This window comes from Mesoplodon bidens, assembly GCF_964165515.1.
Source record: "Mesoplodon bidens genome assembly, chromosome: 3".
In the NCBI taxonomy this organism is placed as follows: Eukaryota; Metazoa; Chordata; class Mammalia; order Artiodactyla; family Ziphiidae; genus Mesoplodon; species Mesoplodon bidens.
The window spans coordinates 137,750,965-138,327,680 of NC_138178.1; the positions used below are offsets into that span (position 1 = coordinate 137,750,965).

The 576,716-nt window shown below is 39.3% G+C and overlaps 6 protein-coding genes, 2 long non-coding RNA genes and 1 pseudogene across 13 annotated transcripts; 3 read left to right on the forward strand and 6 right to left on the reverse strand.

Annotated features, from left to right (window-relative positions):
* Positions 1-3,293: 3,293 nt before the first annotated feature.
* On the reverse strand, positions 3,294-7,554 carry SIX1 (SIX homeobox 1). Its single transcript, XM_081229285.1, has 2 exons — positions 6,692-7,554; positions 3,294-4,620 (listed from the first exon to the last, which is right to left on the reverse strand). The coding sequence occupies exons 1-2, from the start codon at positions 7,249-7,251 to the stop codon at positions 4,326-4,328; spliced, it is 855 nt and encodes a 284-aa protein (XP_081085411.1). The 5' UTR covers positions 7,252-7,554; the 3' UTR covers positions 3,294-4,325.
* Positions 7,555-15,205: 7,651 nt separating this feature from the next.
* LOC308614484 lies at positions 15,206-21,738 on the forward strand. Its single transcript, XR_014015400.1, has 3 exons — positions 15,206-15,307; positions 15,902-16,007; positions 21,336-21,738. It is a non-coding gene; the product is annotated as an uncharacterized lncRNA (long non-coding RNA).
* A 34,164-nt stretch (positions 21,739-55,902) lies between these two features.
* SIX4 (SIX homeobox 4) lies at positions 55,903-68,373 on the reverse strand. 2 transcript variants are annotated; one of them, XM_081228870.1, is made up of 4 exons: positions 68,298-68,373; positions 67,223-68,088; positions 63,834-64,522; positions 55,903-60,245 (listed from the first exon to the last, which is right to left on the reverse strand). In XM_081228870.1, exons 1-4 carry the CDS (start codon positions 68,298-68,300, stop codon positions 59,449-59,451), a joined length of 2,355 nt encoding a protein of 784 aa, XP_081084996.1. In that variant the 5' UTR covers positions 68,301-68,373; the 3' UTR covers positions 55,903-59,448. The 2 variants fall into 2 exon arrangements, with proteins under 2 accessions (XP_081084996.1, XP_081084995.1); XM_081228869.1 differs by lacking the exon at positions 68,298-68,373 and having other exon boundaries at positions 67,223-68,187.
* A 6,986-nt stretch (positions 68,374-75,359) lies between these two features.
* Positions 75,360-295,605, forward strand: MNAT1 (MNAT1 component of CDK activating kinase). Of its 4 annotated transcripts, none has more exons than XM_081230286.1 (8): positions 75,360-75,570; positions 122,013-122,165; positions 124,486-124,559; positions 134,561-134,664; positions 143,928-144,068; positions 149,337-149,462; positions 196,822-196,943; positions 292,271-295,605. In XM_081230286.1, exons 1-8 carry the CDS (start codon positions 75,482-75,484, stop codon positions 292,281-292,283), a joined length of 822 nt encoding a protein of 273 aa, XP_081086412.1. In that variant the 5' UTR covers positions 75,360-75,481; the 3' UTR covers positions 292,284-295,605. The 4 variants fall into 4 exon arrangements, with proteins under 4 accessions (XP_081086412.1, XP_081086409.1, XP_081086410.1 ...); XM_081230283.1 differs by lacking the exon at positions 292,271-295,605 and adding an exon at positions 290,160-290,620; XM_081230284.1 differs by lacking the exon at positions 292,271-295,605 and adding an exon at positions 206,350-206,464.
* Positions 295,606-295,736: 131 nt separating this feature from the next.
* TRMT5 (tRNA methyltransferase 5) lies at positions 295,737-310,649 on the reverse strand. Its single transcript, XM_081230281.1, has 5 exons — positions 310,571-310,649; positions 308,757-309,412; positions 300,627-300,751; positions 296,789-297,443; positions 295,737-296,418 (listed from the first exon to the last, which is right to left on the reverse strand). The coding sequence occupies exons 1-5, from the start codon at positions 310,573-310,575 to the stop codon at positions 296,366-296,368; spliced, it is 1,494 nt and encodes a 497-aa protein (XP_081086407.1). The 5' UTR covers positions 310,576-310,649; the 3' UTR covers positions 295,737-296,365.
* Positions 310,650-310,717: 68 nt separating this feature from the next.
* SLC38A6 (solute carrier family 38 member 6) lies at positions 310,718-387,597 on the forward strand. The gene is given in 17 exon segments (XM_081230282.1): positions 310,718-310,922; positions 312,027-312,157; positions 313,940-314,013; positions 336,838-336,890; positions 340,269-340,308; positions 351,187-351,265; positions 364,817-364,899; positions 365,371-365,429; positions 373,356-373,421; positions 373,681-373,734; positions 375,716-375,795; positions 376,145-376,245; positions 382,012-382,136; positions 383,289-383,433; positions 383,540-383,634; positions 383,823-383,897; positions 383,899-387,597. Coding segments are annotated over 17 exon segments (1,452 nt in total). The 5' UTR covers positions 310,718-310,817; the 3' UTR covers positions 383,986-387,597.
* A 67,959-nt stretch (positions 387,598-455,556) lies between these two features.
* On the reverse strand, positions 455,557-464,821 carry LOC308614485. Its single transcript, XR_014015401.1, has 3 exons — positions 464,535-464,821; positions 463,728-463,978; positions 455,557-458,037 (listed from the first exon to the last, which is right to left on the reverse strand). It is a non-coding gene; the product is annotated as an uncharacterized lncRNA (long non-coding RNA).
* Positions 464,822-528,193: 63,372 nt separating this feature from the next.
* LOC308614093 (putative E3 ubiquitin-protein ligase TRIML2) lies at positions 528,194-529,512 on the reverse strand (annotated as a pseudogene). The gene has a single exon. The product of its transcript is annotated as a putative E3 ubiquitin-protein ligase TRIML2 (transcript).
* Positions 529,513-555,652: 26,140 nt separating this feature from the next.
* Positions 555,653-557,058, reverse strand: TMEM30B (transmembrane protein 30B). The gene has a single exon (XM_081228947.1). The coding sequence runs from the start codon at positions 556,849-556,851 to the stop codon at positions 555,790-555,792; it is 1,062 nt and encodes a 353-aa protein (XP_081085073.1). The 5' UTR covers positions 556,852-557,058; the 3' UTR covers positions 555,653-555,789.
* Between the last annotated feature and the right edge of the window lie 19,658 nt (positions 557,059-576,716).

Genomic DNA, 576,716 nt, shown 5'->3' on the forward strand with positions numbered 1-576,716 from the left:
GCTGCTCGCCCCAGGGCCACGGGCTAGGGGGAAACGCCGGGCCAGGCCCAGCCAAGGAAGCCGAGCTGCCGCCCGGTCCTGCCCGAGACTCTAGAAACCCGGGCCGCTCTCCTCGGCCGCCGTTGAAGTTCTAACGACAAGCCAGGGAAGGGGCGCCCACTGTGGCTGGCACCCCTCCGCCGAGCGCGCGGGTGATGAGCCCAGGTCCGAGGGCCAAGACCCAGGCCGCAGGAAGCAAAGGAAACGGGCCATACCTGAAGTAGGAAGGGCGGCCGGGCCTAGGCCGCCTCCTGACCAGGCTCTTGGGCCTGAGCCGGCTGCCTCGCGTCTGAGAACCAGGGAGCGCTCCCACCTGCCGCCCGGCCCGGGAGCCGCGAGTGGCCAAGATCGCTTCATCCCTCCGCCACTGGGCTTGGTCCAACCCCGCGGTAGCGCTTCCCGCGTGGCTCACGTGCCTCGCCCGGAACTTAGCTCCTTAATTCAAAGAGCGAGACGCGACTTGAGCTTGGGAGGTGGCTCCGGGGTGCCCAAGGCCACGGCAGCTGCGTTGTCCCCCGAAGCTCAGGCCTTTGCCTCCTCCACTGTCTGGACCTTAGAGGTTAGCCTCAGGGACTCCGCAGGCCCGGCCACCAGGCCCCGCGCCTGAAGCTGCGCAGTGATGCGGCTCCCGGGACGCGCGCGATTCTCCGTGAAAAGGTGAAGGGGCCCCACCCGGGTCCGGGGGCGGAGAGCAGCGGCGCCCCGATTTCCCGCGCCTTGGGAGGGCAGAGTGGCAGGAGCAGCCTCGGGAGTCTGCGGGTGGCAGGAGAAGCTCCTCCAGTTTTCTGCAGCCGGAGACGCGCGGAACGGAAGCCTCTGGCTCCCTAACCTGGAGTTCTGCTTGCAGACTTGACCAAAGACCTCCAGGCGGGGGAGGCGGTAGGAGTGAAGCCCCTTTCAGCCCGCAGCCGCCGCTCCAGGCGCGGCGGCTGCGGCGGAGCAGAGGAACAGCCGTTCCGTGCGGGGTCAGTGCCTGGTGCCCGACTCGCCCTCAGGGTGCGGGGGAGAGCGGCGTGACAAGGGTCACTGCTCAGCAAACTCAGAGTTCGCCCACAAGCACCAATGCCACTGCCTCTTCCTGGAAGCTTCCGCTTCATCTCGGGGTCAAGCCCAACCTGTCCTGCCTGGAGAATAGTTCAAGACCGGCGGTGCCCGGCCTCAGCGGCCTCTTTCTCCCTGCCCGCAGCTCGTGGTGCTTTGGGGACTATTGAGTCCCTACCTGCTAAGCCAAATTCAGGAACCGTCGGCCAAGCCCCTTGGCCTCCCGAGCATTTAAGGAAGCTTCGTTCTCAGCCAAGAGGTCAAGGCAGGCAGGCAGTGGGGACCCGAACAATCCTGTGTTCAGATCTAAAACGTAAAAAATTTAAAAATCGCCCTAGTATGTTATTGTTTTCATTTTACTTGATAAAATTCTGTAAGGTTTCATCCTAAAAACTATTTATAAGCCGTCGTTCATTACTTTGGGCTCTCCTTATGAAATCTGTAAAGGAGAAATCGAAAAGTGGCTTTTGATTCAGTTAAACTGTGAAGCCGAGAAGGTAAATTGGAGGTCCCTTAACAGCAGGTCCTTGAAGATTTCCTCGAGGGAAAAAAAAATATGGTTAGTTCCCCCTAATGATTGCTCTAAAATGATTGCCAAGAAAACTCAAAGCAATATTCAGCTTTCTTGCTTCCTCCTGCTTGTCCCTGGTTTAGCCAGACTGAGAGGAGGATGGTGAGGGAGGCACATTGTGCAATTTCTTATTAAACACATCTGGAATTTGCGCACTCTGGATCGAATGCCAGGGATTTTACAAAGAGTTTATGACTGTGACAGAAAATTGTCCTTTTAACGAGTTTACAAGCAGTAATCACAGGGGCTTTTACAGGACCGGCCCACTCTGCTCCTTGCCAGATTTGCAGACATTTCCAAGATTCACCAACCAAGGGAGCAGGAAGTGGGGCCGGGGTGCCCAGGGAGACAGAACTTCCACGAGTCTAAAATTATACTAAACAGAGCTGGAAGAGTGGGGGGTAGTCATCTGGGTAGGAAGAGAGGGCATGTAAGAAATTAAAGTAATTGGCCCTTCCTATTTTTCAGGGAGATTTCCGCGGTGTCCTTTGAAGCCTGTCAGGGTCATTGAAAGCTATCTTTGTGCAGGGTGTTTGTTTTGGGGAGTGAATGTGAAGAATGCGAGGAGATCCCCTGTGAGAGCCCCTCCTGCAGAGGGTGGCATTTCTCCGTGGCCCAAGACGTGGAGAATAAACACCCTAGTGACTTAAATAAACACCAACTTAATGATCCAAAACACTAACAAGGGAGATTGGGACCCTGAGCTCCCAATCCAAAGGATGGTCTCTGAGCGGCTGTGTGAACATCTGTCCATCACTGAGGGAAAAAATGACTTTATAAGTAAAAGTGACTACAGTTAAGTACAGTGACCCTTTCTCCCTGGAACTCAGTCACAGCCATTTAGCATTAAAAAAAAAAAAACTCATAATAAGAAGGCCTTAATCTCCCCACCTCCCACCCCCACTTCTAGATCAGGACAGGAAAGATAGGAAAGAGTAAGAAAGAAATGAATATATTAATGGTGACACAGATGGAGAAAAATCAAAATTATGAAACTGTCATGTCAGAAAATAGACTTCCTCTGGGGAGTAATATTTTACAAAGCACAAGCAAGCCAATCCTGTTATCCTGAGTAGAATTTTAATAAATAATGCCATTTGTTTCACTAATTTTAAAAGCTAAATACAAAGATACATCATTTTTGCCCCAGGCAAAAATAATTTGGAGCCTACATGATTACTGGGATTTTTCTGGACACTATCAGGCAGCACCGCAAAGAACTCCTGTCCTGTTGGTCTGCTTTCTATTTGTACAGAGTAATTCACAATGTTGCTATCCTTGTACAAGTTCCCTTTTTTTCTCCCCCAAGCAGATAAATTATTTTACTTTCACAGTCTTGTCATAAATTTGTTAATAATACAAAAGAGCTAACATACGAATGATGTGGAGAAGAGCTAGTGGTAAACAAAACTGCATCTCTAAATAATAAAAAAATAAATAAATACCCCAAAGCTAAATTCACTCTTTTTCTGTCATATAATTAACTCAGTCACCACTCCTGGTTCAGGGGATGGCCTTCAAAGTACCCTGCAATTCATAACCACCATTAAGTAAGAACGCAAGAAAACTATTCGTTTAAAAAAAATGGGGAGGGCCCAATGACAGCAATACACAACTCACCTTTCAGAAACAGAATCAGTACTCCTGGTGTTCTACTAAGTTTTAATTTAGACTGGTTTAGGTACAATAGAAAAGAAACCTGAAAACACATGCTGTTTTAGTAACAAATACCAGGTTGCTAGATTTGTTACCTATTTTTGCAAGCTAGAAACTAGGAACAGGAGAAACCCTTAACAGGAGTAGGCTACAGATAAGAAAGCTTCAAGGGCTTGAGAAGTAATGGCATTCAGGAAAGTGTTTTTTCACACTGGTACATTTTTAAAGTTTGCCATAAAAAAAACCCAGGAAAACAAACAACAACCAAAATCCCCCACTAAATTTGACAGAAGCATTTGTATTACTAATGGTCACTTATATTTCTAACTGCCTCACATAGAGAGCATTAAGACATTTAGGCACTTGTTTTTTCCCCTAATACTGTTCTTTCATTTTAATCTACATAAAATTGTTTAACACTAAATATGAAAATGTAAACTTAATTTTCCCCATCAAAAAAAAGTTATAAGATCGTATTTTTCCTATTCACCTTAAGAATGCAACCAGCTCCTCCCAGGCTGGAGGATCTTTTCACTATTTTGATCTCCTCTCTCTCTCTCTGTCTCTCTCTCTCGTTTTCATTTCCTTTTCCTCTTCTCAAAACATTTTTCCATAAATAAATTAAAATGAAATAATTAAAATCCAGTTGATTTGTAATTCCCATTCACTGAAAAAAAAAAGAAAAGAAAAAGAAAAAAGAAAGGCTACTGAAGCAGGAACACAGGTTGCCCAGAACCAAGACTGGGTGACTGGATATTTTTGTTTGTTTGGGTTTTTTTTTTTTTTCTTTTCCCTGATCTCCACACTGGGAGGGGAAATAATGCAAAAGTGGAAAGAGTTGGAGAGAAGAGGGCACTAAGCTTGAGATCGCTGTTGGGTTTGAATTTTAAAAAAGATATTTGTGAAAGTCCACCATTCCTTTATGCGCAAAGAACCCCAGAAACAAGCTGCAAAAATGTTCCTGATTTCTATTTACAAATGTCCCTAGTCGCTGCTTCGAGGCCCCAATCCCTCCCCCTTAGGACCCCAAGTCCACCAGACTGGAGGTGAGGGGGCCCAGCAGAGAGTCCTGGAGCTGATGCTGGTGGGCTTGCAGGCCGTGGGTGGGCTGAGAGGCGGTTAAACCTGGGAGAGAATAGTTTGAGCTCCTGGCGTGGCTCATATTGCCCTGCAGCAGAAGGACGGAGTTCTGGTCTGGACTTTGGGGAGGTGAGAATTCTTCTTCTGAGCTGGACATGAGCGGCTTGCCCCCTTCCAGAGGAGAGAGTTGATTCTGCTTGTTGGAGGAGGAGTTATTGTTTTCAGTGTTCTCCCTAAGAAATAGAGGACAACACCATATGGTTAAAAAAAAAAAAAAAGTAAGTTAAAAAAAGTGTGAGATGGAGGGAGGGGAGCTGGAAGGAGGAAAGGGCCATTGTGCAATCAGTCATTGACCCAAATGGAGAAGCTCTGCCCTCTCACCCATCCCCAAGGGTCCTAGGGGAAATGAAGAGGCAGCAGAGACTTGAGAAATGGGGAGCTACGGACAGAGCTCCTGGGAAGCCAGCTCCTTTCCTCTTCCAGATTTTAGAAAGCCAGATCAGCAGGGCTTATTTGAAACACAAAAATTATTTTTAAATTTTTGTTCAAGCAGTTATTTTTAAATACCTATCAACACGTACCACATTTAGAAGTAACGAAATTTGAAAATCTTCCAACAAATGATTGTTGGTGATGAAGAAAATGATCGGGGGACGAACAGCACCCAATGAACAGATGTTTGGTGGTGAATCAAGTCAATTGTCCTGTTCCCATCTGAGGAAACGATTAACCGTCGAGTTTCCCTGCCCCTGCCCGGAGGTTGTGGTCTCAGAGACACAGGACAGGTCATGGGAAGTGGTGTCCAGAGCGGCCCAGTGACCTGAGTAAACACAGGGAGCGCAGCCAGTCTCTCCGATTTCATCAGGGAGTGGGCCCTCGGGCCTGGCTTAAAGGACGGCCTTTTTGAAACTAACGTCTACCTGGAACTGTACTGTCCCTGTCTCCGTGTTACTCGCTCAGCCCGCAGTCCCTCACGGCCCTCTCTCAGACTCCCTGCGGGCATCCACACCAGCGCACCCATTCCCCACAGGGGAACTTCGCGACCCCGCACAGCCGGAGCCTGTGCGACGAACCGGGGTCTCAGTCTGGGCGCTCGGTGCTGGTGAACTGCAGGGTCTTGTAGCCCTCGGCGCTTCTGCCTTCAGAGGGCTCGGCCGTCCTCCTCACCGCGGGGCCCGCCTGTCTCCACAACTCCCTCCCCATCTCTCGCAGTCTCTCTCTCCCATAGAGTTCATTTCAGCTGAATTTATCCAGACTCTGCTTTTCCACCCAGAAGGGAACAAGGCGGCGACATCTTCGGCCCCCAGGCTCCGAAGCGAACAAAAGAAACCTAGCCGACTCGGGAGCTTAGGTTTCCCCCAAACTGCCCGGCTCCCCGAAGCGCTCTCCCCACCGCCGCCGCCGCTGCCTCCCACACGTTCTTCCGAATCTCGGTCGGAAACTCTACAGCAAACGAGTGGAGCCGGGCCAGGTGGCCGGGTGTGTTGGCGTGAGGAGGGCGGGGGCAGAGACAGGTTAAAAAAATATTGCCTTCTGAGCGCTGGGGCGAGAGAAGTCCGCGACTGGAGACCCCTTCCTTACCCGGGGAGGGGGGCGGGGGGCGGCGCGGACAGCAGGACTGACCAGCCTCGGCTCCCGGCCAGGCGCGAGGGAGCCGACGAGAAGCAATCTTTTCTGGGCTCGGGGCGCCAGGGAGTAAATGCAGCGCCAACTCTCCCAAAGCTCTCTTTTCTGTGGATTTCTTTTGAAAGACTCCTCCCTTGGTACAGCTAGTGCGGAATGAAGCGACCTCTCACCCAGAAGACTACCAGGACAGAGCGACTGAAGGACGGGGCGGGAGTGGAGGCTGAGAAGAAGTTTCAGGCCAGCTCCACCCTCACCGGGAGCAAGAGGAGAGAGGTTCTAGACCCTCAGCCCCCACCGAACCCCTCTCCTCGCGATACTAATCAACACTGCCCTTCTAAGCTGATCTAGAAACTGACTCTCCACCCCGCCACTCCTCGCCCCAGCCAGCCAAGGAGGCATGAAAAACAAACCTAGCGCCAACATTTCCCGACACTCACATCCAAGGAAACCCACGCGCGGACGCTCAAATCAGATGAGCCCCCCCCGCCCCACCCCTAGCAAGCGATCTCAGAGTTCACGAACTTTCGCCGCAGTGCCGCGGAAGCCTGGGCGCCGCCCGGCGGAGGGCTCCGGCCGGCTGGGTGGACACGGTGGCTGGTGCCTGCGGGGGCGGTAAGGGGCGGCGGGGACAGGAAGGCTTCCCGGGGTCGCCCGATCAGTGGGAATCACTCCGCGTACCTTTCCTTGGCCTCGGCGGCCCGGTCTCTTTGCCTCCGGTTCTTAAACCAGTTGCTGACTTGGGTGGTGGTGAGGCCGGTGGCCTCGGCCAGCTCCCGCTTCTCACGCGGCGAGGGGTAGGGGTTATGCGCGTACCACTCCCGCAGCACGCCCCGCGACTTCTCCTTGAAGCAGTAGCTGGTCTCTTCGCCGTCCCAGATGGTGCGCGGCAACGGGAATTTTCGGCGCACCCGATATTTGCCCACCGCACCCAGGGGCCGGCCGCGCAACTTCTCGGCCTCCACGTAGTGCGCCTTCAGCCACAGTTGTTGCAGCTTGGGGTGGTTGTGAGGCGAGAACTGGTGGCTCTCCAGGATCTTGTAGAGCTCGCGGAAGTTGCCGCGGTGGAAGGCGACCACGGCCTTGGCCTTGAGCACGCTTTCGTTCTTGTGCAGGTGGTCGCAGGCGGGCAGCGACCACAGGAACCTGCCCAGGCGCTCCAGGTTCCCGCCTTGCTGCAAAACCTCGCATACGCACGCCACTTGCTCCTGCGTGAAGCCGAACGATGGCAGCATCGACATGGCTGGGGCCTGCCGGGGCGCACTGCCCTGGCGCACGCGGCAGGGAGCAAAGCCGAAAAAGCAGGAGGAGGCAGCCGCAGAGAGGGGGGCGCGGCTGCTCCTAACCCCCTCCCTAGGCTTTGCGAAGGCTAAAAAGCGAGTCGAGACTTGGGGACGAGCGGCCGAGTTAGTGGAGGAGGAGTAGGACGCGCGCTGGACAAGGAGCGTCCGGCTCACTCTGCAGCTTTTCGGGCCTCGCTGGCTCCGGCCTCCCGCCGGGTGGATGCTGCTTGTTGCCGGGGAACTTGGTTTCTGTTCTCCCCGCAGCTGCCTTAAAGCGCGCAGCGTCCCCGGCGCGCTGATTGGCTGCGGGCGGCGCCTATCCGGGGCTGGCCAGCCCGCGCGCCGCCAGGCTGGGCCGTGAGGCCGCGCCGCCCCGCGCGGGGAGGGCGAGGCTGTGCAGCGAGGGATAGGGAGTGGTGGGAGGAGGGGACCGCGAGCGGTGGGAAGCGAGCGGGGGGGAGGGAGCGGTGCTTCCCCGGGACGGGGGTGGTGGGAGTGGGTGAGCGCGTCAGGACCTTGAAAAGTGAGCCCCCTCTGCAGTGTCACCTAAGGGCAGCCGCGCACATCTCTGCACAAATCAATGACTCCAGACCTTCTGATTCGCCTCCTCTCCCTCCATACCCTGTCTCTGTCCCTTGCAGACTTGCCCTTTCCCGGTGAGCTCATATTTAATTACCTTAATGTTGGCATGAATAAGTAATGGATTGATGAATAGCTTATGGAACGCGATAAATAATACAAGAGCAGACCAGTGCTCCGGGCTGCAATCGCTGGAAGAATGGCTTCTCTCCCGGCTGGCTTCAGCTCCAGGAGCCAAACCTAATTTCCTCCTCTCTTCCCTCCTGCCCCCACCGCCCTCCAAAAGGCACAGATACTCCCGGCTGTATAGCGCTTCCCTCATTCTCAAAAGGCCGCGACTATTTAGGACCACGCAAAGAGTTGTGTAGAACATAGTTGCTGAGCAGATAGAGATGCCGAGGGTTCATTTGTGATTTGGTATCTTAATGTTCTATGGTTTAAGTGGACAGGCTTCTGGACTCGGTTTCCCCATTAGCTCGGTTGCATTTTCCAAGGCCACCTCTGCTACCGAGGAATGCCGAGAAGATTTACTTGCTATTAGCAAAAATGCTTTGGGAACCTCGCGGGAAAGGTGCTGGATGGGGTGTAAATTAAATAAAACTGTGTCCGGCTCCAATAGCCCTCTGGTTGTAACATAATCCTTGCCCTGTTCTGAGAGGGACACTGCCCTCAAAGCGAGAACGACAGCGGCTCCAAGAAGATTAAATAAAGAGGTGTGTGTGTGTGTGTGTGTGTGTGTGTGTGTGTGTGTGTAGATTGCAATGCTGGCCTATTTTACTGCCAGGGAATGAGAGATGTCTTGCAGTTTCAGTCCTATCATCTGTTATTTTGTGTATGTGTGGAGAATGCTTATTAAAACTACACAAACAAATGAAGCTGTAATTATCTTAAGCCTCATTTGCACACCTTGTTCCAAAGCAATTATTAAAAAGATTTTGAAAACAATTAGCGTCTCTAAACAAAGATAATCTATTGTCAGAGCTGAGACTGGCAGGAGATAAGAACAATGCGTGGAGATAAGGGGAGCCAAACGGTGGAAGGAGAGTGACTTTATGACTATACTTATCTCTGATTAGATAAGTTCAAAACAGAATTTTAAGTACACTTCAAAAATGCTTTTGATTTAAATGTCTCCTCTTAGTGAATGCAAGGAGCAAACTCTAGGTTCTTTAAACTTGCTTGTCTTCTTTAAATATGTTCTGATACCATCAGCAAGAGCCCAGCATCGCAGAACCATTTACATATTGAGACATACTGGGAGTGGAAGAAGAAGCACTGTGTCTGTTTCCCCTTGTATTATTTATATGGTTTTAAAATAATGCACCCAGTCCAATGCACACTGCAATGTACATCTTAAACTCATGAAGGGTTTCCACTCCCTAGCCGTCTCTCAGGAGGCTCCGAGTAGACATGAAGCTGCTTCTCCACTGAACTCCCAAACAATGCTTTTTGCATCTTTGAAACCCTGCAGTATCCCATGAAATTAGACCTTGGAAATAGATGCTGATGTTTCAATATGTTTGGGATTATTTTTAAATGCATTTAATGGGTGCATATTATTTCAAAAGAGCCCCTACCACACTGTGTGCCCAATGACTTACTTTCTAAACTGGAAACCTGGCAAAGCTGAGCCCAAGCCCATGTGTCTGGTAATTTTCCCTGGCGGTCTTATTTTAGTGCTCATGATGTTTCAGATGAAGTCTTGAGGAGCTGCAGTGTCCTGCCAGAAGGAACGTCTCTGCTTGGAACAGTCCTTATTGACATGGCAGCTGTGTGAGGACTGGAACGGAGGCTTAAACTCAGCTCTAAAAAATCAGTTAATGCCCTAAAGTCTGGAGCCGAGTGCGCAGAATTACAATGTGTGTGTGTGTTAAAGGAATGGGGGGGGGCGGGAGTCTGTAAGTACAACCAAGTCTCTTAAAAGACAAACGGTAAATTGAGTATGGGGTGTACTTTATAATTAACAATTTTGTATAAGGAAATGAGGCACAGCTTGGACAAATAAGGGCAGGTATTGATTTACAGGGAGCAGAGAGATGACAATTAGACACCAATATGACCACCTTTTTTCCGGCTTCCTCCAGACCTCCCTGCCCACTTCTTTTCATCTCTCTTCAAAAGGAATCAAGATGCACTAGACGTTGGCGACAACTGGGAAGACGACCGTGTGGATGCCGCGATTGCGGGCACCGGGGTTGATGTGATATGGTGCTCGTCCTTGGAGGCCGTGCCCGGGCCCGCCAGCCTTTCTCCTAGCGTTCAATCCAGTAGATCGCGTGACTAGAAAGGAAAAGTGCCTTTCGCTTTTTACCAACGAGCCTACCTGCTATTTCAATCCCTCGGTTAGGGGAACCAATCGTTATAAATGTTAATTATTGGCTCAGATATATAAGGTTTCCCAAAATGGAACCTTTCACTGAAAACCACTAAAAGAGGTAAAATGACATGAATTTACAAACCACATAAACCAAATGATCCATTTTAAATCGCACACAGAAAGGTTTGAGTTGTTCTAGTAACTTAAAACCTTTTGCTGTCAATGCAAATCACAAGAAAACAGAGATGCGGCGGAGATTTAAAGGCAACGAGCAACTCTAGCTGCTGCCCTCGCCGCTTCGCGGCTCCCGAGGGTAACGCGGCTGGAAAGGAGCTCCCAACACCAGGTTTCTGCTCTCCTGTGCCTCCCTCCGTGCAGGTAACGGCCGGGTGCGCACAACTGGTTTATGGAAAGGTCAATGCAGAGGCACCAGTTGGTGCTGGGGTTTCTCGGTCGGGTTGACATAAGGCCTTGGTTCAAAAACCTCTGGCTGGGACCCACTTGTTTCCCTTCTGGCTTAGAGCGAGATGCTTTGAGGCTCCCAGCCGGCTTTCTCGGAAATCCTTTGCCATTAAGAACGACAGCGGGGATTCTACTCTACCTAAAGATATTTGGAAGGGAAAGGCTTCGGGAGGTGTCTCTTCAATAAATTAGCGTCGTCGCTCTGGGGCAGTGAGAAGACTCCCCAAATCCTGGCTGAAGTGACAACGTCCATCTTTTTCCTCTACTTGGTCGGAAACTCCAGGTGCCCTCGACCCTCGGGATCCCGGGCTCCGATGGCGGCGCGGCACCCGAGCAGCCGCCCACCTGCCTCCTGGGGGACGCTGCTCCCCACGAGCTCTGAATAGGCCGAGGGCTCAGGCAGGGCGATGTGCGGACCCAAAGGAGAGAAACCCAAAACCAGTCCATTAGTAAATGAGTTTTGTGTTGTCAAGGTTCTTTCCCATCCACTTGCTGTTCTGAAAAATAGATCACGTTTCGTTATCTTTAGTGGGAATCTGCAACGTGACACCGGATCCGCGCGGCCCCCGCCTCTCTCTCCCTCCCTTCCTTCCAGCCTCGCTTGGCCGGGCCAAGGGGAGCCGGCCGGCCTCCTTGGCTTATTTCTGAACAATGAAGATTTGTCTGTTCCCCTAATATATTTATGTATGGAGGTAGGGAGGGAGTTTTCTCCTGGAAGCGGGAAGCATGCGAGCAGAGCCTCCCGCTTCCTTGGTGCGAAAACGCAGCGGCAGCCCAAGACGCCGGGAGGCTGCCGCCCCCTGCCCACACCTGGACAAACAGAGCGGGCTGCGAGCCCAGCTTGCTGCTAAAAACCGTGCCGCCCCGCGCGGCTCCTGAAAATACAGTCTCCACATTGTTCCGGGGTCGGGGAAGGAAGAGAGAGGAGAGAGAAAGGCTGAGACACACCGCCGCGAGGGAACTCAGATTGGACGGCGACAGTGCTGGAGTGTGTGTGTTTGGAGAGGTTATCCTCTCCTTCTGTGTGTGTCCCCAGGTCTGGTCTCTCTCCGTGTCTCTTTCTACCTCATCCTCTCTTTTCAGTCTGAAAGAGGAAGCTCATTCATTCTGTGTGTGTGAACCTCTGATTCCTTCATTCTCTCTTTTATTCTCTCTTATCTCCATCTCACCCTCTGTCCCTCGCTGCCTCATTCTCATTCTTCTCCGCGTTTCTCTCTCTCTCTGTCTCTCTCTGTCTCTCTCTCTCTCTCACACACCACACCCTCTCCTCTCTATCTGGATCCCTCTATTCTCTTTTTCTTTTTTCCTTCTCTCTCGTTCCTCTCCCTTCCTCACGACTCTTGGCTCCTGTGCCTGTTTCCCCAGGACCAGGAGCTGTGAGGTCTCACAGAGCGTGCTGTGCTGATATCGGGCACCCAGGCAGCGCAGGGCGAGTAGACTCTGAAGTCCGGGCAGGGGCGTCTGGCTCAGCTGCTGGGGACCCGCCACACTGAGTGGTGGTGTGGTTAAAAAGGTGAGGGCACCCATGGAGGACTGAGGAAGGTGGGTTGGCCACCTGGGGGGAAAAGGGCAGATTTAAGCTGCGTTCTGCGAAGGCTCAGGCCCAGAGACTTGCCAACCGCCAGATTTGAGTCAGAAGACACCACTCAACATTAGATAGATGCCAAGCACCTTTCTGGAAAGTGAAGGAGAGTGTTGTAAGAATGTGTTCTTAAGAACCTAAGACACTCTTGCCTCCTTTGCTTTATTAATATTACCTCAGGGCAAGAGTTCTTATCTTCCACTGAATTTCCAATCAACTTTTTTGTCAGCTAATGTACATCCTGTATACTGCATCTGTCTAAGCTAAGAAGAATTTCCTTTTGGGAGGTGAAAGCCTGCAGCTCCTCCTGTTCAGAGGAAAGTGCTAGTGATGGTAATGCAGGGTGACACTAAATAAACAGTTAGGGTGGACTGGAAAGATGGAGTTAATTATCCAGTGAGCTGCGTTTCAGCCCAGACCATCAGGGGCTGATTTGTTTTGGCTCATAGTCCGAGGAAGGAGACAAACCACTCTCTTCTCTACATCTCTTAGGGATCCTGATCGTTCCTGTCTCAAACAAAACAAAAAACAAAAATCACTACACAGTTATCACTGTTTCAATTAAAATTTGGTTTATTATTCCTTTGCAGACTCTGTGAAAATGTCCACTCCATTGCCCCATAGCCCTTGAGAGAAGATCCAAAATGATTCAAAAATGCCCTCCCTAAGTCTTTTTGTAGGGACCCATTGGTAAGGAAAGTGAACATCCAGCACTCCTCCCCATCTCTTCACTTAGATTCTTAAAATAAGTTTATAACACGTATTTATAAAAACTAGATGTTGGCCTGATTTTCACATTGATTTCCTTCCCCCCCCCCAAATAATCAGGCTTCGTGAAATTTTAGATGGAATTAGATTTATTGTTTGCGTGATTCACTGACTATCTGGTTTCCTCAGGTAAGCCGGAACTTATATATAAATCCTAGTAACTTAAAACTTCTCCCTCCTCACTTTGCTCTTCCCTCCTTCCCTTCACCCACCTCCCCTCTCCGCCACATTCTGATATTAATAATCCCCGGCTGCCCCTCTTTCCGGGTCATTACGGTACTGCTGGTCTCTAATCAATCCTAATGCGATGGCAATTGGAGTCCCTGATGACTGCGGCTCGGGTTTCTTGTAATGGCTCTACCACATTTTCCTGGACCTCCTTCTTTAACCTGAGATGCCAGGGGGACGAGTCCCTTCTCGGCTGCTGATTACTTCAAGATGTGGGGGCTGGTTTGAGCAGAAGGGGAAAGAGACACGCGCACAGCGTGGCTACCACTACAGGCTGGGCGGCTGCGGCGAGCAAGGCGTCTGCCCGCCGGGAGCCGGCACCCCAACGCCTTTTGCTACTCTCTCTTTTCTTTTCTCCCCATTTTCCAGGCCCAAACTCATCCTGGTGGACCGAGATGAAGATTCTTAGAGGTTTTCTGTGTTTGTTTGTTTTTTCCCTTGGTGCGGAGACGCCTCGTGGTCTCTGGGCCTCTCCAGTTCTTCAGGGTTCCCACCTTACAGCGTCCGCCAGGGCTCCCGGGCCAGGCCTGCCCCTCGCTCAGGAGTGAACGCCTCTCCCCAGTCATCAGGGCCGGCTCCTCTTTCCTCATGGCAGTTTTCTCCCAGTGCCATTCTCCCTCTCCAATTTTAGTGTAGTTGTCCCGAAACTGGATTCTTCCTCATCTCTCCCTCTGACCCTTGACCTCTCTTAACTTCCTTATCCCAGCAATGCCTGAAGCTCCCAACCTGTTCCTGACCCAAAGCCAAGGCCAGAAGCTTGGCCCTGTCTTGTCGGGATATGACCCCTTCTCTCCAGATCTCTGAAGGAGATCGTCGCTCTGAATCCTTAACCTCTAGGGATAAAGGCCCAACAGTTTTTTCTGGTTGGTGCCATTGGGAAAGAGAACCAAGAGTGGGAACTTGCGCCGCACCTCCCTCTCCCTGGCCGAAATCTTCTCGCTCGCCTCCCTACCCCCGTACAGGCCCGGCAGAAAACCGATCACCACCTTCGCGGCATTTATATTCTTCCATTTCTCAGCCTAAAGCCATTTAGCGTAACCTGAGCCCAGGATAATTGCCACGTTTCTGCCGAGATACTTTTAAAAACAAGATAATGCTTCTGAATTGCGGAAGAAAGTGCTGCGGACAAATTGGGCGCTGAGCTGCCGAGACGGTTCGCTTTGTTAGGGGCAGCCGGTGGTTTGTGACTCAATTAGTGCATTTCTGGGAGCCGCCTGCGCTCTGCAGCCGGGTGAGCTTGAGGCGAACTCCCCCTTTGGCTCCCGGGCGCCGGGAACGGTTAGGAGGGGAAGGGGAGCATTTCAGGCCTCTATCTATGTCGGTGCAAATCCACGCCATGGAACATGTTTCTGCATTCCCATACGAGAACATTGTTTGGGTTCTAAAGAATCCAGGTTTTCGCGGACAGAAGCTTGACTGCCTCTGCTCCCGAATGGGCCACGCGGCATTTGTCTGAAGTAGCAGTCCTCTGGGCTGTGGAGAATTAAATACGGGGTGGAGGGTGCCCACTCACGCATGCCCCTCCGCGCGTCTCGCCCACCCGTCTGGACTTGGATTTTGCAACCATTTCCAACATCGTTGCTGTACTTGGAGCAGCCCTGATGGAAGCCGGCAGGGTGAGGCTTCCAGGCAGCCGGCGGGCCGCGAGGGGCGCCTTTAGGGCTTGGAGCAAGGCTGTAGGAGTTTTCCTTACCTCTACTCAAGTTCACCCGCCACCCCCACCCGTCACCCTGCTTGCAGGCCCGCGTCAACCTCTCGCTGGCGCATTCTGGGGTCCCCGGTAAGCTGCTCTGCCAGGTGTGCGCCGGCGCGGGCGAGAGCTCGCCGCGCAGCGTAATCGGGGCCCCGCCCGCCGGCCCGCTGTGCCCAGCCTGCGAGAGCCGGGCGAACCCACGCCCCGCCGCCCGCGCCAAGAACCCCTCCCCGGGGCCGCGCTCGAGCTCTCGGGTGCCGCGTCTGCGCCGGGGACGGCTCCGCCCAGTTCTACAGCCAGAGGTTGGGCGCTCGGGCCGAGCCGGCCCAATGGCCCAGACTTGAGAAGGCTTCGGAGCCCGCCATTCTCTCGGGTTGTTCCCCTGGTTGGTTCTGGGGGCCGAGAGGCGTAGGGGCGTAAGGAAGGAAGGGACAGGGCCGAGGAGGGCGGGGGCGAGAAGGAGGCGAGGGGAGGTCAGCGAAGCTGGGAGGGGGTGCAGGCCGGCGGCGGGCACGGTGGGAGGAGAGAGAGGGCGCTGTCTTCCTGGCAAAGGATGCCTGGCCGGCAGGAACCGAAACAAACAAAAAAAAAAAAAAAAAAGAAAGAAAGGAAAAGAAAATCTGCCCGGCCGAGCCCCGGGTGTGAGGGACGCGCGGCGGGGAGGGGCAAGGGTGGCATAGCGGATTCTCAGCCCACAGCCTGGCAACTGCTTCTCCAGCTGCGGCCTTAGTAGCGCCGCGTTGCCCCAAGCGGAACTCGCAGGAAGGGAGTCTTCTTTGGCCCTACAGGGCCCCCCACAGTTGCCTTCCTTTAGAGCCATCCCTCCCTCGCTTTCTCCTTTGGAAAACTGGAGGCGTCGGGATAAGGTCTGCGACGCTTCTCTGGCGATTGAGGTGCCCCAATGTGCCCAAGGAGAGCAAGGGATAGAGGAGAATCCGGATCTTCTTTGCCCGAGCGGAGCCCACTTTTCGTTTTCCAGAGTCCTGCGGAAGGAAACCGCAACGGCAACCAATCCTTCCCATCGAAGGGCCGCAGCAAGTGGCCTCACCTGGTTTGGCTGCGCCTTGTCCAGGAACAAGGAAGAGGTAGAAGACCCTCTTATTTACTGTCATCGATTGGCCCGGGTGCGCACTCGGAGACCAAAGGGTCCCGAGGACAATTACTATCAACCGTTCCCCACCCAAACCCACAAATCTAAAAACTGAATTTATATTAATTCAGGAGAAACTCTTCTATCATTTGCAAAGAATAATGTGTTCTTGTCTCACCATGCTCATTATAAACAAGTCAAAGCAAAACAAAAGGATCTCATGTTTTGAAAAGTCCCTCTGTATTAATGAACGTAATTAAAGGCCCTCCAGGTTTGCTCATAGATACTAGAACCGATCATCCGCCGGAGAGTCCCAAGTTCCAGTCCCCATGTGAATTTCCTGGGGAGTCGTGACTCTTTCATACCCCTTCCAGTAGAATCCAGGTGTCCCTGTAGTTCTGCCTTTAGCAAGAGAGCTATTTCCTAGGAGTAACTGGGTGGGCTGCAATCCGCCTGCCTCTCTTCACATTGAGAAACGCTTCTCTTGTGGGAACGTCTGTTTCTATTCATCCGATTTTCTAATTTCTTTGATCAGCCTAAATATTTTCTTGGCAAACGGAAATTGACCATGCCATGAATATAACAACCTGCTTGGAAAGAAGCTATTTTGTTTCGAAGCAGCAAGGGGGAAAAAGGCGGGGGTGGAGGGCTGGGTGGGGGGAGCAGAGAGCTGGCTGGTAGGAATGCCTGTAACAGATTCCTGTAAGTACGTCTTTTTCAGTCTCTGAAGCAGCTTTGTGAAAGCTGCCTTTCCCCCCAGTATAGTTTCTTCCCTTTCTCTCCTCCCCTCAGATAAACACACACCTGGTCTCCTAAAAGTCTTTGATACTCTTTATAAAAAAAAAATAGAACTTCAGTTGACGCCTCTGGAGAATTTCCCTTTAAAACATAGATGAAAGGCAAGGTTAATACAATGTTCTCTTAATCCCTTTGCCTTGTGAGTCAAAATAAATATTTTCTTCTGCATGTGATTGTACATCCTGCCATTTGGCTGTGGCTATAAGGAAATCGACCGGTAATAAAAGTGTTTTGAGGCTGTGTATTAAATGCAGTTCTCCTCAAATCAGGGGGTAGGGGGAGGGAGGAGCCTTACTTCACAGGCAAGAGTTGGTGGGTTTCTGAAAAAGCTGCAAGAAAAGGACCTTTCACCTCTCATTAGTGATGCCATCAGTGCTCGGGCAGAGTGGGGCTGAGGTCATGTTACATATGGCACACAGTCTGCTCAGCACTTGAAACGTCAGCTTTGAAATTTTAGAGAGGGGAAAGGTCATCTTTAATAAGCTAAAGTCTGGGCCTCCCATTGCCCTCTTTGCAAACTGGGTGGGTGTCCATATGCTTCAAACCTGCATAAGTTTTTTTTTTTTTTAATTTGCAGTTTTAAGCTGAGTTTTTTTCACATCTTCATTTAAGCTGTAATGTTTTCAGCTGTTAATACACCAAAAGGCCTTTCATTTTTATAGCAACTTTGTCATCTTTCCTTTTCTTTTCATGCAATCATAAAACCGTCTGTTCTGAGTGATAGCTTTTTAGAACTCAACTTCCCAGGAGAAATGAAGTGTATCTGTCCATCTGCATACATGGATCCAGACATGTGGGCTCTAGGGTTACCCTTCTGAGTGGGTAATTTAGACTTCACTTTTGTACACTACATAATTTACTGAACCTTCAAAACATTAAAACTTCCATATTATGTAAAAGCTCTAGTTTCTGAAAACTTCCTGGTACTACACAAATTTTTCATGCCATTTACTGAAATTTCACATTTTATTTTTACCATGTGGGGGAAGCTCTCAAATCAGAATATGTTGATTCTTCTGTAAGGTTTAAAGTTAAGGCTGACAGGTGCTATAATGGTAGATACAGCACTGAAAAAAAAGTGCTAATATCTCACTTCCTTGTTCAAAAAATACTAGGAACATTTATGAATGTTTAATCCTCAAATTTGTTCAAGAAGTGATGTCAATCAAACCCAAGCCACTGAACTATCCCCAGATCTCTTTGTCACTGTCAATATGGATATAAATATTTTTCTTTCATGTCACTCGAAGGAACTTCTCAATAGTAATTTGTCATTTATTCAGTTCCGGAAACTTTTTTACCTTCTGGACCTACTATCCAAGAAGAGCAGCCTCGGCACACCATTTCATGTATTCCTCACTTTTTAAAAAATTTTTATTTTATTTATTTATTTTTGGCTGCATTGGGTCTTCATTGCTGTGTGCAGGCTTTCTCTAGTTGTGGTGAGCAGGGGCTACTGTTTGTTGTGGTGTGCGTGCTTCTCATTGCAGTGTCTTCTCTTTGCAGAGCACAGGCTCTAGGTGCATAGGCTTCAGTAGTTGTGGCACACGGGCTCAGTAGTTGTGGCTCGCAGGCTGAAGAGTGCAGGCTCAGTAGTTGCGGCACACGGGCCCAGTTGCTCCACGGCATGGGGGATCTTCCCAGACCAGGGATCAAACCCGGGTCCCCTGCATTGACAGGCGGATTCTTAACCACTGCGCCACCAGGGAAGTCCCTCACTTTTCTTCATGTCTGCCAACCCATTTTATCTGTTTATACTTCCCAGATTTTGGTGGTGTTTTTTTTTTTTCAGCTTTTTTCTTCTACATAAAAGTGACATATTTTGTACTTATAAGATAAGCTTTATTAAATAAGACAACTAAGTGTGATCAGCTTCAACCAGTAGACTCAATGATCTTTTAAAATTCCTTCTCCTACTTTGCAAACTGAAAACGCTGAAACAATCTTCAAATACCCTCTTGAGCCAACTAGGCGTTCCTCATTACTAAGGAATTTAATGATTGTGATATGCAGATATGTGTTGCTTTTGCTTTGTCTCTAGTTAGATTTTCAAAAATCCTTAATTTTGGATGAGCAAAATTTAAAAGAGCAGTTTGCATGATAACAGCTGAAACTATAGGTGGGTAGAATAATTTCACAACCAAGAGTGACATCAAGTAAATAATTTATTTCTAATCACTTTCCTACATTAGCGTTTACTGCTAATAAGCTAGTAGACCTTGTGATACTTTAGCTAACCCAAAGCATTTGAGGCTTTGAGGACCCAAATTGTTTAAGTTCAATCGATCTAGTCATTAGTAAGTCAAGATAAAGATGCACACTGTAGTCTCAGGGAGTGCATATGTGTTTGGGAGAGAGGTATTGTTGCTTTTTTTGTTTTTGACTAAATTTTAAAGCTCCCAAAAATACTCCAGGAAAATTTAAGGGCAGATTGTGTTACTCCAGTAAGCCTAAAAAACAAGAAGTGAAATATTTCAAGAGGCAGATTCATCATTGACAGATCAATAACTCATTAAAGGCCCATAAAAGGAATACTAATAATTTACACTTTTTATAGGATCCTTCACTCAGAAACCTTTAACATTTTACAAGCCTGATCTCATTCATCTTCTCAGAACTTTCTCAACTTCTCAGTATAATTCTTATTGCAAAGAGAGATTATTCCTATTACAAAAATATGGCAAAGAGGTTGTACAATTTGCACAAGGAATTATAATTCAGAGGCAGTTTGGGGATAAGAACTTTGACTCCCAATAAAATAAATAAGCAATAAGGATATATTGTACAGCACAGAGAAATATAGTCATTATTTTGTAATAACTTTAAATGGAGTATAATTTATAAAAATATTGAATCACTATATTTTACACCTGAAACTAATATAATATTGTAAATCAACTACACTTAAATTTAAAAAAGAGCTTTGAATCCCAGGTCCTTTCCAATTTATCTAAAAAGCAATTTTCCATAAAGAGATCAGATTCAAATGATTCTGATTTAGTGAGTCCTTGTAAAATTTTATCCTCCTTAAGTTAGACTCTATAATTCAGGTTCAAGATTTGTGAGAAATTTCATAAATGTCTTTAAATCACTAAGAAAAAGAAAATGTAACATGAAGTGGCACAGTCCACACAGGTCTGGTAGTTCTTCCATCCTGTCTAGAAATAAGCCATAGTCTTGGTGCAAATGTCATGTGGGAGGAGACATACAGATTACAGAACTGTGAGGTAATTACTACAGCTTAACTGTTCCACAGAGAAGCTATTAAGTGTTCATAAACAGGGTTACAATAGAATACATATTCTATGACAAGATTTGGCCTGTATTTTCAATGCTTACAGTTCTTTCTTTGGCTTAGTTAGGAGAAGAAATACTAGAAATTCCAGAAAATTAAGGATTTGGCTTGTCTTAAAGGCAGTGTTATCACGAAGTTTAGTGGGCATGCAAATGACCTGAGGCACTTGTAAAAATACCGTGGCCCAACCCCCAGAATTTTTGATTCCCTAGGTTTAAAGTGGAATCCTGGAATCTGCATTTTAACACGCACCTCAAGTAATTTTAATGCAACTGGTTAGTGGGCTATTCTTTGAGAGTAAACAATCACTATGCCTGGTGTAGGAACATAAAAAAGGGATGTCCTATCAGCAGGAAGAAAATTTAAACTCCAAATTTTGACCTAACCAGAAATTTATTTTGTATGATTTTTAAAAAAATATTTATTTATTTGGCTGCGCCGGGTCTTGTTGCAGCATGTGGAATCTTTAGTTGCAGTATGCAGGACCTTTTAGTTGTGGCATGTGGGATCTAGTTCCCTGACCAGGGATCGAACCCAGGCCCCCTGCATTGGGAGCACGGAGTCTTAACCACTGGACCACCAGGGAGGTCTCTACTTTTATGATTTTGAAAGAGAATTTTTAGATTAGGTTTTTTACTTGTGGGGGTGGGATCTTCAGGTTTCTGAAGGATTTTGTAGGATTAAAATGTTTCTAACTAATAACTAGGTAAGAAATAGGAAATAGTTTGTCCTCTTCCAGTGATTGCTTCTGCTGAATGCATTAGCAGGGAAGTGACACCAGATAAGGAGAATGAGACAAGAAAGAAAAATCTCTGAAGACAATCCAAGCACCAGCCACAAAAATTAAACAAATCTCATTAGCCAAAGAACAGTATTGCCTCCTGAGTACCACCTTAGAAGCCAAAAGGTTTTTTAAACATTTCTCAATGTGCATGACCCCTTTAGAATAGTGTAACCCAATTGAGCCCCTCTCCCCGAAGATTTGCAAGAAATGGAGATGTTCTGGAGCATTGCCACAATATGATAAAAAGAATGGAAAATAAAATCTAAGAGGAAGTTAAAAGTGTTGTCTACACTGCAAATAATGGTCATTTGTTGCTTTAAAAGGTATACAAAGGGTTTTTACAATAAAGAACACAATCACATAAATCACAGCTTCTTGCTTATGAGAGGGAGATTAAATACCCAAGATGGTTAATAATCACAGTTTATTATTTTCTCCCTTTAAAGATATGGAAACATAGTCACCAGACTCTTTGCTGTTGGGAAAGGCCAAGAAGTCACTGGATAAACCTGCCACACTAAGCAGAATCCCTCCAGAAACATTCTTGATGGACAACCCTCACCTCTGCTTAAACACTTGAGTATTGGAGAGCTCACTACATCACATCTGTTTTGCATGTTTCAAGACTCAACAAAACAAGAAAGATATGCATGGTGGTAACAAAGTCACATGGAATCCATGATCCATATGAGAGAAACATGGAGAGGATCTTCTAATTACTTGTTGGTAAAGTAGAAAGTTAGAGTAAACTATACTAGCTAAACTGTTTTCTCAAGTTTCCATTTTAGGCATTTCTACTGTTTGCCCACTGCCTAGTAAGCTGCTGGAGTTCACTATAGGAAAAGTAAATATTGTCATTTCAAATAAAGAACTGTTTATTATATAACAGAACAGAGGCTGCCTTCTATTTTTGAGACTCTGCTAAGTTAATTGGGGACAGTAGCCAAAGCAGCTGCCCAGGAGATGGTGTTTTCCAACAGCTACAGTCCTTAAAGCTAAGCTGGGTTCATGTTTGTCTACAAAGTGGCAATCACATTGTTCTTTTCATTGAATGTTCTTTGGCTTCTATTGGGGTTGAGTAAATGGGGGCACCATTTGTACTACTTTACCAGCCCATTTGACTCCTGCAGTGAGGGCAAACCATAAGGCAAGACAGATCAAAGCCAGACCTGATGGCTTGCTACCATTAATGAGATTCAGCCCAGACTCTTCTCAATGAAAGGGCAACTGTTGACTTAATCCCTGTTTCCATCAAATCAGGGGTTCCAAAATTTTGGTAGGCTTGGGACTGGACTCAGTATTTTTAATAACTTCTCCACATCCATTTTGATGGAGATTTTTCTGCTGCCCACATTTTGAAACACTGGTTTAAATATATGATAGAGAAAAGAAATCTGGACTGAGTAGTGATTTAAGAAAAACAAAGTTTTGGTTAATAAAAGAATGTTTTTCAGGAATAATACTTTGCACTTCTACAATGCTTTCTACTTTTCAAAGGGCTTCTTATGTTTGCCCCTTACTTGTAAGATGGATAAGAAGCAGCAATATTAACTCCATTTTATAAATAAACTGAGATAAAGAATGTAGAAGTGACTGGATGTGTGGTAGAATGGAGGCTAGGAGCCTGGTCTTTCCCATCTTTGTTTACCCAGTTCATAGTCTCATTTCTATTAGGTCAAAACATATAGTTGTACCTCAAGCTTTTTCATAGCTATAAGATATTTCATGGATTTTTAAAAACTTATTTAACTATTCCCTTATTGATGGACATATCTTTTTCCCAACTTTTTTCTAAGTAATGGTTCTGTGAATCTTTACACATATATCCTTGAGTACTTGTGTGAATATTTCATTAGGGTATACTGCAAAAGTGAAATTGCTGAGTCAAAGGGTATATATATTAAATTTTTCATGTATATTGCCAAATTGTCCTTCAAAATGTGTACCATTTTACACTCCCCTTGACAGTATACAATAGGCTAACTTTCCCCAAGTGTCTAATCTATACTCTTCAGTCTTTGCCAATCTGATTGCAAAAGTGTGGCTAATTAAAATTTTTTCATTTTATTTTTTTTACTGTTACTTTGTTTTATTTTTAATAAATTTATTTATTTTTGGCTGTGTTGGGTCTTAATTGCTGCATGTGGGCTTTCTGTAGTTGCAGTGAGCGGGGGTTACTCTTTGTTGCGGTGCGCAGGCTTCTCATTGCAGTGGCTTCTCTTGCTGCGGAGCACTGGCTGTAGGCACATGGGCTTCAGTAGTTGTGGCTCACGGGCTCTAGAGCACAGGCTCAGTAGTTGTGGTGCATGGGCTTAGTTGCTCTGCAGCATGTGGGATCTTCCTGGACCAGGGCTCGAACCTGTGTCCCCTGCATTGGCAGACAGATTCTTAACCACTGTGCCACCAGGGAAGCCCTTCCTTTTATAATTATTAAAGTTTAGCATCTTTTAAATTATGTCTGGAAAAGATATAATGAAATAGGAAAGTGTACAAATTACAGCCCAATAACTTTTTACATTTGTATACATCTGATTAGCTATCATCCAGATCAAGATTTAAAACATTTCCATCACCTCAGAAAGTTCTCTCTTGCCACTTCACCCGCCCACCCCAGGGGTAACCACTCTTCTGACTTCTATCAAAATCAATTCATTTGACCTGTTCTTGAATTTAACATAAATGAAATCAAACAATTTTATGATATCTTCCTTTGCTCAATGTATCTGTGGGATTCATCCATGTTGTTGTGTGGGCTAGTAGTCCATTTTTCAAATTATTGTTTTGTATTCCATTATATGAGTACACAATAGATTAGTAATCCATCCTCCTGTTGATGGACATTTAAGTTGTTTCTAGTTTTTGACTATAATGAATAAAGCTGCTATGAACATTCCTACACGTGTCCTTTATTGGGCATATATTCTCATTTCTCTTGGTCGTATACCTGAAGTACAATTGCTGAGTCAGGGACTAGAAGTAAATTTAGCTTTAAAAGATACTGCTTAATTGTGTTCTAAAATTAAACTCCCACCAGCAATTGTAGGAGAGTTCCAACTGCTCCATATCTTTCCCAATACTTGGTTTTTTTAGTCTTTCAAATTTTAGACTTTCTGGTGGATGTATAATAGTATCTTGTGGTTTTAATTTGCATCCCTCTCATGAATAATCATATTGACCATCTTCTCATATACTTATTGGCTATTGGATATTCTCTTTTGTGTGATACTTGTTCAAGCCTTTTGCCCATTCTTTAAATTGTTTGTGCTTTTTTGTCTTATTTGTATGAGTTCTTTATACCTTCTGGATATAACCCCTTTGTCAGATAGATAGATAGATAGATAGATAGATAGACAGATAGATAATGAAAATATTATCTTAGTATGTGACCTGCCTCTTCATTCTCATACTAAAGTTCTTATACTGAACAAAAGTTATTAATTTCAATTAAGTCCAATTATGTTTTTATTCTTTTATGGTTACTGTTTTTTGTAACCTATTTAAGAAATCTTTGTCTATCCAAGGTGATGAAGATGTTCTATGTTTTCTTCTAGAAATTTGATATTTTAATTAGACATTTATACTTATGAGCTATCTTTAGTTAATTTTTATATGTGGTATAAGGTAGGAGTCAAATTTGAGGTTTTTTTCCCATATGGATATACAACAGTTCTAGCCTCATATGTTGAAAAAGCCATGCTTTCTTTCACAGAATTGCATTTGTACCTCAGAGGGAAAGTACTCAATATTGCACCATCAAATATGTAAGCTGTGATGTTTTGGTTTGGGTTTTTTTGTAGATAGTTTTTGTCATATTAATAAAATTCCATTCTATTTTAATATCCTGAGCATCTTTTTCCTGAGTGGGTCTTCTTTTTTTTTTATCAAATGCATTTTCGGTATTTATTGAGATAATTATATGTTTTTTTCTTTTTTTCTGTCAATGTGAAGAATTATATTGATTATTTTAGAATGTTAAATGAACCTTGCATACCTGGGATAAACCATAATTGGTCATTATGAGTTTTTTTTTTACATCTCTATTGAAGTTACTAATGTTTTATTTAGAATTTTTTACTCCACATTCAGAAAGGATTTTGGTTTTGGCATCAGATTTATGTTAGCCTCGTGAAACAAGTTTTTGTGTTCCCCTTTTCTCTAATCCCCGAAAGGGTTTGAGAGAGATTATTATTATTTCTCCTTAAATATTTGGAAAATTTTACCTTGAAAGTCACGTGGGCCTGGATGATCTTTATGGAATTTTATCCATGAATTCCATTTCTTTAACATATGTCAGAGTATTAGTATTTTTATATTTTTATATCAGTTTTGGTAAATTGTGTTTTTTCAAAGAATTTGTCTATGTTGTCAAGTTTATTGGCAAAAAGTTGTCATCATGTTCTCTTAATATCAGTAGAATGTGTAGTGACATCATATTTTGAAACTCCTGATATTGGTCATTTGTGTCTTCTCTCTCTTCTATTGATTATTTTTTCCAGGAGATTATAGATTTTATTACTCTATTTAAAGAACAGATTTTCATCTGTGATGATTTCTTTATTGTATATATACTTTTTATTTCACTGATTGCAGTACATTCTTTATTATTTCCTTCCTTCTGCTCTATTTGTGTTTCAGTTGCTTTACATTTTCTATATTCATAAAATGAAAGCTTAGAGTATTGATTTTGAACTATTCCTTTTTTCTAATGTATTCATTAGAAGCCATTGATTTCATTCTAGGCACTGCTTTAGCTGCACTCCACAAATTTTGATATGTTTTATTTTCATTATTCTTCAGTTCAAATATTTTTGAATTTCCTTTGTGATTTCTTCTTTGGCCCACAGGTCATTTAGAAGTATGTTTCTTAATTTTAACACAGTCTGGGATTTCCTACTTGTATTTCTGTGTTGATTTCTTTTTTTTTTTTTTTTTTTGCTCTATGAGGGCCTCACACTGTTGTGGCCTCTCCCATTGCAGAGCACAGGCTCCAGACATCCAGGCTCAGCAGCCATGGCTCACGGGCCCAGCCGCTCCACAGCATGTGGGATCTTGGGGCACGAACCCATGTCCCCTGCATTGGCAGGTGGACTCTCAACCACTGCGCCACCAGGGAAGCCCTCTGTGTTGATTTCTAATGGCCAGATAATATACTCTATATGACTTCAGTCCTTTGAAATTTGTTGAGTCTTGCTTTATGACCCAGCATATGGTCTATCTTTGGTATGCATTTGAAAAGAATGTGTATTCGGCAGTTGTTGGGTATAGTGTTCTATAAATATCAATTAGGTCAAGTTGCTTAATAGTGTTGTTTAAATATATCCTTGGGCTTCCCTGGTGGTGCAGTGGTTAAGAATCTGCCTGCCAATGAAGGGGACATGGGTTCGAGCCCTGGTCCGGGAAGATCCCACATGCCTTGGAGCAACTAAGCCCGTGTGCCACAACTACTGAGACTGTGCTCTAGAGCCCGCGAGCCACAACTACTGAGCCCACATGCCACAACTACTGAAGCCTGTGTGCCTAGAGCCTGTGTCCTGCACACAACAAGAGAAGCCACTGCAATGAGAAGCCTGTGCAACGCAACAAAGAGTAGCCCCCGCTCACCACAACTAGAGAAAGCCCCACACGCAGCAACAAAGACCCAATGTAGCCTAAATAAATAAATAAATAAATACATTTTTAAAATAAATAAATAAATATATCCTTATTGACTTTTTGGAGTTTTTGTTTTTAGTTACTGGGAGATGTGTGTTAAAACTTCCAGTATGACTGTGACTTCGTCTATGTCTCCTTTTATTTCACTTACTTTTTGCTTAAATATGTTAAAGCTATGTTATGATGTCTATGCAAATTTAGATTTGTTGGGTCTTCCTATTGAACTGATCCTTTTATTATTTTGAAATGTTCTTCCTTATCTCTAGTAACACTTCTTGCCTGAAAGAACATTTTTTCTCATAAATATAGTTATACCAGCTTTCTTTTGATTGGTGTTTCCATGCTATATCTTTTTTCCATTATTATACTTTCAAGTTATCTGTGTCTTTATGTTTCAAGTGTGCTTAATGAACATAATATAATTTATTCTTTTCTAAAAACTGTCTGACATCTACTTATTTTTAGTGAGTTTGTTGATATAATTGGGATTAAATTTATCATATTTCTATTGGTTTCATCTTGTCTTTATTCCTCCTTCCTGTATCCTTTTATAGTAATTAATATTGTATTGTATTGTATTGTATCTCCATTTAATTTTTGTTGCTCTCTTAGTATTTTTTTTTTGTAATTACAAAATGATATATTTAAAATGTTAAGTCCTCCTATTCAGGAACATAGTATATTTCTTCAGGTCATGTTAAGCCTGTAGTGGGTTGAATAGTGTCCTCCCAAAATTCATGTCTATTCAGAACCCCAAAATGTACCTTATTTGGAAATAGGATTTTTGCAGATGTAATTAAGGTAAGTATTGAGATGAGATCATATTGAATTAGGGTGGTCCTAAATCAAATGAGAGTCCCTCCAAGAGACAGAGAGGACATACAGATAGAGGATTTTGTGAAGATCTAGAAGACTATGTGAAGATAGAGCTAGAGATCGAAATGATGCATCTTCAGGCCAAGGGGTGATAAAAAGTGCCAGCAATGACCAGAAGCTAGGAGAGAGGGATGGGACAGTATCTCCCTCAGAGACTCTGTAAAGGAACCAAACTGGCCAATTAGTGGCGGTGTACTACAGCAGCCACAGGAAACTAATGCAAAGACCTTCAGGTAAATTTTAGAGTTTATTAGCAAAAATCTTGCAAAATTCTTGTTAAATTTATTCCAAGGCATTACATAGTTTTTATTGCTATTATAGATTCTATATGTTTTTACATTTAAAGTTTTAAAGTTTATAATATTATTTATGAAAATATTGATTTTATATTTAAAATATTTATGTATATTTTATATTTAAAAATTTAAAATCTTCTATCTGATTACTACCAGGAATCTAGGAAAGCTATTATCTTTTATCTGGTCTCTTTATAGAACTCTCATATTTGTTTGTAACTATTTTTTATTATTCCCATGGATTTTCTAGGCTGACCTCAAATCATCTGCAAATAATGATAAATGTCTCTTCCTTTCCAATTTGTCTTATGTTGAACCATATGAAATTGCTATTTGACCTTTTTGTCCTATAAAAATGACAGTTTCTTATGGTTCAAGCTAGTATGTCTCTTCTGTCCTGTATTTGTTAGCTGAGCTTGAAACTCTGTAATAATGTTGGCTAAATCAGCAATAGAAGCATCCTTGTCTTCTTCCTAATATTAATCAGATTGCCTTTAATAACTCATTTTTTAAGAAAAATATGATGTTTAATACTGCGTTTTATTACATTAAGCAAGTGTTCTATTTCTGGTTTCTATAATTCTTAGATATGTCTGTTAAAATTTATTGAATACCTTTTTGCTCTCCATAAACATGTACTTGTGGATTTTCTCCTTTATTAATAGAGAACATTATATATACATATATATATGGCTTTTTAAAAATGTTCTCAATAATAGTTTTTAAAATGTGTTACCAGATTTTTTTATAACCTTTTATTATTATACAAGTAATGCACATTCACTATAGTAAAATTAGAAAATATAGAAAAAGCAAAAATAAAATTTTATATTCCTGCTACCCAGAGATTATCACTATTAAAATACATAGATTTCTTTGTGGTGACTATCTCAAATCCTTGTGTAAAACCTCCTAGGTCATATAATAGTTTTTAAATACATTGCTGGTTTCATTTCATTGATATTTTATTTACAACATATTTATTCTCATTGATGAAACTGCTCTATTGTCGTAGTTCTTTTTGTAGGTCATATACATGTTTGAAAATCTGATGGAAGCCTTGTACTCTCTCTTCAGAATAATATATATGTATATATATATAATATGTATATCATATACTCCCAAACATCCATACTATTTCAAGAATTTGGGGATCCTCTTAAAGTTCCATCATCAATATCCCAGTGTCTAGAGACTCCAGGTTAAGAACCATGGTCTGATTTTCTTTTTCAATGCCTCCCTTGCCAGGTTCTGGTATCAAGATGATGCTAAAATTGGAAGCTCTCATTTCTCAATCTCTCTCTCTCTTTTTTTAGTTTGCCTTTCCTTTCGTTGCAGATTTGGAAGAACTTGTGTCTGAAGTTGTCTGGGCGTTTGACAACATTTTTTTAATTGTTACTACTCTATTCAGGCTATTTCTTTTATTTTATTTTTTTTTTATTTTTTTTTTTTTAAATTTATTTATTTTTATTTTTGGCTGTGTTGGGTCTTCGTTTCTGTGCAAGGACTTTCTCTAGTTGTGGCAAGTGGGGGCCACTCTTCATCATGGTGCGCGGGCCTCTCACTGTCGTGGCCTCTCTTGTTGCGGAGCACAGGCTCCAGACGCGCAGGCTCAGTAGTTGTGGCTCACGGGCCCAGTTGCTCCGTGGCATGTGGGATCTTCCCAGACCAGGGCTCGAACCCGTGCCCCCTGCATTGGCAGGCAGATTCTCAACCACTGCGCCACCAGGGAAGCCCCAGGCTATTTCTTTTAAAATCAATTTTAGTAATTTATGTTTTCCTAGCAAATGTTTATTTTACATAGAATATTAATTTTTATGTATTATATTTTTACATTATTAAATCTATATTAGGACAATTTTCTTTTGGAATCTGGGCCTTTAAATCAATGTGCTCTATAATAAGATTTTTTAAAAGTAATCTCACTGTCTTCTAAATTAGTAGAAGCTTGTTGAACTTAAAAGACTGTTGACTGAATAAACTTGATTATAAGGCAGCAGTTTTAATTTAGGTCAAAATTAATGCTGAAATAAAGCAGTGTTGTTGCTATCTATCTACGTATCTATCTATCTACCTATGATCTATCATGGTAGCATGGCCCTAAATGCCTGGATGACCTATAGAGCGTTAAACCTTGCTTTTGTTTTACTTGTACTCTTAAGTATGTGTAAAGGCTCACACATTCAGAAGGAAAGGAATGCACTTTTCTTTCACCATTGAAATGAAACATCTTGTCTTTGATTAAAGTTACAAATATCTCTCTTGATATTTCTAATGTCTCAAAAAACAGCTATTGCTTTTATCATTTCTATTGTTATTCCCTTACTAGTTTTCACTTTCATCTTTATTAATTCTTTCTACTTTCTTTGGGCTTATTTGTTTTTCTTTTTCTGGTTTCTTGAGTTGAAATCTTGACCACCTATTTTCAGTCTTTCTTGCAAAATAATAATATAATTATTGCCATGGATTTTCCTCTGAAATTTTATCCTATAGGTTTCCTATGTAGAATTCTACTTTTTGTTAATATTTAAATAACAGACATGGTCATGCAAATAAAAATTCAACCTCCAATTTAGAAGCGTACAAATTGACAAGAAAAAGTCTCTGCTTTCTACTCTCCAGCTCACAACTGTGAGCCCATGCCTTGGAGTTAACCACTTTGGACCATTTCTGGTTTTGGTCCTCCTTATGGACATATCTAGAACTCTAAATAGTATTCTATGTCTCTATTATTTGGTTTATCAACTGTCGGGTATACTCTTGACTGCCTTCCATGAAAGATATGGAGTTTAGCCCACTAACACTTCTCAGTTCCCTACCCTTTCATGCAATTTTGATTATTTTATAAGTTACTATTTAGCTTAAAAAATATACTTAAACTTCTTTTTTTCTCGATCCATCAATGATCTGATTCTCTTCTAGGTAAGATGAGGAAATTAGTGCCCCTACACTTCTCTTAACTTCCTTCTGTCTCTGCCTCCCAGTTTCTTTTCATTTTGCTAAAATCATAGGATACATTGTTGCTTTTATTATTTTGAACAAACTTTTATCTGTTAGATCAACTAAGATTTAGCAAAAAAAGTTTTATCTTACCTTTGCTTATTCTTCCTCTAATGTTCTTTTCCTTATGTAAATCTGAGTTTCTGACCTATATCATTTTCCTTCTCTCTGAAGAACTTCCTTTAACATTTCTGACAAGGCAGGCCTATTGGCAACAAATTCTCTCAGTTTTTGTTTGTCTGAGAAAGTCTTTATTTCTCCTTCACTTTTGAATGATAATTTCTCAGGATGCAGAATTCTAGGTTAATGTTTCTTTCTCTTCAACACTTTAAATATTTCACTCTACTCTCTTCTTCTTTTTTTAAAAATTAATTTATTTATTTTTGGCTGCGTTGGGTCTTAGTTGCTGTGCATGGGCTTTCTCTAGTTGCAGCAAGCGGGAGCTACTCTTTGTTGCAGTGCACGGACTTCTCATTGTGGTGGCTTCTCTTGTTGCAGAGCACAAGCTCTAGGCACACGGGCTTCAGTAGTTGTGGCACGCGGGCTCAGTAGTTGTGCTCGCAGGCTCTAGAGCGCAGACTCAGTAGTTGTGGCACACGGGCTTAGTTACTCCATGGCATGTGGGATCTTCCTGGACCAGGGATCAAACCTGTGTACCCTGCATTGGCAGGCAGATTCTTAACCACTGCGCCACCAGGGAAGTCCCTCCACTCTCTGCTTACTTGCACAGTTTTTGAGAAGAAGTCAGATGTTAGTTCTTATCTTTGTTCCTCTACAGGTGAGATATTTTCCCCCCTCTGGCCTCATTCAAAATTTTTTTATCTTTGATTTTTTGCAGTTTGAATATCATATGCCTGTGTGTAATTTGGGGGGCATTTATCCTGCTTATTGTTCTTTGAGCTTCCTGGATGTGTGGTTTGGTGTCTAATATTCATTTGAGGAAATTGTCTTTCTGACATTCCCAGAAGGAATACCTATGTTATGCCTTCTGTAGTTGTCCCGTGGATCTTGAATATTCTGTTCCATTTTTTCAGTCTTTTTTCTCTTTGCTTTTCAGTTTTGGAAGTTTTTATTGGCATATCCTCATGCTTCTTTCTCAGCCATGTCCAGCCTACTAATGAGCCCACCAAAGCCTATCAGAAGCTATCACATCCTTCATTTCTGTTTTTGATCTCTAGAGTTCTTTTCAATTACTTTTTAGAATTTCCATCTTTCTTCTTACCCATCTATTCTTGCATGTTGCCTACTTTATCCATTAGGGGTCTTAGCATATTAATCATAGCTGTTTTAAATACTTGGTCTGATAATTCCAACATGCCTGACATATCTGAATTTGATTCTGATGCTTGCTCCATCTCTTCAAACTGTGTTGTTTGCCTTTTAGTTTGCCTTGTAACTTTTTGTTGAAAGCTGGTCCTGATGTCCTGGTTTAAAGAATGTAGTCTGGTTTCCATGGAGGTTTCTCCTCCAGTAAATTGTGATTCTATCTGCCTGTCTGTCTCTCCAGTTTTGAGGGCAGCAGTTTGCCTTGTGACCTCAATTCTCTGATGGATCTAAGAAGAGCTGTTGATTTTCAGTTTGTTCAGCTTTTTGTTTGTTGTTAGGATGGAGTGATGATATTCAAACACCTTATATTCCTGACCAGAAAACAGACATCTTTTCAACTTTGTAATTCATTTTGCATAGTTAGTTTTTAACAACACATTTTTTTATAACTATAATTGAATTTTCCATACTTCATTTATAGGTTCATTATGAAATTCAAATCCAAATAATAGCATTTATAGTATTATGATTATATAACTTTGTTACAGATCTAGGTGGGATGATTGAATCCATAGAGAAGGAGTTGTAATTTTATGTTGCTAAACCTGTGCTACTCTGAGAATTTCCTGTAACAAATTGAAATGGATATTCTTTTCTTACAGTTTATCCATTTCTCAGATGAATGCCTTGTCTTAGCTTACTGCATCTATGGACCAAAATTTTCACAGAGTCTGTAATTGTCCCTCCTTTTCTCTTGTTGAAAGAGAAAATGCTTCATAATTATCCCAGTTTTTATTTATACTGTTTTTGGAATGATTACTTTTATTTTTTTAATTTTATTTTTATTTTATAAATTTATTTATTTTATTTATTTTATTTTTGGCTGTGCTGGGTCTTTGTTGCTGTGTGTGGGCTTTCTCTACTTGGGGCTACTCTTCGTTGCAGTGCGTGGGCTTCTCATCATGGTGGCTTCTCTTGTTGCGGAGCACAGGCTCTAGGTGCATGGGCTTCAGTAGTTGTGGCACAGGGGCTCAGTAGTTGTGGCTCGCGGGCTCTAGAGCACAGGCTCAGTGGTTGTGGCTCACAGGCTTAGTTGCTCTACAGCATGTGGGATCTCCCCAGACAAAGGCTCAAACACATGTCCCCTGTGTTAGCAGGCAGATTCTTAACCACTGCACCACCAGGGAAGTCCAGAATGCTTACTTTTAAACAGACTATTTTATTGTCACATTGCACAAATCTATCCCCATTATTTCTTTTTATGGCCTTTGTGGGTTTCTTCTGCTGTTTCTTAGATCCTGTGTCATCCTTGATCATGGGATTCCTCTTTGGTATTGCTAAAGTGTATTTTGGTACTTTCCAACTTTTTTCAGAAGAGATACATAAGAACCGTTCCAAGTCTTTGCATGTATGAAATGTCTTCATTTCACTTTCACACTTGGTTGATAGTGTGCCTGCATATAGAATTTTATGCTCAAAATATTTTTTCCTAGTTGTTTGAAAGCATTACTTCATTGCTTTCTTGCTTGCTTTTCTATTTTTTTTTTTCCTGGATAATATCTTTGTTACATTGTCTGATTTTTCACTTGGAATAAGCTATCTTGATGTTCCAATACTGCTTTAACCACCTCTTGGTGTCTCAGCTAAGAATACCTGTCTTGGTTTCACCTGGAAATCCACTACAGATATTTACAGCTGCTAGATTGCACTGGGTACGACTGACACTCTTGGTTGCTCAATGAGGCTGTTCCTTCAACATTTTACTTGGACTTCTACCTCTGGCATGTGTAAGTGGTCCCTGGCCTGCTCCACTCCACCAGTGGCCACTTCTCTGGCTGGAATGTCAAACATCTCCCACCGCTGGTCTGTTCTGCTCTACCCCATTGCTTTCTTGCATCCCATGTGTCAATGGAATCCCTGAAATTTTTACTTGTTTGTAGTAACCTGTTTCCCCTAACCCGCCCCCCACACGCTGCCAAAGCTTTTGGTGTGTTCTCTTTATACCTGTTCTGAAATTTCAGAATGAATCTTTTTTTCTTTTACAAACTCATCCTGTTCTATACTTAATAAGCCCTTTCAACCTGAATTTTTATATCTTATATCAACTCTGGGGTATGTTCTCCTGTTATTTAGATTTTTTTTCTCTGTTCCTGGAACTCCTGTTGGACAGGTGTTGATTGGTTCTTTTAGTTGCTCTACTCCTCTTGACACTTTTTCCCTCATGTTTTCTGTCTCTGGTCTTTTTCCTCTATATTCCAGGAGGTTTTCTGGGGTTTTTTCCTGCATTCCTTAGAGTTATTTTTTTTATTTTGGTGATTGTATTTTTAATCTCCATGAACTCTTCATTGTTTTCCAGCTGCTCTTTTTTCATAGTAGTCTCTTTTGGTTTAAATGAATACATTATCTTCTCTTTTTGGACATTAATGAGATTCCTTGTAGCTTCTTATGTTTTATGAATTATTTATATTTCCACTGTCTAGGTCAGTTATTTTGATATTTATTTTGGTTGTTCTCCAAATAAACTTGAGGTACAGAATTTCCTACCAACACACGATCTTTTACTCATTTACTTGTGAATCAAGGACAAGTCCAATTGATATAGGTGGCTTCGGTGAGGTTTCCTTTGTTCAGCTCCAAAATTAGAGATAGATTTTGTGTTTGTCAATAGGAATGTGGATGATAGGATTTACTTTAGGGTGCTGGGGGCAGGTAACCAGTCTGGGCCTCTCTCTAAATGCCAATGCAAATTGGGTCCTCTCTGGTATGCCAACCTCTACTCTGAATTACTATTGCATGAATACACCACATACACTGACTAAATTTCTTCAGAGATGATGTTTCCAACTTGGCCTGGGGGCAAAATCCATTGCTGCATAGAAGGATGGGGCAGGGCACCAAAGACCAAGGACAGCAGGAGTCCAGGCTCTAGTTCCATCAGTCCTGATGTATGTGCCCATCTTTGGAGTTGGGGATGAGAACATCTGTATTCGTAACACCATGGATTGTGTAGGGAAGTTGTTTTCCTCAGAGGAGATTCAAATGCTTTTATCTGAAGATTAAGACAAAAGCAATAGCTGTCCACTATAATAGGCAAGTGTGATTAACCCCACTTTATGAGTGCATTTGGTGAAATACTGTGAATGAATCATAGAGGTTAGGAGTGAGGAGCAGCATGATATAGTAAATCAACGTAATATAAACAACACCATTGCTGATCCTTGTGCTGATATTTGTGGGAAAAGCTAGAGGGAATGCTTAGGTAATTCCATCAACTTAACCTTGGCCCAGTTCACATCAGTTGGGAGTGGAGAGGAAGAGGCTCTGCAAATCATTAACATCATAACAAAGATGCTATAGGCTCCAGTAGAGACCAACTTCCTGTTTCTGATTCACTAAATATCTTTCCCTTAAAATGAGCATAGAGTAATCATGGGAGAAAAATGCAGCTGTGGAAAAGACTTGTGGAATATTACAAAATGTTTGGGACCATATTCACTCCATTCGTACTCCTCCTTTCATTTGTAGAGTTCCTATGCATTTCAAAGACTTTTTTTGGTGCTGACAGGGAAGAAAGTTCTGCCAAATTGGAACCTTTTAAATAGATCAAGATTTTCAGCTTATCCCAGATAGAGTTAGATTTGATACAGATAAATCTCAACTACATAGCAATGTTGATGGGATCATTCATTTCCTTTCTTTTTAGCAGAGTAACTGCCATTCTCAAACACAGATCAAGCATTTAGCCCTAACAAATGTAGTAATCAAAATAGAGGGTGATCAGCTTATCCAGTTTCCCATCTGTGCTTTGGCTGTGATGTTTAATTTTCGTTTCATCCTTTCCATCGACGTGGAAGGAGGTCTGATAGCCCTCTACAGGGGATGTTCTTACTTCTTCATTCTCAAATAAGAGCTGGAATTCCATTTGTAAAGAGAAATTACAATGGGTTTAATCAATACCCTCAAAGAACTAAGAGAAAAAAATTACCTGTTATTTGACTTTAATACGTACTTGATGCCCATGATTTGTGTTCTTATGTTAATTATAGGGTCACTAGCAATTAGATTAGCTATTGTTAACATCTAAAATTGATTTAAATGCAAAAAGAATCAATACTTGAGCTAAATGTTTAAATATCATGACACTAACAAGAGACTCAATCTTTCCAATTGAATTATTTTTTGCTTTCTGCATTTTACAACATGGAGCATGTCTAAGAGAGGTGAAAAATACTTGCTGTTGTAAAGGACAATGTAAATAACTTGCTATGGTCATAGGAATGAAGGCAATGGCACTGGTGGGAGCATTAAGTGGTAAGAGTAGTTTGTGAAACTAAAGTATCTTAGCATTACATTTGGCAAAAGATTATGCTAATTACAAATGGCCACTGGGGGTTTTTATAGTAATAGTTTTTTTTAAACTATTACTATAAAATAGTAATAGTATATACTATTACTATTATAGTTGATTTACAATATTGTGTTAGTTTTAGGTGTACAGCAAAGTGATTCAGTTATACATATTTTTTCAGATTATTTTCCATTATAGGTTACTACAAAATATTGAACATAGTTCCATATGCTATATGGTAAATCCTTGTTGCTTATCTATTTTATGTATAGTAGTTTGTCTCTGTTAATTCCATACTCCTAATTTATCCCTCCCTCACTTCCTATCCCCTTGGTAGCCATAGTTTGTTTTCTATGCCTGTGAATCTGTTTCTGTTTTGTAAATTCATTTGTATTATTTTTTAGATTCCACATATAAGTGACATCATGTGATATTTGTCTTTCTCTCTCTGACTTACTTCACTTAGTATGATATTCTCTAGATCCATCCATGTTGCCACAAGTGGCAATATTTCATTCTTTTTTATGGCTGAGTAATATTCCACTGTATATATGTACACCGCATCTTCTTAAACCAATTGTCTGTTGATTGGCACTTGGGTTGTTTCTGTGTCTTGGTTATTGTAAACAGTGCTGCTGTGAACATTGGGGTGCATATGTCTTTTTCAATTAGTTTTCTCTGGATGTATGCTCAGGAGTGGGATTGGTGGATCATATGGTGGTTCTATTTTTAGTTTTTAAGAAACCTACATACTGTTTTCCACAGTGGCTGCACCAATTTACATTCCCACTAACAGTATAGGAGGGTTCCCTTTTCTCTATACCCTCTCCAGAATTTATTTGTAGACTTTTTGATGATAGTAAAATGGCTGATGTTTTCAAGCACTTGCTGGATGCTTGACACTGTTATTTTTCTCATTTAATTTTCACAACAATCTTATGACACAGGTACTAAGTGACTCAAGGAGGATCTGCCTCCACCAAGTCACAGGTTGGGTTGAATCCCAGATCTGCTGACCACAGATCCAGAACCCATAACCTGTATGCTATGTTTTAGCAATTGTGATTCTAGATATTCTAAACAAATGGAGTGTTGATGAAGTTTTAAAGGGTGGAAAGTTGAAAAGACGTAAATTCAGAAAAATAGTGGAGTTTACAAATTACTTGCTCTTATACCAGTTTAAATCACAGAAACTCTCTTGGTAAATTTGATACTCCTATAACACTAAATTTGGTTTGTTGAATTGGGTTCTACAATTGTAATAGTCAAATTTACAACATTTTTAACATGTTCAAATCTTTTTTAGACTCTCCGAATTTAGAGTTGAGAGCTATCAGAGTGTATACAATCATAGGTCATAGAAACATTTAGGGATCTGAGTCTGAGAGACTAAACCTATCTCAGTGTGTGTGGTTGTGTGTGCGTGTGTGTGTGTGTACCCATATGTACACCTGACTGCGTGATGGTGAGGTTCTGGTTAGACAGAGCTTCAGCCAAATAAGTCACATTTAAACAGTCTGTGTTTAAAAACAACAAGACCCCTTGGTGCAGATTCTCCTTGTTCTTTTTTGTTTTTAAATATCACTTGAGAAGCTGAACATAGTTATGCAAATATATGTCAAGTAGGCCCCACGGGCCCTAGAGAAAGTGTATAACAGGATCTTCTGTGGCTTGACGAAGGCTGCTCAGACCAAGGAGCCCTTGGTTTTCAGAGTTGGATGCTAGAGAGGGAAGGTGGGGGTGAAATGAGGAAATTTGCAGAAATTCCTGAGAACCAACTGTTTCTCTTCTGTGACTCAACATTAGTAGAACATCTTGAAGGACCAAGATATATTGACAGAGGCCAATCAGTGGAAGAGGGCAACAAGAGACCCCAAATGGAATTTACCCCAAGGCAAAGGAAGTCTGATCTGGTAGCCTGGTTCAGCAACAGCACACAGAGGGTCTGGGTGGTCTTGGCATGGCATGTGGTGAGGTTGGATTTCCTCCTAACATTTTCACCTCGGCAAAGAGGATGTACTTTAGAAGCAAATGATTGAACATGTGAGGGTAAAGCAACACAACTGGTACCCAAAGTCTGCAATGTTCTGGACTGAATACCACATTGGAAGGAGTGGTTCATTCTTTCTTGTTTCAACAATTTAAAGTCTAGTGGGCTTCCCTGGTGGCACAGTGGTTAAGAATCCACCTGCCAATGCAGGGGGCACGGGTTCCAGCCCTGGTCCGGGAAGATCCCACATGCTGCAGAGCAACTGGGCCGGTGCGCCACAACTAGTGAGCCTGCATTCTAGAGCCCGCGAGCCACAACTACTGAAGCCCGCGTGCCTAGAGCCCGTGCTCCACAACAAGAGAAGCCACCGCAGTGAGAAGCCCACTCACTGCAACGAAGAGTAACCTCTGCTTGCAGCAACTGCAGAAAGCCCACGTGCGGCAACAAAGACCCAACGCAGCCATAAATAAATAAATAAAGACTATATTAAAAAAAAAAACTAGATTAGTTATTTGTACCACAAGCTACTAGAGTTAAAAGCATCAACATTTTAACACACACTCCAATATTCTCAAATCTGATATTCAACTTCAGGTATTCAGGTTTTGACTACATTGACAATTATATTTTGAGTAAAAATTTCACTTTAGATAAATATATCCTTTGCCTCAAAATATCTTAATTGTCTTAACATATATTTCTTTTGAACTCAATTTGCTTTGCTGAAGATTATTTCAACTTTGGGATCACTAATTCCCATTATTTTGTCAAAACTGTTTGTCTATTTAGGATCTCAAAAAGTTCTGCCCATCTTTTTCTCTCTTTGTTGCCATAGGAAGATCTTTCTGCAGAAGCATGTTTGCAGAAGTGTTTGGGTTATAAGAATCACCCAAATCACTGTAAGGTAGGCAGGACAGGGATCACTCTTCCCACTTTCTGGTTGAGGAAAATGAGATAAATGAAATGAGTTGAAGAAGGCCTCATAGTTGGCCAGCAGCTGGGACTTGAATGGTCTATTCTTGACTTTTAAAGCAAAAGACACTCTATACTCACTGTTGCGTGCTGATGATCTTTATGAATAGTTTTCTAGACTGAAAAGTGCTCTGCAAGGAGGAAGCAGATCTAGGTACAAATCCTGAAGCTTTCGCTTCTCATCTCTGGTTGGGCAAAGTACCTAAACTCTTTGAACCCTAGTGTCTTAATGTGTAGAATGGGAGAAAATGATATAAATTTTGCAGGGTTGTTAGCATTTAATGAGCTACAAGTTTTAAGTGCCTGGTATTGTAGTATTAGTATAAGAAACACCATGCAGTCACTTTTGGTGTTCTCCAACCTTTGCAAATTAGAGTATACTTTACCACTAACTTTCTGAGAATACACCAAGAGTTGTATCATAAAGACCTAAAAAAATTTCAGGAGAAATAAATTAAATGGTCAGCAGCTTTTAGGTCAGCATGGAGTGATACAGAGAGCTCTGATCAGCAGACTGGTTCTGATTACCATCTACCACTAATAAAAGCAAGAGTTTAAATTTCATACATTCATTGAGCAAATCTTTATTGAACACCTATTATATGCCAGTCATTGCTCTAAGTCCTGGGGAAATAGCAATGAAGGCAAAAATACCTGCCCTTAGAGAACTTACATTTTAGTGGCACTCATTGTATACCAGGCATTTGTTCCAGTGATCAATTGCTGTGTGATTTAATGCCCAAATTAATTATGTAAAAATAACATTTGGGTAAAACTTGGCTGGCAATTCTTTTGCTCAGTGTGGTATTGACTGAAGTCACTTGTTTTTTGTTCAGCTGACAGCTTGTTTGGTCTAGAGGGTGCCAAACAGGCTCATTCAGATGCCTGGCACCTTGGGAGGATGGCAGGAAAGCTGAGCTCAGTGGAACAAACCCCTCTCTCTCTTCATGTAGTTTCATATGGTTTTTCTAGCAGGACAGTCATACTTCTTATAAGGCAGATGGCTTCCCACAGAGAGAGTGTTCCTGGAGACCAAGGCAGAAGTTGCAAGTCTTCTTCTGACTCGGAAGTCAAGCAGTATTACTTCATTTGCATTTTATTAATGACAACTGAGGGCCTATGGCCAGTGTGGGTTCAAGGAGAGGGGAATTATATCCCATCCTCCCATAGAAGGAATGTCCAAAACTCCGTGGCCGTCTTCAAGCTGCACTTTATGTGTGTTATCTCATTTAATCCTTACAACAACAGCTCTATGAAATAAGTACCCTTAAATTATACTCATTTTACAAACAAGGAAACTGACACAGAGAAGTTAGGTAATGTGCCCAAGATTATGCAGTCAGTCAGTTGCAGAGCCAAGATTAAAAAATGGGAATCTAGATCCAGAGTCCAATATTTTAACCACTGCACTTTACTCCCTCATATGATTTGCACTACCTTGGACAATATATTTAAAATGACTGGGTCTCAGTTCCTCGTGCACAAAATGAGAGGCTAAGAATAGATGAGATTTTCATCTCACACTTGTTATGATGGCCACTACCAAAAACCAAAAAGTAGCAAGTATTGGCAAGGATGTGGAGAAACTAGAACCCTTGTGTACTGTTGGTAGGAATGTGAAATGGTGCAGCCACTCTGAGAAACAGTGTAACAGTTCCTCAAAAATTAAAAATAGAATTACCATATGACCAGCATTTCACTTCTGGGTATATACTCAAAAGAATTAAAAGCAGAGTCTCAGAGAGATATTTGTACACCCATTTTCATAGCACATTATTTATAATAACCAGAAAATGGAAGATAAAACTCAAGTGTTCTTTGACATATGAATGGATAAATAAAATGTGGTATATACATAAATGGAATATTATTTAGCCTTAAAAAATGAAGTTCTGACACATGTTACAACATGGATGAAACTTGAGGATATTGTTCTAAGTGAAATAAGCTAGTCACAAAAGGACAAATGTTCTATGATTCCATTTATATGAAGTACCTAAAGTAGTCAAATTCATAAGTCGGAAAATAAAAGGGTGGTTGCCAGGAGCTAAAAGGAGGGAGGAATGGGAAGTTTTTGTTTAATCGGTATAGAGTTTCAGTTCTGCAAGATGAAAATAATTCTGGAGATTGGTTGCACAACAATGTGAATGTACTTAACTCTACTGTAAAAATGGTTACAACAGTAAATTTCATATTCTGTATCTTACCGCAATTAAAAATAAAAAAGAATGGATGAATTTCATCAACTTTTTACAATTCTATGTAACTTTTATCCTATATCTAGTATAATAGTAGTTGCTTCTGCTAGACTTAGAAATAAATTTGTAACAAGTATATTCCAGTTAAGGGTTAGTGCCTAGTCTCATAACTTTACAAAAAGAAATGAATTAAGTCATAAGAAAGCAGAGCACATTATATAATTTTTTCCCAAAACATTGAAATAAAGAGTCATTAAGAAAGGTGTCTAGTGATGTGTACAGAAAGTGACTAAAATACACAATATAATTAGCAAACCAAACAGTGGAAGGCAAACTCAAACAGGACTCCTTGCCCACCAGAACAGGCCAAAACAAACAAGTGTATTTTGTATTGTGTTGTGAAGGTCAATAAACTCAGACTTGGTCAGTTCAGGAGTGGGAGAGAGATGCAGAAACCAGGACCTTTGGAATTAAACCTCACCCCAAAATTCAAATTATAGGATAGAACTCAGATGTTAGCTGTGTTTCTGTTGCCTGGAAGGTGACTTGGGGGGAAAAAACAACCAACCAGGTTCAGGGTTTCAGAAAACTATTTCACCAGGCCATTTAAGGGGGAGCAAGTTTGATTTCAAGGTTTAATCAGAAGGTGAATATAACTGTTTTTTCAAGTGACCAGAAGGCAAATAAGGAAGTATTCCAGAGGCACCACTAAACCCCAGGGCAAGAGAGAGAAAAGGAAATGGTGTTCTTTTCTCATTTAAAAATTTTCTTCCTGACTATACAAGTAAACATGCTCATTGAAAATACAGTACGATGGGCAGTTGTTATTTTGATGGCCTAGCAGCTCTCTTCTTTTCTCAGTACATCGACACTCCTTATCACACTAACCATCTGGCCATAGTGGGTGCTGCTGTCTTTTTAAAAAAAAAAATTCTGCTACAGCATGGGGAATGCAGGCTGCACTGACTTGCCCCATACTCAAGGAGAACAGGTCCTGTTACCTCCTGGTTGATGCTGTCTTCTTCCATAAACCTGCCTTCCTATGCACTACCCTCCCCTCCCTCCCTATCACCACCCTGGCCACTCTGATTGGATATGTGATCTAAAATGGGCCAATGAAAATTTTTTGTTGGGATTATTTTAGCTGAATCTGCCACACACACCCAAAGAATGAGGGAATATTCTTTGCCTCTGTAGTGGAAAAACTAGAAAAAGTGAATCCAGGAGCTTCTGGCAACAGAGTCCTATGGCTGTGGAGAAGACAGATCTACCATAGAAGACATTGATCCCAATGTGCAGAGAGGAGGGGGAAGGAGATTTGGAAAGAGTCCCTGGTTCCAGTCAGTCCTAGTAACTGGTTCAGTAAGCCAACAAATATCCCTTTAATTAAGGTAGTTTGATTTCAGTTTCTGTCACTAACAGTCAGAAGAGCTCTGACTTGTATCATACAAAAAAGTATAAAGAAACAGAATAATATGCATCTGTAGTGCTACTCCCCAGGGGCAACAACTGATAACGTTCTGTCATATGTACTTGTGATCTTTTTACTATGCTTTATTTTTATTTTATTTTTTTAGTATTTTATTTATTTATTTATTTATTTATTTATTTATTTATTTATGGCTGCGTTGGTTCTTTGTTGCTGTGCGCTGGCTTTCTCTAGCTGCAGCGAGCAGGGGCTACTCTTCCTTGCAGTGCACGGGCTTCCCATTGTGGTGGCTTCTCTTGTTGTGGAGCACAGGCTCTAGGCTCATGGGCTTCAGTAGTTGTGGCACGTGGGCTCAGTAGTTGTGGCTCCCGGGGCTCAGTAGTTGTGGAGCACGGGCTTAGTTGCTCCATGGCATGTGGGATCTTCCTGGAGCAGGGCTCAAACCCGTGTCCCCTGCATTGGCAGGTGGATTATTACCAACAGTGCCATCAGGGGAGTCCTGAGCTGTATGTTTGTTTGTTTTTCTTTTTTTTTTTTTTTTTTTTTTTGCGGTACGCGGGCCTCTCACTGCCGTGGCCTCCCCCGCCGCGGAGCACAGGCTCCGGACGCACAGGCCCAGTGGCCATGGCTCACGGGCCCAGCCGCTCCGCGGCATGTGGGATCCTCCCAGACCGGGGCACGAACCCGCGTCCCCTGCATCGGCAGGCGGACTCTCAACCACTGCGCCACCAGGGAAGCCCTTGTTTGTTTTTCATTATATCATTTTCCAGTATTATTGTAAATGTTAATTACAAATTATAGTTTTCACTACTGTTCCTGTAATATTGGATGTTTACGTTATTTCCAAGTTTTTGATGCATGGTGAGCATAAATTTTTGTTTGTATTTCAAATTATTTCATTGGGATAGAAAGAGAATTACAGAGTCAAAGAATATGAATAGTGACTTTTTAAGTGTTTTACTTCTTTTTTTTTTTTTGGTTGCACTTGCGGCTAGTGGGATCTCAGGTCCCCAACCAGGGACTGAACCCAGGCCACAGCAGTGAAAACCAGGAATCCTAACCACTAGGCCACCAGGGAACTCCCCAAAGTTTTTTACTTCTGTTGAAAAAGTGATATATGATAAAAAGAGTTAAATATAAACCTTAACAAGTTAGCCTTCCATCTCTGACCTTCAATCATGTTTCTTCTTCCTCAGATTCTTTCTCTGTCTCTCTCTCATGCTACATATATATATATATATATATATATATATATATATAAATGTGAACACTTGGGTTCCATCCTCCATTTTTTTGAATTTTATTTTATTTTTTTTATACAGCGGGTTCTTATTAGTTTCCTCCATTTTTTGGTTATTATAAATAATACTGCTATGAAAATGGGTGTATCTTCCACAGCCACTTTTTAAAAAGCCTATCAAATCATGGTGGTAGAAATACTCTTGTGTACTTTGACTTTAACAATGTATTTTTAAATAGCTGCTTGTCATTTAATTGCCCCCCTCCCAATGAAGGACATTTAGGCTTTTTCCAGTCTTTTGCCACTACAAATAAGTCTGTATCAAGTACCCTTATATAAACGAACATCACAACTGTGCAAATATATCAGTAAGACAGACCTCTAGAGGAGAAAGTACTAAGTCAGAGTATGTGCATTTTTATTGTGCTAGGCATTCCCAAAATGTCTCCACAGTGGTTACTACAAATAGGCTCCCGCCAGTAATATATGAAAGAGTATGCTTCCTGATACTTTCACCAAGATAACATATTAACAAATTTTTATATCTTTGCCCATGTGATCAACAAAAATTTGTTTCTTTTTGTTCTTGTAATTTGATGAATTGCCCTCTGGAAAGGTTGTACTAATTTATACTTCCATCTATAATATGTCAAACTATCTGCTTTGTTGCATCTTCACCAGCATTAAGCACCATCATTACTTTAAACCTTCACTAATTTAAAAGGAGATAATAGTATCCCATTCCATTTTTCAAGCTGGCATCTTATTTTATTCATTCATGCAACATATATTTTCCAGGCACCTATAGTGTGGCACATTGTTCTGACAACAGTGGTAAGATACTCTCCTTGCCCTCAAGGTGCTTACATTTCTTTGATTACTTGTGAGTCTGAACATTAAAAAACGAGCAGTTTCAAGTTGTATTTTAAACTAGGAATTGTGCATTGCCTTGGATGTTTTAAGGAGATAGGAGATAATGGTAACTTAAAGATGATGTTTATCATTCTGATGGAAGTGGCATCTATAGATCTGTAGTGGGGAAATGGCATTTCCTGACTCATTTACATGACAACTTCCATTCTGTTACCTAGAAGGGAGAGTCCAGAGGTTTCAAGAAAGTAAGCTAAATACAGTGACAGATACCATTAATTGACCCCCAGTGTCTATTGTCCTCTTCTTCCTTTTAGGAATAGAATTATCTGACCTTTTAGTAGGACATATGGCCACTTAGCTAGAGGTATATTTCCCTGGGAGCTAGGCATTGGATATGTGACTAGGATTGGGCCAATGAACCCTATGTAAGAAGTGACATAAGCAATATCTTGATTGTTTCTTAAGGTGGAATCTCCTCCTCTAGACTTCTTTCTTCTTTCAGACTGGGAAATGACAGGAATTGGAAACCAATGTTGAGGGTCACAGAGACAAACTGCCAGCCTGGGATTTTAGATGACCTGGTGAGGCAGAACTACCTTGTCAACCTAGACTACTCATCTCTGGACTCTTACATGAAAGAAATAAACTTCTATCTTATTGAAGTCGCTGTAATATGTGGCCTCTGGAACAGCAGATTGGCTCATTTACTAATTGATATATATACATAATGTGACATGGTATAATAGGTACTACAGAGACCTAAAATATCTCTTCTAGTTGGCCTCTGTAAAGCCTGAAATTTCCTCATTAGAGAGTCCACCTTCTCAGTTAAGGTCTCACAAAACAGATTCTGTAGACTACTAGCTTCTCAGTTAATAAGAGATATTGAGATATTGCTAGAAGAAAAGGGCTAGTGTACATTAAAATTGGGACATGCAGAGTCTTAGCACGTTTCTTTACTGCAAGATTTCTCAGATAATTTCATATTCTGGTGTGCATCATGAACATTCAAGAATGTCATAAAATACATATTCAAAAAATACGTTTCAAAAAAAAAGCAACTTCTAAAACTTAAGTGATCACTTAAGCGGCCACAACTGAATCCATTTTTGTGGATTTTGTGAGCATTTTAAAGGACTAATGTTCTTTGGAACATATCTTGGGGAAAGCTAGTTAAGACTTTAGACTCCAAGAACCCTTTTTAAGGATTCTCAATGAGAGGCTAAGAAATTTACACATCTGCTGGTCATTAACATTTTCTCTAATAGATTTTGGAAGCTTTTGATTTTGGCAGTAACCCTAAAAAGAGGAGTGAGCTTATATGTAAATTCAGTGATTTGTTGGGGGAGGGGTCTGGAGGAAGGATGATAATAGACTTAGTACTCTGGGACTACTCTAGGCAGCTTAGGTCACTGAAGTATGACCAATAAATCTGATGATCTCATCTCTCTGTACATTAGTCAGTTATTGCTGCAATAATGTGCATAACAAATAACCATAATATCTTAGTGACTTAGATGACAAATATTTTTCTCACCCCCAGATCTTAGGGTCAGCTAGAGTGACTGTGATTTGGGCTGTGAATTGAGTTCAGATCTGATCCACATGTCCTCCATTCTGCAATCAAAAGGTACCCAGGGAATGTTGTTCTCATGGCAAAAGTATAAGACGGTGGAAGACTCCCTGGTGGCACAGTGGTTAAGAATCCACCTGCCAATGCAGGGGACGCGGATTTGATCCTTGGTCCGGGAAGATCCCACATGCCGTGGAGCAACTAAACCAGTGAGCCACAACTACTGAGCCTGATCTCTACGGCCCTTGTGCCGCAACTACTGAGCCCATGTGCTGCAACTATTGAAACCCACCCTCCTAGAGCCCGTGCTCTTCAACAAGAGATGCCACTGCGATGAGAAGCCTGTGCACCTCAACGAAGAGTATCCCCAGCTCGCCGCAACTAGAGAAAGCCTGCGCACAGCAATGAAGACCCAACACGGCCAAAAAGAAAAAAAGAAAAAGAAAAGAAAAAGTATAAGAAGGTGGAATCTCTAAGGCAGCAAGTCAATCCATACAGGTACATTTAAAGCTTCGGTTGGATATTATATCTGCTCACATTCCATTGGCCAAAGCAGGTCACACAGCCAAGCTCAATATCAGTGAAGCAGAGAAATATAATCACCTCAGGAACAAGGTGCTGCAGAGTCAAGTGGCAAAGGTTATGGTTATATATGTATTGAAATCATTGGTTATCTACTTAACTGAGTGATTTCACTTATAAAGATTAATCTTAATGAAATAATTATGGATATGCCCAAAGATATACCTACACAGATATTCTTGAAGGCATTTCTCAATAATAAAAAATACTAAGAACAAAGAAAAAAAACTGGAAACAATTGAAATTTAATAGTAAAGAATCAGTGGAATAAATTGTAATCTGTCCAAACAATGGAATCCTATGTAGTAACTTAAAAGTTAACAGTAATAAGTAACAATTATTACGTGTTTTGCTAAGTGTATTGCATGCATGCTTTTGTATAATCCTTGCAGAAAGTCTGTAAGGTACGTACTATGATTATTCCCAGTTTACAGATGAGGACCCTGATGCACAGGAAGATAAAGTAATCTGCCCAGGGCCAATCAAGTAGTAAGTGGCAGTATGTGATGGTTAATTTTAGATGTCAACTTGACTGGGCCATGGGATGCTCAGATATTTGGTTGAACATTAAGAACAAAAAGGCTGACCTTCCCCTGAGTAAGAGAGAATTCTTCTTCCCTGATTTCCTTTGAACTGGAATTTTATTTATTTATTTATTTATTTGTAATTACTTGCTCTGGTCTCAAACTGAAACACTGGCTCTTCCTGGGTCCCAAACCTGCTGGACTTCAGACTAAAACTATACCATCAACTCTTCTGGTTCTCAGGCCTTTGGACTTGGACTGGAACTAAGCCATTGAGTTCCCTGGCTCTCCAGCTTGCTGAGACACACTGATAATCTTGGGAGTTGTGAGCCTTCATAATCGAGTGAGCCAACTCCTTATAATAAATCGCATATATATATGTACATATATATATATATATGTACATATATATATATATACTTACTCTAGAAATATTGTGAGTTCAGTTCCAGACGGTTGCAATAAAGCAAATATTGCAATAACATGAGTCACACGAAGTTTTTGGTTTTCCAGTGCGTATAAAAGTTATGTTTACACTATACTGTAGTCTATTAAGTGTGCAATAGCATTATGTCTAAAAAATGTACATAGTTTAATTAAAAAATACTTTATTGCTAAAAAATGCTAACCATCATTTGGCGATGCTGGGTTGCCACAAACCTTCAGTTTGTAAAAAAAATGCAGTCTGTGAAGCTCAGTAAAGCAAAGAGCAATAAAACAAGGTATGCCTGTCTATAGATAGTGGTTAAAAGGGTAAGCTTTACTCAGTGAGAAAAGAACAGTCTCTTCAACAAATGGTGCTGGAAAACCTGGATATCCACATGCAAAAAATGAAGTTGGACCTTTATCTTATGCAACATACAAAAATTAATTCAATGGATTAAAGACCTAAATGTAAGACTCCAAACTTATAGAACTAGCAGAAAATATAAGAGAACGTCTTCATGACACTGGATGTGGCAATGATTTCTTGGATATGATGCTAAAAGCACAGTCCACAAAAGCAAAAATAGACAAATGGGACTACATCAAACTTAAAAACTTTTGTTCATCAAAGAACATAATCAATGGAATGAAAAGACAGCCTTGGAATGGAAGAAAATATTTGCAAATCATATATCTTAAAAAAGTTTAATATCCAGAATATATAAAGAATTCCTTCAACTCAACAACAAAAAATCAAATAACCAAATTTAAAAAGGGGCAAAGGACTTAAATAGACATTTCTCCAAAGATGATATACAAATGGCTAACATTTGTATATGAGTGAAATTTAAAAATAATAATGCATTTCATGATTAATCATTGTCTATAGAGTTAAAAATCTTTATTATAAATGCTATATCATCCACTGAGAGCATCCTTTCTCTCTGCCCTGCCAGAGTGCTCCTACTCATTCTTTGAAATACAATATCACATTGCCTGTGGGGACTTGTACAACTCCTAGGGACATGTTGTACATACCTCTTTTGTAGTACTTTAGCATGAATAATTTGTAGGTCCATATCAATCCACTTAACCTAGTTCTTAGATGCTACAGACTGGCCTGTTCATCTTTTAATCCCAAGTGATGAGCCGGGCACTTGGCACATGGATGCTGGGGTTTGGCTTAAATTAAGTAAACCGATTCAACAAAGCCAAGCTTTGAGAGCTTTTCAGATCTGGTGTTTCTAGAGTTTGGAAGTGGTTCTTTATCAGAAGTTTGCTCTGGTACAGGAGCTTGGGCCCAGATCACAGACCTGGTTTTATGTTTATGTACAAGTGCATTGGCATTTTTAAGACTTGGACTTCATCAAATTGGCACTGGGGAGCTCAAATCTCCTCTGAATGTTGCCATATTTTAAAATTTACATCAGAGAAAATGAATGGGGAGCACTTATGAAATCTATGACCCAGACCCCTGAGAAGTATGCATATGAGGTATATGATCATCAGGCATAGAAAGTGATATGATCAGATTCAGGATATTTTATCAAAGATTACACTTAACTGTTTTCTTTTCTTTATAAAAATTATCTTGGTTTACAAACACATCTAACAGTTTTCATGGAGAAATCTGACTGAGAAAGACTGAAAAGTGGTCTGTCAGTGTGAACTAATGAAAAATTTGGAATTACAGAAAAAAAAATTAAAAGGCAGTTTTATTTATAGGCCATGTAATAACAGAAGAAAATTTTCTTGTAGGCTCCATGGAGATCTGCTGTGTTAAAAGAGAGGATTACTTTGTATTTAACATTTCAATGGCTACTGTATTTGAGGATGCATTTAAGGGGTTTAAAGTGTTTAATAAATAGTTTTCCACCTTAGATGCTTTACATATGGACCCAATTTGGTTTATGTATTTAATTTACATTGTTAATATGCACCATTTAGAATAACTACTGGCTGATGATCTTCAGTCTCTCTGCACCATCTACGTGGCACTGACCAGTTAAAACTTCAATTTGCATTGAGATTTAGGTCAGTAATAGAGAAGCTACTGCATGAATCCTCACTATTTAAAGTGTGGTCCCCAGGCCACAGTAGTATCAGCATCACCTGGGAGCTTGTTAGACAGAATCTCAAGCCTCACCCCAGACCTACTGAATCAGAATCTACACTTAATCAAGATCTTCAAGCTATTTATATATGCACATTAAAATTAGAAAACACTAGCTTGCAGCACTCATCTCCAAAGTGGGGTATATTTCCTCCAAATTGTGTCCAAGAAGATTCCTTGGAAAATGTAAACAATAATAAGAACTTATTCACCTTTATATACTTGTATAATTTTGATTGTGTGAATTTTAATAATATGTATAATATTGCATAGTAGTACATGAATACAACTTTAAAATAATAAAAGTAGAATAAAATAACTAAAGGCAAATTTTAGCCTAATTTATTCCTCCTTGAAAAAACACAAATTCTGTTTTAATATAGTGTGACTCATGCTGTGAGCTCAGTATTATAACACTACCAGTTTGCTACCTGATTCAAAAGTCTGTACTCATCCTTGGGAAGACAGATATGTGTTAAGATATCAGAGTATGACTGTATAATGAGACTAGAAGTAAGGGACTCTTATTAGGTGAGATTGTATGTATTCTTAGAACTAGTGTGTATTCATTGGAGATATTTTGGAAAATCTACCTGGGATGATTGGGATAGGATACTTGGTCACTTTTAATATATATATATATATATATATATATATATATATATATATATATTTATTTATTTATTTATTTATTTATTTATTTATTGAAGTATAGTTGATTTACAATGTTGTGCCAGTCTCTTGATCACTTTTAAGATCCCTGATGAGTATTCATGCAGGGACAGAATTTAATCCATCCTCATTCCCATTAAGTGCTAATAAAATAAATTTGCCAAGGAATGAATATTGTTTATACTAGGAATTCAATGTCATCCACATGTTAAAGAACACAGTAAGAATATACTTATTAAATAAATGAAAATGAATACAAACTTGTATTACATTCCCTAATTTTAACCAAATATATATTTTGGGTTTCTCTTTGGCACATCTCCTAAGTAGCGCACACCTTAAAAAGCAAAGAAAACAAAACAAAAAAACCAGAACAACCCTTGTTTTTCTATGGCTAATTTTTATGGTTTCATTATAGCTAATGACTTTTCAACACAGGAATCCTCTTGAAGGTAATTATCCAGGCTCTGGATAAGATGGGTGTGGGGAAACTACACTTAACTGTTTTCAGAGGATCCAACAGCTCAGATTCCACTGTCTGGTCCTTGATACCCAGTAGGGAAGTGCAGCACATTAAGAAAGGAAAGGGTGACATTTGCTTTTCCTCCACTCATCCATCCTTCTCTCCCTAGTCTCCAAACCCACACACATGCACACATACACACACACAAACACACACTTGTCTGTTGTGCTTAAAAAGAAATAGGGAACACCTTGCTCAGTTTTATTAATCTGCAACTTATCATCCATGATGATAGCTTTGTTCTTTTGCATCCTTAAAAGGCTTCCTTAAAATACAAATTCCCAAGGGGTGGAGGGTTGGGCTCTTCATACCTTAAACTATTAACCACCCACACCAGGATTATCACTTAAGGAGCTTGGGAAGGTAGGACAATACCTGAGGCAAGGGCAGACCCATTAGGGAGCAAAGTGGATACAGGTGAAGAAGGTGGAAAAGTACAAAAGCAGCCCTGCCTCACCTAGCTCTACACTTCTAAATAGTCCTAGGGGGTCACAGGTTGTTGACTCAATATCAGTCATTTTATCTTACATTTGTAGCCCTTGGCAGGTCACAGTGTACTTTCACTCTGCAGTTGATTTGATTGTCTTAACCTGTGGGGTGGCCTGGGAGGGAGTGCATTTTATTAACCCTTTTTCTCTTCTTATAACTACACAGATCTCAAATATAATGATATCCAACACACCCATTTCAATGGAAAAAAAGAGAGGTGAGTTGATATTTCCCAAATCTAAAGGTTATCTAGAATCCAGATTTCCTGATGACTAAACTCTACATTCCATTAACTATTCCTCATAGATTCTTTAGACATCTGCTCAGTTTAAATACAATAATAGGAATATATCCATAGAGAGAATATTTTTAGAAAGCATGTCTGTATATAAGTATAAATACCGCTATTTTGAAGCATTGATCTAAAAAAGCCCGCAATTGTCTGTCAAACTTTGTATCATCTGGAACCCAGCCTCTGTTTGGAAGTAAGTGGAAAAAACCTTGGAGCAGTAAGGAAAATAATCACCATGAAGACCATCTTCTAATGCTAGAAGATTCAGACCACTCTCAGACCCTACCCCAAAATGCAGTGATTTATTTTTGTTCTCTAAATAGAGATAATACTTTAACCAGTTGAGCCATAAAGTTCCCTAATCCAAGCAAGTGAAATGATTTAAAGGGATGGATGACTGTTAGAGTCACTATTCATTCAACAAATAATTTTTAAGTGCCTACTGTGCTCTGCTACACTAAAGGAGAAACAAAAAGATGAAAGTGTTGAGGCAAACACATAATTACAGTGATGTGATAAGTGCCACATGAAAGGAAGATATAAATTCCTGTCTGATCACAGAATCAGCCATGTACTATTCTGTTTATGAGGGTGAGACAGAGCTTCCTGGAGCAGACTCACTTCCTAGTGAGTTTGGGAGATCTGGTAGCTAAGAAAGAACCTGGTGCCTGTAGGGAACAGATTCATGTGGCTAGAGACGTGACCAGACAGAGAGGTAAGGCCTGGGTCTTGGAGGCTTTGTATGTTAAGGAGTTTAAATGGTATTTCATAAGCAATGGAGAGCCATTGAAGATTTCAAACTAGAATGTGAGGCTGGGATAAGTCTTGAATTCTGAAAGTCCTATCTGAATATAGTTGTAATGTAGCCTGGAATGAGGACCAGACACTGGATACCAAGCAGGCAGAGGCTGCAATAATTCAGTCAAGAAATGGTAATTACCTAAACTATAGCAGTAACCCTAGAAATGGAGGGGTAAGAACGAATTCAAGAGACCGTACAAGAGCAGACATGGATAGATGTAGTGATCTGGTGGAGGAGGTGGGAAGAAAGGTACAGAAGACACCAGAGTGAATCCCAGATTTTATATTTGGCCAATGGATGAATGAGGAACACAGAGTGGGGAACAGGTTTACAGTGAAGATAATAGTTTAAATTTTCATATATAGAGTCATAGGTGACTAGGATATTCTGAAGATATCCATTAGGGAAGTGCATCTACCAGCCTGGAGCTCAGGGCACAGGTTCAGACTGGGACAATCATAGTAGGAAGCTGGCAGCTGTGGCTAAAAGCAGGAGGCCGTGTAGACAGAAGGTTTAGAGAGCACAAAATTCTGGAGACATTTGTGGACAAACTGCCACACATGCTTCAAGAGCTCCTGACATATTTCCTGTCCAACAGTTTAGGACAATGTGACATAGTTTCCTAATCCCTGCCATCCCTCTTGCCTCCCACACATTCTCCAAAGAAAAGGCTGCTGATATTTTAAAGTGGAAGTCATGTTATATCATTCCTTGCTTCTCAGAATCAAATTCAAACGATTTGGCATAGACCAGTAAAGCTCTACCTGTGATCTGGTCCCTGCCTGTCTCTCTGACTGGATCTCCTTTCACATGACCCCTAGAGTGTATAACACTGTGATCCAGCCGCTGTGCTCCTCCCTCAGGGCCTTTGTACTTGCTGTTCCCTATGGCTGGAATACTCTTTTCTAGGTCTTGCAGGCTGGCTCCCTTGAGCCGTTCAAATCTCTCTTCTGAAATGTCACTTCTTCAGAGACCTTCCTTGACCAATCTAATCCCCACCTCTACCCATTCCCCATTCTCAATTCCATCACCCTGTTATTGTCTTTATAGCATTGACCATTATCTGAATGTATTTTGTTTATTTACTATCTACTGTATTGGAAATGGTGAGGTACAAAGGTAAATTTCCACATTTATTATTTTTAAGGTAAACTGGAAAAGTGGGATGGAATCATATAGCTAAAGGTCTTGAATTCCCATTGAGGGATTTTAATTTGCTAGTTTCCAAGGAGCTACAAAAATGTTTGAAGCAACACAACATTTTAATCAACTATACTACGATAAAATAAAATTAAAAAATTTTGTCGCTAAAAAAAAGTTTGAAGTAGATCAGTAACCTTGTCAAATGTTTTAAAAATGTTTCATTAAGGGCTTCCCTGGTGGTGCGGTGGTTAAGAATCCGCCTGCCAATGCAGGGGACATGGGTTTGAGCTCTGGTCCGGGAAGATCCCACATGCCTCGGAGCAACTAAGCCCGTGTGCCACAACTACTGAGCCTGCGCTCTAGAGCCTGTGAGCCACAACTACTGAGGCTGCATGCCACAACTACTGAAGTCTGCATGCCGAGAGCCCGTGCGGCTCTAGAGAAGAGAAGCCACCGCAGTGAGAAGCCCACGCACCGCAGTGAAGAGTAGCCCCCACTTGCTGCAACTAGAGAGAGCCCGTGCGCAGCAACGAAGACCCAATGCAGCCATAAATAAATAAATAAATAAATAAATAAATAAATAAATATATTAAAAAAAAGAATTTGAAAAAGAATATATATATATGTATATGTATAACTGAATCACTTTGCTGTACACCTGAAACTAACACAACAATGTTAATCAACTGTACTCCAATATAAAATAAAAATTTAAAAAATGTTTGGTTAAGATATTATAAAATATAATCACTCTATAATATTCTGACCCTATACAGTACCCACTTACTGAGACACTATTCACTTTAACTGGTTTAACTACATAGAAAATTTTTAAATAAATGAACGGAATGACAAGATTATAAAAAACTCCACACATAATGCCTGAAATTAATTTGATGACTTTAGTTTTGTAATAGAGTTGTACAGGTGGTCCCAGTCTATTTTTTTATCTAGTTTCCTCTTCATTTCAGTGTGGGAGGCATGCAAAATCAGATGTCATGTAATTTTAACATGAGGTACAAACTGTACTAAGGCTGACTCTTCTACACACTCAGTAATGCTGTTCTGTCCATAGTTTTAAGCCAAACCCCTGGTGGACCCAGCTATGGTATAACCAGACTTTGGCTAATGGGAGTGCTTTAAAGATGGGGTGATACTGAGCTCTTTCAGTAAGGTTGGGAATGGAAAGGTCCTTGGACCTTTCAATTTAATTCCATTAAAAATGGTATCAGATTCAGATTTTGGGACACCCACATGAATGACGCATTTCTTTCCTTTAAGGAGGATGAAATCTAATCATTTAGCTCTGAGTATGCAGTACAATTAAGTGAGTTGGGTAATTTTGCATAAAGACCAACAGACTATTTTCCTAAAATGACTCCTCTTTTTTTTTTTTTTTTTGCAGTACGCAGGCCTCTCACTGTTGTGGCCTCTCCCGTTGCAGAGCACAGGCTCCGGATGCACAGGCTCAGTGGCCATGGCTCATGCGCCCAGCCGCTCCACGGCATGTGGGATCTTCCCGGACCGGGGCATGAACCCGTGTCCCCTGCATTGGCAGGCGGACTCTCAACCACTGCGCCACCAGGGAAGCCCTAAATGACTCCTCTTATCTTTGCAAGCCTATGAACTGTTTGTGGATTTTTGTTTTTCTTTTCTTTACTCTTCTCTGCTTTCCCAGGGATAAATAACTTTTTCAACATAAGGTATGTATAAATATAAAGTTTATTTAGCATAGTGTTTAGAAAAATAAGTTCACATCATTTCAGAAAACAAATAAAACACTTAATTGTCCAGGCATAAACCCCTATTACAGTACAACATACATACTTTAGATCTCTTTGGTTGGGTAATTAAGCACAGAAATGTTCTGGGACATGCTCTGTGTGCCATCACCTAACAGTGCAGTATAGACTCTGTTACCCCACCCCATGATATACATTCTGTATAGATTTTCTCTTTGTGTAAGGCACAGTAAAACCATATTGTGTATATAACTGGTTGCCTCTAAACATACAGTACATGCAACAAAAGAATAAAAAAATTTTGAGAACCCTGAAAGCCAAAAGAGTCACATGCTATACAATTTTGAGTAACAAAATGTGTGGTGGTAATAAGAAATTAACGTAAAATGTATCAGTTAGATACAAAATAACTGTTAAGACTCTATTATCTAAGCTCTAAGAAGACTTTGAAACATCTTCTATAAAATGTAATTCTTTTCTCCAGTTTTCCTGAATTATTTATATTTTTATGATGAGATGATCTGTCAAAAACATTTTAAAGAATGAAGAACTTCTGGTTATGTACTAATGCACACTTGTCTAACATGTAGTAGGGCAGGCTGCAATATGTACCCAATTATCCAGCTTTTAACATGCAAGACGCAAGGGCATCTACAGGGAGATTTAAGGTCAGTGTGCAATTCAACTATGAACTTTATCTATGGCTATAACATCTACCTGCCTTTCGTAACACAAGAAAGGCACTGAAATGTGTATAATTCATTCTTTTCTTTACTATGAATATACATGAGCTATAAAGCAGTACAACACAGGTGCTCTTGCTTGACCGAGGAACAAATGCACCTTCTCTTTAAACAACAGGCTGTCCTTTAGTGGATGTAACTAAGAGCTACATATCAATTCTGACTGATAGAGTGCATAGATAGGCTCACACAGCCAGCAGCAGGGGTTAGGGTTTGCAGGGAGTTATTTATCCCTATTCTGATTCCTCTTTGGGGATCATTAGAGGGTCATTTGCAGCATCTTCAAGCATTGGTTTACGTAGAGGGAAATTCTGACAAGGGTTCTGAGTCTGGCCCTTGGTACTGCAAATAAACATTTGCAATTCTGTGCAAGGAGATCATGGGGTTTATCTTATTTCATTCCCATATATATGGGTTACATAACAACTGGCCCTTATTTTACCGAAAAAATAGAAAAGAACAAGTTCTTTATAATGTGCATTGATTCTTACCTGGTATATTGTATAGCTACCTGGAGTAATTGTAGGGGTATAATTACATCATGTTGGAGTATGAATAGGTTTCCTAGGTAAGTCTTAAGTTTTGTGCTATCTTTTCTCTTTCTTAAGGAAGAAAAGAGGAAGAACTGTGAATAAAAGAGAGGCTTATATTTTTGGAAGACACAAAACTTTTCCTGTTATATATACGTATATATAACATATATAACTTTTTAAACCTTCCCATCTTTCTTATTGGATGGGTATTTTAAAATAATTAACAAACTCTTGATATTTGCAGCAATCAAGTGGAAAACATCATTTTCATGTAAACTGCACTATAGACCCATGTAATTAATCTCAGTAACATGATCAGCACACACCCAAAGAAACAAGCTGTATAGGTAGTGGTGGAGTGGAACAGAACTCTAAAAAACCTGATGTTGTAAAACAAAACAAAACAAAACAACACGTAATTTCAGCAGTTTAGGAACATTCGCTAATTCCATAAAAAAATGGGATCTAAGTTCTTTATCAAAATGATGGGGGAGAAAAAAAATGATGGGGGAGGAATTCTTCAAAGGGCTCTTCACCTATGCCTGCAAGTTCCATTTGCAATAACAACAAAAGTTAAATCCTCTATGGCCCTTATTCAACATGCTGGGCTGATGGGCATGTAGACATTACAGTGGACCCTTTGTTCCGATCTTAAAGAAAGCAAGATGTGGTGACATCTTCATGTTCAACAACTTTCTGTCATCTCTGAAGAGATCATTTTCTCACTTTTCTTGCTTTTCAGAGACCAGAGACTTTACTCACTACATAAATGTATTTGTATTATTACATCTTCTGTTCAGAGTCCTGATAAAAACTGTAACCACAGCTCACAACATTATCAAACAAGCTTCTTACGGAAACCCCGAAAGATTTACTCTTAAAGAAGAGGTGATAATATAGTGCAAACAACAGTCATATGTCATAATGTAACAACTGAGTTAAAACATTTAGAACTAAGTTTCAACAGGACATAATTCAGCTCAATAGAAGTTACATATTCTTTCTTTCCTTTAAAATGGTTGTTTTCATAGCCTCCAGAATTGGTTTTACATGGTAGTCTATAACTGTTACTTCTTTGTAATGAAAAGTATCAACAATAATTAATTGTTCAACTGCTTGCATCATAAACATTAACTCTAATAATATAAGTGAAACTTAAGTTCTTCAGATTTAGAGCAATTCTGTGAAATTAACCCTGTTGGATAGTAGAAAGGAGTCATCAGTGCTTCTGTTGAAACTTCTGTACCTTAGTAAGATAATAAAAAGGCCACAAGGTAAAAAGGCACATAGAATTCTGTAGAAAATATATTTAAATGAATCAGAGTTGCTAAATAAAGAACAAGGATGTGAAAAAAAGTACCAAAATTCCAATACTGGGAGTCAGATTTCTTGTTTCAGTGTTATTAATATTGAACTTAATAGACTCCTGATAAAAATCATTACTTTTAAAATCCTACAAAAGTAAAACTTTGTTGGAAATAACTGTTCACTTCCTGTTCAAACAATAAAAATAAATTAAACAGTACGAAAACATTTTTCTTTTCAGTTCATAGTGTCTGAAGTATAAGAGAAACATATACAGCATAAATAAAATTCACTGTAATTACCCAAATTCTTGCTTATAGGACTAATATATTTACACTCATACTGAAGTTTGTTTCAGAGTTTTTAGTGGAGTTGCAAACTTTCTCAGCCACAGTGAACTATTAGCAATCACATTTGGAAACGTATAGAGACAAGCCAAGACTTTCACAAAAATGCTGAAAAACAGAAATGCATATATTCAAAAATATACCCTTAGAGTAGTGTAGAGTACCTTTTATGCTTCTTAACCTTACCAATGCCCGTGGAGTAAAAGTAAACAAAAAGAATTGTATTGTTTCTAACGCTCTGTAGTGATATTTAATTTTCTACCTTAAGTGTATACATTTTTAATTTAGAAAACTATTTATCAAGTTCCATTTGATCTTAGAATTATGTTAAGTCAACCAAATGATACACTTTGACTTCTTGATATATTTCATCTTGCTCCTCTGTCTCCATCTATTTAAAAGAGAACACATGTGAACAAAAAGTCTGCAATAATGCAGTTCTACTCCTGCATATTTAACTGTGATCTTCATGCAGATCAATCCAAAGTCTCTTGAATGCATTTACTTGCAAAACTAATGTTTCCCTTCAAATGGGAAAATCCTTTATGTCCTCAGGTCTTCATGAAAAGATCTGCCTGCTGATGCCAGGGAGAAAAAAAAGAAATTAAGTTTACAAGTCTTGCATCTCTTCATCCAATTGGACAGTCTGGAGCTTGGCAAGCTCTTTTTTGTCTGTTTCCAGGTCTTCACAGACAGTCTCAACCATGCCCTCTAGGACATACTTGGATTTGGAGTCCAGCATCATTAAGTTGCTTGTTGCTTTGCTCTCAGAATTTGTTAAGAAATTCTCTTTTATGTTAGCTACTGACTGCATAACCAAATGATGTTCTCTGACAAAATCCTGGTGTACTGTAGGGGAGGGGTGACTCACCTGGGCTTCAGCTGTGGGAACTATTTCCCCAAGGGCAGCCTGGGTCATGGGTACTGATAATAGATCTTGACCAGTAATAAGGGAGCAGTTCTGAAGAGTTGCATAGTTTGTGTTGCTGACAGATGTCACAGTAGATTTGCTTGCCACAGGTGCAGACATTGGCTGGCTATCAGCAATGTCAGGGTTTAGCTCAGTGGGGTTTAGTAGGGTAGGGGGAGTCAGGGAAAAATTGTGAGTTGGGGATACATTAACTAAGGAGGAGGACAGTGGGTGGAGGCCACTTCCCGAGATACTTTCAGAAGACAGGTTTGCATTTACTTGTGCATTCTGATTGACAGGCATCAACTGAGAAAACACCAGGCTCCTCTCCACGCCCTCCTGTTTAACAGATCCTATAGTCTGGCCTGAATTAGGAACAGTGTATACCACTGCACTGGGAGCAAGAGAGCTCAAGAAAACCTTTCCTTGCTGGACTGTGGCAGACTCACTTGTAAATGTGCTCCCATCTGAAGTGCTTGAATTTACTGAAATATTACCTAAAAAAAAAAAAAAGTACAGATTATCATTGATGGGGCTGATAAGGAAAGAAAAAAGTTACTTTTTTACACACATGATTTTTCTCAGGTTCCGCAGAATCACCCTGAGCACTTAAAACTACAGATTTCAAGGCTCCGCTCCTGAGAATCTATCTGACTCAGTAAATCCCAGAACAGGTGTATTTTTAACTCCTTGAGTAATTCTGGTGATGAAGCGGGAGCGAGAACTGCTGGCTTAGAAATCACATGTGAAAAAAAATTTTTTTGTTTCCAAGTTCTAATTTCAGTCAAGTTTCTGGTTCAGTATTACTGAGACTTGATATCTCTCAACTAGTTGATAGTTACTGCTCGCTCTGCCAGTTAGAACTAGAAAACACAAATGTGAAAGAGAATGCCTTTGTTCAGGGCAAGCTCAGTAACTGACATAAAATATAAACGGAAATGCAGAAAATACCACATAAATGAGTTACCCTGGGGCTTACAGTTAACCATATAAACCTGTACAGACAAGTTGCAAAGTTTCACCAAACTAACCATAATGTCAAGTCAACAAAACATTCAAGTTTTTTTTTTTCCTTTTGTAGTGCTAGTTCTGAATTTTCAGTGTTGTAGTGACAGGAAGAATTAATGATAATAATGAAATGTGCTTTTTAAAATACAGATTAACATAAAGAGCTAGAGCTAATGCTTCTGTAAAAGGTTTGTATCTTTTGAGACTCTCATTATAATGTTCTACAGAGACCAGAAGTAGAAAAAGAAATATAAGTAGAAAGCTGAGTTGTTCAAATCAGCTAACTCAGACAATGCAGACGAATTAGACCCCCTTCCCCCCAACTCACACCATCAAATAAAACCCTTTTCTTTCTGAGTCTTTTCCTAGGCACAGCGAAATAATGGCAATTATCTTGGCATTAAAGGAAAGATGGACATGGGGGAGTTTTGTGACCGAATAATTCAAGTAGGATGTTTACCCTGATCTTGAGTTAGATGTTCAGTAAACTCTTCATTATTTTGAGAAAACAGCCTAATGTTAAAGGTAATTCACCTAAAACATTTCCCTCCTTGAATTAATAGAATAACTGTGATTATGTTGTCCCCTATATTGATAAATGTATGTCACAGGGCTGTTTATATGTCTTCCAAACATTTTTAAGCACCTTAAATGCAAAGGAATGGCTTTAAACAAACAAAAATTGAAAACACTTTATTTGAACTTAAGAAAAATATTTCTTCATGTGTTTGAGCTCTTCTCTAACGTAAATCTTTGTTCCAGGTTAAACAAACTAAAAAGGCTTTAAAATTCTTGTTGACTACTAAACTGTAGCAAAAGACATCTGAAATAGATGGTTACTTTGTTGTGTGTATGCGTTTGTGAAATTGTTTGCCAGTGTATTTGTGAACAAAATGATTCATTATTTTTTGATAGGGCTATATATAATATAATAGGTGTGACATTTTCCCAAACTGCTATGGAATATAAATAATATAATATTTCTAAATGTGTAGATATTATAAAATACATAGATGAAGGGGGAAAAGCAGATGTGATCTAAAACTTGATATTTAAGTATAGCTGCAATTGAATTATAAATTGAACAATCATTTCAAAATCAGTTAAAAAAATCCAGCTGAGAAATGATATACGTACAAAGTATAATTTTATAATGATGCTTAAAAAAACCCCTTATTTACTCAGATTTACTCAGATTATATACTCAGATTATAAAGATCTAAAACTTGATATTTAAGTATAGCTGCAATTGAATTATAAATTGAACAATCATTTCAAAATCAGTTAAAAAAATCCAGTTGAGAAATGATATAGGTACAAAGTATAATTTTATAATGATGCTTAAAAAAAACCCTTATTTACTCAGATTATAAAGTGAGCAAAAGATGTAGAGATTCTGCTTTTCTATATAAATTTCGACTATAGAAAGATAATCTACCTTGTCTAGCCATTTTTAAGAAAGGCTTGGTATCTGTTTTGAGAAAGGCTGAATCTCCAAATGCTTTACTGAGAACTGCAATACACAGTTACTCTAAGGGAACGTTGTTTCCTGGGCCATCTGGTTAAACTTATGTCTTCAACTCACCCAGACAAGTCTAAGGATTGACAGCTCTGTCATTTGATCTTAGCTACTTTAACTGAAAATGCTGCTCTTATTCATATTAAATGTCCCATTTTAAGAATTAGCTATTAGTTTGTAACAATTTCTATGGTAGCACTTTTATAGTTTATGTGTGAGAAGTACTCCTGCTTTTCTCCTCCCCCAATGTACATACCATGCTTTTTGCTCAAATTTGTTGTCTTTAAAATGTTACCTACTATTTGGAAATTTCCTAAAGAGAGAAAAAGGGTTAGATCCACATTAAAGTATTGTAAACTAAGCACTTTGGCTTTCCCTGTGGTTTTCCTATTTTTGCCCTGTGTTGGATAGTGACTAAGCTTAATCCTTTCCATAGCCTGGAACAATGAAGAAATAAATAGCATGCTGCAGGACTGTTGTGTGTTACTATACTACCATTTTACCTAAAGAGAAACAAATGAACAGAATGGAATTTACTGCACAACAATTCTTCCATTAATGCCTCAAACAAACTGAAGTAGACCATAGTTGTGGAAACAAGAGTTGTGTATAAATTGAGTTTTTTTTTTTTTTTTTTTGGATAAAACCATTTTACAGGAAGCTGATCTTTAAGGCAAACAGTTACTTATTTTGTTTTGGTAAAAATTTGGACTTTCAGATTTGCTTCCAGGAAGGCAAATATGCACTAACATCTCCCACTCCTGAATTCAAGCATTTCTGCAACCTCCACTGCCATTCTAACCATTCCAGTTTCTGTAGAGAAACAAAGACACAGAGCCATCCAGATTTGCTTAAAGTCATTGAAGAGCTGGCATATCAGCCTCAGGTTTCCCAAATTTCAGATCAGTGCTTCCTTTAGCAGATGCCTTAGTAAAGCCACCAACATATAAAATAAGGCTTACAGTTACCTCCATAAATAAACCCACACATTTAGGGGGCAAGTATACATGCATAGCAACAGACAATCACATACTCCTCTGTTTTCCCTTTAGGTCTGTTAGTCTTACTTATAGGAGGAACATGAATCAAACGCAAATGATCCAGTCTCTTTAGCTCGCTCTTCTAAAACTCCTTTTGGTCAAATAAATAATGCTTAGGTGAAGTCTACACATTCTTACCAACTGCTTGACTTATTTTGTGTTCTAGCAATATTAATTTTTAATCTTAAAATGTCAAGCAGTGGGTTATTTTGTAAGCATCGATTGACTTAGCATATTTCTATAATTGTAGAACTGGCAGGATTCGCTGCGAACTGTATTTTTCCATTCAGTTGTTGGGAAAATAAAAACCCACCCCCATGATGCCAGGGAACAAAGCAAGCTGGATATTACATGGATGCTGTGAAGAAAGAGGAACAAATCAAGGCTATTCTGCAGCTGTGGCAGCCAGTAAGTTACCTGAACAGTAACAGCAATCTAAAGCTCTCACCAAATGCATCATTTACAGCAGCTGGCTAAAACATTCACTGGTGCATTACGGAACCAAACCAGACTTTTACCTTGTGAAGCTGCCACTGAAACAGGAGGCAGCTGCAGTGGAGAGAATCCAATGCTCCCATTAAGGAACTGACTGCTTGCTCCGGAATTGGGGATCTGGACGATGCCATACTGGTTGATTTGCACTGGTGTGGTAAAAGTCACTACAGAACCTCCATCCTGGGAAGCCACTGTTTGAATACCTTCTCTTTTCACCTCAGTGCTGGGTATCAGCCCTGGGAATGACACAGGAGCACTGGGGCTGTAGGAGGTGGTGGCTGCTGAGTTAGCTGAAGAACTCTGGAGAACTTTGAATTCCTTCACATCCTGGGAGGTAGACCCCAGTATGTCAGTCATGGATATACCATTGCTCACAATGTTTGATGCCATTTTTGGTGGGTTCAGTGACACTGTCTGTGTATTTCCCACACTTAATCCATTAAGGATAACTCCATTGGGTCCCTGAATGAAAGAATTACCATTAATGAAGACAGGTGAAGTACTGGCAGGTACCAAACTTCCATTCAACAAAACTCCAGAAGAGCTTAATGATATTTTAGCATTTCCAATTTGTTGCATATACACTGGCTCCATGTGACTGGAAAGGCTGAGGTTGGTGACACCATCGGATGAACTGGAGAGTGGATGAGGAGACAAATCTTCATGACCCTTGCTGGATTCATCTTCAGTGCTAGGATTGCCATCCGACTCACTGTACAGAGGAGGAAATCAAGACATTCAGAAAGTCATGGGAATGACAATCTACATAGTGCCAACTGTTTGGAAAACCAGCCTCTAATCCCATTAAAGGTAGTGTTTAAGGAAAGCACAGCAGGAAGTCTTCTAGTCTTGTTTTAGCTATGAGGCCTTTCAGCAGATTCTGACCAGGGCATCTGAGAAGAGGAACTCTCATGTCTCAATAACCTTTACTAATAATAAGTTCAGAGAAAGTCCAGAGGTCTAAAAGATATAAATTCAGCTAATAGGATTTACAGGAAAATTGTCTACATGTTTTTATAGCATTGAAGTTATTTATTACTGTTAAATATGCTGCTACCTATACCACAGGAAAAAAACTCATTAAAGGGGTGGTCAGTCATTTCTGTTTAGGAACTCTTTCCTTTCCCCTCAAACCAATTCTGATTAGTGTGATTTTGGAGGTAAATGAAACTGTCAAAGGAGCAGGAGGTGGGAAGTACTCAGCTTTGTCTGCCAGCTAGTTAACAAGAGATCATTTTCTCACCTGCTCCCAAACTTCTACTCCACCAGACTGACAACTGTCTCATTCAACAAAGTGGCTGTCTTGTTGTAGGAAAGGCACTTTCAACCCAAGAACTGTTAGGTGCAGTCGCCTTTGAATCCAAAGAAAGCCATAGGGGCCTATTTAACAAACACCATCCAGTGCCCTGGTGAGGTGGGAGGGAAAGGGTGTGGGTCACTAAGTGGCCTTGTACCTATCAGACCCCTTCCCCAGCACCCTCAGTCCTTCTGTTCTGTTCCAAACAATACTGGGTTCCTCAGCTCTCCGATTTGGGGGTAAATACCAAATCTGGGGAGGGGTAGTGGTGGGTGTTTCCCATTTGGTCTGAGGCTGGGCCGGGGGAGAAAGGATGGTAGGACAGAGGCAGTTGGGAGCGCGGCGGGACTTGGCCCGGTAGAAGATCCGACATCTCTGCAGTGCCCCGAGGCCGGTTCGCTTTCTTGCCGAGGGGAGGGAATTACCCCGGCTTTGGACTGCGGGGCCAGGGGCGCAGAAGGCGCTTTGATTTACGAGCTGAGGCTGAGCCGCCGTCGCCGTCTGCGAGGGTGACTCACTGGGGATGCGGGTGGGAGGTAGATCCGGAAAGGGGCCTCAACCAGGCAACTGGGCTGGGAGCGTGTGTGTGTGTTGTGGGGGCGAAGCAGGCTGAGTGTGGCTGCGGAGACGCGGGGAACGCGCCCGGCCAGGGAGTGGAGGCTCCAGGGCAGCTGGCCGGCGCGCCGCGCCCGCTCCCCAACCCCCTACCCCCTGCCCATCGGATTCCGTCGCCGACAGGATCCGCCGCCTCAAGCAGGCACGGGGACAGGTGGCGTGGAGTTACCAAGGCGCCTCCTCTGGGTCGCCCCCGCAAGTCTGCGGAGGGGTGCACGCAGGTCGCAGTGCGCGTTTTGTTTTGGTTATCGCGAGGCCGGGTTAGGGCACGGAGCCTCCCTCCTGCCTTGGGCGAGAAACGGGCAGGAGCGGCCCGCGGCGAGCTCTGGAACGCGCCGAGTGATCACCTTCTCCCCGCCGGGGCGGGCTCCCCGGCTCCCAGATTCCTCCCCTGAGCAGAACCTTCGAGCTGCTTTTGGATTCTTTCTCTCCTTTCCCCGCGGGGCTGGCGACACCATCCCTTTCGGCGACCTTCTCTTTACTTTGTCCAACAATACACACAGACCAGGTGTCTGACTCAGGAGGACGTATAAAAGAGGAGGAAAACCCGGTATTTTCTACCGGTTGGGAAAAAATACCTGGCAGTCAAAAAGTTCAAACCCGCCAGGGTGGGCGCTCAAAGAGGTGCGGAGTGGATAGCGCCCCCCAGTCCTTCCCTGCTGTCCGCCTGGTGCCAGCCTGCCCCCAGCCCCAATCACCACACCAGGAGGGAGCCCCGCAGGGTTCGGGGGCCGGGGAAGCCGCCCTCTAGCCCCACCACCCCGGCGGCGCTGAAATTCGATCCGAAGGAGTTCAGAATCAGGTTTCAAAACACCGCAGAGCCGAGCCGCACCAACACCCCACAGTTGCCGCGGCCGCGAAGGGAACCACAGCGGGCAGGGTGAATGATTAACTCTGTCATATAAAACCTCGACGTCCCCAGACCCCCTTCTGCGCTTCCAGACCCCACCAACTTTCTTCTCCCTCCGGAGCGGCCACGGCCACCTCCAGCGCCTGCCTAGGGCAGCCGAACCCTGAGGGTCCGGGAGCGCGTGCGCGCGCCGGGCCGGCGTGACCCCGTGGAGGTGCAGACCCCGGCGGGCGCTGGCAACCTCCGTGGGCATCGGGCGGCAGCGAGAACTGCCTTTCCGGCGGCTACACACGATCCTTCGCCCGGCCAGAACCGGGGAGAGATTGGCAACTTCAAAGCCAGAGGGATGGGGGTGGGAAACCGGGCAGCAGTGACCAGCCGAGGTGGGGGCGGGGACTGAGACCTAGGCGGGCGACCAGAAACTTCTGGGGGGAGGTGGGGGGAGGGTAAGGAGCAAGGTTCCCCCGCCCCTCGCCGCCGCCGCCCCCCCTCCCCCAGCCGGGGAGAGAGGTGGGGGGCGGGGAGAGGTGGGCAGCCGGACCAGGCTAGTGGGGAAGGTAAGCGCCATGTTTGCGAGCACTTGGAGGAAAAGAAAGCTGGGAAGGGGGTTGGGAAGAGGAAGGGGGAGGAGGAGGAAAGTTGGCGCTCACCTTTTGGACTGGGTCTCAGAGGGGTTCCGATCGCGCTGCCGGCGGTTCTTGAACCAGTTGCTGACCTGGGTGAGGGAGAGGCCGGTGATCTTGGCCAGGTGCCGCTTCTCGGCGGGCGAAGGGTAGCGATTCTGCTTGTAGAGCTCCTTGAGCGCGTTGCGCGACTTCTCCTTGAAACAATACACCGTCTCCTCGCCGTCCCAGATGGTGCGGGGCAGGGGAAATTTCCTGCGCAGCCGGTACTTGTCCACGGCGCCCAGCGGCCGGCCGCGGGCTCGCTCGGCCTCGGTGTAGCGCGCCTTGTACCAGAGCTGCTGCAGCAGCGGGTGGTTGGCCGACTCGAAGCTGTGGCTCTCGAGGATGCTGTAGAGCTCAGGGTAGATGCCCTGGTGGAAGGCCACCAGCGCCCGCGCCTTCAGCAGGCTCTCGTTGCCACGTAGCAGGTCGCTCTGGGGCAGGGACCACAGGAACCGGGCCAGGCGGTCCAGGTTGCCCCCCTGCTGCAGCGCCTCGCACACGCAGGCGACATGGTCGGGCGAGAAGGCCAGTGGGGTCTGCGCGGCGGCGGCGGCGGCGGCGGCGGCGGCGGCGGCGGCCGCGGCGTGGTGGTGCCTGCCCAGAAGTTCCGAGTGGAGTTGTACCTGATCCGCCGCCGCTCCGGCCGCCGCCGCTGCAGCCACTGCCCCTTCCTCTCCGCTCACCCTGGCGGCGGTGGTCGCGGCGTCCCCCGGCTCCAGGGGGAAAGGGGCTGGAGCCGGGGGGCTCAGCCCCGCCGCCGCGCCCCCCGCCACTTCTCGGGGCGCCTCCTGCCCTTCCGAGGCGCTTTCCATCCCATTCTCCTGCTTGATGTCCGCCGCACTTGCAATCTGCCCGGTGGGGGAGGAAGAGGACATTTTTTTGTTGTTTATTTTCCTCCCTCCCTCACTCCCTCGCACTCTTTTCCTCTTTCTTTTCCCCTCTCTTACTCCTCCTTCTTCGTGTCCCTCCCCCCTCCCCCCCTCCGGAAAGCCCACTCCCTCCCTCCCGGTTTCGGCTGGATCTGGCCGATCAGGTTTCCCCCCGGCCACGCAGTCACCATTAAGATAGCTGCTAGAGCAAAGTAGTGTAAAAGGATAGCTGCTTTCTGCTGTTCCCCCAACGTGACTCCTCCGGTTGCTGCATACTATATGGCACTGGCGGCCCGGCCGGCCCGGCCGCGCCACCTCATTGGCTATTTCACATTCAGAGGGAGGAGGAGACACCGTTTCTATCCCTGTCGATCACCCGCCTCCCACTCCACCCCTTGCCGTTCCCTCTCCCCCTGACCCCCGGGCACCTATACCTGAAGGGAAACACCGACATTCTTTTCAGGCCCTGCTCCTGGGCGGGAACATGCCTAATGTGGCCTGAAAACTGGACAACAGACTCTTTCAAAGAGAGTCTCTACGATTCCAGTGGGAACATTAATTATGTGGCCTTAAGGTCCGGATGCGAAACTCTTAACAAAGAGACCACCCTCAGCATCTAGATGACAAAATTTCAGAGGACAATTCAGAAGCCTCCCTGGTGTCTCTCTACTGGCCTTCACCCCCTTTTCAGATGTCTTCATTAAGGATTTTTATTCAAAAGGGTCAAGAATAAAATGGCACTAGGGAATGCTCTAAGGGGGAAGCACTCACAGTAAATTAAAATTCCAAAGGCGGGGGGAATGCTTGAAAACGGTATAAATAGCCCACTGAGAACACAAAAACAAGAAGCCTTCAAAAAAATGTGTTTAACCTTAAGTCACTTGGCGGGCTGGCAACCCAACTGAGTTGAACGTGTTACAACTGAACGTACAGAATGTTTTACCATAGGTTTATCCTGGGTCGGTAGGGTGGAAGACATCTAACTTTTAGATTATAATAACAGCATGGAAATTTCAGCCTCTATATGAACATTTTAAATATAAGTGTATGAACAGTTTTTTGGAGATGATATTCCTGGTAGAAACCACCTCTGTGTGCAGGTGTCTTGGAGGAGATCATTGCGGGATCAGCAGCCATTTCCACAGCATAAACAGATGGGAGACTGCCCTTTGGCTTGAGGTGAAGTGCCCGTGGGGGTGGAGTCTGCTGCTTTCTGCAGCTGTGTCTCTTTCCTTCATGGTTTGCATGAGGTCTTCACTCAAAAAAAGATGAACCCATCTCTGCTTCTCTGATGACTGTGGGTCAGTTGGGTCTACCTGCTGGTACTCTTTCTCAAAAATCCAACATTTTAATATCATCCTAACCTTTACTTCTGGGTGGCTTTGTGTTGTTTCTGCTCCCCAATTACCCATAAATGCTTACTTCAGCATATTATAAAGCATCTGTTTAGGTCACCTGCTATCGTGATCAGCTTGATGAGGTTTTCCTTTTTTGTGGACAGGCTGCATTTTTATTGCTGGTCAACGACCAAGGTGTCATTTGAGTTTGGACTTAACTTGCTTTTGTACTACACTAATGAAGCCAGCCAGCACTGACATCTCTGGTAGATTCAAAATTTATAATTATGGAAAAGACCACACGTTGCTACCCCATTGGAAATACCCAGTTGGGTATTGGACTTCTGGACGATATCTGAGATTCATAACTTCCTTGACTTTTAAAAAATATACTTTTTATTTTAGAATAATTTTGACTTACAATACAGTCTTAAAAAGAGTACAGAGTTCCCACCTACTCTTTACCTAATTTCCCATAATGTTAACACCTTATATTATAATGATGCTTTGTCCAAACAAATTAACATTGGCGCAATACTATTAACTAAACTCCAGACCTCTCTTTGGACTCACCAGTTTTTTCGCTAATATCTGTCTTCTGTTTCTCTATCCAATCCAGGATACTACGTTCCATTTAGTTGCTTGAATTTTTAAAGTTTGTTTATCAGAGCAAAGTAGACAGGAGGTAGTGTGGTTTAGTGGAAAGGATGTGGATTTGGGGATCAGCTAGCTAGATGTAGGTTTAATCCTAGCTCTGCCATTTATTAGCTACTTGACTATAAAAAGTGGACAGGATTGTTGTGAGGATTAAATGAGATAAGATGTGCCAAAAAGCACCTGGCACATAATTAATCTTTGTTAAATGTTTCTTATCTTCCTCCTGATAGTGCAAAGTAGGAAACTTTTCAATTATATATACCTAATGAAAATGCATTTGGCTATATTATAGGGCTTTCCAAGTTCAGGTCATAGGAGTCTTCAGGTTTATTATCAATCAAATATAGTGCATTGACTTGGAAAACCATGTATTGGGTTTCTGCATGTCTTCCGTATATTTGCCTTCAGAGTACCAAGTTCAACAGATTATATAGAAGCAGCAATGGCCTTTTATGATATCTGTAGCCTGTGGCTACACTGGTATTCTGTAGCTCCAGGAGGAGATTCCTATAGGTCCAGAAGTGAAATCCAACACCAGGCTCCGGATTCCTTTAGCTGGCTGAGCCTCAGAGCTCATTCTGGCAGCATTTCAAAGTGGATTGGAAGCCCTTGACTCAAACATGGTCAGCTACATTAGAATAGAACACCAGACTTGAGGGTGTGTGGAGTTAATCTCAGAGTACTTGTTTTGCCAAATGACTTGTAAAATTGATGAATACTTGCTTCTACTTCCTATGTCTGCCATGCTGTGAACATTGAGTCTGCTGTGCTGATATGTAGTCTAAAGCTGTGTTTTGATTTGGGGAAACGGAGTTGAGGTTGGGATTGTGTAAGGGTGAAAACTAAGCTGCTTGTGTCTGTATCTTTTCCTTCCTGCCTGAAGGTAATGATGAGCAATATAGAAATATAGAAAGCTTTTGCCATTTTAGTGTAGTGAAGAAAATCTTGTTCAGCACAAAATGTTGCACTTTGCTTGACTATATTTAGTGGTGTGGCCATCAAGAATGGAGATTTCCTTTTTAAAGGCTGACTTTGGCTGTCTGGAAGATAGTGGGAAGGCTATATATCTGTATCTTGGTCAGTTATTTCTACCACAGAAAGCTTATGTAGTGGTAATATTAAGGAAGTTAGGTTCTAAAGTAGTTTCCCAGGTAGAGGAGGTGTTCCACTGTTATTTAATGACCAATGGTTGCTGATATGTAATCAGCATTTCTGAAGGATCATTCATTTGCCAAATATTTATTGAGTCCTGATTAAGTACATGGTATTGCATTACATACTGAAGTATAGAAAGATGAATATGTTGGGGTCTCTGACCCCGAGGAGCTTAAAATCTGGTGGGGGAAGTAAGACATATTTGTAAGTAAATACAATACAGGGTATACGAGTGGTGAAGATAAAGAGACTAATTTTGAGAGGTGGAAGGCAATTGGGGATGGATTTTTAGCTGGGTCTTTTTTTTTTTTTCTTTTCTTTTTTTTTGCGGTACGCGGGCCTCTCACTGTTGTGGCCTCTCCCGTTGCGGAGCACAGGCTCCGGACGCGCAGGCTCAGCGGCCATGGATCATGGGCCTAGCCGCTCCGCAGCATGTGGGATCTTCCCGGACCGGGGCACGAACCCATGTCCCCTGCATCGGCAGGCGGACTCTCAACCACTGCGCCACTAGGGAAGCCCAAGCTGGCGTCTTTAAAGACAAGAATTTTGAGAGTTCAAGGATAGAGTTCATTAGGGGCAGAGGGAGCAAAGCATGGAGCCATGAAGGTGTGTGGTTTATTTCTGAATATATTGAGTAATTCAGTGTGTCTGGAGTGTGGGTTTTATGTAGGTGTGTGATGGGAGATTAGCTTAAAAGGCATGTTGGGGACAAATTATGAGGGACTTCAAATGAAATGCTCATTTTGCTGTGGTGTGGTGGACACAGTGGTCTGTGTATAGTGGCTGTGTTGTACATAATATCATGGCCATATTGTCGACTGGTCGAGGGATGGGCACTGGCCCCAAACCAAAACAGAGTCCTTTTCTAGGAGTTTTCAAACTTGCATGAAGAAAAGAATTAAGATTGGTAGAGGGAGTCTTGGAGGTAATGCTTGGGAGTTCTCAGTGACCAAGCTGTCTGCCTGTTGAGGACGCTGATGAGCAGTAGGTGAGAGGGAGGGTGACCTAGTGAGTCACATGGGTGATAGTGGAGGGAAAAGATCCTGGCAGAGACTAAGTGCCAGGTTCTAGTCTTCTCCCAGGTGTAGCAGCATTTTTGCCTCTTTGAGGTGATATTAATTTCCCCAGGAGCCAGAAAACCCACTTGAACTGGCCTAGGCAAAAAGATGAATTTTTTGGATCATGACACCAAACAATGGGAAGAGCAGAATGCAGCTGGTCAGACTTAAGGACCCATTCATTGTCCCTTTTCACTTGCCTCTGCCTCTCTCATCAAAGTAGTTTTAGTCTTTCAGAGGGGCTTTCCCCAGAAGGTTGGAAGCATGGCTTCCATTAGTTCCCAGCTCACATCTTCTAGCTTCAAGAGGCTCTGCTACTTTTTCCTTACTGCCAATTTGATAAATTCTAGGGAAGATCTCTGATTGGTCCAGTAAGGGTTGTATGTCAACCCACACAGGCCTGTAGGGGAGGAGGAGCTGTTTTCCATAAGAAGGGAGGAGGGTTGCTATCTATAGTCAAGGGACAAAACAATAAAAGCCTTTAACATATAGGGAAGGCCCAACCTGGGTCCATGGCTTTGGGGCTGGAAAGGAAGGGCTGTGTTTGAGAACCATTGTCCCAGGGAGGTAGAATCTACTCTTAGGAATGCTAGAGGATGAGCAGATCTGGGAAGAGAAATAATGGGCTCCACTGGTCCACCGTTGGGATGCAGCTATCTTTAGAAATGTAGGAAACTTGATAGTTGGGTGGTTTTTACAAGGGCTGAGTTTCCATTTGAGTCAGAAGTCTGGTGCTGTCAGTGCTTTCCTCAAAGCTTTCTGACCATTCTGTATTAGTGAACTCCACCAGTGGTAATGGTATACTTTTCAGAGCTTCTGTTGTATGCGAGGCATTGTAATAGGGCCTTTGTATATGCACGTCATGTAATTTAATCATTACAACACCCTGTGAAATGTATTATATGGAGGAAGGAAACTGAGGTAAAGGAGGATAAGAAATTTGGCTCAAAAACAGGTCTGTTTTAAAAGAAGGACAGGCTCTCCCTAGTACATTACATGCCTCTTGTAGATACTACTGCTAATAAAACCTATACTCCTCTTAATAATGGCTAACAGTTACTGAGCTCTTACTCTGCGCTAGTTGTATCCTCAGTCCTCTGTGCTAGTTGTGCTGGTGTTATCCTCATCTTATATTTGGGAAAACTGAGGCCCTTGATCATGCAGCTAGTAAGTGAGGAAGCCAGCACTTGAATCCAGCTCTCTTAGTGCCGAGGCCTAATCTATAAGCACTACTTTCTGCTGCCTCTAGCTCCATGAGTAATGCTTATCTGATAGAGTTCCAAGTCAGCTGTTGCTACCGTGCTTCTCTGACAGTAATTTCCAACCTGGGAAAAAGATAGAGTTGGTAGCAATGTTTCCTCCCATAATCTTCAGTGCTTTCTTTGACTTATTCTCAAGGTTTGGGAGAAAGGAACAGCAATTCACTGCACAAACTGGTTGAGGTCTCCTGTTCAAAGATATGATTAAAAGTGTCCTGGTGGTGACAAACAATAATGCCAACTTAATGGATGGGTTCTCAGTGTAGTTTTGGCTAAAAATTTTATTTGCTCACTGATCATGTTCACTTTCACCAGAAGTTTCCTGTTCTGTTAAAATATAAAGATACAAAAAATTGCCTTTATTCTTAGAGAGCTTCACTTTGAGCTTATAATTGGTTTAGATGTGGTCTCTTTCAATAAATAGCAGCATAATGTCTCCAGGTCAGCACAGCGTTTGATATTGCCTATTTTAGTAAATTTACATTTGTTTAGCTTCTGTTAGTGAACAATATTATGATCCAGCAAATGACATGATTTATTTGTTAGGTGAATCCCTGATGTCTGTAGACTAATATAAAACCCTGTACTGCTGTGGCCTGCCTTGGTCTGTTGGTTCTCATATGTGGTATCCAGCTGTTTGTCAGGTTCTCCCTCCATAATCCATGGAAATCCCAACTGTATTGCCACATGGGTTACCTGTTGGGTTCACTGTTTAAAAAAAAGTGAGAGTTGGAATGTTCCTCTTTATGTTTTCATTGAAAAGAGAAAAACTGCTGTGAAAAATTAAAATTACTATGAGTGTATACAGCTGGTATTCATTTTATGGGTTAATTTGAAAAGCTTTATATGCCCACTTCTAATGGAGTTTGGGTCAGATTACAATATAGTGCTCAGCATAAAAAAATTTTCACATTACACTACTCTTTGATGTTCATTCATTCTTCATTTACTCTACTTATTCAACAAGTATAAACAAAACCTCCTTCAGGAGATGGATGTGTCCCTTATAGTGGGAGGAATTTATTATCTAATAGAGCTGTTTACATACTTCACTTTGCAGCCTGGATAAATTTAGTCAATATGACTTACAATTTCCAAAGAGATTCAGGCTCTCAGAGTGTAGAATTGCTGAAATAAAGCCTAGATTCCTGTGTAATCACCCCAGTATTTGGGGAAACCAATATTGTCTTGATTGGGAGGGTGGTAAGAGATATTAGAGCCAGCCGAAACCGTTAAGCATGCCTGACCATCTTGAGGTAAGAGGTTCTCTACAGATGCCAGATGTTATTTATAGAACTATTTTGACATTTAGTGAGAATCTGTAATATTTAGGGTCGGCGCAGAGACTTTCATTCTAAATAACTGTTCCAAACTTCATATCTGCGAATGCATATTATTTTCTGTGATTGCACGACTGTGCAAGTGTAAAGGAGAAGTATGAAACACAGGCTATCAAGTTGTTCAAAAGAAAATACTGGTGTGAATTATTGAATATGTACACCAGGCATAAATCTCTGATACAATGGGAATGTTTCCAGACAAAACAAGATGGAATCTCTGTTCCTAACTGTTACACAGTTCCTTGAAAAATACAGCTAGGTGCATAGAGATGAGGCTTTATGTACAATTTGCCTTTTTAAGAGCCCTCCCCCAAATCTAAGGCTTTGCGCTGGCCTGCGGAAGCTGACACCGAGCCCTAGCTGCAGGACCGGAAAACTTGCTGCCGGAACCTTTGTGCGGAAATGCCTCGCCCCCCGGCCGGTGCTTATTTGCAAAGGACCGTCCCAGCCAAGTGCCAGTTGGTAGGAATTTGCTTGGCCTCGGGTCTGAGGGGCCTTGGAGGTGGCTGTGGCTGTGGCTGCGACTGAAGCAGGCGTCCAGGAGAGTCCACAGGAAAGAAGGCGCCATGGACGACCAGGGCTGTCCCCGGTGTAAGACCACCAAATACCGGAACCCTTCGTTGAAGCTGATGGTGAATGTGTGCGGACACACTCTGTGAGTTGGGGGAGAGTGGGATTTATGGGGGGAAGACGCACAGGGTGGGAGCTCTCGAAAGAGCCGGGAGATGCTTGACCTCGGCTCAGGGGAGAAAAGGGCGTCGTTAGTTTCGACTCTGGGGAGGAAAATGGGAAGAGGGAACGTTGTTTCTGTAAACAGACTAGCCGCTAGCCCTGAGCCTCTCTGGCCTGGTTTGGACTGCAGGTTCCCTGATGTGGTAACCAGCAGTTTGTCAGGTTTCACCCTTCTTAGGTGATGAAAACCACGACTGTATTTCCAGGCTGTGTTGTCAACAGGGTTCCAGACATCTCGCTGGTTAAAAGCATGGGGATCGGAGTGTTTAAGTTCACGCAAAATGTTTTTATTAAGAAGAGCGAAAGTGCTATGAAAATAAAATTACTGTGTTTATATACTGCTGCTATTTATTGCGTTAGTTAATTTGCAACCCCGACGGTACGCCCACTGTCCTGATGGAGTTTGGTTAGATTCTCATCTCTAAAAGAGAAAATTTAGATTTTAGGCAGTTCATTTTGGAGATAACAGTAATGGCTGGCATTTATTGAGTGCACATTACATGCCAGGCACTGTTCTAAGTTCTTTACCATGAGTTATCTTATTTCATTCTCACAACAGTCCCATGAAGTAGGTACTAGTATCATTCCCATTTTACAGGGAAGGAAACAGAGACTGCTCCACGTCTCTTATTTAGTGGGTCCTGCTAGAATTGGAACACAGGATGTCTGACTCTAGAACGCCAATTTTGGGGGGATAGGGGAAGAAGGGAGGTTGAATATTTTGAAGAGTAAGTGCAGGAACTGGTCAGAGTGTTTCTTGCCACGTTTTTATGGTCAAATGTGGTTCAGTAGAGGTGGTTTCTATAAAGCACTTTGGGATGTAAGGTGAACGTATATTCCTGTAGTTTCTTTGACGTTTCTTAGAGATAAAAAATGATGGGTAATCTACAATGTGGTAGACAAGACCTTTGGGTAAGCATAAATTGCAGGGTTAATTGTAGTTATAATGATTGTAATGGGATTTAGTAACTTACTGGATTGGTCCCTTTTTCTAATTAATCTTTATTTTCCTTTGCTTCATCCAGCAAAGGAAATACAGTAGAGCTGTGATTGAATGGGTTAAGATTTAGAAATAAGGTGAAAATAATCAAGTAGATTGAAAAAGGGAAACGAGACAAACGCTGTGTAAAGACTATTAGGTTTTTAGAGAGATTTTGCTCAGTTTCTCTTCATTTTCCTGTATCAGATTTGTTACAGTTGGTGCTAAGGAAAGGGAATTTGCTTTTTTGGAAGGAAATTTCTACCTAGTAGTAATTAGCCAATCAGGGAGGATTATGTGATTTTAGTAAAATAAATTGCGTTTTTATTAGACAATTATAAAATATTTATTTTTAATTAGAAATTGCTTTTGTCATATCCATAGTCTTTTCTGTTTTTTCATAGGAGTTAAGAATTGTCTAAGTCATTCTCGTGTTGCATTGATTTTGGTTTATTTGCTAACCTGTTAGATAAAACCACATTTTACGGCCCTTTTTTGACTTGAAATATGAGCAAACTGAATAAAAGATTATATGGTATTGGCTAAGAGAACAAACTTCTGATTTTGAATTCTTTGTACTCTTACAGGCTCTGTGGCTTTGGGCAAATTCCTACCTCCTCTTGCCTCATTTTTCTTACCTGAACAATAGAGATAATAGCACCATATATATTACAGTGTTTGAGGATTAAACAATATATGTAAACATCATATTTGGAGGTGCTTAACAGAGTTTCTTTCACATAGTATTTGTTCAGTATACATTGGCTATCATATTATTATTTGTGCATGGTATGGATGCTAAGCAGAAATAAAATTTAAACAGGATCTGTTTGGCCTGCTATGAAAGACTTGCACAACAATGGTTATCTTTAAATAAATTTAAGAGACTATAAAATGTGAAAATATAGTTTTAATTATAATGACCCTTTTGTGATGATTTTCTTAATATGAACTCGTTATCATGTTCTCTCATGGAAATGGGATTATATATATCCTTACTTTTTTCATAATGTATATCTTGCGTATCTTTTCTAAATTGGTATGTACATGTCTTCCTCTTTAACAGTTGGTTGATAGTCCACTGTTCAGTTATACTATAACTGATTTAACCAAAAGCTTTTTGATGAATCTTTAGATTTCCAGTTTTTCACTGGAGCTTCTCTGTCTGTCTCTCTCTGAGCACTTATGCAAGTATATTGTAAGATAAACAGACAAACCGGGGGTAAATGTAAATGCCTAGTAGTAGAATTGTATATGACTTTTAAATTTTGATGAACATTGCTCAGTTGTTATCAAAAAAGATTGTATTGATTGTGCTCCCAACAACTATTTATGGTAATTTTTGTTGCCAAACATGTTTGCTGATATTGGGCATTATTATTTTTTTAATCTTGCTCTTCTGATAGGTAATGAAACATTATGGATTTTGATGTGAAATACTTTTGATTTGATAGTATGTTGAATTTGTACAGAATGTATTTCATGGCATTGAACTTGGGCATTTTTATAATACAGTTGTTAGTCTGAAAGGAGCAGGTATTATTATTTAGCATTGCTATTTGCATTAGTTATCTATTGCTGTGTTATGAATTACCCCAAAACTTAGTACCTTAAAACAATAAATATTTATTATCTTACATAGTTTCTGAGGGTCAGGAGTATGAGAGTGGTTCAGCTGAGTGATTCTGGCTCAGTGTCTTTCATGAGGTTCGCTCAAGCTGTTGTCTGGGACTGGAGTATCTGTTTCCAAGGTCACTCATGTGGCTCTTGGTAGCTTCAGTTCCTCCCTGTGGACCCTCCATAGGACTGCTCATGACATGGCTTTTCCCAGAATTAGTGATGAGAGAGAACCAGAAGCTGCAGAGCCTCTCATCATCTAATCAGAAAAGTCACGTTATCATTGCTTCTGCTGTATTTTATTTGTTAGCACTGAACAATCCTGTTACAAGGTGGGAGGGTAATTATACACAAGAGTGTGAATACCATGAGACAAGGATTACAGGGCCACATGATTTTACTCACTTTATTTTGTGTGTCCTCAAGTAGCAAAGGCATTTTAGGAAGCAAGTGATAAAGTGAGTAGGAATAGTGCTTCACAAAAGATAAGAAGTGTGGGATTATGGAAAGATTATTTAGGAATACTATTTATGAGAGAAAATACAGGAGCAGAAAGGAGAAAAGAGGTGAGACATTATGAAAATACTTTTCTCCCTTAACTGCTAGCAGTTGAGGAAGTGTGTTCCCTTATGTATCAAATCTATCCAGCAAACACCCAAATGAATTGATTGCATGTACATCCAAAGAAGATTGGATTCTATTTTTGCTTTTTTTTTTTCAATTCAATGATGAACTTTGTCTTAATTACAGAAACGGATAATTTTTTTTCTTTGTTTATCAGGGCCACCTATTTTAAGACATGGGCCTTTCATAGTATTCTTTCATAGAATTCTGAAGGCATATTGAATTAGATGGAGCCAATTAAATCTAATTCTCATTTAACTGAAGTCTTTTTTTTTTTTAAGGAAGCTGGGAAAACTTTATTTTTTCTTTGGAATACAGAAACTTTATTTTTTCTTTTTCTATTACCCAACATAGTTGGATAATATTTTTCAGATTGACACAAATTTAAAACTAAAGTCTTGGGCTTCCCTGGTGGCGCAGTGGTTGAGAGTCCGCCTGCCGATGCAGGGGACACGGGTTCGTGCCCCTATCCCGGAAGATCCCACATGCCGCGGAGCGGCTGGGCCCGCGAGCCATGGCCGCGGAGCCTGTGTGTCCGGAGCCTGTGCTCCGCAACGGAAGAGGCCACAGCAGTGAGAGGCCCGCGTACAGCAAAAACAAAAACAAACAAAAAAAAAAACAAAAAACTAAAGTCTTTAATAATTTAAGTTTTATCCCAACCATCCTTGGCAACACTTGTCTCTGGAAACTTTACCTATATTTGATTTTATTAAATCTCCTTTTTTCATTTTAAACACACATAAGACACAAAGTAGAATAAACAAAACACATCCTGATATATGTAAAAATCAATATTTTGCCATACTTAAGGTTTGTCTTTCTCTCCTTTTTATCTTCTTTTCTCTGTCCCTCTGTCTCTCTCTCTCTCATTTACTGATGTTTCTGAGTAGTTTGTTCTAAAGAGTTACCAGTCTGAATTTTGCTGATTGCATCTCTGTGGTATTAATATGTTCCTTTGTATTTTCTATAAATTATGAGTAATTTTAGAAGTTTATCAGATTAAAGTTCAATTTATTTATTGTTGGAAAGAATAATTCATAAGTGGTATTAATTCATTTGTTTAATATGCTGGGCTTATACAATACCTTTTTGTGAGCTAGGAAACAATGGACAGAAAAATTAGAAAAAGGCACTCATTCTGGGTAGAAGAATTAGAAAAAGGGAACTTTACAGATATATTGTTGTTAATTTCTAATTTAATATTGTTGAAGTAAGAGAACACACTTCGCTCAATTTCAGTCTTTTAAAATTTTCTGAAAACTTATTTATGGTCCAGCATATGGTCTTTGGTGAGCAATCAATATAAATTTGAAAAAAATGTGTATTCTGTAGCTGTTGGGTATAGTGTATGCCAATTAGGTCAACTTGGTTGATAGTATTACTCAGATCTTCTGCATCCATACTAATTTATCTTATCTACTCATTTTATCCATTACTCCAACTGTATTGTGGATTTGTCAGTTTCTCCTTTTAGTTCTGTCATGCTTCATGTATTTTGAAACTCTCTTATTAGGTACACAGATATTCAGAATTGCTATGCCTTCTTGATGAATTTATCCTTTTGTCATTATGAAATGTTCCTTTTGGTCTTTTGCAATATGTCCTGAAGTTTTTGTCTGATACTACGTCAGTTCTCTTAATGCTTCCTGTTTTTTTTTTATTTGTTTTTATTTTTATTTTTTTGTGGTACGCGGGCCTCTCACTGTTATGGTCTCTCCCCTTGCGGAGCACAGGCTCTGGGCACGCAGGCTCAGCGGCCATGGCTCACGGGCCCAGCTGCTCTGCGGCATGTGGGATCTTCCCAGACCGGGGCACGAACCCGTGTCCCCTGCATCGGCAGGCGGACTCTCAACCACTGCGCCACCAGGGAAGCCCAATGCTTCCTGTTTGATTGTATACCTTTCTCTGTCCTTTTGCTTTCAACCAATGTGTGTCTTATATCTTGTAGACAGTACATAGTTGGTTTTGCTCTTTTATATGGTCCAACATTGCTGCTTTCTAATTGGTGTGTTAGTCCCTTTATATTTAATGTAATTTTTGCTATCATTGGGTTTAAGTCTATTTGTTTTCCATTTGTCCTTTTCTTGCCTTATTTTAGATTAATTGGATAATTTAAAGTATTGGCCTATTAGCTCTTTATTGTTATTTTATTTTTAAAATTTTCTTTTAGTGATTTCTCTAAGTATAACAATGTGCATCTTTTTTTTTTTTTTTTTTTTTTTGCGGTACACGGGCCTCTCACTGTTGTGGCCTCTCCCGTTGCAGAGCACAGGCTCCGGACGCGCAGGCTCAGCAGCCATGGCTCACGGGCCCAGCCGCTCTGCGGCATGTGGGATCTTCCCGGACCGGGGCATGAACCTGTGTCCCCTGCATCGGCAGGCGGACTCTCAACCACTGTGCCACCAGGGAAGCCCAACAATGTGCATCTTTATCAAAGTCTATTAAGAGTCAATATCTGACACTTCTCATTTTTCACTTCCTCACAAATTCCTTACGTTTCAATACCTCAAAAGTGTGAATAATATATACCACTTACTTACCCCTCTCATCCTGTATGCTGATGATGTCTTATCTTTCACTTCTATATATGATTTAATATTGTTATTTTTGCTTTAAACAGCCAGTTGTCTTTAAGGAGATGTAGAGAATAAAAAATAGTCTTTTTTTTTTTTTTTTTTTTTTTTTTTTTAATAGTCTTTTTAATAAACAACTTTATTGAGATAGAATTCACATACCATAAAATTCACTCATTTTGAGTGTAGAATCAGTGGCTTTTGGTGTATTCTCAGAGACATGCGTCTATCACCACAATTAATTCTAGAATGTTTTTGTTACTCCACAAAGAAACCCCTTACTACTTAGCCCTGTCCTCCAGTCCTACTGTCTCCCAGCCCTAGATAACCAGTAATTGACTTTCTGTTCATATAGATTGCCTATTCTGGACATTTCATATAAATGGAATCATATAATATATGGTCATCTGTGATTGGCTTTTACTTAGTACAAGTTTCACCCATGTTGTAGCATTTATCAGAGCTTCTTTCTTTTTGTTATTGGATACTATCCCATTGTATGGGTATACCAGTTTTTATTTGTCTGTTCATTCGTTGATGGACATTTGGGTTGTTTCCACTTTTTGGCTATAATGAATAATACTGCCATGAACATTCATGTACAAGTTTTGTGTGACAAATGATTTTGTTTCAGGTGTGTACTTAGGAGTATAGCTCTTGGATCATATGATAACTCTATATTTATCCATTTGAGGAATTGTAAGACTATTCCAAAGTGACTGCAGAATTTTACATTCCCACCAGCAGTGGATAAGGGTTCCAGTTTCTCTACATCTTTTGCCAACACTTGTTATTATTTTTCTTTTTGATTATAGCCATCCTAGTGTGCTGTAGTCTTTTTTAAAAGTTATTATTATTTTTCAATTTTTGGCTGTGTTGGGTCTTCGTTGTGATACATGGGCTTCTCATTGTGGTGGCTTCTCTTGCTGCAGAGCACAGGCTCTAGGCGCATGGGCTTCAGTAGTTGTGGCTCGTGGGCTTAGTAGTTGCGTCTCTCGGGCTCTAGAGCGCAGGCTCGGTAGTTGTGGTGCACGGGCTTAGTTGTTCTGCGGCATGTGGATCTTCCTGGACCAGGGATTGAACCCATGTCCCCTGCATTGGTAGGTGGGTTCTTAACCATTGTGCCACCAGGGAAGCCCCATGTAGTCTTTTGTATTCACCTACTTATTTACCATCTCTAGTATCTTTCTTCCTTCTTTTGGATCTGATTTTATAGTTGCATTGATTTTTTTTTCTGCCTGAAGAGCATTCTTTAGTATTTCTTGTAGTACAGTTCTGTTGGTTAAGAATTCTCCCAGATTTTGTTTATGTGAGTGCTTTTATTTCACCATACTGTTTGAAGGATATTTCTGCTGAATATGAAATTATGAGTTGTCGTTTTACCACTTGAAATATATCATTCCATTGTTTTCTTTTTTTTTTTTTTTGGCCACACCGCACAGCTTGTGGGATCTCAGTTCTGACCAGGGATTGAACCTGGGCCATGGCAGTGAAAGCCCAGAATCCTAACCACTAGGCCACCAAGGAACTCCCCATTCCATTGTTTTCTGATCTCCATTGTTTGTGATGAGAAGTTAGCTGTTACTTATATCCTTGGACCCCTTTATCATAAAAATCTTTTGGGCTGCTTTCAAGATTTTATCTTTGGTTTCTAGCAGTTTGACTATAAGTCTAGGTGTGCTTTTCTTTGCATTCATCCCAGTTGAGGTTTGCTGAGCTTGGAACTGTTAAGTCAATGTTTTTCATCCTATTTGGAAAATTTCAGTGATTCTTTCTGCACTATTTTCACTCTCTTGCTTACTTTGGAACTCCAAGTACATGAGTGTTAGACTCTTTGGTATTGTTCTATAAGTTGCTGGGGTATTATTCATTTTTCTTTGATCTTTTTTTTCTGTCTGTTCTTCAGATTAGATATTTTTTACTGGTCTGTATTCAAGTTCACTGACTCCCATCTGCCATGTCCAATATTCTGTTAAGCCCATGTGGTAGATTTTTCATTTGTTATTGTACTTTTGTTCTAGGGTTTTCATCTTGTTCTTTTCTATAGTTTTCATTTCTCTTACTAGATTTCCTATCTGCACACTAATTAAGATCATATTTTCCTTTACTTCTTTGAATGTAATTCTTTGGACATATTTTGTGTTAAATCTTTAAAAACATTTAAAATAGCTGATTTTAAAGTTTCAGTCTGTTAGATTTAACATCTTGGCTGTCTCAGGGTTGGTTTCACTTATTTTTTAAATTTTTATTTATTTATTCAGCTGTGCTGGGTCTTAGTTGCGGCATGCGGGATCTTCGTTGAGGCACGCGGGATCTTTAGTTGTGGCATGCAGAATCTTTAGTTGCGGCATGCAGGCTCTTAGTTGCAGCATGTGGCATCTAGTTCCCCGACCAGGGATCAAACCTAGGCCCCCTGCATTGGGAGTGAAGAGTCTCAACCACTAGACCACCAGGGAAGTCCCAGGGTTGGTTTCTATTGACTACTCTTTTTTTTTTTTTTTCCTATGGGTCACATTTTTCTTTCTTTCATTTTTTTACATTTAGTACTTTTTTCAATTGTATACTGGATCGTGTAGATGGTACTAGAAATTGCAAATTTTATCTTTCTGTGTAGAGTGGTGTTTGTAAAAATTCTTGTAGATACTTCAGTTACTGGCTGATTACCTTGAACTTTGTAGGCTTGGTTTTAATCTTTGCTAGGACGGATCTGAGGAGAGCCCATTGTGTTTCCTTACTTTACTGCAACTCAACCTCCAAACTTTCAATTCCTTGCAAAACTTGTTGGGGCTTGATTTAGGCTTTGTTAGGGTGAGTCTAGACTAAGTCTTATTATATGATGTGGTCCTCACTCTTGAGGGCTTTTTGGTATCTCAGTTGGATGTTTGAGGTGTTAATAAGGTGTTAATGTGGTTTCTCTGCTTTGGCTGGGTGGGAACTCCAAAGTATACCCTGCACTCCTTAACTATACTCTCTTCCTCTCTCAGCCATTATCTTTTAAGCCCTGATTGGTTTTGCCCTGCATATGTGCAGTCTCTTCCGTGGCCAAGGACTTATGGGGGTTCTTACAGACTTCTGGACCCTCTGCCTTGCAGATTTCAACCATATCAACTGCACTGAAGTCTGATCTCTGCCTATACAGCTTAGCAGAACCACTGTGCCCTTCTTAAATTCTTACTTGCCAGGCCATGGTCATGGAAATTTTTCCCAGGTAGAAAGAAGAGGCAATTGTAGGGGTCACCTTGTTAGTTTACCATTTCTAAGGGATTATAGTCTCTGTGTTGCCCCATTATCTAATACCTGTAAATGATTGTCTCATGCATTTTGTTTGTTTTATGGTAGCTCATGGTAAGAATGCTAGTCTGACATCAGTTACTCCATCATGTTTGTTAGGAAAAGCTGGCCTTACTATTGTTGAGGCATTTACTTCCTGTAGCCTCAGTTCTGTGTGTACATGTTTATTTTCTTTACCTCAAAATTGGTAATTGCTATGCCCCTTTAACATTTCTTTCCTTTTGTAGTTTCTGATTTTTTTTCCTACTACCTCAGCTTCTTCCCTAAAACTCTCCTAAATATTCTTTTCTTCTCCCTCTCCCCTTCCCTTTCCTTCTTTGTCTTCTTTAATGGGGTGTTTTGAAGTTGATTAGAATATAATGCTGTGGAACAGCTCTGGAGAATTAATATCTCATATCTTGTGGATTGTAGTTACAATGAATATCTCAAGACCATTCTCCTGAAGGAGGTGGTTTTTGCTTTCACTACATGTATAAGAGTTCATGTCCCATGTATTTTATTTTATTTTATTTATTTTTATTTATTTATTTGCAGTACGCAGGCCTCTACTGTTGTGGTCTCTCCCATTGTGGAGCACAGGCTCCGGACGCGCAGGCTCAGCGGCCATGGCTCACGGGCCCAGCTGCTCCGCGGCATGTGGGATCCTCCCGGACCGGGGCACGAACCCGTATCCCCTGCATCGGCAGGCGGACTCTCAACCACTGCGCCACCAGGGAAGCCCCCATGTATTTTAATAATACAAATCCATTGGGTAATAGACAGAACACTGACTCATGAGTTAGAAAATCTATGTTCTAGTTCTACCACAGACTGGCAAGTTTTAGGCCAGCTGTTTAACTTTGATTTGTTAATTTGTTTAGAACAGATAATATTTAGCCCCCTTCAGTCTCTTAAAGTTTGGGTAATTTAGTTAACAGTTAATTAGAAAATCATTGTAGTCATTAGCTTTAGTCTTTTTTTTGACCTTATACCATTAGTAAAACAGCTTCTTAAAATATTAAAAATTTTAGTTATTTTTATTAGTAGTGATTTTCCTTTTCCAATATGGGAGAGAGTGCTGGTCATTTTACTTACAGAATATGGATATATCACTATGGATTGGTTATTTTATGGCTATAATATGTATTTTTTTGGTTTGACTAAAAATGACTGTTAGTGCATTTGAGTCTTGAAGATGCAGTGTTTGCATTTCAGTTCCTTCTCTTATTGAGTGTAACTTACTGTCTTAGTTCTTTAAAACCGTGGTTACTAAATATATAGTAATTCATATTATCTGTAATGTTTCTCTTTGTATGTGAAAATATAGCCCTAACCCCATATGGCTCTTCTCTAATTCTTTTCTTTTATACTGGGAATCTTTTTTTAAGATTCATTTTATCTGCTGACTAGTTTACTACATATATGTATATATGTATATATATACACACACATGTGTATACACATACATTTTCTGTCTTGGAGGAAACCTTTTGTGAGGTTTTGCCTGCAGGTGAACTTTCGTTTCATGGATGGACACCCTTTTTCTTTTTTCTGGCTGCGTCGGCTCTTTGTTGTGGCATGCAGGATCTTCATTGCGGCAAGCAGGATCTTTTTGTTGCAGCACGTGGGCTTCTCTTTAGTTGTGGCACACGGGTTTTCTCTCTCTAGTTTTGGCGCATGGGCTCTGTAGTTGTGGCGCACAGGGCTCCAGGGCGTGTGGACTCTGTAGTCGTGATGTGCGGGCTTAGTTGCCCCGCGGCATGTGGGATCTTAGATCCCTGACCAGGGATCGAACCTGTGTCCCCTGCATTGGAAGGCAGATTCTTTACCATGGGACCAGCAGACACCCTTTAGGAGCTCTTTCCCTTGTATCTATATCCAACTCTCCTTTGAAGTTATATTGTCAAATTTGTATTATAAGATCCAAGCAGGTAATAAATATGAAGCTGTTTATTAGATGTTCAAACTTAATTGTTAAAACACAAATTATTTTATTCTGCAAGAACTTGAAACATTGGCACATTAGTTTCTGTAGGGATAAAAGTATAAACAGAGACAGAATTAATATGTTTCCTCATTGCCTTTTTTCCTGCTGTGGGCATAAAATATTATGTCTAACGTATGTGTAATGATAGTTTGCCTGAGTTTGAATCCTAGGTTTTCCACTTATTCTTAGTTGTGTGATTTAGGGAAAACTAGTTTCTTTAAGCCTTTGTTTTCTCATCTGTATAGTAGGTTTACCAGTAGCATGTACCTCACAGCATTGCTGTGAGGATTAGATGAGGCACAGTTCAAGTAAGTTTAAGAATTTAGGTAAATTTAAGAGTATTTACTTTGTAGTCAACTGTAAAGAGTTGCTTTCAGTATTCTAAATGCAGAAAAATAACAATTTTTAGGTTAAGTTTCAGGAATGTTTTTGGCAATTTACTTCTTGTTTACTTAGCAATTAGTCCCTGAGATAGTAAATAGAATGAGAATAATTGAATGAAAATTTAACCTAGATATCTTAATGGTTTTCTTCACGTCTCAAATGTATTAAGCTTATTTTCAAAGATTAAAAAGTAAGACTCAACTGTAGTTTATTAGTTGTTGGTTTATTAATAAATATAAGTTTGCATTCTTTCTCATATACTCAATACATTTTCCAGGCCACTGATTCCTAAACTTGCCTCGTCCTAAGAAACACCTTGTGTGCCTATTTAAAATACAAATTTCTGGGCCTTACCAGGTGGAGGGAACTTGTATTTTATACTGGCTATCTAAGAGAGTCTTACGCTCAAGCAGTTTTGGAGAACACTGTGCTGAGTATACAACAGTGAGTGTGAGAGACATGGTTACTGCCCCCATTAATTTTATAGTATTTTAGGTCTTCTTTTGAGTCATTAAATGGAAATTAGTTTTTCTCGGTTCTTTATAAGGAGGAAAAGGGAAGTTTAGAGTTATAAAAATATTCTTTGTAATTAAGATGTGAAAGTGGATTTTATGCTATTTGTTAAACTATTAAAAATTTTTTTTTATTGGAGTATAGTTGCTTTACAGTGTTGTATTAGTTTCTACTGTACAGCAAAGTGAATTAGCTATATGTATACATATATCCCCTCTTTTTTGGATTTCCTTCCCATTTAGGTCTTCATAGAGCATTGAGTAGAGTTCCCTGTGCTATATAGTAGGTTCCATTAGTTATCTATCTTGTACATAGTATCAATAGTGTATATATGTCAATCCCAATCTCCCAATTCATCCCACCTGCCCCCCTTCCCCCTTGGTATCCATATGTTTGTTCTCTACGTCTGTGCCTCTATTTCTGCCTTGTAAATAAGATCATCTATACCAGTTTTTTCAGATTCCCCATATATGCATTAATGTACAATATTTGTTTTTCTGATTTACTTCACTCTATATGACATTCTCTAGGTCCATCCACATCTCTACAAATGACCCAATTTCATTCCTTTTTATGGCTGAGTAATATTCCATTGCATATATGTACCATATCTTCTTTATCCATTCCTCTTTTGATGGACATTTAGGTTGTTTCCATGTCCTGGCTATTGTAAATAGTGCTGCAATGAACATTGGGGTGCATGTGTCTTTGAATTATGGTTTTCTCTGGGTATATCTGCCCAGTAGTGGGATTGCTGGGTCATGTGGTAGTTTTCACAGAACTACAACAAAAAATTTTACAATTTGTATGGAAACACAAAAGACCCCAAATAGACATAGCAATCTTGAGAAAGAAAAATGGAGCCGGAGGGACCAGGCTCCCTGACTTCAGACTATACTACAAAGCTATGGTAATCAAGACAGTATGGTACTGGCACAGAAACAGAAATACAGATCAATGGAACAGGATAGAAAGCTCAGAGATAAACCCACGGACCTATGGTCACCTAATCCATGACAAAGGAGGCCACAATATACAATGGAGCAAAGACAGCCTCTTCAATAAGTGGTGCTGGGAAAACTGGACAGCTATATGTAAAAGAATGAAATTAGAACACTCCCTAACACCATGCACAAAAATAAACTTAAAATAGATTAAAGACCTAAATGAAAGACTGGACACTATAAAATTCTTAGAGGAAAACATAGGAAGAACACTCTTTGACATAAATCACAGCACAATCTTTTTTGACCCACATCCTAGAGTAATGGAAATAAAAACAAAAATAAACAAATGGGACTTAATGAAACTTAAAAGCTTTTGCACAGCAAAGGAAACCATAAACAAGACTAAAAGACAACCCTCAGAATGGGAGAAGGTATTTGCAAATGAAGCAACTGACAAAGGATTAATCTCCAAAATATACAAATTGCTCATGCAGCTCAGTATCAAAAAAACAAACAACCCAATCCAAAAATGGGCAGAAGACCTAAACAGACATTTCTCCAAAGAGGACATACAGATGGCCAACAAACATATGAAAAGATGCTCAACATCACTAATAATTAGAGAAATGCAAATCAAAACTACAACGAGATATCACTTCACACCAGTCAGAATGGCCATTATCACAAAATCTACAAACAATAAATGCTGCAGAGAGTGTGGAGAAAAGGGAACCCTCTTGCATTGTTGATAGGAATGTAAATTGATACAGCCACTATGGATAACAGTATGCAGTTTCCTTAAAAAACTAATAATCGAACTACCATGTTAAACTATTAAAAAAAATGCTACTGAAGTAACAGAAACCTGAAATCCTGAACCCTTATTGTAATCATTCTGCTGATGTAGGAAAAGGGCCTTTGGGGAGGCAAACAATTTTGGTGGGTATATCCTAAACTTGGGAATTTTTGCAATATTAGCATCAAGGGATCAAAATTGTTTAGGTGGCTCCACATGCATAAATGTTTTTGTGGAACAGTCACTGAAGAGGAAATATCTAAATATTAGCTCCTTTAAGAAAGTGAAATGTGATGTCTGTTTTATCTTGCAGGCTGGGGATGGAAGCCTTTACAAAAGTACATGCTACAAAGTGCTATTTGTTTCGTCAAAAGGATTGATAGGAAGTTGGCAGACTCGATTAATGTAAATTTGGAAGGAGCTTTGCAGTCATCTTTTTAGTTCTATTCTCCACCTGTCCTCCCTTTTTTAACAGATGGGGAAGCTAAAGCCTAAGAAAGGTTATATGGTTGCATTGCTCACCTGGCCAGCTCCATTTTCTTTTTTCTGTGTAAATTCCAGTTATGAATTGTTCAATTAAATTTTGATCACATTTGCCAAGTACAGTTCTTATTAATGTATTGCAACCAGATTGTAACTCAAACCCATTTTATGTGAAAAATGAAAATACTACAGTATTATCAAAAATCAATTTGATATGTTTGGAACAATTTTCTCTTTGTATTTTAGTTTCCAGGATGCTAGCTTGAGATTAAAAAATACTTTAAACAGTCAATAATGATTTTTCTGCCAGTTTTTTATTTTACTTTATCTTTTTCTTTGATAATATATAAACAATGTCATTGTATTTGGTTTTTGAGATATAATATGCAAATTAGGAAACCTAAATGTATTATTTATGCCAGGAAATGATTTGGAGGATAACTTTTTTTTTATCAGAAGCAAATTTTATTTCCTTTTTTTCTATTATCATTTAGGTTTTTTTGGAGAACAGTGCATCTCACAATATTTCTGAAAAATCCATAATTTAGACTTTGTTTTGTGCTATATGCAAGTGTCTAGAAAGACTGTATCAACCACCTTATAAGGATAATTTATTTTATAGTATTTTTACTTTACATATTTCACTTTTGACATTGTATATAAAAATATATATTATACACATGTATAAATAAATATATTTATTCCGTACAAAAAGGCAAGAAAATGTAAAATTTAATGGACTTCATTAGAAATGTTTTGGAGTATTAGGTTTCTTCTCATTTACTAAGTTAGAATATGTAAAAGCCAGATTTCTGAGATGAAGAAAAATGATGGTAAACCTCACTCGGTTTTTTTTTAGAACACAAATATGATAGTGGCTGTATCATTGAAAATTAATGAGGGGTCCATCAATATGGTGCAGTGCCTCTGCATCACTGATTTATATATATTTAATGAGCCTGCTATTCTAATTTCAGGTAACTGAAGCAAACTGCTTCTAGCAGTAACTGATTTACTTACAAACAATTCATTCCTTTAAAATATAAAAGTCTTGAAATCTACCAATGTTAAGTATAATTTCTTCATAAATAATTCTACAATGTTTATTTTCTGGCTATAACTAACCTATCTTCTGTTTCAGATAATGTTACCAAAACACATTCTTTTATTTGATCCTATTTCTTGCTACTTATCTGTGGAGTTGGAGTAGAAAATATGGGGGGGAAACCTTTAAAAAGTAATAGGACAGGGACTTCCCTGGTGGTGCGGTGGTTAAGAATCCGGCTGCCAATGTGGGGGACATGGGTTCCATCCCTGGCCTGGGAAGATCCCGCATTTCGCGGAGCAACTAAGCCCCTGTGCCACAGCTACTGAGCCTGCGCTCTAGAGCCTGTGAGCCACAACTACTGAAGCCCCTGCGCTTAGAGCCCGTACTCCACAACAAGAGAAGCCACTGCAATGAGAAACCCGTGCACCGCAACGAAGAGTACCCCCTTCTCGCCACAACTGGAGAAAGCCCGCGCGCAGCAGCGAAGACCCAGTGCAGCCAAAAATTAAAAAAAAAAAGAAAAAGTAATAGGACAGGAATAAAGACAGACGCAGAAAACAGACTTGAGGACACGGGGTGGGGGCGGGGAAGCTGGGACGAAGTGAAAGAGTAGCGTTGACATATATCCACTACCAAATGTAAAATAGATAGCTAGTGAGAAGCAGCTGCATAGCACAGGGAGATCAGCTCCGTGCTTTGTGACCATCTAGGGGGGTGGGATAGGGAGGGTGGGAGGGAGGGAGACGCAAGAGGGAGGAGATATGGGGATATATGTATACATATAGCTGATTCACTTTGTTATACAGCAGAAACTAGCACAACATTGTAAAGCAATTATACTCCAATAAAGATGTAAAAAAAAAAAAGTAATAAGGTTGTAGAAGCATGAGATGGCAGATGTTATTTTTGAGATCTGTTAGAGCGTATATGAGAACCATTTTAGGGTGTATTTCTATATTCTTTGGCATTAGGATTATAACTTAATATTTACATTTTTACTTTTATTTTAAAATACTTTTATTTTAAGGTATCTATTTTGTTAGTTTTATTGAAAAGATAATATTAAAAACAGTTTCGACAAAAATTTGTACATAATAATTTTATAGAGCGTTTATTTTAATTTTTACCTTCTGGTTGTGTGTGTCCACATACACAAATGAGCAGTTCTATAGAAATCACTTTATAATGTGCAGTTTTTATGGAACAGTAATTTGCTGAGCTACATTTTATTTTCTAAAAATGCTAATATTGCCGAATGAATATGCAATTGACACCTTAACATTTAATAAAATACAGTGTTAGTAGATAGGAATTTCTTATTCATATTTGCTCTATGCTCAGTGAATTGATAGCAAAGAGTGAGTTTCTTTAGAGAGCTGAGATTGATAAGCAGACTTTCAAAGATAAAAATTCTTACTCTTAGGTAGTTTAAATATATTTCTAAGGTAAAAAATGTGATATGTTGTAATCGGTGTTTCTTTCTGTATTATTCAGATCATGGATGTCTTATTTCTCATAAATGTATCTGGCAGATTTTGTTAATATTTAATTCCTTTTGGAGGTTAATTGCAAAAAGCAATCTATGTAATGTGCTACAACTAAATGCAAAAACATACAATTTATAGAAGGAATGGTGTCAATAATAATAAATTTCCATGGCTAGTTTAAGCTCAGTGCTTGTAATTCCCCCTTGGGAAATATATTTTTGTCTCCTCTTTATGAATTTTGGGTTTATATTTTTAGGATTAGAATAGAAACTAACATTTATATATTATAACATTTATATATTTATATATCATATGTGGAAGATAGAATGTAAGAAATTAGAGATGAAAACATATAGCCAGAGTGGATTGATTAATAAAATACCTCACAGAGGACAATTATATACATAAGTGAATATGAAGGGTTTATTTCCTACCAAAAGATAGAACCAGAAATTAAACCTGTGCTTTTTGATTATATTCTCTTTATTAACACTGTGTTCCCAATTGCTGTATTCATTTATGGGTTTTTGGTTTCTAGATTATGCTTACAGAGAGACTTTTGGAGCAGTGGTTAAAAGTATCAACTTTGGAATCAAAGAAACTTGAGTTAAATCCTCATGCTACCACTTAATAGTTGTGTGACCTTCAGCAAAACCTTTTTTGACTCCCACATTCCTAACTCTCTAAAATGGTGATAAAAATAATACTACCTACTTTACAAGTTTGTTGTGAAGATTCAATACAATTTGTACAAAGTGCTTGGCATGTTATGCTTAGCATATAGCAGCTAATATTTATTGGACACTTACTATTACTACTATTAGGAGTGGTGGTGTCAATCTTTATTATGTAGTGTTTCTTTGTGGAAAACTATAAAATATTTGCAATAACAGAGAATTTTAAGTGTGATAAGGGTACTTGTTAACTATTAGGTGTAATCACAGCTAGCAACTTCTATGCATATGCATTTCTTACTTTAAAAATTAAACACAAATGGATTTGCTGTATGAATTTATCTGCAACTTCATTCACTCATCAGTATATCTTGGATAGTTTCTTATGTTTGAGCATATAGATGTACGTCATTCCTTTTTTTTTTAACATCTTTATTGGAGTATAATTGCTTTACAATGGTGTGTTAGTTTCTGCTTTATAACAAAGTGAATCAGCTATACATATACATAATGTCATTCCTTTTTATGATTGCAGAATATTCCTTGTTTTGAAGTATATTAATTTATTTAACATGTCATATATTACTGGAAGTTTTGGTTGTTTCCAGATGTTTAAAATTATAATTTTTCAGTACATATCCTTATCTTTGTGAGTATATTTGTAGGATAAACTTCTAACAGCAGAGTGTGCATTTAAAATTTTGGTGGATATTACCAATTTTTTTTCTTTCGGTTTTGCTTTTTTCAACTTTATCAAGACAGAATTGACATTCACTAAACTGCACATGAATTGTATAATTTAATCAGTTTGGGCATGTTTATGCATCCATGAAGCCATCACTACAATTAGGATAAGAAATATTTCTATCACTCCCCAAATTTTCTTATACCATTTGTAATCCATTTTTTTTCTCTACTCCCACCCTAAGGCAACAAATGATTTGCTTTTTCTTATCATAGAGTAGTTTGCTTTTGCTATAATTTTACCCAGAATCAGTCTGTATTCTTTTTTTTTTTTGCCTCACTTCTTTCACTCAATTATTTTGAGATTCATCCATGATGTTGTGTATATCAATGATTCATTCCTTTTCTTATGTAAATTATATAATTATATATACAAATTAGTATAGATATACTAATTTGTTTTTCCATGCACCACTTAATGGACACTTGGCTTGTTTCCAGTTGTTAGTATTACAAAAGAGCTTCTATGAACTTTCATGTTAAAGTCTTTGTGTAAACATGTTTTTGTTTCTCTTGGATAAATACCTAGGAGTGGCATGGCTGGGTTGTATGGTAGGTATATATTTAACTTAAGTTTTATAGGTTTAGATTTTACATTTAGATCTGTGATCCATTTTGAGTTACTTTTTGTGTATGGTGTGAGTTAAGAGTGGTTTTTCCCCCCCTAGAAGGCTATGTAGTTATCTGGCACCATTTGTTGAAATGCTTTTATTTTTTCATTGGGTTGCCTTAGCATTTTTGTTAAAAATCAATTGACTAAATAAATATGTGTCTATTTCTGAACCCTCTATTTTCTTCCATTGATTTATATGTATCTTTGCTGTTACATCCAAACTGTTTTAATTACTATAGATTTGTGGTCCTCCACCTTTTTTTTTTTAATTGCTTTTGTTATTCTAGGTCCTTTGCACTTCTATATAACTCTCAGAATCATTGTCAACTTTTGTAAAAATGCCTGCTGGAATATTGATTGGGATTGCTTTAAATTTGGGGAGAATTGCCATCTTGACCATATTGAGTATTCCAATCAATGAACATGATATATCTTTTTATTATTTAAATCTTTAGTTATGCTCAGCAGTGTTTTGTAGTTTTCAGTGTAGAGGTCTTGGACAACTTTTGTTATATTTATTTCTAGCTAATTTATGTTTTTTGGTTCTACTATATATATGTTTTAAAATTGTTTTCACTTTCCAGTTGTTTGCTACTAGTATGTAAGAATACAATTGATTTTTGTATATTAACTTCATATCCTTCAATCTTGCTAAATTCAGTTATTCTAGCAGTAGGTTTGTAGATTCCCTGGGATTTTCTATGTAAACAATCTTATCTTTATTTTTAAAAAAATTTTTTTTTTTTTTTTTTTTTTTTTTTGCGTTACATGGGCCTCTCACTGTTGTGGCCTCTCCCGTTGCGGAGCACAGGCTCCGGACGCACAGGCTCAACAGCCATGGCTCACGGGCCCAGCCGCTCCGCGGCACGTGGGATCTTCCCAGACCGGGGCACGAACCCGTGTCCCCTGCATCGGCAGGCGGACTCTCAACCACTGCGCCACCAGGGAAGCCCTAAAAAAATTTTTGATTAATTTATATTTGGTCACACAGCTTGTGGGATCTTAGTTCCTTGACCAGGGATTGAACCTGCACCCTGGGCAGTGAAAGAGCAGGGCCCTAACCACTGGACCACCAGGGATTCCCAATCATATCATTTTTTTTTTTTTTTTAATGCGGTACGCAGGCCTCTCACTGTTGTGGCCTCTGCCGTTGCGGAGCACAGGCTCCGGATGCGCAGGCTCAGCGGCCATGGCTCACGGGCCCAGCCGCTCCGCGGCATGTGGGATCTTCCCGGACTGGGGCACGAACCCGTGTCCCCTGCATTGGCAGGCGGACTCTCAACCACTGTGCCACCAGGGAAGCCCCATATCATTTTTAAATAGGGCTGTTTTAATTCTTTAGTTCCAATCTTTATTTACTTATTCACTTATTTAACCTTAATGCAATGCTGGAACCTTTACAGTAATGCTGAATAGAAGTGGGGAAAATGGGGATTCTTGCCTTGTTTTTGGTCTTGGGAGGATGAAATTCAGTCTTTCATCATTAAATATGATGCCTTCTGCCAGTTTGAGGAAGTTCCTTACTATTCCTAGTTTGCTGAGAGTTTTTTCCTTTCCTTTTTACATCATAAATTGGTTTTGAATACTGTCAACACTTTTCCTTAATCTATTGATATAACCATATGGTTTTTCTCCTTTATTCTGGTAATATGGTGAATTACATTGATTGAGGTTTGAATGTTAAATCAACATGTGTTACTGGCCTTAATCCTAACATGTCATGATTTATTATTATTTTCGTATAGTGTTGGATTTGGTTTGCCAGCAATTTGTTAAGGATCTTTGCTTAGATGTCCTGTAATTTTTTTTTAAATGACTGTGTTAGGTTTTAGTATTAGAATTACTCTAACCTCACAAAACCACTTGTGCTGTATATTAGCTACCTACTTCTTTGTAATAAATGATTTCAAAATTTAGTAACTAAAAAGCACAAACATTATCTTATGGTTTCTGTGAGAAGGGAATTCATTAGTGGCTTAACTGGGAGGTTCTGGCTCAAGGTCTCTCACAGGGCTGCAATCAAGGTATACCCTGGTGTTGCAGTCATCTCCAAACTCTACAGGGGAAGGATCAGCTTCCAAACTTACTTACGTGAGCTATAGTTATCTGAAGGCTTGACTGGGGCTGGAGTATCTACTTCTAAGCTCACTCCTGTGACTTTTGTGAGGAGTCCTCAGTTCTTTACTGTTTGTTGGCCTCAGTTATTTGCTACATGGACCTTTCCTAAGAGTTTCTTTCTTTCTTTTTTTTTTAACATGTATTTATTTATTTGGCTGTGCCTGGCCTTAGCTGTGGTTCATGGGATCTTCATTGCCTGCAGGATCTTCGTTATGGCATGTGGGATCTTTTTTTAGTTGCGGCATGTGGGATCTTTAGTTGCGGCATGCAGGATCCAGTTTCCTGACCGCAGATCAAACCCAGGCCCCCTGCATTGGGGGCGTGGAGTCTTTGCCCCTGGACCACCAGGGAAGTCCCTTCTAAGAGTTACTTTAGTGTTATCACAACACATAACTTTTTTTCCCTAGAGTGAATAATTCAAGAGAGAGAGGCAGATGCCACAATGTCTTATGAACTAGCTTTGGACATCTGGCACTTCCATTTCTACCACATTTTATTTGTTAGAGTCTTAAGTGCAGGCTACATTCAGTGGGAGGGGTAATTAAGCTTCACCTTTTTTTTTTTTTTTTGCGATAGGTGGGCCTCTCACTGTTGTGGCCTCTCCCGTTGTGGAGCACAGGCTCCGGACACACAGGCTCAGCAGCCATGGCTCATGGGCCCAGACTCTCAACCACTGCGCCACCAGGGAAGCCCAAGCTTCACCTTTTGATGAGAGAAATGTCAAAGAATTTGTGGACATATATAAAACCACATCACCCATATATCTGTATGTTTATCACTGTTATAGGCCAGATCCAAGAGTGTTCCCAGTGATCCTTGCCTCTTGGTATTCATGCCCTTGTGTAATTTCATCCCACATTGTATCAGAGTTGCTTGTGTGACCAACAGAGTATGGCAGAAGTGATGGTTTGTCACTTCCCAGGCTAGCTCATAAAAAGACTGTGGCTTTCTCATGGACCACTTGCTCTGGGGAAAGACAGTTTCTGTGTTGTAAGCAGCCATATGGAAAGGCCCATGTAGTGAGAAACTGAGGCTTCCTGACAACTGCCATGTGAGTGAGCCATCTTGAAAGTGGATTCTCCCTAGTCATGTCTTCAGATGACTGGCTAACGTCTTGGTAAATAAGCTACTACTGAATTCCTGGCACTCAGAAACTATATGAGATAATAAATGTTTATTGTTTTTTTTTTGTTTTTTTTTGTTTTTTGCGGTACGCGGGCCTCTCACTGTTGTGGCCTCTCCCTCTGCCAAGCACAGGCTCCGGACGCGCAGGCTCAGCGGCCATGGCTCACGGGCCCAGCCGCTCCGCGGCACGTGGGATCTTCCCGGACCGGGGCACGAACCCGTGTCCCCTGCATCGGCAGGTGGACTCTCAACCACTGCGCCACCAGGGAAGCCCCTGTTTATTGTTTTAAGCTGCTAAGTTTGAGAGTATTTTGTTATGCAGTAACAGATAACTAATACAATTACTTCACCTTTTTAGTGCTTAATATTTATTGGTATAGATGTTTCTCCTGTTGAAAATTTAAAAATATGAAATTTTGATGACTCTTTTTAAATGTTTTTTTTTTAATAAAGCACACTAGTTAGTACCGTGCAATAGTGTATAAAAGTGCCTGTTTCCCCATATACTTTTGCAACACTGAGGCATTTGTAAAGGCTGTATTGGTTTTAATCCATTGTGATCACAGTTATACCTATTGCGTTTCATGTTTGTATTTAGTAGCAAGTCTCCAATATGATTTTAAGAATACTGATATAAGGCATTTTTTAAATTGATGTTTATGTTTTGAGCAAATACACAGGTTGAAGTCATGGTTTAAAATCATTTAACTTTCTGAGTAACAAAAGTCAGAACGAACATTTACAAATACAATTGTATGAAATAGCTATTGTTTGTAAGCACTTTATCCACCTCTTATTTCTGTAAAAGCCTCATATTACAATTAGTGTGAGATCTATTCTTTAGACAGCTGGAAAGCAGGATGAGGAAAAATCATTCTCTTGTCCTGTAGAAAGTATATTGTGCCCTCTAGTACCAGACTTGGGCTTTTTTCAAAGGATAATGGATTCCATACAGGTGAGTCAGTCTTTTGTGTTCCTACCAGGTACATTATTGATTTTCATGATGGCAGTCTAGGTACTCTCATTCTACAGCAGCTTTAGCAAATTCTTCAAAGAGCACAAAGAAAACCAGAGATTTTTGCATTTTGAGTGCAAGAAAATGAATTTCCTCAACTCTTTTGGCCTTTGTACTTTTTCTTGCTAGATGCTTTTGAACTGTGACTCCTTTGAAAAATATATGTAAGGTATGTAGTTTCCCTTTTTCTTTTCTTTCTTTTTTTTTTTTTTGGCATGGATTGAGTGTCATGATTATTTAATTTAGAACATGAAAGCAAAGTATATTGACTTACAGTTCTTTTTCTTGCCTATAAACTGGGTTACGGTAGGGCAGGAAGGATTCCCATTTACAGAGGTTATCCATGTCCCAGATTCTAGGAATAATGAAGTTCACATAGTCATCTGGAGTTAACAGTCATTTGATGTTCACTTGACCCTTAAATTACAATACTAAAATACATTTTGGGTCTTAACTAAGGTAACATTCAGAGTAATCTTAAAGTAAGAACTCTGAACAGATTTCTGAGTGAAAACTATAATGTACCTGAGAGCCCTTAATAATTGAAGGAAAAGTAAGTACTTGCCCCTTTAAAGTTTGGGATTTTTTTCCAGATTTGCAAGTTATTTATTTTTCAATTGTTAGCACTAAGGTAGGAGCTTAAACTATCATAGCTCTGAAGAGTTTATTTTATGTCATTGTTTAGTAAACAGTTGCAATGAAACTTTGTTTATTTAGTTTATATTTCCTTTTTGGAGTACATTTCTTTTTCAGGTTATATTTTCCTTTTAAAGTCTTGTTGCTTCTTTCATTCAACAAGTATTGAGTACTACTGTGTGCCATGCATATTCATAGTTACAGAATGATAATATCTTTTGCCCTGGTTATTAGATTTCTTTGGTTATCTAATGTAACTCTAATTAAAGGTTTTATGGATTGATTTTCCTTTCTTGTTTTGTACATAGTAGTTTAGTTTAAATGTGTTATTTAACCTTTTTTTTGTGGGTTCATAATTTTTAATATGTATAAATTAATATCCTGGCTAGTTGTTAGATCAAACTATCTAGATCTGTGAGTTGATAAATTCTAATTCTGGTACTTTATATGTTACAGCATTTTGTTGTTCTTTTTTTTTTCAAAATTAGATACTCATTTTCTTTTTTTTTCCTATTTCCAATTCTATTTTTCTTCATTTCCCCCTCCTCTTCCTGTTACATAAATCATCTGCTCTCTTATCACATAGCAAATTACTATTTCAGTGTGAGTCAGTGACTTGAAGTTTGTAGCATTATCAACTGGGAGACCATAATCTCTTTGTTAGAAATCTCATGCTTAATTCTTAGGAGGAAAAACCTTAAAGAGTTCTTTGATGTAATTACTGTGCTTTCTGGGCAAGTCTCATCTTCATGAGAAAATTTTTAGTTCTTTATTTCAATGCCTTATAATGGATCGTAGTTGATTTTAAATAGATTATCAAGAGAGCAAATGTTGGAAAGAATTTAAAGACATTTCTGTGGTAAAATAGTTCTTTGTTATGGTATTCTTTAAGTGGTTTTTCTATGCATTTTATGTATGCTTCACCAAGAAATAAATTGAGACTACCACACTTGGCTAGAAATTTTTATTGAGCTGTGGTATTATACATAAGAAAAATTAAAAAAAGAGTACAAAACATGTTTCTTCTAGCCCAGTTTTTTTTTTTTTTTTAATTTTTTGGCTGTGCTGCACAGCATGTGGGATCTTAGTTCCCTGACCAGGGATCGAACCCGTGCCCCTTGCACTGGAAACTCAGAGTCTTAACCGCTGGACTGCCAGGGAAGTCCTTCTTCTAGCCCAATTTGCAGCTCAGTTTATTACTTGCTGTACAGAGATAGCTTATTCTCATATATAGACTTATTAAAGCCAAAAAAACCTCATCTAGTACAGTTTCTTGATTTTAATGGATGAGAGGATCGATTTTTCTTTTAAAGCTGTTGAGTGATGAAACTTTGCAAATTCAGATTGGCCTTTTCCTCAGTTTAAGTTAGTGAACAAGGAAGCCAGTAGACTGAAGTAGCTCTAATGCTTCGGTGGCCTACTAAGCAAACCAAAACCTAAGCTTGTAAATGCCTCAAGGTGAAGAAATTGAAACCTAAGGACAACCCATCACAAATACCAGCTAGGCTTTAAACTATAGCCAGTCAATAATTTCCTTGCTTTGCTTCCTTACTTTCTCTATATAAGTCTCTCCTGAGCTCCTGTTGGTGGAGTGCTCTTAGCCAATACCAGTTTGGTGCTGCCCTGTTCGAATCGATTTTTGCTCAATTAAACACTTAAAATTAAAAAAAAGTAAGTTAATGAAGTTAAAAAAAGATCTAATGAGTTGATTTAATCAGTTCTCATTGGTGCTAATGAAAATTTCTTACTGGGTTTCAAATGGGAACAAGTATTTTTATTATTCATCTTTAAATTGATTTATGATGAAATGGCCATTGCAGCATTGCTGGTTAGTGCTTTAGTTTTTAGTGACTGCAGTAGCTACAGCCTGTATCATTTTATTTTTTAATTTTTTTTAACATCTTTATTGGAGTATAATTGCTTTACAATGATGTGTTAGTTTCTGCTTTATAACAAAGTGAATCAGCTATACATATACATATATCCCCATATCTCCTCCCTCTTGCATCTCCCTCCCACCCTCCCTATCCCACCCCTCTAGGTGGTCACAAAGCACCGAACTGATCTCCCTGTGCTATGCGGCTGCTTCCCACTAGCTATCTGTTTTACATTTGGTAGTATATATAAGTCCATGCCACTCTCTCACTTCGTCCCAGCTTTCCCTTCCCCTTCCCCGTGTCCTCAAGTCCATTCTCTACGTCTGCGTCTTTATTCCTGTCTTGCCCCTAGGTTCTTCATAGCCATTTTTTTTTTAGATTCCATATATGTGTGTTAGCATACGGTATTTATTTTTCTCTTTCTGACTTACTTCACTCTGTATGACAGACTCCAGGTCCATCCACCTCACTACAAATAATTTTGTTCCTTTTTATGGCTGAGTAATATTCCATTGTATATATGTGCCACATCTTCTTTATCCATTCATCTGTTGGCCTGTATCATTTTAAATGACTAATTAAAGAGGAATGACTTATTATTTTCTAGCATGTGCATATATGTTAATTTCTTAGAATCAAACTCTTTTTTTTTTTTTTTTTATGGTATGCAGGCCTCTCACTGTCATGGCCTCTCCCATTGCGGAGCACAGGCTCCGGACGCGCAGGCTCAGCGGCCATGGCTCACGGGCCCAGCCGCTCCGCGGCATGTGGGATCTTCCCGGACCGGGGCACGAACCCGCGTCCCCTGCATCGGCAGGCGGACTCTCAACCATTGCGCCACCAGGGAAGCCCCAGAATCAAACTCTTTGTGTTGGAAGAGATCTTGGAGAGCATCTAGCCCATGTTCTTATTTTATAGATGAATAAATTAGGGTACAAAGTGGTTGAGTGATTTGTCTAATCTTCCTTGACTATTAAGCATTTTGTATGCTTGCCTCCACTGTGATTTAGTAAGGTTACAGACCTTAATGTCTGATTTCAGCTTTCACTTGGTTAAATTCAGTTTATGAATGTGTTGTATCATCTACTCTCCTACTTAGTTTAAGTTATCAAGCAATGAAAACTCAGAATTTATGGTGAGTAGTAATTGAGCAGAATCATTTTTCTAAGCCTGTCATTATCTGTAATTTAGAATTACAGTGACCAGGAAGCAGTATAAAAATAGTTTAATACATCCATATTAATCTGCCTGGCAGAATATAACATTTTAACATACCTTTTAGATCCCCAGTGATGGAAAAAAATGATTAAATTGCTTATTGTCAAAACAAAGAACTGCTTTGGATATGGTTGTTTAATAAGCTGTTTTGCTTCATGTAAAATAGTTTTGCTTAAGCTCTGGAGATACAGTCACATGGATTTACCTTTTGGTGACAATTGTTTACCGTCTGGATTTACATTTAATGCAGGTGCTGGTGACAGTTTGAGATTCTTGACTCATTGCCCAGGATGGGAAATGATTGGTTTTGCTAGCTATACACAGTACTATCTTTTATTTTGTTATATACATTTTCAATTTTTTTTTGCCAGAAATGTGTTTATTTTATTTTAATATTTATTTATTTATTTGGCTGTGCGGGGTCTTCGTTGCGGAATGTGGGATCTTTTTAGTTGCGGTGTGCAGGATTGGGAGCGAGGAGTCTTAACCACTGGACCACCAGGGAAGTCCCCACAGTACTGTCTTTTTTCTTTTTGTTTTGGCGGTACGCAGGCCTCTCACTGTTGTGGCCTCTCCTGTTGCGGAGCACAGGCTCCGGACGCTCAGGCTTAGTGGCCATGGCTCACGGGCCCAGCCGCTCCGCGGTATGTGGGATCTTTCCGGACCGGGGCACGAACCCACATCCCCTGCACCGGCAGGCGGACTCTCAACCAGTGCACCACCATGGAAGCCCAGTACTGTCTTTTATTTTTTTTTAATTTAATTTTATTTTTTTTTTAATATTTTTAATTAGTTTCTGCTTTATAACAAAGTGCATCAGTCATACATATACATCTGTTCCCACATCCCTTCCCTCATGCATCTCCCTCCCTCCCACCCTCCCCATCCCACCCCTCCAGGCGGTCACAAAGCACCGAGCTGATCTCCCTGTGCTCTGTGGCTGCTTCCCACTATCTATCTACCTTACGTTTGGTAGTGTATATATGTCCATGCCTCTCTTTCGCTTTGTCACAGCTTACCCTTCCCCCTCCCCATATCCTCAAGTCCATTCTCAAGTAGGTCTGTGTCTTTATTCCCGTTTTGCCCCTAGGTCCTTCATGACTTTTTTTTATTTTTTATTTTATTTTATTTTTTATTATTTTTTTAAATTAAATTCCGTATATATGTGTTAGCATACGGTATTTGTCTTTCTCTTTCTGACTTACTTCACTCTGTATGACAGACTCTAGGTCTATCCACCTCATTACAAATAGCTCAGTTTCGTTTCTTTTTATGGCTGAGTAATATTCCATTGTATATATGTGCCACATCTTCTTTATCCATTCATCCGATGATGGACACTTAGGTTGTTTCCAGCTCCAGGCTATTGTGAATAGAGCTGCAATGAACATTTTGGTACATGTCTCTTTTTGAATTATGGTTTTCTCAGGGTATATGCCTAGTAGTGGGATTGCTGGGTCATATGGTAGGTCTATTTTTAGTTTTTTAAGGAACCTCCATACTGTTCTCCATAGTGGCTGTACCAATTCACATTCCCACCAGCAGTGCAAGAGTGTTCCCTTTTCTCCACACCCTCTCCAGCATTTATTGTTTCTAGATTTCTTGATGATGGCCATTCTGACTGGTGTGAGATGATATCTCATTGTAGTTTTGATTTGCATTTCTCTAATGATTAATGATGTTGAGCATTCTTTCATGTGTTTGTTGGCAGTCTGTATATCTTCTTTGGAGAAATGCCTATTTAAGTCTTCTGCCCATTTTTGGATTGGGTTGTTTGTTTTTTTGCTATTGAGCTGCATGAGCTGTTTATAAATTTTGGAGATTAATCCTTTGTCAGTTGCTTCATTTGCAAATATTTTCTCCCATACTGACGGTTGTCTTTTGGTCTTGTTTGTGGTTTCCTTTGCTGTGCAAAAGCTTTGAAGTTTCATTAGGTCCCATGTGTTTATCTTTGTTTTTATTTCCATTTCTCTAGGAGGTGGGTCCAAAAGGATCTTGCTGTGATTTATGTCATAGAGTGTTCTTCCTATGTTTTCCTCTAAGAGTTTGATAGTTTCTGGCCTTACATTTAGGTCTTTAATCCATTTTGAGCTTATTTTTGTGTATGGTGTTAGGGAATGATCTAATCTCATACTTTTACATGTCCCTGTCCAGTTTTCCCAGCACCACTTATTGAAGAGGCTGTCCTTTCTCCACTGTACATTCCTGCCTCCTTTATCAAAGATAAGTTGACCATATGTGCGTGGGTTTATCTCTGGGCTTTCTATCCTGCTGGTGATATCTTAAGCTGATGATTTAGTTAATATAAAAGGATTGCATCTGTTAAATAGTACAAAGTACCCCCTCCCCCATTTCTTGGGTACCCATCTTGTTTTTCAAAATCTTTTCGAGAAACTTTCAGATATAGGACAAATAATAAATCACTGGATAGTTAGTACCATTCATTATATGAGTACTATTTAGATTTCATTTTGGGGAGGTTTATTAATACAGTTTAATAATTTAATTATTAAAAATAAAATGTATTGGGTATATACTTGTTAGAACTCCAAATATGTTACAGTTGAAATTTGAAACAATAAAAACTGAGAGAATAAATGTTCTTTAAGAAATAGGAAATGTTTTCAGATAGTATGGAGAAAGTGTGGGGACTTAGGAATTCAATAATAAAAATTAATGTTTGTAGATAAATCAAGTTTGAGGGTTTCTCTTTTAATAAGTTGTTAAGGTTTAGGTTCAGAGATCTGTTTCTCTTATAGTAAACATTTTTAATATAGGAACAGATCACAGAAATGGTTTCCATATGCTTCTTGAGGTGTTAACAATGCACTTTTGGATTGGAAATGCAATATAAACCTAAACTACATTTTGGAAGGTGAGTGGAGGAACATTTCAATGGTAATATGTACAAGAAACCCTTGTACTTTGTGGATTTGTGACTTATGGTCTTGTGAGTTTCTGGTACATGCAAATACTCCCTCACAAGCCTGGCATCTAGCACACCTTGCTCTGTCTGGCCAGCTTACTGCAGCCTTAGTCGGTCCAGTATTTCTTTTTTTTTTTTTTTTTTTTTTGCTTTACGCGGGCCTCTTACTGTTGTGGCCTCTTCCGTTGCGGAGCACAGGCTCCGGATGCGCAGGCTGAGTGGCCATGGCTCCACGGGCCCAGCCGCTCCGCGGCATGTGGGATTCTCCCGGACCGGGGCACGAACCCATGTCCCCTGCATCGGCAGGCGGACTCTCAACCACTGCGCCACCAGGGAAGCCCCAGTATTTCTTTTTACTACACTTCTTCCCTCTGGGTTCTTTCCTGGATACCTTTACTTTTGGGAGAAATAAGCCCAGTTTTGAGACCTATTCTAAGGGACTTAAGATATATAAAACAGAGGATGGTTGTGGGAAGCAAAAAAAAAAAAAAAAAGAAAAATTCAAGTGGTAATTATCTGTCAGACCCTTCTGGGTTTTCTAATGATCTTGGAGACAAGAACAATTTAGTTTTTGAATTATGGTTCACTTTATTTCTGCTTGAGGTTGAGTATATAGTATTATTATATTATCCATTTACGAACATCTCCAGAATATATGTGCTTAAAAATAGTAGAATGGTTGTCCTTAATGATATCTGTAATTTTGAAGAGTTGCATGTTTAATAACTTTCTTCTTGGTTGACTTTTAAAAGTCTTGGTTGACCTTTAACATTTTTTTTTTTTGGTCTTTGTAAGTGATAAGGCACACCAAAACACAAGGAGAAATTCTAATGGATTTTTGAGAGTTATATCTCTGAAAAGGATTTCTCTAACCTTTCTTTGAGGATAATGACAAAGTCTTTCAGATGGAGGTAGGGCAAGAGGAGGATTAGAATAACCTAGGAAGGTTTTAAAAAGTACTGTTACTCCTACAGAAATGCTTATGGTGTCCTAGGCATAGTACTGAGTGCTCTTTATTCATTATCTCATTTAATCTTTATAATAACTCTAATTGGTTAGGTGCTATTAACATCCTCTTTTTGTGGATGTGAGAATTGAGGCTTACAAACTTCAAGTAACTTACCTAAGGTAAAAAAACTAGTAAATGGCTTAGCCTGGATTGAACTAGGTCTAACTGATGACAAACCTCTGCTTGTAAATCACCATGCTATAATTCACTTCTTACAAACCCTTTTTGTGTTTCTCCTCTATTATCAGAGAGGGGGTGATGACAAGGCCATGTGCATTTTCAAAAAGTTATCCTAGGTTCTGAGGTAATAATGTTGAGTTTACATTTTTAAATCCTTTTTTTCATATAAAAAGTATGTATAGAACACGAATAGCTTAATAAATAATAATAATAAACCAAACACGTTTGTATCGAACACTTACTACCTAGATGAAGAAGCAGGATATTACCAATAAATTTGAAGCTTCTATCCTTTTTCTATCATATTTCCTCTTTCTCTCATAGACATGACTGCTACTCTGAATTTTTGTGTTAATCATTCTTTTTTTCCCTTTTCTTTATAGATTTGCCACATATTGCTGCTCTAATTTAGTTTTGAATTTTACGTAAGTGTATGTATTATGTATATGTTCTTTTTCTAAATATTTTTTGTGTTAAAAAATAACATTAAATTTACCATGTTAACCTTTTAAAGTGTATAGCTCAGTAGTGTTAAGTATATTTACAATGTTGTATAAGAGATCTCTAGAACTTTTTCAGCTTACTGCACCGAAACGCTATACCCATTAACATTCATCCCCACTCCACTTGCCCCCCCGTCCTTGACAATCACCTTTCTATTTTCTGTTTCTCTGATTTTTGAGAAACAGAACTTAGTTACTTCATGAAAATGGATTCATACAGTATTTGTCCATTCATGACTGGCTTATTTCACTTAGCATAATGTCTTCAAGTTTCACCCATTGTGTTGCACAATTTTCTTCTTTTTTAAAGTCTGAATTCCACTGTATGTGTATAACACTTTTTGTTTATCCATTCAACCACTGATGGACATTTAGGTTGTCTCCATATTTTGCCTATTGTGAATAATGCTGGAACAAACATGGGAATACAGATACCTCTTTGAGATTCTGATTTCAGTTCTTTTGGATATATACTCAGAAGTGGGATTGCTGGATCATATGGTAGTTTTTAATTTTTTGGTGGGGAACTGCCACGCTGTTTTTCATCTTTGCTGTACCGTTTTACATCCCCACCAGCAGTGTATGGGGGTTCCAATTTATACATGTGTTCTTTTTCAACTTTGTTCATTTAACATTGTTTTTTTAATAAATTTATTTATTTGTTTATTTTTTGGCTGTGTTGGGTCTTTGTTGCTGCACATGGGCTTTCTCTAGTTGCGGCGAGCCGGGGCTGCTCTTCATTGCGGTGCGCGGGCTTCTCACTGCGGTGGCTTCTCTTGTTGCAGGGCATGGGCTCTAGGTGCATGGGCTTCAGTAGTTGTGGCATGTAGGCTCAGTAGTTGTGGTTTGCAGGCTCTAGAGCGCAGGCTCAGTAGTTGTGGCGCATGGGCTTAGTTGCTCCGTGGCACGTGGGATCTTCCCAGACCAGGGCTCGAACCTGTGTCCCCTGCACTGGCAGGTGGATTCGTAACCACTGTGCCACCAGGGAAGTCCCTAACATTGTGTTTTTGAGTTACAGTTTTGAGATTCATCCATGTTGATGCATATAGTTGTAATTTGTTTATTTCCACTGCTGTATAATATTCCACTGCATGATTTTATAGTATTTTATTTATCCATTCTCCCGTTAATGGACATATGTGTTGTTTCCAAATTTGTTTCCAAATTTTGTTTTGCTGAAGGAAATATTTCCGTAACATTCTTGTACATGTCTCCTGATTCACATGGTTTAGGTTTTCTCCAGGATATATACCTAGAATAGAATTATTAAGTAATAAGGCATGTGCATGTTTAATTTTACTAAGAAATGCCAAATTGTTCTCCAAAGAGGATGTCTAGTCTACACTCCTATAGGCACTGTGAAAATCTAGTTTTCTATATCTTTGCCAACATCTGATATTGTCAAATTTAAAAATTTCTAAAAATTTTTAGATGTGAAATGGTATTTTACTTTGATTATACAATGTATTGCCCCAATTGTTCATCTTTTCATGCTTCTTGGTAGTTTCTGGTTCCTCCTCTGTTAATACGTGTTTAAGGTGAGAATCTGACCACTTTTTGCTCCATTTTTACTGCTGTCACCTTGGTTTGAGTACCTTCGTCTCTTGTTTGGATTATGATACTAGCCCATGACCCAGTTTACATGCTTTTGTTCATGCCCCTCTTGTCTATTTCCACACCGCAGCCAGGGTGATACTTTCAAATAAATAATTGATGTTACTTCTCTGCTCTAAACCCTGCAGTACCTTCCCATTTCACACACAGTAAAATCCAGGGTCCTTATACATAGTGTCTCTTCTGTCTTATATGATCTTTTTCCAGCCTCTTTGATAGGCTCCATGAGGGCGGTGATCTTTGTTTTGCTCACTGAGGCAACCCCAGTGTATTCAACAGTACCTGTCACATAGTAGGCACATATTTATTGAATGAATTTGGATTTGGCAACAAAATAAATGCCATTTTTACGGTATGTAGATTTTCCTTAAGAGTATTTTTGTTTTCTGAATAAATGGGAATTTTCTGTAAAACAAAAGAAAAATGGAGAGCAATTTTATACTTGCTTTCATTTATGCTGAATGGTTTTATTTTCCCTTGTTGAACACTTGTTTAGATGAATTAGCGCATTTTTAAGGGGTCTAATATTACTTTTGATTATATGTTTTATAATGTATCTAATTATCTAATTATTTAATGATAATTAGATAATTTAAGATCACAACTAGATATTTAGATCAGAAAATCAGATTGCATTATTGGTTTCATCACAGAGATGACCTCATTTCATGTTAATAACAAATGAGACACTCTAAAAGTAAAAAGTCAGCTTGAGAGTTCTTGGTTGTATTCTAGTGCAGAATGTGGAGTGCTAGGCTGCTAGCTTGAAATGAAGAGTAATTCCAAGGCTCTGAGATGGCTGAATAAGCGGATGAAGAGACAAAGGCAAAGTTCAAGAGGTATTGTTTTTAATGAGATTAAATTGTGTTAGACAGTAGAGGAACTTTGAGAGTTGGAGCTGGTACGTTTGATGTAGTGAGTGGAACTTTATTGTACCAAGGTGTTACATTCATTCAACTGGTATTTGTCCTGAAACACAGGGCTTGGGATACGGGAATGAGCATAACAAATGTGATCCCTCTTCTTGTTGAATAATCTAGTAGGAGAGACAGATATTAAACACAATTAACAAATGTAAAATTATTGATTTTGATAAGTGGGCTACAAAGAGCAGGATGTGTGTCAGTTGGAGTTTAGTCAGGAAAAAAAAACACCCTGGTTATTTTAAGCCATTAGGAAATTAATATGGGCAATTTACAGACTTACAAACCTGTTAAAAGGACTGGAGCAGTAAGGGAAGGGCAAATGCTGCATTTCAGGAAGTCAGGAGAGAGCAGGAATTGTAGCAAAACTGCTGTAATCTGTTGTCTGTATCATTGAAGTGGGTGATTCATAGGAGAACACCTGAAATCTAGTTCCGAGAGTCACAGTTAAAGCCATTGTACTAGATGTGATCATCTATGGAGGGAGAAGAGTGCTCAGGATGTAACTCTGGGTACTTCAACTTTTAGACATCTTACAGATGTGGTAAGAAGGTATCTCTAAAGAAGAGACATTATCTGATGGATAAAATCTTTTAAAAGATGGAGAGGTCAATTTCTAATAAGAATTTTGGTTATATTATGGCACAAATGAAGGACTTAGCCTTGGATAAGAGGGACAGTTTTTCAGTAAGAGTCTTTGTGAACAAATGACATTTGGTATGAGTCTTGAATGCTGAGAACAGTCAGCCATAGGAAAACTGGGGAGAAGAGAGTTTCCGGCCCTGAAACTTGAATGATTTTGCATGTTGGAAGGACCGAAAGAAGACAAGGGTAAATTGGTAGGGCATGAAGCTGGAGAATTAGGTTGGGGTCAGACCATGTAGGGTCTTCAAGGCTCTGGTAACACATTTTTATTTTACGCTCTTTAACATGAAACACTATTGGGTCATGAACAAGGAGGTGAAATGAGCTAATTTCTAATTTAAAGAGATTATAGAGAATAACTTTGGGAGAAGGTGATGGGTGTGCGTTGGGGGCAATAGTGGAAGCAAGGAGAACAGTTGGCAAGCTGTAGCAGTTCTTCAGACAATACATGACAGTGGCTTGTAGCAGTGGAGGTGGCAAAAAGTGGATGTCATTTAGCATGTATTTTTGGTGTGGAGTCAGTCGGTCTTGATATCAGTTAAATCAGGGGTCCCCAACCCCTGGGCCATGGACTAGTACCAGTCCGAGGCCTGTTAGGAACTGGGCCACACAGCAGGCGATGAGCGGCTGGGGAGCCAGTGAAGCTTCATCTGCTGTTCCCCATCGCTCGCATTACTGCCTGAACTATCCCGCCTGCCCCGCACCCCCGGTCCGTGGAAAAATTGTCTTCCACTAAACTGGTCCCTGGTGCCAAAAAGGTTAGGGACTGCTGAGTTGAATGTTACTGCTTCATGCTTGTTCTGCCCAGACACCTTCAGTGGTTTGTTTTGATTTGTTATAAGATTCTGAGTCACTATTCAGCTCAGTTATTTATAGAAATATATTCTAGTGGAAAGATTAGGATGAGAAACTAAGTAGACTTAATAAGTGTAACATCCATACAAATGGTTAGATGGTTGTGCCTAGTCTGCTGAATTTAATGGTCTGGGTTCCGGACAAGACCAGAGAAGTCTGAGAATTCATTCTATTGGCAACAGCCCAAGGAATACTGAGCAGGCCTCAGGATCTTTGCTGGGCCTAACCTGGTGATATTGGGTTTGTTTTGATTCTTTATGTAAGATCCTGAGTCACTGTTCAGCCCAGTTAATGCTTCATGCTTGTTCTGCCCAGACACCTTCAGTGATTCAGTTTTGGCTGCAAACCTGTGAGGAGGGATTATTGACCATGGTGTGAATTGACAGTTGAAATCTGGGGACCCAAAGTGATACTACATTCCTCTTATTAGAATGAGGGTGTATGAGAATCAGATTTATTATTATCACCTAATAATAAATAGCGTTTTGGCTCAGATTTAGCTCACAGCGGGTCTGTGTTCTCACCTGGTAGTCATTTCCTTGGTTCCCAAATGTATAATGGGAATGGACATACATGGTGTTTGCCAGAACTCTCAGATTGGTTGTTACCAGTGGGGTAAAGGCTATCATAGTGGGGAAGATCAAGCACCAACCTCTAAAACTGTACCTTCCCCCATCCTGGGAGGGACAGCAGTTCATCTAGTCTGGGGTTAACATACATTCTGAGTACAGGTGTGCTTTTCCTGCTCATAGGGCTGTGGCCAGCACTACTGTCTGAAGACTTAACACAGTGTTTATTTTACCAATACGGTATCTTGAGCAACATTTTCTCTTACCAAGAGTCTCACTCTGTAGGAAAAGATATGTGACCGTGAGCCTAAGTTCATGAATTCACTGGTCCTGACACTAACTGCTCCACTTACTCGTCTGGATTGGTAGAGCAGTTTTAATGAGCTCATAAATGCAACTAAGGTGCTGGATTGGAGGTGATACTCTAAAAGGGTGGACACCAATCCTCCAGGGTGCTTTCTGTACCCTAAATAGTCATACGGATATGACCATTATTTTGGGCATCCCTAACAGGTAAAATACATCAGTCCTAGAACGAAGAGATGGAAGTGGGAGTGGGTTCACTTAATGTTACACCCAGTCATTACTTGGGGAATTTGTGCTTTCCATCCATGTAACTTTAGGCTCTGTGGACTTAGAGATCCTTGTTTCTGGAACTGAAAGTGCCCCACGGGGGACAGGGTAAGAACTCCATTAAACGTTAGGCCATGCCTGCTGTCTGGTAACTTTGGGGTCCTTGTGCCAAAAGAAGAAAGGAAAAAAGGAGTCATCATCTTGGCAAGAGTAATTGACTCTGATCACCATCCCAATGAGGTCAGGGAAGAATATGGCACTTAAGGGATCCACTAGGATATCTCTTGGTGCTCCCAAGCCTACTGTAGTAAATATATAAGTACAGTAGCCTCAACTTAAAAAGAGAATGGTAAGCAGGCAAGCTGCCTAGACCAGCAGAAGTGCTAGTAGAGGGTGAGGGGAAACTAGAGCAGGATGACGAGGATCAGTTATGGCCAGGAAATCAATGGCAGTATTGGGGCTGTAGTTTGTCCCTTTCTCTTGAAGGTTTCCCATGGAAACTAAATAAGTAGAATCCCCAAGAAGCTGTTCCCATCTAGGGTGAACTTAACTCTAAGAAGCAAGTGAATTTGCATGGTGCAATTTGCTTGTTCACATAATCCACTCATTTTTCTATAGCACTGTGTTACTGATTTGTAGAACCTTTTTATATAGTCTGAATATTATTTTTTATGTATGATGAAAAGTAATTTCCTAGTCTGTAGTGAGTGTGTAAGCCATATTGTGTCCCCCAGCCTCCCATAAAAGCTTTTAATTTTGATAAAATGAAACTTATCAATCTTCTTTACATGGTTTAAAGTGTTTTAGTCACTTTTAAGAAATCCCTGCCCTGATGTCATAATTTCTCCTGTAATCTCTTCAGTTTAAAGTTTTTTTCTTTTATGTTTAGATCATTTATTCATATGGAATTTCTTTTTGTTGATAGTGTGAGAAATAAGGATCTAGTTTTTTTCCCCCTTCATCTAGAAAGCCAGTGGTGTCCTAACCACTTATTGAGTAGTCATTCCTTTCCACATTAATTTGCTACTTCTTTCCTTTGTAAGGTTCCCATGGATGGATGTATTATTATTATTTTTGTTATCCTCTATGCTGCTTTTTGTGGGAGGGGGAGGGTGTGCTGTGTGGCTTGTGGGATCTTATTTCCCTGACCAGGGATTGCACCCGGTCCCTTGGCAGTGAAAGCTTGGAGTCCTAACCACTGACCACCAGGGAATTCCCCTCTATGTTTCTTTAACTGAAGTATATTTGGTCCTTGCAGTGTGCTTGGTATGTTGGTGGTACATAAATATATAGGTATCTTTTTGGAATGTCAGTTTTACCTAGAGAATATGAAAAAATTTTTGAGTAATTGAATAACTGGGAATTATTTGAAGACATCTTTCAATGACAATAAATAGGATTGTATTGTGGAGTCAAATTGAGTTTTTATGAATTTTTAAGATAAAACATCATAATTTGAAGAAATGTTGACCTTATGGGGAGACCATTTGAGACTATGTCCCCAGTCTTCCAGGTGGTACATTTTTCTCTGCCATTTAAGAGTACTTTGATGGGAAAGGGTGAGAAGGACTGCTTTACATCCTTACATTAATTTTTTTCCCCAAAGTGTTCTGTTTATTGTTCCATGTATAAATTGTGAGTATTTACACCATTGTTCTTGCTGTGATTTCTGCCTGGAATGTCATCCTTCTTTTGTACTTCAAAGCCATCAAATTCTTCAAGGCCCAACGCTGTTCAGCCTGTTTTCTGAGTCCTTCTCCAGCTGATCCTTGACACTGCCTCCTTTGAACTCTGGTCCTTATTAGTTCTTCTTTGCATTAAGTACTAGTTGTAATAGCTAATGTTTATTGAGAGCATACTATATGCCTGGTGTATTTCTAAACATTTTAACTGAAATTAGCTGATACAAATCTCATCAACTCTGTGAGGCAGATCTCTACCTCCCTACACCTCAACCCCTGGAAGATACTATTTTTCTTTTTCACAAGGAAGTTGAGGCACAGTGATGGTTAATAATTTGTCTAGGGTTGCTGGCCTAACAAATGACTGAAGAGAAGGAGGCAAAATGGCTCCAGAATTTGTGCCCTTAATGGTGCTCTAGTCCCTCTCAGCTGCTCAAGGAGTGAATCTACTACTGTTTTGACACTTAGCAGACACAACCTTGTCCCTTTGTTTTATGGACCCTTCATCTTGCCATAGGGTAACATAAACCTTATAATTCACTGCCAAATGGATCTAAACCTTCTCACGCTAAGTAGTTATATGATGGTTTGGATACTCTAGCATCACGGATAATGCTGTGAGATTTCCTGGATCTGAATCTGTTGGGTTTGGCCAGATCTGGAACATTCAATTGGTAGAAAGATGCCCAGAAATGCCCAGAAATTAGGCGGCATAGATTTCTAGCCTGTACTTAAACTATGACCTTTGACAGGTCATTTTGTTTTACTCCCTGTGGAAAGGGGAAAATAATATCTAACTCAGCCTTTATTTTTTATTTATTTTTTATTATTTTTTTTTTTTTTGCAGTATGCGGGCCTCTCACTGTTGTGGCCTCTCCCGTTGTGGAGCACAGGCTCCGGACGCGCAGGCCCAGTGGCCATGGCTCACGGGGCCAGCCGCTCCGCGGCACGTGGGATCCTCCCAGACCGGGGAACGAACCCGTGTCCCCTGCATCGGCAGGCGGACTCTCAACCACTGCGCCACCAGGGAAGCCCTAGCCTTTATTTTTTAATCATGGTCTTTGTATAGATTTTTAAGCTTTTTAGAAGAACAGTTGTATGCATTCAAAGTAGTATCATACTCATAATTTGTTAAAATAGCATTATGTTGGTACAAATTCAAAAGAATATATTATCAGCATAGTAAGATTGAGAAACAAAGTTCTTAGCAAAATGTCTTTTTTCTTCTAAAGGACCCTCTCTTCCTCTGCATACCTGTATATATTTTTGTGCATACATGTATGTGCTTGTATGTATATATGTTTAACTATATGTGCTTCTAAAAGTATTGTACCAATTTTTTCAAATGCTGAAAATGGTATATTTTTTCTGGGCAAAATTACCATATTATAGAAACTTTTGAAGAGATCCTGGGGGTCTGTGTCTTCTTATACTTTGTGTTGCTAATCCCATCTGTCATAGAGCCTTCTATATCACATCCCTAAATATAATATCATAGGCTATAATATTCTTTTTTTTTTCTTTGGTCATGCCACATGGCTTGTAGGATCTTAGCTCCTCAACCAGGAATTGAACCTGGGCCCTTGGCAGTGAAAACGCTGAGTTCTAACCACTGGAACACTGGAGAATTCCTGTGGTTATAATATTCTTGATTGAATTAAAGCATTAAGGGTAAGTCTGTACCATATATAAAGTTTGTAAGTATAGGTGATATGGAAAATTTAAACTGATAAACATCAGTTATATTGAGAGAAAATATATTCTTATTTGGAAAAAAAATTAACAACTTGTGTAACACCCCAAGGTATCTAGAATTATCCAAGTGGGAAGAAACCTTAGATATAAATTAGAATTTGACTTCCTCATAGTTCCTCATATTGTAAGAGACAAAGCTGGGATGGCAACCTAGGTCTTATGATTACCAATGTGAGGTTTAATTATATCATCATATCTTTAGTAAATCACTTCAGTAAGTAATTTTTATGTGGTCAGTGGTAGCTTTATCTTTTTAAAGAAGTGTATTCTATAGAGAATGGATCTATGGATACGGGGGAGGGGGGAAGGAGGATGGGATGAATTGGGAGATTGGGATTGATATATATACACTACTATGTATAAAATAGATGACTAATGAGAACCTACTGTATAGCACAGGGAACTCTACTCAGTGCTCTGTGGTGACCTAAATGGGAAGGAAATCCAAAAAAGAGGGGATATATGTATATGTATAGCTGATTCACTTTGCTGTACAGCAGAAGCTAACACAACATTGTAAAGCAACTATACTCCAATAAAAATTAATTTTAAAAAAGTGTATTCTAGAGTTAAAGAGTTGTCTTTGGTAAGAAAACTACCTTTTACGTGGTAAATGCAGGATTTATCATTTAAGGAAATGCATTCTAGAATTAAAAACTTCCATGGCATGATCTTAGGACATGTAGGTAGTTTTTCACAGTGGTTTCACATATGTCCTCTCATTTGAGTAACATTTCTGGAAGAGAGTTAATTTAGGGATTATTATTGCTTTTATGGGTAAGGCAGTTGAACACTTAGCTTTTAAAACAATCTGGGGAACAAGTCTCAAGCTTGTCTATTATTTTATTAGTTGATTTTCCTTAGTGTTTATTGGATATTTAAAATGACGAATTGAAAATGTTAATAAACATTGAGCAAACATTGATGTACTTTGCTTTTAAAAACAAAAAATGACAACATTATTATTTTTTATAGACTTAATTTTTTTGAGCAGGTTTAGATTTACAACAAAATTGAGAGGAAGGTACAGAGATTTCTCGTTTACCCATTATCAACATCGTTCACCAGAATTGTCCTTTTTTTTGTTTTTTTCTTAATACCAAGGATGAACCTATATTGACACATCATTATCACCCAAAGTCCATAGTTTACTTTAGGATTCACTCTTGGTGTTGTACATTCTATGGGTTTGGACAGAAGTATAATGACATATCCGTCATTATAATATCAGACAGAGTACTTTCACTGCTCTAAAATTCCTCTGTGCTCTGCCTATTCCTCCCTCCGTCCACCACAACCCCTGATCTTTTTATCGTCTCCGTAATCCCTTCTCGGCCTTTCGGCTAAGATCAGGTATATTGTCTCCGTAATTTTGCCTTTTCTAAGATCATATAGTTGGAATCTTATACTATGTAGGCTTTTCAGATTGTTTTCTTTCACTTAGTAATATGCATTTAAGCTTCTTTCATGTCTTTTCATGGCTTCATAGTTCATTTGTTTTTAGTGCTGAATAATATTCTGTTGTCTGGATATACCACAGTTTATGTATACATTTACCTGTTGAAGGACATCTTGGTTGTGTCCAAGTTTTGGCAATTATGAACAAAGATTCTATAAACATCTGTGCAGGTATTTGTGTGGATGTAGCTTTCAACTTCTTTGGTTAAATACCAAGGAGCATAATTGCTGGATTGTATGGTAAGAGCATGCTGTGTTTCATAAAGAACCATCAAACTGTCTCCCAAAGTGACTGTACCATTTTGCATTCCCCCCAGCAATGTCTGAGAGTTCCTGTTGCTCCACATCTTTGTAAGCATTTGGTGTTGTCAGTATATTGCATTTTGGCCATTTTAATAGGAGTGTAGTGTATACCTCATTGTTTTAACTTGCATTTCCCTGATGCCGTGTTATGTGGAACATCTTTTCATGTGTTTATTTGCTATCTGTATACAGGCATACCTTGGAGATATTGTGGGTTCAGTGCCAGACCACTGCAATAAAGTGAATATTGCAATAAAATGAGTCAATAATTTTTTGGTTTCCCAGTGTGCATATAAAAGTTATGTTTACACTGCACTGTAGTCTGTTAAGTGTGCAATAGCATTATGTCTAAGAAAAAGTACATACCTTAATTAAAAAAATACTCTATTACTAGAAAATGTTAACTATCATCTGACAATGCAGTTGCCACAAACCTTCAGTTAGTAAAAACCACAATATCTGCAAAGTGAAATAAAGCAGAGCTCAGTAAAATGAGGTGTACCTGTGTCTTCTTTGGTGAGTTGTCTGTTAAGGTCTTTGGCCCATTTTTAAAAAAAAATTATTTAATTAATTTATTTTTTATTTTGCGGTACACGGGCCTCTCACTGTTGTGGCCTCTCCTGTTGCAGAGCACAGGCTCTGGACTCGCAGGCTCAGTGGCCATGGCTCACGGGCCCAGCCGCTCTGTGGCATGTGGGATCCTCCCAGACCGGGGCACGAACCCACATCCCCTGCATCGGCAGGCGGACCCCCAACCACTGCGCCACCAGGGAAGCCCGGCCCATTTTTTAAGAGGTTTTCTCCCCCGTATATTTTAGATAACAGTCCTTTATCAGGTGTTTTTTTTCTCTTGACGTCATCTTTAGCAGAGCCGAAATTTTTAATTGAAAAAAAAATCCAGCTTATCAGTGATATCTTTCTTGGATCATGCCTTTGGTGTTGTATCTATAAAGTCATCGCCATACCCAAAGTCATACAGTTTTTTTTTTGTTTTAATTTATTTATTTTATTTATTTTTGGCTGTGTTGGGTCTTCGTTGCTGTGCACGGGTTTTCTCTAGTTGCGGCGAGCGGGGGCTACTCTTCAGGCAGTGCACAGGCCTCTCATTGCGTTTGCTTCTCTTGTTGCAGAGCACGGGGCTCTAGGGACGTGGGCTTCGCTAGTTGTGGCCCGTGGGCCTAGTTGCTCCGCGGCATGTGGGATCTTCCTGGACCAAGGCTCGAACCTGTGTCCCCTGCATCGGCAGGTGGACTCTCAACCACTGTGCCACCAGGGAAGCCGTGTAGTAAATCTTGAAGTCAGGTAGCATCAGTTTTCCAACTTTGTTTTTCTCCTTCGACATTATGGTACCTATTCTGGTCTTTTGCCTTTTTATATAAACTTTAGAATCAGTTTGTTGATGTCCATACAGTAACTTCCTGGCAATTTGATTGGAATTGCATTGAATCTATAGATCAAGATGGTAAAAATTGACAACTCAAAATATTGAGTCTTCCTTTCCATGAACTCTTTCTGTCCATGAATATGGAATATCTCTCCATTTATTTAATTCTTTTTTGATTTTGTTCATAGGAGTTTTGTAGTTTTTCTCATTTGTACATATTTTGTACAATATCTTGTACATATTTTGTTAGATTTATACTTAAACGTTCAAATTTTGGGGAGCTAACATAAATGGTATTGTGTTTTTAATTTCAAATTACACTTGTTCATTGTTGGTACATAGGAAAGCAGTAGACTTTTTGTATATTGTATCCTGCAACTTTGCTATAATCACTTATTAGTTCTAGAAGTTTTTTGGTTGATTCTTTTGGATGTTTAACAAAGACAATCATGTCATCTGTAAACAAAGAGAGCTCTGTGTCTTCCTTTCCAATCTGTATATCTTTTATTTCCTTTTCTTGTCTTACTGCATTAGCAAAGACTTCCAGTATCATGCTGAAAAGGAGTAGTGACAGTAGGAGAGAGTGAGAGTAGGAGACAGTCTTGCTTTGTACCTGATTTTAGTTGGAAAACTTCCAGTTTCTCACCATTAAGTATGAGGTTAGCTGTAGGTTTTTTTCTATCTAGTCTTTGTCAAGATTTTTAATTGACTTGTTACCCCTGGAAAAAGAAGAAACAAGCTGATTAAAAATCTTGACAGAGGAATATAAGCAGTTAAATATTCTTGAGAGAAGAAAATAAAATCTAAAAATAAGTCGTTCAGAGAGAAAAGAGGGCAGGAACCATTCTGGTTTTTAAAAACAAAAGAAAACCATAAAAATATCTTTGGGAATGGGTAATAACTGAGGATTTGGGCTTTTTCAGCAAATTTTCCTATGTTCTGCAGAATATAAGATTTTGTTTGAAAAAGTTCCTAGCACTCTTGGAGGCAAAAGATTGCCCACATACTGCTCTTTTGGTTGCTCTGCTGCCAGATGAAGTGAACTAGCAATAAGGAACTTTTTCTTCTGTTCTTTTTTTATATGACTAGTTTTCATGTATATAATCTGTAAATACGTATATTGTAAGTATGTAGAAAAAGATCTGGCCCTGTAAACATGGAACTTAACAGTTGTATGTTACATGTGGGAAGTGAGATGTAGAACAGAATGAAGTAGAACTTTGAGTTTTTTCTCTATATATTTCTACATTTGAGCTTTAAAAAAAGAATTATTTGTTCTTTTAGCAATTAAAATCAGAAAGGGAAAAGTATGGGAAAATAAATTATTAAAAGAAAACCTTAATACTGTTGAAATCCTTATGATTTAAGGTAGATTTTTGAAAAGTGGAGATGCAGAACTGACGGTGGTAACAAATTATATGTCTGAGATTACAATATGACTTGTAGAAATATTAAAGTGTATTACCTTGTTAACTGAATTATTGACTGAGTCTACTCTCCAAGACCTTGAAATATAGAATATTCTATATAATGGCTCGATGGTTTTGAGTATTTCAGATGGCTCCTTGCCTATAACTATCTTTAGTCAGTGTAGTTCTAAAGTGTGCTCATTTTCAACTTCTCTAGTTGGATTTAATTTCCTCCAACCACAAAGATTAGGCAAAATGTACCACTCCCAATCTTCCCAATCCCAAATGAATTTTCTGGGGTTTTGTTGATCTTGAATAATGTCAACTATGATCTCTGTTCTCCCTCTTAGGGATTTTTTGCCTCTATTTTTTGATGGATTTTTTTCCCCTCTACTTTAAGATAGAAATATGCAAAGGTCAATGTTAGTATTTTACTGATAACTAACCTTAAATATTCTTATTTATCTGTATCATTCTTCTCATTTAGCTTATTCCATAAGTCAACTACATATTTGGAAGAAATCAACTTTTCCCTTATTTATTAGAATTTGTCCTTTTTTTGTGTGTGTGATGTGATGTGTTTAGAATAATAATAGTCCCAATTCCGGCCCTCCATTCTAGTGGAGGTTACAGAAAATCAACACATAAAGAAAGAAATAATTTCAAATAGTGCTAAGAAAGGAGTGATTAGGGTTGGTATGGCCCTAATATATGGAGTTGGGCAATATTACAGCTGGAGGACTACATACCAAAATGTTTAAATGTTTGAAAGTATGAATCAAGCTACATCTTTAGTGCAGCCTTAGTTCCAACGCTGCATCCTGAGTTCCCAGGAACTTGAATCTTTAAGACCCACAGGCTAAAGCAGCTACTTTCTTCTGGTCAGCCTTTCCACTTGCTAGTCCGATTACTAGCATGGATCTGCTAGGGCAGGGCGGGGCAGGGATGATTGGGTGGTGCCTGGACCCATCTAAAACAGTATATGAACTGATACTGTCAATTCGCAGGAATCTTAATTCGCAGGAATCTCATGAACCTTGCCAGCTCCTTTCTTTTCCATCTGAAGACTTCCAGGAAGTTCTAAGTTCTTCCCCAAATTGTACTACCCAAGAAGGGAGGAAAGAAGGGATGGAGGTATTTGGGAAGCTTGGCTTGCCTGGGCAATCACTTTGGTGAATTTAGGACAGCCAGGTTTAACTGATTAAAGATTTTATAAGTAGCCACTCTTTCTAGGATTTCTCAGGGCAGAAGCTGTGGTGATTTTCTCTTCTCCACATATACTAGGTCACTCTCAGTTCTTTATCCTCTGGCCTGGGTGCCTCCTTCAGCTAGCACCTCTCCCTTTTGAGTAACTGCCACTTACTCAATTGCTAACAGAACTTTAAAAAACTTCCTTACAAAGGCTGAAAGGGGGAAAAAAGTTTTTGTTTTAGTGATTATGATATGCAGGGTTCTCTAAAGTGCAGGCCCCTGCCAGGTCTAAGGGTGATACTGGACTGAGAGTGGAGTTGACCCTAGACTGCTCTTTTACGTGCCTCTTTGACTTCCCCCTGTCCTGCTATCTGAGTCCTCCCAGGTCCCAAATCAATTTTTAAAAACTTGTATATTTGTTTAATTTGTAAAACTAAACTGGTAACCCTTGGGACACCTATGTCTGAAGTAGGCTCCAAATGAAAATGAACTTTTTTCCCAAAGGTTTTTAATAAGAGTTTAAGTAGCAATGATTAATTTTCCTGGCCCCCTGCAGCACCCCCCCCAAACAAAGGAACACCAAAACAAAGGCAAACTATATACAGAGTTGTTGCCGATTTGAATACTAGCTTAAAAGTTATATTTTTTCTCCTTACAGGTGTGAAAGTTGCGTGGATTTACTCTTTGTGAGAGGAGCTGGAAACTGTCCTGAGTGTGGCACTCCACTTAGAAAGAGCAACTTCAGGGTACAACTCTTTGAAGATCCTACTGTTGACAAGGAAGTTGAGATTCGGAAAAAAGTGCTAAAGATGTAAGTGTTAATGTTTGAATGATTCAGTTCACAAAGAGGACTTTAACAATTATTTCTGTAACTGATATAATTATTTACTTGTAGAAATGTGGACAGTTTGGCAAGTGAATAAGTATAAATTCATCTATGTAATTGTTCAATGTTAAAAAATTTATTAAGGTCTTAGAGAGCTCAGTAATATTAATTATCTAATCTTTTTTTAAATTTGTCTGCGTCAGGTCTTAGTTGTGGCACGTGGGATCTTTTGTTGCATCCCGCAGGCTCTTCGTTGTGGCGTGTGGGCTTCTCTCTAGTTGTGGCATCTGGGTTTTCTCTTCTTCAGTTGTGGCATGCAGGCTCCTGAGCGCGTTGGCTCTGTAGTTTGCGGAACGCAGGCTCTCTCTAGATGAGGTGTGCGAGCTCAGTAGTTGTGGCATGTGGGCGTAGTTGTGGCGTGCGGGCTTAGTTGTCCCACCGCACGTGGGATCTTAGTTCCCCTAGCAGGGATTGAACTGCCATCCCCTGCATTGGAAGGTGGATTCTTTACCACTGGACCACCAGGGAAGTCCCTAATTATCTAATCTTTGTTAGAGAAGTGTAAATCTTTTTTATTAAAAAATTAAAAAAAAAATTTTTGGCCACTCCATGCGGCTTGCAGGATCTCAGTTCCCTACCGGGGATGGAACCCAGACCACAGCAGTGAAAGCCCAGAATCCTAACTACTAGGCCATCGGGGAACTCCCAGAGAAGCGTAAATCCTCCAAATTGATGGCTTCACAATTTATTTGCTTTATTTATTCTTAAATTTAATTACTAAATATATACTGAGTACCTACTCTGTTCGAACAGTGTTATACATATTAGGCCCTCGAAAGGCTTACGGTACAGTGGCTTGGATAGCATAGACATAGACAGTAAAACAGGCAAACAAAACAAATGTGTGATTATACATTGAGAAAAATGCTATGAAGTTAGGGACTGAATGTTGTTGTGAGTCAGTGATGTAAGGTAAGGCCTGAGGAGGTAACATTTAAGTTGAGATTGAAAGCTATTAGAGAAAAATCAGCATTAGCTACAATTTATTTTGATAGATCTCTCTGTGTGTATGTGAGTACATAAATATTTCTAATATTCTTTTTCACTTATGATTTAGTTTTTTACTCTTTGTTAATAGTTTTGGATTTCATTTTATCTGTACTTTTGTTATAAGCCACTTTATTGTTTTTTATTTATTTATTTTTTGTTCTTTTTTTTTTAAACATCTTTATTGGAGTATAATTGCTTTACAATGGTATGTTAGTTTTATTGTTTTTTAGGTTTAAAGAATTAATATCTATCTATCTAGGTGGTCTACATTTCAACCTTGGTCACCAATGTTTTAGTGGCATCTTTCTAGGTACTTTACAAGATAAAGTGTTACTTTATCAATACCCCAAGCTACTCTTTTAGTTTTTGGATTGCTTATGGGAGATAGTCTCTCTTAGATTCTTATCTTTTTCATTAAGCCCTCTCGTTTCCTAATTCTTCACAGGCACACTTACAATATTTATAGATTTTCTTGATCTAGCATCCTTTAGACTGTAACTGTCATGAAAAACAGGCAGGTGTCTTTTTATTTATTTATTTTTATTTTTTAGAGAAACATTTTATTTGTTTATTTTATTTTTAAAAATTTATTTATTTATTTATTTATTTATTTTTGGCTGTGTTGGGTCTTTGTTGCTGCACTCGGGCTTTCTCTAGTTGCGGCAAGTGGGGATTACTCTTCTTTGTGGTGCACGGGCTTCTCACTGCAGTGACTTCCCTTGTTGCAGAGCATGGGCTCGTGGGCTCAGTAGTTGTGGTACATGGGCTCAGTTGCTCTGTGGCATGTGGGATCTTCCTGGAGCAGGGATTGAACCCATGTCCCCTGAATTGGCAGGTGGATTCTTAACCACTGTGCCACAAGGGAAGTCCCAGGAAGGTGTCTTTTTAATTAATTTTAGCTTTCTGGAAATTAGTGACTCTATTTATTAGAAGTAAGCAATATCATAATTCCAATGATAGACCTTGTTTAAGCTCATTTCCCATTTCTTCAGTGTCCTAATTTCTTTATTTTTCCCTTAAGTCTTAGGATTTTACATGTTGTACCATTCTCTCCTGATTCTACTCCTCTGTAGTCATAAGAATTTAAGAACAACATTCTTGCTGTAGTTACAAACCTGGTGTCAAGAAAACTGTTTTACGCCATAAGCAGTCCTTTTTTATGTATCATGTATGAATTAGTAAGATCAAACAAACCAGTTAGTTAATACTGAAAGCAAATGATATGGAATATGTTCATTTTTTTCTTCTCTTAAAGATACAATAAAAGGGAAGAAGACTTTCCTAGTCTAAGAGAATATAATGATTTCCTGGAAGAAGTGGAAGAAATTGGTATGTTTTTAATGCTTGTACTTTTGGTGTGCTAACCTGTGTGCTTTTATCTTTTAGAAAGAAGATTCTTTCTTTTAGAAAGAAAAAAATATTCAGTTTTTTAAGAAATAGGGTTTCCATGAACTGTATCCATGGTGACTAAAGCCATATGTTGTTTATCATCATTTATGCTTCTGTGCATGCAGTAATTTGAAAATACTTTGAAACAGTTGACTGTTGAAGTGACATTCTATTATTCATTGTTATTCTAGAATCTGAAGTTAGAGTAATCTTCATGCTTATTCTTTTTTTTTTTTTGCGTTACGCGGGCCTCTCACTGTTGTGGCCTCTCCCGTTGCGGAGCACAGTCTCCGGACGCGCAGGCTCAGCGGCCATGGTTCATGGGCCCAGCCACTCCACGGCATGTGGGATCTTCCCGGACCGGGGCACGAACCCGTGTCCTGTGCATCGGCAGGCAGACTCTCAACCATTGCGCCACCAGGGAAGCCCCGTGCTTATTCTTTCTATTGTGATTAGTCAAAAAGAAGCTTTCATCAAAAGAAAGTATTGTTTCTGTTTTTTAAATAAGATTTCACAGATGTTAAAAAGTCTGAATTTGTTATACATCAATTAAAATAATTAATGTTGTTTTTTAAAAACTTGCCATAATATTACCATAGGTTTGGAAATAATACAAAAATTAGAGACTATGAAAATTAGAACAAGACTAAGAGAATTAAACAGTTATCTTTTTATTCTTCTCTCAAACCTGATAGCCAAGCTATACTCACATTATTTCGTATTTAAAATATGATTATAATAAAATTTATCATTCTTTAAAATATTTATATATGGTAAATATTTAGAAAATTCAAATTCCTGAGGAATGAAGTATTCTAGTTCCTTTAATTTCTTTATTAACTAAGAAAAACCCAGAAAATCTTTTGTTTCACCTGTTATTGAAACTTTTCTAAAATATCTAAGTTCATTTATTATATCATAGCAAGTAGCATGTACAGACATAATTTAGGCTTTTTCTGGGATCTTTTAGTGCCTTGGAGCTATTGCTTTTTTATTCTAATTGTATTCATTGTACTTTGTATGTAGTCTTAGCAACCATGAATGGCTATGAACTTTAGCTGAAAAGATGGTAGAATTGGGAGTGCTAAGACAAAGTAGAAAAGTTAGGATATAGACTGAGAAGATAAACTGAAAACAAATCTGCAAGAATGGGCAAGTGTGCAGGTATGTAGAAATCTGACTATACTTAGATATTTGGTTTAGGACAGGCAGTTGGACACCAAGCCGGAAGACAGTCAGCTTACATTTATTCTGAAGGCCGTGTTGTTATTCAGAAGTCTGGTCAGGCAATAAAGGAAAAGGAGATTATAGATGTCACAGAGCAAGTTGAATACATGGTCACAAGTCCAAGCAGGCAGGTAGGATAATTAAAAGAAACTGATGGACCAAGAAGGTGGGGAAGATGGGATCTTGATTCTGGAACAAGGTTTTAGTTGAGCCATGATTTTAAGAAATACATGTTTTTTGCAATGAAGTTTGAAGATATGAACAACCTGAGGGCCCATAGGTAAAATCATGTCCAGAAGTGGGAGCTAGGATTGACAGGTAAGAGCAAGTCCAGATATTAGGGCTTACAATATGCCATTTTTTCTTTACCAGATAAGGAAGCTGGCTCAGAGCATTTAATCTGAAACTGATTCTGCTATTATGTATTGATATATTCACAAAGGACTATCTTTAGTTGCATTATGTTGACGCTCTCTTAACAAAACTCCGCTTAATTGACTCATTGGAGTAACTGATATTTCCCAGTCCTTCTGTAACATGTACTGACTGATGATCAAAGCGTAATGAATGCATGATGAATCTTGTCCATTAGAAGATTTCTATACCTCTGTATTTCTCTCACCAGTTCAGTTATATATTGAGTTGGTTGTACTGGTAACCAAACCTTCTTATGCCAGTTGTACTTGTTATTGTAATTAATTTAATTAAGTAGTTTATAAGATTGGGAAAAAATTACAAACCTCTAGAAGGATTCTAGTTCTCAGGTCCTTGGTCCATTTTAAAAAGATGGAAACTGAGCAGTATAAATGACAGGTATGGTTTATACAAGAAGGAAGCACAATTCCCATTAAAAACTGTACCTTGAGTGTGTGTTATTACATTAGAGAATGACTATACACTTACTGCATATGCTTTAAGTTAAAGTGTTTAAGGAGAGTGTATGTATGTTTCCCTTCTTTAACAGACTTTTCTAAGTAATCAACTACTGATCCTGATCATGTTGGACAAAGAGCAGTTCTGCTGCATTTGAAAATATTGATGAAGTTTGGGACCTCGCTTCATGGACTTATAGTTTATTTTCTGAACTTTAGCTCAATTCAACAAATAGTAATTGTTCTAAGTGAACTATTTACTTGCTGAGGATATATGATCTTTGTGTTCAGTAAGTTCATACTCTAAAGGGGGAGATAATTATAATTTAATGTGAAAGCAGGGTAGGCATTTATTTATAAAGTGTTTCAGGAATATAGATAGCAAAACAGTTAATTCAGCATTAGGAAATAGAGGTAAAGTTTGAACACATTTGAGTTCGATCTCAAAAGATGAATAGTAGTTTACCTGGTAGAAGGAGGATGGAAGAACATTTGTAGCAAAAGACAAAGTCACAGAGATATAAAGGTGTTGAGCATGTTGGGTAATGTAGCAAGTAATCTGTTATAGGTAGGTAGACATGGGGAATGACTAGAAATGAGGTTTGAAAAACAGATTGGACCTGGGTTAATGAGGGCTTTGTAAGCTAGACTGTAAGGGTTAAGATTTCATTCTATGGCCAGTAGACAGCCAGCCGAATACTGTGATAGTGATGTGAAATATTGACAGGAGATACTCGAGGCTGGGAAACCATTTTTTAGGGGCTGTAGCAGCAATTTGGGTGAGAAATAATGAGTGCTTAGAGTAGGCAGTAACTGAGGGAGGTAGATAAAAGGGATGTTTTAGAACTAGAATATTCGAGTGACTAATTTCGTGTAGGAAGTGAGGTTAGAAAGAGCAGGCAAGGATGAATTGCAGTATTCTGACCTTGAGCAGTTGCTGGTGTTAATCTAGAAAATAAAAGTGGGAGAACTGGCATTATTTTCCATTGTTTTGTTTTGTTGGGTAGAGAGTATGGAAATGAGGGTAAGACCAGTTTTAGCCCTCTTAAATTTTGTTAGGGTGTGACTGCACCACTTAGTTATGTGTCATTGTTCTGATTGTTATGGTATAAATAAAACTTTCTCTTTTTTTTTAAACTTCCTTTTAAAATCTTGTTTCAGTACCTGTTTACTTTGTGTCTTATTCCTTTTAAAGGTGATTAGTTGGATGTTTGTGGTATCTGTATTGGCTATCTCTGTGTTAATCAAAAGTATAATTTTCACAACTCTTGAGACAGGCATTTTAATCCCTGTTTTGCATATGGAGAGGGGGCACAGAGAGTTTAAGTATTGTGCTGAAGATCACATTGCTAGTAAATAATGGAGCCAGATTTTGAATATGGGTTTTCCTCTCTCAGAGCCCATGAAAGTGCTTAGTAGTCTCAGAGAATAGTTAATAGTCTGAGTCTAGAACATGGGATGCAGATTGGTAGAATAGTGGGAGATGAGAGAAAAAAGTAGGTTGGAGCTATATTTTGAAGGATCTTAAAGAAGTTTGGAAGGAAGGAAGGAAGGTAGGAGGGTGATACTGAAGATGGTTAGAGTGAAAGGAATAGAGTTGGTAGGGTGGCTAAAGGACTCAGTGTTTGAGGATTTATAAATTGGGGATTGGTCATTTTGTTATATAAATTTCATTATGAATCCTTTGAATATCATGAATATAAAAATTTTAAAGTAGTAGAATTTTGAATAATGGCATAAAAATTACAGTAGAGGGGGCACACATGAAGATGAACTTTCTTATAGCATTAATAATAGGCTCTTTTCTGTGGTTATGACAATCTAAACATAAAAATTCTTGTTCCTTTTGGCCTCAGGGATTATCTCAAAGGTTTGTCCTTAGTTTCATAATAAACATTCTTTTGGTTCAGGGTATGCTTATTTTAAAAGGGTGAGAAAGTCCTAAAGGCTTTAATTATAAATTCTGGATGTCAAAAAGACTTCAGAATTGTACTCAAATAACATTAAATCTTTCAGAAAATACAATAGGTTTTTTGTTGGCTTTTAATACTTGACTAAAGGCAGGTCAACCTCTGAGCTAAACCAGTAACCAGATAGATAAAGGGCCAAATGATTGTTACGGAAAATTGTTCCTTTTTCTTCAAGGCTATTATACCAACCTGATTCATTGTGGCATGAATGAGACTTGCTGCTTCTGAAATTTTTTCAGAATTGTAATCCACTTTTATGTTTTTTTTCTTTTTTTTAAAGGAAGAAATTTGTATTACTTATGATTACAATTTGTATCTATTATATTGCTGTTACCTTTGCTTTTTCAATTAAAAAATGAAATAAATTAGTTACTTTAGTTTCATTAGAATTCATAAAGTTTTTAATAAGCATAAAAGAAAGAAATTGTCTATAAACAGACAGTTTTCACTTAGAATTTAACTTTACTGTTTCTAGGTTCTATTTAATGGGAAGTTTAAATTAGTACAATGTCTAGCTTGCTGATAAATTGTAATATTTTTTTCTTAAACTGCTGTAAACATTCTAGTAGACTTCAACATAGGATATCAACTTGATTACCTTTACTTGTCAGTAGATTCATACCATAAGAAACAAAGATTATTTTTTCCTGTAGTTTCGCATCTGCTTACTTTGCCATTCTGTATAATTTAGTTCTGTAATTATAAAGCTCATTTAAATTAAATCTATTTATAAAGATAATTATAAATATTAGCATTGATTTATTTTTTATTTTAGTTTCTTATTGAGTTATAATTAACATGCAATATTGTCTTAGTTTCAGGTGTACAACATAGTGATTCGATAATTTTATGCATTATGAAATGATCACCGCAATAAGACCAGTTCTCATCCATCACTATAGAAAGTAGTTACAGTATTATTGACTATATTCCCTATGTACATTACATCCCTGTGACTTACGATTTACTTTAAGTAGGCAGTTTGTACCTCTTAATCAGCTTTACCTATTTCATCCATTCCCTGACCCCCAACACTGGTTTATTTATTTTTTTCCTCTTGTAATAATTCAACAAGCATTTCTTGACCTCTTACCAGATGAGAAGTTCCTGTTGTTTTTTAAATAGACTTTGTTTTTTAGAGCAGTTTTAGATTCACGGCAAAATTAAATGGAACGTACAGAGAGTTCCTGTATACCCCTTGTGCCACACATCCACAGACCTCCCTCACTATCAACATACCCCAGTAGAGTGGTAAATTTGTTACAGTCAATGAACCTACATTGACATATCGTTATCTCCTAAGTCCATAGTTTACATTAGGGTTTACTCTTGGTGTTGTACATTTTATGGGTTTGGATAACTGTATAATGGCATGTATCCGCCATTATAGTATTGTACAGAATAGTTTTGCTACCCAGAAATTCCTTTGTGTTCTGCCTGTTTGTCCCTCCTTCCCCCGAATCCCTGGCAACCACTGATCTTTTTACTGTCTCCGTATTTTTGCCTTTTCCAGAGTGTCATATAGTACAGTATGTAGCCTTATCAAATTGTTTTCTTTCTCATAGTAATATGCATTTAAGGTTCCTCCATGTCTTTTCATGGTTTTATAGCTTATTATTATTACTGTTATTATTTGGTGCTGAATAATTTCCCATTGTCTGGATATATTATAGTTTATTTATCTTTTCAAACTACTGAAGGACATCTTGATTGCTTCCATGTTTTGGCAATTATGAATAAAGCTGCTGTAAACATTCGTATGCAGGCTTTTGTGTGGACATTGTTTTTAACTCCTTTTGATAAATACCAAGGAGGGCAGTTGCTGGATTGTATGATAAGAGTATCTTTAATTTTGTAAGAAACTATCAGACTGTTTTCCAAAGTGCCGGACCATTTTGCATTCCCACTGCAGTGTATGAGAGTTCCTGTTGCTCCACATCCTTGACAGCATTTGGTGTCATCATGTGTTGTTTTTTGCCCATTCTAATGGGTGTATAGTGACGGTTTTTTATTTAAATGCCGGGAGTGATAAAGCTGAATCAGTCCTAGAATCTGCCCTCAAGGACCACTCTATTAGGTCAAATAGATAGGTACATTGAAAATAGTTATACAGGGTAGAAAGTGGATAAATACCACCAGAATGATATTAGGTAATCTGTTGTGAGCATTCAGGGGTGGAGAGATGTAGGGGATTTCTAACTGCAAAGTGAGTTATAGCATTCAGGGATGGAGAATGGAGAGGATTTGCACCTGCAAAGTGAGTTATGAGGAAGAGCTGCTGATTAAGCTGGATATAGAAGGGTGGCCAGATACAGATATTCACAGTTGCTCTGGGTTGAGGCTGGTACTAAGATGGGCCCTGTGGGAGCAGTTTGCTCACAGGTATGGAAATAGGAAAGTGTGGCCTGTACAGATGCAGAGAAATAGCTGAACTGGGCTAGCAGTGGTCTTCAGGCATAGAGAGAAGCAATAAAACTAGCATTGTAGACAAAAGTTCACGCTTTGGAACACAACATTTTGAATCAACTATACTCCAATAGAAATTTTAAAAAAAGGTTCAGGCTTTGGAATCAGCCTAGGTTAAAATCCTGGTTCCAACATTTACTATACCTTGGACGTAGTTATTTAATATCTTTAAACCTTATCTGTAAAGTGTAAATGACAGTAGTACCTCACATATCTCATAAGATTATCAGGAGGATTAAGTGATATAATTAGGTCAAATGCTAGATGTAGTGCCTATCATATGTGTTTTATAGATCTTTGAGATGTTTCATAGATACACATGCGCGTGCCCACGTACACGTGCTATAGAGTATAATGTTCAAGCAGAGGTTTTTTTTTTTTTTTTTTTTTAATTGGGGTATAGTTGTTTTACATCAAGCAGAGTTTTGAGAAGGAGATCACTTTAAGAAAACAAATGAAGGAAAACTACTTTGGTTGGATTGCTCAATCTCTCTTTCCCTTGGTTCTTGAAGAGGCTCTGAGGAATCTGCAAAACTCTCAAAGCAGAGAGGGAAAAGTAATGTAAGAGTTAAGACTGGATTGTTTTCAAGGCATTGTGAATGGAGAAGTGATGATACAAAGATTATAGAAAATATGATGAAGTGCAAAGTAAAGAATGCTGTGTATGTGTATACATATCATGTAAAGTAGAAAGAGATTTTTATATGAGCTGTGAATAATTTTTCCACATTTATAAGAGAAGGAAGTTATTTCTAGTTAGGGGAACCGGGGAGAACTTCATGGAAAAGACAGTATTTGGATAGACATTTGAAGATTGGGTATATTTTCAAAAATAAGAAGGGGGGATCAGGCATTCTGGGCAATGGTATGATCAGAGGAACTGGAGCAGGAAATGTGGGGAACATTTGGGAAATGCACACCTGTCTAGTTTCAAGATAGGTCTTTATTGAGGGGAGATAAAAGTAGTTATAGCCAAATTAGGAAGGGCTCTGAATTCTAAAAGTGTTTGATTTTTTTTTTTTCCCTAGTAAAAGGGGGAAGGCAGACGGGATGAGAGAGGACTATAGGATGGTGGAGGTGGAAGGCGATTTGAGGTGTGCTTCAGAAATATTAGTCTGACAACATTGTATACTGTAGATGGGGTTAGGGAATAGGGAAAGATGCAAAGATTCTGGAGACAGGAAGTTAAGTCAGAGATTAAATTATCCAGGGAGAAATAAGATCCTGGCTTGGAGTACTGGCAGGGTACATTGAAAATAAGGGCAGTTTTAAAGAGATTTTGGTGGTAGAATCTGTAGTATTTTGCAGCTGGTGCTTATGGAGTGCAAAGGACAGTGGGTCACATGAATGAGATGTTAAATCCTGGTGTCTTAGCATGATAGTCATATCATTAACAGGTAAAGTATTTACAAGGAGAAGTAAATTTGGAGATGTTTATGTGCTGGGTTTTCTAAATTGTACTTTGAGATGGTATCAGCTTTTCCTGGCATTTCTTTGCTTGAAACTGTGGCAAGTTATGAGATTACACAAGGAACACAGAGGGAGGAAAGAGGGCAAAAGTCAGAATCATGCAGTGTACCTAGAGAGCAAGATGAGGCAGAGATGGAAACAAGAATGGGTAGTTGGAGTAGTAGGAAGAAGATCAGGAGAACATATTAACAAATTAGTCACGGGAAGGACGTGCTGAGGAAAAAAAAGTGATCAAAATTGTTAAGTGGGCATAGATGTTGAGGGTGGTAGAGGTTGTGAAAGATTTTTGGATTTGGTGGCTCAGTGGATGGCTGTTAAATACAAGGAGTAAATTGTGAGTGGTTGGCAAGGATTGTGGAATCAGAATGGATCACAGTTGCCTTTCTGAGGGCTGTTGCTAGTTGGGAGCTTCTTTCTCTGACTATTTTGTGTTGGGGCCAAGGTGTGATTTATAAGGAATGCCCTATGTTGCATCCTAGACAGATTCCCTGGTTTACCACCATTATTATTTTCTTTTCTACTTTGTGATAAAAAAGCTGGAGCAATAGCTAGAGGGCTGTTGTTTCTCATTTTCTCTCACTTCTCCCAGAGTTTTAAAATTGCATGTAATAGAATTGAGAATTACTTCTTTTTTTCCTACATACTTAAATAAGCCTGGATTTTCAACAATGATTATGATAAATTGATGTTCTGAAATAAGTTCGTCCTTTGAAGAGATAAAAATTAAATTATGGATCAGATTGGTCTTTTGAGTATGTTTAATGGCCTTACTCAACAAAACAGATAACCCTCTGTTGGGCTTCCAGTATTACTTTTCAACTCTTGCAGACCTAATGCAAAAATCTAGGAACTATTTGAGATGGTTATTAGTTAAATGAAAGAGTGAGATGGGGAAGGAATCTGTAGAAACATGGAGTAAAGCAGAGTTATTTAGGGTAGATCAAACCTGTTTATAGGTCAAGCTGGAGGAAGCAGTGGTAAGTAATTGGAGAAGGGATAGAAGGGCTAATAATGGATGCACAAAGATTATGAGGAATCCAAGGGAACTCTGGATTGAATTATGGAACAGGAGAGACAACGATGATGATCCGTCTTTAGACGGGCTGATAACAAACACTGAAAGGCGTAGGGCAGTGGGGCAGTACTTCAAAATATGAATTTATATATACTAAAATAGTTTTTTTGGTTCAGAGTATTATAATAACCTTTTTATTTACATATGTAAACTTAGAAGGGAGTAAGGCATTTATAATTAAAATTATTTTGAGTTGGAATTATAAAAAGATGGTTCTAAGTCACTGAAAGTTTATCACCTATCTGAACATTTCTTAGTGGCTTCTCTTACTAAATTATTTCAGTCTTAAGTTTTGCTGCCAGATTTTCCTTTACCTTCCCTGTTAAGTTTCGACTCATGTATTTCATACTTTCCCAGATCTAGACTATATGGTAAATGATTCAAGCTTGTGTCTAGCCATGTTGAGGATCAGAATGAAACCTGTTCTAGTTTGATAATTTTTTTTATTCCTTTGGATGATTTTTCTGTTTCTGGCACATAGATTCTTTTCAGTATTGATTCTGACCAGTATAGTAGATCCCAGACTTACTCTTTTCATTTAAAAAATTAAGCAATCTTTTTTATACTTTTAAAGTTAAAATGGGCACTATAAAAATCAAATCCAATGTGATTATGGCAAGCACGTATCTTAGGTTTTTTGAGGTGATTCAGATCTTTAGATAGTCTGTGTGATAGTCTGACAGTCTCTCCTTATATTTGGTTCAGAAAACATAGTTGCTGAACTAGAGCTAGTTTCTTAAGCTGTGAAGACTGTCAACCTGATGAATTAAGAAATCACTGTGATGGATATTTGGTTTTTATTATCTTCTCAAGATTTATATTGAAACTATATTTCATGTCAGTGTTTCTTTTCTGATGCAGTTTTCAACTTGACCAACAATGTGGATTTGGACAACACCAAAAAGAAAATGGAGATATACCAAAAGGAAAACAAAGATGTCATTCAGAAAAATAAGTTAAAGCTGGTTGGTTGCTAAGTATTTTCTTCTTCTTTTGTATTAGAGATGAATGCTTCTACATGATCCTTTAAAAAGCTATCTTTCTCTAAAACTAGTTATATTTACAAAGACTTTAGCTGAAATTAAGGCCAGAAATACTAATATATGTATATAGGCATATAGGTACGAGGCACACATTACTATAGCAAAGACAGTTTTGGTGGCATTGTTAAAATATATCCTATAAAGGAAAAATAATTATAGACATGCAAGGATTTAATTAACTTACACAATTTAGCTATCATTTCTTCAATACAACTTGGCTTTCTAGTTTTGGGGGAAAGCAGAGGTAATTGTTTTTGAGGTACTATATCAGGAATTTGTAATCATTGGTAAAAATTATATAGATATATTTGGATTACATAGCTTGTATTTTCATCTTGTACTTAGAAGGACTTCCTTTTTATAGTCTTTAAGTGTTTCATTTAGGCACTTCTTTCCTGCAATAAAACTCTCAAGGAATTGACATTCTATTCCGTTCATATCCAGCCTGGCTTCCATATAAAGGTGTCTCATTTCTGAAAGCATCAGTGTGCCATAAAAATTACTCTATTTGCCCAGTAGCCTTCTCTGGGTACATCAGAAGATACATGCAAAATAGGTATGCCCAGGTAACTTGTTGCATTAGCTCTGTTTAAATTAATAAGGTTGTTTTTTTCAAGTGAGTGCTCTTTTCATTTATCGTTTTAAAGTAGCAAATTATATTGAGCATTGAAAGAATAATCTCATTTTAGGCTGGTTATATTATTTTAAAGTAGGAATTTCTAATTATCTGAAAACTTTATAATGATAGGTTATTGAATACAGTTGACCCTTGAACAACACAAGTTTGAACTGCGCGGGTCCACTTAACACCTGGATTATTTTCAATAGTAAATGCTACAGTAGCACACAATGCGAGGTTGGTTGAATCCTTGGATGCAGAACTGCAGATACAGAGGGAACCACTGATAAGGAGGGCAGACTATAAATTATACACGGATTTTCAATTGTGCGAAGGGTCAGCGCCCCTAACCCCCTGTGTTGTACAAGGATCAACTTATATTTTATGTAATGCATGTTACAGCGACTGCATTTATTCTTCATATTAACGTTTAGCACCTGGATCTATTATAACAAAGGATTTTGGTCAGTAATTCATTATCATTTATTAATTGGTCATTCTGTGGTGAGCACTTTATCTATTAGTGATACTTACTATCACTATTTGGTGTTGGCATAAATACAGACATAGGACCATTTTTTAAGATGGTGCAAATTAACATATATCAGTAACTATGGTATCATTGGGTAGAGACAGTTCTCAAGTGGCCCAAAGAGTGTGGACTATATGACTGATGTCTTTTTGCAAACCTGAGGTAGCAACTTGCCTTTAATGTCTTTGTGAAAGTTGAAGTCTTACTGTTCCAAAAATATCAGAATTGTGTCAAAAGCAATCTCTTGTATGATTAGGCACATGAAGTGACCCATTTCTGACATAGAGGAACTATTACTGAGTTGTCTGCTAACGAGATCTTATTTGTCTCATGGAGCTGGCACCTAACATCAATTGTGAGCATGGAGAAACTGAATAAAGGTGATCTAATCTTGAAATAGAGTCTTAGTGAAGATTAGCTTAATTTTTATCTTCTGTTTTCTGGATTCTCATGAGCAACAGAGATTGCTGCATAGAATGTCTATCAGTTTAGCAAAACAAAAAAAACTTTAGTTCAATAAGCATTTGTTGAATGTCTGCTAAACACATAGTATACAAAGATGAATAAGAACCCTGGTTCTGTAGGGACCGGGTAATTTCAGTACAACGACATAGGCACATGGAGAGTTCTGTGTGCTTGCTATTATGGGAATACAGAAGAGGGATACCTAATCTATTCTAGGAAGGTTGGGAAAGGCATTCCAGGTGAGATAATGCCTGAATGGAGCTTTGAAGGACAAGTAGAAGTTACCAAGTTGTAGAAGACGGGAAGGGGGTGGGTTGGGAAGCTGCACAAAGACATTCCAGGCAGAAAGAAATCATGAGCAAAGGCAAGACGGCATGGATAATCACAGAGAGCTCTGAGAATTGTAAGTAGTTCTATATTGCCAAGTTCAACAGAGAGTTGAAACTGAAGTAGAAAGAGCCTAGATAACATAAGGCCTTATGTATTGTGAAAAGTAATTTGGGCTTATATTGACCAGTTGTTTGTATGTTTTAGCAGGTGAACCTTTTCTTCAAATGAAACCTTACTCTGAATACATTTGTTGAATCAACAGTGGGAGGACGAATAGGCTTGAATTCCCATCTGCTCAGTCTCTTCTGTAGTGTACCTTAGACATCTTATTAGGGAATTCCCAGGATTCCTTAGAGTAATGTTATAGAAACCTAGCTGTTAATGATTGTCATTGAAAGGTATTAAGCAAAGTGATAATAAAGTATTGTCCTTATTAGAATAGATTTATTGCTTTTGTGGAGGTTGAATTTGAGAGGATCAAACCTGGAGTTTAGGAGGCCAATGGGAGGTTATTGCAGTCTTGTAGGCGAGTTCAGAGGTGACTTAAACAAGGAATGGAGAGGTAGGGATGAATTAGAGAAATGTTTTGAGTTTGAAATAGCAAGTCCTAATGATGGATTAGAAGTGGGAGGTAAAGGTAAGGGAGGTTGATTGGGTAAGGTGGTGCCATTAGGGAGAAAACAGAGACCTTCTAGTCTTTCAGCCTGCTTCCCTTCTCCCAGTCCAATACCTTCTTTGTGCCCCCAATGTTTGATTTTTAATGATAGCTATTTTCCCAGTTATTCAATCAGCTAGCTAGCCAACCAGTATTTATTGAGGCTTTCTATTTTCAAAATACTTAAATACAGTGAGAAAATTGAGGCTACCAGTTTCTCATTGACAAAGCCAATAGACTCTTTGTTGGTCTGAATGTCATTTGGTCTGTAGGCAGGGCAGTATTTAATGCAGGCTTCTCCCTTGATGGCAAAACTCTTCCTTGACTTCTGTGGGGCCACTCCATTCTCTTCATCCTGCTGCTCTCACCTTCCTCTTTCATCCTTCTAAGAGGCTTCTCTTTCCTTTCTGTTTCTTAAACACTTGGATTCCTCTCGGGTGCTTCTCTTTAAGAGTTAATCCTTTACACTGATTACTCTCAAGTGTTTCCGCAGCCCATTGTTTTCCTCCTGAGCTCCAAGAATTATATGTGATACGTCCATATATCTGTAATTGGTTAATCGACATTTTTTTCTGGATGCATTAAAGGCATTTGTGATTCAGCATTCCAGAACTGAATTTTTTTTCCTTCCAGTTTTATTGAGCTATACATAATTGACATATGGCACTATGTAAATTTAAGGTATACAGCATAATGATTTGACTTATATATCTCATGAAATGATTATCACAATAAGTTTAGTAAACATCCATCATCTCATATAGATACAAAATAAAAGAAAAAAATTTTTTCCTTATGCTGAGAACTCTTCGGATTTACTCTCTTAAGAACTTGCATATATGCAGCAGTGTCTATTATATTTATCATGTTGCACATTGCATCCCTAGATAATCTTATAACTGGAAGTTGGTACCTTTCGACTACCTTTATCCAATTCCTCCTCCCCCTAGCCCCTGCTTCTGGTAATCACAAATCTGATCTCTTTTTTCAGTGATTTGTTCGTTCGTTTTTGTAGTATAATTGACCTACAACATTGTTTTAGTTCCTGGTGCACAACATAGTGATTCGATATTTCTATACATTTCAAAATGATCACCATGATAAGTCAAGTTACCATGTTGATTGTATGGTTACCATCATGATACAAAGATACTGCATTCCTGTTGACTGTATTCTCCCACACTATGTATTTCATACCTGTGACTTATTTATTTTGTAATTGGAATTTTGTACCTCTTGATCTTCCTCACCTATTTCTCTCATTCCTCATCCCCCCCTCCCCTCTGGCAACCACCTGTTTGTTCTCTGTATCTGTGACTCTGTTTCTGTTTTGTTGTTTTTGTTCACTGGTTTTGTTTTTTAGATTCCAAATGTAAGTGAAATCATACAGTATTTGTCTTTCTCTGTCTGACTTATTTAACTTAGCATAATACCGTCTAGGTTAATCCACATGGCAAGATTTCATTCTTTTTTTATGGCTGAGTAATATTTGATTGTATATATGTATATCTATATCTATCTATATATATATATCTATATCTCACATCTTTTTTTATCCATGCTTCTATTATTGATGGGTACTTAAGTTGCTTCCATTATCTTGGCTATTGTAAATAATGCATAAATGAACATTAGGGTACAAATATCTTTTCAAATTAGTGTTTTTATTTTCTTTGGATAACTACCCAGATTTGCTGGATTGTATGGTAGTTCTGTTTCTGATTTTTTGAGGAAGCTTATTGTTTTCCATAGTGTCTGCACCAATTTACATTCCCACCAAGAGTGCGCTAGGGTCCCCTTTTCTCCACATCCTTGACAGCATTTGTTATTTGTTTTCTTTTTGATTGTAGCCATTCTGACAGGTGTGAGGTGGAATCTCATTGTGGTTTTGATTTGCATTTCCCTGATGATTAGTGATGTTGAGCATCTTTTCCTGTGCCTTTTGGCCATCTGTATGTCTTCTCTGGAAAAAAGTCTATTCAGGTTTTGCCCATTTTTTTTTTTTTTTTTGCAGTACACGGGCCTGTCACTGCTGTGGCCTCTCCCGTTGCAGAGCACAGGCTCCAGACGCGCAGGCTCAGCGACCATGGCACACGGGCCCAGCCGCTCCGCGGCATGTGGGACCTTCCTGGACCGGGGCACGAACCCGTGTCCCCTGCATCGGCAGGCGGACTCTCAACCCCTGCGCCACCAGGGAAGCCCTTTGCCCATTTTTTAATCAGGTTGTTTGTTTGTTTGTTTTTAAAAGATTTATTTATTTATTTATTGTTTTCTTGGGCTGCGTTGTGTCTTTGTTGCTGCGCGGGCTTTCTCTAGTTGCGGCGAGGTGGGGGGCTACTTCATTACGGTGCGTGGACTTCTCATAGCGGTGGCTTCCCTTGTTGCAGAGCACGGGATCTAGGCACGTGAGCTTCAGTAGTTGCAGCACGTGAGCTCAGTAGTGGTGGCTCGCAGGCTCTAGAGCACAGCTCAGTAGTTGTGGCGTACGGGCTTAGTTGCTCTGCGGCATGTGGGATCCTCCCGGACCGGAGCACGAACCCGTGTCCCCTGCATCGGCAGGCGGACTCTTAACCACTGTGCCACCAGGGGAGCCCTGCAGTTTATTTTTGTATATGGTATGAGAAAGTAGTCCAGTTTAATTCTTTTGCATGTAGCTGTCCAGTTTTTGCAAAACCATTTATCGAAGAGGCTTTTCCTCATTATATATTCTTGCCTCTTTTGTCATAGATTAATTTCCCATATAAGTGTGGGTTTATTTCTGGGCTCTCTATTCTGTTCCATTGATCTTTGTTTTTGTACCAGTACCATATTTTTTTGAAGACTGTGGCTTGGTATTATAGTTTGAAATCAGGGAGTGTGATACCTCCAGCTTTGTTCTTCTTTCTTATGATTGTTTTGGCTACTTGGGGTCTTTTGTGTTGCCATACACAAAAAGAATTATTTGTTCTAGTTCTCTGAAAAATGCCCTTGGTATTTTGATAGGGATTTCATTGAATCTGTAGATTGTCTTGGGGTAATATGGACATTTTAACAATATTAATTCTTCCAACCCATGAGCACAGTATATCTTTCCATTTGTTTGTCTTGTCTTCAGTTTCTTTTGTCAGTGTATTATAGTGTTCTCTGTACAGGTCTTTTACCTCCTTAGTTAGATGAATTCCTAGGTATTTTATTCGTTTTGATACAGATGTAAATGAGATTAATTTATCTTTCTGATAGTTTGTTGTTAGTGTATAGAAATGCAACAGATTTCTATGTATTAATTTTGTATCCTGCAAGTTTACTGAATTCATTGATGAGTTCTAATAGGTTTTTTGGTGGCATCTTTAGGATTTTCTATATACAGTATCATGTCATCCGTAAACAGTGACAGTTTTTCTTCTTCCTTTCCATTCTGAATTCCTTTTATTTCTTTTTTTGTCTGATTGCTGTGGCTAGGACTTGTGGTACTATGTTAAATAAAAGTGGCAAGAGTGGGCATCCTTGTCTTGTTCCTGATCTCAGAGGAAATGCTTTCAGCTTTTCACCGTTGAGTATGATATTAGTCGTGGGCTTGTCATATTTGGCCTTCATTATGTTGAATTATGTTCTCTGTGCCCACTTGTTTAGAGTTTTTATCATAAATCGATGTTGAATTTTATCAAAAGACCTTTTTGCATCTATTGAGATGACCATATGCTTTTTTTCAATTTGTAAATGTGATGTATCACATTGATTGATTTGTGGATATTTAACCATCCTTGCACCCCTGGGATAAATTCCACATGATTATGTTATATAATCCTTTTAATGTATTGTTGAATTTGGTTTGCTAATATTTTGTTGAGGATTTTTGCATCTATGTTCATCATAATTTAACTTTTTTTTTTTTTGCGGTACGCGGGCCTCTCACTGTTGTAGCCTCTCCCGTTGTGGAGCACAGGCTTTGGCCACGCAGGCTCAGCGGCCATGGCTCACGGGCCCAGCTGCTCCGCGGCATGTGGGATCTTCCCGGACCGGGGCACGAACCCGTGTCCCCTGCATCGGCAGGCGGACTCTCAACCACTGTGCCACCAGGGAAGCCCCCATAATTGAACTTTTTAATCTTCACTCTCCCACCTATTTCTCCTATTACATTCTTTATCTAAGTGTTGTAGCCATATCTGGTCAGTCTTCATATATTGTTGATAGCTTTTCCTTATGACCTTTCAAACCTGGTTCCTCCTCTAATTATATTATTGTTACCTTACTTAGGGTCCTCATTATTTCTTACTTGAGTTATTGAAATATTCTTCTAACTAGTCTTCCTGTCTTCAGTCTTGAACCCCATTGATATGTATTCTTCACTGCTTCTAAGTCATCTTTCTAAACTCTAATGTTTTCCCCGTTGCCTTAGTATGGCATAAATGCATCCCTTAGTATGGTATGGTTGACTTTCCATGATCTGCTGTCTGCTTGCCTCTCCAGCTTTATCTAGAGCTTTCCCCAACTCCCATACTTCATGACTTGGCCATACCAAGCATTCCAGCTTTATTCATGTCTTTGCGCCTTTGTTTTCTCTGCCTAAATGGCTCTTCCACTCTCCAGTGGGGGTAAATACCTACTGTTTGAAGTCTGATCAACCTCCATATATTAGTTACCTAGGGCTGTTAAAACAAATTACCAAAAACTGGGTGATTTATAACAACAGGAATTTGTTCTCTTAGAAGAACAGGCTTCTGTAGGCTAGAAGTCTGAAATCAAGGTGTCATCAGGGTCATGGTCTCTCTGAAAGCTCTAGGGAAGAATCTCTCTTTGCCTTTTCTAGCACCTTTGGCACCACTCTGATTTCTGCCTCTGTCTTCACGTGGCCTTCTCCCCATGTCAAAATTTCCAGTATGACCTATCTTAACTTGATTACATCTGCAAAGACCCTATTTCCAAATAAGGTCACATTTATAGGTACCAGGGGTTAAAACTTCAACATATATTTTGGGGGCACACATTCAACCCATAACACTCTATACGAAATCTTTTCTAGCTCTACCTGTCCTCCATCGTTGCAAGGAGAATTTACCACTCTATCAATTCTGTCCCAACTATACTCTGTGTATACCTCTCTGTCACTTGTCATACTTATTACTTATATGTCACTGTTTTATCATGAGACTCATCCTTTTCTGCTTATGGACCTATAGTCCAGTAATTCACTTTTCTAGCCCTCGTATCTCACCCCCTAACTTTTTACATTTATTCCTAGTAATCCTTCTAAATCAAGTTTGAATTCTCTTCTCCACTGGGTGCCTGAGTTAGAATAGTAACCTCAGTAATAGAGGTTTGTAAAATTACAGGGAGAGATGCTAATAGGACTTAGCAACTGATTTAATTTAAGAGCAACGGGGTTGTGGGAGAGGGGGTAAACAGAGATGCCTTTGAGGTTTCAACTTGAGTTGCCTGAGATGTAGGTGTGTGCTTAGCAGAAATCAGGAATACAGGAGGGTGATCAGCTTTGGGAAACCAAATGCTAAACTTAATTTTGGATATACTGAGTTTGAATTATAAGTGAAACACTTTTTAATTGGGAATCTTGTTTCTTTGGGGAGTTTTAATTTGTGAAGTGAAAACAGTCTAATAGAGTGTTTTAATTATTATTTTACATAAAAATGTACTTTTCTCTGAGGTATCTGTTAATTCATATATTATGTTAGTGATCCCCAAATGTATTATACTCTCTCCCTCTATTCTGTATTTGTCTTGAGGTGCCATAAATTCTCAATGTTTTGTTGAATTAAAAAAAAAAAGGTATTACATTTTCAATACCAACAATCAAGGTTTTAAAGTAAAGCCATTCAGATTTTACTATATTTCTCATTCAGAAGACTTAAAGAGCAAAGGCTAGGTATAATATTGCTTTTAAGTACGAGTTAGAGTTGGAATAAATTTCAGAACCTGGAAGTATTTAATATTTCTGAGGAACTTCATAAAAGGGAAATGAGTAGGCCTGTAGTTCATTCTCTCTACATATTAGCTCTGGATTTTGAATTTTTCAGTCTACAAAGAGGACCCTTGAAATTTATATGCTTGTGTTAGAAAATAACTTCAGCTTTTCATAACTTACCTTAAATGAATGCTATTTGGAACTCAAGCATCAGAAAGACTTATTTTAACTTGGGAAAAAGAAGCAAGCTCCTATGATAACTTTTCATTATCTTATATATTCTGAAAATTGTTTCTATTAAATAAACCAGTCTTTTATATGGAGTGTTTCAATCAATAGTTCTATATGGAGATTATCTATTTGTTGTTGGGTTTTTTGTTTTATTTATTTTTTCTTGTTTAATCTCCTAAAATAAAGACATTATTAAGCAGTTTCTACAATTCTGCAGCTGGGCTCAGTGTACTTTGTTTAGGTGTTCATTTAGTGCTTGATGTCATTCTCTTTAATAGTAACATGTCCACATGAAATAAAATGAATTCTAGTTCTTTTAAAGTGGAATTGCTGCACTATTAAACAATTAGTGACTAGTGTATTTTATGCTTCCAAGAAAGGAGGTACAGAGTATGGTATAGGGTTGATTTTGGTTACTAAATTTATTCCATGCCGTATATCAATGTTTCTGTTTTAGACTCGGGAACAGGAGGAATTGGAAGAAGCTTTAGAGGTAGAACGACAGGAAAATGAACAAAGAAGACTATTTATACAAAAAGAAGAACAACTGCAGCAAATTCTAAAAAGGAAGAATAAGCAGGCTTTTTTAGATGAACTGGTACGTATTAATGTTAATTGTGATAAAAAATCATTTGTCTTCAGGGCTTATCTTTCCTATTTATTATTCTGGGTAATGGTATTTAAATAGCATTTCTATAGTTTGTGCTGGTTTATTCACCTTCTGTTCCTTTACTTAAAAAAATGTTTGTCAATATCCATTTTATTTTCAGATAAGAGAGTAACATTATAACTAACATAAGCCAGTTTACTATTAATAGGTTGTTGATGTGTTTCTGAGCTTATTGACTAAAACATATTGTTTTCAGAGCATTTTTCTCCTGATTAATACTGGTTTTCTAATAACTAGCTCATTTTCAAGTGTTTTGGCTTCATGCTGAAGTTTTAATGACTCTGGTTACTCTGTGAGAACTGTTTCATATTTTTGCATGAAAAAAATACATTTGAAAGAAATGGCAATGTCTTGCAAGTTATTGGTGTTTTCTAGTTATTAGCTCCCCAAGTAGTCAACATTGTTAGATAATAGCAGTAATTATAACCAAGGTTTATGAAGTGTTTCATAGATTGGAGAATATTATTTGATGCTTATAAACCATTGTGATATTGATGAAATCACAATTAGAAAATCGTCCTTTCCACTAAAGTCTTTTTACATTCTTCCTTTCCCCTTTCTGGACCCATAATTAATTTCCATGTGGTATTAACACACTTAACTCCTCAGTCTACTAGTTGCTATGCTGTTTGTTATTCTATGATCAGGTAAAAGTGTATGTGTATATTTTTCTACTGTGCTTTTGCCCTAAAAGCATTTAAGCCATATAACCAGGAATAAAAAGAGAAAGCAAGATAATTTAAATTAGAAGTAAGTGAGAAAGTAAAGGAAAAGTAAGGGTAAAGGCCTTAGTGAGGCTCAGACAGAAAATGCTTATCATAAACCCTATCTACTTTGTATGAATGGAATGTAAATTTGGTTCTAAAAATGAGGACAGGGAGTTCCCTGGTGGTCTAGTGGTTAGGATTTGGCGCTTTCAGTGCCGTGGCCTGGGTTCAGTCCCTGGTTGGGAAATGAGATACTGCAGGCTGCACTGTGTGCCGTTGCGCCAAGAAAGGAAAAAAAATGAGGACAGCAATGTATAAAATAGAATATGTTTTTTTTTCCTTAGTAACTTCCATTAATTTTTCTTTTTAATATTTATTTATTTTTATATTTGGTTGCACCGGGTCTTAGTTGCGGCAGGTGGGCTCCTTACTTGCATCCCCAGGGCTCCTTAGTTGTGGCATGAGAACTCTTAGTTGTGGCATGCATGTGGGATCTAGTTCCAGGACCAGGGATTGAACCTGGGCCTCCTGCATTGGGAGTATAGAGTCTTATCCCCTGTGCCACCAGGGAAATCCCTAACTTCCATTAATTTCTGTTGAAACTATTAAGTGGAAGTTGTGACTTTAACAGTTGAAATGATGCATGTCATGTTTTATATTTTTTTCATAGACATGTAGCTTGTGAGAAATTAAAAACTTTAAAGAATGAATTAGTAAAGATTCATGTTACAATTATTTTTTTGAAAGGTTGTTTCTCTCATCATTTTATGCAGAGTTTTCTTTGGTAATGCTTTCCGCTATACAATTAATTGAGTTAATTCCAAATACAGAATTTAGATATAAGACGAAAATACACTTTAACTTTTAAAAAATGTTCCATTTAGTATAAAGCATTTTTAGTTTTGATTTTGAGATAAGCTGGTTTTGCATAGAAATTATTATTGCATATTCTTTTTGTCTTTAGTCTTTTAGCATGAAGTTTTGCTGCCTCATTGAGCTGTTCTTGGTAATTGAGCTGCAACTGCCAATGTTGTACATTGTGTATAATCTGGAGTTAATATTGGCTTTTGTTAAGAACTGCCCCCCCTTCCTGTTTTCTTCACCTGCAAGTCATTACTGTGCATACTTTCTTTACTGTTTAGATCATGTAACATGGTGGTTAAATAATCCTTAACAATTTACTGTATTCATTAGAACAATTAATTACAATAGATTGGTTTAAATACCAATTCAATTTGAATTCCTCATTTTCATATTTAAGTTTATTTTTAAAGATGGTTACTTTAATTTTTTAATATTTATTAAAAAATTTTTGTTAAAATGCTAACATATATTTCGTCCTTATTGACTAACTGAAAGAATTCATTAAATTTCTTTTTATCCTCCTGAATCCTTATTAAGTAAAAGAATACATTGTATTTTTTTCTATGTATGTTCATGTGTTAGATTTTATTAAGAAAGATTGAATTGGCATCTAAATATATCTAGAAGCTTAAATCTTATCTAGAAGCTGGATCTAATTTAGGCAACTAGTATAAGCACAACTTATTATAATTTTTTTTCTGCTGTTTCTGGTCCTTGTGCTACAAGTTACTTTTTAACCTTTTATAAAAGCACTGGCATTACACTATACTGTATGATGTGACAGGATTTTAATGTTATGGTCTTAATGTTTATGGCTTAGCATTTACTATAATGTTGCCTAGAATGTCCATTTATTTAATCCTAACTGTAAATTCAGGGTTTTTTTTTTTTAAGTTTGGAAAAAGATTTTTAAACAGGTCCTGACTTATTAAATCTTTTTATATTCTTGTTTGAAAATTCTCTTCAGCTATGTCTTAAATTTTGTTAAGGGCTAATATTGTCAAACGCAGTAGCTGATTTTTATTAGAATATTGTTTGCCAGATGGCTTGCTTTAAGTCAGTTAAAATAATCTTTTAAAAATGGTCATTATAAAACTTTTAATGAGTATTACAGGTAGTCTTAATTAAAATTTCTTTAAATATTAAGCAGTGTACCTTCAGGCAATCAATGTAGCGTAGGGAACCTTTCAGGGTAAAAATTGAAAGCTAAGAAGAATGAAATAACTTGAAAGGCTGAATCTGCATTTTTTGTATTTCTGAGAGCATGTATGTTTCCCATAGTTTATTTTACTCTGTAGATTTTGTTGTTGTTGTTAGAACTCCTGCTTATTTCTAGTTTAACTTTTTTTTTCAAATTTATTTTTGGCTGCGTTGGGTCTTCGTTGCTGTGTGCGGGCTTTCTCTCTAGTTGCAGAGAGCGAGGACCACTCCTTGCTGCGGTGCACGGGCTTCTCACTGTGGTGGCCTCTCTTGTTGCGGACTACAACTTCAGTAGTTGTGGCACACAGGCCCAGCAGCTGCGTCTGGTGGGCTCCAGAGCACAGGCTTAGCAGTTGTGGTGCATGGGCCCAGCTGCTCCGTGGCATGTGGGATCCTCCCGGACCAGGGCCTGTACCTGCATCCCCTGCACTGGCAGGCGGACTCTTAACCACTGCATCACCAGGGAAGTCCCTCTAGTTTAACATTTACAAAGATTTTCAGGCTCCAAAGTTTTGATTACTAAAGTGGAGTACAGCAGATTTAAAGTAAATTGTATTGCCTTAGTATCAAAATTAGTTTTAGCTTTCTAGAATGTTTATTTTTATTAAATTTCAACTGTTTTATCAAGACATTTTAATATTCTGGTTCTTTTATGTGAAGGTGAAACCAGGATTAAAACAGGCAGAGTATTGATTAGCAACTTTTTTGAAGTGCACACATTGTCTTACTTTTACATGAGAACTTTTACTTTTTAGGGTAAGTACCAGGTATGGAATTTGAATTCACTTAGAGTATTAATTAGGAAACAATGATTTAGCATTTTAGCCAAGGAAATTTATTTTTCTTCTGTTAGTTTTTACATATGAAAAGGTAGTTAGAGATTTTAAAAGATATTTTGGGCCACCGCCCATTTAAAATGTTCTTTAATTTTACATTTTATTATAAAATTCCTAATGGAAATAGGAATAGCTGCAGGAATTTACAGCAATACTACTATTAATGCATTACTAATGCTTTGTTGTAGAATATGAAAGGTAGTCAAGTATGTTGTCATAGTGTATTTTATTCATCCTCCTTCATTATTGCTAAAGCCATGTCTTGAGAATTTTGATCCTTAATAAAGTTCTATTTTATAAATAAAATTTGTGTTTTTCCATTTACTTTTAAAAGTTTTAATCTTTGTAACATTTGCTCTTGCATGGCACTTCTGTTACAAAGTTTTGAGATACAGATTTATTCTAGGACGGTGCTGTGGAAATAAATGGCTTGTTACTTGAATTTCTTCTGTACTATAACTTTTAAACAAGTCCTTTAAATATATTAATTAGCCATATTTGTGCCCCAAAATATTAAGTTGTTGCTTTTGGAAAGAAAATTAGATTCTGCTATATCTTTACTTTTTTATACTATGAAATGTGTAACAATATAGTTTTTTCAGGATTAAATTCTGGGTAGTTACTATTTTAAAACTCTGTAGGCCTTTTGAAGACTGTTTTCGTAGGTCACCTTGGTATAGGAGATTGAAATGTGTTTGTACCTTCATTTTTGTTTACAGATATAGAAAGTAGTATGTGTCTTTGCATATGTTTGTATATGATCTCCTTCCTTCCTGGTTTCCTTTTGCATGTGTTTCTGTGTTCTTATTTAACTGACAGCTCAGAAAGGAAAATGTCTGGATACATTTAGTTTAGATCTTCGCTCTGCATCACTTTAAACATGTGAGAAGACTTCATGTTAAACAGAATAAATGACAGTCTACGTATAAGAGTTAGTAATTTGTTTGTGTTATTAATATGTGTGTGTACAGATTTGTGTAAATAGTGGCCCTGATTTAGTATCAATATAAGATATTAAAAGTGTTTACTATTATTTTGTTAATTAAAAAATTTATAAAGGTAAATTATTTATAAAAATAAGTCAGTAAAGGAGAAAATATTGATAAATGTCTTTTGATTGTACTTAACAATCATTCCATTGTGCAAAACAGAGAAAGGATCATTTCCAAACGGCCTCAGGTGAAATCTAATGGGAAACAATTTCAGACTGGTCTGAATTCACTGGTAAAAAAGAAATGTGTCTTAGATAAACATCTGATCTAAGTTATAGTACTTTGTACTACTCTTTTTGTGATTAGCTTCTAATTTTCTTATTTTAATAAATATGGTTGGTTTTGCTAGACGAAATAAGACCCTATTATATTGTCTTTAATGTGGATTTTATAAAAATCCTTTTTTGTAGGTTATTTTGATTTATGAGTCTAAAGCAGCCTTTTCTTATTATGGAATGTTAAAGTTTTTTGTAAAGTGTTCTCCATAAAGTGAATACCTAGGTTGACATCAAATGTTTATGGAAAGGCATAATTTAAAATAAAAGACTCATTGCTTTTATTTTTAACTTTCACATTGCACTTTAACTTTTCTTGCAGGAGAGTTCTGATCTCCCCGTTGCTCTACTTTTGGCTCAGCATAAAGATAGATCTACCCAACTGGAAATGCAACTTGAGAAACCTAAACCTATAAAACCAGTGACATTTTCCACAGGCATCAAAATGGTAAGCTGTATTTTAATCACTTGTTTGGAAGATATATTTCAAGGATTATAGTTTATAATTTTATATTGATTTTTACAGATAAACTGGGAGGTTCCGATATTTAAGAACAGTGTCTGATCTAGGCTACATGTCTAGAAATATAAATATGTGCATTGTAAGAGGAAAGTGAAAAATAATAAATAAATAATTTACAAAGTATGCAACACAGTTTTGTTCTATATGATATTGAGTTTGTATGTGTTTTATTATTCTACATAAGTTTTTAAGCTTGTGGTGTAGAAAAACTTCCTTAAAAGAAAATGCAAACTTCTTGTTTCTGGTATGGCATGTAAGAAGCTTGGAAGTTGCCACTCCATCCTGACAACAAGTAAAAACCTGAACACACTGAAAAATCAACAACTTTTTTAGTAGAGAGAGGTCACAAAGCAGACCACTGCCCTTAAAATTGGAGAGACCAGCAGAGACTACAGTGAATCACAGTTCACCAGAGCAGCAACCTTGTTGGAAGCCAGTGCTGCTGTAGGGAAACCTGAATTGGTTGACAAATTGCTGGAGGTTCAGTGTGGGCAACTCTGAGAGTTAAAAACTCCAGGGAAACCAGTCGTCAGAGGCCCCACACTTTTGTGAGTCTTACCTGTTGTGTCTCTACCAGATTCTCTCAGTGAATATCAGAAAAATCCCCTCATGCTTTTGATAGAGGAAGGGGAAAAGGAACCATTTTGAAATATGCCAGAGTATTCTGTTCCTCCTAACAAGGCTTGCCCTTAGGATAAACTATTTCACCAGAGCCTAACCTGCTGAAGTTTTGTCAGAGGCTAACTGATGTGGGTGAAGGGAAATATCCAACTATAGCTGCTCAAGTCTTCTATGTTGGAGAAGGGAAATACACAACTTCAGCTCACTCTAGCCATCCTGTTCCACCTGAGGGGAGGGAGATGGATTGAGAAGTGTGTGTGTGAAGTTCATAGTCCAGAAGCACAGGCTTTCTAAAAGACTGAGATCTTATCATAAGACTATAAATTGTTCAGCCATCCCCCCACACCTTACCACCATATTACTAAAGACCTGTTTACAGCAGTTCATTTTAAAAAGTGTATCATGCCTGGCTGTCAAAAAAAAATTTATAAGATATACTAAAAGGCAGAAAACACAATTGGAAGAGACAGAGCAAGCATGAGCATCAGAATTAGATATGGCAGGGGCGTTGGAATTATCATACTTGGAATTTAAAACAACTGTGATTAATATGCTAAGAGTGCTAATGGATAAAGTAGACCACATGCAAGAAGAGATGGGCAATGTAAGTAGAGAGATGGAAGCTCCAAGAAAGAACCAAAAAGAAATGCTAGAGAAAAAAAAAACACTATAACAGAAGTGAAGAGTGCTTTTGATGGCCTTATTAGTAGATTGGACATGCATGAGGAAAGAGTCTTGAGCAAGAGGATGTATCAGTAGAATTCTTGGAAACTGAAAACCAAAGAGAAAAAGCCCAGAATAAAAAAACCAGAACAGAAGAACAGAATATCCAAGGACTGTGGGGTGACTACAAAAGGTGTAACATAAGCATAATGGCAATACCAGAGAAGAAAGAAAGGAACAGAAGAAGTATTTGAAACAGTAACGACTGAGAATTTCCCAAAATCAACACCAGACATCAAACCAAAGGTTCAGGGAGCTCAGAGAATACCAAGTAGGATAAATGCCAAAAAGATCCTTATACCTAGGCATATTATTTTCAAATAACAGAAAATTGAAGGTAAAAAATCCTGAGGAAACCAGAGGGGGAAAAATCCCTCACTTATAGAGGAGCAAAGATAAGAATTATTACCTGGCTTCTCCCTAGAAACCATGCAAGCAAGAAGAGAGTGGAATGAAATATTTAAGGTGTTGAGAGAAAAAAGCCACCAACCTAGAATAATGTACTGTGCAAAATTATCCTTTAAAAGTAAAGGAGAAATAAAAATTATCAGACAAAAACCGAGGGCATTTTTTGCCAGTAGACCATTTTTGCAAGAAATGTTAAAAGAAGTGCTTTAGAGACAAAGAAAATGATACAGGTTAGAAACTCAGATATCTAAGGAAAAGCATTGCAGAAGAAATGAATGAAGATAAAATAAAAATTTTTATTTTTCTTAATTGATCTAACAGATAACAGTTTAAAATAATAGTGACACTTTATTTGACTGTGTTTGCTTATGTGTATGTATATATGTATACTTCACACACATATCCTTATATAAATGAAATGAATGATAGTGATGATACAAGGGATGGGAAGAAGCAATTAGAATTATTTTGTTATTATAAGGTACTCACACTACCCATGTTTCTACTACTCAGCTATTATTTTTGAGGTTTAAAATTGCCTACTTTGTCGTATGTGTGCTAACTATTAGATTATAAACATCTTGAGGGCAGAAGTTGTGTATTTTAACTTTGTATTGTATGATTGTGGGTATGTGGGTAACTGAATAATAGGAAATATTCATGATTTATTTTAAACTTACAAATGTAGGAAGTATGAACACATCTTTAAATAATTCAAAAGAAAACACTGTCCATTAAGGAATTACCAGTGCTTTTGAACTAAGAGGCAGTATGGTGTAGAGGAAAAAAAATGGGCTTGGAAAGACCCAGATACAATGGGACTAAACCCTAGCTTCACCACTCACTAGATGTGTATCTGTGGGTAAAATGTTACTTTACTCTTTTTGAATTTGTTTTTTCATTGGTAAAATTGCGATGATTTAGCTTTACATGATTATTCGGAGGATTAAAATATGTATATAAAATGCTAAACCAAGTGCAAATGTAATTTTACAAGTAATGCTTTTTGTTGTTCTTATAGTTAAATATCTAAGTGAATTACATTATAATCTCTTTATGTTGTATAGTTAGGTAATACATATTCCAGAATGTTATGTAAATGGAGTCATACAGTGTGTAGCCTTTTAGGTCTAGCTTTGTTAAGTTAGCAACATGCATTTGAGATCATCCATGTTGCTGCATGTATCAATAGTTGTTCCTTTTGTTAAGTAATAATACCATTGTGTGGATATACCAGTTTCTTTATCCATTCCTCAGCTGAAGGACATGTGAGTTGTTTCCTTTTTTTATGATTATGAATAAGGCTGCTATAAACATTTGCTTACAGTTGTGTGTGTACATATGTTTTCATTTCTCTTGGGTAAATACTACTAAGAATGAGATTGGTGATTTATATATGGTAGGGGTATGTTTAGCTTCGTAAAAAATTTTCAAACTGTGTTTCAAAGTGCCTGTACCAGTTTGCATTCCTACCGACATTGGTGAGTATTTCATTTGGTCTGCATCCTCAGTATTAAGAATTTTAGTATTTTAGGCATTCTAAACAGATGTGTAGTGGTTATCTCATTATGGTTTTCATTTGCATTTCCCTGATGACTAATGATGTTGAGCATCCTTTTGTGTGCTTATTTGCCATCATTTCATTTGACTTTAGTATTTAACTTAATATATTAGATATCTTTCCAGATAATGTTGTGACTTGTTATTTATTTTCTTTCTTCTTCCCTTCCTCTCTTTTTTATAACCTTTTGTTTGGTGAAATGTATTGCATATACACAAAGGTGCACAGAACCAAACCATATAGCATAGTGAATTATCACAAAGTGAACATCTGTGTAACCATCACACAGATAAAAGAAAAAAGTATTCACAGTGCTTTAGAAGTCATCCTCATGACTTCTCACATCTGGCTAGCACCCCATTCCTTTTCCCAGAAGCAGTCACTCTTCTGTCTTTTATGGCATTCCCTTTCTTGCTCTTTTAAATAGCTTTAACATCTAAGCACGTATGCCTTAACCTGATTAATGTTTTGCTTGTCCAACTTATATTTGTAAGATTCATCTATGTTTTTATATATAGCTGTAGGTTTTTTTCATTTTCATTGCTGGATAATGTTCCATTAGAGGAATATACTACTATTTATCCATTCTACTGTTGATAGATGTTTGGATTTTTTTGAGTTTTGATATTATACATTATACTAACATTTTAATATATGTTTCCTGGTCACATGCACAGACATTGTTTCGTGAGTGTTTACCTAAGAGTAGAGTTACTAGGTCATAGTGATTATGTATGTTCATTTTAGGAGATACTGCCAAAACATTTTCCAAATTGATTTTTACCAATTGTACTTCTACCAACACTTGTGCTTTTCTGTCTTTTCCACTTTAAGCATTCTGACGGGTATTTAGTACTGTTTTGTGATTTTAATCTGCACCTTATTTCACTGATCGCTAATGAGATTGAGCATTGGCTGTCGCATTTTGTGAAATACCTGTTCAAGACTCTTGCTCATATGTAGAAGTTCTTTATATGTTGTGGATCTAAGCCTTTTATTAGTCATATGTATAGTAAATAACTTTTGTCAATTTATGTCTTTTTTTTCACTCTCTTAAGGGCGTCTTTTGAACTCTTTATTGTTTAACTTTCTATTATCCACCTGGATTTTTTTGTTTTCTTTTTTTGTGTGTGGTGGGAGGGAGGTGATCCAATTACTTTAATGCATGTTGAGATTTATAACTTAAGTGTGTGATGGAATACTTATTGTTTGTTATTTTAGCAAAATTCAGCATTTGGTTCAAGGGCAAGGTGAAAATTTAGACACAGTTTTTATGTGGAATTACTGAATTTATTCCATATTCCTGAATGGAGACTGACACATAATGTAGATGAAAATCGAAATGTTTATGAAGTTAAGAGTCTCTATACTGTTTGGAAAAATCATCCCTAAAATGCAGGATGAAAAGTAACATTTATTGAACACCTGTATCCCAGGGTTTGATTACATTGAACAGATGTTGGCAAGGATGCCAACACTGCTTAAGACTTTGTGACCTGTGATAGTTTCTTTTAATAAAAGGTGTCATTTTCTGTTGTTAGATCTCCATGAAATAGATGGTATTCCTATTTTTTCAGATCTGAAAACTGAGTCTCAGAGAGGATAGATTACATGTAAAAGATGGCACCGAAACTCACTCTCTTTCTATTATACCTTATTTAGTTAATGAGAATACTCAAAAACAAAACATAAATTCTATGTTAGGTGTCTTTCTAATCTGAGGGTAGCTAGGATTTCAACTATTGCTTCTAATAGTGGACTGATGGTATAGAGGGTAATCTAAGGGACAGGAGCCACCACAATGACCTTTTCTATTCCTGATCTGCTGTACTTAAAGAAAAGTCAGACACAACAAATGAAGTTAGATATGCTGAACTTGGAGAGCGTCCAAGGGAGACATATAAATTTAATTAAGCTTTATGGAAATAGATCCTTTGCCGTGTGACTGAGAAGACAGGATTTATTTATTTAGTAAACGTAGAGAAATATGAAGGGTTAAAAATTGGTGTAAAATAATTAGTATGAAATGAGGACTTAATTATTATGTATTGAGATATGTAGAGTTGAGACAGTGAATATATTTTGGTTAGGAATGTTCACAGATTGGCTGAATTTTTTGAATTATATTTCCTAGGAATTAAACTCTCAGTGAGTGGGGAAGTGCTAGGAGTACAGTACATATTAGAAGAATTATTTATATATAATTTGTGACTTGAATATCTAAGAGAGTTCCACTTAATCACTGTTTTATGTATGAATAGGTGAAACTTTATTTTTTATATATTTTGTCCTCTCTGGGGTAATAGCTTTTTGCACTCCTAAAGTAGGGATTGCAGCTTGGTTTCTCAGTCATTTGTTAGTTATTTTAATCTAATTGGTGCGGATTCCAACAATATAATTTTAGGACCTCTGTTTCTTTTTACTTTATAAATAATTCTAATTAAAATTTCCCCTAAAGAATAGATGTGGTTACCATTATTACATCATTCCTAGCTGAGCCAGTGAGCAGACCTCAAAGTAGCAGTTTTTCGTCCCCATTTGTTACTAGCTTGTATCATTAAATATCCATACATCATATCTACAGATTTAAGTACTAAGTCTTAGTCTTTTGGAAGCACAGAAAGACACCTTGATCATGTTGTAAAATTAGAAACCAGAATCTTAAGGCTGGGAATCTGGTGCTTCTTCAGTTGTGATGGTGTTCTATACTTCACTACGCTTTGGCATGCAAACTGGTAACAAACTGAGTCACAAAGATAAGCTAAGAATTGTTTTTAAGTATAGCTTTTGGTCCTTTGTTGTTGATTGCTGGAGAGCAGTAAAGGGGAGCCTGTCATTCATTGCCAAAGGCAAAAGCTGTTTGAGTATTTTACCCTTGATGTTTAAAAAAATTTTTTTTATATTATCTATGGGTAAGCCAGAAGGGAGCTCGTCTGTGACATAAATTGGCTTTTCTGTTTGCAACAAATAGGATTTAGCTATTTTCATCAAACATTGCTTATTATTCTGAACTCATCTGAAGATTAAACTCTTTGTTATCATTTGTTTATAGAAAATTGATATCCAATTGTATCTGAAATAAGAAAGTAAAAACTGTAATGAGCAATTAAATCTATTCTTAATATATAATGTTGCGCTTTGGTAGCAAATCAAATTGTAGAAACCAAAGAAGTAATGTGGGGGAGGACCTTCAAGATGGTGGAGGAGTGAGACGTGGAGATCACCTTTCTCCCCGCAAATTCATCAAAAATGCATCTACATGTGGAACAACTCTTACAGAATGCCTCCTGAACGCTGGCAGAAGACCTCAGACATCCCAAAAGACAAGAAACTACCTATGTACCTGGGTAGGGCAAAAGAAAAAAGAAAAAACAGAGACAAAAGAATAGGGATAGGACTTGCACCTCTGGGAGGGAGCTGTGAAGGAGGAAAAGTTTCCACACATTAGGAAGCCCCTTCACTGGCGGAGACGGGGGGGTGAGCAGTTGGGGAAGCTTCGGAGCCACGGAAGAGAGCACAGCAACACAGGTGCAGAGGGCAAAGCGGAGAGATTCCTGCACAGAAGATTAGTGCTGACCAGCACTCACCAGCCTGAGGGGCTTGTCTGCTCAACCGCCAGGGCGGGTGGGGTCTGGGAGCTGAGGCTCGGGCTTCAGAGGTCAGATCCCAGGGAGAGGACTGGGCTTGGCTATGTGAACACAGCCTGAAGGGGGCTAGTGCTCCACAGCTAGCTGGGAGGGAGTCTGGGGAAAAAGTGGGAAGGAGTCTGGAAAAAGTCTGGAACTGCCTAAGAGACAAGCGACCATTGTTTCAGGGTGTGTGAGGAGAGGGGATCCAGAGCACTGCCTAAACGAGCTCCAGAGATGAGCTTGAGCTGCTGCTATCAGCGTGGACACAAGGCTGCTGCTGCAGCCACCAAGAATCCTGTGTGCAAGCACAGGTCACTACCCACACCTCCCCTCCCGGGAGCCTGTGCAGCCCACCACTGCCAGGGTCCCGTAATCCAGGGACAACTTCCCCGGGAGAACACACGGCATGCCTCAGGCTGGTGCAATGTCACGTTGGCCTCTGCTGTTGCAGGCTCGCCTGGCATTCCATACCCCTTCCTCCCCATCAGCCTGAGTGAGCCAGAGCCCCCTAAACAGCTGCTACTTTAACCCCATCCTGTCTGGGCGGGAACAGATGCCCTCAGGTGACCTACAGGCAGAGGTGGGGCCAAATCCAAAGCTGAACCGAAGGAGCTGTGTGAACAAAGAAGAGAAAGGGAAATCTCTCCCAGCAGCCTCAGGAGCAGTGGATTAAATATCCACAATCAACCTGATGTAACCTGTATCTGAAGAATACCTGAAGAGACAACAAATCATTCCAAAATTGAGGCAGTGGACTTTGGGAGCAACTGTAGACTTGGGATTTGCTTTCTGCATCTAATTTGTTTCTGGTTTTATGTTTATCTTAGTTTAGTATTTAGAGCTTATTATCATTGGTAGATTTGTTTATTGATTTGGTGGCTCTGCCTTTTTTTTTAATATGTGTGTGTGTGTGTGTGTATATATATATATATATATACACACATACATATTTTTTTCCTTCTTCTCTTTTTTGTGAGTGTGTACGTGTATGCTTCTTTGTGTGATTTTGTCTGTTTAGCTTTGCTTTTACCATTTATCCTAGGGTTCTGTCCGTGCTTTTTTTTTTTTTTTTTTTGCAGTATGCGGGCCTCTCACTGTTGTGGCCTCTCCCGTTGTGGAGCACAGGCTCTGGACACGCAGGCTCAGCAGCCATGGCTCATGGGCCCAGCCGCTCCGCGGCATGTGGGATCTTCCCAGACCGGGGCACGAACCCGTGTCCCCTGCATCGGCAGGCGGACTCTCAACCACTGCGCCACCAGGGAAGCCCTTTTTTTTTTTAAAGTATAGTTTTTAGCGCTTGTTGTCATTGCTGGATTTGCTTCTTGGTTTGGTTGCTCTCTTCTTTCTTTCTTTTTTCTTATTTTTAATAATTAAAAAATTTTTTTAAATTATTTTAATTTAATTTTCTTTCTTTTTTTTTTTTTCTCCTCCCTTTTCTTCTGAGCCGTATGGCTGACAGAGTCTTAGTGCTCTGGCCAGGTGTCAGGCCTGAGCCTCTAAAGTGGGAGAGCTGATTTCAGGATATTGGTCCACCAGACACCTCCTGGCCCCACCTAATATCAAACAGTGAAAGCTCTCCCAGAGATCTCCATCTCAACGCTAAGACCCAGCTCTACTCAGCGACCAGCAAGCTATAGTGCTGGACACCCTATGCCAAACAACTAGCAAGATAGGAACACAACCCCACCCATTAGCAGAGAAGGTGCCTAAAATCATAATAAGTTCACAGACACCCCAAAACACACCACCGGACGTGGTCCTGCCCACCAGAAAGATAAGATCCAGCCTCATCACCAGAACACAGGAACCAGTCCTCTCCACCACGTAGCCTAAACAACCCACTGAATGAACCTTACCCATAGGGAGCAGACACCAAAAACAACGGGAACTACGAACTTATAGCCTGCGAAACGGAGACCCCAAACACAGTAAGTTAAGCAGAATGAGATGACAGAGAAATACACAGCAGATGAAGGAGCAAGGTAAAAACCCACCAGACCAAACAAATGAAGAGGAAATAGGCAGTCCACCTGAAAAAAATTCAGAGTAATGATAGTAAAGATGATCCCAAAATCTTGGAAATAGAATGGAGAAAATACAAGAAATGTTTAGCAAGGACCTAAAGACCTAAAGCGCAAATAAACAATGATGAACAACACAATAAATGCAATTAAAAATTCTCTAGAAGGAATCAATAGCAGAATAATGGAGGAAGATAAACGGATAAGTGACCTGGAAGATAAAATAGTGGAAAACTACCACAGAGCAGAATAAAGAAAAAAGAATGAAAAGAATTGAGGACAATCTCAGAGACCTCTGGGACAACATTAAATGCACCAACATTCGAATTATAGGGGTCCCAGAAGAAGAAGAGAAAAAGAAAGGGACTGAGAAAATATTTGAAGAGATTATAGTTGAAAACTTCCCTAATATGGGAAAGGAAATAGTTAATCAAGTCCAGGAAGCACAGAGAGTCCCATACGGGATAAATCCAAGGAGAAACACTCTGAGACACGTATTAATCAAACTATCAAAAATTAAATACAAAGAAAAAATATTAGAAGTAGCAAGGGAAAAGCAAAAATTAACATACAAGGGAATCCCCATAAGGTTAAAAGCTGATCTTTCAGCAGAACCTCTGCAAGCCAGAAGGGAGTGGCAGGACATATTTAAAGTGATGAAAGGGAAAAACCTACAACCAAGATTACTCTACCCAGCAAGAATGTCATTCAGATTCAATGGAGAAATTAAAACCTTTATAGACAAGCAAAAGCTAAGAAAATTCAGCACCACCAAACCAGCTTTACAACAATGCTAAAGGAACTTCTCTAGGCAGGAAACACAGAGAAGGAAAACACTTACAATAACAAACCCAAAACAATTAAGAAAATGGTAATAGGAACATACATAACAATCACTACCTTAAATGTAAATGGATTAAGTATTCTAACCAAAAGACATAGACTGGCCGAATGGATACAAAAAAAAAGACCGGTATATAGGCTGTCTGCAAGAGACCCACTTCAGATCTAGGGACACATACAGACTGAAAGTGAGGGGATAGAAAATGATATTCCATGCCAATGGAAATCAAAAGAAACCTGGAGTAGCAATTCTCATATCAGACAAAATAGACTTTTAAATAAAGACTATTAGAAGAGACAAAGAAGGACACTACATAATGATCAAGGGATCAATCCAAAAAGAAGATATAACAATTGTAAATATTTATGCACCCAACATAGGAGCACCTCAATAGATAAGGTAAATGCTAACCGCCATAAAAGGGGAAATTGACAGTAACACAGTCATAGTAGGGAACTTTAACACCCCACTTTCACCAATGGACAGATCATCCAAAATGAAAATAAATAAGGAAACACAAGCTTAAAATGATACATTAGACAAGATGGACTTAATTGATATTTATAGGACATTCCATCCAAAAACAGCAGATTACATTTTCTTCTGAAGTGCTTATGGAACATTCTCCAGGATAGATGATATCTTGGGTCACAAACGAAGCCCTGGTAAATTTAAGAAAATTGAAATCATATCAAGTATCTTTTCCAACCACAATGCTATGAGACTAGATATCAATGACAGGAAAAAATCTGTAAAAAATACAAACACATGGGGACTAAAACAATACACTACTAAATAACCAAGAGATCACTGAAGAAATCAAAGAGGAAATAAAAAAATACCTATAAACAAATGGCAATGAAAACAAGATGACCTAAAACATATGGGATGCAGCAAAAGCAGTTCTAAGAGGGAAGGTTATAGCAATAAAATCCTACCTCAAGAAACAAGAAACATCTCAAATAAACAACCTAACGTTACACCTAAAGCAATTAGAGAAAGAAGAACAAAAAACCCCGAAGTTAGCAGAAGGAAAGAAATCATAAAGATCAGATCAGAAATAAATGAAAAAGAAATGAAGGAAACAATAGCAAAGATCAATCAATAAAATAAAAGGTGGTTTTTGAGAAGATAAACAAAATTAATAAACCATTAGCCAGACTCATCAAGAAAAAAAGGGAGAAGACTCAAATCAATAGAATTAGAAATGAAAAAGGAGAAGTAACAACTGACACTGCAGAAATACAAAGGATCATGAGAGATCACTACAAGCAACTATATGCCAATAAAGTGGACAACGTGGAAGAAATGCACAACCTTCCGAGACTGAACCAGGAAGAAATAGAAAATATAACCAGACCAATCATAAGGATTGAAATTGAAACTGTGATTTAAAATCTTCCAACAAACAAAAGCCCAAGACCAGATGGCTTCATGCGAATTCTGTTGAACATTTAGAGAAGAGCTAACACCTATCCTTATCAGACTCTTCCAAAATATAGCAGAGGGAGGAACCAAACTCATTCTACAAGGCCACCATCACCATGATACTAAAACCAGACAAAGATGGCACACAAAAAGAAAACTACAGGCCAGTATCACTGATGAACATGGATGCAAAAATCCTCAACAAAATACTAGCAAACAGAATCCAACAGCACATTAAAAGGATCATACACCATGATCAAGTGGGGTTTATCCCAGGAATGCAAGCATTCTTCAGTGTACACAAATCAATCAATGTGATACACCATATTAACAAATTGAAGGATAAAAACCATATGATCATCTCTATAGATGCAGAAAAAGCTTTCAACACCCATTTATGATAAAAACTCTCCAGAAAGTAGGCATAGAGGGAACTTTCCTCAACATAATAAAGGCCATATATGACAAACCCACAGCCAACATCGTTCTCAATGTTGAAGAATTGAAACCATTTCCTCTAAGATCAGGAGCAAGGCAAGGTTATCCACTCTCACCACTTTTTTTTTTTTCTTTGCGGTACACGGGCCTCTCACTGTTGTGGCCTCTCCCGTTGTGGAGCACAGGCTCCGGACGCGCAGGCTCAGCGGCCGTGGCTCAGGGGCCTAGCCGCTCCGTGGCATGTGGGATCTTCCTGGACCAGGGCACGAACCTGTGTCCCTTGCATCGGCAGGCGGACTCTCAACCACTGCGCCACCAGGGAAGCCCCCACTCTCACCACTATTATTCAACATAGTTTTGGAAATCCTAGCCACAGCAGTCAGAGAAGGAAAAGAAATAAAATGAATCCAAATTGGAAAAGAAGAAGTAAAGCTGTCACTGTTTGCAGATGACATGATACTCTACATAGAGAATCCTAAAGATGCTACCAGAAAACTACTAGAGCTAATCAATGTATTTGGTAAAGTAACAGGATACAAAATTAATGCACAGAAATCTCTTGCATTTCTATACACTAATGATGAAAAATATGAAAGAGAAATTAAGGAAACAGTCCCATTTACTGTTGCACCAAAAAGAGTAAAAGACCAAGAATAAACATACCTAAGGAGACAAAAGACCTGTATGCAGAAAACTGTAAGACACTAATGAAAGAAATTAAAGGTGGTACAAACAGATGGCGAGCTATACCATGTCTTGGATTGGAAGAATCAACATTGTGAAAATGACTATACTATCCAAAGCAATCTACAGATTCAGTGCAATCCCTATCAAACTACCAATGGTATTTTTCACAAAACTAGAACAAAAAATTTCACAATTTGTATGGAAACACAAAAGGCCCCGAATAGCCAAAGCAATCTTGAGAAAGGAAAACGGAGCTGGAGGAATCAGGCTCCCAGACTTCAGACTCTACTATGAAGCTACAGTAATCAAGACAGTATGGTACTGGCACAAAAACAGAAATGTAGATCAGTGGAACAGGATAGGAAGCCCAGAGATAAATCCATGTACATATGGTCACCTTATCTTTGTTAAAGGAGGCAAGAATATACAGTGGAGAAAAGACAGCCTCTTCAGTAAGTGGTGCTGGGAAAACTGGGCAGCTACATGTAAAAGAATGAAATTAGAACACTCCCTAACACCATACACAAAAAATAAATTCAAAATTGATTAAGGACCTAAATGTAAGGCCAGGCACCTTAAAACTCTTAGAGGAAAACATAGGCAGAACACTCTATGATGTAAATCACAGGCCGATCCTTTTTGACCCACCTCCTAGAGAAATGGAAATTAAAAAAAGAAACGAATGGGACCTAATTCAGCTTAAAACCTTTTACACAGCAAAGGAAACCATAAACAAGACAAAAATACAATCCTCAGAATGGGAGAAAGTATCTGCAAACTAAGCAATTGACAAAGGATTAATCTCTAAAATATACAAGCAGCTCATGCAGCTCAATATCAAACAAAGAACCAAATCCAAAAATGGGCAGAACACCTAAATAGACATTTCTCTGGAGAAGATATACAAATTGCCAACAAACACATGAAAGGATGCTCAACGCCACTAATCATTAGAGAAATGCAAATTAAAACTACAATGAGGTATCACCTCATACTGGTCAGAATGGCCATCGTCAAAAATTCTACAAACAATAAATGCTGGAGAGGGTGTGGAGAAAAGGGAACACTTTTGTACTGTTGGTGGGAATGTAAATTGATACAGCCAGAGACAGTATGGAGGTTCCTTAAAAAACTACAAATAGAACTACCATATGACCCGGCAATCCCACTACTGGGCATATTCCCTGAGAAAACCGTAATTCAAAAACAGTCATGTACCACAGTGTTCATTGCAGCTCTATTTACAATAGCCAGGACATGGAATTAATCTAAGTGCCCATCGACAGATGAATGGGTAAAGAAGATGTGGCACATATATACAATGGAATATTACTCAGCCATAAAAAGAAACGAAATTGAGTCATTTGTAGTGAGGTGGATGGATCTAGAGACTGTCATACAGAGTGAAGTAAGTCAGAAAAACAAATATCGTATGCTAACACATATGTATGGAATCTAAAAAAAAAAAGTGGCTCTGAAGAACCTAGGGGCAGGACAGGAATAAAGACTCAGTCGGAGATAATGGAGTTGAGGACACGGGGAGGGGAACGGTAAGCTGGGACGAAGTGAGAGAGTGGCATGGAAATATGTATACTACCAAATGTAAAATAGATAGCTAGTGGGAAGCAGCTGCATAGCACAGGGAGATCAGCTTGGTGCTTTGTGACCATCCAGAGGGGTGGGATAAGGAGGGTGGGAGGGAGACGCAAGAGGGAGGAGATATGCGGGTATATGTATACATATAGCTGATTCAATTTTTTTTTTTTTTTGCTGTACGCGTGCCTCTCACTGTTGTGGCCTCTCCAGACGCGCAGGCTCAGCGGCCATGGCTTATGTGCCCAGCCGCTCCGCGGCATGTGGGATCCTCCCAGATCAGGGCACGAACCCGTGTCCCCTGCATCAGCAGGCGGACTCTCAACCACTGCGCCACCAGGGAAGCCCTGATTCACTTTTTTATAGAGCAGAAACTAACACAACATTGTAAAGCAATTATACTCCAAAAACGATGTTAAAAAAAAAAAGTAATGTGAAAATGCAAGTAGTAGTAGAGTTTTTTTTTTTTAAGCATTTTTTAAAAATTAACTTTTTTTTGCTGCGAGTGTCTTCATTGCTGTGCCTGGGCTGTCTATAGTTGCGGTGAGCAGGGGCTCCTCTTTGTTGAGGTGCGCAGGCTTCTCATTGCGGTGGCCTCTGTTATTGTGGAACTCGGGCTCTAGGTGCATGGGCTTCAGTAGTTGTGGCACTTGGGCTCAGTAGTTTTGACTTGCGGGTTATTGAGTGCAGGCTCAGTAGATGTGGCGCACGGGCTTGGGTGCTCTGCGGCATGTAGGATCTTTGCGGACCAGGGCTCGAACCTGTGTCCCCTACATTGGCAGGCAGATTCTTAACCACTGCGCCACCAGGGAAGTCCCAAGTAGTGGTAGTGTTAATATTTTTGTCTATAAATGTGTTTTGAAATATAAGTCAAATTACCATTAAAAACTGTCTTAGTTCTTACTATGCATTTATGAAACTCATAGGTAAATGATTATGTCTTATAATTAACTAGGTACCCGGTGATTACTTTCTTTTAGCATTTAAATTCTCCAGGTATTTTGTGTTATTTCAATAAAATTGTGATATATTCTAATTTTTACCATAGATATCTCTAAAGAGTTATACATAAATAAATAGAAGTTTGTTTAATACAGTCATATTTTAATGGAAATGGAGGATCTTATAACTTAAGATACTCCTATGGTGAGTACTTTAATGTGACCTAAACAAATATTTTAATAAAATGAATAGCCACTCATGTTGAAAATTATAAATTTGAATTTTATTATTTTAGAATTATTTAAAAAGGTTTATTTTTATATTATTATAAGGGGCTTGAATTGTGGCTCCTCTACTATGTACATATTAGGTGAATGGCCTTGGGCAAATCTTATAACCTCTTTAACCTTAGCGTACTCTGTTCTTAAGAACTGAGTTTTAATGTCCGTTTCTGATAATTTCATCATCCGTCATTTCTCTGTCTGCTTCTATTGACAATATTTTGTCCCTCCTGGTGTGGGTCATATATTTCTGCCTTGTTTTTGAATACCTGGTAAGTTATGATATTTCATTAAATATTTTCAGACTTTGGGGTTGTAGTTAAGTTACCTATAATCTGTTAGATCCTTGCATGGATTTCTTTTAAGCATTTTTATGGTCTAGCAGAGCTGCCTTTAACATTAGGCTAATTTAGCTCTACCTTCAAGGTGTTACCATTTTGAGGACTCTATCTGTGATGTCCGTTGTATTGAGAGGCCTCTTTACCTTGTTTATTGAGAATATAAACTATTCTGGTCCTGTGTGAGTTTGGGGAATTTTTTGACCTATTGCTTTCCAGGTTATTTCCTTGGGTTTGAGTAACTCAGTCCCATGTCCAGATGAACACAGGCAAAAGTTAAGGACGTCACCCTGCAGATCTGTAGAGCAGAGGTGGGCAAATTTACAGCTCACAGACCAAGTCCCACCTACCACCTGCTACTGTAACTAAAGTTTTATTGGAACATAGCCATACTCATTCATTTATGTATTGTCTTTGTCTGCTTTTGTGTTTTAATGGCAGAGTTAAGTCGCCTGCATATAGCCTGCAAAGCCAAAAAAATTTTTCTGCCCTTTACAGAAAATGTTTGTGACCCCTGCTTTAGAGTTTTCTCTCTGTGCAGCATTTTCTTTTCTGGTAATCTAACGTGTAAATTATAGCCACCTTGACAGCCCTGAAGTCTGATCTCAGTCTCCCTGACTCCCAGGCTTTGTTTGAGTTCCCCTTGCACATATCATGGCCTGGAAATGGCCTCCATGTAGTACACCAGAGAATATAGGTATCACTTCATTTCCTTTTTTTCCCTTGGGGATCAGAGTCCTGTACTGACTGATACTTAGTTTCTAATTTCTGAAAACCATTGATTCTTATGTTTTTTTCATTTTTTTAGTTGCTTAAGGTGGGAATGGTCCATCCAGAGTCCTTGTTATAGTAAAATTGTCGTATGCAGAAGTAGCAGCGTAATATTTTGAGATTCATTCCTATTGTTTTGCGTATCAGCAATTAGATTTTATTGCTGTATAGTATTCTATTTGTTTGAATATACCAGTTTAGTGATTCTGTTGTTGACAACTACCTGAGCTGTGTGTAGTTTTTGACTGTTAATTAAGCTGCTATGAACTTTCTTGTATAAATTATTTTGTGAACACGTTTTCTTTTTTCAATTTAATTTAATTTCATATTGGAGTATAGTTTATTTACAATGCTGTGTTAGTTTCAGGTGTACAGCAAAGTGATTCAGTTATACATATACATACATGCATTCTTTTTCAGATTCTTTTCCCATATAGGTTATTACAGAGCATTGAGTAGAGTTCCCTGTGCTATACAGTAGGTCCTTGTTGATTATCTATTTTATATATAGTAGTGTGCATATGTTAATCCCAACCTCCTAATTTATCACCCCCCCTCCACCTTTCCCCTGGGTAACCATAAGTTTGTTTTTGAAGTCTGTGAGTCTGTTTCTGTTTTGTAAATAAGTTCGTTTGTATCATTTACTTTTAGATTCCACATATAAGTGATATCATATGATATTTGTCTTTCTCTGTCTGGCTTACTTCACTTAGGATGATAATCTCTAGGTCCATCCATGTTGCTGCAAATGGCATTATTTTATTCTTTTTTATGGCTGAGTAATATTCCATTGTATATATATACCAAATCTTCTTTTTCCATTCCTCTATTGATGGACATTTAGGGTGCTTCCATGCCTTGGTTATTGTAAATAGTACTGCAGTGAACACTGGTGTACAGGTATCTTTTAGAATTATAGTTTTCTCTGGATATATACCCAGAAGTGGGATTGCTGGATCATGTGGTAGTTCTAGTTTTAGTTTTTTTAAGGAAGCTCCATATTGTTCTCTGTGATGGTTGTACCAATTTACATTCATTCCCACCAACAGTGTAGGAGGGTTTATGTTTCTCCACACCCTCTCCAGCATTTATTTTAAAAATTTTTATTTATTTATTTATTTTTATTTTTGGCTGGGTTGGGTCTTCATTGCTGCGCACAGGCTTTCTCTAGTTGCGGCGAGCAGGGGCTACTCTTTGATGCGGTGCATGGGCTTCTCATTGTGGTGGCTTCTCTTGTTGCGGAGCATGGGCTCTAGCTGCATGGGTTTCAGTAGTTGTGACACGTGGGCTCAGTAGTTGTGGCTCACGGGCATAGTTGCTTTCTGCATGTGGGATCTTCCCGGACCAGGGATCAAACCTTTGTCCCTTGCATTGGCAGGCAGATTCTTAACCACTGCACCACCAGGGAAGTCCCTCCAGCATTTGTTGTTTTTTCATGATGGCCATTCTGAGTGGTGTGAGATGATACCTCATTGTAGTTTTGATTTGCATTTCTCTAGTAATTAGTGATGTTGAGCATCTTTTCATGTGCTCGTTGGCCATCTGTATGTCTTCTTTGGAGAAATGTCTGTATAGATCTTTTGCCCATTTTTTGATTGGGTTGTTCATTCTTTTGACATGGAGCTGCATGGGCTGTTTGTGTATTTTGGAGATTAATTCCTTGTTAGTTGCTTCATTAGCAGTTTTTTCTCCCATTCTGTGGGTTGCCTTTTCATTTTGTTTATGGTTTCCTTTGCTGTGCAAAAGCTTTCAAGTTTAGTTCAGTTCCATTTGTTTATTTTTGTTTTTATTTTCATTAGGAGGTGGGTACTGTGATTTATGTCAAATAGTGTTCTTCCTATGTTTTCCGCTAGGAGTTTTATAGTATCTGGTCTTACATTTAAGTCTTTAATCCATTTTGGGTTTATTTTTGTGTATGGTGTTAGAGAATGTTCTGATTTCATTCTTTTACATGTAGCTGTTCAGTTCTCCCAGCACCACTTATTGAAGAGACTGTCTTTTCTCCATTGTATATTCTTGCCTCCTTTGTTGTAGAGTAATTGACCATAGGTTCATGGGTTTATTTCTGGGCTTCTATCCTCTTCCATTGATCTATATGAACACATGTTTTAAATTCTTAGTTCAATATATGAGTGAAATTGCTTGTTTATAGTGTAGGTATTTATTAATTTAGAAGAAAACACCAATCATTTTTTCTATAGTGGCTGTACACTTTTGTACTCCCATCAGTAATATGAGACTTTTGATTGCTCTACTTTTTGTCATCATTTAATACTGTCAACATTTTAAAGTTTAGGTATTTTGATGGGTGTTTAATGGTATTTCATTGAGATTTTACTTTGTATTTTGTTGAGAACTAATATGTTGCATACAAGTCTTTTGTCAGATAATCTGTTTTACAAATAATTTCTCCCAGTTTTTAGCTCACTTTTTCATTTCCTTTTATTTTTATCTTTTTGGCCATGCGGGTTGTGGGGTGTTAGTTCCCTAACCAGGGATTGAATCCTTGGCAGTGAAAGCATTGAGTCCAAACCACTGGACCCCCAGGGAATTCCCTACTTTTTCATTTTCTTAATGGTATGTTTCGATGAGCCAACGTTTTAAATTTTGATGAAATCTCATTTATGGATTTATTTTTTTTCTTTTAAGGTTATTCCCCTTCTGTTTCCTGTATGCATAAATAATCTTTAAATTTCCTAAGGTCACAAAAATATTCTCCTATGTAAAAGCTATTTATAGTTTTTGCTTTTACAGATAGATTCCTGATCCACCTTGGATTAATTTTTATGTATGATGTAAATTACATGTAGAGGTCCATTTTTTTGCATATGGACATCCAGTTGTTCTAATTCTATTTGTTGAAAAGACTTCCTTTGTCAGGTAGTGTATGTCTTCCAGTTTTGTCCTTTTTCAAGATTGCCTCCTGCATATTCTTCAAAATTTTAGAATTTGTTAATTTTTACAAAAAGGTTTCATGAGATAATATGGGTTCTGTTGGATCTATAGATGAATTTCTGGAGAACTGAGATCTTTCTTAACAATGTTGAGTCTTCTAATCCATGAACATGGTATACTTCTTTTATTCAGGGCCTCTTTAACTTACCTCAGCAATGTTTTGTGCTTTTTAGTGGTTGGTCTTGAATGTATTATCAAAGTTGTCCCTAAGCATTTTATGTTTTTGTATACTTTTTAAAGGAAGTAGTTATTTAAATTTCATTTTACTGTTGCTTACTCCTACTATATACATTTTTTTTTTTTTTTTGTGGTACACGGGCCTCTCACTGTTGTGGCCTCTCCCGTTGTGGAGCACAGGCTCCAGACGCACAGGCTCAGTAGCCATGGCTCATGGGCCCAGCCGCTCCATGGCATATGGGATCTTCCCGGACCGGGGCACAAACCCATGTCCCCTGCATTGGCAGGCGGACTCTCAACCACTGCGCCACCAGGGAAGCCCCTACTATATACTTTTTATAGTGGTTTTGTGTCTTGTGCACTGGCTCATTTTACTTTGTATTTTTCATAGTTGCTTTTACATTTTTTTTTTAGATAATCATGTCATCTGCATGTAGAGACAGTTTTACTTCTTCCTTTCTTTTTTTTCTTTTTCTTGCCATATTTCCCTACCTAAAGGAAAAATCATTTAGCCTTTCAACATTGTATATCATATTAGCTGTAGAATTTTCATGGATGCCTTCAATTAGACTGAGGAAAGTTCCTCTTATTTGTAGTGTACTGAAATTTAAAAAAATTCATGAGTGGCTGTTGAATTTTGTTAGATGCTTTTTTACTGCATCTGTTGAATAATGGTTTTTCTCCATTACTTTGTTAATGTGGTATGTTAAATTTTCAAATGTTAAATTAACTTTACTGTGATAAACCCTATATGATTCTACATGGTCATGATATATGTGTATTTAATTTGCTAATATTTTTATTAAGAATTTTTTATGTCTGTATTTATGAGGAATATTGGTTCACAGTGTTCTTTGCCTTTAGATGTCTTTGTCTGTGGTATCAGGGTAATACTGTTAACATTTTTACCGGTAATGCCTGGAATGGTTTTGTCAGAGTATATGGTCTCACTTGGAAGTGGGATCTCCTACCCTGAATTTGAAAGAGTTTGTAAGAAATTGGTGTTATTTCTTCCCAAAATGTTTATAGAGTTTCACTAGTGAAACCATCTGGTACTCTAATTTTGTTTGCATGTAGGTTTTTGGTCAACTAAATTTCAAAAATAGATATAAGCTATTAGATGTTCATTTTTTTTAAGTTGTATTTTTCAAGAAATTTTAGCATTTCATCCAAGTTATTATATTTGTTGACATAAAGTTTTTTGTGATATTCCCTCAAAACTCTTTTAATGCCTCTAAGTGTTAGAGTAATATTTCTTTAAAAATTCCCAGTATTCTCTTTTATCTTGATCACTCTAGCTAGAGGTTGTTGATTTATTCAATGAGTCAGTTTTTTTCTTAAACAGGGTTGTTGAAGTATAATTTCATATAATAAAATTTATCTGTATTAAGTGTATAATTTAATGATTTTTAATGGTATTAAAGGTATGTGCAACCATAATACAGTTTTAGAATAGAGTAAGTCCCCTACATATGAATGAGCTCCATTCCGAGAACATGTTCCTAAGTCTAATTTGTTCGTAAGGCCAACAGAGCTAGCCTTGGGACCCAACCAACACAATCGGCTACATAGTACTATACTGTAATAGGTTTATAATACTTTTCACACACATAAAAAACAAATACACACAAAAAAGAAAGAAAACATTTTTAATCTTATAGTACATTACCTTGAAAAGTACAGTTGTAGAGTACAACAGCTGGCATACAGGGGCTGGCATCATGTGAACAGGCAAGAAGAGTTACTGACTGGAGGAAGGAGAAGAGGTGGGAGATGGTAGAGCTGAAGGAGGTGGAGGGCAGGCTGCAGCTTCACTCATGCCTGACGTTGGTGGAATGCATGTTCACATCTTTGAAAGTTTGCAACTTGAAGGTTCATATGTAGGGGACTTACTGTATTTCATCACCCCAGAAATATTCCTGTGACAGTTTTCAGTTAGTTCCCACTCCCACTCTCAGGCTCTAGCAACCACTTCTCTGCTTTCTGTCCCTGTAAAGTTGCCTCTTTTTTGTGTTTGTGTGCATTTCCTATATGTGGGATTGTTCAATATGTAGTCTTTAGAGTCTAGCTTCCTTTTTTTTTAAATTAATTAATTTTTATTTTTGGCTGCCTTGGGTCTTTGTTGCTGCACGCGGGCTCTTCTGTAGTTGCGGCGAGCGGGGGCTGCTCTTTTTTATGGTTTGCGGGCTTCTCATTGGGTGGCTTCTCTTGTTGCAGAGCATGGGCTCTAGACGTGTGGGCTTCAGTAGTTGTGGCACTCGGGCTCAGTAGTTTTGGCTCGCGGGCTCTAGAGCACAGGCTCAGTAGTTGTGGCGCACGGGCTTCGTTGCTCTGTGGCATGTGGGATCTTCCCGGACCAGGGCTTAAACCCGTGTCCTCTGCACTGGCAGACGAATTCTTAACCACTGTGCCACCAGGGAAGTCCTGAGTCTAGCTTCCTTAACATAATGTTTTTAATACTTCTTCAGTGCCATAACATGACTTTGTCTGGCTTTAGTGTCAGGGGAATATTGACCTCATAGAATGAGTTGGAAAATATTTCCTTCTTTTTTGTTTTCTGGAAGAGTTTGTAAAGAATTGGTATTATTTCTTCTTTAAAAGTTTGATAGATTTCACCAGTGAAACCATCTGGCTTTAGCTTTTCTTAAATGGGAATATTTCCAAGTACCTTTAAATTTCTTTACTTGATGTAGGTCTGTTTAGACCTTTTCATTTTCTTTTGTGTTTCCTTCCTCTCTCTCTTCCTCTCACTTCCTCTCTCACTACCTTCCTTCCTTTAGTATTTTGAGTCTTCCTTGGAATTGATCAATTTCATCTAAGTTGAATTTCTGTAGGGTTAGGTGAGATGTCCCTTCTTTCATTTCCTATTTTGATAGTTTGTATCTTCTCTTTTTTACTCTTGGTCAGTCAAGCTAACAGTGTGGCAGTTTTGTTGATCTTTTCAAAATCATCCTTGGCTTTATTGATTTCTTTTTCTGTTGTTTTCTGATTTCTGTTTTACTGATTTTCATTCTAATATTTATTATATCCTTTCTTCTTATTTGGGGTTTACTTTGTTCTTTTTTCCCCAGTTTCTTAAGATAGAAACTTAAATTATTTGTTTGAGATCTTTCTTTCTAGAATGGGTATTTAAAGCTATAAATTTTTCTCTGCACTGCTTTAGCTGCACTAATAATTTTTGTTTTCATTTTTATATGGTTGAAAATATTTTCTCATTTCCCTTGTTATTTCTTCTTTGACCATGGGTTATTTAGAAATCTGTTGTTTAATTTTCAAATATTTGTGGATTTCCCAAATTTTCTTCTCTTGTTGATTTCCAATTTAAGTCTTTTGTGATCAGAGAAATACGTTATATGAGTCCAATCCTATTAAACTTATTGATACTTATTTTATGACCCAGTATATTCTCTGTTGGGGAAAATATTTGAAACTAATGTGTATTTTACTGTTGTTGGGTAGAGTGTTAGATGTTACATCATTTTGATTGATTAATAATGTTGTTTAAATATTCTGTATCCTCACTGGTTTTTTGTCTAGTTTGTCAGTTATTGAGAGTGGAGTATTGAAATCTGTAACTATTTTCAAATTGTCTAGTTCTGTCTTCAGTTATGTAACCACTTTTGTCTTTAAGACTGTTTTGTGGTTCTCTCATGGTTATCGTTTGCATAGTTTATCTTGTTGCACACTTTTGTTTTCCGTCTGTTTGTGTCTTTGATTCTAACATGTGTCTTTTTTTTTTTTTTTTTTTTTTTTTTTTTCTTTTTGTGGTATGCGGGCCTCTCACTGTTGTGGCCTCTTCCGTTGCGGAGCACAGGCTCCGGACGCGCAGGCCCAGCGGCCACGGCTCACGGGCCCAGCCGCTCCGCGGCATATGGGATCCTCCCAGACCGGGGCACGAACCCGTATCCCCTGCATCGGCAGGCGGACTCTCAACCACTGCGCCACCAGGGAGGCCCAACATGTGTCTTTTATATACAGTGTATAGTTGGATTTTGTTTTTCCAGTCCGACAGTCTTTGCCCTTTGATTGGTGTGTTTACCCATTTACAGTTAATGTAATTACAGATATGATTTGGCCATTTTGATATTTGTATTCTATATGTCACATGGTCCCTTTCTTTCCTCTCTTTTTTCTTGCTTTGTTTTGTGTTAGACATTAAAAATTTTTTTACTATGCATATTTTTTGAGTTACTTTTTAAGGTTACAGTATGCATCTTAGCTTATTACAAACTACTTCATGTTAATACTAATTAAATACCAGTAATCTTTGATCCAGATTAACTCCATTTCTTTTTCCTCTTGTGTGCTATTAATGTCATATATATTCTATTAAAAGCCAAATCATACAGTTTTACCATTCTTTGCAGTTATTTGAAAAACCAGTTAAGAGAACAAAAGAGGAAGAAACATTTTCATTGCATCTTTTATATTTACCCATGTAATTACCTTTTTAGTGTTCTTTATTTCTTTGTGAGAATTTGAGTTACTGCCTGCTGTTATTTCCTTTTAGCCTGAAAGACTTTAGTACTATTATTATTATGTTTTGTGATTCATGTCTGATTGCAACAGATTACTCAGTCTTTGTTTATCTTGGAATGTCTTTATTTTGCCTCTGGTTTGTTGCATAGTTTAGTTGGACAATTCTTGGTTGATAGTATTTTTCTTTCAGCATTTTTAATATGTCATCCCACCACATTCTGACTTCTGTGGTTTCTGATGAGAAGTCAGTTTTTAATCTTATTGGGATTCCCTGATATGTGAATAGTCATTTTTCTTTTACTACTTTCTTATTTATTTATTTATTTATTATTAGTTTCTGCTTTATAACAAAGTGAATCAGTCATACATATACATCTGTTCCCCCATCCCTTCCCTCTTGCGTCTCCCTCCCTCCCACCCTCCCTATCCCACCCCTCCAGGCTCTTTTACTACTTTCAAGATTTCTCTTTGTCTTTGTCTTTCTGCAGTTTTAGAGCCCAATAGGGCTTCAGCTTCCCTGATTTTGTCAGCTTTTTTGGGATTTAGTATAAAGAGGTATGTTTTAAAGGAAAATTACATAGGTTTTCACAGTGTTTTAAAAATACTTATAACCTAAACTTATTTCTTTATTTATTTGCCTTTTTCCTCACATTTTCATAGCCATGTAATTCAGTAATACCTGTTTGAGGAGGGGCTACTTAAGCATCTTTGCTAGTGAGAAATGGTAATAGTGTTTTAGTTTTTTGTTTTATTTCATGTTGTGCTTTCATATTTTTCTTCTGCCTCTTCAGATTTTATGTACATACACACATATATATCTATTTTCTATATATTTGTTAGATAAAAACACATGTCTAAAAATAAGGCTTATAGTAATAAAAGGTATTAACTTTTCTTAAGAAACATATGATCTTAATATATTTTCCCTTTGGTGAATATTGAGTGATAATCTTGAAGACTAGGTGAAAGATACCATAGTATATTTAGCATTTGCATTGAGGTGTGTATTAACTTATTTAGGAGTTTATGTCCATAAATATTTAGCTCTGGACTGTGTCATTGTCAAGTGACATCTGGGGCTAAAGTCCCCAGTGTGCTAATTTTGCTGCCTTATTCTTTTAGAAGTGTTACTAGGAGCAGGCAACAGAAAGAAAGAAGGTGAGTGAAACCAAGAGGAAAAAAAGGACTAAAACAGATGGCAGGGAAATAAAAATAATAAAAAGTTTCTTAAGCTTTGTTTGTTTTGGATGGTTTTCTTGTTAAGCACATGGAAATACTTTGCAAGTGTGAGAATTACTGACTTCCTACATTGCTGTTTTTGAGAAACAGCAGATCACTCATGTAATGTAAACACCATTTTGGATTATTTTGCTGGAACTTTATTTAGGGCTTACTTTTTCATAAGATAAATAAATACATTTGGAGGATCATACATTTAAATTGAACAGTGCTAATTCAAATAAATGACAAATGTTCATTCAAAACTTCCTGAGTATTGTAGTCTTGTTGTTTATATTCTGCTATAAAAATGTTATTTAGTGTAAATGGGCTTTTTAGAATACATCTAAAATCAGTATATTGAGTTGTTTGAAATGCCTGTGGTGCTAGATTTCTGTATCTGTAATCATATTAATAAGATCTTTTAGTTGAAGAGTATTTTATACCATTGAATGTACTTACATGTAAATATGCTGTATCAATATTATTAATCCTACCTCCCCGCCCTTTTTTACTGATATGTCCTGTAAGCCCAGAAGGACAGTGGAAATCAGAGTGAGAGTATAAGCGTTCAGATCCTTAAGATCATTTCTTTTTCCATTATACCAGAGTGTCTCTTGAGTTAAACACGTGAAGTAGGAGAGAGACAGGTAAAGATGGAAATGAAAAGGGAAAAATTATTTGATACAGGAAATAATGTTAGACCTTGAACCAACCATACTATCATTGGTAGGAACTCCTACATTGCCCTTGTGTATACAAAGAGGATTATTGATAATGATATGGCTCTGTAAAATAGTCTTTTTATTTCTGTAGTAATGATTTTAGTTTTAGAAATTAGATCCATAAATGTAATCAACCATTTCTGGTACAAGACCTCTTATCCTTGAAATGGTAAATAATTTTGCATAGTTTTTCATAGCTGTCACTAGTTCTAGCAAAGTTCCACTGTGTTTTATCAAAGATTATCAAGCTATTTTCCTTGTGTTCTATATAGTAGCAACTTGTGCTTTTCCAATAGTAGCATTTGGGTTGAGAATGAGAAGTAATGAAAGTAATTGTAGCCTCCTGACATTCTGTTTAATGGCACAAGCAAGAGACTTTTATAGGCACGATAGCAGTGTGGTTAGGGATAGATAAGGGCTTTAATATCAGACTGAGTAGGTTCAAATTCTGGCTCTGTGAGTTAATGCTTATGGGACATGTGTAAATAACCTTATTCATTTGGAATAATATAAGCCTTATTGATTGGAATATATTTTGTAATGTGGTATTTGTGAGAATAAAATGAAATTAAAGTAGGCTCAAAGCAGATTCTTTGAATGATTTTCTTAGATACTGTAAATTACAAAACAAACTTTTTTCCAGATTTAACTTATTAGTTCCTTCATAGGTAACATAGTAGATAATTTTTTCAAAAAGTAAAGAAGCTGAAAACAAAGAAGTAAAAGGAAGAGAGTGATTTAAGTGACTAACTATAAACATAAGTGTTAGAACGGGATGTAGAATTTCCTAAAATTTTAAGCAGTCTAAACACAAAGGAAGAAGAATTTGTTCTAAGTTATAAATAGGCTAATAGGAAATAATGATATAGTTCGTTAAGAAGTATTAATGACTTCTTAAGTCATTAAAGAATGACTTAAAGTATAATTTCATTTTGCAGATAATAAAAGCTCTAAAAGTAACTCCATTCTTTATTGGTTTCACATTTATGGGAATTTCTATTGAACAGATGTTGTGTGGTAAATATATGGAAAAACAAACATTAGTCTGGCCATCACTTGGAATTATTAGAAACAGAAACCAAGAATGTAGAGTAAGTCAAAGCCTTAGATGAACTCATAGTTAAGAAATTAGCTGGTATTTTATTGATTAAAATACTGTAATTAAGGAAGCTTCCTAAATATTTATGAATTTGTATGTGTATTACCATGGTGATTGATGTCAGTGCATTGTTCTCAAGCAAGAGCATATCTCTCTTCAGTAAGAATCATGTTTCCAGGACTTCCCTGTCAGTCCAGTGGTTAAGATGCTGTGCTTCCACTGCAGGGGGCGTGGGTTTGATCTCTGGGGGGAACTAAGATCTCGAATGCCGCACGGTGCGACCAAAAATAATAATAATCATAATAATAATAATAATAATGATGTTTCCTAGAAACTCTTATGGGATAAAGAAAATGAAGAAAAGTTGTAGTTAAACTTCTGTAAGACAGATATTGTGATTTGTGCACATAAATAGAGATATAAAATTTTGTTGTGTCATACAGGTTTCATCTCTTCTTCATTCAGTAAGGTGTATACTTTTATACATTTATTTAGGTACTGAGACATATCTCTATAGACTATTTTGGTGCTTTGGTTTTGGTTTTTTGAAGAAGAGATTCAAAATCCAGTGGCCAGTAAGACTTGAGATGATGTTTAATATCTTGCATACTTCTGAGAGTCTTTGAATTTCATTATTTATGGTCGCTCAGATTTTACCCAGGGCTTCTGTACCCTTACCAGTTCTCATTGTGGAATTCCTGATGTTGCTCTAATTGTCATTTTGATAAATGTTAATGCTTTTTGGGAATCTGTTTTTTATATAGGTAAATATGAAGATGAAAAATTTGCCTGAGATATCAGTGAATATTGCTTAGCCCATATATTTAAAAGGCAACTACTGCTTTGTATTTTGTTCCAGAAAAAAATGTTTTACAAATGTTCTTTTTAAAAACAATAATAATGTAATAAAAACCAGATGTCCAGTATGCAAAATCATGCAATGCAATTTCTTTCCTTCTAACACCTTAGTGATAGCAGGAAGTTTTGATTGTGGTGAGGTGCAGGTTGGTAACTGAAGATCAGGGAGCACATTAAGAGTCAGTAGGTTTGAGTGGAATGTTTCCAATTAGGAACTTAGTGTTACAGCGTTGTGGGGACATAAAATGCCTGGGAAAGACACTAGGTCTGCTGGATAGGAATGCAAAAGGCAAAGTGGGAGAAGCTAAAATTTCAGAAATTTGAAGTTTTTGCCTAAGGCCAGGGTTGCACCCAGGAAAGAGAAAGTAAACTTTTCTTTGTTTTCTCTCCTGTATTGCTTCTAGGGCTCTACACTCAATTTAAGATAATTAATGTTTTATATATTGTTAGCCTAGGATTGTACCCTCTTTCAAAACTTTGTTTCTGCAGGAAGATGTTTTGAGCTCTTACAGGCAGACTTTTGAAAGGTTACCAGTTCCTATGTTGATAATTGCCTGTGGTGATTTTACCTGGTGGTAGTGACTAAGAGATGGTGTGTGGAGGTGGTGCAGAATATTCCTCTTCTTTCTGCTCCTTATGAAGGTGATGATGTAGTAGCATTTTGTAGACAGTACACTCTTCTGTGTCCTTTAAATATATTTTATTTGATTCAGTAATATAATTTTACAGGTGAAACGAAGGCTTGTTAAAAAAAGATACTCAAGGTAGAGCTGGGATTTGACTTTTTGGGCTCCAAAGACTGTGTTTTAAACACTGTGTTATTCTGTGAGGACACATAACATGGGGAATTTAAAAGAGTCAGAAGTTATAGGCAGATAGAGTATTTGCTTGCATTCTTGCTGGAAAGAAGAGAGACATAGATGGGAAAGCTGTTATAGTGTGAAGAACCAAAATAAATGGAGACTGGTATTGTTCTTACAGCTGCTTTAAGTTATTTGGAGGTTAACCTGGGTTAAATTGCTTGACATTGCAACTATGGGTTCTTTGGATGTTATTTTTAATTATAGTTATGACTTCATCAAGAGTGGTTTTGGAAATTATGGAAATCTTGAAGCACGTGCATTTCAAAATGAATTAGAGGGCTTAGGTATTTAAAAAATACCACTGGTGTTGACATAGCGTTAGAACATAGTGTAAGATCAAGTCTTGAGACATTTTTAACATATTTGATTCATGTTTTATAGTTACTCTCATCAATTTTTGTTTCCTCAAGTAGTATAAATATTATGAATAAAACTGGTTAGTGATTTTCTAGCATGCTAATTATATCTATTTAAAGATGTAATGCTTGCAAAATCACTTAAAATTTAATACAAGTTTTTTCCTGAAAGACTACATAAAGAAAAAATGTCTTCTTTTTAGTGATGAATTTAAAAAATGTCCAAACTCATGAACTTCTACTTGTATTCCCTAGACAAAGGGAGAGAGTATTAGAGAGACAAATTGTTTAAAACATCTTTTCTTAGGTCTGGAGCAATATAAATGTGTTGCTTAAAATGTTTAATTTTAATGAAAGAAATTTCTTATTTAACTCTTCAGTTATTTTGTCATTACAGAATGGATTTGGTCTGTGAACATGTCTGTTTTGTTCACTATGAACCCCTGATTGCTAAAAATGTAACATTAGATTTTTTTCACCATTAAAAAAATCAGTTCATTCATCAATCTTTAAAAAAATTATGATTTTATCTTTTAAATTAAAAAAATTTATTCTGGTAAGATACACGTACATAAGATTTACCATATTAACTGTTAAGTATACAGTTCAGTAGTATTAAATATATTCATATTGTTGTGCTACCACCACTACAATCAATCTCCATAATTTTTTTCATCTTGTAAAACTGAAATTCTGTGTCCATTAAACAATACACCCTGCCCCCCCCCCCCGTAAGTGTACAGGCGTTTTTTCCCAATTGTTTGTACACTTAATAGTAATAAAATAAATTAGAAGAATTTAGAGCAAGGAAATATTCACCTGAATAAACATATTTTAGTTTCCTTTATGTTGAGCAGTTAGCTGATAAGCTAGTTTGAACCTGACTTTCAAGATAGAATACTTTTGAGGTTATAGTAGTTTCTTTGTTTTCAACAGGCAAGTCTTGATGATAGATCAATTAGCAAATCCTGAAGAATTAATGTAAATGGTGTGGTAATTCCTGTTATAAGAGATACTTCTTAGAACTCATGAAATTCCTCTTTCCCCCAGGGTATCAATCTGCTCTTGAAGTGAGGAAGTATACTAGTTGCAGTCATGTGTATCATAGCTCAGGTCAAAATTCTTTAGAAATGGAAACTGTTTTTAAAATGCTATGGGAAAGCTAATTAAAATTGAACTTTGAAATTAAAAAGAAAACACAAAACAGTGTAAAAGTAAAGGTTAATATTTTCTCTGAAATGTTTTTAAAAGACCCATAGGAGTGCTGTAGGATGATTTTTTTAAACCTATTTTCTTAAAGTATAGCTCCTTGAAGACAGGTGTTTATTACTTTGCAGCATTGACCTTGCTAAAAACAGCAAGTTAGGTAGTTATCCTTAGGTTTGAGTATTCAAAGTATTATTATTTTTGAATAAATATTAAGAGACTAACTTTAACAACTTTTAGTACGTATGTTTTGTGTGCTAGCTTTTTCCTAATGTAAAATGAATCTCAATATGCCATATGATTGGTGACAAATAAGAAACTCCTTATGCAATTAAGGGAAGATGTATTTATTTAAGAGCTCTCAAAGGTTGTAAAAGATTATACTTGGCTGTATGTGAAGGATAAATGTTGTGCAATAATGCCCCTTAGTTCCCCTTTTATAATAAATCTCAGCTGTGTGTTCAGCGCAAGGGCTCAGTGCCAAAAAGAACAGGTTCAACTTGTCTGTGAGGATTTGCACCACAGTAAAGTGCACAACTGCTTTTGTAGAGGTCATTGTGGAGGTCACAGGCATGTACAGTTGAATGAAAGCAACTTAAAAAACATGTAGAGCAGATAGTATTACTTAAGACTCAAGGATCAATGTTAACTTGAAACATTAAAAGGATGGAAAATCACAAAAAGAACCCTCACATACATTTTTTTTTTTTTTTAATTTTATTTATTTATTTATTTATTTATGGCTGTGTTGGCTCTTCGTTTCTGTACGAGGGCTTTCTCTAGTTGTGGCAAGTGGGGGCCACTCCTCATCGCGGTGCGCAGGCCTCTCACTATCGCGGCCTCTCTTGCTGCAGAGCACAGGCTCTAGACGCGCAGGCTCAGTAATTGTGGCTCACGGGGCCAGCTGCTCCGCGGCATGTGGGATCTTCCCAGACCAGGGCTCGAACCCATGTCCCCTGCATTGGCAGGCAGATTCCCAACCACTGCGCCACCAGGGAAGCCCCCTCACATACATTTTTCACTTTATCTATATATGTTTGTATGTTTTCAAATGGATTTACAACAATTTCTTTGGTACCTTGTCCCAGCATATTTTAAAAGAACTGCAGAATCACTTTTATAATAATTGCCCAGACTTGGACACCTTAACTATTTTAATGTTTGCTAAATTCTGAGCAGTGCTTTGAACAGAGTTCATAAGATAAAGGTAGGATATTATGGTGGTAGAAAAGAGTATTCAGGTGTGTGTGTGTGTGTGTGTGTGTGTGTGTGTTTGTGTGTGTGTGGGGGGTTGGGAGCTGGGAAAGGTGAGTGTGGGTAAGTTCTAATGAAAAGGCAGATTTGGTCTAAAGGAGAATGCCTCCATGAGTCATATTCTCCTGAGCTTAGGATCGAAAGATTCAAAATTAACAACAAAGAAAGACTCTTCTCCCCAAGTATCTCACAAATACTTTCATATTCTTTGTGGTAAGTAGAAATAACTCAGAAATAGCAAGTGGAGAGACTATAAGACCCATGAGTCCAACCTGTAGAAGTTTTGGGTTTAGAATAAAGAACACCAGAAAATAATGTAACTAAGTAATTAAGTAGATGCAGAGCTTACTTAGAGTTGTGTTTTACCTAGAGTTGTGTTTGGTCATAGAGCGACTATTTCTTTTGCTTTTTTTAAATGGTGATCAAAATGGCAGGCAGCCATTGGTTTCAGTATAGAGATTAATTAGTAATCTTTAGAATATGCTTCAGCAAATGCAGCTGACTGTCAGTAGCACCTGTCTCAGCAACTGGTAGAATGTTAGTGCTTTTATTCAGCCAGTAATTTCCAGAAGGGCTTTAAAGCTGTGTTCATTAAAGTCTCCCATACTAATTGCTTTCTTTATCTTCTAGGGCACTGTTTTACTAAATGTACCTCTCATTTATTTATTTATGTGTATATTTATGTATTTATTTATGAAGGTTATAAAATAAAGTTAGTTTTTTTAATTTTAAAAAAGAAAACAAATTATGTGATAGTCTGTGTACTCCTGTATTTGTGGAACCATTTTTATGCTCGGTGAGCACATAATGTTCTCAGATGAAAAATTTACCAAGATAATGATTTTTTCTGCATTGCTTTTGTAATTCATATCATAAACATAAAACATGTCTGTCAATTATGAAAAATGATCAGTTAAGGTGTAGTAAAATGTGATTTAAAGATTTGGTTATTAAGTCAACTTTCTAGGAAGGTAGCTTACCTCTATATTGCTAGGAATTCTTTCTAGCTGAAGTGGTCTTTCTGGTTCATATTTCAAAATATACTCAGTTTTCACAGATTCATAGACAAGCCACAATTTTGTACATTTTTTTGAGGAAGATAATATTTTTGCTTGTTATAAAAAGAAGACTGAACTTCTAAGAGAGTTTCTAAGAAGAATGAAGCACATATCTCAGTACAGGTGAAATTTGCATCAATCTAAATGTACTATGGTAAAGTTGAATGTGAATATTTTAAAAAAGAAATTGAGTTGTATGTTTTATTGAACTAGGGTAACTGTCATTTAAAAAGCACTTATATACTAACATTTTAAAAACAAATGAGCATTCCTAATTTACGTTTAATAAATATAAATATATGTTGCTGAATGCTTCAAAGTAGAATCAGTTCTGGTGGTGTATCCTTTCTATCATCCCTTCACTAGTGCCTAACATCCACTAAATGTTCAGATAAATCAATTTTAATACCATAGTCCTGTAATAAGATAGTGCTTGGTGAATTCTGGCAGTGTAGGGCTTAAAACCTGGGTAGGTTACTTGGCCTTGGAGAACATTAGTTTCTTTTCCTGTAACATAAACAAAATAATACTTACCTCAACTGTATGGATAGGGACTAACAGAGTACATGGCATAAAGTAGATGTTCAGTAAATATTTCTGTGTCCTTTGTGTGGAATCCCACTGTTAAGTAATAACATTCTATATCTGCATGACTTTAGTAAAAGACAATTTATGCGCAATTGTAAGGGAATCAGAGAATCCTAAATATTCTATCCTATTCTACATTTAGAGTCTAGATCTAATTACATGGTGGTTTTGTGAAGGTGGTAGTGGTGATACGTGTTTGGGGAAGGCAGATTGGGATGGTTAAGGTATTCCTAGTATTTGTTGTTTCCTTTTAGAACAGAAGAAGGAGAAAGTCAGTATAGTTTGGCTTAGCTGTTTGTTTTCTACAGTAGGAATAGCACAATAACTACTCATTCTGTAGTTAAATGACCTCAAATAGAATCATACTTGTTATGTAGTTTTTTGGGGGGATGGCTTGGATTAGAGGATTGGAGTGAGTGGGATACTGTGGATCACTATAAAACATTTGCTCATTCATGAAACAAACATTCCTAATATGTACCAAGCACTGTACTAGGCACAGAGGGTTTATATCTAAATAAAATATGATTTCTTGAATTATTCAGTCTCTATTATGGTGTAAAGAAGCTTTCTGCTACCTTTTCACTGAAAAATATTTCTGCTTCAAAATACTACTAATCTTATGTGATATTTTTTTGTTTTGCTTGTATCATAATAGTAATATTTGTGGAAAACTTTATATAAAGAAATTTTCATATTTTATCATATTCAAAAATTTAGACTTATGTGTAAGTTGTTGTTATTGATGGTTAACTAAAAGTTTACTTAAAGTGCCAAGGTGAGAATTCTTTTTTGTAAACTATTTTTGCAATTACTAAAAGTAAATGAGCTAAAATGCTATATGCCTGAAAAGTTTGTAAAATTGCTGGTAAATGCTGTTTTTCTTAAAATTAGTGCAGACTCTTTTAACGAGGTAGATTTTGTCTCACCAAATAGTCTCCTTGATGTTTTTCTTTTCTGATCTTTTTATAGAAACAGTTGTGATTTGCTGGACGCTCTGTCCTCTTGGCCACAAATGGTAGTTCAGTAGCAAGACAAGCATCAGAGAAAGAATGTAAAAATAATACTTTTCAACACTGCCTCATTTATCAGTGCTCGAGGAAAAATAAAACCTAGGACAACAAAACCATACAAGATAAACAGAATCTTTTCCTTGGATCCTACTTTTTCTTTAAGCTAATGCCATATCTCCCTATTTTTATTTTATCTTAGAATTTGATGAAAATAATAATCAAGTTTATTCAGTGTTTCTACTTCTCAACTCCCATTCTTTCTTCTATCATTTATATTCTAGCTCCTATTTTCATTACTGCACTGAAGCTGTTCTTGGTATTAAAATTCTTTTCACTAGAAATACTCTTCCTTTCCCTCCATTTCAGCCCCATTCAGCCTTCATAGCCCATCTCAAATGTCGTTTCTGTCCATGAATTCAATTGAATGAACATTCAAATACCTGTCATGTTCAGCAGAGTCATATCATATGTACATTTAACTTATTTGAATTCAACTAAAGTTGCAAACACCAAACGAGAGAGAAAAATAGCAAAGAATTCCTCTCTTCCCCCAGTAAAAAATGTTTTTGAAACAACAAAGTTGCTAAAAGCAAGACAAGTACTTTATCTGGTTTTCCACAGAACAAGCAGTAATCCCTTCTAATGCTGGAGGAAAAACTAGCTGAGTTGGATTTATAGAGATTATAATATGTGCAGAACAATGTACAGTATACTTTATGGGCTATTATAGGATTTTTGAGGGGTTATTTTGACCAGTTTTTGCCTTACTCTGACTTTAGAACCGAGTTTAACTCCTGTGCAAGGTGTGACTTCATTGTTATAGCTGTGTTGAACTTGAATCAGTCACATCACTTAGGATCCTTCTAGATAACATTTGGATGTCTCTTGGATGTGTTAGGTATAGAACTGTTTAAGGCAGCAATGACTAGCATAGTTCCTTTTCTGTCTTTACTTTTGTATCATGGAGGAAAGAACTTTGTACACATAATTATAGTCAAAACACATTACATCAGAGGGAGAAAATGTTATTCCTTTTATATCTCATGTTCACCTATAGTTTGGAACACTGGGCTTTCTGAAAACTAATTGCACGTGTCTACAAATATATTGTTGCATTTAGTTTCTACATAAGCCATAGTAGTTCTACATCAATACAAAGGAATTCATAGAAATGCTTTTTTAAAAAAAGCGTGCAGGGAATTCCCTGGTAGTCCAATGGTTAGGACTCGGCGCTTTCACTGCCGGGGCCCGGGTTCAATCCCTGGTTGGAGAGCTAAGATCCTGCAAGCCACACAGCATGGCCAAAAAAATAAATTAATTAATTAACTTAAAAAATGTGCAGGATTTGGTTGTTATTATATTCAACATACTTCAATGATATTAATCTTTTGCTAAAGATATTATTTCCTAATTTTTCCCCTACATTTAACATTTCTGTATATGTTACATTTTATTTTTGAAATTCTTTCTCAAGGAGTAGTTTAGATTGGTGTGACAATATGAGTTCTAAAATAGAGTTGATGCATTATTAAAGAACATTTTTCTGTGTGGTAATTTGAACACTAATGGTGTGTGTGGTGGGGAGGAGATTACAAATGAATTTAGTTAACAAAGGCTTAAAGTAATTCCCCTGTAGTGAACAGATTTTGATGATGTTTTCAGGGCCAATTTGATATAGAAACAGTTTCAGAGACTTGGCTTGGCCAAGTGAAGATATAACTTTTTTAGGACTATTTGATTCCTAATGAACAACAAGTTTAAGCCCAGCTAGATAAAGAAATTCTTCTTTGATGTTTCAAAGCATCTTACATATTCAAATGGAACTGATCGTCAGTAAAGAGCCAGAAAAATATGGTGCTGTTCCTAATGTATTCAAGATGAATCCTCTTTCGTATTCTGAAAAAGTCTGTTTTTTTTTTTTTTTTGAGAAGGAAAAATTTGGGGAAAAATAGGTAATCTAACTATTAAGCATAGTATTTCAAAAAACAGGAATGCTCATAAAGGCTGATTTGTGGGAATAAGTCAATGTTAGAATACTTAAAAAAACCAACCCATAATCATTTTTTTAAAAAAGTTATATTCTGCTCATTCCAAAACACGCATTCAGAAAGGGAATGGAGTCTGATAATTCTAGTAGAGACTTGGGTATCTGGGAATTAGTGATTGTTTTTTCCACTGGCCGTTTCTTTAGTATATATAGAATCAAGCTATTTTACATTATATTTGGGGAAAATTATTTTTATTTTCATCACACATTATCAGGTAGTGGTTTATTTCCACTATGGTCATGAAATCGTAGCAGATTGGACCTGGACGAACATCTAGTCCAACCTTCCAGTTTGCCCCCACCCTCTCACTGTTGTTGATGAATATGAAGCTTAGAGAAATAAAATCACCTCGGTTCATTTTAGTTTAGAGGCAGCATTAGCATAAGTATATAGTTACTTCTTACCGTGAAGGGTCTTGTCCCTCATTTGTCTTACGCTGTTTACTGTAAATTTTGAAAGAAATTAGAGAAAGCCATTTCTATGGGGGAAAATGAATTGTACTTACCATGAAATTATGTGCTACCAGGAAGTTGTTACCGTGCAGCTGTTGCAGTGATGACAGGCTGATGTCACCCTAGAGTGACCAGAACAGCATAGTATAAAAATTGCTCTGCTTGCTCCTAAAATAAATTGAAAACAACCGAATTACCAAAAGAAATTACCCAGAATCAGTAGCTTGACGGCAGTGCCATGTGTATTTTTTAAGTATTCTCTATTCCGTTAAAAAACTGTGTGAGTACGCACACAAATACAATTTAAAAAATATGTCCACATCCCCATACAGATGCATACATGTGCACAAATAGAAAACACATGTACATATGTGCACACACATATTTAAATTATTAGGACATTTACCGACATAGAAACAGTATTTCAAAAATCATTAATTGATTTTCTGAAAGGTCTCCTGTAGATGTTTTCCCAGGAAATAATCAGTAGACTTGTACTGGTTTAATGCTCTGAGACCAGTGAAATATTCTGGTTTCTAATTCCCTTTAGCAATGTGATACTTTCTATAGGATTTGATAATTTTTAACATGTGAGAGGATCCAGTTTTTTAAGAACAGTTACCACTATCATTGTTTTGTTGTTTGTTTTTATTTTGCATTTAGATGATTCAACAAAATAAAAGTAAAAGGAACAATCTCATTGAAAAGTGATCTACTAGAATATAAGCTTGTTGGTGGCAGGGGTTTGTATCTGTTTTGTTCACTGCTGTACTTTTTAGTTTTTGGCTATAGTTAGTGTTCAATATTTGTCTTTTGAATGGTTGTTGATTACAGCAGAATAACCACAATGTTTTGTTGTCTGAAATTTTGTTGAAATGAGTTCTTAAGTGGCTAGAAAGCACATTTCCAGGCTAGGGGAAAAAAAGCATCTACTGACTTTCTCTAATGAATAAGAAAAAGTATTAAAGTGTGGAGAATCTGGAGATGTATTCCTTACGTACACTCATAGTACATGTGATTACAAAATTCCAATTGTTTACATGTAGTAAGAACATTGTGAAATTTATAGAATTTGGAAACCTGACTCTCCATCTTACTGTTTTTCTAATGTTCATACTACTATACAAGATGACTGTTCACATGCCCCTTTGTATTATTCATTCATTCTACAAAATACCGAGCAGCTCTTCGGTGTCAGGTACTGTGCTGTGAGGCATGGCAGTGAACAACAGGGCCTTGCAGTCTAATGGGGGAGACAGATGTTAACAGATATTTATACACAGAGTTTACCAAGCTTACAGAGTTTATTAGCAAATATAAAAATTAAGAGAGTTCTGAATCTTAAAATTTTGTTAAAGGATTTTCAGAATCATTTAACCCATCACTCTGAGTTGCTAGTACTTTATGAATTACAACCTGTTATGTGGTACTTAACAAAATCATATACTGATTGATATGGAAGGGTATTTTCATTATTGCTTACTTCAACAACCTGTATATTAATGATTACTAATTAACTTTTCTGTTGCTGTTATTTTAATTAGAAAATAATATATTTTCTTTATTAATGTTATTTTAAATGGCTTGCTGCATTCTGAGTTTGTGCGTGCGTGTGTGTGTGTGTGTGTGTGTGTGTGTGTTGACCTAGTGACCAGAAGATTTTTAAAGTAAGAGTTGTTTTCAGAGTTAACTTTATCTCTTATTAAATGGCTTCCAGAAAACTAGATCATATAATTTTTAATTTGGAGTTAAATCCTGCATTTTAGAGTTAGCACAAAAGATAGTTTGTGCTTTTCCTTTACTTGAGGGACACGAATAACGATAATATTTGTGGTGTACTATAGATTATCTAACAGATAAATCTCAGTAAATTGTAAACTGTTTATTATAGTAGACTTGAAGCTTGCTGAGTAAGACAAGTTAAAGGTATATTTCAAATTATTACTTAAAGTTACAGCCATGGGCTTCCCTGGTGGCTCAGTGGTTAAGAATCTGCCTGCCAATGCAGGGGACATGGGTTCAAGCCCTGGTCCAGGGAGATCCCACATGCCACAGAGCAACTAAGCCCATGCGCCACAACTACTGAGCCTGTGCTATAGAGCCGACGAGCCACAGCTACTGAACCCACGTGCCACAGCTACTGAAGCCTGTGCACCTAGGGCCTGTGCTCCGCAACAAGAGAAGCCACTGCAATGAGAAGCCTGTGCACCTCAACAAAGAGTAGCCGCTGCTCGCTGCAACTAGAGAAAGCCTGCGCACAGCAACGAAGACCCAACACGGCCAAAAATAAATAAATTAAAAAAAAATTACAGCCATGTATAATTACCTTTGTCAGCATTTGCATTGTTCTTCAAATGTTTTTATGTTTTTCTATATGGAAATGAGCTGAATTTTGGAAACTCTTTCCACGAATGCTTATATTTTTAACAAGCAAATCATTGAAATATAACTTAGGGCTCTAAGGTATATCTTAGAAGAGAAACAGGGGCTCCATTTTGTTACATTGTAGGGGAGTAAAACATTAATTATACTATTGAATGTAGAGCTTGCCTGCAATTTTCCCCGAGTGTAGATATTATCTAAGATTGCGTTATTTTATCTAAGATTTGCTGTGGCTCTTCTTGCTACATTTTTACCCTCAATGCCTCATTTATTTATTATTTATATGGCAACTACAACAGAAATTGAAAGGGCGTCAGTTTTGTGTTACAGTTTTGAAAGTCAGCAAAATGTAGTTGAATTACTTAATGTGGATGTTATTCAGGACTCATTACTAGGATCTCACTCTTTATACATTTGTCTCCCCCAAATTTTATTATTTCTCTTGACTTTGCCCATCATTTTGTTGATGATAATAGCAAAGTTTCTCTTGGGTTTATTTTATAGTTTTAGCTGCTTTTACTGAATATTTCTACTTGGATATTTCATATATAGTCAGCAATGTTGATTTGATTTGAACCACTATCTTAAACTCTTTATTTTGTAAACAGCTTTATTGAGGTATAGTTTACTTACTATAAAAAATACTCATTTTAAATGTATGATTTGATGAGTTTTGTACTTCTGTGTAGTCACTGTGCATTCACACTTCTAGCCCCTAGTGATTATTAATGTACTTTCTGTCTGTAGTTTTACCTTTTCTGGAGGTTACTTATAAATGGAATCAAACAATATGTAGTCTTTTGCCTAGCTTCTTTTTTTTAACATAAAATTTTTGAAGTTAATATATTGTAGCATGTATCAGTATTTTATTCCTTTTTGTTGCTAAATAGTATTCAGCATATAAATATTAAATGAATGAATTCATATTCATATTGTATGAATATACTTCATTTTGCTTATCCATTCACCAGTTGATGGACATTTAGATTGTTTCCACTATTTGGCTACCATGAGTAATGCTGCTGTTCTTATAAAAGTCTTTGGTCATGTGTTTTCGTTTCTTTTGGGTAGATACCTTTGAGTGGAATTACTAAGTCATATGGTAAATATATTTGTAAATTTAAGAAAAACGGCCAAACTAATTTCAAAGTGGTCGCACCCTTATACACTCTCACCAGCAATGTTTAAGGGTTTGTAATTTCTCTCTACATCCTCAGTGACACTTTGATTATGGCCGTTGTAGTGGGTGTGAAGTAGTACTTCATTGTAGTTTTAATTTGCATTTTTCTAAAGGTTAATGGTGTTGAGCATCATTTCATGTGCTTATTAGTCCTATGTGTATCTTCTTTAGTGAAATGTCTATTAAAATCTCTGCCCATTTTTAAATTGGGTATTTTTTTTAAAAGAATTATTAAGCTATAAGAGTCCTTTGTATATATTCTGGATACAGATTCTCTATAAGGCATGTAATTTGCAAGTATTTTCCCCCAGTCTCTGTTCTATCTTTTTTTTAAAAAAATCTTCTCTCCTCAATCCTTCTCTTTCCCAATTACCCTGTTTCTGTTAGTGTTCAGCTCTGTCTGGTTTTCACATTTTAGTATTCAACTCAGCTATTCCAGATTGCTACCAAGTCTTGCAGTTTTAATTATAATCTTTTTTTTTCTCTTCCTCTCAGTCACTACTCAAATCTTCGAACCTAATTACTAAAATAGGTACAAACCTGACCTACTTGATTCTAGGCTCTTCTTTCTTCAGCACTATTGTATTTTCTCGGCTATAAATGCTTAGCTCTTTTCTTTTCAGACTAACAAAGATTCCATGATATATTTTTAAACTATTTATAATGAAAAATTTCAAAAAGAACAAAGTAGAAAAATCATACAATGAATATTCATATGCCTAATGTCTAGATTCAGTAATCTTTAATTTGCTTCATATATAGGTATGTTTTTCTGAACCATTTTGAAGTAAATTGCAGTTACTGTGAAATTTTACCTTTAAATTCTTTAACCTGCATCTCCCTCTGACCTGCCCTGATGTAGGACATTCTTATATGTAACCATAATGCCGTAATCACACAAAACAAAATTAATAAAAATTCTCTAATGTAAGCTTATAGCCAGTCCACATTCAGATTTCATCATTTGTCCCCCAAATGTCTCATGACTGTTTTCTCCCTTCCTAAATTGTTACTGAGCTAATGACTCTTGTTATATTTATTAAACCTCTTAATTCTTTTAAAATCTAGAACAGCTCATATCTCATGCTACATTTCTTGCTTTTCTTTCTCATGCCACTGACTTATTGAAGAGACCAAGCCAGTTGTCATATAGTATGGTTTTTAATTTTTCCGCTATGGTGTTGTTCAGTGTGGTCCCTAGTATATTTTTATTATCTTCTTTTATGGTTATAAAAGTTATACCCATTTTGGCCAATTAGAAAATACTGCATAAAGATAAAAATATAAATCATAATCTCATCACCTAGAGATTACTACAGTTAACATTTTGGTGTTTTTATTATAGCTTTTTTCTTATGCAGATTTAAAAAATAGTTTAGATCATCCTTATTATGTACTTACTAGTTTATTAATTTCTCTTTGAACATAATTTTGAATGGCATACATGCTGTTACAATCGAACTCATGTATACTTAATTTTCCCAATATTGCTGAACATTTATGTTCCTTTTGGTTTTTCACAATCATAAACTGTGATGGTCAGTCTTTTGAATAAAGATTTGATTAGTATATTTCTGTTTTTTTCTTATACTTACAAGTAGAATTATTGGGTTAAGCTATATGAGTACTTTAAAGGTTTACTAAATTGTTTTTCATAAAGAAAGCAATTCCATTATTTGCTCTCCTATCAGCAGTGTATGAGAACATCTTTCTCCACACTCTCTTGTCATATTGGGCATCATTCTTTCATTTTATCCTTTATTGGTAATTTGATGGAGATTTGTTTCGACATTGTTTTGAAGGGTCTGATTTTTTACCATATGAGTTCAAATTACTCTTGGAATATTTTCTGGCTGTAATGTAGGCTGTGCCATACTGATTCAGTCTCTTTCGGCCCCCACTTCCCCGTATATCCATTCTCTGCTCCTGTTTATTTCATATAGTCTCAAGACACACATACTGCTCTAGTAACATTGCTGTCTTCTTTATTGCCTTGCTTTTGTAGACTTTGTCTGCCCTCTGAGGTCTTGCACAAGTTGCACTGTTTCAGTTTTCCACCTTTCATTGATTTTTCCTCTCCTTTGATTTTTCTATAACCCTCTCAGTCTATACTATATCATTTGGTGCCAAGTCAAATTTAGTTCAGGTTTTGAATATCACTATTGCATCATACAGTGTGACTTCTTTAATCTGAATCCTCCTTTTCCAGATAATTTAGAATAATATCACACTTACTGTTTTGTGTAGAAATATCACTCTCATTTTCATTTTGCATCCAGAAACTTTTAAACACTGTTTTGCCTCCAGTCACTTGAAAATGTTAGGGGAAAAACCCCTAACATTTTCCTCATAGGACTTCTTGTTGAGATAGCTGGTCTCTTTGTGATTTTTTTAAAAAATCTTAATTATGTCAGTGATTTGTACTGTAAGTTCTTCCTCAGCTTTAGATTTGAGAAACTTGGCATCTATCTCACACCAGTTTTGGGGGGAAAAGATTGAATGTTAGAAGACTAGGTTGTATATCATTTATGAACTTTATTTTCTCATTCTCATGATAAATAGAATTACCACTGAGTAATGTTTATTTCTCTTTAAATGCTATAATAAAAAAATTTGTCTTTTTGAACCTATGGCATTTTGACCATATCTAAATTATTAGAATTTGTATAGAAATCATGGACTTACTTATTAATATCAGACTTTTAAATTGAGCAACTGTGATTATATTGTCTAAAAATAGGATATTGAAAGGCAGTGTGGTATGGTAGAGCCCACACTGGACAGGAATTAGGAGATATGACTCTTAACTATGTGACCTTAGGGGAAATTTATATTTTAGGGGTCTTAGTTTCTTTATCCATAGAATAAGGAAGTTAGGGGAAAAGAACACAGGCTTTAGAATCTGACACCCTTGGCTTTTAATCCTCAACCCGCCATTACCTACAGTGTGACCTTGCTAAGTCACATACCTAAGCCCCTGTTCCTCATTTGTAAAGTAGGGATGTTAGTATTTATCTCATAAAACTATTGTGAATACTAAAGAAATAATGCACTAAAAGCCTTTAGACCAGTGCCTGGCACTGAGTAAATAATGTTAGCTATTATTATTATATGATCTTTTATGTACCCACAAACTTGCAGACAATACTTTGGATTATATGACGTCATAACTTTTTTTTTTTTTTTTACGGTATGTGGGCCCCTCACCGTTGTGGCCTCTCGCGTTGCGGAGCACAGGCTCCGGACGTGCAGGCTCAACGGCCATGGCCCATGGGCCCAGCCGCTCCGCGGCATGTGGGATCTTCGTGGACCGGCGCACGAACCCGTGTCCCCTGCATCGGCAGGCGGACTTTCAACCACTGTGCCACCAGGGAAGCCCGACATCATAACTTTTAACTTGGACATCATTGTTGCTATTTAGGGAATGATTACTTTTAATGTGTTCATTCCCACGTTAATGACTTAAGAGAGCCTGTCTTTTTTTTTTTTTATTAGTTTCTACTTTATAACAAAGTGAATCAGTCATACATATACATCTGTTCCCACATCCCTTCCCTCTTGCGTCTCCCTCCCTCCCACCCTCCCTATCCCACCCCTCCAGGCGGTCACAAAGCACCAAGCTGATCTCCCTATGCTATGAGGCTGCTTCCCACTATCTATCTACCTTACGTTTGGTACTGTATATATGTCCATGCCTCTCTTTCGCTTTGTCACAGCTTACCCTTCCCCCTCCCCATATCCTCAAGTCCATTCTCAAGTAGGTCTGTGTCTTTATTCCTGTTTTACCCCTAGGTTCTTCATGACATTTTTTTTCTTAAATTCCATATATATGTGTTAGCATACGGTATTTGTCTTTCTCTTTCTGACTTATGAGCCTGTCTTTTTTTTGAATATTATCTTCCTTGGAAAATATTCCAGCTCTTGGAATTATCCATTTTGTATCATCTTTCCTGGGTCTTGCTTTCTAATTTGTAATGTGAAAATGGAGTAATCAAAGTAATCTGCATTACTGTGTTATGGGATAATTATAATATAATAGGTGTCCTTTTAAAATTCTTACAGGTTCCTTTTTCTTTTTTTTTTTAACCTAAAAATGTGACAGTAATACTGGACTTTTTGTATAATGTGACAGGAGAATATAGTACTTAGTAACTTATGAAGAAGACACTTTGAAACAGGGATGTCAAAATGCCACTCAGAATGTCCCACTTAGGCAGGTGCCTTCTTAACCTGTGTAATACTCTGTATTCAGATTCATTGTTCAGAAATTGGATTACTGAGAGGTAGTACAAGATTTAGCTTGACAGTTTCAAGTTTATTTAGAAAGGCTCTGAAACATATGGAGGTTAAGGGTTAAAATAATGTTAATGGAGTTTTCCATATATCTCACTTTTATCTCGTTTTTGATGTGTATTATTTCAGCCAGGTAAATGATCAAATCAGAATATCTAAAACCATTTTTATTTTTTAATTTTAATTTTTTTAAAGACACATTTTTCATTTTCACCAAGAATTTTTATTATTTTTAAAAAATTTTATTTGTTTTATTTTTGGCTGCGTTGGGTCTTCATTGCTGCACATGGGCTTTCACTAGTTGCGGCAAGTGGGGGCTGTTCTTTGTTGAGGTGCGTGGGTTTCTCATTGTGGAGGCTTCTCTTGTTGTGGAGCACGGGCTCTAGGCAAGTGGGCTTCATCTAGTTGTGGCGTGTGGGCTCAGTAGTTGTGGCTCGCAGGCTCTAGAGCACAGGTTCAGTAGTTGTGGCGCATGGGCTTAGTTCTGCGGCATGTGGGATCTTCCCGGACCAGGGCTTGAACCTGTGTCCCCCGCACTGGCAGGCAGATTCCTAACCACTGTGCCACCAGGGAAGTCCTGAAACTCATTTTAAAAAATTGTGGTAAAATATATATTACATAAACTTTACCGTTTTAACTATTTTGAAATATGTTCACAGTGTACATCCATCACCACCATCCATCTCCAGGATTTTTTTTATCTTCTCCAATTAAAACTCTGTACTCATTTAAATAGTAATGCCTCATCCCCTGCCTCCCCACACCCTCTGGCAATCATCATTCTGCTTTTTGTCTCTATGAATTTGACTACTCTAAGAACCTCATATAATTGGAATCATACAATATTTATCCTTTTGTGACTGGCTTATTTCATTCACTTAGCATAATGTCTCCAAGGTTCATCCATGTTTTAGCATGTATCAGGTTTCTTTCCTTTTTTAAGACTGAATAATAGTCCATTGTGTGAATACCCTATTCACTCTCCATTGATGGACACAAGGTTACTTTTACCTTTTGGCTATTGTGAGTAATGCTGCTATGAGTAGGGGTGTACAAATATCTGTTCAGGTTCCTCCTTTCACTACTTTTGAGTGTATACCCAGAAGTGGAGTTGTTGGCTTATATGGTAATTTTATATTTAATCTTTTAATCTTTTGAGGAATTGCTGTCTGTTTTCCATAGTAGCTGCACCATTTTATATTCCCATCAGCAATGGACATGAGTTCCAATTTCTCCACATCCTTGCCAACACTTGTTATTTTATGTGGTTTTTTGTTTTGGAAAATAGCCATCCTAAATAGCTGTGGGTGTTAAGTGCTACAGTTGGGCCCTCTGTATTTGTGGGTTCCACATCCATGGCTTCAAGCAGCCATGAAATTCAATCTGGGTTTGGTTGAATTCATGGATGCAGAACCCAGGCATGAAGAATCTGGGGATAGGGAGGTCTGACTGTGCTAGTATGCCATTTTATATAAAGGACTTCTGCATCCATGATTTTGGTATCCCTGGGGCAACTTGGAACCAGACCCCTCAGGGATACTGAGGGGCGGTTTTATATCCTCATGGTTTTGATTTGCATTTCCCTAATGACTAGTGATGTTAAACATCTTTTTTGGTGCTTATTGGACATTTGTACATATCTGGAGAAATGTCTGTTCAAGTCCTTTGCCCGAGTTTGGTGAAGGAGTTTTGAGGTCACAGTGTCAGAGAAGCTATTAATATAATGGTAAACTAGCTAGGATAATGCTACATGGTATTAAACTTGTTGAAGAGAAAAACCATGAGTCATATGCAGACATTCTCAGTGGTCGTTCCTCACTGCCTCAGTTGCACTGTATCACTTTTAATTCATGCTTTTTACCTTTTTTTTTCTTTAAATAAAAGAGAACAAATGTTTTATGTATCCAACTTAGTAATTTAAGTAATGGAAACTAAGGGAGGTAACAAGAGGAATAAATTATAAACTAGAAAACATTGGAATTAGTAACTGTAAGAACTAGTTTTTATTAAAAGGTTAGGACATAGAGAAGCTGATGAGAACTATACTAAGAAAAATAACAGAATTAGAGTTAGAATCAGAAAACATGGACTATCTAAAAAAATACAGATTTTAAAAAATTAGAATTATGTGCTCAGATTACAATAAATATGTAAATCTCAGTGTAATGGTGCTATGTGGCTGAGTGGCATTTTATTTTGTATATTGTTCATCAAGTATGATCTTTTTATTTTATTTATCCAGTTGTTCTTTTCAGAAAAATACGTGGATATTCCATTCAACTTAATTTTTAGCATAATATTCCTCATTTTCTGTGTGTGTGTGTGTAAGTAGACATCAGATACACATATTTGTTAAGTAAGTTTAATTCCATTGTAAAGACTTAAGAGAATAGACATTTATGTGGCAAAACTTTGCAGAGAATAATTTCATTAGTGTCCTTCCTTAACTAAAGCTTTCAACAAAACACAGGTAACCAAAACTGTCAAAGTTGTATAATAAAAACAGGAAAATGTGAGAATAGACTATGCTTGTATGTTTGCTGAATTCTACCATTGACATTTAACAGCTGCACTCTTTAAGGCTAAATTTTAATTTAATGATAGATTTAGTTTTCTTCCTTTAAATCATGTGTCACTGACTATTGTTAATTATATAATATAGGTTTCAGTAATGTAATGAATAATGGGTAATATTTTTAATGTGAGTAATTTAGCTCATCTTTAAAATGACTGCAAATAAGTATTAATAGGAAAGTAATATTAAAAAGTATTATTTTCCTTCATTTTTCTAACAGGGTCAACATATTACATTACCACCCATTCAAAAGCTTGAAGAAGCTCTATATGAATACCAACCACTGCAAATAGAGACTTGTGGGCCACAAGTTCCTGAGCTTGAGATGCTAGGAAGACTTGGGTAAGTGTTCAGAAGAAATTCTCATTGAGGAACTGATGTTTAGGGCTTGGTTGTTGACATTTTTAACTGATACTTTAGCATTCTTAGATGTTGAGTTTACAGAACTTTACTCTTTTGTAAGAAATGAATGGTGCTTAATACTAAGTTAATCTGTTATTTTTCCTACGGTCCTATTAGGTCTTTTGAGATTGAGACTGGATTGTATTAGTTCCCTTTTAAGGATGTCATTGGCAGCCAGCCATACTGAAGTAGCTGTTCATTTTCGGCTCACTGTGTATCTTTTTTAGAAATAGGGGCTTAATTTAGTCAGCAGTAAGCCAGTGAAAATAGAGTTGAACTCCTTGCCATGAAAAAGAGTAGAAAAAGAGTAGATTTACTCAATGTCTGTTGTGTACAGTGAAATTATATTTATGAGAAATGAGCCATAAAATATATATATTTTTTTCTTTTTTTTTTATTAGTTTCTGCTTTATAACAAAGTGAATCAGTCATACATATACATCTGTTCCCACATCCCTTCCCTCATGCATCTCCCTCCCTCCCACCCTCCCCACCCCACCCCTCCAGGCGGTCACAAGGCACCGAGCTGATCTCCCTGTGCTCTGCGGCTGCTTCCCACTATCTATCTACCTTACGTTTGGTAGTGTATATATGTCCATGCCTGTCTTTCGCTTTGTCACAGCTTACCCTTCCCCCTCCCCATATCCTCAAGTCCATTCTCAAGTAGGTCTGTGTCTTTATTCCCATTTATAAAATATATTTTGTCAAAGGGTATGATGTAGAGCTGGCCCAGAGGCTCAAAAGCTGTAATATATGCATCCATTTTGGAAATGAACTTGGGATTGTGGCTTCTGTGAGTGATGGAGATGATCAAATTCTGTCTTAGGGGAACAAATGGGTATTGTGTACTTATGGAAAGTATAGATATAAACTTTGTTGGATGGAGTAAATCATATCTTGATCTGGTGTCTCAATCTAAACTACTGAATGAAAAGATAGTCTACAAACAGTTGTTTCTTAACAAAATAAAATAGCACAAAGAGTATAATGCAGATCAGGAAACTTACACAAGCCTATTAGATAGCCTCATCCACCAGAGGGCAGACAGCAGAAGCAAGAAGAACTACAATCCTGCAGCCTGTGGAACAAAAACCACATTCAAAGAAAGATAGACAAGATGAAAAGGCAGAGGGCTATGTACCAGATGAAGGAACAAGATAAAACCCCAGAAAAACAACTAAATGAAGTGGAGATAGGCAACCTTCCAGAAAAAGAATTCAATATAATGATAGTGAAGATGATCCAGGACCTCAGAAAAAGAATGGAGGCAAAGATCAAGAAGATGCAAGACATGTTTAACAAAGACCTAGAAGAATTAAAGAACAAACAAACAGAGATGAACAATACAATAACTGAAATGAAAAGTACACTAGAAGGAATCAATAGCAGAATAACCGAGGCAGAAAAACGGATAGTCACCTGGAAGACAGAATGGTGGAATTCACTGCTGCAGAACAGAATAAAGAAAAAAGAATGAAAAGAAATGAAGACAGCCTAAGAGACCTCTGGGACAATATTAAACACAACAACATTCGCATTATAGGGGTCCAAGAAGGAGAAGAGAGAGAGAAAGGACGCAAGAAAATCTTTGAAGAGATTATAGTCGAAAACTTCCCTAACATGGGAAAGGAAATAGCCACCCAAGTCCAGGAAGCGCAGAGAGTCCCATACAGGATAAATCCAAGGAGAAACATGCCGAGACACACAGTAATCAAATTGGCAAAAATTAAAGGCAAAGAAAAATTATTGAAAGCAGCAAGGGAAAAATCACAAATAATATACAAGGGAACTCCCATAAGGTTAACTAACAGCTGATTTCTCAGCAGAAACTCTATAAGCCAGAAGGAGTAGCATGATATACTTAAAGTGATGAAAGAGAAGAACCTACAACCACGATTACTCTACCCAGCAAGGATCTCATTCAGATTCTATGGAGAAATCAAAAGCTTTACAGACAAGCAAAAGCTAAGAGAATTCAGCACCACCAAACCAGCTCTACAACAAATGCTAAAGGAACTTCTCTAAGTGGGAAACACAAGAGAAGAAAAGGACCTACAAAAACAAACCCAAAACAATGAAGAAAATGGGAATAGGAACATACATATCGATAATTAGCTTAAATGTAAATGGATTAAATGCTCCAACCAAAAGACACAGCCTTGTTGAATGGATAGAAAAACAAGACCCATATATATATATATATATATATATATATATATGCTGTCTACAAGAGACCCACTTAGATCTAGGGACACATACAGACTGAAAGTGAGGGGATGTATAAAGATATTCCATGCAAATGGAAATCAAAAGAAAGCTGGAGTAGCAATGCTCATCTCAGATAAAATCGACTTTAAAATAAAGAATGTTACAAGAGACAAGGAAGGACACTACATAATGATCAAGGTATCAATCCAAGAAGAAGATATAACAATTATAAATATATATGCACCCAACATAGGAGCACCTCAATACATAAGGCAACTGCTAACAGCTATAAAAGAGGAAATCGACAGTAACACAATAATAGTGGGGGACTTTAACACCTCACTTACACCAATGGACAGATCATCCAAAATGAAAATAAATAAGGAAACAGAAGCTTTAAATGACACAATAGACCAGATAGATTTAATTGATATTTATAGGACATTCCATCCAAAACCAGCAGATTACAGTATCTTCTCAGGTGCACACAGAACATTCTCTAGGATAGATCACATCTTGGGTCACAAATCAAGCCTCAGTAAATTTGAGGAAATTGAAATCATATCAAGGATCTTTTCTGACCACAACGCTATGAGATTAGAAATGAATTACAGGGAAAAAAATGTAAAAACCCACAAACACATGTAGGCTAAATAGTACATTACTAAATAACCAACAGATCACTGAAGAAATCAAAGAGGAAATCAAAAACTACCTAGAGACAAATGACAATAAAAACCTGACAATCCACAACCTATGGGATGCAGCAAAAGCAGTTCTAAGAGGGAAGCTTATAGCTATACAAGCCCACCTCAAGAAACAAGAAAAATCTCAAACCATCTAACCTTACACCTAAAGGAACTAGAGAAAGAAGAAAAACAAAACCCAAAGTTAGCAGAAGGAAAGAAATCATAAAGATCAGAGCAGAAATAAATGAAATAGAAACAAACAATAGCAATGATCAATAAAACTGAAAGCTGGTTCTTTGAGAAGATAAACAAAATTGATAAACCATTAGCCAGACTCATCAAGAAAAAGAGGGAGAGGACTCAATTCAATAAAATTAGAAATGAAAAAGGAGAGGTTACAACAGACCGCAGAAATAGAAAGTATCCTAAGAGACTGCTACAAGCAACTCTATGCCAACAAAATGGACAACCTGGAAGAAATGGACAAATTCTTAGAAAGGAATAACCTTTCAAGACTGAGCCAGGAAGAAATAGAAAATATGAACAGACCAATCACAAGTAATGAAATTGAAACTGATGAAAAATCTTCCAGCAAACAAAAGTCCAGGACCAGATGGCTTCACAGGTGAATTCTATCAAACATTTAGAGAAGAGCTAACACCCATCCTTCTTAAACTCTTCCAAAAATTGCAGAGGAAGGAATACTCCCAAACTCATTCTATGAGGCCACCGTCACCGTGATACCAAAACCAGACAAAGATACTACAAAAAAAGAAAATTACAGACCAATATCACTGATGAATATAGATGCAAAAATCCTCAACAAAATACAGCAAACAGAATCCAACAACACATTAAAAGGATCATACACCATGATTAAATGGGATTTATCCCAGGGCTGCAAAGATTCTTCAATATACGCAAATCAATCAATGTGATACACCATATTTACAAATTGAAGAATAAAAACCATATGATCATCTCAATAGATGCAGGAAAAGCTTTTGACAAAATTCAACACCCATTTATGATAAAAGCTCTCCAGAAAGTGGGCCTAGAGGGATCCTACGTCAACATAATAGAGACCATATACAACAAACCCACAGCAAACATCATTCTCAATGGTGAAAAACTGAAAGCATTTTCTCTAAGATCAGGAACGAGACAAGGATGTCCACTCTCACCACTATTATTCAACATAGTTTTGGAAGTCCTAGCCTTGGCAATCAGAGAGGAAAAAGAAATAAAAGGAATACAAATTGGAAAAGAAGTAAAACTGTCACTGTTTGTAGACAACATGATACTATACATAGAGAATCCTAAAGATGCCACCAGAAAACTAGTAGAGCTAATCAATGAATTTGGTAAAGTTGCAGGATACAAAATTAATGCACAGAAATCTCTTGCATTCCTCTACACTAATGATGAAAAATCTGAAAGAGAAATTAAGGAAACACTCCCATTTACCACTGCAACAAAAAGAATAGAATACCTAGGAATAAACCTACTTAGGGAGACAAAAGACCTGTATGCAGAAAACTATAAGACACTGATGAAAAAAATTAAAGATGATACCAACAGATGGAGCGATATACCATGTTTTTGGGTTGGAAGAATCAATATTGTGGAAATGACTGTACTACCCAAAGCAATCTACAGATTCAATGCAATCCCTATCAAATTACCCATGGCATTTTTTACAGAACTAGAACAAAAAAATCTTAACATTCGTATGGAGACACAAAAGACCCCAACTAGCTAAAGCACTTTTGAGGGAAAAAAATGGAGCTGGAGGAATCAGACTCCCTGATTTCAGACTATACTACAAAGCTACAGTAATCAAGGCAGTATGGTACTGGCACAAAAACAGAAACATAGATCAATGGAACAAGTTAGAAAGTCCAGAGATCAACCCACGCACCTATGGTCCACTAATCTATGACAAAGGAGGCAAGGATATACAGTGGAGATAAGACCGCCTCTTCAATAAGTGGTGCTGGGAAAACTGGACAGCTACATTTAAAAGAATGAAATTAGAACACTCCCTAACATCATACACAAAAATAAACTCAAAATGGATTCGAGCCCTAAATGTAAGACCGGACACTATAAAACTCTTAGAGGAAAATGTAGGAAGAACACTCTTTGACATAAATCACAGTAATATCTTTTTTGATCCATCTCCTAGAGTAATGGAAATAAAAACAGAAATAAATAAATGGGACCTAATGAAACTTCAAGGTTTTGTACAGCAAAGGAAACCATAAACGAGATGAAAAGACAACCCTCAGAATGGGAGAAAATATTTGCAAACAAATCAACAGAGAAAGGATTAATCTCCAAAATATATAAACAGCTCATGCAGCTCAATATTAGAGAAACAAACAACCCAATCCAAAAATGGTTAGAAGACCTAAAGAGATATTTCTCCAAGGAAGACATACAGATGGCCAAGAAGCACATGAATAGCTGCTCAACATCACTAATTACTAGAGAAATGCAAATCAAAACTACAGTGAGGTATCACCTCACACCAGTTAGAATGGGCCATCAGAAAATCTACAAACAGCAAATGCTGGAGAGGGTGTGGAGAAAGGAAACCCTCTTACACTGTTGGTGAGAATGTAAATTGATACAGCCACTGTGGAGAATAGTATGGAGGTTCCTTAGAAAACTAAAAATAGAATATCTTATGATCCAGCAATCCCACTACTCGGCATATATCCAGAGAAAACCATAATTCAAGAAGAAACATGCACCCCAGTGTTCCTTGCAGTACTATTTACAATAGCCAGGTCATGGAGGCAACATCGACAGATGAATGGATAAAGAAGATGTGGCACATGTATACAATGGAATATTACTCAGCCATAAAAAGAAACGAAACTGAGCTATTTGTAATGAGGTGGATAGACCTAGAGTCTGTCATACAGAGTGTAGTAAGTCAGAAAGAGAAATACACATATCGTATGCTAACACATATATATGGAATTTAAGAAAAAAAAATGTCCTGAAGAACTTAGGGGTAAAACAGGAATAAAGACACAGACCTACTTGAGAATGGACTTGAGGATATGGGGAGGGGGAAGGGTAAGCTGTGACAAAGCGAAAGACAGGCATGGACATATACACACTACCAAACGTAAGGTAGATAGATAGTGGGAAGCAGCCGCATAGCACAGGGAGATCAGCTTGGTGCTTTGTGACCGCCTGGAGGGGTGGGATAGGGAGGGTGGGAGGGAGGGAGACGCAAGAGGGAAGGGATGTGGGAACAGATGTATATGTATGACTGATTCACTTTCTTATAAAGCAAAACAAACAAACAAACAAATAAATAAATATAAATAAATAAATAAAAAAGAAGAAAGAAAGAAGAAACATACACCCCAGTGTTCCTTGCAGCACTATTTACAATAGCCAAGTCATGGAGGCAACATCGACAGATGAATGGATAAAGAAGTAGTGGTACATATATACTATGGAATATTACTCAGCCATAAAAGGAACGAAATCGAGTCATTTGTTGAGCCGTGGATGGATCTAGAGACTGTCATACGGAGTGAAGTAAGTCAGAAAGAGAAAAACAAATATTGTATATTAACCATGTATGTGGAACCTAGAAAAATGGTACAGGTGAACCGGTTTGCAGGGCAGAAGTTGAGACAGAGATGTAGAGAACAAACATATGAACAACAAGGGGGGAAATCTGCGGTGCGATGGGGATGATGGTGTGCTGAATTGGGCGATTGGGATTGACATTTGTATAAAATTGATGACTAAGAAGAACCTGCTGTATAAAAAATAAATTAAATTAAATTTAAAATTTTTTTAAAAAAGTAAAAAAGAAAAAACAATGTGAAAAGAAAGTAATGGATATGGTGAAAGCAAGTAATAAAAAAGTAATTAAAAAAAAGGCCCCAACAGCAAAAATAAGGTAGGTGAAACAGATAATAAAAGCTACAGGCATCTTCAAAACCCAAACTGCAATCTTGAACATAAAGTGTAGTATTTTACATATGAATGTGGAGGCTCCAGGGTCAAATTACTGTGAAAATGATAGATAATTCACTTATCTGCTCTTTCTTATTTCTTAAGATTTTCTTTAGTTTTGTATTCTCTTAAAAGTCCTGCAACCTCCAAGCATGAAGCTGTGGGGAAGTGAAACAAAACCTAAAACCTCTTTTGAGTTTTAGATAAAAAATTTATCAAATAATTGGCCTGGATGTTAAAATTGAAGCTTGAAAAGACAGACAATATCGGGTTTTATGTAAAAAGTTATAAGTGATATAGACATTGATTTCTTATTTCTTACTGGGTTAGCAAGAGCCAGAATTCTGTATCTTTAAAATAAATTTTCTCACAATCTTTACTTTTAATATTAGTGAAGACGGAGTGTTTAAAGTACTCCTCTGTTACAGTTGCTTTTTCTAACAATTTTGTCATTAAAATTACATTTGAGGGCTTCCCTGCTGGCACAGGTGCTAAGAATCCACCTGCCAATGCAGGGGACACGGGTTCGAGCCCTGGTCTAGGAAGATCCCACGGAGCAACTAAGCCTGTGCACCACAACTACTGGGCTTGTGCTCTAGAGCCTGCGAGCCACAACTACTGAGGCCCGTGCGCCCAGAGCCCATGCTCCACAGCAAGAGAAGCCACCGCAGTGAGAAGCCCGTGCACTCGAATGAAGAGTAGCCCCCACTCGCCACAACTAGAGAAAGCCCATGCACAGCAATGAAGACCCAACACAGCCAAAAATAAAGAAATAAAATAAATAAATTTGTTTTAAAAATTACATTTGAAAGGTTATGGAAATGGCTATGAATAATAAGAACACAAAAATAAACTGTACAACTGTTAGTACAAAGGATAGGAAGAGGGAAAAACTTGGCTGTTGTACTGTTCCTACACTATGCATGAAGAGGTATAATAGTATTTGGAGATATTTAGTATAAATCCTAGAGCAACAACTAAAAATGTAAAACAAAGAGGGACCGACAGTAAGCAAGTAACAGAGTAAATAATGAGATCCTTAAAAATACTCCATTAATGAAAAGGAGGGCAGGAAAAGAGAGGCAAAAAATAAAGAAATCGTATAATTAGGAAACAAATAGCATGGTGGTAAATTTAATCTTAACTGTATCAGTAATTACATTGTTCTAAATAAGCACTATCCAATAAAGCTTTCTGAAATGGGAATTCTATGTCTTTGCTGTTCAGTATAGTAGCCACCAGTTGCATGCTTCTACTGAGCACTTGAATATGCCTAGTGTAACTGAAGAATTGTATATTAAATTTTATTCAGTTTAATTTAAATAACCACATATAGTTAGTGGCTCCCATGTTTGATAGAACATGTCTAAATACTCCAAATAATAGGCAGAAATTGCCAGATTGGATTAAAAAGCAAGATTTTACTGTATGTTTTCTACAATAACGTGACATTATATATGAAGATACAGTTTCTCTGAGCTTTAAAAGTTTCTCTGAAATCTTGGGACTATAATTTGTTTTTATTTTGTACATAACTCAACCAGTATCTCTTCACAGATTTCTTCTGCCCCATTTTCTCTCTGTTTTCATTTTGAGACTCTGATTTCACATAGGTAAGACCTTCTGATGTTGTTTTACAGTTCTTCAATGCTCTATTTTGTGTTTTTCAGTCTTTTCTTGAGTTTTGTGTTTCATAAGTTTGGATAATTTTTCTTGTCCTTTCCTTACAGTTCACTTATTCTTCTTCTATGTCCCTTTTGCTGATAAGCTCATCAAAGAAATTCTTTCTGATATTGCAGTTGTCATTCCTAGCATTTCCATTTCACTCCTTTTTGTAATTTCCATCTTTTTGTTGAAATTCCCTGTCAATTTGCACATACTATCCACTTTTTCCACTAGGTCCTTCAGCTTAGTAATCATGTTATTTTCAGGTGCCTCTTTGATTGTTCTAACATCTGTGGGTCTGATTCTATTAACTATTTGATACCTTAATAGTAGATTTGTTTTTCCTACTTTCTTGTGTTTATTGGAATTTTCTTTGAATATTGTACAACAGAACAGTAGAGACTGAGATAAATAATATTTATGGCCAGAAATATTTATGTCCCTTTTTCTGTTAGGCCATTAGTGTAGGGAGTTGAGTATCAAGTCTGTAGTTTTATCTCAGTTTGGTTGTTGTTGCTCAAGTTACCATCTGTGTATCACAGGCTTCAGATTCTTCCAGCCATGATCTCTTGCCACTTTGTACCTAGTATGAGGCCTGGAATGCTGGAGGGTTTTTCTTAGTCTTCTTGCTCCACCCTCAACTTTCAGCACACTCTGCAAACTTGAGCCAGAAAGGGGTTCTCTCTCTCAGTGTCCCTCCTCAGCGATAGACTCCTCTTGCTTTTTACTTGGAATGAGTCTTGTGGTAGGAGCAAGGGGGTTTCTTAGTTCTCCTGTTCTGATTTTTGTTTTAGGAGGTCTGTGTGCCAGAGCCTCACAGTGGTGCTTTCTCAGTGTACCTTTCTCTTCCCCAGAGGCAAACAACTTCTGTCTCCTACTTCAGGTTGCAGTTGAGTTTGCTATCCTCTCCCAATCCCACAGGTGAGCTCTGCCTTGTGGTGGTGGGGATGGGAAGTCTTGGGTATAAGACAGTTTCCTGCCCTTCTTTCAACCTCTGCTTTGCATCATTATGTTAGTTTAGCTAAGAGCGGGTTTTCTGCCTTTCCTTAGTGATTGAAGGCTTTATTCTGTGTCAGTACAGGGTTGGGGAGGGCGGCAGTAGGTTTTTTACTCCTCCTCTAGTGGCACCCAACCTTTGCCCTACCCCAGCAGCTTAGTCTTGGCTGTTTTTTAAATAGTTCATTTCCTCATGCATGTTCAATTTTTGCCGATTTTTACTTGGCCTACTCAATGGAATATCCTCCTCATCTTCCTCTTTTAATCTGCTGTGGTGGTGATGCTGCTGTATTTGTATGTTAATATTTAGCTAACCCTGTTAGAAGTCTCTGTAAAATAGACTAGCTTGATTGACTGTTTTTCTTTTTTTCTTGTTTTGAGTAGAATTTTAAAATTGAATAAGCTTTGGCAACACTTTTGATTGTTTGGAGCCCTTTTTGTTTTACTTCTGTCTTTACTATTGTGGTTTGAATTTTAAAATGTAGGGTAGGGCTTCCCTGGTGGCGCAGTGGTTAAGAAATCTGCCTGCCAGTGCAGGAGACACGGGTTTGAGCCCTGGTCTGGGAAGATCCCACATGCCGCAGAACAACTAAGCCCATGTGCCACAGCTACTGAGCCTGTGCTCTAGAGCCTGCAAGCCACAACTACTGAGCCTGTGTGCCACAGCTACTGAGCCCGTGAGCCACAACTACTGAAGCCCATGAGCCTAGAGCCCGTGCTCTGCAACAAGAGAAGCCACTGCAATGAGAAGCCTGCGCACTGCAACAAAGAGTAGCCCCCTCTTGCCACAACTAGAGAAGGCCCACGCGCAGCAACAAAGACCCAATGCAGCCAAAAATAAATAAGTAAGTAAGTAAGTAAGTAAATTTATAAAAAAAAATGTAGGTAAGTGCAATTTAGATACGGTATAACTATAGTGTTTGTACTTTTCCCGAGTTTTTCATATCTAAAATCTTATTTGAACCTAAATAAAGGATACTGGATCATGGTTTTATTTTGTTTTGTTTTAGTGGTTGGGGGGCTTTCATTGATTATTGACTATTTAAAATATAGTTAGTTCCAGAATTCTAGAAGTATACTTTTGTCTCTCTCAACAAAGACTGTGCAATATATTCTGTATCCACAACAGTTAAGAAGACAAATTGTTCTGATTACGAGTTTGTATGTATTTCAAGCAATGGACCTTGATTATAAGTTTCTTTTAGCTTCTATGGCTAAGCTGGGGAAGAATTTCTAGATCATCAATAGTGATGTCAGCATTGCTAAAGAAACATTGACTTTTTCTTGATGTAGAAGTATCTACCAAAATAGAATATGTCTCACACCTTCCTTCTCATCAGCCTTGTATCTTAAGAAAGGGATTGAATTCTTTTTTTTAATAGTATTTTATTTATTTGTTTATTTTGTTGCCCGGGTTTTAGTTGCGGCAGGTGGGCTCCCCAGCTGTGGCATGTGAACTCCTAGTTGCGGCATGCATGTGGGGTCCAGTTCCCTGACCAGGGATCGAACCTGGGCCCTCTGCATTGGGATGCAGAGTCTTAACCACTGTGCCATAAGGGAAGTCCTGTAAGGGATTGAATTCTACACAGACAGTTTCATTTTGGGAGCCAGGATGAAGTAGCTCAGGTGGTCTCTTTGGTGATATGTTATGACTTCATACTTAAACATTTGCCAAAATAAATCCTAAATTGATTTCTTACTATACTAGTTCGTTTTCTTTTCTGGAATTATTATTTGAAGCTATATTGCTTTCTTCCTTTTTAGAAATTATTTTAGATTTAAAAATGTATTTTTACATAATCTAATTTTCAGAAACATTTAGAAAGAAACTGAAGAAGTTACTCTGTGAATTGACTTTTCAAAGAATAATTTGGTATCTACCAAGGTGCTACTCTTAAGGTACAGGAATATAAACTTTAATTGACTTAAGGTATAGTAGTTACACATCTGTTCTAAGGGTTGTCCATATTTTTGTTAGAAGATTACATCTAATAAGCCCCAGTTAATCTTTTACAACAGGCTCTCCCCCTTCCCATAAAACTCTAGCTTCTACTCCTCTCTCTTTTCTTTTCCTGTTACAACAAATTTTCCATTTTATGTTATTTTATCCTACAGAGGAAACAAGTTCAGTTTCTCTAGAGGCAAATAGAGAATAAATTACCTTATTTCCATTTTCTTATATTTGCTTTGAAATCTGTATGACATGAAGAAGTTAAGAATGCTACATTTTGTAGCTTCACTTTAGTTGGTGCAAAACTATGAACGCAGGCACTTTCAAAATAATTTTAATTATATAGTTTTGGGAGTATGTGGCATAAGGTCTTAGGAGGCATTGTGTCTCCAAAGAACTACTTTTTTGTCCTCATGTATAACTTAGATAAAGGACAAAATCAGGAGTACATTGCCATGAGATTTTAGGTGATTTTTACTGGAATCTTTTCTAAAGTTAATTAAACTTTAGAAGTAGATGAAGAATAAATGAGAATTTCTCATTCAGGAGGTTATTATGAATATATAATTACAGTTCAAATTGCACTGGCAGTACTTTTCTGGTTTGCTCAAGGCAATATGTAAACATGTTTTATTAATTCTGTGCCAGTGGGAGCAAGCATTGGGAAAATTTAACTGCTAATTGAAATTCCCCAGACTGCAGCTTTAGTGGTTAGTTTAGTAAAGTCTCATTGATTGGCATTGTAAGAGTGTCTTTTTAATAACCAACTGGCTTTCTAGTTAATATTTTACTATTTCCCACCCAAAGAAGAGTATTTCCCTTAACTAATATAAATTACAAGGATTATCAGTTTTATTCATCAATTTCAAATTATTTAGTCAAATATCACTACTGTTTTAAAAATATGTGATTTATTTAATATGAACTTTTCATTCATGAACCTATTCCAGAAATAAGGAAAAACTGTTATAAGCTATAACCTTTAAGTAAGATATATATTTTTCACTTTTACTTATTTGTGAATTTAAATGAAACCATTTGCTACCACATTTCTGTAGAATAAAATTTTAATCTCCATTTCTGTAGAACATTTTTGTATGTTTCTTTGTGGCACAGTGTCGTAGCCAAGTGCACACATTCATTTCTGTCTCTCCTGTTAACATAACTGATGTAAGTCCTGTGCTATCAACTATGAGAGCTTTAAAAAATAGACTTAAACTGTGATAGTTTACTATCTAGAGTCCTTCCTAACCAGTTGATAAGATTATTTAGCTATTATTATGAAATCACTTGTGAAAACAGTTGTGGTTGTAATAATAGTAGAACCTGATGATAATTAGAAGGTTTCTTATTTGATCTTCATCAACACCTATCAATTTTGTTTTCTTGTGTGGCTGTAGACTACACTGCTGAACAGAAGTAACTGACCTGTTACAAATCCATTACTGTTATTGGCAAAACAATTAAAATGTTCATTCTTGAGGGAAAAGGATAGGATATAGTTCCCCTAAAATAGAAGATCCACCTTCACAGTAACCCTGGAGATTCTTTCTCTCCCTCCCTTCCTTCCTTCCATTAGTTTTAGGTGTACAGCAAAGTGATTCAGTTATATATAAGTATTTTTTCAGATTATTTTCCATTATAGGTTATTATAAGATATCAAATATAATTCCCTGTGCTGTAGAGTAAATCCTTGTTGCTTATCCATTTTATGTATAGTAGTTTGTACCTGTTGATCCCATATTACTAATTTATCCTTCCCCACCTCTTTCCCCTTTGGTAACCATAAGTATGTTTTCTATGTCTGTGAGTCTGTTTCTGTTTTGTCTATAGATTCATTTGTATTATTTTTTAGATTCCATGTATAAGTAATATCATATAATATTTGTCTTGGTCTAACTTATTTCACCTTAGTATGATATTCTCTAGGTCCATCCATGTTGCTGCAAATGGCAATATTTCATTCTTTTTTATGGCTGAGTAATATTCCATTGTGTGTGCAGATAGATGCTTAGGAGTGGGATTGCTGGATCATATATGGTAGCTCTATTCTTAGTTTTTGTAAGGGACCTCCATGTTATTTTCCATGGTGACTGCACCAACTTACATTCCAACCAACAGTGTAGGAGGGTTCCATTTTCTCCATACCCTCTCCAGCATTTATTATTTGTAGACTTTTCTGATGATAGTCATTCTGGCCTGTGTGAGGTGATACCTCATTGTGGTTTTGATTTGCATTTCTCTAATAATTAGCAATGTTGAGCATCTTTTCATGTGACTGTTGGCCATCTGTATATCTTTGGAGAAATGTCTCTAGGTTTTCTGTCTATTTTTTATTAGGTTGTTTTTTGTTTTGATAATGAGTTGTGTGAGCTGTTTGTATATTTTGGATATTAACCCCTTGTTAGTTGCATCATTTGCAAATATTTTCTCCCATTCTGTAGGTTGTCTTTTGTTTTGTTTATGGTTTCCTTTACTGTGCAAAAGCTTTTAAGTTTGATTACATCCCATTTGTTTATTTTTGCTTATTTCTTTTGCTTTGGGAAACTGATCTAAGAAAATACTGCTATGATTTGTGTCAATAATGTTTTGTCTATGTTCTCTTCTAGGATTTTTATGGTGTCATGTCTTACATTTAGGTCTTTAAACCATCTTGAGTTTATTTTTGTATATAGTTTGAGGGAGTGTTATAATCTCATTGATTTACATTTAGCTGTCTAGGTTTCCCAACACCACTCGCTTAAGAGACTGTCTTTTCTCCATTGTATATTCTTGACATTTTTGATGCAGATTAATTGGCCATAGGTGTGTGGGTTTACTTCTGGGCCCTCTATTCTGTTCCACTGATCTATATGTCTGTTTTTTTGTGCCAATACCATGCTGTTTAGATTACTGTAGCTTTGTAGTATTTTCTGAAGTCTGGAAGGTTTATGCCAACCCTGGAGATACTTTTCGTGATCATTCTTTTGCTCTTAAAAATTGATAAATTGGAACTTTATATGTCAAGAATTTGAGATGAGGTATGAAACATATTCTAAAAAATTTTTTGTTGTAACACTCTCTTAGTCTCCTTCCTTAAGTCTTCCTCATTTTTGCCAGAGAAAACTTTCTAATATATCAATCTAGGCATGTCTCTCTATTATTAATATTCTTCATTGGCTCATCATTATCTGCATAATCTGTCCCCTATCTACCTTTGTAGCTATATGTCCTGGTCCTCTCATACTTGGTGTTTCTTAAGAACCTCATGATGTCTCACAAATTTTTGTGCCATTGCATGTGCTGTTCCATTTCCTTAGGAAGCACCTTTACAATTGTGGCACAGTCCCCTCGGTAATTTCTTTCCCTCTTTTCCTCCCTATGCATGAATTGTCTGTTTATGCCCCTTATTCCCTTTTCTATTGGAGTAGCATTTTTCCTTATTTATATGTCAGCCATATAGTAACACTATTAACGTTTGATATCTTATTTTTTCTTTTTTGACTTTTTATGGCCATGATTGACTTTGTGCCTATTTTTGTTTTAATTGGAATGTAGTTGATTTACAATATTATATTAGTTTCAGGTTACAGCATAGTGATTCAGTATTTTTATAGACTATATTCCCTTTAAAGTTATTACAAAATAATGGCTATGTTTCCCTTTGCTGTACAGTATATCCTTGTTCCTTTTCTATTTTATACACAGTAGCTTGCATCTCTTAATCCCATACCCCTATCTTGCCCCTCCCTCTTCCCTCTCCCTATTCGTAACCACTAGTTTGTTTTCTATATCTGTGAGTCTGTTTTGTTATGTACATTCATTTGTTTTATTTTTAAGATTCCACATATAAATAATAACAGAGCTTTTGTCTTTCTCTGACTTATTTCACTAAGCATAATACTCTCTAGGTTCATCCACGTTTTTGCAAATGGCAGGATTTCATTCTTTTTTATGGTTGAGTAACATTCCAGTGTGTGTGTGTGTGTGTGTGTGTGTGTATAAACACACCACATCTTTATCCATTCATCTGTTGATGGACACTTAGGTTGCTTTATATGAAGTAGGTTTAATCTTTGAGTAGTAAAATATATTAATGATGTCCTGCTAATTTTCCATTGCTCTTCTACTTAAGAAGTCCTAAACCAACACAAAACTTTATATATATTTATTTATATTCTAATTTTTAGGTAGCTTTGATATTTATATGTAATCACTTAATCCATCTGGAATTAATTTATTTGTAAGGAGCTATAAAAGAATCTTTACTCTGTTTTTTTCAACTAGTAAATCAATTGGCACAGAATAATTTATTCAGTAGTCCTTCTTTTTTCCATTGATGTTTTAGATTAACATACTAGGGCTTTTGGTCCACTGACCTTTCTTTTCCAATAATCTATGTTTCCATTTTTTAACCATATCACATTATTATTCATTTAAATTCATGATATGTTTTAAGTTGTATATTTATTTTCTATTGCTGTGTATCAAATTACCTCAGATTTAAGTGGCTTAAAACAACATCCATTTTATCTCATTTATTATCAGTGTCTGTGGATTATGAGTCTGGGCATGGGTTACTTGGATCGTATACTCAGATTGCATGTGGCTGTGATCAAAGTGTCAGCAGGTGCTGTGGGTCCATGTAAGCGAGGTCTGGGGGGCTGTCTTTCAAGCTCATTCATATTATTGGTAGAATTAGGTTTCTTGCCAGTGTAGAACTCACAGTGGCTTCCATCTTCTTCAGTGCTAACAGGAGAAAATCTCTTCAAATCTCTTCCTTTCTTAAGGGGTCTTACTTGTTTAAGTTTGGCCCACTTAGATAATTTCCCTTTTTATTAACTTATAATCAACCAATTTGAGATCTTAATTACATCTGCAAAATCCCTCTTGTGATATAATATAATCTAAGGATTGAAATCCATCATATCCATGAGGACAAAATCATGCAGGGCTGCACACAAGGGGGTGGGAATCTTGGGGGCCATCCCAGAATTCCTACCAGAGTGGGGCAAGTCTTCCTTTGCTACTTATCTTTTACAAAGTGTTCTTAGCTTTTTTTTTTTTTTTTTTTTTGTGGTACGCGGGCCTCTCACTGTTGTGGCCTCTCCCGTTGTGGACCACAGGCTCAGCGGCCATGGCTCACGGGCCTAGCTGCTCCGCAGCATGTGGGATCTTCCTGGACCAGGGCACGAACCTGTGTCCCCTGCATCGGCAGGTGGACTCTCAACCACTGCACCACCAGGGAAGCCCCTTAGCATTTTCATACATATGTTCTTCCAAGTAAACTTTGTTGGCCAAAGCAACAAAGCACCCTACAGTTCTTTCAAGTTTTCTGTACATTTGAAAATTTTCATTATAGAATATTATGAAACAAGTAATCAAACAAAGCAAACCAAAACACCTTATCAACTAAGACACGGCCATCCCTATTACCCACTAGATACAACCAAACATCCCTTTTTTGGGTATTTTATTTGGAATTGCTTTAAACTTATAAACTGATACAGAAAGAGTGGACTTTTAAAATTTATTAAGTTTTCGTATATCTGACACATTTCTTGGAAATTAATTTTTGTTACATCGTACTTAAAATTGTTTTCATTATGCTTTCTTACTGGTTCTTGGTTAAATATATTTTCATTTTGTATATAGCTGTTTTACTGATAATTTTGTTTTTTAAGGTGACTATCTGGGGTTTTATCTGGAAGCCAGTAACCTGAAAAAACAATTTTTTTCTTTTAAATGCTCTGTCTCTGATTTCAGTTTCATATTTTATTGCATTTGGCTAGAACTTCTTAACTTGGTGTTATACAGTTTTGATAATTGCAGTTTCTTGTGTCTCTTTTTTTGTTGTTGTTGAATCCTTCAAGTGTTTCATCATTAAGTATCATGTTGGTTGATTAAGTGATTTTTCTTATCACGTTGAAGTATTTTTTTAAAATCATGTTGTAGAATTTCTATTTTTTTGGTCAAAGTCTTTACCTATTGACTTACTATACATGGATTGTCTTAAGAATGGAGAAAAGGTGTTTGTTTTGTGTTATGTTTGTTTTGTTTTTAATCCTGTACACTTAAGTTTGTACATTAATTTTGGAAAAATTCTGAGGGGCACCAGAAAATCAAAGAATATGGAGAAGTACAAAACTCACAAAAATTGCAATATGTATGTGTATATAATATATGATATATACTTTGTTGTAATTATGAAAGTATTACTAAATTAACTTTTTTTATAGCTATGACAGCAAAATGTCTTTAGTATCTGTTTTTGCTGGCATTTAATTAGAAAGAAATCAACTCACATCTATCATGAATCTTTTGCTTAATCTTCTAGTCTGGCACTAGTCTGGTAAGTTTTAAATCTTTTTTTACAGTCATGGAAAAAAATATGTTTCTGCTTGAAGCAGTTGTCAAACAAGCTTCTTTCATCGACCGTCAGACACAGGGCAGCTGAATGAGGCTGTTTAGTCTAGAGTAAATGCTCACGAGATTACAGGGTCACTGAGGAAATGTAATTATGCAGTTGATTCCAGAATAGTCGTTTGTAGTAAGGACTTTAAAAGTATTCAATCATAGTATTAATTAAAAAATATGTATATTCCAAAATTAATCTCAGAAAATCAGCACTAAATAAACTAAATTATTTAGTTTAGTAATAAAATTATAACTATAAATTATGACAATGAAATATAGTTTTAATTCAGATTTCTGCAGGACCCTAAAAAAGGAAGTTCCGTTTATTATTGGAATTTTCTCAGTTCCTCCCAAATTGCTATAAAATTCAATTGACTCTGTATATCTATATGTAATTGTCTCTGTTGGGAAACGAAACCTCATAGTATTTAGCTCATGTTAATTGAGAAAATAATTGATAATTTAGCAGCGTTTTTTGTTACTTTTGTTATTCATTTGATTATCACTCATTCGATTATGAAGCACCTCCTGTGTGTCAGTTACTCTTCTAGGTACTAAAAAAACAACAGTGAGCAAAACAGAAAGCATCCACTGTCATGAAGCTTACATTATATTGGGGTGAAATGAACAATATAAATACACTGATGAATTTGTTAGATGGCAGTATCAAAATACTTTATCCTGTGGTATTTGTCTTCAAAAGACAAATACCTCAGGATAAAGGGATATGTAGTGATTGGTGTAGAGCGCTATTTTTACATAGGTCGGGGTGGAATCTTTTGTAGGATGATATTTGAACAGGTATGAGTTAAGCAAAGAAGCTAATCATGTGATATAATGGGGATAGGCAGAGGAACTCTAAGTGCAGTGGCCCTGAGATGGGCATGTGTATGAGGATGAGAAAGGAGTCCAGTGCCTGGAGTAGTGTGAATTGGGGAATAGCAGGAGATGAGGTCAGAGTGGTAACAGGTTTTTATATAAGAAGGCAGGCTGGGTCCAGTTAGACCATGTAGGGTTTTTTTTTTTTAGATGATGGTCAAGACTTGGGATTTTACTGTGAAGAAGACGAGAAGTCATAGAATTTTGAACAAAGGTGTGTCATGTGACTTACATTTAGAAAGGTCTGTTATAGGAGAATGGATGGTGGAGAGAAAACAAGAAAACTTGCAACTGTCTTAGTTAAGATGGTAGTGGCTTATACTAAGATGGTAACAGTGTAGTTGCTGAGAAAGTGGTCAAATTATGAATATAATTTTGATAGCATAAAATAGAGAATTTTTGATGGATTGGATGTCGTGTGCAGGGTTACCAAAAAGTTGCTCCCAGGGTTATATCTGAGGTACAAAATTGCCATTTAAATGTGATAAGGGAGACTAGGGGGAAGGGTTCTCTGAGGCAAGACAGTTGTGTGAGTTGCTTTAAGTTCAGTTATTTATCAAATATTAAAAAAAATATGTTTCTAAAGAGGCTGCAAGAACTGGGAAAAATCCTTAGCAGCTCTGCTCTTTTATGGGAGAGTGAACTGTCATGAGTTCACTACAGTAGAGGCCAAAGAAGGAAATGCTTCTCTACTCAGAGTCGCATCTCTGGGTAGTGCAAATCTAAGACTAGATTTTTAGTCTCTTAGGATACTTTTTCTCCGCTGTACCTTATGGCCAAGGCCATTCCATTTACAGAGCTTTCAAAATCTGAATGAGCTTTATTTTTATTATGCTTTTAGATTGTTTTAATTTCAGATAGTATATTTAAAGGCAATGAGTTTATGTAGCAACTTTGCTTATTTTATTCTTAAAACAATGAAAACAAAATTATTCTGCTCTAAGGAGTAGAGACACAGGCGTAGAGAATGGACGTATGGATACGGTGGGAGGGGGAAGAAGGGGTAGGATGAATTGGGAGATTGGGATTGACATATATACACTACTATATATAAAATAGACAACTAATGAGAACCTACTTTATAGCACAGGGAACTCTACTCAGTGCTCTTTGGTGACCTAAATGGGAAGGAAATCCAAAAAAGAGGGGATATATGTATACATATAGCTGATTGACTTTGCTGTACAGCAGGAACTAACACAACATTATAAAACAACTATATACCAATAAAAATTAATTTAACAAAAAGATAGGTCATTGATAAATCCTATAGAAATAAGCCTATTTCACTATTTCAAGGGGCAGTTGGTTGAAAAGCTTTTGTTTACCCAATTTTGAGTTCATGTGTGCATTTTAAAATTCGTATATTTTTAAAATCCTGTAACTTAAAAAGGGAGACCATGAGCCTAAATATGAGCCAAGTTTTCAGCCTCCATTTTTTTCCCCCATGAGGAAAATAGGACTGAGTTGGGCATTGTGACTCACAAGCTTTTGGGTTGGAGCTTATGTAACTTTTGGGTTGGTGCCCTGATAGCAGAGGTGTAGCAAGGGTGGGGTGGTAGGAATGGTCCGTCCCAGCCTGATGCAGGCAATAAGGGTTGCATTATCTGTAGAGAATTAAAAAATAATAATAAAATAAAACCAATTAAAAGTCAGTCTGTTTGGTTTTTTTTAATCAGCATGTACTAGCAGTTCTAAACAATGTTGGTTTTCAAATACTCCTTCCTGAAAACATCTTCTTTTGGTCCAAGTGCTAAACAATTGCTGTTATTACTTTTGATTTCATAGTATATAAGTAAGCTTCCAATGAGCACATCTTTATTCTTTGTTCCTGAATAATATTGTGTTGTATACAAAAGTGTAATCAGGAACTCCCAGCTTTATAGTCAGCCCCAGAACATCACCACCCCCCGCCACTGCCAACGAACCTACCTACATTTAGCCTCACTCAAGAGTAAATTTGTCAGATTTTAGAATCCTTCTGACTCCTTTCTGGCAAAATTTCTCTTTCCAGTTCCCCTGTGGTATTAAATATTTCTGAGTTTAAGTGGTAGATTTGAAGTGAACTGATAGTCTAGTGATTGTAGAGATGAAGAAATAGAACTTAAGTTCTTGGAGTATTTATTTTTGTTTAAAGCTTTTCGACTATGGGACGCCTGAAAGTTGCTAGAAAAAATCCTAAAGAAGCAAAGACATGAACATTATTGCAGTTTCTGGAATTTATTGTGAAATAGCTATTTTATGAGACTATCAAACTTATTATCATTAAGATATTTTCTAGCTATTTGGATACCTGTTGCTTAAAGAAAGAAACTCGAAATTAAAATTAACAAAAAATATTCTCCAATTTATTATGAGCAAAGGTAAATTGGCTTTATTCCCTATTGAACATGAATATACAAGGAAGATCAACTTTAATGAATTCACTGACAAATTTGCATAAGTAAAACTCAAAACAGAAACTATGATGTGACAATCTTTTATGTACTTACAAATATTTTCCTGTTTTCAAAAATTAAATTAGTATAATTAATGGGTATTTTTGTCTGTTACTTTTCCCTCTTTTGTTGTGTGAATTTTATTTTTATTTAAAAATTTTTAGTGGCACAATGTGTACAAAATCCAATAGAAGAAAAAATTCGTGTCTTTTCTGCATTGTTACTATGTTTCATTTCATGATTATTACAGAAAATAATTTTGTTGTATAAAGGAGCAGGTGTGATGAAAAATGATCTGCTCTGGCTGTCCAATATGCTAGGTGTACTGTTGCCTGATAAGAGTTGGTCCTGAGGATGGGATCCTGTGTCATGTTTCTGTCAAGTCTTGTCAATTTAGTCATAAAAATAAATTCTCCATCATATTTGGTCATACTGATTTCAGAAGAATGTGCAGACTTAGATTTGAAAAAAATAAGAGCAATAGAAATAAGCACAGGTCAGGAATTAGATCCTGCTTTGGTTAAAAGAATTGTGATTGTTGGGTCTGGAAAACAACTGGCTATGCTTTGGGAAAGCAGAATGAACATGGTTGGTTAATCTTTTTTTTTTTTTTTTTTTGCCTTAAATAATAAGTGAACTTTATTGGCCAATAAGGAAAGGGGAGGACTAGCTTCAAGTGAGACTTGATGCAGGGCTCCAGTGAGCTGACCAGGATTCAGTTTCTTTCACCATCTCTCACTCTTCTTCTTTGGTACTTACTCCAGTTTCTAATAGTCTCTCCCCTCTGGTTCCAAGATAGTACCAGTAACTTTTTTGACTACATATGTCCTACTTATGTTCAGAAGGGATAGTTAATCATTTTTTAGTTTATGAAAAATATTTGAAGGGAGTAATGTTTCTGAAAGGAAAATTATCAACAAGATGGTAAAATGTGGATCAGATGACCAGTTTTGACTCTGCCCAGCTTCTACATCTTAATTTTTGTTGTGCTGTTTATCTGTATATTTCTAAATCATACAGTTATACTGCAGTTTCTTGATTTCCAGTTTTAGACCTGCCTCTTGACATCCTAATTGAGAGATGAAGATTTAGCCCTCTAAAACTCCTTCCCTATTCTTATTTCACTTCTCCTATTATTTCCCAATACAGTTATATCACAGTTTTAAAATTAAATCAGTATTCACTATTTCCATGGTAAATACGTAAATATTATTTTCAGTTGGGCCATGATTGTACAATGATTATGTTTCTTTAGATTTCTTATTATGATTGCTTTGCCCTTTTTTGGGGGGGGGGTCTTCAAAAATTTTATTTTTTCATTTAATTCAGCATCTTACTTATCCCATCAAGCCCCCAAATTATCTTACCCTTTCTGGGGCTAATGAATATGAAAACAAAATAGAATCCCACCATTCATCACCTTCTACTTTCTTTTAACCTCCTTACCCAGTGTAGATGGCACTTTATATTTTTGTTACTAGCTTAGTCTCTCCTGTCCTCTCGTCTGCCTTGTGTTATAAGCATGCAGTGTATCTGCTTTGATAGTTTATGATGAGTAACATCAGGACTTGAGGGATTGCCACTTTCTAAATCTTTTAAAAATATTCTTCCAAGGAGTGATTAACTGTTTTTAGATTTAGAGAAAATTCATTCAACCTTTAGGTCTCTTGCTTTGAGTTTTACCTCAAACTTAATTTAGAAAGAATTGAAAGTAAGGGAAGCAGAAACAATAATGTTTACTTCATTCCACTGTTTTCACCTCTTCATCCCAGAGAAGAAGAGGAAGAAAGATTCAACAGCTTGAACTTGCTAGTGAGACAGTAGTCGTTCCAGTTGTAAGACATTTGGACAGCTCTGGTTTCCCAGCAAAAGAGTCAGCAGCAGGAGGGTATTTCTTGGAACTCTGTGGTAACTTTTCCATGAAGCTGCCGTTCTTTCTGAGTTAGTTCTTTCCTTTATCCTCTCGTTTGCTTGACGTTAACGTGTGTAACCTCATGGTGGCTCTACTACTTCATCTGTTTGTTGAGCTTGCCTACTGGTCTTGGTGGGTTTTATTTACTTGTTACAGATAACTTATCCAGTACCATCTTAACTCTCAACTTAAAGTTTAAAAATGATATACTGAAAGGCTATATTATTGGTGTTTTCAGATTGTGGATTTTGTCCAATATTTTACAAAATGGAGTAAAACAAAATAAACTAGACAAGGGCACTGTACATAGTAAATGTAAGTATTGTTTTGTGAAACAAAAAGAAACAAAAAGAAATGTAAGTATTGTTCAGTTATATGTGCATATGTATACACATTTGTAGTGGGTTTTCATGTAAAGAATATTTACTAATTATGGTAAGAAAAGGTTCTCATTTTTAGATTTATAAACACCAGTTAGAATGACCAATCCAATTAATTAATCATTTCTACATCATCTCCTTTCTTCACGATACCTTTGTGTATGTACCCGCCTATAGTATTTATTTACTTAAAAACTGTAGCAAGTTGTGTAAAAGCGATGGTACACAAACATCATAAAAAGTAAAAAAAAAAATTAACACATTCTTTTAGCAAAATGGATAGTCAAAGTTCTTGTCCCATATTATTGTGGAATGAAATCCATTCTCTTTAATGACTGACTGGATGAGAAGGTAATATTTCCCTTTAGTCCTTAAAAATATACACTTGAGTGACTGTAATTGGGAATCAGGGATCTGTTTTGGGTTGATGAAAATGTCCTAAAATTGGATTGTTTTGATGGTTGCTTTGTAAATTTACTAAAAATCATTAAATTGTATACTTAAGAATATACCAATAACTCACTGATTTTTTGAGTTTGAGAAAATTCATCTAGGATATTGTCATATCCTCTTAAGAGATGATACAAAAAAAGACGTAGTAATTTGGGCACTGCAATAAGAAAACTGAAGGTTGATATAGTAGTTGTTATTTATTTAACTATTGCATCATTCTTCAGGTGATTCCATCATTCTTTTGTTTCTTATTACTTTAGCTTTTTTTTAGCATTATGAGGAATAATTGAAATAATTTCTAGGATGATAAAACAGTAGTATGTTTTTGAAGCTTTAGTAAAAATAAGGTCACTAAGATTCCATTATCTTACATTAAAAAAAGGGTGTAATGGATCTGTATAGTATTTTATTATGGCAATTTATAATTTATTTATTCTATTTTTAAGCAACATTACTGAGGTATAATTGACATGCACTAAACAGTATGTATTTAAAATGCATGGTTTGATGAGCTTTGACATATGTATATAGTTATGAAATCCTTTCCATAATCAAGATAATGAACATATCCTTCATATCCAAAAGTTTGCTAGTGTCACTTTGTAGTTTCACCTTCACACTTGTCATCCCCCAACCAAGAAACCACTCATGTGCTTTATGTAACTGTAGATCATTTTGCATTTTTCAGAGTTTTATACAAATTGAATCGAACAAGATGTATTCTTTTTTTGTCTGGCTTCTTTCACACAGAATAATGGTTTTGAGATTCATCTTTGTTGTAGTGTGTATCAATGGTTCATTCCTTTTTATTGCTGAGTACTTTTCCATTGTATGTATATCCCACAATTTACTTTCCATTTATTTTCTTGTTGGGTATTTGGGTTGTTTCCAGTTTTTTTTTTTTTTCTGGTTTTGGGCTAATAAAACAAAGCTGATATGAAGATTCATGCACCACCTTTTATTCTTGGGTAAATACCTAGGAGTGGAATGGTTGTATCATATGTAGATGTATGCATAAGTTTTGAGGAAACAGACAAATTGTCTTCCAAAAAGGTTGTACCATTTTACATTTCTACCACCAGTGTGTAAGAGTTCGAGTTGCCTTTCATCCTCACCAGTAATTGGTATCATCAGTCTTTAAAATTTTAATCATTCTAATAGATGTGTAGTAGGATATCATTGTTTTAATTTTCATTTCCCTAATAATTAGTGATGCTGAGAATCTTTTTTTTTTTAAATAAATTTATTTATTTATTTTTGTCTGTGACAGGTCTTTGTTGCTGCGCACAGGCTTTCTCTAGTTGCAGCGAGCGGGGGCTACTCTTCATTGCAGTGACAGGTTTCTCATTGTGGTGGCTTCTCTCGTTGCGGAGCACGGGCTCTAGGCATGCGGGCTTCAGTAGTTGTGGCATGCGGGCTCAGTAGTTGTTGCTCGCGGGCTCTAGAGCGCAGGCTCAGTAGTTGTGGCACTTGGGCTTAGTTGCTCCATGGCATGTGGGATCTTGCCAGACCAGGGATTGAACCCGTGTCCCCTGCATGGGCAGGAGGATTCTTAACACTGCACCACCAGGGAAGTCCCAAGAATCTTTTCATGTGTTTACTTGCCATCCATATATCTTCTTTGTGAAGTGTCTGTCGAAATCTTATGCCCATTTCTTTATTAGGTCTGTTTTCTTATCGGGTTTTGAGAGCTTATTGTATATTTTGATATCATTTTTATGTATTCTGTTTATCAGATATGTAGTTTGCAAATATATTCTCTCAGTCTGTGGTTTGTCTTTCCATCTCTTTACAGTGTCTTTAGGAGAGTAGATGTTTTAATTTTGATAAGTCTAATTTATAATTTTTTTCTTTTATGGATCATGCTTTTTAAAAATTAATTTAAAAAATTGAATTATAGTTGATTTACATTATTGCATTAGTTTCAGGTGTACAGCAAGGTGATTCACTTTATATATATATAAATATTTTCAGATTCTTTTTCATTACAGGTTATTACAAGATATTGAATATAGTTCCTTGTGCTGTACAGTAAATCCTTGTTGTTTATCTATTTTGTATTTAGTGGTATGTATATGTTAATCCCATACCTCTAATTTGTCCCTCCCTCTCCCCTTTTTCCTTTGGTAACCATAGGTTTGCTCTCTATGTCTGTGAGTCTGTTTCTGTTTTGTAAATAAGTTCATTTGTATTATTTTTTAGATTCTTTGTATAAGTGATATCATAGAATATTTGTCTTTCTCTGTCTGACTTACTTCACTTAGTATGATAATCTCTAGGTCCATCCATGTTGCTGCAAATGGCAATATTTCATTTTTATTTTAGTAGATGGGTAATATTCCATTGCATATATACCACATCTTCTTTATCCGTCCCTCTGTTGATGGCCATTTAGGTTGCTTCCATGTCTTGGCTATTGTGAATAGTGCTGCTATGAACATTGGGGTGCATGTATCTTTTCGAATTAGAGTTTTTGTCTTTTTATGGATCATGCTTTTGGTGTTATATCTAGGAACTTTTTGCCTAATTCAAGGTCAAAATAATTTCTTCTGTGTTTTCTTCTAGAAATTTTATATTTGGGGGGTTAGCATCACTTAGGCCTGTGATTTATAGTTCATTTCTGTACATGGTAAGAGGTATGATTTGAAGTAGGTTTTTTTTTGGCATATGCATATTGAGTTGTTTCCACACTATATGTTGAAAGGCTATTATTTCTCCAGTAAATTGCCTTTTCACCTTTGTCAAAAATTAGTTGTCCATATATGTGTGAATCTCTTTCTCACCTCTTTTCTCTTTCAATAATTTGTTTGTTGATCTTGATACCAAAACTATATTGTCTTGATTACTGTAGCTTTATAAAAAAGTCTGAATATCAGCCCTCTGATTTATTCTTTTTTTTAGAAAGCTGTTTGGCTGTTCTGGGTTCTTTGCATTTCCATGTAAGTTTTAGGATCAATTTGTCCATTTCTGTAAAAACGCCTGCTGGAATTAAAAAAAAATTTTAATTTTAGAACGTATTTGGGTTTACAGAAAAATTGCAAAGGTAGTATAGAGAGTTTATATATACCCCCACGTGATTTCTACTACTATTACCTACCACCTAACATTAGTATAATATATTTGTTATAATTAATGAACTGATATTGATATGTTTTAATTAACTAAAGTCCATACTTCATTCCAGTTTCCTTAGTTTTTATCTAATAACCCGTCTATGTTCTGGGATCTCATCCAGGGTACCACATTACATTAAGTAGGCATGTCTCCTTAGGCTCCTCTTGGCTGTGACAGTTTCCCAGACTTTCCTTGATTTTGATGACCTTGACAGTTTTGAGTGGTGGTCATATGTTTTGTAGAATGTCCTTCTATTGTAATTTGTCCAGTGTTTTTCTCATGATCAGACTGGGGTTTTATATTCTTTTGAGGAAGACCACAGAGATAAAGTACCATTTTCATCACTTCATATCAAGGGTACATGCTATCAACATGTCTTATCACTGCTGATGTTAACCTTGATCACCTGGCTAAGGTATTGTTTGTCAGATTTCTCCACTGTAAAGTACTCTTATTCCTCCTATCATTATTACACTCTTTGGAAGAAAGTCACTATGCACAGACTACACTTAAGGAGTGGGGATTTATGCTCACTTTCCTTGAGGATGTAGTGTCTACATAAATTATTTGGAATTCTTCTGCACTGGAGATTTTTCTCTTTTCCCCCATCTATTTATTTATTCAATCATTTTTTTTTCCTATCACTAAGGGCTCATGAATATTTATTTTACACTTTGGGTTATATTCCAGTTTTGGCCATTTGAGATGTTTTTAGTTGGCTCTGGTGCCTATTTGCCTTTCTCCCATCATTGCATCTTTTTTAAAGTACGTCTTTACTTTCAGCATTGCAAGATGCCTCCAGGCTCATGGTATATGTATTTCTTGACCCAGTTCTAGAAGCAGCCATTTCTCTAAGAAGCCCTGGTTTCTTTTATTGGAGAATAGTATTAGAAACCAATATCTGTGCTGTCAGTATCCTTGTGCTACGTGAGTATCATTACTCATAAGATCTGCCAAAATTTTGATTGGGATTGTACTAAATCAATAGATGATTTTGGAGTGAATTGTCTCTGTCTTAAAAATAGAGTCTTTTGATTCATGAACAAGGTTTATTTTTCCATTTATTTTGGTCTTTAATTTCTCTCAATAATGTACAGTTTTGGTGTACAAGTCTTGCATATATCTTGTCAGATTTATTCCTAAGTATTTTATAGTTTGTTATTGTAAATGGTATTTAAAATTTTTTTCAATTTATGATTGCTTATTTCTGGAATGAGGACATATTTGTATATTGATTCTGTAGCCTGCAACCTTGCAAAACTCATTTATTAGTTCTAGTAGTTTTTTTGTAGTCCATTGGATTTTTCTAAATGTAAATAATCATGCCTTCTGCAAATGCTGTTTTATTAGGAACTAAACATTTAGGGTTGTTGTTATAGCCTGTTAATTTATTGACCTCTTTATCATTATGAAGTGATCCTCTTTATTCCTGATAATATTCTTTGCTATGAAATCTAATTAGTTTGATACTAAAATAGTCATTCCAGCTTCCTTTTGACTAGTGTCAACATGGTATGTTACTTATGTTAACATGTAATGGGCTTTAATTATTATTTTTAAATGAATAAATATTTTCCAATTTCTTAGTTTTAATTTTTAATATAGAAAATACAGGTAAATATAACCCACCTAAACGAAATCTCTTTGGGAGTCCTCGGTAATTTTTAAGAGTATAAAGAGGTCTTAAGGCCAAAAAGTTTGAGAATTACTGATCTGTTACATATTTTTTCATTAGATATGTAGCTTTTGTACAATAGTAATCATATGTTTATCATCCATTTATTCTTCAGATGCTCATTAAGGCAAATTTATTTTTAGTAATTAAAAGTATATAAGCCATCATTTGGGGCATCATATGTAAATAAATAGGATGCAAAGCAATGTAAGATATACACTGCCATAGTGTCACTGTGCCTGGCTTAAGCAGCATAGATTTTAGTGTTAAACATACTTGGCTTCAAATCCAAGCTCTGTTCCTTAGCTATGAGAACTTGACCTCTCTCAACCTTACTTTTCTTATATGTAAAAAGACTGATGGTAATAGAATCTATCTCGCAGGATTGTTTTGATTATATAACTTAGTTTATAGTATTGATATTTAAGCTTTTAATACTTAGGAAACATTCAATAAATATTAACTGTTATTGTTGTTTAGTAGTAAAGAAGGTTTTATGTACCAAGGGAGGGGGAGAGGTCACATCTAGATTTAGGGGCAAAGGAAGAATTAATGGAGGTGGACACTTGTTGAATGAGTCTCATTTTGATTGGTCAGCACTGGGGACTAGTTAACATAGACAAAAGGAATGCCATGTAGTAGTTGAAATTACATACTGCCCCCACCTGATGAAAAATCAGTGTGATTAATGAATAGAACCAAGATGATAAATTACCAGTAGGAATAATGTTCACCTATTCCTCTCTTAATTTATCAAACATAAGATGCAATAAAACCAAAGTATTTAAGCTTTATTATCAAATTAACCTTTTAGTGTAAGAAGAGAACATACTGTGGAGCTAGACTGCCTGGGTTTGAATACTGGGCTTTTCATTGACTAATTTTAATTCCCTGGACACTTTACTAATCTCTGTGTGTCTTGATTTCCTCATTTTCAAGACGTGCCTATCTCATAGAGTTGTGAGGATTAAGTGAGTTAATAAATGATAAACCCTTGGAATAATATCTGACACATGATAAGTGCTATATAAACATTAGCTATTTGAGTGACAAATGCTACCATTGGAGTTAACATTTGTTACTGGGAATATTGCTGATATGTAGTGAACTCTGTAAATATTGAACTTAAACTCATTTTAAAGTTTAAGTTCAGCCTTAACTTTGTTGATTGATTTTGTTTGTTTTTTCATTATGATGATCAAATTGCATTTTTGTCCAAAGTACTTTAGTATAAAAACAATGTCAAATTATGTAGTCTGGGTCATTTAATTGTCTTGCATGTTCTATATGAATTTATTTTTTTTCAAAATTAAGTACTGTTTCTCTTTCTATAATCTCTATTTTTTATTAAGTATAATGATTTTTAAAGGCCTATTAAGAGTAGTCATACCCTATAGTTTGTTTTCTGTCCAAATTTATAGACAAATATAAAAATATGTAACATATACATCATACCATTGAGAATCACTCACTAGTCAATGTTGCATAATAGAAGTAGTAATCAAGGAGTGCTTGGTAAAGGCTTAAACAGATAAGGAAGAAGTGAGATGAGTATACTAGTAGTGATTTGTCATTTATCTTTTTTTGGGGGCGGGGGCGCCGTGCTACATGGCTTGCAGGATCTTAGTTCCCTGACCAGGGACTGAAGCCGGGCCCTTGGCAATGAGAGCACAGAGTTCTAACCACTGGACCGCCAGGGAATTAATTCCCTTGTCATTTATCTTTTGCTTGTAGTTGTTCTAAAGAAGACTTAATGACTTAATGAGTATTGTTAAGTGTTTTTAGAAGTAGTTTTGAGTTTTGTAAATAATAATTTTAGTAATAAGACATAGAACAAAAATTAATCACCTAAAGATTTATATTCACATTGGGGATAATATGTATGAACTGAGAGTCTGTAAAAACACCAGCAAAAGCCTCTCTTTTATTTATTTATTTTTAATAAATTTATTTATTTATTTTTGGCTGCGTTGGGTCTTTGTTTCTGCGCGAGGTCTTTTCTTTAGTTGTGGCGAGCGGGGCTACTCTTCGTTGCAGTGCGCGGCTTCTCATTGCAGTGGCTTCTTTTGTTGCCGAGCATGGGCTCTAGGCGGGCGGGCTTCAGTAGCTGTGGTGCACGGGCTTCAGTAGTTGTGACGCACGGACCTAATTGCTCTGTGGCATGTGAAATCTTCCTGGTCCAGGGCTTGAATTCGTGTCCCCTGCATTGGTAGGCAGATTCTGAACCACTGCGCCACCAGGGAAGCCCTCTCTTGTAATTGTGTGTTGACTGGCCCTTTAATTGAGGGTACTGTGAAGTGTACAATCACTCATTAATTCTTCATTTCCTTGGCAAGAACTCAGGATCACATGCTAGAATTCAGGTAACTATTTTGAGGTGTGCCCTGAAAGAGTCATATTCTCTTAAAAGCCACTTTCAAGTAGAGGTAACTTTATTTTCTTTGGGTATGTAGAAATTGTATTTCCATTTGAAAAGACTAAAGTTAAAAAAAAAGAAGGAAAAGTAATCTGGAGATTGAGTTGTTAGGAAATTATTAGACATGTGTAGCGCGGTGACTCTTAACCTTTCAAATGTAAAACAAGTTGGCTCTTAGGTTAAAGAACCCTGCTAATTTAAAGTTATAATGTTCTGTGATTGTAACCTAGGTCTGTTTTCTTTTTCTATCCCTTTATTAACTAAGATATAATTAATGCTTTTAATTTTTCTAAATCCCTCTACCATGAATTTTCCAACTAAATTAAGCATCATGCTTAAGAAACATTAGATTTTATACAAGCTACTAGAAATTGTCATTCACTCCTATTTTTAGAAATAGAGATTACAAACATCTAAATTTGAAAAAAAAATACATACAGTATAATGCATTAAGACAAGTAAGATTTTTCTCCCCCAGTTGTCACATGCAGCTATCTTAAGGGCTTCTATTAAAATAGATAAATTCTTTGAGTTTTCCCCATTATAAAGATGATATGTTCATTATAGGAAAACTTTGAAAACACAGTAAATAGAAGAAAAAAATTACCTGTTTCTCCTATGTAGTTATTTTCTGTCAATATTCAAAATCACAATAAGCCGTAAATGGTCTCTATTCTCAGGAATAATTACCGATATTCTCTATGCTTTTTTCTTAGTACTTTATTCCTAAATGTCAACCACCTTTCTCCTGCTTTGGGAGAATCTAGTGTCACCACTCTTCGAACAAACGTCCAGCAAGTGAAGACTAGATAGTTGGTTCTGCCGGTACAGAATCAAAATATATCTAAGCTTTGCTTCTAATAATATTCAATTATTTTAACATTATAAGAATGCCCATAGTAGTCATTATTCTGGTTTGAAAGTATTGTTGCCATGTTTTTTGTTTCTCTGTATAACTGGTTTTAAAGGTAAAGACATAAATCCTAAAGAGTGGGAGTGGAAAAACGGGGATGGTTTTCATTTCCTACAATTTCCTGTGAGACATGGCTCTAAACAAGGCCTATATTTACACAAGACAGTATAGTTTTACATACAGTGGTGTATTCAGCACATTTTGAAATTCTTTAAACAGTCGTCTGTATTTAAGAATTTCATAGTAAATGTGTTTAATAATGCTAGGTGAAATTTGAAATAATTTAAAAATAATTTTACAGTAGAAACACCAGTTAAATCAACCTTTTCATAATAAATGTCAGAAAAAAATTAATTATTTTTGCTGCCATTGCAAAATCAATTGTGTAACTGTTCTTTTTAAACTGACTATTACATTACTAAATTCTGAATGCTACACTCCCGTAACTTGTCAGAAGCAGGTTTTGGTTAATAGATATTTTCAGTGATGTAATGGGAACTTTTGGCAGTGAGTCAGAATATAATGGACTGTGATTAATGTTTTAATAAGTACTTTTCTATTGCTCATGATGTAGAGGAAAAATGGTTTCCTGCTAGAATTGATAGGAGAATAGCAGGTGTACATATAGTGTTTTTAAAAGAGTTGAAATATTTTTCTTAGAATGACATTTATGTTTATATATGGCTAAAATTCATTATCATATGAGATGCATATGTTACAACAGAAACCTGCAGTTGATTTGGAAAAATAAAATTAGGGGATGATTACTGATTAGCTAATTAAATCTTTTAATTTTTAGCCTTTGTTTTCTTATGAAACTATAACTTGAAGTCTTTGTAGTTTGATATTTGTTCTTACTATAAGCTAAGGGATCTGCTTAAATTATAGGACATATGAGTTCTATGCTCCATGTTTCTAAAACATTCACATTGTTCAAAAATTTTTAAAAATTAAAAATAAACTTATCCAAAAAGTTTTTTTTCTTAAGGCCATGAAGTACAGATTGATAGTTAAATGGAATAGCGATCATGTGAGAATTCTCCATTGCAAAGGCCACAAGTTCAGCCTATGAACTCAATAAAGTTCAGAAGTTTGGAAAGTTAAACCCAGGAGATTTTGTGTCAGCATTGGAATCTGAGTAAGTGAAGACAAACCAGAAGAAATACTGGTGTGCCAGACTTGAGGGATTGGTTTACAGTTTTCTGGTTCTTTCATTTTTCTCAATTTAATTTTGGCAACTTACGTGCAATAAGTATGCGTTATTTGTTGTAGGTAAAGAGTCCTAGGGCTCAATAGATATATCCCATTTGGGAATAGTATATTACTGCTGCAGGCACCCTCTGCCCTATGTTTGTCTTTGAAATATATGTAAAATTGAACATTTGTCCAAATGGGTACTTTCCTGGGAGAAAATTCATAATTTTCATCAGAGTCTCAAAGGGATCTTGATCCCAATAAAGAATCTAGAGTAATGGTTCTTAAATTTTGGCACACATCAGAATCACTTGGAGGATTTATTAAAACACAGATTGTTGGGCCCTACCTCCAGTGTTTCTGGTTTAGTAGGACTGGAGTACAACCCTAGAATTTTCATTTCTAATAAATTCCTAAGTGATGCTGATGCTGTTGATTGGGGATCACACTTTGAGAACAATGGTTTAGCCTTGGTAAATAGCCTTCTCGACCTCTTCCTATTTTCATGTATAATACATATTTTACAAAAACACTTATGCTGTATTATTTTGTTACCTCTTTTAACTTTATTTTAACTGTCTTTTCATATTTATCTATAGTATCATTTAATGTTTTCCATATCATAATTTATTTAACCAATTCTCTAATAAGCATTTAGTACATTTTTCATTTGTTGTTTTTATAAATAGATTGTTGCTAAATTTTGGTGCTATCTTCCAGTTATTTCATTAGCAAAATCCCTGGATTGAAGGATAGATGTGATTCTAAGGCTCATTTGAGGCTAAATGACTTTTGATATCTGGCACTTGAACACTATAAATATAACAATCACCACTTTAAAAGAGACAGAAGAAATTTTAAAAGTAAAACAGAAAGCTTATTTAAGGAAAGTGTTTACTTTTCATTGATTCAGTAGTTTGCATCTTTTTAATGATGAAAACTTGTTTGACCAATAGATTTTTCTAAATTAAAACACATATTTCAATCTTTGTAACATTTCTAGAGAGTAATAATAGCTTTAAAAAAATTCGGGGAGATATTTGCCATGTTATTTTATTGGTATGTCACATACACATAGTTACAATTTGCACAAAAATTTATATTACTAAGTTTGTGCCAGTATTAAAGAGCTATTCAAATTCAGTGCCTTTTAAAAAAAATTGTACTGCTTGCCTTGAATATAGCAAAACTGTAGTATAGATTAATGTGGGGAAGTATGGAAGTATTTTTATCTAGAGCTATAGTAAGAAAAATTAAATTGAGACATTGTTTATGATTTGAGAAAATAATGAAGTATTGCCTTTTAAAGTTAAGAAATAGGAATATGTATTTAGTTTCTCTGCTGTATTTTAAAACCATCCTGATAAACAGCCACCCCTGTGCCTTCCTGATTCTCAAGATAAAATAATAAACCCATACAGAGAAAAATAATCTGAAGGAGAGTTCCACAAATATGATCACTTATAGGTGTCCAGCATTGGGAATCTTGGGATTCCCAAGCCAGGGAAAGGGTGAGGGAAAGAGTTGACAACTTGGACACAAATTGAAGCAGGAAGTAAATCAAATATGTTCTGTCCTGTTACATTGTCTGTTTCTAGAACATGTATCTGTAACATGAATTAGTTCACATTTGACTGGTAAATAGGGGAATGATATCTCTATAATGTGGAAGTCATTTGGTTGGCACATGATTTTTCCCAGCAGGTAAATGTGTTACATAACTGGGTAATAGCAGCTGAACTCAAATATACAGATACATCAACACAGCTTAATGCAGTAAGCCACAGGAGAATGAATAGAGTACCATACAGGATGTCCATTCTGGCCATGTTCTTCCTTTTGGCTTAGTTTTGCCTTGCACTCTCTCGGAAGTGCTGTTTTTGCAATTCTTCCTAATTTTTGTGCATTCTGCCCTTGTTTTCATAACTTGGCAACCTTACTCCTTCTTTACAACTCCTTCCCATCAAATTACATTTACTTTTTTCTTCCTTTATCATAAAATTTATATTTACTGTATAATCTATTTATTTGCAATGTAACAACCTTTTAAAATAAACTATGCTAATACTTTTGGGAGGATTGTTAATGTTTTTGTTAGTGCTCTGATTATGAAGTTTGTATAGGTTTTGTGAGGATTGCCTTAATCCTATTTTATGCATAATTTTTTTTCTGGTAACCAAAGATAATTATTATCCTGGCAAACAATCAGAAATATAACACACATTAGCAGGGGGAAAAAAAACCCAAATCAATAGAAACATACAAGACTTGGTGGGCAAGGATGCTAAAATAGCTTTTACAAATATCTTGTTCCTGGAAGTGTAGAAAATAAGGATCTTGATAAAGGTAATCATGTACTTCAATCTGAATGGTCAGTATTTTAAGATGTCAGTTCTCCCCTATTTTTCTATATGAACACACTAACCCATTAAAAATCCTAGCAGTCTCTTTTTGTAGAAATTGGCAAACTGATTCTAAAATTATGTAATGCCAAGAAGCTAGAATAGAAAAAACATTTGTTTTTGAAAACAACAAATTTGAAAATCTTTTTTCCTTTTTCCCCCTCTTTCTTTCTGTATTTACCTATAATTTTTAAGTATGCATTTTGGCAGAATGTGAGGTCTTTCAAGAATGCTTATCACAAACAAGCCAGCATAGAGATATAGGCCTCTGGTTCATTGAGTCACAGTAGGCTCAGTTGGAAACAATTTAGCACTAGGAATTGCTCAGTGTAAGAGGAGATCTTTTGATGGAAATTCAGTCTTGATTGTGGTCACAGTACTGTGCATTTGGCCATACTCTCTGGTTAGAAACTCCTAGCATTTAAAAGGTCTTATCCAGTTGTGAGTTGAACTCATTACCTCAGGAATCACCCTTATTTTATCTACAAAGAGTTGTCCACTTACACATTCAAAAGGAGAACCTGACCTGATGTGGGGCTTTTTGACATACAGTTCCTTTATCCTTTGTTTATCTGGCTCTGGGAAAGACACTCAGGCTGGGACACTCACTTAGGCCTAGACATAAAGTACAGACATGTGCACTGTCTGTGATGCTTTACCCATTTGGTAAATTTTAACATGCTGCCACCAAAGACTTAAAGCCATTAAAAAACCCACAACACTTTATCGAGGTATAATTTTATATACCATAGAGTTGACCCATTTTCAGTGTATGATTCAGTGAATTTTGCTAAATTCACCAAGTTGTGCAGTCATCACCATATTGATTCCTGCTTCATGTGTCTATGACCAGTGCAGTCTCACAGGGCCCTGTGCCCTGCATCTTGATATTCTTAATTATTTTATATTTGAATTTGTGTTTGGTAAGTAAAGTCTGATGGGTCAGCAGGGCGTACTTTAGGGGCTTGGAGCCACATAGACCTGACTCTCTGCAACAAGTTTTCAGTCACGTATTCCCTGCCCCTGCTCAGTTACTGCTGTCACCACCAACCCCAGCAGGGTTGTGGACCCAGGGAAGGTCAGGATTGGGTATATGTGCCCTTGCATGCCCGTGAAGGTCTGTACTCACCCAGCGAGTATCCTCATGACTAAGGAAGCATGGTGTTAAGTAGCAAATAAAAAGTATCATAACAGATCTAGAAGAAAGGGGAAAAAAATCCTGCTTTTTGAACATTTTTATTTTGTACTGAGCCTGACCACAATCCAGCTTTAGAACATTTCCATCACCTCCAAAAGATCTGTTATTCCAGTTTACATTTAATTCCCATTTTCCTTCCCCAGACCTGGGCAACAGTTTTTATCTCCTTTTTGTCTCTGTAGATTTGCCTATCTAGACGTTTCATATAAGTGTAGTCATACAATATATGGTCTTTTGTGTCTGGCTTCTTCGTTTTTGAGGTTCGTGTTGTAGCATAGATCAGTATTGTAGCATATTTTCATTTCTTTTTGTTTCTAAATAATATTCCATTGTATGGATATACTATATTTTATCTAACTATTATCTATCTTATCCATACATTAGTTGATGATTTTTAGATTGTTTTCACATTTTGGGCATTGTGAATAATGCTGCTCTGAAACAAACATTCACATGTAAGTCCTTGTGTGGATATATGTTTTCATTTCTTTGGGTTGTATGTCTAGGAATAGGTATAGGAACTGATTTACAAAGAGGCTATACCATTTAACATTTTCAGTAGCATGAGGGTTCCCATTTTTTTCATCCTTGGCATCATTTATTAATATCTGTCTTTATTTATTTATTTTTATTGGAGTATAGTTGATTTATAATTTTGTGTTAGTGTATGCCATCCAGCAAAGTGAATCAGTTTTACATAAACATATATCCACTCTTTTTTAGATTCTATCCCCATATAGGTCATTAGAGAACACTGAGTAGAGTTTCCTGAACTATACAGTAGTAATATCTGTCTCAAAAAAGTTTTTTTTAATGTGTGTGGAGGGTAGGGTTAGGAGTTAGTTAGTTGCCTAACTGAAAGCCATGAAGATTTCCTCCTATGTTCCTCTAAAAGTTTTATAGTTTTACCTTTTACATTTAGACCTCGGATCTATGTTGGGTTAATTTTTGTGTATGGTGTGTGATATGCGTCCAGGTTCATCTTTTTGCACATAGATACCCAATTGTCCCAGTATCATTTGTTGAAAAGAATATCCTTTCCCTGTTGAATTCCATTAAAGCCACATGTTTTGCCTGTCATCCTCAGTAATTTTTACTGTAAGCAAAGCTGTGTGATTATTGAGTCCTGAACTTTTCCTTGACCTGAGAATATATCTTTTCCTGAAGTACATTTTTAGCTTTCGAACCTACCTGGAGTAGTAATAGTGAGTGTAGAGGTGTGTGTTAAGTTTGAGGTATGTTTAATTTTAAATGTGAATACTATAAGGAAACATTTCATATCTTTCCTGTCAATTTATAATTATATCTTGAAATAAATATTTATTATTTTTAGGATCCAAGAGGGTCACTGATTCCTAAGCCAGGAAACATTTTGACAGGAACCTCTTTCAACCCCAAACAAACACCTAACCTTCTAACACCAAAAGGTCTAAATTTTGTTTCAGTCTTCAAACCCAAAATGTTTTCATTCAGAGGTCAGAAAAATATAGCATGCCTTGGTAAAGCAAAACTGGCTCCCTTAATTACTTTTCCAGGTCAAAAATTAGAGATAATTGAGTCAGTGTTTAGTTTTGGCTGTGTTACAAACACTGTCATCAGTTAATTCCAGGTTATTTGCTAAAGAAGACATCCTCCTTCAAAATTTTTATTACTAAAGATTTATCTCCCCTCTTTATCTTTTTGAGTCTGTTTTTCCCTCTAAATTGTAAGTTCTTCTAAGTCTGAGAATACCTGTTACTCGTTTTTGTTTCTCTGCCTCACTGCATTCGACCCTACCTTATCTCACAGTGCCTTGAGGGCACAGATGTTTCTGAAATGAGTTTTTAAACTGAAGGGAATTTAAAAGGTATAGTCAGGAGAGTCATGACAGTGCCAAGTGCCAAGATTGTTCTTCCTTCTGAGGTGTATTAAGTGTAATTGTTCTGGGTGCTAAAATTATGAACACCAGTCATCTATGGTTCCTCTCTCAGGAGCTGACCTCCAGAGAGGGAGATTGTCAGGTAAGCAAGCATACCATTATATGGGAGAGGGTCAAAAAAGTCTTCAGAGAGATGGTAGAATTTAAAGGATAAATTGAAGTCTGCTAGTAGCATGCAAGACCATTCTGTTAGAGAAGGAGAGTTGAAAGAGCATGGTGTCTTTGATAGAAATACAAGTAGTTCAGTCTGACTAGAGCACAGTTTGTAACAGAGATTGACAAGAGACTAGTTAGGATCCAGATCACGAAGTCTTATTTGCCATATTAAGTATTGAATGATACACGGTTTCCCCTTTTTATTCCTATGTGTCTTACAGCAAGGTTGAAAACACCACTGTTTTCTCTGTAGCTGGGCTCTAGACCATATAATTTTAGTAATAGGGAGTTGTTGAAGAACTTCTAACAGGCGACATATTAAGATTTATATTTTAGAAAAACACTTCTGAAGGCAGCAGTGTAGAGGATGTATCGATTTTGAGTAGATTAAAATAAAAAAATAGAGAGCCCAAAATGGAGGTCTGAACAGCAAGGATGGAGTTAAGAGAAGGAATTCAAGAGATTTAAGGGATAGAATTGGTAGGACTTTGCACCTGATTACATGTGGAGAATAAGGAACAGTCTAGGAAAATGACAAGGTTTTTGGCTCAAGTGTCTAGATGACTCTTTGGTTACTTCCATAGAGAGAGGGCCTCCTTCAAAGCTTTGCATGGCCTGTGGAATATGATACTCAGACACAAGTCTGTGTGTGAGAGCTACAACCAGCATCTGAATGATCAAGGCAGCTGCTTCAGGATTTCTTTCTCATTGCTCACTCTTTTTGCTTTCTGTGTCGAGGGAGGCCCTGAGAGAGAAGTCAGTGGGGGACAGAGACTGCATTTATTGTGCTGCCAGAGAGTATGTGCAGCTGCCACTTCCTTCTGATTCACCACCACCACTTGCCACAGCTGCTGGGCTGGACCAAAGTCGGTAGATTGTAAAAACTTCTGTCATAACAAAGCCCATTGCAGCACGGGGTGTACCTTAAAATTTTGTATTCATGATATTTCTCCAACTTTTGCCTTAGTGTCCTTTATTTTAAAAATCTGTTTTTAGTTTTTTAAGGAACCTCCATACTGTTCTCCATAGTGGCTGTATCAATTTACATTCCCACCAACAGTGCAGGAGGGTTCCCTTTCTCCACACCCTCTGCAGCATGTATTGTTTGTAGATTTTTTGATGATGGCCATTCTGACCTGTGTGAGGTGATACCTCATTGTGGTTTTATTTGCATTTCTCTAATGATTAGTGATGTTGAGCATCTTTTCATGTGTTTGTTGGCCATCTGTGTGTCTTCTTTGATATGAAAAATAAAAAAATAAAAATAAAAACAATAATAAAAAATCTGTAGGGATATATATCTATGTATCTAACTATCTTGGACTTAAATTGTTCATTTACTATGCTGAAACCCTTAATATTCATGATTTAGTGTGGGTGAATACTATTGCCTACTTTAAAGTCCCAATATGTATAAAAATATATACAAATATACAGCTATTACATATATATAATTAAAAATAGATTAGAGGATCCCACATGCTGCGGAGTGGCTGGACCCGTGAGCCATGGCCGCTGAGCCTGCGCGTCCGGAGCCTGTGCTCCAGAGAGGCCACAACAGTGAGAGGCCCTCGTACTGCAACATACATACATACATACATACATGCATAAATATCTATATCTATATCTATATATATATAGATATATATATATTAGAGCTGGGGAGTTGCTGTTAGAGTCTGAGAAGAATTGCTTAGTTGTCATGGTAAAAGATTTTAAACACTCCCAAAGTCAGTTTTTTAAAGTAATGGTGAATTAATTAATGTACTACTCCCTGAGATACACAGTCAGCTATTTAAGTTTTTTATTCAGTGGTTTTGGGAATTAAGCATGCTATTTGTCCACAGCATAGTGTGTACTTAAATATTTGCCTTTTCTAGCATGTTCAAACTTCTTAGTTTTACTAATTTTTCTTTAGTCCAAACTTCATATTATAAGAATATTAGTTTTCATCCATTTTATATTTAATTATCAAGCTTTTTTTTCCCCTTGTAGTATATGTCTTTATTTTTGCTTTGTATAAGTCCCTTGGCCTTCCTGTCTGGAAAGGTAAAGTCTTTTTTATTTTTTTAATCTTATTTTTGGCTTTTTTTCTGTATCTTGTCCATTATTCTGCAGCCAGTGATCAATCTGAGGAGGGCAAGGGCTCTTTCAAAGACTGCCTTTGGGTTTGTCATTCTATTTGGTTATGCTTATTGGTAATCTAGGATACAAATGTGTCATTTTTATAACATATACAGTCAGTGGCACAAAATATTTTAATAAGGTTGACATTCCCCACCTGCCCTCTACCTTTCTGCCTCTGTTTTTTAATTTGTGGAGAACAGTACTATCTTCACTGAGTGACTAGGCCCAGTCCCCATCATGTTTATATATGGAATAATCTCTGTCAATCATTTGATGTATTTCTACCCGTATAAGCTTGCTTTAGTATTTAAAAATCACACCTTCACTCTTTAAAAACAAGTGGAACCTCTCAGTATTATCATTATGTTAATTTTACTTTCCTGATGATCAGTAGATTAATTTCCATTCACTTTTTATTTTATTTTTATTTTCCTTAGCTTATTTGTTAGAGAATACCAAATAGAGAAAAATGATAGGGAGTCTTTTTTTTTTTTATGGACTCAACTGCATATTTCATTTCTGCATCCTGCTTTGTAGCTTTATAAAGGACAGATACTTTCAAATTGGCATGATATTGGTTCCAGTTGCACATGGGAAATATGAGGTTTTCTTACCAAAAGTGTGCAGGTACTTTCTTTTATTATGAATACTTTGCCACCCAATGACATCAGGAATTTATTATTACTTAACTTTGAGGAAATGATTCCTCTCAAACAAGTTTTATTAAAGTCTTACCATTTTTCTTTTTTTTTTTTAGGTTAAGTGCAGTCTAAAATTAAACTGGCAAATTAGTTTCCTATTCATTAACATTTCTTAAAATATGTGGGGGTTTTTTGGTTAAAAAAACCCACCTTTTAAGAGTATAATATTTAGTTCATCTTTTTCCTTGTAAAACTACACCAACCTTAAATTATGCCATAGGTGTTCATCATAAATTGGCTTGCATCCCAGAACTGTAATTCCATTTAACTGTAATTCCACTTAAAAATGAAATGTAATTCCATTTCATTTTTAAGAAGCTACCAAGTTTAGAAAAATTGGAGGTTTTTTCCCTCCCCTTAGAGATATGGTTAAGTAATTATTAATATGGTTCAAGGAAATTTCACAGGTGGAGTGTGCAAGTATTTCAGCTATTTACTTTCATTCGTTAAATGTCAGATAAACTTTAGTTTACCCTTTAGATCATTACTTTTAAGGATTTAACTATTATATATATATATAACACCCATATTTAATGTCACTTACTTAAAGATCTTAGTCTGCACTATTGACATTAATTCCCAAGGCAGTTAAGCATATATACAGCTGTTGTTTAACTATTTCCTATCCTGTGCTGTAGCATTTATCATTTTTAAAGCCATGTGTCTGAATAGCTAAATATTAGTGACTTTGTACCATAATTTCATAACTGTGTTATAATATATTTTCAGAAAATGATAAATATAATAATGATCTTAAGTCTTTGAAGAGATATAAATCACTTTGTAAATGCTAATAAAATGCAGCATAGTATAGAAGTTGTGAGAAGGGTTTTTGGAGTTATATTGACTGGGTTTATATCTGTGTCCTTGCTTGGTTTATAACCCTAGGCAAGCTACCTAATCATTGAGTGTCTTTGTTTCCTCCCTTATAAAATAGAGACAATAAGATAGATAGCTCCTATCTTATGCTTGAGTACAAAATGAAATAATATATGTTAGGCCCTAGAATACTGACTGGTAGAAGATGAATGTACAACATGGAAAGTCTAGTTCCTTAGAATCTATTTGTAGTATACTGTTTTTAGGTCTATTGAGTTTTCCTAGCTTTTCTTTCTTTCCTTTTTATCCTCCCCCCAATTTGAGCAATTAGGGGTATCAACTCAATGATAAATGGTTGTACTGCCATTCTTCCTTACAGTTTTGGCATTTAGTTAGTGTAAGCGTTTGTTTTCTAATTGTTGAAATAAAGATTTAGTTTATCTTTCAGGAAAACTACTATGGTTTTCTAATGTTTTGAAACAAAGTAGCAGGTAAGAAGTTTTGTCCCAATGATTTCATCTTTTTTCTCTTAAAACCTTGGGAAAATCACAGGTAAGAATTTAAGGAAGAAAAAAAGGGGAGGGAGGCATGATTGACTAATTCCCCACTTACTTATTTAATGACAGTTTTGGTTCTCAGAGGAGAAAATGATATGCTCTTCCTTTGCTATTTAAATAAAGAGCATAATCGCATCTAAAACATGGATCTCAACTATTCAATACCTGTTAACAGCCTGAAGCCCTCTGCATCAATTTGTTGCTTTCCCTTGCTTATCTCCTCCCTCTAGTTCTGTGCTCCGGTTGGTATTCGTTTAAGAGGCTCTATCCCACCCAGTGGCACCTTGGATGTGGAACTTACATTTTCTTGAAGATTTAAGGGCTACAAAAGGAGGGATTATATTCCATCTACCTGTAACTGTAATCTTGTGTCACTCTGTTGTGTTCAACTTCTTCTTTCTTCCCTTTTCTTTCCTCTTTATGTAACAGAAAGAAATTTCTTCCATTACCTCATGGAGGGCAATTTCTCCCACATTTACCAGCTCTTAGGAGGGGTCGGGGTTTCACCTTCTTCCCTAGTTTATCAAGAGTTTTCTTCCAAACAGTTAAAGAGTACAAATAAATACAGATGGTGCTTTCCCCAAAAGGAATTCTGGTTAAAGTAGAATTTTCTCTACTTTAGTATATTTGTATTTGTTTATTAGGTTTTTTTTTTGTATGTTAGATGGTAAGAAAATTAAGACAGAAATTTAAGGGAGGCAGTAAAGTTGCCATGCTTAGTAGGTTCTAAACCTTACTTTATCACATATTAGTCGTATAACATTTCACAAGTGGCTTAACCTCTCTAAGTCTTAGTTTCCTCACATTTAAAATGAAAAATACAATACCTATTTTGTAAGGCTGTTGTGTGGAACAAATGAGATAAAGTGTTAAGAGGCTTAAAACAATACTGGGCACATAATAAGGCCTTAGTAAATGGTGATTTCTTTTACTCTGTCACCACCTCCAAGTGCTGCTGCCACACCCACTGCAATTAGATAGTCATCTTGTATAAAGGAAAAAGTGTCTGGTAAATGCTTTAATCATCTACTCATTGATACCAGCAAAAAATATATGTGCCAATCTTAGATTATGGTATAATGAGAACGTATAGTACTCATTTGGAAAAACCAAGTTGTATACTCTTTCTGGCTTGTCACTTGGATGTTTATTAAAGTCTTACAGTTCATCATGTATATTGCAGAAAATTTAATTGAGTATTAAAGGAACCTCAGAAATCATGCAGGTAAAATGTTGGTTTTCTTTTTCCTTCCTTCTTTCTTCTTCTTCTTCTTCTTCCTTTTTAATCTAGTAACAATTATTTTCCTGAAGAGGAAGGATTATTTGTGTTATGTAGATAGTGGCCACTTTCTAGGCAGTTACTTTTAAAAAAATTGCAATTGATATGGCAATAATTTATATAAAGTACAAGAATGTACACATAGATTTTACATTGATGAAAAGTTGGCATTCCAATTCTTATTGATATTCACTTTCCATTAGTTGAAGGAGATGGAAGATATTCTATATTAACTTTCAGATGCATTGCTGTTATCTCTTTTAATCATGAAGTAGTATCTTTTATATTCCAGTATTTTTAATTCATTTAACAAATATTGTGAGTGCATTATGGGTACATGATGTGTTTGATGTGAAAAATTCTAAGATATGTTAGACATGGCTTCTGCTCTCAGAGTTTATAGACTACTTGTATAAATAAGTAACTATTAGACAAAGTAGGAAATGAGGAGAACTGTAAGAAAGTAGATACAGAGTAATGTTGGGGTTCAGAGGAGGTAAAGAAGGGGAATTAATTTTGAGCATATGCAGTCCTAATTCCCAACATGGACTATGTACGGAAAACGTCCGCTGTTTGCCAGGCACTAGATTAAGTATTTTTATTGTATTAATTCATTTTGTTACTGAAAGCTTGACCTCTCTGTGCATTGGTGCCGAATCAAATTTTGGAGACAGAGTTTTGAGTGAAGTAGAAAAGAATAGCTTTACTGCTTTGCCAGGCAAAGGGAGGCACACTGGGCTTCTGTCTTGAAAAATTGTCTCTCGGGCTTCCCTGGTGGTGCAGTGGTTGAGAGTCCGCCTGCCGATGCAGGGGACACGGGTTCGTGCCCCGGTCTGGGAGGATCCCACATGCCGCGGAGCGGCTGGGCCCGTGGGCCATGGCCGCTGAGCCTGCGCGTCCAGAGCCTGTGCTCCGCAGCGGGAGAGGCCACAGCAGTGAGAGGCCCGCGTACTGCAGAAAAAAACAAAACAAAAAACAAAACTCTCTCAACCCCAGAGGATTGATGAAGGGTTTTATAATTGGTTCAAGGGTGGGGTCTCTGACAAGATTAGGGTGTGAGCAGGGCTTGGACTCCCTTAATCTTGTCTCAGGTGGTTAGTCTCCTAATCTTGATGAGCTTCTCTGGTCCCTTTAATCTTCCTCTGGTGGTTTCTTGGCTGCTTCTCCCTTGATTAGCAACTGTTGGAATCCATCCTTTGGAACTCAGGGAAGGTCTTGGAGGCTGCAGTCTTGCCTACAAGAAACGGGACAAAAGGGCCTCCTTGCTCATGCGCCCCACAGGGCCCCACTTGATTTCAATTTCACAACAACCCTATGATGTATAGGTAAATTATCAGCATTTTATAGGTGAGACAGGGCTTAAAGAGGCTAAATAACTTTCCAAATGATATTTGAAAATAGTACTTAAACCTAGAACTGTCTGAATCCAAACTGTATATTCTTTCTACTCTCTAAAAGAGATCCAGGTAAGCTTAGAAGTTTTACAGGAACTGCAGCTGGGGATAGGTAGGATTTTGTCTTGTAAAAGTGAAGAACAACTTTCCTATTATGGAACATGAGCAGACGAGGAATTAGGGCAAAGCAGTAGAGCATATATGGCTAATAGTCAGTATTGAAGCTTGGGTGCAGAATCAGTTGTGGAAAAGGGAATAGTGGAAATGGCATTATCTTGTTCTTTTTTATGGCTGAGTAATATTCTATTGTATATATGGTATGTACCACATCTTTGTCCATTCCTCTGTTGATGGACATTTAGGTTGCTTCCATGTCTTGGCTATTGTAAGTAGTGCTGCAGTGAACATACTGAGTGAAGTAAGTCAGACACAGAAAGACAAATATCATTATCATATGATATCGCTTATATGTGGAATCTAAAAGGTACAAATGAACTTATTTACAGAACAGAAATAGAGGCACAGATGTAGAAAACAAACTTATGGTTATCGGGGGATAGGGAGGGAGGCATAAATTGGGAATGACATACATACTACTATATATAAAATAGATAACTAATAAGAACCTACTGTGTAGCACAGGGAACTCTACTGAATACTCTGTAATGGCCTATATGGGAAAAAGAATCTAAAGAAGAAAAAGAGTGGATATATGTGTATGTATAACTGAATCACTTTGCTGTACACCTGAAACTAACACAACATTGTAAATCAACTCTACCCCAATTTAAAAAAAAAAGGAATAGTGGAAGGTAAGGTAGAAAAAGGTTGGAATTAGATTGTATCAGGTTGAGGAATTTGAACTTTCTTCAGTTGTCATTGGAATATTCACACTCTTATGAATTCCTTTCATTTTTGATTAGCACTGTTTTATAATTTGGAGGTAAGACATCTTTGTATTTATTTCATACTGCTTAGTAGAACATTTAGGGAGTACAGTGAAGGAAGGAATGAATCATAGAATTGTATAGAAAAAAATGACGTTAGATATCATCTCCAGCAACATCCTTATTTTTAGAGACAAAGAAATGGAGGCCCCAAAGGATTATGTTGTATTGAAGTCATATAATGTAATGAATTAGGCTTGTATCTAAAGGTAGGAACAAAAAGATATGAAGAATAATTTAAAATTCTTTGATAAGGATAAAAAAGAATTTTAAAAACAAATGTGAAAGGTCAAGAAAATGGTATTATTTCCACAAAAAAAGTTAATTAAATTAAAGTGGGCATGCTGTAATCTGCTTTACTTGCTAATCTGGAAAGTTAATTTACATACAGTTTGATAGCAGTTTTCATTTTTTGATTATTTTCAAGAAGGAATCTAGGAAGAATATGTAAATTTGTTTAATTCAGTCATATTATCACCACCTCTTTTTTAAAAAAAATATTTATTTATTTATTTATTTATTTGGCTGTGCCCGGTCTTAGTTGCTGCATGTGGGATCTTTAGTTGCGGCATGTGGGATCTGGTTCCCTGACCAGGGATTGAACCCGGGCCCCCTTGGGAGCGCAGAGTCTTAACCACTAGACCACCAGGGAAGTAAGTCCCCATCACCACCTCTTTGATAATTCACAAGTTCCTTCTCTGTACATGTGCTGTAGCATGGAGGAGGAGAAGCAGAACATAAACAAAACAAAAGAAACAACAAAAAAAATAGAATGCTATTTTTATGTTGTTTGCAACTCTGTTTATTTTGATTACTGTTTAAATTTATGTTTGTGTTTTTTTTAAATCCAACAGATGTAGTAGGTGGTCAGAAATAGATATCAAAATAGCAAAGGATGAAAAGAGAAAATGTCAAATGATGAAGAAATGCCAGGGATAAGAGTACAAAGCAGCATAGGAGGAGAAATGAGAAAGCAATATATTCTATATTCATAGATTTTTGGCCCTTATAGCTGCTGCTTTTTTCAAACTGTGTAGGATGCAGTATTAGATTTCAAAGTCACTTTAAAGGAGGAAATCTACCATCAAGCTTTCTTAGTTATTTATCCAAATTCATTGACTAGATAGACTTATGATGAGATACCTAAAAGGATGCCCATTAAATTCAGTTCTTCTTTATTCTTTCTTATGAGGCCTTTCAACGTTATAAAATCTTAAAAAGGTTAAAATTAAAACAGATGGTCTGAGAAGCTCAATTTTTCAAAAATTTTTGACTGTAAGCTTCAGGCTTGTAATTTATTGTTTCTATTGAAAAATTTAAACTCTGTATATTAAGAACATAATATAACCTTCTGCCACCTAGTGTTAATATTTGAATTACTTCTTTAAAAGTTTCCAGGAAGTGCCTTTGTTAAGTACTGATAATTTTATAGCATTCTAGTTAGCTTCATTTATATAGAAACTTTGTTTTATCTCTAGTTTTTTATAGTATGTAGTTCTTGGTGTGATTATTTTATGTGATGTTTAGGTAATAAACAATAGTGAATTTAAGAAATTAGAAATTTCTTCTGTTGTACAGCTGCTTTATGTCTCATCTGAAAATATTTCTCTAAGTTCCCTTTCCCCTGTAATTTAGGAAATTGTATTGATGAATGGGCAAGGTGATACAACTGACTAGGTAGGGAGTGGTTGTTCAAATCCTCTTTCCAGATGCCCCTAAAAAGGTTTTAAGCTGATAAAAAGACTTTTAGGGGAACAGACTCATAAATGGAGTGGTTTCTGTAATTGAAATGATTATCATTAAGTTGTCTTTTTTTTCTTTCTTTTCACATCTTTATTAGAGTATAATTGCTTTACAATGTTGTGTTAGTTTCTGCTGTACAACAAAGTGAATCAGCTATATGTACACATATATCCCCATAGCCCCTCCCTCTTGAGCCTCCCTCCCACCCTCCCTACCGCATCCTTCTAGGGCTTCACAAAACATCCAACTGATCTCCCTGTGCTCTGCAGCAGCTTCCCACTAGCCATCCATTTTACATTTGGTAGTGTATATATGTCAATGCCACTCTCTAACTTCATCCTGGCTTCCCTTCCCCCACTGTGTCCTCAAGTCCGTTCTCTACGTCTGCACCTTTATTCCTGCCCTGTCACTAGGTTCATCAGTACTGCTTTTTAAGATTCCATATATATGCGTTAGCATACAGTATTTGTTTTTCTTTTTCTGACTTACTTCACTCTGTATGACAGACTCTAGGTCCATCCATCTCACTACAAATAACTCAATTTCATTCCTTTTTATGGCTGAGTAATATTCCATTGTATATATGTGCCACATCTTCTTTATCCATTCAAACGTTGATAGACATTTAGGTTGCTTCCATGTCCTGGCTATTGTAAGTAGCCCTGCAGTGAACATTGTGGTGCATGTATCTTTTTGAATTATGGTTTTCTTAGGGTATATGCCCAGTAGTGGGATTGTTGGGTCATATGATACTTCTATTTTTCATTTTTTAAAGAACCTCCATACTGTTCTCCGTAGTGGCTGTATCAATTTACATTCCCACCAACAGTTCAAGAGGGTTCCTTTTCTCCACACCCTCTCCAGAACTTGTTGTTTGTACATTTTTTGCTGATGGCCATTCTGACCAATGTGAGGTGATACCTCATTGTGGTTTTGATTTGTATTTCTCTAATGATTAGTGATGTTGAGCATCTTTTCATGTATTTGTTGGCTATCTGTATGTCTTCTTTGGAGAAATGTCTATCTAGGTCTTCTGCCCATTTTTTTAAAAATAAACTTTCTTTCTTTCTTTCTTTCTTTCTTTCCTTCCTTCCTTCCTTCCTTCCTTCCTTCCTTCCTTCCTTCCTTCCTTCCTTCCTTCCTTCCTTCCTTCTTTATATTTTTGGCTGCATTGGGTCTTCGTTGCTGTGTGCGGGCTTTCTCTAGTTGTGGCAAGTGGGGACTACTCTCCGTTGCGGTGTGCAGCTTCTCATTGCGGTGGCTTCTCTTTGTTTTGGAGCATGGGCTCTAGACACGCAGGCTTCAGTAGTTGTGGCACTCGGGCTCCGTAGCTGTGGCTTACGGGCTCTAGAACACAGGCTCAGTAGTTGTGGTACATGGGCTTAGTTGCTCTGAGTCATGTGGGATCCTCCTGGACCAGGGCTCAAAACCATGTCCCCTGCATTGGCAGGCAGCTTCTTAACCACTGCACCACCAGGGAAGTCCCTTCTGCCCATTTTTGGACTGGGTTGTTTGGTTTTTTGATATTGAGCTGAATGAGCTGCTTGTATATTTTGGAGATTAATCTTTGTCAGTTGCTTAATTTGCAAATATTTTCTCCCATTCTGAGGGTTGTCTTTCTGTCTTGTTTATGGTTTCCTTTGCTGTGCAAAAGCTTTTAAGTTTCATTAGGTCTCATTTGTTTATTATTGTTTCTATTTCCATTACTCTAAGGGGTGGGTCAAAAAGGATCTTGCTGTGATTTATGTCATAGAGTGTCCTGCCTAAGTTTTCCTCTAAGAGTTTTACAGTGTCTGGCCTTCCCTTTAGGTCTTTAATCCATTTTGAGTATATTTTTGTGTATGGTGTTAGGGAGTGCTTTTTTTTGGCTTTTAATCTTTGTTTTCCAGTTTTTATTTTTGTTTTTTAATTGGGGTATAGTTTTACAATGTTGTGTTAGTTTCTCCTGTACAGCAAAGTAGAGTTCCCTGTGCTATACAGCAGGTTCTTTTTTTTTAATTTTAATTTAATTTATTTTTTATACAGCAGGTTCGTATTAGTTATCTATTTTATACATATTAGTGTATATATGTCAATCACAATCCCCCAATTCATCCCAACCCCCACCCCCTGCTTTCCCCCGTTGGTGTCCATACATTGTTCTCTACATCTATGTCTCTCTTTCTGCCTTGCAAATCGGTTCATCTGTACCATTTTTCTAGATTCCAGATACATTTGTTAATAGATGATATTTGTTTTTCTCCTTCTGACTTACTTCATTCTGTGTGACAGTCTCTAGGTCCATCCACGTCTCTACAAATGACCCAGTTTTGTTCCTTTTAATGGCCGAGTAGTATTCCACTGTATATATGTACCACATCTTCTTTATCCATTCATCTGTCGATGGACATTTAGGTTGCTTCCATGATCTGGCTGTTGTAAATAGTGCTGCAGTGAACATTGGGATTGCATGTGTCTTTTTTTTTTCTTTTTGCGGTATGCGGGCCTCTCACTGTTGTGGCCTCTCCCGTTGCGGAGCACAGGCTCCGGATGCGCAGGCCCAGCGGCCATGGCTCACGGGCCCAGCCCCTCCGCGGCATATGGGATCCTCCCAGACCGGGGCACGAACCCGTATCCCCTGCATTGGCAGGCGGACTCTCAACCACTGCGCCACCAGGGAGGCCCTGCATGTGTCTTTTTGAATTATGGTTTTCTCTGGGTATATGCCCAGTAGTGGGATTGCTGAGTCATATGGTAATTCTAGTTTTCGTATTTTAAGGATCCTCCGTAACTGTTCTCCATAGTGCTGTATCAGTTTACATTCCCACCAACAGTGCAAGAGGGTTCCCTTTCTCCACTCCCTCTCCAGCATTTGTTGTTTGTAGATTTTCTGATGATGCCCATTCTAACTGGTGTGAGGTGATACCTCACTGTAGTTCTGATTTGCATTTCTCTAATGATTAGTGATGTTGAGCAGCTTTTCATGTGCTCTTGGCCATCTGTATGTCTTCTTTGGAGAAATGTCTATTTAGGTTTTCCACCCATTTTTTGATTGGGTTGTTTGTTTTTTTAATATTGAGCTGCATGAGCTGCTTGTATATTTTGGAGATTAATCCTTTGTCCGTTGATTCATTTGCAATTATTTTCTCCTATTCTGAGGGTTGTCTTTTTGTCTTGTTTATGGTTTCCTTTGCTGTGCAAAAGCTTTTAAGTTTCATTAGGTACCATTTGTTTATTTTTGTTTTTATTTCCATTACTCTAGGAGGTGGACAAAAAAGATCTTGCTGTGATTTATGTCGAAGAGTGTTCTTCCTATGTTTTCCTCTGAGAGTTTTATAGTGTCCGGTCTTACATTTAGGTCTTTAATCCATTTTGAGTTTATTTTTGTGTATGGTTTTAGGGAGTGTTCTAATTTCATTTTTACATGTAGCTATCCAGTTTTCCCAGCACCACTTATTGAAGAGATTGTCTTTTCTCCATTGTATATTCTTACCTCCTTTGTCGTAGATTAGTTGACCATAGGTGCATGGGTTTACCTCTGGGCTTTCTAACTTGTTCCATTGATCTATGTTTCTGTTTTTGTGCCAGTACCATATTGTCTTGATTATTGTAGCTTTGTAGTATAGTCTTAATCAAGGGAGCTTGACTCCTCCATCCCCGTTTTTCTTTCTCAAGATTGCTTTGGCTATTTGGGGTCTTTTGTGTTTACATACAAATTGTAAAATTTCTTGTTCTAGTTCTGTGAAAAATTCCATTGGTAATTTGATAGGGATTGCATTGAACCTGTATATTGCTTTGGGTAGTATAGTCATTTTCACAATATTGATTCTTCTAATCCAGGAGCATGGTATAGGTCTCCATCTGTTTATGTCATCTTTGATTTCTTTCATCAGTGTTTCCTAATTTTCTGAGTACAGGTCTTTTGCCTCCTTAGGTTGGTTTATTCCTTGGTATTTTATTCTTTTTGTTGCTATGGTAAATGAGAGTGTTTCCTTAATTTCTCTTTCTGAACTTCTGTTGTTAGTGTATAGGAATGCAACAGATTTCTGTACATTAATTTTGTATCCTGCAACCTTACCAAATTAATTGATTAGTTCTAGTAGTGTTCTGGTGGCATCTTTAGGATTTTCTATGTATAGTGGCATATCATCAGCAAACAGTGACAGTTTTACTTCTTCTTTTCCAATTTGTATTCCTTTTTTTTCTTTTTCTTCTCTGATTGCCATAGTTAGGACTTCCAATACTATGTTGAATAATAGTGGTGAGAGTGGACATCCTTGTCTTGTTCCTGATCTTAGAGGAAATGCTTTCAGTGTTTCATCATTGAGAATGATGTTTGCTGTGGGTTTGTTGTAGATGGGGCTTTTTTTTATGTTGAGGTATGTTCCCTCTGTGCACACTTTCTGGAGAGTTTTTTTCATAAATGGGTGTTGAATTTTGTCAAAAGCTTTTTCTGCATCTGTTGAGATGATCATATGTTTTTTATTCTTCAATTTGTTTATATGGTGTATTACATTGATTGATTTGCGTATATTGAAGAATCCTTGCATCCCTGGGATAAATCCCACTTGATCCTGGTGTATGATCTTTTTAACATGTTGTTGGATTCTGTTTGCTCATATTTTGTTGAGGATTTTTGCATCTATGTTCATCAGTGACATTGGTATGTAATTTTCTTTTTTTGCGATATGTTTGTTTGGTTTTGTTATCAGGGTGATCATGGCCTTGTAGAACAAGTTTGGGAGTGTTCCTCCCTCTGCAGTTTTTTGGAAGAGTTTAAGAACAGGTGTTAACTCTTCTCTAAATGTTTGATAGAGTTCGCCTGTGAAGCCATCTGGTCCTGGACTTTTGTTTGTTGGAAGATTTTTAATTACAGTTTCAATTTTGTTTCCTGTGATTGGTCTGTTTATATTTTCTAAGTCTTCCTGGTTCAATCTTGGAAAGTTGTACCTTTCCAAGAATTTGTCCATTTCTTCCAGGTTGTGCATTTTATTGGTGATAGTTGCTTGTAGTAGTCTCTTATGATGCTTTGTGTTTCTGTGGTTTCAGTTGTAATCTCCATTTTTATTTCTAATTTTATTGATTTGATCCTCTCCCTTTTTTTCTTGATGAGTCTGGCTAAAGGTTTATCAGTTTTGTTTATCTTCTCAAAGAACCAGTTTAGTTTTATTGATCTTTGCAATTGTTTTCTTTGTTTCTATTTTATTTATTTCTGCCTTGATCTTTATGATTTCTTTCCTTTGGGCTTTCTTTGTTCTTCTTTTTCTAGTTGCATTAGTTGTAAGGTTAGTTTGTTTATATGAGATTTTTCTTATTTCTTGAGGTGAGCTTGAATTGTTATAAACTTCACTCTTAGAACTGCTTTTCCTGTGTCCTACAGGTTTTGTATCTTCGTGTTTTCATTGTCATTTGTTTCTAGGTATTTGTTAATTTCTACTGTGATTTCTTCAGTGATCTCTTGGTTACTTAGCAGTGCACTTTTATCCTCCCTGTATTTGTGTTTTTTACAGTTTTTTTCCTGTAATTGATTTCTAATCTCATAGCGTTGTGGCTGGAAAAGATGCTTGATATGATTTCAGTTTTCTGAAATTTTCCAAGGCCTCATTTGTGACCCAAGATGTGATCTCCTCTGGAGAACGTTCCATGTGCACTTGAGAAGAAGGGGTATTCTTCTGCTTTCGGGTGGAATGTCCTAAAAATGTCAATTAAGTCTGTCTGGTCTATTGTGTCATTTAAAGTTTGCGTTTCTTTATCTATCTTCTGTCTGGATGATCTGTCTATTGGTGTAAGTGGGGTGTTAAAGTCCCCACTATTTTCGTGTTACTGTCGATTTCTCCTTTTATGGCTGTTAGCATTTGCCTTATGTGTTGAGGTGCTCCTATGTTGTGTGCAGAAATATTTATAATTGTTACTTTTTTTCTTGGATTGATCATTGATCATTATGTAGTGTCCTTCCTTATCTCTTGTAACAGTCTTTATAGTCCATTTTATCTGGTGTGAGTATTGCTACTCCAGCTTTCTTGTGATTTCCATTTGCATGGAATATCTTTTTCCATCCCCTCACTTTCAGTCTGTATGTGTCCCTAGGTCTGAAGTGGGTTTCTTGTATACAATGTATATAAGGGTCTTGTTTCAGTATCCATTCAGCCAGTCTGTGTCTCTTGGTTGGAGCATTTAATCCATTTACATTCAAGGTGATTATCAATATGTATGTTCCTATGACCATTTTCTTAATTGATTTGAGTTTGTTTTTGTGGGTCTTTTTCTTCTGTTGTGTTTCCCACTTAGAGAAGTTCCTTTAGCATTTGTTGTAGAGCTGGTTTGGTGGTGCTGAATTTTCTTAGCTTTTGCTTGTCTGTAAAGGTTTTAATTTCTCCATTGAATCTGAATGGGATCCTTGCAGGGTAGAGTAATCTTGGTTGTAGGTGTTTCCCTTTCATCACTTTAAATATGTCCTGCCACTCCCTTCTGGCCTGTAGAGTTTCTGCTGAGAAGTCAGTTGATAACCTTATGAGAATTCCCTTGTATGTTATTTTTTGCTTTCCTGTTGCTGCTTTTAATATTTTTTCTTTGAATTTAATGGTCGTTAGTTTGATTAATATGTGTCTTGGTGTGTTTCTCCTAGGGTTTATCTTGTATGGGACTCACTGTGTTTCCTGGGCTTGCGTGGCTATTTCCATTCCCGTGTTAGTGAAGTTTTCAAGTATAATCTTTTCAAATATTTTCTCACTTGACTTCTGATTCTTATTTTGTCATTTGACTTTCCATGAATTTATGTTAATTAAATTAGAAGCATGTAAATTATCACATGTGATTCTTCTAATGCATGTTGAATATGTTACTCATCTTTGAAGTTTAGCTCCTATAGATCTGTGAGCCACTGTATAAATTGCTACTGGAAAAAATAACTGTGAATTAACTGAGTAAATATGCCTTCACTAATACTATTATATATTTTCAGAGTGCTTTGCAATTTCAAAGCACATCATCTCATTTGATTCTTGACCAGAGTCCTGGGAGATAAGCAGGGCAAGTTTTATTGTTTACTCTATTATTTTGTTTTATGTTATCATCACATCCATTTTACAGGTGGGGAAACTGCAGCAAAGTCACTTGCTTCAGGCTATATGTGTCATAGGCAGCAGAATTCAGATGTCACCTTCTGGCTGATCTCTCAACTGTTTGTTTTTCCTATTTTCTCTTTAGGATCAATTATATGTCCAGCCATTGGGCAGTGGGGGGTTGGGATGGGAGGAAGGAGTTGTTTTTCATTTACTTTATCTTTTTATTCTTAAGCATTTCTACCAAGATAAAAAATTATCCAAAGCAGATAAATGTGTTACATTCTACCTTCCAAGTTGCTGGTTGCTAGGGCACCTATGCCTAATTTAGTAGCTTAAAATTTCCAAATATATGCCGGGTGGGAAAGGGAGGAAAGACTCTTACATCCTTTATTTATTTATTTTTTTTGTGGCCTCATGCAGCACATGAGATCTTAGTTCCCCAGCCAAGGATCGAACCTGCACCCCCTGCATTGGAAGCGCAGAGTCTTAACCACTGGACCACCAGGGAAGTCCCTAACTGTTACATCTTGTAGAACAAAGGTAAATCCAAGTGGAGCTGTGTCTTTTCAAACTGAATTTTCCAGGGTTAGTTATAAACTAAGCATGATTTAATCATGTACTACTGCAGCTGCAGTATCATAGAATTGAAAAGTGTTATCCATACAGGTTATGCACATAGAATAAGCTCTTGATGATCTCTAGCTAGGACTGCAGTGTCCTGCAAAGGTGTTAAAATGCTTACTTAGGTTGTTCCTGGCATTTCTGTGATTAGCTCATGATTCAGTACATCTGGTGGTTTGGACCTAGAAATTTGAGTGAAGCAAAATTTATTATGGAAGGAGGCAGAATATTTTCTGTATTGTAGTACTGAGAAGGTAGATAGTTAGCTGCGTCTTATCCTGAAGAAAATGACAAATGGTCAGCCAGGTGGGTGTCCTTGCTCATCAAAGACTTTTAGTTTATATAGTCCTATAGTGTAGAAGTGATTTGTATGTAAAAGAAGGATTTACTGTAACAAAGATTTCTCAGAAATAAGAATTTTAGAAACTTTTAAGAATTCATTTTATGTTACTAATTATACTGTATGAAAAATCTTATTGCCATATAGATTATGAAAAGCTCCTTATGCTTCTGATGTATAAAAGTAACATTGAAGGCTATTTTCTTAGAGCATATTACAAAAAGATTTTATTTTTATGTTTAAGCTTTGACATACTTTAAAAATAAGTTGCTTAAAATGGTTTAGAGACCTGAATATAAGACTTGACACCATAAAGCTCCTAGAAGAGAACATAGGCGAAACATTTTTGGACATAAATTGTAGCAATATTTTCTTAGATTAGTCTCGCAAAGCAAAGAAGTAAAAGCAAAAATAAACAGGGACTTCCCTGGTGGTGCGGTGTTTAAGAATCTGCCTGCCAATGCAGGGGACACAGGTTTGAGCCCTGGTCTGGGAAGATCCCACATGCCGCGGAGCAACTAAACCCGTGCACCACAGCTGCTGAGTCCACATGTCACAACTACGGAGCCTGCACTCCAGAGACCACGGGCCACAGCTACTGAGCCAGCGTGCCAAAACTACTGAAACCCACGTGCCTAGAGCCCATGCTCTGCAACAAGGGGAGCCACTGCAATGAGAAGCCTGCTCATTGCAATGAAGAGTAGCCCCTGCTCGCTGCAACTAGAGAAAGCCCGCGTGCAGCAACAGACACAATGCAACCAAAAATAAAATAATAAATAAATAAATAAATAAATAATTTTTTTAAAAAGCAAAAATAAACAAATGGGACCTAATCAAACTTAAAAGATTTTGCACAGCAAAGAAAACTGTCAACAAAACGAAAAGACAACTTATGGAATGGTAGAAAAAATTTGCAAATGGTGTAACCGACAGGGGGTTGATTTCCAAAATATACAAACAGCTCATATAACTCAATATCAGAAAAAAAACAAACAACACAATCAAAAAATGGGCAGAAGACCTAAATAGACATTTCTCCAAAGAAGACATACAGATGGCCAATAGGCATATGAAAAGATGCTCAATGTGGCTAATCATTAGAGCAGAGCAAGTCAAAAATACAATGAGGTATCATCTCACACAGGTCAGAATGGCTATCATCAAAAAGTCTACAAACAGTAAATGCTGGAGAGGTTGAGGAGAAAAGGGAACCCTCTTGTACTGTTGGGAATGTAAGTTGGTACAGCCACTGTGGAAAATAGTATGGGGGTTCCTTAAAAAACTAAAAATAGAGCTACCATACGATCCAGCAATCCCACTCCTAGGCATATATCCAGAAAACATGAAAACACTAATTTGAAAAAGATACATATACCTCAGTGTTCATGGCAGCATTATTTTCATTAGCCAAGACATGGAAACAACCCAAATGCCCATTAACAGACGATTGGTTTAAGAAGATGTGTACACACACACACACACACACACACACACAAGAATATTACTCAGCCATAAAAAAGGAGCGAAAATGCCATTTTCAGCAACATGGATGGACCTAGAGAATGTCATACTAAGTGAAGTAAGCCAGACAGGGAAAGGCAGATATTATATGATATCACTTACATGTGGAATTAAAAAAAATACAAACGAATCTATAGACAAAATGGAAACAGAGTCACAGACATAGAATACCATATTTATGGTTACCAAAGGGGAAAGGGAGGGGGGAAGGGATAAATTAGTAGTATGGGATTAACAGATACAAACTACATAAAATAGATAAGCAACAAGGATTTACTGTATAACACAGGAAACAGTATTCAATATCTTATAATAACCTATGATGGAAAATAATCTGAAAAAAATATATAACTGACTCACTTTAGTGAACACCTGAAATTAATAGAATATTGTAAATCAACTATACTTCAATAAAAAAATAAGTTGCTTAGAAAAAGATAATGAATTTAATGAAGTTATCTTCTAATCGTGCTTAATTCCACTTGAAATTAATTAGTAAAAGGGTTCCTGTTTATCAGAAAGGGTATGTTTTAAAATGTTTATTTGTAAAATGGATAGAAATATAAAAAGTAGAATGTATTAGAAAACATGTTTAGTCATTAAGTTGTCATAAATCGTTCATGTAAGAAGTATTCAGCTTCACTTTTTTTGTCACTTAGTATATTAAGCTTTTCTTTATATTTCTTATTTATGACATTATTTAATAAGTATGCCATGTTGGGATTGTTTTCATTGTGTGTTCATCTTAAAACTATTTGTGGGCCTCCCTGGTGGCGCAGTGGTTGAGAGTCCGCCTGCCGATGCAGGGGATACGGGTTCGTGCCCCGGTCTGGGAGGATCCCATATGCCGCGGAGCGGCTGGGCCCGTGAGCCATGGCCGCTGGGCCTGCGCATCCGGAGCCTGTGCTCCGCAACGGGAGAGGCCACAAGAGTGAGAGGCCCGCATACCGCAAAAAGAAAAAAAAAAAAAAAAAAAAACTATTTGTTTTGGTGAGTCCTTTATTTTTTTCCTTTTTTTCTTGTCCATTTGTTTCATAGCTAAAGCAAGTCTTAACTATTTTATATTAGAGTAGAAATGGAAAATATGAGCTGATACAAGGATTTTCAGATCAGAAACTTATTTTACAACCTCTTTAAGATATGACAAATGCAGAAATAGAATTATGTTAAAGTGGAATAAAATTCAGAAACAGCATGTAAGAGGTAGTCATTATGTTTGTTTTGGAAGGAGAGTGAAAGTAGATCTGGGAAAACTTTTGCAAGAACTGATACCTAAGTAGGGTGTAAAGAATGACTAGATATTTGCCAAACTGTTATGAGGAGAAAGACATTCTAGTAGAAAGAAAAGCATACGTGAAGGCTCAGAAGCCTGACCCAGAAGATTGTGTTTCAGGAATTACAAGTTCTTAGTTATTGTTATAATAGAAAATATTGGGGGTGGGGTAGGGCAGGGAGGAGAGACATTAGGAAATAAGATTGGAGAAATAATCAAGCCAGATTAAGGGTCTTCTGCATACTGCTGAAGAGTTGGAATTTTATTATACAGCTGGTGGGAAACTAATTAAAGGATGTTAAGCAGAGAAGTGACATGATGAAATACTCTTACAGAAAGATTAATGTTACAGTACTGTGTAGATGTCAGGGATCTGGGTGGTGTAGGTAGTGCAGCTGAAGGCAAGGGAGTAGTTGATTGATCATGAATATTTATGGGAAGTTTAACTTCAAACATATTTAGGTAATATCATGAGGTATAAGAAAATGAGGTAGTCTATCTTTCTACTTTAAAAGTAAATTTAAAAATTTTAAACCACTATTTTAGAGTTTTCATAAAAAGCCACAATTTATAAGTTGACTGGTTATCTACAAGTAGTCTAACTTACTGTAAGAGAATTTGTATAAATAGATATTACAGGTATTTTTTATATATTACAGGTATTTTTTATATACTTTGGGGCTACTTTTCAGGTGTATGCAAGTTTATTAAATCTTCTTAGAGGATTGCACCTCTTATTAGTGTGTAGATTCCCTCTCTATTCCTATTCATAATGGCTTGTTTATTTATTTATTTATTTATTTGGCTGTGCTGGGTTTTACTTGCGGCACATGGGATCTAGTTCCCCGACCAGGGATTGACCCCGGGCCCCCTGTGTTAGGAGCGCGGAGTCTTAACCGCTGGACAACCGGGGAAGTCTATAAATAATGGGTGTGTTTTATTTATTTATTTTTTTTTTATTTTTTTATTTTTTATTTTTATTTTTTTTGGTACGCGGGCCTCTCACTGTTGTGGCCTCTCCCGTTGCGGAGCACAGGCTTTGGACGCGCAGGCTCAGCGGCCATGGCTCACGGGCCCAGCCGCTCCGCGCGGCGTGTGGGATCTTCCCAGACCGAGGCACGAACCTGTGTCAGCTGCATCGGCAGGCGGACTCTCAACCACTGCGCCACCAGGGAAGCCCCTAATTTATTATTTTTAATACATTTATTTGTTTTTGGCTGCGCTGGGTCTCTGTTGGTGTGTGTGGGCTTTCTCTAGTTGCGGCAAGCAGGGGCTACTCTTTGTTGTGGTGTGCAGGATTCTCATTGCAGTGGCTTCTCTTGTTGTGGAGCACGGGCTCTAGGCATGCGGACTTCAGTAGTCGTGGCACATGGGCTTTAGTAGTTGTGGGTCGCGGGCTCTAGAGCGCAGGCTCAGTAGTTGTGGCATGCGGACTCAGCAGTTGTGATGCACGGGTTTAGTCGCTCCGCGGCATGTGGGATCTTCCTGGCCCAGGGCTTGAACCCATGTCCCCTGCATTGGCAGGCAGATTCTTAACCACTGCATCACCAGGGAAGCCCCAATGGGTGTGTTTTAAATTTATAAATACATTATTAACAGTGCATTAAACCAGCTTTCTTTCTTGTCAGTAGTTGCATTTTATGTGAGATTTTTAAAAGTTCCTTTATTTTCATGTTTCCTGTGTGGTTTTAATTTTTATCACTTGTAAATAGAATATTTATTACCTTTGTTGAGGTTTGGAAGAAATTTACACAATTACTTATGTGTAAATTACTATACAATATATTACTATATATGTAAATCTAACTATTCTTAAGCTTTTACTCTTTACTTACAGATTTTATTTTACTTATGAATACAGTAATCTTTATGTAAAATAAGAATCATTTTCTCTTAATGTTCAGTTAACTCAGAAGTTTAATTAAAATTCTAACTACAGATTTAAAACTCTGATTCCTTAAAGCGCATGACTCCTAGAATGCTGATTTACACATCTAACAAAATCTTCCTAGAAGTCCAACAAGTGTAAATGGAATAAATCTGACAAAAATTAAGTAAATCAAGTGTTCTTAAGTGGTTCGAACATTTAAAAAAGAAAATTATTATATACAACACAGCTCATTAGTTACAGAACCTATGTATATATCCATATAATCACAGTTTATACAAAAGTATCACTACTGTAGTTTCAGTTTACAGTTGACTCTTGAAGAACGCAAGGGTTAGGGGTGCCAACCCACCAGGAGTCGAAAATCCTTGTGTAACTTTACAGTCAACCCTCTGTATCAAAGTTTTCTAATCTGTGGATTCAAGAAACTGCAGATGGTGTAGTACTGTAACATACACTTATGGAAAAAAAATCCATGTATAAACGGACCTGTGCATTCAAACCCATGTTGTTGAAAGGTCAGGTGTACTTCTTGTAGGGTTAAACTCACTCGCTTTCCAAGGTAAACAATTACAATCTTAGTCTATCTGGAACTGAGTTAATAGCTTGGGGTTCTTGACTGGATATCTGGGAAGGGGACATGAGACTTGGGAATACTTTTCCTGTTAGATATGTTTGTTAGCTCTTTCAATTCCATTCTTTTCCCTTCTCTACTCTGCTCTATACCCTGGGAAACTGGCTTGTACAGACTATATCAGTGGCTCCTGCACCTTTTGGTTTCTGGGTTGTAGTGGGGGTGGGCAGTGGCCAGCCTCAGCAGGAAATTAGAGAGTGGGAGGGGAATGAGACAAAGGTATTTATTTCCATACTGGGTTGCCATATGCTGGCTCTGTCCTTCAACAAAAAGCCACCACTCTTCAAGACAGTCCTTTCTTAAACCATTCTCTCTTTTTTGGGTTATTAGAGCTACACTTGTTTCTCTTGCCTAGAGTGGCAATGCCTCTGCTGGTACTCTGGGTTATTGAGCTATCCCCTATATTTCTCTTCTTCTTCACTTCTGGAAATAGTCCTTTTGTAAATAAACCTTCCTTAGGTTATCCTAAGAAGAGTGTGGCATCTGTTTTTAGTTGGAATCCTGTTATGTGATCCAAAACCTAAGCCAGTGTAGTCGTATCTTTCTTGCTACATTAGTAGGGCTTTCTGAACTCATGCTTTTCACATGGGACTTAACTAATTGTAACATCCCCCTCTTCTTGGTCCTGCCATTCATTGTCTTTCTCTGAGATGATGAATCTCTTAAGCTTTACCTAAAGGTTTTATTTCATGTCAGTGGAAGTGATACTTTTTTTAAAATGTGTAATTTCCAGTCTATTTCATATAAATAATATCAAACAATATGTGGCATGTGGCCTTTTGTGTTTGGTTTCTTTCACTTAGCATAATATTGTCAAGGTTCATCACATTGTAGTATATATCATTTCTTTTTATGGCCAATAATATTCCATTGTATGGATATTCCACAATTTGTATATATATTCATTTATTGATGTACATTGGGCTGTTCCTGCCTTTTGGATATTGTGAATTGTGTTAAGCATTCCTGTACATGTACTTATTTTGGTACTTTTCAGTTCTTTTGGGTACATACTGAGAATTGGAATTGTGGGGTCTTATAATTCTATATTTAACTTTTTGAGGAACTACCAAACTGTTTTCCACAGCAGCTGAACCATTTTTCATTCTCACCAGCGGTGTACAAGGGTTCTAATCACTAATTATCTGAACATCTTTTGTGTTGGCAGCCATTTGTATATTTTTTTTGGAGAAATGTCTATTCAAATCCTTGGCCCATTTTTTAGTTGGGTTTTTTGCCTTTTTGTTATTGAGTTGTAAGGGTTCTTTATATTCTGGATACTAGGCTTTTATCAGATAGATGATTTGCAGGTATTTCTCCCATTCTCTATGTTATCTTTCCACTTTTTTGATAATGTCCTTTGATGCACAAAGTTTTAAAATTTTGATGAAATCCAATTTATCTACTATTTTTTCTTTTGTTGCTCATGCTTTTGGTGTCATGTATTGATATAAGAATCCATTGCCAAGTCCAAGATGGTGAAGATTTACCCTTATCTTTTCTTCTAAAAGTTTTATGGTTTTAGTGCATGTATTTAGCACATATTTTTTAGTTTATTGATCCATTTTGAGTTAGTTTTTATATATGGTGTGAGTCAAACTTCATTCTTTTCCATGTGGATATCCAGTTGTCTCAGCACCATTTGTTGAAGAGAGTATTCTTTCCCTGTTGAATGGTGGTGTCACTGTTGTTGTGAATTAGTCAGTCATAGATGTATGGCTTTATTTCTGAACTCTTAATTCTGTTGCATTGAGTTATATCTCCATCCTTATGCTAGTACCACACTATTTTGATTACTGTGGCTTTTATAGTAAGCTTTCAAATTGGGAACTGTCAGTCTTCCAACTTTCCTCTTCTTTTTCAAGGTTGTCTTGGCTGATTGAGGCCTCTTTGCAATTCCATATGAATTTGAGGATCACTTTTTCCATTTCTACAAAAAATGCTGTTGTAATTTTAAAAATGATTTGAATCTGTAGATTGCTTTGGGTAGTATTGTTGTCTTAACAATAGTAAATCTTTTAATCCATTAACATGGAATATTTTTCTATTTACAGTATTTAGGTCTTTAATTTCTCTCAGCAGTGTTTGTAGTTTTCAAAGTACAAGTCTTTCACCTCCTTGGTCAAATTTATTTTCAGGTATTTTATGCTTTTGATGCTATTGTAAATAAAATTATTTTCTTAATTTCTTTCTTGGAACATTTTTTGCTAGTGTATAGAAATACAGTTGATTTTTGTGTGTTGATCTTGTATCCTGCAGCTTTGCTGAATTTATTTGTTTCCTCCACTGACCTTTTTGTGACTTCTTTGAAATTTTCTAAATATAATATCATGTATTCTGTGAATAGAGTTAGTTTTACCTCTTTTCCAATTTTGATGCCTTTTATTTCATTTCCTTGCCCAATCGCTTTTGTTAGAACTTCCAGTACAGTGTTCAACAAGAATGGCAAAGACAAACATCCTTGTCTTTGTTCTGGATATTAGCAGAAAAGCTTTCAGTCTTTCACCATTGAGTATGATGTCAGCTGTTGTTTTTCATAAATGCCCTTAATCATGTTAAGGAAGATTCCCTTCTATTTCTAGTTCTCTGAGTGTTTTTTTTTTTAACAGTTTTAATATTTATTTATTTATTTAGGCTGCACTGGGTCTTATTTGCAGCACGCAGTATCTTTTTTTTTTTAGTTGTGGCACGCAGACTTCTTAGTTGCGGCATGCGAACTCTTAGTTGTGGCATGCATGTGGGATCTAGTTACCCGACCAGGTATCGAACCTGAGTCCCCTGCATTGGGAGTGCAGAGTCTTACCCACTGGACCATGAGGAAGTCCCATCTCTGAGTGTTTTTATTATGAAAAGGTGTTGGAGTTTCTCAAATGCTTTTTCTGTGTCAATTGAGACAGTCACGTTTTTTCTTTTTTTTCCTTTGTATTACATCATATTGATTTTCCTGTGATGAACCACCCTTGTATTCCTGGGATAATTCCCACTTGGTCATGGTATATAATTCTTTTAATATTCTGTTGAACTTGTTTTGCTAATATTTTTTGGAGGTTTTTATATCTATATTGATAAGAGATATTGCTCAGTAATTTCCTTGTGGTATCATTGTTTGGCTTTGATATTGGTAATATTGGCCTTATAGAATGAGTTAGAAAGTGTTTCTCCATCTTTTATTTTTGGAAGATTTTGGAAAGGATTGGTTTTAATTCTTCTTTAAATATTTGGTGGAATTCACCAATGATGCTATCTTGTTCTGGACTTTTATTTGTTGGAAGTTTTTGATTACTGGTACAATTCTTACTTGTTATAGGTCTGTTGAGATTTTCTATTTTTTATAGTTTAGAATCAGTTTAGATGATTTGTGTTTCCAGGAATTGTGCGTATATCTAGGTTATCTAATTTGTTGGCATACAGTTGTTCATAGTTATTTTTTAGTGATTTGCATCTTTTGTCTTTTTTCTTGGTCAGTCTAGCTAAAGGTTTGTCAATTTTCCTAATCTTTTCAAAGTACTAACTTTGGCTTTCACTGACTCTGTTGTTTTTTTGTTCTTTGGTTCATTTATGTTCATGCTAATCATTATTATTTCCTTCCTTTTACTAGCTTTGGATTTAGTTTATTCTTCTTTTTCTAATTTCTTAAGATGTAACATTAGGTTATTGATTTGAGATTTTTTTAAATATAAGCATTAACTGCTATAAATCTCCCTCTAAGCACTGCCTTCTTTGTATCTCATGAATTTTGTGTGTTCTATTTCACTCATCACTAAGTGTTTTGTAATTTCCCTTTTCATATCTTCTTTGACCCATTGCTTCTTTAAGTGTATGTTGTTTAATTTCCACATATTCATGAATTTTCCAGTTTCCTTCTTCAGTTGATTTCTAGCTTCATTCCATTGTGGTTAGAGAGGTTTCTTTGCATGATTTCAGTCTTTTAAGATTTATGGAGACTTGTTTCGTGACCTAACATATGCTCTATCCTATCATTTTAAAAAATGTATTTTCTTTCCCTAGCTTTTCCTTCCAGGTTTTAGTTGGTCTATTGTATTTCTCAACTGTAATCTTTTCCCCCAGATAAAGATGAGTGCCCTGTGTCCGTCCTTCAGTCAGTCCAGTCAGGCCCCTAGACAGAATAGAATAGACAAACACAATAATTTGTTTATAATATCTACCCTTCTTCCTCTGAAAACCGGGACCATGGCCGCACACAGGGAAGGTAGGCTGCTGAGCTGGGCAAAGTGTGGGGCAAGGGCAAGTAAAAATTCCGCAAAGCTTTCCTACCATTTTAAACTTGCCATTTTCCTGATTCAGCCATCTCTTGGTTGCTGTAAACCTTTAGCTATTTTCCAGAGTTCTGACAAAGTTGGTTCTGACAGTTTTACTTGTTTTCAGTGTTTCTGTGGAGGGATGGGAGCTTGGAGCTGCCTCCATCATTTTCTAGTATCCTGGCCCCTCATTTACTTTTATAATTTGTTTATGTCTCCTTGACCACCATTATGTAATAATAGTTTTGTTCATGTTTCTCTTATCTTCACCTGGTAGACAGAGGTGACAGTATCTGTTACCTGAGGCAAATTTGACTTCCCTGATTCTTGAGTTGCTCTTTATAAACTGAAGATACCCTGCTTTCCTCCCCTCTTTTCTCCCTCCCTAGGTTATTATGAAGAGCAAAGAAGAAAATGAATGTGAAAGTATTTTTGTAAAATTAATCTAATTGTATAATCTGTTGATGTGGAACCTTATCAATGCTTATTTTCTTTTTGTAATTGAAATATGAGTCATCAAGAACCATTAAGTAGAAGTAAGTTAAACTGGGAGTTCTGTGAATCTGTTCTCTGTTCCACATATTTTGTCAGCAGATTATAGTTACAGCAGAACATGCATATTTTTTGGATCACTGCAGGCTAAAATGCCCTTGAGCAAAGAAAGAAAAGGAAGCAAACTAGGGAAAAACTTACATTATTAAACGTTTTTCAGTCTCTTGTAATCAAATTTTAGTTTAATGAACATTGCCAGTTACCTAGAATATTAAAGCATAGACTGATTAAAAATCTGTACTCTGTATCTTAGAGATCATTCTTAATCTTCTGTTTTCTTTATATTTATATAAATTTCCATTTTTCTGACACAAGACTCAAAGACACTCTGTCAGCCATTTGAAAGTATTATCTTCTTAAAGGAAAACACAGTAGGAATGAGGAGATGGGCTATAGACATATTTGTATAAAATCAACTTTGCTTTCTGATTATAGTATATTACTTCTTTTTGTTATTTAAAAGATTCCTTGTATACAGATGAAAGGTATGAGGTACTTTATGGAAAAAATATACCCTTACATTTCTTTTAAGTTCTACTTAATGTACTGTCTGTTATCATTAGGCAATGTTAAAACATCCTTATCATATAATTACTGCAGTACTTTAATGATTGATACTTTATGGTCTTGATTGTTTTATAAAATGTTATTTTATGTAGAAATACAGAATTATTTCATAGATATTCTTTACCATAGTCAGCCTCTGAATATTTATAATGTATGTTAGGTGATTTGCCATCCTTTTGCAGGACTTCCCTCAGCAAGGAGGGAAGGACTTCCCTATATAGTTAATTAAATAGTTGAGTTTCATATATATTCACTTGTAACACATTGACAGACATTTCAGTGTACTCCATTACATGGGAAACATTGATTTGAGCATGCTGTGCTATTTTAAAAATATTAAATGTGAGAGCTTTAGTTTCCTGTTTAGGTAATATCTAAAATGTTTGCCCAAATTAGCCAACATGTGACCATTTTTTTTAAGTTTGCAGCATATATTATTAATTTATACCAGCATAAAAGCTGATTTCCTCCTGATTTCTTAAGAATTGCAAAATCCCCTAAGAATTACAAAACTACAAATTGTCTAAATTCTGGTAAGCCAGGAACTTCAGTTTTGGTTTCTAGAACTAATAATTTTCTATGAGAAATTACCTCTGGTTTTCTGGCTTGTACTGAGAACCATTTTATTGTCCTAACTATTCATAGAAAAATAAGTAATGAGAACTCAAGGAGTTTTCATGCAAACATAACTATTAAGGAGTGTTAAGTCTTTGTTCACTGTGAGGAAATAAATGTTTAGAAAATTCTTACTGTAAATATGATTATAACAGTTTCCCAAAGCCAATAAAATAAATATTTGGTCACCTAATGGAAAATTCAGTCATTGCAATTAAGCAGCTAAATGTGAAGATAAGAATCAGAGTTTCAAAGCTACTAAGTACCACTTAATAGCATCCTGTAGGCTCAAGTGCTTTTCACTCATCAAGTCTCAGCAGTGTAATTTCTTTTTCAAGGTAACCTTCTTTAGGAATAAGGATATTTCCTAAACTATAGCCTCCTACTATGTTTAGAAGTGTTTTCTGAGATATAGGCAGCATTTCCATTTAAAAAAAAATCCATTTTCTGAGTCTATAATGTATCCTGAAAAACTTATTATTATGTAAGAGAAGAGTCAGATACTTTGACTTAATGTTTAGAGATGTTTCCCAGGAAAAAGATAGAGGATCTTCTTTTTTTTTTACTTAACATATAATTGACTTGTAATATTATATTTGTTTCAAGTGTACAACATAGCGATTTGATATATTTATAGATTATACTGCATATAAAGTTATTATAAAATATTGGCTATATTCCCTGTGCTGTACATTACATCCTTGTAACTTATTTATTTTATACCTAGTACTTTGTACCTCTTAATTTCCTTCACCTATCTTGCCCCTCCCCCTCCCCATCTCCCCTTTGGTAACCACTGACTTGTTCTCTGTATCTGTGAGTCTGCTTCTGTTTTGTTATATTCATTCATTTGTTTTATGTTTTAGATTCCACATATGGGTGAAAACATAGTATTTGTCTTTCTCTTTCTGACTTATCTCACTAAACATAATACCCTCCAGGTCCATCCATGTTGTAAATGGCAAAATTTCATTCTTTTTTATGGCTAATATTCCATTGTGTGTTTGTATATACACACACCACATTTTCTTTATCCATTCATCTGTTGATGGACATTAGGTTGCTTCTGTATCTTAGTTACTGTAAATAATGTTGCTATGAATATTAGGCTGCATATATCTTTTCAAATTAGTGTTTTCATTTCTTCAGATATATACCCAGGATCAAAATTGCTGAATCATATGGTGGTTCTATTTTTAATTTTTTGAGGAACCTCCATACTGTTTTACACAGTGGCTGTACCAATTAGAGGATCTTTATTCAGAATTCTAACAATATGTATATTTCTCATTTTTGTTTAGAATAAATTTGGGCACAAAATGGATTTTTTATAAGAAACACTTTACAACATGGGCCTGAATAAATCTTTGGTCATAACCACAGGACAAGAAGGGCAGAGGTCATTGGGGCGCTGAAATTTCTCTATAAGCACATACTTTATTCTTTATGAATCAAGATCACATAAGTATTTTTAATGTTTTAATTATATTGTTTCAGTATATGACATTTACATACAAAGAGAATCTGATTTTGGTAATTCATCATGACTTCCCAATTATAAAATTTGGTGGGTTATCTTGTAGTCCTTATCTTGTTTTACCTCTCTGCTAAACTACTCTCATATTCCTCAAACTGTGTCTTTCCTTTGCTTTATCACACTACTTCCTTTTAGTTTTCTTTCTCTCTGACTTCTTCTAAATCCTTTTTGTCCATCTCTTCTTCCTCTGCTAAAGTTGTTGCTGTATAAGGTCTTTCCTTGACCTTTAGTCTTATTCATTGTTAAGTACCTACTATGTACTACACTCTATCCTAGGCACTTTTTGTGTATTGTTCCTGATAATTTATAACAACTCTGAACAGCCACATTAACTTTCCTGAGTCCACTACTAAGTGGGTAGAGAAGATATAACACCAAATGTTTTGACTCTAAAGCTATATATGATAATAGTTTTCAAACCTTTAAAAGAAATTGAATAGTTAAAAAAATTCTTACTAGGACCCCAAAATATAAAACAGATGAGAAGAGAACTGCTCTGTTAGATTGGGGGTGACAGGTCCAGTGTGGGCATCCTCCCCATTCTGCCCTCACTGTGCCCTTAAATGCACTTACTCAGATCCCAAGGTCTTTGGGAAAACCAGTTAAAAAGTTACAGTGATTGGTACTAATTCTTAAGCCCATATTTATTTTGTTTTAAACTTAGATTTCCAACTGGATCCTGAACATTTCTATCTTTCTACCTGCATGTCTGACATGTACTTCAGTTCCTTATGTCCCAAAATGGAGCTTATCTTCTTCGTGAAACCTGTTCTAACTATTGTGCATTCTGTTGTGGTGAAACTTAGCCCAGCCAATCTTCTGTGCCAGAGACTTGGGAGTTGTTAAAGAGTTCTTCTTGCTTCTGTCTCACATATAATTAAGCCAGTTAAGGTCCTGGGGGTCATAGCCCCTAGAGGTGCTCATAATCATTTACTTTGCTTCCTTTTTCACTCTTTCTTTCTTCAATCTTTTTCATATAAAGATTTCTAAAATTCAAGTCAGAATGCATTACTCACCTACTAACATTTTTTATGTGTGCTGATTATCTAATTAAAAAAAAGTTCAAAGCATACAAGGCCCTTCAAATTTGACACTTAGAATACACTATGTTCTCTCAGGCATCTAGCCATTGTATATTCTTTTCTTTTATATTCCCCCTGCCTCTCTGTCTACCTGGCAAGTGATTGTTGTCCCTTATGTATCAAGTTACGCATTATGTTTTCTGCAAACACTCTCCTGACTTCTCCAGGCTTCCAGTTCTCTTATATTTAAAAAAATCATCTTTCTTTACACTAGACTTTGATTTCCTTGGGAACAGAGACTGTCTTCTATCAACTAGCACAATACTGGTACATAGTTAAGTGTTCAAGATATGTTCATTGAATAAATAGATTCTTTCCAAGAAGATAAAAAGTTCTTAAGCTATCTGGGTGTCCCCTGCTGTATCTGTCCCTGTCCCCCTCCCCCCCGCCAATTCATCTGTTCACAAAGTATTTATTGAATTGATATTATGTACCCAAGCTTTAGGCACTAGGATACAGAGATAAGCAAGAATGTCATTAGTGTTAAGTCCACCTAGGTTTCTAACCAGAAACCTGGGTACCACCCTAGTTCAGTTGTTCCTAAGTGTGTTCCCCAGATTAGCATCATCTGGGAATTTGGAGGTGGGGTGGGACCCAGCAATCTTTTTTTTTATATATAAGGAGTCCATTTTCTTAATACAGTTATCAAATATAGGATATCCCAAAATTTTAAGCTTTAATAAGTTTAGCAGAATAAATGCTACAAGCATATAAAAAGCATCATTGTCATTTTAATTTCTTTTACCTTAACTTTGTGGGTTTTTTAATATAAATTTTATTTATTTATTTATTTATTTTTGGCTGCATTGGGTCTTTGTTGCTGTGCGTGGGCTTTCTCTAGTTGCAGTGAGCAGGGGCTACTCTTTGTTGCGGTGCACGTGCTTCTCATTGCAGTGGCTTCTCTTTGTTGTGGAGCACGGTCTCTAGGTGCATGGGCTCGGTAGTTGTGGCTTGCGGGCTCTAGAGCGCAGGCTCAGTAGTTGTGGCACGTGGGCTTAGTTGCTCTGTGGCATGTGGGATCTTCCCGGACCAGGGCTTGAACCCGTGTCCCCTGAATTGGCAGACGGATTCTTAACCACTACGCCACCAGGGAAGCCCTGTGATTCTTTTTTTTTAATTGAAGTGTAATTGACCTACAACATTATGTTAGTTCCTGGTGTACAACATAGTGATTTGATATTTCTATACATTACAAAATGATCACCACGATAAGTCTTGTTACCATCTATGACCATGCAAAGATATTATATTATTATTGACTATATTCTCTATGTTGAACATTTCTTACCTGTGACATGTTTATTTTTTAACTGGAAATGTGTACTTCTTAATCTCCCTCACCTATTTCCTCATCCCCTCACCCTTCTCCCCTCTGGCAACCACCTGTTTGTTCTCTGTATATAGGACTCTGTTGTCTGTCTCTGTTCTGTTTTGTTAGTTCATTTGTTTTGTTTTTTTAGATTCTACATATAAGTGAAATCATATGGTACTTGTCTTTCTCTGCCTGACTTATTTCACTTAGCATATTACCATCTAGGCCCATTCATGTTGTCGCAAATGGCAAGATTGCTTTCCTTTTTTTTATGATTACTCACACACACACACCCCACATTGTTTTAATCCATTAATTTATTGATAGGCACTTAGGTTGCTTCCATTATCTTGGCTCCTGTAAATATGCAATTGCATATTGTTCCTATGCAGTGAACATAGGGGTGCATATATCTTTTCAAATTAGTGTTTTTATTTTCCTTGGATAAATACCCAGGAGTGGAATTGCTGGATTGTATGATAGTTCTAATTTTAATTTTTTGAGGAACCTCCATACTGTTTTCCATAGTGGCTGCACCAGTTTACATTCCCACCAACAGTGCAAGAAGGTTCCCTTTTCTCCATGTTCTCGCCAACACTTGACATTTGTTGTCTTTTTGATAGTAACCTTTCTGAGTGGTGTGAGGTTATATCTCATTGTGGTTTTGATTTGCATTTCCTTAATAATTAGTGATGCTGAAGTACTTTTTGTGTGGCTGTTAGCCATCTGTATGTCTTCCTTGGAAAAATGTCTATCAAGTCCTCTGCCCATTTTTTAATGGGGATGTTTGTTTTTTTGATGTTGAGTTATATGACTTATTTGTATATTTTAGATATTAACCCCTTATTGGATTTATTGTTTACAAATATCTTCTCCCATTCAGTAGACAGCTTTTTCGTTTTGTTGGTAGTTTCCTTCTCTGTGCAAAAACTTTTTAGTTTGGTGTAGTCCCATTTGTTTATTTTTGCTTTTATTTCCCTTGCCTGAGGAGACATACCCAAAAAATATGTTTTCTTCTAGGAGTTTTATGGTTTCAGGTCTTACGTTTGAGACTTTAATCCATTTTGAGTTTATTTTTGAATATGGTGTGAGAACGTAGTCCAGTTTGATTCTTTTGCATGTAGCTGTCTAGTTTCCCCAATACCATTTATTGAAGAGGCTGTCTTTTCCCCATTGTATATTCTTGCCTCCTTTGTCATAGATTAATTGCCCATATAAGGGTGGGTTCATTTGTGGACTTTCTATTCTGTTCCATTTACCTATGTGTCTGTTTTTGTACCAGTACCATACTCTTTTTTTTTTTTTTTTTTTGATGACAGTAGCTTTGTAGTTTGTTCTTCTTTCTCAAGATTGTTTTGGCTATTCAGGGTGTTTTGTGTTTTCAGTGAACCAGCTCGTAGTTTCATTGATCTTTTCTATTGTTTTCTTAGTCTCTCTCTCTTTTTTTTTTTTTTTTTGCGGTATGCGTGTCTCTCACTGTTGTGGCCTCTCCCGTTGCGGAGCACAGGCTCTGGACGTGCAGGCTCAGCGGCCACGGCTCACGGGCCCAGCCGCTCCGCGGCACGTGGGATCCTCCCAGACCGGGGCACAAACCCATGTCCCCTGCATCGGCAGAAGGACTCTCAACCACTGCGCCACCAGGGAAGCCCAGTCTCTATTTTTTTAATCTCCACTCTGATCTTCATTATTTCTTTCCTTCTACTAACTTTGGATTTTGTTTGTTCTTCTTCTAGTTTCTTTAGTTGTAAGGTTAGATTGTTTGAGATTTTTCTTGTTTCCTGAGGTAGGCTTATATTGCTATAAATTTCCTTCTTAGAACTGCTTTTGCTGCATCCCATAGATTTTGGATTGTTGTGTTTCCATTTTCTTTTGTCTTCTGGTATTTTAAAATTTTCTCTTCGATTTCTTCAGTGACACACTGGTTGTTTAGCATATTGTTTAGCCTCCACATCTTTCTTTTTGCAGTCTTTTTCTTGTAGTTGATTTCTGGTATCGTACTGTTGTTGGGAAAGATGCATTATATAATTTAAGTCTTCTTAAATGTAGTGAGACTTGTTTTATGGCCATCTTGTGATCTATCCTGGAGAATATTTCATGTGCACTTGAAAACAATGTGTATTCTGCTTTTGAATGGAATGTTACATAAATATAAAGTCCTTCTTGTATAATGTGTCATTTAAGGCCAGTGTTTCCTTATCAATTTTCTGTCTGGATGATCTGTCCACTGATGTTAGTGGGGTGTTGAAGTCCTCTACTATTATTGTGTTACCATCAATTTCTCCCTTTATGTTTGTTAATATTTGCTTTATGTATTTAGGTGTTCCTATTTTGAGTGTATATATATTTACAACTGTTATATATTCTGGTTGGATCTATCCCTTTATCACTATGTAATGTCGTTCTTTGTCTCTTGTTATAGTCTTTGTACTAAAGTCTATTTTGTCTCATATAAGTATTGTTACACACATACACACACACATACATATATATGAATGATTATTTTAAGTTGGTGATCTTTTAAGTTCCAACACATCCTAACAACCCTATATTTTTACTCCCCCGCCTTTAATATTTTTGACATCATATTTTACATCTGTTTGTTTTGTATATCCCTTAGCTACTTATTGTGGATATAGGTGATTTTACTACCTTATCTTTTAACCTTCCTACTAGCTTTATACATGGTTGATCTACTACCTTTACTGTTTATTTGCTTTTACTGATGAGATATTTTTTGGTAGTTTTCAGAGGTTTTCTCTTATTCTTTCAATTGAAAAAAATTCCTCTGCTTTCTCATTTTGCTTAACTTTCTCTGTCTCTGAAATTAGGTGAAACAGTTACCTGTTGTATTGTTGAAGGGGTGTCCTTGTATGGAAGCATCCCTATATAGTCTGTATGTACCCAGTGACTTTGGTAGGAGAGCTGGATCTGACGTGAGCACAAGTCATGTCTTTCCCTAGGGTAGGAGGTGGAGCTGGAAATGGAGGGGCTAGAGTAGAACCAAGTGAGAGTTGGGGCTTCCCCTCTGCTCAGTAGCCAACACCACCCTATTGGGGGGCAGGGTCAGTTCCCAAATTGCTGGAGCAGAAGCTCTAAGGATTGGGTCTGAGCTGGCTCCATTTCCTCTAAGTGTGTGCTCTCCCCATCCCAGCACTGGCACCCTTGCCCCACAGGGTGAGCGGTACTGGAACAAGAGGGGCCAGTACAGGAGCTCAGTGTGGGTCTGGATGCAGGCTGTGGTGGTCCTGGCCACAGTCAGAGCCTGTGACCGCTTGTGATGTGCTGCCTCAATAAGCATCAGTTATGACTGCCCTTGCCCCATTCAGTTGCTGTCCTGGGTCCAAGCTGCCTTTGTGTTCCGCACAACTGAGCACTCCCCTTGGTGGCTACAGCCCTTGCCCTAGTGTGGAGCTATATTGCAGAGTAGGTAGGGTGGTGTGGACACTCAGTATGGGTATCAGCACTTAGCATGCGTCTGGGTGCAGCTGTGGCAGTCCCTGCTGGAGGCAGAGCCCAAGACCACTTTTGATTCACTTCCTTTTTATAAGCCCAGTAATGGCCTAACCCCCACCCTGTTCAGATGCCTCCCTGGCCCCAGGCTGGCAAAGCCCTTCACAACTGAGCACTTCCCTTGGCTGAGGCAGCCCTCGCCCTGATGTGGAGTTGTGTTGTGAAGCAAGCAGCGCCTGAACGGGCACTTGGCTCAGGTTGGGACTCATGCCAGGCTGATTGTGAGAAATGGACCAGAGTCCAGTGCAGTTTCAATTTGCTTTCTCTGCCTTGTTTCAAGAGTAAGCACATATTCTTGCTTTTCCTGCATAGAGTCTATGTTTCTTACAGCCCTCCTGTTAGTCCCACTATATTTCTACCCAGCTAAGTGGACTCGTCTTTCCAGTGTTGGACCCTAGGGCTGAAGCACTCAATATATGACTCAACCCTCTGTGTCTCCCTGTAGGGGCACAGGTCCCAACCTGATTGCTTCTCTTCCCTTCCTTCCTGATTCTGTGTACATCTTTCTTACAGCTTTGGTTGTACAAGAGTCTTTCTGCCAGTCTTCAGTTAGTTTTCAGTGTGAATTGCTTCACATGGAGATCTTTTCATGAGGGGCGGTGAGTTCCATGTCCTCCTACTCCAACATCTTGATCTCAGTGTGCTCCTTTTGTAATTCTTATATTTCTGATTGTGGTTTTTTCTTCTTAGAAGAATCCCTTTAACATTTCTTATAAAGCTAGTTTACAAGCTGAGCTCTTTTGCTTTTTTGGTGTCTGTAAAACTCTATTTTTCCTTAAAATCTGAACATAGCCTTGCCAATTAGAGTATTGTTGATTGTAGACTTTTTCCCTTTTATCACTTAGAATATATTTTGCCACTCCCTCTGGACTGCAAAGTTTTTGCTGAAATATCAGCTGGTAGTCTTATGGTAGGTCCCTTGTATGTAAATAGTTCCATTTCTGCTGCTGCTTTAATATTCTCTCTTGATCTTTATCTTTTGCCATTTCTTTTTAACATTTTTTTACACCTTTATTGGAGTATAATTGCTTTACAATGGTGTGTTATTTTCTGCTTTATAACAAAGTGAACCAGTTATACATATACCTATGTTCCTATATCTCTTCCCTCTTACGTCTCCCTCCCTCCCACCCTCCCTCTTTTGCCATTTTAATTACAGTGTGTCTTGGACCTCTTTGGTTTAAACTTGTTTGGGACTCTCTGTGCTTCCTGGACTTGGATGTCTGTTTCCTTTCCCAGGGTTGGAAAGTTTCAGCTATTATTTCTACAATAAATTCTCTGCTCCTTCCTCTTCTCCTTCCTGGACTCCTATATATAGTGCCAGTATTAGTATGCTTGATGTAGTCCTAGTTTTCTCTTAAAGTGTCCACGTTATTTATTCTTTTTTCTGTTCTGCATGTGTGATTTCTACTACTCATTCTTCCAGTTCACTGATCCATTCCTTTTTATTATATAATCTGCTGTTGATTCCTTCTAGTGTGTTTTTTTTTATTTTAGTTACTATATTCTTCAGCTCTGTTTGATCCTTCCTTATATTTTCTAATTCTTTGTTAGACTTCTCACTGTTTTCATCCATTTTTCTCCTCAGTTTATTGAGCACCTTTATGATCGTTACCCGGAACTCTTTATTGTGTAGATCGCTTTCCTCCACTCTGCATACATAGTTCTTCTGAGGTTTTATCTTGTTCCTTCTTTTGGAACATATTCTTCTGTTGTCTCATTTTGTTTAATTCTCTGTTTTTATTTCTGTGTATTAGGTAGGTTGGTTATGTTTCCTGATCTTGGAGAAGTGGTCTTTTGTAGGTGATATCCTGTGAGGCTCAGCAGCACACTATTCTCTGGTTACCAGAGCTATATGCTCTAGGGCTTCCCCCATATGCAGGGTGTACAGGTTCTTCTTTTAAGGAGGGGTTGACTACTGTGGGTGCACTGGTAGACACTGTGGATGCACTTCTGCCCCCTGCCTGGTTGGCTGCCAGGCCCTTCCTTGTGAGGAGGCTGCCAGTTGCTGGTGGGTGTGGCCATGTCCTCGCACAGCTGGCTGTGGTGCCTTGGGGGTACTAGGGCTTTGCTAGCCAGGTCCTCAGGTGCCTGTCTGCAGGGCCCTGGGAGGTCCTGCAGCTGGTGCCCACCTGCTGGTGGGCAGGGCTGTGTCTTGGCATGGTTGGTGAGCTTTATTTGTTAATGAGCAGTGAGATAAGATGATTTCTAATGTTCCCTTCCAGTTTTAGGATTCTGTGTTACTTCCCTTACTGTACTGTCTATGCTTTCTTTACCCACTATTCCTCTCATGTATTTTACAAAACATTTAGAATTTATTTTCAGTAACCACATGTAGGATTTATTTTAAGTGTATCTTTAAAGGATGGGGTTGGATCCCCTTGGTATTTATTTTATATCATTTCAAATAAAATTGTCCTACCTTTAGTTCCATAAAACATTAGTTTTTACAAATGGAGGCCCAATTAGGAACAAAAAATCATGAATAATCTTAGTTTGTATTTTTCTTTTTTTTTTGGCAGTGCTGCATGACATGTGGGATCTTCTTAGTTCCCTGACCAGGGATAGAACCCATGCTCTCTGCAGTGGAAGCGTGGAGTCCTAACCACTGGACCTTCAGGGAAATCCCTGTATTTTGCTTCTTTTTTACTTTTGCTGACTCATTGAGGCAGGTCCACCTCAAAGCATGATCCTAGAGATAAGCATATTATCTGGCTTGTTTTATGAACTTTGGAATGACAGGTAAAAATAATTTTTCTCCCAAAAGGTAGAATTCAAGAAAACAATAGGGCTTTTTTCTTTCTTTAATCTTTTAATGTAATGAAATAAGAAATCTAGGTGTTTAACTATGAAGAAGTTTTACAGTGTATTAAAGCAGGTTCTGTAAAATTAAACTGTAAAAACTTATTTTCAAAATGTCATATGTAACTGATTAAAATGTGTTTTTATTTAAAATATACCAGCATGTGCAAAGGCATAACGCATTGCTAAAAAATGTAGTCTGGAAACAAATCAGAATACTGAAAATAAGGCTATAATTTTTTAAATAAGAGGAAAATATTTTCTTTACACATGAAGTTTTTGGTCCAAATGGTATTTAACCCACTGACTGATTAGTCTATTAAGGCATTCTATTCCAGAAAAACTTCATTTTTGGTAAAAATTGATTGCATTAGCACATTACTTATGATAATGGGCATAGATTTTTTTTTTCCCAAAGTGATGCTGTGGTTTTGCTTTTGGAAGAGAGTACAAGTTTTCTGTGGGCTTAAGTATTAAAAATGTTTCTTAAAAACTTGAAATTGTTATGCATTAAACCAGAACTCTTGGAGCTTTTTCAGATTTTACTGCTTATAGTCACTGGTCCCTTGAGTAGATATTTTATGAACCTGTTTTTACTTGCTGGAAAATAGAATTTTCCATAATTAAGGAAAAACACCAGTTATTTTATCCACTTGACTTTGTCTCTGCTTGTTATTGTTTGCTTTAGAGATTTATCTAAGTTATCGACATGATTCAGATTCCAGTGTATGAAATAGAGCTTTTGAGAAGGTGCTTTGAATGGAAAAATAAATATATTACAAAATATCTAGCTTTGGGTGTGTCTACTTCTGTTTGAATTTCTGGTTTTTCTTTGCATTTATAGCTATACTCCATTATAGTATATATCTTTGAGTATAAAATTGGTTAACACATTGAGAGTTCAGCTTATGAGACAGAGCATGATAAAATCTCAAAACAATTTTCAAATACACCTATTTACAAAAATATGAATATTTTTATTTTAAATAATGTCATTTTACACTCTACATATTTATACATTATGCCCATCTCTTTCATTATTGTAGACATCTTCTAATTTCCAGGAAATCTTCCTGTCTTCCTCAGTGACTGATGTACACAGCCTGTCTTCCATTCAGTCCTCTGCCACTTCCTCCATAGCTCATAATTTGTGGTGGTAACTCTTTTCATGTCCTGTATATTTTTACTTGACATCTATTTTCATGGCCATTCTTTAGATCCTTAACAAGAGTTGATTTAGTTTAAAAAATTCTATACCTTCTACTTACAAATTAGGATTTTTTTTAAGCAATGGCTGTTTAGTGAGTAGATATTTATCTTGCTGTCAAGAAACTTATCTAACAGGGAATGTATAACATTTATAAAAAGCCATGATACTTACCAGAGAGGTAAAGTGCGTGCAAAGTCAGAGGAGGAAGAAATAATTCTACCTGGGCAATCCAGAAGAAGTGGCATCTAAAAATGTTGTTAAATATTTTAAACATAGAGAAGTACAGAGAGAATAATCTAATAAAGAAATATAATTCTGCCACCTGGAATTAACAAATGTTATTTTTCAGAGGTCTAAAGGTAACATCTTTCTTCCTTTTGAACAAAACAAAGGCTTTAGAATGTTTTAACCTTAGACTTCCCCTTCTTTTAATACCATTTTGTGGTGGTGGTGATAGTGTTTTTGGCTCATCTTTGCTCCTTGTATCCTGTTCTGCCCATTGGGATTTAATTTCCACCTTGCTGCAGTATCTCCTTTAGTGCTTCTTTCACATTTTCCATCTTTTTGTTTTGTTTTGTTTTGTTTTGTTGCGATACACGGGCCTCTCACTGTTGTGGCCTCTCCGATTGCGGAGCACAGGCTCCGGACGCACAGGCTCAGTGGCCATGGCTCATGGGCCCAGCCGCTCCACAGCATGTGGGATCTTCTCAGACCAGGCCACGAACCTGTGTCCCCTGCATTGGCAGGTGGACTCTCAACCACAGCGCCACCAGGGAAGCCCCACATTTTCTATCTTTTTAAGCCCTGCTAAATTCTTTGTGTTTTCCACACGTGTCTTCTAATTTACTCATTTTCTCACTGTCTGTGGATAATCAACTGCTTAACCTGTCCATTGATGTTTTTGTTCCAAATATTGCTGTTGGATTTTTTTTTAAAGAAAATGTCTGTTTTTTTTGTATTTTTCTTGCCTTATGGCATCTATTTCTTTCTTCATCTCTTTTGACATGAAATATACTTCTTTTAAAAGTTTCTTTCAGATTGTCTTATCTATGGGTCTGAGTGTTAGTCCTGCCATTGGTTGTTTGTGTCTTCTGACTCGTTTTATAAGTGAGGTTCATTTCTTCTTCTTCTTCTTTCTTTTTTTTAACTATGAACCCTTTTTAGTGGGAGTTGCTTTCCCATGAGCCTTGGATTGTGAAGGCATGCTGATATAGAGATTCATGTTTGCTTCTGCCAAGGTCCTATTGGCTTCACTGAATCTGGAACAATTGCTATTCTTAATTTCCTGGTGGGGGAGTAGACTTGGCTATTATAATTTCGTATGTTTTCTTTTCTACCAATGCCCCTAGACTTTCTTGTGACTGTCCCAGGCCAGTGAACAAAATTTTCCTACAAGTTGTTTTACAAATGGGATGGACAGCATTTTGTAGCTCCAGGTTATATGCAGGGAGCCAAGCCTAGTTCCAGCTTCCTACCTCTGACAGGGCTGCAACCTATCTTCTGTCCCTATATGGGTGTCGAATCACTGGTACCCATCACTTCCCTGAACTTCGGCCTCCGCTCATGCTCTGACTTTGCGTTTGTCTATAATTTCTGGCACCTGAGAGTTTTCTTGCTTTTAAACTTAGTTATTTATTTTATTTTATTTTATTTTATTTTATTTTATTTTATTGTTAACAGTATATATAACATTTCTGTGTTGCATAGGGAAGCTTTTCATGTTTCTGTTCATAATTGAGGGGTTGACATTTGAACCATGGCTTTGGAAGACAGGCAATGATGAGGTCATTCCAAGATAATGAAACAGCCTAAACAAAGGTATGGAGTGAGTAGTGATGAGGCTTTCATAGGGAATAACTGAAAACCTCATGGTTGACTTTGACTTAAGTTCAGGGTATGTGGAGATGATTAATGGGAAATGTGTTTGGAAAGGTAGGTTGGAATCAAGTGCAGTAGTCCTTGAATGGTAGGCTAAGGAATTTTGACTTCATTCTACACACAGCAGGGAGCCTATGAACGTCTGTTTGTGTGAGAGCGATGCAGAGCTTTGCCCTAGGAAGAGTAATTTGGTAACCATGAATAGGTTGGAATGGAGAGACCATACTGGAAATAGGGAGCTCAGTTAAGAGACTATTAGCAGTAGTCCAGAAGAGGTAATAAGGAGCTGAAATAAGGTAATAATATTGGCAATGAAGATGATGTGTGAGGTAAATAGATGTTTGTAGAGAGATACTGTGATGTAGATTTCTCATTGGTATGCAGGGGAAAGAGGATTCCAAAATGACCTTAAGAGTACATTGAAACTATTAAGAGAAATAAGAGACACAGAGGGGTAGGTTTGTAAAGGAAGATGAGTTCAGTTATGAAAATATTAAATTTATAGTGCAAGTGAGACAGTCAAGCGCAAAGGGCCACCCAAACAGAAAGAAGGGCAAAAGGGGCAAAGGATAGCGTTATAGGGTTTAGTAGAACAGAGGTAGTGAATGAAGGTGGTGGTGAATGAATCCATTTCAGAGATGGAGTCAAGAATTGGAGAAGAGGAAGTAAGCCGAAAAGAAAACTAGTAAATTAGGAAGCAGGTGGAAGAAGAGAAATTTGGGGAATCATGTGTCAAAGCAGTTAGGAGTATGGTCCAAATTATAGGCATTTTTATGGAAGCCACAGGCTAAGAGCATTTCACAGCTGGAGGCTGTCTCCAGGTGTAGAGAGAGTGGAAGATGTTGAGGAGGACAAGGACAGAGAAAGGGTCAGTTCATAGGAGTGAGAGTTAAAACACAGGATATGAAGAATAAAAGGAAGAAAAGGTAGTGAGAGTGGAAATAATGTAGCAGTTTAACTTTTGAAATAAAATATTCTAGGGTGTGCATAGGATTTATGAAGTATAGATCTGCACGTATATGTGAATATATAAATGTATTATATACGTTGTATATGTATGTATGTAAATTTTTCCCACTTTTAACATGTAGGTATTGGCGTCCTTGGGTTACTCTGTTACCCTGTGATAAAAGATGAACAAGCAGTACTCTAATTTGTCTAATTTAAAAAAGCAAAAACGAAACCTTCACTCGGATCTTCATAATTGGGGTATAATGAAAGGGGGAAGAGAGAGGGCAACATTATTATTGGAATAGATGTGGGAGTAGATGAAGGTCACAGAGTTGGAAAGGAGAAGTACATACTAATTAGTAAAAGGTAAAGGACTTTGGAAATTTGGGCTATGAAAAGCCTATTCCTTATGAAAGCATACTTTGTATTAATAGTGTCAAAGAGAATACGTACAGGGAGATCAGTTTGGTGCTTTGTGACCACCTAGAGGGGTGGGATAGGGAGGGTGGGAGGGAGACACAAGAGGGAGGAGATATGGGGATATATGTATATGTATAGCTGATTCACTTTGTTTTAAAGCAGAAACTAACACACCATTGTTTAAAGCAATTATACTCTGATAAAGATGTTTAAAAAAGAGAGAGAACATGTAGTTTGGACAGGGACACTATACTTTATCAAATGTCTCTTCTGTGCCATATGCTTTACTTGTATATTTTTTAATTTAATCTTCTAAAAAATAGTATGAGGTATTATTATCTCCCTTTTACAGAGAAAAAAGCTGAAGTTTGAAAAATAAAATAACTTTCTAAATCATAATGTTAGTAATTGTCCAAGGAGGGATTCAAACCCAAATGCATCTGTTTCTAAAATCTTTGTCATTTCTACTAAACCATTATGTCTTTATATATTTATGTGGCACAGGGACAAAGTGGGAAATGGTACAGGGGAGAAGACTGGGGTGGTGTATATTTAATTTAGAGTCTGTAGTCATTAGGAGACCATGCCAAGGGGGAGAGTTTTCCTTCTTCAACCTTAACAGGGTGCTTACCCAACTACCATTGGATGGGGAGAGGAATTGAATTTGGTTTCTTCATCTAGGCTCTTAGCCTTATTACTAGCCCCAGAGAGCTCAGTATGTTTCATGCTAATAAAGAAATAGAAATTTGCAGCATTATCGTAGGAAAAAATTCCAGTTTATCAGGGCTTTGGCTGAGGCTTCATTGACCAGTTAACTGATTTCATCCATCACTTTGTTTTTGCTGCTTTAGTAGATCAGCTTTTTAACCACTGATCAGTACTTAGCCCTGCTGTTTAGATGTGTAATCTTCAAAGAGTTCTTTGCTGATAAATCTGATTTTACTAACTTTTCTCATCTTAAATTAGTTATTGACTTTGCATGGAAACCAGGAGGGAGTCTACTAAAACAGTAGAAAGAACAATATGAATGTAACATGTTTTAGTATTAAATATACTTCAAGATGAATTATTATAATTAACATGAATTATTACAAATGGAATAAAAGTAGCTATAAGTAGTAATATTTGGTGAAATCAAGGTCAACTAGGAATGGTTTAGTGTTTCCATGCAGATTGTTGACTGGATTAATGGCAGCTGTGGTTGTGACTATATTTTGTGCACTACTCTTTTTTTAATGAAATATTTCATACATAGAAAATATATAGTATATGTACTTTATAAAGAGTAGTAATAAAACAGTTGCTAAATTGTTTCCATTCTCATTGCTTCTCCCTCCTCTACTACTTCAAGTCCTGTATTTTGAATTCTACTTATTAACGTATGAGGTGGAGCATAACCAATGCTGTTGAAACTACCTGTGTGCATTTCTCTTACCCCTACTGTGGTTCCACCTAACATCAGAGATTCACTCACCCTGAATATGGTGATTATCATTTCCTTGCTTTTCTTTACAGTTTGATCATATATATATATCTTGTTTGTAGTTTTTGTTTTCTCAGCATTGTTTGTGAGATTCCCTAATGTTGATACATGCGTGCATGTAGCTGTAGCTCCTTTGTTTTTACTGCTGTATAATATTCTACTGTATAAGTAATAATAATTTGTCCATTCTCCTGTCAATGGACACTTGGGTTGTTTCTTTTGTTCTTTTACTGTAAGAAACACTACTGCTATAAGTATTGGGTTGGCCAAAAAGTTCGTTCAGGTTTTTCCATAACATGTTACGGAAAACCCGAACGAACTTTTTGGCCCACCCAATACTAGGAATAGGCCCCTTGGAACCCCTCGACGGAGAAGTCTAATAGGTTTTCTGTCCCTGTCTGCTATTATTACCACCCTAAAATTACAAGAAGGGGAGAGGCACAAGTAGCAGGTTCTAACTCTTTTCCAAGTGGCTTATACCTCCCTTGCATCTACCTCCTGTGCAAGTCTAGGGGAAGAGAGTGTATGAGATATTGGCAGGGGATGGCAGCATTAACCATACCTGAATACACCCTTCACTTTAAAATATGTTAACTTATGTGTTAGGATTGTCCCGAGAAACGGAACCATTAGGAGAAATAGAGGAAGGGAGGGAGGAAGGGAGGGAAGGAAGGGGAGAGATGGAGGAAAGGAGGGAAGGGAGGAAGGGAGGGAAGGAAGGAAAGGGAGGGAGGGAGGGAGGGAGGAAGGCAAGCAAGGAAGGAAGGGAGGGGAGGGAGGGAGGGAAGGGGGGAGCAAGGGAGTAAGGAAGGGAAGGGGGAAGGGAGGGAGGGAGAAAGGAAGGGAAGGGGGAGGGAGGGAGGAAGGAAGGGAGGAAGGAAGGAAGGGAGGGAGGAAGGGAGGAAGGAAGGAAGGAAATTATAAGGTATTGGCTCATGCAGTTATGGAGGCTGAAAAGTCCCATGACCTGCTGTCTACAAGCTGGAGAGCTGGGAAAACCAGTGGTGCATTTCAAAGGCCTGAGACAGAACCAATGGTGTAGATGCTAGTCCAAGTCTAGATGCCAGTCTGGAGCACCAAGGACAAGAGATCAGTGTTCCAGTTTAAAGAGTCAGGCAGAGTGAATTAAACTTTCCTCCACCTTTTTGTTAATCTCAGGTTCTCAACAGATTAGATAATACCCACCCACACTGGGGAAGGCCCTCTGCTTTACTGAGTTCATCAATTCAAATGCTAATCTTTTCCAGAAACACCCTTACAGACACTCAGATACACACACAGAGTAATGATAAACCAGATATCTGGGTGTCCTGTGGCTTATTCAACATAATTTTATGTTGATGCATAAAATTAACCACCACAGCTTCTTTTGTCATACGATTATACATTGTAGTTCTCTAGGTCTCTGCCTTAGTCCTTTCTCCCTTCTCATTCTGTCTCCTCTCCCTAAATATTAAGCATCTACTCTTATGGTTTCAAATACCATCTAAATACTGATAACTTCCAAATTACGTTCATTCCATAATTTTATTCTTAGCACTTGGTGCATATATCCAGCTACCATTCTGCATCTCAACTCATGTATTTCTTATATAAGCGCTTCAGACTCAAGTCCAAAATTAAACTCATGATCTTTCCCTTTTCTCTTGTCCCACCCCAATTTGCTTCTCCTCCTCCAGTTTTCCATTGTCTCTGTGAGGGCATCTTTTCTGTTATACCTGACTAGGTAGCTGGAAGTTGAGCTTGACAATACTTCCTCCTTCCCTCCCCTTCCCCCATATTCAGTTAGTCCTTAAATATCTCTTGAACTAGTACTTTATTTCCACTGCCACCACCCTAGTCCAGGAACCATTGTCTCAAGCCTGGAATAGAGAAACATTCTCATACGGAGTGTCTCTATAATCAACTTCTGCTTCTCTAATCCACTGTGCAGCCAAACTAGCCTATTTAAATTACCAGGTTCCTGACAAATTTTTAGTTGCTTCCCATTGCCCTTTGAATAAAATTTCTTAACATTCCTATAAGGCCTTCTTTTGGATACTTTCTGCCTGTATCACTAGCCTCATCCTGAGCTGGAGTGACCTTTTCCCTGTATTCTAGTATGCGCTGTGGCTCCTTACTGCTTTACCTAAGTCCTTCCCTTTGCTAGACCATTGCTGTACTCCTCTTGCCTTGCTAACTCTTCCTCATCCTTTGGATCTAAGCTTAACTGTCATTTCCTTAGGAAGGCCTTTTCTAAACTTGCTCATGTTGGTTTCCCTTTTTATCCACACCCATAGAGCCCTGACTTTCTCTTTCATGATATTTATTAACATCTTTTTTTTTCCCCCCTACTGAATTACAAGTTCCATGAGAGCCTGGAGTCTTTTCTGTCTGTTTTATTCTGAGAGTAGCTTCAATACCTGGCAAATAGTAGATACTGAGTAATTTTTTTTTTATTTTTTGAAAAATGAATGAGCTGCATACATATGAATTTTTGCATTTTACCTGTCCCACACTTGGGGAAAAATTACTCATTCTTCCTTTATAAAGATGTGATGAAACATCCGGCTTACATCTGTTACTAGCATGGAATTCATAGTAAAACATTACATTAGACAAACCAGAATGGGCTATGTCGTCTGTGTGTTCAGTAATTCACACTCAAATCAAGAAAGTATTCCTTTCACTATGTAGTTACATTAACTTTCAGTAATAGCTATCTTGACCTAAAATTCCTGGTGTGTTCTTTGATAGTAATAAATTGTACAGTTTGCTTCAGTTATAATTCAGAAAGACTTATCTGAGCAATCTGTAATTATCTCTTACTTTGGCACAATGTGGCTTTTAATTTCCAAATCTGAGCTTTGTTGTTCAGATGGTCTAAATGTCTGGAATAATTGGTCATTTGATTACCAATTATGTTAGTGTAAGTCTGAAATCAGCTTTTATAAGTAGTTTATTCAAGTTGCTGGCTAGATAATAAAGTGAAGAGTAGCATCATGACTGTTTGTGTAATTTGTTATATTTTTGGTTGGAGTTCATGAAGCCATGTATTTTTATGACCAAACTGCCCTCAGAATTATGGACAGTAATTCTGACTTGTAGCGCTTTTCCTCATTTATGTTAGAATATATGGTTATCAATTTCTCTATGTAGACAGTTTATCTGTTATTCTGACATTGTGATTGGATTAGGACACCTGAGCACTAACCTCAGTTTTTTAGAACGCTTCTGCATTTTAGTGATAATTGTCTGAGCACATCATTGCTCTGATTGTTTTTAAATCTTGAGACAGACTTCAGGTTGTTAAGGTAAATCTTTTATAGCTTTGGCTGAATTTCTTATAAGAGCTCTTGGTCTTGACAGCTGAGATGTGTTAGCTGATCTCTCTTAATGGTACTTAGGTTTGAATTTTGCAGGCTGGGAGGCAGAACTACTTGGAACTGGTCTTTTCAACGCATGATGGCTTTAAATGCAGACTTTAAAAAGTGGGCCACCTTGTAAAAAGAAAGTCTTAGTCTCTAGAGTTCATTCCCTTTCTTAGTTTGAACCAGTCCAAGTTTATAACTCAATGGAGTTAAAAAGTTGGACTTTTTTTTAATTTTTAAACTCTCCATAGGGCCTGGTAATTTGAGGTGGAGGAAACTAATATGAACTTCACGTTTTCATTTCAGTTTAAATTCTGAGATTCTTTGATTCTCTGGAGCCAAAAGCATTTCAAGGGTTTTCATGAGGAGGTTATGACTGGAGGGGAAGAGTGCTGCCTCTTGGTTCTGAGTGACAACCCCTGCCCTCTGCCCCTAGCTGAGAACTCAAAGAATTGTTACATAGCACTAAAATGAGCTGAGTCCAAAACTGCAGCCATATGGTCAATATAGGGCTTTTAAAGGAAGGGAAATAGTAAAAGAGTAATTTCAGAGGAACTCTCTTATGTTAAAGAACTGAGAAAATGGAGTCTTTCTGAAGCTAAGTGTAAATTATACCACCTTCTTTGGGAGCAAAAGCTGCTAAATGTAACAGAAGAAAATGACAGTGTAGGAAATCAAAGTTCAGGAACAGGCTTTCAAGTGTGGTTTTCTTATGCTTAATCCTTTACTCCCCTCTCAGGATCCATTCCCTCCTTTTCCTCCTCCTTCTCCAAAGTCTGCTTGAAAGAGATTTTGATGGGTAATGGCAAAGGAAGGCACCTTTAGACGTAGTATAAATTAGGGCATAAGATGCCCTTTGTACAGGAATTATCTTAGACATGCTTTTGAAAACATACTCTTTTTTTAGCCTTATTTAAGAAAATAATCAAAGGTATGATTTTTAAATCTTTGAGTTTAGTCTGCTTTCAGTAAAAATAAGGTATAGGTACCAAAATAAGCAAAGCTCTTTTTTTTTCTTTCCTGGTTTCTGCTTGTAAGATTTACAGGTATTTAAAATAAACCCATGAAAAACAGAAATTCTGTCCTGGGATTGGCTAAAGAGTCAGAGCAATTACCTCCAGGCTCCAAAATCCAACTGAGCTTGACTTTTGGAAATAAATTTGGCTAAGACTTCTTCCTTATTCTGTTGTATAAAGGTGTACATGAAATGATACTGACCTCTGCCAGAAACCCCAGGAATCCTATTCAGTGATGTACTTGTAATGGTCATGAAAGAATTAAATCAACACAGATGTGGATTAATGTGAAAAAGTAGGCAAAACACTAAATTCTCATTGTGTGGTTTCAGTGTTGCAGATCCTTCAAAATACTTTGGTATACCACAATAATTAAAGGGTTTAAGAATGTTAAGATACTTAGAAAATAAAAGCCCACAGTTGAATAACAAGAATGACCTGTTTTATTTTTTTAAATTGAAATTAATGTAGATTGCCATGGTGAAAATAGGTTGAAATATTTAATAATAACTGTTTTGTGCAGCCCTAGAGATCAAAAACAGTAATGTAAATAAGCAGGTCTTTAAAGAATCACACTTACAAATATGTTTAATGTAAGTGATTGCTAGAAGGGAAATGCATTTTTTTCAATGCTACGCAAAGAAATTTTAATGGACTTGATGTTGGCAGTGAGAATCTACAAATTAGCATTAATAACTCAAATTTTAAAATATTTGCTCATTGCTCTAGATTATGACTGTATTCAAGAAATACTGTTTTCAAACACTAATCATTTTAAATAAACTTTTAAAAACACATTTATGACATCAATAAGTATGACTGTTTATTACATTTTACCTATAAAAAGTTGAACTGTTTTATATACTCTTTATGGAAACAGTGCACAGTCATAAATTAAAAGATGCAACTGTTTTGGATATTTTACTGGTGGTCCTGTGTTTTCCTGCCAGCAGTGCAGCTGTTTCAGGTTTCTCAGGATAACATATAAAAAGCTGTATGTACACTGCAAGTTTATGCTTGAATTGCCAAGCCAGAGATGGTATGACTCAACTTTCCCAGAAGCAAGTTATACCAAAATGTGATGAATTAAAACAGCTAGTTGCACAGTGGTTTGTATTCAGTTATGAAAACCAGTTCTCATTTATGATAGTTGGCTTTGTAAGGTTGACACATTCTACTGTGGTACTTGAATTTTGCCATGAGTAAAGAGCCATTGGAGCTAAGACTGTGCTTTTGAGGGTCTGAGGAAAGAGGAAAGGGTGATACAACACTATCTGGGGTGTGGATAAAACTTAGCTGGAAACTTGTGTCAGGAATGGAACATTTTCATTTTCAAGATACCTATAAAAATATTACTCATTTATTTGTGTGATAGTTACTGAATTCTCAATGAAGAGAATTGATTTTATGCTGTTCCAGATTAATTTTTAGACTTTCTGAGGTGATTTAACACTTACCTCATTTCTCATGCATCATAGTCTTAACAGTGGACATTTTATTTTATCCTGGGAGGTAATAAGCAGATACCTTTGTGGCCATGTGTTAGGTTTGGTGAATCCCTATTTAAATCCTGTGACACCCAAGGTTGTATTAAGAGTTTGACAACAACTGTTTAAAAACAGTGAGATATCATCTCACACCAGTCAGAATGGCCATCATCAAGGAATCTAGAAACAATAAATGCTGGAGAGGGTGTGGAGAAAAGGGAACACTCTTGCACTGCTGGTGGGAATGTGAATTGGTACAGCCACTATGGAGAACGGTATGGAGGTTCCTTAAAAAACTACAAATAGAACTACCATATGACCCAGCAATCCCACTACTGGGCATATACCCTGAGAAAACCATAATTCCAAAAGAGACATGTACCAAAATGTTCATTGCAGCTCTATTCACAATAGCCCGGAGCTGGAAACAACCTAAGTGTCCATCATCGGATGAATGGATAAAGAAGATGTGGCACATATATACAATGGAATATTACTCAGCCATAAAAAGAAACGAAACTGAGCTATTTGTAATGAGGTGGATAGACCTAGAGTCTGTCATACAGAGTGAAGTTAGTCAGAAAGAGAAAGACAAATACCGTATGCTAACACATATATACGGAATTTAAAAAAAAAATGTCATGAAGAACCTAGGGGCAAAACGAGAATAAAGACACAGACCTACTTGAGAATGGACTTGAGGATATGGGGAGGGGGAAGGGTAAGCTGTGACAAAGCGAAAGAGAGGCATGGACATATATACACTACCAAACGTAAGGTAGATAGATAGTGGGAAGCAGCCGCAGAGCACAGGGAGATCAGCTCGGTGCTTTGTGACCGCCTGGAGGGGTGGGATGGGAAGGGTGGGAGGGAGGGAGATGCATGAGGGAAGGGATGTGGGAACAGATGTATATGTATGACTGATTCACTTTGTTATAAAGCAGAAACTAATTAAAAAAAAAAAAGAGAAATCTAGAAACAATAAATGCTGGAGAGGGTGTGGAGAAAAGGGAACACTCTTGCACTGCTGGTGGGAATGTGAATTGGTACAGCCACTATGGAGAACGGTATGGAGGTTCCTTAAAAAACTACAAATAGAACTACCATATGACCCAGCAATCCCACTACTGGGCATATACCCTGAGAAAACCATAATTCAAAAAGAGACATGTACCAAAATGTTCATTGCAGCTCTATTCACAATAGCCCGGAGCTGGAAACAACCTAAGTGTCCATCATCGGATGAATGGATAAAGAAGATGTGGCACATATATACAATGGAATATTACTCAGCCATAAAAAGAAACGAAACTGAGCTATTTGTAATGAGGTGGATAGACCTAGAGTCTGTCATACAGAGTGAAGTTAGACAGAAAGAGAAAGACAAATACCGTATGCTAACACATATATACGGAATTTAAAAAAAAAATGTCATGAAGAACCTAGGGGCAAAACGGGAATGAAGACGCAGACCTACTTGAGAATGGACTTGAGGATATGGGGAGGGGGAAGGGTGGGCTGTGACAAGGCGAAAGAGAGGCATGGACGTGTATACACTACCAAACGTCAGGTAGATAGATAGTGGGAAGCAGCCGCAGAGCACAGGGAGATCAGCTCGGTGCTTTGTGACCGCCTGGAGGGGTGGGATGGGGAGGGTGGGAGGGAGGGAGATGCATGAGGGAAGGGATGTGGGAACAGATGTATATGTATGACTGATTCACTTTGTTATAAAGCAGAAACTAATTAAAAAAATGAATAAATAAACTTAAAAAAAAAAAAAAAAAAAAACAGTAGTCTCCAAAGTGAGATGCATCCCACCAGGATATGTAAGATGGGATGTAGGGAGAAAATATTAGAACTTTTATTTAAACATTTTAGTTTCATCCTTTAAATGTTTCAAATTATATATTATATATATTTTATAATATACTTACAATATTAATATATTATGTGTATATACTATATAATAGTATATAATATATAAATACTTTATGTAACTTATGAACAAGTATACAAGTTTTGGAGCTGCACGCTCAAATATTTTTACTGCTATAAATATACTATCAAAAAGTTTGGAGATTGTTGCTCAATAAATATTCATTTCCTTTCTCCTTTCACTTTCCCCTTTCACCCTTGGCAGAGAAGCAAAGAATTAACACCTTGATTTGTGGCAGTGTGAATAAATTATAGCCAATTGCAGGAGCTTATGCTGTGTCTTACTCTGACCACTTTTTCTATTTGGCCTCTTGTATTGCCATATATTTTTTAATCACACGAGCTTATTAAACATGGATACAAATGAAAAACAGACTTATTATGTTAGAAATAATAAGTTGCTCATGCATCAAGACTTTGACACACAGGAAGTCTGAATGAATGAATAGAAAAGTTTCCAAGTTATTAAAATGTTCTGGTACCTGATTTATTCATTTGCTATACCTGTAATTCTTAGGTGGATGAAGCTCCTTTACTTCCTGAGGCCTGAAGAAACAATGTGGTTTCTTAAACTAGGCATTAAAGCAAAGCTGGAAATACTTGTTTTCTGACAGTGCTGGTAGTCATGCTAAGAAGTTGTCCCTCTTTGGCCAGGATTATCCCATTTTTTAGGGCTGTTTGTGTACCTTTATCAAGGTAGAAAGTTTTAATTGCTAAGTAACATGTGTGTAATTGAAGAATAATAGTGTCTGTTACAGTCTTTTAAGATTGACTCAAAAGACTCTTCTGTATTTACTAATTGGGACATTCTTTTGAACCCAGGCTCAGTTTTAGAGATTGCTTGGATGTAATTTTCTAAGGTTTCCTTTCCTGTAAGGAGGGAGACAATATATTTTTGTAATATTGAAGTAATTTTGAAGTAACTAGTATGTTCTCTCCCCATTATCACTTGTTTATGTATTTTCTTCAGAACATATTTATGTAAAATTTAGTAATACAATAGTATTATGATGTGCATTTATTTATTAAGAGTATGCCAGGAAGGAGAGCGGCAGTTAGGTACCCGAACAAGAGCCAGCAAAATAAATTAGTTCTGAAAATTGGGAATAGGGAGCATTTTAAAAACAAGTATTATTTTTGAAACCTCCTTCAGAGCTGTTTTTAGATCTTAATGTAATTCGCTTTATAGTTTAGAGTTGGTATGTTTCCTTTTAAAAGGAAATAATGCATTTATAAAGTCTGAACATTTCAGCCTTAGAATTCTTCTTTAACATTTGAATAGTTTTACTATTGCTTTTTAAAGTGTTACCAATTTATATGTGCTTTCTATATCAATGGTACACTTTTTGTTTTGTTTTAGGTATTTAAACCATGTCAGAGCTGCCTCTCCACAGGACCTTGCTGGAGGCTATACTTCTTCTCTGGCTTGTCACAGAGCACTACAGGATGCATTCAGTGGGCTTTTCTGGCAGCCCAGTTAACCTTTATTTCTCCTCTATAAGATTTGGACCCTGGAGCCGAACCAGGGAGCTAGCAAAAGTAAAGCAGACTTGTAAAATTATAGCCATTTGCAGCTTTACAGCAACAGTATTACCACTAGCAGCTGTGTTAAAGTATTTATAGAGAGCAAATTTCAGAACTAAGCTGAGTAATATAGTGGTTAAATATTTGTGAAAAAGATTTATTTTTTACTTATATTTTTCTGAGAGGGATTGAAGCTGTAAGCCTCATCTAATGGAAGCTATGAATAATTCACCTGTGTATGTTTGAGGTTGACAGACTTGTAAAATCTTTTAAAAAATAAAGCTAGACTTTATACTGTTTTGTGGTTTTTCTCTTATTACAGTGTTTTACTTGAACACACATTAAAAATGCCATTTTGAATACGACATTTAGTGTTAATATCCAAGTCTGTTATTTCTTCTCATAAAATGTTCCATTTTTTCCCCAATGTCTTCTTAATACTAGTCCAGACAAGTGGATATATTTCCTTCTACCAACAGGTTGTGGCAAGTAAAACTTGACCTGTGATAATGTCACTCTCTCAACATTAAGGACTCAGTGCCTGTTTTGAGCAGTGGAAAGTGAGACGAACCTTGATCAATGTGTTATATAGTTCCCAGCTGTGAGCCTCACTTAGGCTAAACCAGAGCAGAGTACTAACCTGCTTTAGTGACAAATTCAAAGAAGTAAGTTAATAAAATTTAATACTTAAAAGGCACCTTTCACCTCAATGTGAGCTCATTTTATGATGAAACCTTGGAGACTGGAATGAATATATTTTAAATGAAATTTCCCTATGAGTAAATTGCACACTCTGGTAGTTTCTGTTGAAACTTCAAAGGCTTTTAGTATACCCAGAATGTTGCTTAAAGAGTTTGGATGTGGATAGGATATATATTTGTAGCATCTCAACCTTGTATGAGTCTGTTACCTAGACAACTGGGTATGGGACATTGTTTCTCAAGGAAATTAAAGGATTTTCTATTAAATCTCCATTACAACAGTTACAGTGGAAAGTTATGTGAAACAAGATTTGTGGGTTATATTAGGGTGGAATATCCATATGTAACAGCTCCATCTTATTTGACTAAGTAGGTATTAATTTCAGGAGTACATCTTCATCTTTATAACACTTCTAACTATCTTTGATAATTGAGAAAACCAAGGCATTGAATAATTGAGTAGGCCAAGATCATATACACAAGTTAGTAAAAAGCCAAAATTAGAACAAAAGTTTTTTATCCAAGTCTAATTCTATCTATAACTCTACTAGTCTGCATCCTATTTCTCATATCTATTAGTTTTCCCCAATAGAGGACTAGCATTTTAAGTACAATACATAAATCTGTTCAAAGAATAGTGAGAACGTTGGACTTGTGGTTAGGGATTTTCTGTACTCAGCTGCCAAAGTAAGGTATCCAGTCTTTAAAAAAGAAACACTATTATTTATTCTCAGTACCTTGTATGATGTATTTAAATGGAAGGAACTAATTATTAACAAAACATTTCAAAGGCTTTCAAAACTTTTTTTTGAGCCTACCTTATTATTGTGGAAATTGCCTGCACCTGATTTGGCAAATCAGTTAAATTCCACCACCCAGATATGTTTGTAATTATTTTGCCCTTACTATGGCCATACTTTGTTCAATAGGCTGGATTTAGAAGTTAACTGACCCTATTAGATCAAAGGGAATGGTGAAAGATAACCTAATGGCAACAATTCACTAGGTAACAAATATTCTACATTGATGAAATTATCCCCAATCCTCCCAGTGATTTCCTCTCTCAGAGACAAAAGGCTGTACAAGTCTTTTCATCTACATGAATTTAATAAGTCTTTTAATATTTTATAACAGTAGCACAGAAACAACTACTGAGCATTAACCTATATGCCAAGCACCGTACTTCATGCTTTATGAATTGTCTAATCCTTGTAACAGTGCTAATATTATTTCCCCATTTTAACAGGTGGAGATGCTAAGGCATGGAGAGGTTCAGCAACCTACCAAAGGTCAATACATCTTAAAAGGAGAAGAGTTTGGATTTGAACCCAAGTGGTTAAACTGCAGAGTCCATGTTCTAGAGATAACTGTCAAACTTATAAACAACAGCTGTACAAAACCAAATCTGAGTAGTCAAACTTCTTAAGACTTCCAGGAAATTTTACGGATCAGGTATCTAGTTCTTATATGGGATATAAGTGACATCAACTAAATAACGGTGTTGATATCCTTGAGAGAAGTCCTGAGGAATTCATTATGTAGAACAGGATTTGACTGCTAACTGCACTCCCTTTTAAGCAGATATTAATGGATTGAATACATTTACATGGTAATTAGGAAGCATTTTCTTTCAATAAATATTTGATTTAAGCTTCTCTTAGAAGTTACCTTTAGGCTGTCAGCAGGTGGTTTGGAATAATCATTTCAAAATCTAATTAAAGTGGCAGAAAACTTGTCAAAAAGTTAACAAAATTAAAAAATTCTATCTAATGAGTGTTCTAGCTGCCATTTTCTAGTGGATTAACCAAGAGTTCAGTTACTAGGTATCACATCACAAAGTTTAGGGTGAGCCAAATTTAAATAATGAAATAATCACATGTTCACTTATCCACTCTGAGGGAAAAAGGAGAGGTTAAAGTGTGTTAATAGAAGCATTTAAGTAATTCTGTTTTCTTTACAATTATATATTGCATATTTTTTCTAATTAAGGGGTGACTAAATGGATCTTACCACTTTACATATGAATAAGATCATTTGCACCCACACTTAATATTTATAGCCTAGCACATGGATGTATCAATACAGTACTAGGAAAAAAGTTCTTATGCCTACTTGCAAATTAATTACCTTCACGTAGATCGGGAGAAGGCAAACTGTAGACCCCTGGCCAAATCCAGGGGCTTCCTTTTTTTGTATGCTCCATGAGTTAAGGTTGGTGTCTGTATATTTTTAAGGTTGGAAAAAGCCAAAGGAATAATATACTTTTTAACATGTGAAAAGCATATGAAATTAAAATTTCAGTGTTCATAGTTTTTTTTTTGAATATGTATGTGTTTATGTATTGTCTATGGCTGCTTTTGGACTACTATGGCAGAGTTGAGAGGCAGCAGAGACCTTATAGCTTAGAAAGCCTAAAATATTAAATGACCCTTTACAGAAAGTTTGCTGACCCTTGACCTACATACACTTGGAGGGGAGGGAGAGGAAGAAAATTAGAAGTCCCAAACTAGCAATCCCTGGCTGAATTAGCCCTCAAGGTTTTGCGTAGGATAGGTTGGGTTGAACTCCAAAACCATTTTAAGTGTCTTTCGATAAGGGATAAAGGCTTCAATTCATTACTTCCCTATACTTCTTACCATTTATTGCCGTCATCTATTTATATTACCTAGCTTCTGAAGGCATTTGAGTTTGTAATTAATGACTTAGATTAGGGGTCCTCAAACTTTTTCTGTAGGACCAGAGAGTAAATATTTTAGGCTCTGTGGGCCAAGAGACAAAACTGAGGCCATTATGTAGATACAAGAGATACAATAAATTGGCACAATTTTTTAAATTAATGGACTTCAAAATATAACTGAGTACATTGTTTGTAGGGCTTTTTGGAGAATTACCTTTCCTTTGATTGGGGTTCTAAGTGTTCCTATCATCAAAATGAATTTTAATTGATCACATGTTGATGGTTATATGTAATGAGATTTTACACATTTCATCTTTTAAAAAGTCTTTTCAGACAGATACTGCCAAATTCTAGAACATGTGATTTTAACTGAACATATACATCACTCGGAAGGCATCTGTAAAACTATGAGATTCTTAATCTCTTGGTATTTGCCTTTTAGCATGTCATTACAATAACACATTAATCACTTCCAATTGAAGATCAGATGGAAGTTCAATTGCAGTTAAATGGATTTTGAAATATGGAAATTTCCTTTGCATTTGCACCAAGGTTCCAAGAATGCTGAACTCAGAAAATACATCCACTGCTAATTTATGAGAATGAAAATCTTGTTTCTTGTTTTAATTTTTGATAGCATGAGAAATGTACAGTTGTAGTCATTTCAGACTACTGCAGTATGTTTCACATTAAAGTTATGTTTGCCTTTTAATTGTAGGTTGATATCTTTGAGAAATATTATCAAGTCTTTAGCAAAAACTAATTTCCAAAGACACTCAGTGTTTTAGAAGTGTTTAAGATTGGTTCTTCTTAAGAAAAATTTCAGTCTTGTCCATGAACCCAAAAAATTGCAGTCATACCTTACAATTGCTAAGCAAATAAAACTTAGGTTAAGCTGAAGAAATTCAGCTTCAATTTCTGACAAAATTCAAGAACTTTGAGGATGGTTAAAGTCCATGAAAGCAAATGAAGTTTATCATTGACATTACTGGTTCACTAACACATGATAGATTCAAATATTTGCTGCAATGTACTTGCTGGTGAATAATATAGTGAATAACTATAGGTTTTAAACACTGTGCATTTTCATAAGCTTTGTAAATTTTTCCAACTAGAGCTTTTTCTACCTGACACTTTTCTTTTTAACCATCATCAGTTATAACACATCAGATTCTACTTCAGGTTTTACAGAATTAGTTTTCTCAGTTTCTTTGAAAGTATTCACCAGTAGTTGTTCCGTGCAGAGTATTCATAGAGGCTAATTCTTCAGTAACTTCAAAGTCAGAATTGATGCCTCAAATAAACAAAAACTGAGCAGTATTAGTAATGTCTATCAACTCATCAAGAGTAAAGAACTACTTGGACACATTACCTTTTTGACTATTGATGGTGCTCCCAATGTTCTCAACTCTGAGCAACTGTCCTTGCCAAAAGGCCAACAGTCCTAGATGAGTTTGCTTTCTCCAGACACATTTCTTAGACTGCTGCTTTCAAACACAATTACTCACCGACAGTAAATGGTTTTCCTTGTTTGGCTTAACAAAAGAGTCACTTGGAGACTTACTTTGGTTGTAGCCTCACTTTCATTTTGTGAAGAAATTCTGCCATGAACTTCCAGTTTAAATATCTAATTTTCTGACAGTTGCTTGCCTGTGAGTTGGAAATACTGTGATGAGTACTTCTTTGAGAAATGTCAAAGTATGTTGTACTTTAGCTCAGGTATGGATGCTTTGTCATCTAATTCAATGTCAAAAAAATTCACACTCTACTGTGCCTTAAAAGCACAACAACATGAATGGCCACTTTTCTTATTTTGGAATGAGGGATACATACTGGTAACAGTAAAATAAAATGTTATAGCTTGGCAATACACATGGCACTCAAAATGTTGTTGACTTATAACAGTGTTACTGTGGTTTGTAGTGTGCTGAGCAGCAGTATGAAGTGATGAGAATCATATCCCATCTGTGTTGCAACTACTCAACTCTGCTGTTATACCATGAGGGCAGCCATAGCCAGTACGTAAACAAATGAGTATGGTGTGTTCTAATAAAACTTTATTTATGGACACTGAAATTCAAATTTCATATAATTTTCATGTCACAAAATATTATTCTTTTGATTCTTTTTCAACCATTTAAAAATATAAGAACCATTCTCAGGTCACTTGCCATACAGCAACACGTGGTGGACCAGATTTGGCCTGCTGGACATAGTCTGCCTATCTCTAATCTAAATAATCTCATTTGTTAGTACTTTTATAGTAATAGTGTAGGAGTACTTCTATAAAACTTAGCTACACTCTTCAACTAAGGATAACTGTAAAATGATTAGTTCTTTCCTAGTTAGCATGCAATTATCCTACCTTCAAAAACTATTTTCCCAAGAGAAAGACAATATTTAAACATATTTATCTAATAAAATATTAGATATATTTGATGATAAAATTATAACATAAAAATGTATTTAGTAGACTTATTTAAATTTTAATTTGATAATCCCCAATTTATAAGACAGGGCAAAATATAAGGGTTCAATACTAAAGTAACTGAATGCTAAAATATTAGAAATCATACAAATGATATTTCACTACATAAAGGTCTAGTGGGGAGCTGGAGAAAATATTTCCAATTAAGTGATTGAAGCAATTTGTGTTTTTTCTTCCTAAAAGTCTTTATCTGTCCTCTGGCGTTTAGTAGGTGGATCTTCATGATTGTCTGTAACAAATCCAGAAAACCTATATTAGGTAAGATACTTAACATTTGAAAATACTTTTAAAAAGCAAATAATACAGGCATTTTAAAGATTTTTAATCTAATTAACTTACACATGAAATAGTAACATTCCTGTGGATTTATTATTTTAATGAAGTAGACTACTAGACTGAACAGTAAATCATACTAAAATTTGTAAAATTGTGAGAAAGTAGTCACAATTGAATGGCAAAGGGTCTTGAACTGAAATATCTAACTAGAATTAGTTTAACCTATTTCCAAGTTTAAAAAATAATATAAAATATATATGTAGCCCCAGAAAGTTATATGAAAAGTATTACAGATTACATTTAATTTCCCAGAAATTGCTCACCTCCATTTAGGGTCTGGTTCTTGTAAAGTATAGCAGCAGGAATCCGAAAAGTGATGCATAACATTTCCTTGTTAGGGGCCACATTTCTTACTAGGTGAACTGAACTGCATGCCTCCAAGGAGATGCCTAACACAGTTCCAGCTTGTTGCTGAACATCCTTAGCAGGATTAGCATCTTTGGAAAAGCTGTAACAGTGCACAATGGGAAAAAGCTCACTGTCGCATGGCTGTCCATCTAAGAGTGATTTGAAAGCACTGAGAAACTCAATAGCCTTTGCTGGTAAGTTCATGACAATGTGCACAGAGTGTTTTCTTTCTTTTGACAGTGGTCCCAGCTGCTTCATTAATTCTTCTCTGACTGGTCCTTGGAGGAAGTCTTTCCCATCCAAGTTAAAGACTTTCACCTTTTGGTCCACTTTATTTAATTTACAATTGTGTAGTAACCATTTATGGGATTCAGGATTGAGATCATTAGCAAATACAGTGCAGTTTTTCTTTGCTACTGGAATGGCAAAGGGCCCAACCCCAGCAAAAACATCAAATAGGACATCCCCAGGTTTGAGAAGTTCTGTGATACGGCTGTGTTCTGTGGAGAGACGAGGATTCCAATAGACTTTTGAAAAATCAAATTCATAAGTGTAGTTGTTTTCTCGAACCTGAAAAAGGTATTATGCTTTTGGTTAAACTGCTTAGTCTTAAGTTCTAGTCACTGATATTGGATGGATGCACTCACAGACATACACACATTTAAATTTAGTATTATTAAGAGCAAAACAGTGCATTTAAAGGCATTTTAATTAGAATTCTGGTGTTTACGCTATACTTGAGGCCACTTAATATCTTGCATTAGACGTTTTCATGAGAAAAGTTATCTCTTCAAAGCCAAATGGCTCTCCATCTCATCCTAAAGGGCTATAAAGTGGTTCTCCAATCACACTAGGAATTTTTCAGATAGGCCGATTGACTGGCTTAATTATACTCTCTCCTGTCACCTGATAGAAATAAAACCTACACTTTGAAACAACACACTACACATATCTTCATGGTGGGTAGCTAAGTTGCAGACAGCACTTCCACACAGCAAACAAGCTTCCCTCCTTAGTTTTGTTTGTCAGGGGGAGTCATGATAGATGTGTCATGTGTCATTGAATTTGGAGGTATTTTGCTATGTTTTCAGACAGTTACTTGGACTTTTCAGGTTTCATGTCTATAAATAGAGCCAGTGTATAGAACAAATTATTCCCCTATTTTCTCCTTTCCCAAATCTGAGTTTTCATGGATAAACTAAATACATACAGTGAAGCAAAGTCTTGAACAAAATTAAGACTTTGCAGCATTTCTTTGGGGATTATCATAAACATGATAGAAAATAGAAAACAAAACTAAAATTACAGTTGTAGAATGTGACCTCACCCATCATCTTAAGCCCCTTATTTTAACAGATGAAGAATCAAAGGCCAGAAAGTTCCTAAGTTCTATAAATCTGATAGAGATATCTTCTGTATTCTCTCTTCATGGACCTTAATTCCAAATTTGTACATATTTTTTTCTTCCTGACCACATCAGATGCTCTGGCCATATTATTAAGGTTCCAGTATTGGAAATGTTTCTTTATGATTCTGCCAACTAAAAGTCTTTCTAGGTATGTAACTTGGAACGCTTAAATATGTCAGGATGCTTTTTCCAAAATCTCCTTTCTACTCCCCTTTTAAACTCTTTAGTGTGAATCACAGTTCTAGCTTAAAAAATTAGATTCTAAGTTTCCCTCTGGTTTTATCATGCTCTTTGATTTCTCGCTCCCTTAGTAAAGCATGACTTTCAGCAGATTCACTTTAGGAATCTTTTTACCTCACAATATACACACATACTGAAATGTTGCATGAGCTCCTAACGTTAAACTTAAATGTGATTCTGTTTGAAGCAAAGAAATTATACTGAATTTTTACATTTATTTGACAGTATAAATATTAGGTATAAAGTATGTCCTTAAGAACAAGCTTTAGTTGACTTAGGAAATCAATCACAAGGCATTTATAAAATTACAGAAGTTCTCAGAACTTTTAGATGTTCTTTCTGAGAAGAATGATACTATCTGTTACCCTAAGGGTCAGTACCAAGAAAAGAACATGCACAGTGTTCAATCAGGGTATGCCTAAAGTTTAGTAGGTCTTCATGTCGGCTGAGATAAGCACTGTTATTACCAAAGGATTCATATTCAAATCTTTCTTGCCGTAACAGACCTCATACATTATACATAAGTAGTAGGCAGTGGAGGTTTGGTGTACAGGGAAAGACTATGCATGGACTCGAGTCAGAAGCCTTGCTCCAAACACTCTGCTCAGTCATTCCTAGTTATTTCATCTGCATAAAGTGAATATGAATAACAACAACCATTATCTTGTGGGTCTCTTAGGATTTGTTATATTTAAAGCATTTAGCTCAGGACGTAAAAGTAAGTGTGTAGTAAGTAGTAAGTAAGTAAGTAGGTATTTTAATATTCTGACACTATTAAATTCTGGAGAAATATTGGCCCAGAATCTTTAAATTATTTTGCATAAGTTCTCTCCTGAGTTTTATAAAGTCCTGTTTAAAAGATATGACTAACATTTTAAGAGTGGCTTTTGTTATTAAAATTATGGAGAGAGTTTAACCTATTTCTTAGCTTGGGTACAAAATTTCACATAATGTTAACATGTAATTATCTAAGGGGCTTAAAAAAGGTTTATTATATCCAACACTCCAGAGGATTTTGGGGGTGGAAGATAAGAAAGTGGTTTATACCAGGAATCTGTTCCTACATATTTTAAATTATTTTTTCTTTGAAATAGATTTGTTTTGTTTTTCTTATAAAAGAAATATGTGCTCAGTAGAAAAATATAAAGATGATGACAAAGGTCACCAGTAACTATACCAAATAAAAATACGCTCACTGTTAATGTTCTGGTGTGTATGCATATTTACATACTTAAAATTATCATAGTTAAAATGGAACTATGTTATATATACTGTTCTACAATTTATTTTTTGTCACTTAACATGTCAGTGGACAATTTATTTTAAGTATGGAGCTAAATGTAAATAATCTTTAATGATGGAGTATTCCATTGTATTGTTATACCAAAATGTAATCAATTATCTACTGATGACATTTAGGTTGTTTCCATTTCTTTGTTTGTTTTATTTATTATTATAAAAATGATGGGGGCTTCCCTGGTGGCGCAGTGGTTGAGAGTCTGCCTGCCGATGCGGGGGACACGGGTTCGTGCCCCAGTCCGGGAAGATCCCACATGCCGTGGAGCGGCTGGGCCCGTGAGCCATGGCCGCTGAGCCTGCGCATCCGGAGCCTGTGCTCCACAACCGGAGAGGCCACAGTAGTGAGAAGCCCGCGTACTGCACAAAAAAAATGATGCAGGGACTTCCCTGGTGGTCCAGTGGTTAAGACTCTGTGCTTCCACTGCAGGGGGTGGGAGTTTGATTCCTGGTCAGGGAACTAAGATCCCACATGCCACACGGTGCAACCAAAAGAGGAAAAAAAAAAAAATGATGCAGAACCTAGTACGTACATCATCACAGTTTTGTCCAATTATATCCTTGAGATAACTTCCTATAAATGGAATGCTAGGTCAAAGGATGTATCTATTCAAAACTGCAATATATTACCATATACTCTTCCTGACTGTATCAAATTTGCACTCCCGTCAATAGTTTATGTAAATGCTCACATTCTCACATATTCATCAATACTGGGTATTATATATTCTTAATCTTTGTTATCTATTCTGATTTCAAACATTAATCTTGATATACACTATATTAGGAGACAATAAAATACTCCATACCTTGGTCATCATATTCTCCTCTCCAGATAGCACTTCCATTTGGAAATTTCGGTAGGTATTATCAATGTTATTAATTTTATTTACCGCTGAGGTGATTCCTGGATTTTTGTCAATCATAACTTGGCCTAAAGGCAGAGAATTCATAATAAATATTGCTGTTTGGTTGCAAAATAAAAGGTAAAACTGCAGGTATGAAATTGATGTGAACTATATTTTCTTTTGGTTTATAGACAAAACCTGCATCTAGTGTGTATAAAGAGGCATGCAATTCTAAAAATTCAACAGATTACTAAAGTTAATGTCTGACAGCCCCCAATGCAAACACACACAAAAAATGTGTGGGTACATTTATAAAAAATTTTTTTTGAGGAGTTCTGTTCTACCTAATATTTTTCCATGTCTTTTACTTAGTCTTCTCAAATGTATCAATACAGCAGTAAGCAAACAGACCATAGGGAATTGGTTAAAAAACAGAAAGAAGAGATGTAAGGACTTTGGGAACAAATGGTCCCAGAAAACACCAGCCTGTCCTCATTGGCCTCAAACCAAATGTTTGCTTGATTGTGTATCTGAAACAGATACTTGCACTTTGGAGACACATACCAGCAAAATAATGTTTTCAAATAAAAGAAACATAGATTCTTTAGAGTTTTATCTAAATAAAATGTTCATTTACTTAAATTGTTCTTTATGTCAAATATTTACCAGAGCAGAAAAAGGTACAAGGATAAAGTACACCAGCAATGGTATACTGATGCCCTATAATCAAAGTCTACATCTCTGTCAGCACTTTATTATAAGAATCTATACACTGACTGGTCCAAGATGGCGGAGCAGAAGGATGTGCTGTCACTCCCTCTTGTGAGAACACTGGAATCACAAATAACTGCGGGACAGTCATCAACAAAAAGACACTAGAACTCACCAAAAATGATACCCCACATCCAAAGACAAAGGAGAAGCCACAATGAGATGGTAGGAGGGGTGCAATCACAATGAAATCAAATCCCCTAACTGCTGGGTGGGTGACTCACAAACTAGAGAACACTTATACCACAGAAGTCTACCCACTGGAGTGAAGGTTCTGAGCCCCACGGCAGGCTTCCAAACCTGGGGGTCTGGCAACAGGAGGAGGAATTCCTAGAGAATCAGACTTTGAAGGCTAGTGGGATTTCATTGCAGGACTTCGACAGGACTGGGGGAAAGAGAGACCACTCTTGGAGGGCACACACAAAGTAGTGTGTGCATCAGGACCCAGGGGAAGGAGCAGTGACCCCAGGGGAGACTGAACCAGACCTACCAGCTAGTGTTGGAGGGTCTCCTGCAGAGGTGGGTGGGAGGGCTATGGCTCACAGTGGGGACAAGGACACTGGCAGCAGAAGTTCTCGGAAGTACTCCTTGGTGTGAGCCCTCCCAGAGTCCACCATTAGCCCCACCAAAGAGCCCGGGTAGGCTCCAGTGTTGGGTCACCTCAGGCCAAACAGACAACAGGGAGGGAAACCAGCCCAACCCATCAGCAGTCAAGTGGATTAAAGTTTTACTGAGCTCTGCCCACCAGAGAAACAGTCAGCTCTACCCACCATGAGTCCCTCTCATCAGGAAACTTGCACAAGCCTCTTAGATAGCCTCATCCACCAGAGGGCAGACAGCAGAAGCAAGAAGAACTACAATCCTGAAGCCTGTGGAACAAAAACCACATTCACAGAAAGATAGACGAGATGAAAAGGCAGAGGGCTATGTACCAGATGAAGGAACAAGATAAAACCCCAGAAAAACAACTAAATGAAGTGGAGGTAGGCAGCCTTCAAGAAAAAGAAGTCAGAATAATGATAGTGAAGATGATCCAGGACCTCGGAAAAAGAATAGAGGCAAAGATCGAGAAGATGCAAGACATGTTTAACAAAGACCTAGAAGAATTAAAGAACAAACAAACAGATGAACAATACAATAACTGAAATGAAAACTACACTAGAAGGAATCAATAGCAGAATAAATGAGGCAGAAGAACGGATAAGTCACCTGGAAGACAGAATGGTGGAATTCACTGCTGCAGAACAGAATAAAGAAAAAAGAATTAAATGAAGACAGTTTAAGAGGCCTCTGGGACAAATTTAAACAAAACAACATTTGCATTATAGGGGTCCCAGAAGGAGAAGAGAGAGAGAAAGGACCCGAGAAAATATTTGAAGAGATTATAGTCGAAAACTTCCCTAACATGGGAAAGTAAATAGCCACCCAAATCCAGAAACTGCAGAGAGTCCCATACAGGATAAACCCAAGGAGAAACACACCAAGACACAAAGTAATCAAAATGGCAAAAATTAAAGACAAAGAAATATTATTGAAAGCAGCAAGGGAAAAATCAGAAATAACATACAAGGGAACTCCTATACGGTTAACAGCTGATTTCTCAGCAGAAACTCTACAAGCCAGAAGGGAGTGGCATGATATACTTAAAGTGACGAAGGGGAAGAACCTACAACCAAGATTACTCTACCTGGCAAGGATCTCATTCAGATTCGACAGAGAAATCAAAAGCTTTACAGACAAGCAAAAGCTAAGAGAATTCAGCACCACCAAACCAGCTCTACAAAAAATGCTAAAGGAACTTCTCTAAGTGGGAAACACAAGAGAAGAAAAGGACCTACAAAAACCCAAAACAATTAAGAAAATGGTCATAGGAACATACATATCGATAATTACCTTAAACGTGAGTGGATTAAATGCTCCAAACAAAAGACACAGGCTCAAATGGATACAAAAACAAGACCCATCTATATGCTGTCTACAAGAGACCCACTTCAGACCTAGGGACACATACAGACTGAAAGTGAGGGGATGGTAAAAGATATTCCATGCAAATGGAAATCAGAAGAAAGCTGGAGTAACAATACTCATATCAGATAAAATAGACTTTAAAATACAGAATGTTACAAGAGACAAGGAAGGACACTACATAATGATCAAGGGGTCAATCCAAGAAGAAGATATAACAATTATAAATATATATGCACCCAACACAGGAGCACCTCAATACATAAGGCAACTGCTAACAGCTATAAAAGAGGAAATTGACAGTAACACAATAATAGTGGGAGACTTTAACACCTCACTTACACCAGTGGACAGATCTTCCGAACAGAAAATTAATAAGGAAACACAAGCTTTAATGACACAATAGACCACACAGATTTAATTGATATTTATAGGACATTCCATCCAAAAACAGCACATTACACTTTCTTCTCAAGTGTGCACAGAACATTCTCCAGGACAGATCACATCTTGGGTCACAAATCAAGCCTTAGTAAATTTAAGAAAACTGAAATCATATCAAGTATCTTTTCTGGCCACAATGCTATGAGATTAGAAATGAATTAAAGGGAAAAAAAACGTAAAAAATACAAACACATGGAGGCTAAACAATACGTACTAAATAACCAGGAGATCACTGAAGGAATCAAAGAGGAAATCAAAAAATAACTACAGACAAATGACAATGAAGACATGACGATCCAAAACCTATGGGATGCAGCAAAAGCAGTTCTAAGAACTTTATAGCTATACAAGCCTACCTCAAAAAACAAGAAAAATCGCAAATAAAGAATCTAACCTTACACCTAAAGGAACTAGAGAAAGAAGAACAAACAAAACCCAAAGTTAGCAGAAGGAAAGAAATCACAAAGATCAGAGCAGAAATAAATGAAATAGAAACAAAACAAAAGCAAAGATCAATAAAACTTAAAGCTGGTTCTTTGAGAAGGTAAACAAAATTGATAAACCATTAGCCAAACTCATCAAGAAACAGAGGGAGAGGACTCAAATCAATAAAATTAGAAATGAAAAAGGAGAGGTTAAAACAGACACTGCAGAAATACAAAGCACCCTAAGAGATTACTACCAGCAACTCTATGCCAATAAAATGGACAACCTGGAAGAAATGGACAAATTCTTAGAAAGGTATAACCTTCCAAGACTGAACCAGGAAGAAATAGAAAGTATTAACAGACCAACCACAAGTAACGAAATTGAAACTGTGATTAAACATCTTCCAACAAACAAAAGTCCAGGACCAGATGGCTTCACAGGTGAATTCTATCGAATATTTAGAGAAGAGCTAACACCCATCCTTCTCAAACTCTTCCAAAAACTGAAGAGGAAGGAACACTCCGAAACTCATTCTATGACGCCACCATCACCCTGATACCAAAACCAAAGATACTACAAAAAAAGAAAATTACAGACCAATATCACTGATGAATATAGATGCAAAAATCCTCAACAAAATACTAGCAAATAGAATCCAACAACACATTAAAAGGATCATACACCATGATCAAGTGAGATTTATCCAAGGGCTGCAAAGATTCTTCAATATATGCAAATCAATCAATGTGATACACCATATTTACAAATTGAAGAATAAAAACCACATGATCATCTCAATAGATGCAGAAAAAGCTTTTGACAAAATTCAACACCCATTTATGATAAAAACTCTTCAGAAAGTGGGCATAGAGGGAACCTACCTCAACATAATAAAGGCCATATATGACAAACCCACAGCAAACATCATTCTCAACGGTGAAAAACTGAAAGCATTTCCTCTAAGATCAGGAACAAGACAAGGATGTTCACTCTCACCACTATTATTCAACATAGTTTTGGAAGTCCTAGCCACAGCAATCAGAGGAGAAAAAGAAATACAAATTGGAAAAGAAGAAGTAAAACTCACTGTTTGCAGATGACATGATACTATACATAGAGAATCCTAAAGATGCCACCAGAGAACTACTAGAGCTAATCAATGAATTTGGTAAAGTTGCAGGATACAAAATTAATGCACAGAAATCTCTTGCCTTCCTCTACACTAATGATAAAAAATCTGAAAGAGAAATTAAGGAAACACTCCCATTTACCATTGCAACAAAAAGAATAAAATACTTAGGAATAAACCTACCTAGGGAGATAAAAGACCTGTATGCAGAAAACTATAAGACACTGATGAAAGAAATTAAAGATGATACCAACAGATGGAGAGATATACCATGTTCTTGGATTGGAAGAATCAATATTGTGAAAATGACTCTACTACCCAAAGCAATCTACAGGTTCAATGCAATCCGTATCAAATTACCAATGGCATTTTCTACAGAACTAGAACAAAAAAATCTTAAAATTTGTATGGAGACACAAAAGACCCCAAATAGCCAAAGCAGTCTTGAGGGAAAAAAGAGGAGCTGGAGGAATCAGACTCCCTGATTTCAGACCATACTACAACACTACAGTAATCAGGACAATATGGTACTGGCACAAAAACAAAATATAGATCAATGGAACAGGATAGAAAGCCCAGAGATAAACCCACACACCTATGGTCAACTAATCTATGACAAAGGAGGCAAGGATATACAATGGAGAAAAGACAGTCTCTTCAATAAGTGGTGCTGGGAAAACTGGACAGCTACATGTAGAAGATTGAAATTAGAACACTCCCTAACACCATACACAAAAATAAACTCAAAATGGATTCGAGACCTAAATGTAAGACCAGACACTATAAAACTCTTAGAGGAAAACATAGGAAGAACACTCTTTCACATAAATCACAGCAAGATCTTTTTCGATCCACCTCTTAGAGTAATGGAAATAAAAACAGAAATAAACAAATGGGACCTAATTAAACTTAAAAGCTTTTGCACAGCAAAGGAAACCATAAACAAGATGAAAAAACAACCCTCAGAATGGGAGAAAATATTTGCAAATGAATCAACGGACAAAGAAGGATTAATCTCCAAAATATATAAGCAGCTCATGCAGCTCAATATTAAAAAAAAAAAACAACCCAATCCAAAAATGGGCAGAAGACCTAAATAGACATTTCTCCAAAGAAGACATACAGATGGCCATGAAGCACATGAAAAGCTGCTCAATATCACTAATTATTAGAGAAATGCAAATCAAAAGTACAATGAGGTATCACCTCACACCAGTTAGAATGGGCATCATCAGAAAATCTACAAACAACAAATGCTGGAGAGGGTGTGGAGAAAAGCGAACGCTCTTGCACTGTTGGTGGGAATGTCAATTGATACAGCCACTATAGAGAACAGTATGGAGGTTTCTTATAAAACTAAAAATAGAATTACCATATGACCCAGCAATCCCACTACTGGGCATATACCCTGAGAAAACCATAATTCAAAAAGACACATGCACCCCAATGTTCATTGCAGCACTATTTACAATAGCCAGGTCATGGAAGCAACCTATATGCCCATCGACAGACAAATGGATAAAGAAGATGTGGTACATATATACAATGGAATATTACTCAGCCATAAAAAGGAGCGAAATTGGGTCATTTGTAGAGACGTGGATGGACCTAGAGACTGTCATACAGAGTGAAGTAAGTCAGAAAGAGAAAAACAAATATTGTATATTAATGCATATATGCGGAACCTAGAAAAATGGTACAGATGAACCGGTTTGCAGGGCAGAAAGTGAGACACAGATGTAGAGAACAAACATATGGACACCAAGGGGGGAAAGCGGCTGGGGGTGGTGGTGGTGGTGGGATGAATTGGGAGATTGGGATTGACATGTATACACTGATGTGTATAAAATGGATGACTAATAAGAACCTGCTGTATAAAAAAATAAATAAAATTAAATTAAAAAAAAAAAAAGGAATCTGGGCTTCCTTGGTGGCGCAGTGGTTGAGAGTCCGCCTGCCGATGCAGGGGACACGAGTTCGTGCCCCGGTCCGGGAAGATCCCACATGCCGCGGAGCAGCTGGGTCCGTGAGCCATGGCCGCTGAGCCTGTGCATCGGGAGCCTGTGCTCCGCAAGGGGAGAGGCCACAACAGTGAGAGGCCCGCGTAACAAAAAAAAAAAAGGAATCTGTACACTATCTCCTCGTATAAGGAAAGATAACTTGATCTGTAAGTTATTATAAAGTACTCCATAATACAAGTATGCTTAAATACAACCAGAATTTGTCCAATTTCTCTCTGATAGTTAAATACCTGATTTTGAATATGATAATGTCAATAAACTCTTGTCAATCGTTGTTTTTATCTTGTTCTGCTTCAGGTATCAGAACTCAATTTTTAAGGTACAGTAGTTAGTTTGAAATGAGGAATGAAATTAAAAAACATATTCTGAAGGTCTATAGTAATAGCTTTAGAATTACCACTGTATGAAAATGTTTCATTTTTAATCTATGAGTGCCCCTTTATGAAAGAGAGTTTATAAAATAAGAGTGCTAAAAGGAGTGTTGAGTTAGGATAGGCAATGACTCATAGGAAAGCCTATACTTGACATTTGCACCTGGTCATAATTATAAGTATCTGCTTAAGTATTTATTATGTTACCACTATGCATTATCAGCTCCTTTCATCAATAAAAACAAAGGAAATGCATAATAGCATAGCTCTGAAATCCTACCCATGCAAAACACTGAGCACTACATTTTAAAGCTGAAAATAATTCTCAGAAGTTCTGACAATTACTCTACATTAAAAAAAATTAATCTGGAGAATGCATGGACATTAAATATTTATATAAGAACAAGTGCGATTTTGATTAGTCTTCTATTTCTTTCTTATCCCAAAGCATAAAAGACCCACGCTTCAACTTTGGGCTACAGAGGTAAGAGATACACAGCAGTGTTTCTAAAAGGCTAGGAGCACTAAAAATGTATGATGCCTGACATACAGAAGAGGCTCAGTTAACTGAATCAATGAAAGCATGACTAAACCGTGTCTTGCCCTTCTGACTATGAAACACTCATGAAACCTAGCATTCAAGATAGTCCTGAAGGACTAATAAGTCCTGTATACCAAAATAATAAACTGCCAAAGAGTTCTACAAAAGCAAGTGATTCAAGTTTATGTTTACGTATTGTGTACACAAAAGCTTAAATTGATATTTAGAGATTGCTATGACTCTGGGAAGAGTATTCCAAAATGGCCCTCAAAAGAAAGAATATGTAGCTTAAGATCCAGCTTAAAGTTAAAATGATAAAATGTCCTGCTTCTGTAATTCGGCATTAAAAAAAAAATTTTAACAAAAATTAGAACTTCCTAATTGCTTTCTAATATGTGAATATTACTAAGACACACCTACCAATTAAATGCTTGTAAGGTAGTTGATGATCTCGAAGGTTCAGGTGGGCAATATGTCCAACTCTGCTAAACCCTGAAGTCACATCTTGACCTTCAGGAAGCACAGCTTTCAAGATTTCTTCTGACTTAAAGTTTTCATAAGTTAGTTCCAAGTTATATTTAGATATCTGTGGATTGACATTCAGCTGCTTTAAAATACTGAGTTCTCCTTTCTCAAAGGAATCATGAGTAAACATTTTATAGGGATCCAACATAATTAGTCTACTTTCTTCATCTTCTGGATCTTCAATCACACGTTTTATGCCTGGGCGCTGCAGTGCTGCCCTTTTAAGGGATCGCATCAATTTATTGACTATTTCTTTCCTCACTTTAAGCACTGGGATGGTGATTGTCTTTTTAAAAGCTGTTCTATCAAGTTCTGTCATTCCTCGAACATCAGAGGGGGGTGAAAACAATTCAGAGTCTCTCTGATTTGTTTCTATTTCAGGCATGGTTGAGAATCTTTTTCTTTGATCCAACAAGAAAATACCAGGTGTTCTGCTAAGCTTCTGTATCAGTGATGCCCAAGCTAGTGGAATCAATGATTCTGCTTCAGTTATTCTACAGCTTTCCACTTTGAGAAGTCTTCTTGAGAATCCAAATGGCCTCCATAAGATCCTAAAAAAAGTATTAATTAAAAGAAATACGATAAAGTTACAAATTAACAACATGTTCACAATAGGTCTTGAGGATAAAAATTTAAATTCACTACTGTTTTAAATAGCCTGTTAAATGCTGATAATTAAAACTTTTAGTGGTATGTGAGGAGTATACTATCTTTTCTAGGATAGGATGACTGGAAGATTTGAAACTTCAATCCACCTGCTGCCAGGACTAGGCTTAGTGATCCATCACCCTCCTTATAGTCAATAAACCTCCCCACCCACACTTTTCTACAGAACATGTTTGGGATTAGAAGGCTGAAGTTTAAGTTAAAGGATCATCTCTAAATGAAATGGTCACTATATTTATGATTTTACCAATGTCAATTTTTAAAAGGATATTCTTATGGATGCTTAATGGGTCAGATGTTGTACTAAATGCTTTATGCACATTGTCAATCTTGGGAGGTGTGTGATATCACATTCTCATCTCATTACAGTATACAAGTAAACTAAAGCTCAGAAGTAGGTAAATTGACCCGAAGTCTCGTTGCTGGTAAGTGGTTGAGCGAGGATTAAAATCCAGCGCCTGCGCTCTTAATCTATTTCTACGTCGTCTTCGATGTTTTACTGCCACAAGTCCTGCCTATAACTAGAGGTTTCAGTATTTTGAGGACGAGAACTTTGCTAAGTGTTATATGCACATCCCAGTAGCAGTATCAGTTATTAATTTTGCCTTCTGGAATACCGAAGAAGTAATTGTCAGAAGAAAGGGCCCTGCCCGGGAACCCTGTAAAGCAACTGTCATAGTTCACAGTCAGGGTTCAAACTGGGTCTGTGTGATGTGTGATCTTGGGTAAATTACTTATTGTGAGTCTCGTCTTTCCGCATGTAAAATGTGGCTAAAGGCGCTATCGGAAAGCTTTTGAAAAGATGAAACACTCCTCACTCCCCCGTACTCAGACCTAGGCTCCGCACCAGATGGTGGGTGATCTCGTGACGTTTCCGCCCCTAGAGAGCGCGAGGCGGAGAGAGCAACCACAAGCGGACCCGTACCGCCACCGGACCCTCAGCCTCTTCGAACTATCAAGGGCACCGCGGCCGCCACCTCACCAGCGTCACCATCCCATTTCTCTGCGTCGCCCAGCACCTGGCTCCAAGACCAGACCCTCACCTCATGCTCTGGTGCAACTCGGAAATGGGTCGCAGGCGGGTGGGCGGGCCCTCGATGACACCATCAATGTTCGCCGCCGAGGGTCGAGCGTCATCAGATCACGTCGATTCCTCCTTTCTTCCCGGCCCTGGTGAGGTACGGGAACCCGGAAGGGCCCGGACCATAGCTCCGCCTCTGGCGCGACTACCCGACGGGAGGGCTCGGGTAGTAGCTTGTAGATGGACTGGGTAGCCGGCCAGTGAGCAGCATGGAGGCGCCCTGGGGGATCGTGGACGCTGAGCCCGGCTGGTTTGTCTCTGCCAGGCAGCCCGAAGAGGCGGAGGCGGAAGAGTTGAGCCCGTTGCTTAGCAACGTAAGTTCGCTCCACACGCTTCCCGGCACTTCTCTGAAGTGCCTGCCAAATAAGACCCGGAAAAGAAAGGGGATGGCAAGGGGAGAGGGGAGAAGCTGAGGGCTTGGGGCCCAAAGGCAGCAGCCGAGATTCCGAGGAGATCTGGCGGAGTTCATGAATGTGATAGCCTAAGGTGTCCTAGAAAGAGAAGCTGAAATAAAGGTGCAGGCTCAGGTGGAAGAGGTGCAGCAGCGGGTGGAAGCTGGGGACCCCACAGAGGAGCAGCCCCGCGGTTATGTAACTCACTGCTGTTTGTTAGTATCTTTGTCGGCTTCTCGTTTCCTCCACTAGTCTTGTGAGCTTTTTGCAAGAGTCACAAGATTTTTCTTTTCTCGGCTTAGTCATTGGGGACCTGTAAACATGTTAATACAAAGATCCTTAACCGTGAAGGAGCGGAGGTGTCCTGGTAATAAGTATGTAGCACTTCCCTGGCCCTAAAGCCTGTGCAGTGGGCACTTCGGCTCTTTAACTCAAGTCCCAGGGCAGTAACAGTTTCTAGGACTTTGTTCCCGAATGCTATTTTAGGGGAGAGTGTTTTCTGGGGGGTATCCTCGCCAGAGCAATGTGAATTGCTTCTATTTACTATATCGTCATTGCATGGCATTCCTGACCATCCTTCCAGTTGGGCAGACTTAATTCATTGAGTGTATAAATGGAGATTAGTTTTGCAGTCCTACTAATTGGGGAGCAACAGTTGTCTACAGCAGCTCCAAGCTGACTCAGGGATTCAGTAATCATGTGAGCTTGAGGCCATCTGCCTGCTCTCTGTCCCCACCCCGTCTTACCCTATCTTCATCTTTTGCAGTCACAAGGTTGGTTAGTCATGGCTCTTCCTGAAGCCTACCGGGTCTCTGTGCAGGTGGCAATGATTTTCCCAGGAAACTAGGTTCCTGGAGCTAGTGAGCGATGAGAAGGGAAGGAAAGGAAACCAGTGCTGGTTGAGCAGCTAGTATGTCACATGATGCCTGTGGTTTGTAAGAGACTTTCTCCATAACCTGTTAGTCATTTCTGAAGGAAATTTGAACTTCACCATTCAAACACTTTATTCAATTTGTGTGCTTACAGGAACTTCACAGACAGGGATCCCCAGGTGTTTCATTTGGTTTCTCAGTGTTTAATTTGATGAATGCCATCATGGGAAGTGGCATCCTTGGCTTAGCTTATGTTATGGCTCATACTGGTATCCTTGGATTTAGGTGAGTTTTTTTCTTATTTTACTTTTTTTTTTCATTTTTATAGTACACTGAGAAGAGGTAGGCGGCAGAAGCTGGTATTATACAATTTCTAGTTATTTCTGGGGTTTTAGCATTTTCCTCCTACTCTTGTATTGTTGCTAGTCTGTAGCTTGGAGGGATGCTACATAATTTGTATTTTTCAACCAAAGTGTGGCTAATTTTTAAAAATGGAAACTTGATCCACACTTGTTTATAACCTTAAGAAGTGGCTTGTTTGTTGTGTCGAGTTGGCCAAAGTAAATCAAAGTTTATCAGCCATGCAGATTACTTATAAATAGCGATTTTGTGAGTGTAAATAAAGCACATGATTCTTTCATTTCTCTCTATCTCCTTCTCTCTTCTTACCATTCAGTAGTCTTGTTTCACTTTCTGAGGGTAGACATGTATTCTGTGCTTATTCCTTCTCATCTTTTGAGACTCAGCTCATATACCAGTTTGCCCAAGATAGAAGACATTCCTGTCTTTTCTGTGCTTCCATAGTACTTTGTATATTTATTCTTTTGTTATAATATAATGATTTGTTTGCAAGTGAGTTTCCCCACTAAACCCTGAAATCCTTTAGGACTAGACCTTATCCTTAGCATCTAGCACCATGCTTAATAGAATGAACAAGTTTGTTTTGTCAGTAGAAGCAGAACTATTTTTCTAGGAAATTTAAAACACATAGTCTCAAAAAAAATAAAATACATAGTCTCATTTAGGTTCATTTTTGCTTTTATTTTGAAATTCTTGATTAGCAAACCAACTTGCTTTTATTATGGGATGTATTCACGGACTTCCATAGTTTTAAAACTTCAAAGCTATGTGTGACATCTTAGGCAAGACATAATCATGGGACTTATTTCTTAGTTCCCTTTGAAAAATCACATTTTATACTCCAGCGTCTTACACGCAGAAGTATACCACTGAATGGGTGCTTTCTGAATCATATCACAGTTTCCATTTGGTGATGCCAAACTGTTACTTTGTGAGGTCTCTGACATCAATTGACAAGTGTACTTTCACCTCTCAGATTTGCTACTTATTAACAAGTATTAAGTGGACTACAAAGATAGAATTTCTTCAACTTCGGGAGCGCTCCACTGGCGACAGCTCTCTAGAAGTTTGTCCTGCCAGTACCTTCCTGAGAATAAGTAGGGGATTATGCATGCTGTTTCTTTTCATACTTTTGGCTAGAGGACCCCAATTATTACATTGCACATTTTTCAAATTGTGTCAGTAGAAGTGTGTTAACTGTATTTTTTTGGTTTGGTTTGTTTTGGTGAGTGTGTGTTTAATAGATGCTAGGAAATGCAGTGTTAATTCAAAATTATAGGGAGGTACACATCTTTGGAAGGAGAGGGATAGAGGAAAGAAAACAGAAGACAATGAGATTTCACAACTGAAACTTCTCTCTAGACTTAACAATAGGAAAAAATAGTCATAAAAGGGATGTATTACAAGATAACTGAATGGCTAAACCAGCAGTCAGCAGACAAGAGCACTAAAGAAGGAAATTCTTCTGTTGTTTTAAATAAACTTTGGTTTTTTTCTGATTTTTATTTTAAAAGCAGTACATATTCGTTTATATAAAATTTGGTAAATATAGAAAGTATCTTCTTACTTTCTTTAATCACCATAATCCAACTACTTAAAGGCAGTCCCTGTGAGCATTTGAATGTGAAAAAATTATTGTTTTTTTAATGGGATACCATAAAAAAGAAATTTGGGGGTGATTTGACCATGTGCTGTTTTATATTTTAGTTTCTTGCTGCTGATAGTCGCTCTCCTGGCTTCTTACTCAGTTCATCTCCTGCTTAGTTTGTGTATTCAGACAGGTGAGTAAAATGTTATGCTGATTCATTTGATGAAGTAGCCCATTGTGATTATATCTATGTACATTGGATTGGCTGTCTCAAATCTCAAATTTCCAGCGGACATACATTATTATTAGGTAGGATGGTTGAAATGGAGAATTTCAAAAGGTCAGGATATGTAGACCCAATCCTACAGGGGAATATCCAAGGACAGAATGGGAGGAGGAAACCAGCATTCTTCCCTGCCTTTCTCCACAACACATGACATAGTTTTCTGGGTTAGATTAGGGGAAGCATCTGAAAGGTGTTTAAAGGATCCAGACCTTGTGTTATGGGGAAGCTGTAGACAGGTGTTCATGCTGGTCATCTTTCTAGTAGGGTGATCATCTCCTCGAGAACACCTTCTCAGATCTACTACTGCCGTCTCTGCCCCCCTCGTATGTGTATGAGTTTTTTCCATCTGAAACTTTATTATGCAGTTCAGTCATGTATTGAATAAGTTCTTTTAAGTTGAAATAAATAAAAGTGTATAAATTATGGAACTGCTTTCATAAGGTTTTTCTTTTGGCATTAACAAATACTCTATGTCCATCGGTCCTGGTCTTTTTTTAACATCTTTGTTGGAGTATAATTGCTTTACAATGGTGTGTTAGTTTCTGCTTTATAACAAAGTGAATCAGTTATACATATACATATGTTCCCATATCTCTTCCCTCTTCCGTCTCCCTCCCTCTCACCCTCCCTATCTCACCCCTCTAGGTGGTCACAAAGCATCAAGCTGATCTCCCTGTGCTATGTGGCTGCTTCCCACTAGCTAGCTATTTTATGTTTGGTAGTATATATATATATATATATATATATGTCCATGCCACTCTCTCACTTTGTCACATGTTACCCTTCCCCCTCCCCATATCCTCAAGTCCATTCTCTAGTAGCTCTGTATCTTTATTCCCATCTTACCCCTAGGTTCTTCATGATATTTCTTTTTTTTCTTAGATTCCATATATATGTGTTAGCATACGGTATTTGTTTTTCTCTTTCTGACTTACTTCACTCTGTATGACAGACACTAGGTCCATCCACCTCACTACAAATAACTCAATTTCATTTCTTTTTATGGCTGAGTAATATTCCATTGTATATATGTGCCACATCTTCTTTATCCATTCATCTGTTGATGGACACTTAGGTTGCTTCCATGTCCTGGCTATTGTAAATAGAGCTGCAATGAACACTATCATACATGACTCATTTTGAATTATGGTTTTCTCAGAGTATACGTCCAGTAGTGGGATGGCTGGGTCATATGGTTGTTCTATTTTTAGTTTTTTAAGGAAACTCCATACTGTTCTCCATAGTGGCTGTATCAACTTACATTCCCACCAACAGGGCAAGAAGGTTCCCTTTTCTCCACACCCTCTCCAGCATTTATTGTTTGTAGAGTTTTTGATGATGGCCATTCTGACCAGTGTGAGATGATATCTCATTGTAGTTTTGATTTGCATTTCTCTAATGATTAATGATGTTGAGCGTTCCTTTATGTGTTTGTTGGCAATCTGTATATCTTCTTTGGAGAAATGTCTATTTAGGCCTTCTGCCTATTTTTGGATTGGGTTGTTCGCTTTTTTGATATTGAGCCACATGAGCTGCTTGTAAATTTTGTAGATTAATCCTTTGTCAGTTGCTTCATTTGCAAATATTTTCTCCCATTCTGAGGGCTGTCTTTTGGTCTTGTTTATGGTTTCCTTTGCTGTGCAAAAGCTTTTAAGTTTCATTAGGTCCCATTTGTTTATTTTTGTTTTTACTTCCATTTCTCTAGGAGGTGGGTCAAAAAGGATCTTGCTGTGATTTATGTCATAGAGTGTTCTGCCTATGTTTTCCTCTAAGAGTTTGGTAGTTTCTGGCCTTACATTTAGGTCTTTAATCCATTTTGAGCTTATTTTTGTGTATGGTGTTAGGGAGTGTTCTAATCTCATACTTTTACATGTACCTGTCCAGTTGTCCCAGCACCACTTACTGAAGAGGCTGTCCTTTCTCCACTGTACATTCCTGCCTCCTTTATCAAAAGTATGTGCGTGAGTTTATCTCTGCTTTCTATCCTGTTCCATGGATCTATATTTCTGTTTTATTTTCTGTTTCTGTTTTTGTGCCAGTACCATACTGTGTTGATTAGTGTAGCTTTGTAGTATAGTCTGAAGTCAGGGAGCCTGATTCCTCCAGCTCCGTTTTTTGTTCTCAAGGTTGCTTTGGCTATTTGGGGTCTTTTGTGTTTCCATACAAATTGTGAAATTTTTTGTTCTAGTTCTGTGAAAAATGCCAGTGGTAGTGTGATAGGGATTGCATTGAATCTGTAGATTGCTTTGGGTAGTAGAGTCATTTTCACAATGTTGATTCTTCCAATCCAAGAACATGGTATATCTCTCCATCTATTTGTATCATCTTTCATTTCTTTCATCAGTGTCTTATAATTTTCTGCATACAGGTCTTTTGTCTCCTTAGGTAGGTTTATTCCTAGATATTTTATTCTTTTTGTTACAATGGTAAATGGGAGTGTTTTCTTAATTTCACTTTCAGATTTTTCATTATTAGTGTATAGGAATGCCAGAGATTTCTGTGCATTAATTTTGTATCCTGCTACTTTCCCAAATTCATTGATTAGCTCTAGTAGTTTTCTGGTAGCATCTTTAGGATTCTCTATGTATAGTGTCATGTCATCTGCAAACAGTGACAGCTTTACTTCTTCTTTTCCAATTTGGATTCCTTTTATTTCCTTTTCTTCTCTGATTGCTGTGGCTAAAACTTCCAAAATTATGTTGAATAAGAGTGGTGAGAGTGGGCAACCTTGTCTTGTTCCTGATCTTAGTGGAATTGGTTTCAGTTTTTCACCATTGAGGACAATGTTGGCTGTGGGTTTGTCATATATGGCCTTTATTATGTTGAGGAAAGTTCCCTCTATGCCTACTTTCTGCAGGGTTTTTATCATAAATGGGTGTTGAATTTTGTTGAAAGCTTTCTCTGCATCTATTGAGATGATCATTTGGTTTTTCTCCTTCAATTTGTTAATATGGTGTATCACGTTGATTGATTTGCATATATTGAAGAATCCTTGCATTCCTGGAATAAACCCCACTTGATTGTGGTGTATGATCCTTTTAATGTGCTGTTGGATTCTGTTTGCTAGTATTTTGTTGAGGATTTTTTCATCTGTGTTCATCAGTGATATTGGCCTGTAGTTTTCTTTCTTTGTGACATCTTTGTCTGGTTTTGGTATCAGGGTGATGGTGGCCTCGTAGAATGAGTTTGGGAGTGTTCCTCCCTCTGCTATATTTTGGAAGAGTTTGAGAAGGATAGGTGTTAGCTCTTCTCTAAATGTTTGATAGAATTCGCCTGTGAAGCCATCTGGTCCTGGGCTTTTGTTTGTTGGAAGATTTTTAATCACAGTTTCAATTTCAGTGCTTGTGATTGGTCTGTTCATATTTTCTATTTCTTCCTGATTCAGTCTTGGCAGGTTGTGCATTTTTAAGAATTTGTCCATTTCTTCCAGGTTGTCCATTTTATTGGCATAGAGTTGCTTGTAGTAATCTCTTATAATCTTTTGTATTTCTGCAGTGTCAGTTGTTACTTCTCCTTTTTCATTTCTAATTCTATTGACTTGAGTCTTTTCCCTCTTTTTCTTGAGGAGTCTGGCTAATGGTTTATCAATTTTGTTTATCTTCTCAAAGAACCAGCTTTTAGTTTTATTGATCTTTGCTATTGTTTCCTTCATTTCTTTTTCATTTATTTCTGATCTGATCTTTATGATTTCTTTCCTTCTGCTAACTTTGGGGTTTTTTTGTTCTTCTTTCTCTGATTGCTTTAGGTGCAAGGTTAGGTTGTTTATTCGAGATGTTTCCTGTTTCTTAAGGTAGGATTGTACTGCTATAACCTTCCCTCTTAGAACTGCTTTTGCTGCATCCCATAGGTTTTGGGTCGTCATGTCTCCATTGTCATTTGTTTCTGGGTATTTTTTGATTTCCTCTTTGATTTCTTCAGTGAGCACTTCGTTATTAAGTAGTGTATTGTTTAGCCTCCATTTGTTTGTATTTTTAACAAATCTTTTCCTGTAATTGATATCTAGTCTCATAGCATCGTGGTCAGAAAAAATACTTGATACAATTTCAATTTTATTAAATTTACCAAGGCTTGATTTGTGACCCAAGATATGATCTACCCTGGAGAATGTTCCATGAGCACTTGAGAAAAATGTGTATTCTGTTGTTTTTGGATGGAATATCCTATAAATATCAATTAAGTCCATCTTGTTTAATGTATCATTTAAATCTTGTGTTTCCTTATTTATTTTCATTTTGGATGATCTGTCCATTGGTGAAAGTGGGGTGTTAAAGTCCCCTACTGTGAATATGTTACTGTCGATTTCCCCTTTTATGGCTATTAGTATTTGCCTTATGTATTGAGGTGCTCCTATGTTTGGTGCATAAATATTTACAATTGTTATATCTTCATCTTGGATCGATCCCTTGATCATTATGTAGTGTCCTTCTTTGTCTCTTGTAATAGTCTTTATTTTAAAGTCTATTTTGTCTGATATGAGAATTGCTACTCCAGCTTTCTTTTGACTTCCATTTGCATGGAATATCTTTTTCCATCCCCTCACTTTCAGTCTGTATGTGTCCCTAGGTCTGAAGTGGGTCACTTGTAGACAGCATATATATGGGTCTTGTTTTTGTATCCATTCAGCCAGTCTGTGTCTTTTGGTGGGAGCATTTAATCCATTTACATTTAAGGTAATTATCGATATGTATGTTCCTATTCCCATTTTCTTAATTGTTTTGGGTTTGTTATTGTAGGTCGTTTCCTTCTCTTGTGTTTCTTGCCTAGAGAAGTTCCTTTAGCATTTGTTATAAAGCTGATTTGGTGGTGCTGAGCTCTCTCAGCTTTTGCTTGTCTGTAAAGGTTTTAATTTCTCCATCAAATCTGAATGAGATCCTTGCTGGGTAGAGTAATCTTGGTTGTAGGTTTTTCTCCTTCATCACTTTAAATATGTCCTGCCAGTCCCTTCTGGCTTGCAGAGTTTCTGCTGTAAGATCACCTGTTAACCTTATGGGGATTCCCTTGTGTGTTATTTGTTGTTTTTCCCTTGCTGCTTTTAATATGTTTTCTTTGTATTTAATTTTTGATAGTTTGATTAATATGTGTCTTGTCCTGTTTCTCCTTGGATTTATCCCGTATGGGACTCTCTGTGCTTCCTGGACTTGATTAACTATTTCCTTTCCCATATTAGGGAAGTTTTCAACTATAATCTCTTCAAATATTTTCTCAGTCCCTTTCTTTTTCTCTTCTTCTTCTGGGACCCCTATAATTCGAATGTTGGTGCGTTTAATGTTGTCCCAGAGGTCTCTGAGACTGTCCTCAGTTCTTTTCATTCTTTTTTCTTTATTCTGCTCTGCATAGTTATTTCCACTATTTTATATTCCCGGTCACTTATCCATTCTTCTCCCTCAGTTATTCTGCTATTGATCCCTTCTGGAGTACTTTTAATTTCATTTATTGTGTTGTTCATCATTGCTCGTTTCCTCTTTAGTTTTTCTAGATCCTTGTTAAATGTTTCTTGCATTTTCTCTATTCTATTTCCAAGATTTTACATCATCTTTCATATCATTATTCTGAATTCTTTTTCAGGTAGACTGCCTATTTCCTCTTCATTTGTTAGGTCTGGTGGGTTTTTATCTTGCTCCTTCATCTGCTGTGTGTTTTTCTGTCTTCTCATTTTGCTTATCTTACTGTGCTTGGGGTCTCCTTTTCGCAGGCTGCAGGTTCGTAGTTCCCGTTGTTTTTGGTGTCTGTCCCCAGTGGCTAAAGTTGGTTCAGTGTGTTGTGTAGGCTTCCTGGTGGAGGGCACTAGTGCCTGTGTTCTGGTGGATGAGGCTGGATCTTGTCTTTCTGGTGGACAGGTCCATGTCTGGTGGTGTGTTTTGGGGTGTCTGTGGCCTTATTATGATTTTAGGCAGCCTCTCTGCTAATGGGTGGGGTTGTGTTCCTGTCTTGCTAATTCTTTAGCATAGGGTGTCCAGCACTGTAGCTTGCTGGTCAGTGAGTGAATCTGGGTGTTGGTGTTGAGATGGAGATCTCTGGGAGATTTTCACCGTTTGATATTATGTGGAGCTGGGAGGTCTCTTGTGGACCAGTGTCCTGAAGTTGGCTCTCCCACCTCAGAGGCACAGCACTGACTCCTGGCTGTAGCACCAAGAGCCTTCTATCCACACGGCTCAGAATAAAAGGGAGAAAAAGTAGAAAGAAAGAAAGAAAAAGGGGTGGGGGAGGGAGGGAGGGAGAGAGAGAAAAAGAAAGAAAGAAAGAAAGGATAAAATAAAATAAAGTTACTAAAATTAAAAATAATTATTAAGGAAAAAAAAATTTTAAGTAAAAAAAAAAAAAAACCAACCCCGGACGGACAGAACCCTAGGACAAATGTTGAAAGCAAAGCTATACAGACAAAATCTCACACAGAAGCATACACATACACACTCACAAAAAGAGGAAAAGGGGAAAAAATAATATATCTTGCTCTCAAAGTCCACCTCCTCAATTTGGGATGATTCGTTGTCTATCCAGGTATTCCACAGATGCAGGGTACATCAAGTTGATTGTGGAGATTTAATCCGCTGCTCCTGAGGCTGCTGGGAGAAATTTCCCCTTCTCTTCTTTGTTCTCACAGCTCCCGGGGTTCAGCTTTGGATTTGGCCCCGCCTCTGCATGTAGGTCACCTGAGGGCATCTGTTTTTCGCTCAGACAGGACGGGGTTAAAGGAGCAGCTGATTCGGGGGCTCTGGCTCACTCAGGTGGGGGGGAGGGAGGGGCACGGAGTACGGGGTGAGCCTGCGGCGGCAGAGGCTGGCGTGACGACATTGCAGCAGCCTGAGGCACGCTGTGTGTTCTCCCAGGGAAGTTGTCCCTGGATCACGGGACCCTGTCAGTGGCAGGCTGCACAGGCTCCCGGGAGGGGAGGTGTGGATAGTGACCTGTGCTTGCACACAGGCTTCTTGGTGGCGGCAGCAGCAGCCTTAGCATCTCATGCCCGTCTCTGGGGTCTGCGCTGATAGCCGCGGCTCGCGTCCGTCTCTGGAGCTCCTTTAAGCAACGATCTTAATCCCCTCTCCTCGCGCACCAGGAAACAGGGAAGAAAAAGTCTCTTGCCTCTTCGGCAGGTCCAGACTTTTTCCGGGACTGCCTCCCGGCTAGCCGTGGCACACTAACCCCTTCAGGCTGTGTTCACGCCGCCAACCCCAGTCCTCTCCCTGGGATCCGACCTCCTCCGAAGCCCAAGCCTCAGCTCCCAGCCCCCGCCCGCCCCGGCGTGTGAGCAGACAAGCCTCTCTGGCTGGTGAGTGCCTGTCGGCACCGATCCTCTGTGCGGGAATCTCTCCGCTTTGCCCTCCGCACCCCTGTGGCTGCGCTCTCCTCCACGGCCCCGAAGCTCCTCCCCACTCCGCCACCCGCCGTCTCCGCCCGCAAAGGCGCTTCCTAGTGTGTGGAAACCTTTCCTCCTTCACAGCTCCCTCCCACTGGTGCAGGTCCCGTCCCTATTCTTTTGTCTCTGTTTTTTCTTTTTTCTTTTGCCCTACCCAGGTACGTGGGAAGTTTCTTGCCTTTTGGGAGGTCTGAGGTCTTCTGCCAGCGTTCAGTGGGTGTTCTGTAGGAGTTGTTCCACGTGTAGATGTATTTCTGGTGTATCTGTGGGAAGGAAGGTGATCTCCGCATCTTACTCTTCCGCCATCTTCCCCCACTCATCCAGTCCTGGTTTTTGTATCTGTCTAATCTAATCTTTTTTTCCCCCAATATTTATTTATTTATTTGCCAGGTCTTAGTTGCGGCACACGGGATCTTCAATCTTTGTTGTGGCATGAGGGATCTTTTAGTTGCAGCATGTGGGAACTTTTAGTTGTGGCATGCAGGGTTTTTAGCTGTGACATGTGGGATCTAGTTCCCTGAGCAGGGATCGAACCCAGGTCCCCTGCACTGGGAGTGGGGAGTCTTAGCTACTGGACCTCCAGGGAAGTCCCTAGTCTTGTCTATTTTTGGATTAGGTCAGTTTTGACTCCAGAATCATGAGTTTAATTCTTATGTGGGTGGGTTCACTTTGTCGTATATGATCTTTGTTTGCAGACTTTAAGAAACAAAATAGATACATAAAATAGATAGAAATAGGATTATTCTGGCTGAAACAGGTGAGGGAAGCTCACAGGTATTTCTTGAGTATTTTGTCTTCAGAACATAGTTCTAAATCCACAGCTCTAATCTGTTTAATCTGGCTATGCATTAGACACACCTGCAGATCGTTCTGTAAACAGAGGTTTCTAAGCCTCAGGGATTCTAATTCCAAGAATCTGAGGTGGGATGCAGGAATATATTTTTAAAAGTCCTCTGGGGGATTCTTATGCAAAACTGATTTAGCATCCATAGTTCATAGCTGTAACTTGTGCCAATGCTTTTGGCCATCCAACCCACAAATATATGCCTCTGCTTTCAAGGGGCTTGGGTGAACGTGTGGACAGATAAAAATACTAGGAAACAATGCAATGATATTCATCTCAAAGTAACAAATTGTTCATAACAACATCCCAAATTCAGGAATAAGATCATTAAATGAGTATATTTGTAAATCCTGCTGAAACTTGACTGGAATTTTAATGACATGTTTTGGAATTTTGCTTCTTTGTGTAAAAAAATTATTTTTACTTAATTGTGATCATTTAACATCTTCATATGTTATTTTATCATGGATTCTACTAAAAGATTAATACATTAGTCAACTACATGGCAATTATGTCTTCATTAACTTAAGTGTTTTGCTTTATTAATTTAAATTATTTGGAAGTAATATTCAATTTATGAAGATTTCCAAATAATTCTAATTTTTTTGCTTTCCTTCAGTTTATCTGTATTTAACTTTGAAATTCTGATACTCTCTGTTGTTCTTTCTGTAACTTTGGGCATATAAGTGAAAAGCTCTGTTTCTCTTTCTTTTTTCTTTTTCTTTGATTTTTGTAGCTTATTTGGTCCATGAGCTAACTTCCTAATGGTTCTTCATATACACTGATGCACCTGCCTTCTGTTGATTGAATTTCCTTCAGTGATTGTAAAATTCTCTGTGGAGGTAGGCTTTAACAAATTTTTTATATTAAAAAATATATATATATATTCATTCTAGAGAATAATGTGTAGCTAAATTTTCTCCCCAGTTTATTGGACTGTCATAAAGGAGTATTATGTTCAGATTGAATTCATTGGTTGGAGAAAGGGCTGTCATAAGTCTTTACAGATTAACTTCTTCATTTATTTGCCTGGAGTGCAAGAGAATTTTTAATCTTTATGAAAGTAAAGGATTTCTTCACACAAAATTCTGCTGTTTTCGATTTTATGTAGGATTTGGGACCTATCTGGACTTTTCTTGGGAGCTGAGGCGGCATGTAGGGTACCTTAATCTCTCTAGCCTTAATTTGCCAACTCTAAAATGGTAGTGATAATATTTTTCTCTTGGGATTGTTGTGAGAATGAAATATAATAATGTATATAAAATGTTGGGTCCTTGGTAAATGCTAGCTTTTATTATTATGCGTTCTCATTGGGCCAGAGCCCATAAGGATTGCAAAGTCTTGTACATATTGCTGTCTCAGAAACAGTTGACTTGTTGTGATTCTTTGGGGAAATTTTTGTGCTCTGGGAATAAATGAGGAGCTCCCCTCCTCTGGCCTCCACATCAGTGTCAGCAGAAGGGAATCAGAGTCTTAGAACTCAGCCTGCATCTGGTCAGGTCCCTACTTTCTAGTCCTTGATCCCCACCACTCACTGCATTGTCGTCATTATTTGCCTTGAGATCATTTGGATTAATGACATTATACCACTTATCTCAATGTATGTCAGTCACTTCAAGAATCCTATGTTATCCTTCATTTCCCAGACTCACTCCATATGGTTCTGTCATCCATTTTCTTTTCTTTTAAATTTTATTGAAGTATAGTTGATTTACAATGTTGTGTTAACTTCTGTACAACTAAGTGATTCAGTTATACATCTATATATTCTTTTCCATTATGGTTTATCACAGGGTATTGAATCTAGTTCCCTATGCTATGCAGTAGGACCTTGTTGTTTGTCATCTATTTTCTGACTTCGTCTCCCCCTTCTCCCCAACTCCTGAAACCCTTCCAGTGTGCCCTCTAGAATGCATAGTCAGTCATCAGTAAAACCCTGTGTCCTCAACTCTTTTCTGAACATTTCCTTAACTTTCTTACTCTAAGAGAACCTAAGACTTCTCTGAGGACACTGCTTTCCCTGTAGTCCTCTCAAATGGCCACTCTTTTCTCTTCCATGTCCCTCATACTTGCCTAAAGATGGGATAGGTGTCCTAGTCACGCCTCATTTCCACTTTTCAACCACCTCCCTCTCCCTAAACCCCCAGCTTTGAATCTCATAACTCTATGCTACCTACTTCCCCCTTTATGGTTAACATCTATAGACTCCTCAGCCACTTTCTGTCATTTTATGAATATATTAGCTTCTGCTTTCCTTTCAGTTTCTTCAGTTTTACCCCTGTCATAATTATGGATGATTTCAATATCCATGTAGATAATTCTTCTAATACTTTCATTTCCTTAACCTCTTCTCTTCTAATGATCATACTCCTGGCCTGCCTCAGCTACTTATTTCCATGGTCATACCATTGATCTTGTCATTACCAAAATGGCATCCCCTCCAAAATCTCATTTTCAAGAATCTCACCCTCCAAAAACCACCATATTTTTAATTTTTTTAAACTAATTCCCTCAAGTACTCCAACTATGGCAATTCTTCACCTCTGCCAAGGACTTGAGTTCATTGATCTACCACCTTCACACTCTCCTTCACTCTCTTGTCCATATTTCCCCTCTTTATCCAGTTGAAGTTTCCTGGTATATTATTAGAATCACTCCCTTGCTCCTCCCTTTCATCATGCTACTCCCCTGGCAAAACTCCAACCATGATTAAATGTAACTCTGCCTACTTCACACAGGCACCTGTACAGTTGAATATTCCTGAAGAAGACACAACCATGCAGATTAATATCGCTATAATTCAATGTCTAGTGGATCTGTGATGCTATCACCTAACCTTTATTAACTTCCTTAGTTCATTCACTTGCTTACTCTGCTATCTAGGAGATGACTTTTTCTTCTTTCTCTCAAACCTTCAACACATTCTCCTTGATTTCATTCTTAGCTGATATTCTCACTTTCTATTTCACTGAGAAAATAGAAACAATCATAAAAGAACTTTATAAGCTCTTGCTACCACTTCTACCTACCCATCTTCATCTGTGCTATATATTCTGTTACTTTGGATGAACTCTTTGTGTTCCTATCTGAGACCAATCCCTCCACTTATGCTATGACCCCATCTGCTCTCACCTACTTACTCCAGCCACTTTCTTCCCTCTCTTCTTTTTCATCATTTTTGTTCCTTTCTGTTTTCTTCTTATCAGTTTACAAATATTCTATAATTTCTTCCATTTTAAAAATGACTCCACATTCGTTCAGTATGCCCTATGCCTTCATGGTGAAACTCCTCAAAATAGTTGTCTATACCAGAAATTTCCCCTTCCTCCTATTCTCTCTTAAACACTCTTCATTCAGGCTTTCCCCATTATTCCACAGAAATTATTGTACCAGCAACTAACACATTGCTAGATCCAGTGGTCAGTTCTGTCTTCATCTTAGTTGACTAGTCAGCAGCATTTGACACAGTTGATCACACCTTCCTCTGTAAAACAGTATTGATACTCTCCTGCTTTTCTTCCTGTTTCACAGAATACTCCTTCTCTTTTCTTCTGCTGAATCCTTTTCATCTCCCCATCTTCTAAACATTGGAATACCCCGGCAGTGTTCCTCTGATCTCTTTTCTTTTACACTTTTGGGCTCATTACGGCCCTAAAATTTATACCCCTAGCCTGCATCTCTTTCCCTGAATTTCAACCTCATGTCCAACTTCCTCCATGATACTTCCACTTGGATATCTAATATATTAATCTCAAATTTACCAAACTCTCCATTTTTGCACTGCCAACCTACATCTTCCAGTGTTTTCTCATCTAATTAAATAATAAATCTTCCTTCTAGTTGCTCAGGCCAAAGATCTTAGGTTTATTTTGGACTCTTTTTCTCTTACTCCAAACGCAAGTTCCAAATGTGAGAAAGTATCTGTTCTGTACTTTTGAAAGTAACATGTTAACAAAACAATTGTGAAGACCATGGTGAAAAGGTATAGAGTCTACCCCTTGATCCAACATTTGTACTACTTGGTGTTTACCTAAATGAATTGAAAATTTATGTCGACATAAAAACCTGCACATGGATATTTATAGCAGCTTTATTTGTAATTGCCAGAACTTAGAAACAACTAAGGTGCCCTTCAGTAGATGAATGGATAAACTGTGGTCCATCCAGATAATAGAATATAGTTCAGCACTAAAGAGAAATGAGCTATCAAGCCATGAAAAGACATGTAGGAACCTTATAAATGCATATTACTAAGTGAAAGAAGCCAATCTAAAAACGCTACATTCTGTATGATTCCAACTATGTGACATTCTGGGAAAGACAAAACTATGGAGACAGTGAGAAATCAGTAGTTGCCAAGGCTTAGGGAGGAAGAAGGAATGAAGAGGTGGAGCACAGACGATTTTTAGGGCAGTGACACTATTCTGTATGATACTATACTGGTCAAAACCCATAGAGTGTACAACACCAAGGGTGAACTCTAAACATGGACTTACGGTGATAACGTTGCATCAGCGTAGATTCACTGATGTGACAGACGTACCACCCTGGTGGGGGATGTTGATGGGGGCGAGGCTATGCATGTGTGGGGTTAGAGGGAATGTGGAAACTGTCTGTACTTTCTGCTCAATTTCGCTGTGAACCTAAAACTGCTCTAAAAATGAAGTCTGTTAAAAAAAAAAAAAGGAAAGAAACAAACTTAGAGGAAAAGAGGAAACAGAGATAATGCAGAGACCAGATGAAAACATAAAAAAATATTGTATTTAATAGCTTCAGAGAACTAAAAGAAGATACTGCATTGTTGAACCAAGAACAAGAAATTATTACAAGGGAACAGTCAGAGAATATAAGAGTCCTAGATGTAAAAAAGCGAATTTAAAATTAATTTAGTAGTTGGGCTGAAAGAGTTAAGGACATTTCCTGGGGAGGAAAAGACAAGGAACTTGAAAATGGGAGAGAAAATATAAGAAAATGAGAGGATCAGTCCAGGAGGTTCAACATGCAAATAATAGGAATTCCACAAAAAGGAAACAGAAAAAATTAGATGGTAGAAAATTATCAACAAAATAATACAAGCAAAGTTTTTGTAACTGAAAGAAATTAGTTTCCAGATTGAAAGAATTTTTCCTGGTAAGCAATATGATTGTAAAAGAAGTCATATCAAATGTATCCTTGAAAAATGGTATAGATGGTCTCATTTGCAAAGCAGAAATAGAGGCACAGACATAGATAACAAATGTATGGATACCAAGGAGGGTGGAGGAATTGGAAAATTGGGATTGACACAGATACACTATTGATACTATGTACAAAGTAGACAACTAATGAGAACATACTGTATAGCACAGGGAACTCTACTTAATGCACTGTGGTGACCTAAATGGGAAGGAAATCCAAAAAAGAGGGGATATATGTATATGTATAGCTGATTCATTTTGCTGTACAGTAGAAACTAACACAGCATTGTAAAGCAACTATACTCCAATAAAAATTAATTTTTTTTTTTTTTTTTTTTTTTTGCGGTACGCGGGCCTCTCACTGTTGTGGCCTCTCCCATTGCGGAGCACAGGCTCTGGACGCGCAGGCTCAGCGGTCATGGCTCGCGGGCCCAGCCGCTCCATGGCATGTGGGATCTTCCCAGACCGGGGCACGAACCCGTGTCCCCTGCATCGGCAGGCGGACTCTCAACCACTGCGCCACCAGGGAAGCCCTAAAAATTAATTTTTAAAAAAGTGCATAATTGTGAAAAATCAGAAATACAGTTATAAAGAAGCTATACTAAAAGCTTCAGAGAGGAGAAACAAACAAACCAAAATTCTTATACAAAGAATCAAAAACTATAATGGCAAAAGACTTCCCAGGAAGTACTACAAATAAGACTATAAAGCAATACCTTCAGAATTTTGGGGGGAAATGATTTCAGTATAGAATTCTATACCCAGCCAAATTATCATTTAAGTATGTGGGAAGAATAATGACATTTTCATACATGTAAGGACTCAAAAAATTATCTCCTGTGCACTCTTACTTAATAAGCAATTCAGGATGCCATTTACCGAAGTTAAAGAGTACCAAAAAAGTAGGGAATCTAGCACAGTGGAGAAGTAGAGGGAATTCCCACGACAACAACCAAGTAGCAGATCTAAGAGCCACCTCCAGATTAGAGTAGTTCTTTTCACAAAGGCACAGTCAGCTCTCCAGGCCATGCTTGTCTTCAGGATGTGTTCATGCTTGTGTTCAGAATGGAAACTCTTTTCTTTCTCTTCTTCTTGAAGGGAGTGCCTTTCTCATTTGTCTGTCTAGCTCTAATTTGCACTAACAGTACCTGGGTAGGTTAGTAGTCAAGCCTGGCTGTTACAAAAGTCTAAGAATCCAATAGTGGGAGATTGAAACAAGGTATTAATAGGAGAATAAAAGAAAAAAACAGGTTAAGGAACGTGGGGAAGTTAGACTGAATGTGGAGAAGGGGATGTCTGAGGATATCTCCCAGATTTCTGACGTAGGCCACTGGATTAATGATAGTGTCATTAATGGACATAACAACGCAGCAGATGTTAGTTCAAAATAAAAATGAGTTCAGTTTTGGATATGTGGACTTTGAAGTAAAACTAGATGGGCAGGTTCTAGAACTGAAGCCCAGGATAGAGGTTCATTCATTCATTCTATACTCCTTATCTATTAGGATTACAGAGGTAAATAAGACTCACTTCCTTCCCTTAAAAAAGCTCATAATGTAGAAGGGGAGACAAACACATAAGCAAATAATTCATAATGTAGTGTGGTAATTTAAATATGTGCAAGGTATAGTGATAGCTTAGAGGAGGGAATGTTTTGCCTTGTCTCGGTGCAGGTGGGGAGTGTGAGGTTCAGTAAATATTCCTGGAGGAATGAGCTAAAAATCAATTTGACTAGCAGACAAGGCAAGAGAGAATATTCCAGCATATACAAAGGTACATCCTGAACATTTTACTCAGGTACCAAAAATAGTTTACTATTATTTATGCATAAGGTACAAAGAAGAAAGTGAAACTGAGAAGATAGACAAGTGTCACATCCTAAGGAACTTGGAGTTTTTGCTGAGGCAGTGAGAAGCCACTGAAGTGGTTTAAAAAGGGTCAAGGTGGATACTGGGATTTACCAATTGTTGCTTCCAAAGAGAATTCTGGTCCTTCCTAGAGCTCACTGAGAGAGAGAACATAGTCCCTTATCTTCCTCTTCCTAAAGTAAGGTGACAATTCTCTTATGAAGATTTTAATTGTTAGCAATGATGAGGAAATAAATAAGGAGTAAAATGGCCCCTTGTTCTCCCCAATTTTTTTTTTTTGCTGAAACCCTTCAGAGCAGTGATTTGAAATACTATCCATCACAGCACCCTCCTCTTATTAAAAAAAGAAAATTCTAAATGCTTATTTTACTATCTAAAATGAAATTCCTATAGCTATTATAACCTACCTGTGGTGGGCTAAATAACGGCCCCCTAAAACATATGCAAATTCTAATCCCTGTGAATGTTATCATTTATGGCAAAAAAGGACTTCACAAGGGAGATTATTCTGGTGGACTCTTTGGAGTCACATGTATCACAGAGGGAGAGCACAGACAGAAGAGGAGAAGGTAATATGACCACAGAGGCAGAGGTAGGAGTGATTTGGCCACAAATCAAAGTCATGCCAGCTGTCACTGGAAGCTGGAAGAGGCAAGGAACAGATTTTCTCTAGCGCCTCTAGAGGGATTGTGGCCTTGCTAGTACCTTGATACTGACCCAGTGAGACTGATTTTGGCCTTCTGACCTCCAGAACTGTAAGAAAATAAATTTCTGTTTGTTTGTTTTTTAAATAAATTTATTTATTTATTTATTTTTGGCTGTGTCGGGTCTTCGTTGTTGCGCAAGGGGTTTCTCTAGTTGCAGCAAGTGGGGGCTACTCTTTGTTGCAGTGTGTGGGCTTCTCATTGCGGTGGCTTCTCTTGTTGCAGAGCATGGACTCTAGGCATGTGGTCTTCAGTAGTTGTAGCACGAGGGGTCAGTAGTTGTGGCTCGCGGGCCCTAGAGCACAGGCTCTGTATTTGTGGTGCACGGGCTTAGTTGCTTCACAGCATGTGGGATCTCCCTGGACCAGGGCTCGAACCCGTGTCCCCTGCATTAGCAGGCAGATTCTTAACTACTGTGCCACCAGGGAGGTCCCTGAATTTCTGTTGTTTTAAGTCACCAAATTTGTCACACTTTGTTACAGCAGCCATAGGAAATTAACACAGTATTTATACATAATATAATGCCATGTAGCAAAGTAAAGGAGAAACAAAAGCAAAATAAATGCTATTGGTGATGTGATTTTCCTAAATGGTGAACAGTTTTTGGCAAATTTCCAAACAAAGCCAAACATCCATTTACATGGTAATTGTATTCCTGGAAAATTTAGTGTATATTGAAAGCATTAACCATTGTTTTCTCAGCATCTACCAAACTGTGCTTGACATACAGAGGATACTTAATAAAAGCTGGATACGTGGGTGATGAATGGCTTAGAGCTACAGAGGGACTATTTTAAAAGTTCCAAAATTAACACACAAGGCAAAAATTATATATAGTCAAAAAAGTACCTTTGAAAATTTCTCGTATGGTCTATAAAATAGAGTGTACAACATTTACATGATATGTTGGACACCAATACACCATTTCTCAATAAAGTTGAGGGCCTTTTATTTTTCCCCAGCTTTGGTGTGGGCGCTGTGTGAAGGATATGGATTGCTAAGGTCACAAGGAATCCCCTTCAGCACTGTGAGATGCTGTCACTGTGAGAGCGAATGAGATTGAACCTGATTGAAAGACAGTAGATTCCTATTTCCTATTCCTACTTCCCATCTCAATTTGTTTATTGTTTGGAGTGATAGTCAGATTTCCCAACTATTTATAATTTTGTATCTTTTTCTTGTGATTAGTGAGCGTAGTTCAATATTCTCACAATTAAGTGGGCTGTTTATGTGACTCCATCTTCATTGAATGGTGTTCTTGTCTCATCCTTTCTGCTAGTAAGTAGTTCTCATCTTGCCTTGATTCTTCTCCCCCAGGGGCATTTGGCAGTGTCTAAAGACATTTCTGGTTGTCACGGCTGAGAATTGTAGGGCAGGGTGAGGTTCTACTAGCATCTAGTGAGTAGAGGCCAAGGATGCTTCTAAACATCCTACAGTGCACAGGACAGCCCCCCACTGCAAACAGTTATCCAGGCCAAAAATGTCAGTAGTGGCAGGATGAGAAACCCTAGGCTAGATTGTGTGCATACCCTGCTCTTGTAGTGATTATCCCTTCCTATCGTTTGCCTTGATGGCAGAATGTTTCCTGTAGCAGAACTGAACTTTTTGTTATTGGGCTGCAGGGAAGGATGGGTGTGAGTCTCTGCAGGGTTAAACATATTTTTTAATTAACCTCCTCTTTTAATTTTATCAAGGTAATAACAGTCACACACACGTGTATGTACATGCGTACATGTGTGTGCACTTGCGCAGGAGGACTTGAAGCACTTCCCCGCTCATTCTTCCCCACATCTAGTTCCATTTCACAGGGTTAGCAACATTTAGTTTTCATTTTGAATTCTTTTGGGGAGTTACCTTCCTAAGTCTAAATAATATTCTTCTACTGTTATTTATTGATTTAAATTTTATCTGTTGACACCTCATTATGAAAGGTGAAGATTTAGCTCAGGTGCACTAATCCTTCCCCTTCTAATTTTCATTAGTTTGTATTCAATAATTTTTTCACTGATTATTTGTAACTGTAAACAATACATTTATTTATTTATTTATTAAAATTATCTATTTATTTATTTATTTTTGGCTGTGTTGGGTCTTCGTTGCTGCACGCGGGCTTTCTCTAGTTGCGGTGAGTGGGGGCTACACCTCGTTGCGGTGCGTGGACTTCTCATTGCTGTGGCTTCTCTTGTTGCGGAGCACGGGCTCTAGGCGCACGGGCCTCAGTAGTTGTGGCTTGTGGGCTCTAGAGCACAGGCTCAGTATAAACAATATATTTAAAGTTTTCTTTTTGTTTCATGGACTTTAGATGGTGTGTCTTGACTCTGCTCTGTTGTATGTATTAGTGCTCCTATCCTTGCTTTCCCTTGTTCTCTTTCTATTTCCCATAGTCCTTCTGCTGTACCCTTATATTGTCAAGGTTGATAATATTTATTTTGTTTTGTAATCATATGTAAGTCATTCATTTTTTATGTATAAGTTGAGTCTAAAGTTGAAAACCAGTGAATAACATTTATAGGTTATGAATGACTGTAAATCTTGTTCACTGCAGAAACAAGCAGTACGTTGGGATCCTAGAACTTTTTCTCTGCCTGCAGTATCTCACCTCTGTGAAATTGAAAGGAGAATGTTCCTTCTACTCTAGCATTCTATTTTCTTTTACTACATCAGGTGCTCTAAAATCATGCCACATTTAGTTGCTAAACTGACATTTACATACATTTTAAGAAAGACCAGAAGTGGTGATACAATTGCATAGTAGACGTTCAATAAATGAATGGCTTGCATGACACTCTTACGGAGAAAAAAGACAAGAGGAAAATGAAGGAAAACATGAGAAAGAAAAGAATTTCAAAATAAGGGTGCATTCCAAATGGCCTGCTTTCTGAGAGTTGAACTGTATTTGAATAACTCATGTCCCTCAATCCAGTTCCAAAGATAATATTGCTGCTGCTGAAACTTGGGCTTTGTACTGTAACCAGAGTTTATTAATTGTCCTATTTCATTGAGGAAAAAATGCAAAGCAGACGGAACACTGGAGTAACTAGCTGGAAATATTCCACTACTTCATGGGAAGCAGCTTTCCAAACGATTCCTGTGGAGGCCAAACTCTTGGTCTAGCCAAAATAGCACTAAAGTGTGCCTTGATGGTACATTAAAGAAGAAATTTTTCCCCAATTTACTTGATTAAGATTTACAGCCTTTCCATCCCCTCAAAACCATAGCATTGATTTCTTCAATATCAAAATATAATTTCCTAAAATAGATTGCTAATGACTGCTTTCAGTTATTTATTTAAGGATTGTGCCAAGTACTGCTTGTATGAATTCCTGTAAAAGGCCAAATTAAATTCATAATTTTCATAATTAATGTTATTCCTCTTCTGTAAGAATTTGCTATTAATGTGACTGGTCATCACCACGTCTCATTTTGATAGCTCTCAAAACATCTTTTACTTTATAAATAAGATATTAAAACATTGATCATATGAAAGTGTTTTGCTTTATAGATCATATTCAATCAAATCCTATGTTTTTCACTTAATATTGACATTTTTCATGTTATTATAAACATAGTTTTTAATGGCTACATATTATTCTACTAGATATACCTACCATAATTTACTTAACCACTTTACCATTATTGAGCATTTAGGTAGTCTTTTTTTCAATGTAAATAATGCACAATGAGTATCTTTGCATATAATGATTTCTCTGATGTTAGTCTTATTTCCTAAGATGCAAGCTCTCAGGGGTCAAATATTATAAATATTTTCAAGGTTCGTTGGTCAAATTACATTCCAAAGTCAGTTCCAATTTACACTGTTACCAGCATCTTAATTGTCCAAATGGTAGAGCAGAATTTTCAAAGTATTTCACTAGTGTTGTTTCGGTTTGTATGTCACGATGATCCAGAAAACCATTAAAAAGTGAATATGTGGAGATAAAACATTTGACTGACTGTGTACATATTTTAACTTAGCAAAGCCTCGAAGTTAAGCCAGAAGCCATTGTTCATACTAATGATGTCTCAGACATGGAAAAGTACTTCTAATTTTTGCAACATAAAAGAAGTAAGATGACAGTGACAGAACTGAATGACTAGCCAGACCTGCTGACTTGAAAGGTAGAGTTAGGATTTGAACATAGTAGTAAGTCTCCATTTAAAAGTCTAAACTTTGTTCACTCTGAATTTGGGACTTCGCTGTACTTAAAGATATTTTTATAACACTAGAAAATGATAGAGAACAAATGTGAGATTGCTAAAATATATGCCACAATTGTCAGAAGTTGCAATCACAACTATCTTCATTAAGCTGTTAGTTTGATTATATTTTCTGGAGTAATAAATGTTATATTCTAATTTAAAAATTAAGATAAGTGTTTAATTTATTTAAATTTAGATAATTGAAATACCAATTCTTTTTGGAATATTTCAATATTATTTTTGCTTATCGGAAAGTTATTTGCTTTTTATGTTTACTAATATACAATCTCTACTTGTTTTCTGCTATTTGAAAATAAAACAAATCCTAGTCAAACTTTTTAAAGACTATTGTCTTGATAACTTGCTCCCTGACTAAAAATCTAATGCAAAATAGATCATTTAATTTTTTTTTAATTTTAAAATATTTATTTATTTATTTTGGCTGTGCTGGGTTTTAGCTGCAGCACACAGGATCTTCGTTGCGGCATGTGGGATCTTTTAGTTGCAGCATGTGGGATCTTAGTTGCGGCATGCATGTGGGATCTAGTTCCCTGAACAGGGATCGAAACCAGGCCCCCTGCATTGGGAGCGTGGAGTCTTACCCGCTGGACCACCAGGGAAGTCCCCAAAATAGATCATTTTAAAAGCAAGTTATGTGGTATATTTCCATATGTAACACTGAAAAGCCTCCTTGCTTTAAGTCCTTGGAAGGAAAGTTTTTTTTAAAGAACAAACACTTTCAACAGTAATATGAAAGAGGGATGCTGAAAATGAACAATGATGTTCCTTTAATCTCGTGCCTCATAGTGACAGATCATAAACCTTCTGGAGACTTGGTTCACATACACATAATATGTAACAAAATTACCTTCTTAATGTCAAATTAGATAGAAGCTAACATTTAGAGAATTTTCTGGTTTAATATATATACCAAGGCTTTGCAATGTTAAATATAAGAAATTGTGCCCCTATATAACATTATCACTTAATTATATTTAGGAATATGAAAACAAACTAGTAAAGATTTATTGGTTGAAATAATTATTAATTTTTGTGTTAACATTCACTTTAGAACATGTGTATTTGAAAAAAAGAATTTCAGCATTTCACATAGGAGGAAAAAAATCCAGTTCTTAGTTTTTTAACTCTGCTTTGTAATTTTATGTTCTAAAATATATCTACAGTCTACCTCTCTAAGATTATTATTGAAGTCTTTCATTGTTAAAGCATAAAGGTTCCTACTTATAATCAAATTATATGTTCCAAATTCAAAATTAAATTGGCCTTGCCCACTGTTGAGCAGTATGTAAATACATTTTAAAAAATAGCTGTGTTGGGACTTCCTTGGTGCTTCAGTGGTTAAGACTCCATGCTCCCACTGCAAGGGGCACAGGTTCGATCCCTGGTCGCAGAGCTAAGATCCCGCGTGCCACACGATGCGGCCAAAAAAATAAAACAATAAAATAAAAAAGTAAAATAAAAAATAGCTGTGTCATCCAAAAAGTTTTGAAATTCTTCTATCTACTCTGATAATAAATTAAAGTTTAAAAAAGTTTAAAATGTTAAAAATTTTTGTTCTTAAGTAAAACTTATTTTTTTAACATTTCACTGTTTTCTTTCTGACTTTGTAATAGTTATAACATGTACAGACCATATGTGGTTTTCAAAATGCTTATTTTTTCATACGTGGTAGACTTTGTTTATGAAAGTATAGGGGAGTTTTTTGTTAATGTAGTGGTAAAGAAACCTATGTATATCTTGAGAGCATATATTAAAAACTTTCTTTAAGAAATGATGAGACATATCTTTGACTCAGTAGGAAATGTGTGTTGCTATTAGCAAGCCTTAGTATCTGCTTTTTTTTTTTTTTTTTCAGTGTAAGCACTGTAAGGTTAAGGGCTTTTCAAATTTAGGATTATATAAATGTTTTTACTTCCCTTATTTTTACCTGTGACATCACTAGTTATAACATGAAGCTTTATCATCTGAGGACACATTTGGTTCTTTTATGAGCCATTTAATTTTCATCTTTTCTGTGATCACACTTCTTGAACATGTGGAATGAAAATGTAATTTCATACTCTTTGTGATGAAAAAGAAAAAATATACCCTTATTGCAGGATGAGGGTATTGTTTCTGTCATGAATACATTATCATATCCTAGGTAGCCTGGAAGAGTGAATGTCTCTGAAAGTATGATACAACTTTTGTACTTTATCAAGTTTTATTTACACAGGCAGTTTTCAGAAACTGTTGCCAATGAAAACTTACATTTGGACAGTGTAGTCTGCAAGTACTGTTTAGTGAGAAGTGGGTTGTTCTTGAGTAATTATTCTATTTGAATTTATGCAGCCTGGGTAGTTGTTAGACAACCTTAGTAATTGCTAAGCTCTACTTATTCTAAGAGGACGCTGTCTTTATGGATCGTAAGTTTTCAGGTTTCCCCCAAAGTCATTACTTCTGCTTTAAATTTAATGTGACAATCCAATAGCTATCAGGTAGTAGTGGAATAGCTTTCTTCTGTGTAAGACTTGGCACACAAATAGTTTTGTGTAAAAATAACAGTTATAATTTCTCTTAACAGCTGTGACATCTTATGAAGATCTTGGACTCTTTGCATTTGGATTACCTGGAAAGGTAATTTTTTTTTTCTCCTTGCTGTGTCCAAAATCCTGAAAGGAATTTTTCCTTCCATTTCCAGTTAGAAAAGACAAGTATATATCAGAGAAAGAAATTAAGGGAATAAAAGGAAACTAAAGTGAAGAAAGAGAATGATGGGAGCAGGAAGAGAGAGAAGAAATCTCTGTGCCCTTCCTAAAACTACATTGATAAATTTAACTCAACACTTAAATTTTTTTAGTGTTTTTTACCCTAATGAAGGAGAACAATGACTTGTATAATTTGAAATCAGTAACAATGGCCTGCTTTAAGTTTTTCTTATTAATTTTGATTATATTATCTGGGAAAATTCTCGTGAAGACAGGACAAGACAGAGCATAGAATTAAACTTATAGCATGTTTAAAAAAACTGATAATTAGAAGATCATATCATTTAAGAGCTGAACAGTGCTAAAAGATGATCTAGATGTCCCCTCATTTATAGGTTAGGAAATTAAGGCCCAGAGAAGGGAAGGGGCCTATTTGTCTACAATTACTTAGGCCAGTATTACATAGGACTCCAGACTCAAAATCTACTACTGTTCCTCCTTAGAATAAGAGAAATAACAACAGTATTTATTGGGCATTCATCTGTGATAGGCATACTAAACTAATTTAATGGGTAGTGGAAATACTGTCTTCTTCCACAGGTAATCAGTAGTTAAATATTATTGTTAGTGCTTTAATAATTTTTTATTTCTGAAGAGTTATCATACTTCTAAAACCCATTTATGTGTTGGCTCCAAACAGGACTTTTTCTTTTTATTTGTAAATCTGTTGTTTGTATTTTTTGTTTACTTTGTTTTTAATATAAAACGATGCTGTATTTGTAGATGGCCGAACTAACTTCTAAGAATTGAGTTTGGGAGGGAAAAGATACAGCTATGTAATGGTGGGGAATGTGTATTTACATTCAAATTAACTTTGGTTTTAAAGCACAGAAGAGAATATTTAAATCATACTATGTAACCTCATGGTTTGGAGCGTCTCTCTTTTTTTTTTTTTTTTTTTTGTGGTGCACGGGCCTCTCTCTGCTGTGGCCTCTCCCATTGCGGAGCACAGGCTCCGGACACGCAGGCTCAGCGGCCACGGCTCACAGGCCCAGCCGCTCCGCGGCATGTGGGATCTTCCCGGACCGGGGCACGAACCCGCGTCTCCTGCATCGGCAGGCGGACTCTCAACCACTGCACCACCAAGGAAGCCCTGGAGTTTATTTTAATAGCCTGAAACTTGAACTAAATGGAGACTATGTTTCTTTTGAGGGTAAAGGTTTTTGTTAATAATCTAAACAATTTCTCTTTCTTGAAGATCAGGATGTTTGGTATAATCATGATCAATTAACTATATCCAGTTTAATCAAGGAAGAAGAAGACAATGTTATTTATATAAGAAAGCTCTCCAATTAATTTAATATAATCTGTAAACATGACTAAGCATCATCACTGTTATTTCACATTGGTGTTTCCTGCATTCCTTGGATAGCAGCAGACTCTACAAGAAGAACATGGATTATTGAGAGTCCCCTCTTTCTAAAACTCTACAATAGTTGCATTATCATTTTAATGTATGCACACAGTTCTTAGTAGGCAGATACACAGACAGAGAATACTCTAAATGAGTTGTTTGTTTGTTTGTTTAATATTTTCTCTCAACTTCCACAGTTGGGTTGAAACGTTCCTATTTCCTTCTTTCCAGATATTATATGAATATGGATATGACATGATAGGGTAACATTGTTCTGAAAATTAAATATTTTTGAAATGCTTTGAACTTTTTAAGGAAAATTTTTAATTGTTTATAAATGGATTTATGTACTTGTCAAACAAATGTTTATTGAGCAAATACCATGTGCCATGCACTGTGCTAGGCACTGGAAATATCAATAGATCGATAGATCAATAGATTGTCAGAAAGATATACTGACTTTCTAGATTGAATAAGCTGATATTATTGCTTTTTGCAGCATATTCTTAGAAAAATCCAAATTTCATGTGTGATTGACAATAGGTATCAATTACATATGAAAGATAGTATACAAAATTTCAAAAAAGTCTTTTCACAAATAACTGTGAGTGACACTTTGGAACTAATTTTTAAATGGGTTGATATGCAGAGATTTTTCTGGAAAATGTTAGAGTGGCAGTTACCCCATTCAAAGACACCTTGCCAAGTGTTTCTATCATTATCCCTGCTTTCCAGACCCCAAGGCTTCTAGGTCTCAGTAACTTAGTTTATTCCCAGGATAGGCAAATGCTGTGTTGCTGATGGAATTTCTAGGAGAGGAAGGGTCATCTCTTCCCAGTCCATGTAGTAATGATCTTAGATAGCTAGTCAGCTCAAAACATACATTGGAGGTACAGATCCACCAAGATATAAGTAACTGAAAGGCCCGAGTGGAAGCAGAATGTTTAATCATTTCTCCTGAGTACATCTGATGACCAAGAATGGATAAAGTGCTATCTTGAGTTTCCCGGGAATGTCATCAAAGATCACAAGTTAGCAAGCCTGCAGGCTGAACATAGTCCTCAGGCATATTTTGTTTGGCTCAAATCTTTTTTATTTTTAGCTGATTGCCAACAAAGAGTTATGACATTTTAAAAGAATTCAATTTCTGACTTTTCTTGAAAAAGCAGAAGATTGAGCTACACTGGATTCACATTCTCACATGTCAGCAACTGGCCAGAGCTGTGCAGCAGCTGCCCCATTTTGAAACAGGAGGACTTCTCCAATATATTACACTCTTTACCACCTCCTGTTGTCTTGCACTCAGTCCACTTCATATTATTGAGTTTGAAACATTTTGCTTCAATTTTCAGATGTGATAATATGTGGGCTCTATAGCGTTTTCTGCTCTAGATTTTATTAATCCCTGCGACAGGGATGTTCAAGGCTTGGTGTATGCCAAGCTGACACACTCTGCAGACTATATTATTCCCTTCTATGCAGTACGGCATTGACACAACACACCTCAAACTGTCTCAGTCTACCTAACAAAGCAAAGTGATAAAACCAGTAAACAAGGGAGAATGAGAACAGATAGATTCAATTTCAGTTTTTTGGTACTTTGATAACCATTGATTACTAGCTTTTTAACACTTTTAACTGTTTAAAAATGACTGCCAATAAAACTTACAAAAGTGTTCTTTATAATAACCATGAAACTATTAAAGAAAGCCTTTTATGTGATGATTGTTAGTTTTATATATTACAAATGGCTGGCAAAGTGTATTCTTTTCAGTTTCTCTTCACTCAATTTCTGCATCTGTTTTTAAGTCATAGTTATTGGATTTTAATAAAATACTGATCCTTTTGTATTATTTCCCCTTTCATCTTCTGAATACATTTGTTCTTTTTCAGGTGGTGGTAGCAGGCACCATAATAATTCAGAATATTGGAGGTAAGCAATTGAAAGTGCACTGCATAAATGTGATGGAAATGATTTCCTCCTTTGGTTTCTTGCCTTACTACAGGTCTAGCTGGGAACCTGAACCTCTGTAGACATAGGTGTCTCAGAAGCCCTGTGTGTTGTCCTCATTACTCTTTTTTTTTTTAAATCCTTTTTAGCAGCTCTTGTAGGACAATAGTTTCTAAATTCAGTTGCAGCTAAACCCTTGATTTCAATCTTGTTATTAGGTCTGCAACACACCTCTAAAGCATGGGCTTTCTGTAGTTGTAATAGTGGTGAGGTACAGCTTGGAAAAACTCTCCAGGTGATCCCGAAGTATTTCCCCTCTACTTTTGTCCTGGTCACCCCCAGTGGCGTGTACTGCTTTAGAGGGAGTGGTGTTCCATGGCTGTGTCAGGTGTGGAAAGGCAATCTCCTTTTGTAACCAAGAAATTGAAAATGACCACGTGGTTTAAAAAATAAACAAACTTGGGCTTCCCTGGTGGTGCAGTGGTTAAGAATCCGCCTGCCAATGCAAAGAACACGGGTTCAAGCCCTGGTCCGGGAAGATCCCACATGCCGCGGAGCAACTAAGCCCATGCGCCACAACTACTGAGCCTAAGCGCCTAGAGCCCATGCTCCGCAACAAGAGAAGCCACTGCAATGAGAAGCCCGCACCCTACAACGAACAGTAGCCCCTGCTCGCCACAACTAGAGAAAGCCCGTGCACAGCAACGAAGACCCAACACAGCCAAAAATAAATAAAATAAATAAATTTATAAAAAAATAAACAAACTTGAGACAAATGAAAAGTATTCTCACATTTATCTTGCATCTTGTTCCCATTAAAAAATGATCCTGATATCAAGAACTATGTAGAAACAAAAATTACTTTTAATTATTGATAGTTATTGACTAAATGTATTAAACATTTAAATCCAAAATACTATGGGAATCATGTTTGTATATGTTGTAAAGAAGTTACAAATGCTGAACAATATCTTAATTTTCTTTTACCATTGACTGGAGTGCTAAATAAATACTTTTACTTTAAGGTTAAATACACAGAGAAGGTTGATATGCACTTTGGATCTTATTCAAGAAGGTACGGTCAGAGGAAATTTTAATCTTATTTCTTATCTGTGACAGTTCAAAATAATTTAAAGATGACAGCTTTAATAAAGTTTAACTGATACTTGAGATCTGAGCTATTTCACTTTAAGTATTGTTCAACAAAATTCCATCTTTAATGAGTTTCTTGGTCAAGGAAAAAATTAACATTCCAACAATAAGTTGTATTTGCCATTGTTTTGGAAATCCTGGACATTCATGTTTTAATTCTTTGAATTTTCAGGGCAAAAAAATATATTATTGAAGGAGAAGAATGCTTTCTTGGATGTCGTACCAAATCATTTCCTTGTTAACACACACTTCACTCTTCACATTAGCAGTTAGTAACCAGTCTCTTACCTAATGAATCTATATAATATCATTGATTTTAAGATCTACTTTGGAATACTTTATTTTAGCAAATATGTATTGCTTAAATGTGCACTTGTAATGTTGCTAATGTGAAAGTATGTTTAGATATTTTCAATTCCTTATTTTCCTCTCTATATGATTAGTAAGAACCATCAAGCACATTTTATTTGGATTAGGGTTAACTATTGTTTATTTTATGTAGAGTTTTCAACCCAGGACTTTGGATCTAAATTTGTGACTGACAAAATGCCTGCTGTTGTATTCTCTGTATCCTTCACCCTGATCTCTTCCTTGTTCCCTAATCTGGTGTGCAACTGTTATTGTACATGACTCTATTTTAGCACTTGCTGTTATTAGGTTGAAGTTATCTCTGTATATGCTTTTACTTCCCCACTATATTGTCAGCTCCTCCAAGGCAAGGATTATGTCTTACTTCTCTTTGTAGTCCCAGAACCTAGCACAATACTTGGAACTGGATAAACCTTTTTTTTAAGCTTAATGGAGCTGAATATGATTTATATGTGCTATTTCCAAGTACTTTTTACTATTCTAGCTATATTTATCAAGAAGAAAAGGGGACTTCTAGACTGATCACTAGCTTTAACTATTTGAAAAGCTGAACATGAAATATAGAAAGATACTAGACTAATCTAGTACTGTTCTGGAGGGCAGAACTGGTTCTAATGGGTAGAACTCTACAGTGAAGCTGGTCTGGTTTCATTTGGAATGCTAAGCTGTGTGATAATGGAGATGGCCTACACTCCTTTGAAAAAGCTCTGTATCCCTGAAAACATTCAAACAGAGCTGGTTGGTCAGTTGTCAGAATGTTCTAGAAAGAATTCCTGCATTTGGTGGCAGATAAATCATCAGTTCTTCCAACTCTGTTTGTTGATTTGCTTGCTTGCTTTGTTTCAGAAACTTTTTTTAAAGTGACTTAGAAGCAATCACAGAAATTTTTAATGTCCCTCAAATTCAGAAAAGCTGGTAATGCTTATTCAGTTTTTAGAATAATGTCCTCATGATTTTCTTCACATTGGTTAAAAGTTTATTTATTGAAAGCCCACTAAATAATAACTGAAACATATTTTCGGAGCTTTTTTTTCTTTTGTCTTAGCAAGATGTGCATATAATCATTCCTTTATTATAAAAGAATTGGAAGCTTGCTCTTGTGAGCAGAACACTGGGTTGGAAGTCAGATATGTTGAATTCTGTCTGCTGCAGTCTCTGCCATTGGGTAGCCATGTGTGTTGGGAAAATTCCTCTCAGCTTCAGTTTCCTCTTTGTTAAATTGCTGGGGGTAGGATGGGAAAAGCACGAAGCTTAAGGTCCCTTCTTACCACAAAAGTCACCTTCTAATTTAGCACTTTGATAGGCATGTTAATTCCTTCAGAGCATTAAAATATTTTTATTACAGGAAAGTTTTGTGGGAGGGTTATGCTTGGTTCAAAAGATGTTTTGGTCTTTTCTTAGGTATCTTTAACAAGTCAGAAACTATTGCTCTAAAAGCTTTCATGGATGCTGTTCTTTTTCAGAAAGGGGAGTCTCAGTTCTTAGAACTACCCTTTAGGGCAGCCGCTGAGCCTCTGAGGTTAAAATCTAGGAACTCCAGGCTTACGAAGTAATTTCTTGATTAATCTAAGCTAGGTCTGTGGAAGCCCTTAACAGCACTAAGCCATGTATGCTTGAGAAGAAACAGCATACTTATTTGGGAGGATCTTTAATATGTTGTGCGTATGACTTTTTTTTTTTTTTTGCGGTACGCGGGCCTCTCACTGTTGTGGCCTCTCCCGTTGCGGAGCACAGGCTCCGGACGCGCAGGCTCAGCGGCCATGGCTCATGGGCCCAGCCGCTCCGTGGCATGTGGGATCTTCCCGGACCGGGGCACAAACCCGTGTCCCCTGCATCGGCAGGCGGACTCTCAACCACTGCGCCACGAGGGAAGCCCCATATGACTTATTTAATGTTATTCTTTAAAAATGGATTTTGACTTTTCTCTTTGTTAATTGGATATTTATAAGACGATATGAAGTGTATAGCATCAGATTAAATTTTTGCACTTCTTACATGCCTATCTGCATATATAATATAGTTCAGATAGCATTTTTGAAAGATAGTATATTCACTATTAGTATAAATGCTTGGAGTTTTTCAGTGGTTGTTTAGAAATGAAAAATAATATAATAGATTGTCTTTAGGTCAAGCCTCCTCCTAGACACTTTAATTATACTTACAACAGCTCTTCAGGGTAGATGATATCCTCGTTTTACAGAGGTTGAAATCAGTGCTCAGAAAGGATAAATGACTTGCTTACCTTTACCCCTTAATACAGCCAGGTCTCAAATCTCACTTTGTCTACTTCTAAAGGCTTTGTTCTTTCTGCTCTGATATAGTAAATGCTTGAAAAGCTATGAAAAGATTAAATGTTGAGGATTTTTAAAACTCCTTGGGGACAGGAACTATGTGTTTTCATAACTTGACCTAGTTTTTGGTAGAGGAGCTCAATAAATAATATTTGTTGAATGAATGAGACAATTAAAAAAATTCTGTTTAAAAGCCTAAGATTTTGCTTCAAGGAGACAATTTTATATACTATATAAATGATAGAAAGAAACTTGAAAGCCTGTAGAGTGGTTTATAGTTTAGAATTATATAAAAATTAAAAGGTTGAAAATATTGAGGAGAGTTAGATCTTATTTATGTAAAATAGATAAAGTATTTTAAAATCTTCTGCTTTCAGATTGGATAATCATGTCTTAGATTAATGCTTCCTGACTCTTATTCTTTGTAACATTTAAACATTTCTCAGTTTTCTTGGGATTCTATGCCCCTGGTGAATCTATGAGAAAAATGAAACAGGGGCCTTTAGAAGCAAGATGATGATGAATTGTCCTTGATCAATATTTGTTACATGGATCTTTTAGTAAGACTCAGTTTATTCCCTACATCTTTGTATTCCATATATCTAAGTAACTTTGCTCATTCATTTATGCTCTTAAGTACCTAGCACTTAGTAGGTGTTTAATAAATCTTATTTATTATAGGAAGAAAGTAAGGAATAAGAGAAGGAGGGAGAGAAGGAAAAGCCAGTGACCTGGTTTGGTATTCCTTTAAAAAAGGAAGATCAACTGGCAAGAGAAGACCGCACAAAATGCATAAGTGAGCATATGGTTTCTTTAGGGAAAAATCGACTGTCAGAACTTCACAGAAAACCTTTTTTCCCCAGTACAATCACACACCAAGTATTAGTCACAGGGCACTAGTGTGGTCTGACAAATAGATTGGAAAGATCTACTGTCTTTGAAAAATCTCTAAACTTTATAATAGAAAAAAATGTGACTCACTAAATTTAGCACTCTTTTTCTAGGGTTATGGAAACCATTACCTTTAGAAAATGGAGAGCCACTGTAGTAAAATACTACTTCGAAGCAATTCCTGATTGCCTCCCAACACTGATGAATTAGGGGCCCAAAATAAGCCAGAGCCAGAGCCGGAGAGCCCCCAGCTGCCCGATGCCTCAGGCACTGGAGGGGCATTTGCTGAGAGTCATTGTTGCTTGGACATAAAGTCAGAAAAGAAGCATCTGGGAGTTTTAATATTTAATGCTGTTAGAGGGAAGAGAACTCTGGCTGAGAGTTTGAATTTAGTGGACTACAAGTTAAAGGATTAAGAACTGTAATAGCAAATAAGTACAGGTAGTTTCCACATAGTTCCTCTAATTGTGTTGCATTATGAGATTCTTTTCCTAAAAACCAAGGTAAGTAGTTTCACAAGTGTTTGAACTCCAGAGATAGACCACTCAGTTGGCTAAAATATCCCTAGAAATCAAGCAGTAAACCTCAAATCATCTTTAGTCAAGTTGAAAGTCCTGTTAACTCTGATGAGTATGTGATAAAAGTGAAGTTAATTGATGTCCTTTCTGGTTTCATATCTTGCCTAACTCAAAACGCAAGGTGAGTGGCTCCTGGGAGTACGTTAAATTCTTATTTTGCTCTTTTAGAATATGAAGGACCACTATGGATAGCATATTCTTTCCTTAGTTCTTTAAAGGAGAATAAAGATTGAGTCACTGTTACATATTTTGAAATGGGAACCCTAAACATTAGTAGACTTACTCAAACCTCCTGAAATTGCTAGAATGACTCAGATTTTCCAGCCTGGCAGAGATCCCACAGACCTACTCCAGCAGCCTTGATTAACGCCTCAGTTTGGGTATCTAAGTTTTAAGAGAAACTCAGCAGCCCTTTTATGTGGTCAAGTAGCACAGTTTCTAAATCTCATAAGCAGAAAGGTATAAATAAGATCATTCTCAGTTGAGAACTATAAAAATTTCAAATTCTCAGTATTTTTCAAAATCGTGATTTAATATTAAGTTAGAAACCCTTTGGCTTTACTTTCTTACTGAAATATATATATATATATATAATATATATATGTATGTGTGTGTGTGTGTGTATGTATATATATATATATTTTTTGTTGTTGTTGTTGTTGTTGTTGTTAAGGTAACTGAAGTCTTTTAGAATTACTGGTTTGTACCATCTCCTGGGATACAGGGATTGGGAGTGCTGTTACAACGCCATCTGCTGGTCATCTCATCTGTAGTCAAACTGCGGCTTTTTTGAGGCCTGAATAGTATTGTCCAGAAATTCTAGAAAGCACTGTCTTAGAATAGGAGAAATAAAGGAAATTTGGAAGGAGGGTATTTCTTACAAGTCCTTCCTTTGACAAAATTTACTGGTTATATGTCACTTTAAAAAGGTTTTGAAAATAATGTATTTCTTAGTAACAATTGTTAATTGAAGTTTAATTATAGGGTTCTCAGAATAGTAAATATTCTGGTCAGTTTTTATTCAAGTTTAAGATCTTGATAAATAGTAAAACAAAGATATATATTTCCCTAGGGTTATGGGGGGAAAAGTTCCTCCATATATTTTTGATTTCCATTTGTGCACAAATTAGGGAAATGACCTTGTTTTCAGAGTTTTTTAAAGTCTTTTTTAAAAATGAGAGAGATTGTGTTGTGTATTATTTTGAATGGAGATATAATTTCAGTGGCATTTGGACATTTAGTAGGAACACCAGGTTAATAAGACACATTAAATAGAATAAACCAGTTGCTGTCCATGACTAAAAACATGTTTGAAGTAAAACTGAATCCCTCTTAGAAGGAAAGGCAAGCTTATTATTTCCTCCCATAGTATATCTGTTTAGAGCTGGCTGACTAATCCTTCAAGAAGTTGCTGAACTTCTTCCAAGTGCTGAAAACCTAATTCTGTTTTTAAAATAGATCTACATAATCTGATCTTCATACGTGTTTTTAAGTGTTTAACAAAAAGGATAATTATTTTTGTAAACTAATGGTTTCTTAGGTCCACACTCCAATTGAAGCTTTGTCTTTTTTTTTTTTTTTTTAAGGGAGTCCTGGGAAAAGTAGCCTATGAGAGTACAGAGTTTGTGGGAAGAAGAATTGGTTTTTGTATTAATTTTTTTCAATTTCAGTGTAGTGTTAATATCTCAAATATGTGAGAACCGGACACTTTCTCTTCTGAACTACAGTAATAGCTGTAGATGCAATAGAATCATAGTGGTAAATGCAGTAATCCTATCATGAAACTCCTTAGCCTGTCTGAGGAATCTTGACTAAACACTTTACCAAACCAGCTACAAACTGAAATGAAAATACATCTCAAAGTGAAATGAACATTATAAGTGTTTTTAATGCTTCTAACTAATGTTCTGTGTTGTAGAAATTCTTTATTTTCTTTGAACCCAACTGCTAAACTCAGCATTCGGAAGCAATTTGTTGTTTAAATGGTGATTAAAAAAAAAAAAAGAAGAATGCTGGGGAGTGGTCCTTTTGATAGACTTTTCTTATTTCTTTTTCCTGTGGTGGATTTCTTCTCCACTTTGCTTCTCTGCACTTTCTCATAACGTAACAGTTAATAGTGCAGATTTCTCAAGCCAGATGGGCTGCTTCCACCATCACTAGCTTGGGCAAGTTAACTCTTTGTGCCTCCATTTCCTCACCTGTGAAATAAATAATATCTACCTCACAGGTTCGTGGTGAGGAAATAAATTTAAACTTAACTTTAAATGAGGAAATAACTTGCAAATCACTTAGAACAGGCATACTAAGCCCCCAAATGTTCGCTGTTCTTATAATTCTTCCCCTCCAGAGCACTTTTCCCTTTTGTGTTTTTGACATCTCTCCCCTCAGCCTCCATGCTCCCAACTCATGTGTTTCTCTTTATGATTAGATCAACCAATATTAATACCTTACTACTTGCTATTGCCTAATCAAATTTTACCCTATTTTAGTCATTTCTTAATAGAACAGTTGCTTCTCCACATGGTTTTTAAAGAATACTTTCAACTTCTGTGTTTCGATTAAGTTGACAGATTTTTTATTTCCCTCCCAGGGCAGTTTCTATTAAATGAGTTCTATTTGTTATGTTTAAAATGAAGGAGAAAAGAATACCTATTTAGTTAATATGGTGAAACTAAATGATTTGTAATGGTTGAATACCTGTCACCAAGGTATGTCTTCTAGCCCTAATTCTGGCTTTGGTGGTATGAAGGCCAGAACCACTTAGCTATAACCATGGCTCTTGTGGATGACCCTGTTACAGCTATTAATTTAAAGGACAACGTGGTGTGTCTTGTATTAGGAGTCTATACTGTGTATCAATGTCAGCAAAAATCATTTACAAGTTCTTGCTTATGACCTGTCTCTAAGATAATTCCTTAAACACTTCCTTATGCTATTAATAGGAGACATGAGATGAAAGGTGTGGCAAGCAACTTTTGGAGCTAGTGAACCTTTGGGTTAAAAACAATGGATATATGAGCATTCCTATTGAATTTATATCTTTAAAACTTTTCCCCTTTATTTTATTGAGCTGACTGTTCTTTTTATGTAAATCTAAGAAGTATTCCTAACTTAATGTATATTCAGTAATTTTTGTTTGTCTCTGTACTACATATAATATGTTAAGGTGCTAGTCCTTGCATGAAAGTTTTCTTGTGGTTAGGAAAAAATAATCTAGACAGTGAAAAGGATAGTGTCTTTCTTTGTTTTACTTGCTTAATCAGTGGAGTTTTTCCCCATCATGAGCTCTGTGGTTTTGTGGCTCTTAAAACAAACACCAGCATTCTCTAAGAAGCAGTATTTTACATGTTTTATTATATTTATATCTTGTATGCTGAGATCTTTTTTTCTGAGAGAGAAACATATGTTTGGTGAGTTCATATTTCTTGAAATATACATGATTCTTCAGACTGGAATCTAATGAAATAGGACTCCCATTTGAAACCCAAAGAGTTAAGGCTACAACAGAGGATAAAAGTGATCAAATGATTAGCCAGGGGCTAATAGAAATTCTGGGAAGAATGACAGATTGTATATTAGGAAGAAATATGATCTCATATTCATTGAAGCTTTTTACAACTAAAGATCTAAAAGAAATAATAGAAAATTACTGAAAGAGATGAATGTCTGAAACTTTAGAAAAGCATGTGGTATTGGATTAATCCAAGCAAGAAAGACTGATGGGCAGATAATAAATTACATTGTGTAGGAAGTCTGCATTCCTTGTTTTCAAGTACTTTTTTTTTTTCCTTGCAAGATATATTTAAGTAGCTCTAGGCCAGTTTCAGAATATTCAGTTCATGATTTTCATCATCACACCATATGTGTATGATTCTTTGGAATAGATGAAGTATTATAAACAAAGACCCCCAAATCCTTTAGTGGAGAAGGTTAATCTAAACCTTCCTTCTGTTCTGTACCAAACTGGTAGCATTTTTCCTTATGAGAATATGAACAACTTAGAATACCTTTTCACATACGATTAATTGTAATGTCCCATAACTAACAGAGAGTTTGGAGAAATGTACTGTACTTCTGCTGAGGAAAAGGCTTTATTTCAACAGCTGTACTTCTGCTGGAAAAAAAGAAATAGTCATAAACTGGAAAATGTGAATATGTATATTTTCATTGCAGAGAAGTGACTATTTACTTAACTGTTCTAAATTTTACTTTGCCATAAGTACATGTTGTTTTACCAAAAAAAAAAAAGAGAGAGTGTATGTGTTAGTATATGTAAGCATTGCCTATCTTCATGTAAATTTATACACAAACTAGTATATATGCTTTTTTTTTCCTCCAGGGTCGAGTGGTCACACAGCACTGTAATAATTGTGAAGTTCAGCTACTTTTAAATATGTTTATTGAGAAACATACATTCTTCTTCTTAAACTCTTTGAGCCTTTTAATCAGTTTTTCCCCAGATTTTTGCCATTCAGACTTGGCATTCATTTGTGTTCTTAGTTTTTGTAGGTCCAAGGAGAAAGTGAAATGTTTCCTGAAATATAAATAAGTAATAAAATTAACATGCACACAGAGTACACTCTATTCTTCATGGGCATATTCTTGTTGGCTCTTTTTTAATATATACTTAATCTCTGGGGGAAACAGAGATTATTACTCTGTTAAACTGACTCTAAATCATCTGGGTTTCTATATACTTAAACATTTAAGTTTCAACTCAAGTATTTACATATAAATGAGTTCTGTATTCTGTAACCATATTAAACATTTCCTAGTATATGATGGAAGGTTAATAAGATGTGGGTTTTTTTTTTATAGCTATACCAGAAATAGGATCATTATTAAAATGCTATAAAAGTTCTTGGATCCTGTCTGATAGAATGTGAGAATAATGCTAGCTTCAGGTTTTGATTGCATAATACAGATGAGCCCTGTTAATAAAATGGAATAAAAGTTATAAGCTTTGTCTCTTTAATATGCTTAATAGTTGCAATTGAATCTTTTCTCATCTGTTTTAGAGGACAACTTAAAATATAACTCACTGTGCATTTTGTTATTGTTTTATAATAACGTGTCCAAAATGTGTGTGGGAGGACAGTGGCAGAGAAAAGGAGAGAGAGGAAGTGAAACTTCTGGGGGGAGGTCTCTCTCTAGTAAGAAAGAACAAATAATCAAACTTATTAGCTATACTTATTTATCTCCTGTATCTATATCAAACATTGCTAAACTAACCGCTAATGCCTTGGACAGGGGAATAACATTAAGAGTTTTGGCCAAACTTCAAGCAAAATTTCATTTATAAGTGGCCTATAATCAAGACCCTTTCTTTTACCTAAATCGTTTGCCTTGGACTGGAAATGTAAACAAAAGATACCTAATGAGCTTACCAATTATTCTTCTCTACAAGGTTATTTATCGCCATTCCTGGTATATATCTATCTTTGAGGATAGTGCAGTATGCATTAATCTTCTACATGCTGTCATAGCCCAAATGGACATCCATATTTCTGGATAGATTGTTCTTTAAATGGTTAAAAATTATAGAATTCTAATAGGAACTCTTTTTATTCTGTTTGCAGCTATGTCATCTTATCTTTTAATTATTAAAACAGAGCTTCCTGCTGCTAATTCAGAATTTTTGTCTGGAGACCATAGTGGGTAAGAAAAAATATTTCAAATTGTATCCATTCATTTATTAATTCAATAAATATATGTTAAGCCCTTGTGTGAAGTAAAATAAATGTAGCCCCTGCCCTCAAGACACTTACAAATTAGGCAGAGGCAGAGTAATAAGAGAAGAAAACACTCTGCAGATGTCTAGTGATGCTCCATTACGTGCAGAGCACTGCACTGTGAACCCTCTGATGTGCCAGTGTAATTCTTGCATTCCATGGGGGCATGAAAGGGCAGGACAGGTATGAGCTAGCTCTTGGAGAAGAGTAAAGGAGAAATTTCTGGATATGAAAGATTGGGTGGGGGATGGGGGAAGGCAGAAAGCACCGACAGTGAAGGTCTTAGAGGAGGGGAGTGGATAATACTGCTGCCACTTTTCAGCAAACCATAGTGATAAAGATAAATCAGAGTGATAACGTTACAACATACTTGTGTAAGATCCTGTTATAAAGCATTATTAGACAAAATTTGTTTCATTTCCTGTTTTTTAACAATATTACAAACAATACTAAACCATGTTACACTGCCCTTCTCCTTTCTTATTTTAAAAATACTGGGCAGCTCAATATCAAAAAAACAAACAACCCAATCCAAAAATGGGCAGAAGACCTAAATAGACATTTTTCCAAAGAAGATATACAGACTGCCAACAAACACATGAAAGGATGCTCAACATCGCTAATCATTAGAGAAATGCAAATCAAAACTACAATGAGGTATCACCTCACATCAGTCAGAATGGCCATCGTCAAAAAGTCTACAAACAATAAATGCTGGAGAGGGTGTGGAGAAAAGGGAACACTCTTGCGCTGTTGGTGGGAATGTGAATTGGTACAGCCACTATGGAGAACAGTATGGAGGTTCCTTAAAAAACTAAAAATAGAACTACCATATGACCCAGCAATCCCACTACTGGGCATATACCCTGAGAAAACCATAATTCAAAAAGAGACATGTACCACAGTGTTCATTGCAGCTCTATTTACAATAGCCAGGACATGGAAGCAACCTAAGTGTCCATCATCGGATGAATGGATAAAGAAGATGTGGCACATATATACAATGGAATATTACTCAGCCATAAAAAAATGAAATTGAGTTATTTGTAGTGAGGTGGATGGACCTGGAGTCTTTTATACAGAGTGAAGTAAATCAGAAAGAGAAAAACAAATACCGTATGCTAACACGTATATATGGAGTCTAAAAAACAAAAATGGTTCTAATGAACCTAGGGGCAGGACAGAAATAAAGACGCAGATGTAGAGAATGGACTTGAGGACACGGGGAGGGGGAAGGGTAAGCTGGGAGGAAGTGAGAGAGTAGCATGGACATACATACACCACCAAATGTAAAACAGATAGCTAGTGGGAAGCAGCTGCATAGCACAGGGAGATCAGCTCAGTACTTTGTGACCACCTAGAGGGGTGGGATAGGGAGGGTGGGATAGGGAGGGTGGGAGGGAGATGCAAGAGGGAGGGGATATGGGGATATATGTATACATATACCTGATTCACTTTGTTATACAGCAGAAACTAACACAACATTGTAAAGCAATTATACTCCAATAAAGATGTTAAAAAAAATACTGGGTTCTAAAGACTATTGGCTCATCTCTTTTTTATGGCAGAAAAAACCCAAATTAATTATACTTTTCCTTTTACTACGTATAACATGAAATTTTTAGAAAAATAAACTTGAAAAGGCTAAATGAATCCTTTTAATTGTCATCAAATTATTATATATAGTTTCTAAACCACAACACTAAAACCCGTCAGACTTTTAGATTTAAATGTTTGGTTGTTTTGCTCCAATATTTGAACTTGTTCTGGACTGCAGGGCAAGTTTTCGAAATTGAGTTTTAGATTTTACAAGTTGGCTTCCATGAAAGAATTCTACTTAGACAACTGCAAATACATATTTATAAGGAAAATATGGTATAGTTTAAATCTGAATAGGAACCATCAAGAATGTGTGATTGAGGGCCTCCCTGGTGGCGCAGTGGTTGAGAGTCCGCCTGCCGATGCAGGGGATACGGGTTCGTGCCCCGGTCCGGGAGGATCCCATGTGCCGCGGAGCAGCTGGGCCCGTGAGCAATGGCCGCTGAGCTGAGCCTGCGTGTCCGGAGCCTGTGCTCCGCAACGGGAGAGGCCACAACAGCGAGAGGCCCGCATACCGCAAAAAAAAAAAAAAAAAAAAAAAAAAAAAGAATGTGTGATTGAAAAAAGGTAAGTAGAAGTCCTTAATGATTTTTCATTATCGGAAGATATTGTGCCTTTGTATAGCACTTTGTATAGGTTTCCACGTTCATTATCACATCTGATACAGCTACCTTTTTAAAAATTTTATCTATAGTTTTATCTAGTTACTTTTAAGTTTTTTGCTCTTACTTTGATCAACAGTTGCTAAATGACATACTTATGTGAAATTTGCTTTTGTATTTGCTGTAAAAATATTGAGGGCAACTTCTATTACTCAAAAAGTTCTATGCACAGAACAAACGTATGGACACCAAAGGGGGAAAGCGGCAGGGAGCAGGGTCGTGGTGGGATGAATTGGGAGATTGGGATTGACATATATACACTAATACATACAAAATAGATAACAAGAACCTGCTGTATAAAAAAAAATTTTTTAATTCTATGCAATAAATTTCTTTTCTAATTTAGGGCTAAGAACTCAAGGCAATAAGAGGTGAAATAAAGAATGTTAGACTAAGGGTAAATTCTCTCCATTTCATATTCAGTAACCTCAGGAAATTAACTTCTTTTGGCTATATAATTTAATTTTGGGCCTGAGGTTTCTTCATCTGGCATAATGGTGGTGCCAGTACTGCCTTCTTAACAAAGTTGTTGAGATGACCAAATAAGATATTATAAATATACATGCTTTTGTAAGCTGATAGCATAGTGTAAATGTGGAGAATTAAGCAACTCCATAATGTCGTATGTCAGTTATACCTCAAAAAAAAAAAAAAAAAGAAAAAGAAGGAATTCCAGTAATAAAAACTATATAAAGGTAGTTTTTCCCTATTTGCTCTGACTGCCAGGAATGTCAGAGTCATATTTGAATGTATTGCATAAACTATGTTAATCATACTAGTTGTCACATTTGTTCTCCTTTTTCTTGGTCCTGAATTTGGTGACTTCTCTTTATTTTCTTTTTTATTGTCATATATCACAAGGACAAAAATACATATAAAATTTTAGAAATAATTAAGGTAGTATGTGACAGAACTGTTAAAACTTAGGTCTTCTTTTTCTAAAAGTGATGCTTTTACCATAGCTTCATTTTAAATCAGTTGTCATTTACTTTATTGGGTTTTTTTCCTCTGATTTGTTTAAAGAAACAAATAAAAATTAACCCCATCTTATTCATATTGGTAGAAAATTGATAAAAATGTTATTTTTACATGTCAGAAATGAATTCTTAAAACTGTATACTTCAAAATACTGTGGCCAGTTTGCATCATCTCTGTTATGACGTTTTAAAATTGCACATCTTTTTAACAGCCTCATCTTGTTTTAAATGTAATGTATATTCACTTATTTTGGATTTCAAAGTTTTGAAAAGCATTAGTAAGTGACTAATTATATTAATTGGTTAGAATGCAGTTAAATCATTAGTCTTTAAACCTTAATGCTGTAAAATAATTAAGACACAAATGTTATGGTAATTGATTTAACTATCTGGGCAATTTATTTCTAGGTAGAGTTACAGAGCAATATTTCTTCTGTGAGATTAATCTGATATTGATAAACTTTTAGGGTTTGAATTACAATGCATTGCAGTTAAGAATTTTCTGTTGTGCTTATTTTCTGTGTTATCCGTGAGATTTGATGTGCCTTTGTGAAAACTAAACCTTTATAAAGATGTTATCAAAAAGAAACTTTATTTTCATAATATCCTAATTTCAAAAATTATTATTAGAAGTCAGAAGTTATAATACTTATACCAAATTTTTATGAGGCATCTATATTTTTCATAGAATAACTTCTATTCAAAAAATCTATGACTGTTAAAAGTTGGAAGCTCTCTGTTAACATTTAATGATCTTGTCAGCGGAATATGATTGACACAATTAAGTTGTCTTGCATTTGAGTTACATAATTGATATGGGATGTGAGTAAGATCCTAATTCAGAACATATGATACTCTTGTTCCATTCGAGAATGAAATTAAAGCAACTTATAAATAAATCTGGTTTTCATTAAAATACGGGAAAAAATCTGCATGCCAAAGCATTTGCAATACAGCTAAGGATCTATACTCTATATTTCATACTTGGAACATTTTTATCATATAGGATTAAATCCACAGATCAAACAAGTTTTCCAGGAAGTATAAAACTTTTTACTCTAATTCTTTTGGCTTGAAGAGAGTGTATATTTACAATAGATCACAGTAGGAAAATAGGGGTTTTGTTAGATAACTCTTTTTTCCCCCACTTAGGAAAAATTTTCAAGTTAGCGTATTCTTCTAAAATCTTGAGTTATAAAATGTGCTTTTGCAATTTCTTTGTACTGGCTTGTATTTCTCAAGCTGCAGTTTTATTTTGTAAGTTTAATCATTTCTGTTCCTTGGAAAATATCCATTGCCAAGCACAATTCAGTTGACTGTGACATGCACATGAAATTTAAACTAACTTTACTGTGCATTACTGTATTGCCTTTATTTATTTATTTATTTATTTATTTATTTATTTATTTATTTACATCTTTATTGGAGTATAATTGCTTTACAATGGTGTGTTAGTTTCTGCTTTATAACAAAGGGAATCAGTTATACATATACATATGTTCCCATATCTCTTGCTTCTTGCATCTCCCTCCCTCCCACCCTCCCTATCCCACCCCTCTAGGTCGTCACAAACCACCGAGCTGATCTCCCTGTGCTATGCAGCTGCTTCCCACTAGCTATCTGTTTTACATTTGGTAGCGTATATATGTCCACGCCACTCTCTCACTTTGTCACAGCTTACCCCTCCCCCTCCCCATATCCTCAAGTTCATTCTCTAGTAGATCTGTGTCTTTATTCCTGTCTTACCCCTAGGCTCTTCATAACCTTTTTTTTTTTCCTTAGATTCCATATATATATCTGTTAGCATACGGTATTTGTTTTTCTCCTTCTGACTTACTTCACTCTTTATGACAGACTCCAAGTCCATCCACCTCACTACAAATAACTCAATTTCGTTTCTTTTTATGGCTGAGTAATATTCCATTGTATATATGTGCCACATCTTCTTTATCCATTCATCCGATGATGGACACTTAGGTTGCTTCCATGTCCTGGCTATTGTAAATAGAGCTGCAATGAACATTTTGGTACATGACTCTTTTTGAATTATGGTTTTCTCAGGGTATATGCCCAGTAGTGGGATTGCTGGGTCATATGGTAGTTCTAGTTTTATTTTTTTAAGGAACCTCCATACTGTTCTCCATAGTGGCTGTATCAATTTACATTCCCACCAGCAGTGCAAGAGTGTTCCCTTTTCTCCACACCCTCTCCAGCATTTATTGTTTGTAGACTTTTTGACGATGGCCATTCTGACTGATGTGAGGTGATACCTCATTGTAGTTTTGATTTGCATTTCTCTAATGATTAATGATGTTGAGCATTCTTTCATGTGTTTGTTGGCAATCTACATATCTTCTTTGGAGAAATGTCTATTTAGGTCTTCTGCCCATTTTTGGATTGGGTTGTTTTGTTGCAACAAAAAGAATAAAATATCTAGGAATAAACCTACCTGAGGAGACAAAAGACCTGTATGCAGAAAATTATAAGACACTGATGAAAGAAATGAAAGATGATACAAATAGATGGAGAGATATACCATGTTCTTGGATTGGAAGAACCAACATTGTGAAAATGACTCTACTACCCAAAGCAATCTACAGATTCAATGCAATCCGTATCAAACTACCACTGGCATTTGTCAGAGAACTAGAACAAAAAATTTCACAATTTGTATGGAAACACAAAAGACCCCAAATAGCCAAAGCAATCTTGAGAAAGAAAAATGGAGCTGGAGGAATCAGGCTCCCTGACTTCAGACTATACTACAAAGCTACAGTAATCAAGACAGTATGGTACTGGCACAAAAACAGAAATATGGATCAATGGAACAGGATAGAAAGCCCAGAGATAAACCTATGCACATATGGTCACCTTATCTTTGATAAAGGAGGCAAGAATATACAGTGGAGAAAAGACAGCCTCTTCAATAAGTGGTGCTGGGAAAACTGGACAGGTACATATAAAAGTATGAAATTAGAACACTCCCTGACACCATACACAAAAATAAACTCAAAATGGATGCAAGACCTAAATGTAAGGCCAGACTATCAAGCCCTTAGAGGAAAACATAGGCAGAACACTCTATGACATAAATGACAGCAAGATCCTTTTTGACCCACCTCCTAGAGAAATGGAAATAAAAACAAAAATAAACAAATGGGACCTAATGAAACTTAAAAACTTTTGCACAGCAAAGGAAACCATAAACAAGACCCAAAGACAACCCTCAGAATTGGAGAAAATATTTGCAAATGAAGCAACTGACAAAGGATTAATCTCCAAGATTTACAAGCAGCTCTTGCAGCTCAGTGCCTTTATTATTTTATTAATTTATTTTTTTTGCGGTATGCGGACCTCTCACTGTTGTGGCCTCTCCCGTTGCGGAGCACAGACTCCATACACGCAGGCTCAGCGGTCATGGCTCACGGGCCCAGCCACTCTGTGGCATGTGGGATCCTCCTGGTCTGGGGCACGAACCCGTGTCCCCTGCATCGGCAGGCGGACTGTCAACCACTGCACCACCAGGGAAGCCCCAATGCCTTTAATTTTGATGAATGGTAAATAAAAGCATTGTAGTTATAATTGTCTGTATTAAGATAACTTAATAAAGATAAGAAATGATTAATATTAACCAGTAGCCAGACTAGGGATAGAGAAACTATTTTTTGCAATAGTTCTTTTTAATATTAGGAATTAAAAGTTTAATCCTGTGAAGAGAGTGTAAAGAAATCACAATCTTGAGAAAAATGAGGCAGTATCTGAAAAAATACCATAAATTCAGAGTGACTATTGAAGAATAGAGAGTATTTCCATTGCTTCTATTACTAAGATCATCTTCATCCTTTTGCTGATTTTGCAGACATAGAATGAAGTTGTTGAACCAGATGATCTCTGAGGTCCCTTCTAGCTCTAACATTTCATAACTCTGTGATTCTGAGTTAACCGCTGGGAGGAGGTGAAGATATCTTCTGGCCCCCAGTTCAGTGCTCTGGGCAGTCATGTGGCTTCTACAGACATGAGTGAATTGTGATCTGAAATTATAAAGTTATAAAGTATATAATAGTGTATGTTATAAAGTTCAGAATTTCAGTGTTCCTAAGATTCTTATACAGGAGAAAAGAGTCTTTGGTCCTGAGGATTAACGTGCTCCCTTTGCCCAGCTCTCCCTTCGTGACAGCAGGGACAGCAGAATTAACAGATGGAATCTACTTTGGTGCGCCTCTGGGCCTTTTTTTTTCCTTGCGCTGCAACTGTGTGAGTCTCTTTTGGGTCCCAGAAGGAAGGAGATTTCAGGCATAGAGCCCTGGGCTTTTTGCCAGCTTCAGAAATTTAGTTGCCAGTTGTTCTTCAGTGAGGGTTATTTTGAAGTTCCCATTTTCATAGGTATTCAAGAGTGATTAGAAGATGAATATGCCGAGGAGTGTCATGTTGTATTTGTAATCTCTGCACGCTCTTAGAACCTCCTGCATACCAGGACTTGAGGGGCATGTGCAAATGCAGGCCCATTAGCTAGAAATACTTATGTGTAGGTTTTAGTTTCTGGCACATGCATTTCCTAAAGACATGAGTTAGGGTGGAGAAGGGTGAGCTGTGCTCATGGTGTTGCTTCTGCTGTTGCTCCTTCTCTTGTTCTGTTAAAGAGGAAGCTGTCAGCACCCAAAAGTACCTTTTATTGTGTATCTTTTTTTATTTTTTGACTGCACTGCATGGCGTGCAGGATCTTAGTTCCCTGACCAGGGATCGAAATCGCACACCCAGGGAAGACCAATAGTACCTTTTAAAGATACATTAAAGAGGACTTCTTCATACACCAAGGTGTAAAAGAGACACAGTGAATCATTAAGTTTGTGTTAGAAGCCATGGCCTGAAGCCCATGTAGAGGAAAACCTTTCCTTTTTTTTTTTAAGTGAGATATTTACATATAACAACATTGTGTAAGTTTAAGGTGTCCAACATGTAGATTTGATACACTTATATACTGTGGTATGATTACCACTGTAGTGTTAGCTAATATCTCCATTACCTTATGTACTTATCATTTCTTTTCTGTAGTGAGAACATTTAACATCCAGTCTCTTAGCAACTTCCAAGTATATAAAATAGTTATGTTAACTATAATCACATTGCTTTGCATTAGATTCCCAGAACTTATTCATCCTCTACCTGCAAGTTTATACCATTTGATCAACATCTCCTCAGTCCCCCTACCCACCAGCCCCTGCTAACCACCATTCTACTCTGTATCTACAAGTTCAGCTTTTTTAGATTCCACAAATATGTGATATACAGTATTTGTCTTTTTCTGTCTGACTTATCTCACTTAGCATAATGCTCACATTGGTCTGTTGATGTTATCACAAATGGCAAAATTTCTTTCTTTCTCATGACTGAATAATATTCCATTGTTGTGCGCGTATGCACCACATCTTCTTTATCGATTCATCCATTGACAGACACTTAGGTTGTTTCCATATCTTGGCTACTGTGAATAATGCTGCAATAAACATGGGAGTACAGATATCTTTTTGATATCCTGTTTTAATTTCCTTTAGATGTATGCCCAGAAGTAGGATTGTTGGACCAATCATATGGTAGTTCTGTTTTTAATTTTTTGAGGAACCAACATACTGTCTTCCATAGTGACTGAACCAATTCACATTCCCACCAACAGTGCACAAGTCTTCCCTTTTCTCCATATCCTTGTCAATACTTGTTATCTCTTGTCTTTTTTTTTAAAGATTTTTTTTGATGTGGATCATTTTTAAAGTCTTTATTGAATTTGTTACAATATTGCTTCTGTTTTATATTTTGGTTTTTTGGCCGCGAGGCATGTGGGATCTTAGCTCCCTGACCAGGGATTGAACCCACACCCCCTGCATTGGAGGGCAAAGTCTTAACCACTGGACTGCCAGGGAAGTCCCTCTCTTGTCTTTTTGATGATACCTATACTAACAGGTGTGAGGTGATATTTCATTGTGCTTTTGATTTGTATTTCCCTGATGATTAGAGATGTTGATCATCTTTTCACATACCTGTTGGCCATTCATATATCTTCTTTGGAGAAAAAAATGTCTATTTCCTCTGCCCATTTTAAAATTGGAATGTTTGATTTTTTGCTATTGAACTGTGTGAGTTCTTTATGTATTTTGAATATTAGTCTCTTATCAGATATATGATTTGGAAATATTTTCTTCCATTCTGTAGATTGCCTTTTCATTTTGTTGATTGTTTCTTTTGCTGTACGGAAGCTTTTTATTTTGATATAGTTCCTTTCATTTTTGCTTTTGTTGCTTGTGCTTTTGGTGTCGTATTAAAAAAAAAACTGTTGCCACGACCAATGTCAAGAAGCTTTTTCCTCGTGTTTTCTTCTATAAGTTTTACAGTTTCAGGTCTTACATTTAAGTCTTAATCTATTTCAAGTTAATTTTTGTGAATGCTGTAAGATAGATTTCATTTTTCTGTATATGGCTATCCAATTTTCTCAGTACAATTTATTGAAAAGACTTCTTTCCCCACTGAATATTCTTGGATCCTTTGTTGAATATTAGTTGACAGTATATGGGGTGGGGAGGGGGTATTCCTAGGCTCTCTAGTCTGTTCTGTTGGTCTGTGTGTCTATTTTTATGCCAGTACTATATTGTTTTGATTACTAAAGCTTTGTAGTATAGTTTGAAGTCAGCTTTGTTTTCTTTCTCAGGATTGCTTTGGCTATTTGGAGTCTTTTGTGGTTCCATACAAATTTTAGGATTGTTCTGTTTTGGGAAATAATGTCATTGGAATTTGATAGCAATTGCATTGACTCTATAGATAGCTTTGGATAGTATGGACATTTTAACACTATTGATTCTTCTGATCCATGAACACAGACTGGATATATTTCCATTTGTCTGTGTCTTCAATTTCTTCCATTTAAGCCTTATAGTTTTCAGTGTACTAATCTTTCACTTCCTTTGTTAAATAGTCATAAGTATTTTATTGCTTTCATGCTATTGTAAATGGGATTGTTTTCTTTATTTCTTTTTCAGATATTTCTTTGTTAGTTTATAAAAACACAACTGATTTCTGTATGTTGATTTTGTATCCTTCAACTTTACATAATTTGTTGATTAGCTCTAACAGTTTTTTGGTTGCAGTCTTCAGGATTTTCTATATATAAGATCATATCCACAAATAAAGACAGATTTACTTCTTTTCCAATTTGTATGCCATTTATTTCTTTCTCTTGCCTGATTGCTCTAGCTAAGACTTCTGTGTTGAATGTTGAATAAGAGTGGAACAACTATTCAACTATGTTGAATAAGAGTGGTAAGAGTAGGCACCCCGGTCTTGTTCCTGATCTTAGAGAAGAAGCATTCAACCTATAGCCTTTATTATATTGAGATTTGTTTCCTCTATGTCAAATTTGTTGAAGGTTTTTATCATGAAAGGATATTGTATTTTGTCACATGCTTTTTTTTTGCAGCTACTGAGATGATCATATGATTTTTATCTTTCATTCTATTAATGTGCTATATCATGTTGATTGATTTTCATATGTTGATCCACCCTTGCATCCCATAGATAAATCCCACTTGATCATAGTGTATGATCCTTTTAATGTGCTGTTGAATTCAGTTTGCTAATATTTTGTTGAGAATTTTTGTAATATATTCACCAGGGTTATTGGTCTGTAGTTTTGTTTTTTTTTGCAGTGTCCTTATGTGGCTTTGACAGTAGGGTATGCTGGCCTCATAAAATGAGTTTGGGAGTTTTCACTCTGCTCCAGTTTTTGGGAAGAGTTTGAGAAGTAGTGGCATTAATTTTTCTTGAAATGTTTGGTGGAATTCACCAGTAAAACCATGGGTCCTGGGCTTTTCTTTGTTGGTGGGTTTTTGATTACTGATTCAGTGTTCTTACTCATTATTGGTCTGTTCGTATTTTTTAGTTCTTCCTGATTCAGTCTTCGTATGTTGTACGTTTCTAGGAATTTGCCCATTTTCTTAATTTAACAGGCAGTGGGAGACTTTGGCTATCTGGTAGTGAAAGGATACATTATAGCCAATTGGAAATTTTGAGAGCATCTACCAAATGACTTGAAAAAGTAATACCTATTGTCTTCGATGCTCCCAGCTCTCATAATAGCATGAATTTTACTTTGTTACCATTGTGCATGTGTATATATACTTATGTTTCAGTGTAAAAATATGACAGCTACATTGCAGAAAATTTAGAAGAGAAAGCAAATAAAAATTATGCATAATACCGTCTCTTACCTAATCACTGTTATCATTTTATTTCCTTTGAATTTTTCCCAAAAAGCATTTTTCAAACATAGTTAAAAATATTTATTTTGTATTTCTATCATTAGTATTTTCTATTTTACTAAATGTTTTTTTCAAAAGCTGCTTAATATTCCGTTGAGTGTGCTTTTTTAGAAAAATTTTTATTGGAGTATAGTTGATTTACAATGTGTTAGTTTCAGGTGTACAGCAAAATGAATCAGTTATACATATACATAGATCCAATAAAAATTTTTTTTAAAAGAGTGTGCTGTTTTTGACGTAAACATTTTCTATTGTTAGATATATAGGATTTTCCCTCAACTTTCTAATATTATAATAATGTTGTAGTCACAGCTTCATGCACATAGAATTCTTTATATTTTAGATTATTCTCTTAGAGTAGATTTCCACATTTTTATTGTGCTTTGTACATATTATCAATGTTTTTCCAAAAGATAATGCTAATTGACAAGATCACTAGCAATGTGTGAAGGACCAATTATTCCACATCCTTGAATATTATTTTTTTTAATATTTTTACTCATTTAATTTCTATAGCCTTATTATTTATTTCTTTAATTAGCACCAGAGATTGGGTTTTTCTTCATGTGTATTTACTAGTTGTACTTCTTTCACGAATTGTTTAATTTTTATGTACTAAAGCAAAGTCTTTACTATTAAAGTCTTGGGGGAATTGTCTAATTTTTAAAAACTTCAACACATGTATTTTTATATTGAAAAATTAAAACCATGTATATGCAACCAGTAAATAAAATAAAAATTTCTTGATGCTGCTACATGGAGATATCCACTTTTGGTATTTTAAGTATATCTTTCTGACTTTTTTTAAATGTGCATCCATTTTTTTTAAAAAAGTCAAATACACTATCACACTTTTAATCTACCTTTTCTCATTCATTATTCTATTGCCTTTATATGAAAAATGTCATATGTTTTCTCCTGGTAGTTCATGCCCTTTCCTGAAAATTTGAAAAATATGGAAAACTATAAAGAAGAAAAAGTACCCATCATTCTACCACCCAGGGATAATGGCTACCAATATATTGCAGTTCCTTTCCATTTTTAATGAATCTATATTTTCCCTCAAACTTGTTATCATACTAAATATATTTATGATATATTCAGTATATTATTATACTTATAAAATGTTTTTTTATGATTGTCCCATAGTCTCATAATTTATTTTAAATTTGTCATGGTCTTAGATGTTTGTTTCCAATTTTCATTATTTTAAATGTTTTCAGTAAACATCTTTTTACAAAAATGTTCTTATTGGTGATTGTTTTCTTATTTTTAATAGTCATTTGTTAAGTGTCAAATATCTTAAGGCTCTCAGTATCTATTGCCAAACTGCTTTCCAGAAAGGTAATTTACACAGTTTATACTTTCACTACTTTTGTGTACATCTCATCACTCTTCACTCACATTGTCTATTATCTTACTTTAATATATTTGCTAATTTGGTAGTTGAAAAATGGCATCTCATTGTTTTGATACATTTTATTTTTATTTATTTATTTATTTATTTATTTATTTATTTTTTTTCTTTTTGCGGTATGCGGGCCTCTCACTCTTGTGGCCTCTCCCGTTGCGGAGCACAGGCTCCGGATGCGCAGGCCCAGCGGCCATGGCTCACGGGCCCAGCCGCTCCGCGGCATATGGGATCCTCCCAGACCGGGGCACGAACCCGTATCCCCTGCATCGGCAGGCGGACTCTCAACCACTGCGCCACCAGGGAGGCCCGTTTTGATACATTTTAAAATGTGAATTCATTAACAAGAATAATAGGATCCCACAAGAAAGTATTTTAACAAAAAGAAGTAGGCTTTTCCTAATGGGTGGTTGTAATGTTTATACTGATGAGAGTGTGTGTGTGTGTGTGTGTGTGTGTGTGTGTGTGTGTGTAAACACAAACGCTGAAGTCCTGTGCCTAAAATAGAACTTTTTTTCCTAATAGGTCTTGGTATCTTGATGGAGAAACACTGCTAATAATCATTTGTGTTGCCATTGTGTTCCCTCTCGCACTTCTTCCTAAAATAGGTAAGTCTTTATAGAAGAGGACATTATTTGTTTAGAAGAAAAGAAAAAGAAAGAAAGAAAATACTATTAAGGGGCTTTTAAATTTCATAGTACCACATTTTTAGCAGAAGGTGGTTGTGAATAATTTTGAACTTGGACTTTTAGGTTGTTCAGCTTTCAGCCCTGCCTAGTTAACCTATTACTTGGTTTGCAGTAGTATTTTGTCTGCCCCACTAAAATAAAACCTTTACAATGGAACATTAAAGAGCAGCCTTTCCTTACAGTGTACCATTAGTGGTAAGCCAGTTCCAATTCTGCTGTACAGAGCTACATAAATGATCTGTGACAGATAGTTGGAATGTTGTTATTCTCAGCCCTAAGCCCCAGATACCAAGCACTGTAATAAAAAACATGCCCAAGATGTATAGCTTTAGCTGCATGTTAGGATCACTTTCCTTATAAATTGCTTTTTATTTTACTGTTATTTTACAGGCTTTCTTGGCTACACAAGTAGTTTATCATTTTTCTTTATGGTGTTCTTTGCTCTTGTGGTAAGTTTAAAATATAGTGTATTGCTTATCTCCTCACTAAAATTGAACTCATTGTATTAATGTCTTTTTTCTCTTAACTCTGTTTTGTTTTGGGAAGGTATCCCATTTTATTTCAATGTGTTATTAAAAGCACTTTTATTCTGCAAAACTGTTTCCTTCATTGTATCTATTTTTGAAGAGGCTTAGCTAGAATAGCATTTCAAATTCAGTTTCTCTTCTGGTTAACTAGAGAGGAGAGCATACCAATTCTGTTAAAACCTTAGATGGAGTATAATTCTTTGGCTAGGTGTATGTATCCATTTATTTCTGTACAATATTGTGTGTGTATGTGTGTGTTTTGGGGGATACTCAAGCATGAGAATCAGGCTGGTTCTAATCCGTAAAATCAATTTGGTCCTAGTCATCTTAATTTTTGAAACTTTGTTCCATTAATGAAACCATAGCTTCAGGGGCTTAACCGTTGATGAGATCTAGTAAGAATTGGAGTGCCTGAATTCTATCTGGTCTGGTTTATTCAGCGTGGTTAAGCTCTCATGAAAAGCCTGCTGCAAAGAAATTTTTTTTTCACATGTGGAATGTTTTTTTAAATTAGCTCATTTTTGTTATAACATAGGAAAAATATCGCTTAGATGGTAAACTTTATTCTAATAGTTATAAAATAATTTAATATAAAGATAAGAGAATTTTTTTAAAGATAAAAGAGAAGTTGAATTTCTTATTTCTTTTAAATTCTTCTAAAACAGATTTTAACATTCCAAAGACTGTATTTTTGTGTGAAATTTTGGAAAAAAATATCCTTTTTCTTTTTGCTTAGAAGTTTATTCCATAGTCAGTCTGTCAAACCTTAAGTAGGATTAAACATTTTAAACTTGCCAAGATACATACCTAAATGGCTTGATTAAACTCTTAAAATCATAAGCTTATTTAAACTCTCCTTTGTTATTGAGAAATGAATGAAAGAAAAATGCTGTCCAAAAGAGCAAGACATCACATTATTAGTTAAACCATATAATAGAACCAGATTTCCAAGTTGTCAAAACATTTAGGATGCATTTAACTTAGGCTAAACTATCTTCTGGGATACAAGGATAAAACAACTTTAGATTATTTAAATGAAGTGAAAGTGACCCTGGTTTCAGTGTACAGAAATATTTATACTTCAATGAATGCTCTTAAAACTAAAAATACTTAACAGTGCTTACATTTAATCATTTGTTGAATTTATCAACATTCAAATCATTGCCCTCCCCTGCAAAAATTGCCCAACTTGTATCTTACAAGTAAGTGAATTGAACATACACTTTTTAAAATAAATAATCTATTGCTAATAATTCTTCATTTCTAATATCCTACTGGTCTTATTTATTTATTTAATTTTTGGGGGCTGCATTGGGTCTTCATTGCTGCGTGTGGGCTTTCTCTAGTTGTGGCGAGCAGGGGCTACTCTTCGTTGCGGTGGCTTCTCTTGTTGCCGAGCACGAGACGGGCTCTAGGAGCACGGGCTTCAGTAGTTGTGGCACGTGAGCTCAGTAGTTGTGTCTTGCAGGCTCTAGAGCACAGGCTCAGTAGTTGTGGCATGTGAGCTCAGTAGTTGTGTCTTGCGGGCTCTAGAGCACAGGCTCAGTAGTTGTGGCACATGGGCTTAGTTGCTCCACGGCATGTGGGATCTTCCCGGACCAGGGCTCAAGCCCATGTCCCCTGAGTTGGCAGGCAGATTCTTAACCACTGTGCCACCAGGGAAGCCGGAACATACACTTTTTTTTTAAAGATTTTTTTCTATTTTATTGAGATATAGTTGACATTATAAAGATATAAACTTACAGCGCTGCGTAAGTTTAAGGTGTGCAGCATAATGACGACTTACATATATTGCGAGATGATTACCACAATAAGTTTACTTAACATCCATAAACACACTTTATAGGTGCCACATTAAGAGGGAAACAACAAATAATTTCATCATAGTTTGATTGTTGAGAAGCATCTACATGGTTTAGAGTGGCCTATATTTGCAAATGAACATATGGATATTAAAGAGAATCAGTGTACACACATTGAATATTTTCCTCACAGATAATTGACCACACAAGCATTGCATAGTTAGGAGTAATTTGGTTTTTATAGCCAATAATTTGAAGCAGGTAAAATGTATTGATACAACATGTCTATTGTAGTTTTCACAGTTTTCATTTCTGTCATGGCAGATACTCTTTAATTTGATGCAGATTCCTACTGTAGCTGTCATATGGAAATAATACCCTTATTCTGCATTTATTATGCTTTACAAACCGTCCGCTCAGACTTTACCTAGGAGCACAATTTAAATTTGGTCTACAATGGGACAGTGAAGACACTATATACTTTCTTCTTAAGTCTCTTTTTAATTGGCATATAGGCATACCTCAGAGATATTGCGGGTTTGATTCCAGACCACTGCAATAAACCTAGTATTGTAACAAAGTGAGTGACACAAAGTTTTTGGTTTCCCAGTGCACATAAAAGTTATGTTTACCCTATACTGTAGACTATTAAGTGTACAATAGCATTATGTCTAAGAAAACAATGTACATACCTTAATTTAAAAATACTTTATCTCTTACTCAGACATAAAAAGAATGAAATAATGCCATTTGCAGCAACATGGATAGACCTAGAGATTAACATACTAAATGAAGTAAGTCAGACAGAGAAAGACAAAGATCATATGATATCACTTACATGTGAAATCTAAAAAAAATGACACAAATGAACTTATTTACAAAACAGAAGCAGACTCACAGACACAGAAAACAATCTTATGATTACCAAAGGGAAAGAGGGGGAGGGGTAAATTAGGAATTTGAGATTAACAGATACACATACTATATATAAAATAGGTAAATGACAAGGGCCTACTGTATGGCACAGGGAACTATATTCAATATCTTGCAGTAACCTATAATGTAAAAGAAAAAAAATTGCTAAAAAATGCTAATCATCATCTGAGCCTTCAGCGAGTTGTAATCTTTTTTGCTGGTGGAAGGTCTTACCTTGATATTGATGGCTGCTGACTGATCAGGGTGGTGGTTGCTAAAGGTTGGGGAGGCTGTGACAATTTCTTAAAATAAGACAACAGTGAAGATTGCTGCATCAATTGGCCCTTCCTTTCATGAATGATTTCCTGCAGCATGCAATGCTGCTTCCACAGTAGAACTTCTTTCAAAATTGGAGTCAATCTTTTCAAACCCTGCCACTGCTTTATCAATTAAGTTCATGTAATATTGTAAATCCTTTGTATTCATCTCAACAGTCTTCACAGCATCTTCACCAGGAGTGGATTCCATCTCAAGAAACCACTTTCTTTGCTCATCCATAAAAAGCAACTCTGGACCCATTCAAGTTTTGTCATGAGATTGCAGCAATGCAGTCACATCTTCAGGCTTCACTTCTAATTCTAGTTCTCTTGCTCTTTCCACCACATCTGTAGTGACTTCCTCCACTGAAGTCTTGAACCCCTCAAAGTCATCCATGAGGGTTGGAATCAACTTCTTCCAAACTTCGGTTAAAGTTGATATTTTGATCTCTTCCCATGAATCACATATGCACTTAATGGCATCTAGAATGATGAATCCTTTCCAGATGGTTTTCAGTTTACTTTGCTCAGCTCCATCAGAGGAATCACCATCTCCAGCAACTATAGCCTTATGCAATTGTTTCTTAAAGAATAAGACTTGAAAGTCAATATTACTCCTCAGTCCATGGGCTGCAGAATGGATGTTGTGTTAGGAGGCATGAAAACAACATGAATCTTGTTGCACATCTCCATCAGAGCTCTAGGGTAACCAGGTGCATTGTCAATGAGCAGGTTCCAGGGCACGTGGGCTCCAGAGCACGTGGGCTCCAGAGCGCATGGGCTCTGTAGTTTGCAGCACATGGGCTCTCTAGTTGAGGCGCGCAAGCTCAGTAGTTGTGGCGCGTGGGCTTAGGTGCTCCGCGGCATGTGGGAACCTAGTTCCCCGACCAGGGATCAAACCTGCATCCCCTGCATTGGAAGGTGGATTCTCTACCACTGGACCACCAGGGAAGTCCCCAAGCAATAGTATTTTGAAAGGAATCTTTTTTTCTGAGCAGTAGTTCTCAACAGTGGGCTTAAAATAATAAACAGATGTGTTGTCACCAAGGCTTTGTTGTTCCATTTATAGAGCACAGGCAGAGTAGATTTAGCATAATTCTTAAGGGTCCTAGGACTGGGGGAATGGTAAATTAGCATTGTATTCAGCTTAAAGTCACCAGCTGCATTAGCCCCTAACAAGAGAGTCAGGCTATCCTTTGAAGCTTTGAAACCAGGCATTGGCTTCTCCTCTAGCTATGAAAGTCCTAAATGGCATCTTCTTCCAGTAGAAGGCTGTTTGGTCTATATTGAAAATCTGTTGTTTAGTGTAGTCACCTTCATTAATGATCATTGCTAGAACTTCTGGATAACTTGCTGCAGCTTCTACATGAGCACTTGCTGCTTCACCTTTCACTTCTATGTTATGGAGACAGCTTCTTTCCTTGAACCTCATGAACCAACCTCTGCTATCTTCAGACTTTTCTTCTGCAGCTTCCTCACCTCTCTCAGTCTTCATAGAATTGAAGAGAGTTAGGGCCTTGCTCTGGATTTGGCTTTGGCTTAAGGGAATGTTGTGGCTGGTTTGATTTTCTATCCAGATCATTAAAACTTTCTCCATAACAGCAGTATGGCTGTTTCACCTTTTTTATCATTTGTGTGTTCACTGGAGTAGCACTTTTCATTTCCTTCAGGAACTTTTCCTTTGCATCCGCAACTTGGCTAACAGTCTGGTACAAGAGGGCTAGCTCTCAGCTTGTCTCAATTTTCAACATGCCTTCCTCACTGAGCTTAATCATTTCTAGCTCTTGATCTAAAGTGAGAGATGTGCAACTCTTCCTTTCAATTGAACAGTTAGAGGCCATTGTAGGGTTATAAATTGGCCTAATTTCAATATTGTTGTGTCTCAGGGAATAGCGAGGCCTGAGGAGAGGGAGAGAGATGAGAACTGCCAGTCAGTGGAGCAGTCAGAGCACACACAGCATCTATGAATTAAGTTCGCCATCTTATATAGGCATAGTTCATGGCACCCCAAAATAATTACAATAGTTACATCAAAGATCACGGATCACGGATCATCAGTCACTATAACAAATATGATAGTAATGAAAAAGTTTGAAATATTTTGAGAATTACCAAAATGTGACACAGAGACACGAAGTGAGCAAATGCTCTTGGAAAAATGGTGCCCATAACCTTGCTCAATGCAGGGCTGCCACAAACCTTCAATCCATTAAAAAACACAGTATCTGTGAAGTGCAATAAAGTAAAGCACAATAAAATGAGGTATGCCTGAATTTATTTTAGACTTTCTAAGTATTAGGTTTAAAAATACACAGTGGTTAAGGAAAACATGTATATATTAACCCCAATTTTTTTGATGGATTCCAATTTTTTCATTGATTATTTTTTTCCATTGCACCTTTTTTCACTGATTATTTTTATCAGTATGTGTTTGTATCAATAAATCTGTATAGCATTTATATTACATTTAAAAAAATCTGTCCAGAAAACTATTATTTTCTTAAATTATACTCTCCAAACAGTGCAAATCAAAACCTATACTCTTATCTATTGTCCCAGATCCTTGTTTTGCTTAAAAGTTTTTGACATAAATTTTTGGCCCTGCTGAAATACCTAAAATTTTAAAAATAAATTTTATTTTAGCAGTGGCTCAGCATGATGGTACCTTTTTTGGTCCATTTTTGAACAAAAACGAATTTCTGTTCTTTCTAAAAGTTCTGTCTTGAGTACAGGTTAGTATTCTAATACTAATATTTGAGGTAATATTTTAATAAGTCAGTAATGAAAATAGAAAACTATTTGAATCGATTTTGGTTAGATTTGGATTTCCTTCTGCTGAGCACTATGGTGACATTCGATTTGTGGGAGATTAATCAGGACACTACTCTTAAGGGTCTGCCATTCTAGTCAGGGAAATAAGATAAATTTATCAGAAAAAAAATAGAGAACAATATAGTCAATACATAATTAAGTATTGATTTATTTGCTTCATAATAGGGATTACATAAGAGCTGAGAGGAGAGAAGGATCACCAACAGGTAGAATAAAGAAAAATGTGGAAGGAAATAAAACTTGAGCTGAGCCTTGAAAGATGGGAATGACTTGGAGCAGAGAGAAGAGGGAAGGGCCTCCTGTGCACGTGAACAGTATTTTTAATGCTTAATCTTCTTTTTCCCTTTGTCTTTCTTTCTAACCCCTGGGTTTATCTTCTTAACTGTGTTCTGCCTTCAACTTGAGCAAGGACTCCCTGTTACCCTTTTTATCAGGTATCTTCCATTCCTGTTCTGTACTTCTGCTTTATAGGACATCACTTGGGCTTGAGATGGGTCTCTGCACAGAAATTAGCTGTAGTAACTGAATTTTATGTTAATATAAAATCAGGCCTCTAATGATATTTTCTGATTAATGAAAAAATAATCATTGTCTTGCATTTCGGAGCACTGTTTTGAAATGTTTGGGTTTGCAAGTCTTGTAATAACAGCTGATAAAATGAGGCAGCTCACATACCAACCTTATCCAACGACCTGGTACACAATGTAAATGGTTGTTGCTGCTGCCACCTCCACTGTTAGTCAGGGGGAAACGTGAAATGCTGAATTTGGAGCAGGGCTAAACAGAGAGACCAGTAACAACTTTGCTCCTACTCCACCCCATCCTCATCCTTTTTGGGCAAACATATCAGAAAAAAAAAATGGTGAGATTACTGCTTTTGATTTTTGTTTTCTTTCCTTTTGGTAAGTTGACCATTTAGTTTATTCCGTATTGAAAACTTAACTAGAAATATCAAAGCAACTTGCCCAGTTTATCCTTCCAGTTCTTTTTTTTTCTCTCTCTCTCAGTGAGGGTTTTAAATAAGAGTAATTTTTTAGTTGACTCATTAATTTGATCCTAAAAGTATATGTTTTCCTTGGGTTTGTTTTATCACTATGTAAAATTTTGATTGAATTAGTTAAGATCTAAAACTAGATAAATACCGAATAGGAATAATATAATATTTACTTACTGGTCTTCTGCAAAGGACAGATGCTTCCTTTATTCTCCCTTGCCCTTTTGAATGCTGGGTTTCAGCCTAGAGCAAGTATTTACAGAGTAATTATGTGCCCTGAAACAACTACAACAGTGGTAATGTTGACCAACTCAACTGTAGGTCTAGGAACAGGATGGCCACAATTAAGAGTAAAATCCTGAAACATTTTCATTTATTGTTTCTGGGAAATAGCAGCCCTCTGGATTTCTTTTAATTTTTTAAAAAATTCATTTTTACCAGCTCTAGTTCCTTAGCTTTGTGCTCTTATCCTTTGCCAGCTTCATCCACATTCACCAAAAGTGATGTAAGTCTGAAAAAAGCAAGGTGGGCCAGTGCTCATGCATCAGAAATCCCTGAGCCTCCCCCTTTGCATCTACCTGTGACCATTTCCAAAACTGCTATTAATATTTCTCTGTCTGCTACTGATGCCAGGTCCACCGATAGCCATATTCTTGTACTATTGTCACTAAAAACATCATGTTCCCATTCTGAGTTGGATTTTCTTTTAATGCCTTGATACTATTGGAGTTTTGAAAGCTCTCAGCCTTCAGTGGGGGAGATCTCCACCAAACAACTATGTAGCCCCCCATGCTGTCCCACCGTAGGTGCCCATGTCAGATTATGGCCCCATTCTATCTAGGGAAAATGACATGAACAAAGAATCTTTTATTAGTTAGCATATTATTTGGTATGGTGTTAGATTAATTGAAATAATACTGACCTATTTGAAATCAATTTCTTGTCATGAATTTGGTAAGAAATCATCTGATCCTACTTATTCTTACAGATAATAATCAAAAAATGGTCCATCCCTTGTCCTCTGACATTAAATTCTGTAGAGCAATACTTCCAGGTAATTGTCTTGTTTTTGTTTGTTTGTTTTTCAGTTTCTTCCTTTTTATTTTAAGCTAAAAAGAAAAATAAAATATGACTAATAATGATTTTTTTCCTAATTAATAAAAAAGTAATGGCTATATTGCATTTTGGAACTTTGTTTTGAAATATTTTTATTTGAAAGCCCAGTAATAATAAATTCATCTTGGTTTGTTTTGATGTATTCTAACTTTTAATGACTGTTGGTTTCTCTCTTTCCCCTCAATCCTCTTAAACAGATTTCAAATGCTACAGATGATTGTAAACCAAAGCTCTTTCATTTCTCCAAAGAGGTGTGTAAGTTATTAACAGATACTTTCAGTTTTTTCACATTTCAAGTTTAAGAGATTTGTGTAACAGGGTCTCTTAGGTCTTTTACCTGTAACTAATTAATTTTCATGAAAGTGCTAAGTATAGGGTTGCTTACCAGAAGGTGGCCCATTATGAAACAGCCACCTTTTTTTTGGCACGCCTTTAAATGGAGCCTGTCTTAAATGGGCCACTGCCTAAAAGAACAGATTTACTGAATGTCTGGTCTGGCCAATAAGGTCCTCTGTGCATACAGACTTCCTGTTGCCCTCTGGACTTGTAAAGCTAAATAGCCAATTATATCAAAAACTCCTCCCCTGTGAGTAGAACCTTGGTCTGTGGCTAAACAGCCTCATCATTGGACCAGCAATTGAGCACTGCCAATATGTCTTCTGGCTGACATTCCAAAGTTGAAATTTATGATGCCTGTAGCAGAGGCAGAAGGACCAGGTCTCCCCTTGCCTTCTCTGAGAGCCCTAGGATATTTGAAATGCCTGCAAGAGCCCCTGAGCATCAGCAGAGGAGACAGGAAACTGATCTGAATGATCTCTACTTTACCATTCTAGAAGAGCCATGTGTTTCTTGTTGCTGCAGGTTTCTTCATGTACACTTTGTGATTCTGCTAAAATGCAGGTCCCAGATACTAGAATCCCCACTACTCATGTATAACTCTATTAGTGTAGCATTTTAGTGTGATAACTCCTCCATGCAAAATTTTCCTTCTTATTCCCCAGAGTTCTTTTCTGTTGCTGTTTTGTTTTGTTTTTGGCCGTGCCTTGCAGCTTACGGGATCTCCGTTCCACAACCAGGGATTGAACCCCAGGCCACAGCAATGAAAGCCTGGAATCCTAACCACTAGGCCACCAGGGGACTCCCTTATTCCCCAGTTTTTAAATGAGAAATGTCTCTCTGGCCCCACAAGGGAGGTTACCACATCTATGACATAGTAAAGGCCTCCATGTGCCTTAAAGATTTAGGTAGGGTAATTGACAAGCCAGGAAACTGAGCAGTATATGAAAGAGAATTTGTGAATTGAATTTCATTCTCCTAATCTAGCCTTGGGAAATGCTACAGCTTTCCTTCCTGCCAGCTCTCCTCTGATATTTTAGGAGGCCTTGTGTCTGAAGATAGATCTACAGTCATCTGGAACTTCTTTTGCTGAAGAGCCTTAAGTTAGTTAAGGAGAAATTTTTTTAGAGTAAAGAGAAAGTAAATCATTACCATCTATTTTGTAAAGACAGTGTTTTCATTTAGATGGTAGCTTTTGTTTGCTTTGTAACTTTCTCTGGTTCTTAACTATTCTAATTTTTAAAAAACAACAACTTCTGTTCATATATTCCAGTGGATCTCTATGAATTTGTTGGTCTAGAATAAATCATGTTCATTCCCATCAAAAGAGACCCTAGTTATAGATGCTAAGATGTGATTAATATATTCAGTATTCTCTTAGATTAAGTTGGTACTTGAATTGAGTTGGTGAAAGCAGGTTCAGAAGCATTAACTATTATTGCTGCTTAGGGTAATAAGATGTTTTTGAGTTTCCTAATACATGCATTAGGAAAGACTGAGAATTACAATAAGATCATTTCTAAAATGTTATTATTCTTCATCTTACCTAAATGTTATTTATCTTACCTGGATTATTTTTATCTTACTGATACAATATAGAAGCAGCAGCGATTGTAGTAAAACCAACATGGTGTGGAAGCAGCCAAGAAATATTTTCCCTAGTGTGGGCAATACAGCTATCAAGTAAAATATTTACTGGGGACCATAGTTGTGTGCCTCATTAAAAACAAATAAAAAAAAACCCCTCTTATTTTATAAACAGGTGATTCATGAAACATGAAAGAAATTTAACTAAATTGATTTTTTTTTTGGAGAACTGATTTTATTGTCAAATGAAGTAGTGGTTTCAACAGAGTAGCATTTAATAATTTCATCTTTAAAAAATTTTTTTTTCAGAGTGCTTATGCCATACCAACCATGGCTTTTTCATTTCTCTGCCACACCTCAATATTGCCCATATACTGTGAACTTCAAAGGTACTATAGAATCCTGGAATATTTAAAATGTATTAGTATGTCTTTTTACTTCTAGGACTTTCAGATTGAATAACATTCTCTTCTATGAATCCTTCCCTCCCACCACTGGATTTGTAGGTGTTAGTTTAAAACAAAACAAAACAACCAAGACTTAGTTCTAAGTTGAAAATGTTTCTTTGAAGCATAGTCCTTTGTGCAGTAATTTCGAATCAAGACTTGTAGTGTGCAGTTATTAGAGAACTAGGTCTTGAGTGATTAAGGAATCCTTTTGAATAGCTTGGGAGATATTTATCTATTTAGATATAATTCAGATCACAGATTCTAATTTTACCATTTTTTTTTCTTTTAGACCTTCTAAGGAAAGGATGCAGAATGTAACCAATACAGCAATTGCTTTAAGTTTTCTCATTTATTTTATATCTGCACTCTTTGGGTACCTCACTTTTTATGGTAAGTATATTATTTCATTATAGATGACAAAATAAATTATTCTGTAGTTGATCTCACACCTGAATATGGACTTTGTTTCTGCCTTTCATTAGCAAGTTAATTTGTTCAGGCTGCCAGAATTCAGTGCACTACTGTGGTGGCTCTACGGGCCTTAAAGAACTGATTTTCTTTCTCTTAAAAAGGTGGATCAAATTCAAGATTGATAACTTCATATGAAAATTTTCTTAAACACCCAAGTAAAATCTCGGGCTTAGAAACATTGAAGTCTTTCTACGAGAAAAAAAAAAAAAAAAGTGCAATAATGATTTTATTTTTTTTAATTGAGAATTCAATATGTTAGACTCTAGTTCAGCAGTTTGGGAGGTTGAGAGAACCAGTCATCTTAATTTCAAAAGAACAAGTTGAGAAAGGAAAAGGTTTTACTTGGACTGTAGTTGTACCCTTATGTCAGAGACCTCTGCCTTTAGATTTAATTCACACAGTTCTGCAGTGTGTATTCTGTGCTTTGCCATGAACTTTCTCTCTAAATTTTTAAAGGATTCTTTTAAATTCATAAAATAAAAGTAAAATTTTCTTTTATTTACTTTTGAAAAGTTATGTGCTTGGTGAGTTTTTTTCTCTTCTGGTGAGAACCTCAAGAAAAAATAAAACTTAAAAGTCTAGAACAAGGGCTTCCCTGGTGGTGCAGTGGTTGAGAGTCCGCCTGCCGATGCAGGGGACACGGGTTCGTGCCCCGGTCCAGGTAGATCCCACATGCCATAGAGCGGCTGGGCCCGTGAGCCATGGCCGCTGAGCCTGCACATCCGGAGCCTGTGCTCCGCAATGGGAGAGGCCACAACAGTGAGAGGCCCACGTACAGCAAAAAAAAAAAAAAAAAAAAAAAAAAAAATTGTAAGCTCTCTTGTTAAATTTGCAAACACACTTGTTTAATTTGCAAACAAACACATTATAACAAACTGCACTCAATTTGTCAAATCCTTGAATATACTTTGCAGTTTATGAATGCCCCCATAACAACACTCCAGGTAGATGGCTATTATTACTTTTGTGATATTTAGCTGCTCTGACTCTGATTTCACGGTCAGTGGCCTTGTGCATGTGTTTCAGGTTTTAGACATTCACGATGGCTTGTAATGGTGCTTTGCTTACCTTCCAGAGTTTTTTCAGGTCTGACAAGTTTTTGGACATTTACTTGCATAACTACCTTTCCTAAGCCCAGTGGAAAGAGTATGGATTTTGAAACCCAACAAATATGATTCAAAAAACCTCTGTGCTCTAACTAGCTGTGTGGCCTTAAACCAGGGTACTTCACCTTGTACTATCTTCATCTCCTGATCTGTAACACAGGAATAATTGTATAGAGTTATATTGAAGAGGAAATAAGTTATATGTAAAATGCCTGTTACAGTACCTGGCACACAGCCGTCTTCCACAAAGGAGAGCTACTGCTGGTGGTGTATTATCATTACTGTTATCATTATTATTGCAATTATTTCATAATTTCAGGCGCTCTTTTTTCAGCACTGTACTTCTCTTCTTACTGTCATTAATGAAACTTAATTTAAATATGGTAACTTTTCAGTATATTATTATCAGTGTATTATCTTAGACTTTTCAGTGTGTGAGAAAATTACAATTGCTCTACATAGTCCTTTTCTTGCTAACTCTATGTCACTTCAACAGTAATAAAGGCGATTGATGAATCTAAATCTGCACTTGCATTTTTGTACTATGTTGAATAAGAGTGGTAGAGCTCTGTACACATCATCCGGAAGAGTGTTACTTCCTACTTCCAACATGATCATGGATACACTACAAGGAAAGTTAAAGCAGATTGTTAAACTTTTTTGATCATTGTTAAGGAAATAAAATTCTTGAAATACATAAACTCTATTTTTAGTTGTTGCATTTGTTTTCGTACAGAGTTGAGTGCAGTGATACTTTTCTATAACAATGAGATACTACAGCAGGGTCTTTGTTGGGATTCAGCAAAAACTTAGTAGAATAGCTGTATATTTTTATCAATTGACATTGTCACCTGGCACAAATACTATTATATTTATGGATATTCCAAAATTGAGAAAAAGTCCAAAAAATGGACCTCCTTTTCTTCCCGATGGATCAATAGAGCTATCTGGAAGAAACCTCAAATGGCCTACCAATTTCCAGGACAGCTGAAAAGTAGTTACAAAAATACTACCACGAGATGTTAGGAGCTGTGTTAAATTATAAGAAAGCTTAGATGGAAAGGGAAGTGGAGGAAGGATGGATGCTGATGCATTTATTGAGCTAACATTTATTCTGTACATGCCAGGTGTTTTATTATATACACTGCCTAACTCAGTCCTTAAGACGACTCTGCAAGATATAGGTTCAGATAGGTTGGGCACTTTGGCCAGTACCTGCAGCTAATGAATAATGAGTTGGGATTTGAATCCAATTCTGACTCTCTCCAGAGTCAATGCCTTTATTACTGTGCTGCCTCCTCAGGAATTATGCCACAGAATCCAGATTCCCTTCATTCCAGGTTTTTCGCAAAGTGAACTTTTGGAAAAACCTGGCTCACTTAAGCTCCAGGCATATCTATCTATCTATCTGCCTACCTATCTATCTATCTATCATTTTTGCCTGAACACAGAGGCTAAATATTTTCATCATGTACGTGAAATGTTTCCTACACAGGCATTTTCCTGGTTATCAAGTAAAGCTGTTGTCTCTGACTTAACCCTTTTGCACTGATGCAGATTCTTCAGAATATACACACTTTATGTAACGGAGAAATATAGATCTAAGAAAATCACATGGTAGGCTGGCAAGTAGGTGATAGATAGATAGATAGATAGAAAACTAGATAGATGGAAAGAAAGAAAGAATGATATAAAAGTAGTTCCTTCTCCAAAGACAGATGAAGATTCAGATATTGATTTGCTATTCACAGTGTTTCTTTTTTGGGTTGAAAGTCTTTTACAGTATATTTCTATTGGAATAGCAGTAGCTCTCAGTCTTACAGAAAGAAATTGCTGATTGAGCTTGAGACCTTATCAGAAGGGCTTGTCACAAATGAAGGCCTTCAACTCATTTTATAGGTGAGCAGCTTAAGTCCGAGAGGTGAAGTGACCTGTCTCACAATTAGTGGCATGTCTCCTGAATATTAATCCAGTGAGCTTTCTGTTACTCTGTGATAATCTTTATAAACTTCATCCCCTGTTTGACAGTGTGTATTAAACAGGGCAGCCTCCTGACTTCAATAGAATATATAACTTGCAGAGATCACCATCAGGTTCTTCCTGAGATTTGTAGAGATTTGTCTGCATGCAGAGAAGTGTGTTGTACTCTATCCCTTGCATAAGGCTCAACTAAGAACACAGAATTGACTGGCTCAGGAAAAAGGTTTTTGTCTTGGGAAAGTAGAAAGTAGACATGTAACAGGTATTTTGAATTTGTAATAAATCTAGTTCTTCAGGCTTCTGGAGTTGCTTGGGATCCTTTCATTCAGTGCTCTCAAGGCTTAGTTAATATCTAAATTTTATCAGATTAAAGGGACCAATTAGTATGTACCTGGGTTAATAATATTGGCTCTGATTGATTACAGATGTTAAAGCATTATAAAGTGAGGAATAAAAAGTGTTCCTCTGATAAACCAGGCCAATACCCAAATGTTGCATAATAACCAGACCATTTTAAAAGTCTACAAAGTTCTTAAGCAGTAAGTGTTAACAGCTCATTTTTGTGATTCAGAAAGTGGAAATAAAATAGTTTGCTATATTTTTCCAAAGAGTCACAAGTATCTCACATATTTGGGACTAGAATCCAGCTTTCCTGGCTCTTCTTAATCTCTTACTTGGTCCATTAGTCCCACGTTATATCAAGTATATCTTTGATACTTTCAACAATTAGTTTCTATCCCATTTCCATTATGACTAGTCTAGTTCAAATTCTCATTACCTCTCAGTGGTTATGACAGTAGCCTTCTAACTGTTATTCCTGTTTTGGGCCTCTTTTTCTTCCAATCTGTCTTCCTGCTTAGTTCAGGTCATAATGCACTGTTCTTCAGAAGTCATTGCATCTCTGTGGCCTACCAGATTGAGTCCAGACCCTAAGAAGAGATCTGTTACTGGTCTTAAATGCATTTCCAGCCTTATCACCCACTACTGTCTTTTCTCTACCGCACAGTCTTTCAGCCTCTGAAGTGCTATTGGGCTGCTCATTTTCTCGGTTGCGTATTGCTACCAGAGAGAATTTCTTCCCCACATCTTTGAATGTCAGCACACATACATTAACTCATGTCATGTTCTCAGTAACTCTGTAGGTCAATATATTATTGTCCACATTTTACAAATGTAAAAACCAAGAGACTCAGAGAAGTTAAGTTGCTAGTAAGAGTAGGATTTGAATCTTAGTCTGTTTGATCACAGAATTCAAGCCCCTCTACTACCCTGCTGCTCACTATATCATGATGACTCTTCTCAAGTCTTCCTGGATTTCCTTCATGTTCATCCCAAAGCCATAGTTATCTTTCCCTGTTCAGAATCACCATAGCTCTTTGTTTAGACCTTCTTCTTCCGCTTAAGTGTGTCTGTGTTTACACACTTTCTATTATATGTGTGTCTTCATCTTATCTCCCCTTTAAATTTTAAGATATTTGAAAACAGAGGTGTATTAGATTTGTTTTTTATTTTCTCCAAAGTGACTTTTCCAAACCGTATGGTCTCAAATTAAAAAAACAAAAACAAACAACAACAACAACAAAACCACAATTCTATTTTAAGTACAAACTCATCTTTCCCTACAAGACAGTGATATGGAGTGTTCTTGAGAACTCTCACTCTTTTTTTTTTTTTTTTTGCGGTACGTGGGCCTCTTACTGTTGTTTTCTCCTGTTGCGGAGCACAGGCTCTGGACACGCAGGCTCAGCGGCCATGGCTCACGGGCCCAGCCGCTCCGCGGCACTTGGGATCCTCCCGGACCGGGGCACGAACCCGCATCTCCTGCATCGGCAGGTGGACTCTCAACCACTGCGCCACCAGGGAAGCCCAAGAACTCTCTCTTAATAGCCCTCCTCTGGCTTGGAGTGAGGAAGAGTGGAGGATAGAAGAACACCAGGGAGTAAAGCATGGTCAGCTTGTTCAGATTCTGTCACTGACTACCACACTGGCTTGCTAAGGAAGCCATTACCCTAACACTGCATTCTCTTTTATGAAAGATGAATCTATAGATGAAATGTTGATGAAGGAGGTAACATGCACAAAACTATAAGATCCTAGAAAACATTGCAACATTAAGGAAAGGCTTTGGCATCAAAACAATTTGGGAGTACAGCTCTGCCAGCTCTGCCCCTTTGTACAGTATGATCTTGGGCAAGTCAGTTAATAATTTTTAGCCTAGCTACCTATCTTATATTGTTATCATAAGGACCAAATTCAGTAGTATACATGAAAGCACTTTATAAAATAAGTGTTGTTCAAAACCTTCAGATTATGGAAAAGTTCTAAAGAGATTTTCTTAAATGTATATTCATTGTCATAATTTTAGAGATTCTGCCTGGGCCAATTTCTAGTTTCATTAAAAGAAAACACTGTAGGTTTCCAGAAGATATTTACTTAATGTCTCTGTGTTTCATAGGATAGGAAAAAGGCCAGAGATGGATTTGGTACTGGGAATCCAAAATCTGTTAAGATCCATTTGTGCAAAGGAAAATAATGTTACTGTTATTAACATCTTAGTAGTTTATAATGTGATCCTTATTATTGTTTTTTAAATTTGCAGACAGTGTGGCGTCAGAATTACTACAAGGTTATAGTAAATACTTGCCACATGATGTTGTCGTCATGACTGTGAAGTTATGCATACTATTTGCTGTGCTTTTGACAGTCCCTCTAATCCACTTCCCTGTAAGTACTCTTAAAGGTTTTGTTGCTTGGTGTAGCAGCTCCCTAATATGGCAACACTAATTCTTTACAGACTAGAATGTTTGAATCACATCGAGTCTTGTATATCTTATTCATTTGTCCAGTAATTGATCAAAGACCTCATGCTTGCCTATGGCCCCATGAAAGCACAAAAATAACAGTGAACCGCTAAACTAATTTGTGCTTTTTCAGATTTAGTTTAGATTTACGCTCTCCCACAGCATTGTTTCCAATTTAGAGACTATAGTTCTTCTAAAGTTTTGGGTTTTTTTTTCCCCCTTTAATTCTGTATTCTGTTTTCAAAAGAATGTGCGTGAAGAGGAAAAAGTCAAGTCAGCAAAAATAAGCTCCTTCTAGTTTATTGGAAATTTATTTTCACATAGACGTTCTAGTCTAATCTTAGTCACAGATTTTATTTGCTCTAGAGTTATAGTTTAAGGGGCACAGCAGATCATCACTTGGCATTTAGTTGCCATATGTAAGACTCTTGAGAATTTCTGGGAGAATGGAATCATAGGCTTTGGATACAGATGCTTCTAGTGGACGACTTGAGCCCCTGAACGGGGAGCTCCTTAAGACTGGGGCCTCCTCCCTGCGGGGACTGCAGCGCCAGGAGTGCAGTGGGGGCTGGGTAAATGCTTGTGGGACGTGACTGCCTGTTGCCCGCCTTAGCAGTGGAGAGCATCATGAACTAGTTTTCACATTTACATGCTGTGAAACAGATAATATAACATAAAACAGCAAATGGTATTTCTTTATCATGGCATGACTTCTTTTTCTGTTTTAAACCATTTGTTCTTTTATCTGTTGAATTTCATGAAAATGATACTCTGTGATTTCTTCATGAAGTGTTATTGTTGGTAATTTTGAAAATTATACAACTGAAAGAAATTGCATGTGAAAATTTTTTCAAGAATAAAACCAAAACAGTTTTTATGAAGCTCAAACAGATAGGTATATTTCTCAGTTTATGTGCAATAAATACCTTAAAGTAATAGTTTATGCCATATTTTTGCAATCTAAATGGTTTAGAGGGCAAGAATATCATGGTAACTGTACCATACATGTGTTTCCCTAAGCAAGTAGTTTGGCTTTGTTACCTCCTCTTTGCTTAAATCTTTTTCTGTTATACAGGCAAGGAAAGCTTTAATGATGATGTTTTTCTCCAATTTTCCATTCTCATGGATTCGCCATTCTTTGATCACTATAGCTCTCAACATTATCATTGTTTTACTTGCGATATATGTTCCTGACATTAGGAATGTATTTGGTGTAGTTGGTAAGTTTTCTATTTCAAAAATTCCATTTTCTAAAATAGATTAAATTGTCATCCAGTCTCACATCTGAATCTGGCAATATTCTTTTCTTTTCCTCCCCACTTTAAGGTTCCAGTACGTCAACGTGTTTGATTTTTGTGTTCCCGGGACTGTTTTATCTTAAACTGAGCAGAGAGGATTTTCTCTCATGGAAAAAGTTTGGGGTAGGTTGATTTTTGTTTGTTTCTTTTAAGAATCTTATTTTAAGAAATAACTTGTCATTTTATAATTAAGTATTTTACCTACCTCACGAAAGTTAATGTATTTTGAACTATAATGTACATTATTGGAGCAGGTGAAGGTTTAAAATAATGCTCTAATTGTTCTTTATCTTTTTTCCTTATTTCCACAGGCATTTGTTTTGCTCATCTTTGGTATTTTGGTTGGTAATTTTAGTTTAGCACTCATTATTTTTAATTGGATTAATAAGTGAAAGAAATATTTTCCCACGTCTTTTGCTGAATAATTTACCTCCAAATGCAAAAAGGAATTATTCTGGAAGGCACCTTGGATGAATCCTCTTTATATGGCCTAACATTTTTGCAAACATTGACAGAAAAGCAGAACAAAACAGGAGTCGGTAGGGGAAAGTAGACATAGCAGTTTTAATCAAAATAAGAAACTCAAAATGCTCTTAAATATGTTGAGCATCTTTTGTTTGTGTTTTTTTTTTAAATTAACAGACTTTATTTTTTAGGGTAGTTTTACGTTTACAGAAATAATTAAACAGAAAGTACAGAGAGTTCTCTTATATTCCCTCATTCCAGCACACCCATAGTGTCCCACATTACTAACATCTTGCATTAGTGAAGTACATTTGTTATACTTGATGAGCCGCCAACTTTGATACATTACTATTAACTGAAGTTCATCGTTTACAGTAGGGTTCACTTTTGATGCAACCACTGATCTTTTTACTGTCTCCATAAAAACCATGAGCATTCCCCATGAGCCTTTTCTAAAATGTCATTTGGTGGAATCATATAGTATCTAACCTCTCTGGCTGGCTTCTTTCACTTCGCAATGTGCGTTTAAGTTTCCTCCGTGTCTTTTCATAGCTTGATAGCTCTTTTTTTTTAATCACTGACAATATTCCATTGTATGGATGTACCACAGTTTGTTTCACTGACAATATTCCATTGTATGGATGTACCACAGTTTGTTTTTCCATTCATCTGTTGAATGACCTCTTGTTTGCTTCCAAATTTTGGCATTTGTGAATAAAGCTGCTACAAACATTTGTATGCAGACTTTTGTGTGGACAGAAATTTTCAGCTTATTTGGGTTAATACCAAAGACTATTTTTTAGCAATTGCTGCATGGTATGGTAGAATATTTAGTCTTATAAGGAACTGCCCAACTGCCTTCCAAAGTGGCTGTAACATTTTGCAGTCCTGCCAGCAATGTGTGAGAGTTCCCGTTGTTCCACATCCTTGCCGACATTGGGTGTTGTCAGTGTTTTGGATTTTCGCCATTCTAATGGATGTGCAGTTGTATCTCATTGTTGTTTTAATTTGCATTTCCCTATTGACATATGATGTTGAGCATCTTTTCACATGTTTATTTGCCATCTGTATATTTTCTTTGGTGAGGTTCAGATTTTTTTAATTGGGTTTTTTGTTTGTTTGTTTTGCATTACGCGGGCCTCTCACTGTTGTGGCCTCTCCCATTGTGGAGCACAGGCTCCGGACGCACAGGCTCAGCGGCCACGGTTCACGGGCCTAGCTGCTCCACGGCATGTGGGATCTTCCCGGACCGGGGCACGAACCCATGTCCCCTGCATCGGCAGGCGGACTCTCAACCACTGCGCCACCAGGGAAGCCCCCGGGTTGTTTTTACATTGTTGAGTTTTAAGCATTCTTTGTATATTTTAGACACCAATCCTTTATCAGATATGTGTTTCACAAAGATTTTCTCCCAGTCTGTGAGTTGCCTTTTCATTCTCTTAACAACATCTTTCACAGAGAAGTTTTTAATGTTATTAAATATATTGAGACAATTTTTTGTTTTTAAAGAAATCAGTATATTGTTTATATACAAAATTGAATTTTAGTTCGTACGTTAATGTCAACATCAGTCACCAATAACAAAACTGTTGGATTATTTCACTTGGTATTTTGCCCTGACTCCAAATCCTAAGAAACTTTTGTGATTTTCCTCTGTTGTGCAGTATGAGATAGAGCTGTGATGACTGGCTGTGGATTTGAAAGTTCTCTGAGGTTTCTCACTTGTCACTAAAACATGTGACTTTCTACTTGGCGAACAGAGACAAATATTGATGATTTATATCATACTTTGTTTGGAGGTTATAGATCGTTCCAGTCTTCGCATTGATGTGGCTTATTCCTGGTTGGAAACCAGTAGCTAGGTGCCTCCCTCCCCTACCGCCCCAGGGAGTATTCTTGTAAAGGGCACCTTGTTAGCAGCCTACCAAAGCCAGGGTGTATCAGTAAAAATGTAATCCTACCCCTGCGCACATGTAAAGTAGAGAATTACATGCAAAGTGCCAATTTGCATGTATGGAAATGCACACTTTTGCTGGTGCCCCCTTGCTTCCCACTTAGGAAATGGGCTGAAAATTTGACAACTGAGTTAAGTTTCCTCTTTGGCAACTTGAGATCAGCATAGTGTAATGGAAAAGGTCCAAGATTGGGGGTTAGAAAGACTTAGATGAAAATCTCAGTGAATTTAGGCAAACCACTTAACCTCTCTAAACCTCTACTTTCACATAGGTATTAAATGGAGTTAATACCAATTATACAGGGTTGTGTTGAGAGGATTAAATGACCTTGCATAAATTAGGTGCAGACCAAAATAGGCGCTCTTAATAAATTAGATGTTTATCCCCGTTTTTTTCCCCATCCCTTCATCTAGACCTGTAAAATGAAGTTGCTTTCAGACAAGGACATGGAATTTCTTCATCTTCCATCTTGCACAACTAATATGTTTAGAATCTTTTTCTAGCCTTCACTCACAGGAGAACTGGCCCCATGTGCATTCTTTTTAGTGCTTTCCCACATTTCTATGGGAAATTATAGATCCAAATACAAATAGGTGTTCAGCTGCTAAAATAAATCTAACTCCTAATACCAAAATAGCCCTAAATCTGCAACAGATGCAAGGGTGCCTCCTGGGGCAGATGTTAAGTGTGATGACAGGTGGGCATCAATTAATACATTTGTCACCTGCTCGTGAGATGGGATCATGGGAGGTTTGGCAAACCTATTGAATGCTGCATGAAACTTAGTTAATATCAAAAGAAATTATTTGGAGAGGTGTTTATTTTTATTTTACTTTAATATTCTGCCTTATCTAGTTGCCTGTTTGGAGTCATAACTTTCCCTATGAGTTTGGAGGAAGCTAGTAAGATGACTGGTAAAAGCAGTGCCCCCTTCATCAGGATTTCAAATAAAACCTTGTTCAAGTACTCCTCAGCATTTTTCCTGGGAAATATAGGCCTTCTTATTGTGGGCTTAAAGTTCATAATTTATTAGGTAATAACTATTTAAAGTAAAACTAAGTAAAGCACAAAATCTATATTTTTCTAACACTTGGAGACTTGTTTGCTAAATTAGAAGATGAAGTGCTGAGAATATAAATTACTTTCGTATGTTGAGGGTGAATGTTTAAATTGTACTTTTTTTTTAACAGCATGTTTACTCATGAGCTTAGCATTTAAATGGTTAAAATAAGCCTTTGAAGTTAACACTCCATTAAGGTGAATGGAGGTAATTCACACCTCTGCTGACACTGTATTATTTCAGTCTGGCTGTGGAGAAAACAAGACAGCAGTAGGTTGATTTACTGTGTGAAGGCCCTTTAAACACCCGAGGTCTGGAAACCTTTGTTGTTGTTTTTTCTTTTCCATCTAGAAGGAGATTCTGAAATTCAGCACAATTTAGGTTTAGAATTGAAGCCTTGAAAGTAGCATAGATTCTCTACTCTCTGGAAATTCCTAACTGGCATTTGATGGGTAGCAAGTTACCAGGTCAGCCCAACCTCTCTGGCTTTGTTTGCTTCTGTACTCTAGTGTTTCTTCCTACTACCATGGCACTTTTTTTTTTTAATAAAAGAAAAACATTTTTATTTTTAATTAAAATCATTATATAATAGTATGAACCAGAAGAAACACATCACAGAAGATTATACATTTTAATAAAATAATCGGGTCCAGAAATGTCTTTATAATCTTGATTATATTTACCTTTAGAGTAATACTAAGTGTGACTAGTCATTTTCAAATGAACATGTTGTGTGTATTTTCTTTCTGCCTAAGCCAAATATGCTATGAATCCAAAACAGGCTTCTAGGGAGTTACTCCAGTCTATAGAAAATTCTATTTTCTCTTTATGCCAAGTGGGATGAAATCTATTATAATAAGAAAATACAAATTGTACAGACACAGTGCCTAAGTTCCAGAATTACTACATAATTGAAAATAAAATGTAACCACCGTGTATGCCCTTTATTTAAACCAAAGTTCCCCATGCTTAATTTAAAATCATTTTAATAATGTTAATAAATGAGAGTTTGAATTGGCTGCTATATTAAAATGTATGAGAAGCCTACTAAGTGTACAGCTGTACTACTCATATGTGAATGTTTTATAGTAAGAACAGAAATTATTGACTATAGTGCAAAACTTATATTCTATGAGGAATAATTTCTTAAAGAGAGAATCTGTTAGAATCGATATTACAAAAATTTTAAAGGTAAATTAGATGTTTTTAAGCCTCTTAAAACTGCTTTGCCACCTAGGCTTTTTCAATCTACCTATCTTTTTTTTTTAACATCTTTATTGGAGTATAATTGCTTTACAATGTTGTGTTAGTTTCTGCTGTATAACAAAGTAAATCAGCTATATGTATGTATATATCCCCATATCCCCTCGGACTTACGTCTCCCTCCCACCCTCCCTATCCCACCCCTCTAGGTGGTCACAAAGCACCGAGCTGGTCTCCCTGTGCCTTCCGCTGCTTCCCACTAGCTAGCTATTTTACATTTAGTAGTGTATATATGTCAGTGCTACTCTCTCACTTTGTCCCAGCTTATCTGGCACCTTTTAAATTTAAGCTTAGTACCCTGGTATATTCACCAATGGAAAAGCAGAAATAAACCATCCATTTTCAGGTAAACCTTACACATGCCTTTATATGGGTTATGAGCTAATCATTGGCCTTCGTGTGCTTTTAAAAACATTTTCATCTTTGCAAAATCTCATGTTCTATATTCGCCTACATATAAAGCATCCACCTTTAAGAATTTTTTCTTGCCCATTTTTTGGAGGTAAGTGGTGGTGGGTGAAGTGAGCAGAGATCAGTGGGGAAAGATTCACTTCTTTCTTAGGGTATCCTTTGCACCAGTACCATTAGTATATGAAATATGAATTTCCCCGCCATTGGTGGAAGGGCTATAACCATTTGACCCTGAAATTATTCATTTTAGAGCCTAGGAATAAGGTTATGTGAGCACAGATAAAATGGTGAGCGCTGTATGAGATGTTAATGAAAGTGGAAGATCTCTTTTTAAGGTAAACAGATTTTTCTCTTCTGCATCCTCTGCCCTGTGTATTTGCAGGATCAGGTTACTAGAGAATCTGTGGGGGGCTGGGTGTGGAGAGTGTTTCTATTGGGGCTGTCTCCACTGGTGACACTGCCAGTATGGTATATAGAGATGGGAGATTGATGCTGGAAACAAAGGGACTCAAACCATTAATTTTAACCTGTTTTCCTTCTTGGCATATTGACAGTACTCTGTGGCTGTGTTAGAATTAACCCTATTGGAAACATATTTTGTTTCCTGCAAGTTACTCTGCCTGAATTTTAGGTATCGTAATTTTTGGTCTAAGAACTTCTCAGAACCTTCTATAGAATGAGAAATTACTTTTCTAATTTAAACACATACTTTATTCATCTTTTTACCATAACCCTCCTATATATAGTCTTTCCATAATGGAGTAGGAAAAATGGGAAAACAAAATTTTGATGAAGGATAAGTTATTGTGGATGTGGTTTCCTCATTGCAATCAGAATTCTTTGTTTCTCACCCCTTCTAAACAATCTGATATACATTTTTGTTCTCATGATCCACTGTCCTAGTTTGCCAGGCTGTCAATCAGGATGAGCAATTACGAGGAGCAGGAAGGCTCATCTTGGCTGATGGCCAGGTGGACAGGTAGGAGTGAGAGGTTTATTTGCCTATGGGACAAAGTAAATGGTGGAGAGGGAAACTGAGTTGCCAGGGGAAAAAAAGACAGATGGATTAAAAGGCGTTGTAATTTGAAATGCTATAAAGAAAAAAGACATGCAGAGAAATGCTTCCCACTTGTTTGAATGTGTATGTGTTTTACCTTGTGTTGATTGGTGCACTGATACACAGCACCAGCAAGGGGGCTGGCTCATTCACTGAGCAAACAGTTAAACAGAGTCTCACTGGTCCTAAAGGTGTGAAGGTAAATAAGGCACACTTTTTGCCTGAATAAAAGCTTAGATACGACTTGGATTTTTCTGACTGAACCTTTTCAGATAGACTTGATAAGTGAAACTGATTAACTCAAAGGAAAAATTATACGTATATATATTTCATTTATATGTATCTCTCTATACACAATTATATATACACATATACACATATGTATATTAAAGATATTGGAGTCAAACTTACTTGTGTTCAAATCCCAACTCTACCGCTTTCTGTCTAATTTTGGACAAGCTACTTTAATTCTCTGAAGACCTTCAGTGTTTGAAGACTGAGTTTTCTCTTAACCGGGGGGAATATACTTTGTGTCTTTAAGTTAGATTATATGATATTTGGGAAAAGCTCAAATTCTCTGTTAAACCCTGAATTGAATATACCTACAGTTTCATTACATGATTGTTCCTCAGATCACAGTGTCCAAACCATGTATCTCTTCTCCCTTCTCTGCTTTCGCCACCTAGACAGCAGCCTGATCAGAAAATAGTGTTCTAAAAATAATCCTGATTAATGTGGTTTGTTTTCATTGCTGATGTATTCTGTCCCAGAAAATAATCTTTGTAGTTTTGTAATAAATATTATCAACATACTCTGATTTTACATCAGCTTTTTCACGTCATTACACTTTAGGCTTATAAAGTATGTGGTCAACAAAAGCTCCAGGTCACACAGACACATGTACATACATATATTCATATACACACACACACACCTGTTATCTATCTATATATCTGTAAAATATCATCTTGTTAGCTTCAGCTCATCCTTCCAGCAGGTGAGATCTTTTTTGAATCTTGATTCTAGTACATCAGGTATTGTTCCCTGCTTTTTGACATTCTTCATTGTCCTGCCATTTCTTCATCCCATTCACAGATGAAGAAGTTCAATGACACAAGACTAACTACAGAGCCCTCCGACCCACCACTAGAAACCTTTCTTCCAAGTCATTATTAATCTCTCTCGGTGAAGTTGTTCTGTTCCTGTATTATAGTCCAACCTGCTTTTCTTTAGACCCCCTGGAAGAATCTCCCAAGTTAGTAGGTACAACCTAAATTCTCACCTATTCATATTTCTAGTTGCTCTTGGACATTTCTGCTTGGATGCCACACAGTAACCTCAAACTCAACATGTTCATATCTGTCCCCCTCCACAGTTTTCCCATGTCTGTCAGTGGCCCCACTGTTTTAATCTAACCTCCCAGCTGGTTTTCTTGCTTCCATCCCTGCCACCTGCAATCTCTTTCCACAGTGCAGCCAAAGTAGTTGTTTAAAAATGTAAATCAGATCATGTCACTACCCTGCTTAATTTCCTCCCATCGCTTCCCATCTCGCTGTGCCATGGCCTACGAGGTTCTCTTTCATCTGTACCTACTCGTTTCTCTGGCCTCACCTCGTATCTGTCTTTCACTCTTCTCCGGCACACAGGCCTGTCTGTCCCTTGAACACACCAAGCTTGTTCCCATGTGCTAAGCATCTTCCCTAGTTAGACCATTCTCTTCAAAGACCTTTGCAAGCCTGGCTCCTCATCATCAAGCCCCAGCTCAAATATCACCCACTCAGACAGGTCTTCCCTAAAAGTCTAATATAAACAAGCTGCCTCCAACATACAGTCATGCTTTAACTTTACCCTGTTAGACCTGCATATTTGTTTGTTGTCTGTGTCCACTAGACTTCAGGTTTCTTAAAACTGGGAGTCATCTGTCTTGTTCATCACCAAACCCTTAGACCCTAGAATAGTACCTAGCACTTGGGATTGGCTTAATAAATATGTGTTGAATGAATACATAAAGGAATCTAACAGACTATATATCTTTTCACTCCTTATCTCCAGTCTGTCACCATATCAGTTCTTCCTTTGAAATGTCTCCTAGATTTGCTTTTATCCTATCCCCAACGTCCTGCCAGCACCTGAATCTGAGCCTTCATCTCTTTGTGCATGGATTGTTGCAGGGATTCTCAACCCAGGTCGCTCTTTAGAATCACTTGGGGAGCTTTAAAAAATGACAATGTCCAGGCTCCACCCCCAAACCAATTAAATGGATCTGGGCATTAATATCTATTTTTAAAGTTTCTCAGATGATTGTAATGGGCAACCACTGAAATGCCACATCAGCCTGCTAACAGATGTGTGTCTTCCAGTCCATTTCATCTGTTGCTGTCTACTTATCTCCTTGGAATTCTGGTTTTGCAATATGATTTCCCTGCTCAAGAGCCTATAGTGGTTCCCTACTACCCAACACGTTAATTCCACATTCCCCTCCCGCATCTACTCAACTGTATTTCATCTTTTTCTTACTTACCTTCTACTATACACCGACTGTTTCGCTATCTGGCACTTGATTTGCCTTTCATTACCCTCCTTCCACATTTTTACCTCCACTGTCCTTCTCCCCACTCTGACTTCCACATATATACCCAGAATGTCCTTATTGCTCTCCTCTGTCAGCCCAGATTCTTTCTGTTCTTCAAGACCCAGCTCAAATCCCACCTTTTAAATACTTCATTCTCCACCCAACCCACGCCTTATTATTTATATGATTCTTTTGGTATAGCTCATTAGTATCTTGTAATATATTTTCTGTTTTCATAGGTAACATGCACATGGTACAAATTCAAAATTTACGAAATTGCTTCCCTCCTACTTCTGCCCAGCTTCCAGTTTTCCTTCCTGAAAGCAACCACCCTTACAAGCTTTTGTATCCTTTCAAATGTATTCCAAACCTATTTAACCATTCGTTTATATAGAATACACACATGCATACAAGCACACACACAAATGTTGGCATACTACCTGCAGTTCTCTGCACCTTGACTTTTTTTCACTTAGAGATATATAAACATATATATATATATATATGTATATATATATATGCATTTATTTATTTAAATTGTAGTTTTAAAAAAAAAACCTTATAGGAAATCTCCCCTCTTAACAAACTTTTAATTATACAGTACTATGGTTAATTGTATGTACATTGCTATACAGCAGATCTCTAGAACTTTGTATCTTGCATGACTAAAACTCTATGCCCATGGAACAAAAACTCCCATTTTCCCCCCTCCCAGCCTAACAACCACCATTTTACTTTCTGCTTCAATGAGCTTGACCACTTTAGCTGCCTCATACAATGGAAACATATTTGTCCTTTTGTGATTGGCTTGTTAAAATTAGCATAATATCTTCAAGTTTCATCCATGTTGTAACATATGGCAAGCTTTCCTTTTTAAAGGCCGAATAATACTCCATCATGTGTAAGTACCACGATTTTTTATCCATTCATCTGTCAGTGGATATTTAAATTGTTTCCACCTCTTGGCTCTTGTGGATAATGCTGTAGTGAATATGGTAATGCAAATATCTCTTTCATTTCTTTTGGAGAAATACCCAGAAGTGAGTACCATAAGTTAATGCATGTACCATAAGGTTTTTTTTGTTGTACAGCAAAGTGAATCAGCTATACACATACATATATCCCCTCTTTTTTGGATTTCCTTCCCATTTAGGTCACCACAGAGCACTGAGTAGAGTCCCCTGTGCTGTACAGTAGGTTCTCATTAGTTACCTATTTTATACATAGTAGTGTATATATGTCAAACCCAATCTCCCAATTCCTCCCACCTTCCCCTTCCCCGCTTAGTATCCATACATTTGTTCTCTACGTCTGTGTCTCTATTTCTGCTTTGCAAATAAGTTCATCTCTATCATCTTTCTAGATTCCACATATATGCATTAATATGCAGTATTCGTTTTTCTCTTTCTGACTTATTTCACTCTATATGACAGTCTCTAAGCCCATCCATGTCTCTGCAAATGGAACAATTTCTGAACAGGTCTATTTTAAATGTTACACAACATTTTATTTTATTTTATTTTTTTACAAATTATATCCCTTTCTCCAAAAGGATAAGAGGCTGTTTGAGGGCATCTGGCCTCTTTTCCTCAAATGCCAAAAGACTTGTTTCCATGGAAGAACAAAGTTTAAGGGAAGCGGGGAGCTGACACCAGAATCTCTCTTAGAAAGAGAAATATCTTTGTGTGTGTGTGTGTGTGGTACGCGGGCCTCTCACTGTTGGGGCCTCTCCCTTTGCGGAGCACAGGCTCCGGACGCGCAGGCTCGGCGGCCATGGCTCACGGGCCCAGCCGCTCCGCGGCATGTGGGATCCTCACGGACCGGGGCACGAACCCATGTTCTCTGCATCGGCAGGCGGACTCTCAACCACTGCGCCACCAGGGAAGCCCCAGGGAAGACCCAGGGAAGACCCCAGAAAGGGAAATATCTTTAACGTCTTTGCTTAGGGAAATATCTTGATAGGTCATTTGAGGATGAAAGGTGAGACCCTGTACAGTTTCACAACAATGTGAGGGTACTAAAGCCCTGTGAAAATGGTTAGTTTTATATTATGTGGATTTCACTTTAATTTAAAGAAAAGGGAAAAAAGTGAGCCTCTAGGAGAATGCGTTGGCCGGAGAAGAAGTGAAAGTAATAGCTAGCGCACTCTGCATAAAAAGAATGTGGACTTAGGAGTTGAGAAGCAGAGGAAAAAGGGCAGTGGGTGTTGAGCCCGTGTTGGGAGTCTAGAGACTGTGAGGAAAAGCGGCTAAGAAGAATTTTCTGAGCATAAACGTCTAATATTCAGTTTTAATTTGCCTGCCTCCATCTCCTGAAACCAATAAAAGTCAGTGACACACAAACATGCCTTGTGTGAGCAGGATAGTATGTGTGCTAACCCTTCTCTGGAGACACACGGGGCAGAACAGGAGTAGCACGTGTGCCAGCCAGGTGATCCAGAACCCTCCAAAAAAGTACACTTCAGAGCCAGAGATGAGCAGAAAACATACACGTCACTGCTTCCTTCCAGAGTCCTTGGGGACATCAGAAGGTCTGTGAGACTGTCCTCATATGAGAATGTGGTTGAACCAACTTAGCCTGACTCTCAAAGCGCAGGCAACTTTAGTTGACATCTCGGTGGCAATAAAGTGTCATTTCATTGACTTACAGGTTCATTCTTGATTAGCCATCCATCGTACTTGTAGTGAAATGCCTCTTTTTAAAAGACAAACGACCAGACCTTCAAAGAAGTGGATCTCAGGGGTTGTGACAGCTCTACACTTCCTAACACTTGCCCTTGGAGTCATCGTCCCAGGTTCTCTAGAACCAAGCCTGGTGGTTCAGAGACTGGGCTCCCAGCACTTGCCTTATATAAACCTAAGGTGTTCTGTGTTTGGAATTAGAACCCCTTAACTTCACTTCTAACTGGATGGTGATAGTAGGAATCAAAGGAAGTAGGGCCCCTAGGGAAGGGCATTCCTGTGGGGAAAGAGTGAAGACCATTTTTTAGAGTTCCCTAGTTCTCCTATTCAGTTCTCTGTTCAAATCTGAGAGAGTTTGGTGTGTTAAACGAATGGAAGTTTGTCAGTCTCATAAAGTAAAATGATAATGATGAGCAAGCTCTTATATGTATGGACCAGGCACCATGCCAAGCATGTTATCTCATGTGATCTGAGGTAGGTACAGTTATATTCCCCCATTTAATATGTTAGACATTAAAGTTTAGCAAGGTTATGAAGTTAAGTGACTTGTCCAAGGTCACACATCCAGAATACAAACTTAAATTTTCCTATAAAACCTGTGTGCTTAACTATCTTGCTAATAGTTAAGTATAAACAACTGCTGGAGTTTTTCCCACAAAAAGGTTCTGCTCATAGTAGATATATAGTCAATACTGACTGTGTTGAAGGCTGCTTTGATTCATTTAAAATGTTGCATGTAAGTCTGTCTGTTTTGCACACCAGCCAGACAGCATTTGGGCACACTGTGTGTCCTCTGAGTCATGGTCTGTTGCCGAAGCATTGTTGTGAAGTATTTCAGAGGAAATTCTAGGCAAAGGAAAGTTCTGTGTTCCAATATTTGTCAGTCAGACTTTGAGAAATCTTGGATCCCTTGAAAAACAGTCAGAAATCCATTTCCGTGTTCTATGACTCTACAAATACAATTTTTAAAAATCCAAATATAGCTCAGTCCATCAGCACTCTAATTCATTGTTTCTAAAACTAGATTTCTTCTGGATCCTTAGAACTTCAAAATAAATTTGGGGACATTCATCAGCTTGCCAACTTTTTATTTTGAGAATCGGTCGAGGACATTAAAAAAAACCTTGCCGCCATTCATCACCATCCTTTAATATGAAAAAGAAGGTCATGTTATAATAAAATACAATCCTTTAAATTCAGTAGATCTAGATTTGTTAAAAGATTGCTATATATTCCTTATTTTTCTCATCAAGGACCATGAAAACTTTCTCATGGATCAACATTTGAAAACTACTGGTCTAAATAACCGAAGTCTATATTCAAAAATTCAGTAGAGATTTCGGCACCTCTAATGCTCACCAACTTCAGTTATCTTATATTCGGAAGGAAATATATATAAAAAGAGATCTTGGTTACAAAAATAAACTAATGACTTACTTGGCTTTCTCTTCCAAAATTGCTGATCCTAAACTTTGGAAGGGAAAAATATCTAGATAACTGATTCCTGGCTTACAAATTTACAAAATTTTGCCAAGATTTCAGGATTTAGGGAAAAAACAGCATTTCTACTGTAAGACTTCATAGGTTTGTATGTCATATCGAAAGTCAATCAGTAATGATTATACCATGATAATATTTACATTTCACAGGGAAGCAAAATACTTGGGGACGCCTCCTGTCTCTGTCTAAAGATTTGTCATTCATTTGCATTCAAATAGATTCTTTGTTTTCACTCACCCAGAATAGTTCTCAACTTATTAGCTAAGCAGACTAAATAGAGTTGCATTCATGCATTTTAATGTCAATGTAAAAATGGTTTTCCCAGATTTTTTTCTATTCAGTCAAATCCTCTAAAATATGTCTAATCACTCCCAGGTTCAGTTACTTAAACATTTCACAATGTTGTCACTTCTATATAGTAAAACAAAAAAGAAACTTGCTTTCAGTAACTCAGAGAGCCGTGCTCTAGCTATTTAGAACTTTATTCTGGTGAGAGAAATTTCTTGAACTCCATTTGCAGCCTGATTCGTGAGTGGAAGATTTTGCCTATTGCATAGCTATATGACATTGTTCAGTATGTATAATATTTGTTTTTTAATTGATAAACCACTGGTGGAGTTTATAATCCCCTAGCTAGGATTGTAATATCCTGAAGGACAGGATTTGGCCATAGTGCCTGCCATGTGCACACTAGAGCATCAGCGGGTGCTTGTTGAAAGAGTGACATAGCTTGGTGAGTAATATGAACAAGAAAAGCTCTGCTGGACAGCTTCATAGGACTGGATGCTCACTGCCCTCTGGGTGAGTGGGGAAGGTTGTGTGGAGGAAGTAACAGCTGAGTAAAATAGCAGGATCACCAATGGAGAATGGGAAGAAGGCATTCCTACTAGAAAATACTAACAAACATACAAGAAAATGAAAGGTAAAAATATTTTGAAAATGACAGGTTAAAATTTTGCCAGGAGCAAAGATGTAATGGCAGTTTGAGAAATAAAGCTGAAGGGTAGGATCCTGGTTGTAGAGAATGCCAAAAGCTAGGCCGATTTTGGACTTTCCATCAAAGAAAAGGTAGGGTCTTGGATGAAGGCCTTTTTGAGCAAGGCATGATCCAAAATGGTGATAGAAAAACATTAATTGCCTCTCTGCATTGACTGTCAACATCATCTTCCAAAAGCTTTGTGAAAAGAAGTACTTTCACCCTTTAAGGGCTAGTCATCTAAAAACCTGTGCTTAATTTGTTCCAAACTCTTGGCTCCAGGGTGCTTGAGGAATGGAGTTTGGGGAAATCCTTCCTGCCCTCAGATCCTATTAAGACCTCTGGCATCTTAAGGGACTCCCCATGAGTTCCTGCCTCCACATTTTTGCACAAGCCATTCATGCCGTGTTCTTTTTCTTCTCCAAATCTCCTCCTCTTCCTCAAAGGCGGGGGAAAATGGTACTGATGAACCTAGTTGCAGGGCAGGAATAAAGATGTAGACATAGAGAATGGACTTGAGGACTCGGGGTGGGAGGGGGAAGCTGGGGCGAAGTGAGAGTAGCATCGACATGTATACACTATGAGACAGACAGCTAGTGGGAAGCAGCAGCACAGCACAGGGGGATCGGCTCGGTGCTTTGCGATGACCTAGAGGGGTGGGATAGGGAGGGTGGGAGGGAGGCCCAAGAGGGAGGGCATATGGGGACACGTGTATGCATACGGCTGATTCGCCTTGGTGTACAACAGAAGCTAACACGGTATTGTGAAGCAATTATACTCCAGTAAAGGCTTATTTGAAAAAAGGAAACATAAAAACAAAAACTTACTGAACCCTCACCTCCTCTGGAAGGACTTCTGAGACTGTAACCCCGTTTGCTCCGTTATTCGGGAAACCCATCCCCAACATCTTCGTGCTACATTTAATTTCTTTAAATTACAAAATACACAAATTCTTGTATATTTATGTCTAAGCACACAGTAACAGCCTTTATGAAAGATACGACACCTACCAGCCCCTTTCCACCCTCCACCCAGGACCTGCCGCCCCTGCCCACCCCACCGCACCCAGCTTCACAGGAGGTGCAATGCCCTTGGTGAGTGCTGGTGGTGTAAGAGCTTGCCCTGAGCAACAGAGGATTTCTTTGGAGCTGAAGCCCCATGGAATTCGTGAACTGTGGGTTTTCCCCTCTCTTTGGCTCCAGCTTCTTTTCACCAGCATGTGTAACGCTCCCAGGACAGTTCCCACCAAGGATCCCTTCGCGTGCCTCCTTCCTATCCTCACCATCTCCGGTCTCTGTGGGCCTGCTAGTGATGATCAGAATACAGGCTATTAACATGGCCATGCTGTTAATATCCTGGGACTGGGCATCATGAACAGTAAGCATTAAAAAAAAAAACCTCATTTTTATCTAGGCTTAATTTCTTCCTGACTCACGTTACCCTCCACCTGTTCTCTCACACCTATGACTAACAATGGTAGGGGCACCCCGCCCCACGTACACACCTAATTCCATCCCTCCCCATTTTATTTAGCATTCTCTAGAGCCTGTTTGTCATCTGACCTGCTGTGGGGAGAGGCCCAGATGAGGGAATTTGTGATGCCCGATGGACAGAGGTATATTTTTATCTCCAGATGCCAGCCTGGTAACAACCACAGCACTTAGGGATTTGGGGCTGGCTCTCTTCCTTGGCAGTTGTGCCCTCCAAAAATATGTCTTCGACTGCTTGTCCCTGCATGCATTGGCTTTGGCTGTCACCAACTGCCGCTTCAGACTGAGCTTCAGAGTCCCACCTCATGGATGCAAATCAAAAAAGAGCTCAGAATCAAGGCTGGGAAGCAAGTCAGAGTGGTTTGACTTGCATGGAGGAGCTCTTGTCGCTGAGTGAAGCCAGCCAAATTCCCCAGGCTTCCCAGCCCTCCGGAAATCAGCCTTACAGGGCCCGGGGGGCCTGGGCTCCACAGGGTGGGCGTGATTTGAATGTTCACTGCCGCAGCTGCTGCGCCCGGCGCTGGTCACTGCCATCGGTTTCGCTCCATTTTACTGCCTCAGAATCCCCCAGTGCATGTTAGTGGTTAATACAGCAGCCAGGAGACGCCAGACAGCTCTCGGCACCTGGTTCAAATTTAAGGCTCATTTACACATGATGTCACACACGCATTGTCAGCGCAAGGGAGGTCAGGATGGTTCATTTTGGGAAGGTTCACACTGCTGAGTCTTTACAACACTCGCTGCTATTAATGCCTTAACCATCTGACTTGGATTTCGGTTTTCTGGCATGAGGTAATCCCAGGCACTAGATTTATATGCTGAATGGGAAGCCAACAGTGGTGGCTAATCATGCTGGTTTGCAGAGCTGCAACTCTGGAGCCTTGGGATGGAATAAGAGGGCCACAGGGCATGTAGCAAATCATGGAGGTTTTGAGCAGGAGCTGGGGAGGGCGTGTTTGCCTGAGGTGCTAGGCTTGATTGAAGAATAGGAGCTAAAGTAAGTTAGACAAGGCCTAAGCCCAGAGGCAGTAGGAGTTACTCTTGTTTGGCCAGTATTTGGGGTGGTTATATTACCCATCCTTTTGCTCACCATCCATATAAATTCCAGGCCCACCTTGCCAGGCTTAACTCATGTCCCGTGAAGCCTTTCCTGGCCCCCCAGCCCACAGTGATTTCTCACCTGAATGCCCAAGTACTTTCGTCAATAAAATGAGACAACTAACAATTACTGAGTACTTAATTTGTGCTACTAACTCAGTTTACCCTCACACCCATCTTATGCAGATGGCACTACTATTTCCATTGTTCAGATGATGAAGTAGCTGCAGCAAGATTAAATAATGTGTCCCGTGTCAGCGCTGGTAAGAGTCCGGATGGAAGACTGATTCCAGAGCCCAGGTTCGGAACCCCTGGAGTAGGCTACGTTCTATGTAGTGGTGCTACACTGCCTGTAGTACTTAGTGCACTAACATGGCAGAGACAGTCTGTGCCTCAGGGAAATGCTAGAGGAGTGCACAGTAGTGCTGTCTAATGCCTCACATGTGTGTGTGTTGTCTCTGTTGCCTGCCGAGCAGGGACCATCACTTCTGCTTTTCCATATCCCCTAACCTCCTAGCACAGTGCTTCCCGGGATATACTCAGATGGGTGGAGGGATACCAGCCCTCCTCCACCCTCACCTAAGACATTTTCCTACCTAAAACATATTAAAATGTTGAGATCTATGGATAATCACCCCTATCACTTGTTATTGTCGTCCAGCAGAAAACTGGGCTGCTTATTACATCTCCAGTAAGAGTCTCCTTACCTTACAGGAAGTTCAGAGAATGTCCTTTAGTCCTGGTCTTGAAGGGTGAGTAAGGGTCAGACAGTGAACAGGAGAGTGAAGGGCACTCCAGGCAGAGGGGGCAGCGTGGGCAAAGGCCTAGAGGCATGATGGCTTGTACCCACGAGCACAGCTGGACTCTGACTGGAAAGGGCTCCCAGGAGAGGGTGGAAACCCAGGTCCCACCTGACCCTTCTCTGCTGACACTTGAGCAATGTGGATGACACTCCTGACCTCAACCCTAGGGAAGATGTCTCTGAAGAGCGTTTTCTCAGGAAATGTCTCCTCAGAATGACCCTACAGACACAGTGGTTTTCTTCAGGGTTCTTGAACATACCCAGATTAATTAAAATATTAGGCAATTGAATGCCCCTGTCCTAAGTCATCCTGGCGTCAGAGCAGGATTTGGTGTTCAGTTTGCAAAGCCACACCGAGTATCTTGTACTTGCTCCTCTACCCTTTCCCACGCGGCTCTAAGCCTCGGAGGCTGACCCCACGGGACTGTGTCAATAGGTTCCTTTGCCTCTGGCTTCCCGTTGGATTCAGCCAGAGAAAGGCACCAGTGGGAGCTCAGGGAGGGGAGGACAGTGACGTCAGGGTCTATATTCCCCCCACCCCCTCCCTACTAGGCTACTGTTGGCTGCACCTCTCTACCAAACGCACAACTCCTGTCAGGGGGCCCTCTCCACATAGCCATTTCTGCCAACGTCTGGGTTCTGGTAACCTCCCCCTCCTCCTGCCTCTTCAGTCATAGTGTGGTAATAGCTGCCCTCTCCATTGTTACTAGCTGTTATGGGCTAACTTGTGTCCCCTCAGATTCATGTGTTGAAGCCCTAACCCCCAGCACCTCAGAATGTAACTGTATTTGGAGGTAGGCTCTTTAAAGGGTGATTAAGTTAAAATGGGGCCATTGGACTGGGCCCTAATACAATCTGACTGGTGTCCTTATAAGAAGAGAAAATTTGGACACACAAAGAGACACCAGGCATGCACACGTACAGAGGAAAGACCATGTGAGGCCATAGTGAGAAGATAGCCTGCAAGCCAAGGAGAGAGGCCTCAGAAGAAATCAAACCTGCAACACCTTGATCTTGGCCTTCTAGCCTCCAGAACCATGAGCAAATAAATTTCTGTTGTTTAAGCCACCCAGTCTGTGGTGTTTTGTTACTGCAGCCCTAGCAAACTAATACACAATCCCTTGGTGATTTCCTTAAACTTTGCTTATTATATTGTACAAGTCCCTTTACTAAACCTTCCTTTTGAGCATGTCATCTGTTTCTTTCTGGGACTCTGAGTGACATACAAGCTTGACTCCAACAGGAAGACTTAGTGTCAAAAGCAAGGAGGTACCCCATTGAAGGCAGCTCCCACTTAAAGGTGTCCCCCACTCCCCCCATCATCTGAGCCCACCTGGGTATTCTAGTGCTACTCCAAGATATTTCCTCTGCTTCGGGGCTAAATGATTTGGGGTTAATCCTTCCCTATGAGCTTCATTTATACTATCTATAAAGCAAGAGGTGACAAAAGCTGCCACTCTGGGGGTATTTAGAGATGAGTATTGGGTGAAAATGTGAACTAACTGAGAGAACCCTACAAAGAACCAAAGTGCTCTTCTGTAGTATATCTGTAAGCCCTTTCACTGATGAATGTGCACAAAACATTGCCATCTTTGAAGGCAAGAGAATGATGATTTCTGCTAAGACGGCCCTGAGCATAGTCTAGGGGGAGGTGCTGCTATTTGCTCAGCAGCTCCCTACTAGCCCTTCATTAAAAAGAAAGAAATCAACTTTTATTCCACATGGATACAAACCTCATATGTACAACAGGTGGATGTGTGCATCTCTTCACCTTGCCCCTGCTTTTTTTGGGGAGTGAAGTCAAGTGAACAAGCTGGAGGCCAGAGCAGCTCAGACACCTAAAAAGGTACACAGTGTAGAGCAGGAGCAGAACGCCCTCAGGGCCCTGCTTGCTATTTCTAGTACATGAGGCTCTCAACCATATTATCTTCACCTGCAAAAGCTGAAACAGTCTTCACTGCCCCCCACAGCTGCGAAGAGGGAGATCCTGACATCACACATGGGGATGCTGCTAGAATGGGGCAGGTCCCAGCCTCCCAGATTGCAACTGTGAGGGGACGGACAGGCTCTGGATACTGAGTCGGGGCCTGGAAAGCAAAGGGGTCCAGGTAGCTTCTCACGCCTTTGTTTCCCCCTCTGCAAGCTGGACCCTCTACTGGCCTTTCCCAGCGTGGGGCAGGACCCAGGCCTCCTCCTCAGTTGGACCTCTGGCTCACCACGAAGTAAAGCCGACTCCAGGGTGATAGGAGCACCTTCTTGTTAGTGTATTATTATGTCCGTTCAATTCTCATCAGCTGTGGCTTCACTAAGGCATTCTTGTGAGTAAGAAAAACATACTGAGGTATGACATGGCCCTGTGGGTTAGCCAGGTGAAAAGAGAATAAAAAGCTCAAGACATAGGAGTGTCACCCCCACTGTTATTTATAAACTTCAGACAAAATGCAAGTTTACTACTTTTTCGGGAACCATCAGAAAGCTGAGGTCCCAGGGTGATCACCTTGCCTGAAATCTAAGGATCGATGTGGGCCTGTGGGGAAGCACGGAACGCAAGCCCGTGCTAATCCAGGGAGCAGACGCAGCCAACAGAATTCACCTGGAGCCCATAAAGAATTGGAGAATCAGCGTGGGCTAGAGAGGGAGCATGAAGCTGCCGGGAGCTACAGGTATAGAGGGGGTTTGCGTCTTCTCGAAGGCTTTTCTCCGTGGAGCCCATTGGGCACTCACCCAAAAGACTGGCCAAAGTCCTGAGAAAGACTCCCTCAGTAGTGCAGGTCTGGAGGAGGGAAAAACAGCCCCTGCAGAGGGGCGCGAAGCCCCACCGAACCCCTCCGCTGTCTCCCTTCTGGAGCAAAAAAGCCTAATCTGCTGGAGAAAGGGCAAAACACTGGTTCCCTTAGAGCGCTGGCAAACCTGGGGGAAGGAAACAAGAAAACAAAAACAAAACCCCTCCACCCTAACGAGGGGGTAAGAATTCAGAAAAGGAATACTCAGACTTTATTGCTGGCAGACGTGCTCTACAAGAAATGTTGAAATTCTTCAGGTGGGAGGAATGCGTTGCAAGATGGAAACGCGCTGGAATTTGAATCAAAGCAGGTAAGATACACGTTAATTTTTTTTTTTCTTTCGGTACGCGGGCCTCTCACCGTTGTGGCGTCTCCCGTTGCGGAGCACAGGCTCCGGACGCGCAGGCTCAGCGGCCATGGCTCACGGGCCCAGCCGCTCCGCGGCATGTGGGATCTTCCCTGACCGGGTCACAAACCCGTGTCCCCTGCATCGGCAGGTGGACTCTCAACCACTGCGCCACCAGGGAAGCCCGACACACGTAAAATTTTTAATTGCTCTAAAAGATACATGATTGTCAAGAGAAAAAAATAGTAGCAATGTATTGAGTGTACAAAATGTAAAATGTATAATAAGAGTACACATGTCGGGTGGGAGGAGATTGGCAATATCTTGCTGTAAGGTCCTTATGGTACACATGTTACAAATCCAAAATTCAACTGAATGAATTTTAAAGGTCCTGTCTTTATTGACTTTATCCAATGATTCATGAATTGAGCAACAGCCAGTCTAGTAGATAAAAAGGAGCTCCCAGGAGCTGTAGGCAGAAGGGAGCAGGAACAAGGAAGTTGTATCAGGCAAGAAAGCTGGCTGACTATTGGAAGGTGACTTTCCTTTAGAGGATGGCACTTTAGAGGATGGGTCTATCAGGCAGATGACCTGACTAGTGATGATCAGGTGATTCCTGATTGACTGGTTTAAGATTCCATTTCTGGGAGAGGCCAAAACGTAATCAAGTGTTGGTTTGGTGACGTGGGGCTTAGTGTGACTCCATTTGGGGCCTGTTGTCTGGTTTTTAACAATTCTCTCCTATTGTTTAGACTTTTAGTCTGAGAGCTATGATGACAATTTTAAGGCATTAGTGCTCCTCCCAGCAACTACTCTGGAATTCTTGTAGTTTTGATGAATCTCTGTGTGGTATTTACACGTCATGATGTCATGTTCACAGTCTTTAAGTTGGTCATTCTCTTTGTTTCTTTTCTGATGTTCTGTACATAAGGAGATCATTTGGTTGGTGGTTAGCAGCTGTGAACATGCATGTAAAGCTTCTGAGAGACTACAATGCACCACGGAGACTGCTATGATTATTACAAGTAGGATAATTCCCAGTGTCTGGAGGACACTTTGGAGCTATGGTCCCCAAGACCCAAACCAATTGGAATCAAATACATCAAAGAAAGACCCTGTTGAAGGAGTCACTTTCTTAAGCCAATGTCTTGTTCAGTGATCTTATATAGTTGAGTATCACCTTCCCTAGAAATGTCAGTTCAAGTGAAGCACAAACACTTCCTTGGTCAGCTAAAAGATAATCAAGGGCTCTCCTATTATTAAGAACAACTTTGGCCAGAGAGTCTAGAGATTTTTGTTGGGCAGCTCTTGCTTTAGCAGCAGATTCTGAAATATCTTTGAGAGTTAAGGAGAGGTTTCTGATCATAACTTCATTTGGAATTACTCCTAGCCAGGGGAGTAGGGATCTGCCAAAGGAAGAGACTTTTGACTCATAAATTGCTCCTGGTAATTCCCATTTGAATCTGTGGCTCAGGGCTGGAAAGGTGACAGCCATGGAGACCAGTAAAATTGAAATGTCTGTAGACGCCCAGGAGGTTTTATTTTGGTTACCCTTGCCTTGTGTCCCTTTCTTTTTACAGAGCCTGGATGCGGGATTCCTGGGATTAGGTTGTTAACCGGAGGCAGGTTAATGGGTCCCCATGGTTACAGAGCCTGGCATGATAGAAAGAGGGCTGTGTTTGTTCCAGAAAAACAGGGATTGGAAATTAGGGAGAAGTTTGTTACAGGCAGAACAACAGCATCACTGACATCGTGGCAAATCCAGCTGTTGTTTGGAGGTTGGATTACTCCCTCCTTTGACATGTTCTGCCCGATGCATTACCTTTCCAGGCCAGAGCAAGAGAAAAGGTAGACAAAAGCATCATAAAGATCTTCATGGAGTAAGAATTGGGGAAATAGATAGAGAAGGAAGATGGACTAGAAAGAAACATTGTAGATCTGACGTCTTGGGAGGAAGCAGTCTACCTTGAGGTCAGCTACTTCTCTTCTGAATCAAGTTGAGGTCTTGAGGTCTCCAGCATTTGTACACAACCAGATGTCAGGTGGAGCCTTCTTCAGTTGTGAAATATGCACCCAAGGTTCAACACCTTGTAATTTGGCAGTGGTGTCAGCGGTCAAGGGTACCTGGTAGGATCTTTTTCTTGAATCTCAGTTTTGCAAAAGCATCAGAGTAAAACAATAAGTGTCTTTAAATGATAAAAAAAAAATCTCTAATTCTCATGGTTAAAGATTTGATGAGAGTGCATTATAATGGAATTGACAAGGAAATTTGGTTATTTCTGTGACATACAACACGTTAAGGTAATAACAACATTACACCACGACATATCAGATTTCTAGGAATTTCATAAAATTTCTAGAACACTTATTGGCTGCTTAAGGGAATAACTGTTAGCAGTTTATTGGAGAATCCCTCACAGTGTCATCAACCCTGGAAAGGCAGGGTCCATAGGAGGGCCCTCCTTCCAGGGTAGATATGAGGGCATTCAAGTTGGGTGAAAGGATTTGACAAAACCTTCAAGGATAATTTTTTCCAGTGCCCTGGTGGATGGCAAATGAGACACAGATTTCTGGGCCAGTGTTTTAATGTTGGGTACAATGAGGGAGGCCTAGGTGGTATTTAAGTTTTCTGGCCTTGGAGCTGTTGCAGCTGTTAGGTCACTAACTTGGCAGATTTCTGTTTATGGTCTTATAGTCCCTTCAGAGTGGAAAGGCAATTCAGATAGAGGATTCGTAGACTGAGTCCTCAGGTAAAGGAGGATAGAGGGGATTAGGGGGAGTCACATTAGTATTATAGTCTTTTGTTTTAGGTACCTCTTGTGCCTTTAATTTTTCATTAACATTTTGCAATGGATCTTTCAATGAAGCTATTTTGGAATCTTGAAGACTTGGAGGCTTCTGCATATTTCCAGTTAAAATAGATATCCCATTCTATTTGTTTGATTTGGGAGCCCTTCATTCAAGTGCACTTCTTAAATGAATGATCTTGCCTGGCTGGAACATTCACCATACCAAAATAGTCATTGTAATTCTAGGTTGTCTTTGTAAGATTTTGCCATTTTTGTAGAGATCTATAACTTCCAGGACCACAGTTCTTAGACTTTTATAAAATAAATAGGTGTGCTGGAAGAGGGCATGCCCAGTTCTATGAAACTCGAGAATCCCATTTCTTTAGCTAAGCCTTGGGTCTCATGGAAACAAATTAATACCTGAGAGGGATGTGCCACAGGGTCGGAGATTTTGTGGTGTCTTACAGTGTACCTTGTTGCATGAAAATTTTCTTGGGGTAGGTGGGTGACCTAATGTTGATCTAACCTGTTCCGTGACCAACTTATCCCAGCACAGGAGTCTTAGAGTTAGGTGGTGAGACACTCTAACAGCTTTTAAGTGCTCAACACATGCCCACAAATTTTGCAGCTTTGGCTTCATTTCATTTCCAAACTCTATGCTCTTTATTTCTTTTTATTGCCTTATTGCACTGGCCAGGACTTCCAGTAAGATGTTGAATAGGAATGGTGAGAGAGTATCAGGAGAAAACATTCTTCTTTCACCATTAGGCGTGATGTTAGCTGTAGGTATTTTGTAGATGTCCTTAATCAATTTGAGGAATTTCCTTCTCCTATTCCACTGAGAGTTTTTGTCATGAATGGATGTTGACATGTGACAAATGCTTTTTCTGCATCAATTGCTATGATCATGTGGTTTTCCTTCTTTAGGCTGTTAATATGGTGGAAGACATTGATTGATTTAAAAAATTGAACCAAACTTGCTTTCCCAGGATAAACCCCATTGTTCATGATGTGTATTCTTTTTCCCCCAAACTGACAATTTTTTAATACCAACATAAGCAGCTTTAATTATCCATTTATCATTTACTTGGTGTGTATACCCATATTATTTTTTTATATATTTCTAATATTTAAGGGATTTCTGCATATCTAAAAAAGATAGTTTTTTTAAACTATCTTTGTCAGATTTTGATATTAGGGTAATCTTGGCTTCATAAAATCAATCAAGATGTGTTACCCTCTCTTCTATTTTCTAGAATATATAGTGTATAATTGGCAATGTTTCTTTAAATGTTTGATAGAATTTTCCAATGAAATCATATGGGTCTTATTTTTACATTGTTTCTTTATTGTTAAATTTTTCAGATGTTTGTAAGTATAGTTCAATTTCAGCAGTCTGAACGTATTTTGGTATGCTTGCTTTTTTATTCGTCTATTTTGTATTTATCCTGCCTGGGTTTCTCTGAGATTCTTTGGTCTGTGGCATGATGTATTTCATTACTTTTGGAAAAATTTGACAGCGATCTCTTCAAATATTTCTTCTGTCTCATCCTCTTTTCTCCTTCTAGCATGCCAATTAGAGTGTGTGATACTGTCCCACAGCTCTTGAATTCTCTGTTTTTTTTGTTTGTTTCTCTTTGTGTTTCAGTTTATTTCTATTGACGTATCTTCAAGTTTACTGATTCTTTCCTCAGCTGTGTCAAATCTATTGATAAACTCATCAAAGGCATTATTCATCTTTGCTACTATTGTTTTTATTTCTAACCCTTCCATTTGATTCTTTCTCATGGTTTTCATTTCTCTGATAAAATTCTTGATCTGTTCATACATATTGTCCATCTTTTCCACTAGGCCTTTAATCTACTAATCATAGTTATTTTAAATTCCCTATTTGATAGTTCTGCTATCTGTACCATCTCTGAGTCTGGGTCTTTTGATTGCTTTGTCTCTTTTTTTTTTTTTTTGCGGTATGCGGGCCTGTCACTGTTGTGGCCTCTCCTGTTGCGGAGCACAGGCTCTGGACACACAGGCTCAGCGGCCATGGTTCACGGGCCTAGGCGATCCATGGCATGTGGGATCTTCCCGGACCGGGGCACGAACCCATGTCCCCTGCATCGGCAGGCGGACTCTCAACCACTGCGCCACCTGGGAAACCCTGCTTTGTCTCTTAACAGTGGTTGTTTTTTTTCTTTGCTTTTTTGTGTTTCTCCTAATTTTTGATTGAATGTCAGACATTGTGTATAGAACAGAGAAGACTGGGGTAAATAGTATTTGTGCTGGAAATGGGCATTCATCTTCTTCTAAGTTGAGTGAATATAACAGAATTTGAGCTGGGTTTGGGTTTTGTTGTTGCTATGGTTATATTCATTATACTACCAGATTCAAATTCCTTTAGCATTACCTTATACTTATGGTTATGCCTGGCATGTCAGAGGGTTTTTCTCAGTGTTCTTTCTTTACTTGTAGATTTCAACATGTACTTTGTATCTGTGTCTCAGAAGGTTCTTGCTTCCAACCTGTGGGGTATACTGCTGTTGCTTGTTACTTGGTTCTGGGGAGTGCAAAGTGTCTTTTCTACTAGTACAGTCTCAGGCTTAGGCAGGCACTGTGCATTTGGGTTTCAGAAGTGACGCTTCTCAGAAATGCTGTCCCTTGTCTCTCTAGAAGTTGAACTCTGTCTTCTGTCTTGTGCAAAAGAGGATGTCCTGCCTGTCTCCCTCTGATAGGAGACCTCTTATGGGATCCTGGGCCCAGGACTGTTTCCTGCTCATTCCCCAGGGATAGAAAGGGTTTTTTTCTTTTTGTCTTTTACCCTTCCCCCAGCTACAGTGGGTCTACACTTGTGCACTGAGTGAACAGAGTTTACTGCCCGGTGGCTTAGAGGGAAGAAGAGTCTCGTTGTAACTTTGTGCCTTTCCCTCAGCAATGTTGCTCCCCTTCCCCAGGCTTCACCACGGAGGAAGGCTTCTTTGGTCTCCTGCCTGATTTCAGTCCTTTCTTGAGCAATGGGTGGAGGTCTCCTGAGAAGAGCCTGCAAGTGGGTGTGAATTCCTCTTGTATTTGCAACTCCCGGGGGTGCTGTACTCTCATGGTAGTCCTTTTTTGTCCTTTCACAAATTGTTACAATTTTTAGCTGAATTCTTTTTTTTTAATTTTAATTTTGTATGGTATCCAACGTCTCTTCTTCCTATACTCAAACACAAGTAAACCCTTGCTTAGTCTCATCTCTGTTTGGAGGGGCTGTCTGTCCATAGATTTCAAGCTGTTTGATTCTGTATAGCCTTAGTTTTCTGAAGGATTCAAGAAAATTGATGGTTCTGTTGTTGTTGTGAGGATGGGAGAGACACTTTTTTCACCTTTCTACATACTAGGTAGGAATTAAACTCAAATGTTTTCATATCTAATCAAACATGTACCCTCTCCTTATTCTTCATTTCAAAAACTTTCTTGGCTACTCTCATGTATTTATTCTCTTAAATACACTTTAGAATCATTTTGTCAAGCTCTTATCTCCCATCCTCTCCCCCCAAAAACAATTCTTTTCAGATGGAAATGGTATTAAAATATGTAGACTGATTTGGGTCCCTGATAGTGTTGAAACTCTCATCCCTAAGATCTGAATGTAGCAGCCAGAGCAGGTATTGTGATTAGAAGAATCCTCAAAGACCAGCCTGCCTATAAATCCCACTCATCTGCTCTGGTGCCTTGAAATTCCAGTATTAGAGGTAAGAGAAATATTGCCAGAACCTTAGGGGATTAAAATGTATGTACTTTGCCTTGGAAGGACCAGTATAATAACTAATTTGCAACCATCGCTCCACTTACAAATTAAGGCCACATAACTACACAAAGTTTTGTGTGAATTGAGTGAATGAGTGTGTGAATGTGTGTAAAGAAGGAGAGGGATTCTGTAAGAACATGGGAGCCAGAGGGGAAATTCCTGGATCTGGAATTGAAAGCTCCAGAGTAGTTGAAAATGAGGACACTAAACCCCTGGTGGCTGGGGGCAGTGAAAGACCCATGGCCACCTCTGTGGTCATCACCCTTCAATCTGGCAGCCACAGCAAGGGCAGACAAGACTCTTCAGAGCAACTGCGCATGACTGGATAGCAAGGACTCTCTAGAATGTGTGGTGGAGGAAAAAGTTCTCCAAGAGGAACCAGTAATTGTCACACCTATTGCTTTGTACTCCCATGGCCCTCACAACCATGACTCTCTTGGAATCAAATGAAACAAACCATCAACAGTTTCAGGAAGAATTTTCTAGTACGGGAAATAGAGAAAAAAAAAATTCTGGGGAAAAACCCCCCCACAACTTCTTGATGTTTCCCACAGAGTGCTTTAGAAAGAGAAAGAATGATGCAATTCAATAAAAGGTGATGCTATGCTGCTGCTTCCCCCCAGCCAACTATTTCACATTCGGTAGCGTGTATATATCAATGCTACTCTCACTTCGCCCCAGCTTCCCCCTCCCACCCCCGTGTCCTCAAGTCCATTCTCTATGTCTGTTTCTTTATTCCTGCCCTGCAACTAGGTTCATCAGTACCTTTTTTTTTTTTTTAGATTCCATATATATATGTTAGCATACGGTTTTTGTTTTTCTCTTTCTGACTTTCTTCACTCTGTATGACAGACTCTAGGTCCATCCACCTCACTACAAATGACTCAGTTTCGTTTTGTTTTATGCCTGAGTAATATTCCATTGTATATATGTGCCACATCTTTAGATCCACTCATCTGTCCATGGACACTTAGGTTGCTTCCATGTCCTGGCTATTGTAAACAGAGCTGCAATGAACATTGTGGTACATGACTCTTTGAATTATGGTTTTCTCAGGGTATATACCCAGTAGTGGGATTGCTAGGTCATATGGTAGTTCTATTTTCAGGGAGATTGGCTCGGTGCTTTGCAATGACCTAGAGGGGTGGGATAGGGAGGATGGGAGGGAGGCTCAAGAGGGAGAGGATATGGGGACATGTGTATGCATATGGCTGATTCACTTGTTGTACAACAGAAACTAATACAGTATTGTGAAGCAATTATACTCCAATAAAGATCTATTAAAATAAATAAATAGATAGATAGATAGATAGATAGATAGAAAGAAAATGATGATCCTTGGTTGACCCAGGACATTTCACAGACCAAAAGCCAGAGGAATGCAGAAGGCGCAGACACCCACAGGCAGGCCTCTGTTTTGATTGTTAAGATGCAAAAATTTTTTGTGAATTAATATTTAATTTTCAACCAACTCTAGCACCTCATTAAGGAGTGGCCTGTTCTTTGCCAAACTCTTCCAAGGGAACCTGCTGGGTTTGAGTGTAGGTGTCAGCAAACATTTCCCAGTGTGCTCTAATGGGGAAATATTTATTTTGTAACACTCCTCTCTGACCAAAAATACAATTGTGTGACATGTTTTATATGACCAAGGGGATTTGGACTAATATCCATAATGTACCCTGATATTGCGAAACAGTTTTAAGAGTATTTTTTCTTTGGCATGGATAGGGTGCTGCATCCTGGAGGAATGAGGCTTCATGGGAATTTCTCTTTAGCACTTAGAAAAAATAGTTTGGGAATACCCAAGACTGTATTTGGTTTGGGATCTTGAATCCTGGAAGGTCTCTGGAAAAGGCGAATGGGTGTGTGAAATAATTGTGTTACTGCAAGTTCATTTCATAATGGCCTGTAAAAACACACATATTCCATTTCTGATGCTGCTATGCCTTTACTAAAACTTTTTAAAATAGGAAAGACTTCCCACAAAAGTCATTTTCTGCTTTTGGAAGGATAACATTTAGGGCAAGGTATAAAGGACCTTTGCCAAAATAATTACTATTTAAGGCAAAGATCTCCAAGATTTTACTTGGAACTGAACAGGCTGGCACTGCCCCTGCTCTGTGGACACACCACACGCATCCAGCAGCCACAGGAAAGCTGGCCGCCCTGCAAGGCAACGCTGCAATGTTAATAGAAATCACATGTTCTAAAGGGTGAAATGTGATTATCTGCTAAGTGAAGGCTCTGTCAGGAGAAGCCAGAGGAGTGGCAATGGCATGCCGAACCAAAACCCTGGAAGGGGTCCCAACCCTTTTCCATCATCCCCTCTTGTGTGTTAGAACATGTCCCTGTGGGCACCCCCATGGTGTGGGTGCCAGGACTCAGCTTCCCAAGGCCAAGGCGAGTTTGCAAACAGAAGGATCATTTACATGGCTGTTGTATCTGGAACACATGGCAATTCCACGATTTGGAATCGCTGGAAGGAGAGAGAGGCAGATGTGTTATGGCTGAGGGCAGACCTTGGGCTAATGTTCATGAGACCAGCCAGACAGCCTATGTGTTAATTAGTGTCCTGCTGGTAGTTCTGTTAGGAAGGACTATCATTTGTCGGGAAAGTAAGGCCTTTTATTAGAAGATAATGGTTTTTATATAATAGTGATGCTATGAAACTGGTCAGTTACCTATGCTAGTGAAAAATCAAATTCATCATCTAACTGATACACAAACACAATAAGAAATATAGAAATATAAGTTCAAACAAATGTTTAGGCATTGATTCACGATCCACTCAGCATATTATCTGGTTTGAGGCATGACTGGTAGAGGGCATAGTTATCAGCTGTAGTGTCAGCTTCGTCAGCTTAGGAAATCCCTCTCTCCCCCTACATCTTTATTAATAATTTGTTATGATTCCTTAATTCATACACCTCTAAACCACTTATCAGCTCCAAGTTGTCACTGTGTAAAAAGTAGTACTCTTTTTATCCTCCTACCCAATGCATAGGCAATATTTCCTTTTACATGCCTAAATTTACCTTGATCTCCAAGGTAAAAAGAAAACGTAATTCTGTTATTTTGGGATATGGAGCTAACTCTCTATGTTTATCTTCTTTGTTCCTTTCACAATTTTTATAGCTTTTTAATCACATTTTCTTTCATCCCTCATCTTTCCAGGAAAAAGAGACCTGCTTTTTTTTTTTTTTTTTTTTTGGCCTGTATAGGAACCATTCCATTTTCTTGACCATATGATTGCATTTCTCTGGACCTTCTCCAGCTTCACTTTGCCTTCCCAGCAAAGAGATGTTTTTTAAAAGCAGTTATTTGGAGGAATAGCATCAACATGGTTTATTATTTTTCCTGCTTCATTAAATACCAGTCTGCTGTACTAACAACTGTCGGTAAAGCCAAAAGTTAGTTAAGTAAGTAAATAGTTTAGTTTAAAAATAGAAGTGTTGACACAGGCACAATGTACTAATTTGCTAATCCTTTTGGGACACACACACATATAGCTAAGTTTGTATACACCCACCTAACTTTAGAACATCCAAGGTAGTGATAGAATTACATACTTACCCAGAGCTGCCAGGTAGTGATCAATAAAATGGCAAATTATGAGTATATTGATACATTTTTACACTCAGTATGACTGTAGAGTGCAAATTAATTATAGGTTCCGGGGCTTCCCTGGTGGCACAGTGGTTGGGAATCCAACTGCCAACGCAGGGGACACAGGTTCACCCTGGTCCGGGAGGATCCCACATGCCATGGAGCAACTAAGCCCGTGCGCCACAACTACTGAGCCTGCGCTCTAGAGCCCACGAGCCACAGCTACTGAGCCCACGAGCCACAACTACTGAAGCCCATGCTCCACAACAAGAGAAGCCACTGCAGTGAGAAGTCTGCGCACCGCAACAAAGAGTAGCCCCCGCTTGCCACAACTAGAGAAAGCCTGTGTGCAGTAACAAAGACCCAACACAGCCAAAAATAAATAAAATTAAATTAATAAATTAAAAAAAATTATAGGTTCCCATAATTAAACAGCTGGGACAAGCTCCCAAACATCATCTAGACTGGCCCCGTATCCATAGATTAGGCGACATTTAAAATAGGCAAATCCAACTGTTGTCTTTCTTGTAAATTCAGAGTTCTTTTATTAGGCATTGACCATGACCAACAGCACTGTGCTGGGCGCCAGAGGCAGGAAGATGGATGGGACTTTGTTCTGGCTTTGAAAGTAGGGCCACACTTGGGGTCTTGAGCCATTGGGTTATTGAGAGGATTAAGGGTGTTGATATCTGTGAACTCCTTAGAAGAGGGCCAGGCACATAGTGAGCTTTGCCTAAATTTGCTATTATTCCTGTTACTTGTGAGTTTGAACATTTTAACTTTTATGATTTTGTAATCGGAAGGTAATGGTCTGTATAAAATTACTGAATGAGAAGTGCGGTACTAGAAGCAGGAACAGAGTACCATGGGAGCCTGGAGAAAGGAAGGACAGGGCCTGCCTGGGGGAGCGGGAACGGGTATCAGGAAGAAGTTGAATTGGGGCCTCAAAAGAGAGAAGGTGGGGGAAGAGCTTTCCAGGCTGGGGGAACACCAAGTACTAACTAGACCCATTCTTGCTTCATTTGGAGGCAATTTCCTCTTGCTGAGGACTTTGGAGAGATAGAGAACACTGATAAGAGATGCCCCGATAATAGCCCGTCTTTTTTGAAGGATGGGAAGTCATCCATAATAAATGAAGGACGGTAAGTCATCCATAATACAACTTCCCTTCCAGACTGTAATCTGCTCGGTTCTCCTTCTTTTTCCTTGGGGGATTTATTTTCATCTTTTCTCCCACTTTGTTTGGTAGAGAGGCAGCTAGGAAGAGCCTTGGCAAAATTATAAAGGAAACATTATGTGCCTTTGCCTGACCCATTCCCAGTTTGAAGTCTTTTCCCCACTCGGCTCTCCCTGATGTTCACTGAACAAGAAAAAGGAACCCGCAAGCTCATTCTCAAGGCCTCTTCTGGGCTTACTATGCACTGTCTGCATCCTAAAGACAAGCTTTCTGAGAATCATGTCTTAATGCAGAGGTTCCTAGACCACTAAAATTTTCAAAACTTTTGGCAATCCCCAACAAAGTGCTAACCTTTTATTTTGCTAAGTGGGAACATTAAAAAGAAAACAAATTCCCACCCAAGAATATCACCAATATTTCTTAAAAGAAAGCATACTTTAACAGCAACAAATAGTGGAAAGGGTAGAATTTCAGATTAAAGGACAGTCTTTTACAAGGAATAGAACCGGTTTAGGAAAGTGCACTAGCTTTATTTCGCTACTGGCCTGTGATGGTCATTTGGGAAGTGCTGCATTGACTAGAAGGGATGAATACCTAATGATGGGAGGCCAGCCACCAGCAGGGGCTGAGTGGGAACAGACTGCACCTCATGGTTTGCTCTGCCTTTTACCACACTCAAGAGCTCAGCTTTATCTGCCTCCAGCTTCTGACTATTGTGGGAACTGAACCTTGGTATTTGGGATCGACTGCCCAGACCATCAGGGTCAGGAATTGACCTAAATGGACCTGTTGGTGGTTAAGGCCATTTCAAATCTCCTTAGTCATTCATCCTCACTGTTTAAAAACCTTGAGTCAAAACCCGTGCTTGACCATGGCCTAAGCCTTGAAGAACACATTAGTCCTAAATGTCTATTGAGGTTAGAAATTTTGACTGCATCAAGTGAGGTTAACGCACTTAAAATATGACTTTGACGTAAGCGCTTCTCTGAAGGTACCTGTCACCTTTGAGGCACCTGGCATTTCTAGCCAACTTAGGACACATCAGATGTCAATAAAGGTTGATTCATCCAGCAGCCATCCCAGCACACTATGGATAGGGTCAAAATGCTAGCATTAGAGAAGGGAAATATGCAAAACCTGCCTTTCTATTTTTGGTCACACTGCAGTGTTGTTCCTAGAATAAATTGCCACTGCACAGCAGGATTCAAGGAAATAGTGCTGACAGCCTGACTCCTCTTGCATTGTGAAGCCCGGAGAAAGATCCGCCCACTGCTGACTTGTGTCCTGAATGAAAAATGCATTCAGGTAGAACTGTGGCTCCTTATAATTTACTGGATCTTGCTCAAGAGAAATCGGCCTGAGTATGTATTTATAGCTGCTCAACTCCCTTTCAGAGGCACTCCAAATTTATTATTCTTGAAATTGAATTCGTTGTAATCACTGATTATGGAAACACTGAGTAATTTCAAGGCAGGACGGGAGGAAACCTTTGTCGTTGGACTCTCCTGTATTAAATCCTGCCTTCAGCTGTGGGCCTTTGGCAGAGACTTAAATGTCTCATTGTCTGTTATTTTTGCATCTCTAAAATGGGGAGGTACCATTTGTGTTGCAGAATCACTGTGAAGATCGAAAAGAATAACTGTACAGTACGAGACACATAACAGGCCCTCAATAAATAGTTCTGGTCATTACTATCAAGAATTTTTTAGGGTGGGAAAGAAAGCTCCTTTGGCATTTCCTGGACCCCTGGGACAGGGGTTGGGGGTCGGGGAGTGCTGGGAGAGTATGGTCTGTTTCATTGTGCTGGCTTCGAAATGTTTTCTCCTCTGCATCACAGATGGGCAAGGACAGGGGTCACCTGAGGGTGGCTTGAGGAAGTGAGCAAGCAAGCAGCTGCATCTTGCTCCCCAAAGTCCAGGGCCCTCACCCGGCCTTCACCTGGCCTTCACCTGCAACACCTGTGCTCTTAGTGGTGATTTACATGCATATGTGTCTTTCGGGTAGATTGAAAAGATCCTTGCAGGCATGTGCTCCAACCTGGGCTGCTCTGTATGTCCCCCCACAGTGCACATAGCAAGTGTTGGTTTGATGACTCTGGAAGCCAGGTTAGCACAAAGCAAAGAGGACTTGAATGCGCTCAGGGACAGCTTAAAGCAGTTGGATGCATAAATCCCTTTTTTGTGACCACCGTGGCCTTTCGCTGGCTCCATTGATAGAGGGGGGAGGAGAGGATGAGATGCTGCTGCTCATCCAGAGCAGGTGCAAAGACAGGGACACCAAAGAATAGTCTGCTCCTGTTTTTAAAGTTCTCCTCTGCTGTTAGTATTGCACTTTGTAAACGCTCGGCACTCAATAAATGCTAGCAGATGGACAGAAACACTGCTGCCAACCAGCTGGCCTGAAAGTACTGGCTGCCCAGCTCCCCGGAGCCCTGGCTGCTGGTGAGGAGAGGCTTGCCCAGCTTCCTAGTCTTGACGTGTGGCACAGACCCTGGCTGAGCCTCAACGCCCCCCCTTAGCACCTGTCAGTCTCCTGTCCTCTCTGAAAGAGCCTGTTTTTCTCCCTGCTGGGCGCCCCACTTCTCCGGGATTTCCTCAGTGCTGTCTGTCCAAGTCTTTCGGCTGCTGGAGGTGTTCCTCAGGCCCAGAAACTCTGGGAAAAGAAAAACTAGTCAGCTGTAGGCACGACTACAAATTCTCCACCTTCCCAGCAGCCTGGAGGTTCTCTTCTTACCAGGGCAACAGTGAGTCTCATTGGCAGAGACCCTCAAGCCTGGCCAGCCAAGGCCCCTGCCCCTCTCCCACTGGCACGGGCCAGCTCTAACGATGTCCCCACCCAAGGGACAGACACCCAGGTGATTTCAAGGGGTCTGAGGAATAGCAATGGAACAGAAGCGCAAGGGCCTTTTCTGCTCAAGGGCAGAGGCTCCCTGCCCTGGATACTGGCCCATGTGACCACATGTGCCCAGCCTGAGTCAGGGCACTGAGCTCACGCTGCCCAGTTTGCTTGTGTGTTAGTTCACGGCAGCTGTGGTCGCAAATAGGATCAAACAGTGCAGTTCTTAATTCTGTGTAACGCTGCTGTGAAAAGGGGCTTAACTGCTTTTCAGTATGATCATTATGACTCTCTTAACTTCCCTTCCCCATGAAACCTTGCATGAGTCATGGTTGGAGAATCTCACTCCACCCCACTGCCCCCGCTGTCCCAAGGACAGAAAAGCTGGCTTCCTGGGGTTTCTCTTCCTGGCAGTAAACCCCACGGTCCCTGCAGGACTGTTATGACTGATCCAAGGTTAGAACATCAGGGAGCCCGTAACCTGGCAGGGGTGGGTGTTCTCCTCACCAGCTCACCCCCCGTCCAGGAGGGAAGACGGCTGTCTGCTGCAGATTCAGATTTGGGAGTGGGGGGTGACAGAGGTGGACCCTGAGGCCCACCAGGCACAAAGGCAGCTGTCCTGTGAAGTCCCCAGGCCCGGCCAGCATCTTCCCTTCCCAAACTCGAGTCTATTTGCTCCCAGGATCAGTTGGGCTCTCTTACGTCTAAAGGACAGAAACTCACTTAGGCCTCTGCGTTAGTTTACAGGGGCTGCCATAAAAAGACTGGGTGGCTTAAACAACAAACATTCATTGTCTCACAGTTGTGGAGTCTGGAAGTCCACAGTCAAGGTTTTGGCAGGGTTGCTTCCTTCTGAGGGCCATGAGGGAGGGATCTGTTCCAGGCCTCTCTTCTTGGCTTGTAGACGGCCATCTTCTCCCGTGTCCTCCTTTACATGGCCTTCCCTCTGTGCATGTCTCTGTGCCAAATTTCTCCTTCTTCTAAGGACAGCAGTCATATTGGATTAGAGCCCACCCCAATGATCTCATTTTAATTTAATTATCTCTTAAAGACCCTATCTCCATATACAGTCACATTGTGAGGTACTGGAGGTTAGGACTTCAATATATGAATTTTTGAAGTCACACAGTTTAGCCCATAACAGCTTCGTAGAGTAAAACTTCATTTTAAGGATGCTGAGCTGAGCTGGGCCAATGTGGGGAGGCAGCTCCAGAGAGTTTTCCCTTTTCTCACTTTCTTTCTCTGAACTTTCCAATCCCTCCAGAGGAAGTTGGGTCTTTCTGTCGTACACACTCCCAACACCCCTTTGTCTCCCTTATAGAATTGACCAGCGTTGTAATTAATAATGTGTTGTAAAGTTTCCTAGTCAACGTCCATCTCCTCACTACGCTGGAAGCACCAGGACAGCAGGGCGAATGGCTGCCTTGTTCTTTGCTGCATCCCCAGTGCTTGGCCCAGGCTTGGCAATTTAAAGGACTTAATTTATAGTTGTTGAGTTGAAGGCCTCTCACTTTTGGTGATTCTTCCCCCTTCTCCTCTCACTCCTTACTGGCCAGTTCCTCGGTAGCCTCTGATCCGATTTGCCTACATTGCAGAGTCACATTCCATATCCTATATTTTACTTTGTGATATGCGTACCGTTACTTACCTAATGTTCTCCTTTGAAATAAGTCACATTTTTACAGAAAGAAATTTATTTTAAACATTTTAAAATTAATTGATTAATTTTATTTATTCATTTTTGGCTGCGTTGGGTCTTCGTTGCTGCACGCAGGCTTTCTCTAGTTGCGGCGAGCGGGGGCTACTCTTCGTTGAGGTGCGCGGGCTTCTCATTGCGGGGGCTTCTCTCGTTGCAGAGCACGGGCTCTAGGTGCATGGGCTTCAGTAGTTGTGGCATGCAGGTTCAGTAGTTGTGGTTCATGGGTTCTAGAGTGCAGGCTCAGTAGTTGTGGCGCACGGGCTTAGTTGCTTCGCGGCATGTGGGATCTTCCCGGACCAGGGCTCACACCCGTGTCCCCTGCATTGGCAGGCAGATTCTTAACCACTGCACCACCAAGGAAGTCCCAAGAAGTTTATTTTAAAAATTGTGTCATGGGTTTGATATTCTACTTATATGTTTAAATGAGTAGATATTAAAACGAACAAAAAACTATTAAAATAAATGTTTGTGTAGCAATGAAAGACATCCCTTGAACCACCGGTGGGCTACCTGCCCTGCTCAGGGCCTGGAGGGAGATAGTCTGCATGGCTCAGCTGATCATCTCTCAGATTATAACAAATAGGGTGCTCTTGGCTGCAAGTAACAGAAACCCCACTGAAGCTGACTTAAATAATAAGGACCTTTATTACCTCACATAATGGAGATATTGGAATAGTGAGGCGTGAAGACTGCTTGTTTTAGGGGCTCAGTTGTCTCATCATAGACTGACGTTTTTTGCACCTCTCTGTCCTGTGGCCTCAGTGTCGGTTTAACCTCGTAGCAGGAGCAAGATGGCAGGAGCAGTCACAGCATCAAATTGAGACGCAGCGTTCAGAAAAATAAGGGAGACTGCCTTCATCATTCTCCCTTTTCCCACAAGACTCCCATCAGACTTCCCTGTGAAATTCATTGGCTAGAATTGAGTCCATGCTTAGTCCTTGGAAATGAAATGAGCAGGAAGGTTCTCTGGGCTGGAAAGGATGTGGAAGTGACAACTACAATGTCCGTCACCCACATCAGTGCCTGGACCATGGACAGCCTATGCCATTGAGGCAGGTGCCCACTGCTGGCTCATTCAGTCGCTAGCCCTGGCCCCAAACCAGCCTAGGTGAGGGGCTGGGGCATGGCAGGGGCCACAGCTCTCACATCCAGGCTCTCCCTTCAGGTGGCAATCGCTGTGCCCTCAAGCCCTGCCCGGCCTCAGGCTGAGCCATCAGCTTCCAAGCCTATGCCGCCTCCTCCCTGACTCCCTCCTCTGGCTCATGGCAGACCTGAACAAGCAGAGCCGGCTCCCACCCCACCTTGGCCCCCGAGTCTGGGAAGAGAGAGTCTGCCCTGAGTCTGCTTTTGATGGGGCTGGGCCAGACCCGCAGGGCTCATTTTCTCTGTCTCCTGCTAAATTCCCTGGCTGCTCCTCAGCTGTCAGGTTGCCAAGCCCCGAGCGTCTCCTGGCTCCATCTGCAGCAGGAAATGGGCCTGACAATTGTTCTTCCAGAGCTGGTGATTTTTCAATATGTATTTGTATGGATCCCACCCACGCTTCGTCTCCAAAAACCCCAGCTTGTATTTAGCTCTGATTTACTAAGCACGTACTACAAGCCCAGCTCTGTAGTCAGCACTGTGGGTGGGGCGTGGACAAGGAAGGGGCAGCAGGGAGGGGTTCAGGAAGCATCTGACACGCTCACGGCTTTGGGGCTTGTCCTCTAGCCATAGGGATAACCACACGCTTGGAAAGTGAGATCACCAGCCAGGATGGTTCTGTTTGGCTACAGGTCACATACGTGGTCCAGATAAAAAATGCCATGTGGGTTCAGAGGAAGGCAAGGTAGACAGGGCCAGCGTGTGTGCTGATTATTCTGTCTGGCCCCTACTTACCCCCAGAGCCATTCTCTTCCTACTGGGTGCTTTGGGGCTGACCGCTAGAGCCTGTATTGCCTGTCCCCGGCCCTCAGCTTCCGCTTGGGCCAGTGGAGCCACAGACAGGAGATGGGGTGGGGGGCAGAAGGAAAGGGAGGCATGAGCTTTATTCCCCCCTGCTTCCTCCCTGCCTTGTCAAGTGTGATTCTGGTTTGGCTGGTTCCTCTAAGGCTGAAGCTCCTGTGGGGTGCGGGATGGTGTGGCTTCCTGCTGTCACTTGTCCCTGGGTCCCTGTTTGGGTTCTGTGAGCTTCCCCATGCCTCTGAAAATAGTTCCTTTATTCTTCAGAGCTCCCTTGAGTGTGCTAGAACACTGACTGGTAAACCAGCTTAGGAAATACCCTTCGAAGGAACAGAGCCTGGAGCTGGACTTCTGAGGATGAGTTGAAGTTGGGTAAGCAGCGAAGAGAGCAAAGGGCTTTCTAGGGGGAGCACAGCCCCAGCAGAGGTGCCAGGGAGAGACTGGGTGAAGGTTGGGAGACTTTGCCTAGACGGGAGTGAAGGCTGGAAAACAAGATGAAGGCTTAGCATGCAAGTCCTTACCTGCCAGAGCAAGGGATGTGGCTTTCATTTCTGGGCTCCACGGAGTTATTGGAAGATTATGAGCTAATGAGGCAACAGTTTTGTCTTTATTATTAATGGTTTCATGTTGGATTTTGTTTCTACTTTGTCCTGTTATTAAGTTTACTGTCATCATTAATAACAGCTAATATTTATTAAACACATACTTATGGGTTGAATTGTGTCTACCCCGAAATTCATATGTTCAAGTCCTAACCCCCAGCACTTCAGAGTGTGACCTCATTTGGAGATAGGATCTTTACAAAGGTAATCAAGTTAAAGCGAAGTCTTTTGAGTGGGCCCTAGACCCATAGGACTGGTGTCCTTATAAGAAGGAGCAATTTGGACACAGAGACGTGCATAGAGGGAGGACGATGCGCAGAGACTCGGGGAGCAGACGGCTGTCTGCCAGCCAAGCAGAGAGGCCTGGGACAGATCCTCCCCCATAGGCCTCAGACGGAAGCCACCCTGCCAACACTGTGATCTTGGACTTCTAGCCTCCAGACTGTGAGATAAAAATCTTCTGCTACTTAAGCCACCCAGTCTGTAGTGCTTTACTACAGCAACTCTAGCAAACTAGTAACACCACATAACAGTTGTGTGTTGATCCGTTGTGAGCTGTCCTGTGTGCGAGAACCGCGAGTTATCAGGTTCCTTCCACAGCAGCCCCACTTTGCAGGTGATTCCTCCAGCCCTCTTTGTTTCAGCATACTTTAACTCTGGCCATAACACTTACAGCCCTGACACTTTTCCACGGTTATCAATATATCTATTTATTGAGCCCCTGTTATGTACCAAGCACTCTTCCAGGGCTTGAGGAGATAAAAACGCACAAAGCTCCTTACGGTCCTGGAGCTGACATTGCATCTTTCTGTATTTGTTTCTTGTCTTTCTCTGCCCGAAGGAGAATAGCTCCACGAGGGCAGGGCTGTGTCCGTTGTGTTCACGACACTGAATGTCTGTGGGATGAATGAGAATGAAACCAAGATTAAAGTGATGATGCCCTTGCCCGAGGTCGGTGAGTGACAGGGCCAGGATCCAGATGCTGCAAATCAGACAGGCTGAGCCTTTGGATCACTGTTGTTCACTTAGTATCTCCTTTCAAATTGAAAGCACAAGGGACTTACACCACGAAAAGGAGCAAGCCTCTTTAGACGTCCTTGTTAAAGCTCGAGGCATGTAGCTTTTTATTTGGTGTACAGATACCATGACTTCTGCTCACAGGATTTGAGGGATGTTTCAAGGAGAGGGAGGGACCCATATTTAGACTTTCTGTGGAACATCTATTCCAGGTTCAATTGCATCTAAGTACTCATTGAGAGAACTCTGGACCTGCCCATAGGCCAGCCGCGGCCTCCAATGGGTGTGGGCGGCTGCCTCTCAAGTGATAGTTCACCCAGGACCTCTGGCCCTTGTGTGAGGACAGGGTCTGGTGGGGTGTGGTGGTGACAAGCTGCTGGTTCCGTCCACAGCCCTGAAATACATACTTTCAACTGCATTCTCTATTGGAGGCAGAAAGAAAAGGGATAGAAGTCACCAGCTTGCTGGAGGCTCAAGATGTGGAACAAAGAAAGCAGATTCTAGATGTTGAGAGAGTCCTTCCATCCCATTTGCTGGGAATTCTTCTCACAGGCATTGTTTCCCCACCTCCCTCAGCCTCACCTACTCTCTAAAATGGCCCAGGAGACTCGTGTCTTCTTTTGGCCATGAGATCATAAGCATGATCATCTTGACGGTGTAATTATACTTTAGTCACCCCAACTTCTGCTGGACATAGAAATTCTCAGTCCACAGGGTTGAGGGTGTGGAAAGCTAAATTGCTCACGTAATGGGCCACACCAGTCCCAGGAACCACTTCTGAAAGGCTGGGGACGCTGGCCTGGAATGATGGCCAGTCGCCCACACCATGTCCTGGAGTTAGAGCAGCCAGGCCTGCTGCTCAGGGGTGCAACACAAACCCTCAGGAAGCTTGGTGCTGACCCCAGCTCTCCTTCTGCAATCATGGTCCAGATGAGGCTACACGTGGACAGCTGTCATCTGTCCCTCCTATTAAAGTATCCAAGTGTGTGAATGATTTGTTCACTAACTTTTTTTTTAACTGGGGTGGCTCCTTGATTACCCCATAATAATGTCCCTCACACTCACTTTTATCCTGATTCGCTTTTGCGGGTGGAAGAGGAGGGTGGAGGACAGCCAGATGCTAGGAATTGGGCGCAGGTGTGGGTTGGTCCGGGGGTGTGTCATATGGATGACATTCATCCATATGAATATCATCATCTTGTATGTTGTGGCAGAAAAAGTGGGCAACCAAACGTCTTTCAGGTTGTTAGGAGATGGGCTTCTGGAAGACCCATTAACAGCATGTTTGGAAACCAGCTTGGAAAATTTGACACGTTGTCACTTTCATCTGCTAAGCAGCTTACAAACATTCTCCTGTTCCTTCCTGTGACTCCCTCCAACTTCTTTGCTTCAGCCCAACTATCTGAATTTTCCAAGTGAGATCACAGACCCAGAGGGGGCTGGCTCCAGGCTCTGGGAGGGTGTCGGGGCAGATTCGAGGTCTGGAGACAGGAGCTATCAGTCCTCGGGAAAGTCCCGCATTTCACTCTACTTTTTCTGATGTCAAAAACCTGCCCATCACAAGGCAACTGATCCCTAAATTCCTCAGAGCTCTACCTGATCTGCAGGAGCATTTGCAGTAATTGTGCTGCGCACAATACTGAGAGCCCTCCTGGCTGGTGGGGATGCAGACTCCCCTGGGCTGACTCCTGGTGCCTCTGGGAATAGATGAGATCAGGCCACTTTGCAAGCATGAAATAGTCCCCCGGGGACCAGGGACTAGAGCCACTTCTCTGACATTTTAGAGTATGCACTTGACAGGTAAAACCCAACCCAAAGGGTCATTCTCTTTTCTAGGCAGTCTCAGTGACTCCCTTCTGAGCCTCCTCCCCTCTGACTTTTGTTGCAGTGGCACAGAGGAAGGTCTTAGGTCTGCCCACCTCCCACCACGAGCAGGAACCCTTTGGGGGCACACACCAGGATCTCTTTGCCTGGGCTGGTGAGGCAGCCATGGAATTAACAGTCTCTCTTTTTCATTTGTGTCTCTGCGCCTGCCCTGTGAAAGGCATGATGGATGCCCTGGGCTCCCCGGGGGGAAAAGCTGAGGGCTGAACAGAGGTGGGAAAGAAAAGCAGGTTTGTAAATAAACAAGGGCACAGTCAGAGCCCCAGGGCCGTGCTCCTGCCGAGGCTTTCCGGGCTTCTGATGAGGGGAGCTCCTGAGGCTCCCTCTGGGGTGGCTGGGGATTTCACTGAGATGAACTCCAGATGATTTTCCAAGGGCTGATTTCACAGCACATTTGCTCCATCTGAGCAATCACTCTCTGCAGCAGTTGGATTTCCATTCGACGTTTACCTCGTGTGCCCGGAATCAGGACTGTCTGCTTCTTTGGGGTCGAGTCGTCTTATTTTCTTTGGGGTTTGGCCAAACCCTTTCCGTCAGACTTGGTTCCATCTAGGCATTTCCATTTGTGTGTGGGCAGGACTAGACCAAGTTCGCAGAGTTTTCCAGAGCACAGGGACGATGCCCATTCCTTGTAGAATATAAAAAGTGGGGGGAGAATCCACCAAATCTTTTAATTTCACAGAGAGAGATATTTAGCTACAGTGGAAGACAGCAAAAGCCAGAATGATACCCAACTTAGGAAATACCATGTTCTCTGCCAGAGTGCTTCCTGAGGAGTCAGGACAGGCCTCTGGAGGATGTATGTCGGGACCGTGAGGGAGAACAGGCAGCATTGTTTGCAGCAAGGAGAACCCTGGGGACATGCAAGGGGTGGGTGTGCTGAGGTGGAGTGGGGTAGGGGTATGTGTAGCCTGGCTGAGCTGTTTCAGGGACTGATCAGATGCCTGGGATAGAGACACAGGAGACCTTGCCTTGAGAAGCTTTGTATCCTTGTGCGTTGAGATGCACCAGAGGTTCATTTTGTTTCTTTATCTTAATTTTCTATCTTAAAAATTTTCCGATATTTGTACTTCTGTAGTACAAAGAAAACTAGCCCCTGAAGGCAACATGCGAGTCATTTCTTTCACTCAAGGAAAGAAATCTGTGCCCAGCCTTGATGCGAGGGTCACTGGGTATCTAAATTGTTTGTTAAGGTGAATGGCCATGTGTTCTCTGTGAAATGTACCGACCACAGCATGGCTGGTGTTAAGCCCATCCTCATGCGTTTCCTCACCAGGATACACATCTTCCACCAGGGCTGAGTCTTAAGATTCCCCTACCCAGTCAGCCCTTTATCTGCCCTATGACCTCTGGCCTCACTAATGAGGCTCAGGGCCCACCTCTTCTGGTTCCTTGGTGCCCACCCCAGTGCTTGGCATGGGGACAGGGCCATGGAGGGTGCCTACTATTCACTTGCTGCTTGAACACACTCCCTTATGGTGGCTCATGGCCCTCCCAACCCCACTGCATCCTCCAGCCCCTCTACATCTGCCTTTTCTGCCCTCCTTTTCGTGTCCCCAAGGATATCCAAGAGCTGTGCTTGATGACCCAGCTCAGGGCATCCACCTTGCAGAAGAGTGAGTCTAGTCTCTTGAATCAGAGCTGAATGCCAGGCCTGCATCTGCCACTTGTACCTGTGCACCCCTAAACTCGTTTCTCAACCTCTGTAGCCTCAGTGTCCTGGTCAGTAAAAATAGAGGCTTAGGCTGCCATGAATCTTAAACTCCATATGATAGAATCTGGTGTTCTCTGTTCGTCTCCAAATTTTACGGAAGTGTGAAAGAATGAAGTTCCTCTCCACTGGGGTTTCTTTTACAGTTAACAAGTGTTAGGGAGCCCTCCCAAACTTTTTCTTAGAGATTTCATTGTACCTTAGAGAAAGCTGCATCCAAACTGAATTCTAGAAGGAAAAGAACAGAAAGGAAGTAAAAGTTTGCCCTCGGAGAGGGAAGCGCTCATGCAGGTCCATTGGCTGTGCTCCATGTGTCCCTGGACTATGGGGGTGAGCTTTAATCATTCAGAGATCACGATGGGTGATTGTTCCCTGACGCTGGCTTTTGTTATAATGGGAGGTAGCCTCTGAGGCTGCACCTGCTGCCTTCATTCATCATGTCTTTTTCTGTCTACTCCGGTCTTTTAGTGAACGTGGCTTGGTCTTTCTTTAAACTCCCTTCCTCTGTGCCTTTCTTCTGACTCAGTGCTCTAGATCCTAACTGGAAGACATCCCCTCCCCCGGGTGGGGGAGGGGCCCTGGGCTTTGGAGGAAGAAGTTGGCAAAATAACTCTCTCTTTTCAATGCTCAGGTCTCTCCACTATCCCAAGATCCTTGGTTGGGCAAAAGCACTTAAGGGTCTGTAAAGAGATCCTTGCCTTAGAGGATGTGAAGAGAAAACGTGTGGTTAGAGTAAGTGTCTATTTTCTACCAATGTGAGCACCACTGTGCTTAGGCATCATTTCCCAACAAAAAGGGTCTATGCACAAAAAGCCTACATTGCTGCCTCTCAGGGAGAAATGACTCTTGCGTTTTGGTCCAAGGCCAGTGGAAAGGCCAGAAGGCAATTATGAAATCCAAAATGCTGATTTCTTCTACACAAATGGTGCCTATTTCTACAAACTTTCATTACTATAGACTACCAAAAGTTATTTACTTGAAGCCTACTAAGAACTATTAAGCACTACTGAGCTTCTGAACAAAGCATTGCTTCATAGTATAAAATATAATGCAATGTGAAATATTTATGTACTAAATTATTATAAAATATAGAAGCATGAGAACTAGGTATTACATATAATAAAAATAATTTAGTATAAAGTCATGTGTTCAAGTTTGTAATGTTTTTATAAAGTGAATGAAAAATTCTTTTTTATTCCTCTCATTTTTTTTTTATCATTACTGAGTTTTGCTTTTTTTCATCTAAAAAGAGGAAATAGGCAGAGGGACAGGGGCTGTGAGGACTTCTGCCAAGCCTAAGTTGGCCAGAGTCAAAAAAGATTGAGGGCACCACGCAGAGAAAGGGCACTGCAAATAATTTTCCCCAGCTTCCTCTCTTTTTCCTCAAAATGGTTTGAGAGTTAATGGTTGGGCAGTGAAGCATTACCACATCCTCACATAGACAATGGTAGAAAAGTTCTCAGTGTGATGGTATAAACATATTATCATCTAAGACAGAAATAGTTGCCTTGTCCACCAAAGGTACAATGAGCATATGGGTTGGTTGTATTTTCATCTCCATTTACTGTCTGCAGAATTTCCCTTCAGTAAAATAACAGAGAAGAGAGAACTAATCCAGCAGTTTAGACTTCTGCTCTATTATAAGGAGAAGAATGATTCATAGACAAAAATCAGTGCGGAATATTTTACTTGAAAGTTTTTAGACGATACGTATAAACAGAGATCAAAGGAAGGCAGAGAAACCAGGAGACATGGTTGATTATATCCTTCCAGCAGTGGTAATTGTGCCTCAATTTGCAGGGAAATAGGTTCCCTTTCACAGACCTGATGATGTGAGCTGAAGCTGAGATTGGAACACGTCTGGCATGTCCCAGAGCTCCAGTCTGGGGACTTCAGTGGTCTTTGGTATGATCATAGTGGGCAGGGCCCCGTCCCCCAGTGCTGTGCCGAGTTCCATGAAGAGTAGGCATCCGTGACAGGATCTGGGTCTGGATCGACCAGGCTTCTCATCAACCCAGAGGCAGAGTACCCACAGAGAAACACAAACACTCCACACACCACACAGAATGGTAGTGCTTTGTATTTACTTTTTAAGTTACAAAATGTATGTTTATTATACCAGAGTTGGAAAATTCTAAGCCAAATAAAAAGGAAAATAAATATCATCATATTTCCTATACCCAAGAGTAACCGCTGTTGAAATCCTGGTCCTGCTTCTTTCAGTTCTATGTGCATGTATGTGTACGTATGTTTACATGCAAGTCAGATGTCAGCAAGGATTTCCCAGCCCCTCAGGGAGCGGCTCAACCCTGCTGCATACTCTCTAGAAGTCCAAAGTCTTCCCCATTGTTTCTGGAAATTCCAGGGGTCTCATGTCCTCAGGATCACCTCCATCTCCAAGCATCTATTTCTATAGCCATTTTAATTGTGTTGTTCTGCATTGCATGAACCCAGATGATTATTAAGTCCTTCTCTGGATTTCCACCCCGTATGTCCACTCACACAAAGCATTTATTGATGAAATGGACTTTACTGAAAATGTCACATGGGGCAGAGTTAGGGTTTAACTTGCAGCCATTGTAGCACCTACAAATGGAGCGCCAGGCATCTTTGTGCCCTGCAGGCAGCCCCGCAGTGGGGAATGCCTGTCTTGGCTCTGGGGGGTCTGGGACTCACACCTTTGGCTCTGTGCTCCTCCTTTGGTTCCATGCCCCCTTCTTCCCACCCTCACCACCATAGCCCCCCAAACCCTCCTCTTGTTTTGCACCTTTCAACACCAGACCCACAAGGTCTCCCTTCTAATACAAGTGGTTTGTGAATGAATTCTCTTAAACAGGGACATTCTCTTAAACAGGGACATTTCTTCTTCCAGCAAATGTTAAAACAATAAAAATCTTGAGATCATACTCTATATACAGTCTTTATTCTGCCTTTTTAAATTGACCGTTACATTTTTAGCACTTTCCCATGTCATTAAATATGTATTGACATAGTACTTCATTAAATAGATGCATTCATTTCACTAGTCCGCTATTGTTGGGCATTCTTTGCTTTGGGGAAATTTGTAAAGCAGAAATGAAGAGCTCAAAGGGGTGTGAATATTTTTAAGGTCCAATACTAGTTGCCAAATTGTTCTCCAGAAAGGTTAGATCAATTTGCACACTCCCCAGCTGTAAAGGAGAGTGTCAAGTGACTTATTCTTCAAATGATCTGCTAATTCGGCATTGGCTGTGGGAGAGAATATTTCAGGGCAGTAAAGAGTCTGGTCACTCACAGCCACAGTGAGCCTGGGGCACAGAGGGGGTTCTTGGCCTGGCTGGACTCCAGGGCCCTGGGACAGTCCGTCAACCTCTCAGGACTTCTAGTGCTGCTGCCCCGGTCAGGCGAGGACACCCGCTGTCTCACATAGTCCAAGCAGGTCCTCACCCCTGCCTCCTGCTCTGAGAGGTAAAATTCCCTGGGCATCTCCCGTTCCACCTTGGATATGCTGCCCTCAGCCACGCCTTTCAGCTATTCCTCAATAGACTGGGAAGGCATTGTGCACACCAGCCTTCTCCCCAGCTCAGGGGGGAGCTGGGTCTGGAGCCACCACACTCATTTCTTTCTCCCTCGTTGGAGCTTGAACGGGATCAAGGGCATCAGCTACCCCATCACCCATCCTTCCAGTAGAGTGCTTCATGGGTTCTGCTTTCCCTTCCCCAAAGGTCACAGGGGTGCAAACAGGCAGAGCCTCAGAGCTCATTTTTCCTTTTCAGACCCCCTTCTTTCCTTTCTGGAGATGAGAGAGATGCAGGGAATCTGAGACTTCTCCCACTCTTTGCTGTTAGGACATTGGTAAGTTGTGCTTTTCCCAGTTAGCAAAGCACATATGTGCACAGGCAATGGAGACGCTGGCCATCCAGACTATTTTTAAACAGACTAAAAATACCAACTTACCTCAGAGGACTGTGCTGAAGGAGCTTGTTTAGGGTATCGGATGAACCTTTACAAATATAAAATACTTTGTGTCACCTGCTGTTACACCGTACAGGTTCCTGTATGGGAACCAAACAGGAAAATAGTTATAAACCCAGGCTGGCAAAGGAACGGGGTGATGGGCAGACTGGGTTTCATGATGGTCTGTTAGATCTGGACCCCAGGGCTGACCCTGAATTGCGAGGCTCAGTCCAGCATATAGAAGGCTCCCTGTAAGTGTTGGTTGTTGGCCAGGACTGGACAGGTGATGGAGGCCAGCTGCCTGAGATGTTATGATTTCTGATACCCCTGTTTGGGTAGGCAAAGCGCAGGCACACATGCATCCACTGTGTTTTCCTCCCCCTCCCACCCCAAGTCCTTCCACAGCGTCCCTGGACTCATCCCCTCCTTGGGATATCTGCTTCCCCAGCATAAGCCTTCGCTCTTGCAGAGTGGAGGAAGGTCAAGTGCTCTTCTGTTCCAGGTCAGGCACTTTGGATTTGACCTTGAGGCAGAGGCTCAGCTGCCCTGACAACCCGAAGCTCATTTCTGCAGCAACACCTCCCGCAAAGGTAGCCCAGCCTGTCCTTGGCCACCGGCTTCCTGGGGCGATAAAAATAGCTGAGGCCCTGCAGCTGCTGAATGATGAGTTCTGGAAGGAGATGATTGATTCTCACAGCTGAGCCCTGGGGTCAGGAGCTCCGTGCCGGCAGAGGGGCTGGGGTGAAGGCTGGGCCCGCCCTGGGCCCGCTATAGATAGAGCTGTTGACAGAGTGATCCGGGCTCTCCCCACCTGAGGGGAACATGATGTAAGCGAATTAAAAGGGCTCTTGTGAAATGCAGACCATGCACCGTTTTCTTTTAGGCCAGTCTTGACCTTTTTTGAAAGGTGCAGTCATCTCCCCACCTTCGTCTGGGACAAGGTTCCAAGGGAGGAGGGAGTTTCCTGCCAGGGAAGGCGATGGGGTGGTAAAGCGATGGGAGCCCCCGCTTCCCCTGAAACAATGGTAAGGAGCAGTCGGAGCTTATGAAACACCCCAGGGACATGGATGTCAGGCAGCTCCCTACGGCCTGGAGTCACCCTCTGCCCCTCCCTCAGGCTGCGGCCGTGCTCTGCTTGCCCTGCCAGGGGCCTGGGCTTGGGCCGTCGGCCATCGGCCCGGGCGGCTCCTGTTCTTCCCAGTGATCTCAGGTGAACCGTGCCCGTGGATCTCCTGACCAGTGACAGAGTAGCTTTGAAGCCGGGACCCACATCACAAAGCTGCTGGGCTGTGCACAAGTAAACAGCTGGAAGGGTGAAGTTGCACAGCTGGATCAGCTCTGAATGATTGAGAGATAGAGCCATGTGTGTTTATTTTACAGTACATGTTTTCTGGGCAATCTATAGGCCAGTGTTCTGTAAAGTAACAATAATAAGGTTTCAGAGAGAGAAAGAGAGAGAGAAGAAATTGCCGGAGGAGGGAGAAATTAAGAGGCAAATGTGAAAGGATGTGTTTTCCTATGACGTTATTGAAAAGATGATGAGTTGATGAGGTGACCAGACGCAGAAGATAATCCAGATGGCTGCTCCCCAGCAGAAGGCACTGCACTGTAATTGGAGCCGAGGGACTGGAGAGACCTACTGGTTTTCATGAAAGAGACAAAAGAAAAACTCTGCAGAGGAGCCTGGGCTAGGACCACAGGCTGGAAAAGGAAGTGGACCCTCCCTTTGTCTTTTATGCTATTTGTGGGGCATCTAGATGTGTCTTTGTCTTTCTGGAGGCACGGGAGATGCATGCACTCAGCTTCCCTTCCTCACTGTTCTTTGCTCAGAGGTGGGGCTGCAGGTAATGTAATTGGTGCAGAAAAGAGAAGATTTCAGAACAGTAAGAAAATGACCCCGCAGGTTACCTCCAGGTCTGTCTGATATCTGTGGGTGACAAATGGAGAGTCCTTCTCTTCCAAACCCTCCTCTGTCCCATACAGTGAGAGGCCTTGTGCACACGCAAGTGTGTAGACAACCCAGGCTGCACGTCCAGGCTCCATCTCTACACCACACCAAAAAACTGCCTCTTGGCTGCTGCCTAGGGCCAGGAGTGTGCACATCGACCACCCTTGGGAGGACAGACCTGGGAAGAGGCCACAGGCTGGGGCCATTTGGGCATGGAATTTCCAGTTACCTGGAGCAAGGCTAGAGGGGTGCGGCGTCACTGGATCTAGGTGGGCACGTCGTCTTGGTCCCATAGACTTCTCCTGGAAAGTGGTGTGACCCAGGAAGGGTGAGAATGGGGCCCCCAAAGTGCAAGGCAGAGGGCTGGAGCAACCCCAGTTGCTCAAGTCTAGGTCTGGTACTGAGTATGTCAAACTCAAGCTGTGCAAAACAGGATGCATTTCCCACCAGATCTACTCCTCCCCCTACATTCTGCCTCTGCGCCATCCTCCACCCCCAGGGGAACCCTGAGAGTGGAACCCCTTCTCCAGCTCTGAAGCAGCATTCGGTTCTAGCGATTCCAACTCCTCCAGAATCTTCCTTCTCTCTCAGCCCTTGGCTACGACCCAGTGACAGCTCTCACTTGTGCCTGGACTGATTTCCTGGCCTCCTGGCTTTATCTTCTCCCCTCCTGTCTCCACACTGCCACCCCAGCAGTTTTTCCCCAGGGTAAATATGACCTCTCCACCTTCGGTCCCACTTAAAGCCCTTCAGGGGATCCCTGTGCCAACAGGGTCAAGTGCAAGCTCTTCAGACCAGCACACAAATCTCCATCCAGCTGTACATTGCCCACCTCCACTCTCCGCCAGCCTCCAGCTCTTGAGCCTTGCCAAATTCTTTCGCAGCGAATGCAATGTACCCTTGCTGACCTCTCTGCCTCCATGCTCCTACTGCTCTCTCCACCTGAAGTGCCCTTTCTTGTCAACATGTCCTCACTTTCTCCCAAATGGAAACGTTTCCAATGCCTCCTACTCTCCCTTTCCTCCCCAGGTAAAATTGATCCCATGATCTGTAAACTGAGCTGATGCCCACGTCATAGCAATTAAACATATTTTCTAGCATTTACTTATTTACAAGACTTTTTTTTTTTTTTCTAACTAGCCTGTAAGCTTTCTGAAGGCGGGGCTATATTGTTCTTCTTGGCATCCCTGTGCCTGGCGTGGAAGCATGTGTTGAACTGAAATAGAACAGCGTCCCTACGATCAACGTTTGCGGCCACAGATGAATTGTGTACTGATGAGCATACATTACTTGAATTGTTTTTTTTTTTACCAGATATTGTATAGAACAATTCCAAAACAATGGGCAGGAACTGATCACGAGGTTCAGGCATGCATTCGAGACGTGGATGGGTCCATAAAAGGTGCTCGGTCTTGCTGAGAACCCTTGGCACTGCCAGCAGCTGGAAAGGCTCTCAGAGCCTGCAGGAGTTCCAGGCGTGTGGACTTTGTGTCTCAGGTGCCAAGGTCATCTCAGGACAAAGGCCCGATCATTTACTCTGGCCACCTGGCTCTGCATCCACTTCCTCCAACAGGGGCTTCTTCCTCACCCTTGGAAGCGGAGGGAGGAGGCAAAGGGCAGACAGGTATGCAATCTACTCAGGCGGTCAGGGCCCAGCTGCCCATCTCATCCGTCCATGACGCGTTGAATGCGCTACTGCCAAAGATACAATCATGAGCAAAACACAACACTGCCCTTGAAGGGCCCACACTCAGCTTGGAAGATAGGAAAATAAACCAGTGGTGACAATGAAGCAGAACACCTGCCAAAATAGGGTGAAATACAACATGATCGAAGGACCCTGAGCATGGACTGCTGGCCCCCTTCCCATGACTCCTGGCCCTGTGTGATCTCAGCCTGCCTGTTCTCCAATCGCAGGGACCTCTGTCCCTCTTGCTCGCAGGTCTTCTCTGCACATAGCACCCCCTGTTGGCCCCTTTTTGTTTTCCAGCTTCCACTGAATATCATTTCCTCAGAGGCCTTCTTCCATCGCCCCGCCTATGGTAACTTCTCCACTTTAATCCTTGTTATTTGCTCTCAGCTTCTTATTTATTTCCTTTAAAGCACGTACCAGGTGTGATCATTTTATTTATTTATATTTTATGATCTCTCGAATCCACAACAGAGTAAGCTCTAACAGAGGCTGTATCCGTCTTGTTTTCTCTTGTATTGACAGCATCTGCCACATAGTAGGGGCTCAATAATCTTTTATTAAGCAACTGAAGGAAAAAAGGACTGGTTCTCCAGTACGTGGTGGTGTGAGGTGGGGGAGATGTCATGGAAGGCCTTCCAGAGGCAGGACATTTGAGGACATTATGAAGTGTTTGCCAGATGGGAGGGCCATTGCAGGTATACGAGCAGAGACACATGTAGCTCACCTGGGAGGGTAGGTGGGGGCACAGCTGCTATTGGCAATCTGTCCATTTTTGCGTACAGCCCCTCCTCGATGCATGGGGTGAGGTAAACTATTAAAAGTCTACTTTGACACATCTACCTCATGGGCAAGCCCATCCAAGGTAAACAAATGCAGCATGAAAGTTAAACAAATTCAGCACAAGCTGAACAATTAGAATCTGGGGAGCTACCTGAGGGACCCAACAAGGACAGCAAGGACACTCAAGTGACCTCAGATGATTCCGAAACCTGGGAAAAATACTCCAGCAAGCCCAAGTCATCCGATCATGAGACTCATCTCCTGATCACCTCTGACTGCTTACAAAGAGCTGGCCAAGGACATTCCAGCTCTGCCAGGCCACCGGGCCAAGTTCTCAGGGACAACAATCCACTCTGCTCTCTCCCCCATCACACCCAAGGGCTGCATCCCACGGGCTGGCAGACACCTGCCCCAGTGCCAGCAAAACAACCACCACCTTTGCACCAGGCCAGGGGGAGGGGCTGTTGCTGGCAGAGCCCTGGTGATTTACGACCTCCAGGCTCACCATCAGCGCAGTGCCAAGTAGAATCTCCAACTTCCCCAGGCACGGTCTCTCCCTTCCAGTGATTTATGGAGCCTGAGTAGGCCAGTCATTTTTTCCTTCTTCTCTGTCTGCCCCCTCATCCCAGGACAAACAGGTTTCACAAACCATGGGCCCTATGTGTGTGATGACAAAGACACAGAGGTTTCATTTGTCCATCTCCTCTCTGCACCTGCTGTCAGGGGTCGATGGCTGTTGGTCGGCAGCCACATCCATTTTGCTGGCACTTTCAGCTCTTTGTGTGGCGCTCGGGCCATGGCACCAGCCGTCGTGCTCTTGCTATGGCTTTGTCAGTTGCCAGGATCTACTTCCCACCTGTAGCAGGACTGGCTCAAGACTATGAAGTTGGGTTTTTCTCTTCCTCCTTCTTTCCCTCTTTCTCTCCCTGCATCTATAAGAATCCATAAATCTTAGCTTGATATCTTGGCATGAAAACTGAGGGAGTCAAGGTTTCCTTCCATAAGAGTACAATAGTCGTAGAAGCTGCCCTCTCAATGCTGCCTCCAAGCAGCTGGTGCCCTGAACCCGCTCTGTTTGTGCTATACAGTGAATGGGTCTTGAGCTTTTTCCAAATCATCCCTTTGCTTCTAGAGGCCAAAGGGGGAACAGGAAAATGACACCCACCTCTCTGTTGTTCTCAGGTGCCCCTGCATTGCTCTTGTGCTACATCAAGGCAGTAGCATTCTTGGGGTCTGGAACGTGGCAGAGGCACAGTCAAAACAGAGTGGGAGGGAGGTTGGGTAGTACCTTGCAGTGTCACCAGCTTTGCAAGCCATAGTTCCTTAGCAGAGAATCATCACTTTCTTAAACCTGCAGGGGGCATTTGGGCATTTGCCAGGTAGAGGCTGGCATCTACAGGAAATCACAGGCAAAAAGCAAGAGCAACCACCCAGTGAGGTCAGGCCCTTTTCTCTCTGCTATGCACTGGCTAGTGGAAGAAAGGGTAGGCAATCCAGCACCAGGACTCCCACTCTCACCCCAGAGCAGCCCCTCTGCATTCTGATCAGGAGAACTAATATAAGCCAGGCCAGTTGGGTTTCAGCTCCAGATGCGGCAGCCAGCAGCAGGACATGTCAGGTCTCAGGAAGGCTAGGGCTGCTTCTCCAAGTTCACCAGGCTGCTGCATGTGACTGCCATCCCTCTGGTCTCTGGTAGCCTCCATGGCCTCCAGTGGCCTGCCTGTACCTCTTTCATCAGCAGAGCAAAGCAAAAGTGTGGGCTGGAGACTCTGGGATGCCTTGGGGCCTCATGGGGTGTGGGAAAGGCACCCACAGTGCTTGATTCAGGAGTCCCTGCTCTCAGGATGATGGCATATTGTGGGTGATTAGTAATGTACGCTACCACTTTGGAGTGCTTACTCTCTCTCAGGTAATGTGCTAAGTACTTTACATCAGCTCATTGAATCCTCTCAACAACGTGTCAGGAATGCCTTCTTTTCCAACTTTTGCAGATGAGGAAACTGAGCTTCTTGAGAAATTAGTTAATTATCCGAGATCACACAACCAGTTTTTGGGAGAGCCAAGAATTCTATAGATGACTCCAATGCTCATGGGCTTAATAAATAAATTATGCTACGTTCTTCCTCGAGGGTTATGGGGAATTCACATATTTAAGGAGCATTAGGTAAGTTAGTCAAAATTCCAAACAGCAGTTAAGTCCAGGATGTTCAGATAAAGAAATTTCCTAGGCTATAAGCTGGGACAAAGCAGAAATACCACCTACCCCTCCAATACCCAGGCTGATTCTAAGGCAGCCACCAGCTGCTATGGTTTCTTCTGCTCCTGGGGGGCTCAGAACACATCTCTCAGCCCCTCCTGGACTTACTTGGCTGGGACGAAGCCTTGACAGTAGACCCCCAAGGACACGGACACCTTTGGGGCACCCTTATTCTGCTTCCCACACACAGGTTTTCTCACTGAGTCCTCATGGTAGCCACCTGAAGCACATATTCTTATTATACTCATTTGGCAGATGGGAAAAGTGAGGCTTCCAGAAATTACATGACTCACCCAAGGTCATTGTCTTAGTCTGCTTGAGCTGCTGTAACAAAACACCATACACTGAATGGCTTAAACAATAAACATCATTTCTTACAGTTCTGGAGGTTGGGAAGTCCGAGATTAAGGTGCTGGTAGATATGGTGTCTGGTGAGAGCCTACTTCCTAGTTTGCAGATGGCTCTCTTCTTACTATATCCTCACATGTCAGGGAGAGGGAGAGGGAGAGGGAGACAGAGAGGGGGAGGGGGGAGAGAGCTCATGTCTCTTTCTTGCTTTGTAAGGGCACTAATCTCATCATGAGGCCCCCACCCTCATGACCTCCTCTAACCCTAATTACTTGCCAAAGTCCTCACCTCCAAATAGTATTGCACTGAGGATTAGGGCCTCAACATCGGAATCTGAGGCACCATATTTGGGACACAAATATTCAGCTCGTAGCAGTCACATAGCCAGGAAGTGTCAGAGGTGGGGTTTGAGCACAGATGATCTGACTCTAGAATATTCTACTGCCCCATGATATTTTCCCATAAGTGATATATGGCTCTTCTGTAGCCTATTTTTTTAAACAATTGAAGTATAGTTGATTTACAATCTTTCGGGTATACAGCAAAGTGATTTGGTTATACATACATATATATAAAATATAGTTTTTCTTTTTTTGATTCTTTTCCATTATAGGTTATTACAAGATATTGAATATGGTTCCCTGCGCCCTACAGTAAGTCCTTGTTGTTTATCTATTTTATATATAGTAGTGTGTATCTGTTAATCCCATACTCCTCATTTATTCCTCCTCCCCTTCCCCTTTGGGGAAGCCTATTTTATTAAACTCCATAATCTATTTTACCATGTTGCTTTAGGAGTAAATCAATATCTACAACATCATTTTAATGACTGCATCTTGAATGGGGTGTGGATACAAAGGGTAGATAGAGTCCAAATTCTTCTACACGATACTCATGTGATCTTATTGCTTTACGTCTTTGTAAAACAAGGGCAATAATAATACCTATCACATGATGTTGGAGACTTAATGCATGGAAATATGATTTGCAAATCATAACTTTCTATATGATGTAAGTCATAATGATCATTGTTATTATTAATTATGTACCAGGGTGAGGGGACTCCCCACGGGTTGGGATGTTCTGGGGAACAGAAGTGCCAGTTATCTGGACGTGCTCACTTTTGGAAAAATTCACCTGTGACTTGTGCTCCTTTCTGTATATGTTATACATTAGCACAAAATTTACATTAAGAAAAAAAAAACTGTTCCCCCTTTCTGTGGAATTAAGTGCCAATTTCTGACTCTGGCATTCAGGGCCTACTACGACTGGACCTACCTTCTCAGCCTCACCACCCTAGTGCGACCCCACCAGGAGATGCATCATTCTTTTCACCCATCCTGTGCTCTCTTGCTTCTTCAGCTTTTGCCTGAGGCTGTTATGATCTTTAAGATCATAACCTTTAAGATCTTCTCAGATATTGCCTTCGCTATGCCTTCTTCTTTGATCCCTGTTCCGCCCTCTCTTCTGAATTCCCTTCTCCCTTGAGTTCATTTTCTGTGTCCTACTCATCAGAGACACTCTGTCAACAAATACTCTTGGGATGAAACTTTCTAAAATCCCTAGTCAAGGCCTGCAGTCCTGGAAGCTCTCTTCTGTGAGCCCCTCTCTCATGGACAACACTGACTTCCTAGGGCCCTGAGCTGGGATGGCTAATGGGTGAACACATTTCTGATTTTGCTTGAGAAAAGCCCTATAGCTTGAAATGGAACCACTGCTGTTTTTGCCCTGACTGGAGGTTCTCTGTGTTTTCCTCCCAGATAAAGTGTAAGCTCCAGGAGAACAGAGACCAATCAAAGTATGTGTTTGAATCCACTCCCTACTGACCTGACCACAATGGTCGGGTAGAGGAGAAAGCACAATGAATGGTGTGTAGAGGAGAAGCCCCATGGGTAATGCCGTGATGGTTACTGGTTTCACATGGGGTGGAGCATATTTCCAACAAAGACACCATTACTTGCTTTCCACACCATCTAGGCTCTTTAACAGTCAAAGGGAAAGACACCTGGCATTGTTAGCTGTGCTTGAGCCAGAGGAAATAGGGCTGCAGGCTGACTCCGAGGCCGCAAGGCTCTGACATGTCCAGCGGCTCATACTTAACCAGCTGGGACCCCTTCTGCTAGGGAATTGATAAAGTCTTTCCCATGTCATTGGTTCTTCATTGAATGGAATGTATTAGACCACGGGTTGGCAAACGTTTTCCTGTAAAGGGCCAGATAGTAGATATTTTAGGCTTTGTGGGCCATATCACCTCTGTCATTACTGCTCAGCGCTGCCTTTATAGCATGAGGGCAGCCACAGACAACACATAAACTAATGGGTGCTGTGTTCCAATCAACTTTTATTGTGGACACTGAAATGTGAATTTCACATTATTTTAACATCACAAAACAGTATTATTCTTCTTTTGATTTGTATAAATCATTTAAGACTATAAAAACCCTTCTCAGCTTTTGGGCTGCAGTTTGCCAAACTCTGAGTTAGATCATCAAGGGGAAGATTTTTTTTTTTTTTCCCCGTGGAAATGCTTTTCAGACAACTTGCATTAGAATCACTGAGGGATGGAGGAGAATGCTATTCAAGGTGCAGCTTCCTGGTCCCCACAACAGACCCACTGAACCAGATTACCAGGGAGAACACCCAGGAACCTGCAGTTTTAGCAGATTCTCTCCTAGGTGATTGGGAAATACCTAAAGTGTAGGAAACCAAGAACTTTCCTAGAGAAGCTTTTCAATTTCTGCAGGAAAATGAGGCCAACTGACGAAACAAGTGCTTCCTACCTGGGCAGGTTCTTTTAGGATATTTTAAAAGTCACTTTCTTTTAAATAGGATCTCCTATTCATGAGTTGTTTTAATCTTACTCAGACCCCCAGTGCTGTGTTTTCCAAAGAGAACGAGTGAGCACCTGAGCCCTTCTCACACAGATATTGTTGATGCTTATTCTGAGTCCACTTCCTTATTTTTCTTTGTAGCTAAAAGAACCCCAGTTTTATTCTGGCATTCAGCCTTCAGAATGGGCACCCTTTTGCCGTTTATCTCTTTTGCTGGATGTTTATCTTCAGGACGGCTCTTTAGGGGACAAAAAGCCCTGTGTGTAGTGTTTGCCAATTCCTGTGGCGTAAATATGCCCACCATGGCCAGTCTCAGGCGACAAACAGCAGGTCACCAAATGGAGGGCGTGGGAAGAGACGCGCGCTGTCGGGTCTCGCAAGCTGGTTTGAGCTACCCTATTGCCACTCAGGGACCAGTGGTCAAAGTCAATCACGGTGATTCCATCCCTCTGTAGTAATTGGCTTGTGGCCAAAAAATATTCTGGGATGGGACTGGGCACTTTAAGGAAACTTTTCTTTACCAATAAAGGAAGAGATGGCTTCTCTTATTCCACTGTAGTAATCCATATTCCACTGCAGTGCAGTACTGACAGACATCTTGTGGTTGTGAAGGCAGCTGACCTGAGGACAGCTGACACACCATGGATTGCAGACCAGAGACAGGGAAAGGACCAGGTCCTTGGTGATGTGATCAAGCTGCTGAATTAACTAGGTCTGACGGCACTGTGTATCAGCCCTTCTGGTTCTACACATTCCAAAAAATTCCAGGTTGTTGATTCTCTTTGGTCTGGGGTTTCTGTTACTAGCAGCAGAAAGCTTCCAAACTGGTGTATCTTCTCTGCACTGACCACTCAGACATTTAGCAGAGAGGACATGTGAATTATTACTCAGCCTTTAGCACCTCACCAGGAGTGAATGCAGAGCAGAACTTCAGGGACTCAGAGGCACTGGAACTCCAAGTCAGCCTCTCATGGCTCGTTATCTCTCCCCTGAACTACCCTCCAAAGCCCATTTACTATGTGAAATGTCACCAGTTTTCTGTCTCACCTATCTTGCTCCAGCACTGCTAGCTCGAGTGATGTAGGGCATTATCAGGGCTTCGGAAACAGCGTGTGTGGCTGAGGTTTAAATGAATTTCATCAGCATGATTAAATACTTATTACATGAGTCAAACATACGGGCTTCATTAAGCTAGCGAACTCCCAGGAACCTCCTCTTCTGTTTATACAACCCATCTGGACTCTCAGATTACTTTGAAGAAATGGGATAAATGGAGTTTGATATAACAGCCAGGTCATCTTTCAGCATTATACTCTCAGAGGAAATGCATCTTCCATTGCTAACTCTGGCTTCCATACAACTGGGTGCAGAGGTTTTTTCCATCTGCTTCTGGCCTCTGTGAAAGCCTGACATGATGCTGAAATTGAGACTTTAAGTGTAACTTGCCAGGACATGACAGACATACTTTTCTCATTGAAGCATGGAACATTGTCTAAAGTCATTTGCAAGCACAGACCCTGGGCCTTTTACAAGGAGGGCACACCTTGAAAGCAAAATAAAGGACAAGGTTTAATTAACTTACTGGGCCTCTGTTAGTCATGATTAGAAGCTCTTTATCAAATTAAAGGCCTGCTGGGAAGGCAGCTGAGTACCGAGAAGCAGTGACATGCATTAAGTGCCAAAGTGGGTTTTAATTGGCTGTTTAAATGAGGAAAAGCTCCCTGCAGTGTGACAGACACACATAGCAGGTGTGTGTGCAAACATTCAGGCACCCACACATGCACACATGTAAGTGTGGAGCCCCAGGCGGTCTGGGGAATCACAGTTTTGGAATGCTGACATCCCCAAACCGGGAACACAAACCCACCAGGAAGGGAACCCTAAAGCATGTGGCATTCCATCTCAATAAATGCCAGTTATTATTTCTGATAATAATAAATAACAGTGATGGAGCAGTAAGTCGTTTGAATGCTGCCAGATTTATACTGCACGCAGTCCAGCTACATTGCTAAGGTCCTCTTACTCTAGGATCAAGCTCAGGGTTTTGCCCTGTCTCTCATGTCCATCAAGCCACTGACATATCAAATAGGGGACATGTCAGCTACCCTGCAGGAATGTTATAAGAGATTTACACAAAGCTCCTAGCTGTGTCCAGCATGTATGGAGAGCCCAGTAATTGATACTTATTTTGACCAAAGTATTTTCTACTATTCTCTTAAAAGATTACTAGGGATCATTTATTCCTAAGAGCTATAGTTAGGACGAGAGGCATTGCATCATGGTAGCTAAGAGCACAGTCTTTTGTGTCAGCTTTATGTGGGTTTGTATGCTGGTTCCACCATGTCAGGGGGCCTCTCTGAGCCTCAGGCTCTTTTTTTACAAAATGGGATGAATCATACCTACTTCACAGAGTGGTGGGGAAATCATATGACCATGCCAGAAAAGAGCTTAGCACAGTGTGTGCACGTAGTAGGTGTGACCATCCATAAGCTTATTAGGGTTGTAAGTATTTCTGTTCCCCAGTGAGACATGGGGAAACTCAGTTATGGAGTGGCTGTGGGACAGGCCCCAAGGACACCTCAGCTTTTCACAGAGGCTGCTAGCAGACGTTCTTCGAGTCAAACTGTTGGTTGAGTGTATGGGATGGAACCTTACTAACCAAGTGTGGCGGGGACAGGGCTTTTAGGTATATTAAGGACACATGGGGAGGAGGGTTGGACAAAGGAAGAGATCTGGAGTTAGTGTCTTGCTGTTCACCCCGTTCGAAAGCTGGGGCTCCCCCTTTCTGAGTATGAACACATTTTGCCCCAGAATAACTCTGTGACACAGTTAGGACAAGAGGCAAGGCCCCAGTTTCTAGCCTTCAGCTTATTTTACTGAGAATGTTTCTTGTTAGGATGAGATTCTCTCAGCCAGGAGGGAAAAGTTATCCTGAAACAACTGGTTTTTACTCCATAAGCAGGTTTATTCTCTTTTTTCTTGGTTAAAAGAATTTTATTGGTACTATGAACTTGCTTTTTGACAGGAGCTTTCAAATGAAGTTCTTATAAGATCAAGATTTTCCAGGTTCCTTTACAGGGGTGGTATGCAGTAGCCACTCTGACTTTTGGCTTCCTGTCAGCATCACAGTTTGGTGTAAGGTTATGGGGAAGGTGGGGGAGGGAGAGGGGAAGGAATCGCATGACTAGAGAAGCCTGGAGAGTTGGTAAAGTGACCATCTTTTGAGGAAGTTAGACGTGTTAAAGAACCTTGGCCTACAGCTGCTGACGAGGAACTTAAAATCCAGGACTGTGGGTCCTTGGAGCCATTGTCAGTTGGGAGATGTTTTCATAAAGGCTGCAAAAACAAATGTTCCTGGTTGAAAGCACGAGGCTACGTGCATTTAAACACACACCCTCTGTTCCAATAACACTGCAATGCCAAGCTATCCCTGGTGCATCAGCAAGGAAGAGAACAAACTCCTTCATTTCCCAACATCCTTGCTGGGCTTGGAAGGATAGCTCTCACTCAATTTTGCAGCCCTACAAGGCTTTGAACTTAAAATAGCAGCGTCCCAGGGCTTTTACAAATGATCCACAGCAGGCTGGATGTGGGCTATGGATTCATGGGCTGCCGGGGGGTTAATATCTCTTACAATTACAAATCAGAAAAAAGCCTGCATTCTTCTTCATTTCGCCTGCTTCACACGTCCTCGGCAGCTGGGCTTCCCAATGCTTCATTTAGGCCCATGCCCGTGAAGGGCCGGATCAGCAGGCGAGGGCCATCAGGCAGCCATGTTAAGCCCTTGGCCTGGGTCCCCACTCCCCGTGCTTGGGTGAGACAGACGGGCCTTTGTGTGCCTGGAGCCGGCTAAGCCAGGATGTGACTGCGAGCTGGAATCTGACCTTTCATGGGCTCCAGCACCTGTCAGAAAAAAACGAACAAGCTTGGGGTGTTTTTTCCGCTCCGGACTTAAATGCCAGTTTTGTGACTCGCTCACAGTGGAACGGTGCCAAGGCAGTTGTGGTCAACTCTGGCTCTCCAAGGAGCAAACCTGAGACTTGAGTGAAGGACGGCCCTGTGTTTCTGAGGCCTGGCCAGCTCTCAGCTCAGAAGGAATTCAAGCCAAGCCGAGCACTCCAGTGCTCTGAGTTAGGAAGCTCAGAGCAGAACCTCACAGCCATATTACTCTGGCACCCTATAGTGTGTGTTTGTGTGTGTGTGTGTGTGTGTGTGCATGTGTGCATTCCACATTGGAACAAAGACCCAGTCACGGTGACCCTGCCACTGGCAGCCATCAAGGGACAATTTTGAGAGCCCTCCCCCCTTGCCCTGGCCTGTTGTAGCCATCCGAGTATGAATGTACTGGTCAACCTTGGGGTGGACTCGGCCACTTATGGTCTGCAGGACCAGTGAAGGCAAATGGCTTAACCTTCTTGAACTTCGACTTCCTCAGCTGTTAAATAGGGGGAAAAATGCCTAATTCCAAGGATTCTGTTGTTGTGGATTAAATGAGATGATATACGCAAATCGTGAGCCCCTTGCCTAAGCACCTTGGAGGCACTTGGTCAGCAGCTGTGTTTCCCGCCCCTGCTGCAGGGTGCGCTGGGGCTGGCGGAGGGGTGAGGGTGCTGGTCACCAGTCATACTCGACTGCCCCAGGGACGCATCCTGCCCTGATCACGGAAGAGAGGCTGGCCCAGCCCGTCAGTGACTTCAGGTGTAGGAGGACAACTTTCCTCCAAAGTGTGGCCTCAGAGGATCATGTCCAGGACTCCTTGGTGGCCTGGTCTTCAGTTGGAGGTGGTGCAGCTGCCAGAGGGGCCTGGAGGCCTGGGTGTGGACCTGTGGTTGGTGCACTTACCTGCACTCTGAATCAGTTCAGAAGCCCACAGATGGAGGAAGGCTGATGCACACCACCCTTCCGGCCCTGGAGCTTGTCGCTTTGAAGAGAATATGGCCACTGTGCCTGCATCCTTGCCTCTGGGGATCCTGCACCTGCAGAGATGTCAGGCTGTCAGGCCGCCTCGTTTCATAGGCTAGCAGTCGAATGCTAAGAAGTAGCAGCTCAGGTGGTAGGCAATGTCTACAGTTAGACAGATGCCTGCCCCAGAGCCTGAGACATGCAGGAGATGGCAATGAAAAAAACCTGAAGTTTCCTCAGTCATTCTCAAGCTATGAATACTTTAGAAATACATAAATATCCATCATTTCAAGTCCGCTTTTGCATTATGTCGATCAAAAATGAACAAAATTTTATTTTAGAATGAAGTTTCTGTTTCTTTGTATGACTTTACCACATCTCGTGGAAATAGCTGAGTAGTTTTTACCAAATTTGGAGAGTATGTTAGGCTGGTATGATGGAAAAGGCTGGCTCTGCCCTGGGGAAATCTCAAAGAGAGAAGCCATCATTTTCCAGAGAGAATGAAACTGAAATTTGGCAACAGGTAGCCATGACTGGCAGCTGGGATGACTGGCCCCAGAACTAAGATGCTGGGCCAAGAAAGCAAATAGCTCTGTATGAGCCCTCAGTTGGAATGTGGTTGTTGATTTGCAACAAGCTGCTTCTCAAATGGGCAACTCTGTGTAGCCGGTGCCAATGTGAGTAGAAGAGAGATTTGTTGAACCCTTCTCCTAAAGAGCACAGGGTAGGCCAGTTAGTAAACACACAAATAGTCTATCAAGTCCATTACCTTTATATACTTAAATTTAAAAAAGATATTCTTACTTGTTCAGACGGTACATTTTGTAGCCTTTTGGTTCGTAATGTTCGAAACACAGAGTTTGCCATTTAAATAGATACTTCCCTTTAAATATATCACGTTTAATCCTCAAAAGGATTCCCCTAAGGAAGCTTCTATTGTGCCTGTCTCACAGATGAGGACAGAGACTCAGGGAGGCTGAGTAACCTGCCCAGCGTCACCCAGCTAGAAAATGCCAAAACCGGGACACAAACTCAGGTCTGTTTATTTCAGGGCCCAAATTCTTTACCAAAACTACGATGTTGCCCCTTCCTGTTGCTTCTTAAAGTGTCATTCCTTTACTACAAAGACATTCAGATGGTCATAATTTGATTTTTTGGCTTAAAGGGTGACTTTAATCAATCAAATTGCATGCGGACAATACATTTCTCTGTACCTTTCAAAAAGGTTTGGGTTTTAAAAATTCAGATGAAATTTTTAAAATGCTCTAAATTAGATTTTCACTGGTAAGCATGTTATCTGATCAGGTGATTATTTGATGTTTGATAAATATTCACTGCTACTGTTCAGTCCTCAGTTGAACAGTTAAAAGGTGGCTGGTTTTAGTCTTAATCTGAAATACATTAGGAGGGGTCAGCCAAACCCAGGCAGGCTTGGCTAAAGGTTTTTTGCATTGGTCACAGTTTTGACTTATAGATCATCAATTAGTTGCAGATGTCGACAGTAATATGGAGTGTAGGAAGGGTCAGGAGAACACTTCGTTCCCATTTGAGAGGAATTCAGAACCTAAAAAAATACTGTGTTAATTCTGAGCTGCCAACATATACACATTCATGCATGTGTGTAACTCCCTGGAAAAACAATCAGGTTTTTAAAAGCAGTAGACCATAAATCTATAGAGTTTATAATTCAATTCACAAACACTTGGGTTTTAAAAACATAATTGTAACAAGAAGAAGAGTAACCGGAATCATTTTCACATTTGTCTCATCTCTAGAACTCACTAAATGGTTAATTTTTAATAATTACAGTAATTACTCATATAAAAATAAGAGCAACAGTGAGAAGCACAGCTGTGTTCACGCGAAGTTCTGAGTGTTCTGTTTGTCTGTTATTCCATCAGTCCTCACACTCACTCTGAGTTAGGTTCCTACCACCAGCTCCAGGTAGAGCAAAGGAAAATGGAAGGTCATGGAGATCTTTGGAAATGGCCACAGCTCAGCTGCCTCCCTCTTCCGACCATGTTTGCGGTGAGGCATCCTGCCAGTCTCTCTGGAGGATCTGTGTTCGGGAAAGATGGTGTCAGCTCTGTAGGAACCCATGGATTTAGAAAGGACTGAGATGCAGACACCAGAATTATAGGAGGGATGAGGTGGAGAAGTCCAAGTTCATTGTGAAAGAGAAGGAGGGAAAGATTGCTTCTGTAGCTCATTGATCCCCACGGGTCTACCAGCTGTGGCCCACAGGCTCAATCTAGGGCCAAGCCCTGTTTATACAGCCCCGGAGCTAAGAATGGTTTTTATAGTTTTGAAAGGTTGGAGGAGGAGGAAGAGGAGCTGTAGGAGGACAAGCAGAAGGAGAAAGTACGTGGCAGACCATATGTGGTCTCCAAAGACTAAAGTACTTCTATCCAGCTCTTTACACAAAGTGTTTGCCAATCCCTGGTCTAGTAGAAATAGTATTCAGTCACATAAATTTAACATTTTCTAGTAGCCACATTAATAAAGCAAAATTAAACAGGTAAAATGAATAATATATATTTTTTTAACCCAGAAGATCCAAAAATATTATCATTTCAACATGTAATCAATATGAAAATTATTAATGAAACATTTAACGTTCCTTTTTTCATTCTTCGAAAGCTGATGAGTGTTTGACACAATACATCTGAGTCTGGACTAGTCACATCCCCAGGGTTCAGTGGCCACATGTGACAAGTGGCTATGCTGTTGGACAGTGCAGGTCCAGACATTGATGAATGGGCAGTATTTTGATGTGGGGAGTGGGAGGACATCAGACATGGTCCTGAGCACAGATTCCCAACCTCAGCACTATTGAAATCTGGGGCTGTACCACCCTTTGTTGTGGGAAGCTGTCCTGTGCATTGTAGGATGTTTAGCAATTTCCTTGGACTCTACCAACTCGATACCAGTAGAACCCTCCCCTCCCCACTTGTGACAACCAAAAATGTCTCCAGATGTTACCGAATGTCCCCTAAGAGGCAAATTGTCCTAGGTTGAGAACCGCTGGTCTGAAGCGTGGAAAAGCTGTGTGTGGGAACACACCTGGAATGGCCCAGAAAATGTCCTCTGAGTCAATCACCTTGATGGAAGAAACATAATTGAAGGAGAGTAATGAGTGTTTGGGTAGAAAAAGCTGAGGGCAGAGCTAAAGCATTTGAAATTTATTCCCTCAGCAATGATAGCCATCAAAGAGTTTTGAGCAGGGGAATGAAATTAGTAAAGTTCTAAATTAAAAACATTTTTTCTTCCTTCTTTGAATAACTAGATTCTTTCTCCTCTTTCTTTTACTGGCACAGATTAATATTTTTTTCCTTAAAGCAAAGCATCGTTTAAAGAGCCAACACCCCCACCCTGCGTTTGATGGGTGGTTTTTATTAAATTCCAGTAGAGGGATGGGTTTCCAAAGCAATCATCCAACCCCTTGGTGAGCAGGCTCCCTGCCACTCAGCTGACATTCCACCCTGCGGGAGTTGAGGAGAGAGGAAAATCAACAGCGGGCAGGCAGAGTGACTGTAGCTTACGCTGTTGGAATTTCCAGCGGGGCCACTTGGTGTTACAGAGGGGGGCCAGGTGCAGCAGAGCAGGGTTGGATGAAGCCTGATAACAACCTCTGTATCTAACAGTTGCTAAATTGTTGCATTTGCTCAGCCCCTGACATCCAATGACTAAGGGGTTTCTAAGCCCCCTTTGAATAATCATGATAATGATAATAATAATAATAGGAATATGTGTAGGTCTTTATGGTTGATCATGTGCTTTTGCGTACGTAGTCCTGTTTAACAGTCATGCGTCATGATACAATATTGAAGGAGGTATGTATATAGTAGATGTGTATTTTGGGGTTTGCTCTGTTTTGGGCGGACTCGGAGGCTGTTTGTCCAGCGCCGCTAAATGTTCTCTGTTTGCCCCTTGGATCCACTCTCCCCCTGTCCACCCTGCTCTGTGTCCTGGGAAGCTGGCCTGTATGGATTGCATCAGCTGGGCTCCTTTGCCCTCATTTCCTGCTGGGTTCAGCCAAAGGGAAGCACAGTGGGAGATCACGGCGTGGGGGAGAGTGAGGCTGGGGTGTGTACTCCCCCATCCCTCCCTGCTGGGCTGTGGGTTGGCAGTGGCTACACCCCTCCACTGAAGACCTCAGCTCCTATGGTGACAGGCCTCACCAGACTCCCGGGCACTACTTCCTCTCCTTGTCCTTTCAGGCCTGAGGATGGGAAGGCACTGTCTTCCTAGCCCCTGAGTGCTTCATCATCCCTTGCAGGTTGGTTGACCCACACACCTGCCAATTGTCCCCTCATAAACTCTCTTCCATCACCCCTTGTGAGTGTGCCATCTGCCTCCTGCTGGGACCCTGCCTGGCATTCCAGCTCACTTCAGCTTCTTCTTCTTCCTTTTTCTACCATCCCAACATCCAATCCAGACAATTCAAGCAAGGCTAGAGTGAGTAGCCTGGCCTTTGAAGTCAACGTGTTGACCATATTTTATAGCTAGAGAAGCAAGGCATGGAGTTTCTTTGGCTTTCCCTGGGTTACCAAGTAACTTGGTACTCAAGAACTTTAATCATAAATCCCAAACCCACACACCCTATTCTCTTCCAGAGAAGAATGTATGTAATGCTTAATTCGGTATGTTTCTTTCTGGAATTTCTAACAATAATAATGGAAAAGGAACTTGGGGGAAAGTGTCAAAGAAAATCACGTTTGTGTTTTCCTTTCCTTATGTGTGGATTGTTCCAGGGAATCTAAACCCCAGCCTGAGCTCCAATGTCTGAACCAGACACGTCAGCTGTCAGCAGGCTGGCCCTGTCATTGGACATCAGCAGAGGGAGATGTGTGTGTTCTCATCTCCTCTCTGCTCTCGGCCTGGTTCTACCCCACAGGGAACAGGCCTGGACGTCACATCGCCTGCACTTCCTCATGGAGTCTCACCAATTACAAAAAGAACAAACCCGGCTCTGGGTTTTGTCTCAGCCAGTTTAACCAGAGGTAGTGATTAATGCCGATTAGTTGAAACAGCCTGGGTCTTTTTAAAGTTGTTTCCCAGCTATTAGTGAGCTCTTGATAGTATAAACGTGAAGAACGAGTAAGAGCAGAGATATGAATGGTAGATACGCTGCCTAAAGACTATAGCGAAAAAGAAGACAGGCATTCTCCGGCCATGCCCAGGGAGAGGACACTGAGCTGCCTGTGTATTCAGCCTCTTTAGGCAGGTAGAAGTGGGGTGTGGATACACACAGAGTATTGGGGCTCTAGTCTTGGCTCACTGGGTGACTTGGGACCAATTCCTTCAATAGTTTAACCTCAGTTTCCCAAGAAAGGAGATACAAAGACCTTGAACACTATTTAAGTTGAGTGCCTCTCAACCCTGACTCCATGTTAAGATCACCTGGGCAGCTTTTTAAAACGGTGTGTGAGTTCTGCTCCACACCAGTTGGATTGGAGTCACTGAGGCTCAAGTCCTGGCACTGATGTCCACTATTCTGTTAGCAGATACAGTACCACCCTCAAATCCGGTGAGGGACAGAGAAAGAGAAGGGGAGACACACACACACACACACAGAGTGAGGGTGCTGGGTTTTGACGTAAAAATGTGTTTCCTTTTCATGATCAAAAATTTTGAGAGCAACTGCACACTGTACTTTATGTATAGTGGGCACTTGATAAATAAATATTTAATGTCAAGGAGGAAAGAAAGGGGGGTGCAAGAGAAGAGAAAAGTAAAGGAGGGAGGGAGGAATGACAGAAGGACATTAGGACAGTTTTCTATCCTCAGTGTTTGTGGAAATCATGGGCACAGCCAGGCATGATTTACCTGAATTGGCAAAAAGTTTAGAAGAAACTGAGGAAAACAGAAGAGAGAGGAAGACAGGAAGTAACCAAAAAGTTCATGAACCAAAACCTCACAAATCAGTCCTAACATTTCATCATCTCATTTTTGACTCATTCTGGTTTGTGAGTCTTGACATAGGAGTTTTCAATGAATTTTAATTTCCTGTTGGTTTGAGTTGATTCAAGACTGTGATATTTGAAAATATTTCAAGGCAATTCAGTGCTTTCTTGCCAACTGGATTTCTCCTCGGCTAGGCTCTGACCTGAAGGTGATTCAAGCATTGCTTTGTAGCTCCAGTCTGAGATAAACAGTGAATTGATCTCAATTCACTCCTTGGAGTTAAAGACCATCCAGAACCCTCTGGGGATTTTTTTTTTTAACAGACTATTCTGTGAACTCAGTATTGGTCCACAACAGAAGAAATAATACCGGAGACAAAGAATGACATTTCTTAATGAGTCAGGAGTAAATTATTCAAAGGTATAATAATCCTAAATGTGTTTGCACTTAATAAGAAAGCTTCAAAACACATGAAGAAAAACTGGATATTCATCCAAGATAAATGAAAGCATATGTCTTCACAAAAACCTGTGCAAAAATGTTTATGGTACCTTTATCCACAATTGCCAAAGCTGGAAACAAGCCAAATCTCTTTTGACTGGTGAATACATAACCAAATGTGGTACATCCATACAGTGGAATACTACTCAGCAATGAGAAGGAATGGACTACTGATACATACAGAGCATGCTAAGCTGAAAGAAGGCAGATTCAGAAGGCTATGTATTATATGATTTCAGATATATGACAGTATAGAGAAAGCAAATCTATAGATGGATAGATGGATATCAGGTCACTGGTTGCAAGGGACCTGGAGGGATAGAACTGACTCTAAAGGAGCGTGAGGGAACTTTTGGGGGTGATGGAAATGTTCTATGTCTTGATTGTAGTGGTGGTTATATCACTGCATGAGTTTGTTAAAATTCATAGAACAGTATACCTAAAAAGCGCAAGTTTTCCTCTATGCCATTTATTCCCCAATAAACCAAAAAAAACCATAGAGGAATATTGTAAATAATTTTGTGCCAATAAATTCAACAATTTAGATAAGATAAATTCTTTGAAAGACACAAACCACCAGAACTCTTTAAAAATATAATGTAGGGCTTCCCTGGTGGCGCAGTGGTTGAGAGTTCGCCTGCCGATGCAGCGGACATGGGTTCGTGCCCTGGTCCGGGAAGATCCCACATGCCGTGGAGCGGCTGGGCCCATGAGCCATGGCCGCTGAGCCTGCACGTCCAGAGCCTGTGCTCCGCAACGGGAGAGGCCACAACAGTGAGAGACCCGCGTACCGCAAAAATATAAAATAAAATAAAATAAATAATAATGTGAATAGTCCTATACCTGTTAAAGAAATTGAATTTATACTTAAAATCTTTCTCACAAAAAACTGCAGGCATCAATGGCTTCACTGATGAGCCTAATGTTAAGGGTTAAGGGGTAACTATTACAATTCAGTTGGGAATACTTCCTAACTCACTTTATGAAGCTAACTCTACCCTGATACCAAAACCAAAGACATTACAAGAAAAGAAAACAAAGACCAACTTCCCTCATAACGTAGCCCCCAAAATATTTAGCAGAATTTGGGCAAATAAAATCCATCAGTATATAATACATCATGATCAAGTGGTGGTTATCTCAAGAATGCAGTGTTGGCTTAATACTAAAAAAAAAACCCCTCAATTCATTATATTAACAGAGTGAAAAAGTGAAATTAAATAATCATCTCCATAGATGCAGATAAAGCATTTGACAAAATTTGCACTCATTCATGATAAAAGCTCAGCAAACTAGAAATAGATGGGAATTTCTTTATCCTGATAAAAAGCCACGTGTGAAAAAACCATAGTTAACATTATACTTAGTGGTAAAACACAATCATTTTTCCCTAAGCTTATGTCCTCTCTTACCGTTCTTACTACTTGTATTCAGCATTTTAATGCAGATTCTAGAAGAATGGGAATCATAGAGATTAGACAAAAGGAAGTAAAACTGTCCTTCTTTATAGCCAACATGATTGTCTACATGGAAAAATCCTAAAGAATCTACCAAAAGATTTACAAGAATAATAAACGAGTTTAGCAAGGTTGAAGCACTGCAAATTCATTAAAGAAAACTCAATTGTGGCTTTATTAGTCACAGATAATTGGAAATTGAAAATTTTAAATATGACTTTTTTAAACAAATTTATTTATGGTATTTATTTATTTTTGGCTGCATTGGGTCTTCATTGCGGCGCACAGGCATTCTCTAGTTGCAGCGAGCAGGGGCTACTCTTCGTTGCGGTGCACGGGCTTCTCACTGCGGTGGCTTCTCTTGTTGCAGAGCATGGGCTCCAGGCGCGCGGGCTTCAGTTGTGGCACGCAGGCTCAGTAGTTGTGGCTCGCAGGCTCTAGAGCACAGGTTCAGTGGTTGTGGAGCACGGGCTCAGTTGCTCTGTGGCACGTGGGATCTTCCCGGACCAGGGCTCGAACCCCGTGTCCGCTGCACTGGCAGGCGGATCCTTAACCACTGCGCCACCAGGGAAGCCCCTTAAATATGACTTTTACAGTGGCATCTAACAACATGAAATACTTTGGGATAAATTTTAAAAAATATGTGCAACACATATATTGAAACAACACTGTTGAGAGAAATGAAAGAAGATTTAAATTAGTGGAGAGAGATAGCATATTTGGTCAGAAAACTCAGTAATATTAAAACTTCAGTTCTTCCCAAATTAATATATAGAATCAACATAATCCAAATCAAAATTCCAGCAGATTTTTTTTAGAAATTGACAGTTATTTAAAAATTTTTAATCAAGATGTGAAGGACCTAGAATTGTCAAAACTATTTTGAAAAAGAGGAACAAGTGTGGAGGAATTATACTACCTGATTTCAAGATTTACTATAAAGCTACATAACTTAGTATGGTATTGGACTAAGGGTAGACAGAATTATAGAGCAAAATAGGGAATCTAGACCTAGACCCACACATACATGGTCAATCATTTTTCAAAAAAGGTGCCAATGTAATTCAATGGAGAAAGGAGAGACCTTTCAAAAAACAGCTGGATGTCCATAAGGAAATAAAATGAAAGTTGACCCTTATCTCACATCATATACAAAATTTATTTTAAGTAGATAATAAACCTAAATGTAAGAGCTAAACTATAAAATTCTAGAAAAAAACAGGCAAAGAAATTGAACTGGGTGAGGCAAAGATTTCTTACATAAAATACAAAAATCAAAATCTTGAAAGAGAAAAATTGGTAAACTGGACTTCTACAAAATTATCAACTGTTGCTCTTCAAAAGACACTGTCAAGAAAATGATGAGGCAAGTTACTGACTGGGAGAAAATATTTGTAAAACGTATCGTAAGAGACTTGTAGTGAGGATATTTAAAGAACTCTTACAACTCTGTAATAAATGAGAAACAAATGGACAAAAGATTTGAACAGACAGTTTGCCAAAGAAGATTTACAAATGGTAAATAAGAACATGAAAGAAGTCTCAACATTATTCATCTTTAGGGAAATGTGTATTAAAAACAATAAGGTATCACTACATGTGCACTAGAATGACTGGAATTTAAAATACTTATAATACCATGTGTTGGTGAGGACATGGAGCAAATGGAAAACTCTTTCCCATTACCGATGGGAGATGTGAAATTGTACAATCCTTTGGAAAACAATTGGTCAGTTTTTAATAAAATGTAATGTGCACTTATCGTATGACCCCACGATTCACTTCTTAGTATTTACATTAGAAAAATAAAAACGTGTCCACACAAAGATATGTATATGAATGTATATAGAAACTTCATTTTCGGTAGCTGAAATCCAAAATTAATCCAAATATCGATTAACTGTTGAATGGATAAACAGAGTGCAGTATTTCCTTACAGTGGAATACTCCTTAGGAACAAAAAGAAATGAACTACTGATACATGCAACAACATGGTGAATCTCAAAAGCATTATGCTAAGTGAAAGAAGCCAGATGTGGAAGACTACATGCTGTCTGATTCGACAGATATGAAATTCCAGAAGAAGCAAAGCTATAGTAACAGAAACCAGATTAGTCATTGCCTGGGGCTGGAGTTGGTGAAATGAGATTGACTGCACAGGGGCTGAGTACTTTTTGAGTGATGGAAATGCTCTGTATCTTGATTGTGGTGGTGATTATACAACTGTATATATTAATCACACTGATAAGACTATACGTTTTTAAATAGGTGAATTTTATTGTATATAAATTATAACTCTATAAAGCTGGTATTTTAATAAAGGGTCTAGGTATAGATAGGGCTTCACATCGGAGTGACAAGTGGAAAGTTGCATGGCAAATTGTGTAGATGCAGGCAAAGGTAAAGAATTGGAGCAATTAATGAAATCAATATACTGTATTGGGTTTGATTATAATAGAACCTACCCATTGTTGGAGCTTTAAAAAGTTGCCCTTGATAAAGAATCTGTTGCTTCACACTCATCTTTTTGTTTCCTTTCCTTCCAGCCTTTTGGCTGGTCCTCTGATATTGTCATTACTCATTACCTCTTGAACTTAAGTCTAGTGTTTTTGTGCTTGGATTTCGTGTAGTTTCTAAGAGACTAAGGATTCAAAAATTTATGGTCATCTGGTCAATCAAAAAGTGAACTTAAACTCATTGGTATTTGCAATGCCAGCATTTATTTATCCTTTCCCAGTGGAAAAGCTGAACAACTAAAGAAAAAAAAAGTTAATGAGTTAGCTATCATCGAAAACCATTTAGGGATTTTATATACTTTCTCTTTAAATGCATCAGGGCAGTTTGCATGATCATTACAATTCACGACAAAATAAATTATTGCAGTTTTAGGCACTGTAGTCAATGAATAAAATGCTTCAGCATATTTTTATGGGAGTGACATATGCTGGGACTCTCTCTTCCTCAAGAGACCTGAGTCCAGCAAAATGATAAAACTGGCCCAGTGCCGTGGAATCCCATGAGAAACTGAGATTGAAACCACAACACAAAAAGCAGAAATTTTTCATGCTTTTCAAGCCTCTACTCCAGTTTGATATGAGCAAAGCTTTGTACGCAAATCAAGCCTATATTTAAAATTTTCCTCCTGTCTGGTAGAGAAGGAGGGCTGTATTTTGCCATGTTTAGAATGCACTTAATCTCCTTGGTCTAGACAAATCCCACCAAATGAGAAAAGCTTGGTGTTTAAATTTGCTTACTCCTTGCAAAATAGAACTTCCTGTTTTTTGATTCTGTAAAGATTGCTTGAAGTAAGATTTAAATATTGTTTTGGTGAGTTGAATGCAAACGGATCAGAGACGTATGGATAAAATTTCCCTCAAATTTACCCCAAATTTTAATAATTAAGAACTAGCCAAACATACTTTAGGTTTAGGGCTGGATTCAAAACATTCAGGGAACTCAAACAGACTGCATTCCAAACAGAAATGTTGTTATTTTGGTGTTTTGTTTAAATTTTACATGGGAAACAAAACACTTGGGTTTGTCTCCACAAATATGAATCTGCTTTCAGTATTTGTACCTCAACTGTCTCACTGATAGGGAAGTTTTCATACTTTTTTTCCTGGAAATGAAATCAATTTTCAGAGAAATGAGAGATTCTGTTGACTGTTGAGAGTAGCCCAAGTCTATATTGGGCAGGCCCCCAAGCCTCCTTTTGAAAGGAGCCCACTGCCCTCTGCTAGGGCACCCACTGTGGCTGGACCTCATTCATGAAGGTAGCAAATAGCTCTCATTTTCAGCTCCACTGATCCTCCTAGACCTCAGGGTTCCCATCTTCAAATTCTGTTCTTTCTCCAGACTGTTCCAGTTTGGCTATCTGGCTCTTCCCACTTTGAGCAATTTCGGTAGAATATCTCCACTCTAATTCTGGCTTTTGGGGACAAACCCCATTTTTCCACCTTACTCAACTCTCTGTTTCCGGGGAGCCTCACTGTGGGGCATCTGGGCTGTGCTGGTCATGGAAGGGAATGGAGGCTGCTGGAGACCCCACTGAACTCAGTGAGGAACTCAATGAATTCTGGGCCCAGGTCTTGGGAGGAGAAATTCCTGCTGGTCTGGGATGAACAGTTACAGAAATTTCCAGAGGCACTTGTCAATGGAATGAGGATGGGGAAAATGCTGTTTGGGGTGCCTTGGGCCAATGATATTTCATTTTCTGAGACGGGTGTTAGTAGTTTTGAAAACTCTCCATCTGTCCAGCCAAGGGCAGGTGCGTACTGGCGAAGGACAGTTACTGTAACCATGGCAATGATTCAAGTTGTCAATTAACCAGATCTTCAGGGGTTTTTCCACTCTTTTCTCCTGGTTCTCTTTGGTTTTTCTTCTTTAATTGAAGTATAGTTGATTTACAATGTTGTGCTCCTGGTTCTCTTTGTAACTGTGATGAGTAGGGCCTCAAAGGGAGAAAAGACTGGAAAAAAGAGAGAAAACTCAAGTTGATCAGCTGTGCTACCTTTTTGCAGTTAAAAAGTTTGAGTTCATGTCTGAATCACTAGGAAAAATAGAAAGATTAATGACTAAGTAAACTGCATGTTGGTAGAACTGGTAATCTTTCTCTTCCCCTCGCTCCCACTCCAATCAGAGGGGGACTGCTGAATTAAAAGAATTTAATCAAGACCACATCTTTGCCCTGGTTATCAAGAGAGCACCTTGACATAAGGATAGAGGCCCACTGCACCTAGGCCAAGCCTGCTGGTGAAGAAACTGTTATTCTTTTCTGTGGTTTTAGACCAGTCGTTTCCAAATCTGTCTGCACATTAGATTCACCTGGTAAGTCTTAAAAAATAACAATGGCTGGGCCCAAACCCAACTCTGGGGGAAGCCCAGGCATCAGTGTTTTTTTTGTGTGTGTGTGTGATTCTAATGTACAACCAGAGTTGAGAACCACTGGTTTAGATTGTAGTGTTTCTGAGAAAAGTTAATATTTGTCTTTTGGAGAGGTACTTACTTTAAGAAGTCAATGAGTCTCAAATTGGCAGTCCTGTATCTCTTTCACCGGTGGGAATGTTGCAAAGTAAACCTGAGTTCAGGGATTCACTCCCACCCTCATCCATGACATTACAGATATGCTTTCACGTCTCCATTGCCCCCCACGCTTAGAGGTGGCAATCAGCATTCGTGTCCACTCTGCTGAAGGTGACTGGGGAGGGATTCCTTCAAACTGCAGCTCTCTGTAAGCATTCTGAGAGTGAGACCTCTCCCCATGGGTAGGAGTAGGTGTAGAGTTTTCCCAGGGCAGGGGATCTCTCTGGGGATGGGCTCTGAATCCATAAAGTCCAAATTGACTTCAACTTCAGCCTTTGTCCCTCTTGTACTATAATTTCTTTCTAAAAGTGTATTAACCCATTGGTAGATATTTGCCTGTGTCCTTGCAGCTTGTGTGTTAGTCTCGTGGTGACTGAGGGGACAGAATGGCAGGAGGGAAAGAGTCAGCTTGCCTCTTCCTCTCCTGGGGAAAAGGCAGGCAGCCCGTCAGGAGGACCACAGCTCTGCAGAGGGCCAGATGGTTACAGGCCCCCCACAGGGAAGCTAGCAGCAGAGGTGGCAGATGGTCCCTAGCCTGTGGAGGATCCCTGGAAAGAGCATTCAGACAAGAGGGAACAAAGTCTCTGGCACCACCCTGCAGCATGGACTAGTAAATGTTTCACGCATGGCTGTCCAGAAGATAAATCTCTAGTTTGTGGCATGGGCCAATTTGCATGGTGTAAACTCACTAATTTTAGGCTCCCAACCTGAACAAGGAGTCCCTGGCAGAGGAGTTGGGAAGAAATGTGCAAAACTAGCTCTGGCAAGCTGGGAGGAGTGGGCTCCAGCAGATTCTTAGGGGAATTGGGGTATTTTCTATAGATTTCTATAGATTTCAACATAAACAACCAACATTCGGCTGTGATTGCTGCAAGTACAACCTTGTGAACTCAGGGTTGAAAATAAGCCATTTATCAGAACTGAAACCTGGATTTGGACCCAGATAGGCAGAAAGGACCGAGGGCTACACCTTTTATAAAATCAGAACAAATATTTTTTGAGTGTTCTTCAAATATTATCCTAGAGCTAGTCACATACAGTTTGAGATGGTCAAAACATGTAATATTTATTGAGTGCTCACTATGTACCAGGTACCTTACATGTATTAACTCCTTTCATCTTTACTATAACTTTATGAGAAAGGTATTATTATTAGGAGAATTTACACCTTTTAAACAAATAGCCCCGTGTCTACGGTTGAATAAAATGACATGTTATTCTAAACTGTTCACAAGGTAGTTTGAGATGGTTAAAAATAGCAAACATTTATTGAGTGCTTACTATGTACCTGGGTTTTCCATGAACTCTGCAATGAATTTTAAAAATAACCTATCAGTCAGGTGTTCCTATGATGCTTGTATTACACTTAAGGAAATAAAGAACAGAAAGTGACTTCCTGAAGGTCAGGCAACTCATCGAAGGCAGAGCCAAGAATCAAACCCACGCAACCTGGCACTACAGACTCTACCTCCTTTCCAAGCAGGGATGTTCCCAGGCAAATCCCTGACCTTCAGTGTAGATGTCTGACCTTGCTTTAAAAGCAATGAACTTCTAATTCAAATGTTTCTGCACAAACACCCTTCCTAACACGCAGCCTTCCTTCAGGCTGTAAACGCTACCTTTTTCACTTTGGCGGTAGATACAGTTTGGTATTACGTTATTGTGGTCTGTGAGTTAGAACTGAAGTATCCACATGTCAAGAGGTCAGGAGATGAATTCTGAATCAAGAGCAATTCTCCTAATTGCTAGTCAAGTTCAATGTTATCCCCTTGAAAACCACTCTTAAACCACACGCAACTCAGCTGAACTAAGGGATTAAAGCAAGTCAGATTTCAGAAGGATTCTATTGATCTCCACCTTTCGTACTATAACAATTTTGAAGTTTCTGCCTCATTGGAGTGACATAATTTACGCCTTTCATTCTGGGGTGTCTTAGCTGAGCTGCACAGTGGCATTCTTATGTAGACAAAGCTACTGGAGTTTAGAAACAGGAAGGGCTAGAAACTCACTTTTTAAAGTAAAATAAAGCTTACGCAGTGGGGGATTTCCTTAACTCTCCAAACACTGACATGTGTTAGGTAGTCAGGAAAGAATAATAAAATTCCCCAGGAAAAGCGTTTCACAAATGGCAGTGGTTGAAATGTGGTTTTCTAGGTGGCTATGGGTCTGATTTCCATCCCGTTCTCCTCACCTCCTGCAGGGCTGGTCTCAGTTGTTTTTGCAGAGACAGGTTTGCAGAGCCCTGCAGAAGAGCCAAGCCTTTCTGAACAGGCCAAGGACAGTCTGGAGGATGCCCAGCCCATAACCCAGGCTCTTTCTGAAAATGTGTGTCTGTGTCACATAAGCACTATGCTAGCTTTCAAGGGCTGCTCCCTTGATCACCCAGGAAGGGCGCTAGCTTTTATTCAGTCCTGACGGCTCAGCCAGCACTGCTTGATAATGGAGAAGGTGAAGAGGTGCTTGTTCAATGGAAAGCAAATAATAGCAAATAATAGGACATACAACACTTCTAGCAGGTAGCCTCAGAAAGAAAGAATAAGATTGATGGAGTCAGAGATGAAAGAACATGCCGCCGGAGGACAGATGGTATTTCTGGAGAGTCCTTCAAAAAGAAGCTGCACAGTGTAAAGTTGTCAAGACATTTGATTCAGCCCTGAGGACCTCAAGGAATGAAGTGGATCTTGGGCGGTTCTGGTCCTGGGGTCCAAGATGGGAGAGACAGGTTTAACTTAGGGGTTCACACCTATAGCCTGTAGTAGCCAAAAAATGGTTGAGTGGGAATTAAAAGATCCAGATAGTAACATCCCAATACATTTATATATTTCATTACAGTACAGTCAGTTTTGCTATACCACAACACATGCATGCCTAAAACTCACCTCACTATGCGAAATCACACAATAAAAACTGCAGGACTTAGCGAAAATGCAGCCAAAGGTACAATGCCTAAAAACTTTGTCAGTGACATTAAAAAAAAGAGATAGGAATCTAATAAAAATGGTGGCACTGTCGCATACATGTTAAATGATTGAGAAATATATAAATACTACAATAAATATGGTACTTTATATTGAAAAGGACCTGAAGTTTTCTGTGGAAGTGGGCTTCGCAGCTTGCGAGTTATTATAAAGTGATAGAAGGATGGTCATCGCAATTTGCAGGCCTAAAATCCTGGAGCTTGTTTGTCTGTCTTTGAAATATAGGCCCTTTGAAGTATGCATTTATACTATGGGATAATAGATACCATCTTCATCAAAATTGAAAATTTGAATCCATGTATGGTCTTTTTCAGTTAACTTCTGTGTCTCTGCTGGAAAGTCTTTCACAGCTTTCTCATCTGCATTTGGCGCTTAGTCCAACAGCTGAAGGTTGGGAAATTGTAGCAATGTTTGAAACCACCCAACTAGCCACTCGTAGTACTGGAAGGTACCACCTCTGCAGAATATGGCATTTTCCATGAAGATCTTTGTATACAAATAGTGTGTTCTCTTTGTGAGAAAGGTCGTCCCCCATTTTTCACCCTTTGGTTTTCAGTCTCAACAGTGCTCATCTTTCCACCTCTTCCATTTCTTCAGTTTTTATTCTTACCGATTTCTCAGCACTTAGAGTGCCATCCATAGATGTTTCTTTTCTCATCACGGCATTGCAGATTCTTTTATGCCTATTGTTTGGGAAATGTCATGTGTTTTCTTGATTCTTTAAAAATGCTTTCTCACTTCAAGCTTCTCCTCAATACACTATGCTTTGCTTTCTCATGACCTGTTTGGTGTTTTTGAACCAAGATTCTCAGATATATTTCAAGTGTTGAATGAGTTTTTTTTTTTTTCTTTTCAAATATAGAAAAGCTCACAACTGTGAAAGAATAGCAAAACACAACCTTGGAGGACAACACACTTGGTTAGGATGAGTAGGGTGGGTAGGACAACACAGCTTCAAGTTGGGGGTAGATGTGTGAAGTGTGTGCCTGTGTGCGTCTTGTGAATTCCTACAAGACTCAGTTCAGCTGGGTGCAGTTTTCTATGTTAACCTAGTTCTTCTCACAGACAAAAATTGCCTGTGAGAAATCTGCATTATGCTCAAATTATCCCATAATATATTAACCTAACTGGAATAAATTTGCATTTTCAAAACAAGTGTTATCCCAGACTATATATGGTACCTCTGCTCATGTATTTGCTCACTTGATCACTATAATAATGATGTGAGGTAGACAGGAAAGTTAATATTCCAATTATACAGATGAAAAATCTGAAGCTGGAACATCTCAGAGCTTGGATAGGAGCCTGGAACTGCCAGAAGTTAAGATATGAGTTCTGACCATTTTTTAAGTTCCTGGTCCTACCAGTTCCTAAAGCCAATTCTACCTCTGCCTTCTGAAAGTTTGGTTTTGTGAGCCAGGAAATTTTCTTCTTTGGCTTAAAGTAGTTTGAGATGGGGTTTTCGAGTAATACAGGGTCTTGGCTAATGCAGGGTAGCCTGGATAATGTTCAGATTCTCTCCCAGCTCTGGGAAACTTGCTGCCACATTTTGACTTATAAATTAACCAACTTCAGATAGAAAGCACCCTAAATTTTAAGGTTTGCTCTTGAAATGGGAGGTTCTGCCAGTAGTGAGCAGTGATGCAGAAACAGGGTAAAGGAGATAGCTCCTTCGACCCATGAGTGCTAGCCAAGAAAGTCCCCAGGCAGAACAAAGACCCCTTTGGGGTCTTTGGAGGGGTTCTGACTCGGTTTGCACCCGTTTAGACATTGCCCTTTCTGAAGACAGTGCCCCTTCACTGTCCCTGTCAGTACCATTGTGATGTGGCCGTCACCAGCCTTGCTCTCGGGGGGAAGAGATGCTCTGGGTGTAGCTGAGCCTCCTCTTCCTCTTGCCCTCTGGTGTCCTGACTGCTCTCGGTTAAACCCCAGCTCAGTGACAGAAAGGGATACCCATGGTTTTCAACAATGAGCTCGGGGGAGATCACTGCTGCTGCTGCCGACGCCTCTGCTGCTATTATGTGAGCACCTCCCTGTGCGCCTCTGCTGCTATTATGTGAGCACCTCCCTGTGCCCCAGGCGCCTGAGGAGTACTTACCGGTTCATTCATTCATTCCACCAGTTACTTGTGGAAGGCCTATTCATGTGGCAGGATCATTCTTTTCATGTGGTTTCTTTTATGTGCTTCTTACAATTTGAACCCAGGAAGTACCTGGCTCCCAGCCTGTGCACTTCACCCCGTGCTGTCCTGCTTCTCCTGTTCAAGGTTGTCCACGCAATACTAGTCAAGCCTCAATCATTTTTCTACTTACTGGAGACCAGGAAACTTGTCAGTGACCTTCCCATGACCTGGAAAACAATTTCTCAACTTGTCACTGCCTTTCACGTGTGAGTGCAGTCTTAGTTCCCTTCTATTTAGATAGCATATGCCTGGATGTCACCTTCCTGTGTGTTCTGATGACCTTTATATTTCCTTCCTTCCTCCCTCCCTCCCTCCCCCTTCCCTTCCTTCCTCCCTTCTTCCTTCCCTTCTTTCCTTCCTCCCTCCCTCCCTCCCTCTCTCCCTCCCTCCCTCCCTTCCTCCCTCCCTCCCCCTTTCCTTCCTCCCTCCCTCCCTCCCTTCCCCTTCCCTTCCTCCCTCCCTTCCTTCCTTCCTTCCTCCCTCCCTTCCTCCCCCTTCCCTCCCTCCCTCTCTCCTTCCCTCCTTTCCTCCCTCCCTCCCTCCCTTCCTTCCTTCCTTCCTTTCCTTCTTGTTTCAGATTCATGTGTTGGGACCTATTCTACAAATTTGAGAGAAAAAGAAAAAGAATAAGGAAAGTAGAGCAATCTAAACTCTGGAAAAAAATTATTTTTTTAACTTTATGAACGCAGCCTTTGAATTCGGTGGCCACTGCTCCTTCCCAACCTGTGTCTGTCACGTCCTGTTTCCAGCTGGAGTGGGGATCTGCGGTGCCCTGGCCCTGAGCCCGCACTGGGTTATGCCTCCCTGTCCTCTGTGGGCAGCGGCAACCGCAGCTGGTGGAGAGGAGGAGCAGCTGGCCTTCCTGCCGGGAAGCCACGACCGCTGGCTGGGAAAGGAAGGGAGCCCGAGGCTTCACCTGATGTGGCCAAGGGCAGCAATGGGAGTGACAAGGAGAGACTCCTGCAGCCAATGGGCATGGGGCTGAGGAGGAAGGGGGTGTCTCCGGGGCTTGGTTTTCAAACTTTCTGCCTTGACTAAAACCCAGGTTCTCAGCAGAAGGGATGTGACTCATGGCTGAGAAATTCCCCATGGCCTTGCATGACATTTATGTTGATTATCTCTGAGTCACATTTCTGGGAGGAATTTTTTTTTTTCACCAGATACAAACTGAAGGGAAAATGGCATGGATGATAGTTTGGAAACATCAGAGGAAACAGGGTCACATGTGTTACTAGCAGGAGAGCTGGGGACATGCAAGAATGGAAAGAAAAACAAGCCAGGAAAGGAAGGACGTTGAGGAGGTAGGAATCATCTCCCAGTGGAATTGGTAGAATTGGGGGTCTCTCTCTGGTGACGAAAGGATGGGGGCAGCACAGATGGACTCTGGCCTTTGTCTCTTATCGTGATTACAGAAATTCAGAATGTAAGAGATGGAGCCATCATTCACCCCTTTATTTCATAAATACTTGCTGAGTGCCTTTGATGTTCCAGATTCTGTTCTAGGCACTGAGACAACACAAAGTCTGCCTGGTGTTGTTGACCTCAGTGGAAGAGAAACACAACAAAGCAAATAAAACAGCATCTTTCAATCCTGCCCTTTTGACTAATTAACAGAAATGCATTCAGAATGTCCCTCCAGGATGCTGCAAGCGTGTGCACTTTGCGTGAGGGGAGGGGGTAGGAAAGGCCCTGTCAAGGGTGCTGTGCTTCAGCTGTTCGAAGGTTTGTCTGGAGTCTGGGCTCCTGTAGATGCCCAGCCCCATACCTGGGATCCCATCCCTGGAAGAACCAGCAGGGGTTTGGAGCTGACTGGGATTTCAAAGGGGCCCCTTGAAATCTTCAATCCTCCTTATTATGTGTGTTTGAAGCCTCATCTGAGGTTACGAGCTTTCTTAATGTAAATCTCAGTTAAATCATTGTATATCTGGAGACAGGAAAAGCAATGTCCCAAGTCCAGTAGGATTCCAAACCACCAGCAGAAAACCCAACCCAAACCAAACAAACAGAAGACACTTTGCAGTAAATTAGCTTCACTTCTGCTTGACTTAGATGAATGGTTCTGAGGCTATTTCCTACAAAATGACCATTCGTAGCCACCAAGCGGCAGTTTGGGCGGTAAAGGGAGGCGATACTAAGAAACGGAGAGAGCGAAAGACCAGGATCCAGAGAGCCGGGGTCCCATCCAGACTTGCCGCTAACTGGCTCTGGAGAGGTAGGCAGTCCCGCTGGCTGGGTGGATGGAGAATGGAACATCGGGAGACCCAGGGAAGGGTTCTCAGTCATGGATGGGACAGGCAGGCTTAGGCAGAGGGTGGGTACCAGAGAAGACTGGGAAGCAACCAAAGGCAGGGGCTGCAGTGAGCGTCCAGGAGCCCAGCAACTCACGGAACCTTAAAGAAGCCAGACAGCAAAGGATTAAGATACTTCCTGCAACCTGAGTGACCCCGGCTGAGGGAGGCTGGGAGCATCTGAAGGAAGGACTGGACGGCTGTCTGGCTGCCAGTGTTGCCTCACTGGTGCCTTGCATTCGCTAAACCCAGGGCAGAGCTCACGGACGCCCCCCACCCCCTCCCCACACCCCTGGCCGTCTGGCTGCTCCCTGGACCCTACCCTCCGACCCACCCTTCTGCATCTGTCCTCCCAACTGACCTCCAGGGACCGCTGCACACCCCTCCATCCCGGACACACAGCTTGCAGCAGTCTTTATGAAAGGCAGAGCACAGAATATGACAACAAGCAGAGAGCGAAGGGGGCGCGGAGGGGAGAGTAAAAGAAAGATGGAAGGAGAGGGGCAGCAGCATGAAGGTTTCAGCTAAAGGCTGACCGAGGCTTAAGCGGGAGGTGTGAGTAATACTAAGAAAACGAGAGCTGGAACCGGCCCCAGCGCTGGCTCTTAGCGTCCAGAGGCAATGAAGGCGCAGCCCCACCTAGCTCTCCCCAGCAACTCTCTTCTTCATCTCTGTCCTCCAGGTGGCTCCCTCCTTAAGGTTCTGCCCTCACTCCCCCCCCCCCCCCCCCAGTAGACAAGAGAGCGCCGGCTCGGGTCTCCCTTCTGCTCCTGTACGTTCCCAAGAAGCTTCATCCTGTTGGTGTGGTCTCATCTCCTCTTTCTGTTCATCTGGCCCTATCCACCCTTAGTGTCCCCAGGCCACCCATCAAGGTCAGTCGAGGGAGTGGCCAGATCAGAACTCTGATGGCTGCCGTGGGTTTGGTTTTGACCTAGAACTCTGCCTGGGTGGATGCGTGTGAACACTCATGTGTGCATGATGTGCGCATGTGTACTCAGGGCGGATGGAGATGTACTTACAGCTTTGGCCAAAAGGATTTGGGTTTCATAGATCAGGGACTAAGTCGGATCTCTTAGCTGGGGGGCAGTCCAAAGGTATGAATTAAGCTACACCCAGCAGAATCTGTGACTGACTAAATTCCTGTAATTTACTCCTGTATATGTTGTGTGACCTATGATTTCTTACCTGGAAGTGAAATAAATTCTTATTGTTGCTGTTACTATTACTATGGCTTGAAACAGAAGACGGAGCATTGATGTGTTAATGGCCCAGGTCAGTGAACAGAGTTACAAGAGACGGTCGTGATGAGCCTCCAGAGCTCATCATGTCTCTGGTTAAAGCGGAGAGAATCCCCATCCCGGCTGGCGGCCAGGTGGTTGATGAGGGGCAGAGAGGGATGCTTGGGATGGAGATGTCCTGGTAGCTGGCATGTTGCCTTACCAGGGTCCAGCTGAAGCCCATTATTAACATGAATTCTCTTCCTTCATCATTTTAAAGAGAATTACTTTATTACAGACATGCTATTAAAATAACAGAAAGCCAAAACAAAAATTGCTCCCAATCCCATCCTGAAATCAAATCAATGAAAAATAGGCATGATATCCAACAAATATAAAATTCTATCCATGATGTTACTAGAACACAGAGAATGCACATGGATGTGGCCTGGCAGATGATGCTGACTAATCAACAAAGGTTTTCTCAGGCTTAGGCCCAACCATGCTGCGCTCAACCAAGGTTTCAGTGACTTTTCAGATGATCTGGCTTAGAAATCATGGAGGAAGGAGATCCAGGCTTAGCCAAACCCCACCTATTCTCATGCTTCTCCCTCATGGTGGTCTATCCCTTTGAAACATTTCCATGTCTCTGTGGGAGGCAGATCTTCTGTTACATTGTGACATGGCCCCTTGATGTTGATGGCAGGGAATGAATGGAGTCTATGCATCTGCCATGGAACAAATGGTGCTTCATCTGTGCTTGTTTGAACATGTGTATGCTTCTGCATTTCAATGATTTCTTCCTTCCTAACCAATCTGCTAAATGCAACATTTACAACCAGTCTCGCATGCATTATTGCAAGGCTGGGGCCTGATCATGTCAAATGAAGGCTGCCAGTTTCCCCTGCCAGAAGCAAGAGGCACTGGGAAAAATGGAAATTGGACAATAGTCTTGTATACTCCCTGCTCTGTCATGGATGGCCTTCAGCAGGAAACCAATCAACGGAATCAAAAGAACACGGTTTCCTGTTAACATACAGCGATGCCAAATCCACCAGACATTATTATTTCATGCCCTGTGCCAGTCATTGTCAACCATAGCATAAGTAATAACATATGACTGGGGTTGTGGTTTTAGTGAAATATTCTTTTGCTTTTGGCATGGTACCACACACCTTCATATGCTTTATTGCCCTTTCCCAAACCTAGGGAGGTTTTTTTTTTTATCTTTGCTTTTCTTTTAAGATTTCTTTTCCCCCAAAGAACTATATCTGGCTGTTTTGCTGCATACCAGCTGTTAAACCCAAGCCAACCGACTCCCAATTCTCAGGCTTTTCTTAAGCAACACTTTAAAAAAATATATTATTATTATTATTATTATTATTGCATCATATAAGGCTAAAATAAACCCACTGTGTATTGGCCTTCAACAATCTTACTTTTTCTTTGAAAATGACTGGTTCCCTAAGACTGGCTTTAAGAGAGAAAAACCTCTCACATAATATTTTTCTTGCTTTCCAGGCTGATCTGGAAGGTGATGATAGGTCATAAGCCGCAGCCTCTGCAAGGATGTTACAACCCCTGCAGCAGGCGGGAAGTACATGTGTGTTTGGAATGCAACAAAAGGGAAAAGTTACTAGTGTGTTTTGGACAGGATCCTGCATTTTTTAACCCTTTCTCCAAACCTAGAGAAAACCCAATTCCATTAGCTACTCAGAACTTTTCTCCTAAAATGCCACGGTTAAGGGGAACTGTGAGGAGTCACCTGGATCATCCTTTTTTTTTTTTTTTCAGACAGTTTTGCCTGGTGGTAAAGAGCTCTGGTAGCAGATGGAGCTGGCTCAGACCCTAACCTCCTCTCTTACTAGATGTGTGACTCTGGGAAAGTTGATAAACTTTCTCATTCTCACATTCCTTCTCTAGAAAATGGAGAAAACACTCTCCAGGGCTGGGGCCCTTTGCTTCCTGCTCTGTCATGGAAGCCTTTAGCAGAAAGTGTATACCCCGTAAGTGCTCAATAAACAGCATGACTATTATTAAGAAAGCACTTTTGGGCTTCCCTGTTGGAGCAGTGGTTGAGAGTCCGCCTGCCAATGCAGGGGACACGGGTTCGTGCCCCGGTCCGGGAAGATCCCACATGCCGCGGAGCGGCTGGGTCCGTGAGCCATGGCCGCTGAGCCTGCGCGTTCGGAACCTGTGCTCCGCAACGGGAGAGGCCACAACAGTGATGAGGCCCGCGTACTGCAAAAAAAAAAAAAAAAAAAGAAAGCACTTTGGAAAGTACTGGGTCCCTGCTCCCCATGGTTTTGGGGAGTGACAGGAAGAGACTGGGGTTCAGGGGTGTGGAGCATGTAGGGCCAGGGGCAGAGGAGCTGCTCCATGAGGACTGGGTGCATTATCTCACTTAACTGTCATGAGAATTCCGGGAGAGAGAAATTGGGCAGTCGTTATTGTTCCCATTTCACAGGTAGAGAAATGGAGGTCCTTGCACACTGCTAGAACTGGCAGAGTCACTACTAGACCCCAGGGCTCCAGAATCCTTGCTAATGTTCCATCTGTACATCACAGTTCCTCTCAGAGCTGAGTTAGTTTGTTCTTGGCCTGTCCTCAGTTCCCGAGGCCCTCTCCCTCCCTGTCCTTTCCAGGAAACGACAAGCTCCCAGCCTTTCCCCCCCCCCCCCCCCCGCCAAGCACACACTCTCACGCACACACGCACTCACTCACTCATTCGCTCACTCACTCACTCACTCACTCCTGGGCCTGTGCTGCCTCCTGTGGTCTCCTAGGAGAGTGGCTGCTCACACATGGATAGGACCTAAACTTTGAGGTGATTTGACTGCCTTGTATCACATTTTCTTCCCAGCAAGTCCATCCCTGCAATCTCTCTGTCTCTCCAGAAAGCTCTTCTGAACTGCACATTTATTACTTGTAGTTTCCTAGATTAACCCATCATCTTCGTGGCTAAACTCGTTTATTACTTGAAAACAGGAATAGGTAACTATTGATAAGAGGAAGGTGAGTGGCGTTTTGGAGGATGGGGTACTTGGGTTGGAGTGGGTTCTAGTTCAGGGTCCCAGGGAAACAGACTCTGAGATGGAAATTGCTTGGAGGAGGTTTATTGCAGAGGGCCTTCAGGATCAACACGTGTGGTGGAGTGGAGGGCGGTGGAAGAAGCAGCACCGAGCAGATGGAGGATTAAACTGTAAGGATGGCTGTAGTTATCACCGAGTCCCAGCTAATCCCGTAGACAGCTCTGGAGCTAGGATAGCCCTTCAGAGTTGCCCTGTTTATACCACCATTGAGAAGGTGCCTGAAAGTTTTCTTTTCTGGTCCTTCCTTCTTCCCTGGATATTTGAGTTGCTTTGGTGCCTGCACCCACCACGCCCAAGGAACCAAAGCAGGCCCGCCGCCCAGGAGTCCAGCCCTGGGTATGAGCTCTGAATACTATTCTAGAGATGCTCAGGAATCCTGTGGGGCTCATCTAGGGGACTTCAGGAATGTCCATGCTAGGGGTGTAGACTACTTGCTACTGTTGGGAACCCGGAAGGCAGAGAGAGATTGCCTCCACCTCTCCATGGACGTGCTTTTTACTTGTGAACAGATTATGTATCTTGCATGGGTGTTTGGGTGCGCCCTCTTAACTTTAGGGGATGTGACCAAGAATCCCCTAAAACTACCCTCTCCACTTCTGTGATGGATGTGACCCATCACCCACCTGGCAATGGGTGCAGGCTGCTGCCAGAGGATGTGACCTTAGTCAAGGTATAATGTAAGGGTAGTTCCCAGAAAGGGACCCAGCTGAGAGCCTTCTCCCGATGTACCTCAGCATCTGGGCAGGGGGAAGGGGAATGAGACTTCAGCCCTGAAGGAAAACGGGATAGAATGCCATCCTATCCACTCTCAGGAGGAAGGCAAGGGACAGTAGGTTAGCTGGGAGCTAGATGCCTGGGGTTTTGAGACTGATGAAAAGACTTTAGAATTAAAGTATTGGGAAAGAGAAGGTAGTTTCTTCAACCTGCAACTGAAACAGCAGAAAAAGACTCAGATAGCTGGTAAAGGACGGAACGTTCCTGCTGTGCCTGCTTGCACTCTCCTTAGAACCTGGCCATGCAGCTTATCTTGGGTTTTGTTGTCAAATAAGATTCTGGACCAGTGTTTCTCAAAGTATGCTCTGTGAACCTGATATGTCCAAATTACCCTGGGGAAGGGGCTTTAAAAATATATATTCCTAGGCACCAAATATAACAGAATCTCTGGGGATGGGACCAGGAATCTGTATTATAAACATCTTCCTTCCCCCACGATTTGATTCGTTTTTACTTTTATAGTAGAGCTTATCAGCATCTCTGCCACAACTGTTTCTGGAATTGGCAAGGTCTTCAGGGCCCAAAATAAGTATTTTTCATAATAATAATATTTGCACAGCTGAGTTATATCACTCTATGGATTTTTCAGATCACTTCCATAGTAGGCTCCAATTGAAGTGGCTGTGTAACTCATGTATGATTGCCCTAGTAACTACAGCTATTCTACTTATTCTTCTTTGGGGGGACCAAACTATCCTCCCCTCCACCTCTGCCTGACACAGCCATGAGGCTCAAATTTGAGCAGCTTTGTGCTTGTAGGACATCACCTCTCTGGCCACAATCACGGGTTGAGGGATGGGCATCTGCCATGAGCTGGGCCAGTTATTGTGGCCCACCTCTGCCCCCAGGGATTGATGCAGAAATATGCCCATGATTCAAGCTAAGGCAGTTCGAGTCCTTCCCCTAGGATTTTTTTTTTCCAAACTGAAGCTGGTCTGGGGAGAAAGGAAGAGCCTTTCCCCTCTGCTCCTGAGGCCACGAGTGTGATTCTAATGCTTTCAGTCCTCACAGCCAGTGGCGTGGGGAAAGTGGGTTTGGAAGAGCAAAACAGACACCAGCTGAGAGAAACAGAGGTGAGAGACAGGGTGCATCCTGATGGTATTTAAGACCTCTGTTCCAGTCACTTCTGGTTTTGTATGGTTTGGTAATGTGAACCAATTACCAGTGTGTTAGTAATGGATTTCCTGGTATTAAGCATGTGAGGGTAGTACATTAGGATGTGATCACATATAAATGTGGAATTATCAGACACACGGGCTGTCCGGGAGGGGGTGGGGGGGAGGGATGGAGATGGTAAATAAGTAGTAGAAAGGTCTCCGTTTTCCTCTCACTCCCCCATGCACATGCAGTAACAACTAAGTACTACATGTATGCGATATGTTTGTATTCCTTTCTCTTGTTGAGCCTAAAAAAACAAAAACAAAAACAAAACAACCTTTCAATCCAGTCTCAGGAAGCCAGTTCGTGGGAATCAGCCTTTGATATGAAAGCTTCATTGGATCCTTGGATCCATTGCCTTCGTATCTCTTTCAAAAGAGGTCTTTGCATGTTGATTTCTATGTGAGGCTAAAAGTTTAAGGTGTTTTGTCTCTGCATGCAGGTATGTAAGTAGAAAATCTTGTATGACTTTCCCCAAGTCCATCTGTCAGAGAAGGTCCTTGCTGGCTGTGTTATCTTGGCTTCTGCCAACTATCAATCCCAGTACCAGGGCACATTTCACAAAAGAAGCTCTCCTTTTCATTTTCCCTTTGGTATGTCAGGGCTTTAGTTTGAGGATAAGAAGGAATTCTTGCAAAATAGAAAAGTTGAAGTCTATAGTTTAATTGGTTTGGATTGAGAGGAAGAGAGCTTTATATATACAAGTTCACCCCAAAGAAATTATGCTTCCTTACTGGGTGGGGGGTGGTGTTGGTGGAAGCGGTGGTGGTGATGATGGAGATAGTGGTGATGGTGACGGTAGTGATGGTGACAGTAGTGATGGTGGTAGAAGTGGTGATGGTGAGGTGGATGGTGGCCTTTCTCACCAGTTTCTTCCATACCCCAGGCATTATCACTGATGGTTCCTCTTGTTTCTCACTGTAATGCTCTTCTGCAAAATAAACATTGAGAACGTAAGGGACATTAGGTAAAAGCCCACATGCAGAGATTCACTCAGTTTTCTCCTGCCCCTTGAGCTAAGTAAAAAGCACCTACCGGGCTTCCCTGGTGGCGCAGTGGTTGAGAGTCCGCCTGCCGATGCAGGGATACGGGTTCGTGCCCCGGTCCGGGAAGATCCCACATGCCGCAGAGCGGCTGGGCCCGTGAGCCATGGCCACTGAGCCTGCGCGTCCGGAGCCTGTGCTCCGCAACGGGAGAGGCCACAGCAGTGAGAGGCCCGCGTACCGCAAAAAAAAAAAAAAAAGCACCTACCACGTGGCCCATCCCTCTTCCTTGCTTTTAGGGAGAGCATTTAAGAGCTCTTCTCCTCCTCCCCTGCCACTTCCTCCTCCTTCTCTTTCCCCCTCTTCTTCCCTGTCTCCAAATTAATCTTAGCAGGGAGTCCTAAAGCAAATGATCATGTTACAAGTCTAAATGCGATAGCCTGTCATCTTTCATTATTTTTGACATAAACAAAACTGTCAGAATTCTCTGAAACCTGCCTTTGGTTCAGGTTATTCTCTCTGAGGCCGAGAGCGCCATAAGGATTAGAAAAAGGAGGGTTGCGCCAAGGTAATAAAAAGAATGTAATGGAAGATTGGAAAAGATCTCCATTTCCAAACTTGTGTGCGTATTTAGACCATTGCCTTTAAGGGGGATATTGATTAAGGCTGTAAAATGTTTACATAATTGTGGCGTATTTTATAAAATAGAGGTCTGGGGGCATTTCATTAACCAGATTTATTTCTTTGACTATTCCCCTGCAATTTCCTTGAATATTTAGATTTGATATGCAGTTAAAGAATAAATTGCCTGGCTTGTTTCCTGGAGATTGGTGCCTTCTGTGGACCGAGCTGCTGAAGACAGGCGGAGTATGTTTTTATATGGAAGAATAATACCCAACTATTGGAGTTGTCGATTAGGGCTCTGAGCTAGTGGGCCAACACTTCAGGCACACACACACACAAATGTTTTGGAAAAGTTTCTTATTCTTCACATGCTTTGAACATGGATCTCCCTGCCAGTGATCCTGGGATGAGCTGAGTGTAAATGAATGCAAGTATCTATTCATCAGAGGCTGTTTATCTTTTTCTGGCCCCTCATTCAAAGCAGCCACAGTTTTCTGAAAGAGCCACACAGACCACACTCCAAAGTAGAGAATTATTTGGTTCAGAGTGGGGAACGCTGAGGCCATGGTCTCGGTTTGGGGGCATTTCAGAACGTTAATATTTTGGTAACCCATGCTCTATAAATCATTGAATTACATCAAGTCTATTTAAAACCCCTCTGGGCAGCTGTTTAAAATGCTGTCACTGCAGTAAGCAATGTCCTCAGAGTCACATGGCAGGTTGGGGCTGAAAAGGGGATGGGTTCTGTTTGTGTTTCTTTAACTCCAGTTAGGTTTACCCTCTGACTCTCCACTTCTGTGAACAGTCCCTCCATTTCCAGTTATTTCAAAGTCAGGATACGAAGGCCACTGAGTCCATCAGGGTTAAGCCTTCCCATCAGAACAAATTCTTTTTTCTTACATTCTTCAAGCCATTTAGTGAAACTACCACAAATTGTTAACTTCAGATTAATATGTTTAATGAGTGAAATCTGGACTATTTCAAGAAAGCAGGCAGTTTGGAGGATTGGTTGCAGCTGAGCCATCCCGTGGCTTTTCCTAGGTCATGGCTGGGGGTTGAGACCACCTGTATAGCACCTGTGGGCAACTCGGGCCTAATGACCCCAGGGAGCCTAATGACCTAGGGAGCCCTGCTCTGCCAGCCCTGCCCTCTGGCCTCCCCATTTTCTCTGGGGTCTGACAATGCAGGGGGTATCAGGAGGCCAGATATGGGGGTTGGGGGGGCAGGCAGCCCGGAGTGAGGCCTCCAGCTTCCCTGTATGAATGCTGCATGTACTAGGTGGACTGCCTGCCTCTGCTCGGGTTCCAAGCCCCTGGAAGAGAAGGCTGCTGCAGCTGTCTTGTTCACAGTCACACCCGGGCCTGGCTTACCCAAGCATGTGCCTGAATGTGTGTGCACACAAGAGAGGGAAGTTTAGCTTCAGTGAACTTATTCAGAACGTTTTAATCAGAAAAATTGAAATTAAAAATCAAATATGCCATCAATTTCAACAGACTTATAAACATGTTGAAATCTAAAAAAGAAAAAAAATCAAATTACACATGGGGTGTGTGTGTGCTGGGGGGACATTACCTTTTCAGAGTCTGGGCCCTCCCATGGTCTTAGTCCTTCCCTGGCACATGGTAGGTGCTTAATAAAGTTGTTGAATCAGTGCGTGAATCCAAATTAAGAGCAGGGCTTTGAGCAAGATCTGAGCCTGAATCTCAACACACCACTTACTAGCAGTGTGAGCCTGAGCAGGTTACTTAACCCTTTTGAGTTTCAGTTTAAGTTGTTGGGAGGTTTAAGTGAGATAAAGCATGCAATATATTATACAGTTGATCCTTGAACAGCCAGGGTTAGGGGCCCCGACCATCTCTGTGCAGTGGAAAATAGGCCTATAACTTTACCCTCCGTATCCACGGGTTCAACCCACCATGGATCCTGTAGTACCGCAGTAGGTATTAACTGAAAAAAAGTCCACAAAGAGGCAGACCCACACCCACTGAGTTCAAACCCGTGTTTCCAAGGGTCAGCTGTATATGCGATCTATATTAAGATGAATGGCATCTATCAAATATATTCTACTCCCCATTGCATTTGTCCCAAGGGAACCCAGAGCGGACCCGTGCGAGGAACAAGAGCCTCTGCCTTTGGCAGCTGAGGAGTGGAGTACAGGGCTCAGCTTTCTCCGCGGGTCCAGGGCGGGGAGGGGAAGAAGGCAGGGCCGCCGGCCTTGGCTTTGGCGGGGAAGCCCTGGCCTGCTCGCCACCACCCTTGGCGCAGGGGCGTCCAAGTCCCGGTCTCCGCTGCGCGTCTGGAATCCTCCGGGGCCACGGGGCTGCAGGGGCACCTCCACTCCCAGGCATTAGTGCATTTTGAATGGAAAAAACCCCAGCAGTACTCAAAACAAAACCAGCAGCAGCCGAGGATGTGATTCAAAGACGATCTGCTTATTCTGAGCCAAACCAAATGAGGGGCGGCGACTCCCAGCCTTCCCCGCACCCCTGCAAGGCCCAAGAAATACCCGAGGGCCCTTCGGAAGGGGCGGCCGCGTGCCTGTGTTTGGGAAGCCCAGCAGGTGTCCCCAACCAGCCTGTCTCTGGCCCTGACCTTGAAGAGATTTCTCACTAGGTCAATGTTTCTTTAAAAAACAGTAACAGTGAAGCCCTTAATTCGTTTTTGTTCTTTTGTTTGTTTTGGGGTTTTTTGTTGTTGTTGTTTGTGGGTTTTTTTTTTTTTGCAAAATTCCTTCAGTTTATGGAAAAGGCAGTCAAAGGGGGGAATGTACTCTGGTCCCCTAAAAGATATTGTCGTTCCCTGAGAGGAACCCTGAAAGGGGAGAGGCCTTTCCCTTCCGGCTCAGCCGATGCTTCCTTGTTAGAGGAGGCTCTGCCCTGGAAATGTTGCCTCTCTGGAAAGAGGGTTTTATTTCCTACTGCGGGGGCCGCATTTTCCTCCCTCCCTCCCTCCTCTCCCTCCCCTCCCTCCCTCCCTCCTCTCCCTCCCCTCCCTCCCTCCCTCCCCTCCCTCCCCTCCCTCCCCTCCCTCCCCTCCCTCCCTCCCTCCCCTCCCTCCCCTCCCTCCCCTCCCTCCCCTCCCTCCCCTCCCTCCCTCCCTCCTCTCCCTCCCCTCCCTCCCTCCCTCCTCTCCCTCCCCTCCCTCCCTCCCTCCTCTCCCTCCCCTCCCTCCCTCCCTCCCCTCCCTCCCTCCCTCCTCTCCCTCCCCTCCCTCCCTCCCTCCCTCCTCTCCCTCCCCTCCCTCCCTCCCTCCTCTCCCTCCCCTCCCTCCCTCCCTCCTCTCCCTCCCCTCCCTCCCTCCCTCCTCTCCCTCCCCTCCCTCCCTCCCTCCTCTCCCTCCCCTCCCTCCCTCCCTCCTCTCCCTCCCCTCCCTCCCCCCCTCCCTCCCCTCCCTCCCCTCCCTCCCCTCCCTCCCCTCCCTCCCTCCCTCCTCTCCCTCCCTCCCTCCTCTCCTTGCTTCTTCCCTCCTCCTTTCTTTTTTTTTTTTTGCGGTACGCAGGCCTCTCACTGTTGTGGCCTCTCCCGTTGCGGAGCACAGGCTCCGGACGTGCGGGCTCAGCGGCCATGGCTCACGGGCCCCGCCGCTCTGCGGCATGTGGGATCTTCCCGGACCGGGGCACGAACCCGTGTCCCCTGCATCGGCAGGCGGACTCTCAACCACTGCGCCACTAGGGAAGCCCCCTCCCTTCCTTTTTGGTTGAGAGTTTGTTATTCATTTTCTCTCTCTGTCTCTCTCTGTCTGTGTCTTTGTCTTTCTTTCCATGGAGAGAGCAGGGATTTGTTCAAATCTCATCTTCATCGGTTACTAACTTTGCGATCTTGGATACCATTTAGCCTTTCTAAGCCTCCACTTCTTTATGAGAAAAATGGAGTTAATAGTGTCCAAGATATGAGATTGCTGGACTGATAAAATATATTAACTGTAATCATGTGCTCACCGCAGAGAATACACTCAGTAGGGACAGGTTTAATAATAAGTGCTGCTCTCCTGAAAAATCTACCTTTGATCATCCCCCCACCCCAACTCTCTATCCTTTAAGAAAACTTTAGTTAACAGGTTCCAGCCTCTGGGATCTTAGATCAAGCAGATCTTCAAGGTCAACTTAAATACTCATATCATTTCCCGAAAAGGGAGACCAGTGGTTTCTCTCCCACCTGAACATCTGCTTCAGCTTCTACAGAATCTGTCTACCTTCACTCTTGCCCCACTTCAGTCCATTCTCCAGCAGCCAAAGTGGCCTTTCAAAAACAGAAATTCAAAACAATACAAAACAAACAAACATCTCTGAAATCCCAGATCATATCCCTCCCTTTCTGGAAATGCTTCAATGGTTACCCGTTATACTTAAAACAAAATCTAAACTGCATTCTCTAGACAAAGACCTGTGCTGACCCTCTGCAGACTGTCCCCCACCACTCTCTCTCTCTCTGTATTTCAGCTATGTGACCACCTTCCTGACCTTTGCATTCTCTGATGCTTTTAAACTCTCTGCTGCCTTAAGGCTCTGCACTCACTGTTCCCTGGGCCCGGAGCTCTGTTTTCCTGGACGATTGACTCTTTCAGCTCAAGTGTCACCTCCTGAGAGATGCCATACCACTACCTGATCTAAAGCAGCACTCGTACCTCACCCTCAGTTATACTCTACTTACATCACCTTGTTTATTTCCATAACACTGTTATTAATTATTTATTCGTCCATTGATTGAATAAATGACCCTGTCATTTAGGGGGAGAAAACAACTTATAAACAATCAGCTCAAGCCAAAGGACCACAGAAACAAATGCAATAGCTTTCAAAGCAAGGAGAGAGAGTCACTGATGAACCAATCTCTAAAATCAAAACAACAGAAAAGATCATTCTTAATAGGAAGCCTGAGTCTGTGCCCTGTGGTCAGAGCTTGAGTGGATATAATTCTGCCCCAGAAAAACTACCGAAGGACTCACAAAAGAGTGAGAAAATCTGACTTCCCTTCAGTATGAAAAAATGTCCCCAAGCAGCTTCGATGAAAGTAGGAAGAGAGAATGGGTTAATTATTGTAATTATGATAATTTCTTCTGTATTCAATACTTACTTGACTAGGTCTGTTAAGAGTATTAGCTTTTGCTGGCTTACTCATTTTTTTCCTCAGGCCTTACCAATGGGCATTATTTTCTTAATTTAAAAGAACTCTTTGGTTTCCATAGAGAAAATTCTGGAAACAAAATATACTAAGCAATTGAATCTGAATTTTTTCAAGCCCTATCTCTTTCTGATGTGCCTGGCCTGGGTTGTTTAGAGGCTATTGGTTTTGATGGCTTTGGGAGTTTATTGAACTACTGCAGATTATATAAATTATATTTTTCCTGAGTAATTTTGATCAAATAAACTTTTTCCCTAGTTCTTTTCCCCTTAGTTTACATGCTCATATGTATTCCAGAAAAATTTAATCCACATGGTTAGATTTATTTATGCTCAGCTCATCCCAAGATCACTGGCAGGGGGATCCATGTTCAGAGTATTTGGAGACTAAGCAACTTTTCCTAAAACATTTTGTGTGTGTGTGTGTGTGCCTGAAATGATAGCACATCAGCTCAGAGTCCTAAACAGGCAAATCCAATAGTTAGATATTATTCTGATGCGTGAAATAGGAAGATCTTAAGCAGTGGGTGATACAATTCCATATTATTTGAATTTATTTTAAAAGAAGTGATTTCTATTTACCTATTGGCATTTCAGGATTTTCCCTTCTCTATTCAAATCCCAAGTGAATATTTCCAGACCAAATTAATTTTCCTATGTGAAAAGCCATGTCAGTAAGAGAAAATAGCTCGCCATGTGGTTTGAGGCAAGTTAACCTAACCGCGCTGAGCCTAGGTTTCCTCATCTGTTAAACAGGGTTAGAGATGTTCAATCTGCAGAGTTGTTGTGAGGATTAGACATAATGTCAGTAAAGCTCCTAGAATAATGTATGACTTATAGTAGAGTTTTAACAAGGGGCAAATGGTCCTATCTATCTAGCCTTTAGTAACTTTTTTTTTTTTTTTTTTTTTTTTTTGTGGTACGCGGGCCTCTCACTGTTGTGGCTTCTCCCGTTGCGGAGCACAGCCTCCAGATGCGCAAGCTCAGTGGCCATGGCTCATGGGCCCAGCTGCTCCGCGGCATGTGGGATCTTCCCGGACCGGGGCACGAACCCGTGTCCCCTGCATCGGCAGGCGGACTCTTTACCCCTGCGCCACCAGGGAAGCCCAGTAACATTTTTTATGAAGTTCTATATGACACTATCATCACTAAGATGATTATAGGGTGTGTGTCGACCAGAGTGGGCAGAAAGGAATGTCCAGAGTGACCAGATGACCAAGGCAAGTGGCTTTCAGAAGGGCTTCTTCAAGAGAAGCTGGCCCAGATAGTTAGACAACCAGACACTACTAAGCTCAGCAGCCTTCCTAACCCACATCTACAGCAGATGGTCAATTGGTCCTTTGTCCAAAGCCAACCAAATGTTGATAAGAGTCATGATGGCTTTGGGGCCACACATTGGAGGGTATTATCATAAGTAATGCCTGTGTGGACCTCATGACTTTTGTGTATATGACCTTTGGAACTTTACCTTCCCTCCTCCTTAAAATGTTAGCTTTTTGCAATATAGTTCAGTGAGGAGGACAACTGCTTCTAAAATGGGATCTAACAGACTCTCTTTGCCCCAGCACAGATCTAAAAGGGCAGTTCACACATGAAGCCACCCATGAGCATGAGGTGTCTCCAGGTCTTATGATCTGCAGACCACAGTTATGTTCTTCACCAAGAATGGGAGTATTTACAGGAAACAGTGAAAGGCAAGGGAAGCCACACTCAGCAATCATGGGAAAGATGGTGTCAGATGGCAGGGCAAACCACTGTAGTAACCTCCAGAAGTAATTATGGACATCTGGATTGATGAAAAGAACTGAAGGATGGCAGGCATTCTGCATTTGGGACTGGGTTTTCCCAAAGGAAGATAAATGGAAAAAACATGTTTGCTTTAACTGCTGACTCATGGTACAAAGTTTTAATTCAGAGACTTTAATTGAAAATGCAGCAAGAATGTAAAAGATTTACATGCAAAATATTTTAGTACATTGGCAAGACATTAATTATAAAACCAGATGGTCATGGTAGAAAAATCAACCAAGAGGCCTTTATTTTTCTTTTGTTTTCTTAGCATGAAACATTTTTACTTTACAAATTTCAGAATTCGGTTATATATAAGCAAGACCGCCTTTCCATTAAGATGCATATAAAGAGTGATTGTCTGGTGTTCCAAAATATTAAGAAAAGAAAACCAAGAATCATCATTATGGAAACCTGGAATATGAAAGCATTCTTGTGATAGAAGCTTCACGACCAAGACACTGGTTCTCTCTCCCCAGAGGCCAGTCTAATGAGACCATATTTCTCGGCTCCTATTAACCGTGACTGCTGTCTGAGTCAGGGGTCATTTGTGTGCAACAGAAGGTTGGAACAGAACTGCCTGAAATTAGCTCAGAAAGGAGAGTTTATTGTGAGGATATAGGAGACCTTCACTCTCAGAAAAACTCAGGTTCAGTAGATATAATCGGTTAAGAAAGTTCATCTGATAATCTATCTCTCCGTCTTTATCTTAAGGCACAAGGCATCTTCTTGTTGCTTCCCTCTGCACACCTGCTCCAAGACAACCACGTTTGTTCCCCAGGCTGGCTTTTCCTGCTTGGTGAATAACAGGTCCACCATGGTTGCCTATTTGAGTTTAAATCTACCATCTTTTTCTTTGTTTACTATTTGTCCCATCTGTTTGTTTTTTCCTCTTTTGCTTCATTCTTATCTGCTTCCCTCTCTTATGTTAATTTAGTATTTTAAAAATTATTCCATTTCTGCTATTAGCTTCTTGATTATACATTTTTAAATTATTCTTTTTGTGGTTACCACAGAGATGACAAACATGCATCCCTGACTTATTAGACTGTACTATAAATTAATACTGTTAATAATACCATTAATACTTCTTGGACAATGAAACAACCTTACAACATCTAAGCCAGTTTTCCTGTTTGGGCTATTGTTATTGTTGTCATGTGTTTTAATTCTACATACTTTTAATCCCACAAAGCATTATTCTTGTTGTTTTAAACAGTCAATTTTCATTATGTTTCACCCACATGTTTACCTTTTCCATTTCTCTACATTCCTTCCTGTATTACTATGTTTCCACCTGCGATTATATTCCTTCTGCCTAAATAACTTCCTTTAGTATTTCTTCTAAGTAAATATCTGCTGCCAACACATTCTCTTGGTTTTTGTTTGAGAGTTTTTATTTCAAACCTTGCTCTGTGATCTGCCTGTGAGTTTTTCTTCTACTTATGGCACTTTTTTCTGTGCAAATTAACACAAAAAAATTGGGTTTCCCAGCTTCAAAGGTACACTACAATAGTTATGAGACATCTTTCTAGATTACGATTTGCAGCTATGTCTTTTTTTCAAAAGGGAGGGCTCAAAGTGCATTTTATAACTCAAAACCTGTGATGTGTCAGGTCTTGAAGGCCTACCACGTGTCAGGCGATGTGCTAGTCACTGGGAATATAAGATCAAATAAGATGTGAACTTGTTTTCTAACCACTCAGTCTTGTAGGGAAGGCAGGCAAACAAATGTTACATCACGTGTGATAAGTCCTGTGATAGAATTATGCATAGGTTATTTTAGGAGCCAAAGGACGAACACCCCAATCAGAATCAGGGAATATTCCCCAGGACAGAAACCTGACCTTGGATTGAATTTTAAAAGAGTAGAAGTTTTTAGACCCATGTATCAGCTAAGAGTTATTTGGCAGCAAGTAACAGAATATCTGACTAACAGTGGCTTAGATGAGAAGTCTAGAGGCCTTTGACACTGATTTCAGCTGTTCATTTGTGCTCTTTATTCTTCTGCTCTGCCATTCTTGGTGTGATGGCTTTTCATCCTCATGTTTTATGGTCTCGTGATTTCAACATGGCTGCCACAGGTCCAAAAATAGCATCCCTGTTGAAGGTGGGAAAAAGAAAGAAGGACAGCACCAGCCATTATCTGTCACTTTCCTAGAAGTTCCATGGCAGACATTCATTTGCATCTCATTGGCCAGAAGTGGGTCATGTGGCCACTTCGAAGTGCAAGGAAGCTGGCAAAGGAGGATCTGGCTTTCAAGCCTCTGGGGAGGGAGGTAACCTGGAGAAGAGTGCTGGGAAGGGCTGTTGGATTAGTCAACTGCAGTGTCTGCCGCAAATCTAAGGTGGGGAACAAATGTATAAAAGTTTGGAGCTGTAAAAATTTATGCACATTTGAAGAGCAGCAAATAGCTCTGGAACAAATGGGGAGGCTAGAAGGAGAGATAGTGGCCACAACACAAGGTGTCTTATGGGCTAAAGAGTCAGGCCATGAAGAGCAACAGAGGGTCTCAAGTAGAGAAGGGAAATGACAGAGTTATTTTTAAAGATTGCTCTGGTGGCATGTTGAAGTTGGCCTGGGATTGGTCCAGAGTGGAGTCAAGGGGGATAATTAGGAAGCTATTGCAGTAATCTAGGCAAGAAGGGACAAGAAGTAACTGTGGAGATAAAGATTTGACAATGAATAATAGCTATATTTGAAACAATAGTTATTACAAGGTAGTATGTATAGTTAAGAGTTTGGGTTTTGGAGTAAGATATAACTGGGTTCAAACCTGCTCTGCCATTTCCTAGATGTTCAACTCTGGACTTATTACTCAACCTCTAGAAATCTCTTTCCTCAATTGTAAAATAGGGGCACAAGGAGGATAGTATCCACTTTATAGGGTTAAATGATATAATATGGTGGCTTCTTAATTCAGGCTAACATTCAGTTATTTCTTTATACTTATATGTGAATATACTCACACATTCATATAGATGCAAATATTGAATGAAAAGAATAGATCTAGGATGACCCCAGGTTTCAGGCTCCAGTGACTAGGAGGTTGATGGTCACTGAGATGAGGAATATTAGAGGAGGAATGTGTTTGAAGGAACGAAGTGTGAGTTCAGTATTGGAAACATTTGAGTTTAAGGTAATTTAGGAACATTCAAATGGCCTAGGCAAGTGGTGCTTTAGCAGAGAGAATTTGACCATGAATAGATATTTGAGTGTCATCACATTGTAGGTTATAGGTGGAGTTGGATTGAGGTCACTCAAGTATCAGAATATAGAAGAAGAAAAGCAGACGTCATCAGTGAAGAATGTAAGGCAGGGAGAGTAGCTGGGAAGACGACTGAAAGGTGTGGCTGGAAAGTGGAAGAAAGACCAGGAACATTACAATGGACAAGGGAAGGAACAGCCAAATGCATCGAATGGTGCAGAAATTCCTGATCCTGGCTTTCATCATCACAGGTCCTAGGAAGCCTCTGTGAGAGCATACTTAGCAGAGCAGTAGAGACTGAAGCCACACGACATGGGTTGGAGAGTGAACGGGGAGTGAGAAAGTAGAAACGGGGAAACTAGGGAGCTATTTCCAGAAACTTGTCTCTGACCAAAATGGAGCAGTTGGACAATAGCTGGAGTGAGGGAAAGTCAAGGAACGGTATTTCAGTCTGCTCGGGCTGCCATAACAGACTACAGCCGACTGGGTGGCTAAAACCACAAAAAAATCTATTTTCTCTGGAGGCTAGAAGTCTGTGATCAAGTTGCCAACAAGGTCTGTTTCTGGTGAGAGCTCTCTTCCTGGCTTGTGGTTGGCTGCCTTCTTGCTGTCCTCACATGGCCTTTGCTCAGTGTGTCCTATGGAGAGAGGGAGATTAGGATCAGGGCCCTACCCTTAGGACCTCATTTAACCTTAATGACTTCCTTCAAGGCCCCATCTCTAAATACAGCCATGCTAGGGGTTAGGACTTCAACATATGAATTTTGAGGGGACACACATATTCAGTCCTTAACAGATGGGTTTTACAAAGAAGATAGAAAGGATATTTTTTTTGTGCTGAGGTTGAAGAACCAGTCAGGAGGGCATTATTAAAGATACAGAAGAGGGGACATGGGCTATCGGAACGATGACCATGAAAAGCCAAAGCAGAGCCTTGGATCACAGAGGGAAGGGAAAAGTGTTGGTGCCAGGGGAGATGAACACCTGCAGGGGTCCTGGGAGGAAATTCCAGCCTGATGTAGGAGGCAGAGTCATCCGAGAACACGGGAGAGTCAGGAGTAAGGGCCTGGAGGAGGAAGGTGATTGCTGAAGGCCCAGCTGTGCTTGGAGACCATGGATTGATAAAGGCCGAGTCTTCCCAGTTGGGTGATGATGTCTAGTTTAGGTAACCATCTGACCCACACTTGAGGTTGCTAATCTGCTCAACTATTACTGCCATTTTGTATCAGCTGTCATCTAGAGACAGCAAATTGAAGCTTAAGTTGAAATTCCTGCTTGTGAGTCCAGAAGTACAGGATGGAAAAGTACAGTAGCAGATCACTGTCAACTAAAAGGGAGCATTAGTTGACGAGGCTATGAGACTTAATGGTGCTAGTGGCATTTTTGGCTGCATTGGTACAAATACAATATCTATACCAAAGAAGGTGAAAGTCTATCTCCAATCTGTGCCTTTCAGGTTATTCTGGAGAATTTTGAGCACCGCGTGTGAGAAGGACATAAATTGCTCTGTAGTCGCACAGAACATCGGACGGGACTCATGCCTTGCCACGTGACACATGGGTACAGCTACTAGGGGACACTTAGCCTGAAGAGAAGATTCAGCAGTAATAAGGTAATTGTTGACTTAATCAGTCTATTTATCTTGTCTTTTATGTGCTCTCACTTCAAGAGGTTTCTCACCTGCTGGTTCATTGCTTCCCTGTGACTTCTCTGGTGAATAGGGACATTATTAGCCATATTTCACAGATGGGAACACTGAGGCACCTAGAGGAGAAAGACAGGAGACAGCCTAGGCACCCAGCATCCACCAACTTGCTCCTTAAACCATCTCATTCTTGACTTTCATAACAAATGTTTTTCTCTGTCTCCTCCCATAAAAATCCTCCCATTCTTCAGAGCCCAGCTGAAGTTTCCCTCCAAAGAAGCTTTCTTGGCATCATTGAGCCTTCACTGATAACTGCCTCCTTTGAAATTTGACAGTATTCAAAACATCTTACTAAGTATCTAAACAATATAAATCGACACCTGTTGCTAGAGTCTATAGTACTTGATTATATATTATTTCATGTTATTCACTCTGGTTTCATACATTTTGGTCACCTCTCCTGGGATTATGTTTTATTCTTTGTTCTTATCTCTCATAGAGCCCAGCCCAGCGCTGAGCTCTGAACGGGTGCTCAGTGTAATGCCTTTGCTCCATAGGGGATAGTACTGCCATCTTCTGAGGCTGTCCACTCTACACACATCCTTGGAAAGGTAGTCTGAAACAAAGAACAGTCATTGTCTCTGCTTGAGAGGTTGCAGAAATGTGAGGCGCCAGTGGAGAACTGTCTCCCAGTGATAGGTCATTCTCAACTGTTCCCAAGTATTGACATTTTAACCGCTAGTAAGAGTTGCCAGTTATCTCCTTGACCTTATTCTGATCAATAAAGTACATCATCAAAACTGGGATCCCCGGAAATTTAAAGTGATTGTTTTGTTTTTAAAATATGGTCTGCAGATATTTTTAGTTTTCCTGAATCAATCCTTGAAAAATGAAGTTATTCATGACTGATTTGAAGCATCTATTTTTCCATTTTAAGTTTTACTTTTGTGCAGCTTCTGTTTCTGAGATCTCATGTATTTGATGGCAGCGCTTTTGATTTTCTTTGCATCAGCCAGTCCACTGGCTGTTTATTCAACAATCCTATTGCACTGAGCACACGGTCCTTCATAATGTAGCCTCAACCTCATCCAAACTCATTCACTCATGTAGCTTCTGCCCCAGCCTAATTCTGGAATCATCTCAAAGATGACTTGTTCCTCCATACCTCTATGCCTTTGTGTGTGTCATTCCCTCTGCTGGAAAGCTTGCCTTATCTTTTTTGCGAAGGTAAACTCCTACTTGCCCTTCAAAGCCAGACTCAAGCTTTGCCTCCACTGTAGAGCATTCGCTGTGTTCCCTAAGCAGAATTCCTGGCGTCTTCCTTTGTGATCTTTGTTTATCTCTATGATGGCACTTCCTGTATTGCACTGTAATTATCTATTTACACAACAATCTCAATCAATCCGAGGGCAGGAACCATGTCTCTGTATTCCTAGTGCCAAACATAGCAGATGTTCAAGAAATTTTGTCTTTGAATGAATGACTACATTAGACTTCTTGGTCACAAGCAACTGAAATAGCCTCTGATGATCTCAAGAAAAAAAATAAAGAATTTTTTGGATGGCTACTGGGGACAGATCAGTGAAGGGCTGGAAGACTGGGTTTAGAAAATGGGCAGGACACAAGGGGAACCCAAGAGGGCAGATCAGCAGGGACAAATAAATTCAAATTGCCACTAATATCCTTGTATCCCTCCCATTGGATTCTCAGGCTGGTGGGAGTATTCCACTGGCTATGTGCCACATCACACTTTGTCTGCTCACTCCGTGGACAGACTGGGATGCGGTCACCTATCGATGTCAGCTTGCAAGGCTGGGGGTTGGGTAGGCACTATTCCCACCAAAATTACACATGTTGGGGAAAAGCAACTTTGAAAGGAAACTGGGATGTTATCAGAAGGGGAATGAAGTATGTCTAACCAAAAGAAAAAAAAAAAAGAGTGACAAGTGTCTATTACTATAATGAGACTTTGTGGAAAAGGAGACTATGTGATTTAAAAATCAATTTAATATTGGATGGTTTGCTTACCAGCAAAATCACTCATGACATTTAGCACCTTTCTTTATTTTCCTTGATGAACTCAGAGTTCTTGCATAAATTTAATAATGTGTTATGTATCCCCTGGATATCTGATTTACTGACCTGAGCTTAATGATTGGACTCAATACAAAAAAAGAGCTTGCAAACTTTGCCTGTGGCTGTCCAGCCGTCAAGGAACTAAGCTCTTTTGCTCCCTGGAGAAGCTAAAAATTCTAAAATGAAGTGCCCTCTGCTCTGGTTTCTGCTTTTCAGCATTTCTCTCCTGCTTTCACATACTTTTCTGTTTTAAAATTAAATCTAAGAAACTCATTCCATATTTTTCATCATCTGCTTTTGAAAGTGAATGTTATGGATTTATGGTTTTGTGTTCTTTGATGTTAAAGTAGCAAACTATGCTTGCTTCACTTGTTTTCATTTCATTTTTTTTAACATCTATGAAGCTTTGATAATTTGATTTATTAAAACACCACAGTCAGTGTAGGGGAACTGACACCGTTTGCATTGTTGGAAAACGTCGTGAAACATCAGGCGCTAGTTCCCTACAGAGAGCTTAGGTCTGTTATGATGTACCCCTCCTCTTTGGTCTTCAGGGAAGTCTGGCATTAAGCAAAATTTCAAGCTACACCCCAAGGATATTCATTCCTCGGACATTTCAAGATTTTTGGATTGGCTCCCACCCTCATAATTTTTTTTAAATAAATTTATTTATTTAAAAAATTTTTTTGGCTGCGTTGCGCCTTCGTTGCTGCGCACGGGCTTCTCTAGTTGTGGCGAGTGGAGGCTACTCTTCATTGTGGTGTGCAGGCTTCGCATTGCGGTGGCTTCTCTTGTGGAGCATGGGCTCTAGGCGCGCGGGCTTCAGTAGTTGTGGCACATGGGCTCAGTAGTTGTGGCTTGTGGGCTCTAGAGCACAGGCTCAGTAGTTGTGACACACAGGTTTAGTTGCTCCGCGGCACGTGCCATCTTCCCGGACCAGGGCTTGAACCCATGTCCCCTGCATTGGCAGGCAGATTCTTAACCACTGAGCCACCAGGGAAGTCCCCACCCTCCTAATTTTGATGTTATACTTGCTAAGATATTCAGAAAAATCAGTTAGTTTTTCTTATTAAGAAACAAAAATGCTTCTTCCTGTTTCCTATTGTGGATCTGATGTATTAAAATTTGCATTTTATATAGTAGCCCTTTAAATGTATTAAGGGGGAAAGGGGGTGCAGAGGGGAGAGAGAGAGAGAGAGAATACAGGATAACTTTACCCTGAGTGGAAAGCCTGCATAAGCAGACTACCAGAAGAGCTTAAAACCATATTAAAAAAGTCAGGGTTGGAAGAGCGCCTAGATGTATTCATTGCAATTCCCTCCACAATGGGAGGGGCTTCAAGGAAAGGAACCGTCACGTGCTACTATTTAATGAATGTGTGTGTGTGTGTGTGTGTGCGTGTGTGTAGGGGGGCTATTATTAGGCTAGGACAGGGACTCTTTTAGGTATCTGAGGAATGGAAAAAAGCCAGGTCACTTGGGGACCAGAAATGCAAAGCCAGAAACCAGGGGTTCTCTCTCTCTCTCTCTGCATCTGTAGGGAATTGTACAATCTCTCTCAAAATTGGTCATTCAACACACAGTATGATATAGGCTATTATAAGTTTCTTTCCTTAACAAGAAAATAGGCACTTAGACATGTCAGGAGATTTTTTTAAAAGTCTTGGTCTAAAAATGAAGCAAATTAAACTCTGGCATGATTTTGAACTGAGGGAGTATCGGGAGAGAGAATCCAATCAACCTTGGTATTAGGAATAGTCTCCTTAGCATGACACAGGTTTAATAACATAAGAGCTACACACCTTTCTAACGGGTCCATTCACACTACCAAAATAATAATAATAATTAATTTTTATTTAAATTCTTACTAGGTGACAGGCACTATGCTAAGTGCTTTTGATAATTCCATTTAATTTTCAAACAACCCCATGGAGTAGGTATTATTATTCCAAGTTTTTCAGATGAATAATTGAGGCACAGAGGAGTTTAGCAACTATACTAAGTCACACAGATCTTACGTGGCAGAGCTATTCTAAGCCACATGCTTTACTTCTATGACATATTTTTCTGGCTAGGCTATATTATCCCAATCAGGAATAAATGGTATTTACACAATCATTATAAATGCTCTTTTGATTTTTAAAAGAATTATTCTATAGATAAAGCATGTAAGACTTGATTATGATTTTAAAAGAGAATGCAAACATTATTGACCTTGGAACATAATAGTACAGAAGGAAGTTAGGGGAAAGAGGGAGAAAGAGAAAGGAAAAGAGCATGTATTTCCTCGCATCAAAAGAGCAGTATTTTTAAAGGTATAAAAAATAGCTAACAGGACTAAAAATAAAAATAAGTTAAAAGTTGGAAGCAGGTTGAATATAACTGAGCCAAATTTTTTATTTTTAAAAGTGGTACTCAATAGATTCTTCTTGAAGTTGATAAATCCAGAAACAGCATAAACATGTTATTCCAGTTATGTGGATGACTACAGAAAACAAAAAACTATAAACAGATGAAAAACTGTTACCTGTGAAAAGTGGGGATCTTGGAGTGAGATTTTTACTTTTTATTTTATACCTTTCCATTTAAATGATTATTTCCATGTGCACATATTATGTTTTATAATAAGAGCCATACCCATACAATGGACTTCAGTAAGTCAACATCTAGGTTCCCATCCCAGGAAAATGCTCATCGTGTAGATACATAAGTGGCTCTCAGTGAAATTCCAAAGGCTGGAAATACAGTCCCTGTAGGGCATGCTGAGCACTGTTGCCCCAGTGGTCTGGGGTTCCTTTATATAGATCTGAATGCCTTTACACCCTCACCTATCCCAACATACTGCCCAGAGATGGGAGAAAACAATAACCCTCCTGCCTGAATTTCTTACCCTCTTTTTTCTTTTACATTTACTTCCAGGTGAGAAGGCATAGTAGGTTCCACTTCCTCTTCTGATCTGATCTGTGTCTTATCCTGATTCCGGGAGACAATAAGCCACATGGCTTGGCCTTAATAGTACATGGGGTGCAGGAAGGGAAAGCAACCTACCGAAAAGAATGCACAATATTGGGAGGTATTTCAAAAATATTATCTCCCCTACCTATGTATAAAAATGCATATGAAAAGGTCTGCAAGGATACAGACCACTGCAATGGCAGTGGGCACCTCTGGGGAGAGGAGTGGGGGAGGGGAGAATGTATTCATGCATGTCATGGCTTGTTGACTGTTTTGGGTTTTTTGGTACTGTGGATATTTCAGTGCTTTCATATGTTTTTTCCATTTTAATCATCACAATAGCGAGTTTAGTTTTAATCTCTACTTACTTTTAAAAAAATTAATAGACTTTATATTTTAGAGCAGTTTTAGGTTTACAGAAAAATTGAGTGGGAAGCACAGGGAGTTCCCATATACCTACCCTCACCTCCCTCCCCAATTTCTCCTATTACTAACATCTTGCCTTAGTGTGGTACTTTTGCTACAATTGATGAGCCAATATTAATACATTATTATTAACTAAAGTGCATAGTTTACATTAGGGTTCACTCATGTTGCACATTCTGTGGCTTTTGACAAATGTATCATAACGTATACCCAACATTAGGACATCATACAGAATAGTTTCACTTTCTTAAAAATCCCATATACTCCACCTCTTCATCCCTCCCTGTAATTGATTTTTCAAAAATCTGTGATAGTCCTCATTCCCATGCTTGCCCTGCTGGCTGTTCCCGCTTGCCCAAGAAGTGAAACCCAGTCCACTGCACCTGTTCTTTTCGTTACTGACTCTGCTCTCTGTGATAATAGCATCATGAGTGGTCTTCAAGCACCTCACATCCTGCCACTACCGCCACTTGTCAGGGGAAAACCCAGACAGGATGAGATCCACATTCCCAGCTGTCCCTGTCTTCCAAGGAAGAGAAACCCTAAACCAGTAGCTAAAGAATGAAACCAGATATCCCAGGGAAGGACTGGGAGATGTCAGGTCTCTGGTGGTCTGAAAGAGGCGCCAAGCCAGAAGCCCAAAAGTGCTGGGCAAACCAGCAGGGAGATGTAGATTATGCCAGGTAACATCTCAGGCACTGCGGGGAAGGGGCCTCGAATAACAGGACTTTGGATCTGAGACCAGCTCTTATTGCTGAGTGATTAGGAGAAGTATGGAGCCCTTCTGCTTCCTGAATAAAATCAAACCCTGACGACCAACACTGGCACGGCAGGGAGAGTATCTTGTGGAGACAGCTTAAAGTGAGGCTGAAAGATATTTCTCTAGGCAATGTTTTTCAAATATTTTTGCTGTGACCTAGAGTAAAAATATATTTCATATTGATATCTAGTGCACACATAAACACATACACACTGCAAAGTCTCAGCATCACTTGGGAGCTTGTTGGAAATGCAGGATATGGAGCTCACTTTTGGCCTACTAAATCAGAATCTGCATTTTAATAAGGTTCCGAGGTAATTATGATGCACATTAAAATTTAAGAAACACTCCTCTGGGAACCCCGAACTAAAGATGAATAAACCATACCTATGAACCTCAGGGGGTCTCGTTCCATGGGTTATCTCCATTTCAGACCAGAGTCCTTAGTAAGTTGTCTAAACACTTCAGCCAACAGTAATCTTGGGATCCTATCTCCCACCTCTCTCAAGACCCCACCAAATAATAAGAATAATGGTAATAATCATAATAATTGACTTGTATTACAGAGCTAAGCATGTGCTGAATGCTGTTCTAGTACCTTAGATGTATTAACTCTTTTAATCCTCATAACAAACTTAGTAAGATAGGTTCCACTTTTTCGCATTTTATGTATGAGAAAACTGAGATACAGAAAGCTTAAATAACTTCTCAAGTCACATGCTAATAAATGGGGAAACAAGAGTATAAAACCAAAAAAAAGGAAAAAAACAGGAAGCACACCAGTGATAGAAAACAGTCAACAGATTTCCACAAGATGGAAAGTGGATGGAAGAAGACTATTGAATGACACAGGTGGAGAAAGTTGAGACCTCCCTGGAGGATACAAAGGTGACTGGGGCCAGTCTACCTGACAAAATCACCGAGAGGCTCTGTGCTTAGAATCAGCAAGTATGGCTAAGGGTCAAGGTGATGACCAGGAGTGGGAAACTAGACAACTGCCCTGTTGGTGCGTCCCTGTATTCCCCCCTGCCCCCCACCCTAGTGCATGAAGCACAGGGAGCTGAGGCTAGTCCAGGGCAGAAAGTCTGTCAGCTCTGCTCCAAAAATTTTGAACTGGCAATCTGTGGGAAAGTTAAGACCTCCAATATAGATAATGTATATCAGCTGGACACGAGGGGGTTCCCACAGCTTAACAGTTGGTCAGAATTTTATATTGAGCCCAGCTATTAAGTGTGAGGGTAAAAACATTTCAGAACTGTGAGGGCTTAGAAAGTCTATCTTTCATGCCCTCTTCTGTGGGAAGTTACTTAAGGATGTACTCCAGCAAAATAAGGAAGTAAACTAAGAAGGAGGAAAATATGCCATCCATAAATTAACCACTCTGACCCAGGAGAACAGGGACAGACATGAGTTTCCAGGATGAGAGCAGTGTAGCAGGCCCAGACTCAGGCAAGTCCAGATGCTTACAGGAGGACAGAAGACTTCAAAATGGAGGGACTTAGGAGGGGAAAGCCAACTCACTCAGTAGAAAAGATGTTATGATAGAGAGTTTGGGACAGTTTTGAGAATATGATCATGGAAAACTATATGAAAAGAAAAAAAAAGATAGTAAGAAACCTCAAGGGCCAGAGGAAGCTATTATAAGAACCTCAGGCAACTAAACATGACATGATTTAAAGCAAATGCTAAATGTAGGAAAAGAGACTCCATTAGTCCTTAACACTATGAACATTCTACTTGATGTGGTCCTTGGTTAAATAGGACCGACAGGGAAGGAACTGCAGTTCCAGCACACAGCTTGCCCAGGCATGGAGCAATACTTAAATGGTTATAAACATGTAAATACTTTTCACTGGTGTCTAACTTTTAGAGTCAACCTTTTGACAAAGCAGAGAAAAGTTAACAGATGTTATACAGAATATAAATGCCAACAACATCAGCCATATAGAAGGTAAACTGCAACCAACAGAGGGTAGAATGTAGGAGAAAAGAAAAAAGGAAGACATAACAACATGACCATTGGCAATATAGCTAGGCAAACTGAAGATGCCCCTACTCTATACCCCAATAATTCTAGAGAATCGCTCACACTTTGAGTACCAAGAAGCTCACAGCAGCATAGTGTGGAATGGTTCAAAAGAATCAACAGAGATGGAGAAGCAGTACTATGTAGTGGTTAAGAGTGAGGACTCTGGATAGTCACTTATAAGCTGGTGAAATTTTAGGCACGTGATTTCTGTGTGCCTCAGTTTTCTCATAGATGAATGAGGATTGCTACAGGATCACGTTAGTCAAACAATGGAAAGTACTTAGAACAAAGTGGCAGACAGTAGGCACTCAGCGTTGTTGCTATTACTATTATTATAATTTCCCATCAACAAAGCCTGAATACTGTGGCACATTCATAGAAGGAATATGAGGTAGCCCCTGAAATGAAAGGACTAGAACTTATATGTATTAACATGGATACATTTTGAAAACATCAAGTTGAGTGGGAAAAGCAAATTATAAATAAGATGTTCAGAGTAATAGTACCATGTGTGTACATTTTTAAACATAGGAGGCAATGCTATGTATTGTTTATGGATATATACAGATGTTTATATAAAAGATATTTAAGAAGTAACGTAGGTGTTATGTTATTCTGTATACTCATATTTCATAATAAATGTTTAAGATACAAAACTAAGTTGCTGAAATAAGAAATGGTGATGTAGCACTTTATATAAAGTTTAAAATTTCAAAGGTAACAACAAATAAAAGAATAAGAGTATAAATATTAAATATTGAGAGGACGAGGAGGTGGGAAAGGGAGGGATGAGATCATTCTTCATCTTTTTTTTTTTTTAAAGAATTAAAGGAGAGACCAGTTCTTTTTTTTTTTTTGATGTTGGGGATAGGAGTTTTATTAATTAATTAATTAATTTTTGCTGTGTTGGGTCTTCATTTCTGTGCGAGGGCTTTCTCTAGTTGTGGCAAGTGGGGGCCACTCTTCATCGTGGTGCGCGGGCCTCTCTTGTTGCGGAGCACAGCCACCAGACGCGCAGGCTCGGTAGTTGTGTCTCATGGGCCTAGTTGCTCCGCAGCATGTGGGATCCTCCCAGACCAGGGCTCGAACCCGTGTCCCCTGCATTAGCAGGCAGATTCTCAACCACTGCGCCACCAGGGAAGCCCCATTCTTCATCTTTTACATTGGAGAGTCAATAGGTATTGTTTAAAATGGATAAATTAAGAAATAGGAGTATAAGCATATTATCTAGAATTATGGAGCTTACTACCAAAAGAACTAAAACCAGAAGTTAAAATAAATTTTCTCTAGAGAGTGAAACTGGGTATGGTCTTCTGTACTATTTTATTTGTTATTATGTGGTTGGTATTATTTTGATGAAATTTTAATTCAGGTTTAAGCTTAATATAGGTATAAAAAAGAGTCCTGAGTTCTCCTTGAGACCAGAATTTTCTGAGATTAGCAGCACCCCCAAGACCAACATCACCAACACTGAGGCAACAGTGAGGTTTAAGCAAGTGATCCTCAGAAAGAAAGTGAATTGTAGACAATAGGCACTGAGGTCCTACTGCACTTGGAGAAACTATTTCCACGGCCAACAGTGACAGATGGGCTTGACTATGTTAAGGGGGCCTCTGGGTTTCCTTATAGGGAGCCAAGGCCTTCTGAGAGACCCCTGGCTCTGCCCCATTATGGTCAGTCAGGGTTCTGGCAGGAAACGGAAGCAGTTGCAGTTTTAAAGACACTTTAATGAAGAGATGTACAGAGGTGCGGGCAGGGTAAAGACAACCAATGGGGAGTGCTGAGCAACCGTGGGAAGCCCCATCACCACTTCTGGGTGTCTAGGGGCGAGGGAAAGAAGAAGCCCTGTGCGAGCTGGAGCCATTGCCGTGGACACCATTGTTGCTTTGCCCTGAACTCCCTCAGCCCACTTCTGAGTTCACCTCTGTGAGATGAACAGTTCCCTTGATGCTGGTAGCTAACCCCAGTGCCCTGTCTCCTGCTTCCCTGCATGAGGGCTTTCCCTACTTCCAGGGCTCCAGCTCAGCCTTGCACAGGACAGAGCTAAAATGGCAAGGATGGGACACGCCCCTCGTTTTACAGGCGAGGTCAAGGGGGAGTAAAATGACTTTCCAAGTCCCTTAACATCTGAGTCAGTCAGCATCATTGGAATAAATGGATAGGAGTCCCAAGTGATTGCATGAAACAGACCAAGAGTCTTTCATATGTCTACGTTCTGTATCAGTCAGGGGTGGATCAGCAGAGCAGGGCTCTGGGAGTGATGTGGAGTGAGGTGTTTAGTAAAGGGGTTAGACCCTGTGCTGCTGGGGGAGCCACAGGAGGGATGAGTGCCAGGCTGCTGTCTCTGCATCTTGTATTGAGCCTGAAGTCGACCTATGTCAGCGGGCAACAATAGTTGGGAAGGAAGGATGAACGTGGTCAAGAGCAAGGGTGAACTTGAACCCATTTGGACAACTGGGTTTCACAGGGACAATCTGCTTTTGCCCTCGACAATTCCAGTCTGGATACCGGGTTGCCCTGCCAGAGAAACTGGTGCCCTTTGCCATGGAGTGACACTGGCACATGGCCCAGGACTTGGAGCAGCTGAAGGAGGAGCTAGGAGGAGCCGTGGGTCCGGGCGGTGCCCCTCACTGGGCCCAGCGAGCCAGCAGATCAGCGGTAGTGTGAGCAGTGCCATGGGGCCTAACGCGCACGGTAACCTGCAGAGCGTAAACCCGGAGGCACGTTTACATCCATGAATTTCTCACGTGGCCATCCATATCCCAGAACCAAACAGGGAAGGAAATCCTGAGACAGGTAATTTCAGCTTGGCTAAGTGGACACAGCACAAAACCACCACATTTTTGCATAGATTTTATGCAATTGAAAGTGCCTTGGTGGCGAGAAAGCTCTATTAAGTGTTACAATACGACACAACATCTAGAAGGATGCTTCACACATCGTAGCTACTCTATAACTATGTTCCATTTTGATGAGATAATCTAAATATTAGTCTTGTTAGTTTGCAGTCTCGCACAAGTCAGCCAAAAACAGCTGTGCAGCCTTTAGAGCCTTGACGTGATCCCCAGATGACGGCAGCCCACTCTCTCCTCCTTAATTGCTTCTCCATTGTAGCTCCTAAGTTGCCAAGTGTACCATTCATTTAATATCCCTCTATACTTATGATTGCTCATGATCTGAAACCTTGTCAAAAAGGTTTGAAGAAAAGTGGAAAAATATTAAGATCCACAGAAAAAGCCCTTGAAACTTGGAGTGGAAAAAATGACAAAAAATAACCTGCCACAGTGCTAGCCAAGAGGCCAGTGATTGTAACACAGCCTCTGTAACCGGAGGGGCAAGAGGGAGGCGTTTCTTCCCAGGTGAAGAGACAGCCAGCAGCCCCCAGTATTCACAGCACCAGAGATGTTTCCAAATCCCACTCCAAATCTTGTAATCCCTTCAGTCCTTAACCACTGGGAATGACATCATCCTTCCCCCCCGCCCCGTTTCAGACAGAGGCTCTCCGCTTCTACTCTAGAGCACTGTTGTGGTCTAGCAGGCATGTGGCCTTCAGGCTGACTTAGAAAATCCAATCGCACATGGAAAAACACAATTTAAAAAATTATGATCTCTTTTTCCCCTTTATAAACAGATGTCATTAACTTTGAATCTAAGCAGGGGCATAACTGTCCTGCCTCACTGAAGGATTTGTGGAGTGTTTTTCAATATTGTTGAAGGCATGGATTTTCCTGTTGCAGAAAAGCTGTAAATATAGCATCACTGGAAGGCTGAGAAGTGTCCGTTTTTAGGGATTTGCCTCCCCAAATGCCTATAAAAATGGAAACAAAAAAGTAAAATGAAAGAGTAATGTACAGGCATGCTCAAAGCTATATCTTGCTGCTACTTGCTTGAGTTATTTAAAGTTCTCTCATTCTATTCACAGGATTTTCAAGGAATAGGGGATTTTCCTTTCTTCTCCATATTCCCTCTTCATTCTCTATGTCTATCTCCTTATATCTATCAAAGTATCTCTCTGTAACTATGTAGTGGCACAATAATCTGAAAGCTCTGGTTAATGCAGACATACACACTCATTCATTCATTCATCAGACATTTCATGAGCAACTGCTATGTGCCAGACACTGTCTAAGTTCTGAGTATAAAAGAATAAACAGGGGCTTCCCTGGTGGCGCAGTGGTTGAGAGTCCGCCTGCCGATTCAGGGGACATGGGTTCGTGCCCCGGTCTGGGAAGATCCCACATGCCGTGGAGCGGCTGGGCCCGTGAGCCATGGCCGCTGAGCCTGCATGTCTGGAGCCTGTGCTCTGCAACGGGAGAGGCCACGGCAGTGAGAGGCCCATGTACTGCAAAAAAAAAAAAAAAAAAAAAAAAAAAAAGAATAAACAACTCCTGCCTTGGATCTTACCAGTCTATTGGTGGTAATAGCCTTTTAAATGGATAAATTACAACATGTTAAGAACAAAGACAGACGTGCTCTGTGAGTAGAGATGGGAGAAACATACTGTGCTGAGATAACCTTTCCCAGTTGTTTCAGAGAACCACCCTGGTATGAACATTTTCTGAGGCATATAATATGCATACAGATCACTTGGAGTTAGTTTTGCAGTGTTGAGTTAATACAATGGAATGAAGAATCGTCTTTCTGTGCCAAAGTTTACCCTTATGTCAGGGGGAGAGGGGTGGATGGAGAAAAGCACAGGGAGGGGGCCTTGGCTCTTGGCCTGCCAAGGGACTAGCACATTTAAATTCCCTGGTGCTGTTAATGAATCATTAGGCTGTTAAGAATGTTGTGTGTGCTCATGTGTGTTTAATTGTCTACCCTTCTAAAACTCCTTCCTTCCCCTCTCTTGTTTCTCCCACTTCTTTTTAAAATGGTCAGAAGAAATCACAAAGACAAGGAGGAATCTTGTTTTATTGTCCTTTCGGTGGATTAAACCATCACATTGTGACATTCATCTAAATCATTAGGAAATCTACATTCCAAAGTCTGTAAAATCCCATCCATGCCTCAGCAGGGAGGGGAGAACGTACAGTTGCCAAACTTCACACTCCCCCATCCTTGCTAAATTTGGAGCCAAGTGCAAAGAATTGGGGTCCTGCACTCACTTATAGCTGGCAAAAGGCAACTGCCTCGTTTGTGAAAAAGGACTTCATGGCCATCAAAAGCTGTTACAGTGTCATGTGGTGATGAGTTTAATGTAAATGAACCTAAAACATCTGGATCAAATTTCCTCTCAAACAAACAGTGTTATGAAAATTGGTGGGTGAAAAATATCTTCTGGCCAAAGACATTTTGGGTTATTCCTGAACCCAAACTGTCTGCAGTGACGGTTTAAGAAGGGGGCCCAGGTGAGGCTGCTCTGTTACTTCTCCTGGCACCCGAGTCTACGGCAAATAGGGCTGGAGCAAAAAGGACTGACACGTGAGCCATCATCTTCGTAATGCAAAAATGGGAGTAATTAATTCATTTCTCAGTTATTTACTGAGCACCTACTAAAAGCCAGCTATGATGCTATGCTCAGGGGAAACGGCAGGAAACAAGACAGACCCTGCTCTCTGAGAGTTTGCAGTTTAGAGACAACTTAGAGGCACACACATTAGACAGACAGTTAGCATAGAACATGGTGGTTCTTTCGGGTGCTATGGGCGCTCAAAGCAGCCCAGTGAGTCACCAGCTGAGAGTGGGTGGACTGAGAATGTGTCTGTGGGAAAGCGGCCTCTGTGCTGAGAGCTTCAGAGTGTCTGGTTGACTGCTGCACTCCTCAGGGCCAATCTCCAGGCCTGGTACCTGGCAGGGCCTCAAGAAATATCCATTACATGAGTGGTTCTGCAAACAAATGCTGAGAGGAGAGCTGGGTGAGGAAGAGAGGAGGTGTGTTTGGAAGCAGTGAACAGCGCATGCCCAATGCTGGGGATAGAAAGAGGTTTAGTAGGCTGGAGAGAGAGGGGCCAGGTGGGGATGGCGAGGAAGAAAAGAGGCTGGAGGAAAGAGGGGTCCTGATACTGCAGCGTCTTATAAGTCCAGTTAAAGATTTAGACTCTCTTAAGGGCAGTGGGACATCCTTGAAGAGTTGTAAGCAGAGAAATGACATGATCAGAGTTTTATTTTGAGAAGATCTCTCTTGGCTACCACATGGAGGATGGATTTGTATATAACATGGCTGGAATCCAGGAAGCTTCTGCAGTACTCCAATGGAAATGAGATGGTCAGGCCTAGGCTGGAAGAGGTGGAGATGGGAATAACTAGACAGGGTCCAAAGACATTTAACAGGCAGACTCAGTGGGACTCAGTGATCATTTGAAGGGAAAGGGTGAGGGAGATTCCATGAGGGGGGCTCATCCTGAGACAAAGATGCACCAGCCAGTGACTCCTTAGGGAAGTGCTCCTGAGTGGGAGCAGCTGAACAGGAAGGGAAGGAGGCTAAGCAAGGCTGTGACTTTCCAGCAGAATTCCACAGATGGTGCATTGCCTTCACCCTTTCAGGGAATTCTAACATATCTCAAACCATTTTAGTTCATTTACTTATTTATACCAAACTTGTTCCACATAGGCTATAAGGCAAGCTCTAAGGATATATAAAATACAACAAGATTGCATAAAGATCTAAGAAAAGAAGAAAGAAAATGGGGGAGGAGCCTAAGAAAGAAGCCAGGATTGAGGATAAAATGTGTACTTTAATCAACATATTCCTCCTATGTGAGCCACGTGGTTGGCTATAATGTAAAAGGGGAACTTGGTCAATTATGCTATTTGGTGTTCAGAAAATAAATACCAACTTCAGAAGTGCAACTATTTTGACACTAGAATGGGATGGGAATTTCTTCAAGAATTTTGATATGGGGCCACTGTGTGGTTTTATAAGTAACCTCCTTACACATCCCAGAAAAAAAAAAAACAATGAATCTCATGACAGGTTTTAAAATAATGATCCTCAATAGAGGCTGATGGCAGCTCATCAAAAACAGAATTCAGCAAAATCCCCCATGGGGGGTGGATGTGTGTGGGCCAGGTTACCAGTTCTCAGCTGCCCCTGCTTGATCAGGGGTAGATTTTAGAATATCTCATAGAATATTGCTTGAGAAATAATAGATGTCCTCCTTCAAGCAACCGCCCTTTTTTCTTGCAACCGAATGCTTGCTAAATATTAACTCACAATGCACTTGAATTTTTTTTCTCTATTCTCTATCTCAATTGTAGATCTACAATCAACTCTCTATTTCCAGTTGACTATAGACCTACATGACTTAGTAGACGTTCGTTCTGAGATTAGATTTAATGTCATTCTGTAAAAACTGAAAAATCAAGAAAAAGATGCAGGTGTGAATCAGCAGCCGTACTACCTGTGCTTACAGGTGAGCCCAGGGAACACCTGTGGGCAGGGCACCGTCTTCTCAGAAGCTGTTTTGAATCTATGCTAATGCATAAGCTCATGATGTATCAAGGCCAACAGTTCTCCTCCCTATATCACGGTTCTAATAGTTTCAGCCTGGAAAAAACATTTCAAGGAGGTATATGCAGAAATCTATCTCATAAGCAATCTGCAGTTCTGGATCTGGCTTGATTATGCCTTACCTGCATGTGATTAAAGGTGAATACACTTAGAATGGTCTTTAAACAGTTCTAGAGCCACAAAGTCTTCCCATGGTGCTTCATTCAATCAATGTTTTAAAACCGTCTATACAGGGACTAGGTAGAGAGTGACACTGACCCACAAAAATTGGGGTCATTGGCTTTACTTTCTGAGGCTAACAGAGATGAGTCTTCCGGGAATCAGCTAGGATCCTGGTTTCTTTTCATGTGGTTGTCTTTGGGGAGCATATTCTGTCAGTCACTTTCTAAGACAAATAACCCACCAAACGCCACAGTGCCAACATTTCCTGTTGATTTTGTCTATGAAATATCTCTCAGATTTTCCCTCCTTTCCATCCTTTGTTCCCCCAGATACAGAATATTGTGACCCCTCTCTTTGCTTACACTCTGGTGTAGACCTATCTAGTTCATCTTGAACACAAAAGCCAGATTTGCTGTTTTCCTTCCTAAGAAACCATTTCCATCATGTCACTTTCCTGCTTAAGAATATGATCGGTTACCAACTTCCTATCATGCTGAGTCCAGATTTCTCTGACTTTCAGCACCCTCCATAATCTGGTTCTACCATAAATTCCCAACTTTATTAACCATTAGCCCTTTCCTCCTCTGAATTAACATAGTATCTTGCTCGTTCTTCTATAACACTTGTCACTTAAAAACTTATATACTATACTCTTCTACACTTATGTCTTCTCAATATATTTGTTTTATATATTAAATGTATATTAGTTTAGAATTACTATATATATATATATATATATATATATATATATATATATATATATATATATATATATTCTTTTTCTTTTTTTTGCGGTACGCGGGCCTCTCACTGTCGTGGCCTCTCCCGTTGTGGAGCACAGGCTCCGGACACGCAGGCCCAGCAGCCATGGCTCACGGGCCCAGCCGCTCCGTGGCATGTGGGATCCTCCCGGACCGGGGCATGAACCCGTGTCCCCTGCATTGGCAGGTGGACTCTCAGCCACTGCGCCACCAGGGAAGCCCTAGAATTACAATATATTTTTAATGTATCAAATCTTTTATCATTTTGCAATGACCCTATTTACCACTAGCACAGCAGTTCTTCTTTGTCTTTTTTTTTCCCTTAAAAATCCATTTGGTGTGATAGTAAAACAGACATACCAACTTTTTTTGGTTTATATGCCTGAAGGATGGTTATCTATCCAAGTACTTTAAACATTTTTGTGTCCTTATGAATGTCTGTAACAGCATATATCTAGATTTTCTTCTTACATTTATTTTGGTTGCCAGTGTATATACATTTATTTCTATCACCTTATTTTGTATCTTCTATTTGTCCTGTCTCCTCTGTTAACTTTATTTTTCCTCTTGGCTTATTTTTGGAGTGAAATTTATATCCTTTAGATTTCTCTCTGAATGAGAATTCTTTTGTTTTAAACTTTCCTTTTTGTCTGAAAGTGTCTTTTTGATAGTTTTTCTGGGTATAAAAATTTTATTTGACTTATTTTTTCTGCACATTGTAACTATTACTCCACTATCTTTTGCTTTTTGTTTTACTACTGAGCACTATTTGCTCCTTTATATTTGTTCTGTCTTTTCTCTCCAGATGTTTTTACAACTTTCTTTATGTCTTTGCTGTTCCTTGTTTCATTATGATGGGTCTAGATATGTTTTTCTAGTTATTTATCTTACTTGAGATTCACTGGCTTCCTGAATATCAGGTTTGAGATTTTTCAGTAATTCTGGAAATAATTGGAACACCTACTAGACTTATGGTAGACTTTCTCAATTTATCCATGAGTCTTAGCCACTTTTTCATATTTTCTATCTTTTTGTGTCCTTGAACTAACTTCCAGATAGTTACTTTAAATCTCTTTTCCAGTTTACAAGTTCTCTTTTTATCTGTTTAATCTGCTAGTTTACGTATCCACTGAATTTTTAACTTCTAGAAACTCTATTTTTATAATTACCTGTTCCTTGCTTATATTTTTAGGTCTTTTTATTATTTCTTCAAACATAATAAACCTATACTTATATTCTGTATTTGATAATTTCAGTACCTGAAGTCTTTGTAGCTCTAATTTTGCTGACTGTCATTTATAGTACCTAGTTTGTTTATGTTTTGTGATATGTGGCTATGAGTTCATGTTCTTGGTACTTTATCTGTGAGAATTCTTAGAAACCTGAGTTGCAGGCTGACAACTCCAGAAAAGATTTGTGCTTCCTGACATACAGATGGCCAATAGGCACATGAAAATATGTTAATCGTCACTAATTATTAGAGAAATGCAAATCAAAACTATGATGAGGTACCACATCACACTGGCCAGAATGGCCATGGTAAAAAAAAGTCTACAACTTATAAATGTTGGAGAGAGTGTGGAGAAAAGGCAACCCTCTTACACTGTTGGTGGGGATGTAAATTGGTGCAGCCACTATGGAAAACAGTATGGAGGTTCCTCAAAAAACTAAAACTAGAGTTGCCATATGATCCAGCAATCCCACTCCTGGACATATACCCAGACAAAACTATAATTTGAAAAGATACATGTACCCCCATGTTCATAGCAGCACTATTTACAAGAGCCAAGATATGGAAACAACCTAAATGTCCATCAACAGAAGAATGGATAAAGAAGAAGTGATATACATATATATATATATATATATATATATATATATGTATACACACACACACACAATGGAATATTACTCATCCATAAAAAGAATGAAATAATGCCTTTTGCAGCAACATGGATGGACCTAGAGATTATCACACTAAGTGAAGTAAGTCAGAAAGAGAAAGACAAATACCATATGATATCACTTATATGTGGAATCTAAAATACAACACCAATGAACATATCTATCCTGAGGTTTGCCTCCCTCTTAGGACTTGCCATTTTTTAATAAAACAGTGTGTACCATTCTGCCTCAGCTATGTTCTACTTTCCATTTAGCAATAAAGCTTTGGGAGAGATTTCTAAATTTGTATCCTGTTCCTCAACCTGTGTTCAATTTTGTGTGACATAGGAGACCTTTGTGCCAGTCTCAGAGTCAAGACTGCTGTTCAGAATTGGTACACATTTTAAGGACATCCAGGAGAACCACTGGGCCTCTGGGACTACATACTCTCCCTCGTACAAGGTCGTGGTGCAAAGTTCTTGGCAGATTTCACATACTCTTCTGGCCAATAAAGCATTTCTGGGCTATTTCTTTCCACATTTATTTTGTGATCTAGATTGTAGGCACCTTTTGTTGTCAGGTTGGCAAAAAAACTGGGCATAAAAAAAGAAAATCCAAAAAGTCAAGGGTTACCAAAGAAATAAGAAGCAGTGATAAACAGTTAGAGGGAGACATTTACAGACCTTCTGAAAGATGGAGAGCCTAGCAAATTCCACTTCTTAACTTCTCCAAGCTCATAATTCATGCTTGTATCCTTACATAGAAAGCCCTTCACTGCTTTCTAGGCTTAAAAGAAGTTGGGATGCTGAAGAGCTTGTCCTTGAGTTGCTGTCACATGGATGGTTTTGACTAGGTTCAATGGCAAATTGAGTTGTTGTTTCTGTTGTTTTGTGTAGCTTTGTGTTACAAAAATTAAGGTATTTTTTAAAAATCATAATTAATTTAATATGGTTGTTTCTCCATGGGGAAAAATTGGTGCCAGGCCAGGAAAGGTTATTCTGGAATTAAGTAGGAAACTTGCACACAAAATGTTGTGGTTAAAGCTGCTTCTTTACAGAACTCCAGACCCTTAATCTGGGAGTGGCTAGATGGGAACACACATTTGTAAAAATCATCAAGCTGTAAGGTGTATGCTCTTCCCTGAAAGTGAGCTGTACCACTGTATCTCAGTTTAAAGGAGATAAAGAGGACCTTACAGTGTAAAGGGTAGATTGGTGTTGAGTTCATCTTTTGAATTCCCATTAGCACTTAAGAGACACAGACTAGCATCTCCTTAGTCCAGCCTTCTCCACTGTTCCCACAGGTCTTCCTGGCCTCTCCACGATATCACCTCGACCACAACAGGAACATCATCACCTTTTCCCTCCCCACCAGCTAATGGGAATTCCACTAGAATCTTCTTGATAGGTATGGGGAAGTGACATCAAGACCTGGGAAGAAGGTTATTCTGACATATAAAAGAAAGAAAGCATTGCTCTGGTTCTGTGATACACAGCTGTGAACTCTGGATTCACAGAGCTGACTCAGATCTCAGCGAGGATCTTTGACAAGCAACCTCTGCTCTTTGAAAATCCCTCTTCTTCTTTTTAAAAGAACCCCCATTTTATAAGTTTCCAAATTTCTCTCAGGCTAGAACAGATATTGTAAACCTCATGCTAAGGCAAATATAGGGCCTCCCTTGGAGGCATACGAAGTTTTGATTTTATCTTCTGTTTATTTCTCTGACATAGCTGGTGTTATATTGATGGCCAATAGACATGAATGTGGAACTACCCTGAGGTGCGATGTTTCAGTCCATAGCATGCTTACCTTGATTCTCTTTCATTTCTCTTTTCTGGTTCAGTCAAGTTCATAGAAGCATTATCTACTGGAAAAGGAAGTTAAAACAAGCTAGGTTCTCTCCAACAAAAAGCAAAACTTAAAATATTTGTTAAATGGTGGACGGAGGGGAGTAAGTACATCTACCTCACTCATCACAATCATCTTCCCATCCTCCTGGCCTCTTCCTCCCTCTCTCCTCATCCTCCAACCCCATACTCTCTTCTTGAGCTACATGCACACCCATTGCCAGCCCTCCATCACCTTGTAGATTTAGGTAAACCATCCTCCCTCAGCATTTGAATGATAAGCTTTGGTAAGTAAATGAATACATTCATCAGATTTATGGGTACCAAATGAATATTTTTGTACATTCCAACATGGCCAAATGCACCTAACTGGTTGTTAATCAATATAGCCTCAAAATAACATGTTCTCCTGTCCGCCTCCCCAAATTTCAAGAGGAAGAAAAAAGCGAGAGTGGAAGCAAAGCATACACAGGCATAGTTTGGCGGCTTAAAAAAGGGGTTAAAAAGTTTTAGGTGAACCTTGGCTTTTGTCTCTCAGCCCTCAGGGGAAAATGTGAGCTTGTTCCCTCATTGAAAAAATATCATAGCCCTTGACAGGCTGGATTCTTTGATCCTCCAATGTTATAGTGATTTCTCCAGTGCCCTCCTACACCCCATCCCTCCTCACCCTCCACCTTACTGGAGCTTTGTAACCTGATGCTCCATAAAGAGCATTTCCACAAGAGCATTAAGACATGTCCCCACATAATATTAAACCTGTCCCCCGAATGCCCTCCTCCTCCTCCCAAGCACAGTCCCTCCCATCCCCCCTACCGAGGCTTCCACCATGAGGCTGGGCTGGCAGGAGAAGCTGGCTCAGCTGTTTCAAATTAGGGGCAATGGGAGGCTTCCTTGTAATATATGACTTAATCAGGGGTCCCTGAAGCAAACAGTCCAAACTGAGTCTGGAAATGACCCGAAATTGGACTTCATAAACCTCCTTTGGCTTTGGAGCTGGGAAGGAATTGGAGTCTCTCATAGGTGTGTTATACGTTATCATTAGTAGGTGGATAGCTGCCCTTGGACGCCCATAGGAATGAAGTATACTGTGTGGTGGTTGTGTATTATTAGATAAAATACAGGATGCCTAGTTAAGTTTGATTCAGATAAATAATATTTTTTTAGTATCAATGTCCCAAATATTGCATGGCAACCATAGTGTTATTGATGTTATTGTGCTATAGTCTTATAGTGTTATTGCAATAATTTCCAGGAGTGAAGGAGCCATGGTATTCTTTATATTACCTCCTTCCTACTAAGGTGAGGCTCAAACTTCTGTAAGGCTCCATCTGAAAACGTTGGGTCATTTTTTTTCTATTGGTCCATGGTTTCTCCTTAAGACTAGTTTCCCGTCACTCTTACTCAGGTGAGGAGCTAAAGTTAGCCTCATGAGTAAGAAGGAAATTGCTGCCTATAGGCACCCCCCCATAAACCAGAAGCTGAATGCTTAAAATGTTGTCATTATATGCATACAGATGGCCAACAGGCACATGAAAAGATGCTCAACATGGCTAATTATTAGAAAAATGCAAACCAAAACTACAATGAGGTATCACTTCACACCAGTCAGAATGGCCATCATTAAAATGTCTACAAATGACAGATTCTGGAGAGGATGTGGAGAAAAGGGAACTCTCTTACACTGTTGGTGGGAATGTAAATTGATGCAACCATTATGGAAAACAGTATGGAGGTTCCACAAAAAACTAAAAATAGAGTTGCCATATGATCCAGCAATCCCAGTCCTGGGCATATACCCAGACAAAACTATAATTTGAAAAAATACATGCACTCCAATGTTCATAGCAGCACTATTTACAATAGCCAAGACATGGAAACAAGCTAAATGTCCATCGACAGATGAATGGATAAAGAAGATGTGGTATGTATATATATATATATATATATATATATATATATATATATATATATATATTATAGAATATTAGCCATAAAAAAATGAAATAATGCCATTTGCAGCAACATGGATGGACCTAGAGATTATCATACTAAGTGAAGTAAGTCAGAAAGAGAAAGACAAATACCATATAATATCACTTATATGTGGAATTTAAACTACAACACAAATGAACATACCTACGAAACAGAAACAGATTCACAGACATAGAGAACAGACTTGTGGTTGCCAAGGGGAAGGGGGTGGTGAGGGAGGGATGGACTGGAAGTTTGGGATTAGCAATGCAAGCTATTATATGTAGAATGGATAAACAACAAGGTCCTACTCTATAGCACAAAGAAGTATATTCAATATCCTGTGATAAAACATAATGGAAAAGAATATGAAAAAGAATGTTTATATACGTATAACTGAATCACTTTGCTATACAGCAGAAATTAACACAACATTGTAAGTCAACTATACTTCAGTAAAATAAATTTTTAACAATGTTGTCATTATATGCATCAGTTCTATATCATACAGCTTTATTACCCTACTAGTTGTATTACTTGATGTTACTCAGATGAGTCATTACCATTACCCGTCATCAAATAAAAAATAGAAACATACGAAAGGAACATTTGAGTTGCTATCATTTCCTTTAATGGTAATAATTTAGAAATTTTTGTCATATTTTTCAACTTTGTAGCAAAGCTGCATTGTAAATTACATTTGTCATTGTAGTTTGAAGCTCACAGAAGTATGACTTATGAGAAATGAGGTAGAGATGTCAGAGCTGCTTTATCATAATATTGAGAAAGAAGTCAGAAGGCTCAGGGAGGAGACAATGTTAGAATAGTTTTATTATAAGACTCGAGAACCTGCCACTCGACTATATTCCCTGGGAGGACGCGGAGTATACTCTTCTCACTAAGGGTAGAAGAATCGCATTGGGGGGTGGGCATCCGTGTTTTTGAGCTTGTGGTAAATGGTGGTACATGCTCCCATGGTCCTAGAGAACCCTTGGAAAGGCATAGTCCTGGGACCCAGCATCCCCGTTTCTCCCAAACCAAATCACTCCAACAGCAAACCCCAACTTCCTCTTGCACGTATGCCACCCCAAAATGGTTATGGCAGTGGTAATGCTCCTGTTTATCCTGCCTGAGGATACCTCCTCCGTCAGGTGGCAGAGTCCTGCTAGGAGGTGTACACCCAAAAGGGAAACTTTTGTTCACCTCAGACAGAGATATAGCTAGTGGACAAAACAGGAGGAAAAAAACACAGTATTCAAAGTTTATTAGATTGGGTAAAGGAATAGGAAGCCCCAAAGCATCCCTCCTGCCAGTTAGGAAGAACAGGGCATCTGAGGATTAAAGAGATTTCTCAAGAAATACAATAGGAAATGAGGGTGGGGTTACAAACAGTAAACAGAAGGAAACACTGTGACAGTGAAAAATTAGGTAAGATTTGCAAGAGCCAACACTGAGGAAACCAAGAGATAGAATCACGGCACAGAACAAAAGAGACAAACAAGAGCTTGGTTAGAAGGACCAACTCCACACAGAAGATACAATAAGAAAAGACAAGAGAGGAAATTATTCCAGTGGTGCAGGCAACCCGCTTGCCTGGAAAGTTCATAAGGACAGGGTAGATATATTAACATCATCAAGACAGGAGGCAAAAACAAGGTTAGGTAGCAATAAGGAATGTGATGGCATGAGTCAAAGAGGGAAAGAAAGGGGTTATAATTAAAAAGGAAAATTAAGCAGGCCAAGATACAGAATTAAAATTTTTATTTTTATTTATTCCTGTTCCCACATTTTATTGTATTTCCCTGGCAGACAGCCTACACTCTGGTAAGTCTGGGGGAAGGGGAGGGGTTGGCAGAAAAATGTTGCTTTGGGGATTTGAATCTTATTACTTGGTGCTGTTAGTGTTGGGCAGACATTTATAAAAATTACATGCTGTAGTGGCAGGTCATTTTTTTTTTTAAATGAATCTTGAGCTTCAAATTTAGGACAAAGGTGAGGGTTTAAAGAAATAAAGGGAAATAAGACGAAGGCAAAGGGAAGGTGGGATGCTGGGGGGCAGCAGTTGGCTTGGAGGGAGCTGGAAAACCTGCCAGTGACCAGGAAGAGAGGAACCCAGCTGCCAGATCCCTGATAGACGAGAGACATTTACTTCCTTGTCTTTTTGGCTGTTTACTTCCATAGGGATTTTCCCTTGAATTAACACTAGTAGCCACAAGCTTAGACAAAATCATTGGAATTGGGTTTGGAGGTTAGATACCGTCATGATTAGCTCTGCTTTTCACGTTTTTATGACTATTTTTAATCTCTCTCTTTGTTTGCTCTCATCTTCCGCTCAGGAAAATTTTAGCACATCTCACTTCCCCCATGTGGGTCCCCTCCCCCCCATCCTCTTCTGTCCTTTGCTCTTCACCTTCTTTGTGAGAGGACCAGAGTCATATTAGGGCGACACCTGTCTGAGGTCTGGGATCTGACCTCCGGCATTGCTCCTACATTGATTCTCTCTCCTGGGATGGGATCTGACGTCCCTCTGAGAACCTCACGGGCCGGGACCACAGCTGCCTTTGCAGCAGCTTCTCAGCTTCTTGCTCCTCAGGAGGGCGGCATCCTTCCTCCGAGCCAGGCACTCCAGACTTGCCTTCCTTTTCCTTCTCGCTGCAGCTTTGTAGGGCCATTTTCTAAAAACATTCACCAGAGGGGAGAAGGAAGGTTTCCTTACAGGTGCCTATTTCCCCAAGTGACTTTTGTTAAAAGGCTGCCTGGGAGAATATTTACAATCTAAATAGTCTACAGAGATTGCCTCACTGTGTGATATCCTCTTTAGCTAAGAGCTCTCTGGGGTCCGGGTCGGGGAGGTAGAGGCAGCCCACACAGGGCTCCCTCCCCAGCACCGCCTAGCCTGGCCCCTGTCTCCACAGACTGCCTTGCTGCCTCTGAAAAGCAGATTCTGTAAAGTGATATTTTCCCCTCTTCTAATCTCAGAAAAGTTGTCAGACTGGTTCTGAGCCTCCCCATAGGCACTGTTCTTTGCTACAAAATTTGATGTGTGGTGCTGGGTTTAATCATGAAACTAGTGTGTTTAGGACCACTGAAAAAGATTTTCACAGGGAAATGTCTGAAATGATTCTCCGTTGCTCAGTGTCTTGCTTCAGTTCTGTTCTCCTTTTTAGCTTGTGTGCATTTTTTGCTATTTCTTCAGCGTGGTACAGACCGGAGAAGCATTTTTCTTGGTAGCATCCTTGTGTATATCTCTTTTAACTGTTTTTGGGACTCAGGCGGCGTTTTACTTCAAAATTCCTTCATACACATGGACTTGGAGAGATACAGACTAGACTCATATTTCCTGTATTAAAATACTTGCACAACAACACTGTTCTTTCTAGTTTATCAAACAAGCTAATGTGTCTCCCGAGAATTTTGAGTTCAGACATGAAAAACTCTGTGAACCTTTTTGTGTGTGAATCATTTGAGCTTTGGACGGGTTTCCTCACGGGGAGATATGATTGCATAAAATATTCTACTTCTACCTAAAATGTTTCAGGAGATGATCTTTCAGCAAAGACTGTTAGTTTTACAATGGATAAGCAGTGTTTGAGAAAATAAACTCTGCATGAACAAAAAGCTTTCAGCTTCTTGCATACATTCTGTCTTCTCACAAGACCAAAGAGCTCTCATGAGTTCCTGAAATTTGAACCTCAAAGACTCAACTAATTGATCTATTCCTGTTTCTACATTTTATTCCCAGTGGCCATTTTCACACCCATCCCATTTAGGAGACCTGGAAAACTTGGGAGATATTTTCGGCCTGTCAGGACACACTTTTTTTTTCTTTAACTTTTAAAAAAGAGCCATTGACTCTTTTTTTTTTTTTTTTAAACTTTGCACCAACCAGTCCAACTCTTCATCTTGTTGAATCACCCCAGGGGACTTAAGCTCTGAAACCCAATTCCCCTTAAGCAAAGATATTTCATAGGCTTTTAGAAGTGGAAAGGATCCGAGAATCGTTAGTCTCACCCATTTCAACAGTTTCAACACAGGAAAGGATCCAGGGAGAGGGAGAAGGAATCCCACAATACCGGGGCAACTTTACACAGAAAGAAAAGGTTGTTGCAACCTTCATATTCCACATGCCTTCCACTGTGGAGCTCCATAAAATGGCCTACATCACGGGGACAAGAAAGAGTGGGGTGGTGAGGGCTAAAGATTTCACTTTCAGTTTGGGTTGAAAATGAAGCAACAGTGTTTCCCTATAACCCATTTCTTTAGCTTTCAGACAGTCTAGAGTGTCTTGCCTTTGAGGCCACATCTGAGATGAGATGAGCACGATTTCCACTGCCTGCAGCCTACAACTTCATCTCTGGCTCCTACCATTTGGCCCAATTTCAGCTTCTCTCCAATTCCTGCCCTCCTCCCCCGCCTCCTGGGAAGACTCTGTTGCCTGATCTTTATTGCTCTTTTCCCACACTCCATTATACAGAGTGGCATCAGCCTCTGAATTTATTTATTAGGACTCAGGTCTACAATATACAACCTCATACTTCCTGTCTGACACGGCACCTTCGCAGCAGAGCACATAAGAAGGGATGAAGCTTGTCATAAACAGTCGTAGAAAGTCAGCACGCAAGAGGAAGGGCCAGAGGCTTGCAAAAGAGCCAACCCTCTGGAGGCCCCTCGGAGCCAAACTGGTTTTTCAAAACTTCACACTCACAATCCCACAGTCCAGATGGGCAGCCACAAACCTTGTGGGGGAGTACATTTGCAAGTGACGACCTTATACCCACATGTCTGGCCTTCACTTGGGACACTAGTTCTATTTTAAAAAATTAGCATTTTGCCTAATAAGCTTAACCTTTGTCATTGATGTTCCCATTCAATACATTTAAGCGTGCTACAGACTTAGATTGTGTATTTAAAAAAACAACAACAACAGGTAATACAGGTAATACATTTACATTGTGCATAACTCAAAATGATATTAAAAATATATGCGTTGAGAAGTCTCACTCCCACCTCTGACCCTGTGTACCCATTCCCACCCACTGTGTGTAACCACTTGTATTAGTCTTTTACATATCCTTTATTTTCACTTTTCCACCTGCTTTTTTTTCTTTTTTAGTAATTTATTTATTTATTTTTGCTGTGTTAGGTCTTCATTTCTGTGCGAGGGCTTTCTCTAGTTGTGGCAAGCGGGGGCCACTCTTCATCGTGGTGCAGGGGCCTCTCACTATCACGGCCTCTCTTGTCGCGGAGCACAGGCTCCAGATGCACAGGCTCAGTAGTTGTGGCTCACGGGCCTAGTTGCTCTGCATCATGTGGGATCCTCCCAGACCTGGGCTCGAACCTGTGTCCCCTGCATTAGCAGGCAGATTCTCAACCACTGCACCACCAGAGAAGCCCCCACCACCTGTTTTTTAAATAAGCCTTTTATTTTAGAATAGCTTTAGATTTACAGAAACATTGCAAAGATAATACAAAAAGATTTTGTATTCTCCTCACTCAATTTCCTCTGTTGGTATTATCTTACAGTACCATGGCATATTTGTCACAGCTAAGAAATGAGCATTGTGTGTAACTATGAACTAAATTCCACACTATTCATCTTTCACTAGTTTTTTCACTAATGTCCTTTTTCTGGTCCAGGATCCCATCCAGGGTGCTGCATTAGTCATCATGTCTTTTTTGGCTCCTTTTGACTATGACACATTCACAGATTTTACTTGTTTATTTTTAATTAAATTTTTTTATTGGGTAAAGTTGACATGTAACATTGTGTAAGCTTAGGGTGTAGAGCATGGTGTTGCTTTGATATATTTATATATTGTAATATGGTTGCCATTGTAATGATATTTATCACATTACATACTTGTAGTACAGTATTATTGTCTATATTCCATATACCGCATGTTAGATCTCTATGGCTTATTTAGTACTTGTTAACGAGTTTGTACCATTAAACACCATCAATCTTATCCCTGTGCCCCACCTCCCCTGGTAACCACCATTTTACACTGTTTGTTTACAGGTTTGACTTTTTTAGGTTCCACATACAAGTGATATCATACAGTACTTGTGTTTCTGTCTGACTTATCTTGCTTAGCATAATGTGCTCAAGGTTCATCCATTTGGTTACAAATGACAAGATTTCCTTCTTTCTCATGGCTGAATAATATTCCACTGTGTGTATATACTGCATCTTTCTTATCCATTCATCCATTGATGGGCATTTGAGTTGGTTCCATATCTCGGCTATTGTGAATAATGCTGCGATAAACATGGGAGTGTATGTATCTCCTGTTTTCATTTCCTTTGGGTATATACCCAGAAGTGGAATTGCTGGATCATATGGTAGCTCTATTTTTAATTTTTTGAGGAACCTCCCTATCGTTTTCCACAGTGGTTGGACTAATTTATATTCCCACCAACAGTGTGTAAGTCCCCTTTCACTATAGCCTCGCCAGCCCCTGTTGTGTCTTGTCTTCTTGATGATAGCCATTCTAACAGTGGTGAGGCAACATCTCATTGTGGTTTTTAGTTGCATTTCCCTAGATTTTTCTTGTATTTGATGACTTTGATGGTTTTGAGGAGTGTGCTGGGTTGTGTATTTTGTAGAATATCCCTCAATTGGAGTTTGTCTGATTTTTTTCTCCTGATTAGGCTGAGAGTAAGACCACAGAGCTGTACTGCTATTCTCATCACATCATATCAGCAGGTACATGCTGTCAACATGACATTACTGCTGAGGTTGACCTTGATCACCCGGCTGGGGTGATGTTAGCCAGGTTTCTCCATTGGGAATTTACCTTCCACCTCCTCCCTCCTTTTCATACTAAGCTCTTTGGAAGCAAGTCCCAAAGTGCAGCCTGCAATGTGGGGTGGGAAATACAGTGTTCCTTAGTCCATGTTTGGTGTAAATGGGCAGGGCCCTTGGGAATGCCAAACCTCGTGCTAAGGCTGTTCTTCCAGTGGCGGCTCCAAAGTCAGACTTTCTCAGCAGGATCTCACCTCCTGACAGGCTCATGGATTCTCAGAGGCAACTCATACACTTACCAGATTGCCGGGCTTTCACTCTATCATTTTTAATCATGCTTTTATAGCGACCCCTCTGCATCAAAATCTGCTTTTACGGGGGTGAATCCCACAGCACTCTGGAGCTAGAGAAATGCTCTCTGCATTAAATTTCAGTGGATTTGCACTGGATTTTGGCTTGATCTGAGTCCTGAAAAAGAATGTGTGGCTCACAGGACAGTCAGTGTTTGGGCGGATTGATGCACATGGGCTTGTAATGGCATGTGTGTTTTGTAGTCCTAGCTCTGGAACTTCCTGTTGGGAAATAAAACTCTTTGAACTTATTTCTGTTTTACCACTGCCTCCCACACTGTGGGCTTGGGAAGTTCATTCCCCCGGGACCTCAGAATTGCCACCTGCCAAGTGGAGAGGGCAACATGAGGCCCCAGCAGAGCATCTTGCTAAACCCTTCGTAACCGGGATTGCACGGACTAAAGAGGGGCAGCTCTTGGTGTCAGAGGTGATGGGCTACGAAGACATTGGGGCACAGAAGTCCTCCTCTGTCCCTTGGGGAGGGTTCAAAGGGCGAGGTGCCTGGGGGTGTGATAGCACTCATGAGCTCTCCGAGGTTCTGGGGGAGACAGCTCTGCCTGCGCATGAGCAGGTATTGTCTGCCCTGTTACTGCAGTAGTAACATGGAAAGTCCTCCTTTTTCAGCGAGCTTATAAAAATGAACAAGGCAAAAGCAAAACAACATACTCTGGTGGAAATGTGTATTCTCAAAAAATATAACTATAATCACAGGAATGGGAGTGTTTTTATTTTTTATACTTATTGTTTTTTGGTTGTGCTGCAAGGCTTGAGGGATCTTACTTCCCTGACCAGGGACTGAACCCTTTCACTGCCATGGCAGTGAAAGCACTGAGTCCTAACCACCAGACTGCTAGGGAACTCCCAGGAATGGGAGTGTTTTTAATGAGAAGCAAATTACCTACATCAACCAATGTGGCTTATAGAACTGACTGACAAAACGAAAATCATCTACCAGATCCTGGAAGGCCCTTTAAGACCCTGCTAAAGACTCACCTCTGTTCCAGCACAGTCCTGACTGTAGGTGAACTACACCGTGTCAGATTCTCAGTACTCACTAGCTCTTTCAACCAACAAGCATTTATTGGCCCCCACTCTAAGCCAGGTACTGTATTAGTTATTCATCCTAAAAAGAATGAAAAATATTGTTCTAAGTGTCAGCACTACCTTCGTGACTCATTAAAATCTTTTAAATACATTTGTCCAGGACCAAAATATACATCTTCAAGCCAAAGATTATATTATTTCTGGGCCACACCCTTCATCAAGTCATCTTTTCTCTTCCACAATCTGCCCTGGCCCCAAAGAGAGTTAGGAGAGGAAAGTATTTGCAGGATGTTGTGGGTCAATTAAGTAGAAAGGATGTGACAACTTGATGTGGGTTTGTGATGTTTCAATTGGTTTATGCCCAGCTGGGGTGACACATTTGTATGGGGCAATTGCATCATACTCCTCTTACTTTCCGTAATCACAAAAATGTGCCAGAAAACTGGATGCTGTGGATAGACTGTGGAATTACGTGGTTCCCACAAAGCATGGTGTTTGGCAGTGATTGACAGATGATGGTTGTTGCTGATGCTTCTGAGTTCTCCGAAGTTCTCTCTTGTGAGGCAAACAGCTGAGCTTTTGGTCATTCCTGATAAAGGCCTAAATATTATACCCAGGGCTTGTCTTGTCCTGTATGCTGAGTGAGCCGTTGACTGATAATGAGAGAAGTCCCCTACCCAAGAATATTCTATCAGCCTCCACCCCAGCACCTCCTACTACCATCATCCCCTCCCACCAACAAATCTTGCTCAGATACCCTTGGCTGCCACCACTAGTCTCTTAACAGTGAACTATACATTCACTGAGATGGGTGGTGCTTTGGTCCATCATTAGCCATTAGCAGACTAAATGTGTTTATTGGATTAATTTAGCCCCCTCTGCAAGGCCCAGATAGATTAAGGGGACAAATGATTTTTTTTTTTGATGACAGAGAAGAAAAATCTAGAACAACAACAGAAATCTAGATTGATTGGCAGCATGGAACACTGGTTAATCATGTGGCTCTAAGAGTCTGACTTCTGCCCTTGGGTTATGATCTTCCAGTTTCATAATTTCTTACTACTTCAGTTTCTCCATTTGTACAAGAGGAATGATAATAATAAGAGGTTCTCATTCAGACGTGATGGGGCACAGAAGTCCTCCTCTGTCCCCTGGGGAGGGTTCACAGGGCGAGGTGCCTGGGGGTGTGATAGCACTCATGAGCTCTCCGAGGTTCTGCGGGAGACAGCTCTGCCTGCGCATGAGCAGGTATTGTCTGCCTTGTAAGACTGCGGATGTGAGGATTAAATGAGAACAGTTTTAGAGGAGTGCATGGGAATGCCTGGCGAACAGCAAGTGCTTAATAAATATTACACCTTGGGCTTCCCGGGTGGTGCAGTGGTTGAGAGTCGGCCTGCCGATGCAGGGGACACGGGTTCGTGCCCCGGTCCTGGAAGATCCCACATGCCGTGGAGCGGCTGGGCCCGTGAGCCATGGCCGCTGAGCCTGTGCCTCCGGAGCCTGTGCTCTGCAACGGGGGAGGCCACAGCAGTGAGAGGCCCGCGTACCGCAAAAAAAAAAAAAAATTACATCTTGGAGAGGGACTTGAGCAACTAGCTGTTAGCATGAGGGCCCTGGGAACCCTGGGAACATGGAGGGGAAGAAGAAACATCCCAGAGTAAAACATGTTCCAAAAATAAGACTCACATTCATTTTGCTAGGAGCTGGTTTCTATCCCCAAGTGCGGATGTCATAAACTCTTCTTCTCAACCCTCCCTCCAATACCTTCCAAGATTCCATCCACAATCAACAAAGGGATTATCAGCTCCAATTTCTGGGGAGAGTATCGTTTTACCCTTAAACCAGAAGAAGGGGGACTCCCTGCATTTTCTGCCTCAGGGGTCAAGTGTCGTCAAGTTTTCCATTCATTTGATAGGGATCATGCCCGCACCCGGTTGCTGCAGTAGCTTAGGTGACAAGTACAATAATACGGTAATTTGACTGTTGAACCTTCAGGAGACAAGAATTGCTTGAGTCCAGCACAGGCACAAGGACAGAAACAAGGTCAAAAGTTGAAGCTTGGAAGACAGAGAGAAAAGCAATCTTTTCAAGTCTAGACAGCATATTAACGGAAGGGCTTAATATGTTGCTCTGTTTATAGGAGCTTTTTGCCGACAGCAGTGAACATGAGCCCTTTTTTCTACCCATTCTGCAAGTTCCCTTCTGCTGTGTCGTTATAGCCACCTCTTCCCGTGAGCCCGTGGAGGACTGGCAATCAGAAGCTATGGCTGGGGTCTGCAGGGCAGGGGGAAACAGGAGGGGGAAAAACAACTGGAGGGTTGAGATTTTGGGGGCTGAAGGGGACTTCATCACACCAGTCTACTGGCAGCTCGCAGCTCTATTTTAGTCTTCCCGTGATTGTTCTCTAGAAATGTTATAACAGGAAACGAGAGAATAGGCAGGTCCTCAAACAGTTTCCATATGCATTGTTATTTTCCTAAGGAAGGCAATTTGGGAAAGATACTTCCAGTTTTAATCATTTTTTTTAAATTATAAAATGACTTTGGTTAGAGTATTGGGCAGTAGCTGATGGGAATATAAATTCCTTTCAACTTTCTGGAAAGTATTTTGGCAGTATATAATAAAAAGTCATCAAAAAGGGTATATCCTTGACACAGAAAGTCCATTGCTAGGATTTTATACCATGTGAATAGTAGTATAAAGATTTATATGAGAGAATGTTCCTCACAGAATTATTTAGAATAGCACCCCAAATGGAAATTATCTAAACACTCTGAAATAGGGGATGGGTTAGATAGAATATAATGTGAATGCCAAACAGCCACTCAAAACCTTCCTTAGAGAAGTATTTAATAGCAGTGAGATGTGAGGCAGTGCTTCACATCACAGGCTTCAGAGGCCTTGAATTTGAGCTGCTGTATGAGGGTAGTGATACCAACTTCACAGGGGTATTAGAAGGACAACCGAGGTAAAGAAGATAAAAATGAGATCAATGTATGATGACGATGTCATTGTTGGGTAAAAAAACAGATTTCATTGATTAGCTCTAGTAGTTTTCTGGTAGCGTCTTTAGGATTCTCTATGTATAGTATCATGTCATCTGCAAACAGTGACAGCTTTACTTCTTCAAAAAGCAGATTTCAAAACAGAATGGCCAGTAAAGTAACACTGTATCATTCATTTAAATATTATATATATATATATATATATGTGCACGGCTTTACTACGTGCATGTCTTTAATATGTATATACATATATAGTACATTATATGTGCATATATGTATGTATGTATGTATGTATGTATATGATATGCCTAGAAAAAAGACTGGAAGGATATACACAAAATGTTAAAAGTAACTAGCTCTGGGTAGTGGAATTACAGGTGGATTTAATTTTTTTATTTTTCTGTATTCTTCAAAGTTTTAAATCCTGAATTTATATGGCTTTTGTCATCAGGAAATTTCATACCACCAGGAGTAAAATCCACCATTTAACTCTGATATTAAAAATGCTAAATCCGTTCTCTATGAAGAACAAGAATCTGCAAGGGGCGGGGTGTGGGGAGTAAAGTGCACCATACAACGAAGCTCTTTAACCTGGAGAGAGACCGCAGGAAAGACTTGACCTCTCAGGAGGCGTCCAGTTATTGGAACAAAGTTCCGCTGTAGTCAGAGACCAGAGCTGTGGAGTCTGCCTGCCTTTGTTCACCTGAGGCACCTGAATGGGTAAGCAGGTTTCTCATAATTTGTGTATTGGGCTCTGGTTACATAAGCCACTAGCTGTTTGTGTAAATGGCTCTTTTACCCTGGTCTGAATTGGACGGAGTCTGTTTGATAGAGCAGCTTATATAACCGAAATCTGAGACTGAAGGAAGGATTTGGCCCGGACTGTTGATTGCATGGGAGGGTGGGTTGGAGAGGAAACTTCCAGAGCAAGAGGCTCTTATTTTGAGGCAGTGAATTAGAGCAAATTGTTCCCCGCACTCCACCTAACCACATTAACACAGTGGGATCTAGCCCATCGATAGAAATGGGTTCTATTCCTTCTTCCGGGGAGGGAACAGGGCTGTTTCTCTCCAAGGATCAAACAAGGTTAGGACATGCATGCACGGACACCAGTGGAAATGCCACGTTTAATAGTCATTCCACGGCCTGTGTCCCATTGACATTCCAACCCCCTTCTGTTTTTTAAAGCTCAAAAACATTTTCCTAACGGTTTTTTGGGGGTGGGATTTTATTTTTGCAAGAGTAGGTGTGTTTGTTGCCTTTTTTTCTTCTTTGAAAACTAGTTCAATTTTTCCTTTTTCCCTTCCTGAATTTTAATGGGCCTGAAAGTTGGAGTCTGCCAGAATTTGAACATTCAGAAAAGAAAGGTACAAGATCTTCCTCTCTCAAAAGCCAGCCTAGCGTGCATTTTTCAGGCCTTTCTCCCACACCCACTCAGCTTAAACCACGGAGGCTGCGTGGTGCTGGCCAAGGACTCCACTGTAAGCGCATATGCTTCCTGTTTTGCCTTTCACCTCATCTGGACCCTGGGGTAGACTCAATTCTCTTCTCTGAGGCTCTGTTATTTCAGTCTTTGGTCTCAATGTCACTCAATCAGGAAAATGCTAATTCCTCAGCAGGGAGAGGAAAGTCATAACTCTCTTCTTAGCTTTATATTAAATCCCCCAGAATCCCCCAAACAAGTAGCCCGACCCTCTTACCTCTATGTTTCCACCTGTAAAGGGAAGAACTGTGAAGTGTGTTTAAGTCCTCATACTAGCAATCCCTGAAAGCCGTTTGGGCTCAATTTAGGTTGTGCCTCATTATCTCAAAAGGTGTAGAGAAAGTATCAGATCATCTAAATGGCATTCATCTTAATCAATACATGTAAGTCAAATGTGTATCGATCCATATTTAGAACAGAAGTGTATGCTCACAGGCGCAGAGTAGGTGTATGTAAACTCTGAACACCCCCGTGCCCTCAGTGATTGCCAGTGGGATCCCCTCTTACGTCCTAGTTACCTCTCTGTCCCTGCCTCCACCAAAAGGACTCCCTTTTTATTCAGAACCCCACCTCCATGAAGAACTTGTCCAAATTTCATACCAGAGGGATGACAGTCTTTTAGGATAGTTCTTACAGCATAAGAATCATGTGAATCACTAATCATGTGAATCACTAATACGATTAATCCTGCCGAGGAGAATTGCTCATTTTTATTCTAGGATGTCCTCTATTGTAAGATCTACCACCAATTTATTAATAGCTTTAAGGGGAGGAAGGAAAAACTACTACATGTATACAGTAACAGGGAGATACATCTCAAGTTCAGGGGAGGAAAATGCACAAGACATTGAGAGATCTGCAAAGAGGGCATTTGTTTACTGTGGTTAAATAGGCGTGTAGACTCGAGGGAATTGCCTGGATAAGATCTCTGCACCACGGTCGGCTGTGTGACCTTGGGCAAGTGACAACCTCTCTGTGTCTCAGTTTCTTTGATCATAAAATGGGGATACTATTGCCAGTCATACAGAGTTGTTGCAAGGATTGAAGGATTTAATACATGTAAAGTGCTTAGAACAGTACTTGGTAACCAATCAACAAATATTAGGGTAATTGTTAATCCAGATGAATCTTTATTTTTCTTGTTCCAAACAAATCTGATGCAATATAGAGAACTTCTCCCCAGAAAAAAATACAAAACCTGTGCAGACACACAAAATTTATATACAAGCTCGGGGGTTTTCAAGGCTCTGTGAAGTCCACTCATATTCCTCATCCACTTGGTGGAATCTAGAGGGATCCACCTGGGGCAGCACAAGCCTGGGCTTTGGAGTCAGGCCGACTTGGGTTTTAAGCCTGACCCAGCCCCTGACTAGCTGTGTGGCCACGGGCAAGTTCTGTGACCTCTTTATATCATATCTCCTCATTTATAAAATGGGCGTAACAACAGTACCTGCTCTGTGGACTTAGCCCATCGATAGAAACGGATTTTACACGTTAAACTGTGGTAATGCTGGCGGGGGCAGGAGAGGGGGAACAAAGAAATCCTGCCGTTTTCTGGGAATGGAGATTGTCCCTTTGGTCCCAGTCTATTTCCAGACACTTCCCCTTTTACAAAAGAGCTGGGAATGGGCAATCTGGTACCACAATTCTGGAAAATGTTCCCTGTAATATGAATTATGGGAAGAGTAACAAAAACAGCCACAAAAATTAAATAGTGAAGTGACATGTTTCCAAATATTTCAGAAATTGTTACTTTACTAAAAGAGCCTAAATAAATATTCTTAAAGTGACAGTGAAATCTGGTAGGAAGATCCCAGAACTTGCTCCCAGGAGCTGCTTTTTAATCCCTCCCCAGCCTTAGAGACCATGAATGGTGATATCCCTGCTCAAACTCATCCCCCGCCCCTGACATCAGTTTTGAACACCAGGAGCCTGGTGCATTTTAAGATTTTTCTTAATGTCCATAGGATCCAGCTTTCAGCTGGTAATGTTTATCCACGTACCACATATGTTTGCTTTTTTAAAAAAAGGACATAAGGAGATACACTGAAATGTTAATAGTAGAGATATAGATTATTTTAATTTTCTTCTCTACATTTTCTTCACTTTCAATAATTTGTTTTGTAATAAGTGTGCATCATTTAAATAATTCAACAATTAGACATTTCTCTATATGAATCATTCTCCGCTAGATGTTGAGAATACAGCATCCATTATCTCCTGATGTCTACAGTCTAGAAGGGAATAAGACATTAAATAAGTAATTACACTAATGATTCATTGCTTCCAATGGCAATAGGCCCAATTGTGAAGTCTAGGGGACTATGAAATCAAGAGGGACTTGACCTAAGCTAGGGTCTGGGAAGGCTTCCCTGAATAAATAATATTAAAACTGAAATCTGAAGGGGGGAGGGGAGTAAGAAAGAAAGAAGAGAATATTCCAGGTGTAGAGATTAGCATGTGCAAAGACCCTGAGGCTTGGTGAGTTCAAGAAGCTAAAAGGAGGCCAGAGTGGTTACAGCTTGGGGGAAGGAAGAAATTCAGCTAAGGCAAGGGCAGCAACAAGCATGGCCTCAGAGATCATGTTAATGGTCTTTGCATTTGATTTTAAGAAGAAATAGAAAGCCAGGGTTTTAAGCAGAATAGTAACAAATAGCTATTTCCATTTTGGAAATTATTTTTTTTAAAGAAAAATAACAACAAAGGTATTTCAAATCATTTGTTATCTGTAGTTTAGGAGTTCTTGGATTTAGATTTTTTAAGGCCAATTCAATAGACTCACCCTATATATGAAAATATTGGGTAAAAGTGTTTTTACCCAGTATTGAAACATTAGCTTCCTTTTTACAGGGAGCCTGGGACAGTGACAGGAGCTCAACACTGCAGCCCGGGTCCCCTGTCAGTCCAAGGCCATGGGGCATGCCTAGCACAATAGCAGCAGATGGTGGAAGCCGGGCAGCAAAGGACTCTTCTTCCCACCACCCTGGGGAATTGAGGCAGGAGGCAGCCCTGAGCATTCTGTCAAGAAACCTCCATGTGCCATGGAAATGCAAAACGATGCAATTCCCAGACCGGCTGCGGTCAAAACACAGCTGGATAAATGACAGCATCTAGAACCTGACAAATTGTGAGAGTGTTTTTCTGCTCAGGAGTGCAGGGCTGGGTCACTGCCATGCCAATTAACTGCAGTTGGAGTTCAGGGGATGATCGCAGGGACCTCCAAAAATGTACATCCGGAAACGCTGTCTCAGTGATGTGAACACACCAACTTGGAGTCTACCTTTGTTGCGATGCTTTTGAGTTTATTTAAAATAATTGTTTAAACCACAGTGCTCTATCATCTCAGGAAATCACGGTATTGGAAGTAATGCACCACTTGGCCGCTGAATAACAGATGAGATGCTTCCAGCCAATCCTCCTCTCCAGGGTTCCTAAATCAGTTGGGCATGTCCTGACCTCCAGGTTATTTGAAGGGCAGGGGAAGCTGCCAAAACCCACCCTTGCTCCTGGAGGAACTCAAAGTTTTAGTGGGCTATGGAGCCCGGTAACCGGCATCTGGTAGTCAACCTTTTCCTGTAGTGAGGAGGTATTAAATATTCACATCAGGAATTGGGACTTTTGTAGGCCCTGAACTGGTCTTCCAACCTGTTACCTATTATGCTGCACACTTTATATACCCCCAAATACAACAAGAAGAAACTTGTGAGTGTTCTATAAAACCTGCCACTGACATCAGGGTGGGTCTTCGAGGCTTATGGTTATCCTAATAAAAGCAAGGAATGTGTAACAGGCTGTAGCCAGCAGACCACCAACCACTTTATTGTTGAAGCACAAAAGAAAACCTCTGGTAAACCTACTGTACCTGCCTCACAGCGTGTGGCTGTTTCTTAACCGTTGGAGACTCTGTTATACGCCCAACTTAAGACGACATCTGTATGTTTCTGGTTTCCCTCCCTATGATGAGTCTGCTAAGTTACACGCTTAGACAAGACATACCTATTGATGGAGTGGTTATGAATTACAGATTGGAGGTTACAAATCAATTCAGGATTTTTAAAATATAAATTCAAACTAGATCTGTGAAGCCAGCTTTTCCTCAGGCAGCATAAACAGACGGGCAGCCAGGCGGCCCTATGATAGGTGTGAAAGAGGTCTTCTATGACCCCAGAATCCTTTCTTGATCTCTTCCTTTTTCCATGGTTACCCTCATGCTCAGGAACTCAGTGAACTATCCCTATCAAAGTGAAAACACAGGAAAGGAACTGTATCAGCAGGGGAATAGCAGGCAACTCTCAAAAGAGTTATTAACTGAAGAAAATGAAATGAAATTGCTATTTAGCCAAACATAGGCTAGTAAAGGGCATTGGTGAGAGGTTGGGGGAGCACTCAGGGACTCTTACCGGCAGTGAGCTACTCCCACCCCAAAACCAAGGGGCCAGGGGTGGTGGAGCCCTTATGAGAATCTGGCAGGAGCTTCAACGAGAGAATCTGGTGGGGCTGCCTACAGCAGCCAGCCTCCTGGGGGCACAGAATAGGCCATGGAAGGGCAGATAATCCATCTGGAGGGGCAAAAGAAATCCAGATCTGGCACAGGATCTGACATCAGGTTATGCAATCTATTACCTTGCTCAGGTTCTTTAGCACCCCAAACCTAATAAGTATGAAAAAAAGTTAGCAGTCGTGTGGGTACCTTATTTTTAATCCTTGTCCTAAAGGGTTTTCCAGCATCAGTGAGCAGATATGGAAAGGGGGAAAGAAGGAGCTGTCTCTGTTTCCAAAATCACACCCAGGAGTGGCCTCTGATCTTGAGGATGATCAGGGATGGGGGGGGAGCTTCCAGAGGAGGCCGGATACGCCTGGTGCACTAGGTCTTCCGCCCTCCCAAAGCTCCGTCATCCTCTGGACAAGTATGGGATGCACTACAACGTATCTGCCTTGGAAAGGATTCTCCCATTAAGCTTATTTAGGAGTCATGAAGCCATGCCCCTCATCTCCATCCTGCACTTTTTACCAAGCCTCCTCAATAACTTTCCTGCTTCTGTCTTGCTCCCTCCAAGCCACAGTCCTCCACATAATCATCAAAATATTCTATCTTAAAAAAACAAAAAATTCCCCTGGACTTCCCTCGTGGTCCAGCGGTGACGGCTCCACGCTTCCAGTGCTTCCACTGCAGGGGCCGCGTGTTCGATCCAGTGCTTCCACTGCAGGGGCCACGTGTTTGATCCCTGATTGGGGAACTAAGATCCCGCATGCCATGTGGTGCGGCCAAAAACAAAAAGCCTGCTTAAAATCCTGCCATGACTCCACATTACCTACAGTGTAGACTGCAAACCCCATGGTGGACTCCCAGGTACTGCTGCAGCCTCATCTCTTTTCAAGTCTCCTCCTTGCCCTTCAGGTACCAGCCACGTCAGTTCTCTGGCTCATGTCATCCAAGATGCGTGAGCTCCTTTTCTGGGTCTTCTGCCCCTATCGTCTACCTGCCTGACTCCTACTGGTTGTTTTGAGAAGCATCTCAGGAGTAAGACCTCCAGGATGAGATGCAAAGATGCTATCACCCTGGGCTTCCCTGGTGGCGCAGTGGTTGAGAGTCCGCCTGCCGATGCAGGGGATACGGGTTCATGCCCCGGTCCGGGAGGATCCCACGTACCGCGGAGCGGCTGGGCCCGTGAGCCATGGCCGCTGAGCCTGCGCATCCGGAGCCTGTGCCCCGCAACGGGAGAGGCCACAACAGTGAGAGGCCCGCACACTGCAAAAAAAAAAAAAGAGAGATGCTATCACCCTGACCACCCTCCATCCCAGCACTCCCACATCACACTGAAATGTCCCAGCTCTCCACTGGCACTGGGAGCACCATAAGGGCAGAGACTGTGTCTTATTCATGAATTCATCCTCCTAACGCAGCATCCAGCAAGAGCTGCCATTAGAAACTATTTGATGAACTAAACTAAAATGATGACTTGCCAGAAAGAAAGTGCTCCTCCAAAGCAAAGTTCCCTGGGCATTAGATTTTTTTAAAAGCATTATAGGAGTACAACCTGTATAGGTATTTAATTACTGTTGCTAGATCTCTCTCTATATTCCATGAATACCTCAGACCCTTAAGAATTGATTTAAATGAAAAATCAAACAATTTTGAAAGCCGATTGATTAAAGAATGTTTTGGAAATAATTGGAAAGAATAGAAAAATAAACCATAGAACATCTGACTTAGGGAGGCTTTAAAATACCCTCTAGTGGAAGAAGTAAAGTGACACAGTTACCTGAAGACAAAAGTAGAGATCATTTGGAAGCGCCAGCCTTGATAGGCTGACTTCCATGTTCCCATGGGTCTTATTCTTTCTATAATTCTAAAGTGGCTTTAAAATACAGGTAATCAACTGCTCAGTGGAGACATAATGACTTAGTGTCTATTGCTTCACAATTGTGTAACTACAGGATTAGCTCGTGTAGATTGGGATCTGCTTCTAAGAAATGGGAGCACTAAATGAAGTGGGTCAAACATACCTCACTTCTCACAAGCTATAGCCTCTGGCAACATTATTTATCCTCTAAAATCAATATACTGTAGATATCTTTATCTTCCTGGTGTTCTCTAGGGCTCCTGGAATGGTGGGTTGGACCATATCTAGACTGCAGCTTCATCCATTCAACTGGAGATCACCCACTGGAGTTACTGGAAAATGTCCATTTTTACATTCAGCATGTTATCTCAACCATCAAAGTAATCTGGAGTTGGTTTATTTTTTGGAAAACTATTTGCTGCAAACCAAAAAACTGTCAGTCATAAAAAGGATGTTAAAGATAGAGAGACCTCAGCAGTATAAACAAAGCAAAGATAGTGGCTGGCATCATACAACCTGTAGAAGGTGCAATGGAGGGCCGGAGTTTGTTGGCTAACGGCTCTCAATCTACAGAGCAGCTCACCAACACCGAAACCATTGGCACCGTCTGGGGGTCTAAACAAGGAAAGTCCATGGGGTCAAAAAGAGCAAGGACATACCTCAGAAATTCCAGCTCCTTTTGACAAGTATCCAATGCTGGGACTCAAAATTGACACCAAATTATTCATTAAAGGCCCCCTACACACACCACCACCACCACCCTTGCAACACAATATTTTTCCCCACCCCCTTGAATGTGAAGTTGAAACTAAGTGAATTCAGTGGCAATTGGAAACCCCAGCATTACAAAGCAGTGTATTTCATCATATACGGTTTAGTCTAATTCTGGATAAACCACGTCTCCCCACTTTTGTCTCCAGCTGAAGAGGCATCCGTGGTGCTTGCAGCCTCCTCTGCACAGCTGCTTCTCCACTGACAATTGCTGCTCAGACACAGGGCCCTTCTCCAGAAGTTGATGGTAAAATCGGGGAGCAGAGGGAACAGTCATCCACCCAAACGCAAACTCCAAATATGAGAAAGCATCGGTTGTGCAATTTTTTTTTCAAGTGCTAAAAATCGTTTATTGGATTACTTTGTAAAATAATTTATATAAAGTCATGCTTGTAACTCTCTTACCTGTTGTGGTCTTAGATTTCACACCAAAGAAGATTGAGGGCTAAGAGTACCATTACAAGAAGAAACATGAGGGAGGCAGATGCTCAGAGAGTCAGAATTCATGCCTCCACTTGAGATACAAAGAGAAAATATAGACCTGAGAGCTCCTTGGAAGGCGAGAAAAGAGAAATTATAGATGAGGGATCTCTTTGTCACATCACAGAAGGATATCTGCCCATACCCATAGTCCAGGAAAACTCCAACTCTGTGCATTTGTTCTCTCAAGGAAACCCTTTTTAAAGGGGGAAAGGCCCAGAAAGTATAATCAATTCCCATCATGGATCCTTGAATAAGACCTTATCTCCAGAAGCACTTCTGCTGGCAGAGCTTCTGCGTACGCCCAGCTGCCACTGTGTTGCCTTTTCCACACCCACCCTCCAGTAGGTGCCGCCCTGAGGTGAAGCTCTCCACACCCAACATGGTGGCACTGAAGTCAAATCTCCCTGGGTGGGTGACCGGGTACATCCTGCTGCACATTTCTGAGTCTCACACTTCTCAGATCCTCAGATAAGACCAGACAGGGATGAGCTGTTTTAGGGTCCAAAGTTATAGGGCTTTGCAGCACTTTTAGCATTTTGCTCATTCCTGTTATTTGGCGTAAACTCACCTCTGGGATTCAGTCGGGCTCTAGACACTGAAGCAGTTGTGACTCGCTCCTTTCCAAAGAATACCTTGCATTCTGGAGCAACGCTGAGGCAGATTGCCCACATTTTTCTCTAGCTCTGCAGTGATTTTTGGAGCCTGCAGATCTGTTCAGAGAGCCTGACTTCACTCTCCCTCAGTTTATTCATGTTCTTTCTCCACAAACAGTTCAGTCTCTGTAGTGTTTCCTGGAACTTCTCCTTTAGCTTTGTGGCAAACTCCATCAGTTGGTTCTGATTGGCTTCTCTCAAGTTCAGGTTGAATCTGCAACGTTGCAGGCTCTAGAAGTTCACTTTGTTTTCTTCAATCATCAATCGGACCCTTATCCTATATTCAGACTCAATCATCACTTTAAAATTCTGCTCTTCTTCCTGCATCATCACCATTCTTTCTTGCTCATCAGCCAATATGCTTTTAGCTACTTCAAGTTTCTCCTTCAATATGTTCAATATCTCCTGGAATAACTTCCTATAATTCTCAGCAGCCTCTTGTACTCCATACACCACCTGATTCTTGTGCTCCTGGGACTTGAAGTACTTGTCACAGAGCGTGATTTGGTCATCATGGCAGAACAGCTGTGGTGGCTCCAGATGTATCTCACAGTAGACATCTTCTGGGATTTCTTGCTCTAACTGGGAGCGGAGCCTTTTGGACATGCCGGCAGGTGGCCCTAGTTGAAGATTGGGCTGTTTCTGTTGTGGAATACACCTCCCCATACCCTGGAAAGGAAAAGAGTGGCAGTGTTCTGGTGCAGACACACTTGTTAACCTCAGTCCGCAGTCAAGCTTCAGCAGGTCAGCGCACCCTGGACTCCTCAAATCCAGCAAATCTTCAGCAGCCACGTGTTGAGCTCTCAGCAGTCAACATAGTTGGCCAGGACCCTCCTCTTGGAATCGTTTCTTCTCTTTGCAATCAAGATCATGTAAATGACATCCCTCCTATGTTACTCGTCTGTTTCCCAGCATTCTCTTTTGACTTGGAATCCTCTTGAACCTCTAAGTTTTGGGGTGCTTCCAGGGTCAGTTCTGGTCCCTTATCTTATGCTAGTTCCAATGTCTCCCTAGGTAATCACATTTACTTCCCTGTTGTTTAATTTTGAAGGTAGGATGTTGACACAACAATTGTGAAGACCATGAGGAAAAGGTATTGAGGTTATCATTTCATCCAGTAATTGCTATACTTGGTATTTACCCAAATGAGTTGAAAACTTATGTCCACACAAAACCCTGTACATAGATGTTTATAGCAGGTTTATTCATAATTGCCAGAACTTCAAAGCAATCAAGATGCCCTTCAGTAAGTGAACGGTTAAGTAAACTGTAGCACATCCAGACAATGGAATATTATTGAGTGCTAAAAGGGAATGAGCTCTCAAGCCATGAAAAGACACGGAGGAAACTTAAATGCATATTTCTGAGTGAAAGAAGCCAGCCTGAAAAGATTATATACTATAGGATTCCAACTATATGACATTCTGGAAAAGGCAACACTATGGAGACAGTAAATAGATCCGTGATTGTCAGGGGATACTAAGGCAGGAGGAGTGAATAAGTGGAGCACAGAAGATTTTTAGGACAGTGAAACTATTTTGTAAGATACTACAATGTTGGATAGATGACATTATACATTTGTCAAAACCCATAGAATGTACAACACAAAGAGTGAGCCCTAATGTAAACTATGGACTCTGGATGACATATCAGTGAAGGCTCATCAGTTGTAATAAACGTAGCCTCTTCTATGGGATGTTGATAGTGGGGAAAGTCTTGCAAGTGTGGACAGGGGATATCTGGAAACTCTCCATACTTTCCACCCAATTTTGCTATGATCCTAACACTGCTCTAAAACTTAAGGTGTGTTTCTTTTAAGTCTAGCACACTAAAAAGAAAAAGATACAAAGGAAGCAGGGTAAAAGTGAGTCTTTTAAACATTTTATTTAAATATCAGTGTTTGGTTACTGAGAGGTGTAATCACAAGGGATGCTTTATTTTCGACATGTCTTTATGGATGCAGCCCCATCCTCAACAGACCACTTTCCTCAGTATTAGAGTCCCACTCGTGCCTTCCCCAGTATCAGAACCTAGCCATGTCAAGCTGTTTCCTGCTTGGTCTGCCCGTGTGGCCTCAGGAGGAGGCTCGGAAGTGGGGAGGTAGGAAGACCATGGCTTCCCCAGCGCCCGTTTCACATGCACCCACAGACTCAGGATCTGGTCTGAATGGCCTGTGTGAACTTGCCCTGAATTCCTGCAGGAGGAAACTGCTTCAGCTAAAGACTAACTTCCACCCAAGACTGGATGATCACTACGGATTAGACAGTCATTGCTCTATTAGGTGTGAGTGATCACTGAGGCCAGTCTAAACCCCGAGGAAGTATCTGGCTGAGAATGGCCTGGACAAATGGAAGTACACGCAACTCCACTCCCCTTTCCCTACTTACCAGCCTGATAATGACACACAGAAAAGAGACACAGCATATACTCAGGTTTAACAGCAAGAGTGAGCTAAGGCTAATCATTTTGTGATAAGAACTAATTTATTTCTTTGAGAAGTTCGAAGTACAGACTTGAAGCCTACTGTTCATACACAGAGTCATTATTAAAGCATCCATTTTCCCAACATTGCAGTCCCACCTCCAAAACCACAGATTCTTTTCTCCTCAATCTCTCAAGCCTGGTGTCTTTGATATTTCTTCATTCTGCTGCCTGGAATAAAGGTCCTGGTAACAGTGCAGACAAGCAAGGATGCCTTTTAAGAGTACGGTGGACAAGAGTGACCCCTGCTGGATGAATGAGGACAAAGTAGCACAGCACAGGACTAACATGGGAAAACAGAAGAAAAATATTTTGAAGTGGTGCTTTTGGAGGAGGAGAAGAAAACGTTTTGCTTAATAATCTTTTAAAACTTTATTGGATTGAAAAACAAACCTGAAAGACTTATTCTTTTTTAGGTTTCTAGAAACAAACTTGGTTGAGTGTTTGCCACTTCTACAGCACGTTGATACTTACTTTAAGTGATTTTTTAAGAGCTCCGACTATTCGGCACGGGTTCTAAAAGCAGCTTAATAGCTGAACTGTTTCTTTTCTATCTAATTGCCTGCCAGGACTCCAAGTTATTTGTGCACAGGCAGGAATGTATCTACTTCGTGATCAGGAGTAATTCTGATAAACCTGAAAGCATACGGTAGACTTCAAGACTGAGTTTTCAGAACTGCCAGGGGAAAGGGATGTTTCAGATAGGTCAACAGGGTCAGAAACATTCAAATAAAACGTGACACGTTTTGCCAAACTTTTTCCTTTGGCCACAATGTAATTTGGATATTTTCAGAATCCTTAGATCCTTAATTTGGAGGGTGAGTTCTTTTTTAAAAAGAGAGTAGGTTTCCTTATACATGACATATATCCTGATGCACTAAAATATGCTCTTCTTTGCAATATCCTCTGTTTTAGGGGCATGGAGAAGACAGAGTTGGGTGTTTCAGTTCACTGCCTCTCATGTCAAAAGGGCTAATCACGGGAATTCCCTGGTGGTCCAGTGGTTAGGACTCTGTGCTTTCACTGCTGAGGGTGGGAGTTCAGTCCCTGGTGGGGGAACTAAGATCCCTCAAGCTGCATGACTTAGCCAAAAAGAAAAAATGCCTAATCACATCGGCATTGTGTGACTCTACCACTTTTTTGACTCTGCCACTAAGGCAACTTTGGACAAGTTTTCTAAACTTCCTAAGCCTCAGTTTCCTTCTCTGTAAAATGGGGTTGTTTATAGTGCCCACTTCAAGAGGTTATTGGGAGGATTCAGTGAGTGATGCTAAAAACTGTCTGCTAACACCCCAGGATAATCCCAATTAGCTTTAGATGAAAATGTTTAATCTTAGAGATGAAGATACAGAAAAATCATGATTTTAAAAAAAACACACTGAAAGATTGGCAATTGTATATGTCAGTTTTTGAGAGGGAAGTCATTGATGGTAGGTAAGCCTTTAATTTGGGGCAAGAATAAAAATGAGTTGATTTTAGTTTCTCTGGCTCTATGAACATCTCCACCGAAGGACAGGGTTAGAAGCCTTCAGGGGATTTTAAACCACTTTTCAGGATGGACTCTGGTCTTCTTGGTGTAGACAGGCTCCCCCCCGACCCATCATCCATGCAACATCTGTTCCTCCTTCACTAGTTATGTACCTGCCAAGTGTTGGAAGAGATGCTGATAACAAAGATCCATCCTCTGCCTGTGAGAAGGGCATGCTCTGTAGGGGAAAGGGGAGAAAGTTCCTGAGTTCTTCAGGATCCTGAGATTTGTACTGTTCCTTCCTCATTGCAGTCCAATACACTCTCAGAAGGGCTTGTCGAGATCTTTGGCAACCCTTCTCCCGCACTGACCAGGATTAGAGTTAGATTTGAAGACACAGAACAGAGTAAAATCAATGCCTTTCAAGCCAATTATCCAACTGGTTTAACCAAACCAATTTCTCAGCATTGTCCTTCAACCTCCTGGTAGGATTAAGGGAGCATCTCTCCCTTCAGTAATTAGATTTCGGACCTCACAAACACCCAGCAGGAAAGGGGTTAATTGAAAGGGTTTGGGTTGTTATTTATATACCATGTAAATACCCAACTGGTCCTGGCCTTTGCAGTTGGCCATATCTCGGCAGGGATGACAGGATGGACTTGACACTTGCTGGATTGCCAGGAGAGGTCTTGGGATTTGGGAATACAGACTTTTGAAGTTTGCCATCCACTTCAATCTGTTCTGTAGGCCAAATCCTCATAATCACACCTGTCCTCCTTATGAGGGTTTGACTGTGAATCAGGCAATTTTTTCCCTTTCTCCCCAAAGGAGAGATCATTATCTTAAAAGAAAAAAAAAAGATTGTCTTATAAGAGTCAAGTTCAAATACAGATGAAAATAATACTACTTCTTAGCATTTCCACCCCACCTTTCATCTACAGAGCTCAAAGTACTTGGCAAACATTAATTAATTCTCAAAACACCCTTGTGAGGTAAGTAAGGGTATTATCTTTATAATAATATATAAATACTGGCTGGTTCATGAAAGCAGCCACTTTAAAGGGACAATTCTACAGGATCAATTTCAAAAACAACCTTCTTACCTGGTGTAGACTTAATACTTTTGGGTAACACATTTGGGAGTGCCAAATTTACTAATGATACGATATCCTAGAGGGAGCACATCCACGCTTTCAAAGTGATTTCTTTAGTAGATTTCGACAGTCTTATCTATTCTGAGGAGTTTTTTCATGTTAAAAAAATACTAATTGTGGCTTATTCAGTCTAAATTATGTCAGTCTCTACACATGAAAGAATCCCAAACTGTCCTAGTACGTAAAGTTTAATGGTGAGAAATTGACATCCTATTTCAAATGCATGTGGCTTTAAAGGGGGTGTGATCATTTCAGGGTTTTGTAATGTTTTCTGTCATCACCTTAAATTTTGAACACATTGCAAACCATAGTTCCAAGACTCACCAAAATGGATAGCAACCAGGTTTTCTGGATGAGAGACACTGACAGCTGGTAAAAGCTGACCAAGAATGAATTAAATGAATGAAATGGGCTCCCCACCTCCACTTTCCTCTCTTCAGGTGGGTCACACTGACTGCTTCACACCAAAAGGTGGTCCATTTTTCCATTTTTCTCCTGTATCCCTTCTGTCTTCTGTCTCCCTCAGCAACAGCTACAGCATAGCATCCTTTCCCGTTTGCTAACCTGGGTCGGACCAGTTGTTCATCAGAGTTGATTTCAGGGTGCATCACCCTCAGTGAAGCTCACCCTACGTCACCACGTTCCATCGTGAGCATCATCTCCATTGATGCTCAGTCTTCCTGATGACAACAGTCATCTCTGTGAAGTCTGACTGGCGTTTTGATCCTGGAAAGTCAATTCTTTAGTCTAGTAGAAATTCTACTTTTTCAGTGTCTTTAAACTCACTCTCCATCAAGAACTACCTTGCGTCCAGGAAACACTCGGTAAACATTGTCAGGATCTACTTTGTTCCGTTGAAATAGAAAAACATCCCCGGACTCCGACTGAAACCTTTGTTTATATTCTTGGTTAGGTAAATCCTCTATATGAAAATTTTACATATGTTGCTCCGAATTTTCTGCTTACTGATCCTAATTAGTGTTGTTCTGCTCAACCCTATAAGAAATTGTATGTACCACTTAACTGTGCAATATTGATCCACTAGGTCTATCTGCTTGCCTCTGTCAATGGCTTTACTTAGCAGCCTCAAGAGAGAAAACCTGGTTTTGGTCTCATAACTTTGTTTGAGCTGACGGTCTCCAATCTCCAAAGTGGGATAAACCAGATTCCTTCACTGTGTTTATTTTGGCCCACCATGTCTCTTTATGGAGAAAATGGTCCAAATAAAGTGCTTCCTCTGTGTATTTTGACAGGAAACACTACTAATATGCTTTCCTTTTGTTGTGTGCCTTGCTCTTTTCTCCCAGTGTTGTTTAAATATTTTCAGTACAATGACATATTTATTAATCCACTCCTCTCTGCATGGGGCATGAAATGATTGGTTCCTCTGTAAAGCCCTCTTAGAAAAGGTGGTTTCTCCAGTGAGAGTTAATAATATTACCACTATTCATGTAAAAAACAGAGACAATCTCTTAAAAATGGAACACATTTATCTAAAACAGCTGGTAAAGAAAGCACACAGGCCCAGCCAGAGGCAGTGAGGCCAGGGGTCAGGGTTAACACCGATCTCGGTGGAACTTTGAAGCTGACATTTTACAGATTATATGTGTCTCAGTGCACAGTGGGCATGGCATATAAATTGGACTTAGAGGCCCCTATTTGTTCTCTGCATTTTTATGAGCCCACAGAGCTCTTCTTTGAAGCAGAATACATCGAAAATAAAAACTCATTTTAATGTTGTGGAACTATTTACAATAAATCACATTTACATCCTGGCTTTTCTTAAATATAAGATCTCTCTCTCTCTTTCACACACACACACACACACACACACACACTCATGGGGTGTCTTTTCCAACCTGGGTAGCATATTTTTTATCTTTACAGTATTGTAAGCCCAGCTTCCCTCTTTCTCCTTGCTTTGAGGAGTCAGATCAGAGATGCAGCTATATTTGGTACCACAAGGATTACTATTGTTAAGTCATGTGAGGTGATTCAGCTCCAGTGGGCTACTTTTTACCCCCAGGAAAATCCCCTGATACCATAAAATGCTGGCTATAGCATGGCCCTTCAGCACTAGAAGAAAGCATCTGATTTCAAAGAGATTGAGTTCCACTCTGGAACTAATTATATCATTCGTTTTATGGATTTTTTAAGTTGCTAGGTGTTTTGACTGGAGAAGGCTGGTGACCCAGAGAGAAACATGCACTGGCAGAGTCTGCCGTGGGCCCTTTAGTCACCTAATTAATTTTCAATAAAAGCTCACAATAGTTAATTTGCTCTAGACCCAATGTAAATCAAACGGAGACAAATAGGTTAAAATTAGAAATGTGTGATGGGAACCATGTTTATGGTCAAAATTACCTTTCACCCTGGAAATAACACAGATTGACAGGGAAAGAAAATGAGACCACACAGACTTGTTCAAATTGATTCTTAAGTGAATTAAAGATTTTATTAAGAGAAAACCAGAAACCCCCCCTCACCACCACCCCTCAAAAAAAGATCTGAGATCTACGGAAAAAACGTTGCTTTAAGAAAAAGCATGGTTTAGAAAAATGTTACCTTAAAAAAAAAATCACAGAATGAAGACACTGTTTCCACTATACCAAGTTGCCTGGTGCCCTCTCATTTTTTCCCAGGCTTAACATAGTGTGGGTATAATAGTAAAAATACTATAAAGTTATTAAGTTCCCAGGTCTAAATTGCCAGACTTGCCTACCCAGTGGTATTCCTTTAGCTCCTACTTTTCAAAACACTGCTTTCTAACATCAAACAACCATTTTTACTTTTATGAGAACATAGACATAGATTTCTTATGATTTTATAATGATCCTTCAGGCCTCCAATTAAAATACCTAGACAATATAGATATCTTTGGCTCAGTCCATTGGACAAATATTATTATTAAGCTTCTCTCCAGGATTTTATATTTGCAAAATATTTTGTGGGCTTTAATCATTTTAAATTGCCTTAACTTTGTCCATTTTCTCCATGCCTCTCTGTTATTCCTTAGGCGACCATTTCATTTTAACCCACACACTGCTCATGTGATGCAAGGTGAACTAAGCTAATTTTTTTTTTAACATATTGGAATGTTAGTTTCAGAGATGGTTAGCTTTTCCCTTGTCCTTTGCTGAACATGGCAATTTAAACCACCCCGGATTCTATTTTTATTCCATGTTTGCCAAGTTCATGAAGTAAATTCCCTCTTTTCCACTCAATCTGGTTTTTCTTCCTGCCCCAAAGGAATGATGTTGTCACTGTAATGTCTTCTAATGCACTATAAATGCCGTGATGAATTGGAGGCAGGCTGGTTTCTTCTGAGCAGGAGTCCATTATCCTGTCACAGTGTTCCTTCCCTGTAACTTAATTTTTATTGTAACAAATGACTAAGTACCAAAAAATGAAACAATGTGATGGGCCAATCTAAAGTGGCCTGACTCTGATGGTAAGTGCAGCAGAGTGACAATTGTTTGCAGCTGCCTTCCAAGAGCTCTCTCCCCAATGACATCCACTATCCAAATTGGAGTTATCAAAAGCGTTTTCTGGATGTTTATGTAAGATCTGCATCCACATTGACTGCCTAATACTAATATAAAGTGCTTTGCAAAAGACATAAGATAAGCGTTAAGAATGAGCATGTAAGAGACAATCTTAACTGTGTATTAGAATCACCTGGAATTTTGTTCAGCTGTGATGTAGGGTGCCACCTTCCATCACAGGAGATGCCAATTTAGTTGGCCAAATATGGGGCTTAGGAATATGCATTTTAAACAAGCACCTTTGCTAATTTTGTTGGAGTCATATAGATTATATTGTGAGAAGCCTTTGCCCAGAACTTCTGGTCAATCAATATTTTCAATAAATATCCACTGTACACTTGACCCTTATTTTATAATAAGGTGCCATTTTTTTTTCTGATTGGATTTCTAACTAAGGTCATTCTCTCAGATCAGATTTCCAACTTGAATATGATCTGTTCACACATGGTCCATTTTCCCTTCATTTGTTTTATAGATTGTCACCAACATGTCTAGAATATTAAAATCACCCCTATGTTACTGATGATAAGAGAATATTAATCTGGAATCATAAATCCCAGGAAATTAATCAACTTGTTGCGTAAGTGAATAGAGGCTTTTTACGAATTGGAGGTTTCATAGATTTCACCATATTCCCAAATGGGTCTGTGACCCCAAAAGAGGGTAAGGACCACTGTCCTGAAAGTGGACAAACAGTAGTATTGGCCTCATTAGTATGAAACTTCCACATCAAATAAATGGTTGTAATGTCTAAACAGTACAACTTATTACATGTCTAAATAGTACAACTGATATTAAGATTATAGCTTTATAGGTGATTAACATTTTATAACCACATAAAGTTTGTTTCAAATCTTCTTACGTATTCAAATGTTGTGTGATATTTGCAGTTTAATTGTAGTATAATCAGATTGTCCCAGAAGCACTGAAACTTCTTTCCTAAGAAGTATTTAGTAACAAATGATAGAACCACTAGGTTTTGCTTCCAGTGGTTTAAATGGTGTCTATTTTAGAGGCAACAGAAAACTGAACAAGTTTTTGGAAGATGGTGGAATCTCAGCATCAATCCATCTATTAAATATTTATTGAAGACCCATCAAGAAAAATGAAAACTGTGATATGTTTATTGGAGCCTGAGGCTAGCAGATTTGTGAAATATCCCAGGTTCGTCTAAACACACCCACACCTGTGCTTCTCATGGTGGAATTCTTCAGCCATTAAACTACCAGTTGAAGTGATTTCAGTAAAAATCACAGTTGACTTTATCAATCCGTGTAATTTATAAGAACAAAGGGGCTTACTTAAAAAAGAAAGTTTCACCATCACTTAGTTTAAAAGGCTGGATGAGAATGGGAGAGTGTTGGGGAAAGAAGCAAAAGAACAGGTTTCTGGATAAAAGCATAAATCCTTAATCCATTGATGGCCACAGAATAATGATAACCATATTGTATAATCATTGTTGGTGGTTACAAAAGAATGGAAGCCATATCAAAGAAATACCAAATATTCTAGCTCTACTTAAACAACTGCTGGTAGTGAGACAAGATGTCTTAAAACGGTCTCTGAGTATTTCATTTTAATCATAAACCATGAGGTGTTAAAGGGGTTAATGAGGTCTCAAGTCATTGTCAACTAATTATCTTTAAGTTGTTGTCATCACATTCTAATTGTTATGCTTCTGCCAGCTACACCATTGGGGGTACCCAATCTTAGAGTAATTGGTTAAACACACACACACACACACACACACACAATGGTTAACCTAGCTGCTGCTTAGTTTGTTAACTTAAACCATTGCTGTCACTAACACACACGTGCATGCATACGTACACACATACTTGCATACAAAAAGCTTTTAGGAACTTTCATCTTTTTAAAAGGGCAGGGGGAAAAATCAATAAAGTGGTAGCCTGGCCAGCAGTAGGGGATGGTTGGAGCAGCATGGGTGGCTGAACTGTATGAGAAACAGATGTAAGCTCTTCGGGGCTAGGGCAGGCCTTTCTCTTTCTCAACCAGCCAATGGAAAGCAATGAATGTCCCTACCATCCATCACCCAGCCCTCCCCACCAAAGATTATTCAGTCTGTCTGTTGAAGCGAAGAGCAGAAAGGGGCATCCACCCAGCTGGGGAAACTATGATTTAGGCTCACACTTCGCTCAAGTACCACGTAGTATTAAAAATGATTCGTTTCATGGTCTGAATCAGCAGGGAAATGCTTTCTTGCTGTTCTGTTTTGTACGTTCTACCATCAGACAAATCTCAATTCACCTATTGCTCTTTACATTCATCTCTCTCTTTTTAAAATTTGTTTTCCCTGCCTGGGAATCTTTTTGGAGTTGATAAAAGACAGGGACCTGACACAAATGGGTCATTGCCAGTATGGTCACTTAATCAGCTTTCAATGAAGTTAGATGTTACAAACTTAAGGATTTGGAATGATTCAACAACTTTGGGAAAAAATGGCAGTTTCTCAAAAGGGTAAGCAGGTGTCTACCCTACAACTCAGCAATTCCACTCCTAAGGATTACCCAAGAGAAATCAAAAGAAATGTCTACAAAAATAATCATATGGCAATGTTCATAACAGCACTGCTCATAATACTTCCAAGTTGGACACAACCCAGATGTCCATTATCCAGAAAGAATAATCAAATTGTAGCATATTCATACAACAAAATACTACTCAGTAATACAAAGGAATACACGACAATACGGGAAATTTCAGAACATTAGGTTAATCAAAAGAAGGGGGATATGAAAGAGTATATACTGTATAATTCACTTATATGAAGTCCATGAATAGGCAAAATTAATCTACAATGATAGAAGTCAGAAATCAAAAAGAGGTTGCCGCTGGCAGGCAGGTAATTGATTGGAAAGGGTCACACAGGAACTTTCTGGAGGTGATAGAAATACTCTATATCTTGTTTTAAATGATGGTTATGTTGGTGAATACAATTGACACAACACATTGAACTGAACACCTAAGACCTATACCTGGTATTGCGTGTGAATTATACCTCAAGTTTTTTTAAATTAAAAAGTTAAGGATTTTGGAAATACAGATGCTATAAGAGGGAAAAAAGAAATGAATGAGGAAATCAGAAAATAGAGGAAATGGGGGGAAATTGATGATGCTGGGGGAAGTGAAACTCACTAAGGATGAGAATGTATGTGGATACATGTAGAAATACCTAGCCAGCTACCTGAAAGTTTCTTGAGTACTTACTATGTACCAAGCACTGTGCTTAATCACTTTCTTGTATATTATCTATTTATCCTTCCCTTTTTCTTTGACCCTCCAGGGCACAGAATTGGATTAGTCCTATTCCTTGGTTCATTACACATTCTCATCATTAGTCCATGCATGGCTAGTTTCATTTAGTTAGCTGGTTAATCTTATTCATAATATGTACTTGTAAGCCCTCCACCCTAGAACTAACTAGAACCTTGACTGTAACCTATTATCTAGCTATATAATCCTGTCTCCCATTCTCCCACCTTCCCCCCACTCAAGGTAATCATCATCCTGAACCCTGTGTTTACCATTCCCTTTCTTTCCTTTTTGCATACAATTTTATTAATGCTTGTGAATTCTTACACATCTAGATTTAAATGTTACTTAGCTTTAATTTTATGAAAAAATATCTTCTATATAATCTTTTGGCATTTACTTTTTCACTTGATATTATATTGCTAAAATTCATGTAAATTGTGTGTCTCTGTGCCATTTAATCTTACATATAGCCCTATGAAATAGGTGTGATAAAGTTGGGGCTCAGAGAAGTAAATTAACATGCCCAAGGGCACACAGCCAGGAAGTGGAAGAAGCAGGATTCAAAGCTGAGGCTCTTAACAAATATGTTACACTGCCTTCTCCATTCTATATTGTCAGCTATTTATAACCATATCTCTATCTCTACCTATACGTTACCCATACCCCCGTCTATACATACATATAGAGAGAGAGACATAAATGTCAGCAAGGAGCCCAGTTTATGGAGCATGAAAGAATCAGTCAAGTCTAATAATTTATGGGTCCTTATACTCTGGTAGAGAACATAAAATATAAAAGTTATATATGCATATCATCTCAAGAATTTTAGTCCTTTAAAATTCAGAATATACAAGCAGGTAATGCTTTAGGAAAAGTGTCTGAAGGTGTGGTAGCATGTATGCATGCACACATATGCACATGCACTTTCTGGGGTGTGTCCTAGAACAGCATCCTTATTTTATTTCATTTCATATTCTAAAGGGGCAAATGCACAGACCTTGTTTAAGCAAGTCCTGCTCTGCACCTTATAACTGTATACCAGAGGCCATGGAAACTGGATCACTCTCTCAGGATGTCATTACAGCCAAGCAGAATCTCATTAAAAATCAATTCCTCAGGTCCATAAAGCTAGTTTATTTTATCTTCCTGGAGTGCCTGCTGCTAGCAGTTACACAGTTCCATTGTATGGCAGTCTTGTCTGTGAAGAACATTGCACAAAACGACCATTTAAAGATTTTCCAATTTTATGTTAAACGTTACAATTTTGCAGTAGTTTAAGTTTACAGGGTTTGCTTCTCAAGTGTAGGGTGTCTTGTTACATGTGCTAGAAGTCCATTGCCAGCCCTAGGTCTCACTAATTAAATATTTGCCTTTATAAACTAGGTGCTGTCCGATGTGAATGTGCACACTTAATTGGGTAGCAGGGTTTCCAGAGCTAAGAATGCCTGATTTGGTCAATTTCTGCAACTTCTCACCCATTGCTACTTTCTGACTGTTGAGTTGTACCCATGGCCTCTATGGGTAATTACACAAAAATCAGGTAGGGAATTTGCTCTTTGTCGTGACTTTAATTCAATACCTCTAAACATGCTAGAAATCGATATGTATCGGCCAACTTTTATAAATGGGGAGTTGAAAGCACATAGAGATTTAGTGACCTGTACAGGTCACACCCTGAATGAGCAACAGAGGCGGAAGAAACCAGAGAGGCTGCTCTGGCCTCATCTGGAATCTTTTAACTCTTTGACCCCCTTCAGCGATTTAGGGGCTGGCAGATTTCAAAGATCAGTGAACTTTTTGGAACAGTGCTTGGCAGTGAAACATAGAGGCTTGGATTCCTTAGATTTTAGCTCTTCCAGGATGCAGGCTCAGTTTGCATTTTATTTTATTATGTTTTTATTTTATAAATTTATTTATTTATTTTTGGCTGCATTGGGTCTTTGTTGCTGCATGTGGGCTTTCTCTGGTTGTGGTGAGCGGAGGCTACTCTTTGTTGCGGTGGGCAGGCTTCTCATTGTGGTGGCTTCTCGTTGCGGAGCACGGGCTCTAGGCGTGTGGGCTTCAGTATTTGTGGCACACGGGCTCAGTAGTTGTGGCGCACGGGCTTAGTTGCTCCGCGGCATGTGAGATCTTCCCAGACCAGGGCTCAAACCCGTGTCCCCTGCATTGGCAGGCGGATTCTTAACCACTTCACCACCAGGGAAGTCCCTCAGTTTGCATGTTGTGAGGAGAATAAGGAGGGATGGACAAGTGTGAGTTGGGCTGGGATTAGAGTACAAAGAGGGTTAAGATCACTACAGACACCAAGTGCTCCTTCTCCCCCCACATGTTGGGGACTAAATAAGCATATCATTTAAAAAATGTTAGCAGTTGACATTGGAAGGAAACAAGTCCAAAATAAACCTCAATATAATCTGTTAAAAAATATTCAGTGGAAAGCGACAGGATTCTCCTCTGTTATGAACTCCTGCAATTCTGACAATTGCATTTCTCTTCATGAAACCATCCCTGGGCACCATTCTCCAAGATGCCTTTTGTGAAGCCCTACGTCTATAAGATGGTAATTGGTGTTTGAACAAAAAAGAGGTACTTGTTCAAATATATTTGCATACTTTGGCAACATTTGATCTCATTCCTGGAGATTCATAAGCATATGAGCATGTTAAAGGCTCTGAAAAGTCCTTCAGGGAAGAAAGCTTATATGAACTTGTCTGACCATGGACTTTCCCCAACTGCAGCAAAACAACTACAAATAGCATCTCATGAAAATAGAAATAAGCTACAGAAGACATTTCAAGGGAATGATTAATCCTTCAACATTAAAACAAAAATTAGTCCTATGCCCCATCCACTGTAAAAATTTCCATCTAAATCCCAAGTCACAGAATTCTGTCACTGGAAAGGAATCCAGTGGTTTAGTCTAACAGCCTCATTTCACAGAAGAGGAGGCACAAAACATTAACTTATCCAGGTATCATGACAGAAGGGCAACTATACCCAGGATCTTCGCTTCCCAAGCCAGTGGTCGTCTGTGTTACCACCCTGTCACTCAAAGCACTTTAATACTGCCCCCACCTAAAATTATCTGTGAAGAATAATTTTCGTCTGAGCTTGAAAACACAAAACTGGAATGTTGCTACATCAGTGTTCTGTGCTAATGTTTGCCTAGGATGAGACTAGGTTAGGAGAAGAATATTGAGAACTTGAAAGAAGTGTGCTCCAGGATGGGGGGAGAATTTTAGAGACTACTAATGCTTTTAGAAACATCGCAGATCCAGAAAGCATGCAGTGCCCAATAGACACTGAAGCTGCACAAAGCCGGCAGGTGGGAAAGTTGTCAAACTCGAGGAATTCTGGGAAGTGCAGAAAAGGTGGAGTTCATTGCAAGGAAATGCTAATCGCTATTGGAAGAGTAACTCACCAGCCTTTGAACCAGTGGCTTGACTCAGCACTGGAACAGAGATGGAGAGTGAAGGCAGATGGAAACGTAACTTTTGAAGGGCCAGAAGAGGAATTGTCTCATAAGAACATGTAAATAGAAACAGCTTTATACACCTGAGTCATCTATAAACCTGCTATTCCTCATATTTGTGTGCATTTTATACTATCAAAAATTGGCATAAGAATCTGCATCTGTGTACACTTAAAAAAATCTGATTCTATGAGCTTTGCTAGGGAGGGAGGTAAGGAGGTGGGGATGGATGGTGTGTAACAAGAAACTTTTTTTTTTTTTTCCGGTACGCGGGCCTCTCACTGTTGTGGCCTCTCCCGCTGCGGAGCACAGGCTCTGGATGCGCAGGCTCAGGGGCCATGGCTCACGGGCCCAGCCTATCCACGGCATGTGGGATCTTCCCGGACCCGGGCACGAACCCGTGTCCCCTGCATCAGCAGGCGGACTCTCAACCACTGCGCCACCAGGGAAGCCCAACAAGAAACATTTTTGAAGGAAAAACAAAACCCTGATTCCTTGGTCTGGGTGGTAGAGGGTGGGGTTGAAGTGAGTCTTCAACAAAGCTGAGTCTAAATTGACTGGGAGGCTTTTATTTGGAGCTCTCCCTTGGCAATATTTTATCACAGTATGGTTTCCATTCTTGGCCAAGAAAAAGAACTGAGGTGGAATGGAATTGGCTCCGTCTTAGCTCTGATAAGACAGTCATAATAATGGAAGACATCTTTTCCCCATAACTTTGAAAAACATGAAAGCAGATATTGGCTCTGAGTACGTCTGATGGTCTAACTTTATTTCCTGTCAACAGAAATAACTCTGATTTATGTTTGGTCATCAGGTTCACACACTCACATACAACTTGTATTGGGAGAGCACAGAGAGATGTAATATACAGAGCTGTGATGTATGCCTGTCCAGCAAAGCTTCCTGGTCCAAAGGAGACCTCAGGGACTGAGAAAGACACTTCAGTATTCTCACTCTTCTGACACTATATCCCCCTGTGCATCCTTCCAGTGAGTTATATTACGTGGGCTTCAGATGAGCTACATGTCGGCTTTGATCTCTGAGCCCCTCACCTACACTCTTTGTGATCCAGAAGATTGGTTGGCCTGTATCCAGTAATTGCGGTGGGATGCTGAAGGCTGAGGGGATGATCCATGCTGGTATCTGGCACATTGTTTTATTCTTTTAATATCTGGATGCATCAGAGGAGTCAGAGGATTTTTTAAATTCCATTTCCTTTTCAAAACTGATCGATGGTCCAGGCAGTGGAAATTGAGTGAATACGCCTTTTCAGTTAATGCCTTCTTATGTTATCTGTTTTTGAATTCAGAAGTATCCTTTCCACTGCCCTGTTATTATGCCATATAATTCATTGAATTTAAGATGCCATCAACCATAACATGTCCCATAATTTTATGTACCACTACAAAAAAAAATACTGCCAATTAAAGGAGGACCTAATAGTTCCTTATGTTTAAATTTTGTATTTTATCCTTTTACAAGGGGTTCTTTTATACTTATTTGGATAGTTTTATTATGTGTCCCACTTGTGCAGACATAAAAAGGAAAGTATATGTAAAATAAATTGGCTAAGTTTCTCCTAAAATTTCTTCATATCCAGAGTCCAACTCTTCCAAATCACTCTAGAGACAGATTCTTCAATGTCTATACACAATGCAGTGTTTTGCCCCAAAATACGACGACAGTGCAACACAATAACTACATCATGACTGTGGCCTGGCTGACAGTGAGTCTAAGTGACAGCAACTGTAAGAAGCCATGGATAGTGAGAAGCCAGGAAATTGAGACACATCCTGATTTTAGAGATGTTAAAACATGGGGGGCAGGGTGGTGGGGAGGTATATCTTAGAATGGAAGAAATATGGTATGACTCAGTCTCAAAGCGTGGTACAAGATTCATGTATACAAAACTTAGAAATATTTTACAAAAAGTTCTCTTTTTATTTCTGAGGTTCAACATCAACCTCAGAAAGGAATGCAAAGTTTAAAATTATCCACCCCTGAATTGCCATCTCAGTGTAAGCAGCTCATGGGATCCTAAGTAAGCATACTTATTTTACTTCTAGAGAGACTCTATAGGCTTCTTTGTTTTTTTTAAAGTGGCCATGGAGACGGTTTATCTGTCAGTCTATGAAGACTGTGAGGCAACTTCGTATAGTTCCTGGGAAAGGTTCTTGCCAATATTTATTAGCCTCTTATTGTAAAAAACCTAATTTGTAATTTCAAATAAATAATAATAAAAATTTCAAATAAAACCCGACATTTTCATGCTTATTTGACAAAGTTATTTGGTGAAAAGAAGAATAGTAGCAGTCTTCATTTTGGTGCCTAAGTTACAACAAAGTAGATTACAGATACTTTTCCAACAATAGCGTGAAGAATCTTTTACATAGCTCTAAAATAAACACAATATTTTTAGCAGGGAAAAAAACTTAAATTGGTAGTAACCACTAGAATTATATTTGAAGGAAATATTCTATGTTATTTGAATACAAATTAAAAATAAACACTCCAGTTTCTTTTTTGATAGATTAATTGGAACGTATTAAAACTCACAGAATTATTATGCAACTTATAAGCATTCATATTTTATTTACTCTCTGGAACCTTAATTTTGGAAACTAGTATTCCACATGAGCATGACACAATCACATAAAAGATTTTTTTCCTTCCCACCTGCGTTAGGCCCAGAGGTAGTTAAATGCTGGTGATTCTGTCTCCGTCCAGCGGAGGGCAGTAGCGCACATCTTTAGAAGAGGGGTTCCCGTTTCAGGTTGGACGAGCCTCAACCTGAGAAACCATACACCGCGTTCCATGTCTCTTGAGCCAGCCTCCGGTGACAGTCCTTGGCAAGGTCAGCAAGGCCACGACAAGTTGTCTTCAGGGGCCCAGGTGGCAGACTTGAAGGCTCCTCTTCCCAGTTCTGTGGGATGTACTCCCTCAGCCCAGGCGTGTGTGATGCAGGAAAAATGCAAGGCCCCGTGACATGCAAAGGATCTGGGACCGAGCCTCACCGCTTGGCTGCTTGAGTTCACCTTTGGCAACAAATTGGAGGGAATGTGGTTAAAATGCGACTCATTCTCTTCCCAAGATATCGGCACTTAGATTGCATTTCTTCCTGTTTTCTGCTCTGATGAAGGACAATGAGGGGGAGATGTGGAGGCTTTGGTCCTGTAGGAGCATCTTCTAATCGAAAAATTGCCTCCCTGTACCATCCCCGCCTAGAGCTTTGCTTCCTTCATGCTGTATTTGGACAAACTGGGATTGTCCAAGCCACCAGAATTCCCAGGGGAATGACATTTTTATCATTCAACTTAAAGAAAATGTTAAATTAAAATTTTTTCCAAGTTCCTTAACGAGGTAACAAATGCTTTAGAGTGACGTCTAATCGTATGCATTGCGTGAGTCTGTAGAAACACCGGAAACACCACAGAAAAGAGTGGACTCTAAGGGCCCCGTGGAAGTGTAGCATGAGAACACTCCATAGTCTTTCATGAGGACAGGGTGCATTCCCTGGGCTATCACTTTTTCTAATACTATACTGTATGCCTAGTTTAAGGGATGATAGCAAAATGGACACCTGTGTATCCACCTCCCAGTTTAAGAAATAGAATGTTACCAGTACCTTTGGCGCCCCTGTTTGCCCGTCCCTGCTTCTTTCCATCCGCCTCCTCTTTTCTCAGAAGCAACCACTCTCCTAACTTGTAATCACTTCTGGGCTTTTCTTCATGCTATGATTCCTTCTCTATTCTGTGCCATTTGTCTAGTTGTCTTCCCTGGACCAAAATCACCCTGTTGTCTAAATTACTGAAGCTTTGGAGTAAGACTTCATTTCTGGTAGGTCAAGCGAGATTCCCCTTCCACCTCCTCACTCCTACAACCCCTGTTCCTTTTCTTCAGGGGTGTCTTGTCTATGTTTGTTCCTTCATGAGATTACTCTTAATATTCAGAGAGGATGAGAAGCTGAGTGCCTTCGTGTGGACCCTCAGTCTGACAAGCTGGTTTGAATCCTGGCTCTTCATTACTATCTGTGCTGCCTTAGGCTAGTTACTTTACCTCTCTCAGCTTCAGCTTCCTCATCTGTGACATGCACATCATAGTAGCACCAGTTTCACAGGATTGTTGTGAGGATTACAATGGGGTAACATAGATAAGGCACTGAGAACATTGCCTGGAAGGCGACACTATTGGCTTTGAATAGCTGAGAGCTTCTGCAGTCACACTGACCTCCTGGCTGTCTCTTGCCAACCATGTCACCTTGGACCAGTTTCTTTATTTCTCCAAACCTCTGTTTCTGCATATGCACATGGGGATAATATTAGGGTTGTTATAAAAGTTAAAGGAGAAAACCAAGGAAATTACATAGCATGTTGTCTGGTAAATGCTTAACAATTTCATCTCAGCATTTTAACTAGATTTAATTTTAAAAGTGAATTGGGCCTTAGTGCTAAAAACTGTCTCTACACTCACTTCTGGGTATCTACAAAAACACTTGCTTGGGAATCCAAAACATTTGCCTGGGCGAAGGATGATGATGGTAAAGAGAAGTTTGCAAAACCATCTCTTGCTTTCTTGCAGCTTTTCCTTGCTTTCATCTTTTTGAGGTGCAGCATTCTCAGAAGGAAAAACTGTTCCTGATTCAAAGCCAAACTCTCCTTCCTAGGCCTTCTCTGTTTCCACAGCCTGCTTTGCCGGCTTAGGGCTGACCAGGCAAAGCTGTTTCTTAACTTGTTTTCCAGAATCAGAGGAAAGTTTAACATAACAAAATTTTATAGCTCCTGCCTGGTAACATATATTACTTTAGAAAAATAAAAATACCTTTCCCTTATCATGCATTATTCTTTTACATGTACAATTTTCCTGACGTATTGAAGTAATATTCCACGGTTTGCTGTGACTTGGAGGTTTATGGCCCTTCTGTGGCAGATCAGACTAAACATAATTCATTCATAGCTACTTAGTGCTCTGGGAAATAAACCCCTGAACTTAAATAACTATGGTGTGACCTCTGTAAAATATTATTTATGGTTTTAAAACTACTATTATGTAGATATCAAGATATGCCAAATGTTATAAACCAAACACCAGCTGGCAAATGGGACAACTAGTATTCCATTTATTTTTGCTTTTCTTTCTGGATATTTCTCTACAAGGGCTATTTTCACTTAAATGGTTTCTGGGGTAATTATCTGGCAGAGGAAAGCAATGCTCATTTACATTTCATTATAGAATACTACAGTGAGTAAAAAAATTCTCTATAAAAAGCACCACAAAAATATAAACATTCCATTAACTTACTGCAGTTTAATAGGAAAGACACTGATTACCTTTGAGTATAAAGTAACTGTCCCCACTATCAGTGAACTAGTGTAACCCATCTGTTATTCATTTCTGCAAATTAGTTTATGGAGGAAAACCTGACTGCACATTTAAGTTATCCAAATGGGAACTCTAAGTTTAGTCTTTGCATGCTGTCAAAAATATGTGTGCATTCACAGCACTCCTTATTGTAAGATTTTCAGAAGTGTAGGGTGTCATCTCCACATCTCCTTGGTTTCCTCAATGATTTCCTGTGCATTCGACTATATTGTAAGAAATAAGCTGTTCAGTGGTAGTAAAGTCATGGAATCGTCGGTTTCCTAATAATCATTCAACAAATGTTTGAGGACCCACCACATGCTGGTCACTCAGCTTGACACTGGCAATAATAAAGATAAACGAGAAAAAAGAAGTCCTCAGTGCTCAAAGAACTAACAGTTTGAATATGGAGGTAGATAACCAAATAAGAAATTTCCAGGCAGCGCATCAAGCACTGTGAGAGAGGAATAAGCACAAAGGGAAGATGAGGCTGAGGACACAGTGGGGGAGGCAAGAAGGGCTTGTGGAGGACTTCACAGAGGACGGAGACCCAAACACTGAGCATGGTCTTGAGGATGACTGGGGAGATTCCGGTGGTCGGGTGGACGTGCAAGACCAGCACGGGCAAAGACACAAGGGGATGCTGGGTTCAGGCCTCTTCAAATCATTCGATATAGCTGAAATTTGCTGGAGCCTTGGAGAAAGAAGGGATGAAGATTCAGTGCGAGGCCAACCATGAAGGTCTTGAAGGCCCTGCTGAGGAATTTAGACTTCCTCCTGTAGGCTGTGTGTAGACATGAGAGAGTTGAAGTTGAGGGTCACGTGATGAGGTTTGTGTTTTGGCTAGCTCTTCGTGGCTGGGATGTGGAAAATAAACTGGAGCCCAATTAGCAGGCTCCTCCAACTTCCAGATGGAAAATAACAAAGTCCTGGGCCAGGGCAGTGACAAAGAGAGACCTGATTGAAAGTGCATTTGGGATCTGGGAGCAACAAGATCTGATAACCAGTTGGATGTGGGAAGAAACAGAGGGAAGAGTCGAGGTAGTTTGGGTTTAGGGCTTGGATGCTTGAGTGGGACAGATGAGTCATTCTCAGCACCTGGGACTATTCTTGGACGAATGGGTTTGGAGGAAAGGTCAATGGGTTTCATGCTGACCACATGGAGCTTATGTTATTTGTAGGACATTTAAGTGTGTCCCAGAGGCAGCTGGACTTGTGAGTTTGGAGAGAAGTTAAGGTTGGAGATAGAGATTATGCCATTTATATATATGATGGTCAGTGTTTTTAAAGATTCATGAAAGCGAATAAATGAGCTAATTTGCCCCCTAATGGTATGAAAGATACCAGCATTCAGTTATTTGCAAACTATCTTGATGTAACAAGGTAAGTCTTCACCCCTAAAGCCCTGTAGGTGAAAAGAAAAAGGGAAGGGTAAAAAGTGTTTTCCATTCTGTCATTTGCTATGAATAGGAAGTGATGCAGCTCTCATTTTGGATTCTTTAACAAAAATGGGATATGTCTTTTACTTATTAAAATCATAACAAGACTTAATCAAGTCTTCCTTTGAGAATACTCAAGTGATTGAAATCATTGAAATGATATCACTGCCTCATCCAGAGGTTGTGCTTTTGTTGTAGAAAGACTGCCTACTTTTGTAGAGTTCCAAACAAAACTGAGCAAAATAGAAGGGAATCTATTTCTCCCTCCTTAGTCTTGATGACTTTCTAAAAGCTCCTGCATTTTGATGGCTAAGATTAATGAGACCACATAGTGTTAAGCACCTTGGACTTTCAGAACAAAGGCCTTTTAGAAGAACAAAGTATCATTATTAATGACACATCACTTACAGTTTTCATCAGTAATGTAAGGTTTCAGCCACTTTAATGGGAATTTAGTTAAGAGCTCCAAGGTGGAGAGCAAGGCTATTAGAGGAGGTTCTTGACAGTAATACCTTTTGCTTCTAAGGAAAAAGATAAATCATACTGAAATTGATCAAAAAGACAAGATGAGGTTCAGGAGGTGAGGTACCATCCACTTACTAAATTTCTCAAAGACCTTATCATCAATGAGTCCGCTGGTGAGCTCTGCCCTCTGCAGTGGGCTCCCTTTGTGGCCAAGTCTCCCCCTTCTGGACAACTTGCTGGCCCAGAAAAATGCCTAACGCTCCAAACTTCACCTTTCTTTTTTATTTCCCCTCTCCTCTCCCTCCACACCCCCAGTCTATGTTGGGTTTCACTGCCTCAGGATCTTCCTTTGTCCTATGGTGAGCTGCTCAGTCAAGTGCATGAATAAAGGAATGCCACCTTGCTGTGGTGAACTAATTTACACCATTACCACTAAAGGTGAGAACCATAATGCCAGGTGGCAAACCAGTGGGGAAGTATTTTTCCCTGAATACATGTTAGTCTTATCAGATAAATCATGGGGGATGGTGGTATACATAGAGTCAACGGTGTTTGCGATTTTTGCAAATTCTTTACACAAGATGCTATTCTCAGATAAGATCTCTCCAGGACCTTAATGTGTTTCAGTCAGATTCACTAAGACTCTCTTAATGACACTTTATAAATGACTCTGCTTTGTTGGAGGGAAATTACGAGAAATTCTCCTGGGGGAAAAAACTGAAGTTAAAAAAATTTTAATTTTGTCGTCGAAATCAGTCAGCTATGTTTTATCTGTAGGAAAAAAAAAAGAGAAAAAACTAGAATGCAAAGAAATGCCCGATAAAAATAAAGGAAGAGGGAATTTACTATTATTACTGTAACTGATGACTTATACCCAGGGGCATATAAGTAATTGATTACACTGCAGCTCTACCAATAACTCTTTGAGATCTTAGTCAAGATTGTTGAGATCCCCAATGACAGGAAGAGAGCACAGACACCATTAAGCAGAAGAGGTTGTGGTTATATAGTGTGAAGTGATATTTGTTACTAAAGGAAATCTCAAGACTATTATTTTGTCTCTGATTTGTAACAACTGTATAGTCTGTGAATTGTTTCATTGATTTGATTCTGGAGATTCTTGGAAAATCTTTCTTGTTATATTATTGTTTTGGGAGTTCCTGCCAACCACATTAATTAGTTTCTCTTTTGTTTGTGGTTTACAAGGTAGATCAAAGCACATTTCCAGTCCAATTGTTGAGGTTCACTCTTTTCTGTCTCATTACAGATGACACAGCTCTAGCTAGGACAACATGAGAATCCAAGTCCAGATAAAATGCCGAGATACCAAACAAAATGTTACAGCACAGGAGAATGTTTTGTTTTTAAAGTTTCTGAGGCGTTGTAGTCCAAAATACCCAACAAATAATTGCAATTTAGAATTTGAGTAAAATGCAGAAATGGAGAAGTAAGATTACTGCAATCACATTCTTTAGTAACTTTTAGTACTAAATATTATTAAAAATATACCACAGGGCTTCCCTGGTGGTGCAGTGGTTAAGAATCCGCCTGCCAATGCAGGGGACACGGGTTCGAGCCCTGGTCCGGGAAGATCCCACATGCCACGGAGCAACTAAGCCCGTGTGCCACAACTACTGAGCCTGAGCTCTAGAACCCGCCAGCCACAACTACTGAAGCCTGTGCTCCTAGAGCCTGTGCTCCACAAGAGAAGCCACCGCAATTAGAAGCCTGCACACCGCAACGAATAGTAGCCTCCGCTCACTCCAACTAGAGAGAGCCCACGCACAGCAACAAAGACCCAACGCAGGCAAAAATAAATAAATAAAATAAAATAATTTTTTTAATTGACCAAATTTTACCAAATTCAAACAATAGTTGAAGATCAGCTGATTTGTACTACATGTTGATGTTGATATAAGCTCAAATTCTGCATTGGGAAGTTAACACTGAAAGATTGAGTTCACTGCAAGCTTTATTATAAAAGATGATTTTCTTTCTGCATTACAAATCTGCTAATAACAAATGAGCAAAGTGGTTGGTAGTTGGTAACTTTTTTAACATTTGTGCCTTTAAGATCATAGTTCAAAAGAATTAAGCAAATGCGATAACAAAGGCAACACAAACATAACCTTTATTCTCTTTCAAAAACCCGGAGAATAAATAGGGCTTGGAACCATATTCATTGATTTAATCAGAATACCTTACATTTTGTAGTCTCATTTCAAATTTTATAGCAATACAATGATTATTGTAAAAGTGATGGCAATATACATGGTTGTTCTCAACTAAGTAGTAAAAAAATGTAGTAAATTCTCTTATCCATCATAAAGAAGGGCTAGGTTAGTGAGCTGCTCGATCAAACATTCATAATAAATAAAAATTACTCTCTATATATCTGATCATATATTCATAGCCTAAAATCACAATACACAATCTGACAGTAAAACTGTGCTATATTCAGGAGTTGGGAAGCCAGCACACTGGGATTATAAAACATTTTTTGGTTTATGTAAATACTGAGACAGAATCTCTAAAATCACGACTGTTCCAGAAGATCTGAGACAGATGTCAATGAACATGCATGCTGTCTATCGGCTATTAGTTTTCAAAGGACTAGAAGAGTAAAATAAAATTAATGTAAATTATTCAGTACAATTCAATATTGCTTTGACTACATAAAAAAAATACCTCAAGGTATTGCACTGCCTTATAGGCATGAGCAAAAATTGTAGTAACTGGAAAGTAGCCATAATAGAGAACAGGCACTGAGAATTCTGACAGAACACCAAATAACTGCTTTTGGAAAATAAACTGGTTAAGATGATCTCACGTTTTTAAAGTTCTTTTGCCATAAAAGGGGTTTTTAAAATTCTATTTTCTTAGAATAATTTTACATATATTAGAATGATTTTAGAGTAGTCAGAGTTTAACATTATCTCAAAGGTTCAAATAATTCTTAAGATTCTAGTTTACATAAGACTATATTCCTTAGCATTCATTTAAACATATTACTAAAATCAAACATGGTTCATCTGAGAACATAGATTAAAATTTTTTTTTCTTAAACCCAAGGGAAAAGGTATGAACGTAGCCCTTTCTCTCTAAGCATAAAAAGTCATTTAGAGGACAAAGAGGACTGAGTCCAGAGTCAGGAGACACAGATATGACTTTAGGGAAATCACTTTCCCTCTAAGATCCCCTCCAGCTATCTGATTCTAAGGTTAAAACATTCCCTCTGAACTATACAAAGTGACCTGGCATTTTCCAGTTTCTACACAGTACCTGGCCGCCCTGCCCCCCCAAAAAACCTTTTAATTTCTTACACTCAAATATCAAATGAATTGATACAAACCCTGCTCTGCAAATCTGTATGCCAGCTAGTTGTTTTCACTTATTCTGCACATTGTAGAGAGCTTGCTATGTTCAAGAAGGAGTGCTAGACCAAACCTGCAACATTATGCTTGTCACTGCCCCTGGGAACAAATGACCCCCTGGAAAACTGGACGCGATGATTGCGTCAGGCCCAGCTTCAGACACCTGAGGAAATAGGGAAACAGGCAGTTATCCTACCTGCTCCCTGGTTCAGGGCACTGATTCCCAAACTTGAGGGAATACAGGAGGAATCTCCAGATGGGTTTGTTAAAACCGCAGCTTCCAGGGTCTCACCGCAGCCTTATTGTGTCAGAATTTCTGGGGATGGGGCCTCCTAAACTACCTACATTTTTAATCAATATGTTCTCCCCCACCCCTCCATGCCTCTGCTGGTTATTTGTGGGCTTCCCTCTCTACACTCCCACCCCCCCCAAAAAAAAAAAAAGAAAAAAGAAAACCACTGTACTGTAGCGGTTAAAGCTCTAGAGCCAGCGTCAGGAGGCAATGAGCAGCTGCTAGATCTGGAATGAGTTATTTAACATCTCTTCACCAGATGGGGGTTGAATGAGAGGAGTCTAGCCGTCCCTTCTTCTCTCAAAGAACCTCACGTGTCAGCTCGTTAAGGAGATGGGGAAAATGTGCAGGGAGGTCTCACTCTAGCAGCTCAAACACCCCAGAAGAGTCTGGAAGCCCCGGATAGGGTGTAATTCCTCTCTCTCTCTGGTCTCCTCATTCACAACTGGAGGCAATGTGAGGCGAAGTTGGAACTGGGTGACAGTCGGGAGGGAGAAACCAAAAGAAGCTTGCAAGAGCGTTTTGGCAAAAAGCAGAAAGGGTGCTCTGAAAGCAGGAATTACTCGTCGTCCTCGTCTTCGTCGTTCTGGTCCTGGTAGCGAATGTAGACGACCAGCATGACAAATCCCATGAGGATGCAGAGGGAGCCGACCACCAAGTAGGCGATGCCCAGGAACGGATTCTTGCCGCCCATCCACGAGATGCTGCTGAAGATGATGAGCTTGTGGCCGCCGAAGGCTGTCACCGGGTAGTTGTAGGTGATGTTGACGCGGTAGGTGCCCCGCGGCAGCCCGGCCGAGTAGTTGCCCTGGCGGATGCGCGCGTACAGCTTGCGGAACGTGGGCAGCGCCGCCGTGCGCATCCATACCACGAAGTCCTGGTTGATGAAGCCGGTGTTGTTCGGGTCTGGGCTGAGCTCGTAGACCGGCCGGTGCCAGTTGGGCGGGGGCGCGGTGCCCCGGAAGGCCAACGCCAGGCTGCCGTTGACCAGCGGCGGGTTGCGGAACTTGACGTGGTAGTCGGTCCACCAGGCGATGCCGGTGCGGTCGAGCGGCACCTCGACGTAGGGCCCGCCGGGCAGGCGCTGGTGCCACAGCGAGAAGGAGTCGTTGAAGAGGCTGTTGGCGATGGCGCCGCAGGGCGCGATGGGCAGGCCAGCCGCGCTGTACTGGTAGGGGTAGCACTCGTTGACCGGGTGGCGCAGCGCGCTCTGCAGCCCGCTCAGTTGCGCGCCGTCGCGGGACACGCCGTAGCGCCGGTTGTTCTGGTAGAAGCTGGTCAGCTCGTAGTAGAGGTACACGGGGCCCTGGAAGAGCTCGGGCAGCGAGAAGTACCAGGCGCAAGAGCAGCGGGGCGGCGGCGCGCGGCCCTGGCCGGCGGCGGCGCACACCGAGCAGTTGCCGGTGCCCGGGTGGCCGGTGTAGTCGTACTCGAGTTCCTTGATGCCGTTGGAGGAGTAGTAGAGGCCCAGGCCCAGGCCGATGAAGGCCAGGCCGGCGCAGAAGAAGAGCGGCAGCGTGATGCTGGCTGACAGCAGCGGCTGCCAGGCGGGGAGGCGCTGCTGAGTGAACGCGGTGTTGTCGGGCTGGTGGGCGCCCCGGGCGGTGGCGCTCCAGGTCATGGCGGCCGCGCGGACCCACGGAGGGGCGCTCGGATGGGGCTGGCCGGGGGCGCCTCCCGCTCCTCGCTGGGCGAACCAGGAGCTACCCCCGGGGCAGGTTTCCACCGGCTCAGGTGAGTTCTGGCCCCGGCCCCGCCTCCGGCCCCCGCACAGGTGAGTCTTAGTTACAGGTTCTCCGGGCAGTGACCGGACCCTTCAGTTCCGCCTCGGCCCAGGTGATCGGCCAGCACCGCCCCTGCGGGTAATCGAGAGCCGCGCCCCGCCTCTTCGGAGGTGAGCGGGAGGGCGTTCCTTCCCTCACCTGGCGGGCCCAGAACTCGCTTTTCCTCTCAATCCGGGTGGGTCCGGACTCCAGCTCCTCCTCCCCGAGGTGAGTGGCGGCCCCAGGCTGCCTCTGAGTGGCTCATACCTTGCTCAGGTACTTCCTTCCCTTCCGCCTTCCAAGTGACTAGAGTGCCTGGGCCAGTCTTGCCCGAAATCGTAGGAGCTGCAGCCTCCAGCACAAAGTTCCACTGAGGGATTGCACCGTGCGTCCTGGAGCCTTGAAGATTTCAGGTAATTAATCCTCTTTTATCTGAAAGTGGAAAAAAAGCGTCTCTGGACCCTGTTGTCTTTGTAGGTTAACTTAGGGGCCCCCTTTCAGTCAAGTTGCAGCCACAAATTGTAATGCCCAAGAAACTGCACTATGGTAAATCGGTTTGGAATGCTGTGCCTGCATTCAAATTTTAGAATTTTTTTTTTTTAAGGGAAAATGATTTTCCGGCCAGGTGCCCCAATCTGGCTGTATAACTAAGAAAAGTGGAAAGTTCTCTAAAAATGACACTTAAAAAAGAGAATTAAAGATGGCAAGAGGTTCAGAGCCTTTAAATATCTCTCTAGCTGGTGGAGAAACCACACAAGGTTTCTGGACTGGACTACATGTGATTTCTTTTTCTTTTCAGATTATTTGCCTGACTGGAAAAAAGTCCTACTCAAGGTCCCAAAAGACCTAGCTGCTATCCACAATCAAGGATGTTGGACTTTGGGTCTAAGGAGGTGAACTACAAGGTTTTATAGGACTTACTGCAAAGAAAACCCCAAATAGCTCTGAACATTGCTTGCGATTCTGGCTTTTATATCTAGGTTGGTACAACATACACAAGGGGGTGTCGGGCCATTTCAACTTTGTGCTAAATCCTCCTTAGGTATTGTGTTTCTGCCTCTCTTCCCGCTCCTAAAATGCAAATAACTTAAATATTTACTATATTACACTTCTGCACTTAGAATAATATATTGCATTCAGGAGTTATTCAAAACCCATTGAAATCTGGAAAGTTAAAATACTTGCTAAATTAAACAACAGGGATTTTTTTTTTAAAGCATCTTTCAAGTGTTAGCCCTAAGCTAAGCAAGGTAGAAGACAGCAGACAATTAGACTAAAAAGGACCCTTGATCTCAAGGCACTTGCAGTCTGATAGGGGACATATTACTTAGGAATAAGATGAATCAAAATAGACAATAGACAGCATATACTCAAGTATCAAATTATACTTTACAAGAATGATACTAAAGTTAAAAAGTAATATTGTTTTAATAACAGAAAATTCATTCTATCTTGTTGAATGGAATGAATGCAGATTGCAAGCTTTAGCTATTAGAGAATACTGAGGGACACCCAGCTGACTCGAATTCCACTTCCCTCACTTTTAATCATACCCCAAGAGAGGAAATCCCAACATTGTCCACAACTTTCTAAGCTGTGATCCAGTCTCCACTACACCTTTCTTTCAAGAAGATAAAAGAATAAACAGTTCTCTGTATCATTTTGGTGGGTTCCGTCCACTCCTATATCATTGAGTCATCAGTTGGCTTGACACAGAGTCCACAAAACTAGTCCCTAGGAAGGAATTTGGTTCCCCAAACTTAACCTAGTGGATTTTAAGTCTAACAGTTGCCCTGCCACCACTCCCCGGAAGTCGTGTGAGCCCTCCTGTTGAGCTGAGAGACTTGCCAGCTCTCCCATCCCTGGATGACATTCATTTATTCATTCTGATAACTAGGGTCACACCAGAGTGTCCCAAAAGCCGAATGAAGAGAATATTTCAAGACAAGGAATGGTCTACAGGGTGCAACACAGCTGAGGGTTCTGGTGAGACAAGAAATGAAAAGGTGCCATTGGATTTAACTTCTGTGGGAACAATTTGGGTGGTGGGGTGGGAGGAGTCAGGCTGTCTCAGGTGAGGGAAAGAGGATGTGGAGGCAGCCCAGGAAGGACAATGCCTTTTAGAAGTATGGGGGAGGGGCAGGAGAAAGGCAAGTGGCAATCATTTAGAAGAGTATGTATCCCAAGGGAAAGGCTTCTTTTTTTTTTTTTTTTTTTTTTGTGCAGTACACGGGCCTCTCACTGTTGTGGCCTCTCCTGTTGCGGAGCACAGGCTCCAGACGCGCAGGCCCAGTGGCCATGGCTCACGGGCCCAGCCGCTCCGTGGCATGTGGGATCTTCCCGGACCGGGGCACGAACCCATGTCCCCTGCATCGGCAGGCGGACTCCCAACCACTGCGCCACCAGGGAAGCCCGAAAGGCTTCTTTATAGATGGCAGCAAGGGTTTATTCCGAGGGGAGAAGATAACAGTTCAGGCAAGGTTGAAGAGAGGGGCGACAAGCTCATGGGTGGTCCAAAGGCAGGAGCAGGCAGGAGGCACCGGGTCCAGAGAGCAGGTGCAGGGTCAGCTCACCTCTGAAATAGGGAGTAAGGATGGATGCAGAATGCAATTGGGCTTTGGTCTTGGCTCAAGGGGAGAAAGTTCCCACGTAAGAATTTCTTTCTGTGCAGTAAAAGGCATTGGGGGGCGGGGAAGGGAAAGCATGAGCCCAAGGAAGTCTGTGAGGAGGGGAAGAGGGAACTGGCCTGGGACATGTGAAGTGATGCTGAGTGGCTTCGTCTAGAGGAGTCATGCAACCCAGGATGGGAGAAGGCAAGTGAACATGTCCAGCACGTGGGGGCTTTCAGTGCAGGTGAACTGGAAATAAAGGCTTAAGATATTGCAGTTATTGTGGAGCAGGTGGCTTAAGTGATAGGCCTTAGTATTTAAGAGAATAGCAAAGAAAAATGAAACAAAGCTGGGGGACCAAAAGAGCACAGGGACCAGCAGACTGGCAGTCCTAATGATGTTAATTAACGAGCAGGTGGCATGAAAGCTGGGAGGGGAAAAGCCCTGGTATGAGATGGGATGTTAAAGATTTTGGAGGGGCTTCCCTGGTTGTGCAGTGGTTGAGAGTCCACCTGCCGATGCAGGGGACACGGGTTCGTGCCCTGGTCTGGGAAGATTCCACATGCCGCGGAGCGGCTCAGCCCGTGAGCCATGGCCGCTGAGCCTGCGTGTCTGGAGCCTGTGCTCCACAACGGGAGAGGCCACAACAGTGAGAGGCCCGCGTACCGCAAAAAAAAAAAAAAAAAAAAAAAAAAAAAGATTTTGGAGGTGGAGCGAGCAGTGCCGGGATGCATGTGTACGTCGTGTCTTCTCTACCAGCTTGCAAGTTCTGAGAGGCTAGGGACTGGTATGTGTTGCTGTGTCCCCCAGAGTTCAGTGTATAACAAGGGCTCTGACCTCGTGTCTTTCATTTGGTTATGTGTTATCATGATGCATTAAAGGACACGTGGCTCTTGTGAACTCTTCCCAGTCCCAAAAAAGAAGTTAGTTCATTCTAAACGATTCTTTTTTATGTCTGTTTATTATAAAGAGAGCTCAAAGTGAAAGAAAAAGTCATTCCCAATCCCAGTACTCCTAAAATCGTTTTATTTTTCCATTTTATATTGTGGGTTTTATCCATATAATTATTTAATTTTTAATAGATTTTAATTATAAAAAGTACATTATCATTCTGTGTGTTAAATTACTTCCTTACGGAATGAGATGAAGAATAAAGTAAATATTTTCTCTGTTTCTTTGTGGTCTTCATAATTTTTAAATGGTTCCAAAATTCATGGGTTTGCCATATTTAACCGCTCTCCTATTGTTGGGCATGTGGATTATTTCCAGTTTTTCAGTATTCCAAAGAATATAGTAGTAGACATCTTTTCACCTATAACATTTCATTTTATATTATTTCCTTAGGATAAATTTCTAAAAGCAGGAAAGGCTTAAAAGTCAAACCTGTTAAAGATACATATCTCTAGAGTCTTTGACACTGCTGCAACATTGTTTACTTAGCTACATTCACCAAAATGTTGCCAACAAAACCAGTTGTTAACCACAGAATATATTTAGTCTGTGCTAATAAACTATCAGATACTAGGAGAAGCAATATAAGATAGGGGAAAGAAAGTTGCCTGACGTTAAGGAAGTCCAAGTTCTACTCAAAAGTTCATCAAGAAATAGCTGGGTGACCTTTGTCAAATTGCTTAACTTCTCTGGTTTCCTGATTGCTTATCTGTGTGAGTGTGTTTGCCAAAATGATAGTAAATATCTCTTTCAATGCAAAGATATCTGTTTCTAGTCATCCCAAGAGGTCTTCCTTGCACTGACTCATTGAATAAATAGTCAGCATTTACTGAGTACCTACTGTGGGCCAGTCACTCTGTAGGCACTTTATGTGCAGTATCTCATCTAATTCACACCGCAAACCTAGGTGGTAGGTACTATTATTATAACCATCAAACTGATGCAGAACTAAGATTTAGGCTAAGTAAATGGAGGCTAGCCAAGTTCTTATAGAGGTAAGTGGGAGCTGAGAGTCTAGTGCTAAATTCCAGCATCCTTCATTTTCAGTCACCGCAGTGTAATGTCTAGACATACTTCTTCTTAAAAGAACCCAAAAGACTTGAACTGACTTTTAGTGTTGGAGGTCTTTTATACCCCAAAGATAAGAGAATTCTGTTCCATTTAGGCAAAGTCCCAGAACATCTGAGTTGCCTTATTTTTGTTTAACAAAACTTTCGTTTTGAAGCCAACTTTTGTTCAGCATGTCTATTTCTCTTGCTAAAGTAAAAATAACTTCATTTGTCTGGCTGTACTCAGTTTTTGCATTTACTTCATTTAGTTCATGACTATTTATCTTACCGTAATAGAGCCAAGGGTTTTTAATTGGTGTTCCCTTATATAAGTTTATACTGCTCAGGATTGTTGCCTATTACTCTGCCCATGGGGCAGCTTTTATTTAAAAGGAATCAAATTAAATTGCTTCATAAAATTACAGCATATGTTCAGAAAAGTTTGAAAAATATCCACTGTGCCTGGACTTCATTTTTCATTAAGAACTGTGTTCAGCAGACTTCCTGTTTCAAAAATTATGGGGTGGTACCCCCTAGTGGAAGATGCAGAGTAACTTCGGTGAACGAGTACTGTAAGCACCAGGGGCAGAAAAGACAGACAGGAGTTCTTTCCACTCCTTGCTGCAGTGTGTTGGAGTTTTGGGTCATTAACTTACTGAAAAACAGTGGAGGCCACTTGTGAGCAGAATTGGGTGAGTTGAGAGCTGCAGGGGGCAGTATAAAATGAACAATGCGACTGAGATAGGTGACAATAGGTCTTAGGTGGCACAGGCATTGGCTATGGGATGCCCAGGTTAAAAGACTGGAAAAATCAGCAGGGATTGGATTGGACTTGAACTATGTGCATAGAGTTTGGTTGTAGGAGTTGTGCTTGGTGAGTTGGTACTAGAGAGACCCAAAATATCAGGAGGACAAGTTGGGTGACAGAATTGAGATAGAGGGGAAGGAAAAGCTTTGTCACTGGAAATAAGAAAGAGTTAAATCAAAACTGAATTGGGTTAATGCAGTGTGAAAGGTGAGAGGGGCATATACCAGGGTGAGGATGGCAAGAGGGAGGGGACATCTACAGAGCAGTGTCTATGGAACCAGCTTGTCTGTTGAGACTAAAGGCCACCCTCCCCTGCCCTTTCCCTGTCCCTGTGGGAGTGAAACTCACTGGTTTGGGGATGACCCCACTGAGGAATGTGATATACACATTGGCTTTCCCTTTTCCACAGGGACAATATCTATTTGAAACGTAGGAATCCTTCACTCTGTATCGGGAGTGAATGGTTAAACATTTAAAAAATTTCAAAAAGTTATCAGCTTGTCTTTTGACAAGATTCAACACCCATTTATGATAAAAACTCTCCAGAAAGTGGGCATAGAGGGAGCCTACCTCAACATAATAAAGGCCATATATGACAAACCCACAACAAACATCATTCTCAATGGTGAAAAACTGAAAGCATTTCCTTTAAGATCAGGAACAAGACAAGGATGTCCACTCTCACCACTATTATTCAACATAGTTTTGGAAGTCCTGGCCATGGCAATCAGAGAAGAAAAGGAAATAAAAGGAATCCAAACTGGAAAAGAAGTAAAACTGTCACTGTTTGCAGATGACATGATACTATACATAGAGAATCCTAAAGATGCCACCAGAAAACTACTAGAGCTAATCAATGAATCTGGTAAAGTTGCAGGATACAAAATTAATGCACAGAAATCTCTTGCATTCCTATACACTAACAATGAAAGATCAGAAAGAGAAATTGAGGACACAATTGCATTCACCAATGCAACAAAAAAATAAAATACCTAGGAATAAACCTACCTAAGGAGGTAAAAGACCTGTACTCAGAAAACTGTAAGACACTGATGAAAGAAATCAAAGATGACACAAACAGATGGAGAGAGATACCATGTTCTTGGATTGGAAGAATCAATATTGTGAAAATGACTGTACTACCCAAAGCAATCTACAGATTAAATGCAATCCCTATCAAATTACCAATGGCATTTTTTACAGAACTAGAACAAAAAATCTTAAAATTTGTATGAAGACACGAAAGACCCGAATAGCCAAAGCAATCTTGAGGGAAAAAAACGGAGCTGAAGGAATCAGACTCCCTGACTTCAGACTATACTACAAAGCTACAGTAATCAAGACAATATGGTACTGGCACAAAAACAGAAATATAGATCAATGGAACAGGATAGAAAGCCCAGAGATAAACCCACGCACCTATGGTGAACTAATCTATGACAAAGGAGGCAAAGATATGCAATGGAGAAAAGACAGTCTCTTCAATAAGTGGTGCTGGGAAAACTGGACAGCTACATGTAAAAGAATGAAATTAGAACACTCCCTAACTCCACACACAAAAATAAACTCAAAATGGATTAAAGACCTAAATGTAAGACCAGACACTATAAAACTCTTAGAGGAAACCATAAGAAGAACACTCTTTGACATAAATCACAGCAAGATCTTTTATGACCCACCTCCTAGAGAAATGGAAATAAAAATAAACAAATGGGACCCAATGAAACAAAAACTTTTGCATAACAAAGGAAACTATAAACAAGACGAAAAGATAACTCTCAGAATGGGAGAAAATATTTGCAAATAAATCAACGGACAATCAAAGGATTAATCTCCAAAATATATAAACAGCCCGTGCAGCTCAATATTAAAAAACAAACAACCCAATAAAAAAATGGGCAGAAGATCTAAATAGACATTTCTCCAAAGAAGACATACAGATGGCCAAGAGGCACATGAAAACTGCTCAACATCACTAATTTTTAGAGAAATGCAAATCAAAACTACAGTGAGGTATCACCTCACACCAGTTAGAATGGGCATCATCAGAAAATCTACAAACAACAAATGCTGGAGAGGGTGTGGAGAAAAGGGAACCCTTTTGTACTGTTGGTGGGAAGGTAAATTGATACAGCCAGTGTAGAGAACAGTATGGAGGGTCTGTTAAAAAATGAAAAATAGAATTACCATGTGACCCAGCAATCCCACTACTGGGCATATACCCAGAGAAAACCATAATTCAAAAAGACACATGCACCCCAATGTTCATTGCAGCACTATTTACAATGGCCAGGTCATGGAAGCAACCTAAATGTCCATCGATAGATGAATGGATAAAGAAGATGTGGTACATATATACAATGGAATATTACTCAGCCATATAAAGGAATGAAATTGGGTCATTTGTAGAGACATGGATGGACCTAGAGACTGTCATACAGAGTGAAGTAAGTCAGAAAGAGAAAAACAAATATCATATATTAATGCATATATGTGGAATCTAGAAAAATGGTACAGATGAACCAGTTTCCAAGGCAGAAATAGAGACACAGATGTAGAGAACAAACATATGGACACCAAGGGGGGAAAGCTGGGGGTGGGGCAGTGGTGGTGGGTGAATTGGGAGATTGGGATTGACATATATATGCTAATATGTATAAAATATAAAATAAAATAATAACATGCTGTATAAAAAAATGAAATAAAATTCAAATCAAAAAAGGAAAAAAGAAAAGAAAGTTATCAGCCCTATGTTCTAACCCCCATAATGTGAAGTGGGAGGGCTCATCTTAGGAAAACTGAAGTGCCCAAGACAGATGTGCTTAATGCTCTTTCCTGTTTGATAGCGTCAACAAACTGAATAAACATACTTTTAATTCCACTATGTAGGTCACTGATACAAATGTTTAAAAACCTTGGTCGAGAACCTGAGAACCTGTACTTGCCGTTTGTGCTGATCAATATGCCTTGTTAATATTCAATCTGGAGATTGTATTACCCTTGGAGGACTGCAGGGGCCCCTGACCTTTCTCTCTGAAATGTGAATTTGAAGTGGTTGTGTTTAAAGTTTTAGTTCTCTTTCTGTAGGAAGGATACTGTGAGTATAGCTGCATTGTGTCAACTTCTAAACCAAAGTCTGAGAATCTTAAAGGGACCAAGGCCCTGCATGATACCTGATCCAGTGGTTCCCCATCTGGCCAAGTAGCAAAATCATTGGGAGTGGGGATGGTGTTTAAAAATACACATTTCTCAGAGTCTGATTCTTGCCACTAAATCACAGTCTCCAGGGGCTGGCACCCAGGAAGCTTACTCAGAGCAATGTGGTGATCACCCAGCTTTGGGGGCCACTGATCTACTCCAGCCTCATAATCCATCTGGGGATTTGCTTTGATTAGATAGTCAAGGATTTCTGCAATGCAGGGAACAGCTTCAGCAACAGGTAGCTATTGTTCAGATATGAGGAATGTCACAGAAGCAAGGAACTGAGGGAATATATCTGGCTCTCATAGGAGGAGAAAGTCATCAGGCTTCTCTCCTCTCTATGCACTGTTTCTTGCTGCTGCTTCTTCCTGTAGTTCTGTAGGCCACCTTCTCGAGCAAGTTTGCTTCTCCAAATCTTGGACTTTGCATGCTTCAGGTTGCCACAGCTCTGATGTGGACACCAGTGCTGGGTCACCTTTCAGTTCCTCTCGACTCTGGCAGTTATATTCTGTAGTTCAAGGGAGGCTCCAGCTTGGGTCACGGGTCCAGCCCTGGTCCAATCTGTTGTGGCAGGAGTGGGGAAAGTTCCCAAGACAGACACATGGCTGCCCACATCCACCTCTTCAGTAAAAGTTGAAGGGACACTTCCAAAGGAGGGGGTGCAGTCTGGCTGAGAACTAAAAGGGTGTCCACCACACCTTTGTAACCTCCCAACGAGGGGGTCATTTGAGCTCCACTTGAACTCTTCTTGTGACAAAGAACTCACCAATTTGTGAGGTCCTTTCCTTGTCCAGTTCTAAGATTTGACAGCTTTTTGGGTAATGACCATAATGTATTCTATGTTCCTTCTCTAGAGGAATACAGAATAAACTTACTCCTTGCCCTTTAAGAACTCTGAAGATGGCTATCATGTTTGCGTCAAGAGTTTTATTTCCGGAACATACTTGCTTAGTTTCCTGATTTGGTCCTCTTTGGGTTTAGACTCTCATCATCCTGATCCCCTTCCTTTTCTTGAGTTGGTTTCTTAATAAGAATTTTCTTACTTACATAGAGTAATGCTTTTAAAAGGATTGAGGTGGCTTTAAAATATGCAGTAAAGCGACATACAAAAAATACTTCAAAGCAAAAGAATGAAGGCAAAGGGAATACATTTTGTAAAACAAGGTGGAGCTGAGTGAGAAGTTGGTTCATGAAGCACCTGCCATGAGATTGTGTGGCTTGCTAAGGGTGGTCTACAGGCTTGCTCCTTAAGCTTTCCAGTGGCCAGCTCCAAGAGGGAAGGATCAATCACTGCATCCATGGAAGGAAACAAAACATCAGCTCAGAAGAATATTAAGTGATTTCTGGTGTAAAGACTAGGAAACATTTTCTCCTTGGTGTTCTCCCAGAGACGATGTTGTGAAGCCAGGTAAACAATATCTTTAACAAAAACCTTGCAGTAAATATTGCATTCACTTCCTAGCACTGTTCCTTACAACATCTGCCAGAGTGAGATATAATGGTGCTTGGTCAAAGCACAATTCAGTGAAGCCATTCTAGGGAGGCCCCCCATCCAGTCTGTGTGTGCTTCTCTGCCCCACTGTCTTTGGACGGGTATTAGAGGATCTATCAGTGGTTCTCAAGCTACGTTCTGGGGGAACCATCAGTGGTGGGGTTAAGATCCCCATCCCTTCCTCGCATCCCATTCTCTGACCCTGGGCTTCTAAGAAAGACATGGTTTGAACAAGAATTCTATTGTTAAAAAAGAACTTTGAAAACGACTGATCTAAAAGAATGGGTGCACTGCTATCCTTCAGGTAATCTTCCATAAATATCATTCATTTCCCAAAGTTTTCCATAGTTAAGGAGCAGCTGTGAGTTCCAAGGTTAAACATCACCGTAAGTTCCTAGATCACAGAGCTTCTACGTTGCCAGTTAAACTCAGGGCCATATGTTTTAATAATCAAGCAAGCTAGGGAGGGATTGACAACTTCTTATTAAATTTGAGGTACCTAACAAGGACATATGGTGGACAGAAGGCCACTGCACCTCCACTTGGAGGTGAACTAAGAAAGGACCATCTGTTGGTGCCCAGATTCTCCTGAAGAAATAATTTGGCATTTGCTCTAACACGTTGATACACAAAGTACAGCCTCAATGATTTTAGCTTGAAAAATTTATCTCATAACCAAACACCCATTTTATCCACAAGCAAATCTCAGTAAGTCACTCATAGAACATCTAGCTTTTATATTGAGAAGGGTCTACATATGTTTAAAAATATATATGTAAAACTAGGAAGTTGATGGTTTTAGATTTAGAACAACTGGCTTTTCTTTGTGATAATAAAAGATGGGGTCAGCTGGCTATTAATGCCTTTCTGGTCCTTGATACTAAGACCATGGCACTGGTGTACCAGAGAAAGCCCCTCTTTCTCTTTCTTGTAATTGGAGTAAACACTGTGTCTGATCTATTGATGGACTGTTATTCCTGACCTTGAAACACAATGGTATTAAGTGCAGGTTCCTTATAAGCCTTTCAGTTGAGGGTGGGAATGGACCTGGGGACTCATTATTGAGCTTGTATATCTCAGTCTACAACTGATTTCAGCCTTCAGAGTCAAAGGTTATGGAAAAATAGATAAAAGCAGCAAACACTCAGGTTTTTCTTGTTAGATTGCTCCACGAGATTGACAAAGAGTTTAATAACGATCAATGGTGGAATAGCTATGCCTATAGCTCCCTTTCTGTAGAACATTGACCCAAGAGTCCTAGAACTTAGAATTTATCAAACAGGGAAGTGAGGTACATTTTAGGTAGACCACCTAGTAAATTAGGAGAAAAGTAAATGACTGCCTTTAGGGAAAATGTGGTAGACTTAACTGTGGTCCAATCAATAAGGAGAAATTTCTCATTAAAATACCACTAACAAAGGGTCTTCCCTATCTACTCACAAAACCATGTGATAACTCAACCTTTTTAAAAAGAGATCTGTGGGAATAGTGTATATGTGTGAGGATCCCTGTGTACTTTGTCGCAGATGATTGAACAGTGAAAGTGGGAAGTTGCAGAATTAATCAAATGTAAGCTCATCTTTATTAACCTCCCAAATTGGCAAAAGGAATCTGTTAGGGCAAAGCCCTGAAATGCCTGATTGACCACAGCACTGTGGACTGATAGGCCTCCCACCTTCTTACAGGGCCTGCAGCTAGGGCTCAAAGCAGAAGCATCTGGCTACCCGTAGGCCCTTTTTACCTCGTCTCAAATGACCATAGCAGGGACAGGACCCCAGAGTCCAAAAGCCTTGCAGGCTGGGAAGGGAGGATGACAGCAATAAAGAACAGGCTTGTGTAGCACTGGTCCCAGGTCTTCCTTCCAGAAGCAGGGGGAACACCCGCATTGGGCCCTTCCCTGTAGGTTCACACAGCCTACCTCTGGCTGTCCTTACATCCAACTGGGATGACATGTTATCCCCACGTTGAAATGGCAGAGTTCCCCTTGCCCAGCTTGTACAAACACTCATCTTGGAGACCAAATCCCTTTGTTCTCCAAACATCTGAAGTTGAAACCTTTTTTTGGCAAGTAAGTTCGCTAAGATCAGAGCTCTCTCTTAGAAGTGATCTGTGGGCGATCAGTCTCCTCCAAGAGTTTTATTTAGCTCAATTTTTAAAATGTGCTAAGTGATAAGAAAGAGTCTTGCTAGGTCCTAGTCTCTGTCTGCAAACTTAGAGCACTCAGCCTTCTCCTTGCAAGCTCTGAAAATCTAGCCTCTTGGGCAGCACCCACGATCTGAACATTGGGATTTCTCCCAGGACAATCTAATATGGGAAACTACCGCAGAACCTGCCTATCCACAGAGTGGGTGACTGAGCCCTTCTGAAGCAATGATATGTTTGTATTGAGATTTACTTTTTACCTGCTCCTGGGTAGCCATTTATTGAATATAATTCGCATCTCTCGTGTTGCACCACTAATCTTGGTACACTTTGTTTGTTGATACCTGACTGAGGTGAATGGTCGATTTGCCTGCCCTATCTTCACCCCTTCTTAGAGTCAGTATTCTCCCCACTCCCCCAAATATGGGGTTTGGTCACACAGATACTAAACAGACTTGAAGTTTCGCATTTGTTATTAAGTTTTATACCAATTTAGAGCCATAATTCCCATTAATGAAGATGATTTACATTCTGATTCTGTAAATCCAGTGCATTAGCCATCTCTGCCAGATTTGTGTCATCCAAATATTTGATCAACATACCCCTTCATCCAAGTCACTAATAAAAATGCGGACTGGATTTGACTCAATGTTGACTTGTTGACTAGGTGGTAGATTTATTTGATGGACTGTAACATGAGCTTCAACGTGTTATTGCAGATCTGTTTATTGTCATGGAACAGTGTCTACAGTATACTGAAAACTGAAAAAAATCATTGAATATTACACGTTTTTATGCTATTACTGTAAAAATATGTGTGGGTGTATATATACATGGAAAAGGGCCTGGAAAGAGATGCACCCAGAAAAGTCACTGTTTATCTCTGGGTGGTCAGGCTACTAGTAATTTTTCCTTTTCTTTTTAATTCTTGTATGTATCTTCTGGAAAGTTATTTAATGAGCATGGCTTGCTTTTATAAATAGAGGAAACAGCAAAGAATTTTATAGTTTAAAACATTCAAAAGAGGACTCCCCTGGTGGCGCAGTGGTTAAGAATCTGCCTGCCAATGCAGGGGACACAGGTTCAAGCCCTGGTCTGGGAAGATTCCACATGCCACAGAGCAACTAAGCCCATGCGCCACAACTACTGAGCCCACGAGCCACAACTACTGAGCCCGTGTGCCACAACTACTGAGCTCACGTGCTACAACTACTGAAGCCCGCGCACCTAGAGCCCATGCTCCACAGAAAGAGAAGTCAATAAGAAGCCTGCGCACTACAATGAAGGGTAGCCCCCGCTCGCCATAACTAGATAAAGCCCGCGTGCAGCAGCAAAGATCCAACACAGCCAAATATTAATTAATTAATTAATTAATTAAAAATTCAAAAGAAATAAGGAGAAAGATCAAAGAGATCCCTATGGCATATCTCTAAAAACCTTTCTCCAGGTCCTAGAAAGTGGTTTTCAGACCATTGTGCTAAACAGAATTATTGGAAGAGATTTTAAAAAACATCTCCCCTGGGAGAAGCACAAGATGAAACTGCTGTTGCCAGTCCCTGGACCAGCCAGTGGACAGAGCCACTTAGCTATGAATACACCTAACTTCTCTGCCTTTTACCAGCTGTGGGACCCCAGGTAACCAGCCTAAGCTTCAAAAAACTTTTTTTTTCCTGCTCTTCAAAATGGGATATTAACATCTATCTATCTTCAAGGATGGTGGTGAGGCTTATATGGAGTAGTGCACACAAGATGCCTAACCCAATGCCCGGTGCATGGTAAAGCCTGGTAAGTGATATGCTGTCTCCATGGCATCCAGCCCACAAGTCTAAAATTTATCCTCAGGTCATTCCTTATCACATCCCTTCCCTCTTCTCCCTTTCCAACACATTTTAGGATCTTATCTGAGTCCAAGAAGAAAGCAAAGAAACTGATTGCTTAGTATTGATGCCAATTTGTGGAAATCATCATTTCTAATGATCTCCATATAAAGTAACAAACCTTCCACATATAACTTATGTTTTAACTTTTTTGTTTAGATCCTTTTCTTCTTTTTTGTGGCTTTTGCATTATGAAATCTCCCTTGTATTCTGGTAAGCCTGGAAGTTAATTCAAGAAACATTTGTAATTGTATGTAAAGCAATGTGTGATCTTCATTCCCCAAAAAACTTAAAGGCAGGTGGGAAAGACTACACAGTAAAATATCAGTTTTCCACATCATAACAGTTTAGTGGAATTTTTGTCATTTTGAATATTCTATGTGATGAGGGAAGAGTGAAACAGCATACTTTATTTTTGAAATCCCTCCTCAATTAGAGCAGGATATTTTAAAACAAATCTTATGGGAAATTATCAATTTCTATAGCATATGGTTCAAACCACCTCAGAAAGGCTGAGACCAAAGAGATGTAGCCTTGAAGAGACCAGTAAGCTGGAAGGGAAGGTGACTCATTTGACTCGGGAGCCCCACACCCAAGTCTCAGTCTAGGAGGCATTGTTCTTGGAGTAGCAAGCCTGACTAAGATGGTGCACAGCCGTGCTCCTCCCTTCTCTTCTCCTGCTTATGCCCCAAGAGCTGGATGGCATGTATGAGCAATGGAAAATTCTTTTGACTCCAGAGCTGGCCTGGAGAAGGGTCGTGCTACATGCTACAGCTTCCCAAGACAAAACCAATAGATGCCAGCTTTACTTTCTTTCCTTGGAGTCCAAGATTCATTCAGTAGTCCCGTAATGTCCCCAGTCTTGAGGGGCTGCAAGGAGAGTACTTAGAATAATTAGTTTCCATGCAGAAGACTGGTACCACATTAGCCTTGTAGAAATCAAGATAAAGTCCTTCTACTGATACCCCTAATTTACCTCTTAAAAAAAAAGAATCATAATAGTTGAACATATTATTTCATCCAAGGTGTTTCTAATGATTTTGTGATTTTTTAAAAATGTGTATAATTTACGGTTTCAGGTTTTTTGCGAATTATTTACATTTAAAATGTGATCTATAGTTATCTCTGCAGTATGATCATGTTTAACTCACATGACAATGATTAGGGGAAAGATAAAATTGTTGTTTGCAATGCCAGTTGACTAAACAACTTTGAAACTTGAAATTTATTTGAGTTTACTTTTATCATTATTCTTATTTTAGTTCTGTTCTTTTTTTCTTCCTCTCTTACAGATATGGTTTGTGGCCATTAGGTGGCGCTGTGCATTTCAAATATGAAAAGCACGTGAAATTCCAATGCTAGGCTGTGCGGAAGAAAGTGATATGCATTAGTTAAAATTGTCACATTCTTGTTTCAATGACGGAAAAAACATTTTATTTTTCACATAAAAATTTCCAGTATTATAATTTATTAAACAACCCAGAACATAATCCCACAGTTCCATCTGAAACTTTCCTTGCAGAAAGAAAATGTTCCTTACTGTGTGACATAAAAGCAATGCCTCTTATCTTAGACTTAGAGATTTGGGTGTGGGACTCCTGAGTCAAATGAGATAATTTAACTCTTTCGCCTCCCCTTTGGAGCGCTGTGCTCCTGATTTTCTAACAGCGTTGATGAATTTGTGTTAGAGTAGCCATATTCTCTCATTTGGAGGTCCTTATTACTGGAAGCATTTATTTACAGATGGGATGCAAATTCGTTTACATGTTATCTGAAATGCTAGCTTTAACTCTAGAAAATAAAACAAATGGTTTTCTTAGGGATCAATCCCAGGAGCTAGCTTCATGACTCTCATTGTTAACCAAATAATGGAAGATGTTACTCAAGTTTAATCCCCAGACAGAATATCCCGTAGCTCCTGCTACACCAATAGTCTCCTGTTCCCCTATTTCCAGCCTTCCCTCCCACTGTACACCCAGTCACTCTAGAGCTCTGCCAGGGGTCCCTTGTCCTCTCCTCCCACAGCTCCCCCTGAGCAGTCTCTCCTGTGCCCAGGACTGTGGTTACCTTTTGATGTTGATGTTTCCTAGTCTGTATCTTCAGCTCATGTATCCACTTCTCCCACTTAGATGTCTTCAGGCACTGTTATACTTAACTCGTCTGAAATGGAACTTGCCCTGCCCAACTCCAAACCAGCATTCCCTCTGTGGGGCAATGCCACCTTCATCCGTGCAGTTGCCCACGCAGAGATCTGAGAGTCAGGCTCCACCCTCCCTTGCTTTTATCCACCCATCCTTAACGTTCACTCTGCCACTACTATGGACATGGGTTAGATCATCTCTCATTTAGATGATGATTGTATGTATGTATGTATGTATGTATGTATGTATGTATGTATGTATGTATGTATGTATTTATTTATTTATTTATTTATTTATTTATTTATGGCTGTGTTGCGTCTTCGTTGCTGTGCACGGGCTTTCTCTAGTTGCGGTGAGCAGGGGCTACTCTTCGTTGCAAGTGCCTGGGCTTCTCATTGTCGTGGCTTCTCATTGCGGAGCACGGGCTCTAGGTGCGCAGGCTTCAGTAGTTGTGGCATGTGGGCTCAGTAGTTGTGGCTTGCGGGCTCTAGAGCTCAGGCTTAGTAGTTGTGGTGCACGGGCTTAGTTGCTCCGCAGCATGTGGGATCTTCCTGGGTCAGGGCTCAGGGCTCGAACTCGTGTCCCTTGCATTGGCAGGCAGATTCTTAACCACTGTGCCACCAGGGAAGCCCTAGATGATGGCTGTTAACCTTCTCCTAGTCTTGGTCCCTCTGAACCCCCCCCTTTTTTTTTTCACATTATAGCCACTGATCCTTGTATAATGTGGTTACCACCATGTTTGGATCCTGCTGGAAACCCTCGATAGCCTCTCCTGTCTCTCAAGACAGATCCAAACTCCTCAACGTGAACCTAAGGCCCTGGGCCCTTCCTACCTCTCTGGCCATGTCTCCTCTGTCTCAAACTCTGTACTCTGTCCTTAGACACACCTGTCAGCATATCAGATGTGCTGGACTTTCTCCAGCCTCCCACCTCTGCACACACTGTTCCCTCTGCAATTCTTTTCTCTCCACCCCTGTCTGTCTCCTGCATAATTCCCAGCTTAGATGTCACCGCCTCTGGGATGGGAACCTTCCCCACTGCTTCTCCCGATAGGATGAACTGCCCTGCTTACCACAGTCCTTATCACACTATATGGTAATTGTCTGTTAGTCTACCCTGCAGACTGTAATAAACACATCTCTTACTCTCCGTCCTATCTCCACCATCCAACACAGTTCTTAACACGTAGTAGGTCCTCAGTAAATATGTTTTGAACGAATGAATGAAGACCTGGTCTATGTAGCTCACTCTCGCTTATTGTTTATAACCCAGGTCAGTTGTCTTCCCAGCTCACCCCAGCGGGAGTGAGTCCCTTCCATCGACCACCACGGCACTGGGCACAAACCTCAGTCAGAGCACATATGTTGTGTGGAAATTGTGTGAACCATCTCCACTAGACTCTGCACTCTTCAGGGCAGGACAAGGTCCTCATCAGGTATTCCGTGAGAGTGGAGAAGGAACAGATTTTTCCTGCTTCCAAAGATCATGCAGCAAAAGGTGGTGAAGAGAGAATAAGTTTTCATCTGATTTGGGGGTTTAGGCCTGGTTTTGTTTATATGGCTATTACCTTCAATTTTAGGTTTTTTTAAATTTATTTTACTTAGAACTCTGTCTGAGGTTTAAAACTACAAACCTTTGCTTGTGAAAACTACTCATGCAATCATTTAAGGGTGTTAGGTCTCATAACGTTTGAGTGAGGCTGTTAGAGTTTCCGGTGTGTGTGAGGAATGTGTGTGTGTTCGGACTTCTGTTTCCCTCTGCTAGCCACTCTGTGTACTCACTTCCTTCAGAGGAAGGGAGTTGATTATCCGTTCCATAGTAATAAAATATAGTAATATTTCTTGAGCACATACTCTGTGTCAGATGCTGTTGTAAGCATTTTACATGCATTAACTCACTTAATCCTTGAAAGACCCTTTGAGACAGGTGCTATCGAGTGTTAGCATTCCCATTTTAGAGATGAGAAGACTAAGGCACTGAGAGGTTTAGTAATTCCACCTGGGATGAGAAGAGGAGCCAGGCAGTTCGCCTCTAGCTCATGACCTTTTATATGCTATATTATACAAAAAGCTTGACAGGAAATACATTTTTGATTATTTTAATTGAGGATACTAACAGCTGTAAAACATTGTCACATGGACCTGTTTCACTATGTAAATATCTCTGAGTAAAAGGGCAGTTTGTTAGCAAAACCTCCCATCTCCTCTGCCTCAGACCAGAGCACTGCCAGCCCCAAACTTTGCAGAAAGCCTGTAACCCTTTGCCTTTCGGGTATAATCCTAATTGCTCATCTCCCATGACACCTTTTCTTGAGACAAGCAAAGCCTTGCTCAGTTCTCCATAAATGGAGAGGCTTCTTTCTTTTGATCACAGATCTCTAACTGCTAAGTTACTTTCCTTCCATCTTCCTGATCCTAATTTAGAGACTTCTTAAGTTTTACAGGATCTCTTGCTAAACATTATTCACTGTGTATAATAGTATACCACACATCTTATCCCTAAGGGTTCATGTATATTTGAGCACACCCCACTTAACCTGAAATCAAACTAGAGCACTGCAGCCCACAATATGGCTACAGAAGTTAACAAACTATATTGTGATTTGGTATAACACAATGTAGGCATATGTATTATCCATTATTAGAAAGGTTATTTTAAAATAAGTGTTTCAAAGGATAAATAACATTTTTTTCACACAGTTTGAATACTATCTGACCTTTTAGAAAGTGATTTAGAAAGATCTTCTTCCCATATGTAAGTTTTTCTTCCTTTTATAATCTAAAGACTGTGTACTATAGGTCCCTGGCCTCATTTCCCCATTTCATTTTATCTCATAGTTTATCTTTTCTATTTTTCATTTAATCTTGAACTGGAGCATTTTTGAGCATTTCATTCAATATCTCCTATCTAATATTTTTGTTTCGTTGGATGTTTTATTTTTCCTCAGAGGTACTGGAATACTCTTATGGAATGTGTTTCCTTAGATAATGTGTAACAGGAAGGGAATCCTATTTAAAGGGAAAATGTTTAAATACTTTTTTCAAGACCAGTGGTGTATTCTGGCTCAAAGAACCTCCATATGAATATCATTCAACTATTTGCTCAATCAGTATTTATTGAGTACCTACTAAGCCTGAAATCATGCCAGACATTGGGGAAATGAGATAAAAGCACAATCTTATCTTCAAAGAATTCATAGTGTAGGGTAGGAGAGAATAACTATTTTTAGACAATCAGAATACAGTATACAGGTGCTGTAAAGCAGGTATACACTGGAGGGCAAAGGAGCAGAACTAGAGCTGATACCCTCTTTGTGGTTCCAGAAAGATTACCCTGAAAAAGGGTCACAAACTGACTCTGGAAGTCAGGATTAGCCCAGTTATTTTCATTGCAGAAAGAAATACGGTTGGTTTCGAGCTCTACAACTTTAATTCAGAAGGAAAAGAAAGAAAC

Bases quoted from the DNA above. Each gene is read 5' to 3' on its own strand.
- MNAT1 (XM_081230283.1), top strand. From the start codon at position 75,482: ATGGACGACCAGGGCTGTCCCCGGTGTAAGACCACCAAATACCGGAAC. The intron at 75,571-122,012 runs GTGAGTTGGGGG...TTCTCCTTACAG, and splicing joins AATGTGTGCGGACACACTCT to GTGTGAAAGTTGCGTGGATT. The intron at 196,944-290,159 runs GTAAGTGTTCAG...GTTTTGTTTTAG, and splicing joins GAGATGCTAGGAAGACTTGG to GTATTTAAACCATGTCAGAG.
- SIX1 (XM_081229285.1), bottom strand. From the start codon at position 7,251: ATGTCGATGCTGCCATCGTTCGGCTTCACGCAGGAGCAAGTGGCGTGC. The intron at 4,621-6,691 runs GTACGCGGAGTG...TCTATTTCTTAG, and splicing joins GCCGCCGAGGCCAAGGAAAG to GGAGAACACTGAAAACAATA.
- TRMT5 (XM_081230281.1), bottom strand. The intron at 297,444-300,626 runs GTATGGAGTATT...TACCTTTTTCAG, and splicing joins AGGAGAATATGATGACCAAG to GTTCGAGAAAACAACTACAC. The intron at 296,419-296,788 runs GTGAGCAATTTC...GATTTGTTACAG, and splicing joins GAACCAGACCCTAAATGGAG to ACAATCATGAAGATCCACCT.
- SIX4 (XM_081228869.1), bottom strand. From the start codon at position 68,115: ATGTCCTCTTCCTCCCCCACCGGGCAGATTGCAAGTGCGGCGGACATC. The intron at 64,523-67,222 runs GTGAGCGCCAAC...TCCTCTGTACAG, and splicing joins TCTGAGACCCAGTCCAAAAG to TGAGTCGGATGGCAATCCTA. The intron at 60,246-63,833 runs GTAAAAGTCTGG...TTTTTTTTTTAG, and splicing joins TTCAGTGGCAGCTTCACAAG to GTAATATTTCAGTAAATTCA.
- TMEM30B (XM_081228947.1), bottom strand. From the start codon at position 556,851: ATGACCTGGAGCGCCACCGCCCGGGGCGCCCACCAGCCCGACAACACC.